This window comes from Macrosteles quadrilineatus, unplaced genomic scaffold, assembly GCF_028750875.1.
Source record: "Macrosteles quadrilineatus isolate MER2022 unplaced genomic scaffold, UCM_ALF_1.0 Scaffold_1__1_contigs__length_201487025, whole genome shotgun sequence".
Lineage (NCBI taxonomy): Eukaryota > Metazoa > Arthropoda > Insecta > Hemiptera > Cicadellidae > Macrosteles > Macrosteles quadrilineatus.
Genome location: NW_026542594.1, coordinates 37,739,831 through 38,311,790, shown reverse-complemented (window position 1 = coordinate 38,311,790; position 571,960 = coordinate 37,739,831). Strand labels below are relative to the sequence as shown.

At 34.6% G+C, this 571,960-nt stretch overlaps 12 protein-coding genes, 1 long non-coding RNA gene and 1 pseudogene across 20 annotated transcripts; 8 read left to right on the top strand and 6 right to left on the bottom strand.

Moving 5' to 3' along the window:
• Positions 1-9,323: 9,323 nt before the first annotated feature.
• On the bottom strand, positions 9,324-11,954 carry LOC128996214 (uncharacterized; annotated as a pseudogene).
• Positions 11,955-23,937: 11,983 nt separating this feature from the next.
• LOC128996208 (uncharacterized) lies at positions 23,938-26,447 on the top strand. Its single transcript, XM_054421357.1, has 2 exons — positions 23,938-25,964; positions 26,111-26,447. The coding sequence occupies exons 1-2, from the start codon at positions 23,938-23,940 to the stop codon at positions 26,445-26,447; spliced, it is 2,364 nt and encodes a 787-aa protein (XP_054277332.1).
• A 366-nt stretch (positions 26,448-26,813) lies between these two features.
• LOC128996200 (uncharacterized protein K02A2.6-like) lies at positions 26,814-28,388 on the bottom strand. Its single transcript, XM_054421345.1, has one exon. It carries the CDS (start codon positions 28,386-28,388, stop codon positions 26,814-26,816), a length of 1,575 nt encoding a protein of 524 aa, XP_054277320.1.
• Positions 28,389-28,501: 113 nt separating this feature from the next.
• Positions 28,502-33,600, top strand: LOC128996192 (uncharacterized). The gene is made up of 3 exons (XM_054421333.1): positions 28,502-28,523; positions 28,939-29,500; positions 33,474-33,600. The coding sequence occupies exons 1-3, from the start codon at positions 28,502-28,504 to the stop codon at positions 33,598-33,600; spliced, it is 711 nt and encodes a 236-aa protein (XP_054277308.1).
• Positions 33,601-45,574: 11,974 nt separating this feature from the next.
• Positions 45,575-94,674, top strand: LOC128983105 (uncharacterized). 3 transcript variants are annotated; one of them, XM_054402264.1, is made up of 2 exons: positions 45,575-45,660; positions 88,998-94,674. In XM_054402264.1, exons 1-2 carry the CDS (start codon positions 45,654-45,656, stop codon positions 92,774-92,776), a joined length of 3,786 nt encoding a protein of 1,261 aa, XP_054258239.1. In that variant the 5' UTR covers positions 45,575-45,653; the 3' UTR covers positions 92,777-94,674. The 3 variants fall into 3 exon arrangements, with proteins under 3 accessions (XP_054258239.1, XP_054258240.1, XP_054258241.1); XM_054402265.1 differs by lacking the exon at positions 45,575-45,660 and adding an exon at positions 48,217-48,367 and having other exon boundaries at positions 89,001-94,674; XM_054402266.1 differs by lacking the exon at positions 45,575-45,660 and adding an exon at positions 48,217-48,367.
• A 22,352-nt stretch (positions 94,675-117,026) lies between these two features.
• LOC128996181 (uncharacterized protein F54H12.2-like) lies at positions 117,027-118,349 on the bottom strand. Its single transcript, XM_054421323.1, has one exon. The coding sequence runs from the start codon at positions 118,347-118,349 to the stop codon at positions 117,027-117,029; it is 1,323 nt and encodes a 440-aa protein (XP_054277298.1).
• A 45,693-nt stretch (positions 118,350-164,042) lies between these two features.
• LOC128982767 (wolframin) lies at positions 164,043-330,941 on the bottom strand. Its single transcript, XM_054401727.1, has 15 exons — positions 330,827-330,941; positions 286,255-286,356; positions 265,315-265,434; positions 254,613-254,709; positions 253,552-253,676; positions 253,158-253,392; positions 238,065-238,250; positions 234,339-234,555; positions 221,059-221,209; positions 220,377-220,544; positions 200,315-200,565; positions 199,211-199,387; positions 181,661-181,759; positions 168,391-168,509; positions 164,043-164,455 (listed from the first exon to the last, which is right to left on the bottom strand). The coding sequence occupies exons 1-15, from the start codon at positions 330,885-330,887 to the stop codon at positions 164,110-164,112; spliced, it is 2,454 nt and encodes an 817-aa protein (XP_054257702.1). The 5' UTR covers positions 330,888-330,941; the 3' UTR covers positions 164,043-164,109.
• On the top strand, positions 292,634-365,198 carry LOC128982769 (uncharacterized). Of its 4 annotated transcripts, none has more exons than XM_054401733.1 (3): positions 292,634-292,667; positions 340,181-340,229; positions 363,221-365,198. In XM_054401733.1, exon 3 carries the CDS (start codon positions 363,232-363,234, stop codon positions 364,549-364,551), a length of 1,320 nt encoding a protein of 439 aa, XP_054257708.1. In that variant the 5' UTR covers positions 292,634-292,667; positions 340,181-340,229; positions 363,221-363,231; the 3' UTR covers positions 364,552-365,198. The 4 variants fall into 4 exon arrangements, with proteins under 4 accessions (XP_054257708.1, XP_054257707.1, XP_054257705.1 ...); XM_054401732.1 differs by lacking the exon at positions 292,634-292,667 and adding an exon at positions 311,077-311,112; XM_054401730.1 differs by lacking the exon at positions 292,634-292,667 and adding an exon at positions 339,942-340,084.
• A 2,869-nt stretch (positions 365,199-368,067) lies between these two features.
• LOC128982768 (uncharacterized) lies at positions 368,068-418,243 on the top strand. The gene is made up of 8 exons (XM_054401729.1): positions 368,068-368,140; positions 378,017-378,198; positions 379,224-379,431; positions 380,683-380,872; positions 381,929-382,163; positions 387,424-387,613; positions 393,126-393,404; positions 417,793-418,243. The coding sequence occupies exons 2-8, from the start codon at positions 378,026-378,028 to the stop codon at positions 418,093-418,095; spliced, it is 1,578 nt and encodes a 525-aa protein (XP_054257704.1). The 5' UTR covers positions 368,068-368,140; positions 378,017-378,025; the 3' UTR covers positions 418,096-418,243.
• Positions 418,244-419,517: 1,274 nt separating this feature from the next.
• On the bottom strand, positions 419,518-424,261 carry LOC128982770 (uncharacterized). Its single transcript, XM_054401734.1, has 2 exons — positions 424,074-424,261; positions 419,518-423,976 (listed from the first exon to the last, which is right to left on the bottom strand). Exons 1-2 carry the CDS (start codon positions 424,130-424,132, stop codon positions 423,076-423,078), a joined length of 960 nt encoding a protein of 319 aa, XP_054257709.1. The 5' UTR covers positions 424,133-424,261; the 3' UTR covers positions 419,518-423,075.
• Positions 424,262-424,300: 39 nt separating this feature from the next.
• LOC128982771 (uncharacterized) lies at positions 424,301-444,476 on the bottom strand. The gene is made up of 5 exons (XM_054401735.1): positions 444,302-444,476; positions 433,478-433,620; positions 426,856-426,950; positions 426,034-426,213; positions 424,301-424,532 (listed from the first exon to the last, which is right to left on the bottom strand). The coding sequence occupies exons 1-5, from the start codon at positions 444,391-444,393 to the stop codon at positions 424,413-424,415; spliced, it is 630 nt and encodes a 209-aa protein (XP_054257710.1). The 5' UTR covers positions 444,394-444,476; the 3' UTR covers positions 424,301-424,412.
• On the top strand, positions 427,657-432,670 carry LOC128982772 (uncharacterized). Its single transcript, XR_008489726.1, has 4 exons — positions 427,657-428,036; positions 428,883-429,043; positions 429,897-430,006; positions 432,512-432,670. It is a non-coding gene; the product is annotated as an uncharacterized LOC128982772 (long non-coding RNA).
• A 6,454-nt stretch (positions 444,477-450,930) lies between the features above and the next one.
• On the top strand, positions 450,931-479,988 carry LOC128983530 (uncharacterized). 3 transcript variants are annotated; one of them, XM_054402834.1, is made up of 5 exons: positions 450,931-451,032; positions 461,059-461,216; positions 464,745-464,967; positions 471,583-471,775; positions 479,726-479,988. In XM_054402834.1, exons 2-5 carry the CDS (start codon positions 461,071-461,073, stop codon positions 479,734-479,736), a joined length of 573 nt encoding a protein of 190 aa, XP_054258809.1. In that variant the 5' UTR covers positions 450,931-451,032; positions 461,059-461,070; the 3' UTR covers positions 479,737-479,988. The 3 variants fall into 3 exon arrangements, 2 of the variants coding, with proteins under 2 accessions (XP_054258809.1, XP_054258808.1); XM_054402833.1 differs by lacking the exon at positions 479,726-479,988 and adding an exon at positions 472,292-472,594; XR_008489859.1 differs by lacking the exons at positions 450,931-451,032; positions 461,059-461,216; positions 464,745-464,967; positions 471,583-471,775 and adding an exon at positions 477,488-477,663.
• On the top strand, positions 453,162-453,680 carry LOC128996161 (uncharacterized). The gene has a single exon (XM_054421302.1). The coding sequence runs from the start codon at positions 453,162-453,164 to the stop codon at positions 453,678-453,680; it is 519 nt and encodes a 172-aa protein (XP_054277277.1).
• Positions 479,989-571,960: the final 91,972 nt, after the last annotated feature.

Genomic DNA, 571,960 nt, shown 5'->3' with positions numbered 1-571,960 from the left:
CAACAAGTATTAATAAGGAAATCACAAAATAAAAAGATCGATGCATTAGTAAAAGAACAATTTAAATAATTTATTTTTGTATTTATTTATTTATTATTGAATTATTTCATTCTTTTTAGAGCATTTGAAGTCGGTTGTATTTTTTTACAAAAATAAATTATTTCATGATTTTTAGTGACTGTATAATTTGTTATATATTAATTACTTAAAGTTTTTTGATAAGCAAAACTGTTTGAAACAATCAAAAGTGCCACAGAACAATCATTATTTTAAAACTGCTTGAGTCACCTGTGCAGGTTACATAATCAATGGGCATTAAAAATTTTTGGATTTTCAAAAAAAAAAAGTTGTCCATTACATTAGGCCTAATGAACAACTAAATGTCTTTCCTAGAGACATTGAAATTCCAGACATCATCGTTTCCTGCAATTGGTGTACTTCTACATTATAAAACGAAATACAGTAAGGTCCCAAGAACAATAAGAATTGTTCCAATTTTGGAACAATAAGAAAGTTATTCCTCAGCCACCAGCACTAAAAAATCTCTTAAAAGTAGAAAATTGGTTGTTATCACGTACAGTATAATACCTTTGAAAAATACGTATATGATTAGTTCAGCTAAAAGTGGTGTAAGGGGTAGGTGGTTTTGTTTGCTCAAGATGTAGTCGAAATTGCAAATCAGCTTCCCATTTCCGAAGCAGGCATAACATTATTGACAGTGAAGAATATTAATAAACATTCCACATCTTCAAATGCATGTTTAGTAATTAAAATATTTAACACTTTTAAGACGATTGACGATTATGCAATCTCACACATCTTATGTCGTTTAAGAAATAATCGCATCTAATTTATATTTGGACCTCTTACGAATACTTTGGTTTTCACAATACACCTTAAATTTTCAATATCATACAGCTATTCACTATGTTTTTATAAGTCAGAACATTCAATAGGTACTCAAAACTAAACAAAAAACAAAATAAATGTTGAATATTTGAGGTTTTCAGCATTTTTTACCAAACAAATATTTTTCTTAAACATAATGCTATATATGGTACCAAATAGAAACTCTCCTGGTTATTTTGGTGATGGAACCACGCTGATCGGTAAAAGAATCACAGAGAAATTGGTGAACATACATAGAAAAAAAAACATCGCCACAGACAAATTGAGAACCTCCTCCTTTTGTTGGTAGTGGGGAAGTCGGTTAAAAAGAAGCAATAGTTTGTAGCCATATGTATTTCATCCAAGAGTAATAAACAAAACAAACATTGATTTTTCAGAATAAGAAATTAGCCTTTTAAATAAGGCACCTAATTTTAACTTTCCTAATGATAAAAAATTGTTCTTATAACTTAACTTATAAATGCTGAAACAGCTGCCAAATATTTAGATAGTAACGAATCACAATACGTGATATTTAGATAGTAACGAATCACAATACGTGACAAGAGCAATGATCACAAATAAAGTAAGAAACACAATAAAAAATCCCCGTCCCAGATAGTCGGGGGGCAAACTGTATTCCGTGGGATTTTTTGTGAAGCAAATGTGTGACTATGTGGAATCTCTTTATTATATGACACATAATGGTGTAGTACCGGGTGTTTACCCTCAAATTGCGGGGTTTGGTTTTTATGACGTCGTAAATCCAAGATGGCCGCCATGTGTGACATCTATTCATTAAATTAATAATAACTCTTTTCAGAGTAAAATAATCAAATTTTAATTTACACCATTGAATTCAGCTCAAAAAATCAAACAATTTGGTGTTTTGAATCATTGCTCTATGACCATTGGTTACCGAGATATTGAAGGCGGAAAACACAGAACATTGTCCCCATGTTATCCTTATGGGGAAAAAATAAAATTGTATATCTAGCTTATAACTCAGCATATCTTAATAATAATTGGTATGTGGCTTCATTTAGTGAGATCTACTTGATTATGGCCTAAAATCCCCCATTTTTACATTTCCGTGGCAGCAAACCTGCATACTAACTTCCAATGTTATTCTTATGGACAATTTTTTGCATGCTTGTTCATGAACATACTTTGAGAAATGATGATGTGTGGCTCCATTTTAATTATTTATTGAAGCATTTGTAATTCGTTGAGTATACAGGTCTGCTGCTACGGGTAGGTCTGCTATAAACAAATTATAGGTATTAGAAAATAAAATAAATTAGACTATAGTTGTGAGGCATATGTAATTTTGTAGGATTTTGAATTAAGCAATTGTATGATTGTTGACGATTGATAGGTAATATGGTAATAGGTAACATGTAGAACCGTGTACTACTGAGTATTTTGTCTGAAAGTGTGGCCAAGCTGGTGTTTTCGGTCGCCATCTTGGATCCGCCATATTGGATGTTAATAACTTTTTTATACAATGCTAGTGTTGTGACACATCATTATGAACTAAATTTTCACGCTGATTTCAATGCTGAAATATGTTTTTAAATATATTTTTTCGTTTGGAAGATATATTCAAATAAAAACTCTCCCCATACATTTCTTACGGACGTTTCGTACTTTGAACATTTTTAAGATTATTTTTCTTATATCTCCAGTTCCTATTAACGCTTGCAGTTCGTTCTAGTCTTAAGATATTCAGTGATGTATGAGCTTTCATTTGAGCTATTGATCTTAAAATTCGGTTGAGTTAGAGCGTTAGAGTCGAGCTACGAACCCTAACACAATATTAAATTTAACTTATTACAAATCTGTTTATTTTATTTTATTTGTTAACGGTTGCACCATTTTTACATGAATAATACAATAATCTTACATACGGAAGAAGCAGAAAAATCACAGGCCAGTACAAAAGTAGTGAAAAAAAAAACTGGAAAACAAGACTTCAATACAAGACATAAAAAGAAAAATAACAACTATAAATAACAAACTATAAATAACAAACTATGAATAACAAACTATAAGTAACAACTATAAATAACAAACTATCTGAACAAGTTGACAAAACGAGATATTCGAAAAACAAAACCAGTATAGGAACAATAACAATGATGCAATGCAGTAGCCGAGTGAAACTTCAGTAAAGAGGCAGAACATACTTCATAAAAAACAGATAAAACTTGCAGAAAAATAACAATATGATAAACTCTGTACAAGAACAAGATATAACAATGCAATAACAACAGGATAGACTATATTAACAAAAATAAATAACAATGCAATAAATAGAAAGTTTGGAAATATGCAAAGATTGATGCAGGAGTTCAGCAAAAAAAGAAAAAAAGTTCCGTTGTTATTAAAAGATGTATATCCCGGGTTATTAGTACGTCACTTCCTGGTCTTCCTACAAGTTCTTCCTGGTCTCAAATTACTTGGTTAGTGTTTGATTTTACATTTTATTAATCACTAAATGAAATCTGACTAAGTTATTTTAAAATGAGTCATGAACCATCATTTAACATTAAATTATTTTTATGTCCAAAACTTTCTTTGGTTAAAGACATACAGGGCTAGTCATCAGTGTTACAATTTTTAGACGTGGAACCTTTTAGTCTTATATGCCTCATCACACATAATTTACTTTGTACTTACACCAAACAAATGTTGTAACCCTGATGACCAGCCCTGTATGCCTTTAATTGCTTTAACCAAAGAAACATTTCTAAATAAAAATAATTATTAATGTTAAATAAAGGCCCATGACTCATTTTCAATTAGTCAGATTTCATTTAGTGATTAATAACATTTTAAACCAGACATTTACTGAGTAATTTAAGACTAGAATGAACCTTTTGCCGTATTAACAAACCGAGATATAAATCTTTTAATAAAACTGATTTGGAAAAAGTTAAATTTAATATTGTGTTGTGGTTCATAGCTCAACTCTAACTCGTCCGATTTTAATGATCGATAGCCTAAATAAAAGCCCTTACATCATCCCTGAATACTTTAAGACTATAACGAATTGCAAGCGATAATAAGAACTGGATATATGAGAAAAATAATCAAAGTACAAAACGTCCGTAACTAAAAGATGTATGGGGGGGGGGGGAGTTTTCATTTCAATATATTTTCGAAACGAAAGTTCTACATGTCATTACCTATCAATCGCCAACAATCATACAATTGCTTAATTCAAAATCCTACAAAATTACATATGCCTCACAACTATAGTCTAATTTATTTTATTTTCTAATACCTATAATTTGTTTATAGCAGACCTACCCGTAGCAGCAGACCTGTATACTCAACGAATTACAAATGCTTCAATAAATAATTAAAATGGAGCCACACATCATCATTTCTCAAAGTATGTTCATGAACAAGCATGCAAAAAATTGTCCATAAGAATAACGTTGGAAGTTAGTATGCAGGTTTGCTGCCACGGAAATGTAAAAATGGGGGATTTTAGGCCATAATCAAGTAGATCTCACTAAATGAAGCCACATACCAATTATTATTAAGATATGCTGAGTAATAAGCTAGATATACAATTTTATTTTTTCCCCATAAGGATAACATGGGGACAATGTTCTGTGTTTTCCGCCTTCAATATCTCGGTAACCAATGGTCATAGAGCAATGATTCAAAACACCAAATTGTTTGATTTTTTGAGCTGAATTCAATGGTGTAAATTAAAATTTGATTATTTTACTCTGAAAAGAGTTATTATTAATTTAATGAATAGATGTCACACATGGCGGCCATCTTGGATTTACGACGTCATAAAAACCAAACCCCGCAATTTGAGGGTAAACACCCGGTACTACACCGTTATGTGACATATAATAAAGAGATTCCACATAGTCACACATTTGCTTCACAAAAAATCCCACGGAATCTGGATATGGATATAAAATATTTTCAACTTTTTTCCGATACAGGGTGTGCCAAAAACTGAGGGTTACTATCCCTCGGAATTTTCAAATGTAAACATATGTCATGTTATACACCATTTTAAAGGTATTTAATAGACAAACATTTTGGCGAAAACATAAATTAATTATCTTTTTCAGTTTCGAAATGGTGGCAGTTTTTTTTAACAATAGTTGTTTAATACTCTGTGTTTCTTATACCAATGCACTTAGCCGTTCTCCGGTTGAATTTTCTTACTCGTTATGAAATTATCTTTACTGTAATATGCTACAAGTAAAGTTTTTTTTTTTATATAATAAAAATTCCCAAAAATTTCATTTTAGAAAATGCCCATTTAAAAAAAATTTTAAATAGCAACATATTATAGTGGCACCTCATTTTATAGAGTTTTCAATTCTTAACAACTTTGTAATCTTCTCATCTATTATCTATTATATTATTAAAGTGATACAATCAAATTTTATGTAAACGGTTAAGGTAATTTACCAAATAAAAATTTAGGCATATGGCACATCAAAATGAAGCTTAGAGTGTGTGTGTAGATTTGCCGAAAAGTATTGATATGGACGAATTTCCTAAGGGCTATGCCCCACAGGCTATTTTCCAAAGGGCTACCCCTGGCATATTTCCAAAGTTCAAATGATATAATTCAATTTAGTTCATGAAACAGCTGGTCAGTGCAATGAATTGGTGTTTGTTTATTTACTAGAAAAATGAAGATTGAGGAGGGTTATGTTTGGTTTTAAAGAAAGGTTGTATAAGTTTTGTTTAAGTATTGCTCAAAGTTTTTATTTTGTAATTTACTGGGTGCGGCAAAAGTCAGTATACCGCTGCAGGCCGGTGAGCGTCATTGTTTATCTCTCGCGCTATTATTATCTCAGTGTTATTCCTTATCTAATCTGACGTCTAGTCGTGGTTGATTTTGTCTTTGTTTATTCTTTATCGATGAATGTTTGTTTTGTTAGTATGCCACTAGTGACAGTGAAGTTAAGTTGGTGAGTGTAGTGCTTGTATTATTAACTTCTATTATTGGTGTTTTTAATCATGAATCGTAAACTAACTTTAGAGCAACGAGTTTTTCTATTGAAAAATTGGTGGAAATTCGATTGTGATTATACGGATGTTAGATGTGTTCTTAGAGTTGGAAAACAGTCCCACTTTTGAACAGTTGCGTCGTCGTTCGATTATTTGGCAGCAAGACGGAGCACCTCCACACTATGGCCTAAATGTTCGAGCATTTTTAAATGTTAACTTCGATGAATGGATAGGACGTAGAGGAACGAGTGGCTTGCTAGGTCCCCAGACCTAACTCCGTGCGATTTCAGTATGTGGGGTTTGTTAAAAGAACACGTGTTTTCGGAGAAACCTCAAAGATTAGAACATTTAAAAGAATTAATAACAAAACATTTTGATGTTTTATTCACACCACAACTATGCAACAAAATCTGTAAGTCAGTGTTGAAAAGATGCTACAAGTGTATAGACAATGATGGTGGTTACTTTGAGCAGCTTCTCTAACAGGTACATTAAAATTATACTTTTATAGTTATGTTTAATGCTAGCTACAGTTTAACTGCTTTTTCGGTATACTGACTTTTGCCGCACCCTGTATATAGTAAGCTACATGGAAAGAGGCTTTACTAAAATTGAAGAATTATGGTAAAACATGTCATTCATGAAGCAGCAATATGAAGAAATTGATGCTAAGGTATGTGTCCGTATGGAGGTATGTTCTTTTGGATCTATTAACATCAAGAGTGAGGGGTTTGAAAGTAGGATTACACTTTTAAATCTTTTTAAACTAAATCATAGAGTTGCTGTATTTTAAAACACACATCAGCACCACTTGAATAGCTCTCTAGGTCACATTTTCTTCCCATTGCAAAGCACGGGTATAGCAGCTTGTACTTATTTAATACGCAAGCAGGTTTTTGTGACAATTACTCCTCCGAAACTACTGAACCGATTAACATGTTTTTGGTGTCATTGGAACGAGCGTAACGTGAAGTTGTGCAGGAAACTTTCTTTTTTGGGAAATAATTAGAGAGTGAGGTCCTGAGGCCCTTTAAAGTTTCGTATTCCTCCATAAGATTAACATGGGAAACAAAAATTGTTATGAATTTCCAGCTGTTGTCAGAAATTAAAAGTGAGAAGAAGAACATATTTTGATTGTAAACAGTCAATAAGTTTGCCAATTAAACAGTACTAGATAACCTGTTGCTCGAAATGTAAGGTTTAAAAGGTTTTTATTTGCACATTCCAGGGTATTTTATTTTACATTTCTGTAACCAAACAAATTATAGATTTTTTAGTTTTTACTAGAGTTATTAGAATCGAGGTCAAGATTTTATTTTATTGTAAGCAATCCAATCCTTTGAGTTTTCATTTTCAATACGCTCACCTGTAGAATTGAACTTTGATCGGGATGTTCCCCTCCCCCGACCAGCTAGATAGTGAGCAGCGTCGGGTTAGATGTGCCTTGGACTTGGTAGTGACCACGTCATTCTCTCAACGCTCTAACATTCTCTGTTTACTCTTTTACCCTTGTATAGTTTATTCCTCTAAATTCACTGTAATTATTGTGATCATCTCAACACCTCGTCCGCCACACCATGAAGACTACCAGACTGATTGAGGGCCCTCACTTCGCAGCAACGTCTCAGCATGGAACTCTCTACTCACAATATAATTGTACAGGTATTTTTAAATGGTCCTTCGGTTGCTAAAAATTACTCACAAACATTTAACATTTGGTCCTACGTGCCGGAAGATATTTTATTTTGAACCAACGCTTGGAAAAATAGACATTTTTATTTTGCTATCGTGTGTAAAATACGTTCAATAAGTTTTTATTACAGTGAACAGTAATTATTTTACTTCTCAAACTTTGCCGAGAAAGTTGTTTGTCAGCCATTTTAGTGTGATCGTTAAAAAGGTCATTTTATTTCGATCGTAGAAGTGAAAATTACTACTCTAGAATATTCACGAAACATTCAGGACTGTACAAGTTGCTGATAAGGGGAAATTCCCAGACTGTATTGTTCTTGTTCATGTTGGAGCGGAAACCAGCTGTCTTCCCTCTCACTCACTCCAGTACAAACATTTTTCGCTGTTGGGAGCGCTGGTGTAGTCTGCAATTTAAGATGGCTGCAACTGTGCAATTTTGACTTTGTCACTCTGTCAGTTAGTCAATGTCAATGAGTTATAAACAATAACATAACCTCACTCGTGAATGTTGGTGTAAAGGATTGGATTGTAGTTTTTTATTCTAGGATTTATAGTTTGTTGTTGAATCTCATACACTGAAAATAATATCCTTAATTTGATATTTCTCAATTAATTTGTAAAATAATTTTGTTATTGAAAATCGTCTTCAACTTGTCTTTGAAATCATTTGTTTGGCTCCTTTGAATAATTTTGGTAAGTAAATAGTGTTTTACCAACAAAAACCTAGAGCTGGAAAAATATTGATTATTTTCTCAATTTATTGTTTAAGAAGGAACTCGGAAATTCTGTGATATTTTAGATTATTTTAATTCCTTTTTTAACAAAAGAAACTTATAATTATTGTTGTTGATGTTTTAAGCAGGCATAGGCCTAACTCAACGTATCCCAAGTGGTATTTAACTATCAATTTTCTTCACCTTCACTAGGCCTATAAGGATATTTTGAGACTTCATTCATTTTAAGGCTAAATATCCCTGAAAAAGTTGTGTTTCTGGCCCGATAGATAGCAGCACCTCTGCGGCAAATTTTTGCCACTTGTAATTTCCGTATTTATTATCCGATTTTTGTTTTGTAAACGGTTTTGTAAATGATACGAATAAGACATTCACGCTATTTTGCAAATTCTTTTTTACATTTATTAACAAAAAACAAAAAAGTTTAATTAAGAATTTTTTTTGCTATGATTATTTTTAGAAATCGCAGGTAGTCATTTTGTAAAGAAAATTTTTTTAAGAATTTTCCCGTTTTCAGATATTAATTTGGTCAAATGGTCGTTTCGGAATCGTTTTTTAAAGAAATTATCATTATTTCTCTCGCGCTCTGGTCCCCTCCCCCCCCCTCCCCCACGGAGCGCAGCCGCTCTGCCCGGCCCTCCAACGCGACTGTAGCTTCGTCATCTCACACACACCTTGCATTCATACTCTGACCGGACATACTTACTAGACTGGACTACTGATTTCGACAGATGCTAGTTGATGATTTTAAAACAAGTATTTTCTGGTCAGTTGGAAAGATACATCTACAACAAATATATAAAAATATAAAGTAGTTCAAATTAAAGGATGTATAAAAGTAGGCACATACAGGTTTATTAGGCCATACATTATTCAATAACACCAGAGTATGAATAATATTACCCTATACTAACCTGTAACGTTAAATTATTACATAGTTAGTTATTTGTTTGAAATAAAACTTATAGTTACATGAAAACGAGAAAAAAATATACAGTGGTGGAAAAATACATTGATCTCAAGTGGCAGTCATAAAATGGACAGCTTCATCAATATACAATACGTACAATATACGACAATATACAATTTTTTCAAGGATATACACGGTGCATATTTTGATCTACTATTTGGCCATTTAATGTTCATCAAGTTTGAATTCAGGAAGAGAAATGTTCGGTTCTCGTATCGGCATACTCCGGCAGGTTCTGGGGTCGACTATTTCTGGAAGAAGAGCGCATTTGTTGAAGAAACATAAAGGCTTCTCCATTTTTTCCTTCCAAAACTTATCATCCCGCTCAATTGCTTCTATGTGGATGTCCTTTTTAGTCCAAACAACAAAGTAGCACCTTCTTTTATTGGAAATATGCAATTGCCCTTGAACCTAAAACAAAAAAAGGTGAAAATAAAAAAAATATGGTTATAATATTTAATATTTTTTTCAGTAAGCTGTTGACCTTGAACCTAAAGAATTATAACGATTGTCATTTGTACTATCGTGATATTGTATTATCGTTACAATATACTGAGCATCACCTTACTATCTATTATATCGTGATATTGTATATAAACGTAACTGAGAATTATCCGACTCATACAGTTATGATTATGGGTTGATAAAGGATTAGGATACTTTAAATTTGTTAGTACAACAGTTACAATCTGCTTAGTCCTTTTATGTTACTCAATTTTAAATTACAACCAGGTAAAGTTTTAGTGTTACTGTACTGGTAATCACGGGTGGTTCCTAAAAACATTCATGGGTCGAGTTGTGGTTAGTTTGTAGTTTTTATTGTTTTAATCACCCTTAATATACATATTATTTTATGTACGAATTATATGTTAGTTATGTGTGTTTTTATCCAAACAATTAACTTTTTAGTGTTCGAGTCTACCTAGGTCCAAATTACCGTGCTTATTTTTTATTATTACTATTATTATTAGTCCGGACTTTGTAAGGAAGTCATTTACCTGATAATAGTAATTGTGGTTTCTTTTCAATTTAATATCATTAGACGATTTACAAGGTGCCAAACAAAAGCTCTTGATTTGCTTTACTGCTTCAGGTATGGTCAACAGTTCCGCAGACTTAGGGCACTTAACTTCAACGATGTCTTCTTCTCCCACCACACCATCTGGAGAAGCTGCTAGGAAGTCGATCGCTTTATCAACAAATAAACCGCAAGGAAGTACTTTTGTGTTGAGTTTGTCTTCAAAGCACTGTATAGCAGCAGATTCATTGAGTTCTCCATACATCATAGCATCTGTTGAAATTTTATTGTAGAGCAATTGTTTTACAACAGGTGCCCACAATGATTTAGATCTTCGCTTGCAGATTAACCCGAAATTTGAAGCAGTCAGTCGAACTTTCCTCTCTTCAAGCCAACGACTATTTTCTCGTTGTCCACGGGTCGCAACTTCAACCAAAGCTTTTTCCTCGTCGTTTAAGGCTAAAGATTTCAAGAGATCTGATTTTTCTGCCTTAAACTCATCATCATCTGAGTCAAGTCTTTGGCAGAAGCTTCCATAATCTTTGGCACCTGACATTTCCTTCTCATCTTTTCGTGATACTGTGCTTTTGTGTCTAACCTCCTTCCTTTTCCTCATCAATGCCCTCCTACATGTGATCAGCCGTTTCGTTCGCCTCAATCCAATTTTCTTCACCAGAAGCGCGGGACTTCTTTTTAAATGCGATTTCATGCTTCTGTAATGCCACATTGGACCGTACTGGAAATCTAATGCGGCAGCCCTCGCTCTGAAAGTAAAAGAGCCCCTCTTGCATCGATTAACTTGCTTCCCACCAGTAAACTTTGCCACTAATGACATATAGTTTTCAGCTAGGTTGCTAGTCTGGTTCTCCCATAGCAAGTTAGCCCTTAGAAGTACAGGCTTTAGGGCTTCCAACACCTTATTAGCCACCAGAAGGCTAGTACCTTCAAGTTCTTTCCCAGTACCAACAGCCTTACAAAAATAAGGCTTGCATCTAACATGGTTTCCTAGGACATGGGAAGGGCTGTTCCTGAGGTCTGCTTTCAACTCTTTGATATTTTTTTCGCTGGAGTGGTGAATAATCGCCCCTCGTGCTGCTGCCTTCAGTCGCTTTATAATGTTAACACTCAGGATTCTTTTCTCTGTGTTGCCATTCTCTCGCAGTTTGTATAGCCTCTTTGTGTAGTTCTTGATTATGTGGTTTGTACATTCAACTTTTTCTACGAAACGTCCTTAGGGCACCATCTCTCTAACTTTCTGGTGCACACTAGAATCGCCATCTCCTATCATTTTTCTGTACTGAACACCATGGATCTTTTGACTGGAATTAAAAGCCTCCACTAACATGTCTGACTCCATTGAAGCGCTAGGTCCACTCCAGTTTTTAAAACATTTTTCATGTTCAGTAGTGGCTCCTTTCTTTTCTAAGTGTGCACACATTGAGCAGTACTTGTTTCTCACATCTATGTGAAGTAACTTCTTGGTGCAGAGTCCAATGACACAAGCGACTCCAGAATTAGCTGAGTATCTGTGACCATGGCTACGATGAGACCATCCTCCATCCACTATTACCGTTATGAACGGAATATTATTCTTCGTCACATCACCGTTCTCTATAGCCAATTTCTTTTCTTCAATGCCAGCTTCAATCATTGAATCGTACAAGACATCTTGCCATACCTTGAAAAAAAATATTACTGTAAAATCAACTTATAGAATTCATTATAAAAAAATACATTAAAATAAGTAAATAGTTTGACTGCTAAGATTGCCGGGAGTTTATATTTATCAAACTTTTGCCCGCCAAACCCACTTTCGACCTGACCTCGGCCTACTAGGAGGGGATTTGGCATACGAAAGTATGTATCATCTGGTATCGTTTGATTCATAACGAAACGACAAAAGTCTCTCATACTGGCTCATATCATGAACTGGTAGGCCTACTAAGTGATAAATGTTTCGTACAATGTATCGTGTTTTGTGTATTTATTTAAATGTTTTTTGACGAGTCTACAATGGACGAAACGTTCTTGAAGGACCACTTGACAATGCCTATGTATAGGCGAAACATGTAGTGGGTTTAACCATACATATATGAACTGTGTACGGGAAGGTATGTACCTTAAATTTTAGTCTAATCAACAGTTCAGGGGCTACACAATGAATTTTAATTCATGAACTGGCTCTTTCAGTTCATCAGCCCGGCACTCTATCCACTATACCACCAAGGCCGATGGCATCATGCCGTAGCGTTGCGGTAATGGTGTTCCCTCAGCCAATCAGAAGCCTCCAAATTACAACTGGCGAGCTGGGCTGGAGGGAGGGTAGAAGTTTAGCTCCCGAGCTGATTTGGTGGGCAGGGACTAGCCGCTAGAGCCACAGCGCGCTGTGGCCTCCGGATAATACCTAAGTACCTAGTACCCTTTTCGTAACTAAATTCATTAAAAACAACTAAAATAACCCCCATAATAAAGGGTGATTTTTTTATTGGTGCGGTTTTTAAAACTAAATAAACAAATGAAAAACAACCTGCATTGACATAAAAATGCATTTATTTGAGCTACAGTGTCATGACATTAACGTTTAAAAATGATTTCTGGCATATGGGCTCCATTCCGTTCGCGTAGAAAGCCCAATCGAGAAGTCCAATTTTCGAATACTCTTTCCAGCAGCTTTGGTTGAATTCCGCCAATAACTCGACGTATGTTAGCTTCCAAGTCATTTAAAGTTTCAACACTATCGGGCAATGTTACGGGACTTTTTCGTTCCTCAGCTAAACGAACTTGAAGTGGATTTAGAAAATGTCTGGTTCCAAAAAGACGGTGCGATGTGCCACACGGCAAACGACACAATTGGCCTCTTGGCAGAAACATTTGGTGAACGTATCATCTCATTTAGAGGTAGTGTCAACTGGTCCCCACGGTCGTGTGATATCACGCCAACAGACTTCTTTCTGTGGGGATATGTTAAGTCTGAAGTATACGCCGACAAGCCACAAACTTTAAATGACTTGGAAGCTAACATACGTCGAGTTATTGGCGGAATTCAACCACAGCTGCTGGAAAGAGTATTCGAAAATTGGACTTCTCGATTGGGCTTTCTACGCGAACAGAATGGAGCCCATATGACAGAAATCATTTTTAAACGTTAATGTCATGACACTGTAGTTCAAATAAATGCATTTTTATGTTAATGCAGGTTGTTTTTCATTTTTTTATTTAGTTTTAAAAACCGCACCAATAAAAAAATCACCCTATATAATTTAAAGAACCATACCTGTCCTAGGCGTTCTTCTGCTGTTCTAAAGGCCTTTTCACTGATTGGTGAAATGTCAATCGAAGATAAAACTTCTTCCATGTTTCTGTGCCCAGAACCGATTGATGAAAATCCCCATACTATTTGGTCTACAAGAGGCAATTTTGATGGTGATTCTGGCAGGGAACTGTTACTGTCACTCGATGCAATTAGTTGCTTTGGTTCACTGTTAATTATCCTTTCTTTAAGGCAATAAGGACACCGAAACTTAAGACTCCATTCCAGTAATTTACTACTGGATGCAACTAATGCCATGTATCCGTTACAGTTTTTTTCACATTCAAACCTATGGTAATCCAGTGACCTTATTTCTTTGATAAAGTGTCTGCCATCAACAATATATCGTCCAGAAATCATTTCCACATCATCCCTCGGAGGCCTTTGATCAGGTTCTACGACCAACTCGTCAAATTGTCTGCAATAAATGTCAACACGATAAATATTGTCCACACCTATGTTTGGTTTTTAACACTTGTTAAACATTAAACTTAAACACGATACATTTAATAATATGCGAAAATTACACCACATAACAATACAAGTAAATAAAATTACCTTTCAGAAATTTCCCCCAAAATCTCGCTTTGTACATCCGGAATTTGTTCCACATCGGGGGTTTTGGCACAAACGGTAAAAGTATCCTGATCGCTGGAGATAGACGTAATGCTACTTGTAATGGAACTTATTGCCAATTCATTTGCATTATTTCCCATCCGTTTCCTGTAAAGTAGTAATACACATTAGTAATGGTAATTAATTAATGTATACTGTATTCAAATACTGGAACACTTGTTAAACATTTAACTTGATCACTGTACATTTAATAATATGCAAAAATTACATCACATAACAATACAAGTTTATGTAATTACCTTTCTGACTTTCCCTCCATAATTTCGCTTTGTACATCCGGAATTTGTTCTACATCGGGGGTTTTGGCACAAACAGTAAAAGTGTCAGGATTGTTGGAGATAGGCGTAATGATACTTGTAATTGAACTTATTGCCAATTCATTTGCAGTAGTTTCCATCCGTTTCCTGTAAAGTAGTAATAAACATTACTAATGGTAATTAATTAATCTAAATTAAAATACTGGTATTCTCTCAAAACGTATTGGGTAACTCACAAAAAACAATTCAATAACTTGATGCCTAAACAGACAGTTGTATCAAATATTTCTATTATTGCGGCCGTTGCCATAGTCATTTCCTGTTAGACCGCTTGAAAACTTACAACAACCAGGATCACGGTTAGCTCAGAGGTAGGGTACAGTTGTCGCAGCTAGTCTGGGCGCGCGGACCCTTGTGTACTAACCGTCCTCCACGCCAAAGCCATGAAGACAGCAGTGAGGCGCTGAACAACCCCAGAGAGCCGTGTGGGCCAGATGTTTTTGGAAATGAGCAATAAACACTTCCCTCTACACCCCACACCCTAGCGCTGCCGCGCGCCCAGACTAGCTGCGACTACTGTACGAGATTCGTAATGCAAAGGTATGGGGTTTGAGACCCTTCTGGGGAGAATATTTTTTAACCATTTTCCCCCCAAAAAATAGTTTTATGAACTAGACCTACCTATTTCAACAACATACTCAACTCATAATAATATATAAATGAATTAATAAAATATGTTATTAAATATAATAATAATTTATGAAATAATGGCTTGTTTTGCGCAAGTAAATGTTTTATAAGACTGTTACTTGTATTTTTCTAAAAAGTTCATGGGTACTTTAGGGTTTTATAAATGGATAGGCCTAATTGTTTTAAAGAGTGTTTATGTAGTTAGCTCTTCCAGTTATTCAACAGTTACTTTTGCAACAGCACTTACTTTTTAGCAAGCCTCCACTTCATCAGTTGTAAAGGAACCGTTCTCCTTTTCCTATAACTTCTTTTCTTCCCTTCTTTATTAGGGGTGGAGGTCATTCTGAAAAAAAAATCAAAATGTCTAATTGTGAATAGTTCCTAAAGTATTTTTTTAAAGCTGTATTTTTCAAGCCTATGGCAGCAAATCTATACTACGTTCTCTGTCACTCTCCAAAAATATTTTTATGTTTACTAAAACCTTTGACTTGTAGAAATTAAACAAATGAAACTAATATTTTACATAATTTTTAAGCAAATGAAACTCTATTCTTAACATAAGTTATTTACACTACAAAAAAAAAACTTACTGAGGAATGAATTCATTGGAAGATGTAGCTGTAGTAACTGCCACGACCTCAGAGGATGTTGGATTTATCTGAACCACTGGTTCTGTTCGTGTAGATGTTGTCAGTTCTTCACTGAAAGAAGTAAATGCGGAAGGATTAGGATTCGTCATAATTCTCATACATAAAGTAACAGTTGTTATCATGTTAAACGTAATTTGTCTTAATATTCCTTCCCGTATAAAAATATACCTTACTTATTAAGACTCAAATTACTGTTCAATATTTATATACAAAACTGTACTTTTTTGTAATCAGTTATCATGAATGCAGTAACTATTTTTTTCATCTCATATAATAAATTTATTACTTTCAGTGGAATTAACTAAATTAGACACAATGTATTAAATATAAATGTATAAGGAGATCAAATCGGATGTATAACTGTTTGTTTGTTTGTATGTATATTTCACCTACCCACTTAGTAGTAGCTAGCCTACATTGCTTGTTATCACTGAAATTATTATATAAATTAAAACTACTTTACCCCAAATCGTGTTGAAGGTAAATCAGGAACAATAATTAATTATTTGTTATATTCGATAAAATTTGTTAAAAGTTATTATATTACATCTATACGGAGCGATTATCCAAGTTATGTATGAATAACCAAATTATGTTTTTTTTTATATAGTTTAGTCAATGCTAATACGGAGTATGTTTTATCTATGCTAATACTAACCTTCGAGATTTAGCAGTGAGTAGAGCTAGAGGCAGTCTGCGCTTTTTCCTCTTCGTTGAGAGCCTAAGCTGCTTTTTAGATTTCGTTGTTCCTCGGCGATCCATTGAGAAAACAAATGTCACACGAAAAAACGTTCTCAATAACACCAATTACAAGGCGACGCAATGGTACAATAAAGAAGATTCGCTGCAGAGCACGCGGATGGAAGCGCAGGAAACCACCATCCACCTGTGTACACCCATGCCGTCTTGTGGTGGGGAGAGGTAGCGAATGTGAGTGTGACCTTGGAATGAGTCACAGCGGCCGTGCCCTGCACCGCTTCATGTCTCCCTCTCGCGTTTGTTATAATTACTGCAAATATTTAAACAACGATACCGACTGAACCAGCCAAGCGATTTTAAAGATTTAAAAAGTAAAATTAACTAAAAATTATTGTCTTCAAAATTCAATTTTCATTTTTCATTTTGTAACACAATTATTTTACTATAATTTTTTTAACCAGCAACTTAATTCAAATTTATCTTCAATGGCGTGAATTGTTATCTTATCCCGTTCACAAATCAGTTTTCAAAATGAAAATCGGATGAAAATTCCACCAATAAACACCAACACAAAATGACTCCATTTTGGTGCTGCGACGTGGTGGCAGAATTTTGAACTAAACCTGGGATGTTTAGCCTTAAACAGAATTTTCTTTAGGTTCGAGAGTGTTATTGAGATAGTCCTATTGGAGATAGCCTAAGCTAAGCTAATTAATTGTTTAAGCTCTGTAGTCTTGGATACGATTTTGAAATTTTATTGATTTTAATATCTATATATATTAATATTATACTGTATTTGATATTTTGACTCATATAGCCTACAATATTTGATTTATTTACCCATTTTTGCTAAAAATTGAAATAATAATTTAGTTTAAAGATTTTTTGGCGCTAATTATTGAGAGTAAAAGATTGTAATATATCCAAGTGTACATAGGTATTGTAGTGGGTAGCCTACACTTTGATGGAAACTGAAGTATAGCCTACTGGATATTGAATAGGTCAGAGCATTTTTTGATTTATAGGTTTGTTTTTAAAAAAGGGTTATTTATAGTGATGGTCGGATCCGGATATCGGACAACCGGATCCGCCGGATCCGAGCTAGAACCGGCACCGGATCGGATCCAAAAAATTCCGGATCTTGGGCTGGATCCGGTTTTGATGGATCCGATTTTTTTGAAATTTTTTCCCGATTTTTTTCCTAACACAAAGCTGTCTGTATCACTGTACAACCCCGATTTGTTTACCAACACAAAGCAGTCTGTATCACTGTACAACCCCGATTTGTTTACTAACATAAAGCTGTCTGTATCACTGTACAACCCCGGTTTTTTTACTAACACAAAGCTGTCTGTATCACTGTACAACCACGATTTTTTTACTAGCACAAAGCTGCCTGTATCACTGTACAAATGTACAACCCCGATTTTTTACCAACACAAAGCAGTCTGTATCACTGTACAACCTCGATTTGTTCACTAACATAAAGCTGTCTGTATCACTGTACAACCCCGATTTTTTTACTAACACAAAGCTGTCTGTATCACTGTACAACCACGATTTTTTTACTAGCACAAAGCTGCCTGTATCACTGTACAACCCCGATTTGTTTACCAACATTAAGCTGTCTGTATCCATGTAAGAGACCGATTTCCCCCCGATCTGTTTACTAACACAAAGCTGTCTGTATCCATGTACAAGACCGTTTTTCCCCCGAGTGTTTGTCTCTTGATGCAAATAACTTATATGGCAAGGCCATGACTCAGTGTTTGTTTTTTGATGCAAATAACTTATATGGCTAGGCCATGTCTCGGTGTTTGTATCTATATGCAAATAACTTGTATGGCAAGGCCATGTCGCGATGTTTGTCTCTAGATGCAAATAACTTATATGGTTAGGCCATGTCTCGATGTTTGTCTCTAGATGCAAATAACTTATATGGCTATTCCATGTCTCGATGTTTGTCTCTAGATGCAAATAACTTATATGGCTAGACCATGTCTCGATGTTTGTCTCTAGATGCAAATAACTTATATGGCTATTCCATGTCTCGATGATTGTCTCTAGATGCAAATAACTTATATGGGTAGTCCATTCCTCAATGTTTGTCTCTAGACGCAAATAACTTATATGGCTAGGCCATGTCTCGATGTTTGTCTCTAGATGCAAATAATTTGTATGGCAAGGCCATGTCTCGATGTTTGTCTCTAGATGCAAATAACTTGTATGGCAAGGCCATGTCTCGATGTTTGTCTCTAGATGCAAATAACTTATATGGCTAGGCCATGTCTCGATGTTTGTCTCTAGATGCAAATAACTTATATGGCTCGATGTTTGTCTCTAGATGCAAATAACTCATATGGCAAGGCCATGACTCAGTGTTTGTCTCTTGATGCAAATAACTTATATGGCAAGGCCATGACTCAGTGTTTGTCTTTTGATGCAAATAACTTATATGGCTAGGCCATGTCTCGATGTTTGTATCTATATGCAAATAACTTGTATGGCAAGGCCATGTCGCGATGTTTGTCTCTAGATGCAAATAACTTATATGGCTAGGCCATGTCTCGATGTTTGTCTCTAGATGCAAATAACTTATATGGCTATTCCATGTCTCGATGTGTGTCTCTAGATGCAAATAACTTATATGGCTAGACCATGCCTCGATGTTTGTCTCTAGATGCAAATAACTTATATGGCTATTCCATGTCTCGATGATTGTCTCTAGATGCAAATAACTTGTATGGCAAGGCCATGTCTCGATGTTTGTCTCTAGATGCAAATAACTTGTATGGCAAGGCCATGTCTCGATGTTTGTCTCTAGATGCAAATAACTTATATGGCTAGGCCATTCCTCGATGTTTGTCTCTAGATGCAAATAACTTATATGGCTAGACCATGTCTCGATGTTTGTCTCTAGATGCAAATAACTTATATGGCTATTCCATGTCTCGATGATTGTCTCTAGATGCAAATAACTTATATGGGTAGGCCATTCCTCAATGTTTGTCTCTAGACGCAAATAACTTATATGGCTAGGCCATGTCTCGATGTTTGTCTCTAGATGCAAATAATTTGTATGGCAAGGCCATGTCTCGATGTTTGTCTCTAGATGCAAATAACTTGTATGGCAAGGCCATGTCTCGATGTTTGTCTCTAGATGCAAATAACTTGTATGGCAAGGCCATGTCTCGATGTTTGTCTCTAGATGCAAATAACTTATATGGCTCGATGTTTGTCTCTAGATGCAAATAACTCATATGGCAAGGCCATGACTCAGTGTTTGTCTCTTGATGCAAATAACTTATATGGCAAGGCCATGACTCAGTGTTTGTCTTTTGATGCAAATAACTTATATGGCTAGGCCATGTCTCGATGTTTGTATCTATATGCAAATAACTTGTATGGCAAGGCCATGTCGCGATGTTTGTCTCTAGATGCAAATAACTTATATGGCTAGGCCATGTCTCGATGTTTGTCTCTAGATGTAAATAACTTATATGGCTATTCCATGTCTCGATGTGTGTCTCTAGATGCAAATAACTTATATGGCTAGACCATGTCTCGATGTTTGTCTCTAGATGCAAATAACTTATATGGCTATTCCATGTCTCGATGATTGTCTCTAGATGCAAATAACTTATATGGCTAGGCCATTCCTCGATGTTTGTCTCTAGATGCAAATAACTTATATGGCTAGGCCATGTCTCGATGTTTGTCTCTAGATGCAAATAGCTTGTATGGCAAGGCCATGTCTCGATGTTTGTCTCTAGATGCAAATAACTTGTATGGCAAGGCCATGTCTCGATGTTTGTCTCTAGATGCAAATAACTTTTATGGCTAGGCCATGTCTCGATGTTTGTCTCTAGATGCAAATAACTTATATGGCTCGATGTTTGTCTCTAGATGCAAATAACTTGTATGGCAAGGCCATGTCTCGATGTTTGTCTCTAGATGCAAATAACTTATATGGCTAGGCCATTCCTCGATGTTTGTCTCTAGATGCAAATAACTTATATGGCTAGACCATGTCTCGATGTTTGTCTCTAGATGCAAATAACTTATATGGCTATTCCATGTCTCGATGATTGTCTCTAGATGCAAATAACTTATATGGGTAGGCCATTCCTCAATGTTTGTCTCTAGACGCAAATAACTTATATGGCTAGGCCATGTCTCGATGTTTGTCTCTAGATGCAAATAATTTGTATGGCAAGGCCATGTCTCGATGTTTGTCTCTAGATGCAAATAACTTGTATGGCAAGGCCATGTCTCGATGTTTGTCTCTAGATGCAAATAACTTGTATGGCAAGGCCATGTCTCGATGTTTGTCTCTAGATGCAAATAACTTATATGGCTAGGCCATGTCTCGATGTTTGTCTCTAGATGCAAATAACTTATATGGCTATTCCATGTCTCGATGTGTGTCTCTAGATGCAAATAACTTATATGGCTAGACCATGTCTCGATGTTTGTCTCTAGATGCAAATAACTTATATGGCTATTCCATGTCTCGATGATTGTCTCTAGATGCAAATAACTTATATGGCTAGGCCATTCCTCGATGTTTGTCTCTAGATGCAAATAACTTATATGGCTAGGCCATGTCTCGATGTTTGTCTCTAGATGCAAATAGCTTGTATGGCAAGGCCATGTCTCGATGTTTGTCTCTAGATGCAAATAACTTGTATGGCAAGGCCATGTCTCGATGTTTGTCTCTAGATGCAAATAACTTATATGGCTAGGCCATGTCTCGATGTTTGTCTCTAGATGCAAATAACTTATATGGCTCGATGTTTGTCTCTAGATGCAAATAACTCATATGGCAAGGCCATGACTCAGTGTTTGTCTCTTGATGCAAATAACTTATATGGCAAGGCCATGTCTCAGTGTTTGTCTCTTGATGCAAATAACTTATATGGCTAGGCCATGTCTCGATGTTTGTCTCTAGATGCAAATAACTTGTATGGCAAGGCCATGTCTCGATGTTTGTCTCTAGATGCAAATAACTTATATGGCTAGGCCATGTCTCGATGTTTGTCTCTAGATGCAAATAACTTATATGGCTAGGCCATGTCTCGATGTTTGTCTCGAGATGCAAATAACTTATATGGCTTGATGTTTGTCTCTAGATGCAAATAACTTATATGGCAAGGCCATGACTCAGTGTTTGTCTCTTGATGCAAATAACTTATATGGCAAGGCCATGACTCAGTGTTTGTCTTTTGATGCAAACAACTTATATGGCAAGGCCATGACTCAGTGTTTGTCTTTTGATGCAAATAACTTATATGGCAAGGCCATGACTCAGTGTTTGTCTCTTGATCTAAATAACTTATATGGCAAAGCCATTTCTCAATTGAATTTGAAACAGTATGATTTAAATTGACATTCTGTTAATTACGTTTTTTTTACCTGCCCTTATGACAGTGTGTATCTGGATCCGGATCCGAATTTTTCAAGATCCGGATCCGGATCCGGTACCGACATTTTCTTGGATCCGCCCATCACTAGTTATTTATATTGTACTTTTTTCCTCTTCTGCTTACAAAGTATTTGTTTTGATATTTATTTCCTTATTAAGAAATATTTGAATTATTTACTGGTTTGTAATTGGATTTTATCTCTTAATTAAGATTCAGGGTAACCTTCAAGATGAAGTTCACTACCTTTGAACGACAGAGCAAATTAATTCTGAATCGCCTTAAGAAAATTAAGGATCGTGTCTCCACTTTGGTATCTGATGATATAGGGAGTGATGCTCTTGAGGAATTGGAGCAATATGCTGAAGAAGCAAGCATTAGGTACTCAGAGTTTGATAAATATATTACTCGCTTGACTTCTACTGATTCTATACCTGACTTTGATGCTGAGGCAGTTGAGAAAGTTTAGGATGATATCAGTGACTTATTTATTCAGATTAAAGTGATTGTGAAACTGTTCTATTTCTTATACAAGAATATTATTCACACATCTTGCTTCAACAAACTATTTCCAAACTCAACCAATGTTTACAAAAACATGTTTGCAAAGATCATCTGACAACAAAACATATTTAAACACAAATAAATCATATGATAAAAAGAACAGACTTAATACAACATCCCGCCTCAAGATGTCCACATCTTTATGAACCTCAGTACCGCCTCGGTTTCTTAATGGACCTTCCGTAACGGGTTCTGTGCCAGCTCCTGGACAATCACGTGAGTTGCATGGACGATTAAGGACCATGGATGAACAGATTGAAAGAATACCATCTCCTCCGTAGTACGGTGCAGGAACTAAGAACTTCCTGTTTTGGCGAATGGTTCTCTTGTCAGTTTCCACAAGGTAGGAACGTGGTTCGTTCAATTTCCTGACTACCTTACCGTGTCGACGTAGATCTGTGATCCATACCATGCTTCCAACTTCTAATTCACTCAAACCACTCGCTCCATGTCGTTTATCAAATTGTATCTTGTACTTATTCTGGTACTTATGGTATTCTGGAGTTGGTAACGTCAGATTTATCATCGGAGTAGGAGTACACATTACTGCATTATTTTCTCGGTTTGTCTGTCCCAATGCAAAACCTAGTGACTCACCTTCAGTCTTTCTAGAATCCCTTTCTGACATGTAGTTGAATTCACTTTGGGCATCGTTCTCCTCAATGTCCTCATACCTTTGCCTACGAGTATTTCGTTTTTTTCTGCCCTTAATTGACATTATGCGTGGTTTTAAACTTTGTTCGATAAAAAATCCACTAAGCTGCCACCATGTTCTATTTCTTATACAAGAATATTATTCACACATCTTGCTTCAACAAACTCTATTTCCAAACTCAACCAATGTTTACAAAAACATGTTTACAAAGATCATCTGACAACAAAACATATTTAAACACAAATAAATCATATGATAAAAAGAACAGACTTAATACAACAGAAACCATATCAGAAGGAGTCCACTTCTACTCCTGCTCATGCAAATACTTCGCCTTCTAAGACTCTAAAGTTACCTCCACTCACTTTAAAAGCGTTTAGTGGGTTACCCGACCAATGGTTGTTATTTCAAAGTTTGTTTGAAGCTTCTATTCACAAAAATGGTAAATTAAATGATACTGAAAAGTTCCAGTATTTGATTACCTCTCTTGAAGGGGAACCATTGAATTTGATTAAAAATCTGCCAATTACAGCAGAGAATTACATGGTCGCCTGGGAGTTGCTAAAAAATAGGTATCAAAATAACAAGAGAATGATCATTCATTATGTTAATAACCTAATTGACCTCTCTAACATAACTAGTGGTAATAGTAAAGCCATTAGAACCTTTTTATCTAAGTTTCAGGAAAACACTCAGGCTTTGGAAGCTCTTAAACATGAGGTAAGAAAAAACGATATAATCTTGTCTACTATGTTGTTGCGTAAGCTAGATGGAGAGCTACGCAAAAAATTTGAGGATGGTAGAGAAGACAGTCAGAAAATCCCCTCAGTAGAAGAAATCATGTCATTTTTAGAAGATGAACGTACTCATATGGAAGCTGCTAATCTTTCTAGTCTAAGGATATCCTCTGCCCCCCACTCTAACGTCAAATCAAACTCTGATTATTCTAAGGTAACTAATAAGCCTCGTACAGTTCTGCTATCTGCCCCCGGGTTACCTCAGAATCCCAGGTGTGCTTTTTGTAACAAAAGTGGTCATGTGATCTATAGGTGTACTGACTTTCAAGCTATGACTCCCTCCTCTAAATTTGAGTTCATAAAAAAGAAACACTTCTGTTTCAATTGTCTTGGCACAGCTCACAGCTCAAATGATTGTAAATCAAAACGTTCATGCTTTCATTGCGGTAAGAAACACCACTCATGGCTGCATTTATCAAATCGCTCCACACCAACCAGTACGCTAACCCCCCTTCCCTCTCAGCAAGTGAAAAGGAATGTAGTTGACACAAATCTCTCAGTGTCAGCCTCAGATAAGGAAAAACATCCAGTGGTTGTGTTTTCTCAAAGTAATGTTGTCAAGTCTTCAACAGTACTATTAGGCACTACCCTTGTGTATGTTAGTAACAAAGATGGCCATTCTCTGGTTTTAAGAGCTGTACTAGACTCTGGCTCTATGATTTCATGTTTGACTGAAAATGCAGCTAATCTCTTGTCCTTAAATAGATGGCATAATGGACATAGTTATGTAGATGGCCTCTCTTCCTCTCACATCAGTACCAAAGGTGCTTCAAAGGTAAATATCTCTTCTCTCAATGGTACAGACATTGTGAAGAACCATCCTGTGGTTATATTGGATAGGATAACTTCGGATCTTCCTCAAGCTCGAATATCAGCAGCGTTCAAGAATAAGTTGAAGCACCTAGTTCTAGCAGACCCTACTTTTGACCTACCAAGCTCTGTGGATATGTTGTTAGGAGCTGACTTGTTTTGTAGGATTGTAACGGAGGATCACGTGACATTTGGAGACAACATGCCTATGGCAATGAACTCTGTGTTTGGTTATCTAATTGTAGGACCCACTCCCCTAGAAAGAACCCCATGTAAGGAGGGGACTTTATCTTTACTCACAACTCATGAAGTTGATCTGCATCGTTCCCTACAACGATTTTGGCTGTTAGAAGAACCTCCGCTAAAAATAAAACCCTCTCCTGAAGATGATCTATGTGAACAGTTGTTTTTAGCTCACCATTCCAGAGACTCTAAAGGTCGCTACACGATCCGACTACCCTTCAGGGAGGCACCCGCTCCCCTAGGCAACTGCTCAGAAAATGCAAAACGTAGATTTCTTTCACTGGAAAAACGCTTGAACGCAAATCCTGAACTAAAAACAGATTATGTGAAATGTATGAATGATTATATGGAATCTGGTCACATGGAGATAGTGACCCAGGACAGACTTGATGAATCTCAACATTTTTTCTTGCCCCATCATGCTGTAGTTAAAAATGAATCATCGTCTACAAAGCTCAGAGTTGTCTTCAATGCTAGCGCCCCCTCCTCTACAGGGATTTCTCTCAACCAGACGTTTTTATCTGGGCCAAAGCTGCAAAATAAAATTTGTGACATTCTTATTAATTTCAGACTACATCCTATTGTAATGTCCTGTGACATCAAGCAAATGTTTAGACAGATTAAAATGCACCCTGAAGATCAAAACTTTCAGCTTCTCTACTGGAGGAAGGATTCATCGCTCCCCCTGAGTATCTATCGATTAACAACTGTTGTTTTCGGCTTTGTGAGTTCCCCATTTTTGGCAATACGAACATTGAAACAACTTGTCCTAGATGAAGGTCAAAACTATCCATTGGCATCCAAAGTGATGGAAAAACAGGTTTACGTTGATGATTTAATATTTGGAGTCGACTCACCAGATGAAGCTCGAACTACGCAGAAAGAAATTATTGATCTTCTGTCAAAAGGTGGTTTTGATTTGAGAAAGTGGGTTTGTAACCGATCCAAACTAATAAGCGACATACCTGAATCTTACAAGGAAAAGCCTATATGTATTTCCAAGGTCCAGACAATCCTTTATGCAGTATCCTAGGCATAAAATGGGAGTCAGAGAATGATCACTTTTCTTACAGGCTTGATATCCCGGAGAAGCCCCTTACCAAGCGAAACATCCTCTCAGCCGTTGCTCAAATTTTTGACCCTTGTGGATATCTTGCTCCTACCATCTTCTGGACCAAAGCCCTCTTACAACTTCTTTGGACTCTAGGACTGAAATGGGATGAACCCATTCCTACTGATGTTGCAGAAAAATGGAACAAGTTTTATGACCAACTCCCTCAACTGAGAAATATTTTCATGCCTCGATATGTACACCTGAATGATGCCGTAGATGTACAGTTACACGGTTTCTCAGACGGTTCCGAAGCAGGTTATACCAGTTGTCTACATCCGAACTGTCTCAGCAGATAATGATATCAGAGTGTCCTTGCTTATCGCCAAATCACGTGTAACTCCTCTCAAAAGGATATCCATTCCTCGCCTGGAGCTTTGTGGAGCACATCTGCTGGAGGAATTGTTGAACTACTCGTCCAACCTAATCTCTCAAAGATGTGAAATCAACTCAATTTTCGCTTGGACAGACTCAACGGTTGTATTATCTTGGATACTGTTCTATTTCTTATTTGAATAAAAATTAAAAGATCAAAAGAAACTAAACTGTTTTAATCAAGAAACTAATACAAGACAATATTATTAAAGAAAGTAAATAAAATCATATGGTTAAATATTATAACCATAGAGGTTAAACATCTTTCCCTTTGAGTTTCTTTTCAGAGTTTAGTCAGGAAAACGTTTCGTAGGTCTTATAATTCTGCCTCTTGATGATTGTTTTATTGCAGCTTCTTGATTGGGAGTAGTTGATCGTGAAAAAGGTTTACTTTTATCTTGAGTTATTCTAGATGGTGTAGTAGTTGTTCTTTCAGCAGTATTTGATAGGGAAGAGTTGTTTTGAGTAACAGTAGTAAATGGTAGAGGATCTGACGTTGTATCTTTGATGGATAAAGGAATAGGATTGTTCGGTTTGGTTGTATTACCTTTGTAAGGCAAAAGGTGGTGTCGATTCCTTCTCAACGTAGTGTTTCCTGTCTTAACCCAGTATGACCTTGGCTCTTGTCCTAAGCTGATAATAATACCCTCTCTTTTTAGGTCTTGGATCCATACTTTTTTACCTACAGGCAGCGATGGAAGTTCTTTTGTAGCGTAGCGCCTATCGTAGTTTCTCTTGTAAGATGCTCTGTAAGTATCTTCTTTTTCCTTTAGTTGAGAGAGATCGGGTTTGATTTCAAGTTTTTTAGGTAAAACAGGCAAGTTATCTCGCAGTGATCTGTTGTATATTAGCTGAGCAGGACTGTATCCACTTGTGGATAGAGGTGTATTGCGGTAGGTTAGGAGGGCTAAATATGGGTCGTCTTTGTTTTTCTTTAGTACACTCTTCGCTATTTTGACTGCAGCTTCAGCTGCACCGTTACCTTGGTGGTAGCTTGGACTGCTCGTCACAAGTTTAAAGTTATAGCTTTGAGCAAACTTTTTGAATTCAGAGTTTTCAAGACCAGTGTATCTGGTAGCAAACTGTGTATCACAATCAGATCGTAGCTCAATTGGTATACCGTGACGGCACAATACAGATTTGCATTTTTCGATTATTTCAGCAGTTGACAGGTTCTTTAATGTAGCTATTTCAAAATAACGTGAAAAACAGTCAGTGATTACTACGAACCATGTTCCTTCAAGTTTAAAGAGATCAATCGCTGCCTTTTCCCAAGGACGAGATGGAAGCTCACTGGGCAAAAGGGCTTCATGATGTTGTGTTCTATGTTCAGTACATTTGGGACAATCATTAACAAATTTCTCAATGTCAAGTGACATTCCTGGCCACCACATACTATTGTTGGCTCTAAGTCGACATTTCGTTACGCCTAGATGGCCTGTATGTGTTCTTGTTAACATTTCTTGTCTAAGAGTTGTCGGGATTATGAGACGTTCTTCTCTAAGCAATAGTCCGTCACAAAAAGAGATTTCATCCCGAACTGTGAAGTATGGCTTAAGATTATCGGGAATCTTAGTTTTATCAGGCCATTCAGTTGAGCAGTAAGATTTAATTACCCTGAGTTCTGAGCTAGCCCGCTGTGCCGATGCAATTCTATCAAGAACCATGTCAGTTACATAGGCAATGTTTCTTGTTACTGTGTGGATGGCCAGTTCAACTTCCTCATCTAAATCATAACTCTCATTAGCTGCTACAGGACTTCTTGAGAGACAATCAGCAGTGGCTAAATGTTTGCCAGGAGTGTATGTCACATTGTAGGAATATCTCATCAGACGAAGTCTTAGTCTTTGAAGACGGGGAGTCATATCATTGATCTCTTTAGTAGTCAAAAAAATACTTACCAAAGGTTTGTGATCTGTTTCTAGCGTGATGTGCTTGCCCACAATGTAGTCTTTAAACTTGTCACAGCTCCATGTTAATGATAGAGCTTCTCGTTCAATGTTAGAGTAGTTTCGTTCGGTTTCACTCAGAGTGCGTGAAAATATAAGAAATAGGCTTCCAATTCCCATCTGATTGTTGTTGTAAAAGTACTCCACCCAGGCTTTGTGTAGAAGAGTCAGCAGAAATCATAGTCGGTTTATTTTTATCATAGAATGCAAGTTGAGGTGGAGAAGCCAATAATTCTTTCAATTCATCGAATGCTTTTTGTTGTTCACAACCCCAACACCATTCGTTTTTTCTACCTAGTAGGTCGGTAATGGGTTTTAGTTTTAGTAACCGGCTTTTGTTAGGTATGTATTTGCCAATGAAGTTCACCATACCAAGTAACCTTTGAACTCCTAAAATATCTGTTGGAGGAGCCATTTTTCGTAAAATGAAATGAAAATCATATAAAGTTTAACTTTATACCTCCAGCAGCACCTCACCAGGGAGGAATATGGGAGAGAACAGTACAAAGCGTCAAATACCACTTACGACGTGTTATTGGAGAACAACTCCTCAACTTTGAAGAATTTCTCACCTTATCTACAAAGATAGAAGCAATACTCAACTCTAGGCCCATCACTGCCCTCTCCTCAGACCCTGCTGAAGTTGATTACCTCACACCAGGACACTTCCTCATTGGAAGCCCTCTACTTGCACTTCCTGAGCCCACATGGGAAGAAGTTCGAAGCAATAGACTCTCAAGATGGCAGCTTGTCCAAGCTATGTCTCAGAATTTCTGGAAGAGGTGGCAGAAAGACTATCTCCATACCCTGCAGAGAAGAGGAAAATGGACACTTCCCCAAGTAAATATAAAGGAAGGTGATCTTGTATTAATCCACGAAGAAATTTCTCCTCCCCTCTCCTGGAGGACAGGCCGTGTCACCACAACTTCCCCTGGACCTGACGGACTCGTTCGGGTTGTACATCTTCATACCAACAAAGGACCTCTAACAAGGGCTGTCACTAAGGTGTCTCCCTTCCCAATTGAAGAGTAGTTTCAAGTCTTCATCATCCTCCACCTCTTGTAAAATGTTAAGTTTTTTGTTCTTTTGTGAACCCCATTGTGGTTCACGGGTGGGGGTATGTTGGATATTTAACTACAATATGTAAAGTTTAAAAGGTTTTTATTTTTATTTGCACATTGCAGGGTATTTTATTTTACATTTCTGTAACCAAACAAATTATAGATTTTTTAGTTTTTACTAGAGTTATTAGAATCGAGGTCAAGATTTTATTTTATTGTAAGCAATCCAATCCTTTGAGTTTTCATTTTCAATACGCTCACCTGTAGAATTGAACTTTGATCGGGATGTTCCCCTCCCCCGACCGGCTAGACAGTGAGCAGCGTCGGATTAGATGTGCCTTGGACATGGTAGTGACCACGTCTTTCTCTCAACGCTCTAATATTCTCTTTTTACTCTTTTACCCTTGTATAGTTTATTCCTCTAAATTCAGTGTAATTATTGTGATCATCTCAACACCTCGTCCGCCACACCATGAAGACTACCAGACTGATTGAGGGCCCTCACTTCGCAGCAACGTCTCAGCATGGAACTCTCTACTCACAATATAATTGTACAGGTATTTTTAAATGGTCCTTCGGTTGCTAAAAATTACTCACAAACATTTAACATAAACAAAAAAACATAAACAGCAAGACCTTAATCAAAGAGTCACTCTAAAATAATTTATATGACTGATTATAAAAATATAAAAATATTATGATGTAAAAAAATATAAAAGCAATCTACAATATTTAAATTTGGCCAGGTGGTGCTTTGTTTTCAGCTTTAAAAATTGCTGTGAAATCTACACAGGTAGCACCATTGTAGTGAGGGAAGACACTTCTGTCTCTTATTATGTACATAGGAATCTCACTTGACTCCTCGGAGCTCTCGTCCCTACATAATGTCTGCCACAGTTTTCAAAGATTTGCAAATGGGTTGGCATCGTGACCCTATTTTCCGCATATTTTTTGATTAATTATTTTTTTAATTGTGCTTGGTTCTCCTTTGGGTTCTAGTGACATTGTCGTACTTACTTATATATCTGTGCGTATTCAGGATCATCACCTTCTTGAGGAATTAGAGGACCCACTCGGTGGTAAAACGGGTCACGGATCTTAAAATTGTAGATCCCCTGTGGAACTTTCTCATCTTAATGAGCTTTGGAGCTGACCATGGTAAAGGCAGAACTGAATTGACGAACTTTATCCAAATAATTTCTGGATATAAGTCTTACAGTCCTATTTTCATATTGGGAGTTTCCAATAAGAACCCGAAGTTTATTGTGTTGATTTGCACAAATGAGGTGAACGAACCTTTAATTTATGGCAACAAAGAGTACAAACTTAACCGTCTCGGCCAGTCTTTTCTTGCTTAAAATTATGTAAGCCACTACAATGCAAACATTTAACGTTCATTTGTCCAATATTGAACTATCACAACGGTGGTACTACCACTATGTATGTACCCATCAAATGTTCAAATGTTGATGCAAGCGGTCATGTTCGCGTTCCCTCCAGCCACTCACAGTTCTTCGTCGTACTGGCGGCATTTGATTTTAAATTGAAATGAAATAAGAAATTTAACCAAACAACAGAAAACACTATAAAGGAATTGGAATTTTGATACACATTGTAAATTACATGATAATATGGTAATGTAACGAATAACTGCCCTGTGAATAATCACTTTTAAACATTCACTTCATCACATCGAACTGTTACTACATGATAATCCACGTGATAATCAGTAAAATACGATGTAAGGTAAATCAATTTAACCATAGACAAAAAGAATTAAATATTTATTCTTAAACACTTTGTTGTCTAGTATTGATAGGAAACGCTCCATTATGAACCAGACTTAGTTAACAGATTGAAACAAAATATAAATTCCAGCTTTGCTCTGGAAGTTTTAAGTCCTGCAGTCTGTGGTTAACACGTTGGGTGCTGATGACGGGAATTCCCGCAATTGCTTAACATTGAAATAAATGCAACTTTTATGTTCAAACATGTCGACAGCACAAATAGTGTTAACCTTAAAAACTACAGTACGGTATTTCAAACTACGTCCATATGTTATTATTTGTAAACAAAGGGAAATGAGTTTGATCAAATGTCAACAGATAGCGCCACCTTCCAAACTTTAGCCCTTAAGTGTACTTAAGTGGTGCCCTTACTAAATATTCTGAGACGTGCACATCTACATGAAAATACATTTAATTTGACACCTCAAACTTAAAAATCCATTAAGCCGTTATTGAGTTATGACTGTGAAAAGAAAACTGCTTGCGTATTAATATACAGACTGTCCCAAAAGTCCCGGACCGGTTTAATATTTTCTAAACGACAACAGATAAATCAATAAGATTTGGTACATCAACACCACACCTAAAAATCTACTTTTTTAAGGAAATATCAATTTTCTGTCGCATCATGGGGACGTCCCGCAAGGAGTCAGAAGGAAATCTTAAATAGAAGCATAGGTTGACATGTACATCAAATTAAAGGTCTTTACTAGCTGAATATAACGCTGCAAATTTGAACTCAAACGGACAACCAAGTCAAGAATTACAGTGGTTCAAAGATTCGTTTAATTTGCATTTGGGGGCACAGCCCTAGGAATCGGGAACAAATTGTTAACGTAAGCATAGGTCGATATGCACATCAAATTAAAGGTCTTCACTAGTAGATTACAATGCCGTAAATTCAAGCTCAAAAGAACGCCTGAGTAAAAAATGGCAGTCGTTCAAAGATTAAAAATGGCAGGTTCAAGAAACCTTTGAACGGTCGCCATTTTGTAACGGGTGATCCTTTTGAGGCGCTGTTTCCGGCATTGAACTCTGCTAGCTAAGCCCTTTAAACTGATGTGCATATTAACCTATGCTCCTATTTAAGATTTCCTTCCGACTCCTTGTGGGACGTCCCCATGATATGACAGAAAATTTCTAGTTCCTTTAAAAAGTAGATTTTTAAGTGTGGTGTTGATGTGCAAAATCTTTTTGATTTATCTGTTGTCGTTTAGAAAATATTAAACCGGTCCGGGACTTTTGGGACAGTCTGTATAGATGCTACAAACATTTACTGACTCTGTTGAAATGAAATATTTACCCTTTGAATTTGGGTTGGCGTAAATATTACAATGGAAAAAAGCGAGAGAGCCTGGATAATTTTATATACTAAAAAGAAAACTGAATTAACACTGTGCTGCATTTCTTAGTAATCATTGAAAGAGCCGATTTGCAAACTATGAAAACATAGGAAAGTATAACCTAAATAAAATAAAATATTTCCACCAAGGAGAAGAAATAGAAATCATGATTTTTTTTTGAAATTATAATCGTTATTATGGACAACCTAATGCGGCTATGAGTAAGGCTATTTGTAGAAAACACTAAAAAACAAGATCAGATTTTGAAAAATAATAAGATATTTACAAAAAATGTTGATTAGGCCAATATCGATCTGTTATGTACATCTTGAGTATTTCCATAATCTTTGAGTCGAATCTTAGTCATCAGCAATTATGACTGTTATTCGTTTTAAAAAAAAACGCCTCTAATAGGCCTACTTAGCAATTGCTCGAATTCGAGCAACCGGTACGCTAGTAAGCCATGAAGTTGCTGTCAAACTTGAACTTTATTGATATGCGAGGGTCAATTGCCTTGGCCATATGGATCACATAAAGTTGTGCATGTATTATGTGGATGGAATTGACCATAATTGTAGTGAATTTGGACACAAATTTTGAACATTTGCGAAACCACATCCATAACCTAGTCCGGCTTTGTTGGCAACAAATTATGCAAAAGAGATGAGATGTGATGGCACTGTTTTATTTAATTAATACCTGAATTGCCTTCAATTCACCTACTTCACCAAAACCATAGATTAAACATACTACTCTGTGGTAAAAAACTTGAACACAGCTCACATCCTCAACGTGGTGGTGTGACAACAGGACTGAATTTGACCTGGTCCGTTCTGGGTCCGCAGGCGCAGATCTCCCTCGCCGCTTCGGTTTCTTCCCGTTCTCCCGCGGCCAGCTCCCTTCTTCCTACCCTCACAGACACAGGCAAGAGAACTAATCACCTCATGGAATCGTTCACCTAATTGCTGCGAAGTGGTTTTTAAAGAACTTGACTGTGCGGCATATTTTTTCCAGATCAAGACTAAAATGTTTAATTGGTCAAAATAATATCACCCTTACAGTTGTTGGATCCATTAAATAATGATTGAAATATAGGCACTATTATTTAGTAAGTTACATAATGTATAGTGAATGGAAATTGAAAAAGCTGTTTAGTTGTACACTATTTACTATTATTTATACAAGCGTTACTTGCATTAAAACCAGCTCAGTTTGAACAAACAAATACATTTAAATATGCTATACAGATTACATGGTGCACGCTGATGTTGGACAATAACATGCATTTACCAAGTTTGTTTGTAGCACTGGTGCCTCCTCAAAGTAAAAATGTTTATACTTACATAAAGAAAATCCCAGAACAGTTTATTGCTTTTAAATCCTTAAATAGTAAAACAATTCAATTATTGTATATTTTCTCACGACGGGAGGCAGAATTTGCTATATAGCATCAGTTTGTGTAGGATTCTCTATTACTTCATAGGTCTTACTTTTTGTTACCAGAACTCAAATGGATAACCCTTTCAAAGGTGGCTCTCTTTATGCGGAGAATTTACAATACTTTACCTTTGTCAAACACATTTACATTTCAGCGAATTTCTCATATATAATCATAATAAGCTATTACCGTAGGTCTCATGGTAAGCTTTGGACCCGGAACCGATTTACTTTTTCATTTTGATGTCCCTAGAAGGCAAAAACACCACCCATTCAAATTCATATATCGTTGGTTAGCACGATAGCTTGAGCAAACATGATCCGATTTCGATGAAATTTGGTACAAACGTGTAAACTTTCTTTATTTGAACGAGTTGGCGAACCAGCATGATCGGACCACAGGAAAGGGGTTTTATGGGGTAAAAATTAGCCTAATATCTTTTAATATATATCAACGGTACGCCTAAATACCCTCATTGCAGCACATTCACATATTCAGAGAATGTATAAAGTCTTATTGGAAAATCCTACCTTAAAACAAAACTTGTCAACTTATGTCCATAAATAAGTGTTCAAAAGATTCATTCATAAGAATAACATATAGGAAGTGAATAAGCAGGTTTCCTGCCAGTAAAATCTGTCTGCCACGTATCGGCCAATATTCATTGTTGTAATTGATTTTATTAATTGCTTTAGGTAAATCAACGGCTCTTCGGTTAATCATTACCCTCTAATATCTAGCATTAAGCATGTGATATGTCATTGCCTTGTTTAACATTTTCTATCTCCCTAATAAAATAAGCTGTAACAGCCATTTTTCATCCGAACTACTTCACTGATATTTATGATTGAGGTGTAATTTTAAATTTAAGATCCAGCGCAACGAAAAATGGTATTTAAAACTATATGTTGATAAAGGGCTTCAAACGTGTGACTCTTGAGCATTTTATTTGTTTCCAGACAGTGATTTAAATTGTTGACCAACTTTCACATACAGTAACAGCTAACGGCGCATGCACGAGCGCGGATCGGAAGTGTTTATCACAAAAGATGGACCAATACGATTTTAATACTATTTAAAGGTTCTTCCAAAAGAAGAGAAACCAGATAACATTGTAATAATAACTCTTATGACGTACGTTATGGAAAATATTTTATTCATTGAATGATCAACCATATTTTGTAACTAACGCTATAGTCATTATTGCTTTTACCAAAGATTACGCAGCATTATGAAATCTTTGCTTTTACACTTATTACTCATCAAAAAAGCTAAAGAGCTAAATGCTCACAGTTTTTATTACTTCAATCTATCTATCGCAGTTATATGAATTAGCATAAGCCTTGAAAGTAACCGTCAATGTCGACGGGTTTCACCTAATTCTGTTTTGTATACTACCTTAAAATGCCTTATTTTATTTAACATTTTACTGACAGGAAACCTGCTTATTCACTTCCTATATGTTATTCTAATGAATGGATCTTTTGAACACTTATTTATGGACATAAGTTGACAAGTTTTGTTTTAAGGCAGGATTTTCCAATAAGACTTTATACATTCTCTGAATATGCGAATGTGGTGCAATGAGGGTATTTATGTGTACCGTTGATATATATTAAAAGATATTAGGCTATGCTAAAAAAATTGAATGTGGCCATAATTTGAATTTTAATAAAATTGTCTTATTTTAGGTCTTTAAAAGAAAATACTTTAAAATCCTTTCTTAGTACGCATCTAAAGCCTTAGAAACTATTTTTTTTTTTTTACTACTAGGTGATATGAAAAATTTACCATTATACACCTGACTTTTATTGATCCTCTTTCTCAATTTAACAGTTTACAACTGATTTTTGGTTTACTAAACAATTATCACTACTAGGCCTACATTGAATAAACCGGAAGCTCACCACAGTTTATTCACTTTATCCTTTAAGAAATGTGTGTAAAAACGATGGTTCAGTACAATGTAACACTTGACCATGTGAAAAGTGCGCAATATTATATTATTTTCATAACTTTTTCATCTCCTGTTTACAGTTGCAGACGATCTACTCATGTTTTCACAACCTGACTTAAAAATTGATCCGATGAGTACTACTCACATTTCACTTTTAAACTGTTATTGTATAGTGTAAAAGTTGGTCAACCATTGGAAGCACCTTCTATGAATAAATCAAAGGCTTAGGGGTCAACCTCTTGAAGCCCTAATCGAAATATCCTTTTAATTACCGTACCATTTTGTGCTGCGCTAGATCTTAAGCTTTTAAATGACACCTCAATCAATCAGTGAAGTAGGTCGGGTTGAAAAGGACTGTTACAACTTATTGAATTATAAATATGGATAATGTTATAGCAGACATCGACATATCGCATGTTTACTACTGGGTATAAGGTATAAGAAGGTAAAGCAATTTATAAAATCAATTACAACAATGAATATTGGCCGATACGCGGCAGAGCTGACCACGGGGGGTAGATTTCCGGGGGTAGATGTCTGGGGGTAGATGTCTGGGAGTAGATTTCCAGTCGCGGGCAGTTTCTCGAACATGTATAAGCCCCGCCCCTCGTGACATCAAAATGACGTAGGCGTTTTTTCATGGGGGTAAATATCCGGGGGTTGAAATCAGCTACCCGGCTACCCCCTATCCCCACGACGGACATGGACAAGGCAAAACACAGCCTGGAGGGATGCATTTTCTTTATCCTGGTTCCAGACATGCGCCAGTCGCCAAGCACAAAATGTTAACGATCGGCGATTTAGTTGTCTTGCTAATTCACCTATTAAAAAGTAGACTTATACTACACGCATGCGTTGTTTTCCGAGCAAGTGATAGTTTTCCGTCCGTAGGGAATAGAAAATATTTATTTACTTTTATGTATGCAAAAATACCGACAATGCGTAACACTACGTCACAGTGGTGGATAGTTGTACGAAAATGTAACCGTAAAATCTTAAAACAGCCAGCTTTATTACCTAAAACATACGGGATATTGCAGTGAATCTATCGACTAGTGTGACGTCATGGACGTTCAGCATGGTCTGTTTTTCGGGAAACGGACAGAGGAGCGCAAGTCGTAAAACTGTCAACCCCTTGGCCGAAGAATTCGCCGGGGGTAGGACCAAGGAGCGCAGAGGTGCTTGCGCTCCTCGGTCCGACCCGGGCAAGAAACTAATCCCCTACTTACGAGGGTTGAACAAGACAATGCTTGGGTCAACCCTGCGATTAAATCCCATTAGTCGCGCCTCACTGACTACACCATTGATTCAGGCATATTTTTCTAGTGCAACTTAATACCAAACTAATGTTGTATCAACAAACTACCAAGCCGTACACTTTCACTTTCGAATTTAAATTGCAATAGAAAAGCTGATCCTTCAGTTGAATGTTGAACCACATTTAGATTAGATTTATAAAACAGTTAATAAAAATGTATGTTATAGGCTACTTTTTGATAATTACGACTTGGATAAGGTATGTGACTTTTTTATTCATGGTGTGTATCTAAAATCAATTAATGGAAATGTACGTTTATTAAAAGTGAATAATAACTAATAAGTTTATTCACTTTTAACAACTGCTTTAAACAAAAATAATCTTTGAAAAGAAAGGGGTGTTGCACCGTTAGTTTTACCTTCGAAAATGTGTTGAACCCTATCAAAATGTGCAAATTTGCAATGGGCCCCCTCGCTATGAAATATACTATTTTTTTATGCAGGAATGGTTTGTAAAATCCTTAGTTAATATAAATCCACGAATACAATCAATTGCTTTCAGCTTGTATCCACCATTGATAAAAACAAACCTGAATTTTACATCTTAGTTTCACAGGTTAATTCAACAGACTCTTATTTATGATATATAGAACGCGCCTATCCATTGAAAGTATTTTATTTTTTCATTTATTAATAAATAGTGTGCCGTGCGCGTCACATTTTTATACATACATACTCAGCGCGCGAGCAATAATTTACTGGCCGAAGCGTATCAATAGAAAAGTAATCAAAATTATACGTATCAATACAGTATTAAGTTGATATACTTTGTAGTTTCTCAGATTCGACAGCAAGGATCGGAGTCAGAATTTGACTATTATATTTTATTATATAGTATTAAAAATTTGACGCTATCAATCCGTAACCACGGTCAAAGATAAAGAAGACAAGTATCAAGTAAGTAAGTATGTTTATTGTATTTGTGTCATAATGGTGTTTTTTATGTGGACAATTTTGTACAATTTTGAATCCCATATATTTTATTTACAAACACACAATACGGGCCATACTCAATTCATTTCACATTTCTTATGAGGTAAGCTTTACTTTTTTATGCCAACAATGATAAAATAATATCACAAAAACAAAATTTTACAAAGGAACAATTTTTAACAGTTGCATAGCCAACACTTTATATGGTAGCATACACCAAATTCCATATTATTTTAAAGTTATTGCAATTCTAATCGTCTTCCTAATTTAAACTCAATTTGTATTACTTTCTTTTAGTTTTCGAATTACCATCTATATTTGGCATTTATATTGTCACCATGTAAAACTTGAATAAAGACCAGTTTAAATTTCTATTATAGCCTTCTCGTTTTAAAACTCCGTCCTGAGCATGTGTCGGTTATTGTTATTTTAATTTATCATTAAAATATAGTATTTATGTTTATATTTATTGGTAATCCGGAGGCTATAAATCTAATTAAACGATACTTAAACCATTACTTTGGAAATAGCCAAGTATATTCTGTCTAAACAAATTTGTGCTTGTCTAATCAGTTAGGAATAATTAATTATAGGATCTTGAGTAGTAAAGGTTTTCATTATATACACTTTTTTGTCGGCAGTACAACAGTTAAAAAAAGTAATCGAAACAAAACAATCGATTTACTTTTACTTTCAGATATTTCTAACAATGTACTACGACAACCATATACTTTCAGAAAACCCTAAGTAATTCTTATACAAAAAGTATTTTAAAATTTAAACAAAGCCTATGTAAACAACACTACCTTTTAAAGTAAATTTAGTCCAGGCACATTGTCATTTGGCAAATATCACTTTCAGAAATAGGCTCACCCACCTAAGCCGGAAATGCACAACATAATATGTTGTTCTTAAGAATTAGTTTCAAGAATGGTATGCGTTGCTTCTAAATAGTACGAACGTCCGGTAGTATTGAGTCATTCAATATCCTAACTCAACCACGAGAGAAAATGTCAGGTGTTTCCACAGGACGGAGACGAAGGGTGAATCACGGGTCGATGATCAAAACACATCACGTAGAATCATGCATGCTATAAGCAATAGTCGTCATACCATAAAGGCTATTTTAAAATTTGCAAACTATACCTTCAAAACAAAATACGTACAGCATGTGATAATTCTGAAACGCAGGGAAAAAGTTTAACTGTCTCACTTAATCTAATATGATTTTAATCATAATAAAATAATTCAAATTTAGTTCCGTACTATTTAGTGATAAATAGTTAATTTGTATTAAACTGCACTTAGAAAAATATGCAGTTTGTCTGCATTGAAAATGGGCTGATAAACGTAGGACAAAAACACATTGTTTTAACTACTTGGAATACATAATACAGTATCTTCCATTGTCTCTGTTAAAAATATTTATAGTTTCAAAATTACTCCTTACATTTTCATTTTTAAGTGGTGTATTCAGTGAGGCGTGACTAATGGGATTTACTCCCAGCCATTGTCTCTTTTAACCCGTATAAGCAGGGGATTAGTTCCTTGCAAGGGTAGGACCTAGGAGCGCATGGTTCCTCTGCGCTCCTCGGTCCTACCCCTACGAATTTTATTTATGACCACCCATTAGAGCAGGCATTGTGCGCTCCTCGGTCCGCGAATCAAGAAATATATGCCTGAATCAATGGTGTAGTCAGTGAGGCGCGACTAATGGGATTTAATCGCAGGGTTGACCCAAGCATTGTCTTGTTCAACCCTCGTAAGTAGGGGATTAGTTTCTTGCCCGGGTCGGACCGAGGAGCGCAAGCACCTCTGCGCTCCTTGGTCCTACCCCCGGCGAATTCTTCGGCCAAGGGGTTGACAGTTTTACGACTTGCGCTCCTCTGTCCGTTTCCCATATTTCTTTGCAGCTCGTGGGGACGTACTTTTCTGACAATAAAAAATATAGTTTCCCAAAATCCCCACCAGGGTCGTTTAAAACAGGGCTTTGTCCCCACTTCTTTTCTGCTAGATAGCGACACTACTTTACCGACTGCAACCTGGGTAATGCTACTATCTATCAGAATCGCTTGGTACTATGCCCAAAGCCAGTTTTATTGCAGAACATTGCCATCCAGTATAACTACTGTTGTTTTTACTGTAATTCAGTGTGTCGGCAGCAATGTTTATGCAGCAACAAGCGTATAGTTCAGCTCCTGGCGCCGTCCCGGCATCTAGCGGTCAGCAGCGAACGTGTTTTAATTGGTGGCTGAAAGTTACGTTTTGCTGGCCATGCCAGCTGTCATCATAATTTGGGGACCGAGCAGGTTTTTAAAGCCCGGGGCCGCAAAATCAGCTGTCCGCTTACTTACTTAAAACATGAATGCATTTTAGTGATCTCTTAGAAACAAAAGATAATAGTAAATGTAGCTCTTTAATCATGTTGGATTACTCTCAAGCGTTTGATTCATTATCTCATACATTGTTGTTAGCCAAACTACACTATTTCGGATTTAATGACACAGCATTAAAATGGGTCGAATCTTACCTCAAAAACAGAACTCAGGTAACAAAAATCATCGGTAAAGTATCATCTCCCCTGTCAAAAGAAAGAGGAATTCCCCAAGGAACATGCTTACTGCGAATTTTCAAAGTCATAAGATGGTTTTTGGTACTCTAAAAACAGGCAGTTTTTACCTTCCGACTGTCATAAAAAGTTTCTTAAACGAGCTAAAAAATTTTGGTTTTCACAGGAATACGTAGAATAAAACAACGAAAATTTATATGTACTACGTGTTTTTCTAAGTTAGTTGGTTACTTTTCTGTAGAGCTCCAAACTCGAGTGTCTAAACTTTTTTCCTCGACAGCGTAGGTAAAAACGACTTCGTCTCGAACTTAAAAACTATCTCGAGCCGGCAAAACCTCATTTTCGGCCCTAGGTACGAAATATACTATTAAGAAAGTAAGCGGACAGCTGATTTTGCGGCCCCAGGATGTAAAAACCTGCTCGGTCCCCAAATTACGATGACAGCTGGCATGGCCAGCAAAACGTAACTTTCAGCCACCAATTAACGTATGTGATACAGCCAAAAACATCAGATTGTGGTGAAATAAACGTTGTGGCTTACTTAACCGGTTTAATTAATCGCAAGTGCAACGATTGTTCTTGAGCTTTGACAACCGGGGAAAAGACCGTGAATCAGTGTTTTATAGTGCTGGGAAACTTACATTTTTTAAATAATCGTCACTAATAGCTTACAAAAAAGGTTTCCACTCATTGACGGTGCTTCAAGGACAGTTGTATAAAGTGCAAAGTAAGAAATGCAGTGGGTGATCGTGTATGTTGCTGCGATCTTGGAAGATATTTCTGATTTCGCTGTGATCGGATCGAACAGAGTTTTAACTCACAGATATAGGTAGCTTAACTCGCTTTTCCAATGTGTCACTTTTGGTTTCTACTTACCTCTTTGTGCTGCAATCGCTGGACCATACCGCAAATACCATACGCAGGCCGAATTATTCACAACCACATTTCGATAACGATATCGGTACTTTTCCCTAGAATACATAGCCTTCCTACATAGGAAGTAAAACTAAAAAGTCCAAAACCCCAGATTTGGGCGTTTTTTGTCACATTTCCTCCAAATGTTTGCTAGATATACCGATCATCGTTTAGAGATTACGTAATCTTTTAAATAAGAAATCTTTGTTTGGATAAAGGTGGTTTCTTCAAACTGTCATTAATATGTTAATATGTTAACATAAAAATTTGCTTACAAATAATGCTATTAATGGGAAATAACTTTGGTTTTCAAAAACTTAAAAAAAAATCCAAAACCAAGGGAGATTAATAATTTCAGTACTGATACCACATAAAACGAAAGATTTTTTGAGCAAACCATCTTGAATTTTTAAAGCTTTACGTTGTTAACGTATCAATGTTTTGTGGCCTGTGTATTTGTTTATTTATATATTTGCCAACGGATTAACACCAATAATACAGTTTGATTACACGGACAGTTTGAATTGGTCGTAAGTTATATAGTTCTTTTCTTAACTGTAAACGTAAACGAAACGTTGGTTTTTGGTACTGGGACTTTTCATTAGAACCGGTGGTAGTAGTAAGAATCATTTTTACGTAAAACACATCACTATTTACAACTTAGTTATCGTTAGTGCTGCACCTTATTGCTTATTAAGTTTAATTGATGTCTTACTGTATATTTTTTGCGTTTTCTATCTGGATCCCAAAATATTAGTTTAGCTATGAAAATAATAAAACATTGGCGAAAGGGTTTTTAGCAAACCGTTATGAATTTTTAAAGCTTTACGTGTTTTGTGGACTGTGTATTTATTTACAGTATTGCCAACGGATTTACACCAATTTTACAGATCTCCTAATTCAATTCTGTATTTGTGTGTGTATGTCTGTTGGTAACGCAATAATGTCCTTATTTCTCAGTGATTATTGGAAAAGACAAGATCACCTTTGTTAATGAAAATTTCAACCCGTGTAAAGTGTGCAGTAGTGAGGTTGAGGTAGTATTTGAACTACTTTTAAACAGTGTGAACAGTAACTTTCAATTACATGCCTACCTCAGGACTATGCCTCATAGAAAAATAAAAAGCAATTACTTTTATCATTACATATAAAATATGGACTAACAGGATCGGGTGGCATTGAATTGCGAAGCATTCGTTTTCGCTTGAACCTGTCAGATATTGTATTTGCGAAGGTTAATATGTATTCCTATACAGTAATAGTTTTGCCAGCATATCTGGAAAAATGCACACTAATTATGCAAACCAACTCCTGTTCTGAAAATAAGAAGGTTTCAACTTGCAACAAGATTCCCGTACGTAGAACGGGCACACAGCTAGTTACTTTATAACGACAATCATTGTGGCATAGTGTTTGGAAACTAGAATGGGTAGCTGTAATTTATTTTTTACCTCAAATTATGACTTCCATTATATTACACAATTGAACTCTAACTAGTCTGTAATTCAATTGTTTAGTGAATGTAAATCAAATGTAAGAAATAGCCGAGGGGAAGCAGTTTACCTACTGATACACACATTCACAGGTTGCGATACAACCTATGCCATACACAGCAAAGGATAGAAAGCAGTGTAAAAGAAACTTCAAGACGATGCAGGACTTCGGGAATCCGTCAATAAATTCAATGAAGATAATTCTCCTCAAGAGGATATTGCAGCAGCTGGGGAGTAATATTCTTTCTAAAAATATTTGGTGTTAACAGATAAGTCTCTACAATTTGTATTAACAATTTTCCTTATAACAGCAAACCAAAAGGATACTTGATTGATTGATTGATTGTAAGAGGGTGGACTCATGGTCCAAGCACGTCAACCGTAGCTTATTGTGCATCCCACTTGCCACTAACTGGGTAAGCCTATGCCTGTGCCCTTGACTAGGTGCAGGAGCTTTTGCCCAATGTTAGCGTCCGATTCATCACCTGGCTGCTTTAGACCAAACAGAGCCCTTCTCCTAGCCCCTAATCCGTCGCAGTCCAGAATAATGTGTTTTGCAGTCTCATCGGACTGGTTACAAAGTCGACACTCCTGCTTGTCATTGACAATTCCTAGAGTATGGAGATGATTCCTGAAATGGCCGTGTCCAGTGATAAGAGCAAGTACCTGCTTGACCTGCACTCTCCCCAGCTTTAGCAGCCAGCGAGTGAAGAGGGTGCTAGGTTCTGATAGCGGTTTTTTGCCAAGTGATTGTCCAAGAAAAAAAGGATCCTTTGGTGAAAAATGCGAATTTTTAGTTACAATATGTCAGTTATAAGCTTTAAGTTAGTAAAAAAAGTATAAAAAATAAAAAAAACACATTTTTAGCGAATTTCCCTATAGGGAAGTAGCTATTACCGTAGGTGGCACGGTGGGACCTGGAGTCGGGACCGATATATTTTTTTTTATTTTGATGATCCTAGAGGCCAAAAACACTATTCGTACATATGTTACACTCAATCTCCGAATTCGGACAATGTCCGAAATTTCTACCCACTCCGCGATGTGGATAGTGTGAAATACCCACGTCGCGGAGTGAGCATTTTATTCGGACATTGGCCGAAGTGAAATGCCCAGACCACGTTGTGGGTAAATTGATTTACTCAAATGCCGAAGTCATAACGTTCTTCGGCGAGTGAGTAAATCCAAAATACCCACAACGCAATGTGAGCAAGATTTATTGCCCACGTCGCGTTGTGGGTATTTCTAGTTTAGGCAAACGCCGAATTCACGTTCAGACATTTCACCCCCACCATTTGCACTATTTGCGATTAGGATGGATGGACCTGCACGTGCAATTAAAATACCCCCGCCGCAGCAAACCTGCCGACTAAGCGAATTTCCATTTGTCTTAATTGATTTTCAATTAAATATATTTTAATAACATTAGGTTTAACGAGTACCTAGGTTTGCTGCTACAAGGAAGCTAATAAAGTGTGTTTTTTTTGTAAAATATTGATAGCTTAGTACAAAATAAATAAATTTGATCAAAATACAAAATATATCCATAAACAAGCAAACTACAACATTTGACAATATTCTTAATAAGAATAACATGGGAATTTTAAATTTACAATTTTTTTAATTTTCTCATTAACTATTAACCGGACAAAAATACTTTTATATACTAAATTAATTGTTTTTTTAAGCTCTTTGAAAAGGTCTAAAGAGAAACTGGGAAATTTTGTGTTTTGAGGGTCAAAAGTGAGAAAAACCAATTTTTACCCCATAAAACCCCCCGTAAAGCCCCGTTCCCAGGGTCCGATCATGCTGGTTTGCGAACTCATTCAAGTTTATCCCGCTTTACACCTTTAAACCAAATTTCATCAAAATCGGACAAAAATTACTCAAGTTATCACGTTCACGGACGTATATATATATATATATATATATATATATATATAAGTCTATACATATATATATATATAAAAGTCTATATATATATATACATATATAAAAATTTGAACGAATGGTGTTTTTGGCCTCTGGGGACATCAAAATGAAAAAGAAAATCGGTCCCGGGTCTAGGTCTTACCGTGCCACCTACGGTAATAGCTACTTCCCTATAGGGAAATTCGCTAAAAACAACTGGTGAAATGACAGATATAAAATATTTTTGTCGCATCGATCAAATGTATGACACAATTCATTCAGCTCACTTGCGAGTTGGTCTTAAGAAAGAGAAAGCTATGGAAGTAGAGCTTAAAAAGAAATTTTTCAACATTTCCAGAGAGGTGATTAAAATATACTTGGATATGTTCGAACCTTGCTCACTGAAGAAAAAATCTCAAAGTAAAGGACTGGCCGTCCCATCATTATTGAATTCACGATGTCAGGTAAGATTAGTTTTAATTTTTAAATCCTTTCGCTAAATTAGAGTGACTTAATAATGTGTCAATAAGTAAAAGAAAGATGTAAAAAGAACTGTGTGATAATCGGTGTTTTAAGGTTACTCCTATTTTTGTAAAGCGGAAAAACGTATTCTCAATGTATGTGTAATGGACCTTTTTATATTTGTTCCTATTCGGTGATTTGCTGTTTATTTTCTAAAAAGCTATTTTATACATTAAATAATTATAATCAAAACATAAATTTTATTTATTTTACCAAGTGATTGTGGATTTCATGTAGATTTTTGGGTATACGGTAGCTTATACAGGCTATTCGGCGTTTGCGCAAACTAGAAATATCCACTACCCGACGTGGGCAATCACTTTTGCTCACATCGCGATGTGGGTATTTTGAATTTGCTCAATCGTCGAAGAAGGTTTTGACTTCGGCGTTTGAATAAATCAGTTTACCCACAACGCGGTCTGGGCATTTCGTTTCGGCCAATGTCCGAAATAAAATGCCCACTCCGCGACGTGGGTATTTCACACTATCCATATCGCGGAGTGAGTAGAAATTTCGGACAATGTCCGAATTCGGAGATTGAGTGTAACATATACACCGTATAGGGTGTTTCAGAACTCTCTACCAACATTTTAGGGCATTGTTCCTGGGTAGGAATCATATCTAAATATCATATTTAAATTGTCCGGAAGTCCTTAGTTACTCGCATAGCCGCCATTTTGTTATTTTCACTTATAAATTATTTCCTTCATAATGGTTTGATGTAGGAAATTGAAACTTTGCACAAACATTTATGATAACTAGACAAAGCTACAAAAAATTAGGAAAAATTTTCAGATTCACAAATCAAAATGGTGGCCATTACAAATTTTGTTTCTTTAATAACTTAAAAACCGTTGGTTTTACAAAGATTTTACGAGAATAACTTTTTGGGGCAATTTAATCATAAATCGGTTGACACCTTATTTGTTAAGATTAGACGAATATTAACTGAGATATGGCAGCTTTAGTGATACATGACCGCTGGAGGTTAGTTGCAGTTCGTGCCGAGACATGCGTCTAAAGTCTGCCCCAACAAAGCAACAGTCTCTATCCTCTTTGAAAGCAAATTGTTAATAGATATTAGATTATTTCAAATATAAATAAAATATCACATAACACTAAAAGTATATTTTTTATCAATTATCTATCATTAGGATGGCTTAAATAATTCCCTCCTTTTTACTGTCTTTAAAATTCACACAAAACACCGAAACATTTTAATAGGAGGTTTTTAAGTCAATTAGTTTATTAGTAACACCCACTTCTGTAAACGCTTGCATAAATCCAACATGGCCGACTTATTTTTTTCGAAATGGCGGAAAATTTCCCCATGGGATTTTCTGGGACTTTCTTCTTTGGGTTCAGGAGACTTTAAAAAATTATTTCCAACAGTTTTCAACTTTTTTTATTTCCCAAATTTTGCCATTTTTGAGCTAGTTGCACTGGACTATTAAACAAACGACAAATATCTGGTAATTGTCGGTAAGTGGAGAATATAGACGAAGATATTAGTCTATAAAAAAAGGCTGTAAACAACCCCCCCCCTTACATTGTGTTGGGGTGCGACGGCCAGGACAATGAATTTGTATTGTAGACCTGAAACATTGGCATTTGAGTTGTGTATCGGTGGACATGATGGCAGGTGTTTGTTGAAAACACCTGCAACACACACTGCGGAAGAGGTACTGCATGTGCAAAACACCTTTCAGCAAATATTCCTTGTGATTCTCTGCAGTAAAGCAGTGGCTTTAGTTGCGCTTGGGGAATAACATTAGCTTATACCAGTTATGTTGTCAAGTACAAGTTCGTGAAGAAACTTGTAAACTGTCGGTCACAATTCTGTCGATAACCTCAGGACTATGACAACCCGAACTCAGGAACCGTTATAGTATGTCGCTTAATCATAACGAGGCGGTTCACGACTACGAGAAACACAGAATGAAACATCTTCTCAGCCTGCTGCTTGCTGGCCACTGCAAAGTAGGAGTAGGGTTGGAGAAATGCTACTTCTTGACCAAACATTTATTTCTGGTCTAACTTTGCATTATCATGTGTTATATTTTTTTACTCTTTATGTTGTGAATGTCTATGAACCGTTCAGCGATGGCCTTGAGAGTTACGTGACTGTCAGATTAGGCATTTTACTGGTCACGAAATTAAAACTGACAACCATTGCTGTATTACCAAAGGGTATGGTATTTACTACCGTAAACGCTCCATCCCTAATACCCGGGAGCTATTCCCCCTCCAACCACTCCTCCACTCCTCTACCACCCTCTGCTAGATAACGGCAACATTGGACTTGGCCTTGCCCTAGAGGCTATAGTGTCATTCAGACTCAAGCAAGCTAGACAATTGCTACTTACTAGTAGACACTAGAGACAGTGAGAGTGGTAGTGAGGCATAACCAGTGAAACGAAACAGCTCGGTTCTCGGTTTGGTTGTTTGGTTCATTGTTCATTGCCATTCATCAGTCGCGCTCGCGCCAGCAGAGCGCACACACGGCAATCGACGTGTTATAGCTGTGGTGTCTTGTTTAAGTAAAAGTAACCTACTATCAGGTGTTCAGTCGTTTGAGAGCAAGTTTTATGTTCAAGAATAAAGAAAGTTATCACACAATCGTCATTGGATGTATCTAGCCTATATCAAGTGAGTAATTGGACTAATGTTAAAGATTATTATAATGTTATTGATTATACAGTTGGCCATTGTAAATTATATATAATGTTACCGTGCAGATTAGTATGATGAACGCATCAGTCTAATATATATTGTTTACAATGCCAATTCAATAAAATTGATAAATTTACTTGAGTAAACATGGACTAATTTGACAGTTAATTGTTTGCCACTACAGTACAGGGTTGACCTTTGAATACTGTTATGTTGTTGATTACTAGCCCTAGCCTATGTTACTTCTGCTTCTATGCTGCTCCCTAAACGAGCACTTTAAGTGGCCCTAGTAATTAGGAAATTTTAAAGTACAATAATTACAAAATTAAATAACATACCCTACACTAAATAATTTCGTTAACTGTAGCTTCAGCTAGGCAACTGTGCTATCTCTTCAGTAAAATAGTAAAACTAAAAAATACCATATTTATATTAATGAACAAATTTTTCGGGTTTATTTGTACAGTCCTCGTTGATAACTTGAATATAACGCAGATATTATAACGCAGTACTGTATATTTCCACATTCGTAGCAAAATAGTTTCTTGTGCAATCCATTCTGCAAAGTTGCAGGTCTACGTCTTTTAAACAAGAAAGTACCAGGGTACCGAGCATTGCTCATAGAGTTTAATTTGCTTGAAAGGTCAAAAAATGAAACATACATTTGTACGATTTTCATAATATTACAAAACAAAGTCTAAAATATATAATACAATAAAACGAATAATATAACTTAATAGAGAATTTCATCATGCTCATGTATTGGTGATATTTTTACAACATTTTATTCATATAATCTTGTCGCTTCGAGTCATTAAAACCATTGCAATTGAACACACATTACTGACACAGCAAATAAAAATTCCAAAATAAAAATCTGCATTTGAAAACAGCGTACCAAAGAAGTCCTTTTATTGAATTCCCTATTATAGGGACTAAGCTATTATCGTAGGTCTCATGTATTTAGGCACTCAGGTCTGGTAACTTAGGGACAGTATTTATTACTTTTTCAATATGATGCCCCAGAGGCCAAAAACACAATTCGTTCAAATTCGGAGTGGATTTATCCGTTTTGGACCCCCTGGACCCAAAAAAGTGGTTTTCGAACTGTGAGTGTGTGTCCGTTTGCACAATAACTGGAGCAAAAATTATCTGATTTTGATTAAATTTGGTAAACGTGTAATCCTAAATTCATTTGAACGAGTTTGTGAACCAGCATGATCGGACTATGGGAACAGGGGTTTATGGGGTAAAAATGGGGTTTTCCCACTTTTCACCCTGTAAACGTAAAATTTTGCAATTTCATTCCAAACCATTTTGTAGAGCTAAATTAACCAAATAATTTAGTATAATTAAGCATTGTTGTATGTCTACCGGTTACGGAAAAATCCCAAAAAGAGTAAATTTAAAATTACCATGTCATTCTTATGGATAATAAATAAACTGTTGTAGCTTGCTTGTCTATGGACATAGTTTAATGAAATTCTGTTTACTTCATACTAAGCTATCAAATTTTAATTTAAAACCCCATTTTCTTATACCTATAGTAGCAAACCTAAGTACTCATCAAAATTTATGATATTTAAATAGGAAGTAAATCTGACAATTTTAAGGGAATAATTTAGTGGAATTCCAGCCAGGTAGATGGAAATTCGCTTATTCTGCAGGTTTGCTATGGCGGGGGTATTTTACATTATCTTCTTAACAATTCGGCATACAACAAAGAATTAATATACTAAATCGATGTTTGTTAACAAAACTTTTAGAAAAATGTCAAAATGTTATGTTTTAGTGGTGGAACGTGAGGATAACAAATTTTAACATTCACAAATTATGTATTAAATAAAAAAAAAAACATTACTGTAAACAATCCTACTTTGACAGTAAGTTCTCCTTGTGTATCACAGCTTTTTGATGTTGCTTACTTCAAATTAGCTGTTATCATAATTGCAAATAAATGGTATCAGCAATCTGACACATACTTTCTCCCATTAGCTTGTCTACAACCTTTATCATGGGTAAGCGATGAATGTATTTGGAATTTGCTTTATGTATAGACCTGGTATAGACCTCCCAATGCAAACTACACCACTATAGAAACGTTGTTAAATGCTGCATTTATTGACCTTGCAGTTGGGGTCGATAACGTCATCGTGTTAGGAGATACAAACATCGACCTACTCTCCGATCACAGTGATGCAAAATACATGAAACGTCTCTTGCAAAGCACAAATACAGTCCAACTGATAAACGAACCTATACGACCAAGGGACCAGGGCTAAGGGACCAGTTCGTTGGCTAACCAACGAACCAGGGTCACTGCCGAGTCATCCACTCTCATAGATCACGCCATCATCGAAAACACCACAAAATTATTTAGGTGTGGAGTAATTGATACCTCAAACATAAGAGACCACAGGAGAGTTAAAATAACTGACCACAAAATGATTCATGGATGTATTGAGTTTGAATTTGGTGAAAAGAATTCAAAATTTGATATTACAAGTGCAGTGAGAGATATGGCGGCAGTGGACTGGGGATGTGCTAAGCAATTTTTAAAGGTAAATGCAATTGAAAAATTCATTTCCTCAAATATAAAGGCCATTTTCGATAAACACACTCCTAGTGCACAGGCGTGTAACAAAGAAAAAAAGCTCCATTGGAATGATAAAGTAGCCAATGGAGAACTACTGAAATTAACAAATTATCAAAAAATACAAATAAGTTAAGACGCAAATATTGGCAAACTAAAGATGGTAGAGATTGGGAACAGTACAAAACTAATAGGAATGAGTTTAATATTTTAGTACACAAATCAAAAAGGTCTTACTACCTTAAAACCCTGAGTAATTCAAAGAAACCTATATAGTGAATTCTGTTCAGTCATGCGAAGTTGCAGCGTAGGTGATGATAGTAGACCAAACGATTATTCATTTGCGAGCATTTTTAGAACAAATTTAGAAGCGAAGTGCAAGTGCTATAGTGTTTCCTGAAACCTGATTGTTGTTTTGGTAAAATGTTTTCTTTTTCAATAAATTCTGAAATCTGTTTAGCTACAATTTTCTCTAGAACCTTTGATAATGTTGGCAGTACTGATATAGGTCTTAGATCTTTAACATTCGTCGGATGTTCGCTACATGGCGCAGAATGTACACCGCAAGTATTTTTTTCTTAGTTTCAACACGCTGTGACTCCTAGCTAAATTAGTAGCTAGAGAAAAAAATGCCATGAATACAAACTTATTTAAATGATATTTCCTTATTTGAAAAAAATCTTAAAATATAGGGTTTTCCATAAAAATCAAAGTTGGTGGCCATATTGGATAAATGGCTACTAAAATTATTTTTTTCACCCTGACCCAAATTTTGTAAATGTATTTTGTAACATAAATAAGTTTTGTAACACAGTCCAAGGAAGTTATAATTAATTTTTTTGACATAAGTAATAACTTACGAATAAAACAGCACACTCATCCTGTAGAGACCCCGTTCTGCAGTTTATGGCTATGGGTCGCATCTTATAACAATGTTTGTTACCCTCAAGCCCTCAAGGCTTCCCTGCAATTTTCTACTGAAACATTATGTATGAATACAGGGTGAATTAGACCACCCGTTCACAACGGTTTGGCCCAATAAAAACTACCTTTTTATTTAAATTGTTTTTGTGATTTACAATTATAAAATGTCACTTTATGCACGTTTCTTTCCATGTTGGGATCCAAGACATTTTACAAATTTTTTAAGTAGGGTGGTTTTTTTTAGGTAAAGGAGTGGGATTTTCGAAAACGCCGAAGATTTTCTCGTAGAAGATTTAAATTCCTGACCATGAAAATGCTTACACATCTTTGCTAGCTATTACCGTTTTCAAGCTATAGCCGTTTTAAAACCGTGTTTTTTTTTATAGAAAATATGATTTAAAGAAGGGAATTTGGGGGGTTGTAATTTGGAAATGTAACTTTTTTGATTTTCTGGGTGATTTGCGACTAAGACGGACCTCCAGAAAAATTTTCAAATCCTTAACTAATTTCCAGCTGCTGTTTTTTTTATTCCAAAAACATTAGCTGTATAGATAACTTCGACATTGATCAAAATATGCAGAGTATATACAATCAATTCGTACCCTTTTCGTGTCTTCCTCGCTTATTTTTGTCTTGCATTGTAGGCCTATGATTATTCTAACCGTTCAAACACTTCTTCAAATCTCTTCCCCTGTAGAAACAAACCTAAGTACTCGTTAAACCTAATCTGATTCAAATAGGGGATGTAAGACATGTTTATAATGACATATTTGAGCAAAAGTGGATCAGACAAATTGGATTTCGTTAAGTCTGCAGGATTGATGAGGTGGGAGTTGAGTTTAGTTAAGGATAGAAGTTTATACTGTGTTATAAACAATTTTATATTTCCTCATTGACTAACTTTTGTTACTGGCATCCCAGTCCAAATGCTTTTTATAGCGGTATGGTGGAAAATTGATGGGTCGCATCCGGCCCAGGTCACATCTGGCACGATCCACCCGGCTGGCCCATGGGATTTCTTGGTGGGGGGATTTCTTCTCCCATGAATACAGGAGATGGGAGAAGATCTTTATCACCTTCCCACGGCATTTCTTCCCAAAATATGGTTTGGCTGAAAACCCTGTCGTCTTATAAAAATACTTACTCGTGCTTTGGATGTCATACTTGTAACATTGTTTAGTATCAAGGTAGAGTTTTTCTCGTTAATTTGTTAGATAGTGTAATATTTTAAGTACATAGTTTAGTGCAAATGTTCAAAGTTAAGAGTTCCAGGGGTTGTACCAATAATAGAAAATGTATGAATTTGTTGTCTTTTGAGAAACGTGTATGCCACAAGGCCACGAAAAAAATCATGCTTGTAGATTGATATGAATGTTTTGTTATATTCTTCCCCTGTTTATTTAACCGCAAGAGTTCTAGGAAGGCCATATGCTTGAAATCACCAAAGGGTTAGTGACCTCATTATTGCCGCTTCAGTGTCGTGCTCAATATCACTGCGTACCTGGGTTTTCATGCTTCGAGCACTCACGGAAGCGGCAGTAATGGGATCGCTAATCCTGTGGTGATTTCGAGCATGGAACCTCCAGGTGTGGAAGGACAATGCGCCTATATGTTTATTGATGAAGCAGCTACCTTAAAAAGCTATCATTGATTTTGGATCCTAGGTATCCTAAATAGGCGTTCACAGTCTGAGTTAACAAAAACGTACTACTGTGTTATAAATTTAAGTAATACAGTTAAATTTTGTTTCTTAATTAAATTGTGGGTGTGAAACCGGCTGTACCGAAACTGCCACGACGTTTTATGATCATAATCCATACCGAAACTGCCACGCCAATTAGTGAGGATTATAAGGGTGTTTTTGAGAATGCTAGAAACACTGAAACTGCCACGGCGGATTCCTCAGGAAGGGGAGGTTGGTTTGGCAACGTGCAGGGAGAAACGGGAATGAGAATATCCCTCACTCATCACAGTGACGATTTTGAAACACAACGCTTTACTTAGCTCATAACTTAGTTAAATGCTTTTCATGCCACTACTTAAAAGAGGCCATACTAACTTTGCAGTTATTTAAATCAAGTATCAATAGAAAAAGTCATTTAACTACCGATGAAGTCAGAAATAATTAAATAATATGTTCTAATGGATTAAGATTGCAATGGAATGTAAAATGTTTCTTACTAAATGTATTATATGAATGCTCTTAACCCGTTATAGTGAATTGCTGGTATTAAAGAAATCGATAAACACATATTTTATCATTAGATTTGAAGTTTTCAGTTTATAAATATACCAAGGTATAGGTAGGCATCGTCAAAATTGCACAAGAAGAAACATAATCTAATGCAAATAATAGCACAACAGGATACGTGTCCTGAAGTATAAATAAAACACAATTGTGTATATATTGATCATATTTGGCGATTTTATTGATTTCATCCTATACTATTAATATTTTGATTTTTTGGGCTGCGGTGGAGGTAATGTATTTAGAAATGAGCTGGGAATACTATGAAAACATGTTTTTCAGCAATGAGTTGGAAATACTGCGCGCACTGCGTTCCAATTGTCTTAGGAATTGGCGTCGAAGTATAAGATCCTTTGTGATGACTAGAATACACAGAATTAAGTTCGAGTCTTTCCAGTTTATTAAGTTTATACTGTACCAACCTCCATGGTCTCCAGAGGGGCGTTCTCGTGGAATCTCAGTGGAATGCCCTCCTATTAGCTTGATGTAATATTTTTCAAATTCGGTATTTCTCAACAGTTTTGTGCCATCCTTCAGAGAGTTAGTAGTAAGGTATGGTCTAGTCAATTAAGTTCGAATAATGTGCAGGTTTACATTAATAATACCAGATAAAAACTTCATAATTGATAAGTATACATTTTAGATACGGTTGGTAAAAAATAAATCTTAATTAGCCTAGGCTACTTGTAGTGATAATTCAGGGTCACTTAATTCTGCCAACCTAGAAACCGGGAATAGCGCGTGAATTTTAACTATCAGGAAAAAGTCCATGAGTTGTAATTGAATTTAGTAAGAAATCGAGAAATAAAAATGGTAAAATATTTGCCGTAAAATCCACCCGAAAACCCAGAGTTTACACGTATTGCGCAATCGAAAAACGCCATTGCGAGAAACTACTGTAGAAATGACCACGGACATTGCCGCAATATCGATAAATCATCACACACTAAGCCGCAAGGGCAAGATGATCATTAATTTTTCGTCGATCGCGAAAAATGGTTACGGGTGTTAAAATAATCGCTGGAGATGAATGCTAATGTTGCCGCAATTGTGAAATCATCACCGGTCATCATCATTGCTGTCGTAGTTTACCATCACAGTTATTTCTGCGGTGAATCGCTAGAAATTATCACGGATTTGGCCACGATCGTAACATACGATCACGGATGTTTGTTAAAGTTTCTTACGACGATTCTCCATTTTTAGGCGTTTCCGTGATCGCAAGTAATAATCTCGGTCGTTTCTATGATCACAGAAAATTTTCACGGATGTTACGCCCGGTAGGAAATCAACACGAATTTGCTTCCCATTTTCTCATGTTTAATCAGAATGAAATGAGACTCGGTGTGTGTTTTTGCATATTTATTTAGTAATATACCTCAATTATAAATTTTGTTTATTCACATTTACAGGGCTGGGCAAAAGTATGGACATCACCAGTTAACCTTTTAATGGGTTACGTCAAGAAAACAAAACTCTGTACACGTCTCTATCTCACGCAAGTGAACTTTTTGTTGTATTCAAATTTTGTTCTTAAACCCAAAATGGGTTATTTTGGTGGCCACATCGAGTGACACCTCATATTAATAGGCCATTAGTCGAAGAAATATATATCGAAGAAAGAATATCGACAAAAGCTAGAGGTCCCTATCTAAACTCAACCCACTACAGTGACTGAAGAATGGTAAGCGTTAAAATCGTTTCAGTTACTGTTACTCGTTGTTATATATAATCTGTGAAGCATTTTGCGCGAGATCCTCCCCGATTTTTTTCTCTAGCAAACCCACTTACTAACACCACACTTTGTATAACAAAACTGTAGCCGTCTACTAACAACGCCGCACCCTTTCTCTTCGTTTCAAATATCTTATCCTCCATCGAAAGACTATCAACTAAGTATAACTAACACACCAACACCCTTACTACTAACTCTCTGAAGGATGGCACAAAACTGTTGAGAGTAGATGTATAATGCCGATTGATCGCCATGAGGGAGTATGAGGGGTATGATGGCTGATGTAACATGAGGTCAATCAGGGTTATCAGGCGGAGAGAGAACTGGCACGGGGAGAACGTACATGGGTGAGAGAGCTGGCACGGTGAGAGAGCTGGCACACGGTGTCGAAAGTTTCCGTCGGCGTGTCGGGGTGGACGGTTGAGAGAGCTGGCACCGCGGAGGCTGGCACACGGGAAAGGTGTCGGTGGTGTGTCGTGGTGGACGGACGAGAGAGCTGACACCGTGGAGGGTACAGGTGTGACAAGATGTATTATAAATATTTAAATTAACATTTTGATTTTTAAGGTGGTGATGATTAACTCGCAAACGCTTGTCGCTTTTGTCAATTAGTGTTGAGTGTAGATAGTTTTCCAAATGCGTGGAGTAAATAGAGTGTTTAATTGTTAGCCTGATGTAAGGAATAATGGATAAATAATATGTTTATATAGATTAATTTAAAAACGATTATGGTGGAATCGCAAGCGATTTTATGGCATGCGCTCGTATATCATTTAACGTTGAGGTTGTTTCCACAAATATGTGACATATTTTGTTTGGGAATTTGTGTTCGAAACTTATATTTTAAAAACTACCATGTGATTAAAAAAAAATATATATATAAAATATTAGTTTCATCTGTTTAAAAAATCTTAGGACTGACATATGTTGTATTTTAAAATAAGTTAAACAATTTACAGATTGTATAGTATTTAGATAAGCGCTTAATGGATTTGCATCGTGGCTTATCGTGACGTTGCAGAAAACATGCGATAGTGATAACTGCGAGTGCATCATCAATTCATTTGAGTCAAACAACAGATAAGATGTCTAATTTATATACCAATTATTTGTTTACAATCTGAAGCAAGTCTTTATACTGATATCGATACGAGGTAGGTTGTGTAGGTCATGTTTCAGGTTGACGAGCGGTTATCGTCTCGGGCTTCGACGCCACGGGACCGGGTTCGGGACTGACGAAGGTAAGTATATTAGGATAATTTATTTTTACTATATTTAATTGTAATTTATATATGTAATAAAAGAAATGTTTTTGAGTTTAGTATATATTTATTCACAATAAGCAGTAGTACTACAGTATAAAAAATGTCTATTATATATCATGTTAAACAATATTATCTTTTTGAATCCAGGAGTTTTTGGACGAAGGAAAACCAAGCCATTTTACAAACACTTTATCATCCTTCTTCTTGAGAATCTTTTCGACTAAGTAAACGTCTTTATGTTTAACCTTAGTTAGCTCTTCTTGATAGAATCCTCCGGCAATGGGTTGGTTCTCGGCATCTACCAACTTGTAAGTGACGGGTTCTGTCGGAACTACTTGCGTGATGCGAAATATTTCTGTGGAATAATTCGGAGTATATCCCTTGGCGAATTCCCCTTTATATTTGCTAATGCGGACGTAGTCGTTAATTTCAAACTTAGGTATCATTCGTAGTTTGGGTTGTTTATATGAATAAATGGTCTTTAGTAATTCCATTTCATTCTTCTTTGATACGTCACACGGCTTCATTTTTATAGTCGAATGTTTCTTTGTATTGTAGAAGTCCATTAGTTGGTCTAGTATGTCGATCCAATTGTAAGTACCATTAATTGTAAATTTTTTCCACATAAAATTTTTTAACGTGCGATTAAATCTTTCTGCCACGCTCGACTTTAAAATGCTGTAGGTAGAATAGTGGTTAATTTTATAATCACCCATCAACTTTTTAAACTCGGAATTGTAGAATTCTGTTCCTAAATCGGATTGTAAATTTTTTGGAACCCTTCCCTGTTTTAATATGTTTTCCATTGCAAAAGTAACCTCTTTACTGGTTTTAGTTTTGAGAGGTCTTGACCAAGCATATTTTGAAAAAACGTCAATTACTGTGATTATATACTTGAATCCCTTATTGACCTTGTAATATTTTGTCATATCAATTAAATCACACTGCCAAAGGTCGTCAAACCCTTTCACAACTACCTTTCGTCGAGGAAAATTCTTTCTTACCGACTTATGTAACTCGTTAGCAATATCTTCTTTTATACCCATAATATTAGTTACTCTATAACTCCTTTATCTCTGAGCTCTGATATTATATTTATAACTTCGTTATTGTGACTAGTATTACCTGAAATCTCTGATAATTTCAATAATCGCAGCCTGTCCACAATTTCATTTATATTATCATAATGCACATAGTCTGGAGCACATGGATAAGTATCCAATTTTAAATAGGGAGTTTTTAACCCACTCCCTTTCTTAAAAATATTTTTTATATAGTTTCTGTATTTAAATGTATTTGTAGCTTGAACCTTCTCTCCATCAGAATGTCTCACTAAATGAGCATTTGTAAGCAGTAATATATCTTTAAAAGAATTCAGATCATCTTTAGTGATAAGTGTCTTATTTGGTTTCTTCTTAAACATAAGTTCCAACAAACCAATTGTTGGTTTAAATTTTTGACCTTTTATTTTAATGAAACTATCAGATGGATCGTAGTTAATTTTACTATTTCCAATCATCCATTCATCATTATCACCTAAATATACACCATACGTATGATCCATTTCATTTTTACTATCGTTAATAGATTTATTGATATAATCGTTAAAATTTTCTTCGTTTTCATCATGTTCACTATTGGAATCCGATTCTTCTGATAATGATTCATTGGTTTGAATTTGTGAAGGTTTGCTTTCATTCATAACTTTAAGTGATGACGACGGAGTTTGTTCACTATCAAGAATTGATGAATTCTTGTCACTCTTTTTTTTCTTTTTCTCTTCAATATTTTTTACTATTTCACTAATAGGATCGACGATAGGTTTAAATTTCTTTTTGAATATTTCTTCTTCATCCACAATACCTCGTTTCAGTGCTAAATATTTTTTTCTTACCGTATTACTTGTTTTGATTAACTCCTTTTTAACATCCATTTCCTTTCGAAGTTGGATGAAGACTGTGTGGTATCACATACAATATTACCTTATAAAAAATTTATCGAACCCATTGCGATATCTACCATTGTTCAGATCACTTTCTTTATCGATTACGAAAAATCCAAATTTTTTATTCCAACAAATTTGACACATATCTACAAATTCCGTAAATGTTAAGTCGGGATTAATATGATTGTTATAAACATGTTTAAGATTATTATTATCCTGTTTAAAAACAATTATCATATTAGCATTATCTCTAATTAACTGCTTCGGAATTCTGGAATAAGATTGACAAAGATAAAAACAATCCACGTCTTTGTGTCGACCCATACTAAAAAATGCACTTACGTTGTTTTGCTTATCACATATTATATCATCAAACACAAACACCGAGTGTTTCTTAGCCTCAGAAGGTTGAATTACTTCTTCATTTTCAGAGAATTTATAATAACCAATTCCTTTTACATTTTTTAAAACGTTTTCCAAAAACTGGTATTTTGGTTGATATAAGGACTTTGAGTAAACATATATGTTTTCAAATTTTAATCCATTAGGATCTGTAATTAGGCTTAACATCACAGCAGTTTTCCCACAAGATGATGGTCCTGTAATTAAACATCTGATTTGATTTGGAAGGAGCCCACTATGTCTTCGTCTATTATCAACCGGTTTTAAATCAAAACTTTCAATGTTTAATTTTTGTTTTTGATTAATCACCTTCATTATTATGAGATAACCTTCTCTTACCACGTTCTATGCAGAAATGAGATTGATCGGCATTCTTAAATTCTTATGTAATCTTATAAGTAGTACACAAGGGAATATAAATAATAAACGAAAAAATATAAATGAAAACTATTTTATTTCCACATGGTTCTATTTTCCATCCTATGATATAAAGATTTCATTTTTTCTACAGCAAGTTTTACTGACTTAATTTTTGAACTATTAAAGCTTTTTGAAAACAGATCACCGATACGCTTATCTTTCTCCTCGTCTGTGCAGTCTGAAAATAATGATGTAAACCCCTCAATGTCTTGCCCAGAAGATCGATGGATCAGATACATCAAAGTGTAGTATCCACTGTAGTCTGATGATTCACTCTGTATTCGATGTCGATTGTAACTCCATTTTTCAGTAGCATTTTGAATGAAGAGAAATATTTTGTAAGGTGGAGGTAAACCGAAACTATCAAAATATTCACCCCGATGAAATTCGTCAATGTAAACGGCTACCCATCGGTCTCCAGTATTGAATATATATGATGAGGGATAGTTGATGTATGAAGGTATTCTACCTTCAGCGTGAAATATTCCGTTAAAATGTTGAACGATTTGTGGATTACTTTGAATAAAAAGCTCTAATTCGATTGCGTACATCTTGCACAATTTTCTTTTCTCTGAGGTTTTCCGTCGATGTGATCTGTACCCGCACCTGAGGAGTTGTAATGTTCATAGCAGTAAATTATATCCTTTAGCTTATCTTTTTTGTGATCTGGGAGAAGGTCCCACACGTGCCATAGGTCACTCGGGGACACGTGATGTACAAAATACTCTTTCGGTAGGTAAGATATTTCTTGTATTTTTAAATTGGCTAAAGTTCTGTTACCGTATTTATCAAGCGTATTGAATTTATCAATAATTTCTCCAATCTTGTCAACTGTTTTGTCTTCGATCTCCAATAATGTGGATTTCTTTTCAACCTTGTTTATATACCAGTGTAACAACAGTCTAACATTTTCACTTGCACATTGATCAGTCGTTCGAGAATGGTAAAAACACTTTCTAAAGCTCATCTGTTTTCTCAGATCGTTGATTCTTGGACAACAAATTTCATCCATATCCCGCACGGACACAGTTTTATTCGATAAAGTATTTTCAATAAAAATCTTTTTTTCCATACCTTTGACTAATACAACATCGTAAGATCCTAATATCCTGTTAAAAATATTCTTCATTTCGAAATATGGAGTGTAACCGTCATTCCAGTCAATTCCATGACAGAATTGCTTAACCCATGTTGCAACCTTTTGTTGTGTTTCAGGTAACGCTGTATATGGAAAAGGTGGTTTGAAAATAATCGATTGCACTTTACTACCTGAAGTTGTGAGAAAAGCTGCTTCCTTCACGATGAACTCATTTTTTAGTCCACGGAACCCTTGGATATCACATACGACTGTTCTGTTCGACATCTTGTTAGCAACTGGAATAAAAATTGTGAATTATCACGTTACAACTTGTTTAATCTCAACCTACTAACCCTTGACCTTGTTCCTGACCTTTTGTTTTCCTTTTTTCACCTCATACTAACTTTTTTACCAAACTTGTCATCGGGTTGTATTCAACGACACGATCGTGTAATATTAAACAATATGCTGTAGTTTTAGCTGCGATTGTACTTTTCGATTCAAACTCTAATCTTATATCCACTGGTCCTGATTTTATGGATTCGTTTTGTCTGGAACAATCGATTACAATTAACGGAGCATGTGTTACAAATTCACTATATGTGAATAGGGGTTCGCCCTTTTTAAAATAGTAGTTTTCTTGAAATTTTACATACATTTCATAAAGAATCGCTAGCTGATTCTTGGACTGATCAAGGTTCATATCGTCATACGGGTAACACTCTGAATTCAAATAAAGTTTTACATTTGAAACGTCACATATATCAAATTCGCTGACATTTTTTTTGATATTGTTTGATCTGTCCGTTTGAAATGCTAATACAACATATCGTGGTTTTTCCAACTGAGTTGATGTTTTTACATTCCATGTCTGTCTATTTGATTGTGGTAATAAAGGATATTCATAAAGCTCCCATGTTCTAAAATTGATGAAAATTGATTGATTTTTTTCAATAACTTTGAGTAAAGATAGTTTTTCTTGATCTGATGGGAATACGTAGGGAACTCTCCATTGAATTTTCTTGATGTTAATGTCCATCGTTGGCTCGATACTTGTACTTGTACCTGCAGCTCCTGTTTCAGTCTTAACCTCACCAAGCATAGCATTTAGGTCAGTTCTTGATCTTATAAGTATAAGTTCCTGTTTAACGTTTAATATAATTTTATTATAATCCTCAGCGAACCCAATTAAAATCTTAAGAGGAATGCAGACATTAAAATAGAAAGTACCTTTATTTGTACTGTCTTCTTTGAGAGTCAATAAACTACCTTTTTCACTCGTCCAGCCTGCATTAGTTAACATTTTAATGTCACTATCATTAAAAGACAGATAACCTTTCATTGTACTTGTAATTCCAACGTTTTTCACCCTATCTATTTCAACTCCACCGATTTCGTATCGTATTTCATCAAATAAATAAGCATATCCGTTATTAATGAATTTTGTATTTGTTGATTTAACCACCCCCTCGATGTAGAGAGTACTGTTGCAGGGATACGTATAGATATCTTGATGTTGGATTGGTATTCTAATTTCATCATTATTGTTGAATGAAGAATTAGCATATGGTTGATGTGCGTGTACTTCTATTTTATTTATCGATTCGTCAAAGTAAATTTGCTCTCTTACTTGTAATATACTACCAGCCATGTTTAATTTTTAAGCCTAATGATACTAAAAAGTCTCTATTACTCTTAGAAAGAGAACCTCTCTTCACGGTGTCCGGTGTAGAAATGTTCACGGTTTTCAAATACGGTATGTTCTTAACTGGGGTGAAGATCATAGGCATGATTACAAACGTTTAAGATGTAATGTTACTGTGATGGTTTCTTCACGGAAATTGATAGGTTTACCATTTTGATCAGTTATTTTAAGGGATATGTTATCAATCGTCCTTGTGTTGATTGGAAGATAGATTATATTGGCGGGAGTTTCAACTATTTTAAATCCTGGTGGAACAGTGGGAAAGAATGTATGTATCACATGACTTGGATTACTATTTACAAACGAAGACGTAATTATATTACACTCCACGTTTATAGTATTGACTTTTAAGACGTTTACCGTTCCATCCGACACATGAGTGAAAAACTTGTTTAATTTTCTATTTTTGAAACCTAATAAAGGACCTATTGAGTCTGAAGGAGTGAAGTCGATGTCTTTGGAACACTTTATCTCACTTTTTAACGTATTATTGTTTGGTTGAATTGTTATCAGTACATCATGATTAATGGGATACGCATTTTTGTATGATAAGCTAGTATCGATGTCAGTTTCTGTTTCACCTCTCTTATCTCCAAGAACCTTTCGTAAATACTTTTGCAAATCTTTAACTTCATATGATCCAGTAGGTATTTCTATACCCACCTCTTCATTTTTATCGGTAAGATAATAAAACATATTACACCCTTCCTCAACATTTGGAATTGAATTAAATGTTTCAAAATTGATGAACCCTAACACGTAATCTCGATCATTTTCTAGTTCAATTTTGGGGAATATTTCACAGCTTAAGAGTGAACTATTTCCCGAAATTACAAATAGGTGAGACATGTTGCTTGTACGATGGTCAAATAATGACTGAGATAGTTATTGGAGAATATTTTAATTACAATCAGACAGAAATTTCAAACACAACTGTCCACATATTTCAGTGTTAAAATTTTGATCCCTAACATAGTTATACAAAATAATACAGTTTTTTAAATAATGTATAACTTCCATTGGTGGTTTGAGGTTCCCAAAACTGTCGTAATACTTTGCATGTGATCCATCTTTACGTAAAGCGACCCAATGAGTCCCGGGCCCATCATCATCGTCTAAGTTTATGATTATCGCTTCTTTATTCCATGGATGCAAAGGCAGTTTATCCTTAGAGAATACTCCTCTAAAGTAAGGTATTTTCAATCGTTTAGCATACCTTTCCAAATCCAGATTGGTTAGTGCGTTTGATCTAAAAAAATACCCATCCCTTGTTTGTATGGTCTCAAATACAATCCTTTTCCTGTTTTAATCTTAACGTCACTTACATTTTCCTTTCTTGCTCTGTTAACTTCGTTTATGGCTTTATACACTGAGGTAGCTCCGCCGGCCAGACTTCCGATGGCAGACAGTCCGGCAAATAATGGCAACAGGAACGGTAACGCTCCTCCAGATTTGGGTATGGGTATGATTCTAGGTTTTTTTATTTGATCCTTTTTACCACCCCTCATCGCATTTCTTGCAGCTTTCAACGCTGCAGGAACCAATACCTTAAGTTCTTTGCTTTTACTCTTTTTAAGTTCGTTTTTAGCCGCCAGTATAGCATCCTTGAGGTGTTTCTTCTGTGTATTTCCATTCTTACTGTCATGTTTCGGACTCCTTTTCTGCCTTTTCTTTGTAACACTTTCTGACTTCGATTTCTTCATACCAGCACCGAGTTTAAGTTTTGCTTTCATAGCGTTCGTTACTAAAAAAGCGTTTACCTTTTCACCGAGTTTAGCGTCCGGAGCCGATACTCTCGTCCACGCCCTATCGGCCAGCAGCCTGTCAGCTTTGTGTCTACTCGTTAAATCCTTGTTCTGAGCGTATGCTATATCGTGTTCCTTGCAGTAACTATCAAGTGGATTGATCCCTTTGTCGCCCCTTGCCAGACGTTTCTCCAATTTAGTACCAGCCCCACAAAATTGGTATCCACCCAACAGATGTGCCTCAAAAGGTAGGTTATCAATAAGCTTATTAATTAGACCTCCACCTCGTTTGAAGCTCAGAACCATACTGATGACCAGTCCTACTTGCTATTCAACTTACCTACCCTATCCCAAAAGTCGTCTTTATCATCATCTTCTGTTGATTTACTTTCTTTCAAGGTTTTTATTTCAGACCTAAGATAAGCTAAGTCATTTATCATTGCACTCATGACATCTGATATGGGCTTACCTTCTCTATTTCGGGACCTTGCAGTCAACGAAGAAGCTGGATAAAAAACCTTAAGCTTTTCATCAATACGTGACATATCAGAGTTTATCCTGTTTTTGAAAGCATCTAATTGTTTACGAGTCACAGGTGAATTTTCATTCTCGCTCGCTTTGACAACCAATTGAATATTATACTTTTTTAAATCTATGACACCATTCATATCAGGTTTAATATAATCCTTTATCATTTCCCTCAGTACCACTTCAACTAAAGTTGTATTGTTGCTTCGTACTGTTTCATCTACATATTCTTTGTTTGCAACATCATGTCTTTCAATTGGCTTTTTGACATTTGTTATTATTGAATTATTGATATTTACTTCACTTTTGTCATCAATGTATAAATACTTCTGCATGAGTGTTCTTGCCTGACCTAAAGTAATGGGAGAATAATTATTTATGGCTTCATTTATATTAATTATAAACTTTTTAAAGTTTAATTCTCCTTTTTCTGGTTTAATGAAGGATTCCACCGTCTTGCTAATTATTTGATTTACCCTAACTAATTCTTTATCTAGATAAAGTTTATTTATTGCATCAGAGTCATCGGTTGGATCTTTTTCAATTTTAAAAAAGCTCAATCGTTTATTCTTCATATTAATTTCATCATTGATACCAAAAGTCACACATTTTAAATTAATCTGTGAATTAACATAATTTTCGATGTATTGTTTAGAAACTACATCCGTTAACTCGGTAGGATCTCCAATATTGTTAATTCTCATTCTTTTAGCATTAAAATTGCCATTTTCATACATTAAAGTATTGCTTTTGAAATAATCGAGAGATATTGCATCTTTTCCATCTACAGGGTTTGATATATTTTTAATATTATGATTTTCGCAATCAATAATAAATTTCTTTCTATCAAACTTAATAGTATCTCGTAGTTCTTTGTCCATACTATTTTGAAAGTACCTCTTATTAACAACATCCATGTCTGATTCAGGATCATTGACATTAACAATTTTTCTCTTTCTTAAATTAACTTGTTTATCCTCTAACAATAGACATTTTGATGAAATATAATTTAAAGTAACGGCATCACTAGAATCGACAGCTTCCCCTACGTTTGTTAACCTTTTGTTTTCAATATTAAAATTTTGTTTATCAGTTAGCTTGAAACCTATTCCTGAAGGTCCTACTACAACGTTTTCTTTGGAAGTAAAACCTATATAACCTCCAAACTTGTCGATACTTGGTTTCATCGTCTTGAAAGTCAAACATCAAATGATGCTATTCTCTTATTTTGATTGATATAACTATGTTTTTATTCATGACGTAATATTTAATTGTGTATAAATATATATTTATATCAGATAAATGAAAGGGAGATAAATTAATCTGAAACAAGGTAGGTAATAAATAACACTGAACACAGATTGTATGTCAAATAATTTATATTTATTTACAAACATATCAAAATTACAAATATACATAACAAATGTCAAATATAATTGTTACACTTACAAAATTATGAAAAAAAATCTATGTATTAATTTGAAGATTCAATGGTTACAGTAATTAAAAACATAAACAATCAAACTAAATAGATAAGTTAAGTTTACAGTTTTTTTCATTACAGTCATAATACTTTCTATTATTCCACTATTTACATAAATTTACTGTAAAGCTCAAATTACTTGATTTATTTGTAACTAGATAATGTCCCTTCTTACAATGACAGACACATGATTGTCAACAATTATTTCCTCTAATTTACAGTCCGGATCATCGTGATCTTCGGAACCACCGTTTAAGACCCAACACACCCTAGCAACCTTTATTAGGACAAGATCTGCGATGTGACTACAGTAATTAATGCTGAACGGCTCGTTTCCATGATTTATTAGGTTAACCCTGACTACGTCTGTATGGTTGGAGTCAATAGACGCTGGAGAGTCTAAAACTGTCACCCCGAAAGTTTCCGCTTGCCATGCTACCGGTCAAATTTGTCCTTCATAACCTTCAGGTATTCTAATTTTTATACCCGCAGATATGGTTTTTCTTTCTCCAGGATTTAAGGTTATAGTGTAAATACAGGAAGGGAAAAATGCGTGCAGAGGTATAGCAACCCGACCCATGTTCTCGTATTCAGGCATATTAAGGAAGCCCTCGTCAACAGAAAGTTGTTCGTACCTGACCGGTACAGTTTCCAAAAAAACATTATCTGAAAAGTAAAAAACTAAATTAACTTACATACAAATCTAACAAATAATTTGAGCTTAACAAGAATCATTGGTCATTTTAGCTTTTTTTGCAATCAGTTCTTTGTGTAAATCAATTTTCCTTTTTTTATTCTCAATTAGTTTGTAATGGCCATATGCCATGGTATGGATATTATCATTTAATACAAATCTTTTATCATCATGAGACGATAACGCTAGTTTTCGTACTTTCGTTGTGTATACATCATGTTTCCTACTCCTAATTATATTCATTTCTTTGTACTGGTTTTGATTACAAAACAAAGCTCTCTCGTAGTCCTGAAAAGTTATTTCATTTTTAACAACACTTTTCTTTACACCCTTAGCACGTTTCTTACAATCATAATTCTTACTAAGAGTAGTATATAGCTTTGTCCTAAGACCAATGAATTTCTTTAGGGGAACTGATAAAGTTTCATCTTTCATAACACCAAGTCTTTTCTTATTATCGAGAGAGAAACAAGCGTGTGTTATTGGGTACTCACTAGTGTCAAAGTAATGTATATTCTCCTTGATTTGCTCATATACGTCAACTGAGTTTACATTTATAAGGTAACTATCCGTATCTGTATATAATAGTTCTACATTTCCTTGACCAAATACACGAGGAAAAATATCATAAAAATATCTATACATTACGATTTTGCTTAGTTCAAGAATAGCCATACCTACTGCAATGGGTTTGTTAAAATTTACTTTAGTTTTATTTAGATGAACTGCTATCAGTTTTTCTGTAAATATAGTTCTATCACGAAAATTAGGCTTAGCAATAAGCTTATCGAGCCTTTTAGTGCTACAAACTATTTCCATATTCATTCTGTTTCTTACGTTTTCCATACATTTGCCATAAACCGAATTGTTCATGAGTTTGAAAAACTCCTTTTCAAACTCATTTTGCGCATTTTTTCTAAATGTTGTGTTTTTTTCGATGTATCCATACAACCACTTAGACTGAACAAATTTCATACCTCTATGGATTTTAACCAAAACCAATCCATGCTCTACGGCCTGTTTTAACGCTTGGCTGTGAATTATGTAATTACGTTTAGGTTCTAAAGTTGTTAACAATTTTGAATGTTTACTACCTGGTGGTACTTTTCTTTGGGCGCAAAATGGTAAGTCGTTGTGTTGTTCATGTAGATGTGCCGGATAATCTAGATCTACCTCAAGTATAAACCCTACTTCATCATTTTCACCAATATCATTAATTTTATTTTTTACTTCATCAATTTCAACAGGGGTTAACCATTTAAAGTCCTTTAACGGTAAACTTTCTCCCATTGCAGCCCCATAAAGGTTATTTATATCTAGGAATAATATAAAGTTTGAATTATCAACTGTCCAGAGTCCCTGATCCATAGGTTTGACACCAGGTTGTGATTCCGAGTCAAGATTTGTTTCTGAAACTAAATACTTATTTGATGCCTCGCAGTAACGTTTAGTGCACATAGAAATACCACCACGAATACCAGCTTCTATGAACATGTACTGTTCATAGCTTGTTAACAAATCGATTTCAACTTTAGTCAATTTAAGACACGCGTCGAACGAAAGGCCAGGAGCTGTGAAATACCAACCTGGGTCCAAACCATAATTGGATTTACAAACTTTTCGGAAATTTTCAAATACATCGCTTAATAGTAACACATCAGTCTTAAGGTAGATATCAGAAAATTCTCCTAAGGTTTGACAGTTAAATTTGTTCCAAACCTCAACAGCCCTATTATAATCTTCTACAGCAACTTCTGACTTATTTAGAGAGCTGTAAAACTGATCAATAGAAGGCAAGCTAGTCTCATTAAATTTTTCCCAGCCATCTATGTATTCGTAGGGAAAACAGCCTTTTTTTGTAACAATATTAAGTTTATCATAACCGAAATAAGAAAGTGTTTCATTGAATTGATTTTTGTCAAGATTTTTGACTAGTTCATCAAGACTTCTAGACATAAATTTGTACGAATCAAGAAAACGAATTTCAAATCTAGCAGCAACTTTCTTTGATAAAGAGATATACCGTTCTTCTGTATTAGGGATTACCTTTATTTCCATTTCATCATAATCGAGACTTTTAATAATAAAATGGAGGTCATAATTTGACATATTGTGCAAGACTACGGGCAAAAAGTGTGGATTTTGATATGACAAGTTACAATTTGAATGACTTGCACCTCTAAATTTCCCTGTATTAGGGTCGTGATCTCTAACCCTTAAATTATCGGCAGTAAACTGTTCTTCACATATGTGACAGCAAGATGAACGTTCAAACATGTCCACTTCTTCATCCGTTAACTCCATAGGCAACTTATTTTTGTACGTCTCGTACACTTTAAGAGCTTCATCTCTGATCTTTTGGCAAAATACCTTCACAGCATTTTCTCCGCGAAAAAGGACTGGTTCTGATTTTTCACCATTACTTGAAACAACATAATAACAAAAACTTGATGGGTAGTGCTTTTGATAGTCAACAGTTGAAGAGGTAGATTGATTTTGCGTAGCATGTTTAGTTTTGCAGGTGTGGGAGTTCTTACAATTCGGTCTTTTACAGTTCAAACAGCATTGATTCAAATTTTTACAGTTGACTCGGAAACAGTTAATACAACATTCATTGGGATTTTTACAGGTAAAAGAATTGCAATTATTACATGGACTTTTTTGTATTAATATACTTTCAAAATCAGCATATACAATGTACGGGACTTGTTGTTGGTGTTTGAAATTTTTAAATTTAAGTTTACAATTATCTTCATTAGGCATTTCTACAGCAACAGGTTCATGATTGTTACATAGCTGTTTATGTACATCGAAGGTAGGTTTATCATTAAAATGGATTAAACATGATTTACAAACAAATTTTCTTCCGTTGTGGTTAGAGGTTTGCGCGCTTACTAATTTATCAAAGTTTTTAATCCACACATAGTGAGATGTTGTTTCATTTTTCAATAGTAATAAATCACGGTGATCATCTTTTTCTTGTTTTGTTACTTTAATAGGATATACAATATATTCCTCACTATTGTGTTTCTTTTCTATTCCAAATATATTTATAGACATATTGTTTATCTGTTCAAATTTAGGTATTGACTTAAGTTTTACAGGATAGTTAATACAGTCCCAGTCATACGCTGCATTCATTTCTGCATTATCAATATAATTGCGGACTCTTTGTGGATTACGAGGTACATTTTTCGCCCATATACTATACTTGAAGCAATAATCATCCTGATTCTTTACATTTACAACAGCTTTCTTGTTTGCAATGAAAGCTGGTAAGGATATATGTTTACATCCTCTTAATGGATAGTATTTATTAATTCTTAGTTCCAGCCCTATAATACTCTTTAGACTCCATCCTGAACCTTTACCTTGGTGTTCTGATTGTTCTGTTAAAAGTTTATCAAAAGCGTTTTTACAATACGTGTTTAGATCTGTACCTAGTAGTATGGGCTCGTTTGCAGTCTTAAATGACAGTTCTTTGATTTCATCTTCTTCTCCTTCAGTTCTTGCATAGATACATTTTAAAATAATATTACATTTCAGAGTTTTCGACTTAAGAAGGTGTTCTTGAATTTTTGAAATAATCAAAGGTTTCGTGTGATATTTTAAAAAATTACCTATATCGATGTATCCTTCACCATTTGTTAAGTAATAGGTTTTAAGCCTACATTTTGCAGCAGACTCGGTCTCAATAATTGGCAAATAGCCCAATGTATTTTTTAAATGAGTGTTACTTGCAGGGTGATTGTCAGATTCTCTGTACCACGTATTACATGGTTTACAAAATTTGAGTTTAATCGTTGCAAGATAGTTTTGCATCGTTAACAGATTACAATAGAATAGTAATTTATATTTGACAATGATATGGAGTATTTCTTATTCAAATTATAAAATGTATTTTTCTATAATTGGCTAGTCCCTACGATGAATTGTACTATAGTAATTGATGGTTTTTCACTATCTCTTACTATTGATGATCTTCGAGCGCAGCTCAGCCAGGCGTCTGGTTTGAGCCAACGTGAGGTCTGCCGCCGCGGAGATTATTGTCACTGCCCCAGCATACTCCCCAAACCTGGCCTGGAGCGATGTGAGCTTCACACAATACGGCAGCCGTACTCTGTATGTTTGGTCATCCCTCCGTTCAAACTTAAACAAACATGTAAAATAAAATTAATTTATAATATTTTTTAAACGTGTGTTAAAATAAATTAAGTGCTGTTATCTTCTGTACCTTATCTAGAAATATATCAAAGTTTAGTTATAGGTTTAGTCATAAGTTTAATTTATAGGTAAAAAAATAATTAATCAACCTAAACATTAATTAACAAAGAAAATAATGATGAACATGAAACGATAAATTAAAGCCTTCTTGTTCCATACAATGACAATTTAGTTTTTTGGGCAATCATTTTTGAAATAATCATAATTCAAAATGTAGATATAAAAATAGAAATTGACATTGATAATTTAATTCATAAGTATGATTATTTAATTTAGGGTATTATTACTTGCAAATAAGTTTAATATACAGTGTATTTATCAGATAGTGATATAACATATCATCACTATTGAATCTTAGGTGAATTTGGTTGAAAACATTTTAAAGATATAAAGTATAACGTTTATAAATCTAAAGTTTTTTATCAATAATATTTTTATTTTTTTCCTACCTGAACATTAGGTTGAGGGAACACTGCCTTCAAGATAATGTAGAGGTCTTCAAGACTCTCCAGGCCTGATCCCTCGACGATGGAAACGTCCCAGGTGGAGGGTGTGGTCAGCGCGTTGGAGGAAGACATGATGATAATGATTTTGTGTGCGCGAATTATATATCTATATATATACTGATAAGATATGACGTCTTTGACCTTAACCTCCACACGTGGTATTTACGTTATCACTCGGAAGTCATTAAACACACACGCTGCAACGCTGCACTTTGTAATGGTTACGCAAATTATTATGTTTTGATAAACTAATGCTGCATCCATGATAATCCCTATCAAGAGTTTTTGCACGCCACGATAAGCCTTGCATCATCAAGGATAATTATCAGCTCAGCGCTAAATATTTATTTAAATATACAAACAGTAGTTTTATGATATAAATGAATTTCAGATATAAATGTACAAATATCCTTATTAAACAAATTGTTTTCATGGTAAACAACGTCATCGTTAAATGACATGCCATAAAAGCGCTTTTAAGTCCACCATAAGTGTTTTTAAATTAATTTATTAAGATATTATTATTTATCCATTATTTCTTACATAAGGCTAACAATTTAACATTCTATTTACTCCACACATTTGGAAAACTATCTACACTCAACACTAAATGGCAGAAGCGAGAAGCGTTTGTCAGTCGAACGTTACCACCTTAAAAATCGAGTTTTAAATAAAAATATTTATAATACATCTTGTCGTACGCCGACATCAGGTAACAAACACCCTTCCAAACCGACACACCTCCGACACCTTTCCCGTGTGCCAGCCTCCGCGGTGCCAGCTCTCTCAACCGTCCACCCCGACACGCCGACGGAAACTTTCGACACCGTGTGCCAGCTCTCTCACCCCAACTGATACGCTCTCCGCCTGATAACCCTGATTGACCTCATGTTACATCAGCCATCATACCCCTCATACTCCCTCATGGCGATCAATCGGCATTATACATCTACTGTTGAGAAATACCAAATTTGAAAAATATTACATGAGTCAAGCTAATAGGAGGGCATTCCACTGAGATTCCACGAGAACGCCGCTCTGCAGACCATGGAGGTTGGTACAGTATTTGTAGTTCTGCAACCTAGCGTCTTGGGCGAATAAAACTATTTTTGAATATTACAGTTTTACAGTATTATATTAGTATTTGATCACCTCTAGTGTAATTAAAAGCGTCGAACAGATAATATAAAATGCAGTGTTATATAAGTGGTAAATGAACATGAAACTTGTTCCTTAGTGGTAAATAATTATTCAGAATAATTATATTTCAGAATAATTATAAAGTAAATATATTCTCAAGAGACGGAATAAATACTTATAAAAGTAAATACTCTAACAGTCGCAACACTAAAAACTTATATTAACATAAAAATAAATCCTAAAATATAAATACGAAAGGGCAAATCAATCACTTATTTTTCCAATCAACGTATTATTGTGAAAGAAATTAAAAGGTTAAGACAGAAATGGGAATTTTAAGTCTCCCGTTTCTCCCCGTCTACCTGAGGAATCCGCCGTGGCAGTTTCAGTGTTTCTAGCCCTCTCAAAAACACCCTTATAATCCTCACTAATTGCCGTGGCAGTTTCAGTATGGAGCATGGTCGTAAAACGTCGTGGCAGTTTCGGTGTCCCCGTGAAACCATCTTAAGACATTTTCTAAGAACCAACATTGTATCTTTTCCATACTGACCCTGTTGCAAGGCATGGGTATAGTGGTTAGTTTTGTATAAATGTCTAAACAAGTATGATCTTAGATCCGACCATGGAGACGGAGAATTATGGTGGTTTTATAGGATAAATTTGGGTTTCCCTATTTTTGAGCCTCAAAACGTAGGATTCCCCGCTTTCTCCTAACACAATTTTTGAAAGTATGTTTGTACGGTTAAAAGTTCAAATTATTCAAATTGAAAATTGATTCAAATAATTTATTTTATACGAAAAAATCAAATTATCGTAAATCTAGAACTCTCGAGTTATTCTTATGCAGAATAAGTTAACTAACAACATAACAGATTTTCAGATTTTCATACAGCGTGCAGCGTATGACCATAGATAAAACATAGAACATAGGTTTGCATGTTTTTTCTATGGTATGACTTTTTGACAAGAATGCTCAAAACGGGGCTTTCTGCGACTTCATTTCAATAGTACCCAAACCAAAACGTACATACGGCCATTGAGTATAGGCACGACATTGAGTATAGGCATTTTACACGTACGACTGAACAGTGCTTGCGCAGAGAAGAAACAAAGCAAAGGAAGGACACCCTAGTAAGGCAAAAGTTTATCGATGTGAAACTAAAACAACTGAGGGATTCGCACATTTGTTAACCTTTTTAAAGTGTGTAGGCCACACAGACAGGAAATAAATGTGGTAGTTTGGTTTGAATGTTTTTTCTCATCTTCCCCTATTTAATCATCCTTAAAGTTCTAGGAAGGCTAAATGCTCGAAATCACCAAAATAATTAGGGAACCCATTATTGCCGCTTCAGTGCAATGCTCGATTTCGCCGCGTTTTGGGTTTTCGTGCTCGAAATCAGTGCGCCCTATTATAAAAATGGCTGGCTGTTTATTCCAAAAACTAGTCAAGAAGGCTATATACACATCGGTTACAATACAGTTACAATGTCCTCTCGAATCCAGTTTTTTGCTAAAAACACCGCTTTTTACGTCAATAAACAGCCATTTTTATAATACCATCAGACATGATTTGCGAGTTAAGAAAAATCTGTCTGTTAATATAAAATTGGCTCCGTCAACAGCTTTTCATGAAGATCTAAACCTCATCATCCTGCAAAAAATCAAGAACTGTTCCTGTTTTATGAACATGGAAACAAATCTATATTCGTTCAGTTTAGTCACGTATGAATGAAATTAAATGAAAAAGTTCTTTTATTTACAAATAAATGTACAACAATAACTTTTTTAGCACTAAATACAACAATGGACATAAAGCCCGTCTGTTGCGGCTGGCGTACCTGGTTAGCACTTGTACAACAATTGACTAACGTAAACTGTCCTCATAAATCAGATTTAAAAAAAATATAAAACCATTAATTTTTTGACAATAGACATATTTATAAAACGGATATATATTTGCATAAATTAAAAAGAATAATAATATAAGTAAACTTTCCTTTTTTTAAACAGAACAATAGCCCACATTTCTCCATATAATCAAGCAATATTTGATCAAATTAATATATAGTACCTGGGGACCGAGCTTTGCTCGGGGAAAATCATTAGTTTACTCTGAAAGCAGTTTAGTATTGCAGATAGATATATCCATTCCCAAACTCCACACTGCTCGCCTTTACTACTTCCTTCTTCACCACTCCCTACGTCTGTTTGCCCTCCTTCCCTATACCATTTTAGAATTGCAGATACATAATTGCCACAGACAGTTCCCACACTCTGCACTGCTGGCCTTACTACTTCATTCACCATTTCCTACGTCATGGACCTATTTCCTGCCCTTCTCATAGCATTTTAGGATGGAAGATACATTAATCTAACTGCCACACACGGTTCCCACACTCTGCGATGCTAAACTTTACTACTTCCTACGTCGTGGACCTGTTTTCTTCTCTTTCCATAGCATTTTAGTATTTTAGATAAATTAATATAGTTTCCACAAACATTCAACAGACTCCGCACGGCTAGCCTTTACTACTTCTTTCACCATTTCTTATGTCGTGGACATGTTTCCAACCCTTCTCGTAGCATTTCAGTATTGCAGATACATTAATCTAACTGCTACAAAAGGTCTCCAGTTCCAACTCTCCACACTGCTTTCCTTTACTACTTCCTTCACCACTTCCTACGTCTCGGACCTATTTCCTCCCTTCCCATAGCATTTAAGGATTGCAGATACTTTAATCTAATCGTCATAAACAGTTCCCACACTCCGGACTGCTCGCCTTTACTACTTCCTTTATCACTTCCTACATCGCGGATCTGTTTCCTTCCCTTCCCATAGCATTTAAGGATTGCAGATACCGTAACCTAATCGTCATAAACAGATCCCACACTCCACACTGCTACCCTTGACTACAATGTATCGAGTAATCTTCAGTATAATCTTTGCTCAATAGTAACAACTGATGTTTTTCCTTTTGTACTGTATTTTGTTTTGCTAGTATACTGTGGATTGGCAACTTACAAGTCTTTTGTTTACTTTTTCCTTGTTTTTTAACTCAGCCAAGATGGTTACTTAGCAACCCATAAGACTAATGTTAAAAAAATTCGACTTTCAGTTTCATTTTTCTACGAAATTAGATTTTTGTTGGCAGTTCTAACTGCAGTAAACTCGTTTTTAGGCCAGGAATATACTATTTACAACATTTGAACAAAATCGTCGGAGCCGTTTTCGAGATCTTGGTGCAAGCATACATACAAGCAAACATTGCTCGTATTAGAGTATAGGATAGATTTAAACAATTCTTGGTTTAAAAATAATACATTTTCATCTTAGAAATAATGCAATCTTGATGCCTTAATGAAACTAATAAAACATAACACTAAACATTTTAAATGTAATGAAATTTGGGAAAATGAATTTCACAGATTAAATTCTTGGATTAACCCCCATCTTTTAACCCAAGCATCTATTAAGTAATTACTTAAGGCCCGCCAATCCCACACATTCAAAATCTCTATACTGTATATTGTTCCTGTGTCAAAATTGGACAGCCAAAATGGACAAACAGATGTGAAGCGAAAAGCATCTTCTTTCTCTTGTAAATTACAAAGAGTGCAAAAATGGTAATTGTCTACAAGCCACGGTTTGAAGTTGAGGTTGATAAGCTCAGCTCTTGCCTTGATCGCCCAGGACATTACATTTATGTCATATCTGTCAACCAGGTATGCCTTATCTTTTAGGTCGAAGTTAATAGATAAGAGTTGTTGGTGATACAGAGACGTGCGCGCTCGACCCTCGCAATCACTTTTCCATGCTGCCCTCTCCCCTTCCACCACACTCATCAGCTGTGATTGTAGAACAGGGATGCCAACCTCGTCTACGTCACTACGTCAAAAAATAAATTTCCCTGCCATGCTTGTTTCCCAGACGCTTCCAATGTTTACACCAGTAAATATTCTTGTTTATTATTTGTCTGGCTAATTTAAAAGGTAAACGACTTTCAGACATTAATAAAACAGAGGAGATGGTGTGTGTTTATTTACTTCACTCTTATTCATAATTCACCTTACACGCATACACTACACACACTAACTGTGCGCGAAGTAACTGTTGCACATGTTGTGAGGAACTGGGAACGTCTCAATCTTATCCCACGACAGTGACGGGAATATTTACCTTAATTCCAGGGAATACTTCTATGAAATGTCTAAGCCGTTTACCTTTGGTGGGTTGTGTAAGCTGGTTGTGGCTTCACAACTATTTACATTTTATTTCGACGTTTATCGGAATGGTGAATTACTGTATATGTCAAGTTTGGTGGTGAACGTTTTCCCGTGAAAATGCTCAGATTTACACTATCCCTGTCTAGCGGGCAATCCCGTGAAAATACTCAGATTTACACAATCCCTTTCTAGCGGGCACTTCGACTTTTTAGAGCTTGAAAAGAGCCCGTAACTCCCAATTGTCAGCCGATCCCGGAATCTCAACAAAATACATCAAGGCGTAAACGGCGTAGCAGCTGCACAGACAAACAAAGGAAAAGTATATGAAGAACGTAAGCAAAAGTACTATACTGAAAGACCAAAGATTCGATGGATGGTGAAAAATCTATCAGCAATGACATATAATAAGAAAATAGACTATGAAGGAAATAGCTTGGTTGGGATAGCCACCATGACGTTCAAATGTAAGTAATTGGAGAAAACAGGGCATATGCTGCAATGATGGTAAAGTGCAACTACTATCCTAGAAATAATCAAATTTATGATTTTTGATTGAGTAATACAATATCTTGAGCTTAACTGATTTAAACGATCAGTAGCTCAAATTAAAGCCTATAATTTACTAATTATTTTGAGTCTAAAACATATAAAAACATGAACAATGATGGAGCTATTGATTTGTAATCATAGAAAACTCTTATGAAAAATAGTTTTTATGTTGGTTGTTCACCTTGCATTTGCTTGAAACTAGTCCGATTTGAATAACTAGTAGCTTAAAAGGAGGCGGGTATTTCACTGAAGGTTCTTAGACCAAAATATATAGGCTTATATCATTATAACAGGTTAAATACATCTTAAATTCAAGCAATCGTAAATTCAAAAACAAATCAAATTATGTCGATGGGTTATGGCAAATCTGTACGTGCATACCTTCAATTCGAGACCTCAATCATGAAAATCGGTCGGGTAGAAGAGCCAAACGAACTCGGCAAAGAAAAGCCAAATTTAACTCCCATAAGAAATACATGAGGAGCAAATTTCGTTCACGCATAAACCGAGTAATACTATAGATAATTATATGTCGATGCTTGATGGCAAATCTGTGCGTGCATACCTTAAATTTGAGATCTCAATCATGAAAATCGGTCGGGTAGGAGAGCCAAACGAACTCGGAAAAGAAAAACCAATTTTTTTAAATATATAAGATCAACAGGTTTTAAGGTTTACCTACAGGGTGCAGCACAATCTTTTTTTGCATTTATGACAACAGCTAATTTGAACCAACTAGCAACAAAAAGCTGTGGTACACAATGAGTCCTTCACTTTTTTCTATGGTTCAGGGGCAGTGGTAGAACAAAAAGAACAAAACTTTCTTAAACCATGTCCTCACCCATAACTGCAATAAACATGTTATACTTACATGCCAACCCCGTACGAAGGACGGGTACTCTGCTAGTTACCTATTAAGATTTTTAGTTGTAAAATGAGGTGGGGCTAAGCTAGACAGGTTTGCCTCATTTTACAACTAAAAATCATGATATTTCACCAATTTGTATTCGATCTTTTTGAACTTGGAATCGTTTGATAGGGAATTAAGAATACTAAATAAAAGTGTTCTTGACATTTTTCTTAAAATTAGCCATATACTTTAACATGTTTTTATTAGCTCGCTTTCTTGTCCGGTACAAATTTTGCAATCAATTTTATACTAACTTCCCGATGAGCTAGATACTTGAAACTTGTAACGTAGCTCACAAATATACAAGGATACACATCCTTGCAGAATACAACAATATACACAACAAATACAACAACATGACACACATCAATATACAACAATATGATATTGTTGTTGATCGTACAATGCAATATTATTTCATTTAATTATTTTCATATTTCCCTTGTGCTACGCCCCATGGACTTGTTTTATTAGCTCGCTTTCTTACAAATTTTGATATCAATTTTAAACGAAGTTTCCGATGAGCTAGAGGCTTGAAACTTGAAAAGTAGCTCACAAATGGATGACAATGCAATCCTACTAATATAGGGTGATTACCGAGAAACGTATGTTTTTCAAATAACGAGTATTCAGGCAATTCAGATAAAAAGTTATATTTACTAGTGGAAAAACACTGTACACAATATGCAGTTTTAGAATAAAATTACTTACAATTTAGTTTTTAAAAATTACATCTCTAAGATGGTCGCCTTCTGCTTGGTATGGAATTCCTTCTTCGAACATCCCCTACAAGAGTTATCACAGGTTTTGGTGATGTCACTTGGCCTTCTCGCTCACCGGATCTTGCAGTTCCCGATATCTTTCAATGGTTTTTTTTTATCTAGAGTTTACATAAACAAACCACAAACATTACAGGAACTTAAAGAAGCTATTCGCCAGGAAATCAACACCACTCCTAGAGATATGTTAGTAGCAAGTTTTAAGGGACACCTTCAACACTGTATCAAAGCAGAAGGCGACCACCTTAGATATGTAATTTTTAAACACTAAAATGTAAGTAATTTTATTCTGAAATTGCATATTGTGTACACTGTTTTTCCACTCATAAATATATTTTTTGCTTTGAATTGCCTGAATACTAGTTATTTGAAAAACATGCGTTTCTCGGTAATCACCCTATATTATAAATGAGTAAGTTTGGATGTATGGATGGATGCATGTATGTTTGTGAAAAGTAAACGCGAAAAATACTGGTCGGATTGGACTGAAATTTGGTATGATGATAGCTCACATTCCCGATTAACATATAGACGCATTCTTATCTTAAAAGTCCTTTCTGGCTCCGCCCCAGTGGCTCTGGAGTTTCCCATGTTTACCTTATGAGTAATCGTATTTAAAAGGAATAAAAGAATTTTGTCATCTGTTTCAACTACACAAGTTGGGTCTATGATATTGAATAGCATTAAAAAGTTACAAGGTTTACCAACAGGGTGCAGTACTATTTCTGATTTTCCCAAAAATGGCCCAAAATGATTTTGATAAAAATTTAGCATGTAATATAACATAAAACGATTTTGATAAAAATTTAGCATGTTATATTCCTTTAAATTCTGAACAAAATTGTACAAATCCCATTTCTGTATATTTACTCTCACCGCTTACACATGATAAAGGTTGTTGACAAACTTATGGGAGAAAGTATGTGTCAGATTGCTGATACCGTTTATTTACATTAATGACAACAGCTATTCTGTTAAGGCCATAAAGGTAAAATTTTGTTTTTAAAAGGCTTATGTGTAACTATTTTATCAACAGATGTAAAGATCAAAATGTTTCTATTTCGTGTTCTCTTCCCGTTGCAAAGCACGGGTACAACAGCTAGTATTATATAATTTAATTTTTATATTTCCCTTGGGCTTCCAAATTTTCCATTATTACATTGTGAAAGAATGTAAATATATCAATTGAAGTCAGCTGTAAATACTTAAATTTGACAGTTCGAAGAGCAGAAGTTAAGAGGTACAGGTTCTGCCCCCGAGATATTCTAAATGTAAAACAAGCATTTCAAAGTAAAGATAAAACATCTGATTACAGATAATAAAGCCATATAAAATAGATTTAACATATTTACACATTAAAGACTAAATACCCCCGCCGCAGCAAACCTGCCGTCTAAGCGAATTTCCATTTGGACGAATTGATTTTCAATTGATCTATTTAAATAACATTAGGTTTAACGAGTACCTAGGTTTGCTGCTACAATGAAACTAATAAAGTAGTGTGATTTTAGTAAAATATTGATAGCTTACTATGAAATAAATAAATTCGCCAAGTTTGATCAAACTATATCCATAAACAAGCAAACTACAACATTTTACAATATTCTCCATAAGAATAAAGTGGGAATTTTAAATTTTCCATTTTTACTTTCTCCCCCTATACCATAGTATATGGAGAAAGTATTGTTTTCGTCAAAATTTTCGAGTTTGAGTTTTGAGTGGATATATTCGTTTTGGGTCCCCCTGGACCCAAAAAAGTGGTTTTCGAAGTGATGTCTGTGTGTGTGTGTGTGTGTGTGTGTGTCTGTGTGTCTGGATGTGTACAGAGCTAGAGACTACACCTGTGGTCCGATTTCGATGAAATTTGGTATGTAGGTTCTAATCCATGGTATCTCCAGGCGTTTTTTTCATTTTTTTGAAATTTTGATTTTTAATGGGGATTTTCCCATAAAAACCCATAAAAAACACGAAAAATCGGATTTTCTCAAAAATGGCCCGAACGATTTTGATAAAAATTTAGTATGTTGTAGCCCTTTAAATTCTGAACAAAATGGTACAAATCCCATTTCTGTAAAAATTACGGTTCAAAAGTTATGGTAAATTATGTTATTTTCCCATAAAAACCCCATAAAATAACGAAAAATAGGGTTTTAGACAAAGATCCGGTTTTGATTTAACATAGTATGTTATGGTCCTTACAATTTTGATAGTTTTTTTTTCACTTTTTAGAAATTTTTATTTTTAATGGGGATTTTTCCATAAAACCCCATAAAATAACGGAAAAATAGGATTTTCCCAAAATTGGCCTAAACGATTTTGATAAACATTTTGTATGTTATAGTCCTTTATATTCTGAACAAAATGGTAAAAATCCCATTTCTGTAAAAATTGCGATTCAATAGTTATTGTAAATTATGTTATTTTCCCATAAAAACCCCATAAAATAACGAAAAATCAGATTTCCCCAAAATTGGCCCGAACGATTTTGATAACAATTTAGTATGTTATAGTCCTTTAAATTCTGAAGAAAATTGTACAAATCCCATTTCCGTATATTTACTCTCACCGCTTACACATGATAAAGGTTATTGACAAACTTATGGGAGAAAGTATGTGTCAGAATGCTGATACCGTTTATTTTAGTTTTCTCCGTAACCAATAACCGAACAAAAACACTTTGATATACTGAATTGTTTTTTTTTTTTTAAGCTCTTTAAGAAGGTTTAGAGAAAAATCGGGAAATTTTGTGTTTTGAGGGTAAGAAGTGAGAAAAACCAATTTTTACCCCATAAAACCCCCCATAAAACCCTGTTCCCATGGTCCGATTATGCTGGATCGCGAACTCATTCAAGTTTATCCCGCCTTACACCTTCAAACCAAATTTCATCAAAATCGGATAAAAATTACTCAAGTTATCGTGTTCACGGACACATATATATATATATAAATCTATATATATATATATACATATATAAAAATTTGAACGAATGGTGTTTTTGGCCTCTGGGGACATTAAAATGAAAAAGTAAATCGGTCCCGGGCCTAATAGTCCAGGACCTGACTAGGGTTCTGTGTGCATGTCGTGTATAGAGAATTTTGCTTTTGCATTTCAATATAGGTGTCTTAGGAGGTGTTTTCCACTCGGGTGTCAAGTTCGCACCTGGTACGTTTTCGAGCTATGACGTCATAAAGATGGCGGCTCGGCAATTTTTAAATGCGTATATTTCGCAAACCGTTTAACGGATCGAAATGATTCTTTTTTTGTTTGAAAGATATTTTTACAAACTATCTTTTTTGTATTTACACATTTGTTGTAAACTTAATATTCACCGCACAATATTGAAAAACGTCGTTTTTATTGTTATTATATTTATTGTTTTGCTTATAATTTCTTAACCGCTGATAAAATCAAATACCACCCGTGGCAAAAGTTTCAGATAATTCTATACCCTTTCCAATGATACCAAACAATATATGATTGGACCTAAAAATAAAGCAAAGAGATTGAATAAACCGTAAAAAAACACTGAAAGTGGTGTACGGTCCGGGAAAGATTTAGTCCTGGACATGACTAGGGTTCTGTGTGCATGTCGTGTATAGAGAATTTTGCTTTTGCATTTCAATATAGGTGTCTTAGGAAGTGTTTTCCACTCGGGTGTCAAGTCCGCGCCTGTTTCGTTTTCGAGCTATGACGTCATCAAAATGGCGGCTTGGGCAATTTTTAAATGCGTATATTTCGCATACCGTTTAACGGATCGGGGTGATTCTTTTTTTTTGTTTGAAAGATAATTTTACAGGAAATGTTTTTTGTATTTACACTTTTGTTGTCAACTTAATATTTATCTCACAATATTAAAAAACGTGGTTTTTAATGTCATTGTTTTTTAAATTTACCTCATAACTTGTTAAACGCTTATAGAATGAAATAACTACCCATTACAAAAGTTGTAGATAATTTTATGCCCTTTCCAACGATACCAAACAATTAATGTTTGAAACTAAAATTAAAGCCAAGAGATTAAATAAACCGTTAACAAACACTTAACATGTCAGAAAGTCCGGAAAATATTGCGGCTGGAACAATTCTTTAAATGCGTATATTTCGCATACTGGTTAAAGAACCGGGATGATTCTTTTTTTGTTTGTAAGATGTTTTTTAAGCCTATCATTTTTGTATTTACACCTTTGTTGTTAACCTACTATTTGTCAAAAAGTTATTAGCAAAAGTAAAATAAAAATAACAATTAAATGTACATTTATTAATATTGTGGGATAAATAGTAGGTTAACAACAAAAGTGTGAAGACAAAAAAGATAGGCTTAAAAAATATCTTACAAACAAAAAAAGAATCATCCCGGTTCGTTAACCATTATGCGAAATATACGCATTTAAAGAATTGTTCAAGCCGCAATATTTTCCGGACTTTCTACATGTTACGTGTTAGTTAATGGTTTATTTAATCTCTTGGCTTTAATTTTAGTTTTAAACATTAATTGTTTGGTATCGTTGGAAAGGGCATAAAATCATCTACAACTTTTGTGATGGGTAGTTATTTCATTCTATAAGCGTTTAACAAGTTATGAGGAAACATTAAAAAACAATGACATTAAAAACCACGTTTTTTAATATTGTGAGATAAATATTAAGTTGACAACAAAAGTGTAAATACAAAAAACATTTCCTGTAAAATTATCTTTCAAACAAAAAAGGAATCACCCCGATCCGTTAAACGGTATGCGAAATATACGCATTTAAAAATTGCCCAAGCCGCCATTTTGATGACGTCATAGCTCGAAAACGAAACAGGCGCGGACTTGACACCCGAGTGGAAAACACTTCCTAAAGGTCCATTTCCTATCCTGCGACTGTTACGACTCTAGTCGCGCGGCTCGAGCCGCGCGGCTGAAAAAATTGACTGCTTTAATGCAAAGTAAATGCAACCGTTTCCTATCGAGCGTCTACAGCCGCGCGACTGAAGCGACTCGAGCCGCGCGGCTCGAGCTGTCGCGACTGGACTGCTCCGCGAGCAGTTCAGTCGCTCAGTCGCGCGGCTGTAACGAAATAGTTCATACGTACGGAGTTGAGGTGCGAATTGATAGTATACTGAGTTGTTTGATTGTGTGGTTTTTGATAGTTAAATACTGAGTTTCAAGTGTGTGCCTTCAAAATCATGGATGATTCAAGGTTAATTGAACTTGTTCGTCAACACCTATCTGTTTTTAACCCCAAACACCCCCAATACAAGGATGCATATGTGCGAGAAAACGTCTGGAGACAGATTTCTAAAGAAACTGATGTACCAAGTCCGTTAATAGTTCGTCTTCTTCCTCTTCTTCCATTAAAATGTACGCTGCCAAAGCTTCTTCCATGACGGTCAAAGTGCAACTGCATTAGTCATACTAGACGTGGGAGTCGCAGGAGTCGCGGCATAGGAAATAAGACAAGCGTCTCCAGCCGTACGGCTCTAGACGCGCGGCTAGAGCCGCGCGGCTAGAGTCGTAACAGTCGCAGGATAGGAAATGGACCTTTAGACACCTATATTGAAATGCAAAAGCAAAATTCTCTATACACGACATGCACACAGAACCCTAGTCATGTCCAGGACTAAATCTTTCCCGGACCGTACACCACTTTCAGTGTTTTTTTACGGTTTATTCAATCTCTTTGCTTTATTTTTAGGTCCAATCATATATAAAGGGTATAGAATTATCTGAAACTTTTGCCACGGGTGGTATTTGATTTTATCAGCGGTTAAGAAATTATAAGCAAAACAATAAATATAATAACAATAAAAACAACGTTTTTCAATATTGTGCGGTGAATATTAAGTTTACAACAAATGTGTAAATACAAAAAAGATAGTTTGTAAAAATATCTTTCAAACAAAAAAAGAATCATACCGATCCGTAAAACGGTTTGCGAAATATACGCATTTAAAAATTGCCGAGCCGCCATCTTTATGACGTCATAGCTCGAAAACGTACCAGGTGCGAATTTGACACCCGAGTGGAAAACACTTCCTAAGACACCTATATTGAAATGCAAAAGCAAAATTCTCTATACACGACATGCACACAGAACCCTAGTCAGGTCCTGGACTATAAGTCTTACCATGAGACCTACGGTAATAGCTACTTCCCTATAGGGAAATTCGCTAAAAGTAGAAAATAATTTATAAATAAAAATAATTTTAAAAATCCACATTTTTAAACGCACTAAAAAGTAGAAAATAATTTATAAATATGTTGAGAAAGTATATATTTGTTAGATTTAAAACGAAAAACGTGGGGCGCATGCAATAGGAATAAATCATAATAGTTCAATAGGTGAAGTTAATTGAAAATTAGCATGCGCCCCACGTTTTTCGTTTAAAATATTACAAGTATTTATTTTCACAACATATTTATAAATTTTTTTCTCCTTTATAGTGCGTTTAAAAACATGGCATTTTTGAAAAGTATTTTTATTTATAATTCTTCATAATTTAAGTTTTAAGATTTTAAATGGCTGCCATTTTGTTAATTTAAAAGGATATTACATATTTTTTATTTAATTACCTCTTGACGCAATAAATGTATGTCAAAAGTTTGTTTTCCGTAGATTGAATAGTTCTTGAGATATAAATTGTTTGGTAAAAAATACAAAATGGTGACTAGCGGCAACACATCTTTCGACCTATGTGTATATGAACTTTTTTGTTTGGATTGATTAGTACTATCAGCCTGTAGTACTACTTGGCCTAAAGTTTGTGACACCCCTTTATGAACACCCTGTGTACGATGGACGAGTAAGCACTACTTTCTGGGAAATTGGGGTGTTGGACGAGATGGCACTACATCCATTTCTGCATTCTACCCCAATCATTGAATCTGGTTCACATTGATAGGGCATTAGGGCAATAGCCTTCAGTCATCAGGTGATGAATGTCGGCATCGGATATGTTTCTTGCAATCAAACACATATCACTGACCTTATCTCGCACGCGGCGGCAAAAAAAAAAACACAGCGAAGCGTTCGTGCATTGAGTATACACCTGTATACACGTATACTGAATATCTGCTCCAGAGCTGCAAATTGGATAATATTGTTCACAAATAATGCCAGTAAGTGGCGAGGAGCCTCGTTAGGCATACAAGTGAACTACGGATTCATACGCAAAAACTGTCCTTACTTAAAAACCGCCCTCGTAATAATTAGGAACATAGATTTTCGTTTACTGGGACGATTTAAATGTGGTATAGATGCATTAATTTCCTGCTTAACAATTAGTTGGTAAAATCGTTAGCTCGTTATCGGTTAGAGTAGGAGGATAGAAATATTGTAGCTACGATGAGCTAGCTGCATAGGTGCATGCCAATTGCAGGTTTCCCAAAAGTGGTTTGCTCACAACGAACGCGGACGACCAACGGAGCAGACCCGTTGTCCAACAAAATCTTCCAGAGGCCATCGGGACTATATAATACATTACATTTAATTGGGATACAGGGACTTCGAGTCTGTTGACGGGTAGTAGAGAACGTTTTACGTTTTGGCTGGCCTTTGAATGCAGTTTTTTTTTCAACCACCTGACATTAGACAAACCCTTATATTCAAAACTTCATTGCCGTTATACAGTCATACAAATTAAACTTTGAATTTTACTGATTTTAAAAAGTGTTACCATCATATCTATTCAATTTTTTACGGTAATCCTTACATACAGGGTGGTAAAAAAGTCCCTGGACAGTTAAATATTTTAAAAAATAATGCAGATAGAGCTACAACACTTGGTACAAAGTTACAGGGCATAAAACTCTAGCGGATTTCTTGAATCCGCCATTTTGAATCTTTGAACGGCTGTCATTTTTTACTCAGGCATTCTTTTGAGCTTGAATTTACGGCATCGTAATCTAAAAGTGAAGACCTTTAATTTGATGTGCATATCGACTTATTCTTACGTTAACAATTTTCTTCCGATTCCTAGGGCTGTGTGCCCCCTGAGGAGAAAGCGTATAATAGCAATGTAAATTAAATGAATCTTTGAACAACTGTCATTTTGCGCAGGATCAACCTTTTGAAGTGCGGTTTGCGGCATTGTATTCTACTAAAAAAAACCTTTAATTTGATGTGCATATTGACCTATGCTTCCATTTAAGATTTTCTTCCGACTCCTTGTGGACCGCCCCCCTGAAGAGTTATTGGATCACTGAATATGTATTAAAATAGAGTTTTATGCCCTGTAACTTTGTACCAAGTATTGTAGCTCTATCTGCATTATTTTTTAAAATATTTAACTGTCCAGGGACTTTTTTACCACCCTGTATAAAAAGTGAAGGCGATTTCTACAAAACACTACTCCTCCGTTAATAATGGACGGATTTTTACAAACGACGTGTCAAAATAAAGTATTTTTTGTGTAGACGCCCCCTTTCACCAATTCATGTAATAAAAGTCCTCGGGCTTTGCCCCACAGGCCATCAAAGTTGGAGTTTCTCCCATAAGATTAACATGGGGGAATCCAAATATTTAATTGTCCCCACTTATTTGAGAGAACGGCTGGGCGTAGAAACTTGGTAGAGGTGTCCAAAGAAAGGTCTTGGTCTGTAGATGAGTTATCAAAAGAAAAACTAATCAAAATCCCTTAGGACTCTGCCCCAGAAGCCTTTAAAGATCCCTTTACAGAGTTGTTTACATTTTGGCCATGTGAATAATACTTTTTAATGAAACAGCTGTTCATTTTTAAATTGTATTTCAAACAACACACATTTATTGGGACTGAATTCTACCAAATAAGTATTTGCAATGTTATTTTCTGATTGTAAAATTGATTTTCTTCTTTATCATGCCATGTTTTGCAATATAACGTTCCATTACGTAAGCAGTGGAAAATCCTTTTATCACAGCAATTCTTAAATTATTTCTTATTGAACTATCTTATATCTATTTTACGGGTTGGTGTCTGCCTTTTCACCACTTTTGCCTACATTTTATCATATTATTCAACACATATGAAATATTTATGAAGAAATATCTGCTCTTATCGTGTCTAATAAAATCCAAACATAGAAACCCAGCTTTTTACAGTAACCCCACAATCAATTTCTCAAAACTATGCTAGAGGGTTCATTCATTGGCACAGAAGTACGATATGAACTGACGCGACACGCGACGTGACGAAGGAAAAATCAAACTTACACTGTAACGGATATACCCTCCTTTGAATTTAGAATATGTCTTCCCAAAAAATATTTCCTTTTGAAATAAAGTCATATTACACTGATGAAATCACGGAAGTAATTTTATTCAATTTAATTTCATTCAAAGCAATTAATATCATTATTGTTTTTACACTTATTACTCTTTAAACAATGCTAAATCCTCAAAATATGTATATTTCACCCAATTTATCGCAGTTGGATGAATTAACGTAAGCCTTCAAAGTAACCGTCGATTTCGACGGGTTTCACCTAGTATTATAATAATAATCTCACCTGAAATAAGATATGAAAAGTCTGTTACTTTTGTTTCAGAAGAAATGACAACAATAGTTCTTTCAAGTGAAGATGAAGATGATTGCATCATCATTGGTGAGCAGGTGAATATTCAGCCTCTCCAAGCTGTTTATATCGTTGAAGATGAAAGTAAACTAAACCTGTTGGCAGAAGACGGGCCCGAAAACTCTAGCAACCAACTCGAAGATACTAGTATAAACATCGACATTGAAGAGGCTTCCATACATATTTTGCCCAAGACATTAACAAATCTACAATCTGCGGTAGCTGGCGCAAGTGAACTCTCTAGAGATGCTATTACAAATAACGTAGAGACGGATCATTACCCCACTAGTTTCTATGAAGACGATACTTGTGATAAGGATACATTTGATGGTTTTATTAACAAGAGTGTGGAAGAAAACTCGGACAAAAGTGATATAAAGCAAAATCATAATCAGGGTTTAAAGAGTTTGGCAGAAGCATTAACTGTAGTCCAATCGTTGAACGAAAGTTTAGAGAAACGTAACAATGAAAATTTGTTTAGTATGACTATTGATGAAAAACTAAAGACAAATTTCAAAACAGACTCAGTGAATAACAACAATGAGATCAATCACATTTTGGAACCTGCAGAGGTTGTAGAAAGACGACAAAGTTCTGATAACATGGAAAACAACCCTAACACAAAACTTTGTTTAAAGAATCGTGTGACGCTTCTTGAAGACAACCACGAAAAACAACCATACAATAGAGAGCCTTATGAAGATCAAACTAAAGAAATCACCGGGACATCGGAATTAGAGTATCTCACACACTCTAAGCCAACAAAGAAAAAAATAGGTAGATTGAGAAAACCAATTAGCCTAATATCTGAAAACATCCATTCTGTTTCATCTTTATGTTCACAAACTCGTCTAGAGTCCGCAACTGGGTCAAACCCGAATAAGAAAAAACGAGGAAGAAAACTTGGTTGGAGAAAATACCCTGTTGATCAAAAAGTGTGTGACGAACAAATTTGTAAGTCAAGAAGTACATCGACTAAAACAACTTCATATAATCTGACACCAATTAACCAAATATCCGCCTTTACTGATTCATCTTTATGTTCACAATCTCGTCTAGGGTCCGCATCTGAGTCAACACCGAATAAGAAAAAAAGAGGAAGGAAACTTGGTTGGAGGAAATACCCTGTTGATCAAAAGTTTTGTGATGAACAAATTTCTAAGTCAAAAAGTACATCGACCAAAACAACTTCAGATACTCTAACACCAAATGAACAATTATCTGAAAACATCCCTGCTGGTCCATCTTTATGTTCACAAACTCTTCTAGGATCTGCAACTGAGTCAAACCCGAGTAAGAAAAAAAGAGGAAGGAAACTTGGTTGGAGGAAATACCCTGTTGATCAAAAGTTGTGTGATGAACAAATTTCTAAGTCAAAAAGTACATCGACCAAAACAACTTCAGATACTCTAACACCAAATGAACAATTATCTGAAAACATCCCTGCTGGTCCATCTTTATGTTCACAAACTCTTCTAGGATCTGCAACTGAGTCAAACCCGAGTAAGAAAAAACGAGGAAGGAAACTTGGTTGGAGTAAATACTCTGTTGATCAAAATGTGTGTGATGAACAAATTTATAAGTCAAAAAGTACATTCACCAAAACTACTCCAGACACTCTACTAAATATAGATCAATCCAGTATTAATACGGATTTAGATTTGATCAGCTTAAATATTGTACCACAACATGATATTAATAAATGTTCCAAAAATCCAAGAATTGAGAAAAATATAAAGCAAAGATTACCTATAATCAACACACCACCAAGTATAACAGATAGTGCAGACCAAACTTCTTTGATTCCAAACGAAATGCTGCCCCTTTACTACAACAGAATCGTTGATCCAAATATTATTATTCTAATTAATAAACTAGCGGAAATACTTGATGTAACTATGAAGGAAGCTGAACAATGCTCAATTCGAATTGCCACAGCTAGGAAAGACTCTTGCGATCTATCTAGGGAAAACAAAATAACCGCTGCAAAGGCACGCTTAAAAATGTTTATTATTTTACACAGAATTTCTTTTTGTGCAATCTTTGATGACACTCTTACAAACTTATTTTTGACTGAAAACATGACTGATCAACATGCAGATTTGCTCCTTGTTCTTTTTCTTAAAATATTTTTAAGAGTTACTACGCTTACTCCCAAATATTTAGATTCATTAAGTTTAGCTAGATGGTCATTCACTAGTCTGTTGCACGAATATGTATCAACAGTAACTCCTCCTATATCCAGGATACTCCATGAAACATTTTGGCAAAGTAAAAATAATTTTGAAAGAAGCTGCTTGGATATATTAGATTCATTCCTGAAAGATATACCTGACCAAATTGATTCTGTTAGTACTCCAAAAGGCAAAAGTGATGTAGCCACTCTTCAAACAATACGTACAAAGTCTGTTAGCAAGGGCCTTGACGATGTACTGGAAACTCTGCCTGCAACCAATAACAAGAGTGTAGAAGTGTCAGTAATTGTCAAGAATTCGAATCATAATGTACAGGAACACCATCAGTCACAAAATGGTGAGAGGAAACTGTTTCTTTTAAGTCAAAACATGGACTTAAATAGTACATCAAGTATTCATTTTGAGAAGTTAACTGCCAAATTGAAAGATAAAATTGTTGATTATTCTAGCTCAAGTACATCCGTCTCAAATGGCCACTGCAAAGAGTTCAGTGATACGTGTAACCAGATAATTGATGCTAATAATGTGTTGTTGAATCATCAGAATAGGCAGACCACTCTCGGTGGATTGGAATTCAATCCACAGGTAGTGCGGGAAGAAAACACGGTTGTCAGTAATATAGGTGTAAAGAGGAAACATGTTGATGCGGAAAAACATGTACTACAAAAGCCAAATGCTTCGAAAAATTTTCAATCTTCAAGTAAAAGTGTCTGTGTTCAGCAACCTGCGTTGGATGTCCAATCTTCAAACCCCATTAGTTTTTCTCTTCAAAGAACACCTTATTCAAAGCTCCAAACAAAAGGACAAGACATAAATCCTTCAAATCAAGAGCTTATTTACTCAAATAAGTATTCGGAATGCAACAGAGTACCTAGTAACCATACAATACATTGTTTAAACATGCCAAATACATTTAATTATGCAGTATCTCAATCCCAAACAACCCAGACATCATCAATCAACCAAGCTACGCGATCTTCGGCATTTACTTCAACAAACAATATGCCTACTACTGCTCATCTCAATGGATCTTTTGATAGTACCGACAAAATGCGTACTTTGCCTTTGCAACGCCATCAGTATAATAGCCAATATTACAATACATATCAAACTGTAGGCCAACAAAGGCCTGATTTTAATCAAGCACAAAGTTATCCTTTTGTATATGGGCAAAATTTTAGTTACCAAAGGTATATGCATCCGCATTATTTTCCATATGACAGATCAGCAAATCAACAGACGAACAGTTGGCCCGACGCTTTGACTCTAAGACATCAATACGCAAGTGATTTCTCTAGTCTCTATTCTTCTACTCCAGGCGAACTAAACAAAGCCCAGGGTTCCTATGGAATCAATCATTTCACAACCATGCCAGACAATTCATCAACCTACCATCAAGTCCAAAGTATCCATGGTAATCCTAGGGTAACTATTAACAATTACAACATAAACAACTTTGTTCCTCCCACAGTGCCAGATCATATTTCACAGAATTTGAAGTCTGATGCATTTGATCGTAGTCCTAATCATTTCACTACTAGTTACGGCACAATGTGACTAGCACATTTAAGTCCTAAAAAGTAACGTAACTTAGCATGGGAAAGGGGTTTTTAGAATCACAAAACAAATTCAAAATTAAAGAGTCAATGGAGATTTGTAAAAGAAAAAGTTACATAAAAATCCAAATCATGTAGATATGTGTATGAATATAATAAATGTAGTGTAACAATTGTTATGAATTTAAATTGTGAATACGTGTAATTTCATTGAGTTTCAGTTCATTCCGGTGTTCGTGACATGCTCTGTTGTGTAAGAGAGTTTCACAAAATTAATTCTATGTGAGAACTAAGATGCTAATGTTATTAATCCAGTAATGTGAAATTTATGCTGGAACCTTTACTCCCTTAGTTTTTACTGTAATCTCTGAAGGTAGCAGAGGTTAGATGCAAGATATATACATAATAATTATATTTCAAATAAGTCAAAGGTTGTTTATAATAAATATTTTATTTGTTATCAATACTAAATATTTGGAAATACTTTTTGAAAAAATAGAATAATCATACCTATAGGTATAAATGCTATATATAAATGCTGATCTGTTACGATACTCTGCAAGTAAATTGAATTGGCCTCATATCAGGGCCCTTTTATACTTTCATAGTACACTGAGCATTTTTTTATTTAATATCTTTTACTATTAATACAACAACTTCTGTATCCAATAGTCAATGATAATAGCCACTTAAATCACAATTTATAAGTAAGCTTACTGTATATCTGATTTTTGGGCCAAACGCGCAAAATTTAAACAATAAGATTTGAACAATTCATTTTGTACCTAATATCACTAAATTCACGCCTTCATTTTACCCATTTAATATTGCTTTTGTTAAAAATGTTAATGCACAGTACTTGATAATTATAAAATTCATTGTTAGGTATGTCCAAAATTTGTTATTACAGGTGCTATGACAGAAAATTTGGAACACTGTGATGGATTAAAACCAACTGTAATAGAGCCGTTTTGTATATTTCCCATCAATAGGCAAGCATGTTTCTTGAAAAACTTTTTTCTCAGCTCGTGTGCATCACAGGGAAAATTCATGCATACTGTTAGAAAGATGTTTCCTGTAGACTGTAGATGTGCAGAATCCCTTTACAAATTAAAATAGGCAAAAAAAGCAAAAGAATTTAAAAAAAATCATGGGTATTGTACCATGCTGGTGACGAAATAACAACAAAATCTAAACATAAAGTAAAAAAATGCAAGAAATTCCAATCACACATTTTATTCCCAGCATGGGGTGAAAATAGAGAAGTCTGTACATTACATGTTTTTGGTCGAGTTTTCAACCACTGGACGACCTTTAGTTTCTTATTTCCCTAAGACTGCTTGGTTTTCTATATAATTTAGTATGTATCACGTAGCAATAAGACAGCAATAAGTAAAATCAGACGCATTAAGATAATCTACGCATCCGCGCAAATCAGTTTTAGCCGCGCAAAATTATAATTTGTTGAATAAAGAATTTATTTCCTGAGCTACGGTTGTTTCGGGACCAGGAATCATAATTATTGATTTTGTACTGTTAAATGTATATAATATATTGCATTGTATTGTAACATATGACTTATTTTAGCTACAATAACGACATAAACATATAAAAGTCAGGAGGAATCAACAACCACTTTGTTGGAATGAATGACTGAAAAAGTGATTTTTATAACGTGTATAGTTGATTTTACTTAGCACTTATACAACAATCGTCATGCAGACTGTCTTTTTCGGCTGGTTTACCTGGTCAGCACTTAACATACAGTAATATATAGTCAATGGTAATACTACTAATAACATCAATACAGTAATAATGATATGAAGTAAACTTCACAGACGAAACAAATTTATAAAACAATACATTTTTTCTTACAATCTACACAAAATAATATTTAAAGACAATAGTTAATAAATAATAATAATAATAATAATAATAATAATAATAAATGTTCCTTTTAAGAACAAAGATAAAATTTTGCATACAATATAGATATATTTTCACAAAAAGAATATATATTTTTTAACAACACTTAACAAATAATAAAATTGATAACATTTCCTTTTAAAACTAAAAAAATTGAAAACGTTAAATTTTTTCAACTTATTGGATTTTTGATCGAAGCCCCACATTTTTTGTCATGCATATTTAAAAAAATGAAGTAGAGTGCGCCAATGCCAACCATTCAAAATCTCTATTTATTTCTCCCATTTCAGAATTACACAGCCAAAAAATAACTTTCTAAAGTATCTTCCTTTTATTTAATGTTTCAAAAAGTGCATATATGATAAATTGTTTACTATAGCCATGGTTCAAAGTTAAGGTTGATAAGCTCAGCTCTTGCCTTAATCGCCCAGGACATCACAGTAATTTCATATCAAGCAAAGTTTATCGTTAAGGTCAAAGCTGATAGATAAAAGCTGTTGGTAACGTGCGGTGCTTGGCTCTCGTAATCCATTTTTAATGCTAAGGCTTTAAAATCGACCAAAATGTACTGATATAAGTTTCCTTTTTTAAGAAAATATTAAATGTGCTTTGTAGGTTGATCTAAAAAATTATGTTATCAATTTCAGAATATTTTTCCTAAAACCTGCCTGGAACTCACCGCCCTTTTAACTAGGCAATTATTGCCAATCCGATCAAATAATTATAGACCTCTATAATCTCTATTAAACCTCTATTAATATATAATCTATATATATTAATAGGTAAGCATGTTTCTTTAAAACCTTTTTTTCTGAGCTCGTGTGTATCGCAGGGAAAATCTACGCATACTGTTAGAAATATATTTTCCTGTAGGTGTGCAGAACCCCTCTATAAACTAAAATAGGCTCACAAATCAACACAACAAATGAGTTTGAAATTTGAAAAAAATTAACATGGGCCTTATGAGTTGCAATGCTGGTGACGAAATAACATTGAAATGTAAACAGAAAATCCAAACAAATGGAAGAAATTCCAATCACGTGTTTTATTTTATTTACAGTGTGGGGTGAAAATAGAGAAGTCTGTACAGATATTTTTTGGTCGAGTCTTCGACCACTGGATGACCACTAGTCTATATATTAATAGGCAAGCATGTTTCTTTAAAACCTTTTTTCCCAGCTCGTGTGCATCGCAGGGAAAATCTACGCATACTGTTAGAAATATATTTTCCTGTAGATATGCAGAATCCCTTTATAAACTAAAATAGGCTCAAAAATCAGCACAACAAATGAGTTTGAAATTTGAAAAAAGTTAACATGGGCCTTATGGGTTTCCATGCTGGTGACGAAATAACAACGAAATGTAAACAGACAATCAATACAAATGAAATAAATTCCAATCAGATGATTTATTTACAGCGTGGTGTGAAAATAGAGAAGTCTGTACATTACAAATTTTCGGTTGAGTTTTAGACCACTAGACAACCTCTAGTTTTTAACTAAATCTGTGCAGCCCTTTTTGTGTAAACGGAAATAAATATTTTTTTTTCAATTTAATATATTTGCTGACTATATCGAGCATGTGGTAGGCAACAGAGTTTGAAATAGTATACCTTGTCTCATGTTAAGTTGAGAAGAGTTACTTGACCGGAGAAGTGTATCAGGACAATAATAGTTTTAATAGGAAAACCTTGCAGTTAGTTTCAGATCACTAATGAATTTCGATTACCGTGGTACAGCCACAAATTAATAGATTAAAGGTTTTAGTCTATGGTACAGCGCACAATATTGATTTTCATTGAATAAGTTAGAATGCAGTACTGTATTTGGGGTTTTCTAGGATAACAAATTAACAGCATTTACATTATATTATATTTCCACTTTTTAGTGATACATGAATGTGCCTAATGGCATTTATGCTCAAGCAAATTGAGTAAGTTATTTTGAGATAAGGCTTATGTATATCATCCTAGAGACTATTCTTATCGATATCATTGTGATAGTTTGTATTTTCACTAAGGTAAAATAAAATACAAAGTGTAATGTAATAACAGTATGCAATGCAAAATACGTTTTTATATCCGTCGAAGTCTCTTTATTTTTACCTTTAACTCATTTTTTCACTGTTGCATGGTGGTTGTAATTTGCAATACTAGAATATCAGGATATCATTATGGCTATTACTGGTCTAAACACAATGCACACCGTGTTGAATTTAGGAGCAAATATGGGTTCAATATTGATTAATTATGTAAGACTAAATTACTTACGTAATCTCGTCACAACTCGACAAGTTTTGAGCTCTGACGGGATTGGGTAAGTATTTTTTTCTTACCATAGAGGTTTGTGGTCTTATTATGTCCAACAGCTCAGGGGCTACAAACATATAGAGGTTTGTGGTCTTATTATGTCCACAGGGGCTACAAACATATAGAGGTTTGTGGTCTTATTATGTCCAACAGCTCAGGGGCTACAAACATATAGAGGTTTGTGGTCTTATTATGTCCAACAGCTCAGGGGCTACAAACATATAGAGGTTTGTGGTCTTATTATGTCCAACAGCTCAGGGGCTACAAACATATAGAGGTTTGTGGTCTTATTATGTCCAACAGCTCAGGGGCTACAAACATATAGAGGTTTGTGGTCTTATTATGTCCAACAGCTCAGGGGCTACAAACATATAGAGGTTTGTGGTCTTATTATGTCCAACAGCTCAGGGGCTACAAACATATAGAGGTTTGTGGTCTTATTATGTCCAACAGCTCAGGGGATACAAACATATAGAGGTTTGTGGTCTTATTATGTCCAACAGCTCAGGGGCTACAAACATATAGAGGTTTGTGGTCTTATTATGTCCAACAGCTCAGGGGCTACAAACATATAGAGGTTTGTGGTCTTATTATGTCCAACAGCTCAGGGGCTACAAACATGAATTTTTATTGACGAATTATTCTACATCTGTTTGTTGTAAGAAATAAACTGAAAACATAAACTTTATCACATTATCTACCTTTGGTTTGAACCAAACCAATGACGAATGAACAGAAGATCTACACAAAGACATTTACTGGATACTATCGTCGTATTAGGTGTTTATTAACAACATTTTACTCAATAAAATAAAATAAAACCCCGCCTCAGCAAATCTGAAGACTAAGGGAATTTCCATTTGCCTGATTTGATTTAATTCTATTCAAATAACATATGTTTAACAAGTACCTAAGTTTACTGCTACGGGGAAGGTAATAAAGTGTGTTTTAGTAAAATATTAATAGTTTAGTATAAAAGTTTGAACAAAATATATCCAAAAACAAGCAAGCTATAACAGAATACTTATTCTCCATAAGAATAAAATAGGACTTTTAAATTTGCAATTTTTTATATTTTCCGTAACTAATAACCGTACTAAAACTATTCAATATACTTAAGTATTTGTAAGCCCACGGTCAGTATCGAAATGTGAATATCCCTATTACCATTTTTAGTATGGTAGATATATTTTTGTAAAATTTAAGCCCAGTCGGTTCAGTAGTTTTTGCTCCTACAAGTAATAAACATACAGACATACACCATTTTAGTATAATAGTATAGAAGTATTGCGAGTCCCATGCCTCACTTTAAGTTTAAGTTTCCTAAAATGATTCACTCGCTTAGCTTAGTGAAGAGGTGTTAGGTTAATGAGACATAAGACTGCTTAAGGGTGTTACTCAACGTGTAATGAACAAAAATTAAATTAAAAGAACAACAAAAGTTACAAAGTGGGACAACAGCAAAAGAAAACTTTGAAAAGGCAAAAAACAACAATAATAAGATAAATTAATTCACAACGTTAAATTTACAAGAAAAGAAAATCAATTGAAAATATAAAAGAATTAGTTACTGACAAATTATATGACTTATATGTTTAACAAAACTTTAGTTATAAATTTTATTCTTTTTACATACTGTTAATTGTCCCAGAAGCACACGCACCGATACACGCACTCCGAAACTCCTGATCTTCTTGGTCCCGTGGCCCGTGGTGATCTCCTCGATGTTTTCCTTCAGATCCTCCAGCTCCGAGACTCCTGACCCCTCCATCTTCTTCATCAGCCCTTCTCATTCGCTGATTACCGATAGGGTGTGTGGCTTATAGGTTAACGGTGTTTCTTGGAAGTCAGCCCTACCGGTCATCGCCTAGCTCACATCAGCTGGGAAAGGAATTTGTAAATCGATGCTCATGCTACTGTTCAACTCTGTTCACACCAACTGGTCGACTAAGTGTAATGTGAACAGAGTATCTGCATAGATGAGCACCGTGGGTACGGGGTTAATCCCCTTTCTTACACCCCCCCTGGTTAAAACGTCAACCTACCACCGGTTGACAATAAAAAAAGAAGAAAAAACAACTTAAGGAGATACGCGGAAATATCAATCGCGAAGGTGGGAATCGAACGGATATCTTGATGTGCGTTTCGACTCTTCTTCCCCCCTTCCTGCGACGCGACGCGATCTTGAGGATCGGCGCATTTGCTTGTTTCGCAACCCTTCCAGCGACGCGGTAGAATGAGCTGGTGGTGTATTATAGCTCATTGTCGCTCACGTCTTCATTCGCCCCATCGAGTCTCCTTAAGTTAATTGATTGTTTCATTAGTTTTGAACTATTTAAATATTAGCTGTTTGTTAAGATATTTTTATTTTTTAAAATTATTATTATAAATTATTTTTATATGTTGAGACTATAAATGATTTATTCTGGGTAACACTTTTTTATATTAATAGTCTTTTTGAGGGGTTTGAGGTTTTGTGATTAGATTCATTTTAATATTGAGTATGTGGATGAAATATGCTGAAATAATGATGCGTAAGATTGTTAATATTATTATCCAGACTAATAAAATGTACATAATTACTCTTCTATCATCTAAGCTTGTTTGAATTTACAGTTTTGATGTTAGGTTTGATGTAAGCTGTTGTAATTATGGGGATGGGATGTTTGATGAGATTTAGGGATCGATTGGGTTAATTTAGTACGATAATTAATTCGGTAAAACGAAGGTGCGACAGAATGATATGGAGTTACGATTTATTTGACGTCATTAAATGTTACACCGGTCACGATATGAGTTGGAATTTCCGCGCCAGCTGATAGAGTAGGTTACCATATGAGAAGGATAGCGGCGAGCAGAGCTGGGACGGTGAAATGGGCAGCATCACGGCGTCGGGGTTGAATGGACGGCGAGTGCTGACTATGCGATGAAGATAAAGTCATGTCGTGTTGCGGTGACCTTGTACTTGCTTTTGGCTTCAGAGACTCTTTTACTGCTGAAACTTTCTTAACAGTGGAATTAGTACATGTTTCAATAGATTTATTCACAAACTAGCTGTGTGCCCGTTCTACGCACGGGGATCTTATCATAGTCAGTTAAAACCTTCTTATATAAAGCACAGCAGTTGGTTTGCTTACTTTCAGATATGCTGACAAAACTATTCCTTCGCAAATACAGTATCTGACAGTTTCAAGCCAAAACTAATGCTTCGCAATTAAATGTCACCCGGATCTTGTTGGTCCATATGTTATATATAATCTTATAACTTTACATATAACTTATAACCAATGACTAAATAAACGGTATCAGCATTCTGACACATACTTTCTCCCATAAGTTTGTCAACAACCTTTATCATGTGTAAGCGGTGAGAGTAAATATACGGAAATGGGATTTGTACAATTTTGTTCAGAATTTAAGGGACTATAACATAATGGTTAAAAGTATTTAAGGTACTACCTCAACCTCTTAATTTAACACTTTATTCGGGTTGACATTTTCATTATCAAGGCGCTCTTGTCCTTTCCGTGAAACATTGAGAAACAAGGACATTAATGCGTTACCATCATACATACACACAAAAATACCGAACTTAATTAGGGAATCTGCTACGCTTTAAGCATAAAATGTAGGCCTACATATAAAATTAGTACTTGAAATCTTTGTTAATGCCATAAAATTTGATCATAACAATTTATATTTGCTTGGACCGGAGATGACTCGAAATTCTGTTGAAATGCTATCTGAATCGGTTTGCTATATGAAATGAAGTACAGTAGGCCTACTATAGACGATTTAGATTGGTAATTTGTAATAAACATTACCAAAATAGGCCACGAACTATTGATACATAAACAACGTTCAAAGTGTTTGAACAATTCATGATGGTTTGCTGAATAAATGTTTTACTAAAATGCGTTATAGTTTTCTTAGCATAACATTTTGGAATCCAGACAGAAAAAGCAAAAATTATACAGTTAAGACATCAATTAAATTGAATAAGCCTACGCCTGTAATAAATAAGGTGCAACACCAACGATAACTAATTTGTAAATTACTGTGATGTGTTGGTACGTAAAAATGATTCTTACTGCTACTAAAGGTTAAAAGGAAAAGAACCAGTACCGTACCAAAAACCAACGTCTACAGTTAAGAACTGTAGTACAGCCGACCAATTATATGCGTTAATCGAGGTTATTGATCTCTTGGTTTTGGATTTTCTCGTAAAAAGTTATCGGCAATCAAAGTTATTTCCCATTAATTGCTTTATTTGTACACAACTCTTAATGTAAACTTATCGGTGTCAGTTTGAAAAAAAAACCTTATACAACATAACTTTCTGTTATTTAATAGATTACGTATTCTCTAAACAATGGTTGCTGGTATATATATTAACATTATAAGGAAATGTGACAAAAATCACACAACGTTGGGTTTTTGGACGTTTATAATTTTATTTCTTAAGTACCTAGGTAGGCCGTGTATTCTATGGAAAAGTACCGGTATCAAGGATCGTTGTCGAAAGGGTTGTTATAAATACATAAGCATACGTACCACACGTACCCAAGAGAAGGGCTATGGGCCTATTAGCTGTATGGTCCAGCGATTGCATCACACGGTGAGTAGGAACTATTGACTTAATATAGTCAATGGTAGGAAAAGAAAGTGACACATTGAAAAATCGAGTTCAGCATCATCCGTAAACCTCTGTTACAATCACCCACTGCAGTTGTAATTTTTTGCTTTACACTTTACACAACCGCCATTGAAGAGCCGTCAATGAGTGGAACATTGTTTCTAAGCTATTGGCGACGGTCATTAGTAAATTTAAGTTTCCCAGCCGTATACAACACTGATTCAATCTTGATTCAATGTCTTCTTTCTGGTTATCAAAACCCCAAAACAATTTTATACACATATTTCTGGTTCCTGACCTGGATGATGCCTAGTTATTTAATTTACGGTTACACTATATTATTCCACTTGCGATTAATTAAATCCTATTTTATGTAATAAAAACGTTTTTAATCTCACTTGGATGGGATTTGCCTTCAAAACGTGATCGGAAATGGTTGTGGTGTTTGTAAACAACATTTGTAAACATTTCAGTGACAGCTAGAAAAAATAATCTTGATCCGAACAGCTGTTCGTTGTTTCATAGATGATTATGTGATACAAATTGGAAGAAAACTTCAAAAATCGCACAAAACTGCATTTTTGAACGGCCGTAATTTTAATTACAAAGTAGTGAGACCATATTTTAATGGCTAAAGACACTCTCGCCAATCCAGTGAATACATTAAAATGACTTGGGTCTTGATAGGTACTCTCGTTTTCCTGGAGAAGATTGCGTAAAATGCCATCTTGAGTGTGTCAGACAGACAGACAGACAGAAATTTAGATGAGACTTGTTTCGGCTTCTTTAATGTATAAAACGTAAAAATAACCTAAAAATGTATGATTCTGAGCAATGTACAGACAAAACTCTAATTTTATTTATATAGATGTTGGTACTTGGTAACATACAATCGATTCATATGCTTTCCCTACTAAGACTATCTATCTACTTATTGTAATGAATATTTAGTTGTTTGAAATGTATGTTACATGGAACTTAAAATATGACACTTGTATGATACCTGATGTTGTTAGACACATAATGTTCAAAATGGTATTTGGTACACAATTACTTTATGACGACACTTTGTTATAAGAGTTTTAGACATAAATGTTTTATTTTAATTTGTATTTAATTATGAATTCTTGTGTGAAAGTCCTTTCTTTCCTTAATAATCTAGAGAGTTGTAAAGACATTTTGTGTGTGAATAATTAAGGGTGATCAATCCTTAATTACTTCTCGTTGAGTGGAGTTTGTCCTTGTGCTGTACACCAAACCAACTTGTATGTCACTGAATGTCACTAATTACCATTCTTCTTACGCGCACTAGTAAATTCACTAAGTGCATGTCCACGTGTGTAAGTAAGTTGCTTGTTATAAGAACTAAAATTACAGTCACAATGGTATACTTGATTGCGATTGTCTGTGTGTGTCTGCGTGGCCACGCGATATCTTTGTATTAAAAGTCTACTTAACACTTGAGTTTTGTGTAGCTACACATTATTTACATAATATTTACACGACTTTGCGGGAGTGCGTGTGCTTTGGGAATATACGTACTAATTGTTTCTTAGAATACACATTGCTTACGTTTGCTAACTAAACCTAGGTGAATACTAGCTAAGGTCAAAGCATATGAATCGTATATGTATTGTGGTTATTTATTTTGTGTGGTAATAAATCAAAATCAGTTAAATAGCTAACTTGTGAAATATATTTATGAATTATTGTATGTTACCAAAATTATCTTATAAAATAAACATAATATTGACCTAACGTAACTAAATATTTTTACCTACGACCGTTTTTTAAAGTAGCCATTTCAGTCCAGTTCTTAGAATTGAAAAGTTTCACTTTACAGCTGTTTACTTTCATATCCGCATAGTTTCATTTCATATCCGCATAGTTTTCTCATATCCACACAGGTAACGGACCAATGAGGTTCAAGTATTGAGAGAAAAGAATTAAAATTGTAATGCTTCGAACGTCAACTAATCAGCTGATCAGCTGATCAGTTGACCAATTTAAATTGTTGATCCGACTTGTTCATGTTGATACTCGCGTATTCTTAATTCTTAATTAAGTTGGTGGAAGTCCAAAAATAAATGAAATATTTGCCGAATTGTACCTGATACAATATTATTTATGGTAAGAATGCTGCTAGCAATGTAATATTAAACAAAGTTTAACAAACACGTAATTACAGGAAATCAGCTGATTATTACAACAAGTCGTTGCATCACTTTCAGTGGCAATGACAATACACGAGACGAAAACATAACCTCTCTAAAAAGTTATCAGTAGTGATTGTTAGTAATTAAATCCAGATTGATAGTGATTAAAAAATGGTCGTAGGTAAAGTAGTGTACGCAACTCGCGTTAATAGTCTTTACGACACTCGTAGAAGTTTTTTTAAGGCACTCGCCAAGGCTCGTGCCTTAAATTTTCTACTCGTGTCGTAAAGACTCACTTAACGCAATCGTTGCGTAAACTACTATTATTTTACAAGTCTTGTTTGAAAAACTTTCATTCGGGAGACATGAATTACTTCTTTGACAAGTTTTCCATTTTTTTAGATTTCCACTAGATATGAGACTGGTGTAGCTTGTTTTAATACAGTACGAGAGCACGCCCTGTGGTCGAAAAATCGACCATAAGTATGTTTTGTACAAACTTCTCTATTTTCACCCCACACTGTAAATAAAACATGTGATTGGAATGTCTTCCATTTGTTTTGATTTTCTGTTTATATTGTGTTGTTATTTCGTCATCACCATAGCAACCCATAAGACCCATGTTAATTTTTTTAAATTTCAAATTCATTTTTTGTGCTTATTTTTGAGCCTATTTTAATTTATAAAGGGATTCTGCACACCTACAGGAAAATAGCTTTCTAACGGTATGCGTAGATTTTCCCTACGATACACACGAGCTGAGAAAAAAGGTTTTAAAGAAACATGCTTGCCTATTAATATATAGATAGATAAGGACCTTTGTAGCGGTAAGAAAATTTTGTTTGATTTTCTCTCAAATTTTTAGGGTACCATATGAGAACTTGGTCTCCTGGGTGTAAGATTAAGTCTCTCCTATTCATATCGTAATACATTTTTTGTTTCTTTTGTTCACTAGCTATGATAGAAGGTATTGTGTCCCTGATTTCATTTACAATTCTTAAGTTTTCTAACAGATCTTTTTCTACATTTGGATTTACAAACAAAGTATCACTTGGAAAGCTTGGCTCAAAGCCTAAAAATAAGTACGAAGGTTTGTACTTGGTTGTCTGGTGTTTACTATTATTGTAAGAAAAAAGTACATAGTCAATGTATTGTGACCATGCGTTTGGTTTTTCAGCTACATAATGAGAAATCATATTTATCAATGTGTTGTTAAAGTTTTCTACTTGACCATTTACTTGTGGTGTGAAAGCACTACTTAGAATTTGGCATGTACCTATTGCTGTGGTTAAGTCACGAATCAAATTGTTGTTAAATTCAGTACCTCTATCTGATTGTATAATAGAAGGTGTTCCATAAGTACAAATTAGTTTTAAGAGACATTTTACAATTGATTTACCATCTGCAACTACAAGTGGGAAAGCAAAAGCAAATCGACTACAGGCATCAGTTACTGTTAAAATGTATTTATATCTATTGCTAGGATTTAATGGACCAATTATATCAAGTTGGATTCGTTCAAATATTTTGTTAGTGGGAGGGATAGGATTAAGGAAGCCATACTTCTTCTTCGGAGAGTTCTTTCTTTTCTGACAACTTTCGCAGGTTTTCACGTAGTTTTCGACATCTGTTGACATACCAATCCAATGATATCTTTCTTTGATTTTTCCGAGTCTTGAATGTACTTAGGTGTCCTCCTGATAACGGTGAATTGTGGTACTCCTGAAGGATGTTGTTGACGAGTTTTCGTATTGCTATAACATGTCTGTGAGGATCAGAATTACACATTCGGTACATTCGGTAAAGTACACCATTCTCCGTCTTGTAATCCGTGGCCATTTTCCTGTACTTTTATTCCACAAGATCAGGATTTTCCAAAGCAAGTAAGATGCATTTTAGATCATCGTCCTGAGCTTGCAATTTGTTCAAGTCCACGAGATGAAGGGCACTTACTGAAGTAAGGTTGAAAGTGAAATCCTCTTGTATAGTCTTGTCAACGGATTTCTGCTTAAGAAGTCAGGCAAGACTAAGGATTTACCTGCCTTGTGAGTAATTTCCAGGTCGTAGTCACATATTAAATTCGAGAGTCTGGTGAGTCTAGATGAAGCTCCTTTAAATGATTTATAATATTGCAGTGCAGAATGATCAGTGAAAACCTTTACTTTTCTTCCGAATAAAAATTCTCTCCATTTTACCAATGCATAGACTAAGGATAAGAATTCCTTTTCTGAAACGCTGTAGTTAACTTCATTTGGTTTTAATTTCCTACTTAAATATTGAATAGGATGTTCTGTAGTTGTTTCTGGATCACACTGGGTCATTACTGCTCCTATAGCATAATTTGATGCGTCTGTGTACACTCGGGTCTCTCTCCTGTGTTCTACGAAGTGGCTGAGAAGGGTGTCCGGAAAGATGGGGACGAGGAAACTTAGGGACACGGAAACTTGGGGACAAATCGGGTTTTGAGCCGAGGGGGAGGCAAACGGAGGCTGACTAAGCTCTGAGAACGACTCTTTAAATCGACTCGTTCTCTATTTTTATTGTACCTAGGTCTAGTCGTAACTACGACTTGTATTTATATCTAGTTCTATCTCCCCTTACATTTTTCAACTTGTTTAAATGGTTACTTTTGTAGAGCTTAGGGACAACAGATTTAGTACATTGAAGTGTTTTTGTAGGGTTATTTTATTAATCACGGAGTAAACTCGAATTGTAAATGATTATTCAAGCATACATTTTTTAAATAAAAAATACACTTGAATATTTTTAAAACAGTAGCTTCAACTTCGTGAGGATGTTATAGCCTCCAATTTATGTTATACGACCGTGAACATAGACGAATTTATCTCGTTTGTATTAGAACAATAATACAATATAATTCAGGAACAAACCGTGACTAGCTATTACTGAGAAAGATTAAAGAAATACTTGTTGTAAAATATAGTCGTAGGCATCTGGTACAAAGTATTCCACCTTTTGTTTAATCTAAGCAAACCCATAAACATTCAGTACTTGGAAAGGTAATGGAAATATGAGTGAACAGAATACAACGATGTCCCGTTAATCCCCTCGCACGTTTCTCCGAATCGACTTCATTTGCAATTTCTTAGATTTTCCTTTCAAACAGGCCAGTTGATGGGGTGTCAGGTCACTCGGGTCAGTTAACTTTTGTGTAGTTGCGAGAGTGTGATTGACCTCCAATTCCCAACCTAAATATTGTTTCGGTTTTACGTGGCAATCGCAAAAGAGGAACTCTAAGGATCAGCTGTTGATAAAACTATTTTTTTTGTGAATTCTTAAAAGTGGTAGTAATTTAGGCCTAATTTATTCCTTCGTCGTCAGTATATACTGATTGAAATATTTATATAAAAAATTATCCAAACACTGATTTGTATGATATTGGACACGTTTTCTTTAATTCTTTACTGCAAACGTCACTTACCAAATACCAATAATGTGACGATATAATATTTCGTCTGAAAACAAATGCCGATCTGTTTAGAAACGTGTTCTTTCTACAAACTTGCACTTGTATCTTTAAGTTATAAGTTATTTACAATCAGTGACTTGTTTTGGAATCGCTTCCAGGACAATTAATTTAGTGACAAATTTTACACGTTCGTTATCGGTACAGGTTTTTGAAAAAAAAATGTATTTATGGTTCAAAGTACCAGTACAATCGGTACATAACTAACTCATGTCGTAGACTCGCGGGCAAGAATAACTCTTAGTAGGGTCAAAGGAATCCGAATCAGAGTGAATCAATAGTACTAAGTCTTAACAAAGTAATACATTTTGATAAATTTTTGGTCAATTGACAATAACTTGTTAATCTAAATAAGGTGAACTAATGATCTCAGGATGAAACTATCAAATTAATTTAACCAGCAACAATTATATTTTAAGATAAAAAAAAAACATCGAACAGTAGGCCTACATTTAAAACATTGTTTATGCCAAAACTATGAGTAACAACGAATTCTGTTAGTTGGCAGCCTAACATGCAAGGTATGATGTTGGATAAGGCAAAAGTATGTAGGCATATAGTTATAACGCCAAGAATAGGAATAATCTTCTTACCGTATGTCTTTCGCTGTGCGATCCGGTAGTGCCGCGAGGCGCGAAACTAAATTAAAATACCCCCGCCGCAGCTAACCTGCAAACTAAGCTAATTTCCATTTACCCGGCTTGAGTTCAGTAGGTCTAATTGCCCGGTACCATATAGGGCGGAGTGGGACCGGAGGTAATTAGTAATTACAATGAGTAATTACAATTAGTTTTTTTTTGTGTAATGAGTTTTTTTTTTTTTTGTGTAATGAGTTTTTTTTTTTGTGTAATGAGTTTTTTTTTTGTGTAATGAGTTTTTTTTTCGTTTTTTTAATGAGTATTTACAATTAGTTTTTTTTTTAATGAGTATTTACAATTAGTTTTTTTTTTTAAGTATTTACAATTAGTTTTTTCTTTCTTTTTTTTTTTTGTAATGAGTAATTTCATTTAGTTTTTTTTTTGTAATGAGTTATTACAATTTTTTATAAATAATTGCAATTAGTTTTTTTTTTTTATTCGACAATGTGTAATTACCAATTAATACACATGTTGTAGGTGGCAGAGGGTACTCCTCCCCTTCCTTAATTTTTTAAGTGTAATTATTCTTTACATCTTGAGAAATCATCGTGATGTTGCTTCCCACACACTAATCCCAGGCGGGGGATACTCCTCCCCTCCAGCGTTGTGATCTTCTCACAAAGATTGAAAGGGAACCTCCACAAGCTCTCCCTTCGTCACCCTCACCACATGTTTCAACATAATTTATGACGTCTAGACACGCGGGTGCGTTGGACTCAACAGAGAGGGTTCATCGCAGACACTATTACATCACTGTCTTAGCTAAGCTGAGACAGTATGGAATAGTTCTAATTATTAGTTTGTTTGTTTGTTTTTTTTTTTTTTGTTTTTTTTTCTTTTTTTTTTATTAATTTACATTATTGAGGAACCAGGAAGTCAAGCATTTAATATATTATATTTAACTTAATTCTACTAATACTAAATCTATTGGAGTCCTCGGCTTCTTATTTCTGCGTCCAGGTTTACATATCGCTGCAACGCCATCCGTACTGTGTCCTGTGTGTGAGTGTCGCAATATGTCCGTAATTCCCATTCAAAGGCCACATCAGTCATTGCAGACATCAACTGCGACATACTCATTGTCTTCATTAGCGACTGTTCCCATCGTACTTCAATCTCGATGCAGGCTTCGATTAGAGTCATCTCACCAATATCTTTGATGACATTGTCTTCAGCCTCCGCCGAGATAGAAGCCTCGATTAACTGCTCGTCATTAATATCACTTCCAAAGGACATCGTGATGTTTGCTGGAGTGTAGGACGAGAAATGACGCCAAGATGAGAGATCTCCGCTCTCATCCCCTCCCCCTCATCCCCATCATCCCCCTCTCATCCCCTTCCTTCCAAATAACAAATCCCAGCCCTACATTAAAACATCATTCTGCTTCCATTAGTCGTGTAGTGCGGACGGACTAATCACCAACCCACTTCTACAGTCGATAGGTGCATAGCAGTATCGAGATTTTGGTTTAAACTCTCAATCATAAAATGTAAGTACATATCATTATGTATACTATATCTATATTTATTGTTATGTATTTCATATTTAAACAAATGTAAAAAAGAAGTGACTAGAATTACTCCAGGTAATTAAATTTACTAGGAAGAAGAAGAGATAAATATATAACTTAATATCGCACTTGGATTAAAAAGTTTAGATTTTATTAATTTTAATAGTTGTACATAATACAACAAATATTTTATAGTTTACGAAACTTATTTTTATCTTTCAATATATTTATCCTTTAGTATGATAGCAATAGAGTATTGAATTATCTTTGAACTCTATTGTTAAAATACTAGTAGTAATTACATACTTTATTCATTAATTTTATTTCAATACCAACTATTTCACAGTAAAAATATGAAATATATATTTATCTTTTTGTCACTTTCCTTGTACTATAACAAAACAATATATCATATTTCATTTTATTTCAAAACCAATAAATTAACAATATTACAAAAAGAAATTGACTAAACAGAAGTGCTCTGATCGTAGTGAATTGATATGAATTGATTGACATAAAAAAAAAAACTAATTAGATTCATTACCTCAAGTGTATGATATTAAAAATATTTCTCTCGCTTGAAAAAAAAAAAACATTAAAATATTGCATCAAAGGTTTTTAGTATGTAGTTTAAAATTATTTGTTTTGGGTTTCAGATGATGATGAATATTAACACCGTGCGTCGTAGTCTCACTTGTGCACTCTGCGACAAGGTATTTACGCGGAAGGACAATTTGATGCGTCATACTAGAGTCGTACATCACGGCACAACTGTAGCCTGTTCTGTCTGCGGGTCATCGTTTGGACGAAGTGACGATTTGAAACGTCATATGCTGAGCGTACATCGCCAACAACCACCACAACCGGAGAATCCTGCGTTTAGACAGAACATGGTTACTACTACTACCGTCACAACTAATCAGCTTGTACCATCCAGCGCCCCCGACTTCAATCCAAGACCAGGACCATCGACTGCCCCCGACTACATTCCAAGACCAGGACCATCGACTGCCCCCGACTACATTCCAAGACCAGGACCATCGACTGCCCCCGACTACATTCCAAGACCAGGACCATCGACTGCCCCAGACTGTCCGATGATAACCCAACCCACTGTACCACACCTTATAGGTACGTTTTAAATAATAAAATCACCAATAAACTGTACAATCGTTTTAATTCAATATAATTCGATACATAACCTTTAGTATGATAGCAATAGAGTATTGAATTATCTTTGAACTCTATTGTTAAAATACTAGTAGTAATTACATACTTTATTCATTAATTTTATTTCAATACCAACTATTTCACAGTAAAAATATGAAATATATATTTATCTTTTTGTCACTTTCCTTGTACTATAACAAAACAATATATCATATTTCATTTTATTTCAAAACCAATACGTTTTACTATTTCACAGTCAAAATATGAAAAATATATTTATCTTTTGTCACTTTCCTTGTACAATAACAAAACAATATAGTATATAGTATATTCCTTATTATTACACTCTTTTGTTTAAAGTAAAAATATTTTTTTCATTAAGTGTTAGTATACTATTATTTTCTGTTTACTAGAAAGTACAGTGGGGTTGGTTATACCCCTGGCTATGCTCGGTTGTTGTTAATTAGGTTTAAACGTAAAAACAATATCAAAACAAATATTTTATAGTTTACGAAACTTATTTTTATTAAAAACAATAAAAATTCAATCGCTGAAATAACAACAACTCTGTAATTTAATAAATTGAGATAAACTTTAAGGATCTTGCTTAAGTTTAAGTACTACTCACACCGAATTTTTAGGATTAATATATATATATTTTCTTTTTATACAGACTACACATGTGACGGTTGCGGGAGAACATTCTCCAGGAAGGATAAATTACGGAGACACACTCGCTTCAGCTGCAGGGGTAACGGATTTGAGATACTAATCAATCAGCCAGAGCCCAGCAACATCGTAGAGCCCTCACCCGCCCCACCATCCATCAGTCTGTCATCACCTCAGTCGACTAGTGACGAGGATGATGTTAATGACCAGAACGAAATTCCTGACAATTTGGCTCCACAAGGGTTCGAGGAGATTGAGACGGCGTTCAAAGGTCGACTTAAAACCTATTGTTTATCCGAGCCTGCCGAAAACACCGTCTCACTGCTGGAGTTCCTCAATGACATTCGAGATAAGGTAATCACACTCATGCGGACTATTTTAAATCACACTCATGCTATTAAGTGTAATATATTTGTAGAATGTGAATTTGTAAATGTTCATGGTGATACATGCAGGCGATCTTTCAAAACTAAAAATGTGCCTTTTTTTCAATCGTCTCACATTGACGAATTAGTGCAAGAGTTTATTCAAAATGTATTATTAGAAAAGGAAACATGTGAAATGAAAGGATCTGGCTGGAGCTTTATAAGGGTTTTGGACATGCAAATCCGTGTAAATGTCTATAGCCCGCTCAAAGGCAGTTCTTTCATTCAACTGCCGCATGATATCGCCATTAAAAAAGCAACGGTTAATGTGCTAAACGATGCGGATGAACGTTGTTTTGAATATTCAATACTTTCCAAATATTTTGATAATCGTCAATGTCAACTAACACCTAACATGTTCACAGCAGAAATTAGAGAAAGGGCAAATTTAAACTTTAATGACTTAATATTCCCTGTAAGTCTTAACCAAATCCGCACGTTTGAGCGCAATAATCCAGGTGTTAGTGTTAATGTGTATGGTCTGGATAAGAAGAAAAAGAATCATTTCATGGACCCGGACAAACACATTGTCTACCCTCTTCGTGTCGCAGATCGTGAGTTGGCCAATCACTTTGACCTACTCCTTATAACAAACGACGTCACTACCCACTACGTTTGGATCAAGAGCTTTACGAGATTGGTTTCATCCCAGCTGACTCTAGGAGAACATCGCCTTTACATATGTAAGCGCTGTTTTGCACACTTCGATAATCGGCCAACGAAGTTAGGTCTTAGAGGAGAGGAACGTCTTTTGGAGCATCAGCGATATTGTTTTAACAATGCTCCGTTAAGAACTGATCTTGCGGAAGACAAAACAATACATTTTAAAAATTTCGAACGCACTCAACGAAGTCGATTCACCATATACGCTGACTTTGAATGCGCACTCGTACCTCTTGAGCCTGAACAAACAATCGATCCTCCGCCAACTGTTCCACCGCCAGTATGGGATCCCGCATTAGCAAGAGGAGCACGTCGAGACCGACCTGGTGAAATGCACAATGCCAGAAATGTCCATGTACCATATGCATACGCCTATTACATTCGAGATGATAATAGAAATGTAAGTGATGGTGATACTGATGACAATGATCACACAGCTTTGACGTTCTCCAAATTGCGTTTGTACAGAGGTGAAGATGCCGCCCAACACTTTATCAAATCGATACGGGATGACGTACAGAAGATTGGTGATATAGTGTATGGGCAACGTCTGCCGAATGACCCTCCACGGTTAACACAGGTGGAAGAGGATTCTTTCCGCGAGCAAACAGTATGCTACATATGCAAGCGAGAATTCACAATACTCGACCCCCGTGTTAGAGATCACGAACACTCTCCTCCCTATACTTACAGAGGAGCATCACACCGTTCCTGTAATATCCGCCACAAGGAACAGGACACTATCAACATTTATCTCCACAATTTATCCAATTACGATGCTCACTTTATCATCAGAGAGCTATCCGTTGATAAAGGAAATATAAATGTACTCGCAAATACGGAGGAAAAGTATATCACATTCTCCAAACGATTTAAATATCCGGGAGCAGGTCGGCAAGGTGGTCTCAAACTACAATTTGTTGATTCCTATAGGTTAATGTCAAAAGCATTAGGGACATTAGCATCAATCCTGCCGGCCGATAAATTAAAAATTACAAAGTCACGCTACCCCAATCAAGAACAGTTTGATCTGCTTAGGAGGAAAGGGGTATTTCCGTATGAGTACATTTCATCGATGGAGGTGCTCGAAGAAGATGTCCTTCCACCAAAGTGTGTATTTGGAGAAGGAGTGAGTGATGCGGATTACGAGCATGCGCAGCGAGTATGGGAGAAATTTGACTGTACGACCCTCGGACAGTATGCTGATATCTATTTGGCGACTGACGTATTGCTATTAGCAGATGTGTTCGAGGGATTCCGAGAGATGTGTCTAACACATTACGGATTGGACCCAGCGCGTTATTTGACACTACCATCATATGCTTGGGACGTAATGATGTTCAAGACAGATGTTATCCTTGATACCCTACAAGATATTGATATGTATCTGTTTTTTGAGAAGGGTATTCGAGGTGGACTGACCCAATGCGTTACTAGACACGTTGTTGCCAACAATAAGTTTACCAGAATGGAAACAATTGGCAATGACCGAGACGGTCAGAACGCAGCAGCATCAAGTGAATATTGCGATGAAAGAGATGACGATACATTTATAATGTATTATGACGCAAACAACCTTTATGGGTGGGCAATGTCGGAACTGCTCCCTCATTCCGAGTTTGAGTGGTTATCACGTCAGGAATGTGACGACTTGGACATTGGAAGAATTCCAACAGATGGTGAATATGGATATGTGCTGGAAGTAGATCTAGAATACCCCAGAGATCCAGCACTGCACGATCGACACAGGGATTTACCATTCTGTCCCGAGATATGCAAAGCGCCGATTAACCAACTCCCATACTCGTTGGAGGAAATTATCAATAGTGGAGCAGGAAAATCGAAGAAACTAATGGCCACACTGATGGATAAGAGGGAATATGTAATTCACTATCGCTACCTACAACAAGCTATAGAGAATGGATTACGTGTAACTCGAATCCACAGAGTGATTCGTTTTAAACAGTCGGCATGGTTGAAACCGTACGTGACTATGAATACCGAACTTAGACAGCGTGCTGTAAATAAATTTGAGGTAGAAATGTTTAAACTTATGGTAAACGCTGTCTACGGTATGAGTCTTCAGAATGTGCGCAAACATCAAGATTTAAAGATTGCATCATCCCGCAAAACATATACAAAGTATGTAGCAAAAGCTAATTTCAATGATCGTATTTGGTTAAATGAGAATCTTGCCATACTGAATATGTCAAAAGTGCGGGTAGTACTGAGCAAACCCGTCTACGCAGGGATGTGCATTCTGGACCACAGTAGGAGGTGGATGTATGGTTTCCATTATGACATGGTAGATAGGTATGGAATCGATAGAATATCGATGATTTACATGGACACCGATGGCTGCCATTATTCAATACGTACTAAGAACGTATACCGCGACATGTTAGAACATTTGGACGACTTTGACACCAGTAACTATCCCCGGAACCACATTTGTTACGACGGAGGAAACGCTAGAGTTCTGGGGAAGTTTAAGGACGAAGCTGCCGGTGTGGCCATTAAAATGTTCATTGGTCTGATGTCGAAGCTGTATTGTTTCACGTATAGCATCTTAACGTGTGCGCCTGAAGGAGACAACGGAGATGGTGCCAACTGTATACCGCCGCCTGTGAAGAGAGCAAAAGGGGTAAATAGAGCAGTAGTGAAGCGTGATCTCACCATAGAAGATTATTTGAATTGTCTGTACAATAAAACTACTAAAAGTACAGACAATCAACGTTTTCAAAGCCGTCACCACATTTTATACACTGTTGTGGTGAAGAAGCGCTCACTGGCACCGTTTGACGACAAACGATACGTAATGCCAGAAGATGGTATCAACACGCTACCTTGGGGACACTATGCAATACCACCATTAAGGGTACCACAGATACTTGAGGGACCTTAACTACTGCCACTGACCCTTTAGTGGATACGATACTCTCCAATTGCGCCACAACCTCTGTCCCCATCATAACTGATATATTATTATTGATTAGTAGACCAAGGTCCGCATGAGTGTGATATTAGGTAGAGTTATTTATTGAACAGTCTTCATTAGTATTAGATTTTGAATACAATTCAAAGATGTTTTGATAAATAAATTCTTTAATTTTTTCCACTTCAAAGTCACGTGTAAATATTTCTAGTCACTGACTCCTCAAAAGTATGCATATATTTGTAAATAGTATTTTAGTTAATAAACAGATATATTTATTTCACAAATTCTGATTGTAATTATTTTCCTATCATTCATAGTATAATATTAGACTTTGAACAGCATTCATAGACTCTGAACAGAAATATTTTAATAATAAAGGGGAAAAAATCATTTTGTTTTCACATTTAAATAATCAGAGTCTATGCGCTTTAAACTAAAAATATGATAATAATGATGATGAACACAGGTAATAAAGTATAACAACTGAAAATATTGTTTGACAAAAGGAAAAAGTTTATTGGTAATAAAAAAAATATATATATTTAAAAATATATATAATTTACAACAGTACAGTGATTAGTTTGTCTTGTGATACATTTGAGTAAAGAGTCTTTTGACGATTCTATCATTACGATCAGTAGTGTGTTCATCAAAGAGTTGAACAAAATCCATCATCTTCATACTGAAGTGTGTGCTGCAATACAGGAAAACCAAACAGTAGTGGGCGCAGACTGAAGACGTATCACCTTGAAGTCGGTATGGATTGTACAGGTAATGATGAGTGTTGTGTCGCAGGAATGTTTGATATAGTGGTAAGTATGGCGGTTGGCCGTAACTATCAAAATATTCAAGCATCCCCTCTCGATTCAAATAGAAAGCCACCCAGTGAGTCCCACCTTCATTGTGTGGATCAGTGTTTACAATTATTGCAGTGTGTGGTGAGATGCGTCGTGGGATTCTGTCAGCAGCGTAGACTCCAACATTGCGCACAGGAAGTGTGGCTAGATATTTTTCAATCTGTAGCGTGTTCATTCTACAGTATCATAACCAATAGTAGCAGTAGATGCTGTTTTTGTTGTACTGGTAGAGGTGCTAAAACAAGAACAGTAGTAGGATCTCGCATCTCCGCTGGTATCCAGACATTCGTCCAAATTTGTTGTCAAATGCAACCAACCACGTATTGCGACACAGTTGGTGAGCGCACATCGACTGTTTGTAGACTTGTGATTTCGACATCGTAAAACGTTTGTTGACATTAAATTATTGATTGAAGTGATTGATTCGCAACCAATTGCACCGATATCGATTACATTGGTAGTAACAAAGTCCATCACATGATGACGCTTTAAATATTCTTTCTTTTCCAATCCCTTGACATAAACCGTCGGTCTTTTTGATATACAATCAGTCAATTTGTTAAAAAGTTCGTAGTACGCAATATCACCGAACTCCCATCGTAGTCCGTGGCAGTGTTTTGTGAGCCAGTAGCTTTCCCTCAGTTTTTCATCTGATAACTCTGATCGATCGTAAGGTGGTTTAGCAATATGATGCATAAGTAGTATGCCGGTGTCGGCTTCCAAGACGCAAACTTCCTTCAGTGTATATTCATTTTGATTGTCCTTGAAACATTGAATGTCCACAATGATGGGTGATGATATATTCAATTTCTTGAATGCTCTGCGTAAACGGTCCATCTCAAACGAATGTTTATTGAAGACTGATCGATTAACCGCCAAAGTCCACAATTACATTGCGCTGTCGATCAATCTCGATAACATTGTCAAACTCGGCATAAACCAAACAGTTGACAGTTTCGGTAAGCGCGTCGTCGAATCCGAGTTCCATTCGAACACTACCGTTACGCACCAGATTCCAATGTGTAGTGTCACTTGCAGATAAATCTGGTGTTAGGTCGAATGCCATCAGGCAGTATCCTTGACCAAAATCTTCCCTACTGATAACAGTGCCGGCATCGCTAAAATGTACACCAGAACCGGAGAACATCGAATGATATGCCATAACATATTTATCCTTTGATTTTTCAAAGTGGGGCTGTAACGGTTTTGATGGAACTTGTTCTCCGTCAACATATAGACAAAAGAAGTTTGTTTTAAAATGTTCGAAGTTGTAGGGATTCTTTTTAAAATCTCCATTGTATGCGGCGTTCGTAACCATTCCCACTATGACGCGTTTCGGCACTTGGCCGAGAAACATATTGTCCAAAGTCTTGTTACGTATTCCAGAGGGTAGTGTGAATGTTTTCAGCTCCACTCGTGTGATTGGATATTTTGCCGTACCAGTCTGGAGTGTTTTACTGTGCGCCAACAGTGCGGTGGGACTTATTTTGCATCTTCGAATCCAGAGACTAATATCGACAATATGTACCTTGAATTCACCAGCACTGGCCATAATGGAGAAAGCATCTTTTGATCGAATAAATTTAAATCTCAACTCTACGCCATTTAGCATGAACTTATTCTGATTGCAAATATCCACATGCAAATGTCCGAGCATATCAATCTCACGGCTTTTATTAGTTAGTTCCCGTCTCGCTTTGAGTCCTTCATTTTCTTCCGCACAATCGTTCATGTCAATTCCATCGTCAGTGTACCAAAGACTGCATGTTAGATGTGATTTTCTAGCATCGTATCCATAGTTCATTAACGTTTCAACATACGCTCGATATGCGTATGTGTTGTTTTGGGGAGTAACAAGTTTTTGATTCATAAACATATCAACTTGACTGAATAGTGAGTGTAACCAGTTATTGACCGGCCCAACTGTTTTCGCCTCTTCGTCAGTAGTGACCGCAGTTCCGTTAGATTTAACAATAGACGCGGTCAATTGTATCATTGTTTGTGAAAGGTCAGTGTATTCATCACCATTACCCGGAACTACAAACTCTATTGGCGCATCATCGGTCAATGTGGATATTGGTTTGTACTGGACCCATTTGCCACTTTCAATACTCGTCTGCGTAGGTGGTAAGGAGAATAAATCCAGCTCGGTTTTGACACACTCACATGATTTTTGATGTAGGAACGACATTTTTTTTCTCCTCCTTCTTTAACTAACTAAAAATATCAATAGACTTCGAATTTTTACTGCGACGAGTACGTTTCTTCGGCAAAGTCACCTTCTTCCTTGGCTCTACTCCTCCTCGTCGTCGTATCCTCCCTACTAGTCTCTTGTGTTTCACTCCTCCAACTCTTCTTCTTCTTCTTGATGTAGACGTCCGCACCCTAAGAAGTTTAGCCAACGACTGTGGTGTAACAGGCTTTCTGCCACGGCCACGCATTGCGCGTTTCGCGTTATTCTTACGCGTTACGCGTCGTTTCCTCGCGCCAATGTCGCCGCCTCCGCCGCCATTAAGCATAATACGTTCTATCTGTTCGTCAGCTTTACGTTTCAACGATCCAGTAAACTCTCTAAGTCGTAAGTTGGCGGCTGATTTTGGATCTGTAATTTTACCACCTGCCAGATCGGTTAGGAATCCAACACTGGATCTTAACGCTTCTTGTCCCACCGATTTTGCTCCGGACTTGATCAGTGGCGCGATAGTGCGAATCATACCGCCCAGAAAACTACCGATTCCATGTCCTCGCTGATATGGTGCACCGTGAAATACTCGATCGATAGCACCGCCAGTCTGTTGTAATTGTTGCCGTCGGTAGTATGCCAAATAGGGATCATTCAGATTGATTATCATTATTGCTGCTGTTGCTGCTGCACTCTCCTAAAATGAAGTTTCACGTACGACGTTCCAAACATGAATGGCAGTTTTTTCCCTGTGTGATCCCTCAAGTCGATTTCCACTGTTTCAAATGTGGATTTCATAACGGGTACATAGTGCGGACTTGTGAATGACACTGAATTGTACGAACCGTACTTGTACGTATCTATATTGATGTTGACTATATTCAATAATGGCGCTGTAGTGTCGCCGATAAATTGTGGCTCTATCAAGTCGCAATACACATAAATGTGCGCTGGAATACCCAATGCGAGGTTTGGTGCTTTAGAACCAATCAATTCGGTAATATTGGGTTTTAATATATTTTTCTCGTCATAATCGAAACCCAACTGCTGTGATAGTTTCTCACTCAGACTCACATTCGATACGTTTTCGTTCATGATCCTGAGTTTAACTCTGTTGATTCTCGTGTCGTATGAAAATTCCATATAATCGTGGATGTCTTCATGTTTGTTTATTGTATTCAATAGATCATCAAGATTCCTATAGTATCCGCCTGTAATTTTAACAGCGAACTGTTCTGTATCACGGATCGTCGATCTCGCTAGTAAACTATCATACTGAAATCGTATTGTTTCGTCATCAACATTGTTTTCATTCACCACAAATGAACAAGGATAGTGAATGTCCACCAAAGCCAACTCCCACTTGCCGTCTAATTGGATGTGTTTGGACAAGTGTGTGGTATAACTGGTCACTGTATTTTGTGGGAAATATTTCATAGAACTATTGCTGGACAATGTCATAAAAAATTGACTGATACTACTAGACATGCTGTATATCGTGCGCAGCTACCCAAGAGTTAAACTCGTCTCCGTAACCTTCCCACTTCACTAGGTATCGCTTACTGTGTCCTCGACCTTTAGTCTCTATTATTTTATCAATCTTAAACAAGTGATTGTCGGGTAATGTAACTTTTTGTATTTCCTCTTCGTAAAACTGTCCATTCAATTCTTCACCATTGAGATCGGTAAGTGTGTACAAAGGTAGTGGCGTAAACACATTCACTCGATGTATCGAAAACACTTCTTTACTCCAGTTTGTCTCGTAGCCTTTGCTAAATCTCCCTTTCTCCCTGGCTATTCGAACTGTATCACCTACTTTTAGTTTTGGTTTCACTCGTCGTGGTATCCTTTTAAACATATGTTTTAATACATTGTAGACGACATGTTTGTCACCACCGTCCACGTCTACAGGGCGTAGTCTATTGCCCAAACTCCTGTGCACACTATTGTTGTACGCATTCACCAATTCTTCCAACACATTGATGTAACGATAAGTGTTTTTATGAGTCAAGTATCGCCACATACGAGTCTTCAAGGTCTTATTAACTCTTTCGATCACCCCGCTTTTGATATCAGGATTTTGTGTGGTTACATATTTAATTTTATATTTTTTAAACAATCGTACGGTCTTTCTACCTGTGAATTCACTCCCTTTGTCGGTTTGTAAGCACGTTGGTGTTTTATTAGCTTCTTTGAAAATATCCTCAAAAGCGGTAGACACCTCAGCACCTTCCTTCTTCTTTAACGGTCTAACATAAAGACGCTTACTAAACACATCAATCACTGACAGCAAGTAGTTAAAACCATCATTGTATTTGCTCAATCCTCGCATATCGTTTAAATCCGCCTGCCATAGTTCATATGGTCGAAACACCATATAAGGATTGCGTTTAAATCGTTTACGGACTGGTTTATGCAAAGTATAAGTGTCTTGTGTTTGTAACCAATCAACTATTTTACGTTTGGAAATATGTTTCTCTCTCGCTCCTCGTACTAACGGAGCTACGCCGCCATACGAGGCAGGATCGTTTGGATTATAATACAACTGTTCCATTGTTTACGGTTCGTACGGTTCCCAATTGTTGAGTGACTGCACAATCGAATCTTGAAGTACCTCTCTTCTCACTGCACGGTGATCAGCCACTTGCCTTTGTGGATACGGAGCGTGACCCACCCGCCTGACATATGCAGACTGTAAACGATCTGGTAATAAATATCTCCTTCGCCCTGTCACTGACAGCGCGGCTGCCCCCCCTCTTGCCCCATCATCAGGCTCATCCATTGTTTCTTCTACCGAGTCATATACTGATTCATCTGTTGCCTCATCAAACGTTAAATAGTCCAACGCTTGTTTGTTATGTATATATTCTTTAGGGACATTCATCAGTTTCAATGCGCTCAACATTTCGTTCCATCCTGGCGGTAATGAATGTGCCGCTCGAACTCGTACGATTGCATGTGTCACATCGACTAAATTGGATCCTGGTATTTTGTTACCCTGTATAATCACTTCAAAATTATCATTCCAGCTAATCAAACTGTCGTCGCGTGTTATGAAGCGCAATAAGTTTCGAGCGCTATCTTTATAAGTCTTTGAAAATGTTTCAACAATTTCCTCTATTTGTCCAGGGTAAACACGTCGCTTGTTATGTTCTTGCTGCCCATACTGTCTGTCTCTTTCACCAGCCTCGTTAATCTGATCACCTAGTTTGGTGTTCACAATGGGGATACTAACTGGTTCACGATTACTTGACGCTACGTTTAAAAAACGATGTAACACTTGACTGTACAACTTCCATTTATCACTATCATTGAGTTTTTTATTATTCATTATCTCTTCCATTTCGTCATCCAAACTTTTGTATGAACGTTCAGTTGAAAGTGACTGTTGATTAGCCGGCGATTTTAAACGATCAAATAACTCTTGTGGAACAATGACCATTTTTCGTGCATGCTCCATTATCGTGTAACTCTGTGTAACTTCACGCACGGTGTCTCAGAATAGAATGACAAATCTTTATATGTATGTAGACGTAGGAGTCACCTGATTAATACAAATTTTAGTTATTTAAAGCTGATTGTACAACTGCTTGCAACACAGTACTTAATAATAATGGGATAATAGTTCCACCTCCTTTTTGTACTAAATATTTGCGTTTTTTATTCCAGCATTCACCTCGTTTTACAATTCGACGAAGAGTAGTCTTGTGTCTTCGCAATTTTTGTTTTATCTTGTCTGATAGAGGAACGTTACCTCGTAACACATTGTAAATACATTCACAAACTGTACGAATAGTACTCAAGTTACACACTTTTAATAGCCCTTTGCGCTCTTTTGGAGTAGCCTCTATTAACACTTTGAGAAGCGCTCTGTCCTTCCTCAAGCACGACATGATGATAACTAAATTATTTTGTTTTCCTATTTTGTTTCGGCATATACACAAAATGATTATCATCATCTGGAAATATATTACTCTGTATTCGCATATCGTCAGGTGTTGATTGTTTCAGATCTATCAATAGGTAGCCATGTGGTTTACTTGTTGCATCGGTATACGCATCCTCGATAAACTTTGAGTTTTCTGGATGGATTTGTCTAGCTAAACACTTGATCTGCACCCTATCTCTAGGATTCTTAAAACATACTAAGTAATGCGCATTTAGTGATATGTCTCTCTGGCCACGTCCTTGGTGGAAAATATTTTGAGTTATAAAAAACACACTAATATTCCTATGGTGACAACCTTTTGTAAATAAATCAACCACTATGTTGTTTGTTTCTCGCATCATATCATCTATTACCACAAGTATCGGTTGATTACCGTCAAAGTCTTCCATGTTTGGTAGACCTTCAATGTATTTTATTTTTGAGTTTAATGAATTACCAACTCCTCCTCCACCACCGCTACCATAATGCCAGTATATGCTAGAGAATAATGTGTCACACATTTCTGAAATATTATCAATAAACCTTGAGACAAACACTGATTTACCACTACCTGAAGGCCCCGCCACAATGGCGGAGAATGGGTGTAACCACTTCAAAGTCATACTAACTACTGATACCAATCACTCATTGCTTTAACTATAGTATTACCTTCGGGTATAAGTCAATCATTTTAGTCATGTGTTTATGTTTGTAAATAAATCAAAAATTTATTACTTACAAAAACTATCAAAATCTACATAGGTTATTTTAAGAATATATATACATACATTTTTTTTTATTTACGTCTTGATGTTTTCTTGCTTTACAATATTTACACAAATTCCAACGGAGTGAATGATGCGCCGGGCCTGGGTGAGCGTTTCACCAAGCGAAGGCGATCTCCGAAACCGTTGTTGTAGCGATCGATGTCGGCATTGCTCACCACATCATTGAAGCGTCTCGGCAGATAGACTCTCAGGTAGTAGTCATCTCCCGTCTGGGCCTCAAGGATGACGATGATTGTCTCGCCGAATGGTGTAACCGCTCTCTCCATCATCGTTATTAGGTATGGAACCTCATCAATCAAGTCGGTCAGTCTGGTGTATGTAGGCGAGTTGTTCTTGCAGGTGTTCAATGCAGTCTTCAGGTCCATCGGTGTAGCCGCCTCAGTGGTCATCACATTGTCCATCTCAGCAATGTTGCTCATAGTGTGTGTGTAGTGGAAGCTGACAGTGCTGGTGCTAGTGGTGAGGTGTTGATGAACTGGAGCAGACTGGCATTTGTCTCAGACAGACTGGGGCTTTTTATTCCGATCAGCGGCCATTTTAGTTGGTGGGAGAGTGGGGGTGAATAATAATGAACGCAGCTGTTTTAACACACGTGCTAACAAATGTCTAGAAAAAAGAGTTGGTTGTCATATGTGGATAGTTTATGGGCACATGTGTTCATTAATTCCTATAAACATGTCTATTGCTTTTTACGTACCACACGTTTCTTCGGTTTTACATCTAGCTCGTCACTTTTGCATGGTGTAACAGTTTGAGTTAATCCCGTGAGTTTTGGAGCACCAGTTTTTTTATCAACCCACATGTTTTCGATCTTTTCAATTGTTTCATTAACACTCTCTTGTACTGTTTTGTCTTTGTCCAAATATAAACCGCACATGAACTTCATGTCGACACCTTCATACACTTCTATTTTCAATAAAACACTTCCTTTGTTTGCTGGATTTTGCACTGCGTACATATTACCTTTATCCATCCATGATACTATGGGACAATCCGCTGGCGGCTTGGGTACCCATCCTGACTTTTCCATCTTGGTCTTAGCCGGGGGACTCTTCCTTTTCTTCGTACTACTTGTACTGTTTGTGATTGGAGTCTGTTGAACTGCGTTGTCCGTCATACCGTCTATCTCTTGCATAAATGATTGAATGTATTCGTCAATGCTGCAAGAGGGATTCATACTCACACTGTTCGGCTGCTACACTGTGACTGACGTGATATGCAATGAGTTAGGGGTGAGGTGAGCAAGCTACTGCAGGTGTGCCAACAAAATATTTTAATAATTTTTCAAAACATGACTCGTGGTTTAAATTTTGACACTCTCTTATATGTTGTAACCTTAGCAGAATAGGTTTACGTAATAATGTTTCAGTCTGTTTTATTCTTAGTTTAAAACGAATACTATCTAAATGTGAGTAGCATCTTCTGTCTTCATAGTCCGCAAAGTAAAATATAGTAACTATTGGACTTGAAAAAAATACATTTTTCTTATAATTTTTCGTCATATGTACGCTATTTTTGTCATTGGTTGATATTAAAGTTTTCCTCGTAGAATGTGACTCTTGCACGTACTATCGCACTTTTAATAAAAAGATTCCAACGTAGATCATTATTGATTCGTTTAGCTTTTTGTAATTTACTCATGGATATATTTATTACCACTCTTGCACTTCCATACATAATTATGTGTGTGTGAAAAATATCACTAGGGGGGGGGGGGATATTGCAGCACTACTCCCACTACTTTCTCAGTTGGAAAGAGTGGGGGGCTCATAGTGCTCTTACAGACACGGTCATTCGACATTCCGTCATCAGGCTAGTAACATGTCTCACTTCCCTAGTGACATATCTGACGAACAGTTAGTTTCTGCTTGTAAGGCCGCAGAAGAAAAATTTACCACGGAGGAATATAAACATTTGGATGACGAGTCGTTGGAATGGACCATACGATGGTCAAACACTTCGAGTCAACCTAGAGATGAGGGTGAAGCTCAGCAACTGGAGATCATCAAGCAGAATCTTCGATATATGAGTGCTGAGCTAGAGCGCAGAAGAAAGCTGGAGCGTGAAGAAAACCGCATGATAATGAAGATGACAGATGAAGAGTTTCTGAGATGGTTGAATAGATAGTTAGTTTAAGATTTTGTAATAAAATATTAAATAAATAGTAATAAAAAAAAAACAAACAAAAAAACAACAAACAAACATACAAAATAAACTGTTGGTCCAGAATCCACAGTGATGCGGAAATAACCTCTCACTAGGAGAGAAGTGGTGTCCCATCGTCCTTCCCTCACCACCTGTTTCAACAGATTAACGATGTCTAGACAGGGTGATTAATGTGTGTGTGGGAAGGAACGATGGGGACACCCCTTCTCTCCTTGTGGTGACTGCCACTATTGCATCACTGTCTTAGCTATGCCAAGACTGTATGGAATAGTTCTAATTATTAGTTTGTTTGTTGTTTTTTTTTTGTTTTTTTTTTTATATATATATATTTTTTATTATTATTAGTTTACAAAACTTAATTCTACTTTAATTACTACTTAAATCTACTCCTCCGTGTCTTCTCTCCGCTGTATAGATGCGATTATTTCTTCCACCATGGGGATAAGGGTTAGTAGGTTACTCAACCTAGCCTCCTCCTCGTTATCCCTAGGTTGAGCTAACCATCCTTCATTTAGTTCGGTTGTTGCCTCCAAATGTATTTGGAGCAACTCCTCCATCGACAGCACATTGATGACGTACTGTTGGTCTTCCCCCTCCTCCTGCTCGACGTTATTATCCTCCAATTCAATCCTCGCTTCGATGACGTCAGCACTCGCGATAACCTCTTCATCCGTGATGGATAAATTACGCTCGCCATGCGTCTGCTGAGTCGCCGCGGTCTCCAATTCGGCGTGGTGTCTTGCCACTGCTTCATCAGCGGCAGCGATGAGTTCTTCGTCGGAGAACATGTTGTCTGTGAATGCTTGTAGTGTGGAAGCGCCGTAGCTACTCCCCTACACCAGCGCTCCAAGCGGCAGTGTTATGAAACACACACGCAAGCACACACACGCACACACCAACACACACACACACACACACACACACACACACACACACACACACACACACACACACACACACACACACACACACACACACACCCATCCCCGGTTACAAATCTTTGTCGGGACACCTGTATAAAACACAGTTGTCGGGACTTTTGAACCAAACATCATTATATACCCACTGCTCTTCGTACATTAACTAGGTAAAGGTAGATTTTCTTTACACTCCATTTAAATGTCAAAAAACCTTAAAACTGACTGTCGGGATGTCCCGACAAACATACAAGTGTGTTAATAGCCCCGACAATAGTAAAAATGTGTTTGTCTGCCCGACAAACATATAAATCAAGAACTTGACACTTTCTGTGTGAACCAACTGCAGATGAGTCATTCCAACGTTGCCACATCGCCTGGTTTCTCAGCGCCAAGGCTACGCACCCCCCTCGCGCTTTCATGAGTGGACTGCCGGTCTCACGTTGCATTCTATTGCGCAACGTTTATGATCAACCCCCTCCCCCAACGTCCTTACGTCATAGACGTGTTTTTGCTTAACGCTTATCGACATACAGCATCTTTGATTGCTGGTTATATTATGTTAGGGAAATATTTATGTTTAAAATCGTTCTGTATGTGTGTTATTTTATACATGTACAGAGTGACCCGTAATTAAACAACAAAACTCCTGGAAATAGTTTTATGTGTCAAAACAAGGTGAAAATCAAGAATAAATTTTTTTCCAAAATCGCTTTGTTTGCCAGATATCTACTTTTTCTTATTTGTTTTTAAACATTTGTAGCTTTGGCGTTTTTAGCCGATGTTTATGAAACTTGGTATGTACGTTAAGGTAAAAAAGACCAGTTTGAGATAAAAACAATCATCTTGATTCGACGAAAAATTATAAAATGGCGGTCATTTTAATTTTTAAAACTTGAATTACTCAAAAACTGCAAATTGTATGAAAAGATACCACGTATATTTATATTAAGCATTATTAATTTCCTATCAAACAATACCAAGTTCAAACAATTGGAATAAGAAATGGCTTAAGGATAACGATTTTTAATGGTAAAATGGGACAAACAGGAATATTTTAGCCTTTTTAACCCAATAAAAGTATTCTTGGCATTTTTCATAAAATTTTCCATTTTTTAGTAATTTAAGTTTTAAAAATCAAAACTGCCACCATTTTGAAATTTTGAGTTGAATCAAGATGATTTGTTTTTCTAACATTAGTCTTGTTTACATTAAAGTAAATACCAAGTTTCATAAAGATCGGTTAAAAAACGTCAAAGAAAACAAATGTTTAAAAAATACAAAATGGCGTATAGGCCTATCTGGTTAACAAAGTGATTTTGGAAAAAATGTTATTCTTTATTTTCGACTTATTTTGACCCATAGAACCATTTCCCGGAGTTTTGCTGTTTACTTACGGGACATTCTGTATATCCACTGACCGGAAAACTTTAAAAAAACATTATGCGCAAATTTGTGTTTCAACAGGAAATTTTCAAATTGGTGATTTGCCACATATATTCCGTTCTTGAGCAAACTCGTAGCTGCAGTAAATGTCGCCGCTATTGTTACATATTTTATGTTCTTATCTTCTTTTATCTTTGATCTTCTTTTATGCCTATCGCAATCGTTTACAACTTTTACGTATCTTACGTAACCGCGGAAAAAACAACGACGCTGTAATTGGCATCAGCTTTTGTGTTTTCTATTGTGATTTATATCGGTGTAAACTAATGATAACGTCGTTGCTGTTATTTTGGTATTGGTCTTTGTGTATATTGATGTCGTTCGTACGTAACTGCTGGAAACGCCACAGCTGTTATGGTATCGGCGTTTGTCATTGGAATCGTGGAGAAAATGTCGCTTTGACGTCGCTGTTGACTGTTGTTGATAGGCTACTGGGTTTTGTGTTGTCTATCGCGAACGTTCCTAACGATTGCTTGCGCTGGGAATAATTGCGGAAAACGCCAACACTGCTAAATTGGTATCAATCGAAAAAAATTGTAAAAAACGTGGTCCTTATGGGTTGCCATGCTGATGATGAAATAACCACAAAATACATAAACAGAAAGTCAAAACTAATGGTAGAAATCACAATCGCATGTTTATTGGGTGAAAATAGAGAAGTCTGTAATTTTTTTAAATTTTAGTCTAGTTTTCGGACGACCTCTAGTTATATAAACTGTGTGTTTGAAAAGTCCCGTAACTGTGTAATGCATTTGTTTAAATATTGTTTAATGTTATGTTCACTTTTTAGTGCTACTTTGATGGGGGCCCATCAGGAGTCAGACAAAATTCACAATGCCACAAACCCAATCCAAGCGGACAATGGAGTAAAAAATTACAGCTGTTCAAAGATTCCTGTGATTTATGCCCCCGCTAGAAGCCGAAAGAAAGTCATTATGAAAGCATAGGTCAATGAACATAAGCTTGAAGTTCTTTATTAGTAGAATACAGTTCCGCATTATTTTGGGCTCAAAATAACAGCTTGGTAAAAAATGACAGTCGGGCAAAGATAAAAAATGTCCTGTATTTGAGCAAGACAACAGTCCTTTAGCTTATTTAAATTACCAAATTGCAGTATACAGTAGACCCGTCTTACTCGACCCTAATGGGACCGGACTAAGTCGGATAACGCAAAAAGTTGGTTAAAACGGGCAATCCCATTATTTCGAAGTTGTAATTACATTATTATTTATAAAGTAAACTACACTTACCTCCTTTGTTTGAATTGATAGAAAAATCACAAATAAACACAAAACACGGTTAAGTCAAATACTTTAAGTGGTATAAATAATACTTGTAGGTAAGAGTCAATAGAAAAAGCTTATTTTAATAACTTTGGTACTCTAGGCTAATATTAATTTACGATTTAGAAATCTATCGTAATACAGTAATGAACTTATTGTCGAAATTGAAGATACAAGACACACCATTTTGTTACGACACACAGGATGATTTATGGCCTCTAACTGGAGGCTCCAGTCACAGAAACTATCTTGACCTTGGAGTTGTTAGCCTTCAGCCCCTGCCCTCCATACAAGTTGCATTTTTCGTTTACTCAAGCGATCAGGTAATTAGCTATAAAAATTGTAACACACTCTATGAGTTTGCCTCACAGATAACAAATCAGATGTGTTTGTGCTTGATGACAAACTGGCAACATGCAATATTTTTGGGATGAATACCAAAAAAACTATTCTTAGGCACATCCTGTGGAGATAAGTGTGGGAGCGGAAATCCCCGAGATTCCTAGAAAGTGGTAGTTAAACCGAACTGCTCACGAAGCAAGGTTGGTTAAAAAAACTGTAATATTTTACAATCAAGGGTGGATAATCCGATTATCGGTTAATGCGATGTTGGTTAAGAGGGGTTGACTCTATTAGTGAATAGACATGCCTCATTTAACTATTAACAAAATAAATAAGTAATACAAAATTTATAATAGAATATATAGGCCTACAATTGTTGCCTACTACTCTAAGTTTCATCATGTGAGTTGTAAAAAATGTGTGGGAAGAATTTAAAAACTCATCATAAAATTTCAGCCATTCAACTGTATAAAACTAGTACAATTTTTTAAATAAATGACCTTTTCATTATATGACCAAAACAGTCATAAAACCACTCAGAGTTCATTTTCCTACTACTGGATATTGAAGATTTGTATACTAAAATAAGATAAACTTGTTGCCTTGTTTACACAGGTAACACCCAACTAGGTAACAAGGTAACAAATATATTCTATTATTATTATTTATTATTATTTAAAGCTTCAATATCCGGTAGTAGGGAAATGAACTCTGGTCAATTTGCGAGCAAATAAAATATTCCTACGATTAAAAAAACTTAAAGTTAAAGTTACTGAACACTATCGAGAACATCAAATTTAACAAACTATGCCTGAAGAACAAAGCTGTGCCTAACTGCGTTAAAGTGACCATTAACAATATTTCAAAATCAGCACAAATTGCAAAATTTAAAGCAGAGACATTATGGATTACAGGAGAAATATATAATCACTTTATGGCAAAAAAGACATGATTAATCAGGAACTATATAGAACACCTAATTATCTAGGCAACATGTTAGGTCCTGAGAACACAATAGGTCTAATAGAAAATATTAATGACAAACTGAATAATATAATCAGCAAGAAAAAACAAAGTCAGAAGAACAAATTAAGAAAGCTTATCAACAAACACAACAAATTTAACACTAACAACAATACTCAATGCAAACATGAGTTTTCCCAAAAACTTTTAAACAAAACTGACATATTATTTGAAGACAAAGAGACTAACCTTCTGAATAAAGGGCTTAAACATTGTCTGCCACCTCCCCCAAACGTGAAGAACCTAGTTAATGAAGTCATAAATACAATTATGTATAGTTTTAGTAAATGACAAATTAACCAGATAATGTACATAGTCCCCAAAATTAGACAAAATGCAAAACGTCATAAAAACCAAGACCATCTAATAGCTAAGCTCCCCCAAACGTGAAGAACCTAGTTAACGAAGTCATAAATACATAGAGTTTTAGTAAATGACAAATTAACCAGATATACATAGTCCCCAAAATTAGACAAAATGTAAAACGTCATGAAAACCAAGACCATCTAATAGCTAAGAATATACAAAAAAAACTATCTGAGAACCACGCAATAGTAACCAAGCTGACAAGGGAAATACAACTGTCATAATGTGCGAAAGTGATTATGATATGAAAATAAACCAGTTCATAGCCAAAAACAATATTGAAATTGTAAAAAATGCCCCTATCCCCAAATTTCTTAAAGAAATAAATTCTAACATTAACAGATCGAAACACCTACTTTGTGAAAAAATAAAAAGACAACTCAAAATAACAGCCCCCTACGCACCAAAATTCAAAGGCTTGCCAAAGGTTCACAAGCCAAACATACCCATCAGAACCCTTGTAACTACACGTCAGCACCAGTATATAGAATGGCCAAGAAACTAGACAGAATAATAAGTAAATAGGGTGAGTTTTAAATGATTTCCCTCCTACTTTTTCTACATTTCTTAAGATTTCAACTCCGGAACCAGTCAGATCATTGTGGAGTAGTAAGTACTTCATTTTGGCTGGGTATAAATTTTTGGGCACAATCTTGGATCCGCCATATTAAATACAAAGTTTTTTTTCAACTGTAAATGTAGGGTTGCGACCACAATTCGTTTTTAAAAACCTTGATCCATAGTGCTAGATAAAGATAAGTAACACCACCAGTCATTGTCGACCTATTTTCACTTGGCTATGATGGATGTATTTTTTCGGCCTCCATCTTGGATCCACCATTTTGAAATGTGATAAATTATTTTAAATATGAAGGTGGTGTTGTGACCCATCATTTTGAATTACTTTTTTATGCTGAACTCAAAGCCGCAATCCATTTTTTTGTTATCAAGCTTTCTTGATGAAAAATTATAATTATTTTATTTACAATGTCAATATTTCAAAAACTAAATATAAAAATGAAAAACGGATTGCGGCATTGAGTTCAACATAAAAAATTAATTCAAAATGATGGGTCATAACACCACCTTCATATTTAAAATAATTTATAACATTTCAAAATGGTGGATAAAAGATGGCGGCCGAAAAATATACAACCGTCATAGCCAAGTGAAAATAGTTCAACATTTACTTTAGGTGTTACTTATCTTTATCCAGCATTATTTTTTGATTAAATTGTCTTGGTTTGTAAATGCACAATGTTAAAATGGGTTAAAAATATAGTTATAAAAAGTCCTCATAACTTTAGAATGGATCAAGATGTTTTAAAACAAATTGTGGCATTGTAATCAGCGTAAAATTTAATTTGAAATGATGGATCACAACCCTACCTTTACATTTAAAAACAAAACTTTGTATCCAATATGACGGATCCAAGATGGCGGCCAAACATTTATACCCAGTCAAAATGAAGTACTTACTACTCCACAATGATCTGACGTGGTCCAGAGTTGATATCTTGAGAAATGTAGAAAAAAAGTAGGGGGGGACTCATTTAAAACTCACCCTGTATGTTTTAAGTGTTATAAGATGTTTGAGAAAACAAAATACTGATTCCCCTATTTACAAGATTTTAGCTATTTACAAAGATACATTTTCTTTAGTCTGGATCTAAAGGCTGGCACACCCAGCATCTTTAGGTAACAGGGGAGGTCATTGTACATTTTAGGTCCCAAGTACGGAAAACCTCTCTTTCCTAATTCCAACCTCACCTTCGGGAAATGAAGCTTTTTGTCTTGTCGGGTATTGCGCTGAGACACCCGATCGCGGGTGATCAGTCTTTCAATGAGGTATAGATTTTATTAGAGGTAAATAGCTTGGCATAAGATTAATTATTTTTCATGATTTTTTTTACTTAACATATTTTATTTAAATACATCCCTGTACCTATTAAAATAAATAATAACACAACATGTAAGTTAAATATAAATATAGGCTATTTACTATTTTGGGTACAGTTTCTTAACTGGGCTACGGAAATATCGATTGAAACCATCAATTGAGAATATCTCTTGGTAATGAATATATTTAACCTACTTATATAAGTTTCAAAATGAAACTGTAATAATCTAACCTAACCAACCAAACTTGCCGACAGTGAACAAATCGTTTTGATAGTTTAATATATATTAGCGCAATTAAATTAATTGCAAGTTAGCAAGGCCTAAGTTTAACTAAATTGGTTCTATAAATTACTTAGCCTATCAATTGTATGATTTGCCATAAACGTAAATTACTGAATTGATTTGATTATTTTATTCCATTCGTTTTTCAGTATTTGGTGATCTTTTTGTACGGGAATAATCGGAATAACTGACTGAAAGTTATTAAATTCCTCACCCACATAAACAATAACAATAACATAACCTCAACTAACTTCAGTGAGTTGAGAGTTACTACAGTAGAAGAAAATATATCGCCATTAGGCAGACAACAGCTTCAACTACAACGCTGTCTAAGTCAGAGGAGCAACCGCAACATGCAAGGTCAAGTCCGCTCCACTACACGACACGACCACCAGCAGTCAGCACTAGAGATGATGCAGAAAACGGTTGGAACTTCGAACTGGCAACATTGCATCTCTTCAACATGAAACCTGCATTTGAAGTGAATGTCGGGACAACCACACACTTCATTAGTTCCGCAAATAACCACTGCCGCGCCACCGTACGTGTGAGATATAGGGCCCGACTAAGATAGACATCACTGACTCCGGGGGCGTACATTGACTGTCGGGACATTTAAAACAAAATTTTCTAAGTGTTTCTGGGACCCGATTACGACGTTTCAGGCATTCTTTGCTTGTCGGGACGTGTGTGAGTCCCGACAACCGTGTGTTAGCCCGACTGTCTGGCCGTATGCAGGCGTGTGTCCCGACAATGATATGCAAACGTACGCACACACACACACGCACACACACACACACACACACACACACACACATACACAGGGAAGGGGAGGAATATCCTCCGCCAGTTAGTTCCTTCCCCCTGTGTCAACAGATTGATGAAGTCTAGACATGGGATTAGTGTGTGTGGGAAGTATCATCACAATGATTTCTCACGATGTAAAGAATAATTACACTTAAAAAAATTAAGGAAGGGGGAGAAGTACCCTCTGCCACGTACAACATGTGTATTAATTAGTAATTACACATTGTCGAATAAAAAAAAAAACTAATTGTAATTACTCATTACAAAAGAAAAAATTGTAAATACTTATAACAAAAAAAAAAACTAATTGTAATTACTGTACTCATTACAAAAGAACAAATTGTAAATACTTATTAAAAAAAAAAAAACTAATTGTAATTACTCATTACTGATAAAAAGCTAATTGTAAATACTCATTTAAAAAAAAACTAATTGTAAATACTCATTACAAAAACAAAAAAAAACTCATTGCACGAAAAAAAAAAACGCATTACACAAAAAAAAAACTCATTACATAAAAAAAAAACTAATTGTAATTACTCATTGTAATTACTCATTGTAATTACTAATTACCTCCGGTCCCACTCCGCCCTATATGGTACCGGGCAATTAGACCTACTGAGTTCTACTAAAATATTCCATAAAAATTGTCAGATTTATTTCCTATTTAATTAACATTAATTTTAGTAAGTACTTAGGTTTGCTGTTACGGAGTATTTGCTACACTTTTATGTATATGCTCGTCGCCGTATGACTTATAACAACACCATCAACGTTACAGCTTCTTTGGCATAGTTATATTTATTTTACAATTTACTGTTTGTGAATATGACCGTAGACAGTTTTGTATGTGTACGCAAGAATTACGAGACATCCGTTAGTATATTAAGGTGATTATTAAAATAACTACAAACTGACAAATCAGTTGTAGACTCCAGGTATTCCGTATTTCATTTACTATGTGATTTACTGTCTATCAGTGATATAGTCAGTAGATAGATTTCGTGGAAACTAGATAGTGACAGGATTATGCCGGGTTGCTTCATCCTCAAAATTGCAAAAAAAATCAAACTAATTATCGCTATTCCAACGCATTATGTGCTTAAACAAATAACATTTGAAACGATTATTTTGTTGTTTAAGAGTTCCTTCCTAATACACAGTATCATCGCATTTTAGGCTACTTAAAATACTTCTTAATTTTTTTAGGTTTACTGTTTGGAAATATTCAAATTATGATTTTGAAGTCAATCCCGTTACTGTAGCTCTCTGTGAATTGAAACAGGAGAACGATTCGTTCTAAAAGAGTCGTTTCAGAGCCTAGTTCAGCTAATCTCTCCCTCCCCCCGGTCGAACCCCTATTTGGCCCTAACTTTCCGTGTCCCTAACTTTCCTTGTCCCCATCTTTCCTAAACTCCTGAGAAGTGGCGGTGAGGTGAGAATCGTTTTGAGTTCCTGGAATGAAGTCTCACAGTCGTTTGTCCATTGAAACTTCTTCGTTGCGTTGAATTCCTTTATGAGTGTTGTTAAGGGCATGGCTATTTTTGCAAAGTTTTTAACAAAACTGCAGCTCCAAGAAACGATCTTACTTGTTTAATGGTAGTTGGGGTTTTAAATTTAATTATGGATTCTATATTTGTTTTTAATGGCAAACAGCCTTTAGAACTTACTTCATGTCCAAGTATGTTTATTTTATCGTACATGAATTGACACTTTTTTGAGTTTAGCTTTAGGTTAACATTGTTTAGCTCTTGTAAAACAATTTCTATGTTTTCCAACTGTTCGTCAAATGTTTTTCCTAATACGGTGATGTCATCAATGAATGGTATGCATCTGCTATACAAATGTTTTGATAAAATTCTAGTTATGGCTCTTTGGAAAGCTACTGTAGCAATGGATAGCCCTTGTGGCATTCTTCTAAACTGATACTTTCCTGTTTGTGTTATAACAGTTAAATATTTTCTGTCTTCTGGGGCTATCTCTAATTGAAAGAAAGCGTTTTTCAAATCTAAGTGGGTAAAATAAGTCATTTCAGATAAACAAGACAAGACCAAATCTACTGAGACTATGGGGAAATTTTGTTGTTCTAAACATTTGTTAACTGATCTCAAATCAGATATTACACGCGATGAGCTGTCAGAGTTGGTTATTACGAACATTGGGCTGGCGAACTCTGTGTATTCGGGCGATTCTTCGAGTTGAGTTGAGTTGAGTTTCGAGTGAGTGCCTTTGTTAGTTTATCGATTTCTTCTTGAAGGATTTTGCGTTCTTTTAGGCTTTGCCTATAAGGAGGATGATATACTGGTTTAGCATCTGATTTTAGGTTAAGTCTAACTGGTGGTAGTTTAGCTGGACCTAAATCTTCTGTCTTGTTAGTAAACGTGGCTAAATTTAAATAATATTGCCGCTAACTTATTATGCTGTTTGACCGTTAATTTTGGATTTATATCAAGTGGGTTGCCATTTCTGTCGAGGGCAATTGTTTTAGAAGGATGAAGTGGTTTTATTTTATTTAGGTGGATGTGTGCATGTTCTTGTTTTTACTTCGGCATTTGGTTTTAAATAACCTAATATTACGTTTTGTTTTAACTATTTTGGAGATTTACTTGCATTGTAAGCGTAAATAAACTTTTGTGAATTTTTTTTCTGATGAGATATAAAAGTGGAGGTTCTTTTTGTCTCGGTAATTTAAATCTATATCAAGTTCGTATTGATGATGTTCTGGCAAGATTTCCATTAATTTGTAGTGTTGTTGGGGAGCAATAACTGTGTCCATAGGAACTTTAATTTCAACCATCTCATTACTAGACTCCGCTATTGTTGTTAGAACAAACGGTTTTAAATTAAGTAACCAAGATTTGTCCATTGTGATGCAATGAACTTTGTCGTTATTCGTTAGTCTGATTTCCTGTTTCTTAAAATCCAATTCCATGCAGTTTTGGAATAAAAACCAATTTCCCAAGATTACGTCAGTTGCCAAATCTTCAATTACGTAAAAGTCGGTTGGATACGGTAGTAAAAGTTTTCCTAATACTTTGACTGGTTGGTCGTTAGCAGCTACAATTAAGGGTAAGTTATCTGTTTGAAAGGATAGGTTATTTATAATTGATGATTTTATTAGGCAATGGTTGCAACCAGTATCTAAGGTAGCTGAATAAGTCTGTCGATTTTCTGGTATTTCAATATTTAGTGTCAATGTAGGGAATGTTTTTGTTTGCTTAACAATAAAAATTAAGTCATAAATATCCGATAGTGTGCATTTAGATTGTCTTTTATCACATTTAATTAGGGTTCTCAAATTTAGGTGTTTTTAGAACTTTGTTGGAAAACTTCTTTGTCGATTTGATTCTGGAGGGTTGTTGCTTCGCTAGCAGTTTAACAAACTCCTGCAGTTGATGAATCCACGTGTCTATCCGTAGATGTTCCTGGAAGTGATGTACTCGTACTGAAGCTGTTGTTGTCATCCGATGTATACTACTGACATTTATTGTGTTTTATTTATACAAATAACATTCTTTTATAAATTTTAATAGTTATTTAAATATTTTAAATTTCAATACATTTTATTTTAAGTTGCTTACGTTTTTTTTTTATTGTGTGTGGCTGTTTTTTTATATACGTTTGTTCTTAGTGACTAGTGGATAAGGCAATTTTAAAGTAGAATTTCACCAACTTACAAAAGTTGCATATAACTATTTCATCGACTACAGGTATGTATGTGACTATTACTATTGTACGTGTACAAAAGGTGCTGTATTTAATTCATTTTCAACACCCTAATATGGTTACAATCTGAATACTTCGTGATATATTTCTTGACATGGCATTCTTAGTAACCTCTACAAAAAAGAAAAAAAGATTTTGATTTCAAATTATGCTTGATTTGTCAAGAGATTAGTGAAGAGGTTTTGGTTGCAAACCCCAAAGCCCAAAGTTTAACCAGAATTAAACTAGCTAGCATTCGTCGAAAGGATATTATTTCTCTTGTTTTGGACAATTTTGAGGAGGATCAATCGATTTACAAGTACCATCGTATTACAGGTGCTAAGAGAAATTAAAAAGGTACCTATTTAAATTCAACAAATAATATGAACAACCAGTGTAATTGTTATGGATAGAATGAAGAGATTTGCCGTATTTTTTATTATAAGGTATTTACTTTTGTAGTAATGTTTTTTATTTCATATAACTGTATTGAATAAGAATCTGTTACATAATCATATTGTAATAACCTACAACATTATAATAATTAAAATTGGATTTGTAGTGGTAGTCTGTATTATGCATTTGATTGCGGCGAAACCCTAAGTATTATATTTAGTTTGGAGGCCGTGTTTTACATTTTAAACCAAATGTATTCGTAATAATATATTTTTTTCTTATAAGAAAATGCATCTAGTTAATATTTAGCCGAGTAATTAAGTAATTACACTATTATTTATCAACAATCCATACGATTTTCGAAAAAAATAGTTGTACGATGTAGATTTTGTTAAACTTATTATTGTTATAACTTTTTTATTAGTTAAGATACAACTTTTTACCCAATGGCCTTTTCTATTGGTAATATTTTTTTGATTAAAACTACGTTTTAACCGATGTCCTATCTCGTACCGTTCTCGAGCTACAGTCATTTCGATGCATAGCGCGTTCCGCCATCTTTGCGCCCCTCCCCCCAAGTTCTCGACCACCTAAAAAGTAGGCGACATGCGTATTTTTTATCACCACAGTCCATACTACAACTATCAGCAAAGATATTTGATATTACTTCTTTGCGACACTCACAAATTAATTCTACTTTCGGTAGAAAAACTACGCGAAAAGTCCATTTTTACATATTTTATACAATAACTTGTTTATTTATAGAGATACGACCTCGGACCCAATAACCATTATTGTTGTCCATATTTTTAGAATTACAACGACGTTTTAACCGATGTTCTATCTTTTACCGTTCTCGGAACTATCAGCGTTTTAACGCATAGCGCAAACCGCCATGTTTGCCCCCTCCCCCCCACCTTATCGACCACTTTTGAAATAGGTGACATACGTAATTTTGATCACCACAGTCCATATTACAATAATCAGCAATAACATTGCGTACTACTTTTATGCATGCTCAAACCCCCTCAGCTCCTGGACTAATAGTTCGAAACCGGAATAATAAAGTAGAGAGAAAATTTGAAATACTAAACTTTATTGATTACATAAATGATATTTATTCTGTGTGTAGTTTAATCAAGGCAGTTGTCGTATTGATACATCTATTAAAAAAAACATATAACCAATCCCACTGTCATCATTCATTCATATTCCGGTTACAGCCAGTGATGCGTCCCAGTCTTATCTGATAAAATTATCTATGTTGTATTCTTTTTAAACGCATTATTGTATAAAATTCACATTATTCACCATAAAGTAATTATTGTATCAAATATCAAAAGATTTAACATGACTAGGGCGTATTCTTGTATTTATACGAATAACGTAAATTTATGTTAAATTCAGATTTAAATTTTTAATAGATTTTTTTATTAACCCAAAATAAAAATAAAAGATTAAAGTAAAGAGCATTTATTCTCAGCCTAGTGTATTGGTATCGTTATTATTGCAGGGATTTTAGGGCAGTTTTTAACGGCAAGACACAATGAAAATTTTTAACAATGAAAAGATAAAACAAAATTACCCTGTTCAATTAAAATATCTTATTATAGGTTAATTAATTATTATAGTAGGAATTTTGCAGACATTTGCCATAGCCAATTATTACAAACAAAGTAATGATAAATGTCTGCAAAATTCCAAGTAATAAGGTATAATTGCCATCACTAGCATCAAGTCTTTTAAAAACCATAATTGATAATTAATTGGTTCCTGCGGATCAAAAACCAATAAACTTAGCATTGATCATAATAAAAAAGTATTTAGTGAACGTGATCAAATATTTTCGTTCATAATAAAATGCATTGTTGTATAAAATTACACATCATACGTTTTCCACATATTTGACTGCGAATTCGCCAGTGGTTAGCGGATGATTGTTGTAGGTCGGTCGACGTGCCGAGCCGCCACGGCACTGCGCGCTGCAGCACACTGGTGCATTCAATCTCTTATTATTGGCGTGATTGTTGGCTTAATATCACTAAAGTCATATGTATATTGTTTGAAATTTAAAGCTCTACATTTTACTAACTGGGTGGTATATACCTAATTTATGTATTAACGGCGTAAAATCAGAAAAAGAATGAACTAGACACATTTGAAATTACAAAAATCGTGTTTAAGCTACAATTATTATATATTAAAACTATGAAATACCAATAAATGTGTTATTTTCTTGAAGTAAACTTTCTTTAGAGTAGTTTGAGCTTCATACGACTATTATAAGTCGAATAAATCTGTAGTTATAACATTTTCCGTAAAACCTTGCAAGTTTGATTTGTTTCGCCGCCATTTTCCAAGATGGCGGATTTTGCTGAAGTGGGATTTTTTGGGAATCCTCATGAAATGTTAAGGAGTGTGTCCCAAACACATTCCAGAAGAGTTTACCTTTGAACTAATTTGTTCTAGGTTAGGGCCTTTTTTTGCATAACTGTCCTGTACGTGTATCGATCGATCGATTGAATGGCTTGGAAGCTGTCCTAAGTAGGTGACGAGTGAGTAGAAAACGTCGAGTAAATGTATCGGGGAAATGCAGTGGGTGTTGTGTAGGCCTACCCGTCGTCAGCACGGTTGAGGAACTTGACTTGTCGTAATGTTCCAGTTCCATTCCAGTTAGCTGAAAACCTTCTGGATGTTTTAGGGCTTTGTCCTCTTGCTCTTCAGAGTGTACAGTAATTGTATGTGTTACAGCATGCTATGGTCTCGGTTTGGTGAGGAGGAGTAGGCCTAATTAAAGTTCCGGTTTGAATAACCTCAGTTATCAACCCGAGACGGAATCAGATCGTAGTAACAGCGTTGTGGCGGGGCACAAGGATACAATTATAATAAAGTCAAGGCTGCCCAAAGAAATAAAAAAAAATATTATTTGGCGATGATTCTAGGGTTGGACAGTAAGAATAACTCTTATCATCTTTTAACTTATAACAACTATTTATTATCCATCAACTAAGTACAGTACAGTATACATTCATCACATTCAGGTTTAAAAACGTGTTAGTACTGGATACTTTAGGGTTTTGTATTGGTTAGATGTTTATTGTGTTTGTCATTAGATATTATTAGTTTGATTTTGTAGACAAGGATATTTTGAAAAGGTTCCGAATTCCAAGTATACATGTTTTCCAGTCAACAGGCACGTAGTTTACACGTATGACACGTATATATACAGTATATTGTCTATAGAACTTGTATTGTACGCATTGCATCACAAACGTTACACCAGGATGTTTCAGTGGCGTGTTTTGCATACATATGTCTTGTTTAACAGCGCCGGGTTGTCCCGCATCGTCTATCAGATGGACATGCATTGTCTACAGACGCACCTGGATCACCGGGTAGATAGGAGATGTGGGATAAAATAAAAAGCGCGCCGTTCGGCAACCATTCCCCACCACTATGTTTGACCCAACGCAGATAATATGTCAGTTCCTCAAGCCGTGCACGCGGTTGTTAATACGCTCCTGTCCGTGCATACAATAGGTTGAGTGCAATCAAAGTTATATTCGGAATCTGCATTAACTGCAGAATCTGGTAGTATAAATATAATCTTATTTAAATTGTAATTCGAATTTTAACAACTAAAAATGTTAAACAAACATCACACCTTGACATGAAAAAGTTATAAAAAAAAGAAAAAGAAAAAAGTTTATAAGCGAGGACTTTTTTTATTTTTTGGTCAGACAAACTTTTTGGTTAAAAAACAGAAAACTTTAAGCGACAAAATTGTGGCTAATGAGATGATCTTCAGCATATAACCAAGCAAATTCAAATAAACATTTTTAGTCGTGTGTAATGGAGTAATTAGTCTATCGGATGGACATACATTGTCTACAGACGCAGATGTACAAGCGTTAATACTAAGTAAGTCAGGTTTCACTTATATTATTCCTACATTTTCCGGATTTGCCCGTTTTCAATGTTTCTGTTTGGCACGAACTACTATTCCACACTCACCTTTGTGGTGCACATTGCTAGCTTGCTAAGTGTAAGGCTACCCGGAAATTTTGAAACAGATGCACGTACTTTAAAAATATAGGCCTATTTGAAATAGTTGATTATATTAAAATTGAAATGAGTGGAATCGCGTGCTATAATAGTCTAGTCTTTGAGAAATTACCGAAAAAAACTCTTATAAGTGTAAAACTTGGTACGTATATTGAATTTTACTTCCGGAATAACGTACTAAAAGTCCTCGAAAAAAAAACTTAATTGAAAAAAAAACTACGGCCGCCATCTTGGAAAATGGCGTCCAAAAACCAATTTTCCCCGATTACTCAAAAACTATTCATCCTATAAATCTATATACTTATTTAATACGCAAGCAGGTTTTTTGTGACAATTACTCCTCCGAAACTACTGAACCAATTGAAATGTTTTTGGTGTCTTTGGAAAGAACGTAACGTGAAGTTGTGCAGGAAACTTTCTTTTTATGAAAATAATTAGAGAGTGAGGCCCTGGAGCCCTTTAAAGTTTCATATTTCTCCATAAGATTAACATGGGAAACAAAAATTTTTATGAAACTCCAGCTTTTGACAGAAATTAAAAGTGAGAAGAAGAACATATTATGTTAATTGTAAACAGTCAATAAGTTTGCTACAAACATTTATGACTTGGTTGAAATGAAATATTTACTACAGTATTTGAATTTGGATTGGCGTAAATATTACAACGGAAAAAAGTGAGAGAGCCTAGATAAAATGATATAATCTGTTATGTACATCTTGAGTATTTACATAATCTTTGAGTCGAATCTTTTCATTCATTTTAAAATAACACCTGTAATACCTACTTTAGTCCAGTCAAACTAAGACAAATTACCCTTAAACCTGGACAAAATTGCTTCACAAGCGATTGAAGTGGTATTCAACTCAGAAAATGTTGCTTTATAACATATCCAAAATCCGACAAAATCCATCCATGGGAAAGTGGCTAAAATCAGAATTTAAAATGGCGGCTTTTCCCAACATTGGACAAATTAAAAAAACATATTTCACATGCATTTATTATGCACATTTTTCGAGATATTGACTTGGGACCACCGCCTGTATTTATTGGGTGGTTAGTACTTCATTTTGATAGGGAACATGTTTTTGGCCGCCATCTTGGATCCGCCATATTGGACATAGATAATGTTTTTTCAATGTAATGATAGTGTTGTGACACATCGTTACCAACTACATTTTTACACTGATTTAAATGCCGAAATCCGTTTTTAAATATCTTTATTCATTTAGAAGATATATTCAAACGAAAACTCTCCACCATACATTTCTTATGGACGTTTCGTAGTTTGATAATTGTTTTAACATTATGTTTCTTATATCTCCAGTTCTTATTGACGCTTGTAGTTCGTTCTAGGCTTAAAATATTCAGTAATGTGAGGGCTTTCATTTGAGCTCTTGATCATTAAAGTCAGACGAGTTAAAGACCAGCTACGAACCTCAGAACAATATTAAATTAATCTTTTTAGAAATATATTTTTATTAAAAGATTTATAACTCGGGTTGTTAATACGTCACAAAGTTATTTCTGGTCTCAAATTACTCAGTGAATGTTTAGCTTTAATTTTATTGATCATTAAACAAAATCTGACAATTTTAAAATGAGTCATGGACCATAATTTAACATTAAAATGTATTTATATTGAAATTTGTCTTTAGTTAAAGACGTATATCCCCAATTCTAAATAACTCCCAAAACTCTTTATAGTCTTAAATAATTCGCCAAATTATTGACTTTTATTTTAGCTATGGATTACTTTCCGGGAGTTATTAGGGTTTGGGATATATGTCCTTAACTAAAGACAAATTTCAAAATAAATAATACATTTTAATGTTAAATTAAGAACCATGACTCATTTTAAAATTGTCAGATTTTGTTTAGTGATTAATAAAATCAAAGCTAAACATTCACTGAGTAATTTGAGACCAGAAATAACTTTGTGACGTATTAACAACCCGAGTTATAAATCTTTTAATAAAAATATATTTCTAAAAAGATTAATTTAATATTGTTCTGAGGTTCGTAGCTGGTCTTTAACTCGTCTGACTTTAATGATCAAGAGCTCAAATGAAAGCCCTCACATTACTGAATATTTTAAGCCTAGAACGAACTACAAGCGTCAATAAGAACTGGAGATATAAGAAACATAATGTTAAAACAATTATCAAAGTACGAAACGTCCATAAGAAATGTATGGTGGAGAGTTTTCGTTTGAATATATCTTCTAAATGAATAAAGATATTTAAAAACGGATTTCGGCATTTAAATCAGTGTAAAAATGTAGTTGGTAACGATGTGTCACAACACTATCATTACATTGAAAAAAAATTATCTATGTCCAATATGGCGGATCCAAGATGGCGGCCGAAAACATGTTCCCTATCAAAATGAAGTACTAACCACCCAATAAATACAGGCGGTGGTCCCAAGTCAATATCTCGAAAAATGTGCATAATAAATGCATGTGAAATATGTTTTTTTAATTTGTCCAATGTTGGGAAAAGCCGCCATTTTAAATTCTGATTTTAGTCACTTTCCCATGGATGGATTTTGGATATGTTGTAAAGCGACATTTGTTGAGTCGAATACCACTTCAATCGCTTATGAAGCAATTTTGCCCAGGTCAAATCATAATTTTACTAGACTACTTAGCAATTGCTCGAATTCGAGCAACAGGGACACTAGTAAAGATTAAATGTAAAAAATGTTCGCCAATGAAAGAGCTACAACTCTTGTAGAAAGAATATTTTGATATAATTAACCGTTTAGCCATAAAATGCAATATTTAGGGAAAAAATTTGAAAATTCATAAAAAATTATTAATTGTGATTTTAAAAAAGTTTAAATAAACTATAAACTTTTTTTTATTATTTGTATTTAAAATTTGGAATTTTCTGAACAGTTTCATACCAGTAACATAAGTTCTCCTTTCAATTTATATTTTCTGTGAAATTGTAAATGCCGTTGCTGACTACCATTACAATAATAACGCTGAAACTCTTGGTAAGCAGTAGATCTTCAGTCTGATGATGAATAAGGTTGGGGCAATTATGTAACAGGATACAATGATAACTGTTTAAATTAAAAAATAATTAATTGTATTAAAGGGGTTTGTTTTTTACTACACACAATATTAACCTATTTCCACTGATTTAAAGGGTGTTTTTAAATTAATGCCAGGATTTTAAATGCTAATTATTTGGGTACTATTCAAGGTAACTAAACGTTTTATATGTCAAATTGAAGCTAAAATAACTAAGTTTTATTTCCCTTGTAGCAAGGGAGGAATCTTTGGCCTTGGCATGTGTTGTAGATTGAATGAATAAAACCATTATAAACGAAATTACCTTTAGTTAGGCTTTATTGAACATAGAATCTACCATGATATAGAACTAACAATATGAAACAAACTAACATCATAGTACACAAATACCCCCGCCGCAGCAAACCTGCAGACTAAGCGAATTTCCATTTGACTGATTGGATTTACACTGAAATGTCTACTTAAAAATATAGCATTTATTCCCGATTTAAATAGAATTAGTTTAACAAGTACTTAGGTTTGCTGCATCAGGGAGGGTAAAACTGTTTTTTTTTTGTAAAATGTTAATAGTTAGTAAGAAATAAAAACATTTTCCAAATTTGATCAAAATATGTTCATAAACAAGCAAACTACAACAGTTTACTCATTCTCCATAAGAATAACATGGGAATTTTAAATTTACAATTTTTTGGAATTTTCTCCGTAACCATTAGGCGCATAATAACGCTTCAATATACTAAATTATTTGTTTTTTTAAGCTCTACAAAATGGTTTGGAAATAAATTGCTAAATTTTATGTTTTTTGGGTCAAAAATGGGAAAAACCTATTTTTACCCCATAAAACCCCCCGTAAACACCCGTTCCCATGGTCCGATCATGCTGGATCGCGAACTCGTTCGAATAAACGAAGGTTTACACCTTTGTACCAAATTCCATCAAAATCTGATCATTTTTGCTCGAGTTATCGTGCTGACGGACACATATATCTAATATATAAAATTCTCGTGTCACAGTGTTTGTCTGCAAACTCCTCCGGAACGACTTCACCGATCGTTATGAAATTTGGTGTGTAAATTCTGTAGGTATGCGAATCGGACGTAAACTATTTCCCGTTTCGAAATTCTTAAAAGGGCTCCGCCCCAGTGGCTCTGGAGTTTCCCATGTTAACCTTATGAGAAATGGAATTAATGAATCTTAACAGCTGTTTCAATTAAACAAGTTGGTTCTGTTCTATGATGTTCAATAGCATTAAAGTTACAAGGATTACCAACAGGGTGCAGCACTATTATTTCTTTTACATTTATGACAACAGCTAATTTGCAACCAAAAGGTGAGTGAGCGTAGCGAACGAACTTCAACCTGGAGGCGAGTTAGCGTAGCGAACGAGCTAACCTGAAGGCAAGTGAGCGCAGCGAACGAGCTCCAACCTAAAGGTGAGTGAGCGTAGCGAACGAGCTCCAACCCAAAGGTGAGTGAGCGTAGCGAACGAACTTCAACCTGGAGGCGAGTTAGCGTAGCGAACGAGCTAACCTGAAGGCAAGTGAGCGCAGCGAACGAGCTCCAACCTAAAGGTGAGTGAGCGTAGCGAACGAGCTCCAACCCAAAGGTGAGTGAGCGTAGCGAACGAACTTCAACCAGGACGTGATTGAGCGATGCGAACGAGATCATCTTGAAAATTAAACGTAACGGTACTTTCTTTCCATCGGTCTGTCTTAGGGGAAACCTATAACTTAGGCGATACGAAGTTCGCCGGGTCAGCTAGTATATATATATTATATATATATATAAATATATATATATATATATGAATTTAAACGGATTGTGTTTTTGGCCTCTAGGGACCTCAAAACGAAAAAAAAAATCGGTCCCGCGTCCAGGTCTTACCATGAGTACTACGGTAATAGCTTATTCCCTATATGGGAAATTCGCTAAAACAACTTCTAAACATTTGAACAGATGTTACAATGTACAGATAGAAAGGAATTATATGACATTCTTCCCCTCCTAGCTGACATAGTCTTTTAGATACAAAGGCGGGTGTTTACTTCTGGAGCTTCTCCTTAGAGCAATCTGGTCCTGATTCAGTCTTTCCTCGTCTTGGAAGATAGGCTCAGGTCCAGCATCAACTTGAGAACTTCTTTCATTTATTTGTAGATTGGTGTTTGAGTCTTCTTCATGTCGTAAATTGGTGTTTGAGTCTTCTTCATGTCGTGGATTGGGATTTGAGTCTTCTTCATGTCGTAGATTGGAGTTTGAGTCTTCTTCATGATGTGACACTTCTCCTACAGGTGCTAATTGCCTGGAACTCACTGTAGTTTCACGGCCATCTGCATATCTTATGTGAGAATACTCAGGATTCCCCTCAACGAGCAGTACTTCTTCAACGAGCGGTTCGTATTTCGAGCTTCTGACAGGCCGTTTCATGAGCACTGGACCTGGATTCATGAGCCAAGATGGAGTTGTCTTACCATTACTAGATCTTCTAGAAAAGAGAAATAGTCTTTCATGCGGTGTTGTATTTGTTGAAGTACACAATAACGACCGGATAGAGTGCAAAGCTTCTAAATGTACTTTTTCCCAATCAGATATGTCCAGATTTTTACTTTTAAGTGATAGTTCGATTGTCTTCCATATAATACCAACATACCTCTCAGCTTGTCCGTTGCCCTGAGGATTGTAAGCTGTTGTACGACTGGTAGCAACTCCTAGTGAACATAAAAATGATTTTAGTTCTTGAGACATAAAACATGAACCTCTGTCAGAATGAATATAAGCCGGTACTCCAAACATTGAGAAAAGTTCCTTAAGTCTCAGAATAACAGTCCTAGCAGCTGTGTCTTGAGTAGGGAACGCGAATGGAAATCGAGAGTATTCATCTACGACTATTAAAAGATAACGATTTCTACTCTTGGAAGGAAGTGGCCCTTTAAAATCTATATTCAGTCTTTCGAATGGTTGAGTAGCTTTAATAAGTTGTCCTTCATGTTTGTGGAATCGAGGTTTTACCTCTAAGCAGGTTCGACAGGAGGAAGTTACTTTCTGATCTCATCCAGTGAATAAGGCAAGTTTTTACTCCGAGTCCAATGATACATTCGAGACACTCCTGGATGACATAAAGCGTCATGTAGTGATACAAGGTTTGATAAACTTCCTTCCATCGATGAACACACCCTGGATAAAGCATCTGCTGTTTTGTTCTCTTTTCCAGCTCTGTAAATGATCTCATACTTATAACAGGATAACTCAATTCTCCATCTCATTATTTTATCATTCTTGATTTTGCTTGCATTCCGATCACTGAACATGAATGCTACAGATCGTTGGTCTGTTATAAGGCGAAAGTGTCTGCCTATGAGATAGTGCCTCCATTTTCTTAACGCTTCAACTATTGCATATGCTTCTTTCTCAATAGATGAATGTTTCTGTTCCGAGTTAGTAAGTGTTCTAGAGAAAAATGCTACGGGTCTACCATCAATAGTCAAAGCTGCTCCTATTGCATGATTTGATGCATCAGTTTCAACTGTTAACAACCCATCACAGTCAATCGAAGAAGTTACTGCATTAACAATGTCTTGTTAAGTCTTTGGAATACACATTTAGCTTCTTCATTCAGTGGAAATGAACTTCTGTTTAAACAGCTCACCTTCTCAGAAAATTTAGGAATGAATTATGAATAGTGGGAGAACATACCAAGAGCTCTGTGAAGAGAGTTTGAGTTGGTTGGAATGGGTAGATCTCGAAGAGGTTGCAGACGATCTGGATCTGGTCTTATTGATTTATGACTGATTACATAACCTAATAGATGGATCATGGCTGTAGAAAACTTGCATTTATGTTTGTTCAAGGTAAGATTATATTTGGAAACAGCTTTCATAAAATTGCTCAAGTTCCTGTCATGTTCAGCCTGATCATTGCCACAGATTGTTATATCATCCAGATAGACCTGAACACCTTCAAGTTTTTCATAAGTGATTATGTTGGTTAACGTAGGTTGAAAAGCAGGGACACCATTACGAACTCCAAAAGGCACTCGTGTGAATTGGTACAAATTCCCGCAAGCTTCAAATGCCGTGTAAGGTTTGTCATTTTCTGTTATTGGGATTTGATGATAGGCACTCTTAAGATCAATAGAACTATAAACTTTGTATGAAGCTACTTTGTTGACTATGTCATCAATCCTAGGGAGTGGAAATGCATCAAGTTCTGTAAAACGATTAATTGTCTGTGAATAATCGACAGCCATTCTCCGTTTGTGGTTATCTGATGAAACAACAAGGACTTGTGCTCTCCATGGAGACCTGCTTTCTTCAATAATACCCTCTTTTAACAGTAATTGAATTTCACTTTCAATAAACTGTTCGTCAATTGCTGAGTGCCTTCGAGATTTTGTTGCAATAGGCTTACAATCTGGAGATAGATTACGAAATAGTTCTACTGGCTCAACATTAGCTAAAGCCACACTACATATGTTGAGAGGCGACTCTTTTCCTCCAAATTGTACTTGTAAACTTGAGTGTCTTTTTAGAATGTCATGTCCTATAATAATGTCAGAACATAAGTTTGTAAGTACGCTGAAGACCACATTCTTGTAAGTATGATCTTGTAATTTAAGATTGATTTTACAGTACCCTTTTATTGAAGAAAGCAGAGTTGTGGAAGCCATTGATACCTCTCCCCCATTACATGGAATGACAGGGATGTTGAATCTAAGTGCTGAGCTTTGATTGATAAAACTACCAGAACTACCAGTATCTATAAGAGCGTATGCATCGACTCCATTTAATTGTACTGGGACTACAGCTTTATACTCAAACACTACTGTGTGTATTGTACTGAGGCAATACAATTTGACTGATGGACTGATGCCTTTACTGTAGAAGTTGGTGTTTTGGATTTTCTACATACCTTTTGGTAATGACCTTTAATGCCGCATCCTCTGCATATAGCTTCTTTAGCTGGACAAACAGCTCTATTGTGTTTCTTAAAGCCGCAGAAGTAACATGTCTGATTGAGTGAACACGCTATATTTTCTTGAGATGGATACGATTCTGGCTTGGCAGCAGAAGGTGTTGGATCCTGGACTGGACAAGTATGGATTCTTTTCAGTGATAGGTTTTGAGGCTGCAGCGTTGATTGTTGGTAAGCACTTGTCTAAGTTGTACTGTTCAGAGTGATATTTAGCAAGTTTGAGTGATCTGGCTTGAGAAACTGCTTCATCTAAAGACAAAGTAGAGCTTTCCAACAACCGTTGACGAATGTGAGGTACTAGCAAGCCATCAATGAATGTGTCTCTGATATATTCATCTCTACTTGATACAGCATTGACAGCTTTAAAGTTACAATCTTAGGAAAGTCGCTTCAGAGATTCTACGTATGTATCAATGCACTCACCAGACTCTTGTCTTCTGATTCTTAGTTTATGACGTGCATAAATTTCATTGACAGATTTCAAGTACAACCTTTTTAACACATCAATTGCTTGTTTGTATGTTTCAAAGTCATTTACATATTCATAAACGGATGGTGAAATGAAATTGGTTAATACTTTAAGCCTCAATTCTTCCCTGATTTTACTAGTTTCAATAAAGTTTTCAAAAGTGTGAAACCAGTGTTTCCAATCTTGACTTGCATTGACTTCATTAGGATTGGCATTAAATCTTTCAGGTCTGAGTATCCGTTCCATGAAAAAAGATTGATGTATATTTTAATAAAATCTTCTATGTTCAATAAATTGTTGTAGATTGAATGAATAAAACCATTATAAACGAAATTACCTTTAGTTAGGCTTTATTGAACATAGAATCTACCATGATATAGAACTAACAATATGAAACAAACTAACATCATAGTAAACAAAAACAACTTCTAAACATTTGAACAGATGTTACAATGTACAGATAGAAAGGAATTATATGACAGCATGCGCAAAACAGGTCCGCGGTGGTAGGCCGCTATTGTGACTCAAACCACAGAAAACATACTACGGCACAACAGAAGACACAGATTGCAATCTGTGATTCGCATAGTTTATATCTATTGCTAAATTAAACAAAATTTAAATCTACTTGATGATAAAGAAACTTGAAGCTGGTTTTAATGAGTTTCATGGCACCGAAAAGTTTTGAAAAGACATTCACCTGGCCGGCTAAAAACAAGCTATGACATAGTCGAAGAAAGCCCAAAAAAATCGATTGCCCGACAAAGTCCTCTGTTAAACAAACCTCAATTGGTCACTCGATGATGTTATCTATAAAAGATAGAGTCGTTGTGCCGAAAATGATTGAGTTAAGACATCAGATAAACCCGCCAATCGCCTTAAGCGTACAGACTTTACCAGTTTTATGCTCATATAAGATTGATGAAAATCTGTATTTGATTAAATCATTCCGAATTGTATCAAATAATGAGAAACAAACTTTATTCCTTACCCTTCAATTTGACATTTATATCATTTAATTATCTTGAATAGTCCCCGAGCAATGACCATTTGAAATCCCGGCATTCTTTTAAAAACACCCTAATTAATGTCTTAATCCTTTGGTAAATTCCAATATCCATTTACTAGGATGATTGCCAATGCATGGGTGTTTTTGCGAGGGCTTTTGTTATGTTATTCCACTAGGTAAATAAAACATACATACCAAATCCCATCCTTGTTCCATAATGAACTCAGTATGGGATTATTATGGTAGTCTATAAACAAAAGCACCAGCAGTGTACCATTTAAAATGTCATAGCAAATATAAATGGAAAGGAAAAGTTATGTTAATGGTATGAAACTGTTCAGAAAAATCCAAATTTTAAATACAAATAATAAAAAAAAATGTAATAGTTTATTTTATTTTTTTATCACAATAATGGTTTTTTATGAATTTTCCAATTTTTTCCTAAATATTGCATTTTATGGCTAAACGGTTAATTATATCAAAATATTCTTTCTACAAGAGTTGTAGCTCTTTCTTTGGCGAACATTTTTTAAATTTAGGCCTAATCTTTTTTTATAAGATGAATAGTTTTTGAGTAATCGGGGAAAATTGGTTTTTGGACGCCATTTTCCAAGATGGCGGCTGTAACACAAGTTTTTTTCGAGGACTTTTAGTATGTTATTCTGGAAGTAAAATTCAATATACGTACCAAGTTTTACACTTATAGGAGTTTAATCATTCCAGTACACCATCATTGGACACAGTGATGCACTTCCTCAATTGTAACAAAAATATTTTAGATGGTCCAGGCCAGACTGAAAGTACTGAGTGGATTCACTAGCATGATCTGTCCGTCAACTTCTCAAGGTATGCGGAGGAAAGTAGGCTGCATTATGTATGCTCCAACCAAAGAAACATTATCTATATTGAAAAGAAACCTAATAAACCACAACAAATTGAAAATAAATGAAATAAATGATATTATTAAACTTACCGAGATAACTGTTAAGCAAAATTACTTTAGTTATGATTCGTCTTTCTATCTACAAGAAGATGGTCTACCAATGGGATCTCCCCTTTCAGGACTTTTATCAGAAATATTTATGACAGAAATGGAAAAATCCAAAATTATTAATGAAACAAATCCATTCAAAAACAACATTGTTTATTGGTACAGATATGTAGATGATATTTTATGCTTATTTAAAGGAAATGACAATGAATCTGAAAAATTATTAACATATCTCAACAATATTAATAAGAAAATTAAATTCACCAAAGAAACCCAACAAAAAGAAATCAATTTCCTAGATCTAACAATTTCCATCCAAAACAACAAACATTCTTTTAACATATTCAGAAAACCCACAACTACAGACATAATAGTTCCAAAAACTTCTAATCATCCATGGACACACAAAATTGCAACTTTTCATTCACTAACACAGATTAGTCAACGTTCCTTTAAATATAGAAAATTACAAGAAAGAAGTCGAAACTATAAAATATCTAGCTGAAAAAAATGGATATAGAAGCAAAATGATTGATAATATGATCAAAAAGAAAATTAAGAAAAGAAATTAATTAAAATCAAACTTAGAAAACAATTTGAAACACAAAGAAGAAAAGAAATTCATGTGCGTCCCATACAACAACAATTTTAACAAAGCAATCAGGAAAACATTCAAACATACCGCAATAAAATTAAGCTACAGAACAAAAAATAAAATTTTTTAAACTATTCACAGTAAAACCGACAATCCTACAACAAACAATACAGCAAACATATACAACGCATCTGGTATCTACAAAATTAAATGCTCTGACTGTGACAACTACTACATTGGACAAACCTATCGACATTTTAAAGTTAGATTCAACGAACATATACAGGCATTTAAATCAAAGAACAAAACATCAATGAAATTGAATTTTGCAGATCATTTACTAAAATCAAAACATAAGTTTACTAATATTGAAGAAAACTTAACAATATTAGAAATTGAAAAAGACAGAGAAAAATTGAATGTAAAAGAAGAAATTAATATTTATATGAACTACAAAAATAACAATTCAAATATTTGAAATACAATGATTCCAAAATTAAATAATCCAATATATTGGCATATTTACATATTAACAATAGCAAAATTTAGAAAATATTAATGAAAATAAGTACAACACATCATATAGTATATAAATTAATCAATGAAGACAAAATTATGTTATAAGTTAGAAATGTTTTATAATATCATATGTTATTTATTTATTTACATATTTTATTTTGATTTTTGTTTACTTTGAAAATGGCCTTAGAGCCGAAACTATAGCCAGTAAATATTTTAATAAACAATTTTACTTGGATACTAAGTTTATTAATGTTTAATCTTTATTTAGATTCTCTATTATATATATATATATATATATATGTGTGTGTGTGTACCAATGAACACGATGACTTGAGTAATTTTTGTCTGATTTTGATGAAATTTGGTTTGAACGTGCAAGGCGGGACTTACACTTAAACTTGAATGAGTTCGCGAACCAGCATGATCGGACCATGGGAATGGGGGTTTACGGGGGTTTTATGGAGTAAAAATTGGTTTTTCTAATTTTTGACCCTCTAAACACAAAATTTCCCAATTTCTCTCCAGACCTTTTTAAAGAGCTTAAAAAAACAAATAATTTAGTATATCAAAGTGTTTCTGTACAATTATTGGTTACAGAGGAAATTCAAAAAATTGTTTTTTTAAAATTCCAAACTTATTCTTATGGAGAATATTGTCAAATGTTGTGGTTTGCTTGTTTATGGATATATTTTGATCAAACTTGGTAAATTTATTTATTTTATACTAAGTTATTAATATTTTACTATAAAACACACTATTTACCTTTCCTGTAGCAGCAAGCCTAGGTACTCATAACGGGAAACGGAAGCCTGGCGAGCTCTGACCCTAATCCGGGGTCGAACCCTTTTACGCTTCATTAGGCTTCAGTTCGCACACCAACTAGCTTTCCCCCCAAGAATACCTCTCTCCCCAAAAAGTACCTAACCCGTGGGTAAGAGAAGAGGATGACTTTGGTGCCCCGGTGGGGGGAGGGGTGCAAAGGGCAATGGCTTTGGGGAGGAAACACTTCCGTTACTGAGAGGGCAACTGATGGGATAGTGACCTTCCTAGAATTGAATTCTTATTGTTGAGATATTAAGTTAAACAAAATGTATTGCAGCCAATTCTTTGAATCACTAGAGTAATAGCATAAAGACGATTCAGGAAATGAGCTAGCTATTTCCGTCTTAAATTAAACTTAAGCATGAGTAATATATGGACGGCTCAGGAAATTGCCAAATAGTTTCTAATACATAGTTGTTTCTAGCCTTTATATTTTCTGCTCCCTTAGTGCACTGTTTTATTTTACAATAAAAACCAAAAACTTAGCTGTTTTTTTGGGGGGATTTTATTATCACTTCATTATTATTGTATATTTGTTATTGTGAATATTGTTTTATATAATTTATAATCTATTTAGTCAATCAAATTCATAAGAACAATAAATAGTTTTATATACCTTGTTGAGTTCACAATAAAAGTATCTTTAATTTTGACCGTAATTAAATAATAATGATTAAATTTAAAACAATAACGTAGGCCTAGTAACTAGTGTTGCATATACAACATTCGGTTGTGAATTTTCTTGTGCTTTGCCTTGAAACAAAAATTAGTTATATATGAGCGGTCTCTGGAAGATCACGCGGGTTTGGATGAATAGTTCAATGATGCCTATCGATTTGTTTCTATTGTTTCAGTACAAAATTGATCAGTTTGTTAAGCGAATTTTCTATTCAAAGGTATAGGCTATTAGCTATTACTGGAGATCTCGTTGTAAGACTCCCAGGACCGATTTACTTTTTTGTTTTGAAGGGTCATAACAGCCAAAAACACCACCCGTTCACATTTTTAGATATATGTCCGTCAGCACGATAACTCAAGCAAATATAATCTGATGTTGATGAAATGTGGTATAAACGTATAAACTTTCGTTAAATAATAAAATAGGGATTTCCCATTTTTGACCCTAAAACATACAGTTTTTCTATTTCTTTCTAAACCATTTTGTAGGGCTAAAAAAATCATTTAGTACCAAAAAGCGTTGGTTGTACGCCTAACGAGGAGATAATATTCAATAAAAATGGTAAAGTAAATATTACTCTTTGTTTTTTTATTTTTTTAATCAACTGTTGTAGTTTGCTTGTTTATTGACGGATACTAATCGGGGAAATTTGTTTATTTCATACCAAGCTATCGACATTTTAACCAGCAAACACACCTCTTTACTATCACTTTAGCAGCAAACTTAGGTAGTAGTACAGGACAGATAGCGATTAACCTAGAACAAATTAGTTCAAGATTAAACTCTTCTGGAATGTGTTTGGGATACACTCCTTAACATTTCCTGAGAATTCCCAAAAAATCCCACTTCAGCAAAATCCGCCATCTTGGAAAATGGCGGCGAAACAAAACAAACTTGCAAGGTTTTACGGAAAATGTTATAACTACAGATTTATTCGACTTATGATAGTCGTATGAAGCTCAAACTACTCTAAAGAAAGTTTACTTCAAGAAAATAACACATTTATTGGTATTTCATAGTTTTAATATATAATAATTGTAGCTTAAATACGATTTTTGTAACTTAAAATGTGTCTAGTTCATTCTTTTTCAGATTTTACGCCGTTAATACTTAAAATAGGTATATACCACCCATTTAGTAAAATGTAGAGCTTTAAATTTCAAACAATATACATATGAGTTTTGTGATATTAAGCCAACAATCACGCCAATAATAAGAGTTTGAATGCACCAGTATGCGCAGCGCGTAGTGCCGTGGCGGCTCGGCACCGCGGCCGACCTACAACAATCATCCGCTAACCACTGCCGAATTCGCTGTCAAATATGTGGAAAACGTTGGATGATGTGCAATTTTATACAACAATGCATTTTATTATGAACGAAAATATTTGATCACAATCACATACTTCTTAATACGATCAATGCGAAGTTTATTGGTTTTTGATCTGTATGAACCAATTAATGATCAATTATGGTTTTTAAAAGACTTGATGCTAGTGATGGCAATTATACCTTATTACTTGGAAATCTGCAGACATTTATTATTACTTTGTCTATACTAACCAGTTATGACAAATGTCCGCAAAATTCCTACTATAATAATTAATTAAGGTATAATAAATTTTTTTTAATTGAATAGGGTAATTTTGTTTTATCTTTTCATTGTTAAAAATTTTCATTGTGTCTTGCTGTTAAATACTGCCCAAAATCCTGCAATAATAACGATACCAATCCACTAGGCTGAGAATAAATGCTCTTTACTTTAATCTTTTATTTTTATTTTGGATTAATAAACAAAAAATCTATTAAAATTTTTTTATCTGAATTTAACATAAATTTACGTTATTTGTATAAATACAAGAATAGGGCCTAGTCATGTTAAATCTATTGATATTGAATACAATAATTACTTTATGGTGAATAATGTGAATTTTATACAATAATGCGTTTAAAAAGAATGCAACATAAATCATTTTATCAGATAACACTGGCTTTGTATTCTAACCGGAATAAGAATGAAAGATGATTGTGGGATTGATTATATGATATGTTTTTTTGTAATAGATGTATTAATTCGACAACTGCCTTGATGAAACTACACACAGAATAAATATCACTCATGTAATCAATAAAGTTTAGTTTTTATATTTTCTTTTTACATTATTATTCCGGTTTCGAACTATGTTTTAATGTTTGTCTTAAATGTCCTTTATAGCTGTTAATAAATTTATATGTTTATTTTCATTAAGTTAATCTTGCTTAATGTGTCTAATAATTGTTATTGAAAATTAATCTTATGCATATTTAAAATTTTTATTCATGATTTTTTACATTTATTAAAAACCAAACGACAATTGTTGTTAAATTTTAAATAATTTAGGACCCACGTTAAACTTTGACTCTTAATTTCTCATCTGCGTCGCATGGTTCCCTTATGCATCAAGACATCCAATTAAAAGTAGATATATTCTCAGCATAGTGGATAGGTACCGTTATTGTTACAGGTTACTGAAAAATAACTAATGAACAACATGAAGCCAAGTGAATAAGTGATTAACATATATATATAAAGCCAAAAGTACCCATGAACTTTGAGAAAACTACAAGTCACACCCCCATAAACCATATAGGCCTACTTAAAATGTTCGTCATGGCGTTCTCGCCATGACGAACATTTTAAGTCGTTCATGTTTAACCTTGCGCAAAACTATCCATTATTTCATAATTCATAAATAGCCCTTTAAGGCCGTAATTCCTTTATAAAGCGAACTTATTATATACCAAATGTTAAAAATCCCTCAGCTGTACTTATTTGTTTCTTATTCTTTTAATTTATTACCTTATTAAAATCAGGTGTGATTATTTGTTTCTTTTACTGTATTTTGTTTATTTCAGGTTAACTTAACCAATCAATAGTTTTATTAATACTAATTATGATGTCAAACGGGGTGAAGCCCGTGTGTAACAGCTAGTTATTTGTAAAAGCAAGACAAGTTTTGAAAATTAAATAAAAAATGAAAAGATACTTTGAATCATTGTATACTAGAGTTTGTCCAGTTGTCGAAAACTCGATCAAAAATATGTAGGCCTACAGTTGGATTTTTGTTATCTAGAATTGGTTGAGGTATGTTGGAATATCTTTGAGGATGAACCTTGTTGGCTGAAAATGAGTGTGATCATGTGACATCAAATCATCAATGTTCACATGACAATTTTTGAGGTTAAATCAAAACAAACAAACTGGCATGTTGTCAATTAGGGACAATTTTGTATTACTTACGAAAGAATATTATTCATTTAAGAACAAATAAATTAATTTAGTATATATCATTGTCTAATTTATTTAAAAACATTCAGTATTTTGGCTACTGCATTTTATAAACCAAACTAGAATCTTGCTTTAATTCATCCAACATTCAACAAAATTTGTATGTAAAGAACATTAATTCTCAGCCTAATGGATTAGTACCGTTATTATTGCAGGACTTTGGGGCAATTAGACTATTAAAATTACCATGTTCAATTGTAAATATGTCAATAAAATCTAAATTCTTTGTCAAGAATATACCATAACAACAGTTACAGGTAAATATTAAATATCTTATTGTCCTTTTATTAATTATTATAGTAGGATTTTTGCGGACATTTGCCATAACTGGTTAGTATAGCCAAAGTAATGATAAATGTCAACAAAGTTCCAAGTAATAAGGTATAATTGCCATCACTAGCATCAAGTCTTTTAAAAACCATAATTGATCATTAATTGGTTCATACAGATCAAAAACCAATAAACTTCGCATTGATCATATTAAGAAGTATTAGTGATTGTGATCAAATATTTTCGTTCATAATAAAATGCATTGTTGTATAAAATTGCACATCATCCAACGTTTTCCACATATTTGACAGCGAATTCGGCAGTGGTTAGCGGATGATTGTTGTAGGTCGGCCGCGGTGCCGAGCCGCCACGGCACTACGCGCTGCGCATACTGGTGCATTCAAACTCTTATTATTGGCGTGATTGTTGGCTTAATATCACAAAACTCATATGTATATTGTTTGAAATTTAAAGCTCTACATTTTACTAAATGGGTGGTATATACCTATTTTAAGTATTAACGGCGTAAAATCTGAAAAAGAATGAACTAGACACATTTTAAGTTACAAAAATCGTATTTAAGCTACAATTATTATATATTAAAACTATGAAATACCAATAAATGTGTTATTTTCTTGAAGTAAACTTTCTTTAGAGTAGTTTGAGCTTCATACGACTATCGTAAGTCGAATAAATCTGTAGTTATAACATTTTCCGTAAAACCTTGCAAGTTTGATTTGTTTCGCCGCCATTTTCCAAGATGGCGGATTTTGCTGAAGTGGGATTTTTTGGGAATTCTCAGGAAATGTTAAGGAGTGTGTCCCAAACACATTCCAGAAGAGTTTACCTTTGAACTAATTTGTTCTAGGTTAAGGCCTTTTTTTGCATAACTGTCCTGTACTATAATCATTAAATCACTATTATTAGACAGTTTTAAGGGAATATTTTTGTGTAAATCTTGCTAGGTAAGCGAAAATTAGCTTAGTCTGCAGGTTTACTGCGGCGGGAGTAGGTTATTTTATTATAAGATTGAATTTGTCTGTTGAAATGACATATTATGGAAGTACGTTGTTCATACAATTAAAATTTTTATAGTATTACATTTCATATATCATTCGTTAGGTAGTGTTAATTTCCCCATTATGTGTAATTTTAATATTTAATTCCCTTATTAAATGTTCCCTACACTTAATTTGTCCTCACATATTTGTAATTTGTAAATAAACCTAATGTTGACAAATATTCTTTTCAAGCCAGCACAATACCAACTCCCAAATATAAGAGCCCCCATAATTATTTTAAGAACCCCTGAACATCTTAGTAATAATCCTACAGTATATTAATTACTAGCAGAGTACCCGTCCTTCTTACGGGGCTGGCGTATAAGTATGAAATGCTTATTGCAGTTATACTCGTAAATAATATACTACAGTATTTCGCCAATTCGGTAAATTCCGAATAGGTAGGCCTAAATATAATAACAGTTAAAGCAAAGTTGGAGAGGTTAAATTATAATTTATTTTTTACATTTTAAATTGACATGTTTGCTTTAATATTACGGTTTAAACTTCCGCGAGGGCCACGTACATATCCTAATCATGTACTTTTCACTGCTTACGCTTCTTCGAAACTGACCAAAGTATACATTTCATTATCTAAATCATCGTATAACATCATAGTAGCCACTAGTAATCTCTCCCGTGAACTTATTTACGCACCAACCATGTGTATTGTAGGCCTACGCAGTCTAGGAAACCACTCACGGCAGCTGCGTTTTGGGACCTGGACAAAAGCACAGAAAACGTACTACTATAACCGGTTTACGACTTCGATCAGAAGGTGCAGCGTTTCCCATTTCGTTCGATGTTTGGATTTAACTTAACCTAAAAAAAATGATTGAAAGACTAACTATTTATATTATTTGTAGGGAAAATATAATGTGTAACACGAGTGCAAACTACCTCTGCCGCACTCGATAAACTTTCAACACTCGCCCACGGAACATGCGTAAACATTTCTCTCGTGTGCAGCAATGCGCCACTTCGCCCACTAGTTACACAAATAGGAATGATAATAAGCCTATAAAATGATCTATCATCATGCGAAATTTCAAACCCAATTCGAGTCATTTCTTGATTGAGTCCCAAACAAATAACGAACACACACACTTACAGCTTTATAATATTAGTACAGTATATAATGATGTTTCGATTGCCAATGGACTAATGCTGCCCAGGTTCTTTAATAAAGTCCTATAACAAGTATAGTTGGTTTTTTTAGCTAGAAGCAGTTAAGGTGTGGTGGAATATCTTTGAAGATGAACCTATTTGGCAGTAGTGTGATCATGTGTTCAGACCTGTAAAATTTTGAGGTTAAATAAAAACAAACAAACTGACACAATAATTCTTGGAATTGACAATAGTTAAATATACTTTAAACTTACTCTAGCCTACTTTTATATAACTACTTGGCAATATATAGAATATTTACTGTGAAATAGAGACGTGATTCCTAATTCCAAATCAGCTAATGAATAAGTTGATACTTAATTATTTCCTCCAAATTATAGGTGATGGTTGCTTTGAGAATAGTTAATTATATGAGTTAGTATTAAAATATTGGATCTTCTTGCATAAGTTAATTAATTTCGATCATTATAATAATAGAATAATATGGTTGCTGTGACTGGGACACACATAAAATAACCATTGGGACATACAGTAATGATGATTTACGTCTAGTTTTGAAATATCTTAACATCTAAACATAGACTCGCCTTTTGGGTTTCATGTTAGAGATCAGAATTAAATACTCTTGAGATGACGAGATGAACCTTTATAGACTCACGTTTTGACCCATTTAAATTATAATTAACAGCTAATTGTATTGCTGATAATTCATTAATGCAATCACTAATCAAATAAGTTCACCTCATACAAACAGGATAACATTATACAATAGGCCAAGGAAGCAAGATTCGAGTTTGGTTTATAAAATGCAGTAGCCTAAAAACAGATTTTTTTTCTTATAAATTAAACAATGAAATATACTAAATCATTTAATTTGATCTTAAATGGCAATTCTTTCGTAAGTAATACAAACCGGCCCCTAAATGCTTAATTATTGATTGCCAACATGCCAGTTTGTTTGTTTTGATTTAACCTCAAAATTTGACACGTATAAACATATGATCGCACTACAGCTAAATAGGTTCATCTTCAAAGACATTCCACCACACATTAACTGCTTCTAGCTAAAAAATCCAACTGTAGGTAAGAATATTTTTGTATATATACGCCTCATAGGCTACACATATATTTTTAAAATTATATAACAAAAAAAATTTTCTATAATTTTAGCATTAGTATTAACCGTCAAACGCCAATCAATAGATACTTTCTTGGAAGCTCTGTTTTCTGTTTAGAAACTACTTTGCATCTACTTGTAGTGCATACAACACACGGCCACGCTCTCGTGTTGTTCTCCTCTCGCCACAGCTCACATTCACTTCACTCTCCTCACCCTCTCTCTCCTTCTCCCACCCCTCTTTACTCGACCACCCCTTTCTCCCAGCGAAATACCCGGTATAGTACTGTTGGGGAGAATAGGCTTATGTCAGGTAGTCTTCTCCACTCGCCTCGACACTCTAATGACCCCTTAATTTACGAGTTCGTTAAGCCGGGTCGCCAGCGCACCTACACTCACTCATAACACCTATTGTTAATTAAATACATTTACCTGAAAACTAATCCAGACAAATGGAAATTCGCTTAGTTGGCAGGTTTGCTGCAGCGGGGGTATTTTAGGTATATATCAGCCTAACATATGCCGCGACAATGCAAAAGCAATACGATGCGTTGCGCTTTTGCCCACTCTCACCCTTAGTTTCCTTGAACGCAACCACTGCTGGCGGCTCGGGTAGCGTAAGTGTAGCGGCGCTGCCGATCCAGTAGTTATATATCGATGGATCAGCATCGTATGTGTTATTAAATTAAGAAGCCATAAAAATACAGTAAAAGAAAAATATCCTGTCAGACATAAGCTTGACAAAGGTTTCACATCCGGTCAGAGTAATGCTACGAGTCTTAGTAAATCGTGTGAGTTTCTAAATGTGTAGCCTTGCCCTTCAGTGTTTTTGCCCTTCAGTGTTTAAAATCATGTGTTAGCTGCGTCGGGCGTACCAACTACAATTTAGCAACTGTAAAAGTCTAAATTGTTTTAAATTTTGTTTCATTTACATATTATTAAAAAATAATTTTATTTTTATAAACGGGGTGTGCAGTAATCTGATGCACATGTTAATTCCTGTTTTTGTTGTCCAAAAAGGCCGTAGCAAGCTGGAATCTTTGTAATCGAGTACGAAAAATAGCCTTTCTAAAGGCTACCACTTGTTGGATGTTATATAAATGTTAGGTGGACATTTTTCATAGATGTTATGTTATAACATCTTAATAATAACCTGTATATATTTTTGGGACCTCCATCATGGATAATCCGAATAAAGTATTTTTCTAGTAATTTAGCTTGAGCCCAGAGGTTTTCGGGTTTGAATCCTACCAGTCGCTGATCGTTTCATTTCCGGTCAGGGTAATAATTTGATTTTTAGTATGGTGGGAAGTTAACTCGTCTAGTGCAAGGAGCCTGAGGTTGCGGGTTCAAATCCTACCAGTCACTAATGGTTTCATTTCCGGTTCGGGTAATATTTTGATTGTTAGTGTGTTGTAGAAGTGTTATTTAGTGTGTCATTTATGTCTAGCTAAGCTACCTAGAGCAGTAGTCGTAGGTAAAGCATATGGAAAAATGGATCCTAAAATTCATATAGAAGTAAATAAATATAAAATCTATATATATAAAGCTCAAATACCACTGACTCATTCATTCATTCACTCACTCATCACAAAATCTCAGAAACCAAACCATAAGACCTAGGAACCTGAAACTTGGCAGGCATCTTCCTTTTGGGTAGTAGATGCTCACTAAGAAAGGATTTTACCCTCCCACCTTTGGGCTCCGCCCCAGTGGCTCTGGAGTTTCCCATGTTAACCTTATGAGAAATGGAATTAATGAATCTTAACAGCTGTTTCAATTAAACAAGTTGGTTCTGTTCTATGATGTTCAATAGCATTAAAGTTACAAGGATTACCAACAGGGTGCAGCACTATTATTTCTTTTACATTTATGACAACAGCTAATTTGCAACCAAAAGGTGAGTGAGCGTAGCGAACGAACCTCAACCAGGACGTGATTGAGCCATGCGAACGAGATCATCTTGAAAATTAAGAAGTTAAACGGGACAAAGCCCGCGGGTTACAGCTAGTAACCGTATATAATTACGATAGCAAGGGTCAGGATGTATATTTCTCCGGTGGAAATAGTGATGCAAAATTTAAGATCAACTTATTGTACCATGATAACCACTATAATTTAATTATTAAATTACAAACTTAACAGCCGCTTTTGTTTATTCCACCATTTTCCTCTTCACAAGGAGGTGAGATGGTATGACAAGATGGGCAGCTATTTGAGCAACGGGGCTCACCTTTGTGGTCATAGGGTTATTACAACAGGAAATTTGTGTAGAGGAAGTGAAATGGTTGGAAATGATGGCAACATATTTTATTCATTAAAAAAATTAAAATAAACTTAAACTGTACAAGATAGTTAACGGAAAATGACTAGAGGATTAAATAGAAAGTTTAATACTGTCTTGAGGCCCGAGTAGACATCACGAAGAGAGAACGCCAGTAGATGTGTTTTGCTGGTTGTAGAGAGGGAGGAGTCATGGCATGAGAGACATCCAAGTTGTATCAGAGTCACTTGTGGATGTGTACGAGACAGCAGACCAGAGTCGTCTCCACTCAGCAGACCAGAGAACCACAGACGATCCCCAGGACTCAGAGCTCTGGTGAAGTTGAGGAAGGTGTGATCTGCAACTAGAGTCACCTGGGAGTCTCCCCGGCGCCACAGGGCAGCCGTGCTCATGGATATGTCCACTTCGAGCTCATACCTGTAACACAAAAAGGTCAGCTGTGCTCAGATGGTTTCCCACAACCCTAGAAACATACCAACCCTTCTTATCATCACCATCAAAGCATTCATTCCAACATCTGTTATCATCTCCCACGGTCATAGCAATAACTGCAATGATCAGGGGTCACTCAAAAATCGTGCTAGTGGTGCACAATTAAGTACAGGATATGAAATAAGATGACATGTGCAAAAAAATACTTTGGCAAGCCATTTAAGGTTGGTATACCAACAAGAGAAGATTGGCTTGGGGGAAAAGAGGGTCCATCCTGTCCTCGCGAGTGTTGTGGACTGCTACACTGATGGGTCCAAGGTAAGAGGGCAATGGTGCGGGTGTGCTGTGGGAATAGGAAGAAACTGGCATCAGCCTTTTTATGGAAGTGTACCCAACAGTTTTACAAGCAGAGGTCACCGCAATTTTGGTTTGTGCCCACGAGAATCTAAGTAAGGAAATCACAGACAAAAGAATCTGTTTCTACACTGATGGTCAGGCAACTTTGAAAGATCTACTCTCAAACAAATACAACTCCAAGCTTGTCCGAGATTGCCTTGCCTCCTTGTGAAATGAGATTGATTGTCCAAGGAGAAATGATCTGAAACTTTGTTGGATGCCTGATCACTCTGGCTTAGAAGGTAACAAGGATGCTGAGAGACTGGCAAATGCTACTTTAGTGGCAACCAGGGCTGGATCTACAAAATATGGGCCCCCCTGCAAAAGTCCTCCGAGGGCCCCTAGAGCTGGCATCAATAGGAGGGAGGCCTTATTTGTGGGAGGGTGGCCGAATGTTTAAAATATAAGTAGCTGAAACTGAATGTTAAAGCTTTTTTTAAAGATAAAATATTGATCGTGTTTGTAAAAAAAACATTTTTGTTAGAACGTGTGATTTTTTAAATTTATAAACTTAAAAGAAAAAACAGCAAACTTCAAATAAAGCTTTCTTATTCTTATGTCAATAGGATTTCTTAGCCTTTCAACAAGCTTTACAAATTATAAAATACATAATGTACAAAAAAAGTTAAAGGTTTTTACATAAAGAATTTCAAGCATAAATAATAAGGTAAAGTAATAAACAAACAACTCAATTTAAACTTAGTTTATTTTTTACACTATATTTTTAAGATATATAGGCCTACATTCAAATCATGGTCCCAGAGGGTGGGGCAGGGGGGCCAGAGCCCCGGCCCGGTCAAATGTAAAATCTTTTCTGTACATGGTTTTCCAGTTCACATAGTAATTTTTGAGTGGAATAAAGTTGCAACTATGAGCAAGAGAATTAATCAAACCATCCTGCATTTAGATATATTGTTAAATGTTTAACAAAATGGCACGGAGGCGGCTAGACACTAAATCGGGAAAATAGGGGGCCTGGGATTGCTCAGCCCAAGGGCCTGTAACGGCTCTCGCCGGCCCTGAGGTCATTAGATAACGTTACATATATTAGTATAAGTCCCACCTGTACTACAGACTTATTGCTCAGCTCAACTGATAGTTGATATCCGCGTCAATCGGACTGTAGTGGATCTATGAAGCGCGCACTGCAGCTGATAAGCTGATTGGACTAAACTGAGCATACAGACTGACTGCCTGAAAGTGACAATATTAAACCACAGGTTAAACTGTCTACGGCGAGGTCCCGAGTTGTTGACGAGTAAAATCAGTAGGTGTAAATTTACTTAATAATTTTAACTTTAGTTTTGATATTGACAATATTTGTCTGTCAAAACTAAACTTACCGTCCTATTCAACTATGTTTAAAAAAATAATTTTAAATTTTATGAGAATCAGACAAACAATTTATCTGATTACCAGACATTGGCACGGACATTGTCTAAATACCACTAATTTATTACTACTCTAAAATACCATTATTATATCCTATGTCAAAATAATCAAAGTTCTCCGGTATCCCATCTTAGGCTAGGATTATTCTAGGACGCTGGCGTCCGGGATGCTGGCGTCCGAGAGGCTAGCGTCCCACTTTGAGCCGAAAATGACGTGATTTGTGTTGGAATGCTAGCCTCTTGGACTGCCATTTTATTATTTCAATGTTTTGTCACTTTTTGTTTATATCTATTTAAAAAAAATATTAGGTTAAACAAGTACCCAGATTTGCTGGGTAAACCCCGTTAAACCCCGTTCCCATGGTCCAATCATGCTGGTTCGCAAACTCATTCAAATTTTACCTGCCTTACACCTTCAAACCAAATTTTATCAAAATCGGACAAAAATTACTCAAGTTATTGTCCGGACGGACACATATATAAAAATTTAAACGAATGGTGTTTTTGGCCTCTGGGGACATCAAAATGGAAAAGTAAATCGGTCCCGAGCCTAGGTCTTACCATGAGACCTACCTACAGTAATAGCTACTTCCCTATAGGGAAATAGCTTTTGGTGGTCGTGCAAACTTAGTGCATTTATTTTTTGTGTCCCCAAAAAATGAGGGATTATGGGCTCAACTGGAGATTACTCTATATATAAGATATTATATACCTATATATAAGATATTATATTACCTTTAAACGTTACCAATTTAATTTTAAACAGTATGATTTAAATTGGCATTCTGTTAATTATGTTTTTTTTTTACCAGCCCTTATGACAGTGTGTGTCTAGATCTGGAACCGGATCCGGTACCAACATTTTCTTGGATCCGCCCATCACTAATAATTATTTGTTTTTAAGCTAATTAAAATTGTCTAGAGAAATATGACAAAACCCCTTTTTTACCCCATAAAACCCCGTTCCCAAGGTCCGTTAATGATGGTGGTTCGCGAAGTCATTCAAGTTTATCCCGCCCTTCACCTTTAAGCCAAATTTCATCAAAATTGGACAAAAATTACTCAAGTTATCGCGTTTTTGGACATATATTTAATATTTAAATCTATATAAACGGATGGTGTTTTTCCCATCTGGGGACATCAAATTGAAAAAGTAGATCGGTCCAGGGTCCAGGTCTTACCATACGACCTATGCTAATAGCGTATTCCCTATATTCGCGCACATGTTTAAAGAGAGAGTCTTGGAAGCTTCCTAGCCACCTAGTATAATGCGCCACATTTGAACCAATGCCCCACAACCGATTTTGTGCATCACGGGAGGCAAAAAGTCACCGGACGCTTGAATTTCAGCCTCCCAGCCGGGAAGTAAAAACTTGAGCGTCCAGTGGTTTTTTTGGCATCCGACGCTGGCATCCCTAGTATAATCGCACCAATTTGATTTAATGCCCATCCCGCTAGTATAATCCTAGCCTTACGCCACCATCTCATGATGTAAAATCTCATTTTAAGTTGCATATTTAGTTTACTGGCCTCTGTAAAAGTTAAAATCGATATATTACAACCTATTTCTAAAGGTATTTTTTTTTACTTTTCCCTCCATGGAGCGTATTTTGGTGACTTCCATCTTATGACTTTAAATTAGATACAATCATATTTTAAGTTGTATTTTTGGTTTTGCCACTTGGATATACCACACCCTATATCAAAAGGTAAGTTTTATTTTAGTTTTTCCTCCATGGAACGTATTTTGGCGGCCATTTTTTGGGTTCAAATAACATTTTGAGTAGCATATTTGGTTTCCACACCCTTGTAAACATTAAAATAGATAAAAAACACCCTATATCTAGCAAAAATAATGTTTTTAAAAAATTTTTCCTAGTTTTGAGCAATTATTATTTTAATTTAAATAATATTAGATATTTCCCCAAATCAGATTTTGGTAGACTTTTTTTGTGCTGTGTGAAACCAAAATCCAATGCTATGATTTTCGTAAACAAATCAAACTGCGATTTTAACAGATCTTCATCAACCTCCAGGACAAAAGTTCTGATGGTGATTATGACACCGTTGAGGAAGTTAAATACCAGCAGAACAGTACTAGGTGTTCTACGTTGACTGAAAATATCTTTATACCTGTCCCAGTTGGCTAGATGGCATTTGTCTATTAGACCTGAGGGTAGAGAGCAGTACTGATCCTCCTCACAAGCGTGGTATGGCAGTCCTAGCAGACAGGTCAGTCCACTCCTCATACCCTGCAACAAATGTCAATGAATCATAGCAGAAAGTCTGCGAACAAAGCAAAGTTAAGTTACATCCTTGAGTTCTATTCAAAATTATTGTAAAAAGTTAAAAAGTAGGGAAATTTCGGGAACTTTTCGGGAAAAAATAATCCCGATTTTCGGGACGGGATTACATTTAATTCGGGAATTTTTCAAGACGAGATTTGATCCGATAGTCGGTGATTTTACCGCTTAGCGAGTGCCGATGACGCCGATATCGCGAGAGATGTTCCCGATAGTTCCGCGAACGCAGGAGGCGTAATAACGACGATCACCTCGTGACCGCGGAGTCAAACTGCGAGTCATACCGACAATAACGCCATGACCGCCTAGTCATACCAACGATCACGCCTTGACCTCCGAGTCATACCGACGTTGGCGAAGTAACCACGGAGTTATACCGACGATCATGACGTGACCGTGAGTCATACTGACGATCATGCCGTGACTGTGAGTCATACTGACGATCATGCTGTGATCGTGAGTAATAACGACGATCACCTCGTGGCCGTGGAGTCATACCGTGGATTGCGAAGTAACCGCGGAGTCTGAACCGCGAGTCATACCGACAATCATGCCGTGACGAGTCATACCGACCATCGCAAGGTTCCCGCGGAGTTATACCGACGATCACGCCATGACCGCAGAGTCATTTCGATGATCGTGCCGTAACCGCGGAGTCATACTGACAAAACCGCGAGTCATACCGACGATTGTGCCGTGACCGCGAATCATACCGACGATCACCCCGTGACCACGGAGTCATACCGACGATCGCAAAGTAACCGCGGAGTCATACCGATGATCACGCCGTGACAGCGGAGTTATACCGACGACCACGCTGTGACTGCGAGTCATTTTGACGTTCGCACCGTGGCTGCGAGTCATTTTGACCGTGAGTCACAAGTTTCTATACCTGTAAATTTTTACCCATTTTTCTGTTTCATAGATCAGTGCCACAAATTGTAAAAATTGATTTTGTTTGTCTTGTTTGGTAACTCAATAGGCCTACTTTCTTTTTATGCAGAGGAAAAAATCCCGTCCCGTCCCGTCCTGAACTAAAAATTCAATCCCGTTCATCCCTATTAAAAAGGGAGTACAATAAGGGACATGCCGATTCCGATTCTCGATACCTTCGATACCAGTGGTATCGAAGAATCGCCGATACTCGATACTTTGCTTCATTTTACTCAATACCGATTCTGAAAAGTGAGGTTAATTATGATGCTAAACTCAACCGACATTGAAGGTTGTAAAGAGTGGCACAACATAGTTTATTTGGAATACTCTGTTCGTAATAGTTTAATGATCCAAAAAAGGTTGCCATTGCATTTTACGAGTGCCATTGCACTTCACAACAAATGACGTATTGTGTTTAGTGATGGGAACAACTGATTGAAAACAACCGATTCAATCGATTGTTGGAAAAGAACTGACTAGTCGGTTTTTCTCCCAGATATGATTGAAACTAGTCACTTCATATTCCCGGTCCTACGGTGACTGGAACCAGTCAACCAATCGTTGGAATAACTGGAAACAGTCAAACGTCGGTGATTGAAACTAGTTGTAAGAACCATACTCACTGTTGTTGAGACTGACTGGTAAATGAAAACTTTTGTAGATAAACTATCGTACCGTAGGCCTACACAAATTGTGAACAGTGTTTAGGTATAATTAAAATAATGTAATTATGTGTATTTTTTTATGTCTTTAAAAATGTTTAATTTCCAAGTCACTGTTTTTTAAAGTCCTGTACTCATTATTTAGATGTAAATGACTTATTCAACATCTGCTTTAAAAACCATAACCAGGTAATAAACAAATAGAAATATTTGTTTTACTGAGTTTGTTAGGAATATTGTTGTTACTGGACTACTGAATAATTTATAACTTGTCCTGTATAAATTAAATGTTATAAAGTAATCTTATATATTTAAAAAATTTGGTTTTTCTTTTCCGAGTTCGTTAGCTTCTTCTACCCGACCGATTTTCATGATTGAGGTCTCGAATTGAAGGTATGCACGCACAGATTTGCCATCAAGCATCGGCATAAATGTATCTATAATCCCACTCGGCATATACGTAAACGAAATTTGCTCCCCAAGTATTTCTTATGGGAGTTATATTTGGTTTTACTTTGCCGAGTTCGTTTAGCTCTTCAACCAGACCGATTTTCATGATCAATGTCTCGAATTAAAGGTATGCACGTACAGATTTGCCATCAAGTATCGACATAAATGTATCTATAATCCCACTCGGTGTATATGTAAACGAACTTTGCTCCCCATGTATTTCTTAAGGGAGCTAAATTTGGTTTTTCTTTGCCAATTCGTTTGGCTCTTCTATCAGACCGATTTTCATGATTGAGATCTCGAATTGAAGGTATGCACGTACAGATTTGCCATCAAGCATTGGCATATATTTATCTATAATCCCACTCCGCTTATCCGTCAAAAAAATTTGCTCCCCATGTATTTCTTATGGGACTTAATTTTGGTTTATCTTTTCCGAGTGCCTTTGGTTCTTCTACCCAAACGATTTTAATGATTGAGGTCTTAAACTGAAGGCATACACGCAAAGATTTCACATCAAGCATCGGCCATCGAAGTAAATGCATCGGCATAAATTTACCTACTGTATTATTTGACCGAAAATCATAATTTGATTCATTTTTTAAGTCTTACTTCAATTTAAGATGTGTTTAACCAATTATAATTATACAATACAATATATTTTGGTCTAAGGACTTTCATTGAAATACCTGCATTCATTTAAGTTACTGTATTAGTCATTCAAATCGGACGAGTTTCAAGCAAACGCAAGGAGAAAACCCAACATAAACATTATTTTTCGTAAGATTTTTCTAGGACTAAAAATCAATACCTCCAGTATTGTTCATGTATGTTTTAGACTCAAAATAATCAGTATTTATAGGCTTTAAATTGAGCTACTGATCGTTTGAAACAGTAAGATATTGTATTACTTATCAAAAATCATAAATTTGATTAGTTCTTGGATATTATTATTTTAGTTTAACGCTGCGGTGCAGCATGGGTCCTCTAGTCTTATTTATTTTAAAAAAACTTGGTTTTTCTTTTCTGACTACGTTTGGCTCTTCTACCAAACCAATTTTTATGATTGAGGTCTCAAATTGAAGGTATACACGCACAGATTTGCCATCAAGCTTCGGCATATAATTATCTATAGTATCACTCGGTTAATACGTAAACGAAATTTGCTCCCCATGTATTTCTTATGGGAGTTAAATTTGGTTTCTCTTTGCCGAGTTCGTTTGGCTCGTCTACCAGACCGATTTTCATGATTGAGGTCTCAAATTTAAGTTATGCACGTACAGATCTGCCATCGAGCGTGGGCATATATTTATCTATAATCCCACTCGGTGTATACATAAACGAAATTTGCTCTCCATGTATTTCTTATGGAAGTTAAATTTGGTTTTTCTTTGCCAAGTTCGTTTGGCTCTTCTACCCGACCGATTTTCATGTTTGAGGTCTCCAATTGAAGGTATGCACATACAGATTTGCCATCAAGCGTGGGCATATATTTATCTATAATCCCACTCGGTGTATACATAAACGAAATTTGCTCCCCATGTATTTCTTATGGAAGTTAAATTTGGTTTATCTTTGCCGAGTTTGTTTGGCTCTTCTACCCGACCGATTTTCATGATTGAGGTCTCAAATTTAAGTTATGCACGTACAGATCTGCCATCGAGCGTGGCCATATATTTATCTATAATCCCACTCAGTGTAAACATAAACGATACTTGCTCCCCATGTATTTCTTATGGAAGTTAAATTTGGTTTTCTTTGCAGAGTTTTTTTGGCTCTTCTACCCGACCGATTTTTATGATTGAGGTCTCAAATTGAAGGCATGCACGCCAAGTTTTCTCATTAAGTATCGGCAAATATTTACCTACTGTATTACTCTACTAAAACACATAATTTGACTCATTTTCTAATTCTTACTTCAATTTAAGATGTACCTTCACCAGTTATAATTTTATAATCCTATATATTTTAGTCTAAGAACATTCAGTGAAATACTGGCTTTCATCTAAGCTATTATTTATTCAAATCGTACGAGTTTCAAGCAAACGCAAGGTGAAAAACCAACATAAAATGATTTTTAATAAGGTTTTTATTTAATTAAAAATAATAGCTCCAGTATTGGTAATGTTTTTCTATGTTTTTTTTTCTCATCAATTTGATTATTTCTCGGATATTATATTTGTTTTAACGCTGAAGAGCAGCACGGGTCCTATAGACTCAAAATAATCAGTAAATTATAGGCTTTAATTTGAGATATTGATCATTTGAATCAGTTAAGCTCAAGATACTGTATTACTCAATCAAAAATCATAAATTTAATTATTTCTCGGATATTATATTTTTTTTCAAGCCGCAGAGCAGCATGGGTCCTCTAGTACATATAAAATGTCAACACAAAAGACAAAAAACAATAAATCAACAACAAAGACTCAAACGTTTCCAGTAATAATGTGATAGATTTTTCCCTAGCAATGACTGAAACCATTGCTCTGATTGAACACCACCAGTTGTAGTGGAATTCACTCGGTTTTTCATTCAACTGAAAAAACCAGTCGATTGTTTTTTTTCCTGTTTGTTGTCCCATCACTAGTTGTGTTCAACTGACTAACAAGAACAGAACTCTAGTTGCCGCCATGTTGTCAGATTGAGTGCAATGTTGCCAGATGGTACAAGCGTTGAATATATAAATATAATACACATAAAGTTATTTAGTCAATGGTACTAATATAATTCACGTTTTCTAACTTGTGATAGGGTTTATGAACATTACATTAGCAGCTTAAGAGCTTGATAACTTACTGATCATCTATAAGTATAAAAGACGATGTTTGTATATTTGTTTGGCAGTGATAAACTCAGACACCGCTGAACCGATTGCCACAAAACTTGGTACATACGTGTAGAATTTCATGGAATAGGTTTATACACCATCAATTTCGTGATCCGTCCAATCGGCTCCGCCCCAGTGGCTCTGGAGTTTCCCATGTTAACCTTATGAGAAATGGAATTAATGAATCTTAACAGCTGTTTCAATTAAACAAGTTGGTTCTGTTCTATGATGTTCAATACCATTTAAGTTACAAGGATTACCAACAGGGTGCAGCACTATTATTTCTTTTACATTTATGACAACAGCTAATTTGCAACCAAAAGGTGAGTGAGCGTAGCGAACAAACTTCAACCTGGAGGCGAGTTAGCGTAGTGAACGAGCTAACCTGAAGGCAAGTGAGCGCAGCGAACGAGCTCCAACCTAAAGGTGAGTGAGCGTAGCGAACGAGCTCCAACCCAAAGGTGAGTGAGCGTAGCGAACGAACTTCAACCAGGACGTGATTGAGCCATGCGAACGAGATCATCTTGAAAATTAAGAAGTTAAACGGGGCAAAGCCCGCGGGTTACAGCTAGTAGTGTATAATATCATTGACTATAAACACACTTCATGAGAATATAATCAATGGTAGATCCTTTAACCCTCTAAATACCGCCCACCCAATATTGGGCGGGTTTTCTGATGCGTGCGAGTGTTGCCCACCCAAAATCGGGCGAGTTTGTAGGCGCTAAGTTTTGTTCGTTATTTTTATATATGTGTGATCAATGCCCCAGCTTACTTGTACTAACTGTTTAGCTAATACAGGGCTTCATGGTGACTATTGGAGACGGCCATTTAGCGATGTATTTTTATCGTTATATGTTGTTTCTCTCTGATTGAACTGAAACAGCTGTCGTAACTCCGAGTTTGCAAATGGCACATTAATTGTTTAACATATGATTAGGTTTTGTTGTTTTGTTTGCTGTGGATTATGATCTCTGTTACATCCTAAATGTCTATCTTTACCTATTGCTTATTTATTTTATAACTATTACCAGCTGGTAATGAAGGGACTAGCTTCAGAGAGGCCAACCCCCCCCAGTTTTTCGGTTATAGCTCCTGAACCGTAAGAGCACTAACGATGGGAGTTGAAGCACTAACCAGCACTAACGAAGCACTAACCGTTGGTACAGTTTTAAAAGTTAATGCTCACATATTACTACTGGGGGGGGGCTAACTTCCGTGAAGTTAGCCCCCCCACAGTTTTTCGGTTATAGCTCCTGAACCGTAAGAGCACTAACGATGGGAGTTGAAGCACTAACCAGCACTAACGAAGCACTAACCATTAATACTAGTTTAATTGTTAGTGCTTTAATGGGGGGGGGCCAACTTCCGTGAAGTTGGCCCCCCCCACAGTTTTTCGGTTATAGCTCCTGAACCGTAAGAGCACTAACGATGGGAGTTGAAGCACTAACCAGCACTAACGAAGCACTAACCGTTGGTACAGTTTTAAAAGTTAGTGCTCACATATTACTACTGGGGGGGGCTAACTTCCGTGAAGTTGGCTTCACGTCCCACAGTTGACTTCAAATCCCCCCACAGTTTTTCGGTTATAGCTCCTGAACCGTAAGAGCACTAACGATGGGAGTTGAAGCACTAACCAGCACTAACGAAGCACTAACCATTAATACTAGTTTAATTGTTAGTGCTTTTATGGGGGGGGCTAACTTCACGGACCTGTAGAATTCAATGTTGTTAGGCTGGTCACACAAATAGAAGCTTTTGATTTTTCAAAGCTAAAGGAACAGAACACTTGTCATTATCTAACCTAAAATGGTGGCGTCGTTGTGAGTTTTTGTCCGATAACAAAGGGGAAGTGTGGGTTTTATCCCTAATTTTACAGTGTAATGTTCGTTTTAGTTTATTATTTTGTATTAGGCGAAATATTTATGCATTATTTTGCATAAATATTTATACATGTGTGATCCAAAATAGGATAAAAAGTTAGTGAAGTTTTGTGGGCTATAACAGCTGATCAGTTGTTTTGTTTACATTTTTGCTTTTGTGAAAACCAAATATTCTATTACTTATCTTATTTAGTTATTATTATATAGAATGATATTATTGGCTTCAAAAAATGTATGGTTTTATCATATTGATTTATTAGTAGAGGTCATTTGTGGATCTATCAACGTGTTGTTGAAGAAATTTACGTTTTCCAATGTTTCCGTATTATTGCTAGTAAATCTATAAAAATAATTATTTTTGTGTATATTATGATTTGTCTATGTAGAGGAATAAATTCTGAACAAAATTCTTATTTTGAATTGTGCAATAAAAAATTGCGTTATATGTGACACGTGTTTGCTTTTGAAATAAAATTTTAAAAATTTATACATTTTCTTTTTTTTTACTTTTTTCTAAAAATTTACTTTTTTAAATTGGTTTATATTACCATTTTTAAATTCAACTGACTATTACGAACAAAATGAATATACGGTTCAATAGTTTATCTCTACATACTAATTTTATACAGATTTTTGAAGAACTCCCTTACAAATTCACCAAAATGAGCGTGCCACTCCACAAAGCACATACTGAAAATCGGTCTCGCCACTCCTAGGGTTAAAAGTCATGGAGTTTGTCACATAGCTAGAATGGAGATTGTTCTGTATGTAATTAGAACAAATTAAATGTATTCATCAAAGTACAGTTTTAACCAACTTTATTCAGCACAAATTAAAAACAAAGTGAAGAAGTAAACATTATAACCAGCTGGTAATAGTTATAAAATAAATAAGCAATAGGTAAAGATAGACATTTAGGATGTAACACTTCCCCTTCTTAAGTGAGCTTCATAAATTGAGTCTATCCACGGGTTTATGTGTCCTTTTTGAACGTCTCACTGTAATAGCGGGAGTTGGTGCCACTGGAACATCTGATAGGTTGTGATCGTTGGCCTCTGGAACATCTGGTATGTTGTGATCATTTGTTATGTGGTTTTCGGTTGGTATGTTGTGATCATTTGTTGCATGGTTTTCGGTTGGTTCCTCTCTGACTCCTCCAAAATGGACTCCTCCAAAATGTGTTGGTATGAATACTTGATTTTACTCATTCCTTAATGAAAACTCACACAAGTTTCGCCCTGAACGTCTAATTTGGTCTTGATGACGTCTGATTGTGCCACTGCTTGTGGATATTTCATAATTTCTTGGTCCTTCTTTTCTATTGATCTTTCCAAAACCCCATTTGTTGCAGGTCCCATAGAGGCGGTAAGCAACAGGGTCTTGAGTTTTAAATGATTTTTGCCTGTCAGAATATGATTTTGAGTCAAAATTTTGGTTCATTTTTTGTGACAAATCAGGATACAATAAGTCAAGTCTTGATCGAATTTGACGTCCAATGAAGAGATGTGAAGGAGACTGTCCTGTAGTACTATGTGGAGCTCTTCGATAGGCCATTAAATATCTCTGTAATTTCAACTCAATTGAGCCTTCCTCAAAGTGCATGGCTCTGATGGTATCTTTCAAGTCTTGTACATAGCGTTCTACTTGGCCATTAGTAGCAGGATGGTAAGGTGCTGATCTCTTGTGTCTAATTCCGTTTGATTTAAGAAATTTTTCAAACTCTAACGAAACAAATTGCCTTCCGTTGTCTGACACTAATATGTCAGGGATTCCAAAAGAGCCAAAGAATTTCCGCAAAGCCTCAATGGTTTTATGTGAATTTATAGTTGTAAGTGTTACAATCTCTGTAACAGTTGGCCCCCCCCACAGTTTTTCGGTTATAGCTCCTGAACCGTAAGAGCACTAACGATGGGAGTTGAAGCACTAACCAGCACTAACGAAGCACTAACCATTAATACTAGTTTAATTGTTAGTGCTTTTATGGGGGGGGCTAACTTCACGGACCTGAATTCTACTGTCCTTCGTCTACAAGAGCGTATATAAAACAACGTTTTTGTACTTTTCACATTGTATAGATATGCGATTTAGAAATCGACATTTTATGTCGATCCGCCACATGAACAATACGTAAAAATAGGCTATTTACAAAAATTGTTCATCAGCTGTTGGAATGTATTATGACGTTATACTTTATACAGAATAAAAGATTACTTCATGCTTGTTGCAGTGGTACCACTTGCTTTTATCAGAGACAAAAATAATGTCTGCTATTTATTTTTGAAATGACTCATCTTTTACGATTGCGCAACAAAACATGGCGTTCGCGAGTTTGCGCGTATTTTTCGTTTAAATGTAACTCATTATAAGATCGATATATTTATGTTATAAGGTTCATCTATTCTATATATATAATTCAGTTTTAAAAATCTTTGTACAACTAAATCTAGATTTCTACTGGACCGATTTTATTAATTAATGGGTCGTTGGAAAGCTTAATGCGTGTAGATTTGCAAATAATTATGAAAGTTTGTTTTTGTTATGATTTATGGTGAAAAATTAAAAAAAAAACATGTTTTCCATAAGAAATACACTGAAAACGGTGTTTTTCACACTTTTTATTTGAGTGCGACTTTTGGCTGCCTTTCTTGAGTGTTTCCAAGAAGTATATAGTATCAATTTGAAGGAAATTTTATTCTCTTTCAGAATATCACCTTCCACTTTGGTCGATTTCCTCACCATTTAAAAGTTATTTGCAAAAAAGCTAAGCAACCTCAGAATTTATAGTAATGAGAGAATACTGAGTCAGGGATATTTTTGTTAAACTTTGTACAACTAAATCTAGACTTCTACTCGACCGATTTTGTTAATTAATGGGTCATTGGAAAGCCCAACTCATGTAGATTTGCAAATAATTATGAAAGTATGATTTTATTAAATCTTTGTGGTAAATAATAAAAAATAACAAAAATACTAGGGATGGTCAAGTCTCGAAATTTCGGGAAATTTTAAATCTCGTTACACGAGACGAGATTTCTTTTTAGCCGAGATTTTTATCAAGACGAGAATAAAAATAAAAAAAAAATTTAAATTTAAAAACGCCTGCAGAAAGTCAATGCAATACCCGCAATAGAGGAGCGTGTTGTAGTTGCGTTTCCTTTGCGAAGGCGTTCTTATTTAATTAATTCTTTAAATGTAAATATTACTTTAATTATTTAAATAATATTACTTTAATAATGTTTTATTACTATAAAAAGTCAAAACAAGTAACTATATAAAAACTAATATTGCTTTTATTTTATGATTTATTTTATTTTAGGATAAGTTGAACTCTATCCTAACTGATATCACTATGTTTTCTAATCGTAGGCATTTTTAATAAGTTAGGCGTGATTAATTAAAAAATGTTATGCTGATGTTTTTTAATAAAATATTGTAAATATTCTTGCCTATTATCATTATTTTTGTATTTAAACAGTCATCTAACAATGTTACAAAATCAGGTAAAAATTTTGAACGTGTATTTCCCGTTGTGTATGAGAAGGGAAATCCCGTCTCGATCTCGTCTCAAAATTTTATGAGAAATAAAAAATCTCGCCTCGTCTCGTCTCGAACTAAAAATCCAATCTCGTCCATCCCTAAAAAATACATTAAAAACTGTTTTTTTCAAGTTTCTGTTTTCAAGTTTCTATTTGTAGCCAGCTTTTGGCTGTCTTTATTAAGCATTTTCAAGAAATGCATAGTAGTTATTTGTAGTAAATCTTATTCTCTTTCAGAATATCACGTCCACTTTGGTCGATTTACGCTCCATTTAAGAGTTATTGGCAATAATCTAAGTGATCTCTAAATTTATAGTGGTGAAAAAATACTGAATTTGATATATTTTTGTTAAACTTTGTACAACTAAATCTAGACTTCTACAGGACCGATTTTGTTACTTAATGGGTCGTTTGAAAGCCTCATTCGTGTAGATTTGCAAATAATTATGAAAGTTTGATTTTATTACATATTTGAGGTAAAACAATAAAAATAAACAATATTACTTTTAAAACACCTTTTTTTCCAAGTTTATATTTTTTTGTAGCCAACTTTAGGCTGTCTTTATTGAGTATTTTCCAGAAATACATAATAGTAATTTGTAAGAAATTTTATTCTCTTTCAGAATATCACCTTCCACTTTGGTCGATTTCCTCACCATTTCAAAGTTATTTGCAAAAACGTTAAGCAACCTCCAAATTTATAATGGTGAGAAAATACTGAACTAAAGATTTTGTTGTTAAACTTTGTACAATTAAATATACAGTTCTACTAAACCAATTTAATACTTAATAGGTCATTGGAAAGCCTAATTCGTGTAGATTTGCAAATAATTATGAAAGTTAGATTTTATAAAGATTTACTAGGTGAAACCTGTCAAATGACAGTTGCTATTGAGGTTGCAAACAAGACCGTTTGACTATAAATCGATGATAAATAACTCCGTTTTTAAAACAATTTGGGTTGTTCGTGATTTAGCAGTGTTCTTTAGGTACGTCCGATCTTAATAATCGATAATGCAAATGGAAGCTGGTATTTCACTGAAGGTTCTTAAGTCAAAACAAATAGAATAACGTAATTAGAATTGAGTAAATATATCTAAAACTAAATTCCATATCCAAGATATAATTAAATTTATGTTTTCTGATTGAGCGATACAGTATATCTTTAACTTAACTGATTAAAACTATCAATATCTCAAGTGAAAGCCTTTAAAGTATTTTAAGACCAAGACACATAAAATAACTTAAATAACTTAAATAAAATTTGAGTTAAGTATCATTGATTGCAGATAAGTACTAAAACGATTATAAATATTGTTGATTCGTGATTCAGCAGTGTGCTTTAGGTAGGATTATTAAGATCTTAATCTTAATAATCAATAGCTCAATTTGAAAGCTGGTATTTCACCAAAGGTTTTTAGACCAAAACATATAGGGTAATGTAATTAGAACTGCTGGAATACATCCAGCAGTACATCTTTATTTGAAGTAAAAAAAAAAAAATCAAATTTATATTTTTTCGTTTAGTAATACATTAGATAAATTAATGATGACGCTTGATGACAAATATGTGCTTGAATAGCTTTATTTTAAGACCAAAATTATGAAAATCGGGCTGGTAGAAAAGCCAAACGAACTCGAAAAAACCCAAATTTAACTCCCATAAGATATGTACTGTGCATTACTCGAAATATACGTCGAAATGAATGCCGATGATTGATGGCAAATCTGTGGTGCGTCCTTGCCTTTAGTTTAAGGCCAAAATTGCTGCTACAGTGAGGTTAATAAGGTGTGTTTTTTAGTAAAATATGAATAGCTTAGTCTGTATATATAAAATCCAATGTATGTTTGTTTGTTTGTTTGTCCTTTATGGACTCAAGAACCACTCAACAGATTGTAATGAAAATTTCAGGCATTGTTAAGCATTATTCAAAGATGGTATGTGTGAAGTTTGGTGCAGATCCGTCAAAAGGGCTCCACCCCAGTGGCTCTGGAGTTTCCCATGTTAACCTTATGAGTACTCATATTAATGAATATTAACAGCTGGTTCAACTAAACAATTTGATTCTCTGTGATGTTCAATAGCATTAAAAAGTTAATAGGTTTACCAACAGGGTGCAGCACTATTATTCTTTTAAATTTATGACAACAGCTAATTTGCAACCAAAAGGTCAGTGAGCGTAGCGAACGAACTTCAACCTGGAGGCGAGTTAGCGTAGCAAACGAGCTAACCTGAAGGCAAGTGAGCGCAGCGAACGAGCTCCAACCTAAATGTGAGTGAGCGTAGCAAACGAACTTCAACCAGGACGTGATTGAGCCATGCAAATGAGCTCATCTTGAAAATGAACGAGCATTTGACATAAAACCACATTAGGACAGGACGACGTCTGTCGGGCCAGCTAGTATGATATAAAAAAATGTGCCAAGTGTTACATAATAATTTTGACAGCAAATATTTTTGATCTTGGATCTTGGTGACAAGGTTAAAGCTTTCACTACAGCTAAATCTCATTCACCTTAGCTTACAAACATTGTAATGCTATTAGACCAATGCTTCAACAAACTATTCAATAGGTCTGCTGCTAGCCACTTGGATCACTTATTATAGTGTTAGTGTTTTCCTTTTCTATTCGATAAGCTCTTCAACATCACAATTCACAACAACTAGTTTTAAGATTGTCCATTTCGTTGTAGTATCTCATTTCAAGTAGAATGCATAGTTTTCGTCTGTTGGTAGCAGAAAATACAGTTTTATGATGATAAGAATAACATAGACACTTTTTAAGATGATGGGGTTCCTCACCAGTGGCAGTCTGCTGATGACATGTGCCAGGGGGTTGCTGACTCTTACCAGTCTCACACCCACCACACGGCCCTCCCAGTTCACAGGAGCACCCACCAACTGTAACATGAAAGGAATCATTTTAAGCAGGGATGTGTTGATTCTCAATATTCATTCTTGATACAGATCTCATTTTAAACTCCCAAAAGTTTGGTTTTTTCAACCCAATCTATTTGAGTGTTATTAATAAAAATCATGATTATTTTGATTTTGTTTTGTAGTAAATTGAATATAATTCAAAATCAAAATAATAATGATTTTAACATTTTTATTAATAACACTCAAATAGATTGGGTTGAAAAACCCAAATTTTTGGGAGTTCACATTGATCTTAGTTGGGATTTGCACACCGAACATTTATTGGAAAAATAAAATTCAGGAATTTACACCTTGAAAAGATTGTATTATCTCTGTAACTTATCTGTTTTAAGGAATGTTTTTCATGCCCATCTGCAATCCCATTTATCTTCAGGAATTTAATTTGTGTGTACGGATTAACAAAACCTTGATAAAATTTTAGGTTATCAAAAAAGAGCAGTAAGAGCCATGTTAAATCTTAAGTCTGATGAGTCTGCAAAGCAGCATTTAATTGAACAAAACATTTGAACAGTTTGTATATCTTAGAATGTGTAACGCATGTTTAAAAAATAAAGACAATTTTCTAACTCATCAAGACGTAAGAACATGGTTACAATACTAGAAATAAAAGTAGTATACCAAGTAGTATTACCATCTCATAATTCCAAGCTATTTATAAAGAAACCATCCTATGCCGGTTCTGTATTTTTTTTAAACACATCCCCGAAGAAATACTGATACTATAACTCCTAAGCTAACTCCTAAAAGCAGCGCCACCAGAGTTGCTATGCTGAGTGCATGGCAACGCTGGTGGCGCTGCCTACGAATTGACAGTCAAAGCTCTCTCAAAACACTTAATGCTTTTTACCATGCGGTTGGCATTCTGGGTTATAGTAGTATGTTTTCTGTGCCCGTACACACATGAAAATTCAGTTAGAGTTCGTTAGTTGCCGGTAAAGCTATAACAGCGTACCTTTTCTCTCTCTCATTTTTGTCCGCGCCTTTTCCATGGGCGTTTTGGATTAATTGTCTCTTTATCATTCTTTCTCTTATGTATTATTGTTCACTTTAAAATAAAAGTCTTTTTATTACTCTTAACATGAATTCAGTGATTATAGTTCCTTGTTTTGTGCTAAATTAATCCCCTCAGTGCTCCATCCTTCTAGACCTTCTTGTGCAGGTTCTCAGGACAATTCTACGTGGACGTATCGTTAACGGTCTACCGCAGAAGACATTAGTGTAAGACATTCGTTTACGTTAAACTCTCACTTCAAGATCAATATCCATCCCTTTCCCTCCCCCAAGAGCACCTTTCCCTCTGTGCAACGCCCTAGCTTGGGCCTTTCCCCTCTCCTTAAAGAACAATGGAAACTGGTGAGTGACTTCAATTTAATTAAGGTGTTCGCAAGCTTTTTGGTTGCCGACCTAATCGGGTGCTCTTTCAATTGATACTAATTTTTTAACTATCTTCTCTATTTTTTGTAATTATCATATTTTATCCTCCCACTGAACGGAATTTTATTTTTTTTAAGAGCTACCTATATAAATTAAGTAATGTGAATGATGTTCAACTCTTCTAAAAATTATCTGAAATGTATTAGGTTAGATGATATAAGTTTAAACTGCTGTGACCACTATTTATTGTATTTGATGCACCTACATGAACAAATAAAGACATTTTGAATTGAATACCACCGATACGTATTGGTATCAGTAACGAGAATTGATTGTCAAAAGTCGATTCCAATATCGATACCCGATACGTCTACAAGGTTCGCGCGATCGGAAAAATTTTGCTATTGCCACTATCAAACAAGACAACGATGATGTTTCCGTGACTGTGAGAGACAATAATGATCTCTACATGGCCACGGGAGATTATCAAAGCTTTTCCCCAAAATGCGGAAGTCGATGATGATGACTACACAGCTGAGGTGGACAATGTCTAAACAGCCGATAAATAAGAATGAATTTTCCATGATTGCCGGAACACAATGATAATGTTTACATCACCGCTAAGGGGTATTTGGGATTTTATCCTGAACCGCAGGAGACGATAATGATGTCCACACGACCGCGGGAAATTGTCAAAATTTGGCCGCGAACCTGGGAGACGATGATAACGTTTCTGTCACTGCGGGAGACAATGATAGTATTTCCGTGACTGACAAAGATATTCAGGATTTTGCTGTAATCCCAGAAGACTACAATGATGTCTCCATGACCGTGGGAGAAGATCATGATATTACCTCGAGGTTGGCTTTGACCAAAAATATAAGGCTGGCACACCACTAGTAATAATAAAATTTATTTTTAGATTTTTTTGGACTTAATTAAGATATGGTATTTAATTATTGTATTAAGAACTTAACCCTTTGTGATCGGAATTAATATTTGCTGCAATTCCTCACTGGCCGCCGCCATTAGCGTTCGGAAGTAGTTTTTTCCCCACAACAGTTGTCCTTCGGTTGCGATCGGACGGCGGGACGGCCAGCGGTGCTGGCCAACATGAAATCCAATGAACGCTCGGGCGTCCAGCAGGCCTGGCCTACAACAATGTTTTTGTTTGTAATATTCCAATCTGACTGGTATGATGCCTGTAGAGTGCTGCTACCCAGTGAGGATTTGTTAAACTAAGCGATCAGCAGGCTTGCAACATTGTATCGTAAAAATTGTGGTGGAAACAACTAAAATAAACACCAGCTAACCAGCTGTTGTTCTGGCACAAGTGCTGTCATAATCATCATTTTTGGATCAGTTTTACATGATTTTCTCGAGAGATTTGTCTTTTTGTAATTTTAATAAAATTTTAGTGTACATTTGAGGTGATTATAAGAACACTTGTACGTTAACATATCGGCCTACACTTTTATCAGAATTTGGCTCACAATAAAACTCTCGTATAAGCATTTAGTAGTTAGAATGGGGTTATGTTTGTTTTTATTTCCGTATGTTTAACTAAGTAATAATGGACGATCGTTTAAGATCGGAAGAATTGAGAGACTTATTATTTGCTGATGAAGAAGATGTTGACAATCGTGATATTTATTATGGATCAGACCACGAAAGCGATGTTAAGTGTTTTTGTAAAACTTGTTTTAACAATCCAGGACTTTTTTATGGGGAATGTAAAAAAAATACCACCTTACCTCCTTGGCCACTCAAACCTAAGAAGGTTTTTGGCCTCTCCAACAAGTTGCCTCCACTGCTGCCGGTCTGCCGCCATGTCAAGAGATGCCCCCACTCTGCGTAGGTCCTTCTGGACTTGGTCTCTCCATCTCAACTTCGGTCTTCCTAGCGGGCGAGTGCCTCGTGGTTGTCCATTGGCGATCTTCTTAAGCACACTTTCTTCTTCCCTTCTTTCTACATGGCCTGCCCATCTCAGTCGTCTACTCTTCACTATGGCTACAATGTCCGGTTCTTTGTACAGTTCTCGGAGCTCTCGGTTTTTTCTTATTCGCCACATACCTTCTTCGTTTATAGGTCCAAAAATCTTCCTCAAAATTTTGTTCTCAAAAATTATAAGTTTGTTTTCATGATTTTTAGTTAATGTCCAGGTTTCCGAACCATATAAAAGCACTGGTTGAATTAAAGTTTTATAGATTCTTAATTTTGTGTTTTTGGATAGTATTTTTGAACTAAATATTTTTGATACGCCCCAGAAACATTTGGTTGCTGCAATCAGTCTCTTTTCTATTCCTGTTCCTCTTTCGTTATTCCAGTTAACTGAGACTCCGAGGTATTTAAATTCGTTTACTCTTTCAAAATTATGGTTATTGACCCTAAAAGGTTCAGCTCCTTCAGTTTGGGTTCTTCCGACTTTCAGATATTTTGACTTCTCTTCACTTATCTTAAGTCCAATCTTATTTGCTTCCCTTATAATAATCTCAGTAAGCTTACCTAGGTCCTCTTTTGATTCTGCAACTAATGCAACATCATCCGCAAAAGCAAGTGTGTTTACTTTAGATCCGAGGTTTATTCCAGCTTCGATATATTTAGTGCTTTTTAAGGTTTCTTCTATTGCAATATTGAAAAGAATTGGTGAAAGTCCATCCCCTTGTCTAACCCCTGAATGGGTTTGGAAGGTTTCTGAGTATTCATTTGTATGTTAACGTACAAAAAATACACAAAGGAACATGGACATCTCCAGGTGGAAACACAGTGAACCAAATAGACCACGTGTTAATAGATAAAAGAAATAAACGTTGGATTACAGATGTACGAAGCCTTCGTGGAGCGGAATGTGGCTCTGATCATTACTTAGTCTTGACAACAATAAAACAAGGCTAGCAACTGTGAAAAGGGATAAAAAGAGAGCAGGAAGAAGATTTGATGTAGAAAAGTTATACTCCCTAAGACATTCCACCAATAGTCCGTGGGTTTTAATAGTTTGAAAATTTATTAATTAGGTCGGAGACAACCTTATGCTGAGGTTTTATGTAGCCTACATGCACTCAAAACCAATTTAAGGAAAAAAATGTTTTTCTTTGATGACACTTCAGATTTGTAATTAATGTTAATAGAAATCATATTATGTCTTGCTGTAACTTTAAATTTACTATCCTTTAGTGGTAGACAGGTAGCATGGATAAATCCCAATCACTTCAATGATATTGATGTTTATTTACTTGAACTCAAATTCAAAGACATGTTACAACCAAAATAAATTCTTCCTTCAAAAATAAGACTACATTAAATAAACAGTTGGCTATATTAGACCCCAAAACAAAATAAATGTGTGGATCTTACTTTAAACTGTGACATAATCAGTGGTTAGGCTCCCCTGGGCTGTTCTTACTGCTACTCAAGTTATGGACATTCACCATGGCAGTATATAAGGTAATTAATTCACCTTGAATCTAGTCTTGTCGACGAGTTCTCAACAAACTTAGCCCAGTGCTGACCTTCCACTGACCTATGTAACGGCTAATTTTTAAATTATCAGTAGTACCACATTATAAGGCAAAATACTCTGCTATTCCCTATCAGTCAACACTGCACTAATAACTAAGCTAGAAATTAATAATACATTTCCCTCTTGTGCATAACAGCAGATTGACTCAATTTTTAATTACTATATTTATTCCATGAATAGTACACACTCCCTCCGCCAAACTAAAAATTGGGGCAATCAATCTCTCATAAATAAGCTACTGAAATTGCAATTACTAACATCTCAAAACAGTTTAAATTTCAGAATATAAACGTTTCAATCAAACTCCAGTATACAGATAATTATCTGTTTCAAGTTTCCCTGCCCATGCTAGTTATCGCTACAACCACTACAGGACCCTGTAATCGAACATTTGATAAGACAACTATGTGCTAGCATCTCTAAGAAATTTGAATACAAATTCTATACAAAATATTTACATAACAAAATATACTTAATTCGAACCTTCGCTTTTCCAGTTGAAAATTTACTCAAATTTAGTTTCCTACAACCCATTTTTTTTAAACCATAATTTTGCATATCCGTTCGCTGTTTCTAAATAATTATTCATTCAAATTTGTGTGTGTGTGTGGGTTAGTGTCTACTGAAACATCCATCATGCATACTACATTCATTCAACATTCAACTTGGAGCTCCACTTTCACTCACTCATGTATTCCCCATACAAACAGCCAGTCACTCTTATTTACAAACGACGAACCATTTTCCCATACAATAATAATAAACCAATATTATATTACTCTAGATAAGCCTATAGTTCGAATTAGTTATATTTAAAAATTGTCTACCCTTCTCATACCTATTTCTTATTGGAATATTTAAATTATTTACAAAATGATCAAGGTTTATAACGTATCATCATAGTTTTTCAAATAGACTCGCAAATATTTACAAAGAGTACGGTCTACTGATTAACTAACCTTACATCAAACCTTTTACTTTACTTCATGTTTATACAATTTCAAATCAACTATGTGTACTCTTCTCAAATCCGTGACATCTTTGACATTCTGTACTAAAACCGTTACTGAACTGATAAAAAATAAAATCCTGTAAATGCCGCGATATCTGCCTGCTAATTTCTTAGAGAACCCCCTTGCTTTATCACTTAAATAATGGGTCTTGATGAATACTAGGTCTTGAAGACGAAACGGGTGCTTGTTCCTTGGATGGCGGTATTTCTCCCTGTTGCTATTTTGCATCTGGCTTCTCCGGATGTTGGTTACAGCCTTATGAAGATTTTCACGCCTTTCTTCTGCGGTCATCTGGTCGTTGAGGAGGTCGTGTAGATTCCAAATGTTGGCAAGTGCGTTGTTAGGACGGAAATTGTGCATAAGTTCGAATGCGGTGAAATTCGTGCTTGAGTTTCTTGCACTGTTTAGGCATAATTGAATTTCTCCCAGATTTTCATCCCAATTAGCTTGTTCTTTATCGTAATAGCACCTCAATAGAGTCCCAACGTTTTTTATATATCTCTCAGATGTATTCGTGGCAGCGTGGTACAGGCTTATGGTTTTGTGTGTAATATAGTTTTTGAATAGATGCGCTTTAAAAATCCTAGAAGTGTAGTACTTTGCGTTATCAGTCAATATAACACGTGGCACAGAATAGTTACCATAGATTATTTTCAGTTTGTCTATAATTACAGTCGAGGTACACTCTCTCATCGGAAATAGCCAAATAAAGCCTGTGAAGGAATCCACCACTAACAAAATGTATTTGTTACTCCGTTTGGATCTAGTTATAGGCCCGTAAACATCAGTAAATAATGTATCCATAGGTCGTGAAATAGGGTGTGATAATAGTTCACCTTCGTATTTGCGATGCGCAGGTTTGGCGCTCATACACACTGTGCATGCTTTGACTCTTTGTCTGATGTACTCATTGAGCTTAGGGTTGTAGAAATATTCATTAGCTTTCATTTTAGTGCGCCATTCTCCTTGATGGCCACCTGTACTTAGCCAAGTGTGAAAATACAAATATATTACCGGAAATAATTTAGCAGGTAAATATATTCTTTCTCTATTGCGCCCATTGTTAAACATGATTAGATTTTTCTTCATGAAATAACTCTTATTGTTAGTATTATCTAAAATACTACGCTTGATGTTTTGACATTCTTCATCATTTGCTTGGTGTTCAATGAGATCAGTGAAAGCAACTGGAATTTCAGATATAATATTGTTAAAGCGCAGCTCAGAAGTTATCGCCCTGTTATCAGGAACACTCTGTCTCTGTCCCTCGAAGGATCTGCTGTGGTGATTATCTGAAGTGACCTTGGCCTCCGTCGAACGCTCGTCTGCTGCCTCATATTCGGCTAAAATATTCACTGTTCGGGAATTATTATCTTCTTCCTGGAATAATCGGGAGAGACAATCCGCAACTTGGTTAGCTTTTCCGGGAATATGAACAACCTTGTAGTCTAAGCTTAACAATTTCTCTACCCATCTGGACAGTCTTCCTAGCTTACTTTTAGTATTCAGTACAAAACTCAATGCTTGGTTGTCTGTGTGTAATTCGAATTTTCTTATCTTCAAATATTCCGCCCATTTTTCCATACAGCAAATTACAGCTAGACACTCTTTCTCGTATGTTGTATACTTCCTCTCAGCGTCTGTAAATTTACGGGAATAATAAGCCACGGGTCTCAACTCATTGTTTACATCACATTGTAGCAAGGTACCTCCGGCTCCTGTGTTACTGGCATCGCACTGTAACACAAACTCTTTGTTGCAGTCTATTAACGAGAGAACGGGTGGATGTGTGATACACTCTTTAAGTTTATCAAAAGCTTTTTGGCAATCTTCGGTCCATTTAAAGCGAACATGTTTCCTCCTAAGCTGGTTTAGAGGTAGACATACGTCGGCAAAGTTCGGTATATACCGCGACCAATATGAACACATAGAGACGAATGACTTCACACCTCTGATGTTTTTTGGAACTGGAAATTTAAGTAGGTTTTCTACCCTGCTTGGATCTATAGTAACTTGGTTTTGCGATATTTTGTGACCAAGAAAACAGATTTCTTTACAACAAAATTTCACTTTATCAATATTTACAGTGAGTTTGTTATCTGCTAAAATTTTGATTACTTCTCTGACGTGTCTCAGATGTGACGTTGCGTCCTTACTGTAAACAATAATATCATCGCAGTAACATATCAGGTTCTTAAATTTAATTGAGTGAAATAATTGGTCTAAGTACTGTGACAAGGCGCTTGTGCCTATCTGAATACCAAATGGTAGTCGTAAAAACTCATATTTGCCCATACCACCAACACTGAATGCAGTTAAATGCCTAGAATCTTCTGTAAGTGGACACTGGAGAAATGCTTTGTTTAGGTCGATAACGGTGTAATATTCGGCCCCTTGTAAATGCTGATAAATAGAGTTCAAATCACCAGCCGGCAAATCCCATTTATTCAATTTTTCATTAAGTTGAGCGTAGTTAATTACTAATCTGTCTCCTTTAGTGAGAAAACCAGGGCTGCTGTATTGCGATGTTGACCTCTGAATGACCCCTTGCTCGAGCCAATCGTCGATTATTTTCTTAACCTTAACGGTGGCTATTGGACTCATATAGTAGGGCTTAATTCTAACTATGGAATCGTCATGTACTGATAGCTGGATTTTATAGTCTAATGCTTCCCCAATTTTATTAGTGAATACTTGGGGGTAATCATTAACTATTTTATTGACCTCGTCCGCCATGTTTGGTGACCCTATGTGTAAGCCATTTATATTACTATCAGGGTTAGATTGCCGAATATTCAACATTATAGGACTGCTCGGCTTACTTCTAAGATAGCATATTTCACGCCTCAAGTCTATTATAATCCCTCTATTATAAATTAAGGGCGCTCCTAATACAACTGGATAAGTGCACTCAGTGATAATTAAAAATTTCTCATACCACGAAAATCTATCCAATTTGATTTGTACTGTACATTCCTTCAAAACTGTGATCTCTGCATTATTAGCTGCGAAGATTTTCCCGGTCCAGTGATTGGTGTGTCTGATACATTTAATCTTCTGTAACTTAGTGAATAATTCCAGTGACATAAAGTTTAAGCTGGCTCCGGTGTCCAACAGACCTTCTACACTAAAACCGTGTTTAAAGTTGATTTTTACGCATGGTATTTTGCAGTTAATCTTCCCTTTAGGCTTACTAAACCTATCCCTTTTATTTCGATGCCATTGTTTGATGAGCTGCCTATACTCCTTTTTAAAGTCGGGTGAATGGTCTAGATCTAGACAGTTATCAGTTGAAGATTGTTCAACGGGGGTTTGTTCCGAGGTGTAATTTAATTGGCCCACCCCCTTTTTAACTAGTTTTTTGGTCTCCTAAAACAATTACGGGCGATGTGTCCAGTTCGATTGCAATTATAACACACCGGAGGTGAGGGTGCAGTATTGGCATGACGGCTATTGTTAGGTCGCACGGGCACATGAGTGTTGTGTACTGCACCGTGGCTTGGACCGTGATAACCGCCTCCTTGGTGAGAGTATTGTTGACAGTGCATAACTCCCGGGGTCTGACGTCCATGTGTACGATTTATCGGACCTAGGCTCTGATGTGGGCTTACTGGTTCGTATCCAGCTCTTAAGAAGTCAGTGAACTGAACATTATTCAATTGTACGCATAATTTGTCTAAATCCGAGTACGTGCTTGGTGGGTTTTCAAACGCTAACCTTACTCTAATTTCAGGTCTGATTCCATTTTTAATTAAATCTACTATCTCTGTCTCACTCAGATTGGCTTTTAAAACAGAGTTCTGAGTTTTTATCTCATGTATATAAATTGTTAAGGGTTCTTGGGAGGTCTGGGGTCTGTATATAAGATCATGCCGTAGTCGTTCCCGCAGTGTGATGGGTATGAAATCATGCAGAATTTCACTATGCAGCGCATCTAGAGATAACTTTCGTGCCTTCGCTTCGATGATTTTACCGTGCAACGGAGCTGTAGTGTAGTTAGGTAAGATGTCAAATAGTATTTCCTCCGATAAATTTGTCTCAGTTCTAATTTCCAAAACACTCCTTAAAAAACTTAATAGAGGATTAATTTCTAATCCACTACATACTGGAATGCGATTCAGGTAAGCTTCCCACGGGTTAGTTAATTTACCAAACAGCTGTGGAGTAAGATAAGAAGTTGCGTTATCGGATCTTGGCTCTATGGTACGTTCTGGTAGTGATGTGCGCTGATTACATGTAAGGCCTACTACATCTGCCGCTTCGACTTTATTGGGGTCAACTTCCGCAGAACCTGATTTTACCGGAGTTGAAGTTAAAATATTTTGCGGGTTTCTGTGAGATTCGATTTTTTCAAGTAGTAGCTCGTCCTGTACCAGTGATTGATTCAATACTGTGTTAACATGCAAGATATCTTCTTCAGAGATTCCCGATTTACATTCTTCAAATTTTTTAACTATTGTTTTAAGATTGAATTCCAATTTTTGTAGGACCTCCCGACTTGCATCCTCGAGTTTAGAGCTAGCCAAACTGTTGATTCGTAGTGTTAAGTGTTCCTGCTTCGCCCGTATTTTAGCGCAATTCAAGCTGGAAGGTGGATCTTCAAGTTTATCTACCAATGTTTGCAAAACCATTAATCCGTCAGCAATATCTTTTAATTCCCCAGTTACTGTTGATTTCCCTTGTAGATTTGAAACCGAGCAAGGCTTATTAAAGTTCGCACGCAATTGCTTCCGTAAATTATCTACTCGTTCATCCGTTATTATCTCTCCCCGTACCAAAAGTTCATACTTTAGTTCAGAGCTGCTTAAATAATTAATATTAAAAGTAGCCATCTTATTCTAGTAGTAATTATTGTCCATCTACCTTTGTTACACCACATATACTTTTACAAAAGGTTCATTGCTTGCTACTGGTTTCATTCACCTCCTTTATATGTACAACAAAATTACACAGCTTTAAATTTGACCACACTGAATTTAAAAATGTTCAAATTAGTTTCAGATTACAAATGTCTTTATTTGTAATAAGTAGGCTACTAGGATCCCCAGCAAAATTAATAATAGCAGAGTTGCGCACTTTATACTCCCTAAGACATTCCACCAATAGTCCGTGGGTTTTAATAGTTTGAAAATTTATTAATTAGGTCGGAGACAACCTTATGCTGAGGTTTTATGTAGCCTACATGCACTCAAAACCAATTTAAGGAAAAAAATGTTTTTCTTTGATGACACTTCAGATTTGTAATTAATGTTAATAGAAATCATATTATGTCTTGCTGTAACTTTAAATTTACTATCCTTTAGTGGTAGACAGGTAGCATGGATAAATCCCAATCACTTCAATGATATTGATGTTTATTTACTTGAACTCAAATTCAAAGACATGTTACAACCAAAATAAATTCTTCCTTCAAAAATAAGACTACATTAAATAAACAGTTGGCTATATTAGACCCCAAAACAAAATAAATGTGTGGATCTTACTTTAAACTGTGACATAATCAGTGGTTAGGCTCCCCTGGGCTGTTCTTACTGCTACTCAAGTTATGGACATTCACCATGGCAGTATATAAGGTAATTAATTCACCTTGAATCTAGTCTTGTCGACGAGTTCTCAACAAACTTAGCCCAGTGCTGACCTTCCACTGACCTATGTAACGGCTAATTTTTAAATTATCAGTAGTACCACATTATAAGGCAAAATACTCTGCTATTCCCTATCAGTCAACACTGCACTAATAACTAAGCTAGAAATTAATAATACATTTCCCTCTTGTGCATAACAGCAGATTGACTCAATTTTTAATTACTATATTTATTCCATGAATAGTACAAAGTTTAAGAATGAACAAACCCGAAAAGAATTCCAATTATCGCTTAGCAATAGATTTCAAGTTCTGAGAGAAGATGACACACAAAACAAAGAATCTAGTATAAATGAAGAATGGCTTAAAATCAAGAATATTATTAAAGAAACAGCAGAAGAAGTCATCGGTTTTAAGAGAAGTGGTCGCAATGGAAAGCCTTGGTTTAACAGAACATGTGAAGAGCAAATAGAAATAAGGAAAAGAGCAAAAATAAATCTTCTTAACAGGCCCACAGAAGAAAACCAAAAGGAGTATAGAAGAACAAACAAAGAAGTAACAAAAGCCTTAAGAAGAGAAAAACGAATTTATATCCATAACCAACTTGCTAAGGCAGAAAACGATAGACACAACAACAACACAAAAGATTTTTATGCTACAATAAGACATTTTCAGAAAGGATATATACCCAAAACAACAGGAGTAAAAGATAAAAATGGAAACAAAACGACTGAGAAAACCAACGTTCTAAAAATATGGAAAGAATATTTTGAAGATCTTTTGAAAGGAGAAGATGAAGATAACAATGAAGTTAAAACAATCTACCAAAATGTTCAACCATATATACAAGAACCATCCCTGGAAGAAGTTAAGGAAGCAATTCAAAACTTAAAAAATGGAAAAGCACCAGGTGAAGACGATATAGCAATAGAAGTTATGAAACAATGTGGTAAGAATGCGACTAGAGAAATTCATAAACTGATTCAGCGAATATGGAACGAAGAAGAAATGCCCATAGAATGGAGTGAATCTGTAATAATCCCGATCCACAAAAAAGGAGACAAAGAAACTTGTAGCAATTTTAGAGGAATATCCCTACTTAACTCAACTTACAAAATATTGTCTAAGATTTTATTGAACAGAATAAAACCGTATGCAGAAGAATTCATTGAAGACCATCAAGCTGGTTTCATCAGCGGACGCTCAACAACGGATCAAATTTTTGTGATTAGAGAGATAATATCAAAGTATTGGGAATATAATAAAGAATGTTATATCCTGTTCATTGACTTTGTAAAAGCTTATGATACCATAAAAAGACCCAAACTCTGGGAAACAATGCAGAAAATTGGAATTCCCGACAAACTGATAAATTTGACAAAGATGTGTGTTGAAGGTTCCAAAAGTAAAGTTAAGATAGAAAAAAAATACCACTAAGTGAAAAAAATCAAAGAAGAATAAAAGAGAACTTTCTATTTGTTGTTTGTATGAGTTACAAATATACGTACATTTTACACATTTAGTAAATACATAAGTTATATCACTTTTCCTTTTCAAACAAATGTGTGTTTATATTTTGATATCTTATTAGTTTTTTTATCTATCTTCTATTACTATCTATATATTTAATAAGCTAGGCATATTTTTGTCATAATTGTTTTGGAGTGGTGGTTCTAGCCACCTACCGATAGCTCCAATAGCTACTTCCCTATAAGGCAATTCGCTAAAAAATTTGAATTTTAAATGTAAAAAATAAAGAAAAAAGATATGGGAGAGTGGGGATCCTTGAGACAAGGGGCACGTTGAGACAAAGATAAATTTAGGGTAATTTAATGTTGCCAGTTGGAAACACTGAGCTCAAACTGTTGTTTTCTTTCTCCTATAACCTCAGTCTGCATATTGTAGGTATCTCTCTGAATGGTTGTGTCTGAGTTAGTGAGTTAAACGTATTTGTGAACATCAAAAGTAAATACTTGAGTCGTTGGGTAAGTTAATACTGTTAGTTTACTTGTAGTTCAAATTTGTTAAGATTTGTATTGTTGAACAGGCCATGTAACAGTGTATAATTGGCTGTGTTTTTATTCACCAATTTCTATTCGTTTTAGTAGTAATGGCGGCGTTGTTTACAAATGCAGAGTGGGGAAGGTTGAGACAAAAGTAGGCGGGGAAGGTTGAGACAAACAAACTTCGATGTAGAGCAGGTTGACCTAGAAGATTTTGTGCTTGTTAAGTTTGTTCTGGACAGAAAAGATGTTTTCTATGCAGGAACAGTTCTTACAAAAACTGAAAATGGAGACTTCGGTTTTAAATTTTTAAGAAAATCTTCTAAAATGAAAAACTCATTCTTTTTCCCAAATTTTGACGACATTGGCAGTGTAGCAATCAAAGATATAGTTATGATCTTGCCGTCTCCTTCAAATGATAAAGGAAAAACCAAACCAACCATCCCCACCATCCCCAACCATCCCCACCACCTGTCTCAACGTACCCCATAGGTGGGGCACATTGAGAAATTTACAAAAATTAAAAATTATTATTTTTTTTTTATGACTTAGTATAGATCTTTGAAATTCAATGGAAGAGAAAGGTATATACTTAAGCTTAATAATAGTACATAATCTAGCCCTTCAAGTCATTTAGGAAAAAAAATAACATTTATATAAAAAGCTTGTCTCAAGGATCCCCACTCTCCCCTAATCAAGGGAGATGAAGGTAAATCAAGTAAGTTATGTGAAAGTTTTGTTCAAAGATTTGGTCAGTTTTCTCATATCAACCTACTAGATTTAAAATGATGTAACGAGTTATTTTTCCTAGGGGGGTATATTTTCGTTATTTGGCTGTGCGATTGTTGAGGTACGCAAGCGGCGGCGTCGAACCTGGCTAGCGCCCTTTGACCCGGCTTATCAGTTCGGATAAGCTTGGGTATCCTGGGACTACTGGATAGCCGAGAAGGAGATTCTAGTCGTGGATCCCGTGCAGTGAAGAGCGAGCGTGTGTCTAGTGAGACGTCCAGTGGTGTACGTGACAGTGGTGTCGGAGTATGCTGGTGGTGTGATCTCGCCGAGTGTTGGTGTAAGTTGGGTACAGACCCACTATTGGTGAGTGGACGACGTTCCTTACATTTTGGTTTAAGAGCTGATAGTTGTTACTAAAACATTCATCTCTGATTTCTTTGTTTGAGTTGTAACCGTGCTAGTCAAAGCCTGACGATAGTTAGGATTTATTTATTAGTCAGGAATAATATTAAAGTATATTCCTGACGGTTCTGGGCAGGTGCTAAAGCGCAAATAATATATTTAATTGGCTGTAGTAGATATTATTTTGCGTTGTACCTAGAGTTAGTTATATTACTAATAACTGTGAGGCCCGACAAACCTAGGCTGCACGATTTAGCGTGCGTAGTTGGAAACACGTGGCCAGTAGGCTAGTAGCTAATATTATTAGCCTATTAACAGAAGCCCAGCTAAGTAACATAAAGTTGGTAGTAGCAGTAGCAGTAGTAGGGTTGTTATTGTTTATTCATTTGATTATTTTAATTTAACCTGAACAGCTTGTTTGGTAGTCCAACACGTTATCTCGGTAGCTTGGGTAGCGGAGTACCGGCTAACAGATAATATATTTATCTAGTGTTTGGAACGTATTTAATATTTATTTATCTGCTACTAAGTAGCTCAATATTTTAATAGTGCAATTGCCATTTAATTTTGCTTGTTTGGCTTGGTATTTATTGAGACCAGCTACTAGTGGTGTAGTCACTCTACCTATAGTGTACTTGTATATTATTATGGGGTACGATTATTGAGTGAACTGTTTGATTCTTAGCTTGGGCACTAGAGTTGTGTATTGGATTATAGTTGCCTAGTAGACCCCGCCTGGTGATAACACGCGTTGTGGTTTTTATTGGCAAGTCGTCGTGTAACTCACCGTGTTTTAGGCACTCTGGGCTTAACTATTGGATAGTTAGGACGAAGCCCGAGTTGCGTAGTCAGCAACGACCCCCTAGGAGAGTGGAGAATCGGCGTAGGCCTGGTAGTGATTATTGCACGTTTGTTTTGGTGACTTGTTTTTGACTTGTTCACAGTGCCCGTGTATGAGCCAGTCCTATACCGGTTAGACCCGGCTTTTGGCCTAGTGGTTTCCCTGACCTTATCGCAGACCCTGGAACTTTACCCAGCCATTGTAGGCTGAGCTATCCCCGGTAAACGGTTGCGACTACTGCACTTACTTGTAATATTTTTCCAGTGCAGAACATCGCGTCGCAATGAATCAAAACCAAAATGGTGGTATCCACTACTTACCAGATTTAAAAGTCATAACTTAAACGTTTCTATTAAGGCCATAAAAGTTGAATTTTGTTTCTAAAAGCGTTGGCGGATGTGTAACTATTATATGCAACAGATGTAAAGATTAAAATGTTTCTATTTTGCGTCCTCTTCCCATTGCAAGGAACGGGTACAACAGCTAGTATTAAATGAAACAGTTGTCAGTATAAAATTACACTTGTTTTATTACAATTTAAATAACCTGTGCTAACATTGCAGGTTTGCATTAATGTTGGATTAAAGATGGTTTTCTATTATCCCTCCCCCAATTACGCTGTATAATCACTTAAGGTACCTACAAAATCTGAACAATCAGCTGTCCAACAACCGAACAGCGTTCGGTCCCAGGTCCCAATTAGTTAGTATTAGGATTAGCCAAACTCAAATGTACTTGCACCAGGCTATCATTGCCTGACTCTTGCCATTATTTTGATAGACCATGTAATTTTTAAAAACACAGATTTTAGGATTCAGACTTTGAAAAGTACACAAAAAGTTACAAAACAATTTCTACAAATGTTTCTGCTAAGTATTCTTGTTAAATTAGGTTTTTGACTAAAAATGTAACATTTCAGTGTTATACCTCTATTTCTCTATTGAGATCTTAATTTATTACTAGGAAAGCTACGTGATATCCATTGAAAAAAAAATACAGCCATTTGTGATTTCAAAAAAAAGATTTTGGTACAACCAAACAAAATTAGGCATTTTTGGAAACACTGGTCCTTAAAATAGGAAAAATAAGTCAAACATTTATTAAAAGAAGTATATCTAGATGCAGCAAGTTAGGCCAGGCGCACACAGGCGATTTTGAGTCTAACAACAGTTGCCCAGCTAATGGGGGACTGTTGCGCAACCCACTTGGAGACTCTGAAGTCTAGCGACAGTTGAGCTGGAGTGCGCACACAGGCAACTTTTTAGTCGTGAATCTAAAGTCTTAAGACGTAAGTTGGACATTACATTCGTCAACAGCGTTAACAGTACCGAATGGGGTTCAATGATACAACCGTAGTATGTGCTTTGTTGTTGAAGTTGCGATCTTTGATTTTATCCTCTTATGTTAGGTTGTTCCAATCTTTAGTAACTGCCAAGGAAACTTGATCCCACAACTTCTTCTTCAAATTAATATCCGAATAGCCTTTCAATGACTTTAAATATAAAGGTGGCCTCTTCTGAACTTCGTCAATTAATTGTTTGACATCCTCATCACGGACACTCATATTTAAGTCATTTTCTAAAAACTTCGCACAACAAAAAGAGAGAAAGTGACAGTTCTGACCACGAGTAGCTGAATTCCTGGGGTGAGACTGAGCAACACAGCGACAATTTAGTCGCATGTGTGCGCTTCTACACTTGTTTAAATGGATACTAAACCTGGAGCGACAGTCCCGCGACAATTGAGTCGCAGAGCTGTCTCTGGCAAATTGGGTCCGGGAACATCGGTTGCAACAGTTGCGGGACTGTCCCTAGACTGTTTCCTTGGTGTGCGCACTCCAATTTAAAACAAAGGTGAAAATTTTAGTCGGGCAACAGTTGCTAGACTCAAAATCGCCTGTGTGCGCCTGGCCTTAATGAATTGTGGTTGTGACCGAGTTCTACCTGTGAACATTGTAGGTGAGCATTGAGAGCTGTCTGTGTTTCGACATCAACATTCGGACAGAAAGTTTGAAACTGATCCCACGAGAGAGATGATGCAATGCTACCAGCTTCTCCACCATCCTCCCCTTGCAGAGCTGGCCACACCAACAACACAACAGCAATGGCTGACAACATCACCTACAAATACAAACTGGTGCAATTAGAGATTGTGCAATGCTACCACCAAAAACACAACCACATTGGCTGACAACAATAACTGCAAATAAAAATTTACAACAGTTTTAGTGAACTGGTATATCGACTTAAAAATAGCCTGGGAAAATGGATAAACTACATTTACATTTTTATTAACAATGGGAAATGGCTTCTTAGAAATTATAAACAGTTACACTACAAACTTGGTCTTTAAGGACTGACTGTGTCACAAACATTTATTTATTTATTCAATACAAAGGCAAAGGGCATTTTAACACTAAGCTACTTAAGCCTTATAATAGGCTTGTGCGTAGCGTTTCTTAATTTTAACTTGTGTCTTCGTAATGCATCATGTTGAGTGAGCCATGTTATTAGATTTTCCTTCCTAAACAGGAACAAAGCTTGAATCAACAAACTTAAAAACTATTCAACATGAGAGAAAATAAAAATTGAAACATAAAATAGTCGAGTGGAGAAAATCAGTAGGCCTAACGAAATTGGTAGCCTATAATAGGCCTAAAAAATAATAAATAATAAATAATATTTTACCTAAAACTACTTAACATGAGTATAATAAGTTTTATAACAACATAAACTTATGACTACAGAAAGAGCTAACGTTTCAGCTACGATGCGGATAGCAATCATCAGAGGTGTCAAGCACTACCACTACCTTAAAATGTTATGATTGTACATAAGTTGAGCTGAAACTGCATAGGCCTACTTAATTCACCTAGACAGGTTTTTTTAACAAAACCTTATTGGAACAAAGCAACTCATAACGACATTTAAAATCACTGATAACTATGGGCATGGCATAGGTACAATGCATGGGCATGGGTACAAGTACATTTTTAAATGGACTTGTTCTCATCAAATAGCTTAAACTATAATTTCAAACTTGAGTACCTGAAGCCATGAGAAGAAAGTTGCTGCACGGGTGTACAGAATCTTGAGTCTACCCACATACAGTGAAAGTAACAGCGGGACCAGAGCTAGAAATGAAGCAGTCTTCAGCCTCAATAGTTCATGAGACTCCACGAGTACCTTGCTAGCAGCAGCCAGGGGGAGTAACACTGTAGCCAGACCGGCCAGGGGAAGGAACAGCACAAGACCAGCCAAGGCCAATGCGCTGCGGATCAATCCGTACCACGTAGCACCTGTGTCAGAGAATCAATCATTTGTTTTTAACTTGGTAGAGGTCACATAAACACTCAAGGATCCTTCTTTCTTTCTAGGGGTCTGCGGGCCAGACTCTTCTTCCACTTCTGGTTGGGTAAAAAATACTTAATACTTTTTTTTGGGGTGTGTTTTTTAAAGATTCTTCCATTGTTACCTTCAACTTTCCACACGTTTCGCCCTAGTCTCTTCAAGATTACGCCGGGTTTCCACACAACATTTCCGTTTCTGGTTTCTGCCCAAAACATAGGCTCATTTATTTTTAAGTTTTTAAGGCTATCTTTATTCTCTTTCTCTTTTGTTTTATGAGAAGGTGAAGTGGAGTGGTAACGTGGTCGATTCCAAATGCTTTCCAAAACTGTGCAAATTCTACGGACATAAAACAGGGTCCGTTGTCTGTCCCGATGGTTTTTGGGATTCCATATCGGCATAATAAAGAGAGGAGGAAACATAATAGTGGAAAAGCTGTGGAATTTAATTACAAAAATATGGGAACAAGAAGAAATGCCAATGGAGTGGCAGGAAGCAGTCATTATCCCTATTCATAAAAAGGGTGAGAAAGAAGTTTGTGATAACTATAGGGGAATCTCACTGCTTAGTATCCCATATAAAGTTATCTCAAAAATTATTTTAAACCGTCTAGAACAATACTCACACGAGTTGATAGGTGAGCATCAAGCGGGGTTTATGAAGAGTAGATCGACAACTGACCAAATATTTATCTTAAAAGAAATAGTAGCCAATTATTGGGAGTTCAATAAAGAATTTTATGCCTTATTTATCGACTTTCAGAAGGCTTACGACAGCATAAGAAGGGACAAATTGTGGACACAGCTAAGAAAATTCGGCATACCGAATAAAATTATAGCCTTAATTAAAATGAGTATTTCAGGATCTAAATGTTCAGTTAGAATTGATGGCCACAACTGTAACACCTTTGAAGTAAAGTCTGGTGTCAGACAAGGAGATGGGCTATCACCGATCCTATTTAATTTTGCCATTGAAGAAGCTCTACAGAAGGTAGCAGAGAAGAACATAGGAGTGAAAATAGGAACCAAAATAAACATCTTAGCCTTTGCAGATGATGTGGTTATAATCACAGAAAAACTAGAAGATCTGAAGGCCTTAACCGAAGTATTTATGAAAGAAACAGAAAAAGTAGGCCTAAAAACAAACGATTCAAAAACTAAGTACATGCACTTTTCAAGATACCTGGATAATACTGAAGAACCAATAGAAATTGATGGCCATACATTTGAAAAAGTCAACAGTTTTAAATACCTAGGAGTAATTATATCCAACCAAAATACTGATGAACTAGAAATCCAAAGCCGAATAAATTCAGCAAATAAATGTTTTCATGCTTGCAATAAATTACTTTCATCAAAATCTTTGTCCCGGAAAACAAAAATCAGGCTGTACAAAACAATAATTTGCCCAGTTCTCCTATATGGATCAGAAACCTGGAAATTAAATAAAAGAGATGAAAAGAAACTAATAGTATTCAAAAATAAAATTTTAAGGAAGATTTTTGGACCAATATTCGAGCTAGGAGAATGGAGAATAAGACACAATAGGGAATTAAGGCAACTGTATAATAGCACAGATGTAATTGGAGAAATCAAGTGCCGAAGAATCAGATGGGCTGGTCACATATTAAGAAGAGATGAAGATTGTAGACTGGGAAGAGTTTTAAAGGGAAACACTACAGGAAGACGACCCCGGGGAAGACCTAAGCAGAGGTGGTGGAAGCAAGTGCAAGAAGATTTGGAGAGAATTGGGGCAACGGAGGATGATGCGAAAGACCGGTTAACTTGGCGAAGATTTGTTGGTGCGGCCAAATATCACCTCCGATATAAATGGCCCTGGGAGTAAGTAAGTAAGTATATCGGCATATCAACAGCTTAATTTGTTTGACTGTTACTGAAGTCGTCATACGTAGAGTTCAACTTGATAATTTCTGGCTAACCGGAGTATGCATCTACGACCAAAAGAAAAACACTATTAGGGAAAGGTCCAGCGAAGTCCAAGTGTATACAGGTCCAAGGGTCAGAGCGTCTCGGCCAATTACTGAGGGACCTTCTCTGTGGTTCTCTTGCAGCATACAAGTTGCATAGTGCACAAGTTCTTGCCACGTTTTCGATGTCATTGTCCATCGATGGCTACCAAAAACGATCTCGGGCCAAAGCCTTCATCTTTACCATTCCTAAATGAGTGTCGTGCAGGTTCATAAGAACTTTTCTGGGACAATTGCTCTAACCCCCCACATTAGGCAGCACTCGTGTATGGATATCTTGTTCTTCCTTGACTCATATGGTTTTAACTCCAGATTGTTTGTCTTGTTTGGCCATCCACTTAATACAAACTCTTTGACCCGACTAAGAGTGACATCATTCGATGTTTCTTCACTTATTTCTTTAGCCGTAACTGGTAGACAATCTATGTTACCTGAGAATATTAATTCAACTATGGTTGCTATAACCCTCTTTAGCTTGGTCAAACTCGACATCTTCCTCGAAAGGCAAACAACTTAAACAGTCAACTTTCCCAAATAGTTTAGTAGAAACATACTCTATGTCAAAATGAAAATTTGTTAAAAACAAAGCCCACCTTTGTATTCTGCAAGACGTGGTTACTGGTACTCCTTTGTTGGATCCGAATATAGACAATGGAGGTCTGTGGTCTGTTTGGTTCAGAAAATGCGTGTCCCAAAGGTAGATGCGGAACTTTTTAATCGCATAAATCAAAGATAAAGCTTCTCGTTCAATTTGCGAATAATTTTGCTCTGCCTTGTTCAGTGTTTTAGAAGCATACGCGATCGGCTTCTCTTCTCCGTTAGGATATCGATGAAAAATTGCACAACCAATCCCCACTGATGAAGCATCAGCTACAACCACTATAGGCAATTCACCATTAAATGGCACTAGAATAGGAGTGGAGGACGCGTTACAGAAAGTCAACAGTCCCGGAAGGTCAAATAATTTATACCTGTGCCGCTAGGTCAAAAACTACAATGTTTGCAGTGTCTGTAGATCAAAAATCCCAGTAAGTCAAATAATACAGTCAGTGCTAAAAACGTAGTCTATGTTAAAGCAATTGAGTTATTGGGAATTTGACCAAATGCAACATCAGTTTTAATATAACGAAATAAGATAAAATATAAGTTCAGTTTCGCTGAGTCAACAGTGCCGGAAGGTCAAAAGTATAATCTGTTAAAAACAACGATAGTCCTCTCGACGCATGACTTCAATAATTTCGTGTTTTGGTGCACTTTAAGTTGTGCTAAAATTTTGAAAATTGGCACAGAGCTTCTTGGTTAGTCCTACTCGATGACTATTTTGTTGGAACTTTAAACTATTTACCGATCTAATTAATAAAAATTGATATGTATGGTGAAATAGTTGTAAATCATGAGTTCTAACATGAAAAAGTTAGCATGCGAGACTTTTTTTGTTTTTGGGTTAGAGAGGTTTTGTCTGTGGCAAAGTTGTAGCCAAAAGTGTGATGCGTAAAATATATTTTTTTGATTTTTTTACAATCAGTGGTTAAATAGATAATTTGGGTTGAAGAGGACGGCAAATTTAGCATTTCGCAACGCATGGAAAGAACTACATCGTACGATGCGACTGCTGAGTGGACTTTTAATTTACAATTCTAAGGATAAGAAAAAGATGAATATAAAGATCACCAGTACATTCATATTATTTATAAAACATCTTTCTGTATTACCAGCTTACATTTTTCACTTATAAGAATACATCATAAAAAGGGTGTTAAAAATAAGCGGGGAGATACTTTACCTAGTAATTCCTTGGGTCAAAATAAACAGAAAATCAAGGATAACATTTTTCCAAAATCGTTTCATTAACCAGATATCCACCATTTTTTATTTTTTACATACAAATATTTATCTTTACACTTTTCCAACCGATGTTTATGAAACTAGGTATGTATGTTAAGGTAGGAGGGAACCAATGTTATAAAAAAAGATTCATCTTGATTCACGCTAAAATTTAAAAATGTAACACTTAACTACAATATAATATACTTTACTACACCACAATATTAACGTATCACCATAAATCTTAAAAAAATAAAACGTTCACATTTTTAAAATCCAAAGTAAATCAATATAATCTTTCTTTTTTGAAAAATATAGTAAAAAAATAAGGCGATGTTAAAATAACGACAGGCGAGTTTTGATCTGGGTGTTTCAGGTTTGAATCTAGGAGGATTTAACATTAATTAACATTAATGTTTAATCCTCCTAGGTTTGAACTGATTGAGAGGAATACATGAAACCGAAGGGGGGAGGTAGCAACAAGTGCACTAGTACTTACTAGTGTCCAATTACAATTTGATGGATTTAACCAAAACCTTTTCTATTTCACTTATTTTCAGCTGTTAAATTTCAAACGATACGTTTAGCGACATCATTAACGTTTTTATCATAATCATCGTTTGAGTTTGGGTTTGCGGTAATGTATTTTTATGAATAAAACCTTTAATTTGATACCAAACTTGACCTCTGTTGCTATTAATTGACTGCATGCACTATTAATTAACAGCTGTGTCTAAGGATTATGTCGGCCTTAGTCACAAACAGGACAACAAGATCGCTCCACTCATCCCACACTCATCTCCATTCAAACTTGGCTTAAAATGCATACATTTGTATGGTCGCCATTTCAAAGCAACATGGCTACATTATCGATCATAGATATAATAACCATTATGAATTAGCATTATTCGGTGTAGAGTTTGAGACCATTGTCTTTAAATTTCAAGACAAAAAAATTTTCGTTAATAAATAGTTTAGTTTGTCCGCATTTTTCCGTCTACAGCCTAAACGGTACATTTTCGAAAGTTTGAAAATGCCAAAATCGGATTCCTCACATACTAAAACATACATTTTGACATACGGATCAATGAGGTTTGGGAATGAATTCCTTAATAAAAACAGTATTTTGTAAAAATAGTCACGCTCAACATACTAACTTTTATCGACCTTATGGCTTTATTATCGATCATAGTTGTAATAACTATTATTAATCAGCATTGTTTGACGGAGGGTTTGAGACCATTGTCTACAAATTTCAACACAAAAAAAGTTTTGTTAGTAAATAGTTTAGTTTGTCCGTATTTTTCCGCCTACAGCCTAAACGGTACATTTTCGAAAGTTTGAAAATGCCAAAATCAGATTCCTCACATACTAAAACATACATTTTGACATACGGATCAATGGGGTTTGGGAATCAATTCCTCAATAAAAACAGTATATTGGAAAAATGGTCGCGCTCAACATACTTATTTTTATTGACCTTATGGCTACATTATTGATCATAGTTGTAATAACCATTATGAATCAGCATAATATGGTGTAGGGTTTGAGACTATTATATTTAAATTTCAACACAAAAAGATTTGTTTAAATAAATTGTTTAGTTTGTCCACATTTCTCTGTCTACAGCCTAAACGGTGCATTATCGGAAGTTTGAAAATGTCAAAATCGGATTCCTCACATACTAATATATACATTTTTACATGAATATCAATAGGGTTATAACAATCAGTTCCTTAATAAAAAATCTGTATTCTCGGATAATAGTCGCGCTAAACATACTAATTTTTATCGACCTTTTGGCTACATTATCGATCATTGTTGTTATAACCTTTATTAATCAGCATTAATATGGTACAGGGTTTGAAAATATTATATTTGAATTTTAACAACATTTATTTTGACAAACAAATATATTTTGACAATCGGTTATTTAGGCTAGTAACAATACTTAATGTAGGCATTAGTTTACGTGATTCTATATTTAAATGTGTTTTTACCGGAAAGCTCGCACTTAGCCCTCACTGTGCATCTATTGAATTATTAAACCAAATAATTATAAATAATAAAGAGTTTTGTTAAGATAGTGTTTTTGCATACATAGGGTCTAAATCTAAAGCAAAGCACAATACTAGTGATTTTTGTATAAAAAATAAAGATAATAAAGCTAGTGAGCCATTGATGAATTTTATTCCCTTATAGTTATTGTTTGCTTTAAAGCAAAGATGAATACAACAAAGCTCAAGGCTGTAATAATGACATGATCCAATTATAGTCCGTAAGGTATCTTCATGGATAGGCTTCCATGGTCGTCACTTATATATATATATATACAGTCTTGGTCTTCGGGGTTCGACCGCATCTTTTGGTTATGTACACTATGTACAGAAACTACCGACGTTTCGGCCACATAACAGTCAGCCATCTTCAGGACGAGCGAGCACTATCACCATAGTCAACAGAACTCAACTCTCTCCGTAAGGTAGGCGATTAGCGTCCCTTTCACCAACGCACGTGCACTCGCCAGCAGGGCCCTACGGTGTCCGGAAAGATGGGGACAAGGAATCTTAGGGACATGGAAACTTGGGGACAAATCGGGTTGTGAGCCGAGAGGGAGGCAAACGGAGGCTGACTAAGCTATGAGATCGACTCGTTCTCTTTGTATCTCACCATAAATTTGTCACTTTGTTTAAATGCACTTTTGTAGAGCGTAGCGACAACAGAACATATTTAGAACATTGAAGTGTTTTTGTCGGGTTATTTTATTAGTCACGGAGTAAACTCAAATAATAATTGTAAATTATTATTCAAGCATACATTTATTTAATCAAAATGCACTTGAATACTGTATTTCCAAACAATAGCTTCAACTTCGTGTAGATTTCATAGCCTCCGATTTATGACCGTGAATATGGGCGAATTTCTCTCGTATGTATTAGAACAATAACACAATATACCTTTTTGTTAATTCAGGAACAACCCTTGACTAGCTATTTACTGAGAAAGATTAAAGAAACGCCTGTTGTCAAATTTAGTCGAAGGCATCTTGTACAAAGTATTCCACCTATTGTTTAATCCAAGCAAACCCATAAACATTCAGTATACTTGGAAAGGTAAAGGAAATGAGGGAATAGAATACAGCGATGTCCCGTTAATCTCCTTGCATGTTTCTCCTAGTCCTAATGGACTTCATTTGCAATCTCTTGGAGTTTCCTTTCAAACTGGCCAGTTATTGGGATGTCGGGTCACTCGGGTCAATTCACTTTTGTGTAGTTGCGAGTTTGTGATTGACCTACAATTTTCAACCAAAATATTGTTTTGGGTTTTACGTGTTAATCGCAAAAGAGGAACTCTAAGGTTCAGCCGTTGATAAAACTATTTTCCTGAATTCTTAAAAGTGGTGGTAATTTAGGCCTAATTTTTTCGTCACCAGTTAATACTTAATGACAGATTTTTATACAAAACTATCCAAAACACTGTTTTGTATGATATTGGACACATTTTCTTAAAATTCTTTACTGCAAACGTCACACCAATTACCAATAATGTTACGAGACAACATTTCGTCTGAAAACAAATGCTGATCTGTTTAGAAATGTGTTCTTCTTACAAACTTTTACTTGTATCTTTAAGTTATAAGCTATTTACAATAAGTGACGTGTTTTGGAATCACATCCAGTACAATTAATTTAGTGAAAAATTTTACACATTCGATATCGGTACAGGTTTTTGAAAAAAAAATTCTTGGTTCAAAGTACCAGTACAAGCGGTACATAACTAAACAAATAAACAAAATACAAAAGTAACCAAATACACCTATAATCCGACGCAATGTGCAAACAAAATACTTACATGTCATAAAGAATCATATCGAATTTCAGCCTCCTAGGTAAATGGGAAGTGGGAGAATTATTGATGATGAGTGAGTGAGAGTGAGTGTGTCAGTGAGGGCTTTGCCTTTTATAAGTATACATAGCACATTCAACCAGCTGTTAGTTAATACAAATTATATTGGAATAAAACAAATCGATGATTACAAAGAATACTTTAAAAAATAATTTGAACATCCTACTACTGTATTTTACTATGCATATTTAATTAATCTGCCATCCTCGTACCGAAGAATTAAATGTATCAATGGTCAGCATTACACATAGTATAAATAAGTCAACCATAAGTATGTATTTGAATTTTCTTCCAAATGCTGAATTTGTGTCACAAATGCTGAATGTTACAGCTGTTATGTTAAGCAAATTATATTGTACTAAAAGCTAGCTAGAAGCATTGACTATTGGAGAAGGTTAGCATCGGCTGCTAGACTTTTTAAAAACTAAAACTTAATTTATAAAAAAACTGGGACACTAATTTTAAATTATGGCTTTGAAATTCCCTAGTTCTCAAAATTGTCTTTCTTTCAACACAAAACTAATTAAAAATCCATCGACTGGTTGATTCAGAATCGTGAAAAACCCCCATTTACGTTTTAATAATATATATGATAGTTTGGACAGGTTTCAACCCTTCCGAGGCGTAATACATTTACGCAGTTTATATGTAGACTACATTATAACTCATAAAATAGTTCTACAATTAAATGGAGCTCCTTTTACAAACGTATATAATAACCAGAAATTTTCAGATCACCCTTGCGTGTATTTTATGCCACAAATTTTGACAAAAGGCTTTTCATTACATAAACTATACCTATTTACAGTGTTGACCAAACAGTTGGCAAGAAGCATTAATAGATAAGCTATGTACCAAATATGATAATTTTAGCTCTATTCTAATTATGACAAAACACGAAGTAACTAAAAGCGAGTTTTGTTGGTGTAGTAAGCGTTGCAGGAGGTCTACTTTACACTGAATCGACGTTCACTTTTAATTGCTTTTGATCTTCCGGCACTGTTGACTCAGCGAAACTGAACTTGTATTTTACCGTATTTCGTTATATTACCTGAATTATCTGAATTACCTCCCTCGACGTCCATGACCAGCTCTTGCTGGATAGACAGAGTCAAACTATTTACAATTTATATATATATACATATTTACAAATTTACATTTTGCAGTTTAGGCGGCAGGTTAGACGCATATTTAAAAAATTCGTCCAGGGAGTACATGGGCCTTGCCAGTAGCCACTCTCTCAGCTGATTTTTAAAATCCTGGGCTCGAAGGTTTTTCAAGTATTGGGGCAATCGGTTGAACATCCTAACAGCCAACATATGGAAACTGTTCTTTTTTTTATTCAGTCTGCAGTAAGGGATATCAAGGTTGGATTTTGACCTTGTATTGTGGACATGTAGGTCTTCTCTCAATGCATAACTGGCAATGTTGGTCTTTAAGTCATTTAGGGTGATAAGGATGTACTGATTATATACTGTTTGGATGTTAAGGTTTCTGAAAAGGGGTCTACAATGTTCGTCGTAGTCAGCAAATGAAATGACTCTAACCGCCTTCTTTTGTATCAGAAGTACATCCTTACAACCAGCTGCATGGCCCCAAACTTCCAACCCATAGCTGAGATGGCTGTGGAACGAAGCAAAGTAAACAGTCAACAAATACTGCTTTGTCAGCATGGGTTTGAGCCTCCTGAGGAGATGTAATGTCCTCGCAAGCCTAGTGCAAACTTTTGTCGTATGATTTTCCCAGGTGAGTTTGGGGTCGATAGTGAAGCCCAATAATTTAACCTCAGGCAGGTTGCCAGGGATAAGATTTCGAGACAGACTACAGGTCATGTGTTGGGTTTTACCTTCATTTAGGCAGAGCTTGTTTACTTTGAACCAGTTCTTAGTAATCTCAAAAGACTGTTCAGTTTTGACCCTGGCCTCCTCAGGAGTACTTCCTTCTGCAAAGATGGTCGTATCGTCTGCAAAAAGCAAGACGTTACCAAGCTGCCCGAGGTCGTTCACCATCACCAAAAAAAGCACAGGGCCCAACACAGATCCCTGGGGCACGCCATGTTTAACTGGCAGTGGTTGTGAGTTTGCCCCTCTTACAGCCATTATCTGTGTTCGATTTGAGAGATAGGATTCAAAGGCATGCAGTGCTGGCCCCCTAACACCATACAAATACAACTTGTCTAGCAGTTTATTGTGGGGAACGCAATCAAAAGCTTTACTTAAATCGGCTAGAGTCAGTGCAACTGTATTTCCCTCTTCAAAGGCATCGACTATTTTAGTGACAAGCTTAAGAACTGCAGTAGTGGTGGTTCTACCACTCCTAAAACCATATTGAGAGTCGCTAAACAGACAGTTTGATTCAAAGTGCTTAACAAGTTGATTCTTTAATATGGTTTCATAAACTTTTGCGAACATAGGCACTATAGAGATAGGCCGGTAACTTCCCATATCTTCAGGGTTACCCTTCTTAAAGATAGGTACGGTTTTAGAGACTTTCAATGCATCGGGAAAAACCCCATGGGTCATGCAGACATTGAGCACTTTTGCGAGGGGTTCAGCGATAATATCGGCAACATGTTTCAGAACAATAATGTTTATACCATAGATGTCTTGACTAGTCGAGTTCTTAAACTGTCTAATTATTTTGATGATAGTTTGAGGCGTTACATAGAACCAGTCATTTAGGGGGTTCACAATAGGCTTGTTCGGTACTTCCGTTCCAGTGTTTACATTACTAACAATTACTGAGTCTATTAAAACTGCTGTTGCATTATATCAAATTCCCAATGTGTCAATTGCTTTAACATGGACCACGTTTTTAGCTCGGACTGTATTATTTGACTTACTGGTACTTTTGATCTACAGACACTGCAAACATTGTAGTTTTTGACCTAGCGGCACAGGTATAAATTATTTGATCTTCCGGCACTGTTGACTTCCAGCAACATTCCCGGAGTGGAAACTAAAGCATCTTTAATACAGTTAATTGACTGAGAGCATTGTTCTGTACATGTCCATTGAACACTTTCTGTCTCAGTTTGTTTAATGGTGCTCAGATCTCAGAGAAGTTTGGGATAAACTTTGAGTAAAAGTTTCCCATTTCTATAAACGATTCCAACTGTTTGATGTTTTGGGGTTCAGGCATATCTACTATGGGCTTTATCTTGTCTTGATTTGTTGAAATTCCATCTTTGGAAATACACAGACCCAAATAGTTGACTTTTTCCTTCTTGAAGTGACACTTAGCTCTGTTTAAACAAAAACCATTGTCCTCAATGCGTTTCAAAACCTCTTTTAACGTGTTTAGATGTTCAGTGTCATTTCTTCCTGTTATAATGACATCATCCAGTAGGAAAGCGACTCCATCTAATCCAGAAAGCATAGAATGCATCTTTTTTTTAAATTGGTGTAGCAGGAGCTACGCCAAAACACAGTCGATTGTATCGCATAAGACCAAAAATAGTCTTAATAACAAGGAGTTTTTTAGATTCTGTGTCCATGGGAATAGAAAGGTAAGCATCAGAGAGGTCAAGGGTAGTAAATGTCTGTCCAGAACCTATCTTGGTCAATAAATCATCTTGAGTTGGTAATGGAAACTGCTGCACCTTTAATGCTTTATTATGAAAAATATGCGCATATTCTAATAGCTCCATTCGGTTTTCTAACGATCACGCATGGTGCAGCCTAATCTGAATGGTCTATTTCTTTAAGGATACCATTTCTTTTTAACCGATCAAGTTCTTCTTTAACCTTGTCCCTTAAAGCTAAAGGAACAGGCCTTGCCTTTTTAAACACTGGTGTAGTGCTTTCTTTTAAGTACAAATGAGCTGTTGTCTTTGAATATTTATTTTCATTGGGTTGAAAAACGTCAGAAAACTCATCTACAAGTTTGGCAAGTTGTTGATCCGTATTTTCTACTTTAAAGGTTTGTTTATACGGTTCTGAACATATCCTTTGCAAATTGGAAAGTGATATTTTGTGGAGAAATAAAGGTAAAATCCAATCTCTTCCCGAAATATTCTGTTTGACACCCGAAGCGACAAAAGCTCTGAGTTTGGTTTTAACGTTTGCGAAAGCAACTTCTACATCCACTTCACCAAGAAGTTTAACATAATGACCCGTAAATTAAGTAAAATTCTGCTTACTTAACAAAAGGTCGGGTTATCCTATCTGTTTCCAAGTATTATCTGAGATGATTGAAGCGCAATGATGTATATTCACTTATACAATTAAAAAGTACAACTTAGTCAAACAAAACTTGACTTTAATCATGTAAAATCTAACTGGCAACAGAAAGTAAACAATCTTGTTATTTGTAACATATGGTAATAAATGTAGTGAATTTGATACAGACCAAAAGCACAAACATTTTACATTTTCCTTGCTAGAACGGTACACTATGTCGTAAGAGAAAGGTGCTAGTTCCAATCGCCACTTTAAAATCTTGTTGTTCTTAACCTTTCCAGGGTGTTCCTGATTGAACATATAGGACACAGATTTTTGGTCTGTAATTAATTTAAACCGTCTTCCTATCAGGAAATGCCTCCATTTCTATATTGAATCGAATATTGCGAGGGCCTCTTTTCCCACAGCAGGTAGATGTTGTTCACTCTTAGTAAGGGTTCTTGAAAAAAAAAAACATTTTGGCCTTCCAGCTTGTGAAAGGGTAGCGGCTATAGCTGATTCAGATGCATCTGTTTCCACAGTAAATAAAATATTCTCTTCAACTGCAGACATACTTGAGTTCGCTATTTCTTCTTTTAATGTCTTAAAAGCCAATATTTCTTTACTGCCTACTGGGAAAGATTTGACTGTAGTAAGACAATGAACCTTCTCAGAGAAATTAAGAATCTACTTTGCGTAATAGGACAACATGCCAAGAGCTCTTTTAAGGCTTGCATTATCAGTTGGAACGGGGAAATTCAAGAGTGATTGCAAGCGGTCAGGATCAGGACGCATGAACATGTTTTCTACAATACACCCCAGAACTGGAATGCTGGTCAACGAAAACTTAGATTTTTCTTTGTTCAGGGTAAGATTATACTTTTTAGTTGCTTCCATGAATCTCTGTAGGTTTCGATCGTGTTCTGCTTGGCTACGACCACAAATAGTTACATCGTCCAGATAAGCAAACGTGTCTAGTAGATTTTCAGTTTCTATAATCTAGTCAATAGTTCTTTGAAAACACGCCACACCATTCATACATACATTAAGTTTTCAAAGACTCTATATTTCTTCAGCTGTTTTGTTTATGTATGTTTGAAAACACGCCGAAAGGAATTCGAGTGTATTGGTAAAGTCTCCCATTAGCTTCAAATGCAGTGAATGGTTTATCTTCATTCCGAATAGGTATTTGGTGATATGCCTCCTTCAGATCGATTGTACTGAACACTTTATATTGAGCAAGCTTAGAGACAAATGATTCAATGTGAGGTAGAGGGTAGGCATCAAGCTGTGTGAATTTCCTGATGGTTTGAGAGAAGTCAATACACAGACGTCTCTTGTGCCCATTGTTGACCACAATCACTTGGGCTCTCCAAGGTGACTTACTCGGTTCAATTATTCCTACTGATATAAGCCTACTTATTTCACTTTTTATGAACTTGCTATCATCTTCAGAAGAGTAGCGGCGGGAGTTGATGGCTACATGCTTGATGTCATTAGTAAAAATTATCAAACAGTGGTGGTGGTGATACTTTAGCCCTAAGTAGATTGCAAACATTGAAGGGTGGGCGTTTGCCATCCAAATTCAGCTCCACAGCAGAATGTTGCCGAAGGATGACATGTCCAATTTCAACATTGGCACATAAATCAGTTAAGACGAGCAGCTTTGTCTGTGGGTATTCGTGGCCATCGCACACCATGTCAACAATACAGTGGCCAAGAGTTGATGAAACATGGCTTGTTGATGCCATCGATATTTCATGCTTTGTTGGGTATTTAGAAATATTGAAACTTTTCACAGTAGCTTCGGATATAAAACTGTCGGAACTCCCAGTATAAATGAGTGCATCTACTGGTTTGTCATTTAACATCAGTGACACTGTAGCTTTTAAAAGACATTTTTGTGAAGCAGCAACGAGAGAGGAAGACATTGAGTTTATTTTTTTCTTTTCACTTTGAGTTGTTTTAATAATAATAATAATGAATAATATTATTAAAAGGTTAAAATAATATTAATAATAATAATTATAAATGTTTTTATTAGTGATGTGTCAAAACCGAATCTCAAAATCTCAAAACCATTAAAACTTTAGGAAAGTTTTGGTTTCGAGATTCGATCGGCCAGTTTCGAGATTCAAAAGTTTCGAAATTGAAAATGTTGACACTTTCATTTTTGAAACTGCTGACATTTTTGTGTCATTCGTTAGTATTGTTTTGTTTATAACACTGTTTATACACAAGCTGGTAGCAATGGAGCAAACAGATCACCATTAACACTAATGAAACAAGTACTGTAAATTGTAATCTGAACTGCAAAAGGCATCTCAAATACAGGAACAACAGTTAATTCAGTTTCATATTAAATAAACACAAAGAAATATTGACCTCTAAATGTTCTAACTAATCTAATATTTATTTATGTATATGTTAGTGTCAGGAGTTTTATTTATTTTAATTTTAGTTGTTTGTAAAAAATGATTTTGTTTTGGGTTCGAAGGTTATCAGTCACATAATAATTAATGTTATTATATCTGGATAAGGAGTCAATCTCTTTCAGTTTTGATCGCAAAATGAAAATATTATCATTACCTGTATATTTAGCAACCTAGACCAGGTAACTAAATAAGTTTCGCGTTTAGGTTTTGAGATTCGAGAATCGGGATTCGATTTTTTTAAGTTTCGGTTTCGGTTTCGAGATTCAAAATTTCTGGTTTTGACCATCACTAGTTTTTATAATAATGTTTTTATATAATAAATTTATAAGTGGAGGTTTTACCCTTAAATGTCCTACCGGGATTTTGGTTGCAAAAATTGCAAACTATTGCCCAATGGCCCTTCTTGTCACAAATATTACGAACTGAGTCTTTGGCAGGACATTTGACTCGAGAGTGTCGTGACCGTCCACACAAGAAACATTTTTCTCTTCTTAACGAGGATAATTGGTGTGAATACGGATCAGAAGCTGCCTGAGAAACATTGGCATTAGTAACATCAACATTTTTAGGAGTTGGCTGAGATATACCTATAGTTACAAGGGCTTGAAATATATGAAACTGCTGTCTTTTCAGCTGATTCCAAGGTAATGGCTTGATTATAAGCTTCTTCAAGAGTCAAAGTTAGATTTTCAAGAAGTCTTTGTCGAATGGACTGTGATATTAATCCTCAAATGAAAGCGTCTCTTATGTACTCATTACGATTTTCATTAGTAGTGACAGATTTAAAGTTGCATGCTTTACTAAGTTCTTTGAGTTTTCGAAGATACTGATCAATATTTTCTCCAGATTCCTGTCTTCTAGTGGCCAGTTGATGACGAGAATATACCTCATTAGTAGGCTTTATAAAAAGTTTGTCAAGAATAGATATAGCTTCGGTATAAGAATCTACCTCTGAGATTATTTCATGTATCTTGTAGTCCACAAAATTAGTTAGAAGTTTTAGTTGATCATCTTCTGCAGCACATATTTCTTCCATGAAATTCTCGAAAGTGGTTTTCCAATGTTTCCACTAACGATCAGAATGGGGGTCATTAGGGTCCAAAGATAGGCGCTCAGGCTTGAAGTATTTATCCATTTAGATTTCTTGGAATAAACTTGAATAGAAAAGATAGAATAGAACTTGTAATACTATAATTAAAAGTTTAAGTTGAATAAATTGTTATGAAAAGATATGTTTAGAAACCAAATTTATATGGTTTTATTCAACTTAAAAATCTGCTACATTTTAAACTAGAGAATTAACACAAAACTGTAAACATTACATACATAAACAAAACAGTCTTACAGTAGACTCCCTCTAGTTCGGCTTTGGTTGGATGCCGGATGGTCCGGCGCGGTCTAAGGCGGACAAGTCACATCGTCACGGGCGAATGACCTTCGACAGGATTCAACTTGAATGTTTAGTTTCCGGCCATAGAAGTAAACAATTCATGTCAGTTTAGTTGACGGGTTCTTCTATGGGTGAATTGTTGCATATTACCTATGTAAAACTATGTTACATAACCTCAAAAATACCAAGAACATTTTATAAATAGTTTTTCTTCAGTCTAATATGTTGAAATGCAGTTTATAATTAGATATTTCGGACCATTTTTTTATGCGGTGGGTTCCCCCATTATTGTTTTTGAAACACCACTGTTTATTTGACAAAAATAAATTAAAGCAAAACAAAGAAATAGCCATCGTTAGCTTCAAGGTCAAGACAAGCTATCTGCTTGCACTGACAATCACCTGCTCTTTACATAACTGATGTCTGCTGTGCGCATGCTACCTCACATCAGTTTGTGATTGGGTGATTAGTAACCATGGCAACTTGTTGAATGTGTGGATGAAGAGAAACCAAAGAAAGAATAGAAGAACAAAGAAGAAAGAATAAGCGGTGTTTTACGTCATCCATTGTTATCTTTATCCTATTTCACGACTGTCGTTATTATCTTTAAGACTAAGTACTATGATTTTATGCTGTTTTATGAGTTATCTAATGTTTTTATTGACATTCTTATGTTCTGAAACAACATGTAGTAGTAGCCTATGCTGACTACGGTAGCAGTAGCAGTACTAGACTTTCTATTGCTCTGTTCTTTACGTGATTTATTGCTGTACGTACAGTGTTGTGTAATTTTTGTTTTGCTTGAGTAAGCGTGATTTTAAATGTTACAGTTTTTATTACTGAACCAAGGTTAATGACTTGCCATATCACGATTGCGCAATACTATTTATTTGTATTTTGATTACCGGTATGTAAAATGCACTACATCCGGTTAGTCCGGCCGTTTCGTAGTCCGGTCCCGAGGTGGCCGAACTAGAGGGAGTCTACTGTAAATTAAACAGCTGATGAAATATTTGACAGTACAAGAGAAATCACATAACATAACATTGTAGAATTCTTAGGCAAACAAATTAGATACAGGCTAAAAGAATTATTGATATTTTGCCTTTCAATTAGTTTGGGTTTTATTAGTGATGGTTGGATCCGGATATCGGACTACCGGATCCGCCGGATCTGAGCTAGAACCGACGCCCGATCGGATCCACAAAAAATCGTATCTTGGGCTGGATCTGGTTTTAATGGATCTGATTTGTTTATACTATTAACACAAAACGGGCGAGTAATCGAGATTTCGAGTTCGAGTAGAGTAGGCCTTGAAACTCGAGCTTATCTTTGAACTCCGCCAGTTTGGTTAAAAATTGTAAAAAATCAATATTTGTTAAAATGTAACTTATGTTTACATAAAATTATGGATAATTTGTATTACTGTAGAATCTACAGTAATACAAATTATCCATAATTTTATGTAAACATAAGTTACATTTTAACAAATATTGAATTTTACAATTATGATTTTTTTACAAATATTACAAATATAGAAAAAAGCAAGAGGTAGTTGTCCTAACCTATTTTTATAGCTGTCACAACAGAATAGGTCAACTCAAAGCAGTCGCCGGACTGACTGGTAGTGTTATACACTACTGACTTGACACAGAATAGAATGACATGATCGGTAGTGATTTTGTTTTAAAGTAGGCCTACTGTTTCACAATAGAAAATTCCACTACTGAACTGTTACATAAGCAATAAATTTATGTTTATAAAAGTCAGAATAGAAACACTATAAAGGCAAAACAATAGAAGAGATGGAGGGGTTGTGCAATGACCTCGAAATGAGCGGAATAGCAACATTGAGTAGGGGGTTGGGGGGGGGGGAAGGGAAGGGTGAGACCTTTGAGCTATATCTAGACTAGACCACTTCCCATATGGCTGGGTAAGGGGATTACAATAGCAGGTTTTTTCCTTGCCTGGTTTGACTTTTGTCTTTTTGTGTAGGAGATTTGAATAATAAAAAATATAATTTGAATTGACCACAATTATTTAGCATTGATAATACAATTTGCAAGGGACCAGGAGGGAATAGCCCAAATCACTAAAATTAATAGAATAACACACAAAGTAAACGAGAAATGAAATACAGAACACGATGATTTAACACTGTCACTCAGTTTTTTGTTGTCTAGAAGGGTCGGTGAACTAATCAATAAATAGCCAAAACCAGTTTCCTCCCCCTCCGACCTAAGCCAGGAGGCCCAACACTTTGTCCTCGAAACACCCTAGCCTCTGAAACAATAAACCCTTACACCGCATTGCTGTTTTGACAACAGGTTTATGAATGCGTTCACTATTTTTCATTTTCCAGAATTAAAAATCAATTATTATTATTTGCAAGTTACAAATAGGAAACTACATGACATTATGGTATTCAATGACCCATGTATTATCAACAATTAATAATTCATTACTTATTTTGATAATAAAAAGCATTCATTATATATATATAATCATCAAAGTAACTGTGATAAATAACCTATTTTATTTATACAAAATAAAATAGGTACAAAATTGTGTGGCCAGTCAAACTTTATACCTAAACAAACATTTTATTCCATAAAATACAGATGGTAAATAGGGGTTGGTTTAAAGGAAATAAAATACAAAACAGATTAATTAATTATTTTGATAAACGATAGAAAGGTTATGGGATTGATTGAACTAAAATAACCGCAGTGAAACTTATAAGTAGAAAAGTCGTCAACCACAATCTGTTTAATCAGTACATCGTTAGAGAGAGAGGGGGGAGAGAGAGAGAGATAGCAGATAGGGGCGTTTGATAGGGAATCTGAAAAAGTAAACAAACAAGGAACAACGACGCGACAATACTCAGCCTTATTGTCTCGCCCACTACATTTGCACACGTGACCACTTTTTGTTTCTTCCTCATCTTTCATCCGTCCCAAAATGGAATTCCTGAAATAGTTTGTTGGTATAATCTCCCCTCCCACACGAAAACGCCTGCTGAAAGCCAATGCAATACCCGCAATACAGGAGCGCGTTGTAGTTGTGTTTACTTTTCGAATGCGTTCTTATTTAATTAATTCTTTACATGAAAATATTACTTCAATTATTTTTTCATTTGAGAAGTTTTGTTAAGTGTAAGCAGTGTGAGGCATGTTTTACTAAGTACTATAAACAAAGCCAAAACAAGTAACTATTTTATACAAATTAGTATTGCTTTTATTTTATGATTTATTTTATTTTAGGATAAGTTTAACTCTATCCTAACTGATATCACCATGTTTCCTAATCGTAAGCATTTTTAATAAGTTAGGCGTAGTAAATATACATTTTTTTAAGCTGATGTTTTTTAATAAAAGATTTGAAATATTCTTCCTATTATTATTATTTTTGTATCCAAACAGTCATCTAACAATGTTACAAAATCAGGTATTAATGTCGAACATGCATTTCCCATTATGTATGAGAAGGAAAATCCCGTCTTGATCTCGTCTCGAAATTTTATGATAAATAAAAAATTTTGTCTCGTCTCGAACTAAATATCCAATCTCGTCCATCTCTAGTATTTTTCAAAGTTGAACTATATACTAACTGATATCTCCATGTTTTTTATGCCGAAGAGTTATTTTTAATAAGTCAGGCCTTATTAATACTTGATTTTTTTTATACTGATGTTTTCTAATAATGTTTTTTGATAAAAGATTTTAAATATTTTTGTCTATTATTATTATTTTTGCATTTAACCAGTCCGTCATAAATCAGTAGGTATTTAAAAATGTTACAAAATCAGGTTAAAATGTGGAACGTGCATTTCCCGTTATGTATGAGAAATAAAATCCCGTCTCGATCTCATCTCAAAATTTTTTGAGAAATAAAAAATCCCGTCCCTTCTCGTCTAGAACTAAAAATCCAATCTCGTCCATCCCTACTTGAAAGACTAATACCTGACTTAACAGTACAGTATTAAATTATCTAGTATTAGCTAGCTCAAAATATTTTTATAATGTATATTCTACAAAACACAATTTTGCACCCCTAATACCTTCAGATGCAGTGAGAGCAATTTGCCACCAGGAGAGTGCGAGGCAGTGAGGGACCAGTGCGGTGTAACACCCTCGCCAGTTATCTCTGGCGGCCATCTTGACAAGAACTGCGGGGATCACCAGGTAAAACAGAGCTCGGAAGTTAAGGCAAAACTCAACTCCATTACCTTACAAAAAATACAAATACTATTATAGGTTAAACAGATAAAGTGAAAGAAATTTGTTTAAGTAGATAGACACTAAATAATGAGTTTTTAATTAAATAAGATTACATGTTATTACTGTATTTGTGTTATTTCAAATAATGTGTCCTTGTTCTCATAAAGTGTAGGGATAAATAGCAACAAAAACCATTAAATTAGATGAGCCTTCAATATCAGAGTTATTTGCCGAATTGAATTCTTTAGTCAGTGGATTTTTATGTTTGGGTGAATATGGTAGCTTTCGGTAGAGTAATATCCATTACTGTACTACTTTAAACTTAATCAAAAGGTTGTTAATGTTTAACTATTTGTCGGTACAGTACAGCAGAAATAATAATTAGCCACAACTGCAGCCAACACTATAATTTTCTTAAGCTCAAAAATTCAAGTTTATTATATCAGATTGTCAACTATCTATTTGTCAATAGTTGGAATATGATTGGGTTGCACATCGGTAAGTGAAATTTCTCCAACTCACCAACCACATAAGAAGCAAAAGTAGGAACATGCACATCTAAGAACCTCCAGCCCTGGCTGACAACAGCATCCGTCTCATAAGGGTACTTGGCCAAGACATGCACAGCGAACGAGAACAGACCCAGCCAGTCCGGGGACCTTCGACCTGTCAACTACACACCAGATAAAAACATGCAACAACACAAGTGAAGAAATGATTGTTCACAGGACACTGTCTTCTAATTTGCCTCCCTATTTGAAAAGGAAACTTGTCCCTCGAACATCAGTTAGGAAACGCTGTACTAGGCAGGACGGCTTGCTTGAAATGCCGAGAGTGCGGCGTGAGACAGGTAAAAAGGGGTTCTCATACTTTGGACCCCAGGAATACAATACTCTCCCAAGAAATATGAAAAGTCTGTCATGTAATTCTTTTAAGACCAGATTAAAACTAGTTTAGTTTCACCTACTTTTTGTACCGTTTGTAATTATTGTATAAAATGTATTGTTTGTGACTTGAGTTGTCTTGAAAACCAGTTTTGACTGAAGACCGCTTTAAATAAAGGCATTTTATTATTATTATTACGAGGTTTTAGCCCGTCCTACGTACGGGAATAGTCAGTTAAAACTGTGTATAATTCAGAACAGCTACCTTACACGTATAAAGACAAATTTTATAGCAGCCTACAGTAGAAAGAGTAATTATCAATTGAGAAAGTGTATAGGCCTAATCAACGATATCACCTTACAATTCCATCGCATACCTGCCTCTTCCATAATCAATATCAACACAATACAATTACTCATACTATACACAATTTCCAGTAGGTCTGAATAGAAACTCCCTAAAATAAAACAAAAACTTCCAATAAAATTCACAGTACACAAAATTATAACGCTGGTGTCCTGACATCATTAAACGAATCGTCCACACATATCCTTTATATCAATTTCACTGTATCAATTGCTAAATAAATAAGTGTAAACAAAGAAAAGTAAAAACAACAACATATAGTTTGTTTTGGTAAACAGCTGAGTCAAAAATAAAATAATATTCATTTGAACAAAAGAACTGGTCAATTAATTTAAAACGTAAAACACGCTAGTAAAGCTAGTGACGTAATTAATTGTCTATGTTTATTATCCATTGACCATTCCGTTATCAGTTCTAATATTCTTAATAATTAAACCACCCTCATTGAATCAATGTACACCGTAATTCCCATATTCATTTATTTAAACTATAAAATATTCAGCGCCTCCAAACGTAACCACAACTAAACACACGCCATACGCCAAACAACTTTTTAGATTTCATAAAAGGATGGTTAGGCTAATTGCAGTATCCTAGGTCAATGATGACGTTGTGCTCAATCTATTTAATTCATATCTGTATATCTTTGGATAAAACCCGTCTGGGTTGTGGTGGTAATTTAAAATTGTATTCCTGAGGATTCTTTATCTCCTTCTTTATGACATCAATATTTCCGGGCCTAATCCAAACAAAGTTTAATCATTCAAAAGCATTGATTGTAAACAAACCTAGATCAATTAAAACGTGTAAAAAATCGATTTTCCTACCCTTTCCTAAAAAAGTTTAGCAGTATAATAATTTGCATATCCTTTTTTTAAGACTCGTGTACAGAGCCTCGACTTGTATACATCGATGGTGTTACTTTTCTCGGTGATCTACTAATCTTACTTATTTCCTAAAAATCAATGACAAATCAGAGTAAATAAAATAACCTCATAGTTCTACAGAGCATTTTTATATTTAACCAGCTGTTAGTTAAAAGAAAAATATGTTGCACTAAAACAAACCGAAGATTGCAAAGATTTATTTAAAAAATCCTTTGAACATCCTAGTATTTTACCTATGTATATTTAAATAATCTGTTATCCTCTTATCGAAGGATTTAACGTATCAATGATTAGCATTACACATAGTATAAATAAGTAAACCCTTAGTATGTCTTTAAATTTTATCCAAATGCTGAATTTGTGTTACAAACGCTGAATGTTTACAGCTGTTATGTTAAACAAACTATTACACCAAAAGCTTGTTTAGAATCTTAGCGTCGGCTGCTAGACTTTTCAAAAATTAAAACTTAATTTCTAAATAACTGGGACCCTAAACTAAAATTATGGCTTCGACATTCCCTAGTTCTCAAAATTATCTTTCTTTCAACAAAAAAATCATGAAAATCCGTCGAGTGGTTGATTCAGAATCGTGAAATAAAAAAACCCTGTTTCGTTTTAATATTATAGACGAGGTGTTAGCCAGTCCTACGTACGGGAATTCAGTAGTCAGTTAAAACCGTGTACAATTCAGATCAGCTAGTTTACACATATAAAGACAAAGTTTCTTGCAGTTTTAATGTGAAAAATCATCTTGTAAACATATGTTGTGTGACAAAATATGTTTTATTCCATCATAGGCCTATACGATAGGTATGCATTTCAAATCCAATAATTTTACAATAAAACAGCAATTCTGCAGTTTTTACGATGTGAAAAGCGTTAAGGTGAGATTGGCAGACGATTTGCACAGACGCACACTGATTATAAGTAGCCTACAGTAGAGAGAGTAACAGTCAATTGAGAAGTGTATAGTTGTGTAGACCTAGTCAACGATACCACCTTCCATAGCATACCTGCCTCTTCCATAGTTGTTATTATCCCCACAACACAACTACTATACACAATTTCCAGTAGGTCTGAATAGAAACGACCTAAAATAAAACGATACTATCCAATAAAATTCACAGTACACATAATTTAACTCTGGTGTCCTAAAATCAAAACTAATCGTCACACCTATCCTTTTTATAAATTTCACTGCATTAATTGCTAAATAAATAAGTGTAAACAAAGAAAAGTAAAAACAATAACAGTTTGTTTTGAAACAGCTGTTTGGTTCAAATAACATTCATTTGAACATTCATTTGGTCACATGTAGCAGGAATATAAAAAGTAAACACGCTATAGGTCGGCCGCTTAGAAAACGACCTCCTCCAGCATTGGTTTAGCATTAGCGCGCAGGTCGTTTTCTAAGCGGCCGAACTATAGTAAAGCTAATAACGTAATTGTCAATGTTTATTATCCATACCATTATCAGTTCTATCCTTGATAATTACCCACCCTCATTGAATAAATGTACATCATAATTTCCCATATTAGTTAATTTAAACTACAATATATTCATAGTTGAATAATAATTCATAGTTAGATAAAAGTTATATTTTCACGTTTGGGGGCGCTGATATAGGCACCCCCAAACGTAACCACAACTGAACACGATTTCATAAAAGGATGGTTTGTCTAATTATTGCAGTATCCTAGGTCAATGTTGACGTTGTGTTCAATCTATGTCATCATCTGTTTATCTTTGTATAAAACCCGGCTGAGGTTGTGGTGGTAATTTAAAATCGTGATTCCTGATTATTCTTGATCTTTTTTTTATGACATCAATATTTCCGGGCCTAATCCAAACAAAGTTAAAGCAGACAAACATGAATTGTAAACAAAAAGCTACAATGAAGAATTTAAAACATGTAAACATTGTTATTTTTCTATTCTTTCCTTGAAAAGTGGAGCAGTAAAATAATTTGCATTTATCCTTTTTTATTAAGACTCGTGTACAGAGCCTCGATTTGTACTGTGGTTTAATTAATTTTGGTCTATAGTATTTTAAACTGTGTTCTACTAATCTTACTTATTTCCTAAAATCAATGACAAAATAAGAGTAAATAAAATAACCTCATAGTTCTATAGTTAATATTTAACCAGTTGTTAGTTAAAACAAATTATATTTCTCTAAAACAAATCGAAGATTACAAAGATTGCTTTAAAAAATAATTTGAACATCGTAGTATTTTACTATGTATATTTAATTAATCTGTCATCCTCTTACAGAAGAATTGAACGTAATAATGATTATCATTACACATAGTATAAAGAAATCAACCCTAAGTATGTCTTTACATTTTTATCCAAATGCTAAATTTGTGACACAAAAGCTGAATGTTTACAGCTGTTATGTTAAGCAAATTATTTTATGCCAAAAGCTAGTTTAGAATCTTAGCGTCGGCTGCTAGACTTTTTAAAAATTAAAACTTAATTTCTAAAAAACTGGGACCCTAAACTAAAATTATGGCTTCGACATTCCCTAGTTCTCAAAATTATCTTTCTTTCAACACAAAAATCATGAAAATCTGTTGAGTGGTTGATTCAGAATCGTGAAATAAAACAACACTGTTTCGTTTTAATATTATAGATTATTAAGTAAGTAATATATATTATGTATTTCAGTGCAATTTGAGAATTTTTGGTGGTATGGACCCTATGCTTATTGAAAGTAGAAATTAAATATAAAAATGTACCCTAAAAAATCCGTATGTATTCAGGTTTTTTTACCCAAATCTTAAAAAGAAAACTCAAGATTGTTCCTTCTATTTAAATAAGCTTAAAAGGCATACAATTCAATTTGAAAAAATTATTCTATCCCTATTGGTTTTTCAGGAAAAAACACAGGATATACTCTCCCAGGTTACTTCATGAATAACAAGCTACACATTTTATAATTTTTTTTCAGAAAGTGTCAAGATTATTTCTGAAAGCGTTAATTGTATTTCAGAATTTTCATTTTTATTTCAGAAAGTATCATTTGCATTCCAGACTAGCAACTTTTATTTCAGAAAACATCAATTGAATTTCAGAAGAATAAATTAAATTTCAGAATAGAAATAGTCATATACAGGGTGAGTTTCTACTGAGCGTGTTAACTTCGCCAGTAGGTTCTACTCACTAAAAGGAACAAAAAAGTACCTTTAAAGCTATGTCTGATTTTGTACCGTTTGGCTGTAATAGGGAGGTTTGTGTTTTCTTTTTTTATTAGACTTTGCCCCACAATTTTTTCAATAAAAACAAAACCAATTACTTTAGAGAGTTATAGTTAAAATCATTGGAAAGAATATTAAATTTGCTATAAATCAAAGGTTTCATGCAACAATTATACCGTTACATAGTCCGCTTCATATCCAAAATAAAGTAAAAATTACATTACAGTAATTAATTACGTAAACTTTTACGACCCCACTTCAATACATAAACCTACATCTATGCAGTGTTCAAATGCATGAAAAACTTGGCCATTTAATAATCTTTCAAATGATATTCTATTCAATACTATTATTGATAGAAACCATGAGAAATTACTAATAAACTGCAATAAAACAGGGTCTACAGATTTAGCTTTAGCAGCGTTCTTACTAAAGAATTTACAGATGTCATTTTTTCTAAAATTGCTTATACAAATTCAATAACAATACAAGTAGTTGAAATTATTTTTCGGTAAATTTATTTTTAATTAATATAATTATTCATAAATTAATTGTTGCAATTGAATAGTTTAAAATTCCAGTTGTAATGAAAATAAATAAAACAATACATAAAATCCTCCCGCCACAGCAAATTTGCAGACTAAGGGAATTTCCATTTGACTGATTTTATTTACACTGAAATGTCTACTTAAAAATATAACATTTATTCCCGATTTAAATAGAATAAGTTTAACAAGTACTTAGGTTTGCTGCATCAGGGAGGGTAAAACTGTTTTTTTTTTTTTTTTTGTAAAATGTTAATAGTTAGTAAGAAATAAAAACATTTTCCAAATTTGATAAAAATATGTTCATAAACAAGCAAACTACAACAGTTTACTTATTCTCCATAAGAATAACATGGGAATTCTAAATTTACAATATTTTGGAATTTTTTCTGTAACCATTAGGCCCATAATAACGCTTCAATATACTAAATTATTTGTTTTTTAAGCTCTACCAAATGGTTTGGAATGAAATTGCTAAATTTTATGTTTTTTGGATCAAAAATGGGAAACACCTATTTTTACCCCATAAAACCCCCTGTAAACCCCCGTTCCCATGGTCCGATCATGCTGGATCGCGAACTCGTTCGAATAAACGTAGGTTTACACGTTTGTACCAAATTTCATCAAAATCGGATCATTTTTGCTCGAGTTATCGTGATAACGGACACACACACATATATATATATATATATATATATATATATATATATATATATATATATATATATATATATATAAATATATAAATAAAGATTAAACATCAATAAACTTAGTATCATATGTTATTTATTTATTTACATATTTTATTTTGATTTTTGTTTACTTTGAAAATGGCCTAAGAGCCAAAAATATAGTCAGTAAATATTTTAATACATAATTTTACTTGGGTACTAAGTTTATTTATGTTTAATCTTTTTTTATATATAGTAGCCCTATTATTCTATTTTTCATATATAAATATATGAATTTGAACGGATGGTGTTTTTGGCCTCTAGGGACCTCAAAACGAAAAAAATCGGTCCCGCGTCCAGGTCTTACCTTGAGTACTACGGTAATAGCTTATTCCCTATATGGGAAATTCGCTAATATTTCAATATTAATGGTCATTATTATCTATAATAAAACTAGTCTTGATTGATGTAATAAAACCCTAACAAAACCCCTATACACCCTAGTTTAATACCCCTAAAATAACAGTATTTAAAATCAAAATGTTTAGTAGGTACAGTAACTCCATTATTGTTATTAAAAGTTTAAAAAAAGAAAGATAAAAAAAATGTTATTACTTAAAAAATTTATAAAAGTTAGCATGTTTTATATCTATTGTTTTATTAACAGTCAATGTAAATTTGCTAGAAAAGATTCCCTTTTTTGTCAAACATCGATGAACACGAATAAAAGTAATTGCCTCAGGTAATCGTCTGTTAGGAAAACGTCTACTATAGTCACGACGGCTTTCCGCCGCATTGCCTGAACAGTTACAAAGTGTATATCAGCGTACTCTTGATTGGTAAAAGGTTCCATATTGTAGTCAATGTTGAAAAACTCTTAATTGACTTGGAAACACAAAATGAAAACAACAAATTACTCAACAATGTATATTCAAACAGCTGAGTTATCTAGCTATACATTGGATGACAAATCAATAACTGCTGACTTAAAGCAAGTACAAGGAAAACTAATTATACAGCATTTATGAATCAAACAAACTACTAGTGATGTGTCAAAACCGAATCTCAAATCTCAAAACCATCAAAACTTTGGGAAAGTTTCGGTTTCGAGATTCGATCGGCCAGTTTCGAGATTCAAAAGTTTCGAAATTGAAAATGTTGACACTTTCATTTTTGAAACTGCTGACATTTTTGTGTCATTCTAGTATTGTTTTGTTTATAACAATGTGTATACACAAGCTGGTAGCAATGGAGCAAACAGATCACCATTAACACTAATGAAACAAGTACTGTAAATTGAAATCTGAACTGCAAAAGGCATCTCAAATACAGGAAAAACAGTTAATTCAGTTTCATATTAAATAAACACAAAGAAATATTGACCTCTAAGTTCTAACTAATCTAATATTTATTTATGTATATGTTAGTGTCAGGAGTTTCATTTATTTTAATTTTAGTTGTTTGTAAAAAATGATTTTGTTTTGGGTTCGAAGGTTATCAGTCACATAATAATTTATGTTATTATATCTGGATAAGGAGTCAATCTCTTTCAGTTTTGATCGCAAAATGAAAATATTATCATTACCTGTATATTTAGCAACCTAGACCAGGTAACTAAAGAAGTTTCGCGTTTAGGTTTTGAGATTCGAGAATCGGGATTCGAATTTTAAGTTTCGGTTTCGGTTTCGAGATTTGAAATTTCTGGTTTTGACCATCACTACAAACTACATTTTTATAAATGCAACATAACTTGAGTTTATACATTTTACGCATTTAATTAATCATAATAAATTTTTAAAAGTTTAAATAATGTACAAATTTGATCAGATTGGTCAATGAAATAATATGGAGTATACAATAAATATTATTAACAATAAAAACTCTTCATAAACAAAATCTGTGGACCGTGTTTTATTGCAGTTTATTAGTAATTTCTCATTGGTTTCTATCAGTAATAGTACTAAATAAATAGCATATTATTTGAAAGATTATTAAATGGCCAAGTTTTTTATGCATTTGAATATTGCATAGATGTAGGTTTATGTATTAAAGTGGGGTCATAAAAGTTTACGTAATGAACTAATTTAATGTAATTTTTACTTTATTTTGGATATGAAGCGGACTATGTAATGGTATAATTGCTGCATGAAACCTTTGAATTATAGCAAATTTAATATTCTGTCCAATGATTTTAACTATAACTCTCTAAAGTAATTGGTTTTGCTTTTATTGCATAAATTGTGGGGCAAAGTCTAATAAAAAAAGAAAAACACAAAACTCCCTATTGCTGCCAAACGGTAAACAATCGGACATGGGTTTATAGGAACTTTTTGTTCCTTTTAGTGAGTAGAACCTACTGGCGAAGTTAACACACTCAGTAGAAACTCACCCTGTATATTCACGGCGCCTTTAACTCCAGGTCGCAGCCTTCCAAGTGGCAACGTCGCAAGTAGGGTTGTAACAACTGTTTTGTTTGGAAACAGCTAATGGTATTTGTGTATTTATGAAAGCTTGGTTACTGGACTAAGAAAATGTTGACTACGCTTTAAATGCACAGTTATAGATTTTCAATTCATATGTTGTTTTGGTTTTCAATGCTGTGTGTTTTATTTTCAATATTTTAATAAATTTATTTTCAATATTTCAATAAATTTACGTTCATAAATTTAAATTTGAATCAATAAAGTGTGAATTAATGAGCTGATGTCAGCTGTCTGCCATGTTATCTTATGAGAAGTCTGACACTAAACGACCCTACTTTCAATGTTGCCTATTCTACCAGGCCGCGGCATGGAGTTAAAGGCGGCCGTGTATGTATTTCAGAAACTGTCACATATACACTTAGTCAAATGTATTTCAGAAATTAATAAAAACAGCTGCTGTTATAACTCTATCATTCCAAAATCTAATTCCTAATGCTGATAACAAAGTTGTTTACACAAATTATTTATGAAATACAATTGATATCTTCTGTAATACAAATAATTATTTATGGAACATATGTGATCATTTCTGAAATAAAAGTACAGTATTATTATCTGAAATTAAAATTACTATTCTGAAATACAATTAACACTTTCTAAAAATAAAATCTTACATCTGAAATACAAATTGGCATTCATTTCTGAAATACAAATGACTATTCTGAAATACAATCGACCCTTTCTGAAATGAAAATGGAAAAGGGAATGAAACACCTGGAAATGGTTCAAAAGAAATTTAACAGCTGTTTATTTAATTAATTGAGTGGAGCGAGTGAAGCTCTTAGAGATCGGTCCTTATGCAAACTATGTAATCAATTAACTCAAAAACGGCTGAACATACCAAATCCATATTTTCCAGGGTTATTTCGACAAACGTTGTACATGTTACTAAACATTCAAATTTCAATTTGATAATATCTGTACACTTTAAGACCAACATAAAATTGCTAATATTTAACATTTGCTTTATGGGTTGCTATGATGGTTACGAGATAACAACATAGATGTAAACAAAGAATCGTAGCTTTAGGCGACTCGACATTGTGTAACCACGGGCATCTCAGCTTGCACATGCGCAGATGGCCTAGGTACAGTTCCTGGGGTAACTGCTAGTGTAAATAGCTTCACTGCATTTCTTTCTTGGACCAGGTTAGATAATAGTTTCAATTTAAAAGTTGAAGCTGCAAACTTTGCATTGCAAAATTCTTTACTTTTGAGCAGCTTGAAAAGTCATGACGTGTTGTTATGAAAGCTATAGTAATAGCTAGGCGTAATACTTACGATATTTAAGTTGTTTTTATCCCATCACATACTCCAAATTGCAACAGCTGAAGCTGTAACCACAACTTCATTCAAGGAATTTATAACAGTTACGTCGGAAATAGTTCCAAGAGCTTTCTGCGCATACCCATGCGGAGGAGCCCGTGGGTATACAACGTTGAGTAATAACACTTGGTTATGACAAACCATCTATCTACAGTAAACTAGCAAATAACAAAAGACAGTACAAAAGAAAAAGGCAGTCCGATGAATACCATTAAGCATTGATTAATAATACCAAAGATTACATATGCTACGCAAAATAGATAATGCACCTTACGGCAATTTTGTGCCAAGTCGTTGTTGGCGGGGCCACCTTCACGTAGTTGGGTGGTCCCTCAACAGAGGCGCTGTGTCAAGTCTCGATCTGCATTACCATTCAAGTTCGGTTGAGTTCGGTAATGTTCGCGTGCTTGGGATTAATTTGCCTGTACGCAACGCGCTCGCCGACCCTTCGTCGTCGTCATCGTATCTCTAGTTTGAAAGCGCACAACTGTCTTTAATGTACCATAACAAAAATGGCAGTTATTTAATTTAAAATTAAAGTAACCACGTAACGAAGAGCTAAAGGATACTAAAGGTTTACTGATATAAACATGAATTAATAAAAATCTTCAAAAATTGCAGACACAGTGATATAATAAGCTTACAATGTTAAAAGTCAAAGGTTATACTAGTTTTTCTGCATTGAATTTTAACTTAAATTTCGAGAACCCTTAACGATTTAGAAATTTATAAATCCTACAAGTTTTAATAATTAGTGACTATTTTTTGTGAGTTCGTCGACTTTTCTGTTTTCGGAATTTTTATCCACAAAGTTTGCTTCCGGATTTCTAGACTCGCGCAATATCTTGCCACTTAACTCACGATGAGGAATGTATGGTTAGTCAACTACTACCTAACAATTCACTGGCTACTTGACCTTTTTAAACATAGCAATATACACATAGTTTGTAGGAAGAACATCATCTACACATATCGGCATTTGTTTTCAAACTACTTATTATCTCGTCACATTATTGGTGTTTCGTAAGTGCAGTTTGCAACTGAGCTTTGAAGAAAATGTAGAGCATAAGATATAAAATATAGATTTTTGATTTGGATTGTTTTATGTAACAAATCTTTCAACTGACGACTATATAAAATAAATTTAAGAACACATAGTTTTAGAAACAGCGGAACCTTAGTTGTACATAAATGAAAGAGGTTATCCACGTATAAACGATATTTAGGTTGGAAATTGGAGGTCAGTCACACTCTCGCAATCACACGAAAGTGAACTAACCCGAGTGACCCGACATCCCAATTTACTGGTATGGCCTGTTTTAAACATTATATTAAGCAATAGGTCGAATACTTTGTACCGGAAGCCTGTAACTACATTTTACAACAGGCATTTCGTTCGCCTTCCCAGTATAGCTATGGTAAGTTCCTGAATCAACAGGCTTTGTATTGGCGTAGCCAGGTTTGGATTGGAGCGCCCTGGAGTAGAAATTGGCTAACCACCCCTCTCCAAAATTGAACCCCATAAATACTAGCCCAGGATACTTTATTTCCCTCTTAGTGGTCGTTGATAAACACTTAAACCACAACGTTCACCGTACTATTTTCAATTGACAATAAATTACAAATTATTGCATAATAGTATGATGAAGGTAGTTAATAATATATTTCGGAACTCTATCATAACTGTTTTTAGGCAGATAATGAGACGTTGACAGTAGAAATACTGGTGAATTTATCGCTATGTGATGAAGGGGCTGCCGTGAGACGGTGGTGATCGTCTGTAGAGGCAGTATTGAGTGCAGACTGCTGAGTGACAACTGGTGTACATCCATAGTTTGTTAGTACATAAACACTCTGGTTCTAGTATCTAGTCATGTTGGTACATCTTCCTTTTTACTTCTCATATCTATAAGTATAAAAGAGGATGTTTGTATATATATTTGTTTGTTTGGCAGTGATAAACTCAGACACCGCTGAACCGATTGCCACGAAACTTGGTACATACGTGTAGAATGTCATGGAATAGGTTTATACACCATCAATTTCGTGATCCGTCCAATCGGCTCCGCCCCAGTGGCTCTGGAGTTTCCCATGTTAACCTTATGAGAAATGGAATTAGTGAATCTTAACAGCTGTTTCAATTAAACAAGTTGGTTCTGTTCTATGATGTTCAATAGCATTAAAGTTACAAGGATTACCAACAGGGTGCAGCACTATTATTTCTTTTACATTTATGACAACAGCTAATTTGCAACCAAAAGGTGAGTGAGCGTAGCGAACGAACTTCAACCTGGAGGCGAGTTAGCGTAGCGAACGAGCTAACCTGAAGGCAAGTGAGCGCAGCGAACGAGCTCCAACCTAAAGGTGAGTGAGCGTAGCGAACGAGCTCCAACCTAAAGGTGAGTGAGCGTAGCGAACGAACTTCAACCAGGACGTGATTGAGCCATGCGAACGAGATCATCTTGAAAATTAAGAAGTTAAACGGGGAAAAGCCCGCGGGATTATAAATAGTCAAAGGCAAGACAACGTCTGCCGGGTTCAGCTAGTTATTTATAAAGCAGTTAGGTTCAAAATGCAGTTCACACACTAAACGTGAATGTAAAGCAGTGTCGGGAAGGCCTTTTTGTTTTTTGATTGCCGTGCTTGCCATTTATCACATACACTCGTCTTAATACCTGGTATTGTTCATGAAAATATCCACATCATAATACAATTGTAATTCACTAAACATAATGCTAACTCTTCTTCACTCTTGCTAACCCATCTCCTAATAAACCTCCTGTTACTTACATTAGCAAACAACCACAAATATAGGTTAACCATAAACCATAACAATAAACAACAACAAAAAATACGTAAATAACAGCTGGTCATGTCGGCAATGAAGTCTTAGGTTGTGAAGACATTCGCTAGGCTTCGCATGGAAATTGATATCACAAAAATGGCTTGGCTGCAATATCTATTTTGCGTAGCATATGTAATCTTTGATAATACAGTACACTGTTCCCATTAACTGTACTAATTAATGTATGCCTTACAAGCAGATTATATCTTTTGATGGTTCTTATTTCAATTAGTTTTGTAGCAAATATTGCTTTATAAACGGCAACAGAAACTGCATTTCTGAAGCAGGTATTCATTTTTTTCAAATATTGATAAAAGTAGCCTATCTTATATAAATACAGTGATTTGCTAGGCCGGTACAGAAGTCCAGTTTGCGACTATAGTAAGTAAATAAATACCTAGGTATTTATAGAAGTCCTACTTTTCTTGAAAATGTCAGTTTGAAAGAGGTTTTTTTACGTAACGTTATGATAAAATTACTATCTCAACCAATGTAAATGTAGCGAAAAAAGTAGCTAAAATTAAGCTACAACTACTTAAAATTGTAGCATCGCTACTTCCCAACACTGGTAATCAAATTACAAACTTGACTCACTGTAAAATTGTAGAGAGTGAGGCAGGTGAAGATAAAGGCCAGGACAGACAGTTCAGACTGAGGGATGGTCTGCCTCAACATTGGGTAAAGTAACAAGTGAGCCAAAAGTCCAAGGAAAAACCAGATGTAGGGACGCAGGTTGTTGCGACAGTACTGATACTCTGCCTGCCCAGCATTGACGTTACCTTCAGAGTAGGCCAGGAACAGGCTCGACCATCTGCACAAAGTATGGCGAGGAATCAGAAAAAACAAAGGAATATAACAAGGCGTGCCAAGAGTATTATACAAAAGCAAATTAGTTTCTTCAACACCATTTCACTGATAAAACTGAATGGATTGGAATGAAATATTCAGCTTCTTTGCAGCTCGTTGATGCAAACAAAAAAAGTTGTTAATAAGTTAACTCAATATTTGTATCCACACTTTTGGTTGTGAATGGTTGTTTGGTATTGACAGTGTAATTTGAGCATTTTAGTGGGTATGGGACCTAGGCCCATTGAAAGCAGAAATAATAATACTCAAGATTGTTCCTTCTACTTAAATAAGCTTAAAATGCATACATTTCAATTTGAAACAAAATTAATATTTTTGCACCATAAAACCCCCCATAAACCCCTGTTCCCATAGTCCAATTGTGCTGGTTCGCGAACTCGTTCGAATAAACGTAGGTTTAAATGTTTGTACTAAATTTCATCATTATCGGATGATTTTTGCTCGAGTTATCGCGCTAACGGACACATATATATCTATATATATAAAAGGCAAAAGGAAGTCACTACAAAAGGAAGTCTGGCAAAAGGAAAGGTAAGTGACTGACTCACTCACTCACTCACTCACTCATCACTAATTCTCCCACTTCCCATTTACCTAGGAGGCTGAAATTTGGTACACTGATTCTTTAGGCATTAAATAGGAAAACTAAGTTGTTTTTATTCTGATCGGACTCTCGGGCTCCGCCCCAGTGGCTCTGGAGTTTCCCATGTTAACCTTATGAGTACTCATATTTAAATGGAATTAATGAATCTTAACAGCTGTTTCAATTAAACAAGTTGGTTCTGTTCTATGATGTTCAATAGCATTAAAGTTACAAGGATTACCAACAGGGTGCAGCACTATTATTTTTTAATTTATGACAACAGCTAATTTGCAACCAAAAGGTGAGTGAGCGTAGCGAACGAACTTCAACCTGGAGGCGAGTTAGCGTAGCGAACGAGCTAACTTGAAGGCAAGTGAGCGCAGCGAACGAGCTCCAACCTTAAGGTGAGTGAGCGTAGCGAACGAACTTTAACCAGGACGTGATTGAGCCATGCGAACGAGCTCACTTATGAAGTAAAACGGGGCAAAGCCCGCGGGTCCAGCTAGTCTATATATAAAAGGCAAAGCCCTCACTGACTCACTCACTCACTCACTCATCACTAATTCTCCCACTTCCCATTTACCTAGGAGGCTGAATTTTGGTACACTGATTCTTTAGGCATTAAATAGGAAAACTAAGTTGTTTTTATTCTGATCGGACTCTCGGGCTCCGCCCCAGTGGCTCTGGAGTTTCCCATGTTAACCTTATGAGTACTCATATTTAAATGGAATTAATGAATCTTAACAGCTGTTTCAATTAAACAAGTTGGTTCTGTTCTATGATGTGCAATAGCATTAACACGTTCGCTGCTACGGACGTTCCGGAACGTCAGCCGGGCCACGGCGCCAGGAGCTAAGAACGTTCCAGAACGTCACCGTTCATTGTTGTTTAACGTTGCTATGGATAAGCCAGCACGTCACAAGCGTTCTATATTTCTTTGCAGCTCGTGGGGACGTACTTTTCTGACAATAAAAAATATAGTTTCCCAAATCACCACCAGGGTTGTTTGGAACAGGGCTTTGTTTTACCTCTTTCCTGCTAGATAGCGACACTACTTTACCGACTGTAACCTGGGTAGTGCTGCTATCCATCAGAATCACTTAGTACTATATCAAATGCCAGTATTATTGCAGAACATTGCCATCCAGTATAACTACTGTTGTTTTTACTGTAATTCAGTGTATCGGTGGCAATGTCACGCAGCGGCCGAGCGTTAGTTCAGCAACTGGCGCCGTCCCGGCATCTAGCGCTCAGCAGCGAACGTGTTAAAGTTACAAGGATTACCAACAGGTAGCAGCACTATTATTTTTTTTTTATTTATGACAACAGCTAATTTGCAACCATAAGGTGAGTGAGCGTAGCGAACGAACTTCAACCTGGAGGCAAGTTAGCGTAGTGAACGAGCTAACTTGAAGGTAAGTGAGCGCAGCGAACGAGCTCCAACCTTAAGGTGAGTGAGCGTAGCGAACGAACTTTAACCAGGACGTGATTGAGCCATGCGAACGAGCTCACTTATGAAGTAAAACGGGGCAAAGCCCGCGGGTACAGCTAGTATATATATATATATATATATATATATATATATATATATGAATTTGAACGGATGGTGTTTTTGGTCCTTAGAGACCTCAAAACTAAAAAGTAAATCGGTCCCGAGTCCAGGTCTTACCATGAGTACTACAGTAATAGCTTATTCCCTATAGGGGAAATTCGCTAAAACAGCTGGAAATGGTCTAAAAGAAATTTAACAGCTGTTTGGTTAATTAATCATTGAATTCAACAGAAAATTTAAAAATAGGCCTACAAAACTGGTATAATATGTACCTATTTATGTGCAAATAAATATATATATATACACATGCGTGTCCTTTAGTACAATGACTTGATTAAAAATCTTCCAATTTCAATTAAATTTGGTACAAATGTGTAAATCATTTTCAGGGAATTTTTTTTTTAAATCCAGCCAGGTAAATAGAAATTTGCTTAGTCTGCAGGTTTGCTGCGGCGGGGGTATTTTTATCTGCAGTCATTGGTGAGTGTTAAAGTCGAACAAAAGGTTTTGATGACTGGAGGGGAGAAAAATTCTGTGCAAGTAGCATTTAAAGTTAAGTAAGATCATAAAAGTGAATCTTATTTTTGTTTAATTAATTGCATACTTTTACATCAATATTACAGGTTAGTTGTTACTATTTCAGCGATCAAATGTCTATGGTTTGTAATAAAAATGTTGTTTGTAACTTATAAAATGCCTGTTTACGATATTGTTTCAACAATTAAACCTTAACCACAACCGTGCAAGGCTCGGTCCCACGGTAATTGTTAAAAGATTGTAAATATTAAGTTAGACAACTCGTATATGTAAAACAAACAATGCTGGAAAAAGACAACCAAAAAAATCAAGTAATACAACTGAAAATTATGAATTTTATTTAAAGCTGTTTACAAGGTGGACAATATCACAAAACATAATTCAACAGGTTTTGGTATCTGAACCAGAACACAGTGCAAACTCTTTCCTGACTTATTCTTATCCCTGCCTCTCATTGGTCAATTTTAATGTTAGTGGAGTGGGAAAGACGCCACTTGTTCAGTTCCGCATGTATCGTCATCCCGGCAACTCCCGTGTTTCAGGGTCATAAACTATCGAACCTCAATTACCGCAAAAATATATAATTTCCCCTTTTCAAATACAGTAATACTTTGTAAAAGTTGCTGTAACCGAGTATTTCGTTGCAGTTAACATTTACTTTCTAGTTGTCCGAGAATTTACTCACTAACAATAATTAACGAGCGACTAAACTCACGTTCGGGAGTATATTACGGGCATAAGATACACAAGGTATTAGACAGTGTGTAAATAAAATGCTTACCTTCTAAAATGATGCATATCGTGTCTTTTGGTAAGCACCTGACAAGTAGCCACTACCATGACTGTGAGTGAGCCATAGTACAGCACTGATGGTAATGCAGCTATGGCAGTGTCTAGCCCCAGGTGTAGAAACAACAGCACAGCTAGCACCAGCTTTACTTGAGACCAAGACATAGGCATGTACCACCTGTATATTCATAACATCAATACCATGACAGACAATGCATTTACAGTTGGGATGGACCTTATACACTAACTTATTACGACCTCAAAAGGAAATTTGGTTTAAAATCAATTGTAATAATAGAGGATAAAACAGACATGTAGAATTTGTACTGCTAAATTTTATTGAAAATATGAGCTGATCATTAAACTATACAGGCTTAAAACATTTCCTAACATATTTCCTAATCTAGCATCAGTCCATTACAATTTTTTTTTTTATATTGTCCTACGGCCAGAAAAGCAATGTTGGTTTTGTCAGTGTCCGTATGCCCTAATTCTACATTACTATGAAATCAAGCCTAACCACAACTCTAAATTCGTAAAAAAGAGTAATTAAATTAAACAAGACCTTGTTACCTTTGTTGTGTTCCTTCATTATCGGGGGGTTTCTGTAAATTTAAAGTTAGAAAAATGAATAGGGATTCGCTACTTTTTATAGGGTTTCAGTTAATAGTTTAAAATTTCATAACAACTGATTTTACAGATGAAATTGTATTTACCTGGTAACTATAAATATAATCCTACCCTACTAATATTATAAATGTGAATGATTGTGAGAGGGGAAGACTCGTGGTCCAAGCACGTCAACCGAAGCTTATTGTGCATCCCACTTGCCACTAACTGGGTAAGCCTATGCCTGTGCCCTTGACTAGGTGCAGGAGCTTTTGCCCAATGTTAGCGTCTGGTTCATCACCTGGCTGCTTTAGACCAAACAGAGCCCTTCTCCTAGCCCCTAATCCGTCGCAGTCCAGAATAATGTGTTTTGCAGTCTCATCGGACTGGTTGCAAAGTCGACACTCCTGCTTGTCATTGACAATTCCTAGAGTGTGGAGATGTTTCCTGAAATGGCAGTGTCCAGTGATAAGAGCGATTGACCTGCCCTCTCCCCAGCTTTAACTATAAATATAATCCTACCCTACTAATATTATAAATGTGAAAGTATGGATGTTTGTGTGTAACTCTGAATCTCCATCACGTGAAAACTACTGGACCGATTGAGCTGAGATTTTGAAGAGAAGTACTTGATAGTCTTGAGGAACACATAGGCATATTTAAGTTGTGAAAATCCTATAGGGCTATGCCCCACAGGGGTTCAAAGTTTCCATGTTATTCTTACGAGTATCTATAATATTAAAACGAAACAGGGTTTTTTTATTTCACGATTCTGAATCAACCACTTGACGGATTTTCATGATTTTTGTGTTGAAAGAAATATAATTTTGAGAACTAGGGAATGTCGAAGCCATAATTTTAGTTTTGGGTTTCAGTTTTTTAGAAATTAAGTTTTAATTTTTAAAAAGTCTAGCAGCCGACGCTAGCAATTTAAAGTATTTTCAATGCTGGTTTAACTAACAGCTGGTTTATAACTGTCATTGAAATGTTTATGTTACGAGTTGTTTGTTTACAAAAATATTGTTCGTTAGTGTTTGTCTACATACTATTTCACTTTAAAATGTAGGTAGTTTTCCCCTACCGTGAAGGATCTCCGTTATCAGGAAATGATTTATTTTGAACTAAACATCTCAAACACTTGCGTTTACTCAAGTTTTGTCGTAAATACAATCTTTGTAAGTATTTAGTTTATGCATTGCAAATTTCAACTCATATTTGGGAAATATTTTTTCAGCAGTTTATCGCTTAATTGTTTAAGGTATAGTGGTTTACGTGTTGATACCTACTTCTTTTTCTGTATGTTTGAATGTGAGTATGTCGGCATACTAAAATTTTGGTTAGTAATGAAAGCGTCAATCGGTGTAGTAGGTATCTATAAAACTGTCAAATAAACTGCAGGGTGCAGCAGAAACCAAAGTCGACTCATACCATACCAACTATCCCCGTAGTACTGATTATTCAGAAACTTGGGCACTGACCAAAGAACAGAAAAAACGTAATGCTGGGTTAGATAATAAAGTGCAGAGAAAACATACAGACCAGTTCAAGATAACGGCCCAGAGGTCGAAATAAAATAGAACAGAGAGCTAAGAGAAATGTGTTGACACCCAAATATAGGGATGCTTTCCAGAAGTAGGTAAAGCTTGGATGGACAGGCTGTGTATACACTTTTAAAAAGTATATTCCAAGGAGTATCCCACGATAGACGGGAAATATTAAGTTATGAAATGCATTCTCAGACTGGGATCTATATTTTGAAGAGGCAGGTGATAGAAGAGAATCCTCATAAAAGTTTCAGTGGTCACGGAGGTAAGATAAGGTACGGTAAGTACATGAGTAGTACAGTCTGCAATTGGAGGTGGCATGTAGCTACTTTACTCAAAACCAGTGTGAATAGGTCGCCAATCTCACTTCAAGATTTTTCAAATCGACACAAATGCTGTTTTATGATTATCGGATTTAAAATGCATATCGCCATATTTTAGGTCTATATTTGAATGGAATAAATAGGTGGTCACGTTACATTTGTTTATAAGGTGATCTTCCCCATTAAAACTGCCAGAATTTGTGTCTATGCGTGTAAACTAGATGTTCTGAATTATTCTGTTTTAGTTGACAACTCGATTCCCATACGTAGGACGGGCCACAAGCTCGTTCATATTTAAAAGGAATTAAAGAATTTGCCAGCTGTTTCAACTAAACAAATTAGTTCTATGATATTTAATAGCATTAAAAAGTTACAAGGTTTACCAACAGGGTGCAGCACTATTTTGATTTTTTTCCTTTATGACAACAGCTAATTTAAAATAAGCAGCAACAAAAAGCTGTGATACACAATGAGAGTTGTCAAAGTAATTGTCAATTGTGCAATAGGCATTTTATACTTATACGACAACCCCGTAGAAAGGACAGGTACTCTGCTAGTTTAGGTAATAAATCTTGATAAGTTGTAACAGTATAAATTATTAGTAAATTATTTAGTAAATTTATAAATTATTAGTATTACTAGATATAGGCCGATACCAAAAATTGTCGATACCGATACCACCAAAGTACTCTCGATACCTATCGATACCGATACTTCCGTTACCTATCAAAATAACAGCTGGAATCAAATAAAACATTAATTTTAATATTAACACATTTATTGTCAACGATAAATAAGCAGAATATCTTTGTTTATACATACACATTTTTGTATCCATATTAATGTGTTAAATGTATAATTTAAACAGACCCTATTTGAAACACAACAAAAAGCACAACGAATTGTAATTTGTTGGGATCATCTACACTTTCATCTTGGCCTAAGCCTATATTTTCTTCTCCAATTTTTGGTTTGTTCAATTTCCTCTGAAAAAATTAACGTTGATGGTGAAGTTTCAGATGTTTAATGAGGTTAGAAGTCGTACAAGACTTACCCCCACGAGAAATGTCTTTTTTGAACAGTTTACATTTTGCCACATCACTACTTTCACTAATAATATTAAAAAAGGCCCACACATTACTTTTATGCTTACTCATATTAAACCAAATACTATATCATTCATTAACTAAAATCAAAAGAAATTCAATTAGAACCAATGTGAAAAAACAATAACATAACCTCAACAGTCAACATACGGATGGATCATACGACAACCCTGTAACTGCAACACCGCGATCGTGCATATAACAGGGCTGGGCTACTGCATCTCTCAAACACTAACCCTGATTGGTTTATCGTCGTCCTCCGATCTAAAACCAGCCAACGAGAAAGGTTCTAATAAGTTAGTAGATACTAAGACACTAGCACTCGGTGCGGCGTTCAACAACAATCAAAGTTTTAATGTCGCTAAAAAAAAAACATAGCACGTGATTGTTTAATCGTCGTCACAGGGCAGTAGGTGAGCCAATGAGATTGTGTCTATTAAAATTCCAAGGACACTAGCGCTCGCAGTGGTGATCAACCAAACCAAGTATCCACGTCGCTATAACATAACACGTGATTGGCCGAACATCGTCTCTTGATGGAAAACTAGCCAATGAGGACTATCAAAATGGCAAGGCCACTAGCGCTCGCAGTGGTGGTCGACCAAACCAAATATGGATGAGAATCATCCCTAGAGTTAAACTAGCCAATAAGGTTGTCTCTACTACTAAATAGGCAAACGGGTCAATCCATATCAAGTGATCCAGAAATAAAGTAATTGGTTGCTTGACCATTTTTAAAATAAATAACATTTTTATCCTAGACACATATATCAATTCTGGGTTCAAAAGTGATATTATTTTTTTTTCTCTTTCGTTACTTCTACGGCGGCCATTTTTGTTTTGCGGAACACGCAAATTTTTGCTCAAAATGTAAGGGTTTGCGTTAACTTGCACAACTCGGTAACCATGAACACTAGAGTGATGAAACAAAAAGCATATTAATCTGGAAGAAACAGCCTAGAAATTATGTTCAGTACATATTTATTGAAATGTGTATCAAAAACAGTTTTAAACAGTTAAACATTTCATAAGAAAACAGAAAAATTTCAACTTTTGAAGGCGTATTACCGTTGGAACAAATAAAATCTCAGACTTGATTTTTTATTTGTGTGTAGCAACACAGTAGAACTGTTTGTATTTCAAATATCAACCACGAGACTTAATTCCTTTTAAAGTTATCATTTTTCAAAAACTGAAAATTTTGTTAAAAATTAAAATTTTTAGTCTCAATATATTTCTTGGGACAAAGTTTAAACATCTGAAATTTTTACCAAAAACCCCTCTTATGGTTGTTATACTGCTGTATGAATTTCATCTTTGAGATTCACTTTTAAGCTAAGTTACAGTAACATGAAAATTGCAAAAAACCCATAAGCTCGGCCAAAGCGGCTAGTACTGTAGGTAGCTTAAAGATTAATTTATAGGTGTAGGTAATTATTTTACTTAATGTAAACTTATCTTAATGTACATTTCAAAAATCCAAAACAGATTTTTAACTTATACTTTGTACCCAAAAACATATTATATGTACCGGTACGGTACTAAAAATAAATAAAATCCTGCTAAATTTTAAGTTTTAATCATCATTTAACTTAAATAAAACTTGGTCAATTCTATTTATTTTTAAGTCTTAAAATTTATTTTCCATTTAGATTTAATGTACCGTAACCTGTAACATAAATCAATAAAGTGTTTATTGTGGTATTTTGAAAAGGAATAACTCATATTCTGTGGGAACTGATACAGTCTCCAGTCCCTACAGGAAGTCGTAAAGGAGTCACAAAACACAGAATTTCATAACAAAATAACTCATTTTCATAACAGATGGAAGAAATCTCTCAACACTACAACAACAAACTCCTGGACCGATTTGAGAACTGTTTAAAGATTACTGGAACAAGAAGCTTACATTGTTTTAGTCCTGTACCGGACAGTAGTAATGTTAGGTGCTTCATAACCTCACTAGTAACTGAATATGAAGATCATTCAACCTCAAAAGCTGTAAAAATTACACTTCATACCAACGACTCTATTGCATTTGTGTATGATAGTGGTGGGTGGCAGAGGTGATTGACATCAGTTACCAAAATAAAGATCCAGCAAGACCAAAAACCGCCTTTAAAAAAAATGAGAAAGACCAAGCTTGGGTTGCCTATAAACAATGTTTTGAGAAAATTAAATCTCTTTTAACTGACAAAAACCACTGGAAGGACAAACCCAAACTGAATGAAGAAGTATCCAAACTTCTTAATTAGCATAATCGAAGTAGAACAAAAAACACGTAAAAAAGTTGTATACAATTCTTTAAGAACTTGTCTTTCAAAGCTTAAATATGTGAAATTTCTAATATTCTTTATTAAAATAAAAGTGGTTCAATAAATTTATAAATAAGCTCAAAAAATATTTATTGAAAAAAATTGTAAACCTCAATGAAAATAACCTGATAAAAAGTTTTTTTTTTTATTTCACAAAGACAAGAAATTTGCATGAAAAAGCTATACATTCATTACTTAAAAGTAAGTTAGATAAGTTTACATTAAATAAAATAATTATCTACACCTATAAATTTATTTTTAAGCTACCTAGAGTACTAGGGGCGTTGGCCGAGTTTATGGGTTTTTTGTGATTTTCATGATACTGTAACTTAGCTTCAAAGTAAATCTCAAAGATGAAATTCATACAGCAGTATAACAACCATAAGGGGAGATTTTGGTAAAAATTTCAGATTTTTAAACTTTGTTCCAACAAAGATATTGAGACTTAATATTTTAGTTTTTAAAAAAATTTCAGTTTTTGAAAAATTATGACTTTTAAAGGAGTTAAGTCTCATGGTTGATATTTGAAATACAAACAGTTCTACTGAGTTGCTACACACACAAAAAAAATTAAGTCTGAGATTTTATTTGTTCCAATGATATTACGGAAATGTTGCTGAAAGTCAACAGTCCCGGAAGATCAAATAATTTATACCTGTGCCGCTAGGTCAAAAACTACAATGTTTGCAGTGTCTGTAGATCAAAAGTCCCAGTAAGTCAAATAGTACAGTCCGAGCTAAAAACGTGGTCTATGTTAAAGCAATTGACTTATTGGGAATTTGACCTAGTGCAACAGCAGTTTTAATATAACGAAATACGGTAAAATACAAGTTCAGTTTCGCTGAGTCAACAGTGCCGGAAGATCAAAAGCAATAAAAGTGAACGTCGATTCAGTGTAAAGTAGACCTCCTGCAACGCTTACTACACCAACAAAACTTGCTTTTAGTTACTTCGTGTTTTGTCATAATTAGAATAGAGCTAAAATTATCATATTTGGTACATAGCTTATCTATTAATGCTTCTTGCCAACTGTTTGGTCAACACTGTAAATAGGTATAGTTTATGTAATGAAAAGCCTTTCGTCAAAATTTGTGGCATAAAATACACGCAAGGATGATCTGAAAATTTCTGGTTATTATATATACGTTTGTAAAAGGAGATCCATTTAATTTTAGAACTATTTTATAAGTTATAATGTAGTCTACACATAAACTGTGTAAATGTATTACGCCTCGGAAGGGTTGAAACCTGTCCAAACTATCATATATATTATTAAAACGTAAATATGGTTTTTTCACATTCTGAATCAACCAGTCGACGGATTTTCATTATTTTTGTGTTGAAAGAAAGATAATTTTGAGAACTAGGGAATGTCAAAGCCATAATTATAATTAAGGGTCCCAGTTTTTTAGAAATTAAGTTTTAATTTTTTTAAAGTCTAGCAGCTGACGCTAACCTTCTAAGCTAGCTTTTAGTACAATATAATTTGCTTAGCATAACAGCTGTAAACATTCAGCATTTGTGACACAAATTCAGCATTTGGAAACAAATTTAAAGACATATTTAGAGTTGACTTATTTATACTATGTGTAATGCTGACCATTGATACATTCAATTCCTAGGTATGAGGATGGCAGATTATTTAAATTTGCATAGAAAAATAGTAGGATGTTCAAATTATTTTTTAAAGGAATCTTTGTAATCATCGATTTGTTTTAGTCCCATATAATTTGTTTTAACTAACAGCTGGTTGAATGTAATATTGTTCTATATAACTATTAGGTTTTTGGCGAATTTCCCATATAGGGAATAAGCTATTACCGTAGTACTTATGGTAACACCTGGACCCGGGACCGATTTAATTTTTCGTTTTGAGGTCCCTAGAGGCCAAAAACACCATCCGTTCAAATTCATATATACAGGGTGATCAACTCAAGGAGGCCACCATTGGGAAGTCGGAAACGGTAAGAATTAGAGAAAACATTAAATGGGGGACATTCCTTTATTTTTTGTGGCAGTTAAAAATATGATTTTAGTTTTTTTTATCATGTTTTCGGATAGAATATGCAATTTAAAAACTTTTTTAGCCTTGACACTTTTTCGATAAACCCACTCGTTTAGGAGTACAGCCTATGGAAAAATGACTTCCGGTGTACATTTTACATCATGTAGCTCCTAAAAGAGTAAGTTTAGAGCAAAATTGCAAAAAGTAAATTAGTCTTAGAATTGCATCTTCATTCCTTAAAGACTATAAAATAAAAAGTTTTCCACTTTTCAAGTTTGCCGCCATTTTTTAAAATAATATAATTTCTATTTTTAATTAATTTTATGGTCTTTTTGTAATGTGGATGCAATTGTAAGACTTTTACTCCTCGTGTTTTTGCTTTAAACTTACTTGTTTAGGAGCTACATGATTTAATATGTACACCGGAAGTCATTTTTCCATAGGCTGTAACTCCTAAACGAGTGGGTTTATCGAAAAAATGTCAAGGATAAAAAAGTTTTAAAACTGCCTATTATGTCCGAAAACATGATAAAATATAGGGTGTTCGATAAGAAATTTCAAATTTGGCCGCCATTTTGGAAAATGGCGGCTGAATTTCAAACGACTAAAATCATATTTTAAACTGCCACAAAAAATAAAGGAATGTCTTCCATTTTAAGTTTTCTCTAATCTTTACCGTTTCCGATATCCCAATGGTGGCCTCCTTGAGTTGATCACCCTGTATAGCGTATATTTATTTATTTATATATTTTTCCTGGGGGGAACCCCAAGACCCCCTCCTTTTTGGGGGGTATTCCAGGCCCCCGGTGACCCCCCCCCCCCAAAATATATGTCTAGGAGCGCCCTTGTCTTCTTTACCTATAAAACACATGGGATACAGCCTTTTCTTCACTGATCACGTAATGCGTGATTTTCTATAAAGTCTTGGAAAAATAAAAGGTAAAATAGATAGAATAAAGGTGTACTGTATGTGGTGTACACACAAATATTCATCAAACTGTGTGATATTTTGTTATTGCAATGAACAATTTGGGAGTATCGTATTGTTTAAGTCGATGGAAAATCTCTGTTGATCCTGTTTTACAAGCAAACCAAAAAGATACATTAGTCACCACTCTATGCGACATATTCTAACCAGAAAATTTTAATCGTATGATTCTATAAGCATTGGATTGCAAAGTACTTCACAAACATTATTTCAAGGGTAATAACAGTCACAATTTCCGCCGACTTTAAAAGAGTCAACTAAACTACTATACTAATGGACACACAACTAAATGAAACAACTAATGGAACAACTCACGATGTACATATAACAGTTCGATATAAGCATTGAGTATACACGTCAGTGGATGCGTGTATACCGTACCCAATGATATAAAGCAACGGTTCTTGCAATTTATTGCTTATTGTTTTTTAGAGTTGTTTTCGGACTTACTCTGTTTTCGGACGTACTCACACTCGTATAAGGTTGTCCACGTTTGTCATTGATAATGTAGCCATGTTACATGGTTACACCCGTTGTCAAGAATATGGTTACAAGTTTTCCGTCTGTTTTTGAATAGCGATACATTTTTTCACATACTTAAGAACCACCTGATTTTGTGCATTGCATGTTCGTCTCAATTTTAATTGCTTTAGTAGGCATTATTTTGGTTGATGAGGACTTCAATCGGTCCTTTCAATGATAGCTCATGAAATATAGTACTTTGTCCATTAATTTTATTGTTTGGTAAAATGGATTAAATTATCCTGCAAACCCAAATAGAAATAGTAAATATAGTATTTTAAACAAATCAGTAACATGTTAATAATGTAACCTACATTATTTCCTTGAATTGCATAACAGCAATTAACTGGGCTGATCCTAATATAAATAAATCAATATGTTCTTCATAGGCATAACACGGGTTCATAACATGAGCCGCTGGGGCTGAGCCCAAGGGATTTAAAAATGTAAGGTTGGTTTGCAAATGTACGTGACACGCTCTTTCTAATGAGACATGAATGGTCAAAATCACCTAAGAAATTCGGAGGAGTTCAACGGAAAAATTTCTTGTTGGCGTTATACAGTATGGTTGAAAAGTCCTGGATTGGCTATATTTTTTTAACAATATAGATAAAGTAGTGAGACTTGGTATATCAATAATATAATAGCCATAAATATCTACTGTCTTAAGCTATTTTCACTGTTTAATCCCTTAAGGGGGATGGACCACAAAGACTAAGACAAAATTCTTATATAATTTTAATACTATTTTACCTGTTTTTGAAATGGCGACCATACAAATGTATGCATTTTAAGCCAAGTATGAATGGAGTTGAGTGTGTGATGAGTGGAGCGATCTTGTTGTCCTGTTAGTGACTAAGGCCGACGTAATCCTTAGACACAGCTGTTAATTAATAGTCCATACAGTCAATTAATAGCAGCAGAGGTCAAGTTTGGTAGGTATCAAATAAAAGGTTTTAATTATAAAAATACATTGCCCCAAACCCAAACTCAAACGATGATGATGATGATAATAATGTTAATGATGTAGCTAAAACGTATCGTTTGAAATTTAACAGCTGAAAATAAGTTAAATAGAAAAGGTTTTGGTTAAATCCATAAAATTGTTATTGGACACTATAGTTCGGCCGCTTAGAAAACGACCTGCGCGCTAATGGTAAACCAATGCTGGAGGAGGTCGCTTTCTAAGCGGCCGAACTATAGTAAGTACTAGTGCACTTTTTTATATTGATTATATGATTATATTGATTTACTTTGGATTTTAAAAATGTGAACGTTTTATTTTATTAAAGATTTATGGTGATACGTAAATATTGTGGTGTAGTAAAGTATATTATATTGTAGTTAAGTGTTAAATTTTGAAATTTTAGGGTGAATCGAGATGAATCTTTTTTTATAACATGGGTCTCTCCTACCTACATACCAAGTTGGATACATACCAAGTTTCATAAACATCGGTTAGAAAAGTGTAAAGATAAATATTTGTATGTAAAAAATACAAAATGGCGGATATCTGGTTAACGAAACGATTTTGGAAAAAATGTTATCCTTCATTTTCTGTTTATTTTGACCCAAGGAATTACTAGGTAAAGTATCTCCCCGCTTATTTTTAACACCCTGTTTATGATGTATTCTTATAAGTGAAAAATGTAAGCTGGTAATACAGAAAGATGTTTTATAAATAATATGAATGTACTGGTGATCTGTATATTCATCTTTTTCTTGTTCTTAGAACTGTAAATTAAAAGTCCACTCAGCAGTCGCATCGTACGATGTAGTTCTTTCCATGCGTTGCGAAATGTTAAATTTGCCGTCCTCTTCAACCCAAGTTATCTATTGAACCACTGATTGTAAAAAATTCAAAAAAAATATATTTTACGCATCACACTTTTGGCTACAACTTTGCCACAGACAAAACCTCCTTAACCCAAAAACAAACAAAAAATCTCGCATGCTAACTTTTTCATGCTAGAAATCACGATTTAAAACTATTTCACCATACATATCAATTTTTATTAATTAGATCGGTAAATAGTTTAAAGTTCAACAAAATAGTCATCGAGTAGGACTAACCAAGAAGCTCTGTGCCAATTTTCAAAATTTTAGCACAACGTTAAGTACACCAAAACACGAAATTATTGAAGTCATGCGTCGAGAGGACTATCGCTGTTTTTAACAGATTATACTTTTGACCTTCCGGTACTGTTGACTCAGCAAAACTGAACTTATATTTTATCTTATTTCGTTATATTAAAACTGCTGTTGCATTAGGTCAAATTCCCAATAAGTCAATTGCTTTAACATAGACCACGTTTTTAGCTCGGACTGTACTATTTGACTTACTGGGATTTTTGATCTACAGACACTGCAAACATTGTAGTTTTTGACCTAGCGGCACAGGTATAAATTATTTGACCTTCCGGGACTGTTGACTTTCTGCAACGCGTCCGATATTACCCCTTCAAAAGTTGAAATTTTTTCGTTTTCTTATGAAATGTTGAGATGGGTTTAAAACTGTTTTTGATACACATTTCAATAAATATGTACTGATCATAATATTTAGGCTGTTTCTTTCAGATTAAAATGCTTTTTAGCGAATTTCCCTATAGGGAAGTAGCCATTACCGTAGGTCTCATGGTAAGACCTAGGCCCGGGACCGATTTACTTTTTCATTTTGATGTCCCCAGAGGCCAAAAACACCATTCGTTCAAATTTTTCTATATCTATATATAGATATATATATATATATATATATATATATATATATATATATATATATATATGTGTGTGTGTGCCCATCCGCACGATAACTTGAGTAATTTTTGTCCGATTTTGATGAAATTTGGTTTAAAGGTGTAAGGCGGGATAAACTTGAATGAGTTTGCGAACCAGCATGATCGGACCATGGGAACGGGGTTTTATGGGGTAAAAATTGGTTTTTCTCTCATTTTTGACCCCTAAAACACAAAATTTCCCAATTTATCTCTAGACCATATTAAAGAGCTTAAAAAAAACAAATAATTTAGTATATCAAAGTGTTTTTATGGTGTTTTAAGTGTTTGTGTGGTTATTGGTAACGGAGAAAATTCAAAAAATTGTAAATGAAAAATTCCCATGTTATTCTTATGAAGAATATTGAAAATGTTGTAGTTTGTTTATGGATATATTTTGATCAAACTTGGCAAATTTATTTATTTTATACTAAGCTATTAATATTTTACGAAAACACACTTTATTAGTTTTAGTTTCCTTGTGGCAGCAAACCTAGGTACTCATTAAACCTAATGTTATTTAAATAGATTTAATTGAAAATCATTCAGAGAAATGGAAATTTGCTTAGTCGGCAGGTTTGCTGCGGCGGAGGTATTTTGTTTCATCACTCTAGTGTTCATGGTTACCGAGTTATGCAAGTTAACGCAAACCCTTGCATGAGCAAAAATTTGCGTGTTCCGCAAAACAAAAATGGCCGCCATAGAAGTAACAAAAGAGATAAAAAAAATTTTAAATCACTTTTGAACCCAGAATTGATAGAGGTATTTAGGATAAAACTATTATTTATTTTAAAAATGGTCAAGTAACCCCTGTTGTCACTTGATCTTGATATGGATAGACCCAAACAGCTTGGATTTGTAATGACAATTTACCTGCTCTGAACTGACTTAATCCGCACCGATTCATACAGTTCAGTGTCAGTATCGGTATCAAACCCATAACAGGAAAGTATCGAGTACCGACGATACCTCGATACCGCTGGTATCGACAGTATTTTGTTATCGAGTATCGGTATCGGCCCACCTCTAAGTATTACCAATATAACTAATTTTAAAAGTAAACACAGCAAAATGGGAAATAATACTCATTCTATGACGAGGATTATTCTTAAATGGTAGTCTTGAGGGTTTTCGTTTTCAGTGATAGCAGCCCAAAGCTTCTTATTAAACATTTTATCTATAACAAGCCACAGATTTCACTAGTGAAGAATGACTACCTCGTTGAGCAGAAATATAATGCAAAATGCAGAGTCTTTATCTTCATTTATGCAACAGATCATTAAATAAAATTCCCAATAAAGTTTTATCACTTTTGCTCCTAGCAAAAAGCATCTATCTATACTTATTTAATCTATTCTATATTTACTTATTTAATACGTAAGCAGGTTTTTTGTGACAATTACTCCTCCGAAACTACTGAACATGTTTTTGGTGTCATTGGAAAGAGCGTAACGTGAAGTTGTACAGGAAACTTTCTTTTTAGGGAAATAATTAGCGAGTAAGGCCCTGGAGCCCTTTAAAGTTTTGTATTTCTCTATAAGATTAACATGGGAAACAAACATTGTTATGAAACTCCAGCTGTTGTCAGAAATTAAAAGTGAGAAGAAGAACATATGTTAATTGTAAACAGTCAATGTGTTTGCTAATTTAACAATTTGCTACAAACATTTACTGACTTGGTTGAAATGAAATATTTAGGTACTATTTGAATTTGGGTTGGCGTAAATATTACAACAGAAAAAAGCGAGAGAGCCTGAATAAGTTTATATACTAAAAAGAAAACTGAATTAACACTGTGCTGCATTTCTTAGTTATCATTGAAAGAGCTGATTTGCAAACTATGGGAATATAGGAAAGTCATGGAATATCACCAAGGAGAAGAAATAGAAATAATGTTTTTTTTTACAATTTATAATCGTTATTATGGACAACCTAATGCGGCTACGAGTAAGGCTATTTGTAGAAAACAATAAAAAAACAAGATCAGCTTTTGAAAAATGATCAGATATTTACAAGAAATGTTGATTTTATCGATCTGTTATGTACATCTTGAATGTTTCCATAATCTTTGAGTCGAATCTTTTAAAGTCATCAAAAATTCTGACTGTTATTCGTTTAAAATAACGCCTGTAATACTTAGCAACTGCTCGAATTCGAGCATCAGTGACACTAGTACACAAGCAGGTTTTTTGTGACAATTACTCCTCCGAAATTACTAAACCGATTGATATGTTCTTGGTGTCATTGGAAAGAGTGTAACGTTAAGTTGTGCAGGAAACTTTCTTTTTAGGGAAATAATTAGAGGGTGAGGCTTTGGGGCCCTTTAAAGTTTTGTATTTCTCCATAAGATTAACATGGGAAACAAATATTGTTATGAAACTCCAGCTGTTGTCAGATATTAAAAGTGTGAAGAAGAACATAATGTTAATTGTGAACAGTCAATAAGTTTGCTAATTTAACAGTTAGTTTGCTACAAAAATTTACTTACTTGGTTGAATTGAAATATTTACTATTTGAATTTGGGGTGGCGTAAATATTACAATAGAAAAAAACGAAAGAGCCTGGATAAATTGATATACTAAAAAGAAAACTGAATTAACACTGTGCTGCATTTCTTAGTAATCATTGAAAGAGCCGATTTGCAAACTATGGAAACATAGGAAAGTTATAGAACAACCCCAAGGAGAAGAAATAGAAATAAGGTACATACAAGAAATGTTGATTAAACGGTATATTGATCTAAGTACATCTTGAGTATTCCATAATCTTTGAGTCTAATCTTTTAAAGTCATAAAAAATTATGACTGTTATTCGTTTTAAAATAACGCCTATAATACTTGGCAATTGCTTGATTTCGAGCAACAGGGACACTAGTTATTTTAAAAGGCACAAATCAAATTACCCGATGCTGTGGGTTCCAAGGGCCTTTACAATGTGGTTGTACGAGGCTACGGCTACAGTAAAGGGATGCAGCAGTACAGCATGGAGTGCACTGCACGGGCCTGACACTGAGCGAGACGGCTGCAAACTCAGCACAGCTGTCACTAGTGGCAGCTCCCCCCGGGCATACGTAGAAGCAGCTGATATCAACATGTCTTCTGTCAGCTTCTCACCTCCTTCGCTGCGACTCTTCCAGTCTGGCAAAAAGATAGATTGAAAAAGGGAAAACCACAAATCTTAATCACCAACATTTAACAAATTTTTTTTAAAGAATCTATATTTACAGCAAATTAATCAAAACCATAAATAAAATAAGGAAAATTGATTACTCAGTTAACAAGTAGAAAACGATTTACCAGCATTCTCTTCATTTTTGGAAGTTGATGGTTGTTCATCATCCCTGAGTTCTTTTTGCTCATCCAAATGTAGCATTCTATCCTGAAGTTGAGAGCTTGTGATAAAATCTTCACCAGCTGACATGCTGAAATAAAAGATTTAAATATGATATATTTCACAGACAAATACACACTTTAATCTGAAATGGCGACTAATGTTGGTATTTTAAGCCAAGTATGAATGGAGATGAGTGTAGGATGAGTCTTGTAGTCTGGTAAGTAACTAAGGCCGACATTTTTTCCTTAGACACAGCTGTTAATTAATAGCCCATACAGCCAATGGCAACTAAGGGGCCAGGGGCCTACAGTTTATAGTTGAATCCGAACAACATTTTTTCCTTGTAATTAATGAATTGGTTTAATTATCAGGATAGCACTGCAGATAGTCGTAGTACTCACTAGTGCAGCTGTTAATCCACACCAGGGTGTATTGCATCCACAATGCATGCCTATAAATATCCACAATTCGTTACCTCCGAGTAGCTGGATTACAGGACGACGCCACCGTCCCAGTCTTAAAAATATAAAATTATGTCTAGGTATGGCTGGAATCTAAATCGCCAAAGTGCATTTTCCAAGCAGAAAATGATGGTAGGTGCGTGAGTGTAAAATGGAGTGAAATTATGAATATTTTCTACTTTTACAGACTATTTGTTTAGCCATGACCATTTATTAAAAGCCCAATGATCAAGGATAGCTGGGTCCAGTTTTAATCTCATAAGTTAACTAGAGATCTCAAGATTGCTAAAATGCTATGTGAGCACTAATCATTCAGCTACACAGACCAGAGGATTTCTGTTTGATCATGAGATTTAACCAAATCGCTTCTGGCTAGAGAATGAGCTAATCTTAGTCAGCTACTCATATCATCCATTCAAAAATAATGTTTATTAATTTTTGTGTTAAATTACACACCCTGGCGTGTCATTGTACAAATACCAATACAAACTAATTAGTATCATATTACATTAATATTAAACTTACAAAAAGACTTTCCACTAAAAATATAATTAATTACTAACCCCTCAAACACTTTTCGCGCAGCACATCGGGCAAGTTTCTCTTCCTGAGGCATATCTAGACACGCTCTGACATCTACATAGTTTTGTTCACAGATGCCTGGAAAAATGTTTCAGTATTCATTAGCAGCTGATCATTGTGTGGGAAAGAGAGAGCATATGACAAAATCCCCACATGGCCGCAACAATATGATAATATAAATTTTAAAATGTAAACATTCTCTTCTTAAAACTGTGCTTTTTACCTTCTTCATATCGTCTTGTGTAACAATTTCATTCTTTTCTCCTCTTATTTTGTTGTAAAAAAAGCCTTCTTAGGAATACCTTACTTAGGAATATCTTATCTTAATGAGAAAATAAAACCACAATATAAAATTCTGTGGTCAGCTTGCAGAGTTGCTATTATTAGTGTATTTTTGCAACACCAATACATGGTCTACATTACGCTATTTGATTTTTAACATCTGCATAACATCTGTGTAACTGCTTTTTTGTAAGGATTTAAAAAAAACATATTTTTTCCAATATACAGAGTGTTTTATAATTTCTAGAAAAGTTGCAATATTTACTGTATTTCAATTACTTTTTAACAAATTTCCCATAAAGGGAATAAGCTGTTACCGTAGTACTCATGGTAAGACCTGGACCGGGGACATATTTACTTTTTCGTTTTGAGGTCCCTAGAGGCCAAAAACACCATCCGTTCAAATTCACACACACATAGATATATATATTAGGGCCTAGTAAATGAAATAAGTAATTAAACATTTAGTACCCTTTAAGTTATTAATTTATTGAATAACTAACATGTTTCGGCTCTTAGGCCATGATCACAGTTATATATATATCCGTTAGCGGGATAACTCGAGCAAAAATGACCCGATTTTGATTAAATTTGGTAAAAACGTGTAAACCTACATTTATTCGAACGAGTTCGCGAACCAGCATGATCGGACTATGGGAATGGGGGTTTTATGTTGTAAAAATAGGTTTTCCCATTTTTTACCCTAAAAACACAAAATTTCACAATTTCGTTCCAAACCATTTTGTAGAGCTTAAAAAAAAAAAAAATTAGTATATTGAATCATTATTATGCGCCTAATGGTTACGGAGAAAATTCCAAAAACTTGTAAATTTAAATTTCTCATGTTATTCTTATGGAGAATAAGTCAACTGTTGTAGTTTACGTATATGTTCGCACTGTTTACGAACATATTTTGATCAAATTTGGAAAATACACTCATTTCTTACTAAACTACAGTATTAACATTTTATAACAACACACACTTTGTTGTTATTACCCGCCCTGTAGCAGCAAACTTAAGTACTCCAGTGGCGTCATTTCACCAAATCCTTGGGGGGGGGGGGCAAACACCGGGGGGTATGGAATACCAGCAAAATGTTTACTTATCAAAACTCAATGGTACATTTTGTTCACAAAAATTATGGAATGTCTACTTGCAGTATCCAAACTCAGTTGTATCTTTGGTTCACATTAATGGAATTCCTAATTACAGTATCTATTCAAAGTCTGCATTATTGACACGTCTAGTTCACATAAAATGCAAAGTCTACTTGCAGTATCCAAACTCAATTGTAGGCCTATATTTGGTTCACATGAATGGAATGGCTATTTGGATTAATTACAGTCAATTTTGCATCTAACTTATTCCGGTGACCATAATTGTTGGTTATTCGTTTTGTAGTAAATTATGCTGAGTTATATTAATTTAGATTGTTCTTCCCTTTTTCTCTGTACGGTATGTGTATTGTGCTGTTTAGATGATTCGCTAACATATGTTGCGTCTCTTGTTTACCATTTTATCGTTATCTTGCAAATAATGTCTTGGCAACCAATTAACCCATAAGGCCCATGTTAAATTTCCAAATGTTTCCTATTTGTACCATTTCAGATGTATACCTTTCCATGGTTGGTTACTATAATTGTGCTGAATTTGGTGCAGATCGCTTCAGCCGTTTAGGAGGAGTATTTGTAAAACAAAAGCAGGAGTGTAGTATAAGATCTTCGCTTCGCTCCGCTCAATTATTATTACCTCTTGTATTTAGAATTTGCTTTGCTCTATTTTTCTTTAATGTCTTCTTTCTTCATTATTAAAAAAAGAATCATTTGTTCAGAAGACTTATTTGCATTGAACATTCATAAAACCTCAATAACTGTTTACCAGTATTGTTGTGAGGGGTTGGGGTTTAGCCACTGGGATAGTGGAAATATTTTAACATATGTTTAAAAGCATTGTTGGTTGCCGCGCCAGTTACTGGGATTGCCGAACTGAAATATCGTGTCGACGCCGTCTGTTAAAAAGTGTTGGTGTGAGCGGCGGTCAAGCGTGGGTTAAACCGGCCCTGTGTCTATGGTTGAATGACGAGGTCAATTCTGGTTGTATCCATAGCAAGGTACATTTTGAAATCCCTGGTGATGAAAATAATGTATTTCTCTGTACACAGCTTCTTTTATGGGGTCACATATGATGTCTATGGTTGAATGACGAGGTCAATTCTGGTTGTATCCATAGCAAGGTACATTTTGAAATCCCTGGTGATGAAGATAATGTATTTCTCTGTACAAAGCTTCTTTTATGGGGTCACATAAGATGTCTATGGTTGAATGACGAGGTAAATTCTGGTTGTATCCATAGTAAGGTACAATTTGAAATCCCTGGTGATGAAGATAATGTATTTCTCTGTACACAGCTTCTGTTATGGGGTCACATATGATGTCTACGGTTGAATGACGAGGTCAATAATTCTGGTTGTATCCATAGCAAGGTACATTTTGAAATCCCTGGTGATGAAGATAATGTATTTCTCTGTACACAGCATCTGTTATGGGGTCACATATGATATCTACGGTTGAATGACGAGGTCAATAATTCTGGTTGTATCCATAGCAAGGTACATTTTGAAATCCCTGGTGATGAAGATAACGTATTTCTTTGTACACAGCTTCTGCTATGGGGTCACATATGATGTCTACGGTTGAATGACGAGGTCAATAATTCTGGTTGTATCCATAGCAAGGTACATTTTGAAATCCCTGGTGATGAAGATAATGTATTTCTCTGTACACAGCTTCTGTTATGGGGTCACATACGATGTCTACGGTTGAATGACGAGGTCAATTCTGGTTGTATCCATAGCAAGGTACATTTTCAAATCCCTGGTGATGAAGATAGTGTATTTCTCTGTACACAGCTTCTTTTATGGGGTCACATACGATGTCTATGGTTGAATGACGAGGTCAATTCTGGTTGTATCCATAGCAAGGTACATTTTGAAATCCCTAATGATGAAGATAATGTATTTCTCTGTACCCAGCTTCTGTTATGGGGTCACATATGATGTCTTCGATCCCCGGTTGTATCCATGTCAAAGTACATTTTGGTGATTTAAAATTTATTATCTATACATTAAACTTACCAATTTCCTATACTATTTTTACACTAAGGCATTTTTTACATTAATGTGTACCAATGTCCCAAATAACAATAGATTGAATTCAAATTCTTAAAAAAACTTATCATACTAAACCTACCTACCAGTAGAACAAAAATGGTGGCTTGAATGTATAAATTAAGTTGTACGCACCTTTTTTCCTATTCCAAAAAGCCTGTTAGAGCTGGCTGGGGCTTAGGGGTGCCAAATGGCCAGTTTGGGAATCAGAAAGTCTCTGTGGAGGTAGAGATTGGTCTTAGAGCAAGAAGGTCTATTTTAAGTATCATATAATATCAATCCAATATCTGAACAATTAGTCAGGGAGAAAAGGTAAACTTTATTTAGTTTAACACATTCGCTGCTGAAACCTTTAAACAGGCGCTTGCCAATGGCGGCAAGGCCCGGGCGGAGCCCCGACGCGCTAACTGAATCAGCGATCGCTATTGGTATTGAAATATCTCAGTAAGACGAATCACAAAAGAGCAGTGGTGATTGTTCTGCGTTACTCCGAAAGTGGACGTAGTTCACTGAAACACCCAAAGGTAGCAGCACTGCCTGGATCAATAACCAGAGTCTTTGTAATATGGCTCGAACTGAGAAAATACCCGAAAACGGGACAAAAGCATTGCCAGACGGGATTTTACGGGCAATTTTTGTACCAACCTACACCAGAATAAAGCTCGCATTATAAGCTACAGGCTGGTAAAGATTACAATGTTCCCCGACAATGGCTGAGCTCACATTGAAACAATAAACATGACATGGCGCGCTCCCCCACCCGTGGACCCCCCGCTGCTCAGCTGAGACGCGCGGGGTCCACCGGTGGACCCGCCGCATCGAATGTGTTAAAAACAAAGTTTTGTATTTTGAAATACTAACTATACTAGGGACCATGAGAGTCTGCAGTTGGCGGCAGCCAATACCTAGACTGGACTAGCGCGACGGTGCAACATCACCCGTTCACTAATTTTCAACACTAATTAAAATGTACTAAGCAATACAAGAGCTCGCCCTGTGGTCGAAAACTCAACCAAAAGTATGCTTTGTGCAAACTTCTCTATTTTCAACCCATGCTGTAAATAAAACATGTGATTGGAATTTCTTTAATTTGTTTTGATTTTCTGTTTATATTTTGTTGTTATTTCATCATCCAACATGGCAACCCATAAGAATAAGAATATGTTTAAGGCACTTTTTTTTTTATTTAAAATTCATTTTTCGTGCTTATTTTTGAGCCTATTTAATTTATAAAGAGATTCTGCACATCTACAGGAAAATATCTTTAATTTGGTACCAACCGCGTGTAATTCGGGTCCAGTAGTATAGTCAGGCTAGCTGTCATAAGTTTTGCAACAGTTTTTTAGTATATAGGATTTTCATATTAGCTGGTACAGTAGACTCCCTCTCATCAGGACTCTTCGAGACCGAGGCCAGGATGGCCGAATTTCCTGAGGGCTCTGCCCCACAGGCTGATTCCACAGGCGCCTGGCATGCTTCAAATGTTTAAATGATTTAATTTAATTTAGTATGTGAAACAGCTGGTCAGTACAATGAACGTGTTTGTTTATTTACTCGAATAAGATGTTTGTGACGCTTTATGTAGATTGAGAAGGGTTATGTTTGGTTTAAAAGTGAGGTTGTATATACGTTTTGTAAAGTATTGCTCAAAGTTTCATGTTTTAATTTATATAGTAAGCTACACGTGAAGAGGCTTGACTAAAATTGCAGAATTGTGGTAAAACATATAATTTATGAAGCATCAATATGAAGCAATTGGTGCTATATTACTACACTAAGGTATGTTGTCATATTCTTATGAATCTATTAACATCAAAAGTAGGGGTTTGAAAGTAAGTAGGTTTACGATTTTAAATCCTAGTTTATATTTTCAAACTAAATCATAGAGTTGCTGTATTTTAAAACACACATCAGCACTACTTTAATAGCTCTCTAGGTCACATTTTCTTCCCGTTGCAAAGCACGGTTATAGCAGCTTGTTTAATATTAATTTGGACTTCAGAAAAAGCATATAGATTTTGAAAGTACAGCAGTTGTTTAGTTAGGTTATATTAGTTTAGAACAGTTCTATAATTAATTTATCTTATTTTTGTAAGAGGTATAATAACAAGGTAAAAACTAAAGCTAAAACTAACCATATGGCATGGAATACAGGAACTGGAACTATTAGTAGCATTTATCTGGTAAATTTAAGTCAGAATTTTTTAGAGCTGCAGACAAAACATTACTATACACATATAAACCTACATAAAGGCAAATTCTGACATTTTTACGCAACAAAAAACACCTGTTAAATAAATAACACGTGGCAACCTATTTTTAACCAATTATATAGATAGGTCTACAGTTTAAATCCAATGAGTTTCCAATAAAACAGCAATTTCGTAAATCTGTAGGATAGTTTTTGAAGTGAAATAGGGGGGGATTATTTTCATACTGATTACAAGTTACTGACAACAAACAACCATTCATTGAATACTAGGAGTGTGCGAATAGTGATTTTCAACCTCGAGCCGAGCTATTTTAAAAATTTCGAGCTTGAGCTTTTTGAACCGAAGTTTTTTAACCTCACCTGATATGAATTATTATGCCTAATTTTACTTTCTAAAGATGTAATAGGCTAGTCTGACTTTTACAGATTAAAAGTTTTTTTTTATATTTTTTATAACCAGCCATTAGTTATATACTCCAAGAGTAGTACGGAAAAATGTTTTGTGTTTTAATCAAGGATATTGATTCAGTATTGAAAATGTTTTAATCACCTAAAATGTAACTTCTTACATTTCTTGTTTCAAATGTCAGAAATGTTTAGATATTCATTATGTTGTACTTATTAACTGATTTATTTATTTACTAGCAACAGAGCCCGTTGTGGTTAAATACAACGGTCTGTAGTAAAATAATGGTTGTGAAATCCATAAACCACTTTACTCACTAATATTAATGGTACAGATTAAGCACATAACATTAGAATCGCATACTTAATATAAGGAACTCGCTTTAAACACAAATGCAAATTGTTAACAACAATATTTAATCAAAGAAAAATCAATTAAATAACAATATAACAATAAGCTGTTAAATTGTTAACACATGTTTCGTATGTTTAGATTATGCATACTGGTAAACCAATTATTGCCATCTATAAAATTAATTGGTTTTTCTTTTCTGAGTCGGGTTAAAGGTCTTCTACCCGACCGATTTTCATAATTTTGGCCTTAAACTAAAGGTATGGACGCACCACGGATTTGCCATCAATCATCGGCATTCATTTTGACGTATAGCCTATATTGAGTTATGCACAAAATGCGCCCCTGTACATTTCTTATGGAAATTAAATTTGTTTTTTTTTTTAGTTCATTTGGCTTTTCTCACAGCCTGATTTTCATAATTTTGGTCTTAAAATAAAACTATGCAAGTATATATTTGTCATCAAGCATCATTATTAATTTATCTAATGTATTACTCAAGAAAAAATATAAATAAGATTTTTTTGATTTTTTACTTCAATTAAATATGTATTCCAGCAGTTCTAATTAATTACATTACCCTATATGTTTTGGTCTAAAAACCTTTAGTTAAATACCAGCTTTCATTTGAGCTATTGATTATTAAGATTCCAATCTTAATAATCCTACCTAAAACACACTGCTGAATCACGAATCAACAATAATTATAATCGTTTAGGTACTTATCTGCAATCAATGATACATAACTCAATTTTTATTTAGGTTATTTTATATGTCTTGGTCTTCAAATACTTCAAAGGCGTTCACTTGAGATATTGATAGTTTTAATCAGTTAAGTTAAAGAGTCCTGAATCGCTCAATCAGAAAACATAAATTTAATTAAATCTTAGAATGGAATTTAGTTTTAGATATATTTACTCAATTCTAATTACACTATTCTATTTGTTTTGACCTAAGAACCTTCAGTAAAATACCAGCTTCCATTTGAATTATTGATTATTAAGATCTGACGTACCTAAAGCACACTGCTAAATCACGAACAACCCAATAAAAAAAATGGAGTTCTTTATCATCGATTTATAGTCAAACGGTCTTGCTTTCAACCTCAACAGGAACTGTCAGACTTTGACGGGTTTCACCTAGTAAATCTAAAAAAAATCAAACTTACATAATTATTTGCAAATCTACATGAATTAGGCTTTCCAATGACCTATTAATGAATAAAATCGGTTCAGTAGAACTGTAGATTTAATTGTACAAAATCTTTAGTTCAGTATTTTCTCACCATTATAAATTGGGAAGTTGCTTAACGTTTTTGCACATAACTTTGACATGGTGAGGAAATTGTCCAAAGTGGAAGGTAATATTCTGAAAGAGAATAACATTTCCTACAAATTACTATCATGTATTTCTGGAAAATACTCAATAAAGGAAGCCTAAAGTTGGCTACAAATATAAACTTGGAAATATAAAGTTGGAAAAAAGGCGTTTTAAAAGTAATATTGTTTATTTTTATCGTTTTACCTCAAATATGTAATAAAATCTATTTTTCATAATTATTTGCAAATCTACACGAATTAGGCTTTCCAACGACCCATTAAGTAACAAAATCGGTCCGGTAGAAGTCTAGATTTAGTTTTACAAAGATTATTGCCAATATCTTTTAAATGGAGGGGAAATCGACCAAAGTGGATGTGATATTCTGAAAGAGAATAAAATTTACTACAAATAACTACTATGCATTTCTTGAAAATACTTAGTAAAGGCAGCCAAAAGCTGGCTACAAATAGAAACTTGAAAAAGCAGTTTTTAATGTATTTTTGTTATTTTTACTTTTTTACTACAAAGATTTAATAAAATCACACTTTCATAATTATTTGCAAATCTACATGAGTTGGGCTTTCTAATGATCCATTAGTTAACAAAATCGGTCCAGTAGAAGACTAGATTTAGTTGTACAAAATTTAACAAAAATATCCCTAACTCTGTATTTTCTCATTACTATAAATTCGGAGGTTGCTTACCTTTTTTGCAAATAACTTTTAAATGATGAGGAAATCGACTAAAGTGGAAGGTGATATTCTGAAAGAGAATATAATTTCCTACAAATTGATACCATACACTTCTTGGAAACACTAAAAAAGGCTGCCAAACGTCTCACCCAAATAAAAGGTGTGAAAAACACCGTTTTCAATGTATTTCTTATGGAAAACATGTTTTTTGAATTTTTTCTATATAAATCATAACAAAAACAAACTTTCATAATTATTTGCAAATCTACACGAATTAAGCTTTCCAACGACCCATTAATTAATAAACTCGGTCCAGTATAACTCTAGATTTAGGCCTAGTTGTACAAAGATTTGTAAAACTGAATTATATACCTACTATAGAAATAGATTTTGGAATTCAAATAACCAACTGGGCCCTAGTTTAAAAAAGTCAGAACTTGTGAAATCTATAAAGAGATTATATAATACTAGTCAGTCATAGCTATTTTATTTCAGTATATCATACTAATTTAAATGTTTTTTCTATTGTCATGGGCATTCCGTTCATGATTTTACATATAGTTGGTTTGTTAATCAATTTTGGTTGTATTTATTAGCCACCTGCAGATATCTGATGAACACTAAAACTGTTTTAAAGTTCCAAGTACCCAGCTCTGGGGTCTGGGCACTCAGTCATGTTTCAGTGCCAACGGACAAATATATATATTGTATATATGAATTTGAAAAGATGGAATGTTTGGCCTCTGGAAACAAAAAAAGCAAATCATTCCCGGAGGTAGCTGTGACTACCTCCAAGGGCATACCCAGGATCAAAATTAGGGGGGGGGGGCAAGAGCGTACTTGAAACAGGGGTCACGGGGGGTTTGGGGGTATGGAATACCCCCAGTCTGGAGGGGGATCCGGGAACTTTAAAACAATTTTAGTGTTCATCAGAGATCTGCAGGTGGCTAATAAATACAACCGAAATTCAGAGAAGAAACATTTTATTAATATACCAATTTTTACAATAATTTTATAGATAAAATATTGAAGATAGGTCGTCGTCTGCTAGTGAGGAACCAATGATGCTGGCGACATTTCCTTTTTGTATGGCCATGGCAATTCGTTGAACTAGGTAGCTCCTCGCTTTATAGTCACCTGTTTTTTTCAATTAGCTTGCGCCCTATTTCATTTACCCAGTTCTTGCCTTCCTTGCACCATGGCCCAGCAGTTTCCACACCCAGGACGATTAACTGGTATCCTTTTTGACGTAATATTTGAGTATTTTGTATGTTTTCTCTGGGTGGCCATTTCAGCTGCTGCTCCGGTTTGCTTTTTTGTTTGATTTATATAACTTACTGCGTGAGTATCAGAGCAAGTTAAATCCCAGATTAGACATTGGCCCTTGCTCCAGGGGATGATTGTGGCTCCATCTGGCCGCTTCCCATCATTTCGGTCAAGACCTGTGGGTTTCAGTTGGGCTGGGATGTCGGCACACACCAAAGCTTTTTTTATCAGATTGTTAACTTCAGCGATTGATTAACTTCAACCGAAATTGATTAACAACGTTTAATTACCGACTATATGTAAAATAAAAATAAAACAATATGCTGAAATTAGCGTTTACACTATTTTGAGACATTAATATAACAAACCTAGCTCGATAATCCAGCATTTATAAAGTCTTAGTTTATAAAGCGGCTTTATGTCTGTCAATGGCGTCAGGTCAGGTTGCTTAGCTGTACAATACACATATAACTGTATGTTTGTGCCCATGCCAACTTTTCACATCCATTTATAACACCCGAATTATATGGTAAATAATTTTGAAGAATGCCTGATAACTTATGCCATAAGAGATAAGAGCAATTTAGTTCGTTACATTAATGTTAAAGGCAAATGAAAACAAAATAAGGTCACAAAAAATAGGTTTATATTAATTCATTAAAGTACACAAAGTTGTTGGTTTTTACATATTGAAAGAAATTGGTCTGTTTATTAAATGTCATAAAAACCTTAATCATCTTTTATCTTTCTCATACGATTAACATTTTACTTGGATCTCAATTTTTTATACCTTATCCTGGCTTCTAGGGGGGGGGGGGTAGTCGCCCCCCTGCCCCTCTCTGGGTACGCCCATGCTAAGGCAAGCTTATTCCTATGGGAAATTTGCTAAACTTATCATATAAATAATAAAATTCTAGTTAGAGCAACATTGAGCGTAAATGGACCCTTAGTAAAATTTCTGTTACTGAAAAGTGATAATAAACAAACCTTGTCCTGTCTCCAAGCAGTGACTGAGTAGTTGGGTTGCCTCCTCATGTCCCTGCTCTGATGCCTTGATCAGCCAGTAAACACCCAGCCTAGCATTCTCTTCTTGGTCCACATCTAGATCTGTAAAGCACAGTTAGGTCTATCAATTTAGAGTATATTTCATTACATTATATAATTTCCACAGTGGCAAAAGGTTACTAATCTAACAGAAATAAGAACAGATAGCAGACAGAAAAAATTGAACATTCTGTAAAAAAAATCTTTGGAAAGTCCAGGATGAGTTCCCATGAGACGGTGGGGGGGGGGGGGGGTTACTATATTCTCTGGGGGTCCACCCAAAACCTCAGTTTGCTATCCCCGTCGCAGCAAACCTGCAGACTGAGCAAATTTTCCATTTTACCTGATTGGATTTACACTAAAGTTTCTCCTTCAAAATAATAATCATTCCCTGTTTAGGCTACATAGAATTAGTTTAACGAGTACTTAGGTTTGCTGCAACAGGTAGGGTGAAAAAGTGTTTTTTGTTGTAAAATGTTAATACGGTAGTTTGTAAGAAATGAATGTATTTTCTAAATTTGATCAAAATACGTTCATAAACAAGCAAACTGCAACAGTTGACTTATTCTCCATAAAAATAACATGGGAATTTTAAATTGAAAATTGTTTGGAATTTTCTCCGTAACCATTAGGAGCATAATAACGGTTCAATATACTAAATTATTTGTTTTTTTAAGCTCTACAAAATGGTTTGGATCGAAATTGTGAAATTTTGTGTTTTTAGGGTAAAAATGGGAAAACCCTATTTTTACCCCATAAAACCCCCGTTCCCATAGTCTGATCAGTGGTTGGCAAACTCGCTTGAATAAATGTAGGATAGTCTAGTAAGAAATAAAAAAATTTTGCAAATTTTAAAATTAATAATTTATAATAATTAATAATAAATTAATAGTTAAATTAATAAAATTCTAAAAACCAATGCCTGAAAATGCAGACATGGTCAACAAATCCCCATCTACGTCATCTTTATCTAAACCGTCTTCCTCAACAACTCAAGCCAGTTCTACACACCCTTCTATTCTGAAATTCCAAGTTCTTCGACTGATTACACTTTCAATGTTCCTGTTAATGTCCCGTCACCCTTCAAAAGAACTTTGTTTTGGCCCAGTGAGAACAAAAAAAAGGCCCTTAAGAAAAAAAACAGTCAAGATCCCTGCAGTCCTTACCTCACCTTTTTGGAGAGACTATAAAAACAAGATAGAGGAAGAAAAAAGCAAACAAGAAAAAGTTAAAGAAGAAAAGAAGAGAATTAGAGAAAACAAGATTAAAATTAAAAAAGAGAAAATTACAGAAAGAGAGAAAAAGGTCTCAAGGAAAAACACAGATAAACAAGAAGCCAAAGTTGAAATCAGTGACACCAAAGAAAAAAATAAACAGAAGCTGTCCACATGTGTGGAGGCAGAAAGTGCAGACACTGTTTACAGAATGAAAGAGGTTTTTAATATCAATAGTTTTAAATCGGGCAACACAAGTTTGAATGTTCAGGATCTCCGTCCGGGGCAATGGGTCTGTCCCGTATCCATATGAATCGGGAGAATTAAAGTATTTTGTTGGTCATGTTTTATCAACTAACAACCAGAGTAAAACCTCAAAAGTAAAGTTTCTTACCCTGAAACAGCATAACATATTCGTATGGCCAAATAAAGAAGATGTCGATATCAAAGTGCCGTTTAAGGACGTTGTTAAAATTTTAAATGACCCAGATATTGATAAATGGGGATACCATACATTTTACGAGTAAAACAGGAAGTGATCTTCTAGACATTTTACGACTACAACAGGAAGTGATCTTGTCGACATTTTACAACTAAAACAGCAAGTGATCTTGTAGACATTTTACTACTAAAACATGATTTGATCTTGTAGACATTTTATGATTACAACAGGATGTGATATTGTAGAACCAAGCTGCTACAAGTTTTTGCAATTTAGAGACTGAATGTACTGTAACAAAATATGAAATGTTTAAATTTACAAAATGTAAGTTACATCTTATTTTTTAAATATGTGTAAGTTAGGCCTAAATAAAACTTTTATTTCAAATAGGCCTATTTATTTAATCATCCCCACATGAAATCAATACTGCAATATTTAATCATTAATATGCATAATAGCTTAAAATGAGAATGAAAGTTAATTATTTTGCTCTAAAACGTTGAGACTCCTTAACAGTGGCGTAACAGATTTTTTCGGGCCCCCCTGCAAACATATGTTTCGGGCCCCCCTCCCTCGAGTTATTTTTAGACCACCGGTACAACACAATCAAACGTCCTCCCCTCCCCTCCAAAGTTATTTTTGGACCACCGATACGATCATCAAACTATTACCGTCATAAATAGAGTAGTGAAAACAATATGTTTAATGCTTCATTAAAGGGCCTGTTAAGTATTTCAGTCAGTCATGGTTTTGATGATAAAGTTACATCACTACATCATTACCTATATTAATGGGAGCCTACCAGTAGACCGACAAGATACTTGGTCGTCTGGCCACTAGACCGTCTTTTTTAAATAAATAGATAAATACTGAAAACCAGTACGTCGACAAGTTATTTCGTCGTCAGTCCAGTTGACCGGCCTGTAAAACTAAATTATTATATGCGAGAAACAAACTGCTCGGCAATCGACCCGGCCGACTTACAACTTGCTCGTCTTTTAGGTGGGGATAGGGGACAGAGTGGGAGGAGCTAACCGGGATTACCCAGGAGTTTGATGCGCTTCTCATGGTCGAACCACGTCGCTCGAGGCTAGAAGCCAGTATTGCCAACTGAAAGTACCAGCTCCGTTGAGCACTACACACGCGGCGTGTTTATACAGTTTGGCGTGCTTAGACCGTTTAGTTGATGTTGGCGCGCAATTCTAATGGATAGTTTCGTCGTTTCTATGGCAACCGTGCCGTGGCCTTGTTCTTTGTCTCGCGCATTCCTCTGCTATTGTATCATTATCTGCATCGGAAGTGGAGATTAGCTTATATGCATTGAGTCAAATAACAATTTCTTTCGGGGTTTTAGCGAATTTCGCCGTAGGTGGCACGGTAAGACCTAGGGTCGGGACCGATTTACTTTTTAATTTTTAAGTCCCAATTTTTTAAGTCCAAAAACACAATTCGTTCAAATCATATATACACGGTGTTCAAAAAGGCTGGGGACATAATTTACGTACTGATTTCTTGGATCAAAATAAAGAGAAAATCAAGAAAAACATTTTTCCCAAAATCACTTTCTTAACAAGGTATTCACCATTTTGTATCTTTTACATCAACTTTTTTATCTTTGATTTATGCAACCGATCTTCATGAAATTTTGTATGTATGTTAAGATAAAATAGACCCATTTTAGAAAATAAATTTATCTATACTGTACGTTAAAAAGCTTTTAATGTTTTATCTCAATGTCTGTCTTCCTGTCTGTCACGGGCATCTGTAGGGTGGGCTAACACCCCGTATTCATTTAATTTTAAATAGTTAAACATACTTACTCTACTTTAATAAAATACTTGGTCATTCGAGGATATTTACTGTAAAATAGAGACGTGATTCCTAATTCCAAATCAACTAATGAGTAAATTGTTATTCGATTATTGTCTTCAAGATAAGTGGTTACTTAGAAAATAATAATTTAACATGAGCAAATATTACAATATTGTATCTTGTTGCAAAATTAATGTTGATAAATATATTAATAGAATAATGTAGTTGCTGTGAGTGGGATACACATGATAAACTGTTGGTACATAATGACGATTTACGTTTCGTTTAGAAATATCCACCTTTTAAGGGTTTAAATTTAGGGGTCAGAATTTTATACTCTCGAGATAACGAGATAAACCGTTATAGACTTACGTTTTCAGTTTTGACCCATTTCAATTATAATTAACTAACGGCTAAATTTTATCCTTATATATAATACGTGAAGGCGATTTCTACAAAACACTACTCCTCCGTTAATAATGGACCGATTTTTACAAACGACGTGTCAAAATAAGGTATTTTTTGTGTAGACGCCCCCTTTCACCAATTCCTGTAATAAAAATCCTCGGGCTTTGCCCCACAGGCCATCAAAGTTGGAGTTTCTCCCATAAGATTAACATGGGGGAATCCAAATATTTAATTGTCCCCACTTATTTGAGAGAACGGCTGGGCGTAGAAACTTGGTAGAGGTGTCCAAAGAAAGGTCTTGGTCTGTAGATGAGTTATCAAAAGAAAAACTAATCAAAATCCCTTAGGACTCTGCCCCAGAAGCCTTTAAAGATCCCTTTACAGAGTTGTTTACATTTTGGCCATGTGAATAATACTTTTTAATGAAACAGCTGTTCATTTTTAAATTGTATTTCAAAAAACACACATTTATTGGGAGTTACTGAATTCTACCAAATAAGTATTTGCAATGTTAATGTTATTTTCTGATTGTAAAATTGATTTTCTTCTTTATCATGTCATGTTTTGCAATATAACGTTCCATTACGTAAGCAGTGGAAAATCCTTTTATCACAGCAATTCTTAAATTATTTCTTATTGGACTATCTTATATCTATTGTATGGGTTGGTGTCTGCCTTTTTCACCACTTTTGCCTACATTTTATCATATTATTCAACACATATGAAATATTTATGAAGAAATATCTGCTCTTATCGTGTCTAATAAAATCCAAACATAGAAACTTTGTCTAAAATGGTACCCATCTTGACAAATTATTTGCACCTGCCTATATTACGGACTTTGGCACGGTTTGGTAACGTTATTGAAAATAACACGACATTTTGGCTGTAAAAGATGGTACGGAGAAAAAATACGTTTTATGCAGCTACTGTCATGACAGAAAGGTCATATTCCTTTTAAACTAGATCACATTATTCTTTATAAGATACGTTGATTAACCATATGTAAACGTCAATATATACGTAACAGCCAATTTACAGTATTTTTGCTTTTTGGAAATGTCCCATTGCTATGTCATTTGCATTATTTGTTGCCTATGAAGCCACACGACAATATAAACGAGGAGGCCCCTAACAGTACAAGAATAAAAGCCAACTTCACTTCAAGTATTCCACTACATTAAACATTCCGTAGAGAGATTATATTGACAACTTTATGTTATTTATAAGGCTGAGACAACTAACTGACACCCCCCATGTCAAGGAATTCCAGCTTTAACAGTAACCCCACAATCAATAATTTCTCAAAACTATGCTAGAGGGTTCATTCATTGGCACAGAAGTACAATATGAACTGTAGCGACGTGACGAAGGAAAAATCAAACTTACGCTGTAACGGATATACCTCCCTTTGAAGTTAGAATATGTCTTCCCAAAAAAAGTTTTCTTTAGAAATAAAATCATATTACACTGATGAAATCACGAAAGTGTTTAACTACAAAAGATCCATCAATACGATTTTAATACTATTTAAACGTTCTTCCAAAGGAAGATATACCATATAACATACTAATAATAACTCCGATGACGTACGGTATGGGGAATATTTTATTCATTGAATGATCAACCAAATTTGGCAACTAACGCAATTAATGTCATTATTGTTTTTACACTTATTGCTAAATGTTCAAAATATGTATATTTTACCCAATTTATCGCAGTTAGATGAATTAACGTAAGCCTTGAAAGTAACCGTCGATTTCGACGGGTTTCACCTAGTTGTTTATAATTCACTTATGCAATCTGATAAGTTTACCAGGTACCAAACAGGAAAACGTTGTACGATAGGCCAAGGAAGCAAGATTCGAGTTTGGCTTATAAAATGCAGTAACCAAAAAAATACTGATTTTTTTCTAATAAATCAGACAATGACGTACGGTATGCTAAATTAATGTATTTGATCTTAATAATTGAATTTCTTTCGTAAGTAATACAACATTGTCCCTAATTGACAACATGCCAGTTTGTCTGTTTTGATTTAACCTCAAAAAATTACATGTGAACATTGAACACGTGATCACGATCACTACAGACAAAAAGGTTCATCCTCAAACTCAAAGATAATCAAATAAATATACCTCAACCGCTTCTAGCTAAAAAAATTCCAACTGTAGGCCTACATATTTTTGGCCGAGTTTTCGGCCACTGGTTTTCGGACATCTAGTTTAGATTAAAACTACATACATTTAAAAATTGAACAGGAAAATATTGTATTCCAACATTCTAAGACATAAAGAAAAACTTAATTGTGTAGACAACGCTATTCCTGGTTTTGTTATAGATTTCAGTAAATTTCAAAGTTAACTGGCAAATAAATACCGGTAACCCAATTGTTAATATTGAGTTACATATTAAACATTGGACATATTAACAACTTCAAGAGGAATGCCACCATATAAACTTACAATAATTTTAATATTTTTATGTTGATCAGAAAAATCTAGGGTTAAGTTTGGTCAACGGGATACCTTTACTTTACACTAATTTTGTTAAACCTTAACAAAAGGAGTATAAACTTAGAAATATTAGCTGTTTCGGGATGATAATTTAGCGGGCTTTAACAAGAACTAAGCTTACCTTAACACGCCTTTATTTGCCTTTTCATTTATGACGAAGACAATTTCCAAAATTCCAATAAGGGACGCATTTTGTATCACCATTAACCACAAGACCAAAGCTACCTTAATAGATCAGTAGTAATTCACAAACAATTGTTATATGTTTGATGTCTTGAGCAAAGATGAACTTATATAGTGATTCAAATTATTTATTGAAAATAACGTCAACAAAAGTAAACAAAGAAAAAACAACAAACTGTGTTTTTTTACAAAAGATATGGTGTACGAATATCTATTCTGACATATATACATTATTGGGCTTTTTAGGGATTTATGTCCCTACAAGCCACTAGTTTGACATTATATCTCCATTTTAACGAATTTCCCTATAGGGAAGTAGCTACTACCGTAGGTCTCATGGTAAGACTTAGGCCCGGGACCGATTTACTTTTTCATTTTGATGTCCCCAGAGGCCAAAAACACCATTCGTTCAAATTTTTATATAGCCTACGGTATGTATATATATATATGTATATATATATATAGATTTATATATACATGTGTCCGTGAACACGATAACTTGAGTAATTTTTATCCGATTTTGATGTTTGAAGGTGTAAGGCGGGATAAACTTGAATGAGTTCGCGATCCAGCATGATCGGACCATGGGAACAGGGTTTTATGGGGTAAAAATTGGTTTTTCTCACTTTTGACCCTCAAAACACAAAATTTCCCAATTTTTCTCTAAACCTTCTTAAAGAGCTTAAAAAAACAAACAATTCAGTATATCAAAGTGTTTGTGTACGGTTATTGGTTACGGAGAAAACTAAAAAAATTGTAAATTTAAAATTCCCATGTTATTCTTATGGAGAATATTGTAAAATGTTGTAGTTTGCTTGTTTATGGATATCTTTTGATCAAACTTGGCAAATATATTCATTTTCTACTAAGCAATAATTATTTTTCTTAAAACACACACTTTATTAGTTTCCTTCTAGCAGCAAACCTAGGTACTCGTTAAACCTAATGTTATTTAAATAGATCAATTGAAAATAAATTCAGCCAAATGGAAATTCGCTTAGACGGCAGGTTTGCTGCGGCGGGGGTATTTTATTATAATTTTGTCAATTCCACTAATGTTACTGCTATAACGGAGTGCAGACCTTTAATCTTGGACAACTCAAGTCTTTCAACGGCTTTTTGAGAGGCAAGTTCTTAAGGCTCTAGTAATTTGGAGGCAAATGATTACCTAACGTTATTAAATATTTAGATATGTAACCACATTATTGTCCTAAATATATGCACTCAAGCATACTGTTTGGGAAACGTGGTATGAGATACACATTTAACCAGATACACTACCAAAACAAAAAAGTAAATCGGTCCCGGGTAAAAGTCATACCATGAGTACTACGGTAATAGCTTACTCCCTATTACGGGAAATTTGCTAAAAGAGAAACCACTAACCAAGAGTCATGAACTAAAATAAACCTCATAAAACTCAGGATAAGGGTCTAGCTTGATACAGCAATGATTATAGAATCTTAATTATTCCCTATATCCATGAATGATTTCTTTGACAACGAATTATTCCCTGGAAAATATTATTACAGCATTTCACAAATATTAGAACAGACTCAGTATAATAGATCATAAACATAAACAAATGAAGTAACTAAAATAATTCTATACTAATAAAATTACATTCACATATGGTTTGACAGCTCCATTTAAGCAATGTTAAATAATGTTTTCACCACACTATGATGTTTTTGGCTGTATAACATACGTTAATTAGTGGCTGAAAGTTACGTTTTGCTGGCCATGCCAGCTGTCATCGTAATTTGGGGATCGAGCAGGTTTTTACAGTCCGGGGCCGCAAAATCAGCTGTCCGCTTACTTACTTAAACCATGAATGCATTTTAAATACTCAATCAAAATTCATAGCATTGCAATAGAATTGTGTTATGGTCACCGTTGCCTAGCAACTATTTATTTTTATTTTTGCTGATTCTTTAAATCATTTCTTCACATAACCTTAAAGTCGTAGTTGTGTTGACTATCAGTGTGTATTATTATAGTGGTAATAGGGTATAGTGTGGTGAAAAATAGCGTTCGTACCATGGACCGAAATGGTTTTGCAGCTCTCGATCGATTTAAGTTCTCGACTTCGTTTCGAAACTTAAAAACTATCTCGAGCCGGCAAAACCTCATTTTCGGCCCTAGGTACGAAATATACTATTACATTCGGGCTACAGAGCTGCAAAACCATTTCGGTCCGTGGTAGAAACGCTATTTTTCACCACGCTATCCCCAATTTAACACTATTTACCACTATAATAATGCACACTGATAGTCAACACAACTACAACTTTAAGGTTATGTGAAGAAATAATTTGAGGAATCAGCAAAAATAAAAATAAATAGTTCCTAGGCAATGGTGACAATAAGACAATTCTATTGTAATGCTATGGATTTTAAAACGTTTTTATTAGCTCGCTTTCTTGTCCGGTACAAATTTTGGAATTTTTGAATCAATTTTATACCAACTTCCCGATGAGTTAGAGACTTGAAACTTGAAACATAGCTCACAAATGGATGACAATGCAATATTATATCATTTAATTTTCATATTTCCCTTTGGCTACGCCCCATGGGCTTGTTTTTATTAGCTCGCTTTCCTACAAATTTTGATATCAATTTCAAACGAAGTTCCTGATGAGCTAGAGACTTGAAATTTGAAACATAGCTCACAAATGGATGACAATGCAATATTATATCATTTAATTTTCACATTTCCCTTGGGCTACGCCCAAAGTTTTTCAGATTATTGACTTAATCATCAATAATCTGAAAAACTCCACCAGCAAGGATTGTTATGGTTTAACAACAAACATTGTAAAAAAACTCAAATATGCTCTTGTTCCTCCTCTGACATTCATTATCAATTTAGTTTTACAATACCCCCGCCGCAGCAAACCTGCAGACTAAGCGAATTTCCATTTGACTGATTGGATTTACACTGAAATGTCTACTTAAAAATATAACATTTATTCCCGATTTAAATAGAATTAGTTTAACAAGTACTTAGGTTTGCTGCATTAGGGAGGGTAAAACTGTTTTTTATTGTAAAATGTTAATAGTTAGTAAGAAATAAAAACATTTTCCAAATTTGATCAAAATATGTTCGTAAACAAGCAAACTACAACATTTACTCATTCTCCATAAGAATAACATGGGAATTTTAAATTTACAATTTTTTGGAATTTTCTCCGTAACCATTAGGCGCATAATAACGCTTCAATATACTAAATTATTTGTTTTTTGAAGCTCTACAAAATGGTTTGGAAATTAATTGCTAAATTTTATGTTTTTTGGGTCAAAATTGGGAAAAACCTATTTTTACCCCATAAAACCCCCCGTAAACACCCGTTCCCATGGTCCGATCATGCTGGATCGCGAACTCGTTCGAATAGACGTAGGTTTACACGTTTGTACCAAATTTCATCAAAATCGGATCATTTTTGCTCGAGTTATCGTGCTGACGGACACATATATATATATATATATATATGAATTTGAACGGATGGTGTTTTTGGCCTCTAGGGACCTCAAAACGAAAAAAAAAATCGGTCCCGCGTCCAGGTCTTACCATGAGTACTACGGTAATAGCTTATTCCCTATATGGGAAATTCGCTAAAATGGTGTTTTTCCAAATAATCTTAAGCTTACAAAAGTTGTGCCTATTCACAAGAAAGGCGACACTTCATGTCCATCAAATTACAGACCGATTGCGCTTGTCCCGGTATTTGCTAAGGTTATTGAGTGTTGTATTTATAACCAAATAAGTGCCTTTTTTAGTAATCATAATTTTCTAAGCAACTCCCAGTTTGGCTTCAGAGCCGGTTTATCAACTATCGATGCTTGTAAGTCAGTTGTTGATGACATTCTGAATGCTTTTGAATCACACGCCTTTTTAGAGTTAACTTTAGTAGATTTAAGTAAAGCATTTGATTGTGTTTCTCATAGCCTGTTGATTGATAAGTTAAGTTACTATGGTGTAAAAGATAAAACTTTAGATCTATTTAAATCATATTTAGGAAATAGATATCAGATGGTATCAGCCAACAATAAAACCTCTCAGTGGAAAGAAGTCACAGCAGGAGTACCCCAGGGTTCTGTACTTGGCCCTTTTTTGTTTTTAATTGCAATAAATGATCTTCCATCTAATCTTCCTTCAAAATCAGTACTGTATGCAGATGACACCTCCTTAATAGTCTCAAGCAAATCTTTGCAAGAGGTAAAAATTAAAACTGAGGAGATGAAAATAGCAGCCGATAGTTGGTTTAAGGCAAATAAATTTTCAGTAAACAATGACAAAACTGTTTCAATTATTTTTTCACAGACAAATCTTGTATCTGAAGTATCAAATGCTAAACTACTAGGAATCATATTAGACTGTAAGTTATCTTGGCGTAGTCATACTGAAATGGTTGTTGCAAGGTTAAGTAACTCTTTGTTTCTGCTCAGGAGGTTGAAAAATCATGTTAGTTTAAGTATGTTAATTAATGTTTATTATGCATTCTTTCATTGTCACTTAGTTTATGGGGTAATTTTGTGGGGCAGTAGTAGCGGGGCAGTTAACGTTTTTAAAAAACAGAAAAAAGCAATCCGTATCCTAGCTGGCATAAAAAGTAGAGTTAGTTGTAAGACCTTTTTTCCTGAATACAAAATTCTTACTTTACCAAGTGTGTACATTTTGCAGAATATAATTTTTGTAAAAACAAATATTGAACAATTCTCATCTCGCTCATTAACTCACAATCATTACACCAGACTAAGGAATAATTTAGAGTTACCATCATTAAGACTGGCCTCAACACAGCGCAGCTATAAATATTTACAACTTAAACTTTTCAATGCCCTCCCTGAAAATGTACGCAACTTGCCTATTAAGTCACTGAAAAATGTATTGGCCGATTTTTTGAACAGAAAGGTTATCTACTCTATCGAGGAATTTTTATCTTTCAAACATGATGATTTTCTGTAAAATTCTAATTGTTAAGTAGGGTATTGTTACTAAAGTATGTAATAATAGTTTCATGAACTGTGATATAATAGTCTTTCATAATAATGTTATTTCTGTGAACTTTATTTAAAAATTTATTGTTATTTAGTTTTAAGCTGTATCTCACTGCCAATTTAGCCTTAATTATTTTGTTATAGGCACTTACCCAACTTGTTTGCTTAACTATAAACAGTATTATTATCATCATTTTCAATACATCTCAAATACTTTTGTACAAAAACCCAGTATTATTAGTTTATTAGTATAGCATGTTCATCTATTTACACTTGACTCTGTACATTGTACTTTGAATTGTATATTATCTCCATTGACCTGGCCTATTGTATGACATGTATACTTAATGGCAATAAACTATTTGAATTTGAATTTGAATTTGAATTTGGGCTTCCAAATTTTTCATGTTTACATTTTTAAAGAATGTAAATATATCAATTAATTTAAGTCAGCTGTAAATACTTAAATTTGACAGTTCGAGGAGCAAAGGTTAAGAGGTACAGGTTATGCTCCCAAGAGATTCTTTATACAAACAAACATTTCAAAATAAAGATAAAGAATCTGATTGCAGAAAGGTGTTTGTTAATAATGTCAATTGTTATTTATTTAGTATTCTATAAAGTAAACAATAAATTAAATAGATTGATATATTTATAGCTAGTAGGTAGGCCATACATTCAATCTAATACACAATTATATGAAAATAAACTCAAATAAACCTTAGATTTCCCACATGCCTCTGTCTTAATCTGATATAGATGCTTGAAATATATTTAACATCCACACACATTGAAAACTAAAAAGTAGAAAATAATTTATAAATAAAAAACTTTTTTTAAAACAAAACGTTTTTAAACGCACTAAGATGTAGGAAATAATTTATAAATACATATGTGGAGAGTATAAAATACTTGTAAGATTTAAAACGAAAAACGTGGGGTGCATGCAATTGATAATAATACATTAGTTCAATAGGTGAAGGTAATTGTAAATTATATTTTGCAAGCACCCCACTTTTTTCGTTTAAAATCTTACAAGTATTTATACTCTCCATATATTTATAAACTATTTCCTACTTTTTAGTGCGCTTAAAAACGTTTTGTTTTAAAAAGGTTTTTAGCGAATTTCCCATATAGGGAATAAGCTATTACCGTAGTACTCATGGTAAGACCTGGACGCGGGACCGATTTTTTTTTTCGTTTTGAGGTCCCTAGAGGCCAAAAACACAATCCGTTCAAATTCATATATATATATATATTTATATATTTATATATTTTTATATTTATATATATATATATATATGTGTCCGTTAGCACGATAACTCGAGCAAAAATGATCCGATTTTGATGAAATTTGGTAAAAACGTGTAAACCTATGTTTATTTGAACGAGTTCGCGATCCAGCATGATCGGACCATGGGAACGGGGGTTTACGGGGGGTTTTATGGGGTAAAAATAGGTTTTTCTCATTTTTGACCCATAAAACATAAAATTTAGCAATTTCTTTCCAAACCATTTTGTAGAACTTAAAAAAACAAATAATTTAGTATATTGAAGCGTTATTATGCGCCTAATGGTCACGGAGAAAATTCCAAAAAATTGTAAATTTAAAATTCCCATGTTATTCTTATGGAGAATAAGTCAACTGTTGTAGTTTGCTTGTTTATGAACATATTTTGATCAAATTTGGAAAATGTTTTTATTTCTTACTAACTATTAACATTTTACAAAAAATTACAGTTTTACCCTCCCTGATGCAGCAAACCTAAGTAGGCTACTTGTTAAACTAATTCTATTTAAATAGGGAATAAATGTTATATTTTTAAGTAGACATTTCAGTGTAAATCCAGTCAGTCAAATGGAAATTTGCTTAGTCTGCAGGTTTGCTGCGGCGGGGGTATTTATCCATACATTATTTTATTGTGTATTTAAAATGCATTCATGTTTTAAGTAAGTAAGCGGACAGCTGATTTTGCGGCCCCGGGCTGTAAAAACCTGTTCGGTCCCCAAATTACGATGACAGCTGGCATGGCCAGCAAAACGTAACTTTCAGCCACCAATTAATGTATGTAATACAGTCAAAAACATCATAGTGTGGTGAAAACATAATTTTTGCAATGTACAAATTAATTGATAGAGAAATGAAGTTTTGTTATTAATTGTCGTAAACAATTTAAGCTGGTTGATAATACAAACAGATGTTTTATAAATAATTTAAATGTACTGGTGATATTAAATTTATTTTGATCTTTTCTTTAGTACATTAAACATCAGTCCATACGAGTGCGTACGATATCGTTTTTTTAAAACGTTGCGAAATGCTAAATTGCCCTGCCTCTTCAACCCAAGCTATCTACAGAACCAATGCTTGTAAAAATTAATAAAAATATAGCTTATTTTACGCATAAAACTATTGGCTACAACTTTACCACAAGCGAAACCTCTCTAACCAAAAATAAAAAAAAACTTAGTCGCATGCTAATTTTGTATGGCACAAATCACGATTTTAAACAAATTTTCTTATAAATATCATGAATTTGTGTTAATAAAGTTGATAGCTTGTTTTAAATTCCAACCAAAAAATCATCAAGTAGTACTAACCAAAAATCTGCCAATTAAAATTGTAGCACTAAGTAGGTCAAAACAAAAAAAATATTGAAGTCATACGTCGAGAGAACTATCGTTCTTTTGAACACATTATACTTTTGACCTAATGCGAATTCTACATATTGAGACAGCAAAATAGATTGTTAAGCAAATATATATATTTTCGTAGGAACTGTTCACTTCGTCAATTATCAATTACCATGCGTTTAGCTATTATTTAAGATGGGAACGCCACTATGTGCGTATTTTAACCCAAATATGAGTTAAGGATGAGTGGCACGATCTTGTGGTTTTGTTAGTGACTAAGGATTGTTAGTCAAAAACCCATTAGGTCAAACTCATATACACAGCCGACTTTTTTAAGACTGACTTAATACTTTTTTAACCGAATGGGACTATCGACCTAGCTACAGCACATATATCATTTTTGGATCTAACCGTACAAGTATAAATTAGTTGACATCTGTCCTATAACGACTCCAAATTGCCCAATTCGAAAACACGCTTAAAAACGAAAGAAGGATTGTTAAATCTAATGCCCTGATTTATGGCCCTTCCAGCCCTTGAGGGGACGATGACGCGTTTGAGTAAAATAGAAAGTGGATTATTTCACTGTTAAGGTATATATTTACTGATATTTAGGCCTACTTATTACAGTATTTGGTTATTCATCGATAATTTCTAAAGCTCTTTAACTTAAAATCAAGATGATATATTATTGAAGAGAGAGGTTTGGGTTATTGTCAATTTTGACTTAAACACAGGTCTAACAATGTTTCCTACTGTCTAAATTAAAATGAAATTTTCAGCCATAACTGTGCTTTATTAAAAAAAGGATAATAACAATGTTTATTTATTCTGTTTCCATATGCTATAATATACAGGATATATTCTCCTCAATCGGGGTCATGGCTTGTTATACCGATCATTGCTTAAGTAATTACAATCGTTGAATAACCGCTATTTGCAAAGGAGTTTAAAGTATGAAGTAGTGAGTTTCAATTATAGAATTCGCGGAGAATTCTAATTTAACTATACTATTGACACCACTTTCTTAGCTGTAATGAAATGTTTAAAGTGAGTTTTTACAAATAGGTTTCATGTTATTCTTCAATCATTTAATTGTAGTAGCTAAATAAAACATTTATTTAATTGAAGTAAATTAATATATGCCTATTTATATTCACTGTACTGTATATAAAAAAATATCGATTGAGAAACAAACAATTACACGTAATAAAAAACCTCACTAGTCCGCTGCATTGTGATAGCTGAAAATCGTCGGAATAAAAACCGCCGCTACAAGATACAGAAGTTGGTACGCCTGCAGCGCCCTCCACAGCTGCGCGCGCCGCTGGCACTGCTGCTCAACACATCCCCACCTAAAAGACAAGCAAGTGGTATGTCGGTCGGGTCGATTAACGACAAGTTGGTTTCTCGTATATAATAATTTAGTTTTACAGGCCGGTCAACTGGACTGACGATGAAATAACTTGTCGACGTACTGGTTTTCTGTATTTATCTATTTAATTTAAAAGACGGTCTAGTGGCCAAACGGCCAAGTATCTTGTCGGTCAACTTGTGGCCCCCCATATTAATATCGGTGGTTGTAAAATAAATAAAAATACATATTTTTTAAATCCGTATCAGATTGTTTTAGATCATTGAAGTTTAATATACACATTTTATAATAAATTGTTTATTCGTTTAGTTTTCGTCAATTTTTATGATTAACTCATACACTTAAAGTTGGTTAACTTAAAAATGATACACTTTAAGCACAGAATAAAATATTGCATTTTTTATTTTATCTTTGTATGAATTTCAAGTATTGACCTCACCTAGGATTACAAATATATCTTTAGTATTGATGTATTGTGAGGAAAAGGAAGTAACAAACAAAGTCAGTAGAGTAGCAAAATGTTGTATTTAACTGAACAGTGAACACAATTAATATTAGGGAAAACCAAAATGTAAAGTAATTATTTGCTTATAGAAAATTGTTATTGTTAACAATATACTGTACTATAAAAATTGATAAATTCTTGGATTTTAATAGATTGACTTACAATTTAATTACCGTAACTTGATTGATATACTTGAATACCAAAATGACTCTTGATTAAAACAATGTAATACAACAATTCTTTAGTATTAATGAATTGTAAGGTAGGCCTAAAAAATTAAAAAAAAAAAAACAAAAAAAACAGTAGGCTAAATATAGAGTAGCAAAAAGTTGTGTTTAACAAATTAATATTAGGGCAAAACCAAAATGTGAAATTATTATTTGGTAATTGAAAGTTGTTAACAATGTACTTTCAAAATTAATAAATTCTTAAATTTAATTAGCTAACTTACAACATTTACAAATAACTCGTTTGGTGTTTAAATACCAAAATGACTCTTGAATAAAACAAGGTTAACAAAATAATTTCAAACAAAATGTCTCAAGCTCAAGTTTTTCTTCACTACTTAAACTTGCTCATTTGTACAGAGTTTTTTGACGCAAATGCTTTTATCACCTCTTTCAAATCAATATTCCTTGCCGTTTCGCTCTCTATACTTAGTATGCTAAGTCCACTCAGTCTTTCTTGACACATGGTACTTCTTAGATAGTTTTTTATCAACTTCAACTTAGAAAACGATCTTTCAGCTGAAGCAACAGTTACTGGTAATGTCAAAAACAAAATGTATGCTGTGCACACGTCTGCGACGCTGCACGCAACAGAATAATACTCAATCAACAAAAGTTCGCAAATTTCTTTTACAGATTTCTTTTTTACGATTTCTGTTTTCAAAGTCCTTCGAAACTAAGAATTTGGAGAGGAAAATCTGAAGTAAAGTCATCTTTATATTCAGCAGCTAATTTTGTTGATTTCAGATTTAACTGTTGTCCGTAGACGACGTTAAATACTCCGGGGTGAGAAAATAAAATAAACTACTGACTTTGTCCATCCCCTCAAATCTTGAAGTGATTTGGTTTATTACCGTATCTAAAGTTCCATTATATATAACTGTTTTAAAATAACGGTCAGGATTCGTTAGCCGTTCATCCTCTGCTAGTCCGTCGAAATGTTTTTTAACTTTTCGGCGTCTCTTGTCTTTAAATTTGGTCTCAATTCCCCACTGTTGAGCAATTGCTGTTGCTGTAACAACAGCTGCGTCATAGTTATTTCTAATATTTACCAGTTCACTTTTTGAGTCATTTAATAGCTTGGTTGCCTTCTGTAGGTCCGTGTCTTCTCTTTGAAGTTGCTTTGATACCAGGTTTGTTGACTCAAGGATTAGAGTGTGTAACACGACTTGAAGCACAAACTCGAAGCTCTCTAAATGTTTTTTTAATGAAATTGCTTGTGATTTCTCATTTGATTGAGATGAGTTTAATATGAGTGTTGTTAAAGCTTTCATAATGTCCACATAATTATGTCTTAAAGCTTTTAAGGAGTCGATTCAGGATGACCAGCGTGTTGGGCAAAGTTTTTTTAACGTATAGGTAGTGGTACTTAGTATTTCCCACCTTTTTATACTTTGGCTGAAAAAAAAAAAAACATACAGCTGTTCGACTATGTCAAAAAAGTTTCGGTTTTCTTGAATTTTCGAGATGGCATCATTTAAAACCAAGTTCAAATTGTGGGCAGCACAATGCACGTACTTGGCAGTTTTCTGTTTATTTTCGATTCTTGATTTTACCCCTTGGTACACCCCAGACATATTTGCCGCCCCGTCGTAACCCTGCCCTCAGCATTTTGATAACTTCAATCCCTTATCTTCAATACTTTTTAATATATCTTCTGCTAGACCTTGTCCCGTTTGGTCGATTACCTCCTTAAACCCCAAAAAACTTTCTTTTATATTCAAACTAATTGGTCTTCTAACTTCATCCTCTGAAATTGAAACGTATCTTATTACTTGGCTCAGTTGGTCTTTTTTGGTTACATCTTGTGTTGTGTCCATAATTATAGAAAAAACTGTGAGGATTTAATTTAATTTAAAATACTATTTTCAACTTTGTTTGATAAAAGTTGTATGAGCTCATTCTGTTAGGGCTCATGTTCATTCATTGTTAGGGCTCATATATTTATTGCTATGCTTAGGTCCAGTAACAATTTCTTGTAAAACTGGATCATATTTACTCAAAAGGTCAATTATGGCCAAAAAGTTTCCACTGTTCGGTTGACTAATGTTTTCTCTATGGCCCCTAAAAGCTAAATTAGAAGCAGCCAAAGTAAGCGTTACATTTACTATTCGATCCAACACTTTAACCCATTTGTTGGTTTCGTTTTTAACGCTGGATTCCATATTAACGTCAACAGTTTGATTTTTTCTCCAAAGGTTGAATACGACACATGCGTTCAAATAACTATAGCTAGACTCATGTTTTTCAATTTTTTTCTAAAGACCTTGCCAGACTCGTACACCATCAATCCATGCTGTTGACTGTAAGTTTCTTCTTTCCGAAAACAACCAGCAGGCTTCACAGTATACAGAATCTTTTATTGGCGAATAACAAAGCCATTCTCGTGATATTTTCAATCCAGTTTTTGTGGTTTTAAAATAATATTTCTCAGAAAAGGATCTGTTACTTTGTTTTGAATCTTTAGGAAAGGGACCCCGAGGTTTGCAAGGGCCGTTTCTTATGACGAACTTTTTTGTTTCGTCATCTAAGACCAAAGGAAAATTTGCGTAATTAGTTGGATATTCATAAACTACGTTTTGTAATATTTCATCAATAGTAATCTTAGCCTTATCATCACTGGAATCTTGAACGGTAGGATTAGGATTAATTAAATTAGTTTTACATTTAGGACTACTCACGACATCCGTAGCTATGTCTACGTTATCGTCCCTTTCTGGTGAAGGTGAATCGCCTGAATCCTCCCTGAACGAACTTTCGCCACAATTACTATAATCTTTTTCGATAATGTCAATTTTGCCACTACTATCTTGTTCAACCGGATAATTTAAAACTGTAGAAGTTGAAGGTGAACTTAAACTACTACTAGTACTTGGAGTAAAAAAGGTATTTATTTTTTTCAGCTTTGCCTCCGACTGTTTTTGTTGGGCTTTTAGTTTCCTCTTCTGTGCACCACTTAAATGTTCATATTTTGGTTTGAATGGCTTCATGATAGAAACAAGCAATTAATAACAAATAACGTAGTCAGTAGTCACTTCACTTTCAGTACACTCCACTATAAAACAGAAAGTACAAATTATATTAACCGGCCAACGTAAACAACGCAGCGCAGACGCCTGTCGGGTAGGCTTGGCTTGACTGACTGACTCGTGTAAGGGGTTGTTGACGTGAGAGGCCGGGATAGGGCGAAGAGCAGATAAGAAGTTAAAGCAGAGCTGCCAACATAACATGATAATATTAATACCTCTATCAAACGTTCATGACTCCGCTTGCCAACTTAACGTATTTCGTAGCAGTTGCAGATATAGGAAGTGTAAAACGTTAAATTTGACGCCTTGGTTATCACTGAATAAGCCTAACAAAATTAAGCAATAATATCATATAATTTTTAATATTAATTTTATTACTTCTTTAGTAGGCTACAAATTATATAATAATAATAATAATAAATAAAAAATAAATTTCAATAAGAATGAACTATATATTTTCAGGTCACTCGTCTTGAGGGCCCTTCTTTCTCTGCTCGCCAGTTTCCGCTCGTCAATTCCCACTCACGCTCACCGGTTCGCGGGCCTCCGCGGCTCCCGGGCCCCCCCGGGCACTGCGGGCCCGCGTTACGCCACTGCTCCTGAAATTCAGCGCCTGGCCTGACAGACGGTGGTCGTCTGCTCTGCCTGCAGTCACATCTTTAACTTAGTCTAGTATTAATATGAACTTATATTTTGCCAATAGGAAAATAATTTCAGGTTTGTCATAATATTTTTCATTGTTTGCCACTGAATTAAAGCCATTAAACTAATCATACCTTGAAATAAAATACCATATCTTTACAGTTGGCGTCACACCTCAACGCATTCCTAAAGACGTCTCAGAAAATATTTTATTTTAATTTTTTGTTTTTATTTTACATTAAAAGTCAAGTTGTATCTTGAATAAATATTAATAAAGAGTAGATTTAAAGTCATTTTAGGCTAGATTGTGCTTTTAAATGCTTTAAAATAATCAATTTTATTGGCTGTCGATATTAAAATAAAAAATGTTGATATTAATTTTACGTGTGTCGACAATACACGTCTGTAATAGGTTGGGTTGAGTACGCTGAAAAATCGTTATTATAACTTTACTAGCTTTGTTTTGATGTTATTTAATATTTCTACTACTCTGGCATAAGTATTAAACGTCTTTAAGTTGTACACGCGGCTATTTTAACTCAGGCAATCAATAAATATGGCTATCACTACACCTTAGCATGTCATTTGGTGGTTTTACCTTATGGGAAATTCGCTAAAAGGTTCTAATTAGCTGGGGACATCTATTACAAAGTGTTAACATAAAGCATTTAGATTTGTTGTTGCTTTAACATTTTAAAAATGTTAAAAGCTTTGTGATAAAGAGTGTTACCTGTATATAAAGAAATGTCATAAAGGTGTTGTAAACAAATTACTCTCCTTTACAACTTTTTTGGTAGGTAGCCATTTTTGTTTGTTGTAGTAAAAAACTTGTGGATAAAAAAAATTTTCTATAAATAAAGACCCCAGGACAAATTTATGACTTCTTAACACCTACCACATTTTTCGTCCAAGAGTTTCTTCGCCAATACTACCTGGGAGTCAGGACACCAGTCATCCATGAGGGGGCTCCCCAGACGTTTGATTCCTTTTCCACCATCTGTAATAGTGAAGCTGACATAAATTTTTTTTGTTGTTATGTATTCCTACTCAAGAGGTCACAGAAATTGGGAAAATATGTCCTCAGTACATAAGTCATCCGGAAAGTAAAGAACGCTTTAGCATGGTTATTGCAGATAAGTAAGCTTTCCGCCATTTTCTGCAATATCCACAGACGAGAAGGGGATGGATCTGCACCCCCATTGTAAAAATTGTTGTTTAGCATAACAATTTGTTTTTTATGTGCACTAAGAATAATAATTTCTTGTAATAAGGATGGAAAGTATCATAAAGTGTCAAGAAAATTAAAATTAATTTCTTCACTTTACAAGTTTTTGCCAGTCCTAGGCTAAATTACTTACCATGCAGAAAATGTACGTACTATACATCTTGGTCTATGGTACTTTCTAGACATTGGTAGCTATCCGTTCATTGGACATTCTCTCCTTAAATGACATGTTTGGCTGTTTGAATGACATTGTAATGGTTTTTCTTACATTGTTATAACAAAACAACATTCTGAATAAATTGACTTGATGGTATGAAATGAATTAGCCTACAAAATTTTGGTTAAATAGATATTGGTTTAATAGTACCGGTAGCTCACATATTGTCAAATATTCCAACAGTCCTAGCCTCTAAATGGGAACCATTAGTTTGACCATGTTTAACCCTCCGTCTGTCGCACCTATTTTTTAACACGACCAGTCCCACTATTTCTCTCAGATACATTGTTCCTTAAAATTGTTTTGAGTACTTTAGACATAGGCCTATATTTTCCCAGTAATTTTCATTTTACTTTATAAATACAGTAGCTATGCCCGTCACATTGTATGTAAAATTGAACTTAACGTTTTCTTTGCTGGGTAAAAACAGTTTGATTTATTTCTATAATAGCAGTTACCCGGTGTGTGTTTCTGCGCTTAACAAATATTATTTTAAATAGTAATTTGTTCTGTACGATAAATAACAAAAATGTATACCAAAAACAAAAATAGAATATTTATTTTACTTAATTGTCAGTGGAAAAACAATGTTTTTTGTTTTTTCATTGGGTTTATCTATACAGGGTGACAAAAAAGTCTGGAAACGGTTTAATATCTTTTTAACTAAATTCGTTAGAAAATTCAAACCTTTCACATCAACTTACATGTATGAAAACTACTTTTTGCAATCATTGCCATTATTTGACCTCCCCCAGGGGACGGCCCACGAGGAGTAGGTACATAATCTTTAATGTAAGCATAGGTTGATATGCACATCATTTTAAAGGTCTGGTCGAGTGGAGTTCATTGCCGGAAACCGCGTCAAAAAAGGTTCATCCGTTACAAAATGGCGGCAGTTCAATGTTCTTGCGAAATATACCTGCAGAGGCCTTAGTATTGACATTAGCAGGGAAATCTGAAACCGGGTTAAATTTGTTTTGAAGATTGAATACTATTAGTCTATGAGCTAGTTGACTTTAAAATACAGTTTAAGCTCTCAAACTAATGTTTATTACGAGTATTTGCCCATACTAAGGCCTGTGCAGGTATATTTCACAAGAACTTTGGACAGCTGCCATTTTGTAACGGATGAACCTTTTTTGACGCGGTTTCCGGTAATGAACTCCACTTGACTAATCCTTTAAAATGGTGTGCATATCAACCTATGCTTACATTAAAGATTATGTACCTACTCCTCGTGGGTCGTCCCCTGGTAGAGGTAAAAAAAATGACAATGCTTAGAAAAAGTAGTTTTCATACATGTTAGTTGATGTGAAAGGTTTGAATTTTCTAACTGATTTAGTTAAAAAGAAATTAAACCGTTTCCAGACTCTTTTGTCACCCTGTATATTATTACGCAAGCAGTTTTCTTTTCACAGTCATAACTCAATAATGGCTTGATGGATTTTAAAGTTTGAGGTGTCAAATTAAAGGTATTTTCACGTAGATGTGCAAATACGTCTCAGAATATAAAGAAAGGGCACCACTTAAGTACACTTAAAGGCTAAAGTTTGGAAGGCGGCACGATCTGTTGACATTTGATCAAACTCATTTCCCTTTGTTTACAAATAACATATGGACGTAGTTTGAAATACTGTAGTTTTTAAGGTTAACAACAGAAACTAACTCTGGTTCATAATGAATAGTTTCCTATCAATACTAGACAACAAAGTGTTTAAATAAATATTTTCCTTAATTCTTTTTGCCTATGGTTAAATTGATTAACCTTACATTGTATTTTACTGATTATCGTGTAGTTACAGTTCGATGTGATGAAGTGAATGTTTAAAAGTGATTATTCACAGGGCAGTTATCCATTACATTACCATATTATCATGTAATTTACAATGTGTATCAAAATTCCAATTCCTTTATAGTGTTTTCTGTTGTTTTGTTAATTTTCTTATTTCATTTAAATTTAAAATCAAATGCCGCCAGTACGACGAAGAACTGTGAGTGGCTAGAGGGAATGCGAACATGACCGCTTGCATCAACCTCTCAATTGAACATTTGATAGGTACATGGTGGTAGTACCACCGTTGTGATAGTCCAATCTCGGACAAATGAACGTTAAATGTTTACATTGTAGTGGCTTACATATTTTTAAGCAAGAAAAGACTGGCCGAGACACTTAAGTTTGTACTCTTTGTTGCCATAAATGAAAGGTTCGTTTACCTCATTCGTGTAATTCACCACAATAAACTTTGGGTTCTTATTGGAAACTCCCAATCTGAAAATAAGACTGTGAGACTTATATCCAGAAATTATTTGGATAAAGTTCCTCAATTAATTCAGTTCTGCCTTTACCATGGTCAGCTCCAAAGCTCATTAAGATGAGAAAGTTCCACAGAGGATCTATAATTTTAAGATCCGTGACACGTTTTACCACCGAGTGGGTCCTCTAATTCCTCAAGAAGGTGATGATCCTAAATACGCACAGATATATAAGTAAGTACGACAATGTCACTAGAACCCAAAGGAGAACTAAGCACAATTAAAAAAAATGCAATGAAAAAATATGCGGGAAATAGGGTCACAATGCCAACCCATTTGCAAATCTTTGAAGACAGTGGCAGACGGACGAGAGCTCCGAGGAGTCAAGTGAGATTCTTATGTACATAATAAGAGACAGAAGAAGTGTCTTCCCTCGCTACAATGGTTCTACCTGTGTAGATTTCGCAGCAACTTTTAAAGCTGAAATTAAGCCCTGGCCAAATTTAAATATTGTAGATTGCTTTTATATTTTTTTACATCATAATATTTTTATATTTTTATAATCAGTCTTATAAAATATTTTAGAGTGACTTTTTGATTAAGGTCTTGCTGTTTATGTTTTTTGTTTATTTTTTTATACAAGTTTCAGTTTTGCTCGATTTTGAGCAACAGGTTATCTAGTAGATATATTTAATAGTGGAGAATTTAAACGTTGCACAGGTGTGCTGCGATCAAGGCTTAATATATTTAGACTTATCCAAAAGTAAAATAGTTTTCTGTGCTGCATTCTGTGGAAACTGTGTGGCACTACAGTATAACCTCGATAACAAGACTCTCATGGGGATTGTAAAATAAGACTTTTAATCAAGGTTGACTTCTTATCAAGGTTTGTAATAACATGTGATTAGGGGTAAAATTATTTTAAGAGGATTTGAAAATGACACTTGTTATCAAGGGTGAATTGTTATCGAGGGTCTTCTTATCAAGATTCCATTGTATTTCAAATCATGACTAATACAGAATGTTGTGATTATTAAAACATGCAAAACAGTTGGTGAAAGTAAACATCTGCTTTTAAATTATATTTATTTGTAAACATTTTAGTTCCAAACATCTGACATTGGACCCTTAAAACCCTCTGGGGTGGAGCCCTTTTTGACGGATCTGCACCAAACTTCACACAAACCATCCTTGAATAATGCTTAATAATACCTGAAAGTTACATTACAATCTGTCAAGCGGTTTCGGAGTCCATAAGGTACATACATACATACATACATACAAGTACATACATAGTTCCTCTTTTATAGATATAGATAATGGAATTAACTAATTATTGTATGAGTACCTGGGGACCGAGCTTTGCTCGGGAAACTTTATCACTACACTATACTCTGAGAGTATTCTTTGGTCAATGTAATTCTATCCAAAAAATAATAATTTGTGGTATATTTTTTCTTGACATCTATTTAACTTCTATAAAAATAATAATAAGTTATCATAGTTTACTGAAATGATGAGATAGAAGAGTTTTCTAAAATGTGTTTGGTTCCCTAAACGGCCCAAACTATAGAAATTACTCAGTATTTTTCTCGCTGAAAACGAAAAAGGCTATCAGCAGTAAGAAAATCTTCGTCACTGCAAGAACTTGGACTCGCTCCGAAACCAGAACCTAAACCTTTAATTTACCCTTAATTTTTAAAATGTAATATGTTACAATTTTCCGGGAACTCAGGACACTTTCTGAGTGAAAAAAATTACGGTTGATCCTTGTTGGTGAGTACCAAAAAGGAAACTTAGGTGTAAACATAGTTGCATATCCAAGTTTGGTTGTCCTCGATATAATTTGACTATTTTATTGACACTGACAAATTATAGTTATATAACTATATAGCGAGGCGGTGAAGTGTGTGTCAAGTGAAGTGGAAAAGCAGAGTAACTGTGCCAGTGAAAAGTGTAGTCTAAATAGTTTTGACATCATAAGATGTGGAATTGCCCCTGAACTGGTTTATAACTAATATAATGGTTTAATTACCTTCAGTCTCCAGTTCAAAGTAAGTCGATTGCAACCTAGGTTTCAGCACAACGTTGTGCTATCATCAGGCTTCCAGTCGAAAATGTTCAGTCCATTGGACGTCGTTTAGTAAAAACTATGTACAGTTCACAAGACACAAACACATACACATTTACCGATCGGTATTTACAAGGGGAGAACAAGTACATTTTGTCAAATCACCGGCCGCGACGAGTGACATCCAAGCGACAACTAGCTAGATAATTCTTGTGGTCTACCTGACCTTTGTACTTTGTATTGTCTTAATCCTTGGTTAATAGGATGCGTCAGTGTCGCTTGGGTCTCGATTATTTTGTTAAAAATTAAATTGGAGCTGTGGTGGATTTGATCGTTCATTAAGTTGTCAGCATCTTGTTTTAATGACTTGTAGATGTGAAACTCTTCTAATGTATCTAATAAAAAGCCTTTTTTGCAATAGCTGAGAATGGTAACATTTTCGTCCAATTTCCCCGCTCTATGGTTGTTTTCGATTATGTGTTGGGCGAATGTAGATTTTTGTTGGATAAGTCGGGGGTTTGGTTTGTGTTCTTTCAACCGGGTTGTAAATGACCGACCTGTTTGGCCAATGTAGTATTGTTCACATTCACCACATTTTAGCTTATATACACCAGTTAGTTTTTTCCAGTTTCCCATTGTCATTGGAGGGTTGTCTTATGGTTAGAAGGCGTTCTAATTTATTGGAGGTTCTAGGAGCGGGTAATAAATAGTATGGTTTTAATTCTTTGTTCAATAGGTTGTATAATCGGTGGCCATATTCGATTGGAATGTACTTAAGTGTCTGTTGGTTCGAGTTTAGATTTTTGTTTATGTTTTTATTACTATGTTTTTTAACCAATCTATCAACCATTCTACTTTCATAACCATTGGAGGCTGCAATATACTTTATGGTGTCTAATTCTTTTTCATAGTTTGTAGGTGATAATGGCACATTCAAGAGGCGGTGAACCATGCTATTATAAGCCGCTGTTTTGTGGCTTTGGGGATGGTATGAGGAAGCGTGTATCGTCTGAGAGGTTGTGGTAGGCTTTCTGAAAATGTCGAACTCAAAACTGTTATTATTTTTCTTAATAGTGAGGTCGAGGAAGTTAATTTGGTTGTTACTTTCTATTTCTAATGTAAACTGTAATTTCGGGGCTATGTTGTTCAGGTAGTTATTTAAGATCTGTAGCTGTCGGGCGTTCCCATTGAACAAGACCAACGTATCATCAACATATCTATGGTAGAAAATGATTTTACTCAGATGGTTGTTTTTGTTAGAAAAAATCTCTGTGTTTTCGATGTAGTTGAGGTAGATTTCAGCTAAGATGCCGGATAACGGTGATCCCATAGCTAACCCTTCACTTTGTACATATGGTTTCCCATTGAATGTGAAATAGTTTTGTTGGAGTGTTATCTCACTGGATAACTCTTACTGGATCGAGTTAGGTATCGTTCTTTTCATTAGATTCTAAGCTTTCTAAAGGTCTGTCTCTAAGCGCTGTTTGTTCTCTGAGCCGATCGTAATTGTAGCAGACAGCTGACGTGCATATTAGTAAACAGGTTAGTTAACCTAGGACCGATGACTGATGTGTTTTAGCGAATTTCCCTATAGGGAAGTAGCTATTACCGTAGGTGGCACGGTAAGACCTAGACCCGGGACCAATTTTCTTTTTCATTTTGATGTCCCCAGAGGCCAAAAACACTATTCGTTCAAATTTTTATATATGTATATATATATAGACATCTATACTATTATATAAAAATCTAATGGTGTCTGTCTGTATGTGTGTTACTAATAGGTGCAAAAACTACTGAACCAACTTGGCTAAAAGTTTACAAAAATATAGTTACCATATCAAGGACCATTATAGGACTATTCAAATTTCGATACTGGCCGTAGGCTTTGCCCCTTTGGCTTTAAAAGTTCTGAGGCGAAGATTTTAAAAGTAAATATTGATTGGTCTCCATGACTGCGATGAGAACACTAACAATGTTTGTTTACATTTGCTTTGACATTTAAATGTAAACAAGAAGAACTGCTAAACTGCATATTTCACAATTTCAGACAGCTGATACAAAGAAATTAAATATAATATCTTCCATAACTATGATGTAGGTTTATTTTAATCTAACCTTTTATCATGGATTATTAGCGAATTTCCCTATAGGGAAGTAGCTATTACCGTAGGTGGCACGGTAAGACCTAGACCCGGGACCGATTTACTTTTTCATTTTGATGTCCCCAGAGGCCAAAAACGCCATTCGTTCAAATTTTTATATATGTATATATATATATATATATATATATAGACATATATATATATATACGTCCGTGAACGCGATAACTTAAGTAATTTTTGTCCGATTTTGATGAAATTTGGTTTAAAGATGTAAAGCGGGATAAACTTGAATGAGTTCGCGATCCAGCACGATCGGACCATGGGAACGGGGCTTTACGGGGGGTTTTATGGGGTAAAAATTGGTTTTTCTCACTTTTGACCCTCAAAACACAAAATTTCCCGATTTCTCTTTAGACCTTTTTAAAGAGCTTAAAAAAACAAATAATTTAGTATATAAAAGTATTTTTGTTCGATTATTAGTAACGGAGAAAATTAAAAAAATTGTAAATTTAAAATTCCCATGTTATTCTTATGGAGAATATTGTCAAATGTTGTAGTTTGCTTGTTTATGGATATATTTTGATCAAACTTGGCAAATTTATTTATTTTGTACTAAGCTATCAATATTTTACTCAAAAACACACTTTATTAGTTTCCTTGTAGCAGCAAACCTAGGTACTCGTTAAACCTAATGTTATTAAAATATATTTAACTGAAAATCAATTCAGACAAATGGAAATTCGCTTAGTCGGCAGGTTTGCTGCGGCGGGGGTATTTATTCTAAAACTATGTCAATGATTATATAAAAAAATATTCTATAACCGTTGCTGTATCAACTCCGGCTCTGCTTTGGATTTTTTTGAAGCGTCTAAGCTATGAAAATAATGCTATTGATATGATTTCATGGAAACAGTATGAACAATAAAATGTATAGATGTTTTATATGAATTTGGAGGCTACTTTAAATAAATTCTAACTGCTTAACATGTGTTAGATTACTTAACATAACTTGCACATCACATTGTTTTTTATATGTATATTTAGGTAAATTAAGTTATTGTGTTTTGCTAAACCTCTTCTTAAGTTAAACTAAATAATACCGGGTGTACACAAAAGAAGTAAACAACTTTGTTTTAAAATTATAGCGAAGTTTTACTAACTTATAAAGACTAACATACACCATTAGAAAGAGAAAAACCTCAAGTTTTTTCCTATATACTACAAATGCTCAATATGTGAACCTCGGCTTGCTTTGCAGACATCTATTCTAAAATCAAATTCTGACCAAACCTTTTGAAGAGTGGCTTCATTAACACTTTGTACTGCAGCAGTAATGCGATTCCTGAGCTCCAAAAGAGTCAACGGCAAAGGAGGAACAAAAACTCTGTCTTTCACATAACCCCACAAAAAAAAATCACACGGGGTTAAGTCCGGGCTTCGTGGAGGCCAACGTAAGAGGTGTAAGTTGTCGTCAGCAGCACGGCCAATCCAGCGCTGCGGTAGACTCTCGTCAAGGTAGTCTCTTACATCGTGCAGCCAGTGTGGCGGTGCACCATCTTGCACCCAAACAAAGTCTTCACTGTCTTCCTCGAGTTGAGGCATCAACCATTCACTCAGCATGTCTAAGTAAGCATTTCCTCTGACGGTTGCTTCTTGAAAGAAAAATGGACCATACACCTTCTTCTTTGATACAGCACAAAATACGTTCAGCTTAGGTGAGTCTCTCTCATGTTCAACAGACTCTCGAGGATTTTCGGTCCCCCAAATTCTTACATTGTGTCTGTTTACTTTACCACTTATGTGGAACGTTGATTCGTCGCCAAAAATGAGTCTTTCATAGAAACCATCTTCTTCCTGCAGTTCCTGCAGATCACTACAAAACTCAAAGCGTTTCACTTTGTCGCCATCGTTCAGACTTTGCAACAACTGCAGTTTGTACGGAAACATCTTCAGACGTTTTCTCAAAACCTTCCAAATCGTGGAATGCGGCATTTGAAGCTCCATACTCATCTTCCGCGTTGATTTCCTCGGAGTGTGTACAACAGTTGCACGGACTAACTCAACCTGAGCATCAGACGTCGCTGGTCTTCCAGAGCTCTTTCCTTTTCTTATGCAACCCGTGGCCTTGAATTTCCGATGCCAATCGTAGATTGATTTCCTATTTGGAGGGTCTCTATGATATCGTGTCCGAAAACGACGCTGAACAGTGGTAGCAGATCGAGTTCTTTCAAACTCCAGGACACAAAACGACTTTTCTGTAAGAGTATTGACCATTTTCAACGAAATCACTAAACGACTACTTTTGCCACATTGTTGGCATTGTTGACAACAGTCAGCTGTGTGGAACAAAACTTGAGGTGTTTTCCAACACATTGATACCAACCACAGCGATGTCGAACACGTAGTTTTTGTTATATTAACGTACAAAGTTGTTTACTTCTTTTGTGTACACCCGGTATAATCAATAACTAAATTGTAAGTCGTTGATTTTTTTTTTTTATCTGTTGTATATGTGTAAATATAATTAATTATCAAATGGTAATACAAAATACTCTTATTTTATCTTAACATAGCTTTCAGTTCACATTTTCACATTTACTTTATTTGATAAATTTATTATTTGTGTTTTGCTACACCACTGATTAAATTAAACCAAGGAAAATATCATAAAACTAAGCAGTAGCCTACACAGTGTTCTTTTGTTTCTAAATCAATGAAATATCTGTTACTATGTTTACTATGGTAAGTGTGAAAATGTAAAGGCAATGGACGATGGAACTGATTAAAAGAACTGGTTTGTATATTATGTTGATATTTTTGTAGAGTAGAATCAGAGATGCAATGAAACATATACTGTATTTGCTATTACATTTTTTAGTCCTTGATGCTCTGATAATCATATTAGTTTTGTCTGCTGTCTTTAATGCTAAATTATTTTATTTTTTTATTATTTGTTGTACCAATAGATATAGTTTCTTTAATATTTCAAGAGAATGTATTGATAAGGCACAGCAATATTTCTGAAGTTTATAACAGCTTACTTAGTTTTGCTAATGATTTATTGTGAGTGAAGAAACTGGAGATGGAAGGATTTGTGATTTAAGAAGAGTGAAATAAAAAAAATGTTCATTTAAATTGAATAATTAGTAGAAACTTCAAAATTGAAATTTAAAATGTCAATACAGTAATAAATAAAAAGATATGTAATTAAGGGAGATGAAATTGTGGTATCCACTACTTACCAGATTTAAAACTCATAACTTAAACGTTTCTATTAAGGCCAGAAAAGTTGAATTTTGTTTCTAAAAGCGTTGGCGGATGTGTAACTATTATAAGCAAAAGAAGTAAATATTAAAATGTTTCTATGTTGTGTCCTCTTCCCGTTGCAAAGCACGGGTACAACAGCTAGTATATATATATATATATATATATATATATATATACAGTGTGTAAATTAAGTATGGAAACAAATCTGTATTTTTAAAACCGAAATAGATAGAAATATTCTATTTGTGGCAATAATAGTTAACAAAGATTCCGCAATTTTTCACATGAAAAATATTTTTTTACCCCCCTAACAGGGTAGGTGGTAGGGGGTGACTTATTTTTTTCAAATAGCAACCCCTATTGAGTGACCCCTCATTTTGAAGAGTTTGTCAAAAGAAACACAATGACGCAAATCCGAGGTGAATATCTCACTCCTAGCCCAAATGGCGGATATTCCAAAATATGATTTATTGTACGTGAAAAGCACCAATTTCACAAATAATGGAAAGAAATCTGTATTTTTAAAACCGAAATAGATAGAAATATTCTGTTTGTGGAATTGATTGTTGACATAGGTTCCGCAATTTTTTTAATCAACAATATTTTTTCAACCCCTTTAACAGGGTAGGGGGTGGGAGTGACTTATTTTTTTCAACAACAACCCCTATTGAGTGACCCCTCATTTTGAAGGGTTTGTTAAAAGAAAAAGAATGACGCAAACCCGAGGTAGATATTTCACCCCTAGCCTAAATGGTGGGTAATGAAAAATTTAATTTTTGTAAAAAAAAGCCCATTTTGGAATATCCGCCATGTTAGCTAGGAGTGAGATATTCACCTCGGATTTGCGTCATTGTGTTTCTTTTGACAAACTCTTCAAAATGAGGGGTCACTCAATAGGGGTTGCTATTTGAAAAAAATAAGTCACCCCCTACCACCTACCCTGTTAGGGGGGTAAAAAAATATTTTTCATGTGAAAAATTGCGGAATCTTTGTTAACTATTATTGCCACAAATAGAATATTTCTATCTATTTCGGTTTTAAAAATACAGATTTGTTTCCATACTTAATTTACACACTGTATATATATACGTCCGTGAACGCGATAACTTGAGTAATTTTTGTCCGATTTTGATGAAATTTGGTTTAAAGGTGTAAAGCGGGATAAACTTGAATGAGTTCGCGAACCAGCACAATTGGACCATGGGAACGGGGCTTTACGGGGGGTTTTATGGGGTAAAAATTGGTTTTTCTCACTTTTGACCCTCAAAACACAAAATTTCCCAATTTCTCTTTAGACCTTTTTAAAGAGCTTAAAAAAACAAATAATTTGGTATATAAAAGTATTTTTGTTCGATTATTAGTAACGGAGAAAATTAAAAAAATTGTAAATTTAAAATTCCCATGTTATTCTTATGGAGAATATTGTCAAATGTTGTAGTTTGCTTGTTTATGAATATATTTTGATCAAACTTGGCAAATTTATTTATTTTGTACTAAGCTATAAATATTTTACTCAAAAACACACTTTATTAGTTTCCTTGTAGCAGCAAACCTAGGTACTCGTTAAACCTAATGTTATTAAAATATATTTAACTGAAAATCAATTCAGACAAATGGAAATTCGCTTAGTCGGCAGGTTTGCTGCGGCGGGGGTATTATTATGTTTATCATTGTTTTAGTGTTAAAAATCAAAAGTAGTGATATACGTGGTGCATTATAAGAAGATTTAAGTGGTTTTGAAGTGCTGGTTGATGATCCTGAAGAAGTAGGTAGTGATATTGATGTAAATTATCAGCCAGATTCCTAGCTATGGTTAGGCTATGCATTCTTAGCTAAACGCTATGTACTGAAATCCGTTTTTCGCTCATAACTTATTTATTTGATAACTTACCTAGCTATATGATTATATATTTGTAATCCTCATTAAATTTAGAAAAAAGTGGCTATTTTCAAATATTTATAGGCCTATAATTTATACAATTTCATTGAGCGCGAACTTATTTTTTTTTTTGAAAATTTTCGAAATTATATTTTTTTTACCTAAAATTTTTTTTTTTAAATGTTCCTTATGTTTTATATATAATATTGAAGCCCATGATTTTCCAAACAAAATGGTATATAGAACATTAGAATTAACATTGTTTTAAGCTTCTCAGATCCGTTTTAATAAAACCTTGCAAATGCGCCAAAAATAGGTGGACATTAAGGCCTAAACTATGGACCTTTGGAGGGTTATCACCTACAAACTATGAAAAAGAATTAGACACCATAAAGTATATTGCAGCCTCCAATGGTTATGAAAGTAGAATGGTTGATAGATTGGTTAAAAAACATAGTAATAAAAACATAAACAAAAATCTAAACTAGAACCAACAGACACTTAAGTACATTCCAATCGAATATGGCCACCGATTATACAACCTATTGAACAAAGAATTAAAACCATACTATTTATTACCCGCTCCTAGAACCTCCAATAAATTAGAACGCCTTCTAACCATAAGACAACCCTCCAATGACAATGGGAAACTGGAAAAAACTGGTGTATATAAGCTAAAATGTGGTGAACGTGAACAATACTACATTGGCCAAACAGGTCGGTCATTTACAACCCGGTTGAAAGAACACAAACCAAACCCCCGACTTATCCAACAAAAATCTACATTCGCCCGACACACAATCGAAAACGACCATAGAGCGGGGAAATTGGACGAAAATACAAACCAACAACAACCCATGCCCATAGCTGTTACCATTCTCAGCTATTGCAAAAAAGGCTTTTTATTAGATACATTAGAAGAGTTTCACATCTACAAGTCATTAAAACAAGATGCTGACAACTTAATGAACGATCAAATCCACCACAGCTCCAATTTAATTTTTAACAAAATAATCGAGACCCAAGCGACACTGACGCATCCTATTAACCAAGGATTAAGACAATACAAAGTACAAAGGTCAGGTAGACCACAAGAATTATCTAGCTAGTTGTCGCTTGGATGTCACTCGTCGCGGCCGGTGATTTGACAAAATGTACTTGTTCTCCCCTTGTAAATACCGATCGGTAAATGTGTATGTGTTTGTGTCTTGTGAACTGTACATAGTTTTTACTAAACGACGTCCAATGGACTGAACATTTTCGACTGGAAGCCTGATGATAGCACAACGTCGTGCAGAAACCTAGGTCGCAATCGACTTACTTTGAACTGGAGACTGTAGGTAATTAAACCATTATATTAGTAGTCTAAATGTAAATAGTTCTCATGTAAATAGTAGCTTTGATGTAAATAGTATAATTTCCAATAGTATTCTAATGAACGATCAAATCTGTAATCCTGATGTTGCACAGCTTCTCTCAAATGGCTTAAATAGTTTAAACTGCAATCTTTCCAAAAAACTTCCAAACACATAAAACAACAAAATCCTACTACCGCATCAATGTTCCATCAAAACAACAAAAGTAAAACAAACTGCAATCAAAATAGTAATAACGAAATTAGTGTAGTGTTATCGTAAGTTAAATTAAAATATAGTTTTAATAAGACAAATACTTTATTAGGTATCCAGATTCAGAATGTTTACCAACAAAAACTAAACAAATAATATTCTAATACCATATGTTCTCAAACACATTTGAATAACAACACATCTCCCCTTTAAAGATCGAACCTCCGGGTAGGTTTGAATTGTCTTGTTGATCTTCTTAGATTTGCTAAAGGATTTGTCTGCGATGCCATTGTAGGATGATCGAATGGTTCTGATCTTCTGAGGTGTTCTGAAGGACTGGTCTGCAGTGCTGGTTGAGAGTGATCAGAAGGCATAGTAGTGCTAAATCTGCAGTGCTGGTTGAGAGTGATCAGAAGGCATAGTAGTGCTAAATCTTTGCAGTGATCTTCTGTTCCTCCGCAAACAACCATCTTGCGTTTGAATGATATAGGATCGAGGTGCAGGATGTTTGTTTAATATAGTTCCATCTTGATTCCTGTCCTTTATATGGACTTGAGCTCCAACAGGTAGAGTAGGCAATTCTGTGGCTCTATGTCTTTTGTCAAAATAAATCTTTTGACGATCAATTCTTGCTTCTTCCTTTTCCCTTAACTTTTCAGCGTCTACCAGATAGGGTCTTAGTTGATCAGACATTATTGGAACATAAGTGCGGATCCTTCTCCCGAAAAATAAGGCAAAGTTAGTCAATTTTTGCCTTATTTTTACACAAAACCCGTTATATTTCAGTTATCTTTTGTCCGATCTTTTAGATCTTGGTATCGTTTGATAGGAAATTAAAAATGCTAAAAAAAAGTATTCTTGACATTTTTTCATAAAATTAGCCGTTTTCGAGTTATTTAAGTTAGAAAAATTCAAACGGCCGCCATTTTGAAATTTACAATCGGAACAACTTTATTATTTTTTTTTTATTATAGGTCTTGTGTATGGTAACATGTTTACCAAGTTTCATAATCATCGAATAAAAAACTTCACAGATAAAAATATTTTTGTATAAAAAACAAAATGGCGGATATCTGGGTAAATATGAATTTTCGGACATACCTTCCCATAAACTTTTTTGTTCCTTTTAGTGAGTAGAACCCACTGGCGAAGTTAACACGGTCAGTAGAAACTCACCCTGTATATTCTTTATGATACCAGTAGGGCAATACATCCTCTGGAATCTTAGATCTTTCTGGCCAACCTTTCACACAATACTGTGACACATGTTTTAGAGTTTCATCTTTCATAGTTTCTTAATTTATTTCTCGCAACCTTTCATCCGAAACTGATGGTAGAGTAGTGTCAATATTTTGTATATAAGCAAGGATTTCCTCTGTAAGTTCCCATTCCTCTTCAGAGTTCTCTGTGTCTCGAGACAGTGCATCAGCCAAAATCAACTGTTTACCGGGCGTGTAGGTAATATCATATGTATATCTCATCAGCCGGAGTCGTATTCTCTGAAGCCTGGGAGTAATATTGTCCAAGTCTTTTATCTTGAATATGGAGAGCAAGGGCTTATGGTCTGTCTCAATATGCAAATGCAACCCTAATATGAAGTGTTCAAATCGTTCACTCCCCCATGCAATCGCTAGAGCTTCTTTTTCTATTTGAGCCCAATTACGTTCGGCTGATGACAAACTTCTCGAAGCATAGGCCACAGGACGTTTAGTTCCATCTTCTTGAAGCTGAATTAGTGCAACTCCAATACCGTATGACGAGGAATCCGCTGAGAGGAAGGTTTCTTTAGACATGCTGTATAAAGCGATACACGGTTCGGACATCAATGACAGTTTAATCTTTTCCAAAGCTTGGTCTTGATCAGGCCCCCAAAAAAATTCTGTATTTCTTTGCAGTAAAGCATGTAGTGGATGAACTATGATCGACAAATTATGAATAAACTTTGCTACGTAATTGACAACACCTAGAATTCTCCTTAGTTCTTTAACATTAGTTGGTGTCTTGAGTTTTTGGATAGCCTCAACACGAGAGGGATCTGGCTTAATACCATTTTTAGTTACAAGGTGGCCTAGTAAGCTGATACTGTCATGCCGGAACACACATTTTGATTTATTAAGTGTCCAGCCCTTTTCCTGTAGCCTACACAAAACACTATGTAAATTTTTGTCATGTTCTTCCATATCTTTCCCGTATATAGTTATGTCATCGAAATGGCAAACAACACCTTGAAGGCCTTCAAGTGATTCAGACATTTGACGCTGGAATACTTCTGAACCAGTAGAAATCCCGAAAGGGAGTCGTAAAAATCTGAACCTTCCAAAAGGTGTGATGAAAGTAGTAAGATATGAAGCTTCTTCTGTTATGGGTATTTGCCAATAACCTGAGTTCCATATGTTCTCAAACACATATGAATAACAACACAATTAGTATCCTACACCAAAATATCCAGCACCTACCCTCCAGACTAGACATGTTGTCTATATTACTAGATGAAATTTTAGTGGATTTATTAGTACTGACAGAACATAAAATGAAAGAAAATGAAATAAATCGTTTGAATATAAAAAATATGACAGTTAAATCTTTTTATGCTCGAAAATTAACATGTGGAGGTGGTGTATTAATTTTGGCCAGATCAGCACTCAAAGTAGAACCTCTTGAATTAACAGAAATAACGAGTTTGGTTCAAGACAAAGAATTTTAGTGTTGTGTGGTTAAAGTATGAGCAGGAAAATATTCTTTTGTTTTAGATGGTATTTACAGAACTCCTAAATTGTGTTATGACAAAAGATTTTTAGAAAAATTTGATGTACTATTGGAAATTTGAAATAGAAATTATAAAAACATAGTGGTTGTCGGAGATGTGAATATTGTTGTGTTGGAGGAATCGAAAAATAAAAAATTGTTGTTTAATGTTTTAAACTCTAACCATATGCATTGGTGAATTTCCCAACTAGAATTTGCAAAACAAAGAAGAGTGCAATTGATAATGTTTTTACTAATATAGCCAAGAGCAAAATAAAAGTTTCAGGAATAATTACTGAATTGTCTGACCATGATGCTCAGCTGTGTGTAATTACTGATAACAGTATAGAAAATTCAAAAATCCAAAAAAAACAATTGTAACATACCGTAGGAAATTCACTGATGATAGCATTGCTCAGTTTTGTAAACTATTAGAAAGTGAAAACTGGATTAATGTGTTTAATGCACCTGTTAATAATAAGTTTGACATTTTCTTTGATATAATTAAGTATGATTTTGATGTTTGTTTTCCTAAGGTTAAAAGTAGATTAACCAGAGGAAATAGTAATTGGATTACAAATGATATTATAAATAAAAGAATAGATGTTTTAGATTTGAGTAACACTGCTAGGAATGTTAAAGATAAATCATTTCAAAATATTCTGATAAAAAAAAAGAAAGAACTAAAAAAAGAAGTCATTGAAACTAAATGTAATTATTATCATAACTTATTGGAAAAATCACGAAATGTTAGTAAAACTACATGGGAAATAGGGAATTGTAAATAAAATTGTTAATAAAATTGTTAATAAAATAAATTGTTAGTTATTGTAAATAGGGAAGTTGGAGCAAATCATAAATCAAGCCATGGTGAAAGTTTAAGTTTACCATATATTAAAGCCAATAACTGCACGGACGTTGAAGAAGTCTGTCATCTCTTTAATGATTACTATACAATGATGGTTGAAAATGACATATTGCCCAAACTAATATCTTCTACTGGTTCGAAAAATATTATTTCACCCTCCCAAAAATTGATATCAAAATTCAGTCTTTCGCCAATTACTTATGAAGAGCTGGATAACATTATAACTTCTTTTGATAATAAATTTTCCACTGGCTGGGATGAAATACCAATGCCAATAATTAAACAGGCTCGTCTAATCAAATCAAATCAAATCATTTATTCAGCCAGAATTAACAATTTATAGTAGTCTATATATATTATTACCATTACTACATGCTATAAACTCTTCTTTTATCTCTGGAATTTTCCCCGAAAAATTAAAAAAATCAAAAATTAAACCTTGTTATAAAAATGGTAACCCAGAAGAAGTGTGTAATTACAGACCTATCTCATTGTTATGCTCATTTTCAAAAATTTTTGAGCGAGTTGTGCATATACAACTTTCAAAATACTTAGAGGAAAATAATTTAATAGATAAGGAACAATATGGTTTTAGAGAAGGAAGGTCCGTGATTGACGCAGGTGTTGATTTCTGTGAATCTATAATTAATTCAATTGATTCAAAGGAAAAAGTAGTGGGAATATTCTTAGACTTAACAAAAGCCTTTGATAGTGTCTCACATGATTTACTTCTTGAAAAACTTAAATATATCGGTGTAAAAGGGAGAGCTTGGCGTTGGTTTGAATCTTATCTTACAGGCAGGCAGCAGTATGTCACAATTGATCACATAAATAGCCATAACCAATTAATTACTTACACTTCCTCAACGGAAATTGTTAAAAGTATGGTGTCCCTCAAGGATCAATATTGGGGCCCTTATTATTCTTAATTTACTTAACTGACTTCCCCTCATTGATAGAATCTCCCAATCGTGTTTGTTTATTTGCTAATGACATCAATATAAAAATATTTGGAAATTCAAATGCTGATGTGGAAGTCTCTTCTTTTGTTGAGCTTACCAAATGTAACCAATATTTAAATGAAATCAATTTATTACCGAATACAATAAAAACTAATTATATAAATTTTTCTTCAAAGAGCAAAAATTCACCTGAGTTTAATATTTTATGGATACAATTTTACTAAATGAAGTTAAAACAATAAAATTTCTTGGATTGCATATAGATGATAAATTCAACTGGAACAGTCATGTTGAAAACGTTTGTAATAAAGTCAACTCAGGCATACATGCATTAAGACAGATGTCAAAATTTAGTAGTTTAAAAACCTTAAAAATGGTATATCATTCCTTAATTGAATCACATATTTCTTTTGGGTTATGTCTTTATGGGGGCACATCAAATTTTAACCTAAATAGCATTCTGGAACTTCAAAAAAAAAGCAATTTGCATTATGTTAAAACTAAAGTCAAAAACATCCGCAAAAGAGCAGTTTAAAGAAATAGGAATAATGACTATTTTTAGCTTTTACATTTATCAAATAGCCCTTTATATTAAATCAAACCATGAAAGATTGCCAAAATTGAACTCTTTTCATACATATTCAACCAGAAAAGGTAATGAATTGGCGTTCAACAGACATAATTTATCGGTTTATGAAAAAATTCCATCTTATAGTGGTGTTAAATATTTCAATAGCTTACCTGACAATATAAAAAATATAAATAATTTTAATTCATTTAAAAAACATTTGAAATTATTTCTCACCAACAGACCCTTGTATAAATTAGAAGATTTTTTCCAACTTCCTGAAATTAGATTTTTTTATAATAACAATATTCTTTGTAAGTAGTCTTAAGTTTAATATTGTGTTTTTATAACTGACTCCATTCTGTACAAAATGTGCAATATGAATAAAGTTATTTTGATTGATTGATTGATTGATTGATAAGCTAGGCTGCCCTATAATTTGTCACTCATCCTCTGTAGGCCTAAAGCTACCTCCCTATATTTTATTTGGGTTAGGATTAGTACTTTTTTGAGAGAGTGTCATTATGTACTGAACACACCTAGATGATATAGGGTATTAGTGATTCATGAAGTTATTCATTTATAAAAAGCAACCTTACCGAGTTACCTCAATGATGTACCCAGTATTTAATACAAAAATTAAAGCTTATGCCTATGTATATAAGTTTTAAAACTGAGTAGAATAAGGCACGTATAGTCTAGATTAGGCATTGATTAGTGTTAATAAACTAAACATGGATGAACCACTAACCCAGTTGTTCAGGCTAGGCTAGACTGAGTCCTGAAAGCATCCATCTCAAAACGGCCAAAACTTAAGGAACATATCCTAGAGTTTATTATTTTAAACTTTATTTTTCTGAAATAGATAGCTAATCTGTCCAGTGCAATCATCTTACACTGCTAATAGCAACACTCAAACATAGTTAGGTAAGCTAGTGGTAGGTTACAACTAATTATTATCCCTGTGACCGATTCAGTGATTCAGTGTAACATCTGACATCAGTCAGAATTAGACGACATTATTGACAACGACACGACCGACAACCAACGAAAAGAGTAATTTAGTGATGATAATTATTATTAAAATCATTAAAAATTTAAAAAATTAAATATATCGCTTGTTTATATTAGCAAAATTATTAAATAAACAGTAATAAAGCTGAGGATGATGTAAGAATAGTTTTTTAATGGATTAGAAACTCATTACTCTGGAAAGTTTTATAATGTAATACAAATTCTTATACATCAAACGATTTAATGAACTGGAGCAAAGTCGAGTCGTCCTCTTTCTCTCTGTTTTAAGTTGACAAAATTGTATGTCAGAAGGAGACATACACATCGTACAACAGTTACCTCGGAAAGTGCTTCAAGAGCTTTCTGCACATGCGCAAGCTGAGGTGCCCGTGGGTACAGAACGTCGAGTTATGTCTTAAAATGTAAACAAATGACAATAATGGCGGAATGTTTTCTCATAAGGCCCATGTTAAATTTTCAAAAGTTTGTACTCATATTATGGCGAAAATAGATTTTTCCTAGCTATACCACTGGTCTAGATTTTATTTTTTACCCAGAACTTAGTTATTCCGTAAATAGCCTATAAACGTTTTTGTTAGAGGCGATTCCCAGATCGAAGTAACAATTATTCAAACTTTAATCGTATTATATATAGGATATAACAGATAACAGAGATATATCACATAAAAATGAGACCGGTCCCGTTTTTATTTTGAGATAAATCATAAAATTTAACAAGACCAGTCACACTGTATTTATCACATACAACGGAACAAAACAAAGCATGTGTGCACGGGACAACGGTTACAGCGATACTGAGGGGGGTGAGGGGAGGAAGCAGCACAGTTGCCAAGACCGGTTTTGGGACAGGAACACAAAAATGGCAGGAATTTTTCATATTGCAATATTTGAAAGATTAGGTGCAAACAACAGAGGGTTAAGAAATATTTATCAACCAATATCAATTATTTAAGATAGACACACTACTATGTGCATATTTTAACCCAAATATGAGTGAAGGATGAGTGGCACGATCTTGTAGTCTTGTTAGTGACTAAGGCCGACATATTCCTTATACACAGCTGTTAATTTTTTTTTTTTTTTTTTTTATTTCATACGGAAACACCATTATTACAATGATATACAATGGCAGATTGCACTGTTTTGCATGACAATATAATACCAATAACAAAAAGATTGGAAAAAATAGCATTATACAATAACAACAAGAATAACAACAACAAACATGACGAGAATCAACAAGAACAAGAACAATGAGGTGAAAGTTTAACAGGTACTTATGCAGATGCAAGATTTGACTTTGGCAACAGATTAATTTAACATGGTAGAGCCCATACTTATCAGGTAATTTAACATGGATATAATTAACAGCCCATACAGCTAATGGCAACTAAGGGACCTACTGGAATCCGAACCACATTTTTGCCTTGGTACTGCTTGTGATTTTTTTTTACAGAGGGCCAGGCTTACAAGTAACCATGGGATTGCATCGCAGCTGGAACAGCTTATTGTGCACCCTCATTCACAGGTCCTCATTCTCCATCAAATCCCAGGTCCTTTGTGAACCATGAGATCCTTTTGACTATGGTAACCTGTTCTTCCCTTTGATCTCCAGTGGATAGGCCAAGGGATCTCATATGCAGACCTTGTAGGGCTGGGCACATAAATATCACGTGGAAGGCTGTCCCTTCCTCCTCTCCACATTTCCTACATAAGAGGCTTTCAACTTGAATTCCCATCTTGTGTAGATGTCCGCAGAATAACCAATGGCCGCTGATGAAGCCAACAACCCTCCGCAGGGTCTTCCTATTCAGGCCAAGGGCATCTGCCGCTATCGCACCAGTAGGTGTCTGCAGCATTCTCTTTGAGTGTATGTTGCCTTCTGTTCTTTCCCAGCTCCTTTGATGTTCTATGCCCATCCACTGGTGAACAGCTCTCCGTGCTCTGTTGTAAGCAATACCACACATCGGCTCTGGACCCATGAGCGGGCTTTCAGCACCTTTGTTTGCCCACTTGTCAGCTCCCTCATTGCCAACGATACCTTTGTGTCCTGGAACACAACTAAGGATAACCTTGTTCTCTCTTAGGGCTTTCATGGCCTGATGACAGTCCCATACAGCCTTAGAGGTAAAGTCAAAACTGTCAAGTGCTATTAGTGCCGCTTTGCTGTCCGAGTTCAGCTAATTTGAACTAAGCAGCAACAAAAAAACTGTGATACGAAATGAGAACTGTCAAAGTTTAAGTTGGATTGTTTACAGATATGTTTATTTTTCATTAATGAATAATTTGTGATATTTTGCGAATTTTATATAATTTATTTTTCTCTGTTGTTAAGGTGAATTGGTAGATGTGTAATACTATAATATACCGTAAATTTAAAGAAGCAAAAATTGTATCAAACTGAGTCCTCCCCCAATAAAACGCAAAGCTTGAGTATAACTGCAATAAGCATTTTATACTTATATGCCAACCCCGTACGAAGAACGGGTACTCTGCTAGTTTTGTATATTTTATCAAGACAATTCACTTTTAAAGACTAACTCTTCAGATAAGTGTTGCCTGAATTTTGGAACAAAATGGTAACTTATTCACGTTATTTCTCTACATATCTTGAAATAATTTGTTTGGTTGCTTGGATAAGATATATTAGGAATTTCCAATTGAAGAAAGAACTTTGATCATTAGGAGATATAGCCTAACTGTGCAAGAATTAGATAGCGCTGAGTTATGACTTTTGAAAACTGTGCTATGTGAAATGTTTGTTGATGGTGTTAAGAACAAATCTCTCTCTGTGCTATATCCTTTAGTGGTGATAATGGGTTAAAACGGTTGAAAACCAAAGTCAGTGACAAAGAAGATAAGTTAGTTTTGGTTTTAAATTCCCTATTGTGTTGGGCTTAGCCCCAAAGCATCAAGTTGTTGAAGCTTTGATAATGGATTAGGCCTATCACAATAACAATATTGTCAAAGGGGGGGAGGGGCATTCAAATATTAGGTTATTGAACAATTTAAGAGAGAAGTTAATACTTGGAGGTAGGAGATCAATAAGATCAATTTATGTACAAATGTGTTGTGTGCAAGAAAAAAAGAGGTAAAAGCTTTGAGGCGATTCTCATGGGGCTTCCTGCTCGTGTGCGTAAACACAGCCACCTCTAATACAAGACCGCGGCGAGCGAAACGTGGCAACGTCGCATCCGTGTCTTGATGCGCGGTCGTCTTACCATTACAGTGAATGGAAAAGTCGCGTACCGACTTAAATAATCGCGTTTCTACTACCCTTAATCATTAGTAATGACATTGAGCTTGTTACTACAGCATGTCAGATAGATGTGATGTGAATGGATGCAAGAATAATTACGAAAGCTCAATTAAAAATGAATAATACATACAGTGTTCTAAGATTCTAAGCAATCCACCGCATCAGCAACAATGGCTTCCTGCCATTCTTCGGTCAAATTAGACATCATAAAACAATTCTCGTTTTTGTGTGAAACATTTTCACAAATATGAACTTAGATTTGAAAAAAAAATTTAAGAATAAGAAATTGATTCGTGTAAATATAGACGCGAGAAGTGATTTTTAGGTGAGAATGCCGTACTATTTCCTTATTTATTTGTCTATCTTATTGATAAAAGCTGCTGTTAAGTGATTAAAATAACTTAAATTAATAGCACTCCAAAGAAATAAACCAGTGTTTCTGTTAAGTAGGCATACTAGTCAAAAATATGTAGCCTACTGCATCATCTAACAAACAATAAAAGCATCAGTCTCCGACTCCAGTCTGAATGTTGATGTGAAAAAAATTCTATTAATATTGTGGAAAGCCATAATGGAGGCTTGGATTCTGAAATCGTTTAAAAAATGGCAAACTTTTTACTTAGTAACTATTCGAAGAAATCAATTATTTAGTAGGCCTAAGTATGCCTTCAAAATGAAAATTTCAAATTTTGCTGTCGCTAACTTATGATTTCCTCAGGTGGACTAAAACACAATATTCCTATTGAAAATTGAAAATTAATTTTATTTGAACAAATTGTTAGATGCTAGTCTCAACAAATCCCAAAGTCTCTAGAAATATATTGAAGTGGCAATAAGTAAGTCCTACTACTGTTTTACCATTCTTGGTATAGTAGTTATATTTTGTAAAATTTAAGCCCTGTCTGTCTAGCAGTTTTTACTATGTTCAATAACAGACATAATACAGACACTATGAGATTGTTATTTAATAGTATAGATTATCAAATTAACAAAGTAAATATGTAAAGTCCACCTATTTCCACATTCATCGTACTTACAATATGATAAATGCAACCAAAAACATTATGTTTGTATCTTTAGTTTTAGACATATTGTGGTATGTTGCAATTTTTCCCTAAATAAACAACCTAGATTCTAATTTGTCTATTTTACCATACCCTAAAATCCACTAAAATATGTAATTTTTTAAATACTTTCATTCATTGATACAGAGCAGCAATACTCTCATTGGTGTTTATAGCCTAGCACCTAGAAATTGGACGAAAATGTTACCATTCTCAGCTATTGCAAAAAAGGCTTTTTATTAGATACATTAGAAGAGTTTCACATCTACAAGTCATTAAAACAAGATGCTGACAACTTAATGAACGATCAAATCCACCACAGCTCCAATTTAATTTTTAACAAAATAATCGAGACCCAAGCGACACTGACGCATCCTATTAACCAAGGATTAAGACAATACAAAGTACAAAGGTCAGGTAGACCACAAGAATTATCTAGCTAGTTGTCGCTTGGATGTCACTCGTCGCGGCCGGTGATTTGACAAAATGTACTTGTTCTCCCCTTGTAAATACCGATCGGTAAATGTGTATGTGTTTGTGTCTTGTGAACTGTACATAGTTTTTACTAAACGACGTCCAATGGACTGAACATTTTCGACTGGAAGCCTGATGATAGCACAACGTCGTGCAGAAACCTAGGTCGCAATCGACTTACTTTGAACTGGAGACTGTAGGTAATTAAACCATTATATTAGTAGTATAAATGTAAATAGTTCTCATGTAAATAGTAGCTTTGATGTAAATAGTATAATTTCCAATAGTATTCTAATGAACGATCAAATCTGTAATCCTGATGTTGCACAGCTTCTCTCAAATGGCTTAAATAGTTTAAACTGCAATCTTTCCAAAAAACTTCCAAACACATAAAACAACAAAATCCTACTACCGCATCAATGTTCCATCAAAACAACAAAAGTAAAACAAACTGCAATCAAAATAGTAATAACGAAATTAGTGTAGTGTTATCGTAAGTTAAATTAAAATATAGTTTTAATAAGACAAATACTTTATTAGGTATCCAGATTCAGAATGTTTACCAACAAAAACTAAACAAATAATATTCTAATACCATATGTTCTCAAACACATTTGAATAACAACACATCTCCCCTTTAAAGATCGAACCTCCGGGTAGGTTTGAATTGTCTTGTTGATCTTCTTAGATTTGCTAAAGGATTTGTCTGCGATGCCATTGTAGGATGATCGAATGGTTCTGATCTTCTGAGGTGTTCTGAAGGACTGGTCTGCAGTGCTGGTTGAGAGTGATCAGAAGGCATAGTAGTGCTAAATCTGCAGTGCTGGTTGAGAGTGATCAGAAGGCATAGTAGTGCTAAATCTTTGCAGTGATCTTCTGTTCCTCCGCAAACAACCATCTTGCGTTTGAATGATATAGGATCGAGGTGCAGGATGTTTGTTTAATATAGTTCCATCTTGATTCCTGTCCTTTATATGGACTTGAGCTCCAACAGGTAGAGTAGGCAATTCTGTGGCTCTATGTCTTTTGTCAAAATAAATCTTTTGACGATCAATTCTTGCTTCTTCCTTTTCCCTTAACTTTTCAGCGTCTACCAGATAGGGTCTTAGTTGATCAGACATTATTGGAACATAAGTGCGGATCCTTCTCCCGAAAAATAAGGCAAAGTTAGTCAATTTTTGCCTTATTTTTACACAAAACCCGTTATATTTCAGTTATCTTTTGTCCGATCTTTTTGATCTTGGTATCGTTTGATAGGAAATTAAAAATGCTAAAAAAAAGTATTCTTGACATTTTTTCATAAAATTAGCCGTTTTCGAGTTATTTAAGTTAGAAAAATTCAAACGGCCGCCATTTTGAAATTTACAATCGGAACAACTTTATTATTTTTTTTTATTATAGGTCTTGTGTATGGTAACATGTTTACCAAGTTTCATAATCATCGAATAAAAAACTTCACAGATAAAAATATTTTTGTATAAAAAACAAAATGGCGGATATCTGGGTAAATATGAATTTTCGGACATACCTTCCCATAAACTTTTTTGTTCCTTTTAGTGAGTAGAACCTACTGGCGAAGTTAACACGGTCAGTAGAAACTCACCCTGTATATTCTTTATGATACCAGTAGGGCAATACATCCTCTGGAATCTTAGATCTTTCTGGCCAACCTTTCACACAATACTGTGACACATGTTTTAGAGTTTCATCTTTCATAGTTTCTTAATTTATTTCTCGCAACCTTTCATCCGAAACTGATGGTAGAGTAGTGTCAATATTTTGTATATAAGCAAGGATTTCCTCTGTAAGTTCCCATTTCTCTTCAGAGTTCTCTGTGTCTCGAGACAGTGCATCAGCCAAAATCAACTGTTTACCGGGCGTGTAGGTAATATCATATGTATATCTCATCAGCCGGAGTCGTATTCTCTGAAGCCTGGGAGTAATATTGTCCAAGTCTTTTATCTTGAATATGGAGAGCAAGGGCTTATGGTCTGTCTCAATATGCAAATGCAACCCTAATATGAAGTGTTCAAATCGTTCACTCCCCCATGCAATCGCTAGAGCTTCTTTTTCTATTTGAGCCCAATTACGTTCGGCTGATGACAAACTTCTCCAAGCATAGGCCACAGGACGTTTAGTTCCATCTTCTTGAAGCTGAATTAGTGCAACTCCAATACCGTATGACGAGGAATCCGCTGAGAGGAAGGTTTCTTTAGACATGCTGTATAAAGCGATACACGGTTCGGACATCAATGACAGTTTAATCTTTTCCAAAGCTTGGTCTTGATCAGGCCCCCAAAAAAATTCTGTATTTCTTTGCAGTAAAGCATGTAGTGGATGAACTATGATCGACAAATTATGAATAAACTTTGCTACGTAATTGACAACACCTAGAATTCTCCTTAGTTCTTTAACATTAGTTGGTGTCTTGAGTTTTTGGATAGCCTCAACACGAGAGGGATCTGGCTTAATACCATTTTTAGTTACAAGGTGGCCTAGTAAGCTGATACTGTCATGCCGGAACACACATTTTGATTTATTAAGTGTCCAGCCCTTTTCCTGTAGCCTACACAAAACACTATGTAAATTTTTGTCATGTTCTTCCATATCTTTCCCGTATATAGTTATGTCATCGAAATGGCAAACAACACCTTGAAGGCCTTCAAGTGATTCAGACATTTGACGCTGAAATACTTCTGAACCAGTAGAAATCCCGAAAGGGAGTCGTAAAAATCTGAACCTTCCAAAAGGTGTGATGAAAGTAGTAAGATATGAAGCTTCTTCTGTTATGGGTATTTGCCAATAACCTGAGTTCCATATGTTCTCAAACACATATGAATAACAACACAATTAGTATCCTACACCAAAATATCCAGCACCTACCCTCCAGACTAGACATGTTGTCTATATTACTAGATGAAATTTTAGTGGATTTATTAGTACTGACAGAACATAAAATGAAAGAAAATGAAATAAATCGTTTGAATATAAAAAATATGACAGTTAAATCTTTTTATGCTCGAAAATTAACATGTGGAGGTGGTGTATTAATTTTGGCCAGATCAGCACTCAAAGTAGAACCTCTTGAATTAACAGAAATAACGAGTTTGGTTCAAGACAAAGAATTTTAGTGTTGTGTGGTTAAAGTATGAGCAGGAAAATATTCTTTTGTTTTAGATGGTATTTACAGAACTCCTAAATTGTGTTATGACAAAAGATTTTTAGAAAAATTTGATGTACTATTGGAAATTTTAAATAGAAATTATAAAAACATAGTGGTTGTCGGAGATGTGAATATTGTTGTGTTGGAGGAATCGAAAAATAAAAAATTGTTGTTTAATGTTTTAAACTCTAACCATATGCATTGGTGAATTTCCCAACTAGAATTTGCAAAACAAAGAAGAGTGCAATTGATAATGTTTTTACTAATATAGCCAAGAGCAAAATAAAAGTTTCAGGAATAATTACTGAATTGTCTGACCATGATGCTCAGCTGTGTGTAATTACTGATAACAGTATAGAAAATTCAAAAATCCAAAAAAAACAATTGTAACATACCGTAGGAAATTCACTGATGATAGCATTGCTCAGTTTTGTAAACTATTAGAAAGTGAAAACTGGATTAATGTGTTTAATGCACCTGTTAATAATAAGTTTGACATTTTCTTTGATATAATTAAGTATGATTTTGATGTTTGTTTTCCTAAGGTTAAAAGTAGATTAACCAGAGGAAATAGTAATTGGATTACAAATGATATTATAAATAAAAGAATAGATGTTTTAGATTTGAGTAACACTGCTAGGAATGTTAAAGATAAATCATTTCAAAATATTCTGATAAAAAAAAAGAAAGAACTAAAAAAAGAAGTCATTGAAACTAAATGTAATTATTATCATAACTTATTGGAAAAATCACGAAATGTTAGTAAAACTACATGGGAAATAGGGAATTGTAAATAAAATTGTTAATAAAATTGTTAATAAAATAAATTGTTAGTTATTGTAAATAGGGAAGTTGGAGCAAATCATAAATCAAGCCATGGTGAAAGTTTAAGTTTACCATATATTAAAGCCAATAACTGCACGGACGTTGAAGAAGTCTGTCATCTCTTTAATGATTACTATACAATGATGGTTGAAAATGACATATTGCCCAAACTAATATCTTCTACTGGTTCGAAAAATATTATTTCACCCTCCCAAAAATTGATATCAAAATTCAGTCTTTCGCCAATTACTTATGAAGAGCTGGATAACATTATAACTTCTTTTGATAATAAATTTTCCACTGGCTGGGATGAAATACCAATGCCAATAATTAAACAGGCTCGTCTAATCAAATCAAATCATTTATTCAGCCAGAATTAACAATTTATAGTAGTCTATATATATTATTACCATTACTACATGCTATAAACTCTTCTTTTATCTCTGGAATTTTCCCCGAAAAATTAAAAAAATCAAAAATTAAACCTTGTTATAAAAATGGTAACCCAGAAGAAGTGTGTAATTACAGACCTATCTCATTGTTAAGCTCATTTTCAAAAATTTTTGAGCGAGTTGTGCATATACAACTTTCAAAATACTTAGAGGAAAATAATTTAATAGATAAGGAACAATATGGTTTTAGAGAAGGAAGGTCCGTGATTGACGCAGGAGTCGATTTCTGTGAATCTATAATTAATTCAATTGATTCAAAGGAAAAAGTAGTGGGAATATTCTTAGACTTAACAAAAGCCTTTGATAGTGTCTAACATGATTTACTTCTTGAAAAACTTAAATATATCGGTGTAAAAGGGAGAGCTTGGCGTTGGTTTGAATCTTATCTTACAGGCAGGCAGCAGTATGTCACAATTGATCACATAAATAGCCATAACCAATTAATTACTTACACTTCCTCAACGGAAATTGTTAAAAGTATGGTGTCCCTCAAGGATCAATATTGGGGCCCTTATTATTCTTAATTTACTTAACTGACTTCCCCTCATTGATAGAATCTCCCAATCGTGTTTGTTTATTTGCTGATGACATCAATATAAAAATATTTGGAAATTCAAATGCTGATGTGGAAGTCTCTTCTTTTGTTGAGCTTACCAAATGTAACCAATATTTAAATGAAATCAATTTATTACCGAATACAATAAAAACTAATTATATAAATTTTTCTTCAACGAGCAAAAATTCACCTGAGTTTAATATTTTATGGATACAATTTTACTAAATGAAGTTAAAACAATAAAATTTCTTGGATTGCATATAGATGATAAATTCAACTGGAACAGTCATGTTGAAAACGTTTGTAATAAAGTCAACTCAGGCATACATGCATTAAGACAGATGTCAAAATTTAGTAGTTTAAAAACCTTAAAAATGGTATATCATTCCTTAATTGAATCACATATTTCTTTTGGGTTATGTCTTTATGGGGGCACATCAAATTTTAACCTAAATAGCATTCTGGAACTTCAAAAAAAAAGCAATTTGCATTATGTTAAAACTAAAGTCAAAAACATCCGCAAAAGAGCAGTTTAAAGAAATAGGAATAATGACTATTTTTAGCTTTTACATTTATCAAATAGCCCTTTATATTAAATCAAACCATGAAAGATTGCCAAAATTGAACTCTTTTAATACCCACATAGCACGGAATATTTATTTGATATCAAATAGCTATCAAATTTTTGACATTTGAATATCAAATTGATATTCACGAACATTCGTTTGATATCAAATAAACGTTCAATTTAGGTTCAAACGTCACTCAATTTTACATCAAATAAATATTCAAATTGAATATAAAATAAATATCAAATTTGACATTCATAAATTTATTGGTAAAATATAATAAAGAGAATATGATTGAATTTACATTCACATTTTAAATATGATGGTGATAAATATTGATATAACATTTTTGACATTCGAATATTAAATTAATATTCGCGAACATTCATTTGATATCAAATAAATGGTCAATTTAGGTTCAACCTCACTTAATTTGACATTAAATAAATATTAAATTGAATATCAAATAAATGTCTCATACATTTATTGGTAAAATATGTTTAGAAGAATTAGGTTGCATTTTTTCACATTTCAAATTTCATGGCGATTAAAATAATATCAGTTCAGACTTCTTTACTGTTCTTACCTTGATTTGACTTATTATTCTGAAGTTATAGGTAGTTTGTTAAAGTTCTTGGGTGACCCAAAAATGTAAATATATATATATATTTCTTATTTGACAAAACATTAACAAAAGTATCACAAAACATATTTGTTTAAAACAAAATTGCATTCAAGGAAAACATTTTAAAGAAAAATCTTTGTTTGTATGATAAAATAAGTTTAATTAAAAATTATTTAAACACAAATATAAAAAAGATATGTACAATTTACAAAAAAAATAATTCTGGTCTTCTTCATCTCCCAAATGGCCTTCTTGAGTTTTCTATTGTTCCTGTAAAAGAGGTTCAACAGAGTTATTTTCTAAGACAGCTATAGATAAAATTAATATGTTAGACAAGGGGTCTCCAACCCTTTTTCCTCGGTGAGCACTTTTTTGTCTAAAAACGCCACCGATTTAGCGACTAACGTTAATTGTTCGCTACTCTATCGAATCACAACATCATCTACTATCGATGCGATTGTAGTTGTCGTTTGTCACAAGGTAAAGGCTTTTTGTGATACGGACGAAATGAGAGCATTCTATTATAAAATTAAAATGTCGTAACCTAACCAAATTAACCAAACTTGCTGATTGTGAAAAAATTGAATTAAGGTTTACTACGGACAAAATGAGAGCATTCTATTATAAAATTAAACTGTCATAAGCTAACCTAACTTGCTGATAATATAAAAAAATATACAAGATAAAAATTGAATGAAGATTAGATTTAACAAGGTTAGGTTTGCAGCCATGGAGAAGGTAAAAAGTTTTTTTGAGCATACGTCAATAGTATAGGATAAAATAAATAAGTTTGCCAAATTTTATCAAAATCTATCCATAAACAAATAAACTACATAGTTTCCTTTTTTAATCATCTAAAATATAGTTCTGTTCATAAAATAAAATTATAAATACCTCTAATGCTAACGAAAAATGTGCAATTAAGAAGTAATCACATTCTAAGCTAAATCTTTGACAAAAAGTTCAATGATTTTTTAGTGAGAATAGGCTATAAAATTTGACACTTAAAATGTCAGCTAGTTTAAGATTTCAATTTGTAGTTCTGCCAATTAGGATCAATTAAAAATATATATATTTAAATTAATCTGCCGCTACTTGACTACTACTAATATTCCCCTAGGCCTATTGAGAAAAAATTAGCAAGTGAGAGACATTTACTATGTTCCTATTTAAATACGTTAACCTGCCAACTTGGAGACAGGGTATTGTACACAAATTTTGTTGAATGGGGAAGAGACAGTTAATTGCTCTTAATTATGGTATGAGCCGCGAGGTAAATAAATATCCTATGGCTGAGCCTGCATTCATTGACAAAGTTCTCTTTTTACACCTCAAGGAAATCACGGTCAACAATGAAGGGTGTTGCTGGGATTGCAAAAGACAATCACGGCACCGTTGAGACTGCAGTATAATATGCTCGTGAGTCTTGGCGAGATCACGGGAGATGATCACGATATAGCTGAGACCACCTGACCACACGTGTTTACGCAATCGTGGGAGAATATAATTGGTGTTTGCTATAAAAAATAATAATTTTCAAAAACGTATGCTGGCTTTCTGCTGGTTGGAATAAAACTGCACGAGGGCCGGATGTAGCCCACAGGCTGTAGGTTGGAGACCCCTTCGTTAGGCATTTTTAAGACCTATTTTTTTACTATACCTGTACTTTATAATTAAATTTGTCGATAAGGCATTGAGTTCTTGACAATAAAGAAAAAAGAGATGGATAAAACCGCAGATTAAGTTTTGCTCATTTGCATAGCCTGTCACTGAAAATTCACAATTTGAAAAGAAAACATCACAGTAGTTAGATGTCGGCCTAATCTGTTAATTATAATAAAATTTAAGTTCTATATTAGGTAATTAGATAAGCAATCTTTTCTTTAACCTAAATTATAAATAACACAATAAATTTACCTTGCATCAATCCTAAACTTTGCTGGGCGAAGCCAATTCTTGATTATAGTAGCAACAACATATTTCCATTACACCACGATCCTAGTGTTCTTGCGTACCGGTTCTGCCTCTGTATAAAAGAGATTAGTATTAGCACTAGAATTTGTATATATTTTAATTTTCCTGATCAACACCCAGGATAGCCTACAACTAGGTACACATATTAAATTGTTGGTGAAATCTATTTTATATTTTGATGGCATTTGCTTCTTTTGAGTAGCCTTGTTAAAGCTAAATCTAAATCTGAAAATTGAAAATTTTGACCTAGGTAGTGGTAAAAGTAATCCTCAGTCACTTGAACGGACAAATATTGGGGTGAGCACTGACTGAAATGAGTGACACGGTCGGATGTAGTTTGGTGTGTGTATAGGCCTATGTGTGTCTTTAAAAAAATTCAACTAATACAGTTTTCTTTTACACAAGTTAGCACTGCCGGAATATTTATATAGTGTAAATCAAAGACTTCCTGCATAAGTGGGTCACAAAAAAGAGAAACTCTCTTAACTGTGTGATGAACCTACGCTACCTTAGGCTACGTTATTACCCAATAGGTACCTATCATGAATTAGGTCGTGTTTTGGTGGTAGAGCCTAACTTATCTACAGTTCCTAAGAGAACCTGCGATATATTATCGGACGGTATATATATCTGATTTGATATTAATATTGCAAAACCAATTCACCAAATCTGCAAATCATAACTCAATTTGATGTTTACATAGTGAAAAAACATAGGGAACGATGTATTGAATCGGATAATTATTGATATATAATGTTATTCATCCGATAATATATCGCAGGTTCTCTGCGGAACTGTACCCGTTATGGCAAAAAAGACATACACAGTCATGGCCAATCAAACAGAAAAATTGAAATAAAAACACCTAAAATTGAAACTTTATTTTAACTTATTTTAACTTTGAGAAAACCTAATTGAAATATATGTATGTCTACCTATTATTAATGTCTGATTGTAAATAAAAAAAAAAAACTTACGCAAATTAACTGGCTTCAGATGCAGATTGCAAAAGAAAAATTTATTCCTCCTTCCCAGCCTACAGGCTGCTAGACAGCCACTTTGTCACTCGGGAGAATTGGTACCATAGGCAAATTATTCACTGCTACCAAATAATAACTTCCACCAAAGCTGCAGAGTTATCAACTGAAACAATGGAGAGAAAACTACTTTTAGTTAAATTCATGCATACCTTTCTCTGGCCTAAATATGTATCAAGATTAGTTAGGCCTAATCATTGGTTGGTAAAGGAAGCAGACAACAACTAAAATACAAAAGACTAAGAGACAATACAGGGGTAGACTTTCGTATCTGTTGTCAAAAACAACCGAATGAAAATATCGATCGTTATAGCCTATGTTCATTCAGTTGTTTTTGACAACAGATACGGAAGTGTACCCCAATTCAGTTTAAAAGGAAAATGGATTTCAAATAGGCTAGGCTATTTCTTTTATAATACCGGTAAATTGTAACCTGGTTGAGGTAGAATATGTTAGGCCTAGGCTAGCCTAAATTAAGTTAACTTATTCTTGATGGCAAATTTACATAAACTTAAGTTAGTGACTGACGTAAAATATAACCCACATAACTTAGTAATATTTCAAAATTAGCCTAACAAGGTATTACAACACAGTATGGTATTCCATTTGCCTTGTAAACCAGTAAGTTAGTCCTACTTACTAGCCTATATATTGAACACTATTTTCATCCGGAAGTTGCCCTTTGAAGCTAAATAAACTACTGGTTCAGTAAGAACTAAGCAAGCCGCCTAACTTAGTAGCTTACGCCTAGGCCTAATTAGTATGCAGAAAAATACTTCCTCTAAAACAGATTGCCTATTTTGAGGTTTCAGATTTATCTATTTATACTTAAGTTAAGGCATTAGGAATGATAAGTTGGCCAATTTAATTTGTACAGTAGCTTAACTTAGGTCTAGGTAAGGCCAAGGCCTAAAATACGTCTATGTTACTAGGTATAGTGACTTATACTTACATCCTCCAAGGATCAAAACGTGAAAAGATGTTCGGTGTAGGTTATGCCAATACCCAGTCACAAAAATAACAACTCTAAACTAACAGTGACACACACTAAACAAAATATCAACACACTTAAGTTAACTGATTTGAGGTTATGTCTTGTTCTTGAATCTTGATACTCTTGTTGCTTCCTTAGTTTATTTTCACTGTGTAGCCTACTCAACAAGTTAGTTGTCATAAGTTAGGCTAGGTACATTTTACATAAATCGTGTACTTTCCCTCAAAATGGGCAATTTGTTGGTTAATAAATAAATAAATCCACACCGTGAGTAAACTGGCCACCACTGGTCGCGCGACGGATTTTGTAATTTGTTTTGTATTGTAATGTTTTGTTTTGTTTTGTTTGCTGACTGAGTTAGGTTAGAATTAAGTTGGTGTTTTGTCTTCAGTCTTCCTCTCTTCCTTTCATACGAATGGGCCAAGTCAAGCTCAGATACTTAACACATTTTTAGAATTATATTACACTTAAAAAAATTTAAATTTACGTTTGGTTTTGGTTTAATTTACTAGTAAAAATAAAATGATAAGGCCAATCGTTAAGAGTTTGACTTTTTTATTAATAAACAAAACTTTTAAAAAAGCTGTGTTTCCTATTCACTCTTCTTGAAATGTGTAGTAAGCCTAGATTCAGAAAAATATCAGATGTTCCAACAACTCCCCCCCCCCCTCGAAAAGTCAAAATCCATCATCAATTAATTAAAAATTACAGTGTTCAGTGTTCCTTCCTATTATTAATTATTTTGAGATAATTGACCTCCGACCTCCATGTTACAAATGTAGGCTGGGAACTAATTCTTTACTCTAAAAAATTTAAAAAGTTAAATCTAAAAATTTTTAAAACTAGTACCTATATTTGGAAATTTTCAAAGAGAAAATCAAATTTTTAACATTAAGAATATTTAGATAATATTCTAAATTTGATGTTATTTGACTTTGATATTTTGAAGATACAATAAATATTCAAAGTTTGACATTGTTTGACTTTGACATTTTGAACATTAAATGAATATCAAATAAATATCAAATTTTTGATTTGACATAGTTTGATATATTGAACGTTTATTTGATATCAAATAAATATTCTGTGCTATGTGGGTACATATTCAACCAGAAAAGGTAATGAATTGGCGTTCAACAGACATAATTTATCGGTTTATGAAAAAATTCCATCTTATAGTGGTGTTAAATATTTCAATAGCTTACCTGACAATATAAAAAATATAAATAATTTTAATTCATTTAAAAAACATTTGAAATTATTTCTCACCAACAGACCCTTGTATAAATTAGAAGATTTTTTCCAACTTCCTGAAATTAGATTTTTTTATAATAACAATATTCTTTGTAAGTAGTCTTAAGTTTAATATTGTGTTTTTATAACTGACTCCATTCTGTACAAAATGTGCAATATGAATAAAGTTATTTTGATTGATTGATTGATTGATTGATAAGCTAGGCTGCCCTATAATTTGTCACTCATCCTCTGTAGGCCTAAAGCTACCTCCCTATATTTTATTTGGGTTAGGATTAGTACTTTTTTGAGAGAGTGTCATTATGTACTGAACACACCTAGATGATATAGGGTATTAGTGATTCATGAAGTTATTCATTTATAAAAAGCAACCTTACCGAGTTACCTCAATGATGTACCCAGTATTTAATACAAAAATTAAAGCTTATGCCTATGTATATAAGTTTTAAAACTGAGTAGAATAAGGCACGTATAGTCTAGATTAGGCATTGATTAGTGTTAATAAACTAAACATGGATGAACCACTAACCCAGTTGTTCAGGCTAGGCTAGACTGAGTCCTGAAAGCATCCATCTCAAAACGGCCAAAACTTAAGGAACATATCCTAGAGTTTATTATTTTAAACTTTATTTTTCTGAAATAGATAGCTAATCTGTCCAGTGCAATCATCTTACACTGCTAATAGCAACACTCAAACATAGTTAGGTAAGCTAGTGGTAGGTTACAACTAATTATTATCCCTGTGACCGATTCAGTGATTCAGTGTAACATCTGACATCAGTCAGAATTAGACGACATTATTGACAACGACACGACCGACAACCAACGAAAAGAGTAATTTAGTGATGATAATTATTATTAAAATCATTAAAAATTTAAAAAATTAAATATATCGCTTGTTTATATTAGCAAAATTATTAAATAAACAGTAATAAAGCTGAGGATGATGTAAGAATAGTTTTTTAATGGATTAGAAACTCATTACTCTGGAAAGTTTTATAATGTAATACAAATTCTTATACATCAAACGATTTAATGAACTGGAGCAAAGTCGAGTCGTCCTCTTTCTCTCTGTTTTAAGTTGACAAAATTGTATGTCAGAAGGAGACATACACATCGTACAACAGTTACCTCGGAAAGTGCTTCAAGAGCTTTCTGCACATGCGCAAGCTGAGGTGCCCGTGGGTACAGAACGTCGAGTTATGTCTTAAAATGTAAACAAATGACAATAATGGCGGAATGTTTTCTCATAAGGCCCATGTTAAATTTTCAAAAGTTTGTACTCATATTATGGCGAAAATAGATTTTTCCTAGCTATACCACTGGTCTAGATTTTATTTTTTACCCAGAACTTAGTTATTCCGTAAATAGCCTATAAACGTTTTTGTTAGAGGCGATTCCCAGATCGAAGTAACAATTATTCAAACTTTAATCGTATTATATATAGGATATAACAGATAACAGAGATATATCACATAAAAATGAGACCGGTCCCGTTTTTATTTTGAGATAAATCATAAAATTTAACAAGACCAGTCACACTGTATTTATCACATACAACGGAACAAAACAAAGCATGTGTGCACGGGACAACGGTTACAGCGATACTGAGGGGGGTGAGGGGAGGAAGCAGCACAGTTGCCAAGACCGGTTTTGGGACAGGAACACAAAAATGGCAGGAATTTTTCATATTGCAATATTTGAAAGATTAGGTGCAAACAACAGAGGGTTAAGAAATATTTATCAACCAATATCAATTATTTAAGATAGACACACTACTATGTGCATATTTTAACCCAAATATGAGTGAAGGATGAGTGGCACGATCTTGTAGTCTTGTTAGTGACTAAGGCCGACATATTCCTTATACACAGCTGTTAATTTTTTTTTTTTTTTTTTTTATTTCATACGGAAACACCATTATTACAATGATATACAATGGCAGATTGCACTGTTTTGCATGACAATATAATACCAATAACAAAAAGATTGGAAAAAATAGCATTATACAATAACAACAAGAATAACAACAACAAACATGACGAGAATCAACAAGAACAAGAACAATGAGGTGAAAGTTTAACAGGTACTTATGCAGATGCAAGATTTGACTTTGGCAACAGATTAATTTAACATGGTAGAGCCCATACTTATCAGGTAATTTAACATGGATATAATTAACAGCCCATACAGCTAATGGCAACTAAGGGACCTACTGGAATCCGAACCACATTTTTGCCTTGGTACTGCTTGTGATTTTTTTTTACAGAGGGCCAGGCTTACAAGTAACCATGGGATTGCATCGCAGCTGGAACAGCTTATTGTGCACCCTCATTCACAGGTCCTCATTCTCCATCAAATCCCAGGTCCTTTGTGAACCATGAGATCCTTTTGACTATGGTAACCTGTTCTTCCCTTTGATCTCCAGTGGATAGGCCAAGGGATCTCATATGCAGACCTTGTAGGGCTGGGCACATAAATATCACGTGGAAGGCTGTCCCTTCCTCCTCTCCACATTTCCTACATAAGAGGCTTTCAACTTGAATTCCCATCTTGTGTAGATGTCCGCAGAATAACCAATGGCCGCTGATGAAGCCAACAACCCTCCGCAGGGTCTTCCTATTCAGGCCAAGGGCATCTGCCGCTATCGCACCAGTAGGTGTCTGCAGCATTCTCTTTGAGTGTATGTTGCCTTCTGTTCTTTCCCAGCTCCTTTGATGTTCTATGCCCATCCACTGGTGAACAGCTCTCCGTGCTCTGTTGTAAGCAATACCACACATCGGCTCTGGACCCATGAGCGGGCTTTCAGCACCTTTGTTTGCCCACTTGTCAGCTCCCTCATTGCCAACGATACCTTTGTGTCCTGGAACACAACTAAGGATAACCTTGTTCTCTCTTAGGGCTTTCATGGCCTGATGACAGTCCCATACAGCCTTAGAGGTAAAGTCAAAACTGTCAAGTGCTATTAGTGCCGCTTTGCTGTCCGAGTTCAGCTAATTTGAACTAAGCAGCAACAAAAAAACTGTGATACGAAATGAGAACTGTCAAAGTTTAAGTTGGATTGTTTACAGATATGTTTACTTTTCATTAATGAATAATTTGTGATATTTTGCGAATTTTATATAATTTATTTTTCTCTGTTGTTAAGGTGAATTGGTAGATGTGTAATACTATAATATACCGTAAATTTAAAGAAGCAAAAATTGTATCAAACTGAGTCCTCCCCCAATAAAACGCAAAGCTTGAGTATAACTGCAATAAGCATTTTATACTTATATGCCAACCCCGTACGAAGAACGGGTACTCTGCTAGTTTTGTATATTTTATCAAGACAATTCACTTTTAAAGACTAACTCTTCAGATAAGTGTTGCCTGAATTTTGGAACAAAATGGTAACTTATTCACGTTATTTCTCTACATATCTTGAAATAATTTGTTTGGTTGCTTGGATAAGATATATTAGGAATTTCCAATTGAAGAAAGAACTTTGATCATTAGGAGATATAGCCTAACTGTGCAAGAATTAGATAGCGCTGAGTTATGACTTTTGAAAACTGTGCTATGTGAAATGTTTGTTGATGGTGTTAAGAACAAATCTCTCTCTGTGCTATATCCTTTAGTGGTGATAATGGGTTAAAACGGTTGAAAACCAAAGTCAGTGACAAAGAAGATAAGTTAGTTTTGGTTTTAAATTCCCTATTGTGTTGGGCTTAGCCCCAAAGCATCAAGTTGTTGAAGCTTTGATAATGGATTAGGCCTATCACAATAACAATATTGTCAAAGGGGGGGAGGGGCATTCAAATATTAGGTTATTGAACAATTTAAGAGAGAAGTTAATACTTGGAGGTAGGAGATCAATAAGATCAATTTATGTACAAATGTGTTGTGTGCAAGAAAAAAAGAGGTAAAAGCTTTGAGGCGATTCTCATGGGGCTTCCTGCTCGTGTGCGTAAACACAGCCACCTCTAATACAAGACCGCGGCGAGCGAAACGTGGCAACGTCGCATCCGTGTCTTGATGCGCGGTCGTCTTACCATTACAGTGAATGGAAAAGTCGCGTACCGACTTAAATAATCGCGTTTCTACTACCCTTAATCATTAGTAATGACATTGAGCTTGTTACTACAGCATGTCAGATAGATGTGATGTGAATGGATGCAAGAATAATTACGAAAGCTCAATTAAAAATGAATAATACATACAGTGTTCTAAGATTCTAAGCAATCCACCGCATCAGCAACAATGGCTTCCTGCCATTCTTCGGTCAAATTAGACATCATAAAACAATTCTCGTTTTTGTGTGAAACATTTTCACAAATATGAACTTAGATTTGAAAAAAAAATTTAAGAATAAGAAATTGATTCGTGTAAATATAGACGCGAGAAGTGATTTTTAGGTGAGAATGCCGTACTATTTCCTTATTTATTTGTCTATCTTATTGATAAAAGCTGCTGTTAAGTGATTAAAATAACTTAAATTAATAGCACTCCAAAGAAATAAACCAGTGTTTCTGTTAAGTAGGCATACTAGTCAAAAATATGTAGCCTACTGCATCATCTAACAAACAATAAAAGCATCAGTCTCCGACTCCAGTCTGAATGTTGATGTGAAAAAAATTCTATTAATATTGTGGAAAGCCATAATGGAGGCTTGGATTCTGAAATCGTTTAAAAAATGGCAAACTTTTTACTTAGTAACTATTCGAAGAAATCAATTATTTAGTAGGCCTAAGTATGCCTTCAAAATGAAAATTTCAAATTTTGCTGTCGCTAACTTATGATTTCCTCAGGTGGACTAAAACACAATATTCCTATTGAAAATTGAAAATTAATTTTATTTGAACAAATTGTTAGATGCTAGTCTCAACAAATCCCAAAGTCTCTAGAAATATATTGAAGTGGCAATAAGTAAGTCCTACTACTGTTTTACCATTCTTGGTATAGTAGTTATATTTTGTAAAATTTAAGCCCTGTCTGTCTAGCAGTTTTTACTATGTTCAATAACAGACATAATACAGACACTATGAGATTGTTATTTAATAGTATAGATTATCAAATTAACAAAGTAAATATGTAAAGTCCACCTATTTCCACATTCATCGTACTTACAATATGATAAATGCAACCAAAAACATTATGTTTGTATCTTTAGTTTTAGACATATTGTGGTATGTTGCAATTTTTCCCTAAATAAACAACCTAGATTCTAATTTGTCTATTTTACCATACCCTAAAATCCACTAAAATATGTAATTTTTTAAATACTTTCATTCATTGATACAGAGCAGCAATACTCTCATTGGTGTTTATAGCCTAGCACGGGTGCCGGACCCAGGCGGCGGATGAGTGCGGCGTTGCCAGTTCGAACGTCGCGGCCTTGTATTAGAGGTGGCTGTGGCGTAAATCAACAGTTTTTGAGGTGACAGGTGTGAATATTGCAGGGCTTTTATTCCTGACAAATAACGAAGAGGCCAGGATATGTTTGTTTACTGTTCCAATTATAGAGCAGTATACCTTGAACTTGTAGCTTATCCTTCAACACAAGCTTTTCTTTAAGCATTTAGGCGATTTTTAGCAAGATGAGGAAGACCTAAAACTGTATATAAAATATTGCCGGTTCAAGTCACCCCTGCAAGTATGCGATTTCAATGTAATACTTGCTTATTAAAGTCAATGTAATTAGGCTTTTTAAAGGAGTGATTTGAGTCCATCTTTTTCTTCTAAATCTTTTGATATTTTTGACATATTTTTAGCACAATTATTACTGAAGTTATTAATAAAATTATAAACCAAAACGCGGGGTTTGTTAGTAGGCCTAAAGCTATAAAGAAATCTGTAAAAAAAATATTGGACCAAAAACAGTATTACTTAGGCCTACCTTAAGTACCAATGGCGTAACAGATTTTTTTGGGCCCCCCTGCAAACTTATTTTTCGGGCCCCCTCCCATGAGTTATTTTAGACCACCGATACAACAAACTCAATCACCCTCCCCCCTCACTCCCTGTGTTTTTTTGATCACCGATACAATGATCAAACAGTAGTTTTTATCATAAATTGAGTAGTAAATAAATTATGGGTAATGTTTCATAAAAGGACGTGTTAAGTATTTCAGTCATGGTTTGATGATAAAGTTACATATCACTAGATCATTATATCAATATCAGTGGTTGTAGGGCCTAAGTAAATAGTTTTAAAATAAAATAAAGGTACCTTATTTTTTAATCCGTATCATAATGTTTTATATAGGCCTAAAGGACGTTTGATACTTAATTTATAACACCTTTTATAAATGATTTATTTGGTTAGTTTTTATCAATTGTTATAAACTAATACACAAAAAGTTGGTTAGCTATAAAAATTACGTAGGTACCTACTTTTATCAAAGGCTAAAATATTACATTTTGTTTTTTATCTTTGTGTGGATTTCAATCGTTGACCAACATAACATATGTCTTTTGCATTGATGAATTAATTGTGAGGTAAAACAAGAAAAAGGCTAACACACAAAGTCAGTAGATTAGCACAATATTGTATTTAACAAAACACAATTAATATTATAGGGAAAAACTAAAATGTAAAATAATTATTTGCTTATAGAAAATTGTAAATAATATACTTTAAAAATTGATAACTTCTTAGACCTAATTAGCTTAACTTACAATTTACAAATAGGAACCATTCAAAATGTTCTTCACTTGAATTTGCTCCCTTACTGAATTTTGTGAAGCAAACGCTTTTATGACCACTATAAAATCAATCGATCTTGATGCTTTACTCTTTATATTAGTATACTTAGCCCACTAAGCTTTTCTTGAGACATGGTAATTCGAAGGTAGTGTTAAATCAACTTTAACCTCGAAAACGACCTTTCAGCTGATTTTTGCATTTACGGGCAATGTTAAAAACATGGTGTATTCTGTGGTGCATAGTCCTACAATCTGGAACGCTGCAAGCGACAGAATAGTAGGTAGTTAATTAACAAAAGTTCACAAATTACTTTTACTAATATATTTCTAAAGATTTCTGCTTTCAAGTTCCTTTGAAAAGTGAGCATTTAGTGAGAAAAATCTAAAGTGAAATCCTCGTTATATTCAGCAGCTAGTTCTGTTGATTTAACACTTAACTGTTCGTCTGTAGACAACGATAAAAACTCTGGGATGAGAACAGAAAACATACTAAATTTACTTACATTGTTCATCTCCTCAAATATTTGAGTCATTTGATTTAGGTAGTACAGAATCTAAAGTTCTATGAAACACAACTGTTTTGAAATAAGGATCCGATAGGCGTTCGTCCTCTGCTAGTTCAACGAACTGTTTTAAAATGTTGTTAACCTTAAGTTAAATGTTGAATTTGTTACCTTAGTTCATTTTCACTGAATAGGCTATGCCTAACATAATTAAACGATGGCAACATATTAACAACATTAAGGTTATTACTTGTTTAGTACAATTAAGTTAACTTATTAAATGATTAATAATCAAATTCAATAAGAATGAACTCCAATTATTCAGCTCCACTAGTTTCCCGGGCCTGTCTGCTCGCCGGTTTCCGCTCACCGGGGTTCACGGGCCCACTCGGCTCCCGGGCCCCCCGCATTGGGGGCCCTTCTGTTACGCCACTGTTAAGTACGTAACATAAACTAAGTTAGAAGAGTGGTGTGTTCAAACAAAATAATAAGTTAACCAAAATTTTAATTACCGGTACTTATTTTAAACTTTCTTCTTCTTAGTGAAATGTCGCAATTTTTCACGTTGTTGCAGTTATACTTGAAAAAGAGGTATAAATTTAAAAAATGTTTCTTTCTAAAAAATTTAAGAACTGCCAGCTTTAAAGTAAGTTAAATAAATTGTTCATTATATACACTAACTTATATACAGGGCTTCTTAAACACATTTATTCATTGGGCTGCACTTTACTTTAGGTCCTACACTCATTCGAATGAAAATATCGATTATTCGATTGTTTCATTCGATATAAGTTATCGGTTGGTTAGTTAGGTTAGGTTAACCTTACCTAACTACCCAAACGATATATCAAATGACACAATCGATTAATCGATATGTCGATCGATATTTTCATTCGAATGAGTGTAGGACCTAAAGTAAAGTGCAGCCACTCCACTGTTGTATCAAGTCACCCAGACAGGAAAATTATGTTGAGTTTTGATAAGACAAGTTTTATGACAATTCTATCATAGATAAGAGATAAAGCTATGTTTGACAATAGCAGCCAATAATTCACTTTGATGAGTTCTAGCCTAAAATCGATTTAAACTTACAATGTTAAACAATTACAAGAGGTTATGTTTTGTAGCATCACTAACACAAGATAACCTCTTGGTTTCACGAAGATGTAACAAAAACAGGGTTAACCACCCTGACACATAAACAAACAGAGCACGTATATTATCAAGTTATTAAATAATTTTGTCTAAAAGTTAACTCGTAGATTACTTACTGTATATTGTCCATTGTTTTCTGCCAGTTGTTTTGACAGGTACAGGGAATACGCCCGCCATTACGACGTTAGTTGCAGGGTTCAGGGTTGTGGACTGTGGACTGTGGTGTTGTGGACTGACTGTCGGACTGTGGTTGTTGTTGGTCCTGGCCCAGTCCAGTTCCAGTTCCAGTTTTGCCAATTCCCCCACCCAACCTGAAGAAAATACCCACTTTTAGCAAAAATTACCCACATTTCCTTACAAAGTGAAGTGACTATTCGCACGTCAAAATGACGCCACAACCCATTCTCGTTGCAGTTCCAGTGTTCCAGTATTACTAGGTGGCGTTCGCAGAAGCATCCACAAAATTGAGCGGAGTCATCAATGGTTCATATTATATTGTTTTTGTCATACTGCAGTGAAAACAGTCGTCATTGATGCATGCGTTGCGGGTCTAAAGTAGCATTTTTACTCTTTAGGGAATAAAATTCGTTTTTAGCCTCTATGGAGTAAAACTCAGCTGTTGTCAACTCAGTTGTAAATTTCTATTGTAAACGATTGAATACGTATCGAATTATGTATCGATTCGTGCTTCATAATCATTTTAACCTACAGTCTACAGTCTCTTCCCATAGCATTTTAGCATTGCAGATACATTAATCCATTCCCACACTCAACACTGCCCACCTTTACTACTTCCTTCACCACCCCCTACGTCGTGGACCTGTTTCCGTCTCTTACCATAGCATTTTAGGATTGCAGATACATTAATGTAATTGCCAAAGACAGTTCCCACACTCTGCACTGCAAGCCTTACTAATTCCTTCACCATTTAATTCCTACGTAATAGACATGTTTCCTTCCCTTCTCACAGCATTTAAGTATTAGATACATTTATCTAACTGCCCAAACGGTTCCCTCACTCTGCACTGCCAGCCTTTACTACTTCCTACGTCGTGGGGGATGTTTCCTTCCCTTCTCATAGCATTTTATGATTGAAGATACATTAATCTAACTGCCACAGACGGTTCTCAACATGTGTTTATACCTACTTCCTAAGCCACTTCCTACATCGTGGACCTGTTTTCATCACTTTCCATAGCATTTTAGGAATTTAGATACGTTAATCTAATTGCCACAAACATTGCCCACACTCCGCACTATTAGCCTTTACTACTTCTTTCACAATTTTCTATGTCATGGGCATGCTTCCATCCCTTATCATAGCATTTCAGCATTGCAGATACATTAATCTAACTGCTACAAACAGTTTCCAGTTCCCAAACTCCACACTGCTCACCTTACTACTTCCTTCACCTCTTCTTACGTCGCAGACATGTTTCCCTCTCTTCCCGTAGAATTTTAAGATTGTAGATACCAAGATACCATAATCTAATCGTCATAAACAGTTCCCACACTCCGAAAAACTCGCCTTTACTGCTTTTTTCATCACTTCCTACGTCACGGACCTGTTTTCCTCCCTTCCCATAGCATTTTAGGATTGCAAATACCTTAATCTAATGGTCATAAACAAATCCCATACCCCGAACAGCTCGCCTTTACTACTTCCTTCACCACTTCCCCCGTCGCGGACCTGTTTCCTTCCCTTCCAATAGCATTTTAGGATTGCAGATACCTTAATCTAATTGTCATAAACAGTTCCCACACTCCGGACAGCTCACCTTGACTACTTCCTTCACCACTTCCTACGTCACGGACCTGTTTTCGTCCCTTCCCATAGAATTTTAGGAATGCAGATACCTTAATCTAATCGTCATAAACAGTTCCCACACTCCAGGCAGCTCGTCTTGACTACTTCCTTCACCACTTCCTACGTCACGGACCCGTTTTCCTCCCTTCCCATAGAATTTTAGGAATGCAGATACCTACCTAAATCTAATCGTCTTAAACAGTTTCCACACTCTAGACTGCTCACCTTGACTACTTCCTTCGCCACTTCCTACGTCACTGACCTCAAGCTAGTGTCGTCACTTGATTATATTTGATCCATACCACCGTTTATGTTCTAATATCTGTGGAATAATGCTATCAGCTATTCTACTGCATTCAAAATTCAACAGCTGATCATATGTCTTTGTTTATGTGTCAAATACTGATTCCATAAGGATTACATTGAAACTTTTGAGACCCAGTGGGGCGGATTCCTGAGAGGCTTTTTTAACGCCGTATAGATGTTGGCACTCACCGATATGGTCTTTATCACCATGCAAAATTTGAAAACGATTGATTCAGCCGTCTAGGAGGAGTTTGCGTATTACGAAATGCATAAAAGTCGATGTATAAGAGCTTCGCTCGCTCCGCTCAACAAAATAATGCAAAGGGAACAGTTACTTTTTTCCACAATTCTATTGGCTCTCGAACACCATCACCGCAACGATAAGGTGATACGACATCGACTTCGGTGGTCTGGTGGATAGCGTGCCGGACTGATAATCTGATGGTGACGTGTTCGAATCTCGCTGGTCATTTTAATTTTTTGTCTAATATTTTTCATTATCAGCAAGTTTGGTTGGTTTGGTGAGGTTATGACAGTTTAATTTTATTATTATGTGAGAAATAATAATAATTTTTAATACACGGCATGGCGGGAAATACCGGAGAGGTTAATATGCATTTTAGGGTTTGCACGCGATTTTTGATTTTTTTTTCCATTCTACTCGAAATTTAACGCTGATTCCGAAAATGACGTTCTTTTTCCGCGGAAACTACCATAACGCGGAAAAACGACAAAAACGATCAAAAACCTTTTTTTATCAAAACACGTCATGTGGGTACTCACGAAAGATTTTCACGAAAATGTGATACTACCAGCAATAACTTCAACTCACTAGGGGGCAGGTGGGAATTCGGGGTTTTGGGTGGGTGAGACATCTAACGTGGTTTATCATCGGAAAGTTAGGTGGGAGAAAGGGTAATTTAATGTGTAATGGGTAATTTAACGGGAAATAATGGGTAATTAGTCGGGAGGATTACCGTATGGGAAATTTGTTTGGCAGTACCAACCTATTCATTGGTTGTTGTAGCACTGTCATGTTGCTTGTTAGGTTAGGTTAGGTTAGGATAGGATAGGTTAAGTTAGGTTAGGTTAGGTTAGGATAGGTTAGGTTAAGTTAGGTTAGGATATGTTAGGTTAAGTTAGGTTAAGTTAGGCTAGGTTTGGTTAGGTTAGGATGGGTTAGGTTAAGTTAGGTTTGGTTAGGTTAGGTCAGGTTAGGTTAGGATAGGTTAGGTTAGGTTAAGTTAGGTTTGGTTAGGTTTGGTTAGGTTAAGTTAGGTTTGGTTAGGTTTGGTTAGGTTAGGTTAGGTTAGGTTACTTTATGCTTAGTATCATCCCTTTTACCTGAAGTAGAGAAAATACCTTTAATACTTTGGTGGTTAGAGCTCTGCAGCTGCTCTGAAGAAGGCGTGGACTCTGTCCTTTCCAGGGTATGCTTTCTTAAAGAGAAACTCCGCCAAATACCCGTCAAAGTGTTCGGTTTTTACGCCGTACTTTGGAATCCTTGCTCTTTGCTTTTCTCCAACCACGCTCAACTGAATTTGTGTGGGCGCCAGTAGTCGGGTCAACAAAGTTTCTCGAGTGATTGACCGTGAGGTGGTTGGTTGAAGTGGTACTGCGAGATGGTAGCATACGCTCGCCAGCTGTCAGTGACTATTGTCGTTCCGGGTAAAACCCACCGTCGAATTAGCCTGATCAAGGTGCGGGCAGTTCTGTCTTTAACAGGCACCAAAAAACACTTGTTTGATCCCCGCTGCTGGCCTCCTAAAACCCACTGCCCTTTAAGGATACGGCCTCTATTGTATTTTCTTTTACCAAAAAGTGCCTCATCAATTTCTACCACGCAACCCGGGCCACCCAACTGAGTACTTATTCTATCGAGACGTGGTACACGTACACTTCTCTCATAAAACTGTACCAATCTACAACAGTGTGGTGTTGGACTCCTAAGTTTCTGACCAAAAATGGTTGTCTAGGCGGATCGAAAAATAAAAAGTGGACAATCAATTGAAAAAATGATAATGGTTTTAAATTTGTCTTAGCAAAAAAACTTTCAACTCTGCCGGACCCCTTCCAGCCGCAAGGGGCTTTCTTTTGCTTTCTTAAGAAAACTCTTGTCTGGCAATAAAAACTAAAATTTTGATCAATGTGCACTATGTTTTTGCACTTTGGACACTGAATAGCTTCTTGAATTAATCCATGATCAAAAAAACCAGCTATATCACCATGCTGGAAACCCCAAAAGTCAAAATACTTCCACTCACAACCCGCACAAATTTCGTTCATTAAAATAAGAAAAGATTTTAGACTTTAAAAACTGACCAAGACACAATTAATTTCATTCAGGAAATTAAACTGTTCAATTAAAACATAAACAATTATAATAAAACAATGACCAGCTGATCAGCTGGTATTTTAACACAGACAAAAGTTGGAGCAAAAATCCAAAATACCGTCGCAGATTTTCGTGAAAATCTCGCTTATTTGACGTCGGATCCGAATATGCATATTCGTGATCTGCATAATATTCCGGTTAATTTGAGTACCCACATGACGTGTTTTGATAAAAAATAGTTTTTGGTCGTTTTTCCGCGTTATGGTCGTTTTCCGCGGAAAAAGAACGTCATTTTCGGAATCAGCGTTAAATTTAGAGTAGAATGAAAAAAATCAAAAATCGAATGCAAACCCTAAAATGCATATTTACCAAAAAATCAAAATTGAATTTGAGGCATTTATATAGTTGTATTTTATGAGCATAACTATGTTTTCGATTAATAAACATAGACATATTTAGTAAACATTAGATTTTTTCATTATCATCAAGTCTGGTTAGTTTGGTTAGGTTATGACATTTTAATTTTATTATTAAAAAATTAATTTTATAATTTATCTTAATTTTATAACTAACTATTACGTCATGGATCTACGGACCATCAATGTGAAGTTTAGAACAGTCTCATTTCATAATCAGTATTTAACAAGGGCGGTCCCAGGCGGGGTCAGGGGGGTCGTGACCCCCCCCCAAATATTTTATATATAGCTAGATAAACAATTATACCAGGGAATCTTTAATAATTTTTATTGAAAATCGTTCTACCATATTGAAATTCATTGTAGTCTTTACACTTGTGGCGAACGAATGGACTAATTACAAACTCTAACCCAAACCTCGGGATCGTTCGAGTCCACTGAGCTAAAATTATAACTGGAGGTAGCACGGCCATGACAGAAGTCTGTCAAAAGCATGTCGCTGATTTTGTTAGGTTGGTATAGCAGTTGGTTTTCTTATCATAGCAATAACATGGCTTCTTATAACTAGGTTGGTATAGCAGTGAGTTTTCTTGGCATAGAAATAACATGGCTTCTTATGACACCCGCCTCACGCAAACATAGCGGCTGGCGACACGCATCTTTGACATTCAGTGCTACCTCCAGTTAGAATTATAGCTCAAGTGTTCGAGTCTAAATTTTATTTTTTGTATGTTATGAAAAGTAGGGAAGATCGGCAGACGACGGACGCTTTCAGCCTATAGCGCCTAGTTTTCCCCTTTCCAGGAACTGATGAGAACCTCTTTAGAGAAGGAGTGGGGGGCGTGACGTCATTCTGCTCTTGAGGGAACACCATTACCGTAACGAGACGATATGATTCCATCAGTGTTCGTGGAAGGAGCCTTGGTTCGTGGCGTAGTTGATAGCGTCTCGGACTTGTGATCTGGAAGTCCCCAGTTCGAATCCCGCCGGCGACACTAACTTTTTGTCCAAGCTTTTGCTTAGAATGCGAATACTTCTTAACTACTTAACTGTACATACTGTATTTTGTTAGAATTTGGTGCATTTATAATTTTATCTATGAACAGAACTATTTTTTTTTAAATTAGGAAACCTTCATTTGATTTTTATCTTATATCTTTTTTATATTATCAGCAAGTTTGGTTGGTTGAGTTGGGTTATGACGGTTTAATTTTATAATTAAAAATTTTAAATTTAATTTAATAATTAAAAAGTTAATTTTCTATCTAAAATATTATAAAATAAATTTAAAGATTTTCTTAAATCGACGTGAGGGGCTCTCCCACAATCCCCCACTCCTTCGCAGAAAAGGTTCTCATCAGTTTCTGGAAGGGGAAAATGAGATGCTATGCTTTCAGCCATATACGGCAAACGGCAGTGTCCGACGCTGGCGTTCGACTTTCGGCCGAATTTGAATTTGATTGAAGAAATTCGTTTTGTTTCACAACATGTAATGCAACCTGTACTATATTTAAGCACGATTGTGGACAGTAAAACATATTCTTAAAAGTACTGTTTAGTATTATTAACCAAACCCTTTTATCTTATGTGTGATGATATGAATTTTAAAACATATACAGTATAACAATGACACTCAAAACACTGTTTACTACTAATCGTGTGTTTACAGCATTATACAAATACTCATATTGTCAAAGGAACACGACTAACAATTGGATTTGTTAATTTATTATTAAATTTTTGCTATTGAAAAATACTTCCTAGGTTTAGTATTTATGACCTTATCAATTATTTGATCTGGGCCTTAATATTTGAAATTTCTCATTAATTACTGAACAAAGCAGATAATACACGATTTCTTGTTACATTTAAACAAAGGAGGATTACCAGTCCCTGTTCCTGCATCTATAGTCTACATTTTATATTTTAATTTATGGTAACATTGTATGTAAATATTTTACCTAGAAGGTGGTAATACAGTATTTAGTTATGTGTTACCTGTATTAAAAATGTATTTAATATAACTATTGGTTGTACTCAAAACGTTTCTGGGAGTACCGTAAACGAAAAGATCAGCGGAACCAGGGAGGACGGCCCGCGGCGCGATTTATAAAGAACCTCTTTGCGTTACTAATTACTCCATTACACACGACTAGAAAATTTTATTTGAAATTGCATTAGCTACAATTTTGTCGCTTGAAGTTTGCTTCTGACCAAAAAATTAAAATAATCCTCGCTTAGTAACTTTTTCATGTCAAGGTGTGATATTTGTTTAATATTTTTAGTTGTTAAAATTCGAATTACGATTTAAATAAGATTATATTTATACTGTCAGATTCTGCAGTTAATGCAGATTCCGAATATATAACTTTAACTGCAGTCAACCTTTTGTATGAACGGCCAGGAGCGTATTAACAACCGCGTGCACGGCTTGAGGAACTGACATATCTGCGTTGGGTCCCCCATAGTGGTGGAGGAAGGTTACCGAAACGGCGCGCTTTTTATCCCACATCTCCTATCTACCCGGTGTTCCAGATCGACCCCAAGCAGAGAAGTGTCACCTTAACCTTCCATTTAATGAAATCCATCAAATCTTTATAATCCCGAATCCTACTTTTAATTAACAAAAACAACATGCACCACGATATACCACATCTATGTTTCTTACTAACAAAAATCTATTCACCATTGAATTATCTGGAAAATAAAATTGTGTTTACTAATGGATAACCACAGAGAACATTGAAGTCTCATTGGCAAAAATTCCCAGACCACCTTTTCGACAAGGAAAAAAAAGAGCTTTGGTACTGGTGAGCAGATTTTCCCATCCTTGTTAGTCAGTCGTGACGTCACGTTGATTCGATCGATTCGGGAAGTCGATGTAGTTCTAAATATCGTCTATCGATATTTGATCGTTATTCGCGTCGAATTCGTTAACATAACATCATGGTTGATGGTTATGGTTGTAGGTTGTTATTAATGTAGGTTTAGGTTGTTTCTCTACAATCTATGAATATGAAGTATGATTGTGATAGTCACAGTAGAAAACGCTTTTAAACTAAAGTTATAGAACGGTCTGTAAATTAAATTTACCGCTCATATGCAAATCTAATTGTATTATCGGTAATAAGGAGCTTATAACCAAGTTGGACTTGGCTTGTGACCAAGTAAAAGATAAACAAGAACTTGAAGCTATTATAGTATTATACAGGTTATGGCCAAAATCCTGCTTACAAGCACGCCTGCAAACAAATTTGCTATACGTAGATACTTCGGTTTCTTGCAATTTTAATAGAAAATTGGTCGTATGTATTAACAAAGTGTAATTTCGATTCCACTTGATCACCATCATTATTATCTTCTGTTGCCTCCATTTAAAATCCTCTAATAGGCCTAGGCCTAAGTTAATACTTAAGTCATATAATTATAAAAATGTATAATTTAAGTTAAACTAGGCCTGGGCCTATCCAGAAAACAACTTCTCGTAAGTTAAGTACGGGTATAAATTAAAAATTAAACTAGTGAGTTATATCTGAAAACACGATTAACAACTTTTCTTTCGTTACGCTTGTCGACATTACATGCAATCCAACCAAACAAAAACAAAGAAAGAACCAAAGAACGAGAATCTAGAGTCCTGAACCTAACCAAGCAAGATTCGAGAAAGAAGATGGAAGCGTTTCGTTTCAGCGATTCTCAAGTAAAGTAAATTAGGGGTATTCGATATCGACTATTGACTTGTGGAGCTATGCGATACCAGTACGATAACTGCATCGCATCAACGATGACGTCACGACTGACTAACAAGGATGGGAAAATCTGCCCACCTTTGGTACTGGTAGAAGAAAACAATGGCATGGCGGAGGTGGGGCACACGGAAGATTTCTCAGGTGCCGTTTGATGTCACTAGCGGCTGATGTAACTAAGAACTGCTGCGTCTGAAGAAACAGACAGTTTTATAATTTTTCTATTATTATTAAACTGCCATAACCTAACCAAACGTGCTGATAATGAAAAAATCGAATGAAGGTTTACTAATCTAAAAAATAGTTTTGTTCATAAAATAAAATATTATAAATGCCTAAAATTCAATTTTATAATTTTTTAATTATAAAACTAAACTGTCATAACCTAACAAAACCAACCAAACTTGCTGATATGAAAAAAATTGTTGACAAAAAGTAAGTGCTACCAGCGGGATTCGAAGTTCGAACCCGGTACATTCGGATTTTCAGCCCGACACGCTATTCACTACACCACCGAGGCCGATGGCTCAGAACTGTATCGTTGCGGTAATGGTGTTCCATCAAAGTGACGTCAAACGGCACCTGAGAAATCTTCCTTGTGCCGTTTTGGGCATGGCGGGAAACGCGGGAAATATCGGAGAGAAGAGAACTATAAACAAAGAACTGAAGTAGCCTAACTTAACATAACCATAACCTCAGAAGAGTAATAAAACTAAATATCTAAAGACAAGAAGAGTCAACAAACAAGAGAAAGAGCGAAAGAGGTCTAGATTTTCTGTATTCTAGAATGAAGTTCTTTCTTGTGCTTTAACTTAAAAAACAAACTTATACTTGTACTAAGTTAAGCTATTTTATTTCAGGTCAGGACTCAGGAGTTAAAACTACTGCTACTGCCGGCTGTTCCTGTTGGTAAGTAGGCCTATTCATGAATATAATAGAAGAACGTGTAAGATAGATACTGTACACAGTTAAGTTAGTGTAGGCCTATATTGAATCTTGCTTTAGTATTAGGAACAGGCTTTGTATTACGTTTATATTTGGTTAAGTCGGCCTGCATTATTGTAAAAAATTGTTTCTAGGATATAAGTGCGGTTCTAGGAATTCTTCAGAGCTAAGGGAACACCCGAATCAGCGAATACTGTGTTATTTGCCACCAAGTGATATTTGCCACCACTCTAGGATTTGTGTCATTTGCCACCACTGAATACCTGGCAGGGTGAGTCATCAGCCCTAACCCCTTTCCCCCTCCCTCAAACATTTATCCAGCTGTATTGTGAACACAAAAATCTGTGGAATATGTTTAACCAAGATTAGGTATCGAAGTCGTGATGTGAGGAGTGAATAGTCGAAGAGATGGATATTGCCAAAGTTCACTGTAAAGGATTTACCTTTACTAAAAAAAACGTTTAGTAGATAACATCACATAGGCCTACATCTGGTATTATTTTTGAAATAGATGTTTTCAAAACACGGTTCATCATCGACAGCATTCTTGAATCTGTCCCTGAAGCTAAATTTGCTAGTGCACTAACTTAGTGTTAAGTTATCTCTCTTTTCAGCTTGGCTAGTAGAGCCAGGGAACGCGTAGAGCTTTGCGCATAAAAAGTGTCATTGCAGGTAATAATTGGGATAAACATACAAATTTATCAAACTGATCTTCAGTCTAAACCGCTTTATATTCTTACGGATCATTAGCATAAAGCTCTTTATTCTAATTATTGTCCACAACTCCCCTAAGTTCTTGTTATTCATCCAATCTCATATACGTATCCGTTTCTCTTTCTTTCTTCGTCAACTCATGAGTAGGCCTACTTATTTCCAAAGGTTCTTGACACAAAACTTTAGATATCGAACACACTGCTTTTTTAGAGTGCCATTTAAAAACTGTTTTAATGACATCTTAAATAAATATTACAGGAATACAGGGTGATCAAATTAACTGTAGGCCTACCACACTAATTGCTATCTCAGACATTAGGCCTAACTTATTTATGGCTTTAGAGAAAACATTAAATAAATAGGAAACTTCAACAATATTCTTGTGACATACAAAAATATGAATTCCACTTTTTCAAAAATCACCACTATTTTCCAATATGAAGGTTAATTTTAAAATTTATTGTTTGAAAAATTATATTTTATGATGATTTTAGAACCAATATAAACTAGCTGTGTACCCGTTCTACGCACCGGGATCTTATAGTAGCCTATTCAGTTGAAACCTTCTTATATACAGTATAAAGAACAGCAGTTGGTTTGCATATTTTCAGATATGCTAGCCAAACTATTACACATAACTTCATTTTATGTTGTTTGTTGTTGTTCCGGATCGGTATGACAATCAATAAAAGGTTAAATAACCTGTGTCCGTCGGTCAATCCTAATGTATCCTATTAAAGGAGATGCATTTCAGCGAAATTAAATCGCCATCATCAGTCCTAATATAAGGTCTTGAGCTTCCCTATTAGGTGCGCTTGGAGTTTTTTAAACACATACACAAACTGTACACTTATACACATGATGAATAAAACATAAATACACGGTAGGCTTACTTTTATTTTTACTATGGACATATAGACACAAGTCGGTCGTGTGCTGAGTCTTGACTGAAAACGCTCATTTAAAAAAATGTAAGTTTCCCAGCCATATACAACACTGATTCATGGTCTTTTCCCCGGTTATCAAAACTCAAGAACAATTTTATATAAAAAGAATCTCTATTTTCATTTACAGTTACCCTACAAATTATTGCACTCTTGTCATTAATTAAATCCGTGATGTAAGGAAAAACTTTTTTAATCTGACTTGGTTTGGATTTGCTTTCAAAACGTGATCGGAATTGGTTACCGTACGGTATTTGTAAACAACATTCAATGTAAACATATCAGTGACAGCTAGAAGAAATAATCTTGATTCGAACAGCTGTTCATTATTTCATAGATGAATATGTGATAAACATTGGGAGAAAACTTTACAAAAAATTGCACAAAATTGGGTTTTTAAACGTCCGTAATTTTATTTACAAATTGGTGACGCCATATTTTAATGGCTAAAGACAATCTCGCCAATCCAGTGAATACATTAAAATGATTTGGAACTTGATAGGTACTCTCGTTTTACAGGAGAAGGCCGCGTAAAATGGCTCTTGGGCCGTGACAGACAGGAAGACAGACAGAAATTTAGATGAGACTTGTTCCGGTTTCTTTAATGTATAAAGAAATGTTCGGCTTTAAATATGTATAAAACGTAAAAATAACCTAAAAGTTTATGATCCTGAGCAATGTACAGACAAAACTCCAATTTTATTTATATAGATGACTAGAAGTCATACCTGTCCTTCGTACGGGGTTGGCATATAAGTATAAAATGATTATTCCAGTTATACTCAAGCTTTGCGTTTGCACTAGGGGAGGCCACAGTTTGATAAAATTTCCTTCTTTAAATTTACAGTATACTATAGTATGACACATCTACAATAGTCATAATGTTCTACCACTTCACCTAAACAATTGATAAAAACAAATTATAAATTGCTAAATATCACTAATTATTCATGAAATAAAAAAAAAAACATAACTGTAAACAATCCTACTTTGACAGTGCTCATTGCTTATCACAGTTTTTTACTACTGCTCAGTTCAAATTAGCTGTTTTCATAAATGCAAAAAAATAATAGTGCTGCACCCTGTTGGTAAATATTATAACTTTTTAATGCTTTTGCAAATCATAGAACCAACTTTTTCTGTTGAAACAGCTGACTAAATTCTTTAATTCTCATGAATACTCATAAGGTTAACACGGGGAACTACAGAGCCACTGGGGCGGAGCCCGAAAGGATTTTTGAGATAAGAATATGCCTAGGGCCTATATGTTATTCGGGAATGTAACCTATCATCATGCCAAATTTCAGCCCAATCCGTCCAGTGGTTAATGCGTGATTGAGCTTCAAACAAACAAACACACAAACTTTCACGTTTATAATATTAGTAAGATTAAAACGTTTTTAGTAGTTGCATTTTCTATAAAGCTACTTTTTAGGAGTTGAAGCGTGTTACATTTGGAAAAGAGTAGCTTTTTGTGAACATTCTGCATGATGTAGCTCATAGAAAAAATACGATTGGTTATAAAATACAGGGATATTCCAAAAAAATTTGAACTCCCATTTTTTGTGGCTTTTTTAATTTTGAAAATACTTAATGGAATAATTTAACCAAAAAGCCACTTTTTCCTAAATATCTCATAAGAAATTTTTAAGTAAAGTGCGATATTAAAAATATCTGCCATTAAATAAAGGAATTCATATTAGTATGTCACTAGCAACAGTGCCCGTTGTGGTTAAATACAACGGTCTCTAGTAAAATAATGGTTATGAAATACGTAGGCCTACACCACTTTACTCACTAATATTAATGGTACAGATTAAGCACATAACATTAGAATCACACACTTAACATAAGGAACACACTTTAAACGAAAATGCAATTTGTTTACAACAACATATAATCAAAGAAAAATCGATAACAAAGGTAAACCAATTATCGCCATCAATAAAAATTATTGTTTTTTTGTTTTTTTCTATTCCGAGTCGGGTTAGCTCTTCTACCCGTACAATTTCATAATATTGTCCTTAAACTAAAGGTATGGACGCAGCACAGATTTGCCATCAAGCATCGGCATTCTTTTTGACTTATATTTCGAGCCATTCACAAAACTGCCTCCCTGTAAATTCCTTATGGGAGTTAAATTTGTTTTTTTTTTCGAATTTGTTTGGCTCTTCTACCCGCCCGATTTTGATAATTTTGGTCTTAAAATAAAGCTATGCAAGCACATATACAAATCCATTCATCAGGCACCATCAGGCACATCAGGCATCATCATTAATAATTTATCTAATGTATTACTTGACAAAAGAATTTAAATTTGATTTTTTTCACTTCAATTAAAGATGTATTTTAGCAGTTATAATTACATTACCCTATATGTTTTGGTCTAAAAACCTTAATTGAAATACCAGCTTTCATTTGAGCTATTGATTATTAAGATCGGACTATCACACTGCTGAATCACGAATCAACAATAATTACGATCGTTTTAGTAGGCCTACTTATCTGCAATCAATGATACATAACTCAATTTTTATTTATGTTGTTTCATAAGTCTTGGTCTTAAAATACTTCAAAAGCTTTCACTTGAGATATTGATAGTTTTAATCAGTAAAGTTTAAGATAGGCCTACTGTATCGCTCAATCAGAAAATACAATTTTGATCATATCTTGGATATGGAATTTAGTTTGAGATATATTTACTTAATTCTAATTACGTTATTCTATTTTTATTTTGACCTAGGAACCTTCAGTGAAATACCAGCTTCCATTTGATTTATTGATTATTAGGATCGGACGTACATAAAACAATCACGAACAACACAAATTGTTCAAAAAATGGAGTTATATATCATCGATTTATAGTCAAACGATCTTGCTTGCAACCTGATCAGTAACTGTCGGTTTTGACGGGTTTCACCTATTAAATCTTAAAAAATCAAACTTTTCATAATTATTTGCAAATCTACACAAATTAGGCTTTCCAATGACCTATTAATTAATAAAATTGGTTCAGTAGAACTGTAGATTTAATTGTACAGAGTTTTTAATTCAGTATTTTCTCGCCACTATAATTTGGGAGGTTGCTTAATGTTTTTGCAAATAACTTTGAAATGGTGAAGAAATCGACCAAAGTGGAAGGTGATATTCTGAAAGAGAATAAAATGTCCTACAAATTACTATTACTCAATAAATGTAAATGAAAATACTCAATAAATGCAGCCTAAAGTTGGCTACAAATATAAACTTGGAAAAAAAGAGTTTTAAATGTATTTTTGTTTATTTATATTTTTTTCACCTCAAATATCAAATAAAATCAAATTTTCATAATTATTTGCAAATCTACACAAATTAGGCTTTCCAACAACTCATTAAGTAACAAAATCGGTACGGTAGAAGTCTAGATTTAGTTGTACAAAGTTTAACAAAAATATATCTAATTCAGTATTTTCTCACCACTATAAATTTGGAGATCACTTAGCTTATTGCCAATAACTTTTAAATGGAGGGAAAATCAACCAAAGTGAATGTGATATACTGAAATAACATAAAATTTACTACAAATAACTACTATGTTTATGTATTTCTTGAAAATACTTAGTAAAGGCAGCCAAAAGCTGGCTACAAATAGAATCTTGAAAATAGAAACTTGAAAAAAGCAGTTTTTAATGTTTTTTTCTTATTTTTACTTTTTCACCACAAATATTTCATAAAATCACAATTTTATAATTATTTGCAAATCTACATGAGTTAGGCTTTCCAATTACCCATTAATTAACAAAATCGGTCCGGTAGAAGTCTAGATTTAGTTGTACAAAGTCTAACAAAAATATCCCAAACTCAATATTTTCTCATTACTATAAATTCGGAGGTTGCTTAGCTTTTTTGAAAATAACTTTTAAATGGCGAGGAAATCGACCAAAGTGGAAGGTGATATTCTGAAAGAGAATAAAATTTCCTACAAATTGATACCATGCACTTCTTGGAAATACTAAAAAAAGGCAGCCAAAAGTCACACCCAAATAAAAAGTGTGAAAAACACTGTTTTCAATGTATTTCTGATGGAAAACATGTTTTTTTTATGTTTCACCATAAATCATAACAAAAACAAACTTTCATAATTATTTGCAAGTCTACACGACTTAAGCTTTCCAACAACCCAATAATTAATAAAATCGATCCAGTAGAACTCTAGATTTAGTTGTACAAAGATTTTTAAAACTGAATTATATATAGAACTAGCTGTTGTACCCGTGCTTTGCAACGGGAAGAGGACACAAAATAGAGACATTTTAATCTTTATCTCTTGTATATAATAGTTACACATCCGCCAACGCTTTTAGAAACAAAATTCAACTGTTATGGCCTTAATGGAAACGTTTAAGTTATGAATTTTAAATCTGGTAAGTTGTGGATACCACCATTTTGGTTTTGATTATTAGCGAATTTCCCTATAGGGAAGTAGCTATTACCGTAGGTGGCACGGTAAGACCTAGACCCGGGACCGATTTACTTTTTCATTTTGATGTCCCCAGAGGCCAAAAACACCATTCGTTCAAATTTTTATACATGTATATATATATATACGTCCGTGAACGCGATAACTTGAGTAATTTTTGTCCTATTTTGATGAAATTTGGTTAAAATGTGTAAAGCGGGATAAACTTGAATGAGTTCGCGAACCAGCATGATCGGACCATGGGAACGAGGCTTTACGGGGGGTTTTATGGGGTAAAAATTGGTTTTTCTCACTTTTGACCCTTAAAACACAAAATTTTCCAATTTCTCTTTAGACCCTTTTAAAGAGCTTAAAAAAACAAATAATTTAGTATATAAAAGTATTTTTGTTCGGTTATAAGTAGGTAACGGAGAAAATTAAAAAAATTGTAAATTTAAAATTCCCATGTTATTCTTATGGAGAATATTATTGTCAAATGTAGTTTGCTTGTTTATGGATATATTTTGATTAAACTGTGCAAATTTATTTATTTTGTACTAAGCTATCAATATTTTACTAAAAAACACACTTTATTAGTTTCCTTGTAGCAGCAAACCTAGGTACTCGTTAAACCTAATGTTATTAAAATATATTTAATTGAAAATCAATTCATACAAATGGAAATTCGCTTAGTCGGCAGGTTTGCTGTGGCAAGGGTATTTTAAATCTTGTGTAGGCTGATATGAGAAAAACTGACCAAATCTTCGAGTAAAACTTTGAGATAGCCTACATGATTTACCAGATTTACCTTCATCTCCCTTAATTACACATCTTTTAATTTATTATTGACATTTTCAATTTCAATTTTGAAGTTGCAAAAATACTAATTATTAAATTTAAATATCTTTATATTAAACTCTTCTTTATATTAAATCACAAATCCTTTCATCTTCAGTTTTTCACTCACAATAAATAATTAGCAAAACTAAGTCAGCTGTTATAAACTTTACAAATATTGCTGTGCCTTATAAATTCAGTCTTTTGAAATGTTAAAGAAACTATATCTATATAGGTACTATAAAAAATTTCAAAAAAATAATTTAGCATTAAAGACAGCAGACAAAACTAATATGACTATCAAAGCATCAAGGACTAAAAAATGTAATAGCAAATACAGTACAGTGTTTCATTGCATCTCTGATTCTACTCTACAAAAATATCAACAAACAACTTAATATACAAACCAGTTCTTTTAATCAGTTCCATCGTCCATTGCCTTTACATTTTCAAACTTACCATTAAGAAAACATAGTAACAGATATTTCATTGATTTTAGAAACAAAAGAACACTGTGTACTGCTTAGTTTTATGATATTTTCCTTGGTTTTATTTAATCAGTGGTGTGACAAAACACAAATAATAAATGTATCAAATAAAGTAAATGTGAACTGAAAGCTACGTTAAGATAAAATAAGAGTATTTTGTACTACCATTTGATAATTAAATATAGTTACACATATACAACAGATTTTATAAAACAAAAATCAACGTACAATTTAGTTTTTGATGATATTCTTTAGTTTAATTTAAGCATGGGTTTAGCAAAACACAATAACTTAATTTACCTAAATATACATATAAAAAACCATGTGATGTGCTGATGTGCAAGTTATGTTAAGTTAATCTAACACACGTGAAGCAGTTAAAATTTATTTAAAGTAGGCTAGCCTCTAAATTCATACAAAACATCTATACATTGTAATTTTCATACTGTTTTCATGAAAACATATCAATAACATTATTTTCACTTAAGATTATTAACTTAAGACGCTTTAAAAATTCCAAAGCAGAGTCGGAGTCGATACAGCAACGGTTATAAAATCTTTTTTTTCTATAATCATTGACATAGTCTTAGAATAAATAATTCATGATAAAAGGTTAGATTAAAATAAACCTACCTCATAGTTATGGAAAATATTATATTTAATTTCTTTGTATCAGCTGTCTGAAATTGTGAAATATGCAGTTTAACAGTTCTTCTTGTTTATACAGGGTGTCCGGTCATAAGTGTTAAATAAAATTTTGCATCAAACTACATGGTAATGGCGACATAATGACGCACATATGAGGTTCCCAACCTCAACCGTTAGGGAATAACAAATAAATTAAGTTTTTTCAAAAATTATTGTAGTTGTTATGAAAATGGTTATATTACTCTGTTAAAAATGCACTAATTGTTAATTTAAATGTCATTTTTAGAATTCTCACAAAATTTTAAATAGATATAACACATAATCGTTGGGGTACGGAAAAAAATTCTATTTAAATTTCTTCGTTAAACAATTATTTTTAATATTGACAAAAATTGAAATAACATTCAGCAATTTATTTCTCGGTTACCGAGTTCCGCTGAGCTAAACAAATATTACTAAAAACTTCCTTATTTAAAGGGCTTTACAATGATGTATAATTACAATTATCTACTGTCAAATCTATGGTGAATTTTATGTACTATTGTGAAAAATCACAGTTAAACCAAAACAGATATTGTAAAAAATAATGAATTTTACTTACTATTTTATGAGCTGACCACTGATGATGAGGGTTTGTGTAATTAATGATTGACCAGACTACACTTTCATCAAACTAAAGAGTTTTTGTTTAGACTTTGGAAAATTTGTTATTAAAAAAAACACAATACATTAGTAAAAACACACAATACAAATCAAATCTATGACATACTTCGTCTGAAGCACAACTTAAGGTGGAATCACAGTTTGGGTGTAAAGTGCCCTCCGTTTTCCCGCAAGCAGGCCCTAGCTCGCTTGTAAATTGCGCCAACTGTGACCTCATACGTCAATCTTTCCCTTACTTTCCCAGCAGCCTCAAAGATTCTCTACCGTAACTCAACGTCAGAGTTTACAACAGTCGAGTAAACTAGACTTTACATGTAACCCCAAACGAAAAAATCTAACGGGCTCAAGTCTGGAGATCGAGGAGGCCATGTCACACTTCCTCCACGTCCAATCCATGTCGGGTAGTTTTGGTATAGCCACAACCGAACTTCCGCGAGTTAATTGAAATCTTATCTGAAATATGAAAAATATACGATAACTGTTACTTTATCACAAACACATTTTGCTACTATATGTTTTTTTTCATAGCTTAATAGTTATAAAAAAAGCGTTGCATGCGAGAAAAAAATACAAGTTATTCGTTGCCTGCAGTTAAATGTATTATTCTTCACAATAGCTTTTCTTTGCCCTACCATGTTTTTTCACAACATTGATTGAATTACATTAGAAAATTTAAAACTTGGTAAAAACTATTATACACCATTGTAAAGCCCTTTAAATAAGGAAGTTTTTAGTAATATTTGTTAAACTCAGCGGATCTCGGTAACCGAGAAATAAATCGCTGAATGTTATTTAAATTTTCGTCGGTATTAAAAATAATTGTTTAACGAAGAAATTTAAGTAGAATATTTTTCCGTACCCCAACAATTATGTGTTATATCTATTTAAAATTTTGTGAGGATTCTGAAAATGACATTTAAATTAACAATTAGTGCATTTTTAACAGAGTAATATAACCTTTTTCATAACGACTACAATAATTTTTGGAAAACCTTAATTTATTTGTCATTCCCCGTTAGTAACGGTTGAGGTTGGGAACCTCGAATGTGCGTCATTATGTCGCCATTACCATGAAGTTTGATGCAAAATTTTATTTAACACTTATGACCGGACACCCTTAAATGTCAAAGCAAATGTAAACAAACATTGTTGGTGTTCTCATCACAGCCATGGAGACCGATCAATATTTACTTTTAAAATGTTCACCTCAGAACTTTTAAAGCCAAAGGGGCAAAGCCTACGGTCAGTATCGAAATGTGAATAGTCCTATAATGGTCCTTGGTATTGTAGCTATATTTTTGTAAAATTTAAGCTCAGTTGATTCAGTAGTTTTTGCACCTATTAGTAATACGCATACAGACAGACACCATTAGATTTTTATATAATAGTATAGAGTATAGATAGATAGGCTAAGATAATAAGTTGAAGTTCCCCAAATAATGTTTTCTCTAAATCGAATAGTTTCTGAGATGGCAATGGTGGCACATTTAAGTTCTTCAACGTGTATATTCCCAGAATACTAAACACTGAAACTGCAGTTTTAACCCTTTCAGTGCTAGGCCAATAATTCATATTTTGTAAGACTTTTTTGTTTGCCTTTTAATTCCATTACCTGATGTTGAATTTTAACTGTCATGTTGTCACTATTTTATTAATTAGGCTAATTTTGAATAATAACACAATAAGAAAATATATAAGAAAGATAAATCCCGGTATTTGTAGTAAACATTATATAAAACTTTGTTTTTGTTGTAATTTTTCTGGTTTTCCTATAAATTTTTATGTTCTGATAGCATTATTTGAAACCAAAATCTCATAAAATCAAAAGACATATAGTTTACAATTTAATATTGAATTTAACCTTGATTTATTTGGACGAGGTTATCGTAATATAGCCATTTTAGGGAAACTAATGTTTTGCAGCAAAGTCTCAGGAACACATTTATGATCACTGTTGTGTTTAAACTAAAAGATTTCATCTAAATAGTCCGTGACTAACTGCTGCTGCTACCTAGTAACGCATTGAAGAACCATCTGTAGCGCTACCTGTTCGCAATCGGTGGCGACAGCTTAAATACCGGTTTTTGTCTCCTCAGTCTTCAAGCACAGATAGCCGAGAAGGCTAGGGCGTGTGTCACTTGGCCAGTGGCATTCGTCTGCTCGGGTTCGAATCCCGTCCTGTGTGGTAAATAATTGGTGACCTGTGTGTTTGTAGCGATATACTACAACCACTGGGGCATAGTGAGGTGTTCATAATCCTTGGTTTAGACATACACCTCGAAATCATCGGATTGGGCGAATCTTTTAGCTAAGTAGTTGTTAGTGTATCCTATGAACATGCAGGTCACCAATGGCCGTTTTGCTATTTTTTTTTTTAAATAACCTTCCTCTCTATATTCCTTAGAGATTTTTTAAAACAACGATATATCGTTTCATAGCACTGAAAGGGTTAAGGTAATATTTCAAGTATTTGAATAACTATTATTTATTGTGATTTCTAATCTTTAGGCCCTAAGGAATATTAAAATAGTTTAAAATACCTTAACATGGATAGGCCTATACTTTTTAACTTGCGATTAAGTGAACTTAGGACTCAGAATGTGCGTCTTTTTTAGCCGAAAAAAGTGGTAAAATAAATTTTTACAATTCACAGCTGTAACTGGAATTATAACCATTTATTTAATATACACAAAGTTATAAGTAGGCTACAACTATATAGTTGTGACACATAGGAACGGTCAAGGCGGGAATTCCGGGAACTGACCCTAGTGGTGGCAAATGACACTGGTAGCAAAAGACATTGGTGGCAAATAGTAGGGCACCGAATCAGCGCCACCTATTCCCAACCCTCACCCCACCCACAATGAACATAACATAAGCCTATTTGTGACATTTTTTGGGAAGAACTTTTTTATATGTTTAGGTTAGAAGAATACTTGCAATAAAAGACTTTTCAACTACTGTTTATTATTCACAGAAATTTAACATTTTTACACTTTTACTCATCATATACACTTTAGCAAAACCCAAAGTTAACAATTGATTTCCAAATGTAAAATCATACTCTTTCATTTATAGTGAATAGTGAATTTATAGAAAATATAGTGTAATAATACTCTTTCTTCTATTTTACTGCACTAATTATAAATTAGCGCTACGTGCTTATCTCGAGCATGAGTCATGAAATGAAACCCACAGGCGCCGCGCTGTACCACGGCCGCCTTTAACTCCAGGCCGTGGCCTTGTAGAATTGGCAACGTCGCAAGTAGGGTTGTTTAGTGTCAGTCGTCCCATAAAATAACATGGCAGACAGGTGACATCAGCTCATTAATTCACACGGACTTTATTTATTTAAATTTATGAATATAAATTTATTAAAATATTGAAAATAAAACATACCGAATTGAAAACCAAAACAATATGAATTGGAAATCTATATCTGTACATTTTAAGCGGAGTCAATATTTTCATAGTCCCACTAACCAAGCTTTCGTAAATAGACAAATACCATTAGCTGCTTCCAAACAAAATGGCTGTTACAACCCTACTTGCGACGTTGCCACTTCGAAGGCCGCGGCCTGGAGTTAAAGGCGGCCGTGGCTGTACGCTGCCGAGCGTCAGCTCACTACAAATTGAAACTTCAAAACAATGCATTGAGTCCTTGAGTTGAAGTGCTGTACAAGTATACGCATTTTTCAAGTGCTGTTGGTACAAACAGAATGCCTTTGGTGTGGTGCTTTGGATACTTTAAATAACTCTGAGCGAAAAAAACAAAATTAAGTCGTTTACTTGTCAGTAAAGTTGTTTCCAATTTTTTCTTCTGAAAAAAAATTGTGTCCGATAGCAAGTGGCACCATATGCGGCTGCGTAGTTCGCGTATGGGTTAAACCGGCCCTGGTGGATGAAGTGCTGACAGTGACTACCCCCTTTCAAGCTAATTTCCCCTTTTTAAGGGCAAAACCCCCGGTTCCTCCCGGATAATCACCCATTTCTTCCGTCAAATTAGCCTTTTCCCCTGTATAGTTACTTTTCCTCTCGATGATTAAACACTTTAATGTCTCCTCCACCCAAATCCCCGAATTCCCACTGGTCCCCTAGAACGCTGAATTATTGCTGAAATAGGTATCAAATTAGTATAAAAGGAAGCCTCTGCCCCAAAACAGTTACTTAATAAAAGTTGTAGTGTTGATGTCAAAGAACAGTCTAAAAGTGTTTTTAGAAGGTTTTTATGTGACGCGGGGTACGTAAACAATAACCATTGAGGTAAACTTATTGGGCAGATGTGGAATTTTGGAACTCCCAGCTGCAATTAATTCCATATCTCAAGTTTGAAGCGAAGATGGAGAGGTATGCTATCTTTCTGGTGTCCAGATCGGTGGTAATGGATTCTTTGGAATACAAAAAGTACAGTAACTTAGACTAGACAGTTTTTTGCTCAGGTAAAATCTAACTATATACCAGCTTAGGTTTTCATCGATGTAGATTCCCAGGAATTTTTCGAGTTGATCGTGAGAATTCTCAGTCTGACCAATCATCTGTTCTTTTATTCCTATTATTTATTCGGAAGTTAATACAAATACTCCTACTGTTTTATTCTTATTAAAAGTTAATTAATTTACTAGTTGTGTGCCCGTTCCAAGGACGGAGATCTTCTAAGCTTAGTCAGTTTAAATGAATAAGTAAATAAATAATAAATAATAATAATAATAAATAAAAATAATAAAAAAAAGGAGAATTATTGTATCTGAAAAACGCTCTCTATAAATAAAGATTTATAGAGAGCGTTTTTCAGATACAATAATTCTCCTTTTCAAAACAACTCTTGTCCTTAATACTAATAAACAATCCCTAAAAACTAACTGTAAAACAATTTATAAACAATCTATGAAAACAATGTTAAACAATCCATACCAACAATCTATTAAACAATCTAAAAAAATAAAAATTTAACTTAAAAATAACTTAATTAGTCTTAATAACTTAACTTAAATTAAAATTTAATTTAAAAATAAATATCTATAAACAAACATTACCGTACTTAAAACTTAACAAAAACAGAATCTGCAATACTAGGACTAGACCAAAAAATTAACAATAAAAACATACATTTACTTTAAATACTACTACTTTTACTAAACAAATGTTCCATTAACCTTTTTTTTAAAGTATTTAAATAGTTGGCCCATTATTACTTGATCAGGGAGAGCATTATACGGGGTAGGGCCGAAGTATGAGAAGGCGCGCCTCCCCACCTCATGTCTGACTCTAGGAAAGTGCAACAACTTGTCCTGCCTGCTTGTGCTGCGGACAGAGACATCTTGGCGAGAGAGAAGTTTCTCACACAGGTACACATGCTGCCCGTGCTCTATAGCTGCTTTACATATCAGGCTGCAGGTTAAGTGTATACAATTATCTTTAATTTGCATAATGTGTGCAGCGTTTCTGTGAGGAGTTATGTGATCTCTTCTTGTGCAAAATAAATAAATCTAAGTGATGCGTTTTGTAGTCGTTGGGTTTTATTTAGGTCGCCTTTTGTAATGCTATTTCTGTATGTTGGGAGACAATAATCAAAAACTGACAATACCAAGGCCCTTACTAGTTTTATTTTGGCGTTCTCAGGTAAAATCCCTTTCAATCTATATAGATCTCACAGCCGGCCAAGGGCTCGCTGACACATGAGGTTTACATGGTCAGATAGCGTCAGGTCTTCATCAAGTATTACTTCCAGCGTTTTTAGTTTCTCGCATATATTGATGGCTGTCCCATTTAATTTTACTGACCATGTCTTGCCTAATTTCGTTTAAAATGTCTTGCGGCGCAATATGGAGAACCCATGGCTCTTTGACCAGACAAATATAGCATTCAGCTCATTATTAATGACATCAAAGGCTTTAACGTAATATTTTTTATCATAGGACAGATGTATCTGGCAATCATCAGCATATGTAAATTGCACAATTTTACAATTTTTTTAATATCATCAGTGTATATATTGTAGAAAATTGGACCTAAGCATGTTTCTTGGGGAATTCCTCTTTCTTTTGACAGGGGTGATGATACTTTACCAATGATTTTTGTTACAGTACCTGAGTTCTGTTTTTGAAGTAAGATTCAACCCATTTTAATGCTGTGTCATTAAATCTGAAATACTGGTAGTGTAGTTTGGCTAACAAAAATTTATGATATCATGAATCAAACACCTGAGAGTAGTCCAACATGACTACAGAGCTACATTTACTATTATCTTTAGTTTCAAAGAGATCACTCACAATCTTAGAATCATCCACATCCATGTGGGTACGAACAACCCACGGATAGGTTATAGGGTAGGTCCAGGATACAACAGAGGTCAGGGGTAGCGGGAGGCACTCCACGACATGGCCGATCTGCTGTCTACGGCTAAAAAAAACTTTCCTCACTCAAAAATTTATGTTAACAGCAAAGTCATCAGATCAGATATCAGTTACAGTAGACTCCCTCTTATCCGGACACCTTTTAACCGGACATCGGTTTAACCGGACTACACTCGACGGAAATGACATCTCTTTAACCGGACTATTTTTATCAGCACATTGGTTTAACCGGACTAGATCGGCAGGAAGTGGGCGGTACTGTAACGACTGTTCTCGTGGGAAAGATTTGAGGCCAGTGATCACATGTCTAAATACAATGCTCTCCTAAATTTAAGTCGAATATCACCGTAAACGGTCCATTTTAGTGAGTTCTTGGGGACGTCAGCTTAACCGGAAAAACCGTTATCCGGACTGGCCTCGGTCCCGAGGAGTCCGGATAAGAGGGAGTCTACTGTACAAAGCTTTGTTTGATTTTAACTACCAACTTGACTTAATGTGCAATAACTTTGGGGTCATGTTTGTGGAGGCCAACTGCTGGGTGGGAAGAAGGCATCTTGCTCGAGATGGAAGACATCTCAACAGAGGAGGAGTTTACGGCTGGCATCATTGTTTAGCACAGTGATTCCAGCGGCACTGCGTATGGCGAGATTTCTAAACGTGAAAACTCCAAGTGAAGTTGTTTCCTTAGTTGTTCATTTTGTCAGCAAGTTAGGTTAGTTTGGTTAGGTGATGACAGTTCAATTTAATAATAAAAAAGTGTAAAATTAGTCTTGTGATAAAAAAAATAATTTTATGATAAAAAAATATAAAGTTATTTTTATAATTACAGCACAATGACAGACTTCTTCACAGAATAGGTTTACATAGGCTTCTGACCAGGCGCCTGAGACACGCTAGTCTCGGCACGCGGTGTCACTTTTGATGTTGACGCTACTCGGACAGTTGAAAACTCGGACAAATGAAAGCTCGGACAGTTGATCTAACCAAATATTATTATTATTTAAACCACCCTTGGACAGTTGAAAACTCGGACACTTAATATTTCAATATTTTTTAAAATAATTTAATAAACTCGGACAAATGAAAACTCTGACAAATAAAAACTCAGACAGTTGATTTATCAAAATATTATTAGTTATTTATCAAAACTCGGACAACTGATTTTTCTAATATTTTGTAACTTTTAACAAGCTCGGACAGTTGAAACCTCGGACAAATGAAGTGATCCCAAATTTATGATACTCGAGCACCCCTTGTTACAAGGAGAATGACTAGGAGAAAAGCAGCATGGAGAAAGGAGAAAGTAATAGAATTAACACGTGTAAAAATACCCCTGCTGCAGCAAACCTGCCGACTAAGCGAATTTCCATTTGCCTGGATGATTTTCAACTAAGCTATTAAATTAACATTTATGTTAACGAGTACCTAGGTTAGCTGCTAGAGGGAAACTAATAATGTGTGTTTTTATTAAAATATCAATAGCTTAGTATGATATAAATAAATCTGCCAAGTTTGGTCAAAATGGTATCCATAAACAAGCCAACTACAACATTTTGCAATATTCTCCGTAAGAATAACATGGGAATTTTAAAATAACAATTTTTTGAATTTTCTCTGTAACCAATAATTGTACAAAAACACTTTGATATACTAAATTATTTGTTTTTTTAAACTCTTTAAAAAGGTCTGGAGAGAAATTGGGAAATTTTGTGTTTAGAGGGTAAAAAATGAGAAAAACCAATTTTCACCCCATAAAACCCCCCGTTAAACCCCTTTCCAATGGTCCGATCATGCTGGATCGCGAACTCATTCAAGTTTATCCCGCCTAACACCTTCAAACAAAATTTTATCAAAAAAATGGGACAAAAATTACTTAAGTTATTGTCCGGACGGACACACATAGCCTACATATATATCTCTATATATATAAAATTTTGAACAAATGGTCTTTTTGGCCTCTGGGGACATCAAAATGAAAAAGTAAATCGGTCCCGGGCCTAGGTCTTACCATGAGACCTACGGTAATAGCTACTTCCCTAGGGAAATTCGCTAATAAGTTGAAACAGAAGTATTTGAGTACGAGACATGAATATGATTGGATGGAGTATAAAAAAATTAGAAATCAATTGAATTGTGCTATATGGCGTGGAAAAAAGAACTTTTACGATATTCAAAGATTTTAATGTCAATGATATGAATGAATATTTTGTAAAAATGGGATCATTTTATGATGTGGACAAAGATATAATGAATAGCCTATACGTACAGAAACACGACCCACAATGATCATAAAAATATACCGTATTTAAATTTTAAAGCTGTGTCAGAATATGAAGTAAAATCTGCTATGAATGAGATAACTTCCAGAGCTGTAGGAATTGATAAAATAAATAAAAACTATTAGTCCGTTTGCTATTGGGGCCATAACAGATTTAATCAATACATCTTTAGCTACAGGAATAAGTGTATTATGCCTTTGTGCAGTAGGTGTTACAATACGGTGTCCTGGCATGGGTTGGCGTCTCGGCAGCTGTGTTAGAGCCCTTATTCATCTCACAAAAATCATTGGATAAGAAAAATTCTTAAAAAACCTCTCCATTACTCAACAGACCAGCTTTTCCTTGATTTTCCAGTACTAAACGTCAGACAGCTTTTCATTAGAACATTATTATTATTCATTAAATCCAATAAAGAACAAATATTTTCTGAGATTCGCCATAGGTACCCTACAAGAAATCGTTTAAACTTTGACTTGAGTTGCCCAAAATCTATTCTTACGACCACTAACAAAAATTCATTTTATATTGCTCACGTCCTGTACCGTAATCTTCCAACAAACATTATTGAGGCTGAGAGTTGCAGTGTTGCTGTTTATAAGCGGATGATCGGCGAGTGGCTCGCGCACATCGGGCGGGCTGCTGCAGAGGCTTTGATCCAGTCGGTCTATATCCCAGACGTATGATATTGTCATGATTCAGTCATTGGTCACATTTTTTTAAATTTTACTTGAAAAACATTTTAAATCCATATTGTTCTATATGGGATTCAGCTCATTGTGTTGGAGTAAATACAATGGGCTGAGTCTTGTGCGAGGTAGTACGACGTTGCATTTAATGTTAAAAAGTAATTCACTTTATTTTAGAATTCAAATTTTTGTTAGCGTTTAAAATACAGTTATTTAGTTTAGAGCTTAGATTTATTAAATTTTTGTGCTTAGAATAAAAAAGTGCAGTGATTAGAACAATTTTACAATACCCAAAGACTGATGATATTGTTAACTCTTCCCCCGATCATGGATCAATAGTTTATTCGGGGGAATAATTCCTTTTACTTACAATGTATTGTAATATTGTTTTTATTTTATGTAATAAATCATTTTGACTTGACTTTGAGAAATTTTCCTAGAACCTGGAAGCAAAGTATCGTCCATCCATTGCCCAAGAAGGAGAATCCTTCTAATTTGAATGAACTTAGGCCAATTTCAGTCCTGCCAGCTCTGTCGAAAGTATTTGAAAAGATAACTGTTCCACAAATTACGGATTTCATTGATGAAGGAGATTTATTGCCTAAATTTTAATCTGGGTTTAGAAAAAATTAGGGATGGACGAGATTGGGTTTTAGTTCGAGACGAGATTTTTTATTTCTCATAAAATTTCGAGACGAGATCGAGACGGGATTTCCCTTCTCATACACAACGGGAAATGCACGTTCAAAATTTTTACCTGATTTTGTAACATTGTTAGATGACTGTTTAAATACAAAAATAATGATAATAGGCAAGAATATTTACAATCTTTTATTAAAAAACATCAGCATAACATTTTTTTATTAATCACGCCTAACTTATTAAAAATGCCTACGATTAGGAAACATAGTGATATCAGTTAGGATAGAGTTCAACTTATCCTAAAATAAAATAAATCATAAAATAAAAGCAATATTAATTTTTATATAGTTACTTGTTTTGACTTTTTATAGTAATAAAACATTTCTCACACTGCTTACACTTTACAAAACTTCTCAAATGTTATTAAAGTAATATTATTAAAATAATGAAAGTAATATTTACATTTAAAGAATTAATTAAATAAGAACGCCTTCACAAAGGAAAACGCAACTACAACACGCTCCTGTATTGGGGGTATTGCATTGACTTTCTGCAGGCGTTTTTAATTTTTTTTTTTTTTTTTTTATTCCCGTCTCGGTAAAAATCTCGGCCAAAAAGAAATCTCGTCTCGTGTAACGAGATTTAAAATTTCCCGAAATTTCGAGACTTGACCATCCCTAGAAAAAATCATAGCACAAACACTGCATTGAGAAACCTGTTTGCAGATTTGTTTGCAGCGAGAGACAGCGGCCGGTGTAGCTCTTTGATCATGCTTGATTACTCGCAGGCCTTTGACTCCATCAGCCATGGTTTGCTACTCAGCAAATTGAGACACTTTGGATTTGGGGATGTGGCAATTAGCTGGCTAAGGTCGTACTTGGGAAACAGATCCCAGGTAACCAGGATGGATGTAGACACAACGCCTCCCCTTAAAAAACTTAGGGGAGTCCCACAGGGGAGTTGTCTGGGACCCATCTTGTTTACACTCTACACAGCCGACCTTACCACGTGTGTACGTCACTGTAATGTGCATGCATATGCAGATGACTGCCAGTTGCTTTTTTCCTACCCAATTGGCTCATTCAACTGTGCCTTTGAGGATGCAAACATGGATCTTGAGAGAATAAGTGAGTGGTCAAGGAAGCACGGCCTTAAGTTGAATGTTGAAAAATGCATGGTGATCCACAGGTGGTGGAAAACATGTACCTTTAAAAACTCCAGTGCAGACATAGGGGGAAGTGGGAAAGATGGCGTATTTGAACTTCAGATTCGTGTCCTTGGTTTGGTTGTTGGATGTTTGATGGGACGATTTTCGCTCTTCTTCCTGTTTGAAGGCTTGATGTTCGCACGTAACGCTAAGTCTTAATTGTTCGTGGTCACTGTTGTTCTATTTTTTAGAATTATAAGGACCATAACATATTAATTTGGATCAAAACCAGCTTTTCTCTAAAAATCAGATTATTTTTTGTATTTTATGGTTTTTTTTTTGGGAAAATAACATAAGTTACAATAACTTTGGAACCATAATTTTTACAGAAATGGGATTTGTACCATTTTGTTCAGAATTTAAAGGACTATAACATAGGCTTACTAACTTTTTAAGAAAATCGTTCGTGCCAGTTTCGAGAAAATCCAACTTTTCCATTTTTTATGGGGATTTATGGGAAAATCCTCATTAAAAATCAAAATTTCAAAGAAATGAAAAAAAAAAACGCCTGGAGATACCATGATATGTTCTTGAAATATTGTCCAAATTGATATATCCACTCAAAGTGAAACTCGAAAATTTTTACAAAAACAATTCTTTTTCCATATACTATGGTATAGGGGGGGAAAGCAAAAAATGAATACTGAAACAACTTGATTAAATAATGTTAATAGTAATGAGATTAAAAGACGTGGCCGGTACTAGACCATATTAATAGGGCTCTGGACAGAGAGAGAATGACCAGGTTAGGCTTCTTTCACACCAGCGCTGTGCGGCACCGTCCCGCACCGTCGATGCGGGACGACCCGCAAGGCCCTTTCACACTAGCTGTCCGGAGCCGGGCGTTTCCAGGCTGAAACTTTGTGATTTTTTTATGTATTTCATTCAAATAAATAAAAGTAAGGTGGTTATGCTACTTCTTGTATCTGAAAATAAAATACAGTGCACCCTTGTTAAATAACCTAATTGGATCGATGCCGTAGTTATGGTGACAGCTGTGGGGTAACGGATCTTAAACTTCTGTAGAATGTCAACGGCATAACTGATTTCAAATCTAAATACACCTTTTGCCATGCTTCCCTATAGAGAAGAAGCGTATTTCATAGGTCGCTACACTACTGTTAAATGGACATGTTTTCGTTGTATGTTTATCATCTGCGAAAATCTGTCATTGCATTGGTTATTACAGCTAAAGAATGTTTACTATGCGAAAGTAATGTTTACTATATTTTTTTGATTTAGCTGACGTAAAAAACAAATATTTGTTATTGTTTTATCGACTGTTTCATTTTCATTTTTCAACAACTAAAGGTAACATTAACTTTAAATCGAAGGCATAACCTAACAAATTCTATGAGTTTTGTAATGAAGAAAATAATTATTCTTTGTATTGTAGCGAAAAGTAACGTTCAAAACACGAGTGAAAGTGGGTCTATACTTGTTCGCGACCATTTATTGCAGCTTGAAAAATCTCGCACTTCAAACATGTTCTCTAATATGTAATGAATCACTTTCTACTCTTGTTATGAAGTATACTATAACAACTGGGACCATTTTTTTTATTTCAGTGCACTTAAAAGATAAGAAGAACTAAGAAGTAATTCTGTAGTTCAAATTTTGATATAGCCTAAATGGATTTTTATGCACATATTTGTATGCGGTTTTAGCTTAAACAACACTTCATTTCCTTCCATTTAGAAGAACATGTAAGAGCTTGTTAAACCAAATGTTTTTATATTAAATAAATCAGACATGTTTAATCAAATCTTTTGTACAAATTTAAACATGAAAATGAAAGATGGTTTGCTGCAGTGGGGGTCTCGTCCTACACACTGGCCTTCAAACTAAACCAAATATAAAGCTTGACCAAACTAATCAGCTCTATATCAATTTCAACTTCCATACCAAAAACAACAAACTTCCCTATTAAGTTAACAAGAGTATTACAAAATCAACCACACTCAACCACTGATAAGCATAGACTGTCAAAATTACTGATTTATGTGCGGGCGAAACCAGCCCGTCCCGTGCAAGTGTGAAAGCATACATAAGAGCCCATGATCTAAAAAATATTCATGCGGTTTCGACCTGCATTGGAAGTTTAGGTTCGTGCGGGTGATTTTTCAACCCGGACGGTTTAGGTCTGTCTGGGCCAACCCGCACAGGTGTGAAAGCTCCCATATGATTCAATAGTCTAAACAGCATCGTCCTGTGCGGGACGGTCCCACACCGCGCTGGTGTGAAAGAAGGCTTACCTGTCTGTAACGAACGACAAGCGATAAGGAGGACAATTAGACATGAATAAAGCGATAAGGTTGTTGTCTGAAGATAAAGTGGACTTGGGTTCTGTGGCTCTGGCATTTGGCATTACCTTTTGTTTTTTAAATAAAATAATTATTCTTCTTTTGTATTAATATAAAGTTAATAGTTCTTTTTTCGTTCTAAATACTAAACACCTTCTTAGCAAAGAAATGCCACTGAAGACCTTAGCACCAACATGTTCAATGTGTTTATCCCAAGTAAAATGTTTGTCAAAAAATATTCCAAGAAATTTACAAAAGTCATTAAGTTACTATTCAGAGTCATATCTTCACATGCAATGCTAAAAAAGCCGGAACACTGACCGATTGAGAAAGTTACATGATCAGTCTTACTTACAGTAAGTTTACCTTCTATTTCTAAAAAATAATCATTGGTACAGCTTCAGTAAAATTTTTTAATAAAGCTTTGAAATTTGCCATATTGTATAGTAAATAGGCCTAATTATATAAATAGTCCAATACCGGTATGAATTTATATAATACATTTATTTAATAATAGGCCTACAATTTAATAGAACAACTTTTTTAAGGAATCTAAAGAGGGAGAAAATATTAATGGAGTTTTAGTTAACCTCTACCATTGACTATATATAGCCTATACTCTCCAAAATTGAAATCTAAGGTGTCATAACTATTTAAAAAAATCTGATGTCCTAGCAAATCATCCTAATTCCATGAAATCTATAAAAATCTTGATTAATGAAAACAAACTATTTTTTATGTGCTTTCTTGCAGGTTTGATCAAAATGGCCCTTGAAGCTGTTACTAAAGCTCTCAAGAAGCTGACAAAAGATGACGATACTTCAGTAGGAAGTGAACCACAATACTTTTGTGTAGAAGACTCCTTTCTTAGCAAAGATGTGTGCGTTTCAGTTGAAGGAGTAGGCGATATTACTTTCCCAATTGATGAAAATTGTATTCAAAAGCTCATCAAGGTATCCTCAAAGGCAGTATTTGGCAAAGGAGACCAAACTTGTCTGGACACAAACATTCGTGACTCTCAGACAATTCAGGCCAATGCACTGAAAGTCAACATAAAAGATAAAAGTCTTGCAGCAGTTCTCGACAGAATCAAGACTGGACTGAATATTGAAAATAATTGCTCTTTAGAACCTCATCTCTATAACTTGTTAATTTATGGCCCTGGCCAGTTTTTTGGAAAGCATAGAGATTCTGAAAAAATTAAAAGAATGGTCGCAACTCTTGTAGTCGTCTTGCCTTCTCATCACCATGGAGGGGATTTGCATATTGAGCATGATGGGAAAAAACATGTGTTTTTTGGATCTCAAGCACATGAAATCGTTAAGTGCATTGCTTTCTACCCAGATTGTAGACACGAGATCACTAAAGTTACCCAAGGATATCGGGTTGCGTTAACATTCAACATTGTCTTAAACTCTCCAGATATTTTACAAACTGTAAAGGTAGATAAATACCTTAAAAAAGCTGTAGAGGACTATTTCGGGGTGGATCATCCTACAAGGCTTATATTTTATATGAATCATAGCTATACAAAGTGTAGCTTGAAATGGAGTTTGCTGAAAGGGTCTGATAGGACACGAGGATATGCTTTGTTTGTCGTCGCCAAACACCTGGGTTTAAAACCGTGTCTTGCTTTGGTGGAACATCAGGAAACCTATGAAGTAGGTGCCGACTACTATGGTGATGATGAGCTACGTGAAACATCCATCACGCCGTATTTTTGGGTTAGTTGGAATGATAGAGAGTTTAAACCTCATTCAGGCTTTGATACAGGTGAATTTGATGAGAGTGAAATTTGTTGCACAATTGAAACATCAGACTTATTAGAACCTTATAGTACTTATAAGGAAGAAGAGCCTTATGGAAATGCTCCTACTACTGAAGATCGTTCATATCGAAGGGCATGCGTTGTTCTGTTTCGTGTACAGGATCATTCCCCAAAGAAGCGAGGAGACAAGGAACAATGTTTGCCATCTCAAGAAAAAGAAACTATGTGTAATAAAAGAAATGAAACAGAAATCTCAACTATAGCTCCTAAGGAATTTTATGGCAATGTAGGTGAAAGTGGCTCATCAAGGCAGTAAATTTTAACTGAAGTTCAATAATGAAGTTAAGTAAAAAATATTTAATTCTTTATATAATTCATAAGCAAATTAAGTACCATGTTTTTATGTCTTGTTGACATGATTTTAACAAATGAAATGTATTGTTTTACACAAATCCCTGTAATTTTTCTACCCAAAAATAACTCTAAAATATACATATTATGACGAAGGAATAGTTATGAAAGCTATGTGGTTGGATACCAACGTGTTTGTTCTGTTTTATTCAAGTACTGTATGTTTTATCTATGGTACTGTTTATCAGAGTTGTTAAGTTTTTAAATGGTATTGCAACTGGACTAAGATTTGATTGAACTATGACTATTTTTACTTGTCATATTTTGGAAAATTTTTGTTATTCCAGTACAATAAAAACAATCCATTAGTTAGCTGTTTCTTGTTTCTCAAAGTAATTAATATTTAACTTTAACTATTAGAGCGTTTGTCTTTACGGTACAAAATATTTCTAAACTTTAAACATAATTGTAAGCCATATAACAGTCAAGCTGGTCAGAGGTACATTGCACATAGATATTGTATAAAGGTTGTAGGGTTGTAGAAAATTAAATTTGTTGTATGCATCACTTTATATTAAATACTTTTTTACCCAAATTTAAATATGCATAATTTGTTGGAAATAAAAAAATTTAAACAATAACAACAGTTTTATTGCTTCACTATACCTACACTGAACATCAGGTTATCACCATTTGTATGTATCACAATTAATTATATATAAGCAACATACCAAATGTAATAGAGTTGTAAAGAAAACAGCATATATAGTCTTTATTGCAACTTGTCTATTTCATGATGCAAACAAATCCCTACCAGACAGGGTTGGCTATAGGCTGGGATGAAGTTAGTTTTAGCAAAAGTGATAAAAACTGCCAGACAACTGTAGGAAAAATATTATTCTTTAAGCATTAAAACAAACTAGAGGTCGTCCAGTGGTCGAAACTCAACCAAAAATTTGTAATGAACAGACTTCTCTATTTTCACCCCACACTGTAAATAAAACATGTTATTGGAGTTTCTTCAATTTGTTTTGATTTTCTGTTTATATTTCATTGTTATTTCGTCACCAGCATGGAAACCCATAAAGCCCATGTTAATTTTTTTTAAATTTCAAATTCATTTCTTGTGCTTATTTCTGAGCCTATTTTAATTTTTAAAGGGATTCTGCACACCTACAGAAAAATATCCTTCTAACAGTATAAGAAGATTTTTCCTGCGATGCCCACAAGCTGAGAAAAAAGGTTTTAAAGAAACATGCTTGCCTATTAATATATAGATGGATGGATTGCCAGTAGTATTGCATGTTTGAACATTTCATACCTATTCAATTTTATTAATTTGTAGCAAATTTGTTATAGCCTGCAAAAACAATGTAACCTCGCATTTTTAAGTTGTGTATAGCAAAATGCTAAAAATGCTACCAAAGCTTAAAAACTGCTACCAGATTAGCTAGTGTATGTAACTAATGTGATATTTAAACTAGGTGGCATTCACAGATGCATCCACAAAATTGAGCGGAGTCATCAAGGGTTCATATTATATTGTTTTTGTCGTATTGCAGTAAAAACAGTCGTCATTGGTGCATGCGTTAGGGAATAAACTTTATTAACTTTATTAACTTTATTACTTCCTAAGCCACTTCCTACATCGTAGACCTGTTTTTATCACTTTCCATAGCATTTTGGTATTTTAGATACGTTAATCTAATTGTCACAAACATTGCCCACACTCCGCACTGCTAGCCTTTACTACTTCTTTCACCATTTTCTATGTCGTGGGCATGCTTCCATCCCTTCTCATAGCATTTCAGCATTGCAGATACATTAATCTAACTGCTACAAACGGTTTCCAGTTCCCAAACTCCACACTGCTCACCTTACTACTTCCTTCACCTCTTCTTACGTCACAGACCTGTTTCCCTCTCTTCCCATAGAATTTTAAGATTGTAGATACCAAGATACCTTAATCTAATCGTCATAAATAGTTCCCACACTCCGAAAAAGTCGCCTTTACTACTTCCTTAAAAACTTCCTACATCGCGGACCGGTTTTCCTCCCTTCCTATAGCATTATAGGATTGTAGATACCTTAATCTAATCGGCATAAACAGTTTCCACACTCCGGATAGCTCGCATTGACTACTTCCTTCACCAATTCCTACGTCACGGACCTGTTTTCCTCCCTTCCCATAGCATTTTAGGATTGCAAATACCTTAATCTAATGGTCATAAACAGATCCCATACCCCGAACATCTCGCCTTTACTACTTCCTTCACCACTTCGTACATCGCGGACCGGTTTTTCTCCCTTCCTATAGCATTATATGATTGTAGATACCTTAATCTAATCGTCATAAACAGTTTCCACACTCCGGACAGCTCACCTTGACTACTTCCTTCACCACTTTCTACGTCGCGGACCTGTTTCCTTCCCTTCCAATAGCATTTTAGGATTGCAGATACCTTAACCTAATTGTCATAAACAGTAGTTTCCAGACTGCTCACCTTTACTACTTCCTTCACCACTTCCTATGTCACGGACCTCAAGCTAGTGTCGTCATTTGATTATATTTATGATCCATACCACCGTTTATGTTCTAATATCTGTGGAATAATGCTATCAGCTATTTATTTATCTTCTGCATTCAAAAGTCAACAGCTGATCATATGTCTTTGTTTATGTGTCAAATACTGCTTCCATAAGGATTACATTAAAACTTTAAGACCCAGTGGGGCGGATTCCTGAGAGACTTTTTTAACGCCATATAGATGTTGGCACTCACCGGTATGGTCTTTATCACCATGCAAAATTTGAAAACGATTGATTCAGCCGTCTAGGAGGAGTTTGCGTATTACGAAATGCATAAAAGTCAACGTATAAGAGCTTCGCTCGCTCCGCTCAATTCGTTATTATTTGCTGAATAAATATCCACCTGGTGGTTTTTGTGTGACTGAACAGTGATTGATGAAGCAGGGGTTTGAAGTATAAAATTGTATATAAAGAACATCTCATAATTGTACAGCTTAGCAGGAGAAATTCATCAGTACACTTTCATGTGAACTGTAAAGTTCTATTCCCAAGCAGGACTCTTTGACAGACATTCTAGAATTGAGATAAGGAAGATTTTGACTTGATTTAAGCATGAAAGGGGAACACAAAAGATATGAGACTTGTTAAATCAATGCACATATCTATACTTGTTTCCCCTTCAGTTTTTAAAACTTTAAAGGTTTTTTTCAATCACAAATGCATTGAATACACTTAAAATATGAGAAATAAAATCTCTTTAACCAAGTACTCACTAATCCCCCAAGATCAATTAAAGTTATATGGTAACTGTTGTCATCGAAGTATACAGTTTTTATATTAATTTTTAGTGTGTGGCAACATTGATTTTTATTTGCAGCACTAATGGTGAGATTGATTCACTTGTAGTACTGTTGTCTCTTATCATGATCTGTTTATAGACTGTACACTGACATTTTTGTCTGATTTTGTGTTGTTCTAATGTGAGTCAAGTTCTAGCGATTAATTTTTTTAAGATTACTTTAAAGGTAAGTAACAAATAAACATTGATATTACAGTATTTATATTTTATCTACCGTGCCTTTTGCTTTTTCAGAGTCAAATGATTGTAAATTATGTTAAGTGCTATATAAAGTGCTGTGGTAGTAATTAGTCACAGTTTATAACATCACTTGTCTGTGATAGCCTCATGTTATCTAAATATATAAAAGGCAAAGCCCTCACTGACTGACTGACTCACTCACTCACTCATCACTAATTCTCCCACTTCCCATTTACCTAGGAGGCTGAAATTTGGTACACTGATTCTTTAGGCATTAAATAGGAAAACTAAGTTGTTTTAATTCTGATCGGACTCTCGGGCTCCGCCCCAGTGGCTCTGGAGTTTCCCATGTTAACCTTATGAGTACTCATATTTAAATGGAATTAATGAATCTTAACAGCTGTTTCAATTAAACAAGTTGGCTCTGTTCTATGATGTTCAATAGCATTTAAGTTACAAGGATTACCAATAGGGTGCAGCACTATTTTTTTTTTTTTTTTTTATTTATGACAACAGCTAATTTGCAACCAAAAGGTGAGTGAGCGTAGTGAACGAACTTCATCCTGGAGGCGAGTTAGCGTAGCGAACGAGCTAACCTGAAAGCAAGTGAGCGCAGCGAATGAACTCCAACCTAAAGGTGAGTGAGCGTAGCGAACGAACTTCAACCAGGACGTGATTGAGCCTTGCGAACAAGCTCACTTATGAAGTTAAACGGGGCGAAGCCCGCGGTTACAGCTAGTACTATATAAAGCTCATCCTGGAGGTCCAGCCTTCAGTGTTGATGGTTTCAAGTTGCCTTGTTACTGAAAAAATATTCATATATTTACATAAATACCACTAAAAATAACCAATTTGGTACCGTAAGTTATTTTCACAGGCAGCAAAAAAATTAAATAACTAATGTATTCCAAGTTATTGCCCCTGAGATAACACAAAATAAAATAACAAGTTTGCTTATTCCTTTTGTTACAAATTTTAATTTTGAGTTGATTTTTTTAAACAATTAAAATTATTACGGTATCTGTTTTGGATTGCATTTTTATAAATAAATCTGTTGTATAGGGCTACGCCGGTGTGAACAGGCGTTTACCCTTTTTACGGTTTATTGCTTACAAATCAGTGAAACGACTCACCCTACAAAAATTGTTCAGTTGGTTCTTTAAGTGCAGTCATTTATATGTCCAAAATAGGCGAAGTGTCCAATCGAAATCGATCACCACTTACCATCCTTTGTATGTTTACCGTCTTGTGAGTAACAGTATAAGCGTAAATATATGTTTTAAGTGTTATAAGACGTATCTTTATTTACTTTCCGTAAAGATTCCTTTTTCTAGCTGTCACTGATATGTTTACATAAATGTTGTTTACCAATACTGTGTTGGCCCTAACCATTTCCGTTCACGTTTTTAAGCAAAACCAAAACCAAGTGAGATTAATAACCGTGTGGCTTAGGCTCGTTTCACATCTACCCGGCTTCTACCCGGCATGCCGTTAACCCGACTTCTAGCCGGCACTGGCACGAGTGCACCTTTCACATTACGCCGACACCGGCACTCCGGCAGTTGTACTCCAGCTTGTGAAACTTGTGTGTCGTAGGGATGGGAATAGAACGTAATAGAGCAATTGTAATGTTAGGTACTTTGAAATAAATTTATTGCAATTGTATTTATACTTGATTTTTTTTTATTTGATTCAGTTTGAATTGGAGTAAAATTTAATTTTAATTTTTAATGTAATAAAATAAAATAAAAAAATAAATTGAGTAAAAATTCTATTTAATTCAAATAATTCTGCTCTTGAACTAAATTAATAAGTAGTTCATGGTCTATTCATGGACATGACCAAAACTTTGCGAACAAATACCCAAAATTAATACACATTAACTACAAAGAACTGAACTAAAAGTACTCTTGGTGCACCCGACAGACGGCAGGTGCCGGTTGTATGTGAACAGTCACATTGAGCCACTATACCCACTACTCCAACCGGCTTGTTTACCCGGCACCGGCAGCCGGCCTTCGCCGAGGGGGCACCCGGCATCCCTCGACTAGTACCCGGCGGCCGGGCAAGTGATTAACCGGTCACGACACATGCCGTGCATGTGTGAACGGTGCTATATACTTCTTCACCCCATTGCCGGTTAAACGACACCCGGCACCCGGCAGCCGGGTAGATGTGAAACAGGCCTTACATAACGGGTTTGATTTATCACGGGTACTAATATGTAACAGTAAATTAAATTAAATAACTAGCCATCATCCAGGTCGAGAACCGGAGATTCTGTGTGTATAAAGTTGTACTTGAATTTTGATTACCGGGAAAAGACCGTGAATCAGTGTTGTACAGGGCTGGAAAACTTATCTTTCTATATAAATAAAATTAGAGTTAATAAGTCACCTCAATTTAAAAGGAATTTTGTATTGCCAGAATATCCATATAGCCATTCGTAACCTCTGCTTAACGAATTGTCAGCGTCTTTCTCTTGATATAACGAACCCCTCTCCCTCCTTTTAGAACATCCCAGCTCCTTTGATGAAAATGAAATGGAAACAACGCATGCGCCAACAATCGTCTGCTCCGTTTTTACTTCTGTCTGCTGTGCGCTATGTTACAACAGATTTCAGATACTGTACAACAGCTGGAGAATGATGACAATATAATGCTTAGTAAACTGTGATTGAATGATTAGTAACCATGGTAACTTTATTAAGGCTGTGATTGGCCAATGAGTAGGCCTAAATATGGCGACTTGTTGAATTTGTGTATGAATTGAAGAGAAACCTATTAAAGAACAGAAGAACAAAGAAAAAGAATAACAAGATTGTTCTCGTTACATTCTTTTTTAAGAGTGTTTTAGTTATCTCTAAATATAATTTTACACTTTTTTATTAGGCCTACTTATCTATCAATACTGCAACAAAAGGCTTTGGGAATTATAGAAGAAGCACACTACCAAGACCACTTTTTCCCAAAAAACCAAATCCTCACCATCACCTCCACCTATATCCTTGAAGCAATAAAGTTTATAAAAAACAAACCAAACACTCTTAGACACGAATGCCACAAATATAATCTGAGAAACAAAACAAACCTAAACCTAGAACAACATAGCCCTAGTAGCACAAATATATATTAAATACATATGAATAAATATATTTAAAATCTATTTTATATATCTCAAGTGTGTATTAATGTCAATTTTATATAATATTTAAAATATATTAAATATATAAAAAATATGTTTTTGAATCTATTAAATATTAAAAAAATATGTTCCAATAATATATTTTAGTGAATAATATTTAAATAAAAAATGTATTTAATATCTCTTCCAAACATCCCATGGGGCCTAAACATAAAAACATAAAATAATGGAGATTTAGTATGAAAAGCACAATTATTAGTTGAGTAAATTGATTAAATAGTTCATAAAAACAAATTTTGAAAAAATTACTGGATACAATTTTTTTAGCCCGGGTGGGTCTCGAACTGGGTCCTTCGACTTATGAGCCTCTTACCTTACCTCTGAGCTACTTGTGACTGTTGTTAGCATTAGTTTTCAAATGGTGAAAGAGTGGCCGTCAGTTGCAATGGTTGCAATACTTGAAAAATTTTTGATACTACAGTATACTGTAATATGATTCTGTTAATCTGTTTTTCCGTAATTCGTTTCTTAAAAGGTCGCCAGACACTAGCACCCTTTTCTAGCCAATCATTCGAGATTTCTATGATCACATTCATTGTCACATATTGCAATTTAAAAAATAAAACCCATCAACACTTTTTTTCGTTTGACCCAAATGTAGGCTGTCGAACATGTATACTGCCTCTTAACTATATGCGTAATTTTTTCTTTACCTGCATGATAGAGTAACACCATTCAGAGTACGTAGTATTATTAACTTAATTTTAACGCTTTCACAATAGCAATTATCATACAAAAAATGCATGTATAAATTGATAGACACTATAAAAAACAAAAAGATGCAAATTATTTATTTGCTAATTATAAAAGATTATAGGCTATATATTCTACAAATATATTATTATTTTATTAATACAAATATCTGACGTGTTTCAAAATATATTTATAAATACTTTAAATATATAATATAGTTTCAAAAATATGTTATATATATATTTAAAATATTCTCAACACATAATTTTTTAAAATATTAAATAGGAAAAATATACATATAAAATATGAATATTATAGATTCTATACTTATTTGATCAATATATATTATGAATCTATTTTATATATTCAAAACTTATATTTAATTTATATTTTGCATTGCTTTTTGGTAATATTTTAAATATATATTTGAATATATCAAACTATTATTAAAGATATATTATTTATATATTTTATTCGAGGTTCTATCAAATACAACTTTAAATATATAAAATATTTATAAAATACATATTTGTGCTACTAGGGAGGCTCCAAAAAACTAGCTCAACCCCACATTTCATGGGAACTAGGCTTTTTAATCTTCTACCAAACAATCTAAAATCAATAACTGACACAAAAAGTTTTATTAAATCACTAAAAAAATATCTTCAAAACAAACCATATTTCAACCTATAGTTATTTGTGTAACTAGTGGTGAAAGTGGCACTTTGCTGCACACGAGAGCAATGCGGAATGATCTCGAGTGCAGCAAAGGCCTTTTTCACTCGTGTTACACATTATATTTTTCCTACAGTCACTATAAAGCATATAAATAATTAGTCTTTCAAACACTATACAACACGTTTTTAGGTTCAGCTGGCAACACAAATGGTGCCCTAGAGAAAGTAGTACCCGAGGTCCGTATCACTCCGCTATTTTTCCTCGGCAAGAAATGTGCTCCGCGTTTTGAAAATATAGTTCCGTATGTTTTTAGCGAATTTCCCATATAGGGAATAAGCTATTACCGTAGGTCTCATGGTAAGACCTGGACCCGGGACCGATTTAGTTTTTTGTTTTGAGGTCCCCAGAGGCCAAAAACACCATCCGTTCAAATTCATATATATATATATTTATATATGTGTCCGTTAGCGCGATAACTCGAGCAAAAATGGTCCGATTTTGATGAAATTTGGTATAAACGTGTAAACCTACATTTATTCGAACGAGTTCGCGAACCAGCATGATCGGACTATGGGAACAGGGGTTTATGGGGGGTTTTATGGGGTAAAAATGGGTTTTTCTAATTTTTAACCGACTTCCCCACTACCAACAAAAGGAGGAGGTTCTCAATTTGTTTGTGGCGATGTTTTTTTTTTTCTATGTATGTTCACCAATTTCTCTGTGATTCTTTTACCAATCAGTGTGGTTCCACCACCAAAATAACCAGGAGAGTTTCTATTTGGTACCTTATATATTATGTTTAAGTATAAAATTTGTTTAGGTAAAAAATTCTGAAAACCTTAAATATTCAACATTTATTTTGTTTACATTTGTGCAGATTGTTTACATTTGAGCAGAGAAGGCAATAAATAATAATAACATTCCTACAGCTGTTAGTTGAAACCATTTAAATGAAGCTACAGACAATTCTTCATGAAACAGTTGCTTCATATTGATCAATAAACTATTTCTTGCCATGGAGCCTAAATGAATTACATTGAGAAAAATGCATTTTGTTTTGGTTACTATAAAAAATGTATTTCAACGTTTGACCTGATTTGTGTATACAGTAATTCTGTTTTTAGTATTGAATATTCTGACTTACAAAAACATATATGTTTCAGTGAATAGCTGTATGATATTGACAAATAAAGGTGTATTGTGAAAACCAAAGCATTCGTGAAACAGGCCTAAATATAAATCAAATGCAATTATTCCTTACACGACCTAAGAAGTGTGACAGTGCATAATCGTCAATTGTCTTAAAAGTGTTAAATATTTTAATTAGCCTACTAAACATACATTTGCAGATGTGGAATGTTTATTGATATTATCTACCCAGTTACTATATCATCATATCAATACTATTATGCCTGCTTCGGAAAGTCCTAGAGGAAGATGATTTGCAATTTCGACTAGGCTATATCTTGAGCAAACAAAACCCCCTACATGACTTACACCACTTTTAGCTGAACCAATCTTTCATATAATATTTTCCAAAGGTACTATACGAAATGTACTATGGTGTTAACGACCAATTTTCCACTTTTGAGAGATTTTTTAGTGCTGGTAGCTGAGGAATAACTTTCATATTGTTCCAAAAGGCTTGAGGCGTTACTGTATTTCTTTTTATAATGTAGGACACCTATTGCAGGAAACTATTATGTCTGACATTTCAATGTATCTAGAAAAGACAATTAGTTGTTCATTAGGCCTAATGTAATGGACAACTCTTTCTTTCTTAAGGAATATCTAAAGATGTTTATTTTCATACCCATCGATTAGTAACCTGAACAGGTGACTCAAGCAGTTTTAAAATAATGATTGTTCTGTGGAACTTTTGATTGTTTCAAACAGTTTTGCTAATCAAAAATCCTCAAGTAATTAATATATAAAAAATTATACAGTCACTAAAAATCATGAAATAATTTATTTTTGTAAAAAAATACAACCGACTTCAAACGCTCTAAAAAGAATGAAATAATTTCAATAAAGTAAACTTTTGTATTAGGCAAGCTCACATATTTCAAGTCGGCGCGGCTCAAACTGCAAATATGATTGAAATTAAATATTGTGTGTGTATTTTGAAAATCAATAAATTGTAGCTGGATAACATAAATATATCAAAAACATACTGAACTGTTTTGTTTATATATTAAAGGAAATATTTTCTTGTATTTGATGTTTACTTCAGAATAAATGCATTATGAAAATAACACACACAAATGTTCTATATGAATAGGAAAATAATTTAGTTTGATATTATGATAGGGAAAAGAAGCTAGTTTAGTATTAAAACGTTACTTTTCCAAGTTAAAAACATTTAAATGCGTTATAATCTTTTTAAAGATACTCGTTAATACCACTATCATGCCGATCTCTGATTACGGTAATAAAATAACACTTAACGCATAACTATGAAAAAGACATGCAGATTACCACCTTTAGTTATAGATAGTCACCTGCAATATGGACACCCTCTTTCAATTTTGTATCAAAAATCATCATAGAGCCGCGCCGACTTAAAATGCGTGAGCTTGCCTAATACAAAAGTTTACTTTATTGAAATTATTTCATTCTTTTTAGAGCGTTTGAAGTCGGTTGTATTTTTTTACAAAAATAAATTATTCACCCTGAAAACATAAAATTTTGCAATTTCTTTCTAAACCATTTTGTAGAGCTCCAAAAAACAAATAATTTAGTATATTGAAGCATTGTTGCATGCCTAACGGTTACGGAAAAATCACAAAACAGTGTAAATTTAAAATTACCATGTTATTCTTATGACAAAAACTTTGTTTGCAGTCTTTTTGTTGTCAGCGCAAATTCTTATGTTACCATTTCTTACTAGAACAAAAAGGAGTTCCCCATTTTGAATTACCAACTGTTGATATTATTCCATAGCTTTCAAGTCAATTTAGTTCTTCTTCAACTGATTTCTTCAATGTGTAAGGAATTTGTCGAGGTTTTATAAAAATAGGTCTAGCTCCTTCTTTTAACAGTTTTAATTTTTCCGATTACAGGTGTGATAATTTCTTGAAATTCTGTCAAAAATGTGACCAATTTTTCTGAACAATCACTCTAAACTACATTGATATCTGCTCAATCCATATAGGACATAAACCTCGTGGATCGACAAATGATTGTCCTCAATATCAATCAAGATCGATTCTAATTTCTTGTTTTTCCTAGTTTCGACCTCAGTTCTACTGCTAGATAAGCAAACCTTTGAATTGCCCAATAAATTATTTCAGTAGGTCCAAGAACAAAATACCCCCGCCGCGGAAAAACTGCACACAAATTTCCATTTGCCTGATCTGATTTTCAATTAAATCTATTGAAATAACATTGGTTTAACGAGCACCTAGGTTTGTTGTTACAGTGAGGGTGATAAAGGGTGTTTTTGGTAAAAAATTAGTAGCTTAGTACAAAATAAATAAATTTCCCAAGATTTATCAAAATATATCAATAAATGCCCCTGTTGCAGCAAACCTGCTGAATAAGCTAATTTCCATTTGCCTGATTTGACTCTCACTTAAATCTATTTAAATAGGATTAGGTTACCTAGATTAACGAGTACCTAGAGTTGCTGCTGGGGGGGGGGGGGGGGTTAATAAAGTTTGTTTTTTACTAAAATATTAATAGCTTAGAATAAATTAAATAAATCGGCCAGGTTTAATCAACATATATCCAGAAATTAGCAAACTACAACAGTTTACTTATTCTCCATAAGAATAACAGGGATTTTAAACTTACTTTTTTTTATTTTATAAGTAACCAATAACCATCAAAAAAATTCTAAATACTAAATTATTTGTTTTTTAAGCTCTTTAAATGAATTTGAATAAGTGCTGTTTTTGGCCTCTAGAGACATCAAAACAAAGTAGTAAATCGGTCCCGGGTCCAAGTTTTACTATGAGATTTAATTACTAAAAACTAAAAAAAAAAAAATAGTGAAATCAAGCAAAGTTGTTATACTATCTGGTATTCCTATTGAAAACAGCCTTCAGCATTAACAAACATTTTTGGAGCTGTTCCTATCAAACAAATGATTGGATCTTTGAAAGCCAGTGGATTGTGGATTCGGAGAAAATTCCACTTATCTTGGTCCTCAATCTTCAAACTAAACCGTCAAAAGCAGTCTTGTTTTCTGCCTATTTCAAGATGTTGTACTGGTTCTTTTGTAGCTTTAATTGAATATATTTTAAAATAAGCTTAAACATAAAGAACTGAATATATTTAAGGTGTGAAATTATTTAATATATTTTGAAACGCATATTAAATTCTCATGGTTTCCTACTTCTAAGAAGCATTATCAATAATTTAAACTACATAATAAAAACTTCATATTGCATAGAACTAAGGCTATTTTCATTTTACACAATTTTTTATGTTTCTACAAACTTCTCTAATTACAAAATAAACCTCTTATCTCATCTCTGATCAAGTTATGTCACACAATCTGGTACCAGTGATTAAGCTTGAGTGTTTTGTTAATCACTCTACCTTTATACAAGCTCATAAATGCTTTGTTAGCCGCTTCCAATTTTGATAAATAAATTAATGGTTTAACTTTCTCGACCATCATTCAAACATTATGACAATTATATAACAATTCAAAATGTTTTGATACCTTCGGTGCCTGCATTTTACATGTGGCCGAATTCTATAACCCATAGCTGTAAAAAATAGTTGTTCAATTGGTACATGTATTTTCGTAAGATTTAAATTTTTATTTTTACACCTTTTAGAAAAATGCACAACTAAGTTTTGATTTCAGAGATAAGCCGTGACTATTGATACCGGTAATACAATAGTCAATGGTATAAGCTAAAATTATGTTTTATCGATGGTCTGACAATAATTATTTTATATTGGACATACCTTATTACACTTAAAAACCTTAGAGAAGCAAGAAATATAATACATTAGCTAATTTTAAGGGATTAGGATGAGTTATGTTCATAAAATAACCCCTTACAAATTTATAATCTATTATATAGATTAGTGATATAGAAAATATACAGTACATTTTCCCCTTCTAGGCATACCATCGAAAAAAATTCCCATACTACACATTTAAAAATCAAGTTCATACTCTTCCAGGATTAAAGAGTTTTATATCTTATCCTGGCAAGGCCAAATTAGAATTTATGTAATTATGTGCTTGGTCATTTAATAGTAAAATAAACTTTTAAATGGACTTTTATTTTTTGACTTTAGCAAACTAAACAAATTTGTTTCCAGAATATTTTAATGGCGAGGTTAGACGGCAGTACAGAATTCACTTCAGCCTTAAAACCTATTGAGTGTCCATTTACATGGAAACTTTCAGAACTTCTTGTAAAGGAATCATCTAATATTGTTGAAAGACTGCTTGAAAAAGAAGACATTTCTGAAGAATATAATGCCCAGTTCAAATGTTCCATGTAAGAGATTTTTTGAGATTCATAATTTATTCTACAGTAGTTCTAAAACTATAAAAAAAAACATGGGGAAATTTCTTAATATTACATAACTTAACACTGTAATTTTTCCAGTAAAATGGGGGTTGTACCATTTTGTTTAAAAAAAAAATAGGGCTATATTATACTAAATTTGATTCCGTTTGATATTATTTATGCTGTTTTTGTTAAGGTCAGGTTTTTATGTTATTTTCTGGGTTTTTATGGGAAAATCAACATAAAAAAATCAAAATTTCCAAAAGATGAAAAAACCCAGGAGATACCATAAATTAGTACCCTCCCAGATTTAATCAACATTGGACCACACGGATGTAGTCTCTAGCTACACCATACAAACACACACACACAGACTTCATTTTGAAAACCACTTTTTTGGGTTCAGGGGGACCCAAAATGGATAATTCATCCCAAAATTCAACATTACAACTTTTTTATGAAAACAATACCTTCTCCATATACTATGTATAAAGCGAGGAAGTAAAATGTATCATGGACCATAAAATAAAGCTATGAAAACAACATCAAAATGTTTACCTTTTACCTTGTATTTTTTTAATTGTAATTTGGAATAAATGTTGATACACACAGAATGTCATAAGATATGGAAACATTTTACATTTCCACTTTGCCATTTAAAGTAATATGAGTACTGTTCATTAAAAAATTAAGAGATTTTTGTAAGGAAGTATTATGTTACCGTATGTATTTGGCTTCTTCAGTGGAGTTTTTATTCTGAAACATAATATTTTCTTACTTCTTGCTCTCGTCTCCCGTTATCAGTTGGCTCAAGCTCAGACTTAAATAGTTCTTAATGGAATAGAAGCTTTCATGAATACAAACTGAATCTAATGAAAATGATTTGATAAAATTGAAATAATTTTAAATAGCACAATAACATTTATAAATACAAAATAATAGGAAACAAAAAGGTTGTAAGATTATTGCATCTAAGCAGTATTACAGTTTGGTAACTGTTAGTTGTACACCAGCTTTGTAGTCCAGTTGCTGCTGAGTTATGAGTTTTACAACCTGGGAAACAAATCTGAGGCTGTGCGTCGGCTGGAATGGTGTGAGAGAGAGCTGGCAGCTTTGGACAGCAGTGGGTGCAGGGAACCATTCTATCTCAACATGAGGAGGCCGATGTGGCATGTCACTCTAGCAATGCGAGAAGTCATGAGTGAAAACATCCACTACCAGGTACAGAGTCTTGTACAATAAATATCTTACTGGTTATCAATTTGTAGAATTTGACATTTTTTAATCTTTTGAATGATAGATATTTTTTGTCCGGAGGACTATTATTCTTATAGTGTTGTATAGTTATTTAGAATAGTGTTTAATCGCTTAATACACATACCACGAGTTATTTTGGTTTTGCCACTTAGGCAATAAGTAATAACTCAATTTTTTTTCATTACAGTTCTGTCAAAAACATATATCATTGCTAACCCTTCCCGGGCGAGTAACCAAAATATCCTCTTAATGTTTGGCATAAAGGATGGGAGACGGATGTATTAATCCATAATGGTTTTAGATGTTTTGGACATGAAGCTGAAGTTCCAACCAGTTTCACAGACAGACTGGTTAATGGCTGTTGTACAGCTGTGTTTGAATTCATTCAAATCAACATTTAGAATACATTCTAGATAGTTAGTAAACGCATAGATTAATCAAACTTCATTAGTAGATTTTTGTCATCCTTATGGATCAGCTGAAGTCAGTTTTATTGCTAGTTCCGCCCGGTGCCGCTAGAAACGTGATTTTTTTTACAATTTGTTCTTATTGTTTCTGTTATTTAAAACCTTTGAAACCAAATAAAACAATCTAATCATAAACAATAACTTGCCCTCTAGTTACATAACAAAACAGTAAAGCACAAATCATGAAATTAACCCTAAAATAATGGATACAAAATTCTGCTGAACTAGCGCCAGTGTCACAACAATAACTAGACACAAAAAATGAGCAACAATTTTTACAATGGGACGAGAAGTCTACTTTGTGTTGGTTGGTCTATGGGAAAGCTTATAAAACATTATATCAGATAGCTACTACCTTTTATCACCATTTTTAATAGTTTTTCAAACACACTATATCTCAAAAATGAGAATAACAAGCATTACTAAATCTTAAGAAAAAAAATAAAAAAAAAACACAAAAAACTGAAGTTTAAAGAAATCCACAGCTGTTTCAAATTAATTATAATATTATCACAACTTCTAACAAACTGATTCACCAGTTCACGCTACTGTGGAGCTTCAATATTATGTTCTGCGGAAGCGCTATTAAATTGAACTCTGCATACACCTTGCTTCCCGTGCTAACCACGTATAAATTTTGTGAAATATTTCATTTGGAAGACTACAGTACCCTTTTAAGTACCTTAATCTATAATTTAAAAGAAGGTAGATATGTTTGTTTTAAAATTACATTTTATGTTTTTTTCAGCACATTGATGAGCGTTACAACCTAACACTGCTTACAGCACCTGAAAAGGCATGCTTGTATGGGCTCAAGTCAATGTGTTTCTTGGAGTATGGGTTCAATGGCAACATGGCAGCCATGAAATGGGCCAAACTTGCCTTAGTAACAGACCCAGCAGAAGCAGAATGGCACTTCCTCACTGGCAAATGCATGGGTAACAGGTTAAAAGATTTTGTTCTTATTGAAACAAATGTGTACAAAAAACAAAACAAATGAAAATGATACCCCCTCCGCAGCAAAGCTGCAGACTAAGCGAATTTCCGTTTGCCTTATTGGATTTACTTTAAAATATCACCTTTAAAATATCACATCTATTCCCTATTTAAATAACATTTGAATAGCATCCCTATCAAAATATGTTCACAAACAAGCAAATTACAACAGTTTACTTAAATTCTCCATAAGAATAAAATAGACATTTTTAATTAAAAATTTTTGGAATTTTCTCCGTTACTATAGGCGCATAATAACACTTCAATATATTAAATTAATATTTTTCAAGCTCTACAAAATATTTGGGAAATAAATTGCAAAATGTTATACTTTTAGGGTAAAAAATGGGAAAAACCAAATTTTACCACATAAAACTCACCAAAAACCCCTGTTCCCATAGTCAAATTGTGAACTCGTTAGAATAAACGTGGGTTTACACGTTTATAACAAATTTCATCAAAATAGGATTATTTTTTTCGAGTTATCGTGCTAACGGACATATATATATATATATATATATATATATATGCATTTGAACGGATGGTGTTTTTGGCCTCTAGGGACCTCAAAACGAAAAAGTTAATCAGTCCCTGGTCAAAGTCTTATCATGAGTACTATGGTAATAGCTTATTCCTCATATGGGAAATTCGCCAATAGTAAGATAACATGAGTGTAAATATGATGTATCTGTAAATTAATGCTTTATTGAGCTTACGTCGCGGCTAAGCCAGCTAGTTCAAATCTAAGACTAACGTTGTGCACTTTACTTCACCCATTACTAACTGTTATTACAAGTTCTTACCTTAAGTGAAGTGACCTTCAGTGTCTTAGAGGTATGAACTTGTAATAACAGCCGCTCACTGTTCCAATCAAGAGTGTTGCACGACGTCCAAAATATAATTTTTGAGCTGTCTCACGAATTATATTTTGAACGTTGTATTTAAACTACATAGGATTAAAACTTTGTCAGACTCATTGATAGTGAATTGTTAATCAGGCCGAGTGCGCCGCTGCACAAAGAAGTTCAGTGGAGTACCGAGAGAGGAGGTGGAGTTGATAGAACGAGCTGTAGCCATCAGCGCCAACCCCAAGTACATCATGTATGTGGCTCAGGTTTACCAACAGAGCGCAAGTGCCGCCTTCATACACCACCGCGATGACCAGGGCTTCTACAAGAGTAACCTCTACAGGGCCATCAACAACATGAACAAGAAGGCAGTGGAGTTGTACCAGTAAGTGGACTATAGGTTTGTGGATGGTAATCTCTTTAATGACAAACATTTGTCTACATAATATACAGGGTGTTTCAGAATTTGTGTCGGATATTTTAGGGTATTGTTCCTGGGTAAGAAAGAAATCCAAATATCATATTTAAATTGACCGGAAGTCCTTAGTTACTCACACAGCCACCATTTAGATTTTTCGATTATTAATTGTTTTCTAAAAAATTGTAAGAGATACGAAATTGAAACTTTGCAAAAAACATTTATGACAACTAGACAAAGCTACAAACAAATTATGAACATTTTTAAAATTCATAAAACAAAATGGCGTCCATTCAAAATTTTGTTTCTTAAATAACCAAAAAACCGTCGAGTTAACAAAAAATTTACAGGAATAACTTCTTTAAGAAAATTTAATTACAAATCAATTGATACCTTAATCTTTAAGAATAGATGAATATTAACTGAGATATGGCAGCTTCAGTAATCCGTGACCGCTGGTGGTTAGATGTAGTGCATGCCTCGGCATGAGGCCTAAGTCTGCCACAACAATACAACAGTCTCCGTCCGCTTTGCAAGTTATTTTTAAATGATTTTAGATTATTTCAAACAATAATAAAATATTACATAACCCCAAAATTGTCTTTTTTTATCAATTTTATCAATCATTAGGATGGCTTAAAATTGCACACCTTTTTACTGTCTTTAAAATTCACACTTAACACCCAAACTTTTTAAATCAGCTGTGGTGAAAGTCAACGTACTTGTTTACAAAATAATAATCAGCTGATTGTATTGTTGTCTAAAGATGTTATTGTTTATTCAATGTAGTCAGTTCCTCTAACTTTTTACATTGACTTTTAAAGTATAGCCTACTCTCACTGTAAAAGGCGTACAGCCCCACTCCTCATTAAATCAATGAGTACCCAAGTATAAGGAACACCCAATGCTTATTTTGAAGATTATTCACCATTTTCAACCCATCTGCAAAGTGCCTTCTTAGGTTTGTTTGACTGTACTCTGGCCAGGGTAATTCCTCCTTTTTGTTTGGTCCTTTATGCAAGTCTATCTCCCCTCTTGTAATTTCTCTAGAATAACATTAACTGCTTGCAATATTATTAATAAACATGTTTCTTCACCATCCTGTATTAAAAATTGTGTGAGCTATGAATTCAAATTGTAGTTCAAACAAGTGGCCTAGCCAGGTTGGATGCGCTTTGGAGCAGAAATGGCTTAATGTTATTCCTTAATCTCGAACATCACCCTACTTTATACATGGATACCCTTGGGGAATGAGAAATGGCAAATATCACAAAATTTCATAGAAATAGGTGTCAAAGGACAGCTTGTCAGAAACCAATCAAAGGCCAGAAAAAATTCCCTGCATTTTCAGGCGACTAAAATGTGTGATTTTAAGTGATACCTTTGAGTATCCAATAGTCAATGGCAATACTCTGTCCAAGAACTGCTTGGATTCTTGGATTACCAATAGATATTGTCTATTAGATAGTGAACATAATCTATGGCACAATAATGTTTTTTTTCATTTTTAACAACTAGATAGTATTTCATTATTCAATTTAATCTTTTAGTTCAAAAGGTATAAAAAAGATAGTTTCAGTTGGATAATTTGAACACCATCAATGAAAGATGATTGGTACTTTAGGACTATAGGTAATTAATAAAAAGCAATAATGACTGTACTGTACGTATTATTTAATTACTTTTGGTAACAAAATAGAAACCTAATTGAATAAAAGCAAACTGTAATTTTATATTCATCCCATATAAAATTTGTGTTACAAAACTAAAAACTATTATTTTCTTTGCCAAGTTCTGTCCACCAGAGCCTTTCTTTTCTGGAGCGGCAGCTTCACACACTCATCTGTCACTGTCACTACACCACTGGTTATAACATTACATAGACATTACAGTTTAAAGAATGGGAAAAGTTTAAAGAATGCTTTAATGCAAATTTTCTCCTTCCTCGTCAACTGAAAGATAAATCCCAAATTGACGAGGCAATTGATTTGATTGTCACATCCATTTGACCCTCAGTAGAACAAGCAAAGGTTTGTCATTTTAAGCCTAAAACATTGTTTTCCTTAATTCCTTGATACATACTGTCCCTTATTGATCTGAAAATTAGACACAGAGGATTATGGCAACGCTACAGAACTCCTTAATTTCACAGAATACCGATTCAGATACGAATCTTATCTATATAAATAAAATTTGAGTTTTGTCTGTACATTGCTCAGAATCATAATTTTTTAGGTTGTTTTTACGTTTTATAGATTAAAGAAGCCGAAACAATTCTCATCTCAATTTCTGTCTGTCTGTCTGTAACACTCAAGATGACATTTTACGCTATCTTCTCCATGAAAACGAGAGTACCTTTCAAGATCCAAGTCATTTTAATGTATTCACTGGATTGGCAAGAGTGTCTTTAGCCATTAAAATATGGCCTCACTACTTTGTAAATAAAATTACGGACGTTCAAAAATGCAGTTTTGTGCGATTTTTGTTAAATATTCGTTCAATTTTTATCACATAATCATCTATGAAATAACGAACAGCTGTTCGGATCAAGATTATTTTTTCAAAATCATTTCGTGACATCTTCGGACTAAGCAAATATAAATTGTTATGATAAAGTTTGGTGTGACACTAAAGTATGTACTTTGCTTTGGTTAAAGCGTAGCGAATTCCCTACTTAAATTCTGTACTTTTGTGTGTATGTCTGTTGGTAGCGCATATTTCTCAGTGTTCCGTACGGACAGGACAAGAACACTTTTGATAGTGAAAATTTCAACTGGAATGTTTGAGGTTGAGATAGTATTTTAATCACTTTTAACCATTGAAAGTAGCTTCAATTATAGGCCTACTTTAGGGCTATGCCTTATAGATCTATAGAGCTTTTTTTTTTACTTTAAACTGTCATATACTGTATTTGTTTACATAATAGTTTGGCCATAGTTACATATCTGAAAATATGCAAACCAACTGCTGTTCTTGACATAAGAAGTTTTCAACTGACTATTATAAGTTCCCCGTGCGTAGAACGGGCACACAGCTAGTAACAAATATGCATCAAATTTGTCCTCTGATGACAACAACTTAATATGGCTTGTAACTAAACGAATATTGAAAGAACGCTCCCCAGGAGTATGTTTTATCTATGCCAACATCCAGTTTAACAAACTACGGTCAGGTATACGAAAGCAAAACGAAAAAAGCGCTTTAGCCGATTATTATCATTGTTCATTTCGTCCAAATGATGAATTTCAAGACCTTGAATTTTCTTATCATGTTACCACAGTAAATAAATTCCTCGCCACTGTTCACATAGTAGAATGGCCAATTAAATATACTTCTCCTTTCTCCATCTGAAATCTCTCACTTTATAAAGATGCTAAAAATCAAGAAAGACTCCTGGACACAACGGAATACCTAACATTATTCTATGTAATCTACCCTGAAAATGACTTACTTTCCTTGCTTATTATTTTCAATGCCTGCCTCACAAAATCGCACTTCTCACAGTTGTGGAAACATTCACTCATTGTCATCCATAAGCCTGGAAAACCTTCATCACAAGTAAATAGTTATTATCCAATTAGCCTCCTACCCACATAGTCTAAATTGTTTAGAAAAATCATTAAACAACACCTAGACTTCCACGTAAATAGTGCTTCTCTGATACCTCCTCATCAGTTTGGTTTTCGCTCTCACCATTCTACAACACATAAACTTTAAGAGTTTCTGAAGACATCATTAAAAGATTTTAAAGAAAATGTTATACTGCTGCAGTGTTTCTTGACGTAAGCCAGGCCTTTGACCGTGTGTGTGGCACGATGGCTTTATACTTAAACTAAGAATGTTCGGAGGCTTCTCCTACATTGAAAGCTTCCTCAAAGATAGAACGTTTTCAGTTAATATTGATGGCTCTCTATCAACTACCGGACCAGTATAAGGATGGTACTCCCGTCCACAGGGTGCAATTTTTTCACCTCTGTTGTATAATATTTACACTTCTGATTTGCCCTTATCAAACTATGTCCAAACAGCCGTGTTTGCTGATGACACCCTCCTCTACTCTACACTCCATGACATCGAAATTGTTGCCCAAAACATTCCAAATTCATGGCTTAAACGATTTAATGAAATGATTTAAAAAATGGAGAATAGCTATATATGTACCGGTTCAAACTATACATACTATTATGTATATCACGCTGAAGATGATGCCACAAACAACTTTCAGTTATAGGCCTATGTCTATTTTTCATAAGTAAATTGACTTTTTAAGGTCTTCAGCAGTGCCATGACCTTGAAATGAAATATTCATTCAATGAAGAGTTAAGTGAAGATTTTCACCCTCCGAAAACCATCAGATCCTCGAAATATTGAAATTCTTGGTGAATAGATCACATGGCACGATGGAACCCTCCTGACCAATCAATAAAATATACTTAGATTACACTTGGTAAATTTGGCTTATGGTAGATTATAAAATTTGTTTACTTTAATCAAATGTCTGTCTATTAAAAAATGGAACTCTTCTATACATAACTCTTCTACATCCACTACTGCTTCATCATGCTCAATTCGTAAATTGCAAACCTTTCGTGTCCCTGGTATGTTTGAAACTGTCAAATACATTTAGAACTGGGAATCAAACCTATTGAGGCTTTAATCAAGAAAACTACCTTAAAATTCTTTAAAAAACTTTCATTAACCAGCAGCATTGTATTTTATAACACAGGTCAACCTTCTGAAATCCAGAGACTCCGGCTAAAACCCAGATTGCCTCAAGATGTCTTACTATAACCCTGCTTCCATTTGTGTTCCATTATGAAGAATTCCGTGTTCCATTGGTGTATACTTCTAACAGTGCCTTACAGTCAGACCCATAGACCCATAAAAACAGTGACAATAGTGCCTGGGGGCTAGCCATATTTGGCCCCTACCTATGTGAATGTTAATAGCTTTTTTTTCTCATGTTTTACCTGACTATTATAGAAATGTAATACTGATCGGTTGATAAATTGTAAAAAAAGACATTACAAAAATATACATACAAACTAAATACAATATTATTAACAGTATAAAACATTTAATTTCTTTCACAAACACATTAAACTATTCAGTAAATTAAACAAATAATGATTTTAAAAAAATATTTAAAAATTGATGATTTTTCAAGCATGACAAATTTCGGTTATCAAAATTGATACTCAGTAATATAGTTGTTATTTTCTGATAGACAGGCTATAGTGTTCCGGCCTAACTGTAGCTACACGTATATTCGCTGCCTCAATGGACTGCTCAAGCTGCCAAGGAAGTACCTCAACATGACACAAGTGCGAGAGATGGTGGACAAAGTCACTGAAATATCTCCAAATAACACCATGTTCCTGCACACTGCCGGCCTCTACTACCTCAAAATGGAAGCTGTAAGAGTTCTAGCGTGGCCAAGTTATTTCAAAACTGACACCATCTTAATGTACTTTACTTCCTCCTCTATATTCTAGTTGTGGCCATATGACCTTGTCGTAGTAGCTGATAGCAACATGAGTGAAAATGGAAACTCTGGCCAAATATGAATTACATTAACTGCCAGTTACCCACGGGCTTCACTCCGTTTGACTTCATCAGTAGTATTAATAAAACTATTGATTGGTTATAGTCTAGGCGCTAGGCCATGTCCCGTGTGCACTTATATGTCCCCTAAGTTTTATTGCGGGGCTTTGTTTAACACCTATGGGAGCTAATAAAAACAACTGGTCACGTGGTCCAAACCATGGTCGTTTGGTCGCCATTTTGGAAAATGGCCACCAAATTGCTAGATTATTTGCTAATACGTATCTCCATACCCAGTGGTCCAATTTGAATTTTGTAAAGCTAATTTTACTCCTTAACTGAAGGCGAACAAACTTTGACATTACACTTGTATTGCTAAACCCATTATTTTATTGACATTTCTTAACATTTTTAATCTATAGCCTATATATTAAAAAATATTGGGTTTTCTTTTCGGAGTCTGCTTAGCTCTTCTACCCAACCGATTTTCATAATTTTGTTCTAAAATTGAAGGTATGCACGCACAGATTTCACATCAAGCATCGGCATATATTTATCTACAGTCCCACTCGGCTTATACGTAAACAAAATTTGCTCCCCATGTATTTCTTATGGGAGTTAAATTTGGCTTTTCTTTTCTGAGTTCGTTTGGCTCTTACCCGACCCCGACCGACTTTCATGACTGAGGTCTCAAATTGAAGGTATGCACGCATAGGTTTCACATCAAGCTTTGGCATATATTTATCCCCTGTATTACTCAAGCAAAAAACATAAATATGATTATTTTGAATATTCTTACTTCAATTTAAGGTGGATTTCACCAATTATAATTATTCAGAGTGTTCCATAAGTAAACAGCCAAACTCCGGGAAATGGTTCTGTGGGTCAAAATAAAGAGAAAATCAAGAATAATATTTTTTCCAAAATAGCTTCGTTAACCAGATATTCGCCATTTTGTTTTTTCTCATTAACATTTTATCTTTATAGTTTTTCAACCGATCATTATGAAACTTGGTATGTATGTTAAGGTAATAGAGACCCATGTTAAAAAATAAATTCATCTTGATTCATCACAAAATTTCAAAATGGCGGCCAATAAATTACTAAAAGATGGCTGATTTCATGAAAAGATGACAAGGACACTTTTATTTGACATTTTTAATTCCCTATCAAACGATACCAAGTTCAAAGAGATTGAATCAGAAATAGATGACATATTAAGATTTGTTGTTGTAAAATGGGGTAAAAAAAGGCTAAGCTTAGGTTTGCCCCATTTCACGACTAAAAATCGTAATATTTCAACTATTCCTAATTCAATATTTTTGAACCTGGTATAGTTTGATGGGGAATTAAAAACGGCACATAAAAGTGTTCTTGTAATTTTTTCAGAAAATTAGCAATTTTTTAGTAATTTAAGTTTAAAAAACTAAAATAGCCGCTATTTTGAAATTGCCTGATGAATCAAGATGAATTTCTTTTGTAGCATGGGTCTCTATTACCTTAACATACACACCAAGTTTCATAATGATTGGTCAAAAAATTTTAAAGATAAAAATGTGAATGTGAAAAAAAACAAAATGGCAAATACCGGTATCTCTGGTTAGAAGCGATTTTGGGAAAAAATTGTATTCTTCATTTTCTCTTTATTTTGACCCATAGAACCATTTCCCGGCTGTTAACTTACGGGTCACCCAGTATATGCTATATATTATAGTTTAAGAACCTTCAGTGAAATTCCAGTTTTTATTTAAGCTATTACATAGTTATTCAAATCGGATGAGTTTCAAGCAAACACAAGGTGAACAACCAACATACAAATATTGTTATAAGGTTTTTCTATGATTAACAATTAACAGCTCCAGTATTGTTTATGTTTTTATATATTTTAGACTCAACAGTAAATTTATAGACTTTAATTTGAACAATTTATCATTTGAATCAGTTAAGTTCAAGATACTGCATTAATCAATCAAAAATCATAAATTTGATTATTTCTCTGACATGATATTTATTTCAATGCTGCATGGGTCCTCTAGTATATGTATTAAAAAAATATTGGGTTTTCATTTCCGAATCGGTTACCGGTAAGCTGTTCTACGCGACCAATTTATTTAATTATTCAATTAATTTATTCAAAGTATATTTTGAGTTATGCACAAAAGCAACTTTCTCCCTGTACATTTCTTATGGGAGTTAAATTTGCTTTTTCTTTTCTGAGTTCATTTGGCTCTTCTACTCGACCGATTATCATAATTTTGGTCTTAAATTAAAGATATGCATGCACAGATTTGCCATCAAGCACCACCAGTCATTTTCAACTGTATTTCGGCACTTGGACAAAAAAAATTGGTTTTTGTTTTCAAATTCTCCCTTATACTAAAGGATGTATTACACCAGTTCTAATTAAAATATTTGATATGTTTTGGTCTAAGAACCTTAAGTGAAATACCGGCCTTTATTTGAGTTATTGATTATTAAGATCGGACGAACCTAAAGCACGCTGCTTAATCACAAACAAACAAAATTGATCCAAAAAATAATGAAGTTATTTATCATTGATTGTTATTTAAATGATTTTGTTTGAAACCTCAACAGTAACCATCGATTTCAACTTGTTTTCCCTAATAATTCCATCATTGTGGACTTACTGCCTGATTAATACATTATTCGTTCGAAAAGTTTAAAACTATTGATTTAAAATATATACTAAAGGACTTAAAGGTATGACTATAATATTGTGGTATAATTACCTCGTCAAGTAATCCAAATGGTATGCCTTAAAGGTATGCTTAAAAACTTATATTATAAAAAGAGACATGGTCTTCCAAAAACTTAAAAAAACTTATAAAAAAATATATTTTTTGGTCAAGGATTACAGTATACAAATGAATGATGATGCTTGATAGAAAATCTGTGTGTACATACCTTTTATTTAACATAAAAATTAAGAAAATCGGTCGGGTAGAAGAGCTTAACCGACTCAGAAAAGAAAAACCAATGTTATTTAATATATCGGTATAGATTTAAAATGTAAATATATATCTCAATAAACAATGGGTACAACAATGATAATACAAGTGTAATGACAAAGTTTGTTTGCCTTTTCTTAAGGAGTAAAATGAGCTTTACAAAATTCAAATCGGACCACTGGGTATGGAGATACGTATAACACAAATAATCTAGCAATTGCACAATGACGTAGCCAGGGGGGGTCCTGGGGGTCTGGACCCCCCCTTCCGGTCTTAAATATAATATACAGGGTGTCCCGTAACTCTCTGGACATATGTATATAGCGTTGTTCCTTAGGTCAAGACAAACACATTTCACCATAGGAACATGGGTCTGTGGGGTCTAGTTTACCGACTGTCGGTATTTATGTGTTTTTTACAAAAAAAACTAATAACTCCTAAACGGTTTGAGATACAGCTTTGATATTTTGCAAAAATGTTTATCTTATTAAGACCTATTATCGTTAGAAATTATACTAAAAAATCATTAACCGTTTCAAAATGGCGGCCATTTAAAATATTTGATGCCAAATATCACGAAAACCGTTAACTTTACAAAAAAATTGCAAGAGACATAAAAGTTTGTAAATTTTATGTAGTTTTCAATGATACCTTATTTGTTAAGATTGGATAAATAATAACAGAGAAACGAGTTGTTTTCGTAATGTATGACCACTTTTTCCCATTTAAACAATGCTAATACTCCTTTGACGTTGTTTAGCATTGTTTAAATGGAGAAAAGTGGTCATGCGTTTAGAAAAGAAGACATTTCTCTGTTATTATTTATCCAATCTTAACAAATCAGGTATCATTGAAAACTACATAAAATTTACAAACTTTTATGTCTCTTGCAATTTTTTTGTAAAGTTAACGGTTTTCGTGAAATTTGGCATCAAATATTTTAAATGGCCGCCATTTTGAAACGGTTAATTATTTTTTAGTATAATTTCTAGCGATAATAGGTCTTAATAAGATTAACATTTTTGCAAAATATCAAAGCTGTATCTCAAACCGTTTAGGAGTTATTAGTTTTTTTGTAAAAAACACATAAATACCGACAGTCGGTAAACTAGACCCCACAGACCCATGTTCCTATGGTGAAATGTGTTTGTCTTGACCTAAGGAATAACGCTATATACAAGTGTCCAGAGAGTTACGGGACACCCTGTATATTTTTTAAATTTAATGTACAATTATATAATCATATATTGACGTTGGGGTTGATTATTTAGAGCGGAGCACATTTGTAGGTATGTTATACGTCAAACTACCCCCCTACTTCAGTATGAACTGCAAGGCGGGAATTTTTTTGGTGGGACAGTTGGCAGCACCACAGCGCTTTTGTATTTTGTCTGGTCAAAAGTGAGAAGTAGTTTATATAGTCAATGATAGTAGTGACAACGAGGCGCCCAACCGACTTGACATAAACTGGCCACAGACTGCTTTTTTGTTTATGTTTCAAACAGTTTTAAAAATGTCTTTTAAAATTAAATTGCTTATGAAGTTTTTATTCATTCTCAGTTGTTATTGATCTTAATAGACAAATATTATAATATATATATGTAATAGACAATCGCTGCACTTTGCTATAAAACGCCCAACTCGTTAAAAAATTATTAAACACTGTTGTACCATATATCACGCTGAAGATGATGCCACAAACAACTTCCAGTTATAGGCCTATGCATGTCTATTTTTCGTAAGTAAATTGACTTTTTAAGGTCTTCAGTAGTGCCAAGACCTTGAAGATAGTCCCATAAGACTAATGTTAAGCATGTGACCCCATAACGCCTTCCCAGGTTGTCATAAAAATATAATTTCGGTGTCAAATTAAAAGTATAATCTGTTCTCTAGGGAAATGTCTTTTTTTATAAACATTAATTGTTTACAGAAAATTAGAGTTTGTTTTCAACAAAAATCAACTCGAACTCCTCGCGGCACTACTAAAGACTTTTAAATAATCGTCGAGCTCGAATATTCAGCAGCTATGCTACCTAAAAAAATCTATTAGATTAAAAAAAAAAACTTGCTAAAACACACAAATTATTTAGTACCATTTAAAATTACGATGAGATATTTGTAAAAAACTTGCTAAAACACGCAACACTTACTATTTAGCACCCAAAATTGCAAAACACTTCCGGGGGAGGACCCCCTTTTGCTGGGGGGTTGGCCCCCAGACCCCCTTGCGGGTGCGGCCCAGTATTATTCGCCAAAGGTGGCAAGTACTCTAGCTACGTCCCTGGTACTGAAGAAGCTCTTTAGCCAGTGTCGTGTTTAGATAGTTTATACACAATACAGCTCAAATACCTTTAACAAACCTATTGCAATAAAAATTTGTAGGTTAATTTTATAAAAGGATTGTCATTTGTTGCAGGATCCTAAAAAAGCCCTGAGGTTTTTAGAAAAGGCAAGTGAACAGGGAAACTATGGCGCATCCATGGATGCAATTCGCTTACGCTTTCGAATGAATGAAAGTTACAATCCTATTGGGCGTTTGAACAAACTTATAGAAAAATTCACTGCCGAGCCGCATCATGAAGATGCAGTCACACAACTTGGCTCATTTTATCTTTTTATCGTGAGAGATTTAGAGAAGGCCATAAATACATACAACACTATCATTCAAAAGAATCCTGAGAGCAGAGCTATGTTGGTATGTATTTAAGTATTGATTTGACATAATATACTATATGCGGCATATTCATTCTATCCATGGTGGAAGGAAAATACAGGTGTGCTATTCCTGTCATATGCTGACGTCACTCAGATTTCAAACACCATTTCACCATTTAGAAAAATTATAAAAACAATAACAATCAAATCAAAACAAATATATACTTATATGGCAATACATGATTTTTTGTTTTTGCAATCTGGGTGACGTCAGCAAATGACAGGAAATAGCACACCTATGTATTTTTCCTTTCACCATGCATTCTATCCATAGGATCATTTTTCTTAGCAAAAGGAATAATTTGAACCATTTTAAGCTGGCTTGAGAGTTGTCGACAGATAAAAGAGGAATTATACTAGGGGCCACGGGAGTCTGCAGTTGGTGGCAGCCAATAGCAAGACTGGACTAGCGGGACGTGGCAACATCACCTTACACTACTTTTTGACACTAATTAAAATATACCAAACAGTATTTTCAAATCAGCTGGTATTATGAGATTTGGCAACACCATTGGAAATAGGCTCCTCCCTCAACTGCAGACTTTCGTGGGCCGTACTGTAATACATATGCAGGAATAAGTCCAAACTCTTTTTTTATTATTGAAATTGCAATGTCATCGAAACAACTTGAAAATTTATTTCTTAGAGAATTTATGGTCTTAAGCTCCTTTTCATTTTTCTGATACAGCAGATAAAGTCAAGATAAAGCAGAAACCCCAGCAAGAAAAAGGGACTATGACCTAAGACTAAAGACTTTGAGGAAAACTCAAACATCCGACTATATAAGCAATGGCGACAACAAGCCCAAGGTAATAATGAGAGAAAATCAAGTACCAGTAATAGCAAATGAGTGGGAACTCCTAGTAGGCGAGACATTACAGGACCTAATCAAAATAGCAAACCACCTCAACCGTTTTTTTGCTACAGCTGCTGAAAGGACACTTCAGGCCAATAACACCAACACACACACCAGAACCAGTGCCAGATTTAGGGTACTTGCGGCCCTAGGCCAAATTACTTGAGCGGCCCTCCCCCTGTGGTGGAAATTCCTTGCGATCGCGGAAGTAATCGTGAATATCTCTTATGCATCAAGCAGACATCATCATCGACACCCGTGATTGTGGATGAAATCGTGGTCATCTCTCCCATTATGTCAAAGCCATCATAGGTATTCGTGACTGCGGCAAAATCATGAACATTCTCCGCGGGCTGCAACAAAGGTGCATCATCCTTGACACTCGCGATCGCAGCGAAATCGTGATCATAGCCCGTGAGCTGTAACCTTGAAGACATTATCACCGTCACCCGCGACAGCAGTTAAATCGTGATCACCTCCTGCGGGCGGCAAGCACGGGGACATCATCATCAACACTTGCGACCGTGGCAAAATCATGAACATCTCCCGCGAACCACAATCACGTGGACATCATCACCGTCACCCGTGGCCGTGGCAAAGTCGTGTTAAATAATCTCCCTTGGACTGTGATAATGAGGACTTCATTTTTTCACTTCTGAAAAAAAATTTTTTACAATCCTCTGCGGCTCTCTTTTGCTTGTGGCCCTAGGCCGTGGCCTAATCAGCCTAGTGGTAAATCCGGCACTTATCAGAACCCCCTAAATTCCTCCTTTAACAGATAACAAACTGAAATTTCAGCTTGCAACAGGTAACAATGTTCTAAAAGCAATAGACTCACTTAAACCAAAAACTTCATCTGGCACTGATGAAATATCAGCCAAACTGGTCAAAACATGTAAAAATGAACTGATTAACCCACTAACATCAGCACTCATAAATAAGTCTCTCAAACAAGGGGTCTTCCCAACACAGCTGATAACTGCCAAGGTATACCCTAAATATAAAAATGGACGACACACATAGTTGCTACAAGTTACAGACTAATTTTACTTATACCGACCTTCTCTAAGATCTTTGAAAAAATCGTCCTTAACAGTCTAATATCCCATCTAGACCAAAATCTGCTGCTCACCAGCCAGCATCATGGTTTCTTTAAAGGAAGATCTACTTACACTGCCTTAATACAGCTCACCGAGCACATAATAGAACAACTAGAAGACGGCTCCTCAGTCACAAATCTGTTTCTAGACTTAAGCAAGGCCTTTGACTGCCTTAACCACAAGACACATATTAGAAAATTGGGTTCTCTGGGTATTAAGGGAAAGTCTAAACAATGGTTCCCCAGTTATCTTAATGGGAGACAGCAACTACTTGAGATTCAGCATGTAGAAAAAGTACTCGCCATAAAATACATTCCAAAATTGTCCCTATACGGAGAGGAGTAGGCCTACCACAGGGATCAGTTCTCGGACCAGTCCTGTTCCTCCTCCTCACAGATGACCTACCACAACAACCAGCTACAAGAATACTGCCAAACCACAATGTATGCAGATGACACTGCCATCACACTGACAACCTTTCACCCCAGCTAGCACTTATAGACCCAACGGTTCTTTCAAAAATGGCAGATAATATAGAACGTGATCAACGGATGTTAAAACCAGTGTGGAAATAATTATCAAAATTATTGACAGTTTATTATACTCCTGTTGCATGTTGTTGTTGACCAAAAACACCTGATCAGCTGATCAGAGAAGTTTTGGTCTGGTTGACCAAGAGACATGCAATTTTCAGCAGTGTTTTGGCAAGGTGGGCAATGGGAATAAGTTTAATTAAAACATATGTGAGGTATTAGAAAGCTTCTGTCGTATCCTTTGTCCCACTGGAGAACAGCATATGGATATGAGGCCTGCTTGTATCATTCAAGATAGCCATGATGTGATAAACTCAGAACCTGGTTAAAACTTCACCCGTCATCTAAAGTTACTGACAAGTTACTGACTGATGTCTTTCAGTAGTGGTATAGTGGGAGCTTCTGAGATAAATAGTCACATGGTCCAACAACTTGGGACAGAAGGAGTGAAGCTCATCGTTGGGAAACCCTTTGACAAAGTAGCTTTCAAACGGAGACACCAAGAGGCAACATTGGCTTTACACACAAAATCTATTAAACTGTACAACAATAATGTAGTTATTTGATCTAGTTACAATATTTCAGCGAGATGCATAACTAAACAGTTGGAAAATTATTTTCAGGAATACTTCAAGTACAAAATGGCCCATTTCCTTTTGTCTTTGGCTACAGAGCATTGGATGCGAAAAGGCCTGACTCTATTCTGCTTTCTCTCCTCTCTCCTACAAACTAATAGATGCCATAAAATATGTCTTCTTAGTTGTTGGTTATTGTCTGCACAAAGTGGTCTGGCAGTGGAAAAGCTCAGTAGCATCAGTCGTCTCGGGTTACACCACCTACGCGAATTATCACTTTGGTAAGAACGTCTCAATTGTTTTTTACAGTTACCCAAGAAGCACTAAAACAGCGGGGGTTAACTCATCGCTTTAAAGATATATTTACGCTTATACTGTTACTCACAAGACGGTAAATATACAAAAAAGATGGTAAGTGGTGATCGATTTAGATTGGACACTCCAATCATCATCAGACCCAATAGGCGAATGTCTAAAACCCCTTCATATGATCGAGTAGTCATTTTAGGAGAAGATTTAGACCTTATCGTCCTTCTGAACGAAGGTACCCTTCGTTTAGTCCCTGAAATAACAAATGTCTACCTTCAGAAGAGTAGCAAAGATGAGGTTGGCTTCTGCCACTACTCCAAAACTTCCTACAATCACCTCCCAAATGTCACCAAAGTCAATACTTTTTACCCATGCACTCACAGTGTGCGAAACAACCTTGGCGCCGTATGGTTATGGCAAAACCAAATTCAACAACTTGCAGAGTAGGGTAAAAGTAAAGAACTTGCTGATTTGGCTGAGGTTTTCATAGAACAAAACTCTACCAAGAAAGTTATAAGATTGGCAGGGATTAAATACTTTGTGGCTGTTTATGAGGGTGACATTAAAATTGACACTTTGGATCGCCTTCGTTACAAGACATTTGCCTCTTTGAAAAACATCAACCTTGCCCGTCTACCACCATAGAGGATGCTGCAGGCCACCATGCTCTCCAGTGCTACCACCAAGTTCAGAAACGGTTTTGTGTTGACAAAAATCCTAATGATTGAAAGCTCAAATCAAGGACTTACCCCTATTACTTTTATTATGGATCCTGTTCCCGAAATGCTCCTACGTAAAATATTGTGTGAGTGCAAAAAGGGTTGCAGCGGCAGATGTAGCTGCCGTAAAGCTGGGCTGAAATATTCCGTCCTTTGCCAAGCCTTTAGTGGAAAATCATGCTAAAATACTCCCGACTGGAACTCAAGGCATGGATGATGAGGACAAGGATTTTAAAATTGAGTTTTCATCGGTCGACCGGCCAACATCGGCAACAAAGCAGCACCCCCTTTATTTGAACATTTTCCCGAACCAGGGTGGTCGAAATGCAAGAAAAATTTAAATACATACTTGGGTTATTATAAGTCACATGTAATGCAATTATTCCATTTATTAAATAAACTATCCATACGGATGTGTTAAATAGTTTATTTACTTTTATTTCTCCGAAATACCATCCATACATAATATGTTATCTTCCATTTTTTAAAGAACCATTGGGTCTATAAGTGCTAGCTGGGGCTCAAATGAAAGCTAATTAAATTAAATCTTTCATTTACTCCGGTATATATTTTCTCGTGGATGAATATTTTTAACAATATGACGCAAAACAATTGACCATGACAAAACTTTTTAATTTTTTGAAAAATGTCTAAAAGAGGAAGTTTGTATATATATTTGAACGTTATGGACTCCGAAACCGCTCGACATATTGTAATGAAACTTTCAGGTATTAATAAGCATTATTCAGAGATGGTTTATGTGAAGTTTGGTGCAGATCCGTCAAAAGGGCTCTGCCTCAGTGGCTCTGGAGTTTGCCATGTTAACCTTATGAGTACTTATATTTAAATGGAATTAAAGAATATTAACAGCTGGTTCAACTAAACAATTTGATTCGATGATGTTCAATAGCATTAAAAAGTTAATAGGTTTACCAACAGGGTGCAGCACTATTATTTTAAAAATTTTATGACAACAGCTAATTTGCAACCAAAAGGTGAGTGAGCGTAGCGAACGAACTTCAACCTGGAGGCGAGTTAGCGTAGCGAACGAGCTAAACCTGAAAGCAAGTGAGCGGAGCGAACGAGCTCCAAACTAAAAGTGAGTAAGCGTAGCAAACGAACTTCAACCAGGACGTGATAGAGTGATGTGAACGAGCTCATCTTGAAAATGAACTCATCTTGACATAAAACCACATTAGGACAGGACGACGTCTGCCCTAAGTTTTTGTTCTAAGTGAAAAGAAAACTGATCAGCTGAACTACTCTACTAAAAATAAAGACACAAACGTATTAACCCCTGGGATAGAAGCACAAAATAGTACCAAATATCTTGGCATTATCATGGATTCAAAACTGACATGGAAACAGCCCATTGACCAGCTCTGCAAGAAGCTATGCTCTGGCAGTTTTGTCATCAGGCAAGTGAAGCAGGTTGGTGGTCTGGACACCTCAAAAACAGCCTACCATGCCCTGGTCGAGTCACACCTCAGGTTAGTGATGGGGCATTAGAATACAGAATCGAATACTTATTCGAATACAACCAAGGTATTAAAAGATTTGAACACTTCTGGCTGTATTCGAAATACTGACATTCGGCCGGATTCAATAATACTTTGAAGCCAAACCAATCTAGTTTGAACAGCCAGAATGAATGAATTTTGAATTCGGCCGATGTGTTCCGAGTTCGAATACACTGAATACTAGTGTTATGAATACCTTTGCTTAGTTCACAACAACAACTTATAAGTTTACTTAATCGGAATGGAATCTTCACTGTACCCGACTCAGGAGGGATCAATTAATTGCCTCATTAAAATGGACAAATTTATTTGGACATTACCAGCATTTATTAATTATTATAAAAAATAATTCAATGATAGCCAAATTCAATGAAATAATGAATCCCACTGTTTTAAAATTGAAACTCACTTCTCACTAAATCTATAATGAATATAATGAATTTTGAAATATAACCTATTTATGTTAGATGAGAACTGAACTAAGTTACATTTATTTTCATTTAAATGTATTTATACACGAATGACAACAATGCTTTCATTTACAAAACTATACTTGGGAAAATTGAAATTGCCATGTTGGTTTATTTATACCATGTTGCTATAAAAGTATTATTCAAATAATTCCAAGTATTCAAACACATGTATTCGAATTCTCAAAAGTATTCGATTATCCCATCACTACCTCAAGTATGGTCTGGTGGTCTGGGGAAGTACATCCAACAACTATCTAAAAAGAAACCTTATCCACCAAAATAGAGCTATAAGATGTCTAGCAGACCTTCAATATCAAGGAGGCATTTTTTTTCGTGAGGCATTTAAGGAACAAAAAATCCTCACACTGACATCACTTTACATCCGTGAGGCAATTCTCCATGCCATCTCCACAAATCAAACAAGAAACAGAGACAATCACCATCACAATACACAGAACGCCTCAAGCTTTGCAATACCACCTCACCATCAAAGTCTCTTTGAAAAGAAGCCATCCTACAAAGGGGCCCTGTATTTCAACAACCTACCAGAACAACTTAGAAATGAACAAACTCACCGTTTCAAGAACCAGTTAACAACATGGCTGCAAGAAAGGCCATTCTACTCAGAAAAAGAATTCCTTGACAACCAGCATTAACAACATATTAAATCCTCAAATTTGAGTTATTATTCTGACGCATGTACTGTTCTCAACGAACATGTCAATAAAGATTATTGTCTATTGTCTATTTTCTTTGTCAAATAGATAAATTCCTTAACTTCATGGCTTGACTCATTCATTTTACATAGATTGTTATTTGATATTGCACTGTCAGTGTTTGGTGTTTGGTTCTCTTGTAGCAATGTTAATTAAGTAGTCGTTAAGTAGATTACTAACTTCTTTAGAGTTTCTAATATCTTTACCATTTCACTAGATTTTTACATTTTCCTTTTTGAACATTTCACACATTTTTATTTTTTTTTGTGATCCAAGCATTGGGACTCTTTCTAATATAAAGATTTTTTTTGGGACACTAGCTGTTACATTAGTGGGACGGGTGGCATCGTCCTGTAATCCAGCTACTAGGAGGTCACAAATTGTGGATATTTATAGGCATGCTCTGTGGATGCAATACTCCCTGGTGTAGATTAACGTCTACACGAGTGAGTACTACGACTATCCGCAGTACTATCCTGATAATTAGACCAATTCGTATACACCAAATCAAAAATGTGGTTCGGATTCCACTATAAACTGTAGGTCACTTAGTTGCTATTAGCTGTATGGGCTATTAATTAACAGCTGTGTCTTAACTTCTGGCCTTAATTTTTAAATTAACTAGCAGAGTACCCGTCCTTCGTACGGGATTGGCGTATATGTATGTATAAAATGCTTATTTCAGTTATACTCGTGCTTTGCGTTTGCGATGGGAGAGTACACGTTTTAAGAACATTTGGTTTACTATAATTCACGGTATACTACTGTGCCGTGTGTATGTGCTCAATGCTCAACGGCACTGTTTAATTTGTTGTGTGGTTGGTACTACTGGCCGCGTCTGCTGGACGTTCGTCGGATGACATTTTGTGGCTCCCGTTTTTCAGACTTTGGGTTTGAGATTGTTCCAAAACTACGGGGTTTTCTTCCGGAAGAGTTTTCTTTTGTGAACCCTGAAGTTTTTACCTTCATAGGTCCCTTTCCATCATCGTCAGCATGACGTACTTTGGCTAAGAGTTTTCATACCACGGGGTCGGCGGCTCCACTTGAAACCTGCCACCATTAGAATGCTAACAACTGCACCACGATGAGCCTTCTCCCGGGCGGATGGGACTGCGTCACACCACTGACTGTGCACCACCACCCACTGATGGTGACACCTACGCAGCTAGGCCTATGTCTACTCCGGCCTAATACCGTGCTGCAGTGTCTGGGAAGCGGCCACCATGTTCTCGGCCTACTTCTACTTCCTGCTAACTCACCTGGATGCCAGCAAGGTTTTACGGTCAGGTCAGTCCAGTCCATTTGGAGAGTCTCATCCATCATGAAGAAATCTCACTCAACTTAGGCTTTTATTTAACTTATATAACAAAATCTGTAATCTTTTTACCTGCAATTTAACTAATTAGTCTTTCCTCTCTAAATTTACTTACTTAATTTTTTTTTTCCTATTTTAAATTCTATTCCTTAATTCTGTTTCACACCCCTTGATTGAGGGTAAAACCCTTTTTTTTTGCCCTTGACGGTTAATTTTAACCGCTTGGAATATATTTTTGTGAGGCGACCACATTTGTTGATATGTGTAAATGTTTTTCATGTTCGTTTAAATGTAAAAATTATTTATTTTAATGTAGGCCTAGGACTAAAGGCATTAAATTAATTATTTTAAATGATTTTTATAAGGTGGCCACCTAAGCTAATTTGTTTTAAATTTGTTTGAGTCAGTATACTAAATGCTTTTGCAAAATGTCACTTACGCCTAGTGTCACTTAACTCGATTTTCATTTTTAAATTAAATTGTATTTTTATTAAAGAAATTTTTAAATGTTTTAAAAGCTTTAACTTAATTATTATCTTGGCTAGGGCAATGTGTTATTTATTATTGTTATTTAAGAATCATTGTTGCATTTATATATATATATTAGAATGAATAAATTTATATTTGTGTCCAGCCAGCTCTTGTGTTGTTATTGTTGGTCCTCCACCTCAGCAATATTGTGCCGGAATCCCACCATTGATTTTGCGCTTCCAAGGGCTTCACCCTTTTGATCAATGGAGTTGGGAATTCGGTCACAAATGGTAGCAGAGCGTGGTTGGTCCAATTTACTGTGCAGTAGGTTGATAAAAGTAGTAGGAAAAAAAAAAAAAAAAATTTTTTTTTGCACAGTAAATAAAGTTGGTATTTTTTTCAAATGAAATTTGTTGAGGTTAGGAGGACATGGCATTTGTGTTTAGTCATAGTGGTTCATTTGTTCTTTGTCTGTTAGTTATTTTTTGTTTTTGTGGTCGTCTCATGATTCTGATTTTGGCCTGTTGGTGGCAGGCTGATGTTGATTGTTGGCCCCGTGGTTGTGTTCTCGTCTGTGAATTAGAGGTCTTAGGAAGTTAGTGATTGTTATTTGTCGCATTGTTGTGTCTGAAAAGTGTCAATCTTTGTGTTAGGTGTCAGAATGTCTAGCTCTTTGATTCCCGAGTTTCTGCTCAAGGACGAGCTTGTGTTTGCGGTGAAGGCTAGGGGAGCTGAACCTGCGACTGATGTGAGCTCTTTGCGTACACAGTTGCGAGGATTGACAGCGAGCAAGTTTGTCACATCGTGGCCACCCACCTTAGTGGTCACTGATGAGTTGGAGGCTTGCAGGTCAAAATTTGAGGAGTTGGGAATTCGGTCACAAATGGTAGCAGAGCGTGGTTCCGATCCACGGACCTCTGGGTTATGGGCCCAGCACGCTTCCAGCACGCTCATGCAAGGCATCGAGTCTGGCACCCCAAAAACCCCGTACTCCCTCTCCAAGGGAGTCCTCTGTTGTCGTCCCAGGTATGGAGGCGGTACCCGCATTGTTCTCCTTTGTGCTTTGGTTCCCATGGTGTTTGCCTACTTCCATTCTTCTCCTGTAGGTGGGCACCTGGGCATTCACAAAACCATTGCGAAAATCCGCAAGGAGTTCATTTGGAAGGGAATGGACAGAGACATTGCCGAAAGGGTGAGAGCTTGCAAACTTTGTTGTCTAAGCAAGCCCGCACAAAACTCCAAACTTGGACTGTTGGCCTCGGAGGTCGCCAGCCGACCCTTTGAGAAGGTTTTCATCGACTATGTGGGCCCGTTCCCACGTAGCAGGTCAGGTAACACCTACCTACTTGTTTGCGTTGACGCCTTCTCAAAATTTTGTTGGTTGTTTCCCCTCCGTCAAGCGACCACCAGCCTCACCGTCAAGGCTTTGAAGAGCCGTCTGTTCCAAAACTTTGGCGTTCCCACCCAACTTGTCACTGACAATGGTCCTCAATTCACCTCCAAGGAGTTTCACCGTTTTTGTTTCGGACTTGGGGTGGAACATATCACCACATCTCCGTATTATCCCCAACCTTCTCATGCCGAGCGTTTCAATCGCAACCTGAAGGCTGCGTTGATTGCCTACCATGCAGAAAAACAAACCACTTGGGACGAGTCACTTGAGTGGCTCCAGTTGGCTTTCAACTCTGCCCGGCATGAGAGTCACAAAGCCGTGCCTTTCGAATTGTTCCTTGGTTACCCACCCTCTTCTCCACTCTCAAATCTCTGGGGAGTGGCGGAGTTGTTACCTGTTCCTGGCGTTAGTGACGTCCGAAAGTCATGGGACGCTGCTAAGAGAAATCTCATTGCCAGCAGGGAAAGGGTGCGGAAACGGTACAATGAAGGACGCAAGGCAAACCCTTTCAAGGTTGGTGATTTAGTGTTTTGTCAAACTCATCCAATCAGTTGTGCTGCAGACAAGCGTGCTGCGAAGTTGTGTTATCGGTGGTCTGGTCCACACAAAATCATGAAATTTTTGTCTCCTGTCACCGTGAGGCTTGCTCACCCCGACACTGGGGTCATTTTCAGAAAGGCCCACATCTCCCAATTGAAGGCTTTTCGGGGACAACCAGATCTTAGGTTAGGTTAGGTTAGGTTCCTGCCCTGTAGGCCTGATCACCCTGCAGTGTAGGAATGTGAACTACTCTGTTGTGTCGAATTTGTTTCTTTGCCATTGCTGGGCCCAGCAAAATTTTCCCCTGGAAGTGAGTTTTCCTTCCAGAAGACAGAGTCGTTGTCCTGGTTTTCTGTTGTTGCCCCGGGAGGTTAGGTTTTCGTGGGGGAGGTTGTGCCGTGTGTATGTGCTCAATGCTCAACGGCACTGTTTAATTTGTTGTGTGGTTGGTACTACTGGCCGCGTCTGCTGGACGTTCGTCGGATGACATTTTGTGGCTCCCGTTTTTCAGACTTTGGGTTTGAGATTGTTCCAAAACTACGGGGTTTTCTTCCGGAAGAGTTTTCTTTTGTGAACCCTGAAGTTTTTACCTTCATAGGTCCCTTTCCATCATCGTCAGCATGACGTACTTTGGCTAAGAGTTTTCATACCACGGGGTCGGCGGCTCCACTTGAAACCTGCCACCATTAGAATGCTAACAACTGCACCACGATGAGCCTTCTCCCGGGCGGATGGGACTGCGTCACACCACTGACTGTGCACCACCACCCACTGATGGTGACACCTACGCAGCTAGGCCTATGTCTACTCCGGCCTAATACCGTGCTGCAGTGTCTGGGAAGCGGCCACCATGTTCTCGGCCTACTTCTACTTCCTGCTAACTCACCTGGATGCCAGCAAGGTTTTACGGTCAGGTCAGTCCAGTCCATTTGGAGAGTCTCATCCATCATGAAGAAATCTCACTCAACTTAGGCTTTTATTTAACTTATATAACAAAATCTGTAATCTTTTTACCTGCAATTTAACTAATTAGTCTTTCCTCTCTAAATTTACTTACTTAATTTTTTTTTCCTATTTTAAATTCTATTCCTTAATTCTGTTTCACACCCCTTGATTGAGGGTAAAACCCTTTTTTTTTGCCCTTGACGGTTAATTTTAACCGCTTGGAATATATTTTTGTGAGGCGACCACATTTGTTGATATGTGTAAATGTTTTTCATGTTCGTTTAAATGTAAAAATTATTTATTTTAATGTAGGCCTAGGACTAAAGGCATTAAATTAATTATTTTAAATGATTTTTATAAGGTGGCCACCTAAGCTAATTTGTTTTAAATTTGTTTGAGTCAGTATACTAAATGCTTTTGCAAAATGTCACTTACGCCTAGTGTCACTTAATTCGATTTTCATTTTTAAATTAAATTGTATTTTTATTAAAGAAATTTTTAAATGTTTTAAAAGCTTTAACTTAATTATTATCTTGGCTAGGGCAATGTGTTATTTATTATTGTTATTTAAGAATCATTGTTGCATTTATATATATATATTAGAATGAATAAATTTATATTTGTGTCCAGCCAGCTCTTGTGTTGTTATTGTTGGTCCTCCACCTCAGCAATATTGTGCCGGAATCCCACCATTGATTTTGCGCTTCCAAGGGCTTCACCCTTTTGATCAATGGAGTTGGGAATTCGGTCACACTATAGTAAAGCACTGCACATCTACCATAGCCAATGGTCTACCACTGCACCTAAACAATAAAAAAAGTAATGATCTCACTGCTTTTTGTTGCTGCTTGGTTCAAATTAGCTGTTGTCATAAATGAAAAATGAATTAATAGTGCTGCACCCTGTTGGTAAACCTTATAACAGTTATAACCTTTATGCTATTGAATATCATGCTATATATTGAATAGCATTCAATATATAGTTGAAATAGCTGGCTAAATTCTTTAATAACTTTTAAATATAAATACTCATAAGGTTAACATATTTAGGTTTGCAATATTCTAGTATGAAAGAAATTGCAAAATTGTTCATCTACTTGGAAATTATAAACAGCCTAACTTGATTCATCGCTCCAGCATTGTTTAAATAATATATTTTTATTTTATTTTAATAGGTCCCTCATAATTTCTGATGCATAGGTTATTTTTCTATTTACTTTTCCAAATTCAATAATTTGGAGTTGGTCTGATAGTGAAATTACACCACTCACTAACAGTTCACCTCTAAAAACAGCAGATGTTGAGCTATTAAAACTTTTAAATTTATTGGGAGCAGGCGACCGTTGTCGACTGAAATCGTAGACGAGAAATAAGCAGAAGCAACAATACATGATAATGAGGTGATAAGGGATCATTGACTATGTTATATAGTCAATCAAAGGGATCCTGTCTAGTCCTGTCTGTCTCACGCACGCGCATACACATACATACTGCCGTACTAAGCACAAAGGGGGTATCTGCACCTGAGCTGATTTTGAGAAAAAGAGGTTCCAAGTCTAAACCTCTTAATTTCGGTAACCATGGGCCTAGGATCAATATTGCCATATTTACTGAATTTGTAATTTTTTCCTTTGTCTAAAAATACTACATTTATTTCAAAATGCCTATTTAACACATTTTTATGGCAGATACGGCTAATTGGAACAACTAACTAATCCTAAAATACTAAGTTATATAGCCGTATGTACAACTTACTAAGCTGATTAAGTAGTATCTGCGGCAGTTACGGCTAAATTACATTAGTAGCACACACTTACAACTAGGAATGCTTAGTAATGTATGTAAAACTATCTACTCATCTATATATAAAGCCAAAAGTACCCATGAACTTTTGAGAAAACTACAAGTCACACCCCCATAAACCATATACTTAAAATGTTCGTCATGACGAGAAACCTTGCGCAAAATTATCCATTATTTCATAAATTGTCCTATAAGGTCGTAATTGCTTTCCAAAGGGAACTTTCCATTTACCTAATGTTAAAAATACCTCAGCTGTTATTATTTGTTTGTATTAACATTACTGTATTCTGTTATGTTTATTTCAGCTTAAAACTTAACCAATCAATAGTTTTATTAATACTTCTATAGTAAAACCGGGGAGCCCGTGGGTAACAGCTAGTAAAATTATAATTTGCCAAGTCCTGATCATAATACTAAAATTAAAAGTGTCTAGATAATTTGACCTGATCATTAGAATTATTTCAGGAACAATTAATAGCCTAGGAATAGTAAAACAGCTGATAAAAACCAGAATTTATTTACAGATAATAGTAAACATTTTTCTTTTTTTGCACACAAAACTTCTATTAGGCTAAATTATTCTGCAAACAAGGAAAGTTCCCTCTTAAAAACACTTATTATAAAGCTTAGAAGTAAAAAACAGTCATAAATCAAATCAACTTATTAACAAATTGATGACCGGCTTAAAAATGAAACAAATGTAATTAATACCGGTAATTGTCATGGGTTTTCATTGCACTAAAAAAACCTCAAAAGCAAATATTGTCTGTATTAATTATCAGATTTATCTGAGATCACTGGGATATTTTCCCAAAATGAGAAACGGCTTTGCGGAACAATACCCTTTTTGGAATGTAATAGATTCTTCAATATTGCATTTTTTCTTGATGTCGATATTCCGACAGGAGTTTTATAGTTAGAGGGTAGTTTTAGTCCAGTTTTCAAACTCAGTGGGGTGAGAAAATTAATTTAAATAGCGTAATGATTTTTTTTATATTTTATTTAAATTACAAATGAATTTTGTTGATTGCAATTGGTTCAATTAAAGGTGCTTCTTATACTTAAGTGTTTAGATAATCTTGTTGCCTGTCTCGTCTTTCTTTTCCTTTTCGTTTTCTGCATGATCATCTAATTTTGTTAGTTACTAGAACAAACAATTCTTGCAAACATGTGAGAATGTTGCCAACATACTAAAGCAAAAAGGTGGCAACTGCTACTTTACTAAGATATAAAAGTGGTATGTACATATTAATAAGGGAATAAAGTCGTATCTACAGCAGATGCGACTTTTATTGCTCAGTGAATGTCACTTACAGCTAAAATCCCCTAGTAAAACATGTCATTTGTGCAGATACGACTAACTAAAAAATACCTTTTTAAAGGAAATTATTAGTTGTTACGGCTAAAATACCTTAGTAACTGATAGGTAAAATCAAGCTGTTTTAGTAGGTATCAATATCTCAATATAGCCAAAAATTGCAGATACCCCCTTTGTGCTTAGCACGGCAGCATAGGCCTACAATGCCTTATCGCGTATCCAAAACAATTTAAATCACTTAACTCCCAGTTTGTATTTCGTTGACATTGTCGTACTTTTGTGTTGTATTTTAATTCTTGCAAAAACACACATAATTCTGCAAACACTACAAAGCACAAAGCTGAAGTTAGTAATGTTGCATTGAATGTTTGTGTTGTATATATTGGATACATTATATTGGATCGATTATATTGGATACATTTAAAAAATTTTCAGTTACTCATATAAATGCTTTTGATTGGATGGTTATTAGACGTGTATTGCAACATTTTACTCATCAAGGAAAAACTCAAACTTGTTAAATTTCTTAATGGTACTTTTCATGCTAGGACTTTAACATATTATACAAACGAGAATCCCATACCAAAACCATTATTAAAATAAACATACGTCATATTTTATGATTTTATAGTTTTAGTGCCGCCAAGAAATGTAGGGAAAAAGGTGTTTTAATTGCCAGGCCAATGTATCAGAGTGGGAAGTGACATTTATAGGGAAAATAACTATGTTTTAAACCTTATAATGATTAATCCATAAAAAGTAAACTTTAAAATAGTTTTTACTTGTATCTTATAAACACAGTAAAAGGTTTGTTAGTAAAATTATAGTAGTAAGTTATAAAATAAATTAAAGCTTTAAAATTTTACCTCTGACTTACAGCACAAGTTTAAATATAACTTATTCCATTAAAATTAATGTTAGTTATTTTTTATTTGTGTTTTCATTCAAGCACCAAAATAAGCTAGAAAACTCTTTATAAGTAGGCTCATGTGTTATTTTAGTTTTATTTTATCTATAGTTTTCATTATTTGTTGAAAAGGATATTAAATTTTAATGTATTGCAAAGAAATGTGTAAGGTAACTGCTAAGTATATTACATTTTTATAAATACAGTTACAACAAGAACAAATCATAACACTGTACATTGTAGCTATTTTCAGACTTAAAATATTAAAATTAGTTTATACAAAATACAGCATACTATTCTAACAGGTTTACATAATTCACCTTTACAAGCCTAATAAAAATTAGTGTGCATGTAATATGTGTTATATTGTGTACCGTATGTTTTCATATAATCATACTGGGGGCCCCATTGGCAAATTTGCCCGGGCCCTCTGAAGTCCTAAGTCCGGCCCTGCCCATCACTAATTCACGTGTTTTGAATACAGAATGTACTAAAACCAGAGGTTTACAGGTTAAAATCTCACAATTGTCGAACACAAACATGAAGCATATTAATACATGTAACTGGTCTTGTTAATATGCATAAATCTTGGTAGAATCAGAATTCGACTACATTGATTTGTTTGAAAATGGTGGCTACTTATGTTTAAATTTGGTACTATTTTGAATATCATGTTTGTCTTGAAAATGCAAATATCTCTACTCTTATTAAAATGATGCATAAGCTGTGTTTTATTTTGATATGCAATGTTACAACATTATCACATTCACATACATTTAAAAAATAATTTTTGTAAATAGTGTTATATAGCCAAAACTCAAAGTTTTATAAACATCAACATCACTATTGTTTACATTACTGGTTACGCCATAGCCAGGGAGGGAGGGGGGGGGGGTTAGGGGGTCAAAACCCCCTCGAATTTAGTAGTTAAAACTTACACTAGGTTTAAAAGGTGCAAGTTAAATTATAAAATAGAAACCACAACACAGGATTATATTTGATGTTTTATTATGTTTTGCAGTAACTATTCATATTTCATATAATAATTCTATTAATAAATCTGATCTATTAAAGACCGGGCCGGTTCTAGGAATTTTTCAGAGGTAAGCGAACACCCGAATCAGCGCCACTTAGAACTCCCCCCCCCCACCCCACCCACAATGAACATAACTTAACCCTATTTGTGAAATTTTTTAGGAAGAACTTTTTTATATGTTTAGGTTAGAAGAATACTTGCAATAAAAGACTTTTTTCAACTACTGTTTATTATTCACAGAAATTTAACTTTTTTACACTTTTACTCATCATGTACACTTTAGCAAAACCCAAAGTTAACAATTTATTTCTAAATGTAAAATCAATTTTTACAGGATACCTTGAATACGATATAAGTTTTTATAAAGCCTATTACAATCAACAACAGGTGTAGGTAGATGACAAGAGAGGAATAATTTTTAATTGAATACATTAATCCGATTGCGAAACGAATCCAATGTCTCATTAACTCCAATGTCTCAATATTTACTCTAACAACTGTTTATAATACTTTCTTCTTATTTACTGCACTAATTATAAATTAGCGCTGCGCGCTTATCTCGAGCATGAGTCATGAAATGAAACCCACAGGCGCCGCGCTGTACCACGGCTGCCTTTAACTCCAGGCCTTGGCCTTGTAGATTTGGCAACGTCGCAAGTAGGGTTGTTTAGTGTCAGACGTCCCATAAGATAACATGGCAGACAGGTGACATCAGCTCATTAATTCGCACACACTTTATTTATTTAAATTTATGAACATAAATTTATTAACATATTGAAAACAATAACATACAAATAAAAAAACATCCAGAAAAATAAAACATACAGAATTGAAAACCAAAACAATATGAATTGGAACAAATCGAAACTGCAAAACAATGCATTGAGTCCTTGAGTTGAAGTGCTGTACAAGTATACACATTTTTCAAGTGCTGTTGGTACAAACAGAATAAAATGCCTTTGGTGTGGTGCTTTGGATACTTTAACTCTGAGCGAAAAAAAATAAAATTAAGTCGTTCACTTGTCAGTAAAGTTGTTTCCAATTTTGTCTTCTGAAAAAAAAATTGAGTCCCGATGGCGCCTTTTTCATGGCGCCATATGCGGCTGCGTATCTCGCGTATGGGTTAACCCGGCCGTGATTTTAAAGAGTTAATAAAACTACTAGTGTACCTGTTGCTCGAATTCGAGCAATTGCTAAGTATTACAGGCGTTTTTTTAAACGAATAACAGTCATAATTTCTGATGACTTTAAAAGATTCAAATCATAGATTATGGAAATACTCAGGATGTACATAACATATCGATATAATCCATATTTCTTCTTAATAGTGTTTTCTACAAATAGCCTTACTCATAGCCGCATTAGGTTGTCCATAATAAAGACTATAAATTCTTAAAAAAACATTATTTCTATTTCTTCTCCTTGATTGTGTTCTATGACTTTCCTATGTTTCCATAGTTTGCAAATAAGCTCTTTCAATGATTAATAAGAAATGCAACACAGTGTTAATTCAGTTTTATTTTTAGTATATCACATTATCCATTTCATTTCAACCAAGTCAGTAAATGTTTGTAGCAAACTCCTTGTTCCCGCTACCACCCCTGGCTTAAGTCTGGGACTTATTTGTCAGGCCAATTCTCCATGAAAATCTTCTTCCTTTTTAGGCTTCAGCCACTTTCAATCCTCTTCCAGACACATTATGTGTCCAAAAGCCCGACTCACTTCCCCATACCGCCCTGAGCGATAGGGATCATTAAAATTCACTCTAACCTTTCCTCTCCCCTTCATCGGCAAGTTTTCATTCCTTTTCTTTCTTAGTTTTTGTTTGTCTCTTTTTTAACATTTAAAAGCCTATATGTATCCCTGATTTTTCCTATTTCCCTAGCTACTTTTCTAAACGTCTCAATTGTTTCCTTGTCACTCATCATGTTTGTTTTATTTTCTCAACTCTAGACCTCTCTCATCCAAGACCTACTCCTGTTGTGTATTATTCCAGCTTCAAGAACGAATTATTAATAAACTAGTTTACCTTGTGGTTGCCAGATTCTTGAAATGTGTAGATATCTTGCTCGATGTACATTTCGCTACATGTGTAGCATCGTCAGGAGCACAGTTTGTCACATTAGTCTATTTAACACAAACACTATTTACAAATATTTACATTTTCGGTCGGATGACGATTTACGGTAAAGTCATAGGAATCCAGCGCGCGAACGCGTGCGCGGACCGGAGGCACTACATGTGTCACTATTTGACTGACAAAAATGTACATCGAGCAAGATATCTACACATTTCAAGAATCTGGCAACCACAAGGTAAACTACTCCTGTTCTCCCCTATTTATCTCCTGAAGTAAACAATTTATAAATACGTGACTCGTGGTTTTTATTTCTTCACATCTACATACGTCCTCTTCCACCAGGTGAAATCTCCACAAATTTGCCTTGAAATTTTCCATGTCCTGTGACAAACTAGGTACGTTTTGTAATGGCCCATCTCCCAATCATGTCCCAGTCTCTTTCTGATGTTAGGTATATATCCGAACGTTTAGGCTACCTTTAAAATACGCATTTGCCACTCATCTAATATCTCTCTTCTGTTTCCGATGTAGTCCTACGTGCCTCCTTGTCTTCCAAAATCAACAGCTTATGCAGCGATTATCCAACAGTCCTAAACTGAATGTGAAATCTTCAGGTGGCTGTTGGAGAGCACAACCGTTAAGTACTCGCAGGGGGGTACAAAACACCCAGCGTTCGAAATTTTGTGTTATTTCTAAACATAGGTTAGCAACACGGACCAGTAGTTCAGTACCTTCAAGCTAGGGTGCAGGCTACCTATCAAACTGGGTTTTGTCAGTATCCCATCAGTCTCCGAGAGGTACAGTCACGTCAAAACTCTTCTGGGATATCCAGACACCGGCGCGATCACTTGTGCATTAGTTGCAATTATATTGGGGTTTTCCAAAGTCCCCATGTGATCACTAGTGTTCACTTGGTAATACATTTGTATTACCAAGTAAGTTTATGGGGTGTTTTCATCTCCCCACGTGAGTGTTTACGTTTCGTAAAAAATGCGAATTGCTGTATAAGGTTTTTTTTCTTTTTGCAAAAGACTCTAAAAGTAATTAAGGGAAATAGTTTATTTATATTTATTTCAATAATAAACAAGTGTTTTTACATGTAAATAGATTTGTTTGCACAAAACTTGTTTTCATTATGTTTTTCCCCAAAAAACCAAATTTTTTAGTGGTCAATTTTAGTACCTTTACCATTCACACAGATTGATTCCGAGTAGTACATATGCTAGTTATTCAATATCAAACAATTTTATGACAAAATACATATTTTTTGTATACAAAAATGGTTTATATGCAAAACTTGACCAAATACAAATTGAAGTTGGTAAAAAAAGATATTTTTTTACATGGTATAATTTAAAATAAATAACTCTTTCATATTAGGAACAGTTTATTATAAAATAAACTTAAATAACGACAAAAAATGCTATTTACCAATTATTAGTGGTAATAAAATTTATAACAAATATATAATAATAGGGTGTCAAAAACACCCCACGCGAGTACATACGCTAGTAAAACTCGCGCGAGGAGTTAAGGGTTAAACCCAACACGGAAGGGTGCTTGCTGTATTCGGCTATCAACGACAATAGTATTATATATGTCGTTAGCGTCTACAGCTACCAGTACTCTATCGCCGAACATTCGCCCGAATGTTTCGCCGAATGTTCGGGTCAGATTGCGACCACGATTGTTGACGAATGCACAGCCCGAACCATCCCGAACTAACCAAGTACACTATCGGCTAACTTCTGCCGATCTTTGCTGAACCCTATATTGCGTATTCGCGGCAAAACATTCGCACCAAACTTTGTGCAACATGGACACTAACGTCGAAGACTATTTTAGATAATTATAGAGGAAATTCTATAATTTCCGCTTGGTGTTAAAACCACTTGAATGTATCCTAAGTTTCTTACTTCTCTGTGGCTTAATAATTTAAAATTAATGCTTGCTTTTTTTATTAAAATGTTTGTATTACTAAGCGATACTTTATATACGTATATATTCAATTAAATTATCCCACGGCCACAGAACAGGCTCACTATGGTATAGTTCCAAAAATAACAGCGTTTCCTCATTAGAACACTCCATACTTTGTACAAGTAATTTATCTATAAAAGATCTAGTAGAAAATAATTAAATAACAAAAACTAAAAGTAACTGTAACTACACAACCACTGCAGCAAATACAGTATAAGGAGAGCGTCAGTGAGTACGAATGACAGCGAGTGTGTACTGGCTATGTTCGTGCCCGTCTGCGCTCAACATTCGTCCTAGTTCGTCTCCTTTGATTCGCAACGGGAGACCGCCTAAAAAGCGAGCGCACCCGAACACGAATGTTGGCGATGCGAACCACCCCAAATGTACACGAGCACACCGAGTACACTATCGCGTTCGTCTTAGTTCGCCTACATTCGGCGATAGTGTACTGCAGGCAGTACCAGTTAAAGTTCGTCGGCCTCCATTATGTCGAACGTTTTTGGTTATATTTTGATTTTGTGGGAATAAAAACTGGTGAACTAGTGAAACATAAATCTTTTCAACTATTCTTCCAATTTAACCGCAGGGGGCTCACGCTTGCGTGGGTTCGTGGCCTGGGCGACCACGCGGACCCTAGCTCTCCCAGAGGGGAGGTAACTGCCCGGTGTCAGACCCGGCACTTCAGGTAGACCACAGTTATGGACGACTGGTAAGCGCCAGCCCCTTAGGGGGAGCCTCCAGTGACATTCCCTCCATTCAGGGTGGGGGGGGTGTTTAGCTCTCAGTGACGCCGTTAATTCCGCCTCTCCTCAACTACCTGTAACTGTGGTTGTGACTGAGTCCTACCTGTTGTGTTCGACTGACATTTTGTGAGGCATATCCTCGACTTTGGAAGTAGCCTCGTCCTGGGAGGTGAAATACCTAGCCCCCAGAGGGGAGGTAAATGCTCCGTGTTGGTATCGGCATTTCAAGTTGGCCACAGACATGGTCGACTGGGCATCGGGTCCCAGTGACATTCCTTTATCCAGGATGGAGGGGTGTTTAGCTCTAGGAGAGATGGAAGTACATCATAATCTCTAACCTACCTGTGTCTGTGGTACTTTGGGCTTCGGCCTGCTTGTGGTGTGCGACCAGCATTCAGTGGGCAAATCCTCGACTTTGGAAGTAACCTTTCCTGGAGGTGAAAACGGGCAAGTACCCGCAGCTCACGGGGACACTCAAGGGCAACGTAACTTTCCGCAGTGTGAGGGCAACGGTTTGTAGGTACTTATGCAAACCTATCCCTGTCTCTGAGCACGGACGGTATGGTTATCTTGAGTGTGGGGGGTTCTTCCCGGAACCTCAATTGAGTCAAGGGTGTCGCCACCTCTGGTGGATAGGTTCATCCGGGTGGGTCCCACTTCTATACCTGCCTCCTTTTGGGAAACCCTGATGGCCTGGCAGTGATGTTGGGTCTGACGGGCAAACGAAGTAGATCGGGTGCTGGGTCCGAGCCCGCCAGGGGTATCTGGGGATCTATCGCTCTGGATATCTCTGGTTCCCAGCAATGGGTCAGGCCTCGATCGGGCAGCGGTGTAAATGGGAGGTTGGGGTTCCCCCCGTCAGCGTGCTGATGGTCCCCTTCCTCCTGGCTATTGATGGCGGGTTCTGCCTGTCAGGGATGAGATAGGTCCCGAGTGTTGCTTGCACTAAATGCGTCGGGGCGCTCTACTATGGACCTCTAGGTTCCGACCTAGTGGAACCCAGGTGGAGTGACGCTTAAACAAGCAGCCGGAATCCCTGGTTAGGATTGAGGGGCAACCCTCTTTCCGAAGGGTCTGCTTCGGCAGCCGGCGAGCCTGATGACCTTAAGTCATCCGCCCATGATGTGCTAAAGGTTGATGCGTAAGCTTCGGCCTACATCATGGGGCCCGGGTATGTCCTGAAGGATAGGTACCGGGTAAGCAGTCAGGGGGCTTCGGCTCTCATGACAACAAATAATAATAATAATAATAATAATAATATTCTTCCAATTTTAGTACAACCAGCTGTTTCAAATATTAGTGACAATTTCAAAGTATTCATCTGTTGAAATGTAAACAAACAATTTTCTCCATAAGAATAACACGGAAACTTTGAACGCCACTGGGGCAGAGCCCTGATGAAATTTCAAAGTTTTTTTGTTTGATGGTAAATCTACATGTTAAGACCTTTCTAACGACACCTTGGATATGGTGATCGGTAGCACCACCGCTCTTAAACAATTAGGGTACGTCCACAATGCACGCTGGTATAAGCAGGAAGTCAGATTCAGATTTTCGGTGCCGAGTGTGTGACTCAGATGAGGTGGCCATAATGCAAGCAGGTTGTCAGCCGGACCTGTCTGTGTTGAGACCTATTTAAGGGATACTGTACATTGATACATACATATTATATACATATTTATACATATTTTATACAGGTTTTATACATATTATTAACTTCTTGCAGACGTCAACAGGTTTTTTAATATTTAAGAATGAGCTTGAACACCTTCTTAAAAATGAGCACAAGCTTGCCAAAAACTGGGGAAAATATCACAAAACCTTGAAATAGCATGTCCCGTTGAAGTAACTAAATTTATTTCTGTAAGTTAAATTGCTTATTTTGTAAAAATTCAATATTACAAACAATTTAATTCAATCAGCAGATATTTGTTAAAAATTATGCACTTTGATGCGCTTATTGCAATATGCTGGAACGTTTGATAGCAATTTGTCGATATCCATGGTTAATGTAATGAAAAACTTATACACTCAATACAAAATCAAAAATCAACAGTCCGATATAAGCAGGTTGTCTGAAACCAGAATGAACAATTCATTCCGGTAAAAATCTGAGTCAGACTACCTGCGCGTAGAAAATCGGCGCGCAGGTGCAGTGGTGCACTATGGCCGCTTACGTTTACTAGCATGTGATGATAAGCGCGCCGAGTCTGACTTAATCGGCGCCGACAGTCTGACTCAGAAAACCAGCGTGCATTGTGGACGTACCCTTATGACCAAAATATGCCTAGCGTATTAAATATATAGATGAAGGTTCAACAAAAATACTCAAACAAAACATATTTATTATCCTGTTATATTTTACTTAGCACGGGAATTGGTGTTTGAAAGTGCTTAAATCTGTTATCCACAGTCATGACCTGACCCAGTGGCGGTTCCAAGGGAGGCTACAGGGGCTAAAGAAAGTACCAAACTGTTTTAGGAGGATATCCGTAGCCTATAGAATGGTTAGAAAGTTATAAATGCAATCGTCATAGTTTAAATTTGTAAAAGTCTACTTGCTTAGGACAAACAACAGGTTAAATGGGAGTTTTTTTACGGTTGAAGACAGTTTTAGGCGTTAAAGATTGCTTTAGAAAGTCGCTAAACTACTTAAAAAATATAAAAAAATTCCTGGGGAGGACCTCCATGGCCCACACCCCCCAAGCCCCCTTGACAAAGTCCTAGAACCGCCACTGACCTGACCCTCCCCCCGAAAGTTTGTCCTGGCTACGGCCTTGCTTTGAACCAGAACCCTTCTTCAGAACTCTGCCTTAAATTTGCTGTTGTATACTAAAAAGAATTGTAGAATAAATGTAAAAACGTCTATGGCATAGTTACATTTTGAACTATCCAATAATATACTTAGAGTTGTGGCATATAACTTTTAAAATTGATCATTATAAACTGTCCCACACAAACTGGTATACATGTGGTACCATATGACGTTTGTAAAGTTGACATGAAATGTAATTTCCAAACAGGATAATTGTTGTAGGTCCATAAGCCTATCTTCATAAGAATGACCAGACCAGTGAACTTGTACGAGCTTCTGGTAAATGAAGTGAAGATGTATGAGGTGAAAAGCAGACAGCTGGATCGCAGACTCAAGGATAACTTGCTGAGTGTTGTGGCTCAGTACTTCCCCCACCTCCTGGAGAGAGAAGTTGACACACAGATGATACATCGGATCATCAGAGACCACCGTCGCATGGGACGCATTGAGATGAGACGACGAGCCATTTTTAAGAGAATGTTGTCAACTGAGAAACCAGAGCAAGTTAAAGAGAAGGAAGAGTAGTCATCAGATACAGAGCTCAACGTAGAAGGCTGACTTGCAGCACCCCAGAGCCACATGAAAAGGGTTATTTTTAAAATCTAGAATGCAAAGAATCCTACCAAATAAATTATTTTACTCAATTGAAAATTGAAAATCAAGTGTCCTTGTACTTCAGTAATATTTTTAAATAATGAAAAAAAAACTGTTTACAAGATATAATTTAATTTAAAATAAATCATTTCATTTGTTTGTATTGGTTGATTTGTAAATAAAAACAATGTACATTTTTAAACCAATTATTTACTCACTATCTTAAAGTATAACAAAGGTATAACCCAAACTTACGGAGTAATTCTCAATATTTTAAAAATTCACTTGCTTGTCAATACAAAGTCCTATTTATAGAGCTCCTAAAGGCAAGAGTCTTAACTTTATTGTATGTGGTACCATAGACAAAAAGAATGAAATATAGACTGTCAGCCGTTTTACGGTTACCATGGTTACCATAGGTTCTGGCGCACACTGCTGGGAGCATTGTGTAGTTACGTAGTGCTAACGCCGTAACTACATAGCGCTCCCAGCGGAACCTATCTTTAATTCTTTTTGTCTATGGTGGTACTATTGTCAAATATCTTTTTGGTCATACTGCAGCAAAAACATCCGTTTTTAATACATTCATTACGGGTCAAAAGCAGCTCCTTTTCCCATTTTAGTCCCTAGGGAGTATAAGTCAGCTGCTGTAAACTCAGATGTAAATTTTGATTGTAAGCAATCACATGTATCGAAAGTGTATATCAATAATTTTAAATGGTTAGCTTATTGTCAATAGTTCGACACATCAATAGTATAATTTACACTAACACAATCGTAATAGACGAAATTTAATAATTGAATTACATACTAAACAGCTGCCTGTTGAAAACAAGTTTGAAGTAGTTTTAAGAGGTTATCTTTACATGAAAAGTAATTTTTTTTTTCTAACTTAGTTTGTTTAATGGTGCAATATGACAAAAAATATGGTTCATCAAATGGGCAAAAAGTGTCTTTCACCCTCGCTCATTTTCCGACCTTGGCTTCGCTTTTGTAAAACTTGAGCTCGGGTCGATAAGAGTCACTTTACACCCTAGTGATAAAATATACTGTTTATATTTGTTTATTTAACTGAAATGTTTACATTTTGTATTTGATACATTAGTTGTAAACATTTCAGGCCCAATTTGAGGGAAAACATAGTGGAACTGTGTTCTGGATCTCCTTCATCTGGCTAGAGAAATTCATAAAAAGGTTCATTTAATGATATTTAAAAAGTTGTAAGCTTAAGCTGATTTTTTAAATTGGATTTGGATCAGCTATACCGCTATAGCGATTGTATTATGGACCTTACACATAGGTGACAAAATAACAACGAAATATAAACAGAAAATTCAAAATAAATTAAAGAAATTCCAATCACAAGTTTTATTTACAGCATGCAGTGAAAATAGAGACGTCTGTACATTACATATTTTTGGTTGAGTTTTCGACCACTGAACGACCTTTAGTATTATCATAGATAAAACATACTCCTTAGTAGATTTCCCATCCTTATGGAGCAGCTGAAGCCAATTTTATTGTTAGTTCTGTCCGGTGTACTGTAGATGTCGTGTTTTGTTTACAATTTGTTTATATTATTTTAGGGTTAGTTTCTCATGATTTGTGCCTCACAGTTTGGTTATATAGCTAGTGGACAAGTTATTGTTTATGATTAGATAGTTGTATTTGGTTAAATGAGGTTGTATAAATTTTACTGAAATAGCAAGAAACAAATTGTAAACAAAACACGACTCTTACAGTACACCGGACAGAACTAACAGTAACATTGGCTTCAGCTGTTCCATAAGGATGGGAAGTCTACTAAGGGAGTAAGTGTTATCTATGGTATTATTAATTTGTCACAACAAAATTCTGTTGCTAAAGCATGTCTCTGGACAGCTGTTTTTATTTGTATCCTCTTGTTTACTAAGGAATGTGGTTGTATGTGTGTGTGTTTTCAGTACAGTTCACCTTCATACTGTACCGGCTCACCCCTTGCTTTGAAGTATACGTTCCACGCACAGATCTGTAGTCTATGTGGACGGGCAAATGCAAGGTTAAAAGAGCAACCTCTTAAAAAGAATAAAATAAAACAAAAAATTTGAAGAGAAAGATGGATAAATTAAAACTTAAGAGTCTTCATCACCATATTGGATTTTAGTCCCACAATAGCAATGTTAAATTTTACAAAACACATACCATCATTTGAATTGATTGACCGGCAGCATGCCGGTGTTATTTATAAAGATATAGTTTTGAATATTTATAATTAGGTTTAAAACATAGATAGATACTAAGGGAATCAGGAAATTATATTAAAAATTTTTGTTTTGTCTTTTCTTAATAAACTATTTAATTAAAGGAAAGGCTTGGATATTAATGATCATTAACTTCTTCTTTCTTTGTTTAAACTCTACAAAATAAAAATAACTTAATTAAGATAACATGATACTGATAATTTAATAAACGATAATTGTAATGGTTGTAAGTAAAATATACAAATAGGTACATTGTAAACTCACCTTACAATATTCATTTTAGGCTAGGCCTATTCTATAAATGTTTAAAGTTAATAAGTTAACAAAGATATATGAATTACAAAAGGTGTTTTATTTAAACAAATGATTAATTAACATGCAATGAGAAAAGGCTTGACGTTACAATGAAAGGACTGACAATGGTGTGTGGTGTTGAAATTAAAATGAAATAAAAGATAAGTTTGAATAATAAAGGTTCAAATAATTTAGATGTGATATATCTCAGGGTAGGGTGTCGTGCTGGCTTGAATGCTAAGAATTAAAAAATTTAATAGTGTCCAAATAGGCCTAATTAAGGTGTTAACTTACAAATCCCAACAATGAAAAAAATCTAATTTTGATGTTGTCCAAAAGGTAAGTCCAATTAGCACTGAATTTAAAAAAAGTTTAAAAAGAAAAGTTTATACTTAATTTTGAAGATAACAATGATGGAGTTGAGTCCTCTTGAGTTGAGGCTCTGTGATATAACTTGATATAAACTGGTCTTCTTGATAATATTAATGAATTTGATTTAGATAAAATTTGGACTCCTTCTTCTAACTAACAGTTTCAACTTCTCCAATGGCTTCCGTCTCTTCCAATTTCAATGTTCACATAATTCATTGTTGAACACATGGATCACTTTCACTGCTTCTTAAATTTTGATTCCTTAAGGACTAATTTTGAAATGATATTATAAAAAATTTTGATGTATTGCAATTCTCTTACATATTTAATAAATAACTAAGTTGTGGGCTTTGTAAAAAAAAATATATATAGGCTATGGAATGAATATTATTAATGATTAATTAAACAGATTAATGAAATTATATAAATTAGGGAAATGAATATTAGGCCAGCCTTTCTGAGGAGTGATTATTAACAAAGGTGTATGAACAAAAGTTAACATTTTAAGAAACTTAATACTAAATAATGAATGAAATGGCATGAAATATTACAACATCTACATAAATATTTTCATACAAACGATTTAGTATAACTTAAACGAAAAAAGACGAACTTAAAAATACTGACTGCCACTACAAAACTATTTTGGCTAAAGCAGAACAATTATTCTAAATCTAACTAATTAATGTCATTTTAAAACTTTTCATTGCAAAACAAACTTGTTATGTTTTGTTCTGTGTTTTGGGATTGTAAAACATTAAAATAAAAATACACCTTTTACATAATAACAATTACATTACAATTTAATCATAACTGTTGATAATAATTTAGATCCAATTTATGTTGAGTATAGTTCTTTAATCCCTCACCTCTTACTCTAGGTTACAAAGTGTAAACTTCATTTTAACCCTTAGCAAGTTCGCTACCGACATGTTAAAAAAATCCTTCACCACAGACCAGATCAACTATGGTTGAGTAAGGATTTTTGCTACGGACCGGTGTCAACTATGTAGTTTACATTTGGTCTGAACTCACTGGACTGACTTGAACTACATATTGTTTACGCCAACATGCATACACTTTATGGCTTGTAAAAATATACTTTAAAAGGTATATTTAAGTCCTCCCCCCCAGCTGTTGCTGGGTGCTGTTGCAGTCTCATTGATGGAGTCATTGCAAAATTTGAGATTAGTGTTCCATTGTGTGAGGTGAGGTGTTTACCCAACACCTTTTATAGACTATAGTGTTTTGTGATTGGTTATTATTTGCATGTTGTATCATGACTTGACAGCTATACAGTGCATATAATTGACTGCTACTCTCTGTAGTGTATTCCAACTTAGGTTGGGCTGGGCGTTTATGTATTGTTAGTTGTAATGTGTTAGTTAAGTTGTTTTTTCACCTGAGGACGGTCTTTTATAATAGACTGGCTGATCTAATATACAGAAAATCTTTCATTAACCATCAATCACTGTACAAAATCAAGAGAATTACTTTCCTTCCTTATGACTGCAGCTACCATGTGTTCCAAAGCAACTGTGCTCTTAAGCAATCAATCACAAAACCTTTTCGTGCTTTTAAAATCTGAGATTGATTTTAATTTTTGAAATCTTGTTTTAGTTCCACAAACACAAAGATTTTTTTCAGCATGGTTGCATATTTATGCTTTATATTTAAGTGCAAGATTGTGATACAAATTTATAATTTTTAAGGGGTCGGTGGCTTCTTTTACTTATCATTATTGCCCGTTCATGCATGAGCATAGTGGCATGTACGTGGAATGTATCCAGCAAAGCAAGGGGTGAGCCGGTACAGTACAAAGGTGAACTGTACTGATAAAAAGTAGTGGCAGGCACCAGGATCCAAACCCACGACACCCCTGCTTCGGGCCAGAAGTCTTTGGCACTACCGATTGAGCCACAGTCTCACCAACATTAAAAAAGAACCATAGAACACCATAATTTTAGCTATATTATATACTTTTGAAATGTGTGTGTTTGATATATTACCAAAAGTTGATGACACTGACTTCATTTTGAGACTGAGCTACAAGTCTTATAGGGCAAGCATCAGTCTTTATTTTAAAATCAGCGATAAATAGATAAGGCAGTTTGAATATAATCTCTTTGGACTCTATTTCCCATACTTCACTCGAAGACTTAGAAGATACTATCATAAACCTTCCTCTAATATTGTATAGTGAGTAAATTATATAATTCAAGTCAATGCAAAGAATATTCTCTTGCGATTCCATGTTGATTGATTTGAGGTAATACTTTGAAGCATAAAGCATTTGTCCATTTAATATGAATTGTGAATTCCTCAAATCACTATCAAAGACATTCATCTTCAAATCCATGTCTATACCTGAAAGAAATTCTCCAGATTTGGTATTGAAGAAATTAAAAGACCTTTCTTGTCTAGTAACCAAAATGTCATTTGACATCCCCCACCACAAAACTTTGGCTTGGACATTGCCATGGAAACCAGTGTATTTCATAATCTTGATGTTGTAGAGGTATATCTGTGAAAACTTAATACTTCTGCTCTTAAAAGTAGATGATTTAAAAGCATACACAAGTATCAGTGGCTTTGTTGTGTCCCCTTTCATAACGAGGCAATATGAACAAACCCTTGGTACAGCATCATCGTGTATTTTCATTCCTGATGCGATATCCCAAAAATGGATTCGAGGTTTCACCCATAACCTACTAGGAATTGGTTGATATCCTACAAATATATTACCCATTGTAAAGTAATCAAACGGGTTCTTGAAATCATATCTGGAGGATTTAGCAAGGACTTTCGTAACGTCGCTTGTTGTTTCGACAGATTTTGGAAACTTGTCGCTAGAGTTTATAAAGCAAGCGAATGTCAGTTTGATTTCAAACTTGGGGCTGTTCTGATCAGCTGGAGAGAATACTTCTAACAGGTTGTGACTTGCCCTCAACATGAGCTCTCCCACTCCTGCTACAAATGACTCCCCATAGTTGACTGTTCTGAGGTGCGAGCAGATCAGCTGGAGAGAATACTTCTAACAGGTTGTGACTTGCCCTCAACATGAGCTCTCCCACTCCTGCTACAAATGACTCCCCATAGTTGACTGTTCTGAGGTGCGAGCAGATCAGCTGGAGAGAATACTTCTAACAGGTTGTGACTTGCCCTCAACATGAGCTCTCCCACTCCTGCTACAAATGACTCCCCATAGTTGACTGTTCTGAGGTGCGAGCAGATCAGCTGGAGAGAATACTTCTAACAGGTTGTGACTTGCCCTCAACATGAGCTCTCCCACTCCTGCTACAAATGACTCCCCATAGTTGACTGTTCTGAGGTGCGAGCAGATCAGCTGGAGAGAATACTTCTAACAGGTTGTGACTTGCCCTCAACATGAGCTCTCCCACTCCTGCTACAAATGACTCCCCATAGTTGACTACCGCGGCCTATACGCTGTATATCCCACACCTGACCAACAATACACATTATATTAATTTTTTTGAGTAAACATTACGAATGAATATGATAAGTAGCACAACAATTCAAATAGTTTTTAACCAACTTCCCCATAGGGAACAAGGTAGGCCCCTAACTAAGAATGAGAATAAGAATTTTTATTGTCCTTTAAACATTTTACAATGTAGTTACGGTCATCATTTTGAGAATTTTAGCATACTTACCACAATCACAAATCACAATCATAGTACCAAACAAATAAAGTAATGGTAGGATCTAAGTTAAATAACAAAGATAATTTGATTAAATGACCAAGTTAAAATAAGCTGGTCTAGTTTAGAATCTGCTGACTTACATAAAAACATGTCTAGAGTGGCAGTTAAAATATTACCACAGTTAAGTTGGTTGAGTTGGGGTCAACCATGGATTTCAAATCCACAAGCCAAACAATTAAAGAAAAAAATCACAGTGTAATAAAGCCTAGGTAACAGCCAAGAAAGTTTATGTTTTATTTTCTGAATAGTTTTGTTAAAGTAAAAGAATGGCACATCTATGAGTCAACTACTTATTTGAGGGACTTCCTATTTTGTTCACCTATTTTAAATTGATTAAAACATCAATTTAAAAAATTTCTTAGATGACCATTATAAACATACTTTTTTATGAATTCCTTAACGAACCTAATTGATTACAGAACATTATAGGTATTAAATTTATTTCTTATTTTTTAGCCAGGGGGTGCAAGTGCACCCCCCTGTGTGCGCCCGTGATTCCGGTTCCGGATCATTAATAATAATGAAAAAACCAGTGAGGTCCCAGAACCGACCCCTGTAATACCCTGAATTTGACTAAGAAAACCGGAAAAATTGGAGTTTGAGAAAATTTTGTAGCTGATTACTGGTAAGATTTGAACTTTCTTTGAATAGAGATTTTTGGACATTATTGGACACCAATTACTCTGTAAAATTCAAGTTTTTCAAGAGGATGCCACAATCGACGCAGTCAAAGGACAGATCACACAAAACATACAGGGTTTACAAAAAAACACACACTTATTACTCTCATTTTATCCAAATGGAGAATCATTTAGCTGCTGATCATTGCTTCTTTATACATTTTAATTTTAATGAAATTTGTTTGATTCATCATTGCATCAAGGCTTTTAACATGGAATAAAAACATAAATTTGAACTAATTCCGCATTTTTTAGCTTCGAGGAGCGATATTTCATACCAAGCACTTCTTTATCATCTGCTACAAAAACATAGAAAGTCTAGCAAAATTGTCATAAATGATGTTTGGAGAGACTGAAAAGTCAAAGAAAAGTTGATTACACGAGGTGTTACAAAAGATGCCGGTTGCCTGACGGTCAGTATAAATGGGACAAGTAGTCTGGTTTGCGTGTTTCATGCAACAGTACACACTCTTAGAAAAAAAAATGAATTCGGTGAAATTAGACCTCAGCATAGTAGTGGTCTACAAGATATTGGATTCTAGGTATTATACTCATTACCTGTGTTTTAGAGCGAGTGCTGATGATCAGCCAGTGATCCCCAGAATCAGTCAGCACATGACCACTGTATTTGATTGTAGAATCATAAGTGTAGATTGTCTGTAGTTTGTATCTCACATTGTACCAGTTGCGTATAACATGAGCCTGTCTCATGAAACGAACACGCCACTCACACAGCTCCTGTCAACTGCGATTCCATTTAGAAAAAGAGAAGACATAGACAAAAGATAATTTAAGGCATTGATTAAGTTTGTGCAGGAATATGTTACCGTATGTGATTGACAGGTTTAGTAATAATTTAAAATGAACCTCAACTGCCTGTCACCGTAGACAATGGTTTGCTTATTACTACTCCTACATCTAATACTAGCAGTGATAAAATTATTTGGTACAAAAATTTCGACTTGATCAGATGTTAGCTAATGCTCTGACATAGTTTGGAACTAATAGGGTAAAAAAATGGGAAAACCCAACTTTTACCCCATAAAATCACCCCATCATAAACCCCTGTTCCCATGGACCGATTATGCTGGTTCGCAAGCTCGTTCGAATAAACGTAGGTTTAAACGTTTGTACCAAATTTGATCAAAATCGGATCATTTTTGCTCGAGTTATCGCGCTAATGGACACACGAACAGACACACACACATACACGCACACACACACACACACACGCACACACACACATAGGTATATATATATATATATATGGTACTGTTAAGATACATAAGCTGGAATCTAAATGATCATAACATCCTATGATATTAAGATACATCAAGTTGAATGAAACATTAGGTTTGTTAGAGGTTACTGTGGGCCTACCTCGAGTGTGTCACAGTCATGTGTGGGCAGCTGCAGTAGAGGTTTTACATTGGAGTCCACCTGCTCCAGGTAACTGACAATGTCTCGGTAACACACCCACATAGCACAGAATATTTATTTGATATCAAATAAACGTTCAATATATCAAACTATGTCAAATCAAAAATTTGATATTTATTTGATATTCATTTAATGTTCAAAATGTCAAAGTCAAACAATGTCAAACTTTGAATATTTATTGTATCTTCATAATATCAAAGTCAAATAACATCAAATTTAGAATATTAAATGAATATTCTAAATGTTAAAAATTTGATTTTCTCTTTGAAAATTTCCAAATTAAAGTTTTGAAATTTTTTAGATTTAACTTTTAAATTTTTTTAGAGTAAAGAATTAGTCCCCAGCCTACAGTTTGTAACATGGAGGTCGGAGGTCAATTATCTCAAAATAATTAATAATAGGAAGGAACACTGAACACTGTAATTTTTAATTAATTGATGATGGATTTTGACTTTTCGCGGGGGGGGGGGGGAGTTGTTGCAACATCTGATATTTTTCTGAATGTAGGCTTACTACACATTTCAAGAAGAGTGAATAGGAAACACAGCTTTTTTTAAAGTATTGTTTATTAATAAAAAAGTCAAACTTAAAGATTGGCCTTATCATTTTATTTTTACTAGTAAATTAAACCAAAAGTAAATTTAATTTTTTTAAAGTGTAATATAACTCTAAAAATATGTTAAGTATCTGGTTTGAGCTTGACTTGGGCCATTCGTATGAAAGGCACCAACTTAATTCTAACCTAACTCAGCTCAGCAAACAAAACAAAACATTACAACACAACACAAATTACAAAATCCGTCGCGCGACCAGTGGTGGCCAGTTTACTCACTGTGTTGATTTATTTATTAACCAACAAATTGCCCATTTTGAGGGAAAGTACACGATTTATGTAAAATTTACCTATGACAACTAACTTGTTGAGTAGGCTACACAAGTAGTGAAAATAAACTATGGAAGCAACAAGAGCATCAAGAACAAGACATAACCTCAAATCAGTTAAATTAAGTGTTTTGATCTTTTGTTTAGTGTGTGTCACTGTTAGGAGTTGTTATTTTTGTGACTGGGTATTGGCATAACCTACACCGAACATCTTTTCACGTTTTGATCCTTTGGAGCATGTAAGTATAAAAGTCACTATACCTAGTACAGTAACATTTTTAAGTAGACGTATTTTAGGCCTTGGCCTTACCTAGCCCTAAGTTACTGTATAAATTAAATTGGCCAACTTATCATTCCTAATGCCTTAAGTATAAATAAATAAATCTGAAACCTCAAAATAGACAATCAGTTTTAGAGGAAGTATTTTTATGCATACAAATTAGGCCTAGGCATAAGCTACTAAGTTAGGCGACTTGCTTAGTTCTTACTGAACCAGTAGTTTATTTAGCTTAGGGCAACTTCCGGATGAAAATAGTGTTCAATATATAGGCTAGTAAGTAGGACTAACTTACTGGTTTACAAGGCAAATGGAATACCATTTGTTAATTTTGAAATATTACTAAGTTATGTGGGTTATATTTTACGTCAGTCACTAACTTAAGTTTAGGTAAATTCACCATCAAGAATAAGTTAACTTAATTTAGGCTAGCCTAGGCCTAACTTATTCTACCTCAACCAGGTTACAATTACCGGTATTATAAAAGAAATAGTGTAGCCTATTTGAAATCCATTTTCATTTTAAACTGAATTGGGGTACACTTCCGTATCTGTTGTCAAACGTTATGTTATCTGTTGTTATGATTTGTACTGAATGAATATATAACGATCGATATTTTCATTCGGTTGTTTTTGACAACAGTTAAGGAAAGTCTACCCCTGTATTGTCTCTTAGTCTTTTGTATTTTAGTTGTTGTCTGCTTCCTTTACCAACCAAAGATTAGGCCTAACTAATCTTAATAGACATTTAGGCCAGAGAAAGGTATGCATGAATTTAACTAAAAGTAGTTTTCTCTCCATTGTTTCAGTTGATAACTCTGCAGCTTTGGTGGAAGTTATTATTTGGTAGCAGTGAATAATTGACCTACCAATTCTCCCGAGTGACAAAGTGGCTGTCTAGCAGCCTGTAGGCTGGGAAGGAGGAATAAATTTTTCTTTTGCAATCTGCATCTGAGGCCAGCTATCTTGCGTAAGTTTTTTTTTGTTTATTTACAATCAGACATTAATAATAGGTAGACTTACATATATTTCAATTAGGTTTTCTCAAAGTATTTCTTTTTTGCCATAACGGGTACAGTTCCGCAGAGAACCTACGATATATTATCGGATGAATAACATTATATATCAATAATTATCCGATTCAATACATCGTTCCCTATGTTTTTTCACTATGTAAACATCAAATTGAGTTATGATTTGCAGATTTGGTGATCTGGTTTTGCAATATTAATATCGAATCGGATATATATACCGTCCGATAATATATCGCAGGTTCTCTTGGGAACTGTAGGTAAGTTAGGCCCTACCGCCAAAACACAACCTAATTCATGATAGGTAAACCTATTGGGTATTAACGTAGCCTAAGGTTCATCACACAGTTAAGAGAGTTTCTCTTTTTTGTGACCCACTTAGGCTATATAGGAAGTCTCTGATTTAACTTACACTAAATAAATATTCCGGCAGTGCTAACTTATGTAAAAGAAAACTGTATTAGTTGAATTTTTTTTAAACGCACACATAGGCCTATACACACACCAATCTACATCCGACCGTTGCACTCATTTCAGTCAGTGCTCACCCCAATATTTGTCCGTTTAAGTGACTGAGGATTACTTTTACCACTACCTAGGTAAAAAATTTCAATTTTCAGATTTAGATTTAGCTTTAACAAGGCTACTCAAAAGAAGCAAAGACCATCAAAATATAAAACTGATTTCACTAACAATTTAATATGTGTACCTAGTTGTAGGCTATCCTGGGTGCTGATCAGGAAAATGAAAGTATACAAATTCTAGTGCTAATACTAATCTCTTATTATACAGAGGCAGTACCGGTACGCAAGAACACTAGGATCGTGGTGTAATGGAAAATATGTTGTTGCTACTATAATCAAGAATTGGCTTCGCCCAGCAAAGTTTAGGATTGATGCAAGGTAAATTTATTGTGTTATTTATAATTTAGGTTAAAGAAAAGATTGCTTATCTAATTACCTAATATAGAACTTAAATTTTATTATAATTAACAGAGTAGGCCTACATCTAACTACTGTGATGTTTTCTTTTACAATTGTGAATTTTCAGTGACAGGCTATGCAAATGAGCAAAACTTAACCCTCCGAGTGTTATTTGTCGAAATTTCGACACATAACTCACTTTGTGTAGTGTTTTGTGTCGAAATTTCGACTCACAAACACTGTTTACGGCGAAGGCTCTACGACTGACAAAATCGGATTGAACTGGATCGAGTTAGGTATCGTTTTATTTGGTAGATTCTAAGCTTTCTCCCGAGGTCTGTCTCTAAGCGCTTTTTTTCTCGAGCCGATCATAATTGTAGCAGACAGCTGACGTGCGTATTTGTAAACAGCTTGGTTAACCTCGCACCGACGACTGATGTGTTTTATTACGTTTATCATTGTTTTAGTGTTAAAAATCAAAAGTAGTGATATACGTGGTGCATTATAATAAGATTTAAGTGATTTTGAAGGGCTGGTTGATGATCCTGAAGAAGTAGGTAGTGATATTGATGTAAATTATCAGCCAGATTCCTAGCTATGGTAGGGCTATGCATTCTTAGCTAAACGCTATGTAGGCCTACTGAAATCTGTTTTTTGCCCATAACCTATTTATTTGCAAATCTACTTCCTTATATTATTATATATTTGTAATCCTCATAAAATTTAGAACAAAGCGGCTATTTTCAAATATTTATAGGCCTATAATGTATACAATTTCATTGAGCGCAAATTTATTTTTTTTTTACCTAAAAATTTGTTTTGAAACAAATGTTCCTTATGTTTTATGTATAATATTGAAGCCCATGATTTTCCAAACAAAATGGTATACAGAACAGTATAATTAACATTGTTTTTAAGTTTCTCAGATCCGTTTTAATAAAACCTTGCAAATGCGCAAAAAATAGGCAAACATTAAGGCCAAAACTAGGGACACTCGGAGGGTTAATTTGCGGTTGTATCCATCTCTTTTTTCTTTATTGTCAAGAACTCAATGCCTTATCGATAAATTTAATTATAAGGTACAGTTATAGTAAAAAAATAGGTCTTTAAAGTGTCTAACCAAGGGGTGTCCAACCTACAGCCTGCGGGCTACATCCGGCCCTCGTGCAGTTTTATTCCAGCCAGCAGAAAGCCAGCATACGTTTTTGAAAATTATTATTTTTTATAGCAAACACCAATGATATTCTCCCACGATTGCGTATACACGTGTGGTCATGTGGTCTCAGCTATACCGTGATCATCTCCCGTGATCTCGCCAAGACTCATGAGCATATTATACTGCAGTCTCGACGGTGCCGTGATTGTCTTTTGCAATCCCAGCAACACCCGTCATTGTTGACCGTGATTTCCTTGAGGTGTAAAAAGAGAACGTTGTCAATGAATGCAGGCTCAGCCATGGGATATTTATTTACCTCGCGGCTCATACCATAATTAAGAGCAATTAACTGTCTTTTCCCCATTCAACAAAATTTGTGTACAATTCCCTGTCTCCAAGTTGGCAGGCTAACGTATTTAAATAGGAACATATTAAATGTCTCTCACTTGCTAAATTTTTCTCAATAGGCCTAGGGGAATATTAGCAGTAGTCAAGTAGCGGCAGATTAATTTAAATATATATATTTTAAATTGATCCTAATTGGCAGAACTACAAATTGAAATCTTAAACTAGCTGACATTTTAAGTGTCAAATTATATAGCCTATTCTCACTAAAAATCATTGCACTTTTTGTCAAAGATTTTGCTTAGAATGCGATTACTTCTTAACTGCACATCTTTCGTTAGAATTAGAGGCATTTATAATTTTATTTTATGAACAGAACTATATTTTAGATTATTAAAAAATGGAAACTGATGTAGTTTACTTGTTTATGGATAGATTTTGATAAAATTTGGCAAACTTATTTACTTTATCCTATACTATTGACGTATGCTCAAAAAAACTTTTTACCTTCTCCATAGCAGCAAACCTAAGCTCTTGTTAAATCTAATCTTCATTCGATTTTTATCTTGTATATTTTTTATATTATCAGCAAGTTAGGTTAGCTTATGACAGTTTAATTTTATAATAGAATGCTCTCATTTCGTCCGTAGTACACCTTAATTCCATTTTTTCATTATCAGTAAGTTTGGTTAATTATGTTAGGTTATGACAGTTTAATTTTATAATAGAATGCTCTCATTTCGTCGGTATCACAATAAGCCTCTAACAGCATCTGTGACAAACAACAACTACAATCGCATCGATAGTAGATGATGTTGTGATTCGATAGAGTAACGAACAGTTAACGTTAGTCGCTAAATCGGTGGCGTTTTTAGACGAAAAAGTGCTCACCGAGGAAAAAAAGGTTGGAGACCCCTTGTCTAACATATTATATTTTATCTATAGCTGTCTTAGAAAATAACTCTGTTGAACCTCTTTTACAGGAACAAGAGAAAAATCAAGAAAGCCATTTGGGAGATGAAGAAGACCAGAATTAATTTTTTTGTAAATTGTACATATCTTTTTATATTTGTATTTAAATAATTTTTAATTAAACTTATTTGATCATACAAACAACATTTTTTCTATAAAATGTTTTCCTTGAATGCAATTTTGTTTTAAACCAATATGTTTTGTGATATTTTTATTAATTGGATTATTGAAAATTTACTCCTCTTGTCAAAATAGCATATTTTTAAATACACTTTGAATCCAACCAAATTAACATTTAAGGATATTTTTGATAATAGAGATGAAAGAATGGTCAATTTAAAATGCTTTGTCAAATAAGAAATATATATATATATATATAACTTATATCTATATTTACATTTTTGGGTAACCCAAGAACTCTAACAAACTACCTATAACTTCAGAATAATAAGTGAAATCAAGGTAAGAACAGTGGTCTGAACTGCTATTGTTTTAATCACCATAAAATTTGAAATGTGAAAAAATGCAACCTCATTCTTATAAACATATTTTACCAATAAATTTATAAGACATTTATTTTATATTCAATTTAATATTTATTTAATGTCAAATTAAGCGAGGTTGAACCTAAATGGACCATTTATTTGATATCAAATGAATGTTCGCGAATATCAATTTAATATTCGAATGTCAAAAATGTTATATCAATATTTATCACTATCATATTTAAAATGTGAATGTAAATTCAATCATATTCTCTTTATCATATTTTACCAATAAATTTATGAATGTCAAATTTTACATTTATTAGATATTCAAATTGAATATTCATTTGACGTAAAATTGAGTGACGTTTGAACCTAAATTGAACGTTTATTTGATATCAAATGAATGTTCGCGAATATCAATTTGATATTCAAATATCAAAAATTTGATAGCTATTTGATATCAAATAAATATTCGGTGCTATGTGGGCAGTCTGCGCCAGAAAATGTTGTCATTGAATGCTTCCCTCCACAGATAGCAGACGGCAGCACACGCAGCCAAGTCACTGCCTCCTAGGTAACCGGTCAACTCCTCCAAGATGTAGATGGGCAAACGGGTTATGTCCATGTATATCCTGGAATAATCAAATTGGAAATAATGTCCATTAATGAAACTAGTTTCTTACATAATTTGAAGTACAAGAAATAAAAAGCCATAATGTCATCTCAACATTATAACATGTAAATAGCGAGGATTTTGTCATGTACTCTTAACAGTTAAAACAAATTCAAAATTGTAGCAATTTTAAATTTGGCATCTTCAGTTATAAACACTCCACCACAAAAAACCTGCAGAAAGACTAAATAAATTAAGGTTAAAACTTCTTGCCCAGAACTTCCGGTAAGTAGAGGCTCTCTAGAGATTGCAGGACCCAAGGCGAAGTTCAGTAGCGGGCCTCTCTTAATACCTGAAATACGGCTGTGCGGGGCCCCTGAAAATCAAGGGTCCCTAGGCACCATCTTGTTCACCTTTATGTAGGGCCACCTGATATTCAATCCTACTAATATTATAAATGAGAAAGTTTGGATGTTTATGACAAGTAAACGCGAAAAATACTGGTTGGATCAGGCTGAAATTTGGGGTGATGATGGCTCACATTCCCGATTAACATATAGGCATTTTGTTATCTCAAAACTCCTCCAGTGGCTCTGGAGTTTCCCATGTTAAACTTATGGGTATTCACATTTAAAAGGAATTAAATAGCCTAATTTTGTCAGCTGATTCGACCAAACAAGTTGGTTCTATGATATGCAATAGCATTCAAAAGTTATAAGGTTTACCAACAGCGTGCAGCACTATTAAATTTTTTACAATTAAGGTAACAGCAAATTTGAAGTAAGCAGCATCAAAAAGCTGTGATACACAATGAGAACTGCCAAGGATTGTTTACACTAATGTTTATGTTTTTAATTTAATGCATAATTTGTGTTATTGTGTGAATGTTTGATAATTTACTATTTTATATTTTTAGGTGCAGTGGTATAACAGAATGAATGGCTATGGTAGATGTGTAATACTATACTGTATATACTATACTATATCTGTAGCCTACAATACATTCTGTATATCTGTAAATAAATAAAAATTCTCTCAAGCCTTCTATAACCATAGATAAAAGGAGTAGACAACTTTTATCTATGGTAACTTATAACTGCAATAAGCATTTTATACTTATACGCCAACCCCGTACGAAGAACGGGTACTCCGCTAGTAGTACGAGGCATGTTTTTAAAGTAAGTACCGTTTTTAAATTTCTCCGTTCCAGCACTGCGATTGGCATTTTCGACATTTGCGCTGTGTATGGGCATCTATTGGTAAGACCTAGCCGGAAATTCGAGAACAATCGGCCATGTTTACATCCGGATTCGAGCATTCAAAATGGTCCCGCCAATAATTGAGACTGCCACCGACTGTGAAGTGCGCGCTGTAGTTAGATTTTTAAGTGCTAAGGTGTGAAAGTCATTGAAAATCATCGACAGTAGTGAAGTTTATGGCGAGAACATTATGAGTGCCATAATGGTACGCAAGTGGATAAGGGCAGTTAAATACGGTCCCACCAACGTTCATGATTGATGAGTGGCCGGCCACACACAGAACCAGGCAAGGCGGGGCGCGACAGGGCATTTTGCCCCGGGGCGTCTTGTGCGACGGGAATTGCACGGGCGCTTATGGAGCTCCATACACAGGACCGGGCGAGGTAGGGCACGTCGAAAAGAGCGCCAAAATGCGAAGGTCTCCAAAATTATGCCCCGAGGCAAGTCGCTGCAGGGCAGAACTTTCTGCGCATGCGCGGTCTTGTGTTTTATTCCCTTACGGGCTAATTTTGATAAGGATTATTTTACAACTGATACAATTTACATACAAGACTGTAACAATTTATACGACCAAAGATTACACCCTTTGATAAGACTATACAGTGATGATATTACTACAGTGGTTGAATAACTAATAATTTATCTTGGCATTGATAACTGAGGAAAGAGAGGGCCATCGTTCATATCTTAAGGGTTCAAAAACCACTCCTCTGGAGGTATGACTTTGAATTTTGTTTTCTATTCTGCTCCCAAGTATAAAGTCAAATTTAAAAGTTGGCTAAATCGGCTCAAGGCTCAGGAATAAAAAATCCTATATTAATTTTCAGGTTTATGGGGGCTAAACTTTTTACTTGACGTGCCCTGCCTCATTCTGTGTGTGACAGCAACAAGACAGGGCTTACTAGTAGTAAGTCAGTAAGTCAGGCGTCTCGTCGTGCCCTGTCGTGCCCCGACCCGCCTGGTTCTGTGTGTGGCCGGCCACTCATCATGAACGTTGGTGGGACCATCTTCTTAGGCCGGGCGCACACCTGATGCGGCACAGCACGGCACGGCGCGACGTTTTGCCTTATGCGACTAGATTTCTATTATTTCAAATGGGGGTGCCGCACACATCATCGGGCACGGCAAGGCAAGGCAAAACAGTGCCATACGGCGCTTTGTTCTGCCTTTTCAATTTTCGTCTTTCGGGCAAAAGACACATCGAATTGATGTGCGACTCAAAAGTTCGCGGCCGGAATTTTACCCCCTGGTTTTTGACGTCAGTTTTGCCCAGGGGGTAAAATTCCAGGGGGATAAAAGTCCGCTACCCCGAAGAACCTCTATGGCGTCCCTACTTATATAAGAAGCATGTTTTTAAAGTAAGTACCGTTTTTAAATTTCTCCGTTCCAGCACTGCGATTGGCATTTTCGACATTTGTGCTGTGTATGGGCATGATGGGCATCTATTGGTAAGACCTAGCCGGAAATTCGAGAACAATCGGCCGTGTTTACATCCGGTTTCGAGCATTCAAAATGAACCTACCCGAAACCTACCCGAAAAAAATGAACCTACAAAAGTAAACCAATAATATACATCGATTACAACAATAACATATTATATAATTAATCCCACACTCATCTTTAATTCATATTCCGGTTAAAATACACAGCCAGTGATGCGTCCCAGTCTTATCTGGTAAAATTATCTTTGGCATATTTTTTTAAACGGACAATTTAGTCTAGTCGAGATATGAAAAAACCCCTTAACCTTAAAAAAATTGCTCTAAAAGGTTTTTTTATGGTTTTAATTTCCAAAAAGTATGTTAAATTACATACTAAAAGTCTAATAAAATCGGAGTCTCGGAAATTGGGTTTTTCCAATATGGCGTCCAAAAATTTGAAAAAATAATAAACCTTACTATTTTCCCTGTAAATTTTCTTCTGAACCTCCAATTTAGACCGAATTTGGTACAAACCTTTGAAACTGTATTATCTATAAACTATTCATGATTTAAGATAAATAATAAACAGTAAACGTGTTGTATGGGGTTGAAAATAGGTAAAAATTCTGTCTTAAGTTGTTAGTAGTAAATAACTTATTTCAATATTAGTCACTATAGGGAACAAAACTTTTTATCCCTAGTCTGTGCTATACCCATGTTGTAAATCCTTAAAAAATATATGCAATTTAGTATTTTTAATCATTAAATTATCTTAAGTGGTGGTGGGATAGTTATAAAAAAACTATGTAATTCTTATGGGTACTCTGAAAATTACCATATCTTAATTGTTAATTGGTACGCTTGGATAACAATTCATCGCTTGGATAACAATTCATCGTTTCCACAGATACAAACACACACATATTTGTCATAAGCGAATTCTGTGTTGAGTCAAGTAATAGAATTTGTTTCAATACTTTTTTTATGCTCATTTAATTCTTTTATTTTGTAATAGTTCACAAGTAGTTTATAAAAAAAAAATATATGTATAAAGTTAACAGGTATATTTTGGTAATACTGTTGTTAATCAGCTGTTTTTAAACTCCACAGGATTCGCTTCCGCTCATTCAATTGTAGTTTAGTAATAAAACACAAATAGTTAATTACAAAAATAATTACATGTATAATGTTTACAGGTTTATTTTGGCAATACTGCTGTTAATTAGATGTTTTTTTTACTTCATATGTTTCCAATCGTATTATTGTCCATGTTTACAGTTATTTAGATCAAATTTAGTCTAGCCAAGATATGAAATAAAACCCCTTAACCTTAAAAAATTGCTTCAAAAGATTTTTTGAAGGTTTACATTTCCAATAGGTATGTGAAATAATATACAAAAAGTCTAATAAAATCGGAGTCTCGTAAATCGGGGTTTTTTCAATATGGACAAAATTTCCAAATTTCACTCAAATACTTCCATAGACAAGCAATCTTTAACACTTTATTTATTCTTCATAAGAATAACATGGTCATTTTAAATGTACACTTTTTTATTTTCTCCGTAACCGTTAGGCACACAACAACGCGTCTGTATACTAAATTATTTTTTTAATGATCTCTTCAAAATGGTTTGGAAATAAATTGCAACTTTTTACAGTGAAAAATGGGAAAATCCCATTTTTACCCCGTAAAAATAGGAGATCTTAAGCATACTCAATTTTTGGGCTTAACCTAGACACAAATCTTAAATATACACAAATCATAATACAAAAACTTTCTTCAGGGTTATATGTTTTTAGGCCAGTGTCACTAATGTAACCTGGACATTCTAAAATAAAAATATTTTGTCTTATGGTCTGGCAATCTATGGAGGAACGCCCAAAAAATTTAGATGCAGTTCTGAAACTAAAAATGCTATAAGAATCATGCTATACTTAGACAAACGATAACTGTAAAAGATCAATTTTCAAAACTACAAATTTTGACTGTCTGATCAATAAATATGTACTATAACTAGTGGCCTGTAGGGGCCATAGCCCCTAATTTAGACTACAATAAAAAGCCATATATAAAAAGACAAATATTCGAAATATGTTTTTAAAATTATCAATTTTATGTTACTTAAAATTAACAGTGTTTCTTTTTTTATATCTTGCTTTTCCTTCCGTTGGAGTCGTATATTAGTTGCTTCTGATGTGTCAATGAAATTCAATTGTAAAATAATGATTAAATCAATAACACAACATAACAAATGGAAACGAGCACACGGTTTGGCCTGAGCCCGGAGAACGATGAATCAGAGCTGCAATCATACTGCCAAACATTGCACATCTTTTCTAGTTTAAAATTGAAGATTTGTTTTGTAATCTTACGAATTCTGTTATAGTTTCCATTTCGAGAACCAAATGTATGTAAAGGTTAAAATTATTATTAATTATTATGAAGGCAACTGCCCCATTTCACGGTAGTAAGTCAGAAATATATCTATGAATTTGTCCCTGAATTTTAAAACAAAATTTCGAAATTAGGAAAAATGTCCATCCATATGAAACTAGAAATAAAATTTATATAAATTTATCAATCTTAGCTTCTATGAAAAAACTAAAAAAAGGAAACCTTCATGGGATCAAAATTTTTGAATAATTTTCCTACCAAATTAAAAAGTAAAATAAACCAAAATTATTTCATACATCTAGTGAATCAACTGCTAAAAAAAAGAAAAGAACTATTATTCATTTGAAGAGTTTTTTTCAATTAATGTAAAAAAATGTCGAGATGCTCTGCTGGAAAAAAATAAACAATAAAAACAGCTCGATGACCCAAAGTGCCGCTCCAGAGATTTTTAAGATTTGCTCACTGCAACTACTCTACTGGCTGCAAGAATTTGCAATGCTCCTGCAACAAAGTATGGGTTACCTTGTACTACAGCTTGTGGACTTTACCAGCTTGGAGAACAATGTGCCAGTTCGTAAAGTGATCATAACAGTGTACAACTTGATGAAAATTATGAATTATTATTTGTATAATGCTCTACTACTAACCACAAGAAAGTGTGACTATATTATACTATTACTAATATTATAAATGTGACAGTTTGTTTGTTTGAAGTTCAATCACGCATTAACTACCGGTCGGATTGGGCTGAAATGTGGCTTTATGATAGCTCAGATTCCCGATTAATACAAGCCTATTCTTATCTAAAAAATCCTTTCGGGCTAAAAATGTATAGATATTTATTTAAGTAAATAACATATGTATGTTGAATTTTAGCTAGCTTGTGATCTTTATTTTAAGACCTTTTATTGGATTTTTCAAGAAAAAAATAGTCATAAATTAAAACACACCCACCGCAGCAAACCTGCACCCTAAGCGAATTTCAATTTGCCTGATTGAATTTACACTAAAATATCACATTAAAAATATCACATTTATTCCCTATTTAAATAGCACTAGTTTAACTAGTACTTCAGTTTGCTGCGACAGAGAGGGTAAAAAAGTGTTTTTAGTAAAATGTTAAATAGTTTAGTATAAAACAAATGCATTTTCCAAATTTGATAAAAATATATTCATATACAGGCTAACTACAACAAGTTTTCTTATTCTCCGTAAGAAAAACATAGGAGTTTGAAATTTTTTTTTATTTTCTCCGTAACTATGTATTAGACCCATGACAACGCTTCAATGTACTAATTTTTTTCTGAGCCCTAAAATGGTTTCGAAATAAATTGCAAAATTTTACGTTTTTAGGGTCAAAAATGGGGAAAACCCATTTTTACCCCGTAAAACCCCCCATAATCCCCCGTTCCCATGGTCCGATCATGCTGGTTCGCGAAGTCGTTCAAATAAATGTAGGTTTACATGTTTGTACCAAATTTCATCGAATTCGGATAATTTTTGCTTGAGTTATTGTGCTAACGGACACATTTGACCAACATCTTGGACGCCATCTTGAATTTTGGACTTCCGAGACTCCGATTTTATTAGACTTTTTTCCTGGAAAATACACATAATTTTAAGCCAAAATAACCAATAAAACAATTTAAAGCAATTTTTTTAGGGTTCTCGTACGGATTTACTCGACTAATTGTATAAAATTCACATTATTAACCTTAAAGTAATTATTGTATCAAAGATCAAAAGATTTAACATGACTTATTCTTATATTTATACAGCTAACGTAATCTATCTATCTATATAAATAAAATTAGAGTTTTGTCTGTACATTGCTCAGAATTATATACTTTTAGGTTATTTTTACGTTTTATACATTAAAGAAGCAGAAACGAGTCTTATCTCAATTTCTGTCTGTCTGTCTGTCTGTCTGTCTGTCCCTTTGTCTGTAACACTCAAGATGGCATTTTACGCAATCTTCTCCGTGAAAACCAGAGTACATATCAAGATCCAAGTCATTTTAATGTATTCACTGGATTGGCGAGAGTGTCTTTAGTGATTTAAATATAGCCTCACTACTTTGTAAATAAAATTACGGACGTTCAAAAATGCAGTTTTGTGCGATTTTTGTCAAATTTTCGTTCAATTTTTATCACATAATCGTCTATGAAATAACGAACAGCTGTTCGGATCAAGATTATTTTTTCTAGCTGTCAATGACATGTTTACAAATGTTGTTTACAAATACCGCAACTATTTCGAATCACGTTTTGAAAGCAAATCCCAACCAAGTGAGATTAAAAACGTTTTTCTTACATAACGGATTTAATTAATCGCAAGTGCAATAATATAGTCTAATAGTGTAACCGCAAATGAAATTAAATAACTAGACATCGTCCAAATCGGAACCAGAAATTCTTTGAGTATAAAATGTTTCTTGAGTTTTGACAACCAGAAAGAAGAATACCTTGAATCAGTGTTGTATAGGGCTGTGACACTGAAATGATCGTCGCCAATAGCTTACAAAAAAGGTTTCCACTCATTGACGGCGCTTCAATGGCGATTGTGTAAAGTGTAAAGTAAAAAATCACAACTGCAGTGGGTGATTGTAACAGAGGTTTAACAGAGGAAGTGCTAAACTCGCTTTTCCAATGTGTCACTTTCTGTTTCTACTCACCGTGTGATGCAATCGCTGGACCATACAGCCAATAGGCCCATAGCTCATATCTTGGGTACGTAAGCCTACATATTTATTCATAACAACCTTTTTGACGACGATCCTTGATACCGGTACTTTTCCATAGAATACATGGCCTACCTACTTAAAAAATAAAATTACAAATGACCAAACCCCCAACATTGTGTGATTTTCGTCACATTTCCTTCTAATGTTAATAGATATACTAATCATTGTTTAGAGAATGCGTAATCTATTAAATAACAAAAAGTTGTTTGGGTAAGGTTGCTTCTTTTTCAAACTGACACCGATAAGTTTCCCTATAACTTTTTACGAGAAAATCCAAAAGCAAGAGATCAATAACCTCGGGACTAGATATTAATGTATTTAATTGGTCCGATTTACTGTAATTCTTAGGTAGGTTCTTACATAGGTACTGGTTCTTTTCCTTAGAACCGGTAGTTTACAAATTAGATATCGTTGGTGTTGCACCTTATTTATTAGAGCCGTCCGTATTCAATTTAAGTGATGTCTTAACTCTGTATAAGTTTTGCTTTTTCTGCCTGGATTCCAAATCTTAGCTTACCCGGTATGCTAAGAAAATGATAACCTATTTGAGTAAAACATTTGTTGGGCAAACCATAATTGTTTACGCCTTTATATTGTTTATGCATCAATAGTTCGTGGCCTTTGTTGGATTGTTGTATTGTGTTGTTTTGTTGTATGTTGGTAACGCATTAATGTCCTTATTTCTCAGTGTTTCACGGAATGGACAAGAGCACCTTTGATACTGAAAATGTCAACCGGAATAAAGTGTTAAATGGTGAGGTTGAGGTAGTACTTTAAATACGTTTAAGTTAACCGATGTGGAAAGTAACTTTCAATTATAGGCCTACTTTAGGGCTACGCTTCATGGATCTATAAAACATTTTTAAGTTTAATCATTGGACATATGGACCAACATGATCCGGGTGACATTTAATTGCGAAGCATTTATTTTGGCTTGAACTGTCAGATACTGTATTTGGGAAGGTTTATATATAATAGTTTTGCCAGCATATCTGCAAATATGCAAACTAATTGCTGTTCTTAATCTTAATATAAGAAGGTTTCAACTGACTACTATAAGATCCCCGTGCGTAGAACGGGCACACAGCTAGTATAAAATAAAATCCAATGTATGTTTGTTTGTGTGTATGTTTGTTTGTCCTTTATGGACGCCGAAACCGCTCGACAGATTGTAATGAAACTTTCAGGTATTAATAAGCGTTATTCAAGGATGGTTTGTGTGAAGTTTGGTGCAGATCCGTCAAAGAGGACTCCGCCCCAGTGGCTCTGGAGTTTCCCATGTTAACCTTATGAGTTCTCATATTTAAATACAGGTACTGTAGAATTAAAGAATCTTAACAGCTGGTTCAACTAAACAATTTGATTCTGTGATGTTGAATAGCATTAAAAAATGTAATAGGTTTACCAACAGGTTGCAGCACTGTTATTTTATTGAATTTATGACAACAGCTAATTTGCAACCAAAAGGTGAGTGAGCGTAGCGAACGAACTTCAACGTGGAGGTGAGTTAGCGTAGCGAACGAGCTAACCTGAAGGCAAGTGAGCGCAGAGAACAAGCTCCAACCTAAAGGTGAGTGAGCGTAGCGAACGAACATCAACCAGGACGTGATTGAGCCATGCGAAAGAGTTCATCTTGAAAATGAACGAGCATTTGACATAAAACCACATTAGGACAGGACGACGTCTGTCGGGCCAGCTAGTCTTCTATATATATACTGTATAATCAAATGTATGTTTGTTTGTGTGTATGTTTGTTTGTCCTTTATGGACTCCGAAACCGCTCGACAGATTGTAATGAAACTTTCAGGCATTATTAAGCATTATTCAATGATGGTTTGAGTGAAGTTTGGTGCAAATCCGTCAAAAGGGCTCCGCCCCAGTGGCTCTGGAGTTTCCCATGTCAACCTTATGAGTACTCATATTTAAATACAATTAAAGAATCTTAACAGCTCGTTCAACTAAGCAATTTGATTCGATGATGTTCAATAGCATTAAAAAGTTAATAAGTTAACCAACAGGGTGCAGCACGATTATTTTTTTTGTAGTTTATGACAACAGGTAATTTGCAACCAAAAGGTGAGTGAGCGTAGCGAACGAACTTCAACCTGGAGGCGAGTTAGCGTAGCGAACGAGCTAACCTGAAGGCAAGTGAGCGCAGTGAACGAGCTCCAACCGAAAGGTGAGTGAGCGTAGCGAACGAACTTCAACCAGGATCTTGAAAATGAACAAGCATTTGACATAACACCACATAAGGACAGGACGACGTCTGTCGGGCCAGCTAGTTTTATATAAAATTCACATTTACATTTTTGAATAGATTTTTTTAAATTCATGAAATAAAAATAAAATTGAAAGTAAAGAAAATTTATTCTCAGCCAAATGGATTGGTACCGTTATTATTGTAGGATTTTGGGACAATTAGACTAAAAGTGGAAATACTTTTGTTGGTAAAATTGATAAAATGTGTCTACAAAACTGATTCAGTTTGTACAGTACTAAAAACTACTACTAACTACTATTAATACTAACTACTATTAATATTTTACTAAAAACACACTTTATTACCCTCCACGTAGCAGCAAACCTAGGTACTCGTTAAACCTAATGATATTGAAATAGATTTAAATGCAAATTAAATTAAGCAAATTGAAATCAAAACACTATGCAGATTTGCTGCTTGGAGGGTATATAGAAATTGAAAGTTTAACTTTTGAAAATGTCTAGCAGTCTACGCTAACATTTTAAGTTTGTTCAGTACAATATAATTTTCTGGCTAAAATTTAAATCACGATATTCGTGTGGATAGATGTTCATAAAATGGTGTAGAGTTTTTATCCATGTTCTATTAATTTAATTTAGGTAAATAATAAATGAATACTTACAAGCTTTTCTTGAACTTGCGCCATTCTTGTGACCAATCCTCTGAGGAGATGACACTGAACTTGCGGCAGTCAACGTCCGGTGGCGAGCTCATGCTATGCCAGTCGCTGTCAGTGTCAGAGTCAAAGGTGCCTTGCTTGGCATCAACGCAGCACCTGGCGACATACCAGCGGTTAAACTCATCTCATCACTCAACCAGCATCACTGGCAATCTACTCCACTCCACACACTACTACACTTCCTGTATCAACCAAACAATAATAATATTACAATTAGCATTAAGATATGAATAGCCTACAACAAATATGTTTGATGAATTTAAGTTACCTAATAATATTTGAATATCTTACTTGATCAATTTAAGAAAAGTAATACAAGATTTTATTTTGAAAATATTATACCCAGAAATCTATCGATTTCATGTAAAATGTAAACTCTCTATGAACTTATACAATACACCTAAAGAAGAAAGTTCTTCTTTTAATATCTGACCATAATCTACGGTTGGTTGGTTGTTTATATGATGTAACAATCAAAGCATTAAATGCGTCCATTCATAGGCTTATAAAGAACACGATATTTATATGGTTATTTTCAATGGATTTAGGCGAAAGCAGTTTCCTAACTACATAAACCTTTCGAAACGGGGAAAATAGTTACCTTAAACTTATTAAACTTATTATTCAGGCTTACTCTACCTCTACCATCATATTGCAATGCAATTATATAGGCAGATGAAGGTGGTCACAGTTAGCTATGAACCAAGCATAGTAATTTAATAGATAACTAGTGGCTTGTAGGGACGTAAGTCCCTAAAAAGCTCAAGTGTAAAACACATTATTGTAATACTGTGTCGAAACAAACTCAAAATCAAACGATATATGTGTCAGGATAGATATTCCAGAACAACATATGCTATCTTTTGTGTAAAAAACAGTTTGTTGTTTGTATGTTTGTTTGTTTTTGTTGATGTTATTTTTATTAAATAATTTGAATGACTCCAGAGGTTTAACTTTGTTAAAGACAGCAAACATGTTTGTGAATAAATATTGGTTTACTAAGGTAGCTTTGGTCTTTGGTTAGTGATGATAAAAAGGCTTTGCTGATTGAAATATTGGATATTGTCTAGGTCGAATATGAAAAGGCAAATAAAGGTGTGTTGAGATAAGCTTAGTTCTTGGTCAAAGCCGCTAAATTAACAGCCAGAAATAGTTATTATTTTTAAGTGTATGCTCCTTTTGTAAAGTTTTAACAAAAGTCTACCAAGTGTTAAGTAAAGGCATCACATTGACCAAACTTAACCCTAGATTTGTGTCTGTTCAACTAAAAAAACTATTATTAGCCTAGTGTAAGTTTATGTGGTGGTATTCCTCCTAAAGGTGCGATTGACTTTACATGTTCTAGATCTATCAAAAAAGGGCCTAGTCAACTTCTGATTACTAACTATAACTTGACTCGTTTATTATTTAGTCAATAGGTTTATTTCATGTTAAACATTCCTTCAACACAACAATAACCTTCAAATTAGAACAAAAAAGTTTCAATTCCTTTGATTTGAGCCATTTCCTATGATCCTACTACTTATCATACGCTTAACTAATTTACTTAAAAATACACAAGTTTGCAAATTGCACGGTAAAATCATTGATTTCAACATTCTAAGACGTAACTAAAAAGACTTAATTATTATAGGTAACATTATCCCTGGTGTTATATAGGATACAGTACAGCACTTACGAGTAACCGTTGAGGCTATTCCACTTCATACAAAATTTTGAGTAAACACCACAATAATATCTCAAATATAAATGTTAGTAAATTTACAAAAAAGTGTGGAATAAATCTTAAACATATGTTTTGAAATCAAAACAAAAAAGATCTTTATTTAATCTTGAATCGTTTATTTAATCTTGAAAACAATTTATTTAAACTTTGACATAACTAAAAAGTCTTGATTGTTATGGGTAACATGCTCCCTTTATATAGTTGGTTTTATATAGTATACAGTACATTGCAGAATGGACTGGCAAATGAGTAATCCAAATGTATCCAAATGCTGTATTGAAGCAAACAAAAAAAGGGTGCTCAAAAAAGTGGGGACATAATTTACGTTGTGATTTCTTATGTCAAAATAAAGAGAAAATCAAGAATAGCATTTTTTCAAAAATCTCTTCGTTCACCAGATATCCACAATTTTGTATTTTTTACATACAAATTTTTATCTTTGAAATTTTTAACTGATATTTATGAAACTTGGTATGTATATTAAGTTAAAAGAGACCCATGTTAGAAAAAAATTAATCTTGATTAAACTTAAAATTTCAACATGGCAGCCATTTTAATTCATTAAGATTAAATAACTCCAAAATGGCTGATTTTATGAAATAATGTCAAGAACACTTTTATTTAGAACTCTTAATTCCCTGTCAAACATTACCAAGTTCAAAAAGATCGAATTAGAAATAGCTTAAACATTATGATTTTTAGTTGTAAAATGGGACAAACCTGACTAGCTTCTACCTTATTCTACCCTAATTTTACACTAAAATCGTAATATTTCACTATTTCTTATTCGATATTTTTGAACTTGGTATTGTTTTGATAGGTAATTAAAAATCTATACTATTATAAAAAAGAGGTGGTTGCTGTATGTGTGTATGTGTGTATGGGAAAAGTAAACTCGAAAAATACTGGTCGGATTGGGCTGAAATTTGGCATGATGATAGCTCACATTCCCGATTAACATATAGGCATATTCTTATTTCAAAAATCCTTTCGGGCTCCGCCCCAGTGGCTCTGGAGTTTCCCATGTTAACCTTATGAGAAATGGAATTATTGAATCTTAACAGCTGTTTCAATTAAACAAGTTGGTTCTGTTCTATGATGTTCAATAGCATTAAAGTTACAAGGATTACCAACAGGGTGCAGCACTATTATTTCTTTTACATTTATGACAACAGCTAATTTGCAACCAAAAGGTGAGTGAGCGTAGCGAACGAACTTCAACCTGGAGGCGAGTTAGCGTAGCGAACGAGCTAACCTGAAGGCAAGTGAGCGCAGCGAACGAGCTCAAACCTAAAGGTGAGTGAGCGTAGCGAACGAGCTCCAACCTAAAGGTGAGTGAGCGTAGCGAACAAACTTCAACCAGGACGTGATTGAGCCATGCGAACGAGATAATCTTGAAAATTAAGAAGTTAAACGGGGCAAAGCCCGCGGGTTACAGCTAGTGCTAAATAAAAGTGTCCTTGAAAATCTTTCATAAAATCAGCCATTTCTGAGTAATTTAAGTTAAAAATTATAATAGCCACAATTTTGAAATTTTAAGTTGAATCAAGATGAGTTTTTTTCTAAGATGGAAAAAATAAGATGCATTTTTTATCTTCTACATACATATCAAGTTTCATAAAGATCGGTTAAAAAATTCAAAGATAAACATGTTGATAAAAAAATACAAAATGGTGGATATCTGGTTAACGATTTAATTTTGGAAAAATGTTAGTCATGATTTTCTCTTTATAATGACCCGAGGAATCACTACCTAAATTATGTAAGGGGGACATATTTGTGTAGATCCTATATATTTTGCATAATCGATCTCCGTTTAAACAATCTCTTAAGTTTGTGAGGTTAGGTTAATTTTGAAAGTTTATTTGTGAGAACACAGGGCATCGATAAGGTGAACCACTGACATAGTCCACAACCATACCAAGCAATGTACTGTATATATATGTTTAATGTTGGAAAGTGTTTCAGTTTAAAAGATAAGTTTTCCGAATGTTTCACGATTTTGGGATTCCTTTAAAATGATAAATTCGCTACTGGATGCAGCCCAGGTCGGTTTGGCATTCATTCAATTAAAGATAGTATAATTATAAACACACCTAATACTGTATCTGCTTCAAAGCAAGAGCAGGAAATGCAAAGAAGGAAACTCTAGTTTATAAGCCACTCATAACAGGATGACGGGGAGCGAGAGCGCAGCCACTTTAATTCCATTCGGTAAACGAGTTGAGTTATTCGCTTTTCCAATTTGCACCCGGAAGGTGATTGCTATCAAATAATTGGTTTTATTTTTGCATTTGGCTGCTGTTTCTACCTATGCTCGGTTTGACATTTTAAAACTGCCAATTCAATCAAATTAAATTAAATTGAATCTTGTTTATGAAAATATCAAAAGAGGACTTGACCATAACATACTTTCATTGGTCTGCTTCAGTTTGTGAATACAGTATTTGTAAGAACGTGAAACGCAATATACTGAAGCAATCAAATGACCTTGTGATACTGTCGTTCCAAACCTAATTAGTGAGCTATTTTATTCTTGTGACCTCTTCATTTCAAAATAAATTGAACATATACTTATAAATTGTAACGAGCTATGTTTCCAGAAGGGTGACATTTTGTTTTGTTCCCCCGCTCGTATTGTTGAGGGAGGCGATGGGCAGCGGTGGAGCAAGTTAGCGCATTTTGATTAGGCTTATCAGTGCTGATAAGCCTCGGGTATCCTAGACCTATATTGGCGGAGAGAGGGTTTAGTGCCAGATGCGACACGTTAATTTTCTACCATGCCACTAGCGACCCAGGTATTTGTGGCTGGGATGTCAGTATAAACTTTTATTCTTAACAATAACTAAACTTAATTTTACTCCAAAACAATTAAAGCAATTGGCTGTAAAATTAAATGCACAATAAAATATTGCCATCTCAAGAAAACCTGCAGACTAAACGAATTCCCATTAGTCTGATGGGAATTTTGCTAAAATATTTTCTTAAACATGTCAGATGTATTCCCTGTGTGAATCAGATTTAGGTTTAACGAGTACTTAGGTTTGCTGCCACAGAGGAAGAGATTTGAAGAAGTTTTTGGTTGCTTAGAATAAGCATTCAAATATAAGCAAACAAGGTAAAATACGAAAAGACTTATGTGCATATTGTAATCAATTACGAAGCTATCTATACAGCTGATGTTTTTAGATAAGAACATTTTAAAAGTCAAGTAAAAATATGGTTGCTTAAAGTCTAACAACCTTCTCGTGTTAGCAGGTAGGAAATAGAGATTCTAATGAATAGCTATTTAGGCTAATATGGTGCTCTGGCGGGTAGTACATATTACTGAAACGCGTATAGAGTTTGTTTATAAGCTAGTAAGTAGTATATTTATTCCCAAATTTTATTTGACAAGTAAGTTCTAACTTTGATGGCAAACAAAACAAATAATATCGTGAAATGTTAAAAATAATGATTTTTTGAAATGAGAACAACCTTAAATTTGAATCTGCAGATATTTAATTTAATAAACATATTTCCAGGAGAGGGGTTGAAAATAAATATACAGAGTGAGTTTTAATTGTCCCCCCTACTTTTTTCTAAATGTTTTCAAATATCAATCCCAGACAACTTCTCTAAACATTGTTGGGTAGTAAGTACTTCATTTTGACAAGGTGGTCATTTCCGGCTCCATCTTGGATTCGCCATATTGGATGCAAAATATTTTTTCAAATGTAAAGGTGGGGTTGTGAGTCGTTGTGACCCATTATTTTGAACTAGATTTTTACCCTGATTACAATGCCACAGACATTTTAAGAAAATCTTGATCCATTTCAAAGTTATGAGGGTTTTTTATAACAGATTTTTAGCCCATTTTAACATTGTGCATTTACAAACTAAGACCATAAACTCAAAATAGTGCTAGATAAAGATAAGTACAGTATACACCACCAGTCATTGTCGACCGACTTTCACTTGGTTATGGTGGATGTAATTTTTGGAATATCTTGGATCCACAATTTTGAAATGTGATAAATTATTTTAAATATGAAGGGAGTGTTGTGACCTATCATTTCGAATCACCTTTTTAAGCTGAACTCAATTCCACGGTCCGTTTTTTCATTTTCACATTTCGTTACTGAAATATTGACATTTTTAACAAACAAATTGCAATATTTCTTAAAGAAAACTTTGTTGACAAAAAATGGGTTGCGGCATTGAGTTTAGCTTAAAAAAGTAATTCGAAATGATGGGTCACAACACCTCCTTCGTAATTAAAATAATATATCATATTTCAAAATGGCGGATCCAAGATGGCGGCAGAAAAAAATACATCAGTCATAACCAAGTGGAAATAGGTCAACAATGACTGGTAGTGTATACTTATCTTTATCTAGCAATATTTTGATATTATTGTCTTAGTTTATAAATGCACAATGTTAAAATGGGTTAAAAATAAAGTTAAAAAACCCTCATAACTTTGGAATGGATCAAGATTTTTAAAAACTGTTTTGGTATTTTAATCAGGGTAAAATTTGAGTTCAAAATAATGAGTCACAACCCCAGCTTTACATTTGAAAAAAATATTTTGGATCCAATATGGCGAATCCAAGATGGCGGCCGGAAATTACCACCCTATCAAAATTAAGTACTAACTACCCAACAATGTTTGGAAGTGGCCTGGGATTTATATTTGAAAAAATGTAGAAAAAAGTCGGGGGGGGGGGGACAATTAAAACTCACCCTGTATGTTGGCAAATTTCCCATACAGTATAAAGAACAATTTATTTATATCGGTAAAGCTTTTATAAAAAAAAATATCAGCAACATTTGATCTGTTCCTAATCAAAACACAAAACAATTAGTTTAATTTAAGATGTATTGATGAGATGTCAGTGATAAGATTTGCTCATTTTAAGACCTGAGCAAGAAAGGAGATGTCTTTAGAACAGTGAACGTCTCACTGGTAAGCTACCTTTGATTGCGATTAAGTTGTAACTATTGTTACCATTATACATGTTGGTCTGTTAGGTTTTATTGTATTTAAGTGGAAGAAATATATGTATAGAATTATAAATAAACATATTTGCGTATTAAGTTAAATTTTTAAGCAATTTTCTTGAAAAAATTAATTGCTAAAACTCTTGACATGAATAAAATTAGTTTTTGAGATTGTTGAAAATGTATAGTAACGATATATCCCCTAAGCCAGTAAAAAACAATATATTGCCAATTCCAATATGCATTTCAAAATCATTCCTATATTGAATGTTTACAAAGAACAAAAATGGCATAAACAGTTCAAGAAATAAAGTGATACAAAACACCATCCTTACGATTTAGGAGTTTTCAATTTTAAATCCATCTTTAATTCCCTTGAGTTTGCACACTTTTACAGAATATTGATGAACAAAGTTTGCGTTTAGGCGTGCAACACAAATATTTTCATTTTACGAGGAAACCAATAAAACCACTTCAAAGAGTAACAAAACAAGTAACTGCGTATGCAGCTTGGTATGAAGAGTATTGGCCTTTTGTGTCTACAACACCGGCATTTGATAAATATATACAGGCCGAGAAGGAAACGGAAATAGAAACTGTACAACTCTAGGTTGATGATGATGATGATTGTTAAGGACTAGTGTGAAAAGGGGGATTGGTATTAATTGTTCAGCCTGATTTTAGAGTTTTAATTCATTAATGTATTGTTAATATTCTACATAGCCAAATCATACATAGTATTATAACTTAAATTTTCCTAATGGGTTTGTGAACAATACGGTATGTAAGCATCTTTAATTTTTCTAATATTATTATAAATGGCTTGTAGTGTCATAGTATTTGTTTTATAACAATGTGAATATAGACTACGCTTTTTCATGTTGTGTTGTATGATAGGTTAGTTATATTGCTATAACAAGTAACCCCAACGACTAAGTTTTATTAATTCAGATGCATACCGTATGTATTTTTTACCTAAACTATACTTTTTTGTTAAAAACCCATCTCCCTAGTGTTTCAATTAACTGTTTGAGATTTAAAAATTTTAATAAAAAAAAACGTATAGTTTGTTGAGCAAAAAAGTAGTTAAATAAACGTGTTTCAGTTACAGTAATCCGCCAAGGTATTTTTTTAGTTAACTTCGCAATTCGGTTCTGTAACAAAATAAGTATAAAGGAACTAACAACTTCAATATCCTTACTATGTAGGTACTGGACTGTACTTAAAACTGGAGATTGCTTTAAAAAGCAACAACATGCTCAATGAACTGGAGAAATCAAATCCATCCCAAAACTCCTCTACCCAAATATTTATTTTACTAAATTATGTGCACCAATGTGCGTGGAATTAGAACATAGTTAAACTCATAATGACTGAAACTAAACATTCTTACCTAACTCTTTTTAATAAATTGGGCTATATTGAAAGACTTTAACCAAAAAGGATTACCACATAAACCAAAGGCGGGCCTTTAGATTGAGGTTGAATTCAAGTGTTTTCTTGATGAGTTTATTAATTATATCATATTTAAATCTGGGATATCATATTTTAGTCGGTATTTAAAAGTTAGTGTGCTGAAATTTTACACCGAATTCCACAAAACATGATTACAAATTCTTTTTATCAAATAGTTTAGGGAATAGAAGATATGTAAATGTTGCTATGTGTTCTAATTAAATGTATACATGACAAAGTATCTGTTGAGATAAAAAATGATTTACTCAGTCAGTTACAGCTGTATAATGTAATTCTGGGTTTAAGTTGTTATGTAAACAAACTATTAGTCTATTAAATGGTTCTTTAACAGTTCTTACTTTTCTTTTATCCCACTAGCAAAATCAGTTTATTACAACAGGTTATGGTGGCCCAGACTCGCAAATAACTGTGTTTATTTATTGGATTTGTTAGTAGGATGTATGTGAAAGAAACTGTGATTGATTGTTATTTGTCTTGAAAAATCTTGTTCAGTTGTCTTCAAGTATTTTGTCTACCATGGAAATTTCTAAAGTTTATGTAGTTGATAAACTGGAGGGTCAATCCAATTGGATAGATTGGAAATTTCAAGTAGTCATACAGTTTCGAGTTCATGGTGTAATGGAAGCTGTTGAAGGAAAGCTTGTATACCCTGAGAAACCAGGTGAAGATGAAGATGCCTCAAAGATGGACAAATATCAGAAACAGGTTGATGTACTTGAAAAGAAAGAATTTTTGGCACAGAATATCATTGTTTCGTCTGTTAGCAGTCAAGTAAGACAGCTTATAAATATGTGTTCAACTGCACAGGAAATGTGGGGGAAACTTTTGAGTATTTTTGAACAGAGAACTGAACAGAGACAAGACCGCTTGTTTAATGAATTCTTTGGAATTAAGGAAAAGGACTCACTTGACAGTGTAGTAAAACACATAGCAAAGCTGGAAAAACTTTGGGTTGAGCTACAGGACGAAACTTGGAAAGAAGATAAAGTTAAGCTTCCTGATTCATTATTCCTAAATAGGGTGTTGAATACGTTGCCCTGTGAATATAGTGAATTCATTAACGCTTGGGAGTCTGTACCGAAGGATCTGAGGACACTGTCATTATTGAGAGAGAGAGACTGTGTACGGTTGAAATGAGAATGAAGGAGCGAGAAGTTGGAGGTGTAAAGGAGTCTAATGCTGCATTTTACACTGGTTCAAAACATAAAACTTTCTCACAACCTAACTCTAACCGTGTGGAATCAACATCAAGCATAATTACCGTCAGTGATGTTGGGGCTGAAAATAAGAAAAAGAAATGGAGACCTAAATGCTTTTCATGTAACCAGCTTGGTCACATGAAGAGGGATTGTCCTAATGTCAGTCACTAAAACCTGGAAGTGCTTTTGTTGGACATTGTGATCGCTCACAAGAATGCATCGAAGAATGTAATTGGATTGTAGATTCTGGAGCTACGCAGCATATGACAATGAACAGATCATGGTTTGTGACGTATGAGGCATTTTCAAAAGTTAAGCATGTTGGAGTTGGAAATGGTCAAACCATGGAAGCACTCGGCAAGGGAAACATAATTGTAGAGATGATTGTGGGAGGAAAATGCCAGAGAAATCATTTGGAAGATGTTTGGTATGTTCCTGAAGTAGGCAAGAACTTATTTTCAATTTCCTCTACGTTGGACAAAGGTATAATTTCTACTTTCAGCAAGGACAAATGTAATTTTTTCAAGAAAGGTGTTTTGGTTGCTCAATCACATAGAAAGAATGGATTTTTCATTATGAATATGAAAGTTATTCCTATTAAAGATGCTGAAGCTCAAGTTGCTTTGAGAGATGATTTACAACTGTGGCATGAGAGATTAGGGCATCAAAACAAGCGATATGTTTTGACATACCTAAAGAAAAATGGTATTGAATTCTCAAATTCAGGTACTAAGTCTGAGATATGTGACGCTTGTGTTGTTGGAAAAATGCATCGGTTGAGTTTTGGTACTCGCAAAATACTTGTTAATCAACATGGTGATCGCATAAATGCTGATGTTTGTGGCCCAATGCCTGTGTTATCAGTTGGTGGCAATCAATACTTTGTTGACTTCAAGGAGCCTGTGGAACAAAACAAAAAGTTTCCTACAACTGAAACCAACTCTTCAACAACTGCAAGTTTAGCTGACGAAGAAGGACAGAGGTATAGTTTCAGAGACAGGTCAAAATTGAAGCCTCCTGTGAAAATTGCTGATTGTGCCCTTTTGACATGTGTTGCAGAACCTACTAAGTGCAAGGAAGCGGTGACATGCAAGGATTCTCATCATTGGGTCAAGGCGATGGATGAGGAAATAAAGGTGCTCAGTCCGGTGTTCTGGTGTAGTAAACGTCAGAAATGTGTAGCTTTGTCAACTACAGAATTTGAGTTGATTGCTGCAGATTGCTGCAAGTTTGGCTGTAGGGGAAGCAGTGTGGCTCAAGAGAATACTTCAAGATGTAAGGATACATGAGCAGCAGTTTTCTTGTCTGAGTAAAGTGTCATTTTTTAGGGGAAGTGTTGAGAAAAAAAATGATTTACTCAGTCAGTTACAGCTGTATAATGTAATTCTGATTATTATAATGTTAGTTTGTTTAAGTTGTTATGTAAACAAACTATTAGTCTATTAAATGGTTCTTTAACAGTTCTTACTTTTCTTTTATCCCACTAGCAAAATCAGTTTATTACAACAGTATCATACACAAATCTTGTTTCTTCATAATATTGCCAAACGGCTTAATCATTTTCAAAATAAACTTATCACACACTTTTTAAAAAATTTTTATATTTCGGCATTAGCCTTCTTCAGGAACAAACACAATAACAAATAGAAGTGTTTATCACTCTGAATCATATGGTTTTAGCAAAAATCCAAAATACATATAATTTATGAAGAAATAAAAAAGAAAATGTTTTGATAGAAAGAAAGAAAAAAAAATTTATATATATATATATATGTATATATATACTATCTCAAATTTAGACCGGAAGGTGTTTTAGATTTAAGTATTAATTGATGAGCTTGCTCAAGCTGTCTTAATTTCAAGTCTGGTGCGTCTTTTGCCAATTTTCTTATTCCTTTTAATGAATAACATTGTTCAAAATTTTGAGAATGCTCTCTCGCATGAATAGCCACAGGTTTTTGTTTATCAGGATGGTTTACATCATATCTGTGGCCATTCATACGAACTCTTAGAGCATTTGTGGTTTTGCCAATGTAGTCTTTAGGACAATTTTTGCATGAAATTTGGTAAATTACATTAGTAGACTCACAGGTGATGTTACTATTTATGTTATAACATCTTTTTGTTTGCCTGCTTGTGAAAGTTTTTGATGGGATGATTAATTTGCAAGTGGCACATCGTGGTTTGTTGCATTGATTACAGCCCGAAGGTTTTGCTGAGGGTTGGGAAGTGGGAGGTAGTTTGGGTTTTGAAAGAATGTCTTTTAAGTTAGGAGCTTTTTTGAATATTAGTCTTGGGGGTTTGGAAAACAAATTATGGGTCAGAGGTGAATTTGAAAGAATATTATGTGCCACTCTTAAAACATTATTAACTTTGTAAAGGCCAGGAAAGTATTGGGTGATGAATTTTGGATCTTTCTTGAAATTATCTGTGTTAGGATTTTTTGAGCTTCTTATTTGACTGTCTATTAAATTTTTAGGATAACCTCTTCTGTTAAGTGAATTGCTGAGTTTTTCAATATAATTTTGGTAATCACGATTTTCAGAACAAAGGTTTTTTGCTCGTATTGATAGGCTTTTTGGTATGGATTTTTTAATGTGTGCAGGATGACAGCTTGAGTAAGCTAAGTAATCCATTGTATTCGTATCTTTTACATGGATTTTGGATTTTAACATACCATCTCTAACAAAAACCAGAGATGGTATGTTAAAATCCAAAATCCATGTAAAAGATACGAATACAATGGATTACTTAGCTTACTCAAGCTGTCATCCTGCACACATTAAAAAATCCATACCAAAAAGCCTATCAATACGAGCAAAAAACCTTTGTTCTGAAAATCGTGATTACCAAAATTATATTGAAAAACTCAGCAATTCACTTAACAGAAGAGGTTATCCTAAAAATTTAATAGACAGTCAAATAAGAAGCTCAAAAAATCCTAACACAGATAATTTCAAGAAAGATCCAAAATTCATCACCCAATACTTTCCTGGCCTTTACAAAGTTAATAATGTTTTAAGAGTGGCACATAATATTCTTTCAAATTCACCTCTGACCCATAATTTGTTTTCCAAACCCCCAAGACTAATATTCAAAAAAGCTCCTAACTTAAAAGACATTCTTTCAAAACCCAAACTACCTCCCACTTCCCAACCCTCAGCAAAACCTTCGGGCTGTAATCAATGCAACAAACCACGATGTGCCACTTGCAAATTAATCATCCCATCAAAAACTTTCACAAGCAGGCAAACAAAAAGATGTTATAACATAAATAGTAACATCACCTGTGAGTCTACTAATGTAATTTACCAAATTTCATGCAAAAATTGTCCTAAAGACTACATTGGCAAAACCACAAATGCTCTAAGAGTTCGTATGCATGGCCACAGATATGATGTAAACCATCCTGATAAACAAAAACCTGTGGCTATTCATGCGAGAGAGCATTCTCAAAATTTTGAACAATGTTATTCATTAAAAGGAATAAGAAAATTGGCAAAAGACGCACCAGACTTGAAATTAAGACAGCTTGAGCAAGCTCATCAATTAATACTTAAATCTAAAACACCTTCTGGTCTAAATTTGAGATAGTATATATATACATATATAAATTTTTTTTCTTTCTTTCTATCAAAACATTTTCTTTTTTATTTCTTCATAAATTATATGTATTTTGGATTTTTGCTAAAACCATATGATTCAGAGTGGTAAACACTTCTATTTGTTATTGTGTTTGTTCCTGAAGAAGGCTAATGCCGAAATATAGAATTTTTTAAAAAAGTGTGTGATAAGTTTATTTTGAAAATACACAAATCTTGATACGAAATAAGATTTTTTAACCTATTTTGGCTGCAGATAATGTTGTAGTGAAGAATATTTAGTAGAAAAGGTATCTAAATTATTTAAGTTGATTTAAATACAATATTAAAGAAATAGAACAAGATTCTTAACTAACGTGATAGCTCCAATACAATAGCCATCGGCAATACCTCTTGGATAATAATGTTGACTCCGTCAACAATGCGGGAATTGAATCCTATGCTTAGAGATGACATTATCTGCACCATGTTTATAAGGGTAGTGTACTGTTTGAGAGTTTACGTAATATTTTATTGATTTGGGGTTTATTGTATACTAGTGTACATGTTGCTCGAATTCGAGCAATAACAAAGTATTACAGGAGTTATTTCAGATGGAATAACAGTCATATTAACAATGAGTTTAAAAGATCAACTCAAATATTACCGTTGTGTAACTCAGACCCTGTTTATCTTCGTTATTGATAAACCTAAAGCATTCCGGACGGTTCTCTCCTTCTCAAAATGCCTCACTGTCCAGGCAACACAGGTCATTAATAGAGGGCAAATTGAGAACGAAAAGTCGTTTTGGGGTAGTGTTAGGGCGCATTTGTAACCTAATAGTGTCCAGGTCCAGGTTCAGACTGTGATGAGTTAAGCCTTTTACGCGCCACTGTTCTGCTGCGGTCGTTATAACGATTGCGCTTCCTGTCTATGTTTCGTTGTCGTTGCGTCAGAGACATAAGGAATAAACAACAAATAATAAACAAATTATAGCTACACAAAACAACGATAAATGCACAAATTTAAGTTACAATCATGCTAACACAATCCATCATAGCGACACAAAACAACGATAAATACACAAATTTAAGATACAACCATACTAACACGATCCGTCTTGGGGGTTATGTTTACACAAACTCAAATAGTAAATAAATGTACTCAATGTGTTTCATTGAATTAAAAAGTAAATAACAGCAATAAAATTATACAGCTGATCAAAATGTAAACAATTATGTTCTTCATAAGGATAACATGGGAACTTTCAAAGCCACTGGGGCAGAGCCCAAGGGACTTTTTCAAAAATGTAAGGTCAGTTTGCAAATCTACGCGACACGCTCTTTCCAATGAGACGTCAATGGATAAAATCGGTTAAGAAATGGCGGAGGAGTTCAACCGACAAACTTTCGTGTAGCGTATTAATTATATAGATTTTAAATTAACAGCTGTTTCATTAAAAAGTATTATCCACATGGACAAAATGTAAACAAATCTGTGGAGGGATCTTTAAGGGCTTCTGGGGCAGAGCCCTAACGGGATTCACTTAGTTTTTATTTTGGTAACTCATCTAGGGACCAAGACCTTTCTTTGGACACCTCTACCAAGTTTCTACGCCCAGTCGTTCTCTCAAATTCATGGAGACAAAGTTTCCAATTAAATATTTAGATTCCCCCATGTTAATCTTATGGGAGAAAATCCAACTTTGGTGGAGGATCCTGCCCAAACTAATAAAGATTTCAAAAAACGAAAAAGACTTTGCAAAACTACATATCAGGGCCATTCATTTGACACTTTAATCATCAAAATCGGTCCAAAAATGAGGGAGGAGTTCTGTTTACAAAAATCGGCTTAGCGTTTTATATATATAGATTGCTGGTATTTCTAAAGTTTTTTTTGCAAGTCAAAAAACAACATCTCTGATTCATCCCCTTTAGATTTAAGAAATAGTGTCAATAAACATTGTGGGACAGACTGAATTCCATGTTGAATTTTCAGTACCGTGTGGTATTGTGCCAACCATTGCTATTGCCTATCCCAAACAAAATATATACAAGAATCCAAGAATATATCCAAGAGTTAATTAAAGAGTTAGTTATAACTCTTGGTTTATGATTTCTAAGATTTGACTTTGGCAACGTTTTTGAGTGCTTTAGTTGTAATTCGAATTTGCATGGAAGAACACTAACTCAAAATACAAAAGCATCTTTTTCTTCTTTTTATTAATGGTATGTTTTACGTAAATATTATTTCGGGGCGAATTATCTAGGTGCACTGTTTTACGGGTTCTATAAAGTGTTTTGGAAGTTTGTATAATTGGTTTAGAAATATATTTAGGTCAGGTAGACTATTTGAGACAGGCTGCAATCTATTTGTATCCATGAGAAAATAAATTTTAAATTGAATAACATATCCATGGATTCTTAAAAGAAAATATTGCATGGTTAATGTCAAGTTGTATAGTGATCTATAAGCAGTTTTTTTTCTAAATAAGTAAAAAAATCCACATCAGTAAATTAGTGTCGTGTGATAGCCAGAACAACACGGATATTATAATGTCAGATTCGTACAGTATTTTTTGTAAAGGTTAAGCTGTTAGCTTTAATATCTTCAATTAGATTTAGTTTTTGATAATTTTGTGCTAGCATACTTAAATATACATGAAAATACAAATTTTATAACAGTTACTGTGTCGATTATTGACTGATCCATCCATCCCCAATCCTCAAAACAATCCCCATCTCGACCAAGTAGTCTGTATTGTGGCGTTTTCTATTTATAACAGCGTTGAGTAAAACCTTTGACTTGTTAATGATAAAGTAACTAGCGTCTAGACTGCCAGTGCAACTCCGAGGATCGTGGATCAGAGGCGCTGTGGCATCACCGCACCATGTCGTACGCTTCCGAATCATACCGGCGCATTAGCATAGCTTATCCATCACTGTTGCTGTCAAAACGTATAATTTGTAGGTTAAATTTAAATTAAATATAATTAAACTGTCATAACCTAACCAAACTTGCTGATAATGATAAACTCGAATAAAGGTTTACTAATCGAAAAAATAGCTCTGTTCTAAAAATAAAATTATAAATGTCTCAAATTAAATTTTATAATTTTTTAATTATAAAATTAAACTGTCATAACCTAACCAAACCAACCAAACTTGCTGATATGAAAAAAATTGTTGACAAAAAGTTAGAGCTACCAGCGGGATACGAACCCGGTACCTTCAGATTATCAGCCCGGCACGCTATCCACCTCACCACTAAGGCTCATGACTCTGCTCCGTATCGTTGCAGTAATGGTTGACGTCACGCCATCGGCACGGAGCGGTGGTGGGGGTTTTTCGATCTGATCCACGATCCTAGGAGTTGCACTGGCAGTCTAGATGCTTATGATAAAACTAGACATCCTATCTACATGGACCAGCTGCTGTAGCCTTAATTTCTTACTCAAATAGTAAATAGTTGAATGAGCCACTCTGAGAGCTTTGTTTTGCTGCCAAAATATTAAAACATCTTTTTGTTTTGTTTTTGGTATTATGATATTTGACGTGGCATTAAAGATGCTATATGCTACAGTAAGTAATTCTTTCGTTTTGCCTTGGTTAAAAATTTGGCTTATTCAACGGAAACCTGTTGTACTTGTCATCAGTGCACTTTGTTCTAAAACTGTCATTTCACATGGTAATGAGATGTTAGGTACAACATAATGCAGGTTATGTGTGTGTGTAGAGTTTCCTCCCAATGGTTGTGAAGGCCCAGTGGCTGGAGGGCCTGGAGACTCCATACCTCTGGAACGTCTCCGAGCTGTTACTCCCGAGGGAGCGGACATGTCTCCTGTATAGACTACAGGACCAGGTTAGGAACATCAGCCACCTTACCTTTGACAAGTAGGTATCCACTAGGCCGCTTTGACCAGAGGTGCCCACTGCTGCCCCTTTTAACCCCATAAAACTTAGCTGTCTGCCTCCTTCCCACAATAAAACCAAATGTATAACATTTACCCATAAAGGAACAAAAAAGCTAATAGGCAATACGAATTATTTATTAGAAAAATTCTTTTTTTGCAATTCAAAATTAAGGAGACGATGATATAGTCACGCCATTTTGAAATGATCATGCTTATTAAAGAGAATAAATGAGGGTCTCTTAACCCAAATCAGAAATGGTTATATATAGACCAGTCATCTAAGACATCTATGATATGGTTTTCGAGATTTTTTTAAAAGATTAAAATAGTACAAGGAAATTGAGTTTTATCGACCACCGAGCAGCGAGCACAGGTCTTTTGAAGCTCCAAACTTGGTTTTACATTACTCTTATGTATCCAAACAACATACCAAAAAGTCATAATTAGGAATTTTTGCGAACTTTGCATTTTAAAATGTTTTAAGTGACTAGTCTATATCGGTCAAACAGAAGACCACAAGAGGCGCTACGGGACTAGAGGAAATGGAACTTCTAAACTAAAAAGGAACTTGCTGCCAATTAAACTAGTTTTCCTCTCAAAAAACCCTTAATTATGTTCCACCCTATAAAGATATACTTCCGCTATCATGGCGACATTCATAACATATCCTGTGCTCGTGGCACAATTGAGAACACCACCTATTCCCACGTCCGTGAATCATGGATGTCATCTCCCGTGATCACGGGAATATCTCTCAATTCTCCCACGACCACGAAACACCATCATCGCTCTATGTGAATCCGGCAACATCCCGACACCCCCCCTGGTCACAGGACATCATCATCACCTCCCGTTATTATGAAAATATTTTGAAATTCTCCCGTGGTCGTGAGGTCATCATCTCATCGTATCCCGCTAGAGCAACGATATTAAGAGTATCCTTCATGATTCAGATGAGGTCATAAGATTGTTGTGACAAGCAATGTTAATTATGAAAACCTAACCAAAATAGTGTTACAAGTATTATTTGAATCAATTCAACTAAAAACCTTTTAGGTTGACTCATCAATACTAAAAAAAATATGAATACTGGTAATAAGTTCAAAAAAATTACCCAAAAAAATAATATTGCGCATTTTCTTCTCCCCGGTGTCTTTGGATACCCCTACTGACGTTTTAAAGGGACTGAACCAACTCAGATTGCAAATTCCGATTAATTGAAATGCATTTTTACACATATTGAGAATGCTTTTTTTAGAAGAATACACAAATTTGTTGTCCCACCTCACATTCTACTACGTTAGGCTATGACCTAGAACCGTTATCAAATTACCTCAATCTGACCTAGGGGGATAAGAATTATCTCTTAGACTTAGAAAAAAATCCATTGGTGACTGGCAGCAATTGAATCCGAGAGTGGGGACCGGATACCCATGCTCTGCGACTGTACCAGCCTGCTTTCCTCATTCTGATCCCCAACTGGGGAAACTGCTTTTATTGGGTGTGAAGGGACCACGCACTCTTAAATTATCAGTACAGAAAGTGAAATAGATACATGTAAAAAGAAAAGCTCCAATTAGTCCAGTCAATGAATGATCCAAAAGTAGGTGTAGAGTGCGTGAGCAGGTAACTAAGCAATTCCTTCAGAAACTTGTTCAGGGGGCTAAGGGTATTAACATACCAAAAGTCCTGACTCCTAGGTGGTGAGCCAGGGGGTGGAGGGGGGAAAAAGGGGGGGGGAAAGTACGCATTTTGGGTTTTTTGATTATATCTCGAAAACTATCAACTTTTTGTATACTATAGTAAATTATAAAATTGAAGAAGATTAAATTTTCTACAAGAAAAGTATATAATGTGTTTATTTTGGTTCAACAGATTACGAGTTATAACTTATTTAATTGATATCTTATTAAAATACTCCTTCCATAAGAAATACATGTAAATTAGTATGCGAAATGGGGCGAATCCTATCCGCCCAAAGGAAATATAAATGATATTCTGGAAATCTTGACAAAATTTCCAGTAATTTGACACTTTAATAATGAAATTTTGTCAAAAATTAAAGCGAGGGTGAGCGTTTAAAAATGGGATGATTTAAGGTTTTTTTTTATATTTCCAATAAAACAACACCAAAACTCGACATTTTGTTACCTCGCCCTCGCCTTAATTTTGGATCAATTTTAATGATTAAAGTGTCAAATTACTGGAAATTTTGTCAAGATTTCCAGAATATCATTTATATTTCCTTTGGGCGGATAGGATTCGCCCCATTTCGCATACTAATTTACATGTATTTCTTATGGAAGGAGTATTTTAATAAGATATCAATTAAATAAGTTATAACTCGTAATCTGTTGAACCAAAATAAACACATTATATACTTTTCTTGTAGAAAATTTAATCTTCTTCAATTTTATAATTTACTATAGTATACAAAAAGTTGATAGTTTTCGAGATATAATCAAAAAACCCAAAATGCGTACCTTTCTCCCCCCCCTTTTTCCCCCCTCCACCCCCTGGCTCACCACCTAGGAGTCAGGACTTTTGGTATGTTAACACCCTAAGCCCCCTGAACAAGTTTCTGAAGGAATCGCTTAGTTACCTGCTCACGCACTCTACACCTCATTCCTTGACTGGACTAAATGCAAAATTAAGAAATATAAATTTGAATCTTGGTATTAATTGAAACCTAACTAATATACGGTGAAAACTCAGTTCCCCGTCCTTATCGACACCATATACCCACACACTTTTCAACCTGCATGTTATTTATCTAAACAACAGAAATATTGAATATTTTGGTTATTTATTTCAGAACCTGTTTATTGTAATCTTTTTTAATTGATTTGCCTAAATTAATTCTGCTGCTGTATAACACTTTCGGGAAATAACGTATTATAGAAACGCCTGCAGTTGTAACAGCACTAGGGACAGTTACACTACGATACAAGAAAAAAATAAGGTAGTACAGTAAATAAAATAGTTAGTTATGATTGATAAAATGGAAAAAATAAGTAAGTAAAGAGAAAATAAGTAAAACCTTGTACCATTACATAGGTCAATAAGTTCTCAGATTTATTTTCAGAGACGCGCCCAGCGTGGTTCCTTGAGAAAAGTTAGCTTGTTTTAAAAGTCACCTAGTGATATTTTACTGTATTTCATAGCCTTTTGACGCTCGAATTAATAATTCAAAGATATTATAAATAAGGAACACACATTTTTATGATTATCATTAATTAATTACCTTATCAAACTAAGACAATAATGACTTAAATAAACTCATAAAATAATTAATTGTAATTGCTGCTTGGCGAGTTCAGAATTGTTCTTTAATATAACCACCAACAGAATGGTGCTGACTCCTACAAAACCATTTTTTAATTGCAACAAGCCTAGAAGATTCTGAAAATAAATTCTATTGTTTAAATGATTTGATTATATCTAATGAAAGCCATGCAAAATTTGTAGTTTATTGAGAATCCTACATTTGTGTCCTGGATTTGTGTAGCTTTGTGATAGGCCTTTTGTTGGGATACGAGCTGTTTGCCACAGCCAAGGATGTAGCAACGGCCACCTCTAGCCTGGAAGTCCTGGAGATGGATTTGTTCAAGATGGACATTGTCAGTAACTGTTCCTTCTATAGGGAGATCAGACGGGCACAATGGCACACTCTGCTGGCCAGTCGGTCAGTCTTGCTGGCCAGCATCGGCAAACTGGCAGAGTCTAGGAGGGTAGGTACAACACATCAACTAATACGATTTTTCTAGACATAGACTATCAAAACATTGTAAACAACTGCTCCTTATATAGAGAGATCACACGGGCACAATGGCACACTCTGCTGGCCAGTCGGTCAGTGTTGCTGGCCAGCATCGGCAAACTGGAAGAGTCTAGGAGGGCAAGTACAACACATCAACTTATACGATTTTTCTAGACATAGACTATCAAAACATTGCAAACAACTGCTACTTCTATAGAAAGATCAGACGGGCACAATGGCACACTCTGCTGGCCAGTCGGTCAGTGTTGCTGGCCAGCATCGGCGAACTGGCAGAGTCTAGGATGTTGTTCCAGGGTAGTTACAGCACATCACATTATACGATGTTTGACATAGACTATCAAAACATTGTAAACAACTGCTCCTTCTATAAAGAGATCAGACGGGCACAATGGGTACACTCTGCTAAAAACATTGAAGCGTTGTTGTATGCCCAACGGTTACGGAGATATTAAAAAATTGTAAATTTAAAATTTCCATGTTATTCTTATGGATAATAAATAAACTTTTGTAGTTTGCTTGTTTATGGATATACTGTATTTTAATCAAATTTGGCAATTATGTTTATTTCATACTAAGCAACACTTTAATAAAAAACACACCTCAATATCTTCCCAAAAGCAGCAAACCTAAGTTATTTCTCACTAAAATTAATGTTATTTAAATAGGAAATAAATCTGACCATTTTTAGGGAATATTTTAGTAGAAATGCAGCGGGGTGAATGAAAATTCGCAGTCTGCAGGTTGGCTGCGGCGGGGGTATTTTAAGACACCAAGTATGAAAAAATATTTTCGCTCATTGGGTAACCAACAATTAAAGTAGCTGACTTTTATAGCTAACTAAATTTAACTAACTAATTTAGGCAGATGTTACTAAATTTCCGGTATCGCAGCTATTGTTTGATACACGTTTTCTTAAATGAGGGGTTTCCCCTTTATATGAACCGAATTTATTTTATTTGGTATCGTTAGTAATTGTAATAAACTTGTAAAAAAATAACTGTTGTTTACCTGAGTAGTTATTATGTTATTAATTTGTAAAATTTTAAATGGCCGCCATTTTGAAAATAAACATTTAAAAATTAAATCTTTCCTACAATAGATCTTCTTATTGTAATTTATGTACTAAATATATATTTACTTTAAAACACATTAATATATAAAAAAAAGTTGTAAAAAGACAAAATTGTGGCTGTATGGTTAACTATTTGGGTTTTGGAAAATTCTTAATATCCTGTGGTGCCACTAAACTGTCAATGACAATAACCATATGGTCTGTATTTATTTTAATCGTTTGTTTATCACAACAGTTTTTCTGATTTCAATCTAGTGGATTACACAAAACTATTATCTGTAAATTAAATAACCTTTTACTAGAATGATTTGTTTTATCGAGTCTATCCGCTAGAAATGGTGACCCCGACTAACAAGTAAATGATTTCAAACTAAATTGATGTTTTTCCTACACTAAATTTCAACCTTCTACCAAAATTTCATTTATTTTTCACCTTTCTCCAAATTATCGTTCTACATCATGGACCAAGAACTTTTGGAGCGCCTAGCCCATTTAGAGAGTGAGAATGCCAACCTACAAAGACAACTTCAAGATTTGAATGGAAGACAAGAACAAAATCACATTTCTGGACATCCTCAAGAAGCCAACCTACCTGATCTTCTACCAGTTCCACCACAGCATCAGCCAGACCCCACAGCCGATCCCGATGAACGACATAAAGATCATCACATCCACCGGGTAAGCATAAAACTTCCTCCATTCTGGAAAGAGAAACCAAGGCTCTGGTTTGCCCAAGTTGAGGCTCAGTTTACACTGGCTCACATTACGAGTGAATCAACTAAATACTCGTATGTAATTTCACATCTTGATGAGCGCTATGCTAATGAAGTGGAGGATCTTATAATATAGATCCACCTGTTGAAACTCCTTACTCTACTCTCAAGTCTGAAATAATAAGACGGTTGTCTATCCGAGGAGCGACGCATTCGTCAGCTATTGGTGGAGGAGGAACTAGGGGACAAAACTTCTTCTCAGTTCCTACGCCACCTTCGATCACTAGTAGGTTCGACCACAATCCAAGATAGTTTACTGAAAACTATCTGTATGTATCTGTATGACTTCCTGCTCATGTAAAAAGTATTTTGCAAGTGCAAACAAGTGCTCAAACCGACACACTGGCAATTACTGCCGACAAAATTCTAGAAGTCCAACCTAACGCATCTTTTTGTCATTCTCCCACTAGTAGGCCTACATCTTTGAATGCCGTTACTTCACCAAATCCTAAATCTTCATTTTCTGATGACCCAAAATTAACTGAAGTTTTATCAAAAAATTATCTGCTTTGGAGTTGCAAATGAATAATATGCGTAAAGATGCCGATTCCTTACGTGACAGGCAACCTTGGTCACGTCAGAGGAGTTTGTCTAGTAATCGTTATCACGTAGGTACCACACACTGCAGACGTAGGTCCTCTGACACTGCAGAGCAAACCAATCTATGCTGGTACCACAAGCGTTTTGGCTATCAAGCTGAGAAGTGCATTCCACCATGTAATTTCACTTCTCCGACAAACTCCAAAGGCAGCCAGTAATGGCGTCAGCTGACTGCCAAGCTGGAGGGCGCCGCCTAAAAATCGTCGACCGTACAACTAATACAAAATTTTTAATTGACACTGGATCTGACATATGCTGTTTCCCTAAATCATTCGTTTGTAAGAACCAAAAGCGTATTGAATATGAACTTCGTGCAGCAAAAAACTCTGCCATTCCCACCTACTGTATGATGACATTAACATTAAACGTAGGGCTGAGACGAGCTTTTACATGGAATTTTGTCATTGCTAATGTTAATACATTGATTATAGGCTCTGACTTCTTAGCACACTTTGGATTGCTTCCTGACTGTCGTAATCAACGGTTAATTGACAGTGTAACGAACCTTTCTGTTCTTTGTCAATGTACCTCAATCCCTCATTTCAGCATCAAAACTATCACACCCAATTCTCCAACTTCATCAATACTGTCAGAATTTCCCATGATTACCCGACCCTCTGGTACACCAAGAAAAGTGCTCCATCCAACCTTGCATTTCATCACAACGACCCCTGGCCCCCCCAGTTTAACCTCGTCCACGTCGACTCGCTCCTGATCGGCTTGTTATAGCCAAAGCCGAGTTTGATGCCATGCTCTCCGATGGTACTGCACGTCGATCTGATGGACCTTGGTCATCACCCCTTCATATGGTCCCTAAGAAACCTGATGGATGGCGCCCCTGTGGAGACTACCGTGCTCTCAATGCTAGGACGATTCCTGACAGATATCCTGTTAGACATTTCCACGATTTCACCCATTCTCTCAGAGGTTACAAGTATTTCTCTGTGATACTAGTGAAGGCCTATACACAAATCACTGTCAACCCTGAAGACATCCCGAAGACAGCCATTACAACCCCCTTCGGATTGTTTGTATTCCCCTTCATGTCCTTTGGCCTCCGCAACGCAGGACAAACTTTTCAGCGTTTCATCGATGAAGTAGTTTTTGGTTTAGACTTCTGATTTCCTTATATAGATAACGTCTTAGTTTTTTATAAGGATGAGACTGAACATGAAGCCCATCTACAAACACTATTCAATCGGTTTTCTGATTATGGCATACTCGTTAACGCAAATAAGACTGTTTTGAAAGCTCCAAAGGTTACCTTCCTAGGATATGAGGAGGTATTGTCTCCTGGTACTCGACCACTTCCTGAACGTGGTGAGGCTCTGCAACAATTCACTCGCCCCTCCACTGCAAAAGGTTTGCGTCGTTTTCTCGGCATGATGAATTTCTACCGCAGATTCATTCCTTCAGCAGCCAAGCAACAAGCAGCTCTTCATGAGGCCCTCTCATCTCTACGTGGAAACCACCCTGTAAATTGGACTCCTGAATTGGATGGTGCATTCTTATCCTGCATAGAACATCTCTCCAATGCTACCTTGCTTGTTCACCCTGACCACAAGGCCCCTCTCGCATTGTTCTGTGATGCCTCGAGTACGCATGTAGGAGCTGGCACTCCAGCAGATGGTTGACAATAATACATGGGAACATCTCTCCTACTTTTCACAGAAACTGACACCAAAACAATCTCTTTGGCCAGCCTATTACCGCGAGCTTTTCGATGTATATGCCGCCATTCGCCACTTTCGTCACTACCTTGAGGCAAATCATTGCATAGTTTTCACAGACCACAAGCCAATAACATTTGTCTTCAGTCAAAAACGTGAAAAACTACCTCCTGTTCAGCAAAACCAACTAACATTAATTTCACAATTTACTACAGACATAAGACATGTTTCTGGATCGGCCAACCTAGTAGCTGACGCATTTTCTCGTGTAGATTCATTATCAACTACAGCCCCCAGCATTGTAGATGCCAAAACTTTTGCACATCATCAAGACTCTGACCCTTAGCTACAAGAGATCCTTAAGGGATAGACATCTCTTAATTTTAAGCTTGTCAAAATTCCTGGAACAGATCTTGATGTATACTGTGACACAACAACTTCAGTACAACGACCCTTTGTCCCTGAGCCCCTTAGACGCTCAGTTTTTAATTCTATACACAATCTAAGTCACCCTGGCATAAAAGCTTCGGCAAAACTTGTTTCTAATCGCTTTGTTTGGCCCCGAATTCAACAAGACTGTCGAAACTGGTCCCGAGCCTGTGAGCAATGTCAACGTGCTAAGATCTCCCGTCATGTATTTACACCCCATGGATCATTTTCAATCCCATCATCAAGATTTGATCATGTTCACATTGACATCATAGGACCACTTCAACCATCCGGACCATACAAATATTGCCTAACAGCTATCGACCGCTACACCAGATGGCCAGAAGTTCATCCATTGAAAACCATCACCGCAGAAGAAGTAGCTGAGGATCTGGTGATGAGCTGGTTTTCCCGTTATGGCTCACCTTTGCGCATCACAACTGATCAAGGACAACAATTTGAGTCAGCATTATTTCGTTCCCTTGGAAAGACCTTCGGTGCAGAGCGAATCAGAACTTGCAGCTATCACCCTTGTGTTAATGGTTTAGTCGAGAGATTCCATGGGCAGTTTAAGGCAGCTCTCATGTGCCACAATGATTCAACATGGCTTGAAGCACTTCCCATTGTACTACTCGGCATTCGCAGCGCATATCGTGAAGACCTTCAGGCATCTACTGCCGAATTAGTTTTTGGCCACCAACTCCGTCTACCTGGAGAACTCCTAGACCTACCTCAAGACACAAGACATGAGGAGGACCCAGCTGACTATGTAGTTCGCTTACGTCGACACATGTCAAATTTAAGACCTGTGCCCACATCTTGGCATGATAAACCAAAGACCTTCGTTTTTCAGGAGTTAAAACGCTGCACTCACATATTTTTGCGAGATGACTCTGTTAGACGATCACTACAACCACCTTATACTGGACCGTTTCCCGTGGTATCTCGTGATGATAAAGCTATGACTATAATCCATCGTGGCAAATGCGTAAAGGTGACGTTGGACAGAGTGTAGCCCGCGTATCTATTGCAAGATCTTACTCCTTCAACACATAAACCCATCCACAATGAAATTTCCAAAAATCCACTCTCCACAGTATTCCCACTCAAGACCCTATTCTCAAGCCAACCCAAGCCTTACGTGACCCGATCTGGTCGTACCGTGAAAAGTGCCCGGTCCTCCAGACTCCGCAGGGAGCTATGTGGTGTCATTAAACTGTCAAAGACAATAACGATATGTTCTGTATGTATTTTAATCATTTGCTTATTATTTTAGTTATCCTAGCAACCTAGGTAACAACAGTTTTTCTGATTTCAATCTAGTGGATTACACTAAACCAATTATCTGTAAATTAAATAACCTTTTACTTGAATGATTTGTTTTAGTGAGTCTATCCGCTAGAATCCTATTTTAATTTGTCTTTGGCCTAGGAATGATATCTTAAAAGGTCGGTAGAGAGTTCGGGAACAATCTATACTATGTTATGCCCAATACAACCTTAAGTGTTTCACTTCATAAGTATAATTTTCTGTTCTCATTTATCGGTTTTATAAAATATAAAATTAGGTATTTAATGTTCTTTCAGATCTCAAGAAACTCAAATAAAGTCACGCAGACCGAATTTTGTGGATAACAAATAATAGTTTATTAAATCGAAATTTTTATTTATTTGTTTTACCCGTTTTTGTGTTGATTCTCTAACTTGAACATTTAAAGCAGTTCCTTGAACTACAATCATTAATATAATAAAGCGATCTTACCTCCATTAGCAGTCCAAGAAATTGTTTTTCAGAGTTGTTACATGTTGGTCCCGTCGTGGTCTCGACTTGTGTCTGTGATGATATATACACCAAACTGTTTTTCCTGTTTGATATGTAAATATGTTTGGTGTCTGTATGTTTTATAGTTTTAATGTTAGAATAGTTTTTCACAGTGTCCAAAATGTGTTACATGTTTACATAATCAGTTATTGGATTGCTAATGAAAATATGCTCTCTTAATTTGTCTAAATGTTTGCTAGGTCGTGGAAGAGAATTTTGATCCAGTTACAGTCTTCAATTCAGCGGAGAAGGCTGCAACCCTAGGAATTAAAAGTAGAGCATTTCTTGAGTACGGGCCCAAAGCCTGGTCTGAGGCCCTACGATTGGCCAAGGAAGCAATTATGAACAACGTAAATGAACCTGAATGGCATTTCCTCGCAGGCAAAACACTGGGTAAGAATTGTGTTTTCATTTACCGGTAGGCATTATGTTAATGAACGTATAGTTAGTAACACGGTAATTCTGAGCAATTACTTGGTCAACTCTAAACTTTTACTCACATTCATCTAACTACAGTATCCCAAATGGTGTACATTATAAAAAAGAAAATATAGAAGTAAGATTTTTAACCCTATTTAAGTTAACTTATAAAAATGAACCATAAATAAATAATTCTAAAGAAATAAACTGTACGAACATTAAATATTATTATTTCAGTAAAGGTTTACAGTTATTTAAAACATCTTAAAGACGAAGAACTATTTTCTTTTTATTCCTGGCTCTTTTGTCGTCAAGAAAGAAGAAGTTGAATGTAATTAACTTTCTCATGATGGATGATATTTAATTACTGTCTATTCAATTGAGTCTGTTCATAAAAAAAACTACATTATTTAAAATATTATTTAAAATCAGGTAAAGAATACTCTAGTAAAAAGTATTAAAGATAAAAATTATGCTTTTACCGTCCAGAGAAAATTCGACTTGGGAAAGGGCTTGATGCTGTAACAACAGAAGAGGAGATTCAATATTTTGAGAGGGCCGTTGCATTGGGAAAAAGGGAAAATCAAGAGGTATATCCAGCAAATATATCTGACCTGATAGCCAAGCAAGTAAAAGGCCATATTATAACCAACAAACAATATGATACTTAATACTACAAGCTTCATAGTGCTTCAAGCCACCCAATGAGTAGCGTCGTTGTAAAATCTCCAATTCAATAATGTTATGTAAATGTAAAATCTGTTAATTATTATAATTACCGATAACAGCGAACATTTTGATGATTTTAACCTTTTCGTTTTTTTAGGTGTAGAGCGTATAGGTGTAGTTTCTAGAACAACTTAATTTTTCTTTAGTTAAAGGTTTTCCGGACACTAAGCATATATACAGGGTGTTTTGTATGTTGTGTTAAATTTCAACTAGGACAAACTTCAGGTTCTATGGGTCAAAATGAAAAGACAATTAATTACGTCACAGGTGAGTAGGTGGCTCAGTCGGTAGCGTCACGGACTCCGGGCCCGAGGCAGCGATGTCATGGGTTCGGATCCTGGTCACTGCCGCAAACATTTTATCAGGAAAATTCACCTTCGTACTGTACCGGCTCACCCCTTGCTTTGCTGGATACCGGTACGTTCCACGCACGGGCAGTTAGTCTATGTGGATGGAAAAATGCAAAGTTAAAAGAGGAGGCCAACCTCTTTAAAAAATGTAACTTTCCCAAAATCAAACCATTGTAAAATAGTTGTAAAACTGTGTTAATAGCAAACCTGCGTACTCAGCCAATTGCCAGTAGATTTTGACCAAGATAAGATTTTAACCGCTGACCAGAGGTATACTATCTAATACTTTTCAATAAAGTTATGAGAAAACCAACTTTACCACTAGGAAATTTTGAAGAGTATAGTGATAATTTAAAAGACTTATTATTGAACTATTATTTTTGGTAAAACTTTAAGTAGGTTGTCCCAGAGAAAGTAGTTCAAAGCTCCTGGTAGAAGGCGGTTAATTTTTAAAGTCAATAAGTTCTTCCTTAGTTTGACTTCAGTAGTCTAATTTTTTACCTAGCTTAGGTAATTTGGATTATATAGAAATGAATCTAATCGTTAATAACTGTTATTATACAGAAAATTAATGCAAAAGGTCATTTAAGCCCGTAGCGATGCCCCAGCTTCAGCAGGTTCATAGTAGTAAAAAGTCCATAAGTATGCCGGGCTATGCCAACGAGCAACAACTAGTCTTATAAGAACTAGTTATAATAAATGTAATAAGTAAAATAAGAAAACCAAATAAATTTATTTTTATTTCAAAGTAGTTGTTGAAATAACATGTTCAGGTAAGCTATCACTTAAAGATTATTATTTTTAGTGGGTTTTGGTCATTTACTCATTGTCAATGATCTTAAGATGTCCTTTTCAAATTAGGAATATGCATAAATTATCTTGGAGTATGATTACTATAATGGAAATGCAAGTGCGGCTCAAAGGGAGTATAGCGCTCGCTACCCTGGACGGCGTGTTCACAGCACGCAAGTGTTTAAACAGACGTATCAGCGTTTGGTAGAATGTGGATCTGTGCATAAGGGGTGAAGTGAAGTGGGTGCTGTAGCTTTGGATTTGTATGAGGAAGAACAAATTCTTGACCGAGTTTTAGAGGATCAGGAGAGTAGTAGTAGAAAACTTGCTGGGGAAACGGGTGTGAGTAAAACCCCCGGGGGTTGAGTGAGTCGGTGGCTCAGTCGGTAGCGTCGCGGCACAGACAATGGAATAAAAAATAAATTTAAGTATTATATTGTCTGTGGTCGCGGACGTCGGGCCCAAGGCAGCGATGTCGTGGGTTCGAATCCTGGTCACTGCCGAAAACATTTTATCAGTACAGTTCACCTTTGTACTGTACCGGCTCACTCCTTGCTTTGCTGTTAACGATCCACACACGGGCGGTTAGTCTATGTGGACGGGCAAATGCAAGGTTAAAAGAGGCCGCCAACCTCTAAAAAAAAAAAAAAAAAAAAAACTAAAGTAGGGTCTCTTTTGCACACGAGACTGATGATCATGCTGCTAGAGTAGATTTTTGTCGGTACCTCCTAAATTCTGATATTGAACAATATAATAAAAAAAAATCTTATGGCCACACGAAACTCTTTTTACAAGACGACGTGTATTTAACTTCCACAACATGCACATGTGGAGTACTGAAAACCCACAAGCACCGAAAGAAATGTATTTTAAAAAGAGATTTTGCATAAACGTTTGTGTAGGTGTGATTGGCAATCGTTTCTTGGACCCTCACATTTTTCAAAGAAGTTTACATGGAGAGAAGTATCTTGACGTTTTACAGCACGATTTGCCTCAAATTTTGGACGTTATTGAATCTGAGATATAATTTACCAGCAGGATGGAGCACCTTCTCACACATTAACATTAACATATAGTTAACATATATTAGTTGTATGTACTAATGACGTCTGAAATTGGCTGAGTACCAACTACCCCACATGGATATAACGTAGAGGCCTTGTACCCTGGCATGCAGGATCTCCTGATCTGATCCCATGGATTTCTTTGTGTGGGGATTTATAAAGGCTGAAGTCTATACAACTCCAATAAATAATTAAGAGGAACTGTTTAATAAAATCCAAATCGCAGCACAGACAGTTAGGGAAAATCTAAGCCAAAAAGTGACTGTTGGGGCAATGAGGGAAAGAGCACAACACAGAATGGAGGACATTTTGAACACTAACTGAGATAAACCAGCTGTGAATTGTGTGAGAGATGTAAAAGATCCATGTTGAATCACAACACTTATGATTTTCCCTTTTATTACATTTTTTATGCGTGAAAAATAATCATTTGCAGTTTTATGCTACACCTTTAATTAGAATGAAAATGTGTAATTTTTAGTTTATAATTTTTTTTAACCGTGTTTTACATTCTTCAAATTCATAAAATCTGTAAATAAAAGACAACAAATAAAAAAAATGGATTATATCTTTTGAAAGCTTACAGACTGGAGCAGTTATTATAGCATTCCCTACTTTCCAGCATTTAAAAATATTGTATGTAAACTTGTTTTCCCCCTTTTTTTTTATTAATAATTTTTCAGTTCTAATTAATTTAAATAATGTTTCTGATACTTCAGGTTCATATAAACCTATCCATTCTTCCTCAAAATTTAACGTATCTAGACTGCAATGGTAATGTTGAAGTAAAAAACATATTTTTAATGATTTTTTTTAAATACTCTTGAATTGGAGTTTCTTGCTAAATGAACGGGGTTTTTAATAATCAAAATAATTTTTCTTTTAGTGGTTGTGTGATTTAGAATTTTTTAAATTCTGTATTTGAGTCACATTTCGGATGGTGTACCACCCCCAAAAAATGTTAACACTCTGTCAATACCATCTTGTATATATTTTAGTCCCTTTTGTTATACAGACAGCTCACACAGCTGTAAACATAAATTCGTAGTTATAAACATAAACCTCATAAAGAAAAACCTCTAAGGCCCAAATTAAAAAAGCAGTTAAATGAGACAAAGATGATTAAAATGTTCTTCAATGTTAATGAAAAATGTGATTTCAGAAAAATGTGATTTCACGTTTGAAAATATTAGACCGTTTCAGGTTACAAGTAGACACATTTTACATATATTTTTAGCAATGCTGAATGTATTGAAACAGTTTGCTTACAACTTTTTAATCAAAACAGACAAAAAGTATCTCTTAAATAGTATAGGTTTACATAACATAGTAAACATAAATACAAATTGGTACAATGAGGTATAATTTAGAGTTTTTATTGGGCCTGGCACTGACTAGTATGAAGGGTTGAAATCGGTAACCACTGTAACTTGATATTCATTCATTCATATGCTCAATATATATATATATATGTATATATATATATATACATATACACTATATATTCACCGTTCTATAACTGTTTACTGTATAGATAGCTACATGGATAAAGACGAATGAGACGTATTTTATTGCATTCGAATAATGACCCAATGGTATATTTCAAGGCAGTACAAGCTTCTACAAAGGTGGAGGAAAATAATTAATTAGTTAAAGTCGCATGGAGGTGGGACACTTAATTAAGTTTATGAAGATCGAGCCTTGTTGCGGGCTAGCGCCGGCGCATCCTGCACAGAGAGATAACGAGATGCTGGTATTTATTTAATATGGGCTCTTCTGCAGTCTCCACTTTCAGCAGATTTATTGTTTTATGTGATTTCCCTTACAATTCTATTCTATTATTATAAAATAAATATGTATATTGCCATTCATTGACGAGTTTGTGTGTAAGTCTGATATATTTGGTGTCTATTTACACTGTAAAAGAAATAATAATTTTTTAAAAAATAATACAAAACCTTACGGCTTTAAGACCATTGTGCTTAGTGAGCTTACAAAAAAAAAAAAAAAAACAAAATTGTAACCCATATTGAAGCATTGTTGTACGACATAAGGTTACGGAGAGAAAACTGTACGCTTAAAATTTATAAATTTTTCATATAAAAAAAAACTGTATTAGTTCGCTTGGAAAAAGACCTTCCCACCAAAAGAGTCCCATTTAAATATCTATATATATAATACGTAGTTTTGAAAAATCGTAGTAAATTGCTCTTTTCATGAATATATATTATAATGATTAAATTTGGCAAATTTATTTATTACCTCCTAAACTCTAAGAATTATATATCTAAAAAACACTTCTTCCCTTCCTTGTAGCAGTGAACATAAGTACTCGTTGAATCTAATGTTATTTATATGGGGAATAAATATGACTTGCTTAGGAAAACATTTAAATTAAAATTTAGCCTAGTCATTTTCAAAGCTGCGGTGGGATTATTGGTTGATACATTTTTATTGTTATGAAATTTCACTCTAAAGGGTCTAAATATACAAGTTCTTTATAGTCAAATATAGCCTAGACATATATAGTCTTTATTTTAGCTTATAAGCTTATTAGTCATATCATTACAATTTAACATGACAGATACTATAAGATTGGCTGCATTTTGAAACATTTCCCAATTTTACTTATAATTTCCTATAATCATAATTTTTAAGTGTGCAAAACAGTTCAAGATTAAATTAAGAATAAACCAATATTACATAATAACCGGGATGACATAAGCAATTAATCTCGGGTTATGCAACGAACCACAAACTGTTGATGAAACAGATTTGATTTATGAGATAAGGTTCCATTATTTAATGGAAAGTTAGAATGGTGTCTTGGCAGTTTTGGTTCTTTTTGGTTTTATTAATAATTTTAAAATAGTATTGTTTCTACCGTAAAAGTTATAAATACGACAAAAATGCTGGAAGTTCTAAGGTACTGTAAAAGTAAATAAACAAGCACACATATTTTTATAACTGCCATCTTTAATACAAGTATTATCAATTTGTTTGTTTATTAATGTTACACATTTTAAACGTATTACAATTGCTTTTTACAAAACATAATGGAAGAAAAACATTAACTATACAATTTTCATTTATTTTCTAGAAATAATGTTTGTATTGAAGTTTGAAAATGGACTAAATTCCAAAACATGCAACTTCAAAAAATATACAAAAACAGTTGTTCTCAATTTAAGGCCATATTCATAATGTTTAAACAGATTTATATAAAGTACTAGCCCTAATAGTGGAAGAATATTAGGAAAATCGACCTAACAAATTCGGACTAAGTAGAAACTTTGCACAGTTGTTTAGTAAGCCTACATAAATAAAATATCAAAAGTCCCCATAAATCCCGGCTGTGCTTCAGCCGCCATCTTGGAAAATGGCGGCCAATTTCCACTTTTTGACAATATCTCACAAACTATTGGTACTAGAGAATTTTCGTAAATATAAAAGTTAAAGAACGTCTAAAATTACATCTTTTTATATAAGAAGGTTTGCTCTATCTCTAGCGGTTATTGAAATAAATTATAAAAGTTAGTATAACATTTAAAATTCCCATGTTATTCTTATGGAGGAAAATAAAATGGTTGCAGTTTGCTTATTTATGGATATATTTTGATCAAACTTGGGAAAATTGTTTATTTCATACTAAGCTATTAATATTTAACATAATTATACAATTTAGTACCCTCACTGTAGCAGTAAACCTAGTACTCGTTAAATTTAAAGTGATTTAAATAGGAAATATATCTTAAATTTTAGGATATATTTTTAGTAAAAATCCAGACAGGCAAATGGATATTCATTGTTAATCATATTAACAGTATTTTTTTCTTATTAGTATTATGATTTAAAGCCCACTTACTATCTTGTCACTACTACGGTATGTAATTACTCAAAACTTACATGGTACGTTATCACTCCCGGTATGATTATTTTTCGGTAAATATTAGGAAATTGAACCTTAAAATCCAGACTAAATTGAAATTTTGCACAGTTAAGCACAGTAAGCCTAGTTGATGAAAATGGCAAAAGTACCCACAAATTCCGGCTGTGCCGCAGCCGCATTTAGTCCGGATTTCTTAATATTCACTGACAAAATAATTATACCGGGAGTAATAAGTAGGCCTACCATGTAAGTAGTTACATAGTAGTGAAAAGATAGTGAGTGGACTTCAAACTGTATTACTATTAAGGGAAAACTATTGTTAATATGTCAAAAAATTAATTTCCATTTGCCTGACTGGATCATTACCAAAATACTTCCTAAAAAAGTAAGATAGATTCCCTATTTAAATACTGTAACTTTAAATTTAACGAGTACTAGGTTTACTGCCATGGGGAGAGTAATAAAGCGTGTATTTATGTTAAATATCATTAGCTTAGTATGAAATAAATAAATTTGCCAAGTTTGATCAAAACATATCCATAAATAAGCAAACTGCAACCATTTTATTTTCCTCCATAAGAATAACATGGGAATTTTAAATTTAATACTAACTTTTATTATTTATCTCAATATCCGTTAGAGATAGAGCAAACCTTCTTATATAAAAAAGATGTATTTTTAGACGTTCTTTAACTTTTGTATTTACACAAATTCTCCAATACCAATAGTTTGTGAAATATCGTCAAAAAAGTGAAAGTTGGCCGCCATTTTCCAAGATGGCGGCTGAAGCACAGCCGGGATTTATGGGGACTTTTGACATTTTATTTATTTAGGCTTACTTAACAACTGTGCAAAGTTTCCACTTAGTCCGAATTTGCTAGGTCAAATGGCAGTTTTATCCCTAAAATTCTTGTACTATAAGCAATCAAACGAAAGGTAAAAATCTAGTTTTATAAGTTTAAATTGACAGAGTTTATGAAATATCTTTTGCTAGAAATAACTCGTAAATGCAAAAAGAAAATGTCTTAATAGTCTTACTAAATACACATGAGACGAGATACATCACCTCGAAACATGCATAACGAAAAATTATTTTCAGAGTTGTCCTAAAGAAGAAAAGGCTGCACTGATCAAATAATGTAACAGTTACTGGCGATGCAATCTCTTATAGGTGAACAGTAAAGTCTCAAAAGGTATAATGATGATCATCATTATTAAAAAAAATCCGTGTTATCAGGATAAACATCAGTTGCAATCGATGTTAACTGTTTACCTAAACATCATTTGTGTTACTCTGGAAATTATTGTAATATATACCTAATGTTTGAATAATAAAAATGGTATTTATATGCCACTATGTAATAGTCGAACATTTTACCTACTCCCATTCTTCATTATTTAGGAGTAGCCTATAAGAATTATGGTTCCGTGTTTTTAAAATTTTTTTTATCGTAATAACATGAAACTGTAACGGATTATAATGAGATCCTAATTAAGACTCTTTTGTCCTCTTGCTTTTGTTTAAGCTCCGTGCAAGTTTTAGACTACCTTTGTTAAGTAAATTATAAACACATTTCTTATTTACAATTGTTTCACAATATTTTATAAAGTAGTTTACATTTTTCAAAACTAGACTCAACACACTCTTATACGCATTTATATACATTTTACATGCACTATTTATGGTTGAGTTCATTAATGCTGTTCTTTTTCCGTGTTAAAGAAATACGTATACTTTAAATTGATCAAAGAATGAGTATTCTTAGTTTACAAAATTGAAATAAGAAAACTCTAGTTATTTTTTGTTTGTTCGAGAATAAATAATCCTACGAAACACAGGACTAAGAGAACACCACACACCACATTTTTGAACTATCAAAATATGAATAGGCTATGTTTTGATGTTTTACAAGAAAAATTTAAAAAGAAAATAGATCAGCGGATTTATTTTTATTTTGTAGATACTGTATCTAGGTCTTTGGTTTAGCTGGAGTTATGTAAGGGAAATGTCTAAACTGTGGTATTATTATTATTTAATATAGGCTACAAATTTTGTTAGTTAGCATCATCAAACGCTACCCAATGATAACTATTTGCATCGGGGTCTTGGTAAAGATGTCGCTTGGAATAGAACCAGCCACTTTCAGTTTGAAAGGCGAACACTAAGCCACTCGGCCACCCTGGATATTGCATGACAAGTTAAAATGTGTTTCATAAATAACGCTCGTAATATTGCATAACAATACAAACATGTTTAATGGATCAATTTACAATTTTTCAACAACACCTAATATGACAAACCTTATGTGGTTAAACACCAAAACAACGTTTTAACTGGTAAATATAAGATACTAGCTGAACCCGGCAGACGTTGTCTTGCCTTTGACTATTTATAATCCCGCGGGCTTTGCCCCGTTTAACTTCTTAATAATTTTCAAGATGATCTCGTTTGCATGGCTCAATCACGTCCTGGTTGAAGTTCGTTCGCTAATATAACAGGTATTATATAAGTTGCGGAAATTCACAAGTTCCATAAATCATTGGTAAATTTTAAATTTTAGTAGATTATATCATCCGCACTCAAGCCTATCCAAAAGCAAAACTTTATATCCACTTAATTCAATAAAAGCTAAAATTTTTTTATGACGTATCTTAAAGTCTATTTACGCTCTAAAAAGTTACCTATGAATTAGTGTAGTTCAATTAATTCGTTAAGTTTGTTAATTTGTGAACTACGCTGAAACAGTAATCAACAAATGTATCACTATTCTACAGTAGGGGTCACCAAATTGGCTAGTTGAATCTTGCTGTTAATATGGGATACTTTGTATACAAAACGGTACAACAAATTTGAAACGAATACTATCTGGCCTTGGTTTTACGAACGGATGAAAGAAAATAATTTTATGTTTTATTTCCAAAATTCGAAATTAATTACAAACAATTCGTCTCACAAATGCGACACAGCAATCAGTCTATCTCTCAGTCATCTGCCAAGTTAGCACGCCTAAAACTAAATCTAACATAAAAGTAATCTAACGATAAATTAATATACAAAATAACAATTTAACACGTTTCCTTAACAAAACATAAACATAAACGTAAACATGATTTAAAAGCTGAAAAATACAAAATAACCACAATAAATCAAAACCGGTTTGTGTAGATCTATTAAATTAGACCAATTTGTTATTTTTTTAGCTCTGAGATAGATTTTTCCTGGTCTTTGATTACTTTAGGACATATAGCCATAAAATGAAATTTAGTATCAATTTTACCCTAGATTACAAAGTGAAAACAATTTATTTCCTATTGGCCAAGGTTTACCGTTTAAATGGAGCCACTCGTGCTGGAACTAAAGAAATTATATTGTTGGTGAAATGGAGCTGCACTTTAAAAAGCTAATTTAAATGAGAAATCATGTTATAAAAAATAAGTTAAAATCTGATATCAAAACAAATCACACTATTTTGCGTGTCACGAGGCAACCGGTCAAGCAATGTTTGGATGGATTCTAACAACACCACTATTTTTTAGATTTTAGATTTTTTTTTATTTTTTTTTTAGATTGGTTTTCTTTTGTCTTCATGTACCACATCAAAACGATGGCCTGTCATTCGAACTCTAAAGATTTTGAAGTCTGGCCAATGTAATCTTTTGGACAATGATTACACGACAGTTGATAAATCACATGGTGAGTTTCACAAGTTGATCTACCAACAATCGGATAAGCTTTGTTTGTAGCTTTGCTATCAAATTCAGTTGTATTACTCATAATTTTGCAAATACCACATCGGGGCTTGTGACACGGTTCACAGCCGTGTTTAGAATTGTTTGAAGGCCGAGCATTTTGAATTTTGGGTCTCACCAACATTTTTTTTTAAATTTTGTGGCCTTTTAAAAATAACACGTGGTGGTCTGGAAAATAAATTTTCAGTACTGGGGGAAGATTTCAAAATATTGAATGCTACTTTCATTACACTGTTAATCTTTTGTAGTCCAGGATAGTATTGAGTAATAAATTTATGATCACTTGAAAAACTATTATATTGGTTGAGTTTTTTGGGGTTTTTGATCTGATTGGATATTAGTTATTGAGGATAGCCTCTTTCAACGAAAGCAGAATTCAATTTCAGAAGACAAAAGAAAATCAATCTATAATCATGCCGCTCACCACAACCAAAATTTTGAAGGCTGCTATACCTTTAAAGCCCTTCACAAAGTAAACCCACATCAAAACCCTAAATGCAACCAACTGGTCTTAAGAAATTCTGAATTGGCTCACCAGTTGGTACTGAAAAAGTTCCCCTCTGGTTTAAATTTAAGATGGTAAAAAAGCGATTCAACTCAGCTGAATTTTTATTTTTTTAGGCTAATTTTATTATTTTCTTTGATCTGTACTCAATCATATGTTCTCAAAATTCAACTTCTGCATTTGTAAACAGTTCATATTTGTTTGTTTTGTTAATTTTTACATATTTCATTAATTTCTCTTGAAAACGTTTGTATTAAACGAAAATTTGCAATGTTTCATGTCTCATTTATCATAACGCTATCAAGAAATCCTCAAGAATAATATAAAAGTCATTTGGCATTTTCATCAAGAAATATATATATATATATATATATATATATATATACATATATAGAAATATATATATATATATATATATAACCTAATATACTAATAATTAGTGGTAATGAATTAACGGAAAAGGTCCGTTAATATATATATATATTCAATCGAACTGTGTTTTGGCCTCTGGGAACATAAAAATGAAAAAAGTAAATCGGTCCCGGGCCTAAGTCTTACCGTGCCATCTACAGTAATAGCTACTTCCCTATAGGGAAGTTCGCTAAAAGTATCACGATCACACTTTTTTCAAGTTTTATGTGTTTGGATTTTCTCAGTTCAGGTTTTTATACTTAGTGTACTCATTATGTTAATAGCAAAGCTTTTCCCTGGTAGTTAACTCTCTGATTTAAATTACGGTAGGCTAAGTGTAATTATTAGTATCAAGAATACTAGTTTGTTAATGCTTATCATTAGAATCTCTCGTCATCCATACGACTATACATGATGTAATAAAGTATAAACTTATAAATTATTGAAATAAAATACACACGGGTCGGATCAAATTGTTGGTGCAATATGTAAAATATTCCACCCAACTTGTTAGATGTGCTAAAAAAATCATTTCACCAAACACTCATAAAGAGTACTAAACAGTAAATAAAAATGTAATTTATTTTAAATGTAATGCAATTTAGATTAAAATCGAAATTCTTTTCATACATATAATACAATTATGACCAATTAGCCCCCCCCCCCCTAGAAACTCGTTTCGGACTCTTTTTCAAAATAGTTGGGTAGTCTATGTTTCATTAGTATTACCGAAAGTGGCTTAATTCTGTTCACGGTAAAGTTTTATGTGATGGGCAAATCCAAACACAGGAACACGGAATTTGACTGAGTTTGACCACAACCAATGTATACATATTTGATAATTAGTTCGAACCTTTGGTTTGCAGAGTTTATTATTTTTTCAAAAATGTAAAAACTGTAAATAATTATGTAGTTTTACGTCTTATTGACTATGTCATCTCTTATTCACTCTCGCAAACGGTCTTGAACATGAGGTCAAGTGTCCTACTTGATTTTCGAACTATGATTTTGATTTCATAATGATGTTATTTGGTCCAGGATCACTTCTTGAAAATTAAAATGGTATAAGATTACCTGTTTCTGTCTGTGATCCTAATTTGTAGTATGAGCTACCGGTTTCGAGGTTATAACCTCATCATCAGGCTTCTTGTCACTCTTGCGAGGTCGTCGAGTTTTATAAACACACAAAACACTGACATTTAAATAAATAAGTTACAAGACATTGACGGATACGATACGAATATATTTAACATAAAAAACTGGAACTAGTTCCCACACGACGCGGCACGGGTAAACGTTTTGTCATGACTGGGTTTGTGGCTGACCTTGCTGCCCCCTCCCGTTATCAGAACAATGCCGATGGTATTTTTGCCTCTCATTATTGTAGATGCGAATCGCTGCGTCGTATATTATGTTTGATTTAAATGATGTTTGTTCATTTAAAACTTTTTGGGGTTCTGACTTGATGGCTTTATATATTTCAAACTCTTCCATGCTGTTTAACAAACTTCCTTTTCTTGGGCAGAGATGTAGTATTTTTTTATTTTTAAATTCTTCTCAAAACTTGTATAATTATGGTTTTCATTTATTAGATGGTTGGCGAATGTTGATTTCGAATCAGATTTTTTACTGGAAGGGATGTGTTCTTTATATCTTATATGAAATGAACGAGATGTTTGGCCTATGTAATATTTTTCACAGTCATCGCACTGAAGCTTGTAAACACCAGTTTTGTCCTCCTTCCTGGTTGTTTGTTTATTATTATTTTCCTTCAACATTGAGCTCAGTTTGTTGTTTGCTCTAAATGAAACTGTGACATTGTTTTTCGCCATTTCCTTTTTTAATGTGTGATTGAGGACAAAGCCGTAATCAGCGGAAGCAAAACGTTTTCCGGGGGTGGGTGGATCGGTCTCAGTTTTTGTATTTTTATTTTTATGTCGGGTTACTAATTTGTCAATAATTGTGCTTTTATAACCATTGGCTATTGCGATGTGTTTTATAATCAGAAGTTCTTTTTTATAATCAGCAGGATTTAATGGGATGGATAATAGCCTATGGACCAAGCTGTTGTATGCGGCCATTTTTTGATTATAAGGATGATGTGATGAACAGTGTATTGTTTGGTCAGTAGCTGTAGGTTTCCTGTATATACTGAAATTAAGTTTTGAGTCGATCTTTGTGATTTTGAGATCTAAATAATTTATTGAATCATTATTCTCTGTTTCAAGTGTGAATTGTACATTTCTGTGGATCTTATTGAGATTGTTGTTCATTAGGTTGAGCTGTCTGATGTTGCCATTAAACAGGATTATTATGTCATCAACATATCTGTGGTAAAACATTATTTTGTCATGGTAACGGTTGGCATTTGAAAGAATGTGTTGATTTTCGAATTTGTTCAAGAATAGGTCTGCTAGTATCCCAGAAAGTGGGGAACCCATTGCTAGGCCATCGCTTTGGATAAAATAATCGTTGTTAAATTGAAAATAATTCTGCTTCAAGACCAGTGTTGTTAGGTTGATAAGTTCAATTTTTGCTTCGTCTGATAGTTTAGAATTTTTCTTAACATTTTCTTCTAGGATCTTAAGAGTTTCGGGGATTGGTACATTTGTGTAAAGGTTCACAATATCTAGCGATGCTAGGGTATGTGTTTTGTTCAACTGAGTGTTGGATATTTTGTTTACTAAGTCAAGGCTATTGATTAGGCTACGGTTGTTGTCAATGACTATTTCATTCCTGATAATATTTTCTAATTTTTTGGCGATATTGTAAGCAGGGGAGGGGATGAAATTGACCAGAGGACGAACTGGGACGTTGTCTTTATGTACTTTTGGTAATCCTCTTAGAAGCGGGGCCTTTGGGTTGGTAATTTTACAATTTTTTATTTCAACTGGTGTTTACAAGCTTCAGTGCGATGACTGTGAAAAATATTACATAGGCCAAACATCTCGTTCATTTCATATAAGATATAAAGAACACATCCCTTCCAGTAAAAAATCTGATTCGAAATCAACATTCGCCAACCATCTAATAAATGAAAACCATAATTATACAAGTTTTGAGAAGAATTTAAAAATACTACATCTCTGCCCAAGAAAAGGAAGTTTGTTAAACAGCATGGAAGAGTTTGAAATATATAAAGCCATCAAGTCAGAACCCCAAAAAGTTTTAAATGAACAAACATCATTTAAATCAAACATAATATACGACGCAGCGATTCGCATCTACAATAATGAGAGGCAAAAATACCATCGGCATTGTTCTGATAACGGGAGGGGGCAGCAAGGTCAGCCACAAACCCAGTCATGACAAAACGTTTACCCGTGCCGCGTCGTGTGGGAACTAGTTCCAGTTTTTTATGTTAAATATATTCGTATCGTATCCGTCAATGTCTTGTAACTTATTTATTTAAATGTCAGTGTTTTGTGTGTTTATAAAACTCGACGACCTCGCAAGAGTGACAAGAAGCCTGATGATGAGGTTATAACCTCGAAACCGGTAGCTCATACTACAAATTAGGATCACAGACAGAAACAGGTAATCTTATACCATTTTAATTTTCAAGAAGTGATCCTGGACCAAATAACATCATTATGAAGTTAATCGCCAGTCAAGCGAAATTGGTTTTCCAATACAAGAATTTGAAACTTAAAGTTTTAAAAACACACGAAAACATAAAGTTTAATAAAACGTGCCTAGAAATCGGGGTTGTACCTAAATATATCTCTGTAAAAGTCAATTGTTCGTCAAAGTCTGCTAAACGAGCTAAGAAAACTGCTGAAAATTGTTGGATCAAAAATGAAATTAAACATCTTTATTCCAAAAAGAACATGTTAAATAAGCTATTGTTTCAAAAGCATTTGGAGTTACTTAATGACGTACACCCCGCACAAATTAATGATATCATAAATGAAATTGAGACACAAATCAGTAGAAAAATTGTAACTAAAAAGAAAACCCAGAAACGTAAAATTGATTTCCTATTTAAAACCCAGATACAAGAGGAAGAAATAGATTGTGGGCATAAATTCTTTCCAAGAGTCATAAACTATACAAACATTGTATTTGATGAGGTCGAGACCCAACTGCTCAACAAAGGACTCAATTATAATTTTCCTAAAACCAACACAAAAAGCCTTCTAAGCGAAATATTCCAATCAGAATCCGTAATAAATACTCTTAAGTCTGAACAGAATCAAAACATTGCTAGAGTCGCAATAAACAACAAAATCAACCAAACAATAAAAAATCCTAAACGCAACAGTAAATATGCTTTGAAATACAGACGGCAACAACAAGTCGCTGCAAGCATAAGAGATAAGCTCAGAGACAGTGACGCACTGATAACTAAGGCAGACAAGGGGAACTCTATAGTCATTATGTACAGGCAAGATTACCTCAGTAAAGTTCAACACTTCATAGCGATGAACAACATTGAAAAACTGCCTAAAGACCCAACAGCTTCCTTTTCCAAAGATATAAACAAGGCTATTAGTAATAGTAAACATCTCCTAACACCAGTTGAAATAAAAAATTGTAAAATTACCAACCCAAAGGCCCCGCTTCTAAGAGGATTACCAAAAGTACATAAAGACAACGTCCCAGTTCGTCCTCTGGTCAATTTCATCCCCTCCCCTGCTTACAATATCGCCAAAAAATTAGAAAATATTATCAGGAATGAAATAGTCATTGACAACAACCGTAGCCTAATCAATAGCCTTGACTTAGTAAACAAAATATCCAACACTCAGTTGAACAAAACACATACCCTAGCATCGCTAGATATTGTGAACCTTTACACAAATGTACCAATCCCCGAAACTCTTAAGATCCTAGAAGAAAATGTTAAGAAAAATTCTAAACTATCAGACGAAGCAAAAATTGAACTTATCAACCTAACAACACTGGTCTTGAAGCAGAATTATTTTCAATTTAACAACGATTATTTTATCCAAAGCGATGGCCTAGCAATGGGTTCCCCACTTTCTGGGATACTAGCAGACCTATTCTTGAACAAATTCGAAAATCAACACATTCTTTCAAATGCCAACCGTTACCATGACAAAATAATGTTTTACCACAGATATGTTGATGACATAATAATCCTGTTTAATGGCAACATCAGACAGCTCAACCTAATGAACAACAATCTCAATAAGATCCACAGAAATGTACAATTCACACTTGAAACAGAGAATAATGATTCAATAAATTATTTAGATCTCAAAATCACAAAGATCGACTCAAAACTTAATTTCAGTATATACAGGAAACCTACAGCTACTGACCAAACAATACACTGTTCATCACATCATCCTTATAATCAAAAAATGGCCGCATACAACAGCTTGGTCCATAGGCTATTATCCATCCCATTAAATCCTGCTGATTATAAAAAAGAACTTCTGATTATAAAACACATCGCAATAGCCAATGGTTATAAAAGCACAATTATTGACAAATTAGTAACCCGACATAAAAATAAAAATACAAAAACTGAGACCGATCCACCCACCCCCGGAAAACGTTTTGCTTCCGCTGATTACGGCTTTGTCCTCAATCACACATTAAAAAAGGAAATGGCGAAAAACAATGTCACAGTTTCATTTAGAGCAAACAACAAACTGAGCTCAATGTTGAAGGAAAATAATAATAAACAAACAACCAGGAAGGAGGACAAAACTGGTGTTTACAAGCTTCAGTGCGATGACTGTGAAAAATATTACATAGGCCAAACATCTCGTTCATTTCATATAAGATATAAAGAACACATCCCTTCCAGTAAAAAATCTGATTCGAAATCAACATTCGCCAACCATCTAATAAATGAAAACCATAATTATACAAGTTTTGAGAAGAATTTAAAAATAAAAAAATACTACATCTCTGCCCAAGAAAAGGAAGTTTGTTAAACAGCATGGAAGAGTTTGAAATATATAAAGCCATCAAGTCAGAACCCCAAAAAGTTTTAAATGAACAAACATCATTTAAATCAAACATAATATACGACGCAGCGATTCGCATCTACAATAATGAGAGGCAAAAATACCATCGGCATTGTTCTGATAACGGGAGGGGGCAGCAAGGTCAGCCACAAACCCAGTCATGACAAAACGTTTACCCGTGCCGCGTCGTGTGGGAACTAGTTCCAGTTTTTTATGTTAAATATATTCGTATCGTATCCGTCAATGTCTTGTAACTTATTTATTTAAATGTCAGTGTTTTGTGTGTTTATAAAACTCGACGACCTCGCAAGAGTGACAAGAAGCCTGATGATGAGGTTATAACCTCGAAACCGGTAGCTCATACTACAAATTAGGATCACAGACAGAAACAGGTAATCTTATACCATTTTAATTATGATTTTGATGCTGGTGTAAATGGCACTCATAAGGCCATTAATTAATCATGACTAAGTCTGTCTTGCTTTTTTAAGCACGGAGAATTAGACAGACAGATGAACTGACGGGTTCCTAGGTAGATGGCGCTGTCAGCCCACGGTATTCCGCCTCACTCCCTGACGCGCTCAGCCCACGTACTAGGCTAGGCCGACCCTCCGTGTAGATCCCATTCGAATCACAATTCACTGAATACACCACCGGACCTTTTCCGTTAATTAATTACCACTAATTATTAGTATATTAGGTTAGTTTAGGATGAACAAAAGGATTAAACATATGTCATAACCTAACCTAACCTAATATACTAATTAGTGGTAGTGAATTGACGGAAAATGTCCACACCATCTAATAGAGGAAATGTATTAATTAAAAATGTAATTAGTTCGTTCTAAGATTAATGTATTTTAAGTTATCCCAAACCCAATATTTTTGTGTTGTCCCTTGTAAATCGATTAATAAGAAAAAAAATATTTTTTCTCTTATGACTTACTACAAAATTTTATGTTCAATTGATAATTAATACGCCTCGTAATTAATTACCGTTTTGAAAATCTTTGATCCAACAAAAATATGACGTGATCTGTACACTTATTCAACCACAATGGAATGATGGATTTAAAGAGGAAACAGCCAACACGTACTTCCGGCAAGTTAATGTAGGTACTCTTGTTTTGAATCCAAAAGTCTAAGTTTTTACTTTATTTTATACTTTTTCTAAATTAATTAGTAATAAATAAAGGGGGTTTAAGCATGTTTAAGTTTATTTATTCATGTTACATAAACAAAAGCATGATACAAACTATCGGTTTAATACAGCTTCTAAGAACGCTGTAATTATCAGTTTTATTTGCAAAGAAAAAACAGCGGAATATTCTATTGTGGTAAGGCAAAGAAATAATTGGTTTATCTTCATATTTCACCCCCAGATGCGTTGTACTTGCAATCCTTTAACATCATACAATGTTTGTCTACACTACAACCTAGATTCTCCAAAATACTTCTAACGTTCTGCAGCAATTAAGTAATACGTATTATATATAAGGATATTATCATTCAAATTGTTTAATTTTCCTGTACTTATAAACACCGGCACTATTCAACCAATGTATTCAAACTATCCAAACAATGTATTTGTATTTTTTCTAGCCGTAGGTCGCTAATGCCACTAACCTTAGGATATGAATACGCAATGATTCAGCATAGTTCTCTCTTGGTCTTGGTACTATTTCATAGAGTGGAAACCACCGATGATCTTAAGGACTTAGACCAGCACAACCGATCTCTACAACAGTATTAAGTGATCAGATGGATGGAGTATAAGGTATTTAAATCTAGTATCTTCTTACGTTATTATGGACTTGCCGCAATCAAATACTGCAACTTTTTAGACTGGCTGAACTAGGTTAGCTTACGTTAGATAGAGTTTATACCAATCGGTCGATTAGATCATTGTAGTTGATTTTAGTTAGCTCATTGTTATAATTGAGAATGTGCAACATGTACAAAGGTAAACTTAATCCTGCTTTTGAAAAAGTCTAGTAGTGTCTACCAAGTCCAGACCATGTGTTGAGTTATGTTTAATATCCTCCTGACATTTAATATTGTCTTAGAAATAGGCCAAGAAGATGATTCAGTATGAAAATGTAGCAAATTAAATAGGCACTACCTCCCAAAAAATAGACACAGTGGAAGCATATATATATGCTCTACATGCTTTCGTAACTAAACATAAAATTAAGAAGTTAATCAATCAATGCCGTAATACATCTAAAATGTTCTTACTTTTAAAACTATAACTGTATTTCCACTGGTAAAAAGATGTTAAAAATTACGAAATACGCCACGTAATGAAATAGAAAAAAGTTCAACAAACTTTGGTTCAATTGTAACCACTTTTTGGTTATTTAATCGATTTCCCAGTGGAATTTTAAACTTGAAAACAGTCCAGCAATAGTTGCGATACAAGCGTCGAGAGACTCTGCGATTGCTGAATAAGTCCCCACTTATTGGAGAGTGCTTCCACTAAAGCCCGAAATGTTTCTGCAGTAACCGGTATTGATTATTATCTTCCATTTCCTCTGCTTCCGTTGTTTTACGCCTCTTTATTAAGAACAAACAATTTTTTCTGTCGACTTGAATTCCCTCTTCAATGATTTGAGCAAGTGGTGTCAACAACGGTTACCAAGATATTACATAACTATTAAATACCCAGTATTTTAATTTCGTTACAGTAACATAAAATTTTGGTAGTAAGTGCTAGAATTCTAGGTATTAATCATAGAAACAGTTAAATTTGAATTTGAATGTTATATGTGTTTACTTCGTTTAGCTGTGAGTTTATAGACTTGGCGGAGTTGTGGTTAACAATAGACTTGTGATGTGATATTTATGACTTAATCAATTGTTTGAAGACGTGATTGGGTAAAATGCAATACAATGTCATGCCTGTGTTGTATTGCTGACGCAGGGTACCATTTAAGTAATTTTTAGGATAAAATGTTATCCTTAAAATGCCTTGTGTCCTAGGAATAAAATAACAGCTGGTAGGGAAAAGCATTATAAAACACTAAAACAGCTCACAATACCATACAACGAATTTACGCCAAAAAACATATGTATAGATCCGTACGGGGAGAACTTGGGAGTTACACTCTCATTGTGGGTGTAGCTTTTTATCTCTTCAGTTTATCACACAATCAGGTCACATCGTACCTGAGTCAAATAACTGTTTGCATGTACTTGATCATGATCATACAATTTATAACTTTGATTGAGTCGCACTTAAAGTCAAACACTCGCCATGTACAACGCCTTAGGCGAATAGACAGAAACTATTATTTATGATTTATTTTCCAAGACGAACAATACCCATGAGGATGAGTAGTTGGCAACTGAATATTGTACAGCAAACATCAAGTAGTGGCTTTGGTGTATATGTACAATTTCTGGAGTGGTAAGATTGCTTCTATAGTAATGGCTTGCTATTGATATATTCTATTAATATAATACTGTAGCAACTTTGATAGAAAAATGTAGTTTACATTTATTGGTCGAGGTATTTTTTTAAATAAAGTTATCACTAAAAAGATTAACAATGCAATAAAGAGAAATATCTTTCTATTTTATTGTAAGAAAATAAAGAAAATACATTCAAAATTGTTTAACTAATGTAAACAGAAACATAAATCAAACACAATTTAGATATGTATATCAATATATTGTTCAACTTGATTTCATATTGGATAGAAATAAGTTTATTGTTGTAAATTTATTTAACAGAACGTAACATGTAACTACCAAGAAATGGTTTAATAAGATATACCCAAGCCAGATAAAACAGTTTGAGGTATTGCTCTTGCCATCCACCTGGAAGTAATAAGCTTGATTTTCCAAGTGACTGTACTCTCCGCTTCTGAAGGGAATTATGTACTTGCCATTTACTATGTTTCTTATTATATTCTTTGTTGATAGTAAAAATAACCAGAATTTAATTTTATTTACCAAAAGCGTATTTTTTCAAAGAGCATTAATGGATGATGGACAAATAATCTTTCTCTTTAAAACTGGGTTCTAAGTACATTTGAATATAAATTATTATGTTTATATACATGAAATGTAGTTTTATAGCATTAATTTGCAGGATTGAAGATTTCCGATTAAAATAACTGTATACAAAGTACACAAAACAAGAACCAATACTACATGAATGCAATTCACTATTTTAATTCTATAATATCCAACATTGTCACTTTGGTTTATAAAAACAAAATGTGGAAATTGTAATAACTATCAGGCAATAGAGATGGATCTTTGACTAAATGTAACGCTTTAGAATCTATGAAATAATTATAATTGGTCATTCTTATAACACAACTACTCTAACGTCTAAATTAGTTTTATAAGTAATTAAGGTTTAAGTTCGCAATATAAGACACTATTACCTAATAATAGTGTTTGTGGTAAAAATATTTTATATACAAGTTAATACCATAGTATAATTTATATAGGAAGGGCACAACAAAGATCCCTTATTACATTGAATGTTAATTTATCAAGATATAAGGGCGCAGACTAAGAGTTAAGAATAGTTCTGTTATTTAATAATAGTTCTGAGTATTGTATTGCGATACTTTGTGTATTACTATTATAATGTAATTAACAATGTTGTGCAACGTACAGAGAAATATATATGTACATCACATACATGTAATTTTATTGTTTAAATGGTATGAATCCGTAGTTTTAAGAACTCTGTAGTGATTGCATTACCACTATTGATCTCGATGTCAATCTGCTGCTTCTAAGTCTCGACAAAGTCTGGAGAGAAAAATTGTTGAAGTTTTTAAGTTCCCAGAATTATTTAGAAAAGCTCACACTCCTTCTCAGGGTGCGTCTCCTTATCATCGATCCCTGCATTCCAAATTGATAACCTGGTTTCATAGTTAATTTAGTTTCTGTGGCCAAGTTCTTACCATTACGTACCAAGGATGGGTTTGACAGGACGAGTCATCGGTTACCTTGCTTGATCTCACACCAGTCAATAGGCTGAAGGAGGATACTTAAATAATTCCTATAACCTTGCCCTATACCTTATCATTTTGAAGGGAACGTGCGCAAATTGCACATCTTAAAAAGGGTACAAAACTCGTATCCAAATCAATAACGAATAATTCAAAACCCTTTACTTTTCCATGATTATGCTTCTTTGGTTAAAACGTAATCTACACTTTAAAGAGAGACGTACCTTCACCAAACAGGTTACAATTAACGTAGTCTATTCAAAATCCATTTTAATAAATTGTTTAGTCTCTTGTTTATATTCTGATTGTGGTTAAAAATAAAACTAAAGGATCAGTAGTTACAATAATTATATTATGTTATAGGCCCTAACCCGTTATAAAGAAAGTTAGTCAGCATCATTAAATCCTTGAAAATAAAATACATAAAATCCTGGAGGGTGAACCCATAAAATTAATAGGTGGGGGGGGGGGGAATTGTTATTCGTCACTCTGCTAGACCATAAGCTTTAAAATGGCACTTCCATCGTAAAAATCGATTGAGTAGAACCAACGATCACGTAAGACTAGACACGTTGGCCGCGACGTGAAGCAAGGATTTTTCACGAATCTACAACAAGATGGCGACTGCTGGTAGTGATGAGTCCTAGTGGCGAACGCAACTAAACAAATGTTAGTTGATATCAACAATATGAGTAACAATATGACTTCGCATCATGGATATTTCCATAGTTAACACAATGACCTTCAAAACAAGCTTCAAACTTTTTCTAGCGTTTGCCATTTTTTAGAAAAATATAATTTACATAATTAAAAACAAAAGAATTTTGGACGAAGCAACAATTCTGAAAACCTACAAATTAATTTATCATGAGTGAACCTATTTTAAGTTCTGGTGTTTGGTTTACATTCTACGAATTTTCAAAGTCATAAGACAATCATTTATGACTATCATATTAATCGCTATAAACGAGCTAAAAATATTTATTTGCATACGAATACGTAAATTTAAACGATGATATTTTTAATTTATTTAGATTTTTTTTTAAGTAGCATAGTAAATTTTCTGTATAGCTCCAAACCTGTGTAACTAAACTGTATTAAAAGTGAGATTGTAGACAGAATGTGCCCCCACGTTGCAATGCAGCGCGGTGGGAAGCCCCTCTCGTACAATTTAAATTAAAACCAAACTAAATAAGCTAAAAATAAATAAAAAATAAATATTGTTTAAACAATTTTAGTCTTCAGCTACCTACTAAATCTACAGTTTAAAAAATTACCTAACAAAAAAATAAAAAAAATAGCATCCGACGAACTTTTTATGTCATATTTCAAATCTCATTTAAAATTACCGACTTTATTTGAACATTTGAAGTAGGAAGTATAAACTTTGAAGCTTTTAAATAGAACTAATAGTGTCATAGACTTTTTTACTTGTTTCATAGGAGGTTACAACCATTTACATTTAATATAAGTAGGCATTTTGCCAAATTATTTCGAAGCGAAGCATTGGGTTTTTGCGCCGTTTTCATCGTCATCTAGTGCTTCTGTCCTACAAAAAGATGGCCAACCGTGCTTCAGCTACTAGAATTTTTGTTAGATTTGCATGCTTCATCGTTTGGTTTTTTGTGATCGTTGAGTAGAACGGCTGGAAAATGGATGTAGTAGAAAACCCCTTTATTTAATTAAACTATATTAAGGTATATAAATTTGTCTTATTAAGAACTGTAGGTATAATTAAACAACTCAAATTGTCATAATGAAGTCCATTTAGAATACTCAAAGAAGATTTGTTTACCTTAGGAGTCAGTCATTGAATTTCGCTTTTCTGTGTTTATTAAGTGATCTTATACACACTACAAAAACAGAATGCTCTCGGGTGACTCAAATAAAAGTCTATTCTGCTATAAGACCTCTTAATGCAAGGTATTTGAGAGGTGAGAGCTTATTCATAAGCCAAGTTAGACTATTACGTGTATTTGTGTTCCATTATTTTTTATGTTGTAGATTTTTTTGTTAATGCTGAAGAAAACGATTAAGTTATTAGCCTTACGATTTATATTATAAGAATAAGACACAATGGAACAACACTGCCAAAGTCAAAAGTTTATTAGAGTTCTTTTAATGTATAAATCTTATGACTTGGTTTGAATGTTAATAATAATGACGTAAAATTTAAATATGACGGAACCACGCTTTTTAATGTAAAAAAAAAAAACATAAATTGCCTGAAATAGTTTTAGACATGGTATGCTCAAAATGTCCTTAGCTTACTCGGGACAGCGATATTTAATTGTATTACAGTTTCTTATAATACTAGTGATGAATTGGTTTTAATAAAAACCACACGTTAATATAAATAATGAGACTTCAATAGGACGGGAACGTTACTTTGTGTCAAAACGTTAACAAAAATGTTGGTTAAAATAATTTCCTTAAATAACAGTGCCTTTGTTGATGTTATGTATTTAAACGTGACAGGTGTACTTGAGAGAAAATCTATTTGTGGCACTTTTCTGCACTTGAGAGAAACGTTTACGAGGAATATTTCTCTAGTGCAGCAAAGACGCTTTGCGCTCGTTGAAGACATAATATTTTTCCTACAGTTACTATAAAGCATATAGTAATGAACTCATAATGGGTAGTATTTATACGTTCTATATACAGGCGAACTTGAATTATGCAGCTTCACATATTAACAAATTCAAACCTAAATAAATATCCCCGGTGCTCCTAAATAAACACCGTCACACAAACAAATCTAAACCTAAATGGAATTGTTTAGCAAATTACCTAATAGAAATCTCAACGAAATTCCACAATCATTCAACAAATTTTTAGTTTGTAATGTTTATGTTAACACTCAATAACAGGTTATGGGTTAAGTCAAGTCCGAGGGGTCGAACGACCAATAAACACTGCACCAGCTGATCGATTTAGTTTTGATGTAACTAGTTTTTAAGAGTTTAGGCTTATTATAAGTATTTCAACATTATTTTTGGTATTTAAGTTATTGTTGGTGTATAAGGTTGTAGAAAGTAAAATGCATACGAGAAGGTAAAACGAGTGCAGGAAAGCAAGTAAATGTAGGGATCAACTACTTTGCCTTTCAGATAACTGTTATTTAAATAATAAATCTGACATATTTAAGGAAGTTAATATCCAATCAGGCAAATTAATTTCGCTTAGTCTGCAGGTTTTCTTTGGCGGGGGTATTCAACTATATTTACTGTATTTACCTATTTAATGAACAAAATGTAAATGTCGTCTGAATATTGAAACGTTAAACGTTTGATAATATTGTATATAATAAACAGGGAAAGTCGTAAAAGAATAGTTGTTGTATTTCTGGCTTATAAGTAAAAAATTACCAGATAATTTATTTGAGTATCACAGCACTTATTTGACTACTTAACATAAATAATAAATCTCGTGTTTATTGATATAACCATGGTGAACACTTTGTTGGTTTTATATTGACGTCCACGAATATAAATAACAGAGAAGTATCTCGGAACACTCAGTTGCCATTAGCGATAAAAACTCATGGAAAGAAGAAGCAAACAACGAACATTTCCGACAAAATGACGTGGGCACTCAACTTGTTATTCTCCTTTCCTTTTTGACGAGCTTCAGATGCTCTTGTAAAATAAAACATATAATTTGAAACAAAAATCTGCGCGGCTTTTATATTGCATCTTGGATATTTACATTTGTTTGGTTAAGTGTCTTTAATTTGGTAGATCTAACGTGTTGTAAGATTCAAAATTCGAGGCCAAGAGCTCTAATAAACCGACTGTAAGATCAAAATTAATTGTTCTATTACAGTAGCGTTTCCAAAAATTATCAAATCCTATGCCCATAAAGCATGGTTATTTTTAAAAAAACTTCTTTGACCACATAATCTTTACAATAAAAAATAACATTTGAACCATGTACGTAACTGTTAAGTAGTGTGAGGTTCCCGGTTTCAAGCTAGGCTGTTGATACTAAACTGGTATTCGCAACAAGACGCGAGCACTTATCCAAAGTAGATCAGTGCTTATCCCGGTGAAGCTCGTAACAAGCTAGGCTGTTGATACTAAACTGGTATTCACAACAAGACGCGAGCACTTATCCAAAGTGGATCAGTGCTTATCCCGGTGAAGCTCATAACAAGCTAGGCTGTTGATAATAAACTGGTATTCGCAACAAGACGCGAGCACTTATCCAAAGTAGATCCGTGCTTATCCCGGTGAAGCTCGTAACAAGCTAGGCTGTTGATACTAAACTGGTATTCGCAACAAGACGCGAGCACTTATCCAAAGTAGATCCGTGCTTATCCCGGTGAAGCTCATAACAAGCTAGGCTGTTGATACTAAACTGGTATTCGCAACAAGACGCGAGCACTTATCCAAAGTAGATCCGTGCTTATCCCGGTGAAGCTCGTAACAAGCTAGGCTGTTGATACTAAACTGGTATTCGAAACAAGACGCGAGCACTTATCCAAAGTGGATCAGTGCTTATCCCGGTGAAGCTCGTAACAAGCTAGGCTGTTGATACTAAACTGGTATTCGCAACAAGACGCGAGCACTTATCCAAAGTAGATCCGTGCTTATCCCGGTGAAGCTCGTAACAAGCTAGGCTGTTGATACTAAACTGGTATTCGCAACAAGACGCGAGCACTTATCCAAAGTAGATCAGTGCTTATCCCGGTGAAGCTCATAACAAGCTAGGCTGTTGATACTAAACTGGTATTCGAAACAAGACGCGAGCACTTATCCAAAGTAGATCCGTGCTTATCCCGGTGAAGCTCGTAACAAGCTAGGCTGTTGATACTAAACTGGTATTCGCAACAAGACGCGAGCACTTATCCAAAGTAGATCCATGCTTATCCCGGTGAAGCTCGTAACAAGCTAGGCTGTTGATACTAAACTGGTATTCGCAACAAGACGCGAGCACTTATCCAAAGTAGATCCATGCTTATCCCGGTGAAGCTCGTAACAAGCTAGGCTGTTGATACTAAACTGGTATTCGCAACAAGACGCGAGCACTTATCCAAAGTAGATCCATGCTTATCCCGGTGAAGCTCGTAACAAGCTTGGTAACTTTACTCATCCGTTGCGAGGAATACCACGTTACTTAGTTCTAAACCGTACAACATTTTTGGCATTTTTTGGGCACTAAAGTTTCAAGTAAAAGTGAATAATGTAAATCTATACAGGGTGAGTTTTAAATGAGTTCCCCCCCTACTTTTTTCTACATTTCTTAAGATATCAACTCCGGACTACGTTAGATCATTGTAGAGTAGTAAGTACTTCATTTTGACTGGGTGTAAATTTTTTGCCGCCATCTTGGATCCGCCATATTGGATACAAAGTTGTTTTTTTTCAAAAGTAAAGGTAGGGTTGTGACCCATCGTTTTAAACAAGATTTTTATGTTGAATACGATGCTGCAATTTGTTTTTAAAAATCTTGATCCATTCTAAAGTTATGAAAACTTTTTTTAACATTATTTTAGCCCATTTTAACATTGTGCATTTAGAAACTAAGAACATAATCGCAAAATAGTGCTAGATAAAAATTTATGTATATTATGTGGTGTATACTTATCTTTATCTAGGCGGTTCTTTGCGTCAAAACTGTGGGCGACTGGGATGTCGTAGAACGATGGGAGCGGACTTAAATTAAAGGTCCCTATCCCGCGACGGCGGGAAAAATAGTGGAATTTCCAAAACTGTAACACAAAATGAGATATAACGTTAAAAATGTTCTCCATAAGAATAGCATTGAAAACCATACACAGCTGATTTTTGTTTACTTTAATATAGTCGATCGCCAGACAAGAGATTTTTGTACCAACTGTCAACATTGGCTCCGAAAACTGTGGAATAGAACCCTAAAACTATAAAATATTACTCAATGTGGCTAATCAAACTGTTACTTTTGTATGGTACTTATTTGCTTCCCTAAAGTTACACAACGATCGGATGATCGTTAAGTAACGCATAAAGGACAAACATTGGATTTAGTATAACATAATAAAGATAATAACAACCAAAGCAAACAGAGAGACTTTTTTAGACAACGATATGGTGTACAGGCATATCCATCTTGACAAATAAATAATTTGATTCTTAATTTAAATATTGAAATAAGTTGTTTTACATTTTCAGCTTTTTAGGGACTTATGTTCCTACATGCTCCTAGTAATATATTAATTGTGTCATTTATGTGTGGCACATACATATGTTTAATATGTATTTTTTGTTAAAATATTACATACGAGTATTTTTATGTAGGTAAAGAAGCTTATGTCAATTTTGAAGTAAACTTTTTACATTGCAGTTTAATAACTTAAGGATGATGTATTAATTAGTAGTTACTTTTAAATGGCAACCATACAATAGTGTTGTAATATACACACTAAAGAATGCTTACCAACGGTACCTAAATTAGGTTAAATAGATGAAATAACAACGAAGAGTATCCTCTAATAACTAATTTACTTTTATCTATTGACGATGTTTAATAATAATGTCCATGATTTTGTAAAAACTTACTATTGTCAACTAAAAACAAATTATTTATCACTAATATGTTCCATAACGTCCATCAAGTCACAAACGGCTAGAAAATGTAAGATTATTGTACAACTAGACTACTTTATAGTTTGGGAAATAAAGTTCAGTATTAATATGAGGGTATAACATTGTAGGTATGACCAGTCATAAGGTGTACGTAGTCTGCTGTGCTAAAAGGCGGTATTGAGTATTCCATGGAAAATTAGAAAACCAAATTAAATGATAAACCAGCGAAAAGAATGTAACTATTGACTATTGAAAGATGACCCCTTGACCCCCCCCATGGGACCGTCCTAGGTTACAAGGAAGAAGGGGCTGAAATGTTGAGTCAAATATTTACTAGCGAAGAAACATGGGTATCTCACATAACTCCTGCCTGAATCCAAGCACCAATTCCTGAAATTAAGGTACTTAAACTCCCTGCCAGTTTTAAAGCCAAAGCCGCATCAAGGCCAGCTAGTCCAAGCAAACTAAACAAATTTACATAGGGATCGTTAAACAAATAGCAAGAACACGTTTTATGGTTTTATTTTGTGGAGTTTGGTTTGCAGAATGACATAATAAAAGTTGCCAAAAATCAGTGCACGAGAAAACCACTAAAATCACAATTTAAAATGGCGGCTTTTTCCAACATTGGACAAATAAAAAAAAACATATTTCACATGCGTTTGTTATGCACATTTATCAAGATATTGACTTGGGACCACCACCGGTAATTATTGGGTGGTTAGTACTTCATTTTGATAGGGAACATGTTTTTGGCCGCCATCTTGGATCCGCCATATTGGACATAGATAATGTTTTCGATGTAATGTTAGTGTTGTGAATCATCATTACCCTCTACATTTTTACACTGATTACAATGCCGAAATCCGTTTTTAAATATCTTTATTCATTTAGAAGATATATTCAAACGAAAACTCTCCACCATACATTTCTTACGGACGTTCCGTAGTTTGATAATTGTTTTAAAATTATTTTCCTAATATCTCCAGTTCTTATTGACGCTTGTAGTTCGTTCTAGGCTTAAAATATTCAATAATGTAAAGGCTTTCATTTGAGCTCTTGGTCATTAAAATCAGACGAGTTAAAGACCAGCTACGAACCTCAGAACAATATTAAATTTAACTTTTTAGAAATATATTTTTACTAAAAGATTTATAACTCGGGTTGTTAGTACGGCAGCACCAAGTTCTTTCTGGTCTCAAATTACTCAGTGAATGTTTAGCTTTGATTTTATTAATCACTAAACAAAATCTGACAATTTTAAAATGAGTCATGGTTCTTAATTTAACATTAAAATGTATTTATTTTGAAATTTGTCTTTAGTTAAGGACAAATATCCCAAACCCTAATAACTCCCGGAAAGTAATCCATAGCTAAAATAAAAGTCAATAATTTGGCGAATTATTTAAGACTATAAAGAGTTTTGGGAGTTATTTAGAATTGGGGATATACGTCTTTGGTACTTAATGATGTGTCACAACACTATCATTACATCGAAAAAAAATTATCTATGTCCAATATGGCGGATCCAAGATGGCGGCCAAAAACATGTACCCTATCAAAATGAAGTACTAACTACCCAATAAATACAGGTGGTGGTCCCAAGTGAATATCTCGAAAAATGTGCATAACAAATTCATGTGAAATATGTTTTTTTAGTTTGTCCAATGTTGGAAAAAGCCGCCATTTTAAATTGTGATTTTAGTGGTTTTCTCGTGCACCGATTTTTGGCAACTTTTAGTATGTCATTCTGCAAACCCAACTCTACAAAATAAAACCATAAAACGTTTTCTTGCAATTTTTTAAGGTCATATCCTATATTTCTCCCACTAAGCAGCGTGTTCATTACCATGGTTTTTTTAGACATTCTTAAACTTCCTGAACCATTTCCGCCCTTAACCATCAAACATTTCTTTAAGGCCATATACCACCATTCATCTGGCAATGCATTGGATATGTTTCTTGTCGTAGAACAACGTATCACTGTCCTTAAATCGCATGCAGCGGAAGATTCCATAACTTTCAAAATTGTCTAGACACATAGTGAAGCGTATACGTCAGATACAGAACTGCAAATGACGCGATTCTGTTCACAAATAATGATGTCAGCAAACGGCACGCCGCGCCGCCTTGTTGGTGCGTACCCGTCAATACGGAGCTATACGCACGAACGGCTCTTTATAAAAAAACACTTCTCATATAAGAATATAAACAGTTTTGACTTGATAAACTATTTTTACTTTCTATAAACAAAGAATACTAGATTTCATAACAAGAGTAGAAAGTGAGTAACTGCATGACTGAGACGAGTTGTTTGATGTGCGAGATTTATCGAGCACTTTAAATATGGTCAAGAACATTGTATTTCACACACGTACTTTCACTTGTGTTTTGAACGCTACCCTTCGCCACACTATAAAGATAACATTTTCTTTATTTAAACAGACATTGAATATTTCTTAATTACAGTTAGAAACAGTACAAGACTCATAGCAATTGTGTAGGTCATGCCTTCAAATTATTTACTTCAAATAGGGAACGGAAAAAAACATTTGGTATTTTTTTCAGTTCGCTAACCTCATAATTTTATCCGAGCATTATAAAAACGCTGCTAATCACACGATATGTTAAAGTTATGTTTCTAAACAGTCCTTATGTTTAGCGACTTAGTATAACCTCAAGTTATGTGGTATAATTTTCTAACAATTAGAAGGTTATTTCCACAGTATAGTATGATGATATAGTTGTTCATTACACGGAGCGAAAGCGTCTTTTTGGTACTTAATCGTATTTCCAATCTCGGCTTGGCCTTGTTTGTAAGACGCGATTGAGTACCAAAAAGAGCCACTTTCGCTCCCTAGTGATGAAATAGTATATTTGTTAAAAGAGTAGAAAATGAGTCAGAACATATTTTTAAATGGTCGAGAATATGTATAGGCCCACTTTCACTCGTGAGTTGAACGTTGCTTTTCGCTACTCTTCAAAATCTATAATGATTTTCTTGATTAAAACAGATATTGGACATTTATTTAGTTAGGAACAGTACAAAACTCATGGAGATTTTTAGGTTATGCCTCCAATTTAAAGTAAGTAATTACATTGATTGTACAGTTTTGGTTGCTGCAAATTGAAACAGTTGACAAAACAATAGCATATCTTTGATTGTTTACGTCGGTATTATCTAAAAAAGATAGTTAACATTACTTTCGCATATCAAACATTTTCCCCGTAGTAAACAATGTAATGAAGAGTTTTCGCTGGCGATAAACATTTACGAAAACAGGCAATTTCACAGTAGTGTAGTGAAAACGATACGGTACATTTCGACAGTACTATTATAAAAATCTTACTAAGATTGTCCAAAACTTTAAATGGAGACGTTAATAATGTTTATTAAACAGTAGGTAAGCAGGTTATGATAATAACTGCAGACAAATTAACTAAATACCATCAATTTGCATTAAACGTTATTTTAATTGGAAGAGTATATGTAGTTTAAACATTTATCTCATATCTGATCCAATCCTTGGTGTTTCCTGTTTCTCCTAATCAGTGAGAATATTTGTATTATTTTCACCTACTTGCACAGTCACACAAAACGTTGCATTCTGCCTCTGCTGATTGTCCAGATAGATATAATTAATTGTACTGCAGGGCTTAAGCATAATCCTCTTAGTTCGCTATTGTTTGTGTGATTAAATGCCAACCATGCCCGTGTAACGCGTACTGTAGCTTAAGCCAGTTAAAACGTTATGCATTGTCACAATAATGACAAACTTATACGTTTTACTCTTTTTAAATGACTATTTATAAGTCACAAAGCATAGAGACAAGATTGCTACATAACATATGAATTTCAGTACAGCAGTGTATGTATTTAAACCAAACTACATTTAGTTCAGAAGATACAGTTATAGTTTGAAGTAATTATTCATTGAATGTTTCTTTACCAAAATATTATGTTGGTCATAAAACCACAACTATAACTAATAGTTTTCTTTCGCTGTATACTTTTTAAATATATTACATCATACAGAATGCATAATAGAGATGAATAATGAACCAACCTATTTAGCAGTTTTAGACTAGTGTCCCTCAAGATTAATTTTTGAAGATTCTTTAACAATGCCCCTCATAAATAGGACTAGCGTGCTAAAAACACTTCAGTCCAAAACTATATGACATGTTTAAAAAAAGTAAGAAAAAAGGTTAAGAAAAAAAACAGTATAACACAACTAGTAAAACCATTATGAAGTAAGCTACTGTATTTTTACTTTACACTTTAATGGGTGCTATATGATTTGCAGAGGGGAAGAGCAACGATATCTTAAAAAAATTGGGGAAACTTTTTGTTTTGAACTCAGAGTGGTTTTGAATGAGATAGATAATTTAAAAAGTTCAATGAATGATTTGTCTTTGTAGTTTACAGTTTTGTTCATTTATGGATATAATAACGGACTGGAATGTGTCACTTTATGATGGGACACAATATCGCAGACGTCGTTCTCTGGGGGCTGTACAGTGTACAGTGTACGTGACATAGCTGCGCGTCTCAGACAAACTACATTATGACCCTCACTTCACCCGACCCCACTACTACATCTTGTTATAAGAAAAATACACTGTTATATTACGAAACTGTAGTGTTTCTCTTGTTTCTCTTGTTGTTTCTCTTTGACCGAAGTATTATTGAAATAATGTACTATTGGATTTAATTCAAAATCAAAATCACATTTACCTAATAAGAATCGGGATTTATTTTAAATTTATCACAGGATTACGAGATGTTTTTAAAATGTTTTTGTACTTCCTAAATTTCGTAAAAATCCTTATAATATTTGTTATAAATACGATTCAACTAGGTTTTCCTTTGATACATGAAAACCTGTCATAAAAGAGCGACACTTGTAAAAATATTTGTTCGCATGTCATTTTCAATTATTGTAACACATTTAATTTACGAATCAACCGTTTTGAGCTATACTTGACAAATCTATGTGCAGTTTACAGTGAATTATGAACTCGTATTAGTCACTCTGCTATTTTATTAACTTAAACGGATAGCCCTTTTCTACATAAAGATGGAGGTGTAACGATGTTTTTATCAATAAAATATAGACCAATATTTTAGCTAATAGAGGAATATAGGCCAATATAGGCCTAGCTGGAAAACACGAACATACTGCACCTTTGCAAACAACTAATCTATAAGCAGACACAATTTCAATTGGGTTTTAAATGTAGGCCTACCTAATCCACTTATAAATGGCAAATATTAATAACTAAAGAACGTGACGTAAGATGATTACAAAAACCACATATTTCACTGATTATAAATTGATTAGCTCTAGGTAATATAAGCTGCACTGGCAATAGTTTCAAAGGTCTTTTATACTGTACAGCTATGACATTCTTTAATATAGCAATTTCAACTTGGAACGCCAAGCTAGTTTCTCCTCGATAGGAGATTCCGGGGAAGCTTCATACCGATGCCTGAAATACTTCATCTTTTGCTGGAATTGGTTGTTATATACAATGTTTTAGGGGCTTTGCGACTAATAAAAAATCTTTAACAAATACAATTCCTTCAAATTTAGTGTAGTGTCAAATGTTTTACATATTATTAGATTATGCATTATCACAACCCCATTCATCATATCATTAGTTAACCAATCGTAAATATCTTTGCATTAAAGCTTACTAAGAAACACTAAGTATATTAAAAAGATTAGGTTAATGGTCACCATAGGAAAATATAATCATCTAATGTTATATACTAATTCGTATCATCATTTTAGATTTTACATTTGACGTATTAAAATATATTGTGTTTGTCAGCCTCAGCCACAGCAACCAACACATTAATTACAACACAACAGTTGGTCAACAAAGTATGTTAATATTAAATCTGAAATCTGATACCAACACAACTCTCTGTGGTCCGTGATTATTAGTGACTTTACGTAAACGTTATTTAATAATAAAACACAAATTTAATAAAAACTACCGTTATTTGACTTTGCTGTTCGTTATGATGTGAAAATAAAACTTACCTGTAATTTTACAGATAAAACGGATTTTAATAATTTAACAGGCCACAGTAGCTCATTTCATCAACATACTGAATAAGTCAATAGCTAAAAGTAAAATGGCAATACGTGCTTGATATTTTCTTCTACACTCATGTTAGTGACAACGCAAAACACAAGATCCACCGAGAAAACAAAAATGAGTAAATACAGTTTTATGCCTTGGTAAATTTAAATGTTTCTTGAGATAATTACCTACGATATCTTACATTTCATATCAATTAGCTAATGCCAATCAATTAATCAATTGACTAAAGACGAAAAATTGCGAAATATAACAATATGTTAAGGCAAAAAATAAATATTTCCTTACCTAACATTCTTACTTGATTAAAATTCTTACTTAATAATAAGTTTAAACCATGTGTTAACATTTTCAGGGTCACACAAAATATTAGTACATTATAATCCCGATATTGATGGACATGTAACGTGAAGGGTCGTTTTTGAATTGAAAAGAAATAGTTTAAGGCATAAGCCTAATAGACCTACCAGTACACATTAAATTACGACTTAACAAACTATTGTAAAAAATGTATTAACCGTTGAGTATAATATGGATGTTGAAGCATGAATCCATCTACATTATTCGAAAGAAAGTGGAACAGGTTTTGTGAGTAATAGTGAAGATAAATCTGTGCAGCCCCGGGTCTCTCCACTGATGTCAGCTTGTTATTGGTCGTTTATTGCCTAATTACTTGCTCCATTTGACTTCGTTAGGAGTCATTTTGACGCTACAATATCTTCTGAACACTTTTTTAAAACAAATCTGTGGGTGAGTCTGTACTATAGCTCGCAATCACTATTTGGAGATTAGCAAAAATGTTTGCATTGTTTTATGTTGGGGGTAAGATTACAGTCAATAATTTTAGTCCATTAGGTAAACAAGCTATCATTATCAGGTGTATTAGGATGTGTGTCTTACTGGAAAGGTTTCGTAATCAATTATCGATAAAAAAAACTAATTTTCCAGTTTAATTAGTTTTAAAACATATTATTAAATACAATTTCCAATTTTTTACATAGTATGAACGAACTAACGTAATTTAAATCTACATGAGGGATATTTAAGCTAATTCATTAGAGACCAAGCTAATTCCTTAAATACAGGCGAAGGGTTTTATGGCCCTATCTTATAAATTATTTGGGAATTAATAGACTGTGATGTTTTATATTGCATTTTATAATATTTCTCCCTTAATGTCAATATCAACACCTGACAAAACTGTTGACAAATGCACGCAAGATACTCAGTTTTCTTAGTTTTTTAAGGCAGATCCTAGTTAACTGTGCTTGCATCCGCATTTTATTGGAACTTCCTTGACTCAGCATTCGTTATAGAAATTTCCTCATTTGTTATAGTTTCTGAAACGTATAAATTATAATTTATGCAAGTTAATACTCTAAACAAAACAATAACTATAAAACAAAGAGATTATACGCATTCACAATTACATTTAATCCCCACCAATTCATTCTATGCTTCAACGTACGCCATCCCGCCAAGTCACGGCGATTCCGATTGAGGTACGCTTTCAGCGCCGCTGCCGACAGTCTGATGTAGAGTAAGGAGTTCCAAAGGGAACATGCTGTAACTGTAAATGCTCTCAAAAAAGGTGGTCTTGTGGTGAAGAATCTGGTGAGTTCATGAGCCAGAGTGGATATTGATTGCCTACCTTTCTTTCAAAAATCTAAACTTTTTCGCGAGATGGTTTGAAATTATTTTGAAATTGATTCAGAATGAGTTGTATAAAAAGATCACAGTTCTCTATCGTCGGTAAGTTTTACAATAGAGGAATGTGTATAATATGGTGTGCCTTGATCATCTTTTCGAAGCTCGGACCTACACTACATTCTACAATGGTAATACAGTAGTTATTTGTGTATCTAGTGTGCGAAGTGGCACTTTGCGCTCGTGTTACACATTATATTTTTCATCCAGTTTCTATTAACCACATATATAATTAGTCTTTCAAACACTAAACAACAAGTTTTAAGTTTTAGGTTAGGTTAAATCCAAGCGTTGAGCGAGAATAAATTACTTGTTTGTTGACAATCTTGAGTTGCCATGAAACAACAGGTCAAGTCGTAAAGTCTTTTCCCATTATTCAGTGTGCAGACAGCGTCAAACACCCTTTTGCAGGCGTTAATCACAGTGTCATTCCTGTCTAGAAAGTTGAGTATCATCAAACAAAGACTTTAACTTTCTCATGGTATAGCAATACAGTTCCATTACTTTGGATCAAATGTGTGGTTGTAGAGCTTGGGCAGTGATAATAGGCTTACTTGTATCGGGGTTACTGTAAGTTTACATCCATTCGCCTCAAAGATCGCTCTCCTGAAATGAGCGTATATTTGTAAGACATCAGCGTAGGAATGGAACTTGGTGTGCAGTAAAACGCGTCAAAAAGGTTTTATACCAATGCCACTATAATGGAAGTTAGTAGAGGAAAATTGTGTAAGTATTCTAATTACAAATCAATTATTTATCAAATTGATTAGTTTTATCGAATGGTCACTTGTCAATAGACTATAAATATACAATGGTTTTGCGTGTTTAGTAGCAGTTGTAAATTACAAAACAACTGCAATCTCAGAACTAATAAGTGACGATTTTCAGATTGACGTAGCTATGCTCGATGTAATGTTGGTATGGCGACGCACGACTCTGTTATTCTGCTCTGCCAAAGTAAAATAAACGTCAACAGATCTCTATTTCCCATCATGTTTTGCTGCTTCTATACGGACCACTATTGATACTCGCTCTTCATGCATGAATTTTTGGTAACGATTTAGTGAAATTTTTAAATATATTTTTAATACTTCGTACATGTTTTGTTCTTCAGAACATTTTTAATTGGCATTCAGTCATTCAAGCAATGAGTAGTACCTTTTGGTGAAGTTAAGTATCTCAAAATAAATAACATAGTTTTAATTCACCAGATATCATTCTACACTCTGAGGAACATCGTAAATACACAGATAGATTAGTATCCTAAACATTGCATCAGATTCTTAACTAATTAATTAAAAATAATTTTGACATAGTTAATAATAACCAGTAACTTACAATTTGTTCGCCCGTTTCAAAAATATTACAATTACTTTTTGTATCTGGCCTCCGAATTTCAAAAGCCCTTGCTCTGTTGCTGAACAATAACAACTTAAAGAGTCTTCAGTGGCCAAGGCAACACATGTGTAACGATAAAAATAGACAGTGAACAAAATGAATCGTTAAATCGTTGAATTGTAGGTTAAACGTACCACCCTGTTCTAGAAAAAGTTTATATACCACTCTAGAGGTTTTATAAATGCACGTCTCTGGAAAGACATACAATGACAAACTGTGTTTTTATTTTCCCTTATTGGTGATTATTGTGACGATGCCTTGTGTCTGGCTTAGACCATCAGATTCTGCAGATTGGGGTTTTAAAGTTTTAAAAACTAAACGAAAACTAGATTCTTTTCATACATTAAGCATATTTTGTTTATAGATAAACCGGAATTAAAAGATTGAATTCCGTGTCTTTGGCTGTTGAATTGTTATAAAGTAAAAAGTAATATGCACTTTAAATCGTTCTAACGTTGTTTGCGATGCGAGTTAACACATAGAATACATAGTTTCATCCTCTGAACTAAAGTGTCGATAATGTTTTTAAATTTCCTAAACACCATTAAAATATTTAAAAAAACCCTAACCAACGTTGAAAAATAATCAAGGCACCACCTTATTAACGAATTTCTGACAGTTCCTTAAAAAAACTTGTATGATTTTATCATTTTAGGTTCTTAATACCACAAATAAAAAATCGTGTTGAACATCACCTAAGTTTTCAATAAAAGTTTAAAAAGTGTACTAACCTATATGCATGGATGCAATGATGTTGGTTTGAATTATAAACCACGAGAAATAGTTTCGGATTGAAACTGACCACTGAAAAAATACAACGGAAGGGTTTAGGTTTGCTATATCGGAAAACTCTCAAGAGATCTCTGGAATACCTCAACCATGGCCGGTATTTGTGATTCCCCTTCCTCTGATTTCAACGAGTACAGAGAAATATTTTGTTATCATGCTGGAAAACAGTGTTTGGAGTATGTTTCTCTAAATAATCGTTCCTGTTATTTTAAAACACTTGCTCTGTGTTTTAAACCCGCTAAATAAGATTTGTAAAGGAGACAAAAATTAAGAGTTTTTTGATTTTTCGTAAAGTAATAGTAAATAATAAATTCTAAAAGTAATACTGACGTAGACGTCGAAGTTAATATATCTGATCCACAAACAAAATACAACGTAAAGTTTTTATTATAAGATAAAATATTACGTTTATCTTATTGAGGGTCAAACTTGTGTTTTTAGAACCTGGCTTTGCCTTGTACGTAAAACATGGCAGTCTTCTAAAGAACCATTTATCCTCCTTGTAATAGGTATACTTTTAGTGAATTTCCCTATAGGGAAGTAGCTATTACCGTAGGTCTCATGGTAAGACCTGGGCCCGGGACCGAATTAATTTTTCATTTTGATGTCCAGAAGCCAAAAACACTATTCGTTCATAAAGATATACATCTTTATATGTGTCTGTGAACGCAATAGCTTCAGTAATTTTTATCCGTTTTTGATTAAATTTGGCCTAAAGGTGTAGGGCGGGATAAAACTGAATGATTTAGCGAACCAGAATGATCGGACTATGTGAACGGGTTTTTACGTGGGGGGGGGGGGTTATGGGACAAAATTGGGTTTTCTCTTTTTTTACCCTCAAAACAAACAAAAATACTATCTCTCTTAGTACAATTTTTCAGAATTAAAAACAAATAATCTATATATTTAATACGCAACATGAAACTTTGTTAACAATAAGGCTTTTTTGTTTTAAGATTTACCACCACATATTATATACCAAAGTGTTCGTCTAGGTGTATAGATGTACAAACTGGCTTTAGTTTTTCGAAATATACCTTTTTAAGGGCGTGGGCTGCTCTCAAAGTTCCTTCCATAAGGATAACATTGTGATTGATTTGAATGTTATTATATTCTGATACGAAACAGATGTCAATACATTAGTAAAAAAAAAATTAAATTCCAGCTGTTTTGTTTGGTTTTGAAATGTAAACAGTTTGCATGTTTTTTAAAATAATTAGAACCCCAGCAAAGAAATGTTATTATATGACGAAAAACATGTTTTACATTATATTTTCGTTTAAACATGCAAGGGACCCGACGACAAAGAAATATTGCCGGTCGGACCAGTGGGGCCTTGGTTGGACACGGCAAGTTCATATATGGCAAGCAATGCAAAACGCAAGGAGCCGAGCCGAGGAGCTTGAACAGTTAGTGGCAATAACGTGTGCTTACAAAATTACACTGACAAATACAAGAATTCAGCAGCAATCACTTGGCGAGATGGCATTAAAATGTCAGAAATGTGGTGCGCTACATTTTAAAGAAGAACAAAGAGGACGAGGCGAAGCATTTTCATCCTGCTGCCATAAAGGAACCGCATACCATAAACTACTACCATAAACTACTACCATAAACTACCATAAACTCAACCGCAGGGGGCTCACGCTTGCGTGGGTTCGTGGCCTGGGCGACCACGCGGACCCTAGCTCTCCCAGAGGGGAGGTAATTGCCCGGTGTTGGAACCGGCACTTCAGGTAGACCACAAGCTATGGACGACTGGACAAGCCAGCCTCTTTGGGTTTACCCAAAGTGAGAGTACCCAGTGACATTCCCTCCATTCAGGGTGGTGGGGGTGTTCAGCTCTGCTAGTGTTGATTAAGTTCATAGATCTTTCACCTGCCTGTAGCTTGTGGTTGTGACTGAGTCCTACCTGTCGTGTACGACTGACATTTTGTGAGGCATATCCTCGACTTTGGAAGTAGCCTCGTCCTGGGAGGTGAAATACCTAGCCCCCAGAGGGGAGGTAAATGCTCCGTGTTGGTATCGGCATTTTCAAGTTGGCCACAGACATGGTCGACTGGGCATCGGGTCCCAGTGACATTCCTTTATCCAGGATGGAGGGGTGTTTAGCTCTAGGAGAGATGGAAGTACATCATAATCTCTAACCTACCTGTGTCTGTGGTTCTTTGGGCTTCGGCCTGCTTGTTGTGTGCGACCAGCATTCAGTGGGCAGATCCTCGACTTTGGAAGTAACCTTTCCTGGGGGTGAAAACGGGCAAGTACCCGCAGCTCACGGGGACACTCAAGGGCAACGTAACTTTCCGCAGTGTGAGGGCAACGGTTTGTAGGTACTTATGCAAACCTATCCCTGTCTCTGAGCACGGACGGTATGGTTATCTTGAGTGTGGGGGGTTCTTCCCGGAACCTCAATTGAGTCAAGGGTGTCGCCACCTCTGGTGGATAGGTTCATCCGGGTGGGTCCCACTTCTATACCTGCCTCCTTTTGGGAAACCCTGATGGCCTGGCAGTGATGTTGGGTCTGACGGGCAAACGAAGTAGATCGGGTGCTGGGTCCGAGCCCGCCAGGGGTATCTGGGGATCTATCGCTCTGGTTATCTCTGGTTTCCCAGCAATGGGTAAGGCCTCGATCGGGCAGCGGTGTAAATGGGAGGTTGGGGTTCCCCCCGTCAGCGTGCTGATGGTCCCCTTCCTCCTGGCTATTGATGGCGGGTTCTGCCTGTCAGGGATTAGATAGGTCCCGAGTGTTGCTTGCACTAAATGCGTCGGGGCGCTCTACTATGGTCCTATAGGTTCCAACCTAGTGGAACCCAGGTGGAGTGACGCTTAAACAAGCAGCCGGAATCCCTGGTTAGGATTGAGGGGCAACCCTCTTTCCGAAGGGTCTGCTTCGGCAGCCGGCGAGCCTGATGACCTTAAGTCATCCGCCCATGATGTGCTAAAGGTTGATGCGTAAGCTTCGGCCTACATCATGGGGCCCGGGTATGTCCAGAAGGATAGGTACCGGGTAAGCAGTCAGGGGGCTTCGGCTCTCATGACAACAAATGTAATGCCATAAAGGAACCGAGCTACCTCCACACCGAGAAATCTATTATATCCAGATCCTACTTAATGGAGCAAATCATTTGAGCAGAAACTACAAAGAGGACATTAGATCGTACAACTCTGCGCTCGCAATGGTCAGCAATCGAGCTAAAATTGAAGAACATAACGGTGGAGGGCCTTTCATGTATAAGGTATTTATCACCCATTTGCCACCTTTCAACCGTCAGAAGGGGAGCATCCCACATATGCCCAAATTTATATGTACGGACGTCGAAACCACTGTTCAAGAAAGAATGCCAATCAAAGCTAATGGCTCTTGCAGCACTGAGCTCATGCACATTTTACTCAACATTTAGTTTATATTAATCCATACGCACAAGTTGTCAGCATGATGAGCTCGGTCCTGCAAACTATACTCCTATTGAACAGCAAAAAGAACTTAGAATGCATGTAGCGAACGATCGAGCTCAAGACCAACCTCGATACAACGACGCAACTTCTAACGACGTTGCTATAATATCCTAATTTATTATTCGTGCGAATTCGCACGGGTTCACCTAGTTTAGTATATTAAAGGGGGTTTTTTATGGTTATTGGACACGGAAAGAAAAAAACGTAAACTTTAAAATTACCATGCTATTCTTATGGAGAAAAAGAAAAAAGTTTGCTTGTTTACGGATGATATATTTTGATCAAACTTGGCAAATTAACTTATTTTATAGTTTATAGGCTACTCAGCTATTGACATTTTACAGTACCAAAAAGAAAAAAAACTCTTTATTACACTCCCTGTAGCAGCAAACCTAGGTACTTGTTAAACATAATGTTATTTCAATAGATTTATTTAAAATCCAATCGGGCAAATGGGAATTCGCTTAGTCTGCAGGTTTGCTGCGGCAGGGGTATTTTCATTGTGATATAAAAATTGTTATAAAACTATATATGCATATAAATTTGAAATCAAAACTTCACCAATATTTCTGAATTTTTAATTTCATGAGGCCTTTCAGTAGCTATGCTGGCATCATCAGACACATCACAAAACTGAAGGTTATGCTTATGTTTAAAAATACAATTATAAATTTTAAAGATTGTAACATATGGGTAGTTAAAAATAAAAATTATTCTGTCAAAGTACGTTTAGCTAAAATTACTAAATAAATTATATATGTATAAAAATGAAATATAAAGACGAATTTACTTTGTACCAATTTTTAAATTGTAAAAAAAATTATTCTTTATTTTTAGTATAAAAACAAACAAATTGTGCTTTTGAATTAATAATTATGTCGAAGGATTTTCTTAAAATGTTTGAAACAAGAAAAGAATTATGCAGGAAGTAACCAAGACATGTTAGAGCTGTTATGAATCTTGTAAAGATGAACTAAGAGCTAATCTGATTGTCCAATTCCACCAATCAGGTTAAGCAGTCAGACCAGTATAAAATACTAGGTTTGCCTGTTAGATCTCTCTTTAAGTCAGAATGTGTTGTACAGTGATGTTAAGAAAAGTTAAGGTTGTTAATACATTTTAGTGAGTTTTAGCCCAGGAAAACTGGTATGTAAATTTATTTTATAAAAATTTAGTTCATCTAGTAGGTCTGTGAAAAGAAAAATGTTTCAACTTTGATTATATTTTAAAAACTATTAAATTTGTTTGTTTTTAGGGCACATGACTTTTGGTAACTGAAAGCAATTTAAATTAAAGAATGATGGTGAAGAATTTGAAGTATATTATTTCCAATCACAAAACCTATTTTACAAAATTAATTGTAATGAAACTATAATCAAGAAATTTAGGAAGAACTTAAATTAAAACTAAAGTTTCGTTACAAAATGCGCCACTCTGCTAGAAATAGGAAGACATGGTTGGAATAAGAAAATAATATTAAAGTGAATTGTGATTTAAAGTAAAGTGAATCAAGTAAATTCCTTCAAAATGGGGCTAAAAGTTGATTTTCTTCTGAAGGATGAATTAATTTATGAACTTAAATTGAGGGGGGAGAATGTTAAAGAAACAGACACTGTAAATATTCTCAGAAAAAGGTTAAGATTTGTTGTAAATACTAATGTTGAGCCCAAGGGTTCTTATTTTGAAGGTAAAATTGATATAAATGAAGAAGAAGAGGTGTTGAAATATAAGTTTACGGATTTAGAAACCTTGTTTGAAGAGTGTAATACAAATAAAAGAGTTGTAGACATTGCTAGGCTAGAAACAAGGCTTGGACATTTTGTAAATAGACTTAAAGTTTTACTAAAACTCAGTGGGGTTGGTAATGAAGTTAAAGAGCTATGCAATAAGTATCTAAAAATGGTAGAAGATATGTCAAGTAAGCTGGGTAATGTAGTAATTGATGTTAGCCTTAAAGAAAAGTTAATTAGAAGAATAAGTGAAACACATATAGAGGAAGAAAACTTAGAGGATGTGTTTGACTTAAATGTTTTGACTACAAAACCGGAAGCGCCAAACCTAGTTCAGGGAAACGAGGGAGAGGGTCGTTACTATAGTAATACAAAAGTAGACAACTCTTCTAAATTTTGTAAGTTGCCTAATCCTGTAGAGAGACATTTAAAAAACTTTCGTATTACAAATGGGCTTAATGTAGGGGAGTTGTTAGACTTTCTCAAAAATATCTTACGGTTGAAAAATGAAACTGAGCTTTCAGATGAAGAAATATTAGACATATGTTCCGGGTATTCTACTGGTCCTTTATTAGCTAAGCTGGTAGAGTTCAAAACAACTAAGAAAAATGTTGAAACTGTTCATAAGGAGTTGTTAAGGTATTTTGTTCCGATAGGACTTAGAGAAAATTTAAAGAGTGAACTAGTTAACAGACCACAAAAAATAGGTGAACCTTTATCAGTGTATGCAATGGAAATCAGGGAAAGTGCTAAGGTCTTAAACTTAGACTATAGTGAATCAGACCTAGTTGAGATAATCAAGTTAGGTATAAACCAGGAAGATAGGGCTAGACCCTATCTAGACCCTATTCATGGGTGACCCTAAAAATTTTGAAGAAATAGATAAAATGTGTATTCATGTACAAAATGTTAAATTTAGTGATTTTGAGAGAAAATCAGTAAAAAGTAAGAGACATTTTGTAAACAATTTACAAGATCAAAGAAAATGTTATAACTGCAACAGAATAGGGCATATCGCAAAAAACTGTTTTCGCGGTCAGAGAAGCAATTTTAACAACCAAGAGTCAAAAAACGTGATAGGAAGGGGGAGAGGATCTTTCCCTGCTTCCCCAAACCCAAGAATGTAAAAGTTAATAATAAGAAGAAGTTAGATGAAAAAAAGTAAATTGAAGAAAGAGTTTTTCAAGGTGAAGAGGAGATTAAATAATTTAAATTACAAAGCATGGCAAAAAAGTAGTTTAAAGTGTCAACTACCAAAGTTAGAAGTCATATTTAATTCTAAGGTAAAAGAAATTGTACTTATTGATACAGGTAGCTCAGTTAACATTTTGAATGAAAGTATGTTTAACAAGTTAAAGGCTAGCAAATGTGTTAAAAGTTTTACAATTGACTCAAATAATAATAACAATTGTTACACAGCAACAAAAGAAGCAATAGACATTCTAGGAACTTGTACTGTAAAGATAAAATTGTATAATTTTTCCTGGTATGTTAACTTTTTAATAGGCAAGAATGTAACTTGGAACATCATTCTAGGGGCAAGTTTCATTGGGAATACTGGTATGGTAATTGATTTGAGTAACAGTGAGTGTTACTTTAAATACAAACCAAATGTAAAGTTGCCATTATTGAATTATGTCAATGTTTTTTGTAGCAACATAAATCAAAATATAATGGTAGGTTGTACAGAAGCTAAGGATGAAATTGCAAAACTTGTACAAAATTACCCTAAAGTTTTCACTAATGAAATAGGTGAAGCACTGAACTTTGAGTACTCTATAAAGTTAAAAGATAAGGAACCAGTGAATTTAAGACCTTATCCATTAAGTCCGCCTAAGATGAAGATTTTAAAAGATATTTTTGATGATTTGTTAAGGCAGAACATTATCAGACCTAGTTTATCAAATTACAGTAGTCCTACTTTTACTGTAAGTAAGCCAAACAGTGATAAGCATAGAATGGTAATAAATTATTCAAAGTTAAATTCAAAAATTGAGCGTGTAAACCATCCTATAGGGGATCTGCAAGAAAGCTATCACTATTTACAAGGTGCTGAGTACTTTACTGTTCTGGATTTATGTAACAGCTTTCATCAAATTAAGTTAAATGAAGAAAGTAAACATATTACTGCCTTTTGTACGCCATTTGCACAGTATGAATTTAATAGAATACCTTATGGTTTGCATTGTGGTTCAGGCTTATTGAGTGCTTATTTAAATAAAATCTTTCATGACATCAAGTTTAAGTATGTAATGAATTTTGTTGATGATCTTATTGTTTATTCAAATTCTTTGGAAGAGCACATTACACATTTGAAAGAGGTAATCAATAGGCTAAGTAAATATAATCTAACTGTGAACCCTACTAAAGTTAAGTTTGCTTGTAAAGAGGTCAGCTATTTAGGCCACAAAATTAGTAAGAATGCAATCAAAATCGATCCAGATAGAACAGTTGCAATAAGAGAGTTTAAAGCTCCTCAAAATGTAAAACAAGTGAGTAGATTTATTGGCATGGTTTCATATTTTGCAAAGTTTGTAAAAGATTATGCTAAAATAGCTAGCCCCTTAAATGAGTTAAGGAAAAAGAAGTCAAAGTTTGTGTGGAGTAAAGAATGTAATGACAGTTTTGAAAAGCTTAAAGAATGTATAAGCACTCCTCCTGTATTGACAATACCTAATTTTGACAAACCCTTCATACTCATGTGTGATGCTAGTGAAATTAGTATGGAATCTGTACTTTTGCAAGAAGTTAACAATGAAAGAATGCCTATTGCCTATTATTCTAGAAAATTCACAGAAGCTGAAAGGTGTATGTCAGTATACGAAAAGGAAGCGTTGTCAGTAATTTTAAGTATTGAGAAATTTCATAGTTACTTAGAAATTCAACCTTTTCTGTTAATTACTGATAATAGTGCATTGTCTTGGGTGTTAGGGCATTTTAGAAAGTTAGGTAGGCTTGGAAGGTGGGTGGAAAGAATATTAAACCTCCCATTTAAAGTACAACATGTAAAAGGTACTGATAATAAGGTAGCTGATTGCTTATCTAGAATGCATGAGTTGAGAGAAGAACAATTACAGTTAAATGGAATCTGTAAAACTAACAGAAATCAAAAGGTAAAATCTCAAAAGGTTAAAATGGTGTATAAGGGTAAGCAAGAAACTTGTAATGATGATTTTAGTAATGTGAATGTTATCAAACAGTTTCCTTTAGCCTTTACTAAAATTCAGGAACATCAGCAGAATGATAGCGAGGTTCTAAAAATAATTTAATCTGTAAACAATGGTGTAAATAGTTGTAAATATTATTTAAGTAAGGGTGTTTTAATGTATAAGAATCATGAAAGAGCAAAGCCAAAAATTTACTTACCAAAAATGTTGGTGGATATGGTTTTTAATTATTTTCATGTAAGCGTTCTAGGTGGACATCCAGGTATAAAACGAACACTAGACAAAGTTTGTGAAAGTTTTTACCGACCGGACTTAATAAACTTAATCAAAGAAAGAGTAAGAAAATGTGAGATATGTGCAATGGCAAAACCCGTACAAAGAAGATATGAAGGTGAGTTAATTGCTACACATGCTTCACAACCTATGGAAAAATTGTATATAGACATTTTTGGTCCATTGGTGAGGTCAAAAAAGGGCAATAACAATGTTCTGATTGCAGTTGATGATGTATCAAAGTATACATGGTTGATTCCACTAAAAGACAGTAAAGGTTCAAGTGTTGTAAATATGATTGACAATGTTATTTTTAAGAATTTTAGTAGTTGTAAGTATTTGGTATCTGACAATGGTAGCTGTTTCAGATGTAATGAATTTAAGGATTTTTGTTTTAAATATGGTATAGTTCACCACAAATTAGTTCCATATAAGCCAAGTGGAAATAGGTCTGAGAGGTACTTAAGAAATTTGAAGAGTACATTAAAAGCCTATTACTAGACAAACAGACTGAGTGGGACAATGATTTAACTTTATTACAGCAGGGATTTAATACAGCATACAATGAAAGTATTAAAACAAGTGCTTTTAAAGTTATGTTTAATCACCCACCAAACCATGCTTTGTCCAATTTATGGAACATAAATGAGTTGGTAAGTGAAAAACTGACACCTGATGAGATAAGAAGTAAGGTAAAGATTGCAATCAGAAATTTAAAGAAATCTGTACAGATAAATAAAAATAGGCAACGTTACTCTGATGATAGAGTTAAGCATCCATTTAAGGTTGGTATGAAAGTGTACTTAGAAAATAAGAAACTGTCTAAAAAGATAGATAAGTACCAAAACAAACTTGACCTTAGATTTATGGGACCATTTAAGATTTTGTATTTTGTTAATCCTGTGACTGTTTTAATACAGAGCATTTCAGATTTAGAGGTGGTGAAGAAAGTAAATATATCTCAGTTAAAACAGGGATACAAATAAAGTATTCACAAAAGGAAAGTGAGGTAAAACTGATGAACTTCTACTGAGTTTGGTAAGAAAAAAAAGAGATATTGTATTATTTTATGTCTAAAAGGGTATGTGAGTGTACTTCTATTTTAATTGAAGATTTATTTTTAAGTGATGTTTAAAGCAAACTTCATTGCAAGAGTTAATGTTTTTGTTTATACCTTGGTAAAGACTTGTGAATTTACTTTTAATGCAAAGAAAATGTAAAAAGGAGAGGTAATACAAACTCACCAAAGGTAAAAAGGTAATCCATAGTTATCACAACCCTAAGTCTTCATACAACTACACTTGCACTTCACTACTTACAACAATCACTTCCACACTTACACTGACTTTGACACCTTTCTCACTTTTGACACTACATGGGCCCACATACTAAACTTACACTTCTACTTGCTACTGAAGCTACTTAGACTACACAGAAAGACAAACTACTTCCACACTGGCACTGACATTCCATGAAGATTAGGACTGTGATAACAAAAAAAAAAAAAGAATTGTTTGAACTTGTATTTTGTAAAATTCCAGTTTGATTGTTATCTTGGTTTTTGAGTATCTAGATATGCTTGTATTACCTGTTCTAAAAACATTGCAATGAGCAAGGATATCTTCTGTTCTAAAAACATTTGTTTATTTTAGAAGGAGAATGTGTTATAAGATTGTAAAAAAAAAAGAAAGAAAACATGAAAGTTATCATTTCATTACTCATGGGTGATAAAAAAAAAGAAAAAAAGAAGAAATATTATGTTTTGTATGGTTATTTTAAGTTTGTTAATTTAATTTAAATCAGTTCACAGATCCGGATATGGGTATCATTCTCATTTAAACTGCATCCGATCCTTCGCCTCGCTTGAAAGTTGTGTCCTGATTTCAGAAGCAACAAAGCGACTGGAGCTAATCAAGTCACCTTTGTATTTAAATGATGAAGATAAAAACTATGTTTATGTTTTAAATATTTTAAATATTTTATTTTTTTAATTGTGTAGAAGAACTTTTGAGTGTATAATTTTTTTTGAGGGAGAGATTTGTACCAATTTTTAAATTGTAAAAAAAATTATTCTTTATTTTTAGTATAAAAACAAACAAATTGTGCTTTTGAATTAATAATTATGTCGAAGGATTTTCTTAAAATGTTTGAAACAAGAAAAGAATTATGCAGGAAGTAACCAAGACATGTTAGAGCTGTTATGAATCTTGTAAAGATGAACTAAGAGCTAATCTGATTGGTCCAATTCCACCAATCAGGTTAAGCAGTCAGACCAGTATAAAATACTAGGTTTGCCTGTTAGATCTCTCTTTAAGTCAGAATGTGTTGTACAGTGATGTTAAGAAAAGTTAAGGTTGTTAATACATTTTAGTGAGTTTTAGCCCAGGAAAACTGGTATGTAAATTTATTTTATAAAAATTTAGTTCATCTAGTAGGTCTGTGAAAAGAAAAATGTTTCAACTTTGATTATATTTTAAAAACTATTAAATTTGTTTGTTTTTAGGGCACATGACTTTTGGTAACTGAAAGCAATTTAAATTAAAGAATGATGGTGAAGAATTTGAAGTATATTATTTCCAATCACAAAACCTATTTTACAAAATTAATTGTAATGAAACTATAATCAAGAAATTTAGGAAGAAATTAAATTAAAACTAAAGTTTTGTTACAACTTATAACTTTGTAAATTTAGAATTTAGTAATGTAACATTTTGAATTGGACCGTTATCATTATTTACAAAATTGTCCATTTTATAAAAAAAAATGATTCCCATGCATTTAGTTCATTGGATTTTGTTATATTTTTTAGTAATTTAGTATTATTGATTGATATTGTGTTGTCCGTTTCTAAACAATGTTTTGCTATTGCTGATTTTTCAGGTCTGTACACAACAGACCTGAAAAATCAGCAATAGCAAAACATTTATGTGAGAAGTGTGTTCATTGAATCTAGTTTTTATATTTCTTTTTGTTTGTCCAACATACTTCTTCTCACAACTGTCACACTGAATTTGATAAATGCCAGATTTTGTTGTATTTTCTAATTTACTTTTTGGATTTCCAAGAATGTTTTTAATTTTGTTTTTCGCCTTAAATGAAACCATTAATTCAGCATTTTTCTGAAACGTTTTCTTGACGTCTTTATATGGTTTAGTATAGGTAGTGCTTACCCATTTCGTCTTTACTTTGATTGGTTAAAGTTTAGTTCTTTTCTTTTTCTCATTTCTTTTTAAAGCTTTGGTCAACATATTGTCTACAATTTTGGTTTCATATCCATTATACTTAGCCACGTCTTTTATGTAGTTAAGCTCTTTATTATAATTGTATATTGTATAACAGCTTTATAAACCATGCTAAAATATTGGCCAGCAAATTATTATTTGTAGCAGACTTTGTATATATTCTAAAAAAGGTATAGTCTTCAAAATATACATGCTTCACATTTATTAACGCGGAAAATCTAAGAACAATATATAGATAAAAAATATATTTAAGAGTAGAAACTGAGAGCAAAGTTAGTAGAGTCTTGACCCACTACCAACAGAAAAGTTGTTTCTGCGTCTCATCAATTATTTGTTTTGGTTTGGTTTATTTCTCTTAACATCCAATCAAATATAGGCTAGATTTTACACTCGTAACCCCTAGTTCTTTGGTTAATTATCAATTACTTAATTTATCCATCTATTTTGCGTCAATCTGTGCCATTGGTAATATACATATCATTTTTTACACATTTATACACATATGTTTAAATGATCGTGTTTCGTATGGTTACTGTATCATTCCAAATACTGGACTAAAAAATATTACTTATAATAAATGATGACCAAAAGATTTTTCACTTTAGTAAGTTCCACGATTTACTCTTCCATTCGCCAACTGATGGATAATCTTTACTCTGCCCCTCTGCCACCTTGTCGAGTGAGGCTTTGCCTCTTTAAAACTCTGTTATTACTCCCAGCTGCTGAACATGAACTTCAGTTAATCAGTTAAGTTATGTTTGCTTTCTCTAGAACTCCTTTTTTCAAAATCCTCACAATTTACAATAATGAACATCCATATCTTGACGTGCAACGTAGTCATTTCTAACGTGTTAAGCAAATTAGGAGTAAGTGTGAAATATGTGCACTATACCCAAGCTATATTTAAGGTTAAATTAAAATATCGTTACTCTGAAGAGTAAGAGCAGCTTTAAAGTTTGTTGTAGACAAATAAAAATATAATTAAAGTAAGTCTACATACAGAATAATGTATTTCAATATACATGATACCACAATGTTTTACAAGCATGCAAGCTATGCACTTTCCTATAAAAGCGTAATGAATGTTATCAGAAATTATGAATTTATACAATTTCAAAAGTTATTATCTCACAATAACACGTTCTCTTCGTACAAGCATCTTTGCTTATAAAGCCGACTTTCATTCCGTAAATTGTGGCATTAGTAATATTCTCAATATTTTACTGGGTTAACAAGCCAATTAATGTCACAATTCTTCCAAAATTAAGTAAAACAGCATTAAGTCTAATATTTAACAGTTATAGACAACGTATCCCTACTTTGGTAAAACAGTTTTGAGGAAATTAACGATAGTGCTTCTGGATGTCTTGTAATAAACTAACTGTAATTTTATATGTAAAATGCAGGTTCTCTCGTGAGTTATGAGGATTGATTTTATAAAATACTGTTTTGGGTCAGTACTAATAGCAGACATTAATTTAGTTTTTTCATTATTGGTTATATTTTCAGACATTGGATGACAAAAATTTAAAGTTTTAATAACCATTGAGCCTTTACAATGAATTGGCAAATTTTATTTACACATGTTTTAATTTTACCCATGGATCTAGCCCGGACTAGCTTTCCGCATCACTCCAGTCTAGTTCTAGAGGGGATCGCGGCATTATTTCTTCGATACAAATCCATTGGTGATTCGCGGGATTTGAACCCGAGACTACGGGAACCGAAGTCACATGCTGGACCAAGCTCGCTTCTCCTATATTCTAAAAATAGGACTACGGGTTTTAAGAATTAAAAGAAAAACTATACAGTGTGTAAATTAAGTCTTGAAACAAATCTGTATTTTAAAAGCAAAATGGATAGAAATATTCTGTTTGTAGCGTTGATCGTTTACAAAGGTTCCGTAAATTTTCCATAAAAAATGTTTGTTAACCCCCCTAACAGGGTGGGGATAGGGGGTGACTTTTTTAAATAGCAACCCCTATTGAGTGACCCCTCATTTTGAAGGATTTGTTAAAAGAAACAAAATGACGCAAACCCGAGGTGGATATATCACCCTTAGCCAAAATGGTAGGTATTCCAAAATTAGATGTACTGTATGTGAAAATGCACCAATTTCAAAAATATGGATACAAATCTGTATTTTAAAACCGAAATAGATAGAAATATTCTGTTTGTGGAATTGATTGCTAACATAGGTTCCGCAAATTTTACATCAACAATATTTTTTTACCCCTTTAACAGGTGGCGTGGATGATTTATTTCTTTCAATTACAACCCCTTTCGAATGACCCCTCATTTTGAAGAGTTTATCAAAAGAAATACAATGACGCAAATCAGAGATATTTCATCCATAGCCTACTGTAAATGGCGGGTATACCAAAATTTGATCTATTCTAAATTTGAAGCACCCATTTTGGAATACCCGCCATTTTTGCTAAGTGTGAGATATTCACCTCGGGTTTGCGTCATTGTGTTTCTTTTGACAAGCCCTTCAAAATGAGAGATCACTCAATAGAAGTTGCTTTTTGAAAAAAAATAAGTCACCCCCTTCTCCTTACCCTGTTAGGGGGGTTAAACAATTTTTTTGGTGTAACAAATTGCGGAACCTTTGTTAAGAATCAATGATACAAACAGAAAATTTCTATCTATTTCGGTTTTAAAAATACAGATTTGTTTCAAAACTTAATTTACACACTGTATATTAACATGCATACATAGTTTGTGGGTTGGCTGAAGTTAGCTTTAACTGTAACGTAATACAAGTTTTAATTTAATTATATATATCAAACAACTTGTTTATTGAATAATCAATTGCCTGGATAAAATCTAATCATATATTGTTTGCAGTGATCACTTTTTACTTAGAAATCTAAATAATGAGTTTTGATAAAAGTTTTGCTTGTAATTAAACAAATGTTAGGGGAAAAAATGTGTAAAAATGTCTTTTTATTTAATTTGAAATTTAATTCATAAATAAACCCTCAAATGTTCTAGTAATTTTGAACAACGTATTCAACGAACGAATTCCGAGATATTTGTCGACAAAGGAAACAGCAATTTAAATAATCACACAACGAGTAGTCGCATCGCTCGTGATGTGGGATCCCGGGTCGTTATCTACGGTTTGTTCGCAACTGTTTTACATTCTTTTAACATTGAATTTAACAAATATTTAGGCCCTATCTGAGCTGTAATTGAAATCAGAATCCAATAGTATGAATATCAAACAGGTTTGAATTTTGTATTAGACAGATTAATGGTAAGTTTCGTAAAATTGTGTCTCTTCGTATTGTATTAATAAAGTATATGTCAGATCAATCAAAGCAGCACCAAAACCAACCTCGAGCAACGTAGGATGTTAAATAATTAATTGTAAAATTATAGTAAATAAAAATCTAACAAAATTTCGTTTAAATACACTGAAATGTAAATGTGTGTGTTTTTTTACTATAATTCATTTTAAATATGAACCTAACCCCTAAACATTTAAATTTAATTTTAGTCTTTTTTATACGTAGCTTATGCTCGTCTAGGCTGGTTGCTGGTCCGACATGGCAATGTTTATAAATTTTAAATGTCCTGCCTAGTGACTTTTATTTAGCACACGTTATTCAAACTCTGTATACTAGTTAACCTATAATTATGGATATGTATGATTATTATTCAGAACTATTACACTAAAGAGATATAGCCTATACCTGAAAAAAAAAAGTTTTTTTTCATCTGGGTGCGTAGTATTTTATAATAGGCCTAAGACTTAAAGATGTAAATATTTCAACTTTTCAAAGGATTTTGTTTGCTGAGTTATTATTAAATTTTTATTTAAAACCTACTGTGCTCTGTTTAATATGAATAATAATTATATATATCTTAAAATAATACATGGTGCATTATTTTTTAGAACACAGTTTGTTTGATGTTGCTGCCGCTCAACGCCGTTACAGCTTGATTGTTATTGTTCTCAAGGGCAAGATAGCGAACTGCACAGTGAGCAGCCCTTAGTGTAATGTGTATAAAACATGCACATAAGATCCCCTTAAGAGATGTTTCATATCGACCTCAAGCTGGGACAATGTAAGGAGTAATTCATTAATATAGTGTAACACGAGAAAACTAAAAATTAAGTGCATTTTGCAGAGGGAAGTAAGAGATTACTTGCATTAGTCGAGCAAAAGAGTGACTTGCAAGTCTAAAGCTCTTAGTATGAAACTAGATTCAGAAGTCTTATTTAGGAAACCGTTAATGGAATAAGTTTAAGAAACAGTCTTATTCATAGTAAAATACTTAACATTAACTTTTAAACATTTCAAAATGGTTTACCATATAGTAAGTTAAATAAATCAATTAAAGTGGACTACTGTTAGTATTTTTACACTAGTAGAAATCGCTAGATTCCAGAAATCTATCTAATAATTTTAATATTTCATAAAATATAATCTCTGTCTCACTCATATCAACTATCAACCGAGCTGTAAAATAGCTGCGCTTAAAGTTTTTTCCAATATCGATTGTTAATCTCTTTTCCTACAGTTACCTAACAATGTACATGTTCTCTCACTGATTTGAGAAAGCAAAAGTGGCCAATTCGCTCATCAGTGAGACAATTTTAACATTGTCTCACTCTATACTTTGTCTCACTCACTCCAGATTTGCAACGTGAAGGCACGAAATAGTGAGCACGTAACATGCAGACAAGGTCGTATGCGCGCGAAATACGTTGGCACCACTGGCAAATCAGCTGTTGTACTGTTGTATCATTAAATGTAATATTAAAAGTTCACTTCTATGTAAAAATAAGTCACGTGCTTTACCAATTTATTTGTTTTATGGCAACTGTAGGAAAAATATAATGTACAACTCGAGTGCAAAGTGCAATTGCCACACTCGAGAAACCATTCTTTACTCGCCTACGGCTCGTGAGTAAGTATTTATCTCGAGTGACCAATTGCTCTCTTTGCTCACTAGTTGCACAAATAACTATTGTTAAACTGTTTATCAAGCCGTGAAAGGTTTTACCTAACCCGCCATGTTAAACTTCCCTATCCCAAGCGTGATGTATACTACTTCTTTACTTCACAAGTGATGTAAAGTTGAAAAAAACTCACTCGGTGAGGTAATGAAACCTATTTAAAAATAAAATGGGTAAAATTTACCTCTATGGAGCCTACGACGTTCAACGCTAGAAATCAGCTGTATGCTTGAATTTTATTGTTATGCTTTGCTTTGAAAAATTTTCCTAACCTAACTTTTGTTTGTAAATGAACGTTACTGTTAGAAGATGAGTGAAATGGATAATGAAAAATATTGTTCGTAACCTCCTGTATATTGTTGGGTCAGGTAAAATCTTGTACGTTACACGTTAAGCAAGAGCTTGATTACATCACTTAAGAGAATTATATAGAATTATACCTGCGTGATGTAAAAACGCTCTCACTACACTTGTAATGTAAATAGCTATTTGTAAAAAGTCAGCTGTCATAAGTACACTGTATATTTCGTTAGCAAAATAGATAGTTTTTAGAGGAACGCGCAGTAATAAAAAACACTGAATCTCAGAATCATGTCGGTGGTCCCTGGTCAGTTCTCATTTCTTCCATTGGATTTAAGACTATTTGTTCTATTTACCAGATCACCTATTACAAGGTAACCTTTAGCATAGACAAATAAAATAACTATATATTTGTCTATGCATTTACATTGGATACTCTGTCTTAAAACAGATGAATAAAAGATGAAATACCCACCTTGACTTTGATTTGATATTTTATCGGTAAGTAATATTAAATGGGTTTTTAAAATTATCTTTTATCTGTGTGGATATATAAACCCACTACGAAATTCTGTCAATCAAAACATAAAGCGAAGATGCTCGTCGCTCCAGCTGAGAAGCGATGTTCTCTTGTCAGTTGACGGAATCATTCATGAAATGCATCTTATGTTTTACTGTATAGCAAATGGAATTACGGTACATTTACAACATAACGTTTAAAGGAATTGTTTATTAGTCTTATAGTTGATTAACTTAACGAACATGTAATAACGAGAAAAGATTTCAATAATTAAAATTACTTGTTTAAGTTTTCTTTCTATTTAAACTAGGAACTAGTAGTCTTAATACGATCAGGCATATTGATTTGCATTCTTGAACATATAGTACATGCAAGGCGTAATAGTCATAAGCTACATAAAGGTTCTATCATGAAAAAGAAAGTTACCCTGTAGAATATAATACAACAGACGAAGTGAACGGATTGTTATAGTATTAGGCTCAAGAAGTTTAATCCCCAAGGTAGTAAAGTAAATTGGACTTGGATCGGATTTAAATATTGGAAGGGAGGTGTTTCAGTAAACCCAGAGGATAAAACAGTTTTGTTTGCAAAGACAAAAGCTATTCTATTTAATAGTTAGCCTTATCCTACTAAAGCAAAACGCGCTATTTAAAGGGTGTAGTTTACGATAAATTCACAATTTCTCATAACTACATAACGTAAGGTTATGTGTTTTGTTTTTGCTTCTATGGCATTGCAAAGACTTTTGAAACATGTAGTAGATTTTGGTTGTTTTTCTAATTCTGTATTAACACGACTTGCACTAGACATGTTGTAGTATGACGTTGCGATACAATTTCATAAACAATGCTGTTTACATTTCAAACTATCAGATATATCACAGAGAGATCTGTGCTGTTTTTATATCACTACCACCGTAAAAACTTCATACTAGTTGAGTAAAAAGTGTTAAAAATCGCACATAAGACAATTATTGTACTCATTTGTTACCAGTTAAATGATCAACATTCAAACACTATGAAAAATTTGTTTCTTTGAGTATTTGTGTGTTTAATAGGTGTTTAATTTGATCAATATTTTATAAAAGTGTAGAGCCTACTATGAATTTCAAATCTTAAATCATAAAATTAAGCAAGTATCAAAACCCGCATCCTATTTCTTCTATTTCTAGACTTCTGAATCATTGAAAGAATTCTGCTTAAGTAAATGGACTAATGGAGACAAATATTATTGTGCACTTTGACGAAGTAGTTACCTTCTTTCCAGTAGAGTTTAAACAACGACAGGAAATGTGTGTGATTTAGTAGTGGTTAGTGGAAGATATATTGGGCCCAGGTATCTTCATTTACACTCATACTACTGCATGTCACCACAATTTCAAACACGACTAATATAAGGAGTCATTTTCTGCCACCGCAAAGGAATTCTATATTTTATTTAGTTATAAAATTATGATCGAATCCCAAAACAGGCATATCCTTTGGGACCCTACATCCCTCTCTTTGATGTCTTCTATTAGAGTATAGTTATTGTTCGTATTTTGTATTATCAATGTACACAAGTTGTGGGAAATTGAGGAAATAAATCTTTTAATCATATACATTTAGGCCTAATCTGTTAAGATTCTTACAAGTTATCCTAATTACAAAGTTTGTGGAATTGAATTTGATTAAATTGACTTTATGTTCACTTATAAATAAAGATCCACATTATACATGTTAACAAATTGTATAACATTTCCATCTCAAAAAAATACATAACTCTGATAGTTGTGTTCAACGTGGTATCTATCTAAGGTTGTTTTGCAGATAGCGGACAGTCATTCATTTTCTTACTTGTTTACTGATTTATATTTAACCTACTCATTAAATGCAGTATTCTTCCAAGTAGTGTCTTTTCAAGAGTGTTATTTGTATAAACCATCATACCAAACTTCTCTTCTGCATATGACCGGTATTGACTTTACAAGACACATATTTGCTCTTCCGAGAAGCACCGTGCATAAAATATCTCTAATCTCGAGACCAGACTTGGCTACAAGGCTTGAAGGTTAAATAACTCTACCAATAAACCGACGAGTAGGATAGATTAAGTATAGATTTATTACATATTAAGCCATCAAGAAAGTGTTAGAGGCTATCAAGGTAGCTCTATTTATAGTATAGGTCCACCCTAGTCCGTCTTTAATATTTATTAAATTGCAGACCACAAACAAATTTAACCCATTACAACAACTGATACGATTGAAGTACTTTAGGAGAATAATTAAGAAATAGGGTCTAATTAAAAATAAATTAAACTGTCATCCAAAGTTCCAACATTGTCTAAGAACCAATGCAAAATACAAGTATAAATTAAAAAGTAAGGACCATTTAGCATTTAAAATAGTAAGAATTCGTGATGGTTTTATAGGATTATCAACCTAAATCTTGCCTATATTTATTAATTGACTTCAATATTGCAGATTGCATTTGTCAGTATATAAAACCTTACACGTACAGTAAACAATTAACTACTGTAAAAATGAAAATTTTTTTATTCCATTATCAATAATATCACGAGTTTATCGTTTGATAACCAGCCAGTGGATTTTATCCAAGTGATAATGCCGCAACCCCTAGATCTAGTCTGAAGTAATGTGAAAAAACTTCCGGGCTCATGCTTAGCAATCCAAGCACAAAAAAAACTGTACGTAATGACAGTGATATAAGATAGATATGTTTGTTTTCATTAATGGCTACCATTTCATTCCCCATATTATTAATTCAGTGAGCAATTTATTGGTTATAATTAGACCAAATATCGGTTGTATTGTACAGTTGAGAAATGACCTCTCACTCGAGCTAATTGCGATCCTTGGCAGCGGAGGATGGGCTGAGCTACTAGTAGTAGATGGTTCTAAGTAGATAAGGCAAATCCTCAGTTTGCTGTCACACGTGGCACGTTGTAGGTGCTTGTGAATACTTTCTAGCTTCAACAGGATCACAACTGTTAAAGAGTAACACAATTACGACAGTTTTAATTCCATGCGAAGTAACAACTTTGTCGTGATGAGTGTTCGGTGTAGATATACAAACATCTTTCTAGTGATGAGGCATCGGTGTAGATAAACAAACATCTATTGTAGTGATGATGCATCGGTGTAGATATACAAACATCTATTCTAGTAATGAGGCATCGGTGTAGAAATACACACATCTATTCTTGTGATGAGGCATCGGTGTAGATATACAAACATCTATTCTAGTAATGAGGCATCGGTGTAGAAATACACACATCTATTCTTGTGATGAGGCATTGGTGTGGATATACAAACATCTATTCTAGTAATGAGGCATCGGTGTAGAAATACACACATCTATTCTTGTGATGAGGCATCGGTGTAGATATAAAAAAACATTTATTGTAGTGATGAGGCATCGGTGTAGATATACAAACATCTATTCTAGTAATGAGGCATCGGTGTAGACATACATACATCTATTCTTGTGATGAGGCATTGGTGTAGATATACAAACATCTATTCTAGTAATGAGGCATCGGTGTAGAAATACACACATCTATTCTTGTGATGAGGCATCGGTGTAGATATACAAACATCTATTCAAGTGATGAGGCATCGGTGTAGATATAAAAAAACATTTATTGTAGTGATGAGGCATCGGTGTAGATATACAAACATCTATTCTAGTGATGAGGCATCGGTGTAAATATACAAAGATCTATTCTAGTGATGAGGCATCGGTGTAGATATACAAACATCTATTCTAGTGATGAGGAATCGGCGTAGTTGTACAAACATCTATTCTAGTGATGAGGCATCGGTGGAGATATACAAACATCTATTTTAGTGATGAGGCATCGGTGTAGATAAACAAACATCTATTCTAGTGATGAGGCATCGGTGTAGATGTACAAACATCTATTCTAGTGATGAGGCATCGGTGTAAATATACAAACATCTATTCAGTATTGGACTGAGAATCGCTGGAACAATTAAATGCATACTGTTGACAATTCATACCTCTCATAATATTAATTTATGACAGTCCAGACTTTAAAATACATAAACTGAAGTTGCCTAATCGTCTGGATCTCATAACGCTATTGTATTGTAGCGGGGACAGGTGCGTTGACAAGATGCCAGATATCCAAGACTTTTTTAAACTAACCAACATCAACTAACTGCTTGGATATCTGACCTTTCACTATTCGGTTATATTGCAACAAAGGTGTGCAGCAAAGGTATTTTGCGCTCTCGTTGCACATTATATCTTTTTCTACAGTTACTATGAAGCATATAAATAATTAAGATTTAAAAACCCTATACAACAGGTTTTTAGGTTTGGTTAAATCCAAGCGTTGAACAAAATGGGAAATGCTGCACCAGTTGATCGTAGTCGTAGTATCTTTAGACATGCCAACTTATTTTCAAGTTTACATGCATTACGGGTACGTGTATAATAAAAGTACACAGCTTTGTGTTGTTTGGTTGGGATATTGGAGTGCGGCAAAAAAATGAGTGTGCAAAAATGAGTTCGGAAAAAGTAAGTAAATTCAGCAATTGGCTACTTTACGTAATATAATCAGTGCAAGGAGCCCCACTTTGTCAGGTAACAGTAGGAAAATAGCATTTACGTCACGTTTATACAAAAGTTTGCAAAAAAATGTTAAAACATTTTCCCAAGCAACTGGGTGTCATTTAGACATTTTTTTAAACTCGTGTCATAGGTATTAGTAGTAGATATTAGTAGTATTACTCATCAATTAAGAATTATTTAATCAATTTATTATTAAAAATTGGTTGATTACCTTCTTTATTAAATCAATTTAGGATAGCGTGCATCTGTAGGCCTAATACGGTGCATAAATTTTATTTTTAATTTACTTACTCTCGTACTATGTAACAGGTTCAATTGCAGGACAGACAGGAGTGTTTGTGTTGTGGTATCCCTGGCATCTGCACGGCCAGTATCCCGTGTACGACCAGGAATGTTTTCATTTTGTTGCTCTTTACAAGATGTTCACCAGCCTGTCTTTATTGCTTCTGACGTTTGAATTGCTCTATGTATCCATCTTCTGTACTGTACAAATTTAAATTGGGTTTACAGCTTATCGAAAATATATTTATGAGTTTAAATTACTTTGTAATTACCGGTAGTATATATAATATAATATAAATTACTACTTAATTTAGTTTAGAAATAATGTATTTATTTCTGGGTTTGTTTTATTGCTTCTAAGGTATATTAGTTGTGTTTAGCTACCGAATATTGCATTATTTACTACGGAGCAAAAGTCATGACATTGTAAAAATTCTTGCAGCCTATTTCAAAGCTTTAAGAACATTATTTTTAGGTATCATGTATATTCCCAGCTAATTTCTGACGAACATTGATACATTATGTAATGTAAAAGCGTTAGTAAACATTCTATTTTATGCTTTATATTTTCATAAGTTAATTACTTGTAGTTTTGATTTAACTTGGCTAATTGTATTGATAATTAGAGCATGTGAGATGTAAAAGTTATAAATCCTCATTAACTAACGTAAAGTTAGAACATAATTATATCTGAGGAATTTGAAAAAGAATACAATGTGAATCCCCATTCACATTTTTATCAAATAATATGCTTCCAAGCAATACTATTAGGGTTAAGAAGGTTAAAGAGTTCGGATATTAGGATGATAAAGTAAATTGGATCCGGATCAAATGTTTCTTTAAAGAGATCTGTTTCAGTTATCCAAAGAATCAAGCGGGGTTGTTTGCAAAAAACAAATCACTTTTATGGAAATCTCAGCCCGCACATCACATGATGTTGAAGGTAATTTAAATGGAGTAATTTACTTAATTTGGAACTATCACTAATAATACTATACATAATGTATATATATATACCTTTAAACGTCAACAACGATGGTGATTAATTATATTTATAACAATGAAGAGCTAGTCTTATTCCGATGAGTTGATCTCTCCCTGGGTATCGGAATAATTCATGGCATGCAGCTCGAATGAAAGCGTCTGAGAGAGGGAATATTTCGGATTCTTCGCATTATATACATAAGAATATATATGAATATATTAAGGGAACAATTTACAAGCTACCCTAACTCAAAGTCTTCACTTAAAAACCGAATTACCTTACTGGTGTCCTGGTATCTATAATTTTAAGTATCTCTTAAAAATTTCATACCATGCGGCATACCCGGAATGCCCTTTAAATAAATAGTCAACTCAAGTGAGGGAGAACCTTACTAGGAAAAAAAAAATAAATCAGTAGCAAGAAATAAAATAATAACAAAATCTACTAGCCTATATCCATGAAATATATTTATAAAAAATATAAACTTCCACTTCTTTAACATGTGACATGACAGGGTAGGGGGTTTTAGCGAATTTCCCTATGGGAAAGTAGCTATTACCGTAGGTAGGTCTCATGGTAAGACCTAGGCCCGGAACTGATTTACTTTTTCATTTCGATGTCCCCATAGGCCAAAAAGTTGGCGTATAAGTATAACATGCTTATTGCAGTCATACTGGTGCTTATTTGCGTTTGTAATGGGAGGGGACACGGTTTAAGAAAAAAATTGTTATTTCAATTTGCGGTATGCTATAGTATAGCACATCTACCTTAACCATAATGTTCTACCACTGCACCTAAACAATAAAAAAAGTGAAATTATAATTTTCACAGCTTTTTTTGCTAGTTGGTTCAAATGAGATATTGTCATAAATGAAAAAAAATAGTGCTTTTAACCTTGTAACTTTTTGATGCTAATTAAAATCATAGAACCAACTTGTGTAGTTAAAACAGCTTACACAATTCTTTTATTCCTTTTAAATATAAATACTCATAAGGTTTACATGGGAAACTCCAGTGCCGTTGTGGCAGAGCCAGAAAGGATATTTGAGATAAAAATATGTCTATATGTTAATCGGGAATGTGAGCTATCAATATACCAAATTTCAGACCAATCCGGCCAGTAGTTAATGCATGATTGAACTTCAAACAAACAAAACAAATAACTAAACAAACAAACATACACACTTTCACATTTATAATATTAGTAGGATATATACAGGGTGGCTGGTCATCAGTGTTACAAAAAATGTTTGGTGTAAGTAGATTTGTTAATGGAGTGTGATGATGCATGTAAGGGGTTCCAAGTCTAAAAATTGGCTTCCCAAAGATTTATTTTAATTTTGTCTAAGAAAACCATGTTTTTTAACACGATATAGCGATTTCTCAAATACCTACAAACAGATTTGAGTAGATGATGTCATTTTCGTATGACACATTTTGAATAAGAATATTATAAACATGTTGGAGGATCAATGATAAAAAATCCATTGTAAATCGTTACAGAGATTAAAAATAAGGTCTTTGATAAAAAGAAAAAATTACATTTATCTATTACATTTTTCTACACCCTGTATACAAGAAGGTAGCAAAATATGTTAAAAACTGTTCCATTTTATAAGCTTTCCAACCATATGATACACTATTGATGTTTAGATCTGCTAATGTTCGCTTTAGTGGTTTGAAGACTCCAAAACACGGTGATTTTTAACATTTTAAACATAGATGGTAAGCATGTATTAATTCAGCATACTTTAATACTTTTCAATGAAATGGCGACCATACAAAGTAGGTATTTTAAGCCAAGTAGGAATGGAGATGAGTGTAGGATGAGTGGCGCGATCTTGTAAGTCTTGTTAGTGACTAAGGCCGACATATCCTTAGAAACAGCTGTTAATTAATAGCCCATACAGCTATTGGCAACTAAGCGACCTACAGTTTATAGTGGAATCCGAACCACATTTCTGCCTTGGTATTAATTGGTCTAATTATCAGGTTAGTACTGCGGATAGTCTTAGTATTCACTCGTGCGGACGTTAATCAATTGAGTGATAATAATTGAGTACTTATCAGTTCTCTCATTTAATAAATTCCTGGGATCTTCTACAGATGCAACAGGGGCAGATAACAAACACACTGTAAGCTCAAAACTGCTGAGTGAACATGTTTTTCAGATTGACGTAGCCAAGTTCGATGTATATATTGTTGGTATGGCGACGGTCGATCCCGTGTTATTCTGCTACTGCTTTGCCAAAGTAAAATAAACGTCCACAGGGTGCGCTTGACTTCCATGTTTTGCTTCAAAGTCATATGTTTTATTGTAACAACTAACTGATATATGGTATGACATATAAAAATCAATGATCTATGGCCTTGTTTAACAAGTTTTATGCCTAAATTTCTTTTTAAATGAAAATGCCGTTAGAGTGAATAATAATTGAACAGAGCAAATGTTGATTGGTAAGGTATTTGAAATACCCCCGTCACAGAAAACCTGAAGACTAAGACAATTTCAATTTGCTTACTTGGATTTTAACTGAGATATTTCCATAAAAACGTCATATTCCCCTTTTAAATATAAATTCATTTTTTTTTTTTATTGAAATCTTACAACATATTGTAGTCTGCTGTAGAACAAAGAATAATATTACATTAAATTTTGCAAGTTTGTTTAAACCTAGTTATGTTAATTGTTATATAGGTGGTTTTTTATAATATTAATAGAAAATTGTATGGCTGTTAAAGATATTAAATATAGCACCTGATTTTCCAAATTGAATTTCTACCAAAATTTTATCAACTTGTTGAGGAACTGTTCCTCTTGATCCAATGAGTAGTCCATATACTTCAAATTTAGATATTTTATATTTATCCGAATAATAGGGGATAACGAAAATAGGGGGTTACATTAAACGAGTACTTAGGTTTGCTGTTACGCGTAAGGGAAAATTGTGTTTTTTTAGGAAATGTCAATAGTATAGGATGAAACAATAAAAGTTTTAAAAATTGGATTAAAATACATCAACTAACAAGAAAACTACAACAGTTTTCTTTTTCTCCATAAGATTAACATGGGAATCTTAAATTTACAGTTGTGTTCTGAGCTTTAAGGTCTATTGGTAAATCATTAATAGATTGTACATCAATGCTTCAAAATACGAAATTGTTAGATTTTTCAAAACTCACACGATGACTGTATTAAAAATTAGACATTTCTATGTTTAAGGGTGAACAAAAATTAGATGAACTTAAAACCCTTATAACACCCCGTTCCCATGCCCCGATCTAGCGGGTTCGCGAAATTATTAGAGTTTATCTGGCTGAACAAATTCATGTGAAATTGCATCAAAACTGGACCAAAACCATTCCAGTTATCGTGTTCTCACACACCCACACAGATGTATTAATATATATATCTATAAGTATAAAAAAGGATGTTTGTATATATATTTGTTTGTTTGTTTGGCAGTGATAAACTCAGACACCGCTGAACCGATTGCCACGTAACTTTGTACATACGTGTAGAATGTCATGGAATAGGTTTATACACCATCAATTTCGTGATCCGTCCAATCGGCTCCGCCCCAGTGGCTCTGGAGTTTCCCATGTTAACCTTATGAGAAATGGAATTAATGAATCTTAACAGCTGTTTCAATTAAACAAGTTGGTTCTGTTCTATGATGTTCAATAGTATAAAGTTACAAGGATTACCAACAGGGTGCAGCACTATTATTTCTTTTACATTTATGACAATAGCTAATTTGCAACCAAAAGGTGAGTGAGCGTAGCGAACGAACTTCAACCTGGAGGCGAGTTAGCGTAGCGAACGAGCTAACCTGAACTCAAGTGAGCGTAGTGAACGAGTAACCTGAAGGCAAGTGAGCGCAGCGAACGAGCTCCAACCTAAAGGTGAGTGAGCGTAGCGAACGAACTTTAACCAGGACGTGATTGAGTCATGTGAACGAGATCATCTTGAAAATTAAGAAGTTAAACGGGGCAAACAGACAACTCGATTCATACTTTAAAAAACATAAGACAGGGTGGGTAACATCTTGTAGCAACAAATTGAAAACATTTCTGGTCGTACAGGAGATACCGGTCACAGATGCATGGGGTAAAGATTTAAACGCATAAGGTTTTTGGCCTCTGGGGAAATCGAAATGAAAAAGTAAATCGGTCCCGGAACAAGGTCTTTCTGTGCTGTCTACAGTAACAGGTTACTCCCTGTATGGTAGTTCCCTAAACACTTAATTTACATTTATCTATCAAGATTCGATCTACTTACGCCATGGATTTAACCAGTGTCATTGATGTTTTTATGGTAAATAATTAAATTGAAAAATGCCATTTTGTACATTGCATTAGAAAACTGATCCTAAAATTACTTCATAACCATGCTTCATAACCACTCTAACACAGACAGCGACTGTAACGGTTTTGTAGGAATAATGTCTTAAATATGCTGTCTCATTTCACTCTATTGATCACATTAAGACCTTAACGTAATTTAATTATTTGCTGTTAATACATATCTGTAATTACAATAGGTCTATTTAAATACAAATAATCTCGTAGCTACTATAAAAAAGTCAAGTAAACGGAGTCCAAACGAATACACACAGTAAGCATATCTGTAAGTATTTGTACCCTGGTATCCCAGACACTTGTGACCGGTATCTAGTGTTCGACCAGAAATGTTTTCATTTTGTTGCTCTTTACAAGATGTTCACGCACTGTCTTATTTGCTTCTGAGGTATGAATCGAGTAATCTGTTCATTTTTGGACAATGATAAATCACAACATCCACAATAACAGTGGAAAATCGGGCAATGGAATCTTTTGATCAAAAACAATTTCACGTTTAGCTTATTAGAAATATATTTTTTAATTTTAACATAGGTACTACTGATTATTTTAATTTTTTTTTATAATTTGCGTTTTACTTTTAGTTATCTGGTTTCATCCTACTTTTACAATATTGCCAAGCAATTCTTTACAATTTGAACTCTCCTATCAGAAATATATTTCTATAATTGTTTTTTTGAATCAACATTGATCGTAATGTAAACTAATTATGTGCCAGTGATACCCCCTGATTCCTTAAATTTCGAATTGTATGGAAAGAAGGCGAGAATTCCAATTTACGATGAAGGAAGGAAAGCCGTATATCTTTCAGATTTTTTTTTCAAACAAAAAGCACAAGAATATGGACAATGAAAATATAAACAACATATATATAAATATAAAATATATTAATATCTATCTGTGGTATTCAAACACGGTAGATGACTTGTTTACAGCTACTACCAGGAAACAAATTCAATGCACAACAAAGTATTTGTTTTCAGACTTTAGTGTAAAACTATAGAGAGATAATTGGAACATTGATTACTCTTGGTTGGAACCGAGTTTAAACAAACGTCAATTAGCGTTGTATAAACAACACAAACCACTCTTTGATGAAATTAAACGTTTCTGGGATCACATTAAAACCCTCTATTTATGCAGCTTGTATATTTATTTAGTGTAGGGGCTTTTGACTATAGACTAGTTTTGTGTTTGATCATGTCAGTGTTTTTAAAACCAGACTACCTCGTCTTACACATTGACCTCCACAGTACATACCAGTTTAAACACGTTATACGATTCAAACTATCTTTGAAATTTTAGCCTTTTAATCAGGAGTAAAAGAGATGATATACATTAAATTGTATTTAAGGTTATATGATGCTGGAGATTTGACTCATAACCTGTCTTTCAATGGCTAATGAGTTGATATTTGTGCACTAATATCCTCTTTTAAGCAGTTTTTTTTTATCCATGCCTTACATTTGAATAGCAACCAATTAAATAGGAATGATCACTAAAGAATTTGGTCGTGGTGGTTGGATTTGTCTTCCAGAGTTTGACAAGATTGTGGTGGGTTTGAGGTTTCCTCCGCTAGTCCAGTCGGCACCAAACGTTTCGTGGGCTCATGAATTAGGCTCATCTGCAACTAATAGGCTGGCTTGACCCTGTCCAAATATACCTTAGTTTCTTGGCCTCTTACAATGATCGTGATTGTCTTTTCATCGCGGTATATGACCTTGTAGGGACCAGAATATGGGGCCTGTAAAGATTTACTTAAACAGTCTTGTCGGAGAAATACAAAGTCACAAGTGCTGAGGTTCTTGAACACAAACGATCCTGGTTTAATGTGGCGTGATGCGGGTGTAGGTCTTAGGAGATTCATATGCTTACGCAGCCTGGATACCAATCCTTGCGGCTCGTTGCTCTCGTGGGAAGGTACTACGAAAAACTCTCCCGGAAGACGCAGTGGTTCTCCGTACACCAGTTCAGCCGATGAAGCAGAGATGTCCTTTTTGAAAGCAGATCTCATTCCGAGAAGGACAAAGGGCAGTACTTCGGTCCAGTCTGATTTGCTGTGAGTCATTATAGCAGCTTTCAACTGGCAGTGGAGTCTCTCAATAATGCCGTTGGCTTGTGGATGCCACCTGGTAGTGAACTGGAGCTTTATGCCCCACTGTTGCATAAATGACTTTATTGTTGTTAGACACTATTCCCTCGGCATTCAATCCCGTTTTATTATCAACCAAACATTACAACTTTAAATCGGGTAACAAGTGGTAGTGTGAATGGAAGTCTGAACCAAATATAGAATAAAAAAAAAGAATAAGAATAATATTTATTTTCCCAAATAGTTACAAATGTCATATAGGTATTGAAACATCCACTACCACTAGACTCCAAGGGAAATTACGTCTAAGGCCTAAATTAAGGATGAGAGGCATGGTACCATGAGTCTTTATTTCACTGTTGTTGGCAGCACTTAGTGAATAGCTAGTAGGAAAACGTTTATATTTGATAAGGCGCTTAGGAAATCACGAAACATCAGACCCGGTGTCGATAAGGAACCTAGTTCGTGAATTTCTGTCCATCACAAAGAGACGGCCGCCAGCATTTGAACAATCCATTGCGGCCTCTACGGATTGTTGCTAAGAGCATGGAGAAAGACATTTGGTAGCATTGTTTTTGAATTTTCTATGGTACCAGCACCAGTTCTTAGAGGGATTAGGCTCGTTTCCTGATCTACCACGAGACTGGGAACGACCCCTAGTTCTCACCTGCGTATCTCGTACTCTTGTTTCTGATAATGCTTGAACTTGTTTAGAGAGGGGTTCTATTGCGTTTAATAAAGAAGCATTACCTGAAGAGACTTCACAAATACCAGGTGTTGAAGGAATATCAGCCACCTCCATGATCTTATCAGCCAGTTCTGCCAGTTTGTCCAAGGAGAGCTCAAGTTGCGTAGTCAATATGGCTCGTGAATGAGGAGGGAGTTGTCTGAGCGAGGGAGTTTACGAAGCATGATGTCTTGAAGGGGAGTCGAGCCCATGATTGACAACACCTTGGCACTCAATCTGTACTCGCTAGTGTGATAATTTTTTTTAGATTGTAAACAAATCCAAGCACTCTGTTCTGCAGCCGGGTATGGATCATAAAATGTTCCCGAGTAAGGCAACAGGCAAAAGCAGGAAGAGCATAGTATATGACAGGAAAAATGGTTGAACGGACAATTCCAATTTAGAAAGTTCTGGCAAAATTGAGCTTAGTCTGCGAAGAGTTTTCAAACGTATTGTTACTGTTTTACAGATAGATTTGACATGGTGAGAAAAATCAAGTTGTGAATCGAGTGTGACACCGAGAATCATAAGAATATTAGTTAAAATCAGTGGTTTTCCATCAACAAAGATACACTGTTCAACACAACTATTCGCTGAGTGGGCACCAGAAGATGGCCTATCTACAAGCAAGACAGAACACTTACTGGAGTTCAATAGCAAAACATGGTCATCCGACCATCTATTTACACTCTCTAAATCATTGTTGATATAACGAATAGTCTTAGCTGTTTCTGAGGGCTTATAAGAAATTAGCAGTTGGGAATCATCGGCATAAGAGTGTTATGAGCAGTGACTCAAGTTATCTTTCAAATCTGCAGTGTATATAAGGAATAGAATCGGCCCCAAGCAACTACCTTAAAGAACACCGACAAACATTGGAAGTGCTGACGAGAGCTGTCCATTAACCTTTGTACATTGAGTACGCCCGGTCAAGTACGATAAAAACCACCTCACTGAGATGTCGTTAAACTGATAAAACCTCAGCTTTGCAAGAAGCAACTCGAAATTTACCGAATCAAACGCATGAGAGAAGTCAAGAAGAAGAAAATACGTAAGCTCTTTAAACTACCTGTGCGATCCAGCACGAAAATACTTTATGATGTTACTTATTGGATATTTAGTGGATTACTTTATGGATGTCACTATATTCTTGTATGATTATACCAATTCAGTGAGTAAAGTAATCACCAAAAGTTAAGTAATCAAAAGTTTGATATTATTTGAATAAAATTCAATGCCTTAAAAAACTGCATTTGTTGAATGGATTACATCGACATTCATACTTTGTTCCTGCGGCATTATAGTTTTTAGAATATTTGTCCATATGGGAGAACGCAGGCTTTGAAGTTCTAACGTTACCTTTTGTGGATGATTTTGTGTATAATTTTGCTATTGTATTATGTTACACTCAAACTCATAATTTGGACAATGTCCAAACTATTTACCCACTTTTCGATTTGGACAGTTTGAAATGCCTACGGCATGGAGATAGCTTTTTATTCGGACATTGGCCGAAGCGAAATGCCCAGAACGCATTGTGGGTAAAATGATTTACTCAATTGCCGAAGTCAAAACGATCTTCGGTGATTGAGCAAGTCCAAAATACCTACAATGTGTTGTGAGCAAAAGGGGTTGCCCACGTCGGGTTGTGGCTTTTCTACTTTGAGCAAACGATGAATTCTCCTTCTCACAGGACATCCATAATGAAGACCTAGATAGAGAGGGTTGGACCTACCTTTGAGCACTTTTTGCTCAAGAAAATATGCTATAGCTGGTACTGTACAGGGGGTATTGTGCTCGGGGGTTGCTTTGTCTCTGGAGGGGGGTTCCCTTTTTTGGGTGGTGAAACATTTTTGATTGAAAAGAAGTGCGGAAATAAAAATGAACCGAATGATAAAAAAAATTGTTCTCTTTCCATTGTTCGGAAAGTCTATACTTTCATACTTTTCAAGGTATTCTAGAGTGAAATTGTTGGTTTTTAGGGAAGAAACCTCGTTTTCAGATAGTGTTTCACAAATAACTGCAAGATATACTTTTAATAAAAAAAGTTGAGTGAAAAATTGTAGTAAAAAGTATAAAAAGAATTGTTAATTTCTGTAATATGCAGACTCAACACTAACCACATTATTACTACTGTACTCCTGAAAATTAAAGAAAGTTTCTACTTATAATAGAAAAAACAAATGTATTTTGTGGGAAATACTCAAATACACCTTTTTACATTCCTTCAATAAAGCTTTATTTATACTTTTTCAAAGGTTGTTGGCGTAAAAACTAAGCGAGTTATAAGGATAATACAATAATGCCAATTCAATTTTTTTACGCTGGAAAACATTTAGCAAATCTCGCCCTTTATTCCACCCCTGCCTAATTGAAAATAAATTGTTGCCACTTTGTAATTCACATTATCTATGTTCTCTTAATACGTTCTAAGCTTTTGACCAGTTTAAAAAACTTATAAAAAATAGCTTGAAGTCTGATCATATTTTTTGTAATTTAGCAAAAGAGCATCTGTTTTCAAAATTACTCAAGAACTAATAATTTAGGTTATCGAACATATTTTTTTATTTATTTAGCATTTTTATTTATTTTTTCTTTACATTTATACATCAAAAACTACTTGCTTATTAACACATATTTGCACACTTTTTTAATTTATTGAGGAAATAAATACAATACACATAATGGTCTTAATTTGATAATGCTGATTCATGTAAAAATCCATAACGCCACTGTAATAGCAGCCAGGCTTGCTAAAGAACAGCTAATATTTCAGACGATAAGCTTCTTACACAAGTAATCCTACAAACAGCTGTTAAAATGACGGCAACTGGCTCTCTGATTTACTACCTCGTAGAGTCCGGAAATATAGAGCTTTTATATGTATTTATTCATCTCAGGGTTAAGTAAATAAAAAAATTCGAAATTAACAAAGTACTATTAGGTTAAAGCCGTATTATAATTAGCACTGTTTATTTTACAATAACGCTGCAAGCCAAACATAAGACATCCAAAAAGGTTGTATGAAAATATTAAAGATTGAAATATAAAAGTTAACGATGACCCAATTTAAACTTTTTGTCTTGCCTAATGTTTTATATTTTTTTTCGAGACATCATTTATAAATAATTTGGCAAATGTAAATGTTATATAAAATGTTAGTTTGAACATAATATAACTGTATTCGGAGTAATTGGGACAACTTAAGTGAGACTAAATTTGTACAACAAGTGGATTTTCTTGATATAAAATACAAAATCATCTTGTAGTATAGTAATAAAAAAACAAACTATGCTATTATTGATATATTTATCTAACAGTACATTCTTTAGGACAAAATGTCAAAGCAAGAAGATTTCAAATTTATTTACAAAAAGCAGTGAGTGCCAGAGCAAGTCTTAAGAAACTTTCTATTTCCTTAGCCAGTCAGCCATACAATTCCAACTTCCATGATTTTGTTTGCCGAATGGCAACTTTCTTTGGAGTCTTAAATTTATGTAGCTTTTCCTTGACAAAAGGTTCAAATAAGTTAGATTAAATGCATTGAAACCTTATAAAACGAGTAATTGAGTAGGGAGAATCGTGTGAATAACATTGATAATATAGAATTAAAATGTACTCGAGCTCCTAGCGACAATTTGGGTGACCAGTCCAATACATTAGTGACTCACTGAGATGGTTAAACAATTCCTCAGGACCTACATGTATCTTTGTACTGAAAAAATCAACTCTTTCTTTTTTTGGACATATTTCAGATTTAAATAAACCACAACTTTCACAAACTGCTTTATAAAAACCATTTATTTCAACTTTTTGTACTAAAATGTATTTGATCATAATTTTAAAGTAGCATTCAAGTGTCATAAAAATACTCTTTATGGTAAAGATAATAAGGTTTAGTAAATAACTGATTGGGCAAAGTTTTACTTACTTTTTTCAAGCTTTTCAATTAAGAGAATCGTGACTAAGTGAATTCCCATTTGTCTGATTGGATTTTGACTAACATATTTCCTCCTGATGAGTACTTAGGTTTGCTGCTACGAAAAAGATAATAATAGTAGGCCTAACAATACGAGAAAAAGAATTGATTAAACATATGTCAGTTAATAGGCGATCTAAAACAATTAAATTTTTTCCATACTTCCATAAGAATAACGTATGTTTAGGGTTTGTTTAATAGTCAATGATTATATATCAATCGTACAATAACGCTTCAATATACAATATTTTTTCAAAGTTTTACATGAAGGTTAATATTTGTTATTTTTACGCGTATGTTTACACACTAAGCATATGGTACACGTAAAGCGTATGGTACACATAAAACCCCCAGAAAACTTTACTAGAAAAATTAATTTCAGTATTTATGACCCAATCCAATGAATACAAACCACTATGGTTTGTATTTACCCCTACCCCACTATATAGTGGTTTGTATTCATTGCCCAATCCCACTAGTTCCCAAACTCATTCAATTTTATCCAGCTCTACCCGTTCCTGCCAATTTTAATCAAAATGATTCGAGTAATCGTGTATACATCACACAAACACACACACACACACACACACGCACGCACGCACACACACACATATACAGGGTGACAATTAAGTCTTAGGGCGACTTTATAGCATTTGCACGAAAAGAGATTTTACAACCAAATATTGGCATATCATTACTGGTAATAGTAAGCTACTTTCTTGTGTACATGGTGATCAGATGTCACCCATCCGGGATGGCCCATCGGGGGTAAGTTGCAGATCCTAAAGGTAAGCATAGGTTGATATCTACATAAAATTAAAGGCCTTGTTGAACTAAAAACGTGCCCCAAACCGGACCTCAAAAGTATCATTCAGTCGGTAGTTCTTGCTTTAAAAGTTTAAAAATGTTTTTATACTAAAATACTTATGAACAACAAGTTACAAGGTTGAAGGCAATACTTACTGATCTTCATTAAAAATAAGTGCTCAAAACTTTCCCCATTGTTTTCCTGGCAATATCCTTACCAGATATAAAAGCTGCGTACTACATTTTCTAGTTTTCTCTTAGAATGGCTTGAGATTCCTGAGATATCCTGTGTCTAAGGTCACTCAGATCAGATCAGTAGGAAGAGTCTCATCAACTTTGTCTTTGAGGTAGCCTCATAAAAAGTAGCCCAGTAGATTTAGGTCAGGGGGACAGGCCGGCCATTCATTTGCTCCACGTCTTCCAGTCCACCTGCGTGGAAGTATTCTTTAACTCTTTCAATGCGGCCGTCATGTTTACTCTTGGAAATTCCACTTATCTCAATGATAAGGAATCAGTCGCCGGCGACTGACCCGCACGCAATGTGTTAAATCTCAACACCATAATGTGGAGGTGCTCAGTCTCGTTGAAAAACAAATAACCGTTCCCTTGACTTAAATCCGGTGGACTACTTTTCATGGGGTTGCCTCAAAGACAAAGTTTATAGGATTATCCTACGGATCTAAATGACCTTAGCCATAGAGTATCCCAGGAAACTCAAGCTATTCCACAAGAATAAACTTTTTGAAGTTGGGTTTCGGCATCGTGTTTAGTTGAACAACCCTTTATTTTGATGAACATAACAACATATGCTTACTTTTAATATTTTCAACTTACACCCCATGGGCCGTCCCCAATAGGTAACATCCAATCACCATGTAGACAAAATAGCTTAATATTAGGGTGACTTGCCCAGTGAATGACCGGTTAAGGTAACATTTTCTTTTTAACTTAACATTGATATCAAATAAGAGTATTAATGCAATATATTATTATACCAACTTTTTGGTTGATATTTAAGGGTATCAACAACCATATATAATAAATTGTTCATAAAAGATCAATTACGCATGTAAGAATTGTTTTTTATACACACGAATACTAGAAAAATACCGGTATGGATCTAAACATAAACAAATGACGTTTTTGGCCCGAATCCTATACCAACAGCATTAAAATATGGTTTACCCAGTTCCATTTAAACAATGTTAAATAATGTTTACTTTCGGGCCAAAAACGCCATTTGTTTATGTTTATGATCCATACCGGTATTTTTATAATATTCGTGTTTGTACACCAAAGTCATGAGTCCAGTAAATGACCAATGTCATGTTAGTGAATGACCGACTTCGGAAGGTTTAGTGAATCACTTATAAAATCAGTAATATACCAAAAAGGGGATTTATATTGTTTAAAGATTTTAACAAAGTTTAAAAAAGTATAATGCTATATAAAAACATTATCAGAAGTATATCACATTTTACATGTATTGTAAAAGAAAAACATAGGTAAGCCTAGTTAGCTGATGGAAAAACGTCTTAAATTTCCATAGAGGATATTCGTAACTCTGGGCTAAATAAATACCAATCAATAACCATTTCAATGACAAATGTTTACTAGTAAACATAAGTAGATGACTACGATAGAGTCCGGTCATTCACTGGTTAGTACAAAGAAAGTTAATTATAATTTGAATCTAATATTTATAATTATATTTCTTAATAATTTCTGAGCATGTTGATAGTAAATAATTGTAAATTAGAGTCCAAACCCAGTATATGACCGCCTGAATAAATAGTTAATATTTGGCTTACGTATAAAAATAGATAGTTTTAGATTAATATTAATATTAAGTATTGGCCAAAGAAATTGTCATATTTTTTTCACAAAAATAAGGTAATGAAATATGCCTTACCTGCAGAGTTCTTATAGTGACAAAAGCTAAAAACTCAATGTCCAAGATAAATCATCAAAATAAACATGGATAATTAACAATAATTAACAACTTAAAATTTAATATGAAGAATAGATTAATATCTATTTTCAAAACAAGTTTTTTTCACTCCTGTCTTAACATAACTCTCTTTATACATTATTTAGAGTTAAACGGTCATTCACTGGCCAAGTAACCCTACCATTAATAATTGTGGTTTGTGGTTGTGATACCTCTTTTTGTTTCGTAAAGTCTTAGGACGACCGTTGTAAAGTCGTCGTAAGACTTAATTGTCACCATGTATATAGGGTGATTGATATACGTGTGCCAGCCATATTATTCGAAAGTTATAAGAAATTTAACAACATGTTAAATTGTAACTGCCTTGGATTTTTGATTTAAATATTTTGGTCAAGTGTAAAAATAATTTTAGTCGCCATTTTTCCAATACGGCTGCCAGCTTAGATTTTTCTTAAGGAAGACCCTATATTTTATGATTGTTTTAGAAAACAAATGCAATTTAAAAACGTTTTTATACTTGGAACTTTTGTCTCTTAAGCTACTCGTGTAGGAGTTACAGCGTGTTACAACTAAGAAAAATGAGTTGCGGTGTACATTCTGCATCATGTAGCTCCTAAACAAGTACCTAGCATCTACGGGTGTCTTAACATTGCTTCCAGATTCTAAAAAGACCATAACATACTATTATTGAATTTCCATGCCATTTTGGAAAATGGTGGCCAACAAAGAAATCAATATTTGTTATGAAAGTTATGGTCTTTTTTAGAATCTAAATGCAATTTGAAGACCTTTTTACTCTTTGCATTTTTGCTCTAAACGTACTCGTAGGAGCTACATGATGTAGAATGTACACCACACGTAATTTTTTCTTAGTTGTAACACGCTGTAATACCTAAACGAGTAGCTTAAGAAAAAAAAATGCCAAGAATAAAAAAGTCTTAAAATTGCATCTATATATATATATATATATATATATAGAATATTCTAAAAAAAACATAAGCTAGTTCATTGTAAATTGCATTTACTTTCTAAAACAATAATAAAATATAGGGTCTTACGTAAGAAAAATCTAAGTTGGTAGCCATATTGGAAAAATGGTGGCTAAAATTATTTTTTCAACTTGACCAAAATTGTTTAAATAAAAAATCAAAGGCAGTTACAATTTAACATTTTGTTATATCTCTTATAACTTTCGAATAAAATAGCTGGCACACCTATGTCAATCACCCTGTATATATCACTAGTATATATATATATATATATATATATATATATATATATATATATATATATATCGGACCAATAGAGGGGACATCGAATCAATAAAGTAAAACTGGGTCTAGATCTTACCGTGCCACCTACGGTAATAGCTAAATCTCCTAAGGACATTCACTAAAACACAAAGTCTATGCGAGTAGACTTTTGTGTATATTAGTGTACGGAACAATGTATGGACAAACCGTCAGAGATTTCAAGTATTCATTTATTTCCAGGAATATCCATTCTTATGTAGTCCATATACTTGACCATTGATTATAAACCTTTTACATGAGGTGTATGTGAACAGCTTTTACATGAAATGCAATATAATAAACAACTCCAAACCCCTTTAAAGCCAATTGGGAGCTTTAACAACCAAATGTCAACCAAAATACGATTTTTATCTTTTCAAATTAAAGTGATCAATGCTTTCTTCCATCCTCTTAGGCATGGTAGAGGGAGTAGAAATATTCTAATTACATGATGTCATGAGTAATATACGTAAGGAAAAAATACTGAAATGTGATGTTAGGGCAGCATGTTTTTCATATTATTGTTATCACTTATGGTTTCATAAATTACTAGTGTACCTGTTGCTCGAATTCGAGCAATTGCGAAGCATTACATACGACTCAAAGATTATGGAAATACTCACGATCTACACAACAGTTAGATATATTAAAAATCTTTTGTAAATATATTATCTTTTTTCAAAAAGCTGATCTTGTTTTTTTAGTGTTTTTAGTGTAAAAAAAACATTATTTCTATTTCTTCTACGTGGTTGTGTTCTGTAACTTTTTCTATGTTTCCATTGTATGCAAATTGGTTATTTCAATGATTGCTCAAGAAATGTAGCACAGTGTTAATTCAGTTTCATTTTTAGCCTATATCAAATTGTCCAGGATTTCTCACTATTTTCCATTGTAATAATTACACCAACCCAAGTTTCGTCTACAGATGCAATATGCCAAAGAATATCACCTACGTAAAATCTCCAAGAAGTGGTAAAAAAGGCGGAGACCAACCCATACAATATATATAAGTTAACTCCATAAGAATTACTGTGATATTAGGACTTTCCACTGATTTGGAAATAGAACATTATATTGCAAAACATGACACGATGCAGAAGAAAATCAATTTTAAAATCAGAAAAATCCGTTGCAAATACTGTACTTCATTTTGACAAATTCAATAAATCACAATTTAAATATTAACAGCTGTTGCATTAAAAAGTAGTTTAGAATTATGCATATGGTCGTAATGTTAACAAATCTGAAGAGGCAACTGTAAAGGCTTCTGGGGCAGAGCCCCAAGGGAATTTACCTCGTTCCTCTTTTGATGGCTCATCTACAGACCAAGACCTTTCTTTAGACACCTCTACCGAGTTTCTACGCCCAGCCGTTCTCTCAAAATAGCTGTGACAAAGAAAAACTGTTTCAAATTAATGGTTATTCTGTAGCTAATCAATTTTAATTATAAGTTAAACTCATGTCAAAATTGAGTTAGTGAATAATGGCATTAAAATAATCATCCAGCAATATTAAAAAATACAATTAAAACTACTATTTTGCAAACAAATTAGTTTATATTGTATGTCAAAGAGATTCACTCCAATCATATTATCTTATTAAACACATTTTCTAAGCAATAAAGCATTATCTTGGTGCATGCTCACAAAACGGTTCCACAAACAAAGCAATATAAAACCACCAGTCAATATTATATCAGAGGTTGAAGTACATCAATTCATCAAATATGTACCCTTTCTCAAGTGAATGATCCGTCCATTATTTAAAGATATACGAGGATATAAATATTTGTTATGTGTCAAAAGTGATAGATGAATGTTGTATCTTCCCACGTTTGATAGGACTATCAATTGTTGAGGTTCTAATGTACATAAAAGGCCACAGATTGATTGGGATACTATACAAATCACCCTCGAAATATCATTAGAATTTTTGTTTATTTTGAAGATTCCATAAAACCCAACAATCAAAGGTTAACTTTAAATAAATAAAAATTTCATTTAGTAGATGGCATATTTTAATAAAAAATATAAATGTTTCACTTACACCTGTAAAGTATAATGGAGGATTTATTGCATTTACATAACGTTTTTTTTTAACTCTCTCAAATAACTGATATCTGTTATGTTTAGGGTAGAAACACTATGATGGATAGTGTCTTCGCATCGAATTAATATCGACAATCAAGTCTTTTATGGGACTCATATTTTACAAATGATGAAAAAATACTAATAGTGTAGTCGTGTCATGACTAATATGCACATTTTAAACTAATACAACTCCAACATAAGACGGAGTTTTAGAATCGTAGCCCTTGAAAACGAAGTGTGGTTAAGAAGGCTTGGATAGTTTTACAATCTGTAATTATGGATTTCATAAATGTCATATATGGTGTTATTAGCAAATATAGGGAAGTAGCTATTACCGTAGTTGGCACGTTAAGATCTAGGCCTGGTACCGATATACTTTTTCATTCTGGTGCCCTTAGAGGCCAGAAACACTATTCGTTCGAATTTTTATATATGTATAATTTATAATTTTTATATTTATATATACGTCCTTGAACGCGATAACTTGAGTATATTTGTCCGATTTTAATGAAATTTGGTTTTATGGTTTAGGGCGGGATAAACTTGAATGATTTCACGAACCCAGCATGATAGGACTATGGCAACGGGGTGTTATGGGGGGTTTTATGGGGTAATAATTGGGTTTTCTCATTTTTTATACTCGTAACATAATATTTCTCAATTTATCTCTACACCACGTCAAAGAGCTTAAAAAAAATAATTTAGTACATTAGAGTGATTTTTGCGGCTAGAGAGATCGGTTACGGAGAAAATTGAATGAATTGTAAATTTAAAATTCAGATGTTATTCTAATGTAGAATAAGTAAACTGTTGTAGTTTGCTTGTATATGGATATATTTTGATCAAACTTGGCAAATATATTTATTTTATACTAATCTATTAATGTTTTACTAAAAAACACTTTATTACCTTCTCTATAGCAGCAAACCTAGGTACTTGTTAAACCTATTGTTATTTAAATAGATTTAAGTGAAAACCCAATACAGGTAAATGGAAATTCACTTAGTCTGCAGGGTTGCTGTGGCGGGGGTATTTTTATTTTACAAACTAAACTAATGCTGCTTAGAATATTTGAATGGCTTATGGGTCCATATTTAGTTAACACATCATAAAATTTAGCCAAAGTTTGTCAAAAAAATTAACAGTAAAGGCTAATTTAAACCACAAAATCACAAGCAAATTATATCTTAAATAATATATTTTATTACAAAATAAAAAGTAAATAGAAAAATAAATGCCAGTCACGTCTTTTGATTAAGAGTAAACAACGCAAAATATTCAAATGACTTTGCAAATTCTGTTTATAAATGCAAATTGCAATGTTCAGTGGTTGCGCTATTTACGAAATATCAAGGTTTTGTTTGGGCAAAACTGTTCATTCTTTAGAAAACTATTGGGTTTGCAATGCAATTTGTTCTATCCTACTTTAAATGTTTTGTACTTTTAGCTTCGTAAACATGTAGAAATTAGTAATTTCATGATGGATGGTCTCAGACTCGTATGATTGACTAACAACGGTTTAGGTTAGCTGTTCTCTGCCAAACAATTTGTTGTAGTACATTTAACTACAGCTTTTTGTGCTGTTGGATAACAAGCACATTATCAGGTTAGGGTTAGATTATCTTGCAAATAGTTGCTTGAATTATTTGTTCCAATATCGCACAAATGGGTTTTTTAATATTTGTTATGTACCGCTTGTTTCTACTTGCAGTACAACTTAAATTTACATTGATAAAATAAAATAAAATACTCTTCTTCAGGATTCATCAAATAAAAACTTCTTCATTCAAATAGAATAATACTTCGGTTTATTAAATCCTCATTTCCAAATACATAAATTGGTATCAAAATAGAAGTAAAATAATAAAACCCTGAAAACAAACAATTGATTTAATATTCTCTAGATATTTAGTTTAATAGTTCCTTTTTAAAAATTTTTTAAAGACAAATTTATTTACTATACATAATTAATCAGAATTAAACTTTTATTTTTGAGCAAGTTCTTTAACATTTTACAATTTTTAACAAAAGGTTTTTATTACTTTAAATGATTGTTTTGGTTGGCAAGGCAAGATTAATTTAGTCCTACTTAATAAAATTAAATTTACTCACCCAATCGGGGTTTAACCAAACACACTACATAAAAAGGCACAACTGAGAGATTTTACTTAATTGCAGATGAAACAAGAACGAACTAAGACCGAGACACGTGGTCACCGGGCTTATATACGTGGAAGACCAGCTTCCAGAACATTCTACCAAAGATGAAATCTGATTGGCTGAAACCATTCTTGCCTTGCCATTACATGTTTTGCTACTCTCGACTTGCAAATTATTGAACTATTGTACAATATGGTACAATTCTCCCCCCCTAAAACTGTTAGTTAACTAATAAAAAATTTAATACACCTTTTTAGAACAATTTCAAAGGTAAAAATATAACAATCTTCATTCTTCATAATACAACGACGATTAAAATAAAATAAAATCATATACAATTTTGGAGCTTAAGTGTTCATGAGATTTTAACTCACTACGTTCGATTTGGCAATACCGCAATAAAGCTGGCAACGTTGGGATTCCTCTGCTTATCAGTGTCGGCCGAGGACGTTTCTTGACCAGGAGTGTAGATAACAACTTCAAGTTGGGGATTGTTTGGTGCCTCAGCTACGACAGGACAAATCTGTATACAGCTCCAACGCACAGCTCTACACGGCATCAGATAAGTATAGCTTCTAAAACAGTTTACAATGTACATTAATAATTTTTCCCAAACATTTACTAAACATCAATCATTTTGCCATAGATTTCAATTGATTTTGATTTACTATTCAAATTAAAAAGGAAATTATCTTTCAATTTATTTTGTTTGCTTTCCTGTGTTTTTGTTTACATCCAAAACTAAAACTTAATATTCTTGCAATAATTAAAACAAACGAACAATTTATTGGCATTTGGAATTGTTTTTTCTTAATATAAAATAACTCAAATCATACTATTTATTATTCAACTGAACTTGTTTCAATAAAAGAAATTGATCCTTTGTTACTCATTTGTTTCAGATCTCAAGAATTAACACAACATCTACTTCAAAGTCAACATACCGTTTGGAGCTTAAAAACGTCTATAAATCTACAAAAATACTACGAAAATTTACGAGCTTGTAAACATGCTGCAAAACAAGAAAATACCTTGCATTTCCACGGGTAAATCAAGTGATGTGCGCACAAAAGAAGTGTGAAGTGAAATTAGTGTATTGTATAGTAGTGAAGTGTAAGTTTGTCTCAGTCAGTAAGTGTCAAATGTGTGCGAAGTACAAGTGTTTTTGTTTGTTTTTTTAGTGAAAAGTGTCCCCCCAGAGTCAAGGTCAATTTAAGTGCAAGTGTAAGTGTAAAATGTAAGTGAAAGTATAGTAAAAGTGATAAGTGAAGTGTGAGGTAAGTGTCTTGTGTTTACGTTGTGATAATGCAAGATTTCACTTTATTTACATTATTCCAATCGGTATGTTATAAATTAATTATAAATAAATATTGTTGATACCATTTTACCAGAATACCAAAACTTTACCATCGTTATCCAAAATTTTATCTTGCTTTTGTTTACTCAATACATATTTTGTGTTCATCCATACTTCAATTACAAATATCTTCTTTAATGCATGCAAATAATTTAACTTCATTCAGTTACATCTTCTGGAAATACTTCTATTAGCCCAGTAGATAAACTTCCTCTTACGTTTCTTGCTAATAAAACAACTTAATACTTCTTGAGGTTAAATCTTCAGGAAATGCCTTAAATAGGCCCGTAGACAAACCTTGATTATTAACATAAACTGTTATATAAATCTTGAAGCATTAATTGTTTAGTTCTTCATGACCTTTAATGTTTAATATTAATTTTACTTCTTGATAAAATTAATTTTTAAACATACTTCTTGCTGTTAAATAGTTAAAACAAAAGACTTCTTCTAGTATATTATGTAAACTGACAAATTGATCAATAGATTTATTTTACATCCTCTTGCTTTTAATTTGCAATAAATAGCATTTTAAACCAAAATTAAATAAAAGACTTGTAAATAAATAATTTCTTCTGTTTATGCAAATTAAATAAAAACCACTTTACTGTTTACATTTTTAGCTGTGAAATATGCACCCTTTTTACAGTGTCCGGATCATTGACCTTTTGCACAACACAGCTGACATCAGAAATGAATAATAATATTTTATAGGGTCCATCATAACGCAATGCATGTTTACTTTGAAATTTCTTTTCTTTACTGCTCATAGGATAAGTTTTTAGATAAACAATTGACCCTTTTCTAAAAGGATGTTTACTGACTTCTTCCGAGTATAAAGTTCTTCTTCTATTCTGATCGATTGCTTTCCTTGCATTGTTGAGGGCTCTTGACAACTTAATAGCTAATTGGTCTTTATTTACATCACTATCCATTAGTTCATTTAATCCCCATGCATTAGTTAAGGGATTGTTAGGCTTAAAATTCAAAATAAGCTCAAAAGGTGTTACATTTACAGTTTCGTTTACAGCACTGTTCATTGCTAGCTGCAACTCATCCAAATTTGCGTCCCACTGGTTCTGATTTTTGTGGTAAAAAATTTGGAACATTGCTTTCAAATTCCTGAGATACCGTTCGCTTTTGTTTTGCCTAGGAACCATCGGGATTGTTAGCCGGTGAACTATTCCTTTGTTGAACAAAAAGCGTTTAATCTCACTGCTTACGAAATATTTAGCGTTATCGCTTACTATTTCTTTGCAAACTGAAAAGTGTTTAAAAACGTTATTTTCCAACGCTTTAATTATACATTTACTAGTGCATTCTCTCAGGGGACAGAGCCAAGTAAACTTGCTATAGTCATCCACAACAATCAACAAATATTTACTTAAATTTTTAGTTCTTATCAATGGACCATAGGTATCAATGTAAAGTTTATCCATAGCATTGTTAGACACTGAAGTAACGAGAGGTCCGTTATACACTCGCCTAGGGGGTTTTCCTTGTGCACACAGCTTACAACTTTTTACTCTTTTTGTCACTTCCGGTATTAATCCAGGCCTATAAAAATACTGATTTATTTTCCTCACAGTTTTGAAAATACCTAGGTGTCCACCGATGTAAGAATCGTGAAAGTATTTAAAAACCATGTCAAGTAGCATTTCCGGTAAATAAATTTTTTCTGCACTCTTATTAGAACTCTTATACATTAGAACTCCTTGCTTCATTGAAAAATTGTCTTTAGCTTCACCGTTCTTCAAACACGATACAATGTTTCTTACTTCCTGATCCTGTTGCTGATAATCTTTTAGTTCTTTAAAACTTAGAGGGAAATCCTTGATGTTGTTACATAAATTTACTACTTTGTTTATGTCACAATCTTTCTGTACACTTGGCATTTTTGACTCATTTAGTTTGATTTTACTTAGATCTATATTTACAATATTATTTACATTATTTACATTTACTTCTGGTTCCATGTCATGCTTATCAAATATTCTCGATAAAAAATCTGCGATTACATTGTCTTGGCTCTTTACTAGTACAATCTTAAATGGCAAAGACAAAATCGTACCGACCCAACGCCCTAGCTTACCTAACTTCTTAAAGTGACTGAGTACAAAAGCTAGTGCGCTGTTATCAGTGATAAGAGTGAATTCTCTGATTTCTAACAGCTTCCTGAACTTGTTGATTGCGCAAACCATTGAGAGCGCTTCCTTTTCATATATCGATAAACATTGTTCGCTGTCTGAGAATTTTTTAGAATAGAATGCTATTGGGTGGTTTATGCCGTCCTGATTTTGTAAAAGGCATGCTCCGCAGGCTCTGTCACTGGCGTCGCAATGTAAAATAAATGGTAGGTCGTAATTAGGGATAGACAATACTGGAGGCTCGATTATACTTTGTTTAAGCTTCTCAAAACTGATTTGACATTTATCGTTCCAAGTAAACGTTTTGTCTTTCCTCCGTAGATCATTTAATGGCGCAGCAATGTCCGCGTACTTTGGAATAAACATTGACCAATAATTTGTCATGCCTAAAAATCTACTGAGGGCTTTGGCATCTGTAGGTGGCTTAAAATCCCTTATTGCTGTGACTCTATCAGGATCGATTTTGATTTGGTCTTTAGATACTAAGTACCCCAAAAACTTAATTTCTTTAAATACAAAATTAGCTTTTTCCGGGTTAACAGTCAAGTTGTTGGAATTTAATCTGGTTATCACTTCTCTTAAATGAATCATGTGCTCTTCATAAGTTTTCGAGTATATAATCAAGTCATCTACAAAGTTAATAACAAACTTAAATTTAATACCTTCTAATACTTCATTCATGTAACTACTTAGCAACGAGGAACCTAAATGTAGACCGTAGGGTATCCTACAAAATCTTAGCTGTGAAAAAGGGGTTACAAAGGCTGTGTAGTCCCTACAATCTTCGCTTAGTTTAATTTGATGGAAACTGTTGCATAAGTCGATTACGCTGAAGTATTCACTCCCTTGTAAGTAGTGGTAAATATCATGCATGTCGCCTATAGGATAATTGACTCTTTCTATCTTCTTATTTAGCTCGGAATAGTTAACAACAAGCCTGTATTTGTCACTGTTTGGTTTTTTTACTAAAAACGTTGGACTTGCGTAACTGGACAGAGAAGGTTCAACTACTCCTTGCTTAAGCAGGTCGTCTATTAAGTCCTTCATTATCTGCATTTTATGTGGGTTAAGCTGGTAAGGTCTTAGATTAACTGGGTCCTTATCTTTGAGCTTAATTGTGTACTCAAAATTTAAGGCTTCACCTATTTTATCAGTAAACACATTAGAGAATTCTGTTATCAATTTAGTGACATCCGATAACGCTTTGTTACATCCAACTTTTATTTTACTATCTGAAATCTTATGAACAATCACAGACGCATTACTTGCAAACTCTAGCTTACAATCCGGCTCAAACCCAAAACTGTATCGGTCTTCACTTAAATTTAGCAACATTTGGCTTTTTCTAATAAAGTCTGCACCGAGTATTACATTCCAGGCTAAGCTCTTAGCTATTACAAAGTCCATATACCAAGAAAATTTATTTATCTTAATCTTCGTCCTACACCTGCCTATTATTTCAATAGCTGTATTTACTGCTGTTTTACAATCAATATCCGCATGGGTTATTTCAGTTACAATATTCCTTGATGTTAATCTTCTCAGCATAAACTCATTAATTAAATTTATTGAACTTCCAGTGTCAATTAACGCTTTTTCCAACACTTTCTTACCAAAACTTGATTTAATGTAGGCAAAGTACTATAACATTGTTCCTGTTTATCTACTATAGAAATTAACTCATTTTTCACTTTTTGTTTAAATTTCTTCTTTTCTACATTATTAAGAAAACGCTTCCTTCTTTTTTGGTTGTAAAACACTAGTGATGGAAAGTGGGAGAGGTCCCGATTTAATTTTGTTCTGTCGAAACCCTCCCCTGAGTCCCGTTTTTTGGATCAAACCTAGTGTTAGAGCTTTGAGAATGATTTTTGTCATCTTTGTTGTTACTACTACGCTGAGCATAACAATATTTTGCGATGTGTCCTAGCTTTCCACACGAGTAACACTTCCTAGGAGTTGAGGAAAAATTCACGTTTGCACTCCTATTTTGATAAGGCGGCAACTTAACATTCTTACTTCGTCTAAAATCCTCAAAACGTACATTTTGGTCGTGAATGCACAACTGACTGAGCTCTTCAAATGTTGTAGGATTACTTGCAAAGACTAGACGACTTCTAGTTTCTGGATTCAGTCCTATTTTAATCAAATCAACCAAGTCCTTTTCAGAAAAACATGTTTTTAACAGCTCTGAATTTTGTTTCACTTCCAAAATGTACATATTTAAGGGTTCCCCCATCCTTTGTGGGCGAGTCACAAGTTCCCTTTTTAGGCTCTCCCTTAGTCCCAAGGGTACAAAATAATCTAGTAGCAAAATATGCACACTTTCAAGAGATTTACCCATTTGTTTACATTCTACTAGCCTATCATACAAGGGACCAGTTGTATACCCTAAGACAGTGTCAAGGATTTGGCGATAAGAAAGGTTTGATTCCTTATCTAACTTTAGCATTGTCCTGATAAAATCCAGAAGTTCTTTTACATTTAATCCATTAGTTGGCTTTAAATATTTTAACAGTTTTTCTATAGGGTTTGACAACTTAGCAAACATGTGTGATTCAATACTACTTGATTCTTCTTTGGACCCTACTGAGCTATTTAATTTTGACCTTAGATTGAAATCTAATTCCTCTTCTTCCTCTACCGATTCACTTAATTTACGTTCGATTCCTGATTCAAGCTCCTTATCTACATCTACTTTCTTTAGGCTATTGTCACATTCTACCAGGGACTGTTTAGCTTGTTCAATTTGCTTTTTAACTTCTTCACTTACTTTAAAATTGCTCAACATATTGACTCTTAATTTGTAATGATTTAGTTTAACTTTACATTTTAAAAAGTCAACTACTCTTTTACTCTTGATGCAATCATCGATTTTAACTGATAAATCCGCTGTAGCTACTTCAATGGTATTTATTTCTTCGGCAACTACAATCAGTTTATTTAAGTTTATAGGGTTAGGATCTATATTTAATTTTAGAACTGATCTCAATTGTTTTCTCAATGTGTCTACATTTGTTGAAGTATCTACTTTTACACCCCTAACAGTCAATTCATAAGTTAGTTCAGTTTTTAATAATAAATCCACATGAGACCCCATTGTTCTTCTTAATTAAAATAATCTTGCTACTGTAAATAATTATCCTTCTTTACATATAAAAACAAATTTATCTTCTACATTTCTTCTCAAAATAATTTGTATTTATTCAGCAGAGTGGCGCATTTATTGTACCGCTTGTTTCTACTTGCAGTACAACTTAAATTTACATTGATAAAATAAAATAAAATACTCTTCTTCAGGATTCATCAAATAAAAACTTCTTCATTCAAATAGAATAATACTTCGGTTTATTAAATCCTCATTTCCAAATACATAAATTGGTATCAAAATAGAAGTATAATAATAAAACCCTGAAAACAAACAATTGATTTAATATTCTCTAGATATTTAGTTTAATAGTTCCTTTTAAAAAATTTTTTAAAGACAAATTTATTTACTATACATAATTAATCAGAATTAAACTTTTATTTTTGAGCAAGTTCTTTAACATTTTACAATTTTTAACAAAAGGTTTTTATTACTTTAAATGATTGTTTTGGTTGGCAAGGCAAGATTAATTTAGTCCTACTTAATAAAATTAAATTTACTCACCCAATCGGGGTTTAACCAAACACACTACATAAAAAGGCACAACTGAGAGATTTTACTTAATTGCAGATGAAACAAGAACGAACTAAGACCGAGACACGTGGTCACCGGGCTTATATACGTGGAAGACCAGCTTCCAGAACATTCTACCAAAGATGAAATCTGATTGGCTGAAACCATTCTTGCCTTGCCATTACATGTTTTGCTACTCTCGACTTGCAAATTATTGAACTATTGTACAATATGGTACAGTTATTTTATTTTTAAAATATTTAGGCCAAGTTTTTGTTCCCAAAGGCATTTTCATAAATCCAGTAAAAACAGCAAAATTATTTGAATCCTGATTGTAACGCCTACTCTAGGTATCTCGGAGAAGATCGCGTAAATTGGCATTTTGGCTTCACAGACACAATGTAAGGCAAGCAGACAGACATACAGAAATTAAGACCAGACTGGTTTCGGCTTTCTTAGGCTATATTTCATATACTATTTCATCGAAAAGTATTAAGGTATAAAACGTGAAAATAACCAACAACTTTATGATTCTATGCAATGTACAGACACAACTGCAAATCTATTTTGATTTATTTCAAATAAGTTGATCTACAGCAATCTGATGTATATAAATTAAATTACTGTTTTGTCTGTAAATTGCTTAGAATGATGCAGTTTTTGGTTATTTTTACGTTTCATAGCCTAAGAAAGCCGGAACGAGTCTTATCTCAATTTCTGTCTGTCTGTCTGTTTGTCTGTCTGCCCATTATGTCATTCTGTCTGTGACACCAAAATGTCATTTTACGTGGCCTACTCCTAGAAAACTAGAGTACCGATCAAGGTTTAAATCATTTTTCTGTATTTACTGGATTGGAGAGAGTGTCTTTGGCTGCAAAAACATGGCCTCACTTCTTTGAAAACAAAATAATGAACCATCAAAAATCCAATTTTGCTTGATTTTTATAAAATTTTCTCCCAATATTTACTATTACATTTTATGAAATAACGATCAGCTGTTTGGATTAGTTCCCCGGAGAAAATACCGTGAATCAGTGTTTTATAGTGCTGGGAAACTTAGTTTTTTTTTAATCATCGTCACCAATAGCTTACAAAAAAGGTTTCCACTCATTCACGGCACTTCAAGGACAGTTGTGTAAAAGTGTAAAGTAAAAAATCCCAACTGCAGTGGATGATCGTGGATGTTGCTACGATCTTGGAAGATCTTTCTGGTATCGCTGTGATCGTAACAGAGGTTTAACTTACAGATGTAGCTAAACTCGCTTTACCAATGTGTCACTTTTTGGTTTCTACTTACCTCTTTGTGCTGCAATCGCTGGACAATACCGCAAATCTTGGCCCATAGCCTATCTCTTGGGTAGACCCTACTTTGGCCTAATTATTCACAGCCACATTTCGACAACGATATCGGTACTTTTCCCTAGAATACATAGCCTTCCTAGTAGTAAAAGAGTCCTAGAAGTAAAACTACAAACGTCCAAAACCCCAGATTTACGCGTTTTTTCACGTTTCCCCTCCTCCGAATGTTTGCTAGATATACCGATCATCGTTTAGAGATTACGTAATCTTTTAAATAAGAAACCTCTGTTTGGATAAAGGTGGTTTCTTCAAACTGTCATTAATATGTTAACATTAAAAGTTGCTTACAAATAATGCTATAACCTAACTGGAAATAACTTTGATTTTCGAAAACAAACAAAAGATCCAGAACCAAGAGGGAGATTAATAACTTTGGTACTGATGCCAAATCAAGTGAAAGATTTTTTGAGCAAACCATCATGAATTTTTAAAGCTTTACGTTGTTAACGTATCAATGTTTTGTGGACTGTGTATTTATTTACTTATTTATATATTTGCCAACGGATTTGCAAAGATTTTACAGTTTGATTAGGCCTAAATACGATTAATCATAACATTTGATGACACTAGGCCTATCAAAACTTTCAAATAATTATTTTGTTTATAATTTGCTTTGGTTAAAGCTAGCAAATCCCCTAATTCAATTCTGTACTCGTGTGTGTATTCTGTTTTGTGTGTTGGTAACGCATTAATAGCACCTATTTTAACGCATTAATATTTTTAAACACATTTAATAAAACATTTTAATATTACCAATATGTAGCATATTTGAAGAACATAATAAAATACTGCTTGAAGAAACATAAAAAAAAAAAATATATATATATATTTTATTCATTAAGGTACTTCCTTGAAAACTACGTTTTTAGTCGTGAAATCACCTTCAGGAAGATTAGCCTGGCCAGAATTTTCCGCGATGAATATGAGTACACCATCAAAATATGTAGTCCTACTTAAAGCAACATAAGTTGCCCATGACTGAAAACTGGTCTGGGTAAGAACAGTGCTACTGTTTTAAGTGATTGCCCTTGTGCTGTATTGATTGTCATTGCAAATGACAAAGCTAAAGGAAATTTGCATCTTTCCATTTTAAATGGCATGTTTGTTTCCGACAGGCACTTTTGATCTTCGTAATCAAAATATGTCCAAACTCTTTCATTTTCTGCTCGTGCATGTATTGCGTCATGATATAGCTCTGCTCGAAGTTTTGACTGTTCCCTACGAATGAAACCGAGACGTCCACCTTCAATTCTGGTAAAAAATTTCTACTATATATTGGAAGAGTAACCTTACCACCTTCTGCCGCACAGCAGAATACTGAGGCCTAACAGATAGCCTGTGGGCCGTGAACTGCAGGGTTGAGTTGAAAAATCGAGGTATATTTTTAAATGATGTTGCCTCAGGGTACAACTATTTGTAAATAATCAATACTTGTATAACAGTGTTCCGATGTGTAGTTGTCCGATTTGGATTTTGTAGCATTCCTCGATACCAACCCTCATCCCTATAAGGGGAAAGCAAGGGATAGGCCATTGGATCAAGACCTGAACAGTGTGCATCCAATTCTTCTGGGGTCCCATTTTTAGAATACACAACCAATTTCAGGGGCACCGTCAAGAGTCCCCCCTGAGTCAGGACAACCATCGTCAGATTTCAAGACAGCAGCAACACCTTTTGCGATCGATAGATATAGATTGTACTGTAGTTAGATACTGTAATAGATTATTGATATAGCCAATTGATATAGTGTGTTTTGACAACGATGTTAATTCAGACCTTTTTCTGGTTTTAGAAACAGCATATTAAAATAAATTAAAATAAACTCGATAAAGTAATTTTGCAGATTATATTTTTTTTGAAATTCACAACTCAATAGTTTTAAGGGGAAGTTATCATTTTATGAAAACCTGATCAAATCAAGAATATTTTCCCCTTGGAATTTAATAAACTGTCGTGGTATATTTAAATTACAAAAACTTATCTAACAAATGAATAATTTGTTATAGCTCAACAATTTGCTGAAAATAAGAATCAAACCAATATTTGAATACAGAATAATATTAACTAATGCTGTATACTCGATACATAATCTGAACAGGATGATCAATAATCAGCCTTCAAGTGGGGACTTGACGACAAGTACTGGCTGACTTTGACAAGGGTTCCTCTCGATCTTCTTGACACCTTCATCCAACATTGTGTTATGGTAATATATAATCATAAACATTGACTTTTGAATGTTATTGAACAAATTCTTAATCAATGCAGTTTCTATGACTTTAGTCACAAGTGCAAACAACTTGATTAAAATTCAGCCTTACTGGTTCCTCACCAGACTCAAAACAGCAAATCATGGCTTTCAAAATAGACAATCTGATTTATAAATATTTATTGTTGTATGTGCTGCTTAAATTTACATTTAAATGCCAATGTCAAACGAGCTATTAAAATAATACCATTATGATAAACACGTTATTTGAATACAAGAACATTGAATGCGATCAATCTAAAGTTTCATAGAATTCTGACGTTTCATAGGTAACGTAAACTGATGTACAATTGAATGCAGACAGCTCTCGATTGAGAGCCCAATTCGACACTTGACGTTGTCATAGTAACCTATAATAGGCCTCTTTAAACTAATTTATTGTTAGGCTCGAGTTTCAAATGGACTATACATACAAACCACTGTTATTGGTTCTCCTCATTAAGTAATTGATTTCGCAATTATTATTCACTAACAAAGCATTTCCATAATCAATAAATCAATCATTAAATCGATAACCTTACATTTGCTCTCCCGTATTTATTTTAATGCAACCGATTCTTTGCTATTGATTTGTGATGGCATTATCTACTAGTATTTATAATTTGAGTTTGTGGACGTGGTTATATTACAATATAGTATCTAAATGTCATTACTTATGCTTTCATCACCAAAGGTGTCTTTGTCCAATAATAATTGGATGGAACGTGCAAAACACTTAAACAATGCATTTATCTTCAAATTAGTCAATGAACTAATCAATGACTAAACAGTTTTTGGACTCTTTTAGTCTTGACTGGTCATTCGTTTTCGCAAATGTGTGAGAATATACAAAAAAATCGATTTTGGTTTATGTTTGTAAATTTTACTTAATATTGTCCGTGACTTTTAGGAGTGTAGAAAAGAAAAGGAAAACAAAAAACAAACTGATAGACAATACACTTACAACATTTTTTATGTAAAATAAAAATAAAAAACCAACTTTACTTACATTAGTGCGTTCAGTACGAAAGGAGACAATACGATGGCATCCCGGGGTTGTTACTAAGATCATAAGTCCTGTCACATATTTGGTGGAAATAAAAGGCCGGACAAGGTTTGCACATGCTGACCACCTTAGAACAAGTCACTTGAAAAGCGAGGAAGAAGAGGACGATTTGTAATGTAAAATTTGTTGAATACATCACCTAATTGATTAATACAAAATAATTTAAATAGTGGATTTATTTGGGAAGAAAAACGTAACAGTTCTAATAACTTATGAACCAATAACAAAAATACGGTGTATTTATGATCAATCTCTTGAATAAATTCTTATTACCTATCTTAATTAGTAAATGATTATAATAATCATTTACTAACTATTATTATAAGGCTAGCCTTATATTAATACAGTTACTTTTAACAACTTATGGGAAGTGTATATTAATAGTTACTAATAGTAAACTATAGGAAATATGTTGACAAAACAACTAAAGGTTTTACCAAAATTGACCAACATAGCATCGACCAATATTTTAAATAAAGGTATATGTAGTCTACAATCTTTCTAGTGTATTATGGATAAAATTGCGTTTAAGCTATTAATAAGTAATCAGAAGGGAAATCTAAAAAGTTATCAGATAACTATCCGAATGATAACGCCAGATCAACACAAGTAGTATTGAAAATCTCGATACTTTTTGATTTCTTGGTCAGTTAGTAATTCAATATTGATTTATACCAAAGTATTGGTAGATAGCTATAAATAAAACAAATCAATAGTAGGTTGGTGGAATTGACTATAGACTAATATCCTAGTTTAGTAGATTGTTTGTAAGAAGGTAACACGGAAAAAAGCTCCCTGGATAAATGAAACCATTATAGAATTGTCAATTGTTAAAAATAAACACCGTAACAAATATTGGAGGACCAGAGATTCTTCAGACTGGTATGAGTATAAAACCATAAGAAATAGTTTGAATTTCATGATCCAAGAGGCTAAGAAAATATTCTTTTCTAACAAGCTTGCCTCATGTGAAAACCCTGCAGAGTTCTGGAATTGTTTAAAAAATTGTGAGATTGTAAGTAGTAAGAGAAATAGTAGGCTCCCCCCAGATTTAGACATTAATATGATAAATGAATATTTTGTCAATATGGGATCTTGTAATGATATAGACATTGAATTGCTAAAAAAACTTCAACAATATAAAAAACATGGAGATAACGATAAGTGTGAATTTAAAATGATTACAGAAAATGATGTTAAAGAGGCAATGAACTCAATAAAATCAAAAGCTGTAGGTGTTGATAGTATATCGATACAAATGATAAGATCTGTTAGCCCATATGCAATTGGAGCAATAACACATTTGATAAACATGAGTCTGGCCTCAGGTGTTTTCCCTACAAGTTGGAAGATTGCCCATGTGAAACCATTGCCTAAGGTTGCTGCGCCAAAAACCGTCCAGCATTTAAGACCTATCTCCGTGTTACCTGCAATGTCAAAAATAATGGAAAAGATAGTAACTAAACAAATTGCTTCATTTCTAGATGACTTTGATATATTGCCTAAGCTACAGTCAGGGTTTAGAAAAAACCACAGTACTTGTACTGCACTGACTAATATGTTTGCGGATCTATTCGATGCCAAAGATAAAGGCCTATACAGCACATTAGCTATTCTAGATTATTCCCAAGCATTTGACTCTATTGATCATGAATTGTTATTGGCCAAAATGAAGTGCTATGGCTGTAGTGAAAAAGTTGTTTGTTGGTTTCGGTCCTATTTGGAGTCCCGACTGCAGGTTACCAAAATTGGGAGTGAGACATCAGATCCGCTTTGCAAATTGCGTGGTGTTCCTCAAGGTAGTTGTTTAGGACCTGTGCTGTTCAATTTGTACACGTCTGACTTGTCCAGAAGTGTAGAATATTGTACGGCACACTTGTATGCTGATGACTGCCAACTACACTTGTCATACAAGCCAGACAAGACATCAGAAGCAATCCGGCTCATCAATGCTGATTTGCACAGCATTTTTCAATGGTCTGTCATGAATGGCCTTGGATTGAATGTTGACAAGTGTGTAGTCATGCATACTGGACCAAACATTATGATGCAGGAATTGAGTAAATCTGCTATAGAAATCACCCTTGATGGCATGAGATTGTCTGTTTGCGACACTGTCAACACACTTGGTGTTGTACTTGACAAAGACCTCTCTTTTTCTGACCATGTCACATCTGCAGTTCAACGTGCAGTGGGTAGACTGAGAGGTCTTAGCAGATTTAAAACTCTACTGCCAGAATATGCCAAAATGCAACTCATGCGGTCCTTGGTCCTCCCAGCCTTTACATATTGCTTTCCTGCATATGGAAACAGCATCTCTAAGGAGGATATGGCAAGAGTTCAAAGAATTCAAAATTCTGCAGTAAGGTTCATTTTTGGCCTTAACCGCTTTGACCACGTGTCCTCCTTCCGAGATGCTGCAAAGCTCATCCCAATGGATGAAATATGCAGGAGGCTGACCTGCTGCCTGGTCCACAAAGTGCTCACGCTGGGAGAGCCTCAGTACCTCAGCGAGAGGCTTAAGTACAGGGGGGAGATCTGCCTGCGTGGTACTCGTTCCGACCGCAGGCTTCACTTTCCTAAAGTGAGGCTTGAGGTTGGAAGAAAGTCATTTTCTTATTTTGGCCCGCAGTTGTATAATGGCCTCCCTCAGGACATAAAGAGCTCCAAATCGTATGGCTCATTCAGGGCCGCAATGCATAAAAACAAATGTAAATTGTAAATGTTTTTTCTTTGTAGTTTTTTGTATATTAAATTTCTGTATATATTAGGTTAGTTTAGTTTTAGTTTGACTTGAGTAAGTTTGAAAATCATGTATATGAAACTCGCTTGTAAATAAAGGCCTTTTTATTTATTTATTTATTTATTTATTGTGTAACATAAGGAGATGAGGGTTAGCCTAATGGCTTGAACATTCCTGTCTCTGCCTACCCTTGACTGGTAATGGCCGTGTAATTTGTAAAGCTGCCGTAGACGAAACATTTCTGTTTGGGTTATGGATACAAGTACCACAAGTGCTTAGAATACTACGGCCACACACGGGCTGTTGTTCCTTTCATATACTTATCGCTAAAACTGGTACATAAAATAATACAGCAAATTATGTTTGTCAGTTACATGCAACAAAAAACATAAACATTTTCATCTCACACCTGCTAGAAAATAAAAATAAAACTTTAGAAACTGTGGTGAAAAATTGTATAACCTTAATACTACTGACATAATACACATAAAATTACACATTTTGAAGAAAAGACTTGAAGAGAAATTAGCTAAAACATCAATTTAATTCAGTTAATGGAGTAAGGATCAATTTACTAACTGTTAAATACACTCTTACTTGATTGATGAATAATACGTGTATTAAAACCCGAGTATTGAACAAGATTTGTCCATACCAGGAACTTAGTTGTAATTTTCACGAGTTTGTGAACCTATGGAATATTGTTAAAAGATTGAACTCAACCTAACTACACTAAAGGGTTAAAAACTTGTAGAACGAGTTATAAATTTCGATGGTAATGGTTATCCGATATTTTTTCGTAAGAACCAAGCGTTAATGATGCTCTTTTCACCTTCGGAGCGCTAACTAATTTCCCCAAGTCATCGGCTCTGTTGATTATATTAGATCAACTGATTAATAGGGGCTTAAGCTTATAAAAACTATTGCTAGCTTATAACTACTTACAAGGTTTTTTTCAATTCACAAGCTCAAAAAAACTAATTGTTTAGTTAATTTGTTTGTTTTTATTTTAACACAATTAGACTCTAAAAACGCCAAATAATAGTTTGGATGTTATCGATATAGCTTTCATTTGATTTTCAAATACACCTATAGCTAGGTAGGATATTTGTTTGCATTTTGTAACTAGATTTGAACCGATTAAGATACATCTGTATGATAATTTTTATAATTTTACACCGAGCACAAGACCAAATAACGTTAAGAATATTTATTTAAATAACACAACATGCAGACTACTGTCAATAAGCTGACTTCACATACGACGTTGGCGCCGAGCTGATGAATACTTGATTGTGTTCCCTGAGCAGGCAGCAGAGATGTGTGCCGTGTGCCGTAAATAACAAATCTACCTAAAACAAGATACACACTGAGCTTATTACTGGAGGAAAATCTGCTACATTTCGTTAGGAATTTAAAATTCTTTGCGTTATTATTTGTTTGTAAATTTCCTCTTAAACATTATTGTTGTCTTTCGGTTGATAAATGATTATCTCATAATTAGTTACATCTATATTCACATGTATACCACTGACAGTTTTGAAAAGTCATAAATATCCTAGAATAAGTGCATTACATATATTGCCATCACTGTTTATGTGTTTTTATTTTTAGAATACAACACAAATAGATTCTAAATACCCCCGCTGCAGCAAACCTGCAGACTAAGCGAATTTCAACTTGTCTGCTTAAATTTTTACTAAAATATTTCCATAAATGAGACATATTTATTCGCAATTTAAAAATTATTAGATTTAACGAGTGCTTAGGTTTGCTGCTACGGGAAAGGTAAAAAGTGTTTTTCGACTATACGTCAATAGTATAAGATGAAATAAATAAATTTGCCAAATTTTATCAACATATATCCATATACAAGTAAACTACAACAGTTTTAATTTTCTCCACAAGACTAACATGGGAATTTTAAAATACACTATTTTTGAATTTTCTCCGTGACCGTTAGGCATACAACAGCGCTTCAATATACAAAATTAATTCTTTTTTTAAGCTCTATAAAACGGTTTAAAAAGAAATTGAATACTCTTTTTTTAAGGTCAAAAATGGGAAATACTCATTTTTACCCCATAAACCCCCGTTGGTCCGATTATGCTGGTTCGCGAACTCGTTCGAATAAACGTAGATTTACACGTTTGTATCAAATTTCATTAAAATCGGATAATTTTTGCTCGAGTTATCGAGCTAACTGACACACACAAATCTAATATATATATATATATATATATATATATATATATATATATATATATATATATATACAGGGTGTTTGGTACTCAGTGTGAAAAAAATTTTTTGGTGTAAGTACAAAGTAAATGCAGTATGATGATGCATATAAAATGTCCCAAGTCTAAAAATTAGCTTCCCAAAGAATTATTTTATGTTTTTAAAAAATGACTATGTTTTTAAACTTAATACAGCTATTTCTCAATTACCTGTAAATGGATTTGAGTAGACAATGTCATTTTCGTGTTCTACATTAAATTTTGAATATGAATAATACAAAATGACAGAGGATCAGTTGTAAAAACTCCATCGTAAATAGATTCAAAGATAAAAATTAAGATGTTTGGTAAAAATTCAAATAACATTGGTCAATTGCATTTGTTCACACCCTGTATACAAGAAAGGGTCGGAATATGTTAAAAACTGCGCCATTTTATAAGCTTTCCAACCATATGCTACACCATTGAGCTTTCTGTCTGTTGGATTTTTTAACATTTAAAACATTAAAGATGTAGCAACTGTTATATTTGCTTTCATTTATAGTTTGTTTGCTTACTCTTCCTGAGTTTATCTTTTTACTCATGATGTGAGATGGTTACATTACGATAAAATTATTAGTTTTGATCTTGCCACACAGTTAAAGGCAAATGAATAAGAATGTTTAGTTAAAAAAAGGAACAAGTACGATTGACATTTGCCTATGTCATTCCTGGTAAGTGTGTGTAACAGTTTTTGTTACAGTAAATTTATATACCCACATTATTCTCTTTCACCTAGTTGCGAAGCACAGGTAGAACAACGTCAACACAACTTGTACACAGCTTGTACACAACTGTAACACAACTGTACACAACGAGTTCTTTTATAGACACCCGTTGTCTGTGTGTACTGTTATCCAAGTGACAGCCGGTCTATGTGTAAGATTCAAATGTATACCTCGGTCTGTGGCAATGACCGCGGCGTCGCTCAGTAGCGAACGTGTTAATAGGCTCCAAAACACCGCAGTTCGTTTTGTCTACGAACTTCATAAGCGGGAACACATATCCTCTTTCTGGGATTCTGCTGGTCTGTTGCCAGCCGATGCTGCATGCAGAGTGCAAACTTTTTGTCTCATCCATCGGGTATTATCTCACAGAGAACCAAAATACCTGTTGGAGAGACTTGTGACACGAGGAGCAATTGCTCGACGGGACACCCTCCTCCACTTTCCAAAAGTTAATTTGGAAATAGGAAGGAAGGGGTTCTCCTATTTTGGTTCAACCATTTACAATGACCTCGCCTGTTATATATTTTCTATTTGCATTCCTCAACAGTCATATGTTATTTTAAATATTTATTATTCCTGATGTTTTTACTATTGTGATTA

What these genes read in the sequence shown, in the direction of transcription:
- LOC128996208 (XM_054421357.1), top strand. Translation starts at nt 23,938, where the DNA reads ATGTTGTTGCGTAAGCTAGATGGAGAGCTACGCAAAAAATTTGAGGAT. An exon ending in GGTGGTTTTGATTTGAGAAA is followed by an intron (nt 25,965 to 26,110) that starts GTGGGTTTGTAA and finishes CTTTTCTTACAG; the next exon opens with GCTTGATATCCCGGAGAAGC.
- LOC128996200 (XM_054421345.1), bottom strand. Translation starts at nt 28,388, where the DNA reads ATGACTCCCCGTCTTCAAAGACTAAGACTTCGTCTGATGAGATATTCC.
- LOC128996192 (XM_054421333.1), top strand. Translation starts at nt 28,502, where the DNA reads ATGATAGAGCTTCTCGTTCAAT. An exon ending in GATAGAGCTTCTCGTTCAAT is followed by an intron (nt 28,524 to 28,938) that starts GTTAGAGTAGTT and finishes TTATACCTCCAG; the next exon opens with CAGCACCTCACCAGGGAGGA. An exon ending in TCTCCCTTCCCAATTGAAGA is followed by an intron (nt 29,501 to 33,473) that starts GTAGTTTCAAGT and finishes GTGTGACAACAG; the next exon opens with GACTGAATTTGACCTGGTCC.
- LOC128996181 (XM_054421323.1), bottom strand. Translation starts at nt 118,349, where the DNA reads ATGTCGTTCCTACATCAAAAATCATGTGAGTGTGTCAAAACCGAGCTG.
- LOC128982767 (XM_054401727.1), bottom strand. Translation starts at nt 330,887, where the DNA reads ATGGCGGGCGTATTCCCTGTACCTGTCAAAACAACTGGCAGAAAACAA. An exon ending in TCACTCTCTACAATTTTACA is followed by an intron (nt 221,210 to 234,338) that starts GTGAGTCAAGTT and finishes TCTGGTGTGTAG; the next exon opens with TTGACAGGTCGAAGGTCCCC. An exon ending in CTCACCTACAATGTTCACAG is followed by an intron (nt 181,760 to 199,210) that starts GTAGAACTCGGT and finishes TTCATGTTACAG; the next exon opens with TTGGTGGGTGCTCCTGTGAA.
- LOC128982769 (XM_054401733.1), top strand. Translation starts at nt 363,232, where the DNA reads ATGGCCCTTGAAGCTGTTACTAAAGCTCTCAAGAAGCTGACAAAAGAT.
- LOC128982768 (XM_054401729.1), top strand. Translation starts at nt 378,026, where the DNA reads ATGGCGAGGTTAGACGGCAGTACAGAATTCACTTCAGCCTTAAAACCT. An exon ending in GTGAAAACATCCACTACCAG is followed by an intron (nt 379,432 to 380,682) that starts GTACAGAGTCTT and finishes TGTTTTTTTCAG; the next exon opens with CACATTGATGAGCGTTACAA. An exon ending in CCTCACTGGCAAATGCATGG is followed by an intron (nt 380,873 to 381,928) that starts GTAACAGGTTAA and finishes ATTGTTAATCAG; the next exon opens with GCCGAGTGCGCCGCTGCACA.
- LOC128982770 (XM_054401734.1), bottom strand. Translation starts at nt 424,132, where the DNA reads ATGTTGAGGGCAAGTCACAACCTGTTAGAAGTATTCTCTCCAGCTGAT. An exon ending in CCAGCTGATCTGCTCGCACC is followed by an intron (nt 423,977 to 424,073) that starts TCAGAACAGTCA and finishes CTCTCCAGCTGA; the next exon opens with TCAGAACAGCCCCAAGTTTG.
- LOC128982771 (XM_054401735.1), bottom strand. Translation starts at nt 444,393, where the DNA reads ATGAGCTCGCCACCGGACGTTGACTGCCGCAAGTTCAGTGTCATCTCC. An exon ending in CAACATTTTCTGGCGCAGAC is followed by an intron (nt 426,951 to 433,477) that starts TGCCCACATAGC and finishes GTGCTATGTGGG; the next exon opens with TGTGTTACCGAGACATTGTC. An exon ending in GCACTCGCTCTAAAACACAG is followed by an intron (nt 424,533 to 426,033) that starts GTAATGAGTATA and finishes ATTGTTGGTCAG; the next exon opens with GTGTGGGATATACAGCGTAT.
- LOC128996161 (XM_054421302.1), top strand. Translation starts at nt 453,162, where the DNA reads ATGGAAGCTGTTGAAGGAAAGCTTGTATACCCTGAGAAACCAGGTGAA.
- LOC128983530 (XM_054402833.1), top strand. Translation starts at nt 461,071, where the DNA reads ATGGTTGTGAAGGCCCAGTGGCTGGAGGGCCTGGAGACTCCATACCTC. An exon ending in AACTGGCAGAGTCTAGGAGG is followed by an intron (nt 464,968 to 471,582) that starts GTAGGTACAACA and finishes AATGTTTGCTAG; the next exon opens with GTCGTGGAAGAGAATTTTGA. An exon ending in CCTCGCAGGCAAAACACTGG is followed by an intron (nt 471,776 to 472,291) that starts GTAAGAATTGTG and finishes TTTACCGTCCAG; the next exon opens with AGAAAATTCGACTTGGGAAA.